Source organism: Pleurodeles waltl, chromosome 2_2 (assembly GCF_031143425.1).
Source record: "Pleurodeles waltl isolate 20211129_DDA chromosome 2_2, aPleWal1.hap1.20221129, whole genome shotgun sequence".
NCBI classification, from domain to species: domain Eukaryota; kingdom Metazoa; phylum Chordata; class Amphibia; order Caudata; family Salamandridae; genus Pleurodeles; species Pleurodeles waltl.
This window is the reverse complement of record NC_090439.1, coordinates 1,065,152,343-1,065,729,058: the sequence shown is the minus strand read 5'-3', so window position 1 is coordinate 1,065,729,058 and position 576,716 is coordinate 1,065,152,343. Positions and strand designations below refer to the sequence as shown.

The 576,716-nt window shown below is 44.6% G+C and overlaps 1 protein-coding gene across 1 annotated transcript; it reads left to right on the top strand.

Annotated features, from left to right (window-relative positions):
• Nucleotides 1-165,881: 165,881 nt before the first annotated feature.
• Nucleotides 165,882-436,205, top strand: KCNK9 (potassium two pore domain channel subfamily K member 9). The gene is made up of 2 exons (XM_069220800.1): nt 165,882-167,814; nt 432,218-436,205. The coding sequence occupies exons 1-2, from the start codon at nt 167,307-167,309 to the stop codon at nt 433,057-433,059; spliced, it is 1,350 nt and encodes a 449-aa protein (XP_069076901.1). The 5' UTR covers nt 165,882-167,306; the 3' UTR covers nt 433,060-436,205.
• Nucleotides 436,206-576,716: the final 140,511 nt, after the last annotated feature.

Below are 576,716 nucleotides of genomic sequence, written 5' to 3'. Positions count from 1 at the left end.
TGGGGGCTTCTCGGGTAAGCCACTGACTGAGCAGGGAGGAGGGCCACCTGCTGGTCACTTCTGCACCAGTGGTCAGTTTGTCTTGAGTCTGGGGGCTGCGGGTGCTGTGCTTCTCCAGGCGTCGGATATCTTCGTCCCGGGCAGTCACAGTCAGGGGGATCCTCAGGATTCCCTCTGCAGGCGTCGTCGTGGAGGGGTAGAGAGGTCAGCCCAAGGTGGAAACTTGGTCGGAATCACCTGGGGGTCCTCTCTGGCTGGTTGGTTCCTCTGACACGGGCCAGGGGCGTCGGGTGCAGAGTAGTTTGGACTCAGACTTCTGGAGTGAGGTGAGAGTCCCTTTAAAGATGGTTTCTTTGTCTTCTCGTTGGACAGGTCCGCTGTCCACTGGAGTTTCTTGGTCCCTGGTGAGGCAGGCAGCCCGTGGAGGCTTTTCAGGGGTTGCTGGTCCTGCGGAACGCGTTGCTTCTTCTTTTGCAGCTTTTCGAAGCAGGAGACGGGCCGGTAGGGCTGGGGCAGAGTCAGTTATTGTCTCCTTTTCTTCTCTGCGGGGTTTTCAGCTCAGCAGTCATTCTTCTTTTCTTGAGGTCATCGGGAATTTGAAGAGCTGGGTTCAGGGTCTCCCATAAATACAACATTTAGGGGTGTGTTAGGGTCAGGGGGGTTAGCCAATGGCTACTGTCCCTGAGGGTGGCTACACCCTCCTTGTGCCCACTCTCTCTGGGGAGGGGGGCACATCCCCATCGGTCCTAATCCTCCAAAGCAAGATGGAGGATTTCTCAAAGAGGTGGTCACTTCAGCTCTGGACACCTTAGGGGTGGTCCTGGCTGAAGGGGTGACTCCTCCTTGTTTTTATCATTATCCCACTGAACTTGCTGCCAAAAGTGGGGGCTTGTCTGGGGGACGGGCATCTCCACTGGCTGGAGTGTCCTGGGGCACTGTAACACCAGGCCTGAGCCTTTGAGGCTCACCGCCAGGTGTTACAGTGCCTGCAGGGGAGGTGTGAAGCACCTCCACCCAGGACAGGCTTTGTTTCTGACCACAGAGTGCACAAAGGCACTCTCCCCATGTGGTCAGAAACCCATCTGGAAGTGGCAGGCTGGCATAGACCAGTGAGCCTTTCCCTAGCAATTGGGTTAACATACAGGGGGCATCTCTAAGATGCCCTCTCTGTGCATTTTCCAATAAATCCCATACTGGCATCAGTGTGGGTTTATTGTGCTGAGAAGTTTGATACGAAACTTCCCAGTATTCAGTGTAGCCATTATGGTGCTGTGGAGTTCGTAATGACAAACTTCCAGACCATATACTCAGTATGGCTACCCTGCACTTACAATGTCTAAGAATTGACTTAGGCACTGTAGGGGCATAGTGCTCATGCAGCTATGCCCTCACCTGTGGTATAGTGCACCCTGCCTTAGGGCTGTAAGGTCTGCTAGAGAGGTGACTTACCTATGCTACAGGCAGTGGTTTGTGGGCATGGCACTCTGAGGGGAGTGCCATGTCAAATTTGTCTTTTCTCCCCACTAGCACACACAAGCTGCAAGGCAGTGTGCATGAACTTGGTGAGGGATTCCTTATGGTGGCATAATACATGCTGCAGCCCTTTAGGGACCTTCCCTGGCCACAGGGCCCTTGGTACCAGGGGTACCTTTTACAAGGGTCTTAACTGTGTGCCAGGTCTGTGCCAATTGTGGAAACAAAGGTACAGTTTTACGGAAAGAACACTGGTTCTGGGGCCTGGTTAGCAGGGTCCCAGCACACGTTCAATCAAAGTTGGCATCAACACTAGGGAAAAAGTGGGGGGTAACCATGCCAACAGTGTCATTTTCCTACACTTGGCCTTACCAGATATACAGTATTATGCATGGGCCTTCTTTCTGAAGAACTCACAGGAGCTAATGAAGGAGCCTGGGGAGTCTGAGAAAGGACAAATCTTTAAAGCTTTGATGAAAATAAATGGTGTATTCCAGAAAGGCTTTTTATATAAGTTGGTGACCCTAAGTTTAAAAAAAAAATAAGATTCAATGTGCTTTTGGACTTGGTAAAAATCTGGTGGTGTGTGAGGAAAGCCACTAAGCTACCATACTACAGCAAGTATGCACCAATATGGAACTCTCCAGGCTCCCCGGAATGGGGGAGGGACAAGTTGGCTCTTCCTTTGAGGGAGGCAGCTTTTCTGGATTGAAGGCGCTTACTCAAGGACAGGAGTTTGGTCTCTTTCGAGTCCCTCAGTGGGGAAACGAGAAGGTAGGGGGCTCAAATGATTTGGAGGAATTTCTATACCTAATTTCCCCCCCATCCCAAAAAAGGAGGTCACATAATTGTATTGGTTGATGTTAGAGATCGTGGATGGAGAATTCACCCTTCCGTAAGAGATCTGGGGAGATGACTTGCCAGGACAGTGGATAGGAAAGCAATGGCAAGTATCTAACACTCTTCTATACGATACAGTTCGGCTGCGTCTTTAAGAAGGAATCATCTGTTTTCAATCCATAGGGTCTATGGTCTCTGGCAAAATTATCTAAGATGGGGCATGGAACTATGATGGCGTATGAGAAATATGGGCTGTCCATGATAGATGACCTGCATATGTTTCTGAAGTGTCCTCAGATTACTTGTGTTTGGAAGGATTTGGAGAAAGTAATCAAGGCAGTTTTTTCTATGGATTGTCAGGTAAGCCCCTCTTTAGTGATTTATGGATCTTTGCAGAATCAGAACCAGCTGACAACTAAGAGTGACAGTGCAAAACTACTCTTTTATATGCTTTTGTTGGCCAGACATAAAATCTGTAAGAAATGGGTGAGCTCTCACCCCCGACGATACAGGAATGGAGGGAGGCACTTCTCGATAACTTAAATATGGATGTTAAAAAGGGGGAAAAGGGCGCTGAAACTCTGGGCTCCTTTGAGAGTGTGGCTGGCTGGAACCGAACAGGAGGTAACTGGTACATGTTAAGATGCCCGGTATTGTCCTATGATTATACTGCTTACTGACTCTCAAGGTATTCTCTGTGGTCTCAAAGCAGCTCACGATCAAGAACTAATCTCTAACCTGAGACAGGACCCTCTCGCCGGAGAGTGGTATAGAGTGGAAGGTGGCCTCCCTGTTTTCTAAGGGCTTCCCCCTTTGAGTTAGATTGTGAAGGTAAATGAGGACAAAACAAAACTACATTTAAAACATTTAAATAAAAAAGAAATTTAAAAAATGAAATAAAAAATGGCATAAAAAATGAAAAGAAAAATGTAAAAAATAAAATAGAAAAAAATAAAAAAGGCTTAAAAACTAAATGATCAATAATTCAGATATTTTTATGTAAGCCTATGTCTAAGACACACTGGATGCATGCACAAAATGGCTGCCAGCCACCCACATGGTCAAACGAAAAGTTACAACAACAAGGAGCATGGAGAACAAAGGACACATGCAACGCTAAGGGAAGAGACACTGGCTGGATGGACAAAATGGCTGCCAGCTAGCCACGTGGTCAAACAAAAGGAGCAAGGAGGCATGGCAAACAAAGAAGAAATGCAAGCCCATAGCAAGGAACACTGGCTGGATGGAAAAAATGTCTGCCAGCCAGCCAGCCACATGGTCAACAGCACCAACAAGGATAATGGAGACATAGCAAACAAAGAACACATGCAAGCCTATGGCAAAGGGAAGGACACTGGCTGCATGAAACAAATGACTGCCAGCAACATGATCAAACAACAACAACAAAGACCAAGGAGGCATGGCAAGCAAAGAACACCTGCAAGTCTCTGGCAAAGGGATACTGGCTGCATGCACAAAATGGCTGCCAGTCAGATGGTAAAAAACCAACAAGAAGAACAAAGAAGAATACACGTAAGGCTATGGCAAAGGGACACTGGCTGCATGCACAAAATGGCTGCCAGCCACGTGGTCTAACAACATCCTCCTATGCCAACAAATATTATTACCCCACAATATACACACTTTTTTGCAACAACAAAAAAATGAAATGCAAGCAAAAGCTAACATTTTAAATTTAATCCAATGGCATCCCTGCCCTAAATGAAGTTTAAAAAAATGTACCACTGAAACATGTATTTCATGCACTGATGACTACTAGTACTGGGCTGACTGGCTAAATGGTCCTTTGGAAATCTAGGCCGCATACTAAAATAACGTTGCAAATGTTATAAACATGTAGAAAAGGTGCTGAGCTATGCAACAATTGTCCATTACGAAAGGTGAAAAATCAATGAAATGCAAAATAAATAATAACTAGGCCCATACTTAAACTCCAGCCCACCCAACACTATAACATTTTAAAATCAAATATCAAATTAAAGTAAAAAGAAATACTGGTGCATGCCCAAGCAAAGAAACACTAGACACTTATACAATAGTTTTTTAACTTACTTGTGTTATTCAACAAAATCAAGGTCCTTATCCAACGGTATATCCAGGAGACAAACAGAGTTATCCTTCTACCTTGAAAAGCAAGTTAAAAGTGACCAGGAGATGGACAAAGCACTACGAGGAGCCTGCTGGAAAGCACCAGGAAGTTGGAGTCTCTGACATCCTTCCTGTTTGATAAAAAAGGCTTCTCAAGCTGAAAAACAAATTGCAGTGCCCATTGAAGAAGAAAATCTAGTCAAAATTTCTTTTTGACTAGATTTAGTTGCTCTGGAGTAGAAAATCTACTTGAGAAGTGATTTCACCCTTGTGAGCAGCCCTGTTTTGGTTGCCGGCACAGCTGGAAGCAACACGAGAGAACGCAAAGTCTAGTGCACGCTCGCTAGTGGCCTGGGAGTATCATCGAACTCATTGGAGAGTGCCAAAACCTAATCTTGGGAGCGCAAACAAACTCTGCTCCGCGCCTGAGTGCTGAATTCGGAAACTCTGCACTATTCTGAATAATGCGAAGTGCCCAATGTCCACAAACTCCGACGGCAAAGGGAAGTGCTACGTCCAGGCCTAGTATTGAGGTGAGGGGATACTCATCATCTGGCTGCAAACTTTCCCAGTGTAGGAGGTCCTCCCAGTACCTGTGACACCACCTGACACATCAATGTGAACACCCACTCCACTGGAGAGCGTGGCGATATCCTGCCAGACCTCATCTCACACTGCATTACACAGATGTATTTCTGATCCTGCATAGAGCTGTGGATACTTTTTTAAGACCTTCTCCCAGAAGGTTTACAATTCCTCTTATAGAAAATAAGGACCCTTTAATCTTGAACCTTAGCCACTAGGAGAAAATACATAGCAAGAAGAGCATGGCGGTGGAGGAGGATTGTGTGGTGGTCCTGGGATGCCTCAGGAACAGCTTACATCTCTTCCTGTATGTCCTCCTGTTTAACACTCCGAGTGGAGAACTCTACCCAAGCAGCTAGGTCTATGCTATGGAATTCTCCATCTGCATAGATGAGGTAGAGTTTTTCACTGTGTTAGCATATTAAATAGGTACACATAGTAAAATAAGGTGATAACATGTAAAGGGTTGTGAAAGTCTCCTTAATGGTATATGAAATATCATCATAAGGTCGTTGTTAGAAATGGGGTCTCTAGTTGGCAGAGGTATACACCCTTGCCCAAGTAGCGACCACAATCCTAGTCAAGGTAAGTCACACACAATCCAAATTATCCTGTGACTACCCTCTGATAGCTTGGCACTGAGCAGTCAGGCTTAACTTAAAAGGTAATGTGTAAAGTATTTGTACAATAAATCATGTAACAACACAGTGAAAACACCATAAAAATACACCACACAGTTTTTAGAAAAATATAAGATATTTATCTGAATAAATTAAGGTTAAAATGATCAAGATTTGATAATCACAAGTTGAAATATCACTTTTGTAACAATAACAAAAGAGTCTTTAGTTCTTAAAAGCAACAATTGTCTTTTCAAAATTACACGCACGAAGACCGCAGAAGAGGCGTGAAAAAAGGTAGGTGTGCGTCGGATTTCCGGGCGCACACAGACGATGCATCGATTCTTTTCCATGCGGCAAGGGCTTTGCATTGAATTCCGGTGCGCAAGCTTTAATTCTCTTTGCAATACAGGGTCTTTTAAAGCCCAGGGACGATGCGTGGAAATCCTGGGTGTGTGGGACGAAGTCACAGCTGTTGCGTCGATCTGGTGGGCGATGTGATGGAGTTTCTGTCACACGGCTGACGCTGCATCGATTCCTCTTGCAGGAAGTGGGGCTGCATTGTTCCGGCTCGGCGATGTGTCAATCCAGTGGGCTTTGCATTAAAGTTCCGGTTGCAACGCTGGCGCTGCGTTGATCTCCACTCGGAAAGCCGGGCTGTGTCATTCTGGTTCGGCGATGTGATGATTTTCTCTCCGTTGGGCAAGCTGTGTGTCGATTTTTGCCACAGAAGGAGTTTCTTTGCAGGGATAAAGGCGGTCATTCTGACCCTGGCGGTCAAAGACCGCCAGGGCGGAGGACCGCGGGAGCACCGCCGACAGGCCGGCGGTGCTCCAATGGGGATTCCGACCGCGGCGGTAAAGCCGCGGTCGGACCGGCACCACTGGCGGGATCCCGCCAGTGTACCGCCGCCCCATTGAATCCTCCAAGGCGGCGCAGCTTGCTGCGCCGCCGAGGGGATTCCGACCCCCCCTACCGCCATCCAGATCCCGGCGGTCCGACCGCCGGGATCCGGATGGCGGTAGGGGGGGGTCGCGGGGCCCCTGGGGGCCCCTGCAGTGCCCATGCCACTGGCATGGGCATTGCAGGGGCCCCCGTAAGAGGGCCCCTAAATGTATTTCACTGTCTGCTGCGCAGACAGTGAAATACGCGACGGGTGCAACTGCACCCGTCGCACAGCTTCCACTCCGCCGGCTCGATTCCGAGCCGGCTTCATCGTGGAAGCCTCTTTCCCGCTGGGCTGGCGGGCGGCCTGAAGGCGACCGCCCGCCAGCCCAGCGGGAAAGTCAGAATTACCGCCGCGGTCTTTCGACCGCGGAACGGTAACCTGACGGCGGGACTTTGGCGGGCGGCCTCCGCCGCCCGCCAAGGTCAGAATGAGGGCCAAAGTCTTTTTGGCCCTGAGACTTCAGGAACAGGAGGCAAGCTCAATCCAAGCCCTTAGAGAGCTCTTCTCAGCAGAGCCAGAGGCCAGCAAGGCAGCAGGAAAACAGCAAGGTAGCAGTCCTTTACAGCAAAGCAGTCCAGGTGAGTCCTTTGGGCAGCCAGGCAGATTCTCTTGGCAGGTTGCAGGTTCTGGTGCAGACTGTCTTTCCCAAGAAGTGTCTCCGTTGGTGGGGTCAGGGACCCAGTTTATATACCCAAAAGTACCTTGAAGTGGTGGAGACTTCAAAGAGTGGTTTTGAAGTGCACAAGGTCCCCTTTCAGTACAGCCCTGTCTGCCAGGGTCGCAGTAGGGGGTTTGGCAGTCCATTGTGTGAGGACAGGCCACTGTCCTTTGAAATGTGAGTGTCAGGCCCTCCACCCTTCCAGCCCAGGAAGACCCATTCAGTATGGAGATGTGTGCAGGTGTGACAGAGCATCCTGTTTTTGTGGTTGTCTGAGTGAAATGCACAAGGGAGCTGTCAATCAGTCAAGCCCAGACGTGGATTGGAGACAGGCTGTAAGGCACAGAAGGATTTAAGTGAAGAGAAATGCTCACTTTAAAAAAGTAGCATTTCTAAAATAGGAATATAAAATCCAACCTCACCAATAAGTAGGATTTTGTATTACCCATTCTGGCCATACTAAATAAGACCTGTTTACCCCTTTCTGATCAGAATCTACCACTCAAACAGTTTATGAGGGTAGCCTTAATGTTAGCCTATGAAAGGAGCAGGCCTCACAGTAGTGGAAAACAAATTTAGGAGTTTTCACTACCAGGTCATATAAAACACATAGGTATATGTCCCGCCTTTTACCTACACAGCACCCTGCCCTCTGGGTTACCTAGGGCCTACCTTAAGGGTGACTAATATGTAGAAAAAGGTGAGTTTTAAGTTTCAAATATGCCAATTGGGTATGAACCAATTATACCATGTTTTAAGGGGGACAGCATCTGCACTTTAGCACTGGTTAGCAGTGGTAAAGTGTGCAGAGTCCTAGAGCCAGCACAAAATGAGGTCAGAAAAAGAGAAGGAGGAAGGCAAAACGTTTGGGGGTGACCCTGCAGAGAGACAAGTCATGATTAAATATGACATAAAACTAGATGCATATGATTTTGATTATGTGGCTATGAAGATGTAATCCTACTTGTGTGAAATGTTAGAAGTAGGATGAAATATACACCTCTAGTACATGTGGGGTATTAAAATGTGAGTCAAGATTGCAAGTATGTGAAAGCATAAAGAATGTAGTTATAACTTGTAATATACAAAGAAGTGAGTGATGTGTTAGTGGGTGCACAATAAATTGTGACTTGCAAGTTTGGATGTGCGATCATTGTAGTGTAACAGCAGTGTCTTGGGATGGAATATATGGATGGTGATTTACTCCAACAGTCATCATTGCCTCAACACTGTCAACCACTCAGTTGCAGCTCCCAAATAAGTTTCTTAGGTCAACTGGTAGTCCATTGAGTTAGTTACAGAGTTGCAGACCTTCAGCGGTAAGGTTATATGTTAGCCTTGGTGTAGGGTGAGTTTGCAGAAGACAAAGGCTACAATAATCTTGTGCACATCTTCTTGATATTAATGAAGTACTCCTCCTGTCTTAAGTACACCTCTGTTGAGGCTGTGTGGCTGAACATCGAAAGGGGATTTAGAAGATGGAGAGTGCGGGTATGCTTAGCATATTCTGCACAAAAGCATGTAATATTTGTTATAATGTGGTTACTTTGAGGCAATAGCACATGTTCTATTCATGAATACATTAATTTATGAGTGCCTTTTGAGATGGGGTGTAGCTATGAATTACTATGTTTCCAATGGCAATCTTTAGGTATATATGCAGCCTTGGTGAAAGTTAGTCAAACCTAGCTATTAGCCTCATATCGCCAAAATCCTCAGCAACCAACTGACATGCAATAATTAATTGTTGGAAGTTTCATCTGTGTGTGTGCCTCTGGGTGAGGCAGAACACTTAAACAGTAAAGCAAGCCCTGACATTTATACAGCTTGTATGTTGCTAGAGTGCCAGCAGTGTCTGTTACGAAAATGGTGTTCTCTGTGACAGGGTGGCTGAAGTGCCTTTTGAGTGGAATCAGTGGCAGTTTATCTCTGAGAGAAGTGAGCAAAAAAACACTCTTGGAACCCATTTCCCTTCAGCCTGTAAATGTTTAATAGTGATAAATCAGTGGACTCGGCTGGTGATGCATCTCAATACCAGTCATATGTGCCATTGGCTTGACTATGAGATGCTCCTGGTGTCATCACTTACCTTCTGGAAAAATCCATCCAGGAGTTCAGCCAGTATTTTGATATGTGCAGTGATGGCCTGAGATAAAACTTTAGGTGAAGTGAGTTCTTGTTTCCAGTCTCAAATCATGTCAATCATCAAATCAGGAGAGAAGTGGCATCTAGCAATGATGTGGGTCATCTCTCTCCTCCTCAAGTAGGTGTTCCTCAAAATGCTACTTGTTGGACTTGGCACTCTCTGCAGGGTCATCCCAAAACGTTTTTTTTAAAATATCTTTTATTGTTTTTTAACAACCATGTACAGTAAATTCCCCAATTCTTTGCTAAGAAACCCCCCTCCTCCCTTATTGCACTTACATCAACGCATTATGTTCCTGAGCTGACAGTTCTTGATGGGCTAAGCAGTGCAACATACGCACCCAAAGTTCTATGCTGTAAGTGTGGGGACTGTTTCTGATTCGGAGTCTAAGGCCGTCGGGTCATTTTCAGGTGCCGGGGTGTCTAGGGTTTTCAAACTCTCCAGAAGGCAGTCGAATGCCTTCTCTATATCTACCGAGATGATCGCTGCCTGCGTCATTTCCGGGGGTATGGAATGGAGAACAGACACCAGGCACCTAATATTTTGTGCCGCGCTGCGTTGTGAGATAAAGCCGGACTGATCCTGGTGGATTAGCGATGACATGTGGGGCAAAAGTCTGTTCGCTAGTATCCGACTTAGCATTTTATAATCTATATTGAGCACGGATAATGGGCGATAAGAGCGGACATCAGTTGGTGGCCTGTCGGGTTTTAGTAAGGGAATCATAATGGCTTCATTAGTAGATTGGGGCAGGCTGTTACTGTTCCATGCTTCTGCATATATTGTGCTGAGGTGTGGGGCTAACAGATCCTGATATAGAAGGTAGAACTCGAATGGGAGTCTGTCGGATCCTGGGACTTTGCCTTTAGCCATGCCTTGGATCGGTGTTTTAATCTCTGCAATCGTTATTGGGGCTGCCAAGGCTGAGCTCTCTCCTCTTCCCCAAGTTTGGGGAGGGCGAGGTCTTCCAGTTCTTGTAACTGGAGGTTATTTAGTGTCTCGGTGGGGGGTGCGTATAGTGTTGAATAGTAGTTAATAAAGCTAGTATTAATCTCTTTTTGGCTGTAAACGTTGGTGCCTGGGGTTTCTTCAATTTCCACTATGATGGTTTGTTGCTTAGGTGGGTTAGCCAGCCACGCCAGTAGGGCACCTGCTTTATCCCCCTCTGAGTGTTGTAGGACTAAATGCTGTTTGTAATCATAGCGCGATAATCTAATGTTTACCTCCGTTATTTTGTTTTTGGTGTCTTTCAACAGGGGTGCCAGATCAGGTTGTGTAGGGCGTCTACGCTCGAGGTCCCTGAGGGAGTCCTCCAGTCCACAGAGCTCATTTTCCATTGATTTCCGAGCACCTATGTTCTCATTGATACAGGTACCCCTTATAACTGTTTTGAATGCTTCCCATTCAATGGATCTGGAGGACGCCATCTGTGTATTTTGTTTAAAAAATGTAACTATGGTTGTATGCAAAAGGTGTTTGAATGCCTCATCCTCAAGCATTTCAGCCCTCAGGCGCCATATTGGAATTGTCGTTTTCTCCATTCCCCAAGACAGCGATAACCAAGGGACTATGGTCAGATATTGTACGACTCAGGTATTCAGCGGAAATCACATCATTTTGAATTTCAGGGGAAACTAAGAAAGTGTCCAGCCTGACATGTAGGTTGTGTACCGCAGAGTAATATGAATAGTCTCGATTGTGTGGATTAAGCTGCCTCTAGTTATCTCCTAGTTGCCAGTGTTTTTGCCAGTCTGCGAACGATTTGGCAATTTTTAGAGTTGGGGACTGTGTGAGGGGGGGGGGCATCTGTCCAGGTTAACATTTGCTATGCAGTTAAAATCACCCCGAGTATTTTAGGACCCGTCAGGAGTGAGCCTATTTCAAGTGACAGTTTGTCGAAGAATTTCCCCTGGTCTTGATTGGGTGTATATATCCTGCTTAATGTTACTTCTCTCCCCTCTAACCTCCTGGATGCTATTACATATCTCCCATCCTTGTCTATGATCTTGTATATTACTTGAAAGGGCACCACCGGGCGGATACAGAGCAATACTCCCCTTGCGAATGCTGAATAGCTAGTGCCAATTATTTGGCCTCTCCATCGTTTCTTAAGAGCGTTAACTTCCTGCTCCGCCAGGTGGGTTTCCTGTAGTAAAGCTATGTGGATCCCCCTGCGCTTTAAATGGTTGTACACTTTATATCATTTGGACATATTATTTAGGCCTCTAACGTTCCAGGTTATTATTTTATACTTTGTGGTCCCTATTTTGGTTACTTAGTTTGCGGTGGTTAAGATGAGTACATAATCTACTGTGTATAGGCTTGTGTTGTGGTGGTGTACTTTTAATGCGTGAACCATCAGCTTCATAAGTGGTAAGTGCTTGATTAACTCCCTGTACTAACTTGATAAACTCAACTCCCAATTCCTCTCCCCAGGACCGGTGATCGGAACTATTCCCGTCCAAACCATTACAACTTGTCTGAAAATCCTATAGGTGGGTGGCGTGCCAGTGACCGAGAGCCTACACTCCAGGCCGGTTCCGGGACCCAGCGTGATTATATTAAGCTGCCCATTAATCTGTTACACAGGTCATGCTGCGTGTGGTCACTCCGAGAAATTGTTCTCCTGCCATTCAGAACATGCCGGTTTGGTTCCTTTAGTACCAGTTCTATCACTGGAGGGTCAGATGATTTCTTCCGAGGATCTCGGAGTTACTTTCGGTAAGCTGGTGAGGGTGTCCCGCGATGAGATCGATGAGCTCCCACAGCTCGAGTTGTGACCCGAGGTGTGTCCAGAATTTTGTGATGGGAGGAGGAAGCCTCCGCTCAGTGCCGCAGCTGCGTCCACTGCCTCGCGCATTTCTTGAAGAGCTTGGCGTCTTGGAGGAGCAATCTCTTTGTTTCGTTTAGAGGATCTGCTGCGCTTCCTGGAAGTTGTGCTACTTGTTCCGCGGCGGCGGCCCGGGGATGTGATGTTCTTGGATTCCAGCCATTCTTTGATTACTTGTGGGGATATAAAGAAGTGTAACTTCCCTTCATATTCCACTCTGAGTTTGGCCGGGAAGAGCATGGCATATTTTATCCCATTTTCTCGGAGGATACGTTTGGGGTTATTGAAAGAAGCCCTTTGCTCCTGCGTTCCTTTGGTGAAATCTGGAAAAAGCATGACACGCTGATTGTTTAGTGTAATTTCACCTTACAGGAGCGTTTGTCACAGAATGTAATCCCTGTCTTTAAAGTGCAGGAGTTTTGCCACTATTGGTCGAGCCCTCGCCCCAGGGGGAGGAGGCCTGCCAGGCACCCTGTGGGCTCTTTCTATGGCAAAAAACAAAGATAGACCCTCAAGAGGTATTGTGTCTTTGATCCAGTTTTCTAGGAAGGATTCCATACTTGCCGCCGCTGTTTCCGCTCCCTCCGGGATACCAATCAGTCTTAAGTTACTCCTGCGGGCGCGTTTTTCAGCGTCTTCCGCTCTTGTTTCTAGGGCCTTTACACGGGAGGTAATTTCCAAGAGTTCTTCGGAAGATGACTTCTGAGTTGAGGTCATGAGCTCGAGCACCTTTTCACTCGTTCCCACTCTCTCCGTGAGCCTACGGTGGTCATCTTGCAGCAGGGAGAGGTCTACAGTCAGGTTGTCTATTTTTTGCTCAAGTGCTTCTCGAGATTCTCTGATGGCGTGAAGCACTGTATCAAGGGTTGTTTCCTGGCTTGTCGTGCTGTCCTGGGAATTTATATTATGGGGCTTGTCTGGGATCTGGGTGCCAATGGAGTCCTCCGGGCCCTGCTCCTCACGTCTTTTGGGCTTCCCCATCATCGAGACCAGGTGCCTGTCCACTAATGCGGGTGGCCTTGGCCACTGAGGTCCAGGGCGTCGTGCACCAAGACTCCCACGATATAAGCCCCTCCTGCCACTCCCGAAGTTCCACATCTGGCAGCAGGGGAGGGAGATCCAGTCACCTCAGCCAGGGACCAGCGCTCCCCTCTTCCAGCATAGGCCAGGTCCCAGCTCAGCGTCCAGCACCCTCAGACGGGGGGGGCAGATGTTCAGGGCCCCGCCGCTACTCACTCCCCCTGGCGGGGTGGGCACGTGCCTGTTTTTGGGACCACCCCTCCCCCGGCGCGAGTCGGTGTTCTTGAGAGTGTTCACGGCCGAAGGGAGCGCCCGGTGGGGAGGGCGCAGAGCCCGGGGCCGAGCACGTACCGCTCTCGCTGTCAACACCCCCAAGACAGTTGCTAGTATCCTGTATTTTCCCCTTACACAGTTCAACGAAGCCGCAGCTCGAGGGACCCCCACCGGGCCGTTAATAAGTTCGGGTGTGCAGGCCCGTCAACCAGCGCTTTTGCTGTTGCAACGTCTCCCCTCTCCCGCGCTCCTGCCTCTGTACCTCTCACAATGGGAGCAGGGGGTTCCTCCAGTGCTTCAAGGCCGCCCGAGGGGAGATCCACTCTTGCAGCACCTCCTCCCGCCGTAGGCGCTGTATCCTATATGCGCCCCTCAGCCAGCCCAGACCGGGCCGCGGTCCGATGTGATTCGCGCCGGGCCATCAGCCTGCCCAGGCGCGCCGGCACGACCTCGCCGCTGCACCGCATGTCCCCATTCACGTTCCCGCCTCTGCACCTCACTCTATGGGAGCGTGGGGGGTGTCTCCATTGCCCCTGGGTCGCTCCACGGGTGCAGGCGAGTTTTCTCCGCTCCGGTCGGGTTCTCGGCCTCCCTCCTCCGAGGTCGGGGCTCAACCGAGCCGGAGCCCGGAGGCAGCCACCATTTTGGTTCCTCGTAGTCGCCGAGGAGACACGCTGTTTTCTCCCCAGCTGCTATTCGACGCTCACCAGCGTTTTCACCGCATATGTCGGGCGGATTTCCGCTCCCTGGAGCGTTTCTTGCTGCTTGCTTTTGGGGCTTAGAGATGCTATTATTTTGGCCGGGCCCCGTTCACGGCTCCGGACCGTCGCGCTAGGCGTGCAGCTTCATGGGCTGCAGACCACGCCCCCGATCACCCCCAAACGTTTTGCCTTTTTCCCTCAATTTTTTGAAGAATTTGCTTTTGTTGGCCTTAGGACTTTGCACTTCAGTAGTACTAACCAATGCTAAAGTGCTTCTTCTCTCCCCTTTCAACATGGTAAGAATGGCTAATACCTGTTTACCTTATTGAATTTACTTATAAGTCCCTTGTAGAGTGGTATACCATATATCAGAACCGTAAATTAGATGCTACTAGTGTGCCTGCTGCACTGCTTGCATGCACCTTGCAAAAACTCTCCTTAATTTTCCCTTTACTTCACCCATTTAGCATTAAATTAAATACTCCCTATTTTCATACCACTTCCACATGCCCTACCACATTTACAACAAACATGTATACCTCCATGGTGGAGTTCTCCACTATTGGGGGAAAGAACTCCCTACACATGAGATAGGGTTGGTGTAAGTGGCAATCTCAGGCTATAGATAACTGAGTAGCCTTTGTGGATAGATAAAATAGTACGCTGAAGCACCATCTTTACATACTCAAGCATGCTTTGGCGACTAGGCCCCAATATTTTAATCATTTGATATTTAACCCGCAGTATTCTGGGACCATACACAGTGTGGAGAAGATCACCGGGAAACAGCCACTTGGAACAACTCCCTCCAGAGACAATGACAGCTCATGTTTGAATCTACAAAGGGACATGAGGGTTGCTTGAGCAGCTGGGGCTGCACTAGCGATGACCACCAACTAACAGTCTCCATAATATCCTATGCTGGCTGCTTAGCTTTGCCGCCAATACACACACATCTTCAGCTGTTGCCTCACAATTTCCTTCAGATAGATCATCATAAGACAAACTCCCGGAGCCACGATTACTGTAACTGTTTTTGTCACTGTCACTGTAATGCTTACTCATTGTATTGTCGGTTTTTTTTTCACCTCACTCCCGAAGTATTTTGTTTCTTATTTAATAGCCACCTGGGCAGGATTGGTCCAATTACTACAGCTCAGGCATGCGACAATTTTTGGGATGGTCTCGATGTTATTGCCTCCAGGGTCACTTGATGTTCCGTGAGGATAAGCACCCTTAATCACATTGACTTCCAGCCTTGTAAAATCTTTACCAGTTCATCTTTACTGTGGTTGTCATCAGTGCAGTTATTGGCCAACTCTCCAGACTATGCTTAAAAAAGTTCAAGTGATTCACCCTTATTCTGATGCACCTGCTAAACAATAAAGCCTTCAAAGTCGGGGTTGATGTTCAGATTAAAGTGTACATCTATTGCAGCCCCTGCCTTTTTATAGCCTTCTTCATCACCTTATGACCAGACTCAGAAACAGTCTGTGAAATTCACTCTCAACACAGTGAAACAGCAGGTGGTGCTTGATCCCCCCATCTATCTTGGAAATTGTTGAAATACCGTATCAATACTTTACAGTGCAACGGGGGCAGCACGCTTCCATGAATGTCGGAAGCAGACAGAACAGTAGACCCCGTTCAAGGGGACCCATCAGCCACACTCGTAGCATTCACAGCCACATTTTCAACCTCTGTCCATGAGATTCCAGAAACACACATTTTTCTTGGCAATGCCATACACTGGGCCTCACGAGCCTGTGAAGTGTGTCCTGTGCAAACATATCATCAGCGATCCTGGAGCCAAGCACTACAGAATCACACACACTAGGCTATGGTGTGGACTAATTAATAGGTATGCCCAGCTCTTTTTTATTCAGGCTACGCACCTGTGCCCGACAACAGGCGAGAGGTGAAAGCCTAATGGTGTCAACGGTGTGACTGCTTTCATGGGGAATGGCACACTGAAGATAATATGTTAAATATACAACATGGTCCATATTTCAGAAGCAGGTTCATATTTCACTCTTGATGAAAGACGTGTAATTACTGATTGGACACTGAGGGAGCGCATCTGGGCCCCGGGAAAAGCTTTTTCCTCCCAGGTTCTAGTTTAAAAACCACCAACATGCGGGTGAGGCACCATCAACAATCTCACCTCTCGAGGTGGTCTAGATCTTTGGACCTGGCAAAGAGTGTAGTAGTCAGAAGTGTTCAATCACACATCAATTACATTATACCACAAAACTAAGTTAAACACCATAAGCAGTTTAGCACTAAATCAAACTCCAAACTGAATAAAGTTTCAAAGCTTTACTAAAGCCCAAAATCAATGTCACATAAATGGTGTGCAAAACCATGTATAAAAATACATGAAAATCATAGGTTAACCAAAACGTCTGAAAATATTTAACCTACTAAACATCATTACTGTTAGACACCCCAAAAGAATAATATATATTAACAAAAGCACATTATGCACATTATTGTTAGATTTAAAAGCAGATGTTGGTGACATCACTGAATCATCAAAATACAGATTATCATAATCAATTTCAAATATCAGGTTTCAGAGCTGGGGCTTTCTTATCACTAACACAAATTAGGATTTGCATGCGTGGGATCAGGCTAACACATGTGAACAAAAGCAAAAATAAAAAAGAGAGTCCCAAATAATTTAGAAAAACACAACTCACTTTAAAAATATGCTGGTGTAACTACCTAACTAAATAAGGAAACAAGAAACCATATTTAGTTATACCTCTCCTCATGGTACAGCATACAAGAGTAGTTTGTCAGGCAGGACTGTCACTTTCTTCTGGCTTCAGTTGACAGCAGCACCAGGTCAGTGCAGAACACAGGCGGCACATAAGACAAAATCAGCAGTTCGGAATTAATTGGCCATGTTAATACTGAACCATATAATAGAATAGGACAATCAGACTAAGATGAGAAAACTCATCTCAGACTTAAAGAATAGGAGGGTGACAGCAGACTTAAGTAGACTCCGACAGAGTTCTGAACAGCAGCGGGGTAGGGGAAAAGATAAACCGAAGGCTGACTCCAACAACGCTAACTAAAGAACTGACCCCAACTCAAAGTTTCTCACTAATTAAAATATGCACAATCCTTTCGATTGGTCCTTCAGGTGTGCGCACTTCGTGCAACAGTTTCAGCATCCAGTGGCTGCAGATGACATCATCAATTCTGCTACTTTTCAGATCTTCTCAGCAAAAGTTAATAGTTCAATCTCATGACTTCACACATTTTTGACAAACTATTACATTCTCTAATTATTTGTTACCTTTCAATATATAATCAGATGTTTCAGTCAACTGATATAAGACGCACATAACAAGTGTGAAGTGAATTGTACAATTGCACAAGACTGCACAAAAAAGACTCCTGTCTGACTCAAACTGGCATCCGCACACAGGTACCAATGTAGCAGATGGGGTCCTATCTAAATTGTTACATATCAATTGGTAATTGCTGAAATAAAGTGCATTGTTCCTTCTAGAAAACATGCACACTGTGTAATGTTTCACTTCATGCAATGTATGCTTCAACTGTAAGTTTAGTTTGGAATATGGTATAGGTACCGGAGTTATGGTCTTTCATTGATTTTCCTGGGCCCAGAATCTAGATCTAAAGTCTTTAATCATAGCTGGATTTCTTAATATAGTTGCGTAAAAGTCTATTTCTGTGTGCAGCTCTTATTGAAATTTACCTTTTTATGCTGCTTGGCACAATGGGTTAATTACTGTGCTCCACCACCTGGCCGATCAACGGCCCCAGTAGACAACAGGCCTATTTCAGGGAGATTAAGAATTGTCTGCAAGACCGAGGGGGAGAAGTTAATACTAACAGCAATTACCTGTTAATTAAGGTAGATGAAGCTCCCATTCCTAATTATGGTTACTGGGTGACTTATGTCTCTGTTCCCCAGCAGTTGGCCTCTCTGAAGACTTTAGAGAGAAGAAGTCAGCCCTATGTGGATGGAGACAAGGCAAGAGAATGATGTGCACTGAATTTAGCGATGTCTTTCATCTTTCAGTTTACCCAAAATGCTGGACAGGATGGAACAGGAATTGGGTTGGTACCTTTGGTTGGAGTAAGGTGTGGAAGGGTGATGTTGCACTGCTAGATTTGTTTTTTGCTACACCTATCAAAGACCTATCCACCCACCACCAAAAGCCCCTGAACAGTCAGGTAACGCTGCTGAGGAGTCTGGAAAGTATGGAGGATGGATCAAAGGCCTCCGTTTAGAGCCTCTAGGGTGCACCCACTCCTAACTTCCCCCATCTCACAAGCCAAATTTATGGAGAAAAAAATTGTAGAAATTAAGGGGGAAAGGACATCTTGCACTCCTGTTTCTGAATTTCCCTCAAATGACATATTCCGGTAGCATTTCCATGTGTCAGACCTAGCCTATAAAACAAGAACATGCATCAACTAGGTGACGATGTAACTCTGTAGACCATAGGTCAAGATGAAATGGGAACAACACTGACCTGCCCCACCCCTTCAAACTATTGGACTAGGTATAGGAGATGACCCTAGCTTTTCCAATTGAAGTACCTTGTATGGTGTGTCTTTGTCATGACCACACAAACTTGCCAAGTCAAATCAAAGAAGTGCATGAGAAAAGCAAAGAGATATCCTCAGTGGAGACAGCAAAGCCCAAACTGGAAGAAGGTTTGCAGAGTAATCTTGCGCTTATTTCAAAGGAAGAATCAAGAAGAGAAGATCCAAGATGGCCGCTGTGAGTCCTGAAGGTTAGTTACAGTTCTAGTCTTGCAATCGGTTGGTTGCTAGGTCACGAGCTCTCCAGCTGGAAGCCTTGCACTTCAACTGAGGTCTGACAGGAATCAGCTGTGTGGAGAGAGAGCGCGCTTCAGAACAGAAACTCCTGTGAGATGAAATTACATTTGAAGATTATATTACAGAAAACTGATCAATATTGTCAAGGTTTATTCAAAGAGTTTGATAGTAGACCGTTCCCGTGGAAGTCGGCAAGGCTACAGAGTTAATGTATGAATTAACCTTATGTTTACAAGGTTCTTGGTTAAGATATTAAAGTCAAAGAAAAAACGAACTTTAAAAGATCAAGTATCTACAAATGTCAAGGTTATAAACAAAGGCCAAGTTTTAAGGAGAAACGAACTGTTAACAAATAAGCATTTACAAATTCAATGGTAATAAACCAAAATAGAGTTTAAAAGAGAAACGAACTTAAATAAACAAGCATTTACAACTACAAGTTATCGACAGATGTCGAAGTAAGGAAGGAGAAACTAACTGTAATAAACAAGCATTTACAAATACAAGTTATCAACAAATGTCGAAGTAAGAAAGGAGAAATGAACTTTAATAAACAAGCATTTACAAATACAAGTATTGACAGAATTCACAATAAGACAGGAGAAATTAAATAACATCAGCTGATTTGAAGAACGCATTATCACCAACTATATATATATATATATATAGCAACATAAAACCAATCTCTAACAAAGGTTGAGAAGTTCTTCCAGAATCAGTAATAAGCATTTTTTTAAGAAGAGCTATCATTTATTGAGAGAAGCAAGGCTACAGAGAACTCAGGGTGAGTGAAGAAATAATAGAATTAAAGAGAATTAAGTGTTGAGAGTAGAAAGTGAAAAACTGATGTTGTATGTCCCTAGTAATTGCGACTGTGACTCTTGCAGGTGCTGTATCCAATCTTAGAGGTGAAGAGCAGACTGAGTACTGGCGTTCATCATCTCTGTGGCAGTCTCTCTACCATCCCATTCCCCTTTCCCCCTCCGGGGTACTCAGCACGAAGGATTAATATTCGTTGTGAGTAGCTCGGGTCGGGACTGAGGAGTTATCTTCTGCTTCTGAGGGAATCGAATTGAAGTATCCTGACAGATTGAAGTGCCTTCACCCTAATTTTAGGGAAAAAACAGATTTCCTCCTGAGCAGAATGGCAGAAGGAATTGATATAAAAGCATTAGCCACCGTTTTGGAAGGGTTACAGAAACAATTAAATAACACCATAGAAGAAACTGTCCAAATAAAACAGCGAATAAATGAGTTAGGGAACACCGCTAAATCAAATGGATCTGTGTTTTCACAAATCCCTAGCCCTTCACAGTCTGCAGGTATATCCACTCAAGTAATTCATGCGGTTTCCCCTATTATTCCTTTGGCTCAACCCGAGCGCTTCGGTGGGGATCCAAATAAGGCGCAGATTTTTCTGACCCAATGCTCATTGCATTTTTTATTTAGACCAGTCATTTTTTCCGAAGACCAGTCCAAAGTGGCATTTATATGGTCTTATCTGACAGGAGATGCGGCCGCATGGTCCCTGCCAATAATTTCCAGAAATGATCCTGTTTTATATAATTTCCAAAATTTCAAGGAAGAGTTCTTAAGAATATTTGATCGGCGAACTGCAGCTCAAGCCACTGACAATGAACTACTGGAAATCAGGCAAGGTAATAAAGATCTAGTAGCCTATCTGGCTCATTTCAATAAACTCATTGTAGAGACTGCCTGGCCGGAGTCAAAAAGAGCCGCCATATTTTATCGTGGACTGAGAGATGAATTGAAAGATGCCCTAGCACAAGTTCCAAATAGACCCACCGAAATTTCGGAGTTAATTGATCTTGTGTTACAGATTGACCACCGGTTAACTGAACGAAGAGCAGAAAAGAGAAGAGAGTATCAACCATTTCCCCTGAGAATTGATTGTGTAAGAAATGATCATACAAGAGCCGGAGAAGGGATAACGGTAGAAGAACCAATGCAAATTGGTTCCATCCGAGGTCCTTTATCTAAGGAAGAAAAAGAGAAAAGAAGAGTGAATCAACTATGTTTATATTACGGTGCATCTGGGCATTTTGTTAAAAACTGTCCCAAGAAACCCAAAGCTCTTCAGTCGGGAAAAGGCCAGCTTCATCAGTAGAGGGAGTTGCCCTGATGAAAGCAGAACCCAAGACAACTCCTTTAGATCAACGAGTGGCGAATACCTTACAAACCGCAGCGCCACATTTGGTACAAACAGTATCAGTTAAGACCCTTGAGAAGGAAATTCAAGGGATCTCAGTTATGATAGACTCTGGAGCTACAGGCAACTTCTGTGATATCAAATACGCTCGTAAAATGGGTATTCGATTTATCAAGAAATCTACTTTGGAAGTAGTAAGAGCTGTGGATGGAACCAATCTTTCTTCAGGACCCATTTCCCATGAGACCGAACCAATTCAGATGCAAGGTTTTGGTGGACATCAGGAGCAGATAATCTTTAATTTGATAGATACTCCACAATTTCAACTCATTTTGGGTCTGCCCTGGCTTACAGAACATAATCCACAAATTGATTGGAGCAAAAGAACGATCAAGATGAATTCCCCTTGTGGAAAAATAGTTTCTCACCCTTCATGCAACCACTGTTCATTTGACATCAGGACAACCATATTGAATATGGCATCCATTTTGTGAGTGTTCTAAACACCCCGTTGCAGAGAAAATAGGCAGAAAAAGATGCAGCTTGAAAGCAGCTACATCGTGTAATATGGCTAAGGCCGAATACCAGACCGGCCACATACCTGCGGTTAAGCCAATTTTGAGAAAAACTAATTTCCACGGAATAACCTGCAATTGGAACAAGGTCATACCTGCCATTTACTACACACTATTATACGCTTCAGCTGTTTGCACATTCTTGTTTGTAAGCAATCTCCCACTCCTCTCCCCTGAGGCATACAAATGTTTTTATACCTAACTAGTGGAAAATGATTGAACCTCTGCCATTTGTTTGCATGTAGTAGAAAAATGTATAAAAGCTCTATGCTGCGCGAAGTAAGACAGACTTCTCCCTAACCCGCTTGGTGAAGGAGCTCTCTCTTAACTCGAGTTATTGAATAAATCCCGATTATTCTCTACATCTCGGACCCCGTCTCTTTCCTTTTTTTTATTATTTATTTAACTTACAAGGCAAATTCAGAGGTATTTTAAATTATTTACCACACTCTTACTGCAAAGAGAATTGCTTTCATGATGGAGTGGAAGTGTCCACCAAGTCCCAAGCGGCCTGTTTATCATCACACTCTTCAATGATCTGTGCACTAAAGACAGCAGAAATCCCAAAAGAATATGAGGATTTAGTCGCTGTTTTTGATGAAAAGGAGGCTGAGAAATTGCCACCACATCGACCCTACGACTGCAAAATTGAACTGGAGCCAGGTGCGATATTGCCATGTAGCAGAATATACGCATTGACCGAAGCAGAGAATCAACATTTAAAGGAGTATTTGGATCAATCTCTTGCTAATGGTTTTATTAGTCCTTCTGAATCTCCAGTGTCATCCCCACTTTTTTTCATACCAAAGAAGGATGGGAGTCTTCGAACTTGCATTGATTATCGAGCCCTCAATCAGGTTACCATCAAGAATCGATACCCACTGCCTTTAGTGTCAGTTTTATTAGATCAAGTAAAGAATGCTAGAATCTACACCAAATTGGACCTGCGAGGAGCATATCATTTGATTCGAGTGGCTTCAGGGGATGAATGGAAAACCGCTTTTCGGACTCAATATGGATTATTTGAATATCAATTGATGCCTTATGGGTTATGCAATGCTCCCGCTGCCTTCCAGCATTTCGTTAATGATATATTACGAGAATTCCTCGACCGGATTGCCATGGTTTGTATAGATGACATTTTAATCTTTTCCGACAATCTACAGGAGAACATTTCCCATGTTCGATCCATCCTCACAAGGTTGCAAGAAAACCATCTCTATGTAAAATTGGAGAAGTGTGCATTTCATGTGGAACGAGTTGAGTTCTTAGGATTCATTTTGTCACCAGAAGGAGTTAGTATGGATCCTGCCAAGATAAAGACAGTGCAACATTGGCCTTCTCCTTGCAATGTCAAAGAGATCCAGAGTTTTTGGGGTTCGCTAATTTTTATCGAAGATTCATATCAAATTTTTCTCAAACAGTTACACCCATTACTCGATTGTTGAAGAAAGGAATGAAGTTTGAGTGGACAAAAGAAGCTGAAAATGCTCTGTAGCTGAGGAACCCCTCTGCAAACGTAGTATCCATCCAGACATTCTGCAGGAGCAGATGCCAAGACTAAATCCACTGCCAGGAAGTGACCCTCTCCTGAACATTCTTCCTTGTGTGCCACTGAGACACCCTGTTGGCTGTTCAATTTCATGTCACTTTCACATGGCCCTTGGATACTGGACCTGTACTTCCTACAGCTAGGCCACACACTATGATGATAACTCCAGACATGACCCCACTTATGAACTGTTCAACACTCTGTGCACAATAAACAGCATAGAACACAGGAACTGTAAAATGTATGACTGTAAATCCAACCAAAATGTAATGTGTGTTTATTCCCCTTCACCAAAAGTCTGTTAGATGGACAGCAGATGGAGGCTTTACCTGCCGGTGACACAGTGCATCAGACATGTTCCAAAATCCAATGGCAAGGGAGTCACTAGTCCAGCCACATACCAAAGTAGATCCACATATCCCGCCTGCAAATAGACCAAGAGAAGGACTCACATCAGGATAGTAGGCATGGTGGAAGTCACAGCGCATATGTAGTACATTGTTGTTGTACCCAGTGTGGATTGGCAACAGCACAGGGGAAAAGTGAAGACAATGTCACATCCACAATTGCAGGAATCACATGACTATTATGCAGTAGTTCACAGCTGACATGGGGAAAAAACTACACTTACCACTGTTAGGAAAGACAAGTGTCCATGGATGCCACAGCTGACAGTTAGGATAGGGAGTGATACAAACTACACAATCTATAATTGGGAAAACATTAGCACATGAGATTGCAGGACAAATGACACACCATATGCCTGTACTTAGGAAGTGTCACCCTAGCAACCTCCATTGTCCACACGACAGAGAGATGACCTCAGTAACACAGCTCCTGATGGGCAATCTGTCTCCCACCACAAGTCACACCGAGGGATAGGTACACTGAACATCTCCACTGTTGTACCTGACCAGAAGGAGCACTGTCAGAAGGCAATTTTGAAATGAGACACGTGACAATACACACACAACATAGCTGTATGTTACTGGACAGAATGATTGATCAACTCAGTCCTAGAATCAGCTGCACCTTCCTCATCAGCCTCCTCATTACTTTCCATGTCACCATCATCAGCCACTGGTACAGCTGCCTCCTCCTCTTCAGCAGTAATGGAATCTAATGTCTCAGGGCCAGATGGTGTAGCATGCAGCAGGCAACTATGATACCTTTAGTGGAGTGTAGAGGAGGGCACCCCCAGAGACATGGAGGCACCTGAATCTGGCCTTCAGGAGGCCAAAAGTTATTTAAATAACACGCCTTATCGTGCCGTGGGCCTCATTGAAACGGTGTTCCCCATCCGTGGTAGGGTACCTGACTGGTGCCAGCAGCCAGAGAAGGGTAGGATAGCCAGAGTCACCTGTGTGCACAAATGTAGGAGCTGTCACAATACCATTAGAGGCACAGGGCAGAATGGGATGATAGTTGACATTACAGTGACACACATCCTAATGCATGCATACCAATGAGCCAAGCTCTCTCTCTCTGAAGTTGTGTCATCATGTGTGGGACATTGCTGTTTCTCAGAATGAAGGAGCCATGCACAGATCCTGGATACTTGGCAGTCACTTGTGAGATGTACTAGTCCACAAGATACACCACCTGTCCATCTATGAAGTAGTAGTTTTTCCTGTTCCTATAGACATGTTCATTGGCCCTGTGAGGGACCAAAGCAATGTGGGTGCCATCTATGGCCCCTATCACATAAGGGATGAGTCCAATATGATAGAAGTCAGCCTTAACAGTGGGCAAATCCACACGTTAGGGTAACCTAATGTAGCTGTCCAAGGGTTTCAGTAAGGCAGACAGTACATCTGCCAACACAACACTGAACATGGGCTGTGACATCCCTGCTGTCAAGCCCAATGTAATCTGGAATGAGCCAGAGGCAAGGAAGTGTAGCACAGACAAAACCTGTACTGAGAGAGGGATAGCATGGAGATTACATATGGCAGGCAATAGATCTGGCTCCAACTGGCTACATAGATCCAGTATGGTCTGACTCTTCAGATGATAGGTCTGGATGATGTGTCTCTCCTCCAGGGTAGCAAGGTCCACTAGGAGGTGGTATACTGGTGCATGTCTCATTCTCCCCAGTGCAGGGTATCTAGTATAGAGAGGGTAGAATGTACAATTTGATGAGCACTCTACACATGCTAGCTGACAAGATCCTTGTTGCACACAACAAACACTGTAGACATGCCCCAACAGTGCCACATAACATATTGGACATGTAGACGGGTCATGTAAACCAACCTAGCTGGCCATTGCAGGCCCTGACCAACAGCATGTCACACACATAACATGTGTAATATTCCATGTGAAAGCTGCATATTGCCCCAGCACGGACCACGTATGTACTAATGGCAGTGCCTTATATGGTTACACTGCCTATAAGTCACCAAGCCAGTGGACATGCACTCACATGCACTGGAATTGACATCCGCCCATCGTACACCACTATGGCATGAATATCACATGAATGGGCCCAGGCATGATAGCATATCAAAGGCCTACAAAGAGAACATATGTCTAGCATGACACACTTATTTTTCCTTTAAAAATGATTAAATATGCCTAAAATGGCAGCTGCCTGTCCTGTGTGCACTGGACAGATGGAAGTGACCTAATTACGCTGGCATATGTCGTCATGGTGGTAGGCAGTTTCAACTGCTGTGCAACTCCTCTTGGATAACATTGCTGCCTATGGAAGACAGGGCTGGGGCCAATGATGATCACTGCCAGCGGTGACGGTCATGTATGCGGCGCCCGTAGACTGTCTCTGGAAGTCACCATGCCATATCCTGCAGGTGACAGGGCCACAGCCTTCACCCAGGGGGAGATGGAGAAGTTTGTGGGTGGGGTCCTACCCCGGTATGGACAGCTATATAGGGGACCAGAGGAGCAGGTGAGCCCAATGCCATTATCCTGTGTGATAAGGTTGTGTGTGAGGATGAAAGGTATTGCCGCACTGGACAGGGAGTGGATGCATGCAGGGTGCAAGGAGTACATGCGTCTGTACCATGACAATAGGTTTGTGTAGGCATGTGGTGTGTTTGATGTGTGTAATCCATTGCTGTTGCGCCACTCTTGTGAGCCCAAGCTTAACAGCGGCATCTCTCTTTCCGACCGCGGTCGGGCCACGCCTCCAATTGTCGGAGCACCGTCCTCCACGTTTTTGCCCTTTTTTTACGACGCATTCCAGGAAGCATGTTTTATGCTCCCAGTCACGTCGTCCTTACCTATTTTTGTGATATTTCTTTTGCCTGTCGGTGGTGGACTCCTTTTCTTTTCTTTTTTCTTCTTTTCATCTGTTTTCTGTCCACTTGTCTTTTTTTCTTTCTTCCTGGTTTCCATGCTGCCTTCTTGCAGGGGGCCATGTTGTCTTCTGTTCCTTTTTCCCAGCATGCCTTTTTCTCTTATACTGCTACTTTTTTTCCCATTATTTTCTATGGGCTTTTCTCAATCCAAGATGGTGTTGCTTCTCTTTCCTGTGTTGTCACTTCCTGTCTTCCAGTATATGTCACTCAGTCCTGATCTGCTTTGCGTTACAAACACTTCCTCTTGGTGGTGATCTTCGCTCCTGTTTGTCGTGTTTCTCCAGTTCCTGTTGCGCTGATTGTCATTTTTTCTCTTTTTTCCTTTTTCAATCCTGTTTTTTCTTCTTTTTCAGGAGTTCCTGTTTCGAGGTTTTTTCCCACATTTTTTTTTTTTTCCTCTAAGGCTCCTTCTGGAGGGTACGGTCTGCTTAGGCCTTTCCTGTCAAGCAGCACCGTGGGTACTAGAAAGGGTCGCCCCTATCTAGGTCCATCCAGAACCAGCAGAAGACCGGGTGCTCTCTCAAATCCTTCTGTCAAAGGTGAGAAGCATTGTGTCTATCGTGACAACTCTACATGACTTTCTCCTTCTGTCTGTGTCACCCATGCAGGTCAGCACCCATCAGAAGGGGATTTGGAGTGCTATCGCCAAGCAAGTATAGACCCTGTGGGTCCATGCCCAGCAGAGCACCCAGTGCTGAAAGCAATGAGAGGACCTGAGACGCTGGCTCCGGAAGACCACAGAGGCCCAGCTGGGGACATCTTCCAAAGGAGGGAGGGGTTGCCCGTTGGACCTTGACCCTCCTAATGGTCCGCATTTTGGTGGTGGCCTACCCTGAGGTGGATGGGCTCTTGAGGGCAGCACAGCAGCCACAAGGGGGTAATTACTGACTGTTACCTCACACATGACAGGCCTTGGTTTGGATTGAGTGACTTATTAGTGGCATGATGTGCATGTGATCAATGGTACAGGCAAATCAACAATGGGTATCAGTCACTCTGGCAGGCTCACTATCGTTGATGTGTGACCAGTCTATGCTGTCAATGGATGCAGTATTCAGATTTCCCATGGTTGGGTGGGTCCGGACACCCTAAGCATTGTGTGTGACCAGCTCCATCCATCTACATCAGTCTGTCAGAGGTGTTAGTGCAATCCCATCAGTAGTTGTCCTCTGCAACAACTGAGACAATCTGGATATTGTACTGTAGCAGCCATTGACTGATTGTGGGGCTGGCTTCACAGTTCCACCACATGAAGGGCCTCAATGGGACAGGAGTATTGCCATGATAGCTGACAATGCAGTCGTATGTTAACTTCAGAATGTATGAAATGTGCAGGGAAACAACAATGGGATACTGCTACCTGTGATTCAATGAAAGCAGATTGCCCAGCAAAATCGATTTTGGAACCAATCATTGTCAGTAGTTGCCATTTCAACAATGGGATGGTATTAGATGTGGTAATTCCCCTGGGAGGTCCCTGATATTTCACCATTGTGTTTACATGTCATGTATGACATGGCCCTGGCAATTGCAATGCTGCTATGCAGAGTCAAAGCCTTCATCATGTCACTATGTCAACTTGTGTGCACATCTGTTGTCTAGTTACCATTACAGCTTGCCTTGGGCAATAGGTAATACCACACTTTGGGTGCAATTGTGATGGCATGCCCTGCCATGATATGTAATTTCAGAGATGTACATGGTGATATGTGTCTATGGGGGGTATGTATTGACCTTTATCCACCATATCTTTCTCTCTCTCCCTCCCTCTTTTTCTCTCTCTTTCTGTGCATCAGCATCATCAGGAGGAGAAGGGGCACAGGCGAGTTAGGCAGCCCACGGGACCAAGGAAGCTGATCCCAGCGAGGCAGGACCCAGTGGGACCGAGGGTGAGGGGAGTGCCACGGGGGAGACCGGATGGAGCACATCATCTTCATATTTCTCCTCCGATTGACACTCCCTGGCGGTGGCCGACCCCTCTAGGATCACCCCAGCAATATCATTGCCCGCCACCCCCTTACTATTACTGCCTTGCTGCCTTCCCTGTAGCACCCTACGCAATTGCCCATGCACACTCACCACAAGCACCAACACACCCACATGCAGCACATTGTCCATACTGCAGCCAACACCCCAACAGACAGTCACACATCCTTCATGGCATCTCCCAGCACCTCCCCATCTCTCAAAACACCTAAACGCCTGCACTTACACACCCAACAGACACCCAGCATACATATTCAATCCACGCATGCACCTGCACTGACAAGAACACATTTTACAACCATTCCCACTCCATCCACTCCCAAACGCTTTTCCCATGACCGCTCTTGTGTCCCTAAGAAATGTTTCCTTTATGAGTTTTCCCTGCTCCATAACGCTCCCTCACTTCATGGTTCCCCAAAGTGCCCTGCATCCCTCCCCAAGTCCAGCTCTTCCACCTCCCACCCCTCCCCGAGACCCTTGGTGTTATCCATGCCCCTCCCCTTGCTAAGAAGTCCACCCCCCACCCAAGGTGCCACTTCCCAAGGCTAAAGCTAAAGTGGCTCCTACCCATCCCAAACCCAAGGACCCCGTCCCAAGCCCAAACCCTGCCCTACCACCATACCCCAAACATCCCTTAGGTGCCTGCCTGCCCCCTTGATGCTCCTACACCATGGAGGTCACTTTGCAGAAAGGAGTCAAGTTGGGACACTATGTTGTGCCATATGTGCCATGGGCACAATTGACAATGGACTGGCCAATGGCCTTATTTTGGTTTTATTGTTTTGTTCCAAAACTATGTCAATTTATCACATCTGGACCAACTTGCAGTTGGTATCGAAGGTCAGATACTTGTCCTGCCTTTCCTTCGACATGGATGTGTTGTGTTTCTGAGATTTGGTTTGTGTGTGTGTGTTGGTTGTGCTACCTGTTGTGCCTGGGCTGCATGTGTGTGTGTGTGTGAGCCTGTCGTTGTTCCCGCTGCTATTGGTGTGTTTTGTGTCTGTGATATGATTGTGTAGCCCCATGCATGTGTGTTGCTGAGTTGTGCATTGTACGTAGTATGATGTGCTGTGTGGTGTTGGATGCCATTGTGTGGCTGTTGTATGTGCGTCCGCATGTGTGGTGATGGCTATGTCATTTGCACTGATTGTTTTGTGATCGTTGTGTGACATTTGGTACGTTGTTTGGGTGTGTGTTGTTGATTGGTTGTGAGTAGTCTTTTTGTGCTGTCAGTACATGTTGTAATGTGTCGGTGTGCAGTTCTATTGGTTGGCAACGCATTTGTGTGGTTGTGATTGTGATGTTGTGTGAGTCAGTGGTGTGCACATGTGTGTTAAACTGTGATGGTGATGTGTGTGCGGGGTGGGGTGTGTATATCATGTGTGTGTTGGCTGCGGTGTGTGTATTGGACGTGTGCGTGTGTGTGTTTTGTGTGTGCATGTGTGTGTGTAGGTGTGTGTGTCTTGGTATTGGTGTGTGGTTGCCTTATTGCCTTAAAGAAAACTTGCAGAAAATGTTTTTCTTTTAAATATGCTTATTACTTTAGTTGCATTAGTCCAACATGCAGGCATTATGGGGGTCATTACAACCCTGGCGGTCCAAGACCGCCAGGGCTGTTCTGACGGAAGCACCCCCAACAGGCTGGCGGTGCTTCCCAGGTCATTACGACCGCAGCGGAAACGACGTGGTCGCACCGCCGGGGCCGGCGGTCTCCCGCCACAATGGCCCGGCGGTAGTAATCCGCAAGGGCACCGCTGCCCAGGGGATTACAAGTCCCCCTACCTCAAGCCTTTTTCCTGGCGGTTTGAACCGCCAGGAAAAGGCTGGCGGTACGGGGAGTCACGGGGTCCCTGGGGGCCCCGTGCAGCTTTTCACTGTCTGCTATGCAGACAGTGAAAAGCGCGACGGGTGCAACTGCACTCGTCGCACGGCCGCAACACCGCCGGCTCCATTTGGAGCCGGCTCCTGTGTTGCGGCCGAGATCCCCACTGGGCCGGCGGGTGGAACCTAGGTTTCCGCCCGCCGGCCCAGCGGGGATCTCCAAATGGCCGCAGCGGGGGTGCAGCCGCATTGGCGGCCACCCGGCGGTCCCCGCCAAGGTCATAATGAGGGCCTTTGTCTTCTGTTCGTAAAAAAATTGCATATTTAAATTATTTGTTTAGCTTTGATTGCTAAGGAGTCAATAGCATGATAATTCTGAGGTCTACTTTATTGCAATATTCTACATTGCTCTGTCGGACGCAGATGTAATTTAGGATCATGGGGGTGATTATACTGATGGAAACAACAGGTACTATAGCGGGCTGGGTGTAGGAGGCTGGACTGGCTTTTAGTGAGTACCAAGGGGTACTTACACCTTGCACCAGGCCCAGGTATCCCTTATTAGTGTAGAGGGGTCTCTAGCAGCTTAGGCTGATAGAAAAGGTAGCTTAGCAGAGCAGCTTAGGCTGAACTAGGAGACGAGTGAAGCTCCTACAGTACCACTAGTGTCATATGCACAATATCATAAGAAAACACAATACACAGATATACTAAAAATAAAGGTACTTTATTTTTATGACAATATGCCAAAAGTATCTCAGTGAGTACCCTCAGCATGAGGATAGCAAATATACACAAGATATATGTACACAATACCAAAAATATGCAGTATAGTAATAGAAAACAGTGCAAACAATGTATAGTTACAATAGGATGCAATGGGGACACATAGGGATAGGGGAAACACAAACCATATACTCCAAAAGTGGAATGTGAACCACGAATGGACCCCAAACCTATGTGACCTTGTAGAGGGTCACTGGGACTGTAAGAAAACAGTGAGGGTTAGAAAAATAGCCCAGCCCAAGACCCTGAAAAGTGAGTGCAAAGTGCACTAAAGTTCCCCAAAGAGCACAGAAGTCGTGATAGGGGAATTCTGCAGGAAAGACCAAAACCAGCAATGCAACAACAATGGATTTCCAGATGAGGGTATCTGTGGAACAAGGGGACCAAGTCCAAAAGTCACGATCAAGTCGAGAGTGGGCAGATGCCCAGGAAATGCCAGCTGTGGGTGCAAAGAAGCTGCTACTGGACAGTAGAAGCTGAGGATTCTGCAAGAACGACAAGGGCTAGAAACTTCCCCTTTGGAGGATAGATGTCCCACTTCGTGAAGAGTCGTGCAGAAGTGTTTTCCCGCAGAAAGACCGCAAACAAGCCTTGCTAGCTGCAAAGCTCGCGGGTAGGGTTTTTGGGTGCTGCTGTGGCCCAGGAGGGACCAGGATGTCGCCAATTGCGTCAGGTGACAGAGGGGGCACCCAGCAAGACAAGGATCCCTCTCAGAAGCAGGCAGCACCCGCAGAAGTGCCGGAACAGGCACTACAAAGTGGAGTGAAACATTGCTCACCCGAAGTTGCACAAGAGAGTCCCACGCCGCCGGAGGACAACTCAGGAGGTCGTGCAATGCAGGTTAGAGTGCCGTGGACCCAGGCTTGGCTGTGCACAAAGGAAATCTTCGTGGAGTGCACAGGAGCCGGAGTAGCTGCAAAACACGCGTTTCCCAGCAATGCAGTCTGGCATGGGGAGGCAAGGACTTACCTCCACCAAACTTGGACTGAAGAGTCACTGGACTGTGGGAGTCACTTGGACAGAGTTGCTGAGCTCAAGGGACCTCGCTCGTCGTGCTGAGAGGAGACCCAGAGGACTGGTGATGCAGTTCTTTGGTGCCTGCAGTTGCAGGGGGAAGATTCCGTCGACCCACAGGAGATTTCTTCGGAGCTTCTAGTGCAGAGAGGAGGCAGACTACCCCCACAGCATGCACCACCAGGAAAACAGTCGAGAAGGCGGCTGGATCAGCGTTACAGTGTCGCAGTAGTCGTCGTTGCTACTTTGTTGCAGTTTTGCAGGCTTCCAGCGCGGTCAGCAGTCAATTCCTTGGCAGAAGGTGAAGAGAGAGATGCAGATGAACTCTGATGAGCTCTTGCATTCGTTATCTAAAGAATTCCCCAAAGCAGAGACCCTAAATAGCCAGAAAAGAGGGTTTGGCTACCTAGGAGAGAGGATAGGCTAGTAACACCTGAAGGAGCCTATCAGAAGGAGTCTCTGACGTCACCTGCTGGCCCTGGCCACTCAGAGCAGTCCAGTGTGCCAGCAGCACCTCTGTTTCCAAGATGGCAGAGGTCTGGAGCACACTGGAGGAGCTCTGGGCACCTCCCAGGGGAGGAGCAGGTCAGGGGAGTGGTTACTCCCCTTTCCTTTGTCCAGTTTCGCGCCAGAGCAGCGCTGGGGGATCCCTAAACCGGTGTAGACTGGCTTATGCAGAGATGGGCACCATCTGTGCCCAACAAAGCATTTCCAGAGGCTGGGGGAGGCTACTCCTCCCCAGCCCTGACACCTTTTTCCAAAGGGAGAGGGTGTAACACCCTCTCTCTGAGGAAGTCCTTTGTTCTGCCTTCCTGGGCCAAGCCTGGCTGGACCCCAGGAGGGCAGAAACCTGTCTGAGGGGTTGGCAGCAGCAGCAGCTGCAGTGAAACCCCGGGAAAGGCAGTTTGGCAGTACCCGGGTCTGTGCTAGAGACCCGTGGGATCATGGGATTGTGCCAACAATGCCAGGATGGCATAGAGGGGGCAATTCCATGATCATAGACATGTTACATGGCCATATTCGGAGTTACCATTGTGAAGCTACACATAGGTAGTGACCTATGTGTAGTGCACTCGTGTAATGGTGTCCCCGCACTCACAAAGTCCGGGGAATTGGCCCTGAACAATGTGGGGGCACCTTGGCTAGTGCCAGGGTGCCCACACACTAAGTAGCTTAGCACCCAACCTTTACCAGGTAAAGGTTAGACATATAGGTGACTTATAAGTTACTTAAGTGCAGTGTAAAATGGCTGTGAAATAACGTGGACGTTATTTCACTCAGGCTGCAGTGGCAGGCCTGTGTAAGAATTGTCAGAGCTCCCTATGGGTGGCAAAAGAAATGCTGCAGCCCATAGGGATCTCCTGGAACCCCAATACCCTGGGTACCTCAGTACCATATACTAGGAAATTATAAGGGTGTTCCAATATGCCAATGTAAATTGGTAAAATTGGTCACTAGCCTGTTAGTGACAATTTGGAAAGAAATGAGAGAGCATAACCACTGAGGTTCTGATTAGCAGAGCCTCAGTGAGACAGTCATAACACAGGTAACACATACAGGGCACACTTATGAGCACTGAGGCCCTGGCTGGCAGGGTCCCAGTGACACATACAACTAAAACAACATATATACAGTGAACTATGGGGGTAACATGCCAGGCAAGATGGTACTTTCCTACACTGGGCTGCGCAGTTAATTCAGCTCAAGCATTGCCCATGTCTCTGTGTCCCTAATGGGCCTTCTTTCCATTCCAGCCGGTTCCCATCCTAATCTCATCTAGTGGAGGGTGTTCAACCTGCAGCACCTTATATGGCAGGCTAGTTATTCATTTGATATGGCACTTAAAAAGAACAGGCACTCGCCATCACTGAGAACCTGTTTGCCACTTACTGTTGTACTTTCGCCTTACAAGTATTGCAACGCTGCTGAGAGGTGCCAGTATCTCCTAGTGAATTTATTGCAATGCTGCTGAGAGATGCCAGTATCTCCTAGTGAATTTATTGCAATGCTGCTGAGAGATGCCAGTATCTCCTAGTGAATGTATTGCAAAGCTGCTGAGAGGTGCCAGTATCTCCTAGTGAATGTACTGCACCCCAGCTCAGAGGTGCCAGTACTCTACTAGTAAAGGTATTGCACCCCAGCTCAGAAGTGCCTGTACTCTACTGGTAAATGTATTGCAAGGGTGTTGAGAGGTGCTAGTACTCTCCTCGTGAATGTATTACAATGCTGCTGAGAGGTGCCAGTAACGCCTAGTGAATGTATTGCACCCCTGCTGAGAGGTGCCAGTATCTCCTAGTAAAGGTATTGCACCTGAGCAGAGACGTGCCGGTACTCTACAGGTAAATTTATGGCAAAGGTGCTAGAGGTCCCGGTACTCTCCTAGTGAATGTATTGCAACGCTGCTGAGAGGTGCCAATATCTCCTAGTGAATGTATTGCTCCAAAGCTGAGAGGTGCCAGTATCTCCTAGTAAAAGTATTGCACGCCAGTTGAGAGGCCCAGTACTCTACTAGTAACGGTACTGCACCCCAGCTGAGAGGTGCCAGTACTCTCCTAGTAAAGGTATTGCACCCCAGCTGAGAGGTGCCGGTACTCTACTGGTAAATGTATTGTAACACTGCAGAGAGGTTCCAGTACTCCTCTAGTAAAGATATTGCACCCCAACTGAGAGGTGTCTGTACTCTACTGGTAAATGTATTGCAATGCTGCTGAGAGGTGCTAGTACTCTCCTCGTGAATGGATTGCAACGCTGCTGAGAGGTGCCAGTATCTCCTAGTGAATGTATTGCACGCCAGCTGAGAGGTGCTAGTATCTCCTAGTAAAAGTATTGCACCCCAGTTGAGAGGCCCAGTACTCTACTAGTAAAGGTACTGCACCCCAGCTGAGAGGTGCCAGTACTCTCCTAGTAAAGGTATTGCACCCCAGCTGAGAGGTGCCGGTACTCTACTGGTAAATGTATTGCAACACTGCAGAGAGGTTCCAGTACTCCTCTAGTAAAGATATTGCACCCCAACTGAGAGGTGTCTGTACTCTACTGGTAAATGTATTGCAATGCTGCTGAGAGGTGCTAGTACTCTCCTCATGAATGGATTGCAACGCTGCTGAGAGGTGCCAGTATCTCCTAGTGAATGTATTGCACCCCAGCTGAGAGGTGCTAGTATCTCCTAGTAAAGGTATTGCACCCCAGCTGAGAAGTGCCAGTACTCTACTGGTACATTTATTGCAAAGGTGCTGAGAGGTGCCAGTACTCTCCTACTGAATGTATTGCGCCAAAGCTGAGAGGTGTCAGTGTCTCCTAGTAAAGGCATTGCACCCCAGCTGAGAGGCCCAGTACTCTACTAGTAAAGGTATTGCACCCCAGCTGGGAGGTGCCAGTACTGCCCTAGTAAATGTATTGCACCGCAGCTGAGAGGTGCCAGTACGCTACTGGTTAATGTATTGCAACACTCCCGAAAGGTGCCAGTATCTCCTAGTGAATGTATTGCACCCCAGCTCAGAGATGCCAGTACTCTACTAGTAAAGGTATTGCACCCCAGCTGAGAGGTGCCAGTACTCTTCTAGTAAAGGTATTACACCCTAGCTGAGAGGTGCCGATACTCTACTGGTAAATGTATTGCAAAGCTGCTAAGAGGTGCCAGTACTCTCCTACTGAATGCATTGCAACACTGCTGAGAGGTGCCAATATGTCTTAGTTAATGTATTGCACCCCAGCTGAGAGGCTCAGTACTCTATAGTAAAGGTATTGCACCCCAGCTGAGAGGTGACAGTACTCTACTAGTAAAGGTATTGCACCTCAGCTGAGAGCTGCCCGTACTCTCCTAGTAAAAGAATTGCACCCCAGCTGAGAGGTGCCAGTACTCTACTGGTAAATGTATTGTAATGCTGCCGAGAGGTGCCAGTACTGTTCTAGTAAAGGTATTGCGCCACAGCTGAGATGTGCCACTATTCTACTGATAAAGGTATTGCACCCCAGCTGAAATGTGCCTGTGCTCTCTTAGTAAAGGTATTGCACCCCAGCTGAGAGGTTCTGGTGCTCTACAGGTAAATGTATTGCAAAGCTGCTGAGAGGTGCCAATACTCTCCTAGTGAATGTATTTCAGTGCTGCTGAGAGGTGCCAGTATCTCCTAGTGAATGTATTGTGCCAATGCGGAGAGGTGCCAGTATCTCCTAGTAAAGGTATTGCACCCCAGCTGAGAGGTGCCAGTACTCTACTGGTAAATGTATTAAAACGCTGCTGAGAGATGCCAGTATCTCCTAGTGAATGTATTGCACCCCAGCTGAGAGGTGCCAGTATCTCCCAGTAAAGGTATTGCACCCCAACTGAGAGGCCCAGAACCCTACCAGTAAAGGTATTGCACCCAAGCTGAGAGGTGCCAGTACTCTCCTAGTGAATGTATTGCAACGCTGCTGAGAGGTGCCAGTATCTCCTAGTGAACGTATTGCGCCAAAGCTCAGAGGTGTCAGTATCTCCTAGTAAAAGTATTGAACCCCAGTTGAGAGGCCCAGTACTCTACTAATAAAGGTACTGCACCCCAGCTGAGAGGTGCCAGCACTCTTCTAGTAAAGGTATTGCACCCCAGCTGAGAGGTGCCTGTACTCTACTGGTAAATGTATTGCAATGCTGCTGAGAGGTGCCAGTACTAACTCCCAGTAAATGTATTGCACCCTTCCTGAGAAGTGCTGTGACTATCCTAGTAAATGTATTGCGCCCCATGTCAGAAGTACTGGTACTCTCCTAGTAAGTATTGCATCCCATGTGAGAAGTGTCAGTACTCTCATGGAAAATGTACTGCATCCCTCTTGAGAAGTGCCGTACTCTCCTAGTTAATGTATTGCACCGCTCCTGAGAAGTGACAGGAGTCTCCTAGTAGCAAATGTATTGGACTCCTGCTGAGAAGTACCCCTGCTAGTAAATGTATTGCACCCCTCCTGATAAGTGCCTGTACTCTCCTAGTAAATGTACTGCATCCCTTCTGAGAAGTACCAGTACTCTCCCAGTAAATGTATTGCCCCTCCTTCTGAGAAGTGCCATTACCCTCCTAGTAAATGTATTGCCCCCCTTCTGAGGAGTGCCATTACACTCCTAGTAAATGTATTGCATCCCTGCTGAGAATTGGTGGTATTCTCATAGTAAATGTATTGGACCCCTCCTAAGAAGTGCTGGTACTCTCCCAGTAAACGTAATTGCATCCGTGTTGAGAGGTGCTGGTACTTTCATAGTAAACGTATTGAACCGCTTCTGAGTAGTGACATTACACTCCTAGTAAATGTATTGCATCCCTGCTGAGAATTGGTGGTACTCTCATAGTAAATGTATTGGACCCCTCCTAAGAAGTGCTGGTACTCTCCCAGTAAACGTAATTGCATTCTTGTTGAGAGGTGCTGGTACTCTCATAGTAAACGTATTGAACCCCTTCTGAGTAGTGACATTACACTCCTAGTAAATGTATTGCATCCCTGCTGAGAAATGGTGGTACTCTCATAGTAAATGTATTGGACCCCTCCTAAGAAGTGCTGGTACTTTCCCAGTAAACGTAATTGCATCCTTGCTGAGAGGTGCTGGTACCTTCCCTTTCAAACTAAAGAAGGTCATGCACTCAGTACCTGACAATGCCTGACCATTCAAAGCACTGATTTAGTAACAATACTACCCCAGATCCTTTGGATATTTACTTTTAATTCTCATCTTAAATATGTATATTTTACGCACGCTCCTGTTTGGGAGCTCACGTGAGATCAATGCGTGTGTTTTGTGTAATGGTGTCAAAGCCACTACATAATATACTGCAGGGTGATAATCTGTACAGCCAGATGCGCTTTAATTTAATTAGGGTTCAGATGAGGAAACAACCTGCACTTTTTCACGTTTCTAATTTTATAAAGAAAATACAGTTTTTCTCCAAGCTAAATAACTAATCTGCGAAAATAAAATAATGGCCCTGACAGTTTATTTGCACATTTCTTCCTTACCTCAAAGGTGTTTACATTGTTGGCAACTGCTGATACACACAGATTGTCTCGTGAATAATAAGCTTTGAAATTGATAAACTGACTAACCTAAAAGCAAGTTACTTGGTAGGATTAGACATGACTGTTACACTTGCAATATTTTCCAGGCGCCTCTGTCTCATCAGCAGATAAATTCACTAACTTTGCAATATTGGTTGATTGGGGGAAATGCTTACAGCGTCTCATAGACCTGCACTGCAGTGTAAAATGAGGCAGAAATGTTATTGGTGCACCTTTTTAAACGGGCTTTTGCGGAAATTGCGCCAATTCACATTTTACATTTGCAGTTAGAACAAAATAAAAACAAATTGCTAATATGCACGAAATGTGCAAACAAACATTTGCGTATGCTATTCCCATATCATTGATACAGTTGGTAAATCCACATATACTTCTGGCCAGATCGCAGAGGATGCAGATTGGGCACTTTTTCTGAAATGGCCAGTAGGTTTTTGATGTACTAATCAGTCACATTATGAAATTTTTATTTGCAAGAAATCACAATGTAGGACAATTACATTTTTGCCTGATAGTCCCATTTTTTGGACTGATTCTGCTCGCCTTTTGACTCCTCTAACCAGGTCCCACTGCATGCGCTCTGACCATTTAAACATGTCAACATTGTCTATACTTCTAATTGGCATATTTAACTTGCCCAAAGTCTCTATTATATGGTATTAAGTTCATCCAGTGCCTGTAGTCACTAGGGAACTCCAGCACCCACTGTGCCACCCACTACAGTGGTAGTACAAGCATGACAGTAGTCCTACAATTGTATCCAGGTAATCTTTTCCTTGCCTAAAGCCTCTGGGGGCCCATTTGTATTAGCTTCATCTGTCACCTGAAGCTCAATAGCCCTCTGAATGAGATGTGAAAACTGCTCCCGCAGCATTAATGGAGCTGCACCCAGAACTGGTTTGAAGTGACCATTGAGGTGGAGGAGGTAACAAAAGTATTCACCCATTGACCTTCCTTGAGCAAAAATTTAGAATTTCTTCTGCTCTGGGCTTTCCCGTCAAAGGTCAATGGCTTCACCTGGGCCTTGTCCAGTGGCTATTCTGCCTCGGGAATCCCTCCTCAGCCACAGCCTGCTGCCTTGCCTCTCTGTGAATTTTTGATTTCCATTTCAAAGACTTCTGGCCTGAATTATATTGAGGCAGACAAGTTACTCCATTACAATGGTGATGGATATCCCGTCCACCGAAATATAAATCTAATAGGATATAATGGAGTTTATATTTTGGCAGACAGGATATCCATCAACACTGTGATGGAGGAACCCATCCACCGAAATAAAAATCAGGCCTTAATTAAGAAGATGAAACATCCCAGTTTGGTGAACCTGGTTTCTGTATCCAACTCACCCTCCATTGTGGTCCCAGTCAAGAGTTTTGAGAAATTAGGTTGTTGGTTGAGTGGTGGGGTGTTGAGCCTTTCTCAAGGAACAGCCATAATCCTTGTCAGGGTGAACCACAAAAGTCACCAAAATTAACCTGTGCTTAATTCTCTGGTAGCTTGGCACAAAAGCAGTAAGGCTTAACTTAAAGGCAATGCGTAAAGTATTTATGCAGTACTCAAACTGTAATAAAGTGAAAAAACAACACAAGAAAAATCCCACATCAATTTAGAAAAATAAAGTGAAATGTAATAAATAATTTGACACCAAAATGGCAAAAATTAAACTAGAGATATTCAGTTTCAAAGATGCATGGTAAGTATAGAGCCTAAAAGCACAAAGTGCCACTTGTGGTTATCTGGCCATGCTAGACTGAGTGAAAGTCGCAAGTTCAGCCAGACCAGGATGGAATGAGAACCAGATACAGGGACCAGGTTAGTCCATCTTCTTAAAGTCCAGCACGAAGAGTCCAGTTCATGGTAGAGGAGGCTGCAAAGAGCAGGGAGAGCGTTGTGAATGGTTGTTGCTGTAGCACAAGTAAAAAGAGGAAAGAGGAAAAAACAAGGAAAAAAAGATACTTCTTATAGCATAGGATTTTGATAACTTGAATATCACTTATTATTCTATAGCTGCACATCTTCCTCCATATCCTTATGTTAAAAATATAATTCACCAAAAGGAAGAGTAGTTTTGGAAAAGTCCAAAAAATGCAAAAATACATCAGGTTCATTAAAATCCAACAGAGCAATCCAACCTCTTAAGTAACCATAATAACCCGAAAAACATTTGAAAAAAAGAAACAGTGCTGGAAACCCGAAAAAATCAATGAAAGTCAAAATTAAAGATATTGGTTTACTAGAAACCAAAATGATTTCCATCAATAGGATAACTTGGGATCCATAAACTTGTCAAATAAGATACAATATTGTAGGAAACTGGCCTGGTGTGTGGTGGGTACCTGAGGTAGTTATACCTTATACCAGGCCCAGGTGTACCCTATTAGTGTAGTGTAGGCAGTGTCTTGAAACCAGGATCTCTAGAGGTAGCTGTGGATGAGCAGCCAAAGCTTATCTAGGAGGCATGCAAAGCTTATGCAGTACCACTGTAGTCACACAGCACTTACACACATGAAAGAAAACACTCAGTGTTACGAAAATAAAGGGTCTTTATTGCAATAACACAGTATAAAAACACTAGATGTGCAACCCTCCAATAGGAGGTAAGAAAACACACTAAATATTACATTAGTAATCTGCAATAAACATAGAGAGTGATAGAAAACAGTGCAAATGCAGATAGACAATAGTGACCCTAGGGGGAGCCCAAACCACATACAAAAAATTGAATGCAAATGCAGGACCCCCACCTAGGTAAGTGGAAAGTGTAGAGGGGAGCTGGGGGTACTAGGAAACCCCAAAGGTAAGTACCACAGTGCCCTCCAGCAACCAGGAGGAAAGGAGGAAATTACTAGATTTTCCCCAAACCACCCAAAAGGAAGAAAAAGAAGAAAATGCAACACCCAGACAAGACTGTAAGAAATCAGTGGTGGATTCCTGAAGAGGAAGACCTGTGGAAGAAGGGGACCATGTCCAGAAGTCACAGAAGAGTCCAGGGAGAGCAGGAGCTACTACCCACCTAGCTGTGGTTGCAAGAGTTTGTTGATGGTAGGATGAAGATGGTGAGGAATGCAGGCCTGGATCAGGTGTAGAGTTCCTGGCGGATGCAGTTGACGTCCCATGCAGGATGGATGATTGCAGTTGATCAGTGGTGTGGAAAAGCCACCAACAAGCCTTGGCAAAGGCAGAAGTCACGGTGAAGGACAAAGTGGAGCTTTCGGGGACCAGCAAGGTCCATAAGGACTCAACTCCTGTGGGGATTCCTAGGGGGACCCTCTGCAAGGCAGAGAGTCCACAGAAGATGAGGCAGCCCCCACAGGAGACCCACTGGATGAGGAACCAGGAGTCACAGAGGAGCCCACGCAGAAGGAGAGGCACGCTGAGGGCTGTGTGTCACAGGAAGGAGTGCTGGGGGCTGGGGCTAAAAGGAATCTGAAGATCCCTTGGAGGGGATGCAAACAAGCCTTGGCAGCTGCAAGAGATGCAGTGCATGGGGGTACTGTCCTGTGTGGGAAGGAAAGGGCTTACCTCCACCAAAGTTGGACAGCTGGTAGAGAAGACCAAGGGGACTATTCTGGAGGACCACCTGTGATGCTGGATCCACGCAGCTCAGGATGAGAGGAGAGCCACGCAGCCGATAGTCGTTGTAGATGGTGCCTGCGGATGCAGGGGAGTGACTCCTTCACTCCAAGGGAGAGTCCATCTTCCTTCTCGTGCAGACTGAAGACTTGCCGCCCTCAGAGGATGCACAGCCGAGGAAATGGTGCAGAAGCTGGTAGGAGCTGTGGAAACAATGTTGTGAGCAGAGTCTTCGTCGTGGATGCAGATTGTCGGTTCCTGGAGTGTCCAGTCGCAGTGCCAGTGGCTAGAAGTTGAAGTAGGGGTTGCAGAGGAGTCCTGCTGTAAACTTGCAAGCCGAATCTGAGGACACACCCAAGAGAGAGACCCTAAATAGCCCTGAAAGGGGGATTGGTCACCTAGCTAGATGACCACCTATAAGGAGGTGGCTCTGACGTCACCTGCCTGACTTGGCCACTCAGATGCTTCCAGAGGTCCCTACCAACATTGGATTCAAGGTGGCAGAACCCAGGGACCCTTTGGAGAAGCTCTGGGCACCACCCCTAGGGTGGTGATGGACAGGGGAGGGTCACTCCCCTTTCCATTGTCCAGTTTCACGCCAGAGCAGGGACCGGAGGTCCCTGAACCAGTGTAGACTGGTTCATGCATGGAGGGCACCAAATGTGTCCTTCAAAGCATACCATTGGCTTGGGAAGGCAACCCCTCTCAAGCCATGTAACACCTATTTCCAAAGGGATAGGGTGTTGCCCCCTACCATCTCCCAATGGAAACCTTTGTTCTGCCTTCCTGAGCCTGAGCTTTTCAAGCAGGAGGAGGGCAGAAACCTGTCTGAGGGGTTGCCGCAAATTGTTCTGCCCAGAAAACTCCAGAAGGCTGGTAGGAGCAATACTGGGGGTCCTCTAAGAAGCCCCCAGAGTGCATGAAATCACACTTCCAATACTGGCAACAGTATTTAGGGTATGATTTCAACATGTTTGATACCAAACATGCCTGGGTTCGGAGTTTCCATTATGTAGCCGGACATAGGTAGTGACCAATGTCCAGTAGACACATAAGATGGCATCCTCGCACTCAGGAAGTCCAGGAAAATGGAACTGGAGTTTGTGGGGGCATCTCTACTAGTTCAGGGGTGCCCTCAAACTCATGTACTTGCACCCGGCCCTCTGGATTAGGAGGGCCTGCCATAGGGGTCACTTACAGTGACCTGGTACAGTGACCTGTAGTGAAAAAGTGTGCCTGCACCCTTTCACACAGGCTGCAATGCCAGGCCTGCAGAACACTTTGCATGTGCTTCCCATGGGTAGCATAATACTTGCTGCATCCCATGGGGATCCCCTGGTACCCCAATACCCTGGGTACCTGGGTACCATATACTAGGGATTTACATGGGGGCACCAGTAAGCCAAATGTGGGGTGAAAATGGTGCAAGTTACCAAGTTAGAAGGGAGAGAGCATAATCACTGGGGTGCTGGTTAGCAGGATCCCAGTGAACACAGTCAATCACACTGACAAACAGGCACAAAGTGGGGGTAACCATGCTAAAAAGAGACTACTTTCCTTTAAATTCACAAAAATACACTATCTTTAAAAATAACATATACATCACAATAAATCTATACAAAGCACAAAACATATTATAAAATAACAATACATCACTAACAAATTCAACCTAAGTCTAAAAAGAACAGTAGTAAAGAACATTATAACTACAATTTACTAACTTTTTGTATGTCTCAATGATGTCACTAAGTTACTTCCCTTTGTTGCCTTGTAAACCATTACAAAATTATATTTAAAAAAAATACCATTTAATACTAATACTCCTACCATCAAAACCCTACAAAAAGCCTTAAGAAAGGTCTCACCTGCTCTGATGAATAGCAGCACCTTGCCGTGACTCACTTCCCTGAAAATGAACCAAAAATGACACAAATAGACTACAAAAGTTAAGTTAGCAGTAAAAAATGGCTGCTATCTTCATATAAAAACCAATGGGGATTTCACTAAAAATGTTTGAAACGTTAAAAAAAATTGCAAATAATGTAAAACATAACAATAAAAGTGATAGAAAAATATGAAAAACGTATTTAAAGTATAAAATAAATAATATTATAAAAGTAAAATAGTATTTCAAATTTACTATAAACAATTATGCAAGAATTGATTAAAATGTATGTGAAACAACTGTATTAATGTACAAAAATGTACTGCAATTCAAAAAATTCAAGAAAAATATACAACACTGACAAATATTATTTACATGTTGTATTTAGTATTGAAAGTGTATTACAATATTGTTTACATATAGCCATGAACATTTTTATATATGTAAAAATATACCAGTAATAAAAATGTATACATAAACTTTAAAGAAATTACAAAAATAGAAATAAAGATTACAAACTGTGTTATGTCCCTTTATTATGATAAATATAAATATGAATTACTTATGTGAACAATACAATACCACCTCCTTTCTAAACCATTTTGGGGAAATTCTTGGACAATAAAGGGGTTACATTTACTATTCCTACTTTAATGTACCCCATTTGGGAAAGGTGTTGGACACTAAAGGTGTGGGACACTAAAGGTTGCATCTATTATTCTCACTCCAATATAAACCGTTTTGGGGAAGATGTTGAATACTAAAGAGGTTACGTTTACTATTCCCACTCTAATCTAAACCATTTTAGGGAAAATGTTGGGCACTGAAGGGGTTACATTTACTATTCCTTCTCCAATTAAACCATTTTGAGTAAGGTCTTGGGAACTAAATGGGTTACATTTACTATAACCACGATTTCCATAGTACTGTTATTAAACATTACCTTTAGTTGTTCCGTCTGTAAAAGGGCCAAGCAGTGCATAGGGGAATTACTATTCAGCCTGTGTGAACTATTGTTGACTGAGGAACAATTAAGCATTATAGAATTCATATTAGTGAGTACCTAAGGGCTATGTAAGAATTTCCAATACTACATAGAACGGAGTCTAGTGACACGTAATCCCCCCGTAGCTTACCTGGGCATAGACAGTTGTGTTTGACAACATAAGGAGAACATGCTGGACTGGCAGTTCCAGATCTGTGGGCTATATGTTGTACATGAAGGAAAGATTATTGTTTGGGTTATATCAAGGAGTTATGGAATGGTGTAGGTATGTTGGAAGTTGCAAATTTTCATCTGTCTTATAAATGGTAAATGCTCCTGGATGTTTCTAATCTTGGCTAGTAGTGAGTTTCATAGCTTGATAGCTTGTACTGAGAAAGGGCTCCCCCTATGAATTTCTTATGCTGATCCATGGTGAATGCCTAGAACACAGAGTGCTATTTTCTCTGTATTGCTTGAATTTAATTTGAAGGTATAGAGGTCCTTGGGAGGATCTGTGAACCATGCAGAGTGCCTTGAACATTGCTCGTCTGTCTAAAGGTAGTCAGTGATTAGTGCAGGTTCCCTGCTGCAGATGATTAAAAGCAATGATGCATAATCAGAAACAAAAAAGTAATCATATTTTTACCAAAAAGATAACTCTAAAGTGTACCCCATTGTTGTAGGAACAACCTCAATTCTCCTCACACATTGAGCGAATTAAAATCAAAGGTCAATATATGACTTCTCCTATGAAGCCATTTTGATAGAGAAACCTCTTCCATCTGGCATCCTGGCAGAGAACTCTGAATGCCATATTCACAAAGCCCCTGGGTCATAGGTGTACAGCTGTCCCATGCTCAATTTATGGCTGCAAGTAATTCACATAAATAATTGTTGTTACTAATGTGGAATTAACTGCCGCATATAAATATAAACCTGAGAGAGAGGGATGGCTCCTAGCTCAGGAGCAGTGGTGAGAGAGCTGGATGAAGAGCTTGAGAGGGCTGAGACTGAGAGAGCTTTAGCCCAGGAAAAAGAAATGTTGGGAGCTCATGAACTGAGCTGTGAAGAGCTGAAGCTGGAAACCAATGGTGCTGAGTCCAGTTCAGATGGTAGCAGCAAACATTTTAGCTCCAGTACTGAAGAAGTGCACATGCCCAGAGACTTGGTGCCTGACTTGAAGGAGGGGGTTCCCATACACCAGGAGGTTCAGGGGTATGAGGTAGCTCCAGTGGTGCACAGGGCCCCTGAGGTGGATTGGGGAACTGGCATGGGGAGTCATATTCCTTGTGGTGGGAGGGACACTTTACTGGTTCTAAGTGAGAGTGACAGGGAGAGGGGCTCTCCCAGGTAAAAGTCCTGGTTGTGAGGTATGGAAACACCCCAGACGAGTGTGGGTTGAGTGTCAGGGACAGTCAAGTACTGTCTCACCAGTCTCAGGAGGGCTGAGGTGCTGGATGGTTAGCTGAAGGGTAGTCTGGTTAATTCATGTGAGGGGCTGTGTGATGTGATTGCTGGAGATCATATGCCCATTCCTTGTTTTCCAGAGTACCAGGTAGAGTGGACGTTCCCTGACCCCAGGGAACTTTCACCAGAGGCAGACCTCTGAGTGAGTATCAGAGGGTCTGAAGAGGCATTTGGAGGTGCTCCTGAGGAAAGTGGTCTAGGTATTTCCCAATTAGGTGAGGTTGGAAAGGCTTGCAGTGTCCCAGGTAGGTCCCAGTGTAGTGGGATGGGTGAGGGATCCCATGTCCAGTCTCAAAGGAGAGGTAATGGGGGTGGGCTGAGTTCCAGGATACTGAGATCCAGCCCCAGAACCTGAAGGGTTCCATGAGTGAACACCAGGAAGGGAGCCTAGCCTGTACCATAGGGCCATCAGCTGAGGGGGACCCCATAGTGTCAGGAGAATGTAGGGGGCTGGCTGTCACCAGCATCCCACCAATTCTGGTGTGTGGCAGTACCACTCCTAGTGAGGGGGTGCAGAAGTACAGACAGAGGGTTGAGAGGGGGTTGCTGGCCCCAGTGGAGAACCTGGAGGGTCAGGGGTCAGCTCTGAGGTCAGAGCACCCCAGGAATGACCTTGGTGATACCATTTCTGGATTGGTGGAATCCAGGCTCTGCCAGGTGGGCAGAGGTCAGGAGACCAGCACCAGCCACACTCTAGTGCAGCCCTTAGGGAAGGTGTTTCCCTTGTGGGGTGGTAGGTGTGCTCCCCTGGATTGCAAGGCAGTGGTCCAGTCTGAGAGTACACACCCTAGTAGGCTGGGCTGGAGGGTCAGGTGCAGGGGGTAAACTTTGACCTGATGGGGGGGCTTTTTGCTCAATCACCCCCCCGATGTGACTTCTAGGGATACTGTCCATGGTGGGGCGGGGGGGTGCAGACCCCTGGGAGTAGGGGCAGGGGAGGGAGAGAATCACCCCTGGTCCCAGTTCAGTCCAAGGGTACAGACACTGGGTTGAAGGGCCAAGTTCAGGGTGGTCCCCGACCTGGAAGGAACGGCCACTGCTAGCAGTGTCCCTACCATGTTGGATTCTGGGGGGGGGGGGGGGGCACTCCTATATGGGGAGGGGTGAAGGACCCCAGAAGGTGGGATAGGGAAGCCTTGCCCCTGACCCCAGTCCAACTTGAGGGTAGAGACCCCAGATTGGGAGACCAGTTACAGGTTAACATCCCTGCACTGGAGGGAGAATTGTGCAGGACTGCTTTCTTAAGCATCTTGACAATTCTGTATTCTGGGGGGTAGGGAGGCCTCACCACTGACCCCGGTACAACCTGAGGGTACAGACCCCAGGTTGGAGGACCAGCTTCAGGTTCACATCCCTGCACTGGTGAGAGAATTGTGCAGGACTGCTTTTACAAGCACCCTGCCAATTCTGGACTCTGGGGGTACCCCTCCTAGGAGGAGGGTACAGAGTCCCAGAGGGAAGGGCCAGTGTCAAGCTGGTGGAAGGGAGAGTGGACAAAGGGTGCCAGGCACCTGGGGCTACTTTCCCCCACTCTCCAAAGTTACAGTGGTTGGACAGCCCTGGAGTCTGGCTCTCATCCCTGACAGCTGTCAGTGGCCACTGTGGCTTGCTGCCCTGGTGGACAGAGTTGCCCCTGGGAGGGGACAGATGTTACACCCCGGAGGTGGAGTGGGCTACAACACTGTGTTGGCCATGGTGGTACTGTCTACCCACTGGGATACATCTGTGAGCAAAGTAAGTTTAGGTGCTGCACAGATGGTATCTGCAGGTGAGGGGTCCCCCATGGGTTAGCTTAGTGGGCCCTGAGAGTATGGACAGAGGGATCAAACTGGGTTCACGAAGGCGTAGAGCTGGAACATGCTCCTGCTGTTGTGCGCAAGGGTCCCTGTTCTATTGCCCCAATCAGGGAAGTCAATCAAGGTTTTGATTGGTCTCCCCTGGATTTATGCTGGTGGGGGGTTGTGTTGGACTTGTCCGTTTTTACAGGGTCTTCCCCAAACTTGTTGCCTCCTTCCTCCTAACCAGTGCTAAAGTGCATATGCTCTCCTGGTAAATTGTATTGGTGATTGGAGGTGCCAGGGCCTGTAAATCAAATGCTACTAGTGGGCCTGCAGCACTGGTTGTGCCACCCACATGTGTAGCCCTGCAAACATAGTTCAGACCTGCCACTGCAGTGTCTGTGTGTGCAGTTTTTAACCTGCCAGTTCTACCTGCCAAGTGTAGCCACATGCCAGGCCCAAACCTTCCCTTTTTATACATGTAAGGCACCACTAATGTAGGCCCTAGGTAGCCCCATGGACAGGGTGCAGTGTATGTTAAAGGTGGGAGATGTACTGATGTGTTTTACATGTCCTAACAGCGAAATACTGCCAAATTAATTTTTCACTGTTGCAAGGCCTAGCTCTCTCATAGGTTAACATGGGGGCTGCCATTAAGTAACTTTTACATGCAGTTTCCTTTTGAGAGCAGATAGAGATTTAGAGATTGGTGTCTCTGAACTCACAGTAAAAAAATACATATTTGGTAAAGTTGGTTTTTACATTGTCAGTTTGAAAATGGCACTTTTAGAAAGTGGGCATTTCCTTGCTTAAACCATTCTATGACTCTGCCACCTGCTTTTGTATTCCCTGTCTGGGTCAGACTGACAGCTGGACGGTTTGTGAATCTCCACTAGACAGTGACACAAAGAAAGCTAGGGTTTAGCCTACATAGCCTGATGAGCCATCTGGGCTATAGTGGAGGGAGGAGTGGTCACTTATACCTGAATAGGCTGTGCCTGTCCTCACACAATGCAGTCTCCAACCCCTGTTGTGTGTCTGGGGACAGTCCTGGGCAAGGCAGGATGTGAACAACAGAGGCTTTCCTTTGAAGTTTGCCTACTTCAAAGGCATTAAGTGGTATAGGTAGTGGACCCAAAATCCCAGATTGTTAGATTTGCTTCTGGAACCAAGAGGAACCTCTACCAAGGAGAGGAGCTGAAGAGCTGAGGAGAAGTGCTGCCCCTGCCTGTGACTGTGCTTTGTTGGGCTATCCTGCAGTTGTTGCTTCTCCCTGAAAGAGGACAAAGACTGGCCTTTGTGGTATATTCCTGCTTGTGAAGAATCTCCAAGGGCTTGGACTGAGCTTGCCTTCTGTTTTGAAGTCTCAGGGCCATTAAAGACTTCCTCTGCCAGCACCTGGACTCCCTGCTGAGACTTCTGCCCTGCCAAGTGGTGCCCTATCCAGTCCCTGGGCCCCTGAAAGGTGAAGCTGGTAGAACAAAGACTGAATACCATGCAGAGGATGCCGTGAGGGGAAAATTTTAATCCACCACCTGCAGTGCGGCTCTAAAAACGATGGGCCACCCGCTTTGTGGCTGAAATCGACGCACCACCTGCATTGCACCTCGTAAATCGACACACCTCCTGCATCGCAGCTGGAGAAATGACGCAGCACCCACTTGCAGCTTCTGATAATGACACAAACCCAACGCAGCGCAGCTTCCATCACCGTGCGGCCAGGTTTCTCACGCAACATCGCTGGGCTTCAAAGTCATCGTGAACATGCACGGATCCGAGGTGCTCTGTCTGGAAATCGATGCATCGCTCTCTTGTGGGGGAGAAAAACGATGCATCACCTACCGGACCGGAGAAGAAATGACGCACAACCTCACTTGTGAGCAAGGAATCAATGGATTGCTGACTTTTCCGAAGCACGCTTGCCCGTGCGGCTTTATTTTTTACGCAAACCAGGTACTTTGTCTAACAACATTTCCATTGTTTTCTATGGAGTAGACTCTTTTTACTTTCAAAATTCGTAACTTGACTTGTGTATGTTGGATTTTTGTTGTTCTAGTCTTGTTTGATTTAGATAAATATTGGCTATTCTTCTAAACTGGTGTGGTGTCCATTTTGTAGTGTTTTTACTGTATTACTGTGTGTGTTGGTACAAATACTTTACACGTTGCCTCTGAGGTAAGCCTGACTGCTTGTGCGAAGCTACCAAGTGGCTGAGCAGGGGTTATCTATGTGTGTATCTCCATTTCCCTGACTAGAGTGCGGGTCCCTGCTTGGACAGAGTGCAAATTGACTACCAACCAGAGACCCCATTTCTAACAGTCACCCCCAAGCTTCCTGGGGATTTATGGGAAGAGGTGCTTCCATGAGGAAAAATATTTTGCCATTGGAGAAGAGACTAGAAGATAAAAAAGCATTGCATTGCGGTTAAGGCTGCTTTTCAACAGTGTGTACTTGTTAATTATGTGCATTTCCAAATGAGAAAAAGAGAACTTCTGGTATGTGTTATGTAACATTCACAGTTGTATAACTGATAGCCTGCTTCTTGCACTGTTATAACTGCATCTGATTGCAGGTGTACTGCTATAGAAGATTCAATTCTTTTCTCTGTGACTCATGTCCTAAATGTAGTCAATTTGACTCTGACCCTTGAGTTAGATTTAGTCTGATTTAGAGCCTATTCAGTGGATTTCCTACCCTGCCAATGTGGCACAGTGAAATTCATCTAATGTAGTTTTCATTTCCAGAAAAGGAAGTTGTTTCTCCACCAAACTAGCAGTGTCCACAATGGAAGGGGACACTTTGATAAGGGAGGCACCTGGTGTGCATTCCTAGAGTGCCCATGTGTAATTCTTTTCCCTAAGTTCCTGATTATGAGTTTAGGTCATATTTATTTCACCGGATAAATAACAATACCAAGGAGGGTGGGGGGGGGGGGGTGGTCTGATCCTACTGCCCGCATTGTCCCCAGCCATGTCTGGTGCAGTTTCCAACCCAGCGGCCTGCCGAGCGGCCGCGAGAGAGCAGGCTCTCTCTCCCCATTATTAGGCCTGCTACAGTGTCGGGAGAGACCCGGCCCCATCCACCCGGGGCCCGCACCTTAGCATCTCCCCAACTTCACCTTGCACACCGGAGTTACTAGAGTCATCCCCAGCCCACCTGGCTACCATCCGGAGATTGCCTCCCGCCTCTGTGTCCTGTCCTATGGTCCGACCTCCTGAGCCACTGGGAGGGGTGGGGGCTCTGCTGAGGACTGCAACGATGAGGTACAGCCACGGTCAGACCATGTGTGTTTGAGCATGCTTTGCCCTGACTATAGGTGCCTGACCTCCTCCCTGCCATGCACCAGAGCCCTCTTACTTACAGCCTACATGAGAACTCATCTCTTCCCATAATGGGGGCTCACAGGACCATCTGATGGCCCTTACGTACTCTGCATTTTATTGGCACCACCATCTTTCTTTTCTTGGCCTTGGGGACAGGGTTGCTGCTTTATGGTCTGCAGACTCTGTGCATAACAGGGTACAGGCACACCCTGACTCCTGTTGCCTCCTCGATAATACCTGTAACACTCTACAGCCAAGCTGATTGCTGGACAGCCCCCTGAGAAGGGACTCCCCATTAGGAGGCCTACTGCACCACTGAGAAGGGTGAGATTTTCACAGACCAGGCCGTACAGCCCCATTGCAGCCCACAGCATCTTTCTGTCCCATCTTCACCAACTAGCACTCCTGGATGTGTCACCAGGGGCCCCTGACTATGGTCTGGCCTTCTGAGCTACCGGGAGACATTGTAGCTTCACAGAGGACTGCAAGTCTGCACAATACTGCCTATGGACCCTTGAGGAGATGCCTCACGACCCTCCCCTTACCATGTACCAGGGCCCCCAATATCCTGCGCCCTCCTTAGCCCGGGGGCACTGAACATCTTCTGAGGGGGCTGATGTGTGACTTGTGCTAGCTGGGTGCTATCCATCTCCTCCCTGCAAGGTTGTTTGACGGACAGAGGCCCCACAATCTTCTGCAGCACATCAAGTCAACCAAGAAGTCGTGGGCCATCTGGCCAGCCAGCTGCCACGACCTTCCAGGGGACATGGACCCCAGGGACACATCATCCTTACTGAAAGGTACCAGCCCCCCCTTTCCTGCAGTGACCGGCATGGCACCTCTTTGTTCACCCAGTGCATTCTATTGCCGCCACAGATACAGCGAAGGACCATCTCAATTGCTTCCTGGACCCGGACAAGGAGCTGTGTTACTTGAGCAACAAGATCACAGATCTAGAAGACTGGAGTTGCAGAGACAATGTCTGCTTTGTTTTCATTTCACGGAGAGCGCCAATGGCTTGGATGTTTGGAACTTCCTCAGGGACCTCACCAGGCTGGATTTCTCTCCCCCTCTCACGTTCCAGAGGGCTCATTGTCTCTGCCCACCTTCCCCAATGGGGTTGGAGCAGGTATGCCCTCTCATCTCCTGCTTCCTTCACCATGAACATTATGACTTTGAATGACATGAGATCTGCATTGCCACAGACTTCTCTTAAGAAACAAATGACAGACAGAATGCCTTCCTGGCCCTAAGACCCCAACTGTGGAAACTGGACATCAAATTTGGACTGTTTGTGTGAGCATGTATGTGGATCACGAAGGATGGCAAGTCCAAGGACTTCCTGGATCCGGAAGACTTGCACTCTTTCCTGGATGGCCTCACGGATGCTATGGACATTACACCTCTGGCATGGTCCTGCCCACCCAGGTAGATAGCTCTCCCCCGATGAACTGGAGCTGGGGGTCCACAGGGGGCCACCTCAGAGACAGAGTACTTGAACACTCAATTTGTTTACCGGAGGAAAGGGACACAGCCCCAAAGCCCTCAAAGCAGCAGCTTACCTCACCCACAACAGGAGTCGCTATAAGTACTGATCCCCATAGTAGCCTGAACTGCCTGAGGACCAAGGTGCATGTCACCTGGCTTCTGAATCCTCCTCCTTCTAATGCTGCCTTGCAGGACATTCAGCACCCTCTGAACTGATGGCTGAGTATATCCTTGCTGTCTGACTGCTTACCTCCGCTGTGTGGCTTTGATATGTTACATTTTGCTGTGCTCTCATATGTTGTGCATGTTTTGCACTGTTTTGCAATGTTTTACAATGTTTTACGATGTTCTATTGTGCCGGACATTGCTCTGCTTTGCTATGTCTTGCCATGACTCACAATGTCTCACACAGTTTTGTGATACCTCACCATGACTAGTGCTGCTTGCTAAGCGCGGTCCTGCTTAGTGGTTGTCACTGCATCCCCTGCCCTTCTCTTACACGTACATTGGGGGCCACTACTAACTGGGAAGTTGGGGTTGTGCTCTGTAGCCTTGTTCTGTAGCTTGCTCAACCCAGCCCACCTTTCTCACCCTACTCTCTTTTGCTGCCCCATCCCCCCTTACGCACCCAGGGCAGTCTATTGACACCCCTCACACACCCATCCACCCCCTGGCCATTGCCCCCTCCCACCTCTATGCTGCTGGCTCCCACTGATGATGGGCCCTTGGGACACTGGGGGCTCTATGCCCCTAATTCTGACTTTGCCTCTTTTCGGCTCTGCAGCTCCCCCATTCTCCTGGTGCTCATCCTCCCACTCTGGAGCACAAAAGCCCCCAGGCCTAGACCCAAGGCACACAGTTCCTGGCTCTCACCAAAGGCTACAACCTCAGCCACACACCAGCTCACCTCACTGTTCCGCCCCCCCACCTGACCCTCTCTCATGCTTACTGGTCACGTCCATACACTTGTTTTTTTTACCTGATCTGCTTCACTTTGCCCCATTCCCCCTCTTTCACATTTCTGTCATGCACCCAGTCCCCCCCTTGCCTGGGGTTTATACCATTCCCTCACTACAAACTGTCAAACTCTGTATCAGTGAGCGAATGCTTTGCATTGGGTCACTGTTTTTCCTGATGGGCTGCAAGCGCCAGTTTTTCCTCTGCCTCAGCCGCCTCCTCATGGAAATTTGAGCCACCCATTGGCTTACAGAGAGGACTGGAACCTTGCCCGAGATGTGGTCCTCGATCGCACTGGCCTGCTGGATGTCAGCAACAATGGAGACCGGGCCCTCTGAGGGGATATCGCATCAGTTGATCTCTGGCGCCTCTGGCACCCTGAATACTGAGAATATACCTTTTTATCGCGGGTGCATGGCACCCAGTCTTGTTAAGATTACTTCCTGGTCTTCCAACCGGTGGCCACTCTTTCCTGGGAGACGCGGATCTTGAAAGACCCAATCTCATACCACGTACCGACAACCCTCTCCATGGCTTGAGGCTCTCCTCCCCGGGCAGTAAGCCCTGGCGCCTCAACATCTCCTACTACTGTAACCCCAGGGCAAGGCTCTGCTACGGTCTCATATCTCCACATGTCTGGAGCACCACAAGAGGTCTGCTGCCTCCCCTTAGATCCTGTGGGTCACCGCCAAGGTGACCATCTGGGGCCAACTGATGAGAGACGTTACCCTCACCAATGTCCAGAGAGCAATACAACAGCAGGCCCTTGAGGACGACGTTGCATCTCTCACCCGACTCCATACTGCCAGCTCCTTCACCCTGCTTCGCCACAGCATGGAAAAGGGCTGCATGGATCTTAATGTGCTGTATACCTCTGAGGCAGAGTACTCGCTTCAGCTGTTGAAGTGCCGTCCTTACGAACAGGACAAAAAAGCGAGGAGGCTCCTGGCATCCCAGCTATGCCAATAGAAGGTGGTGCTGGACTTCCTAGCCATCAAATCTGCAGCCAGCACCATCCTCATCCGTTCACAAGATATCCTGCTATTGCACCTCCCTTAAGGAATTCAGCAGAGACCTGCTCTAGGGGGAAATCACTAAAGTGGAAATAAAGCACACAGTTTCTGACTTCCAAACCACAAGACCCCTGGGGAAGATGGCTTTCCTGCACAGTTTTAAAAATGATCAGGTGAGGAGGTGGTGGACTCCTTATATGAAGCCTTCCGGGAGGCCAAACACACGGGTTTCCTCAGCCCCATATCAAACAGAGCTGTCATCACCATTCTCCCCAAACCTGGGAAGGACCCCATACTCTGTGAGAACTACAGGCCTATTTCCTGGAGGCCAACAGGACATTTGACAGGATTGAGTGGGAATACTTGTTCAAGACACTTCAGCCAGGGAGAGGACTTTATGGCTAAAGTCTGATGGCTATATGACTCACCCTCTACCCTGGTCAACTGCAGGAGCATCCTTGCCAACCCATTCCTGGTTCTAAAGGTACCTGGCAAGGTTGCCCCCATTCTCACCTCTTGTTCCTTTGCACCATGGAGCCGCTTGCAGTCTCCCTCCGTCAATCCCTGCAACTGTCCGGCATTCCAATTCTCGGGGCACGTCAACTATTTATCTTTACGCTGATGATATCCTGCTTACACTTTCTGACCACTCCCGCTCCCTCCAGGCTCTTTTGGAAATCATTTTTCACTCTGCCATGCTCTCAGGCTACCAGATCAACTGGGACCAGAGCAAAACTCTGCCGATGTCTCGGGTAACCACAGGTGCTGTGGTCTCCAACCACCCTTTCCAATGGAACACTCACACCTAAAGTACTTGGGGTTCAATGTTAACCGGGGGTTAGAGCACATAATGGGGGGCAACCTTGTCCCCCTTATGGCACGCATGAAACCTGACTTTCCAAAGTGGACACACCATGGCCTCTCACTCTGGGGAAGGGTACAGGCAGTCAGAATGGTGACATTGCCACGGTACACCTACATCCTTAGCTTGTTCCTCCTGCTGTACCCCTCGCCTTGCTGTAGAAAGTGGCCAAAGGCATATGATCTTTCATCTGGATGCTGTCTCGCCCCCAGGTGGCCAGAGCCAAACTCGTGGCCATTTGCTCCTGCAGTGGCCTAGGTCTTTCCTCGATTGAACACTATGCCTGGCCCTGCACTTGGTGCAACTCGCCTACATGCTCCCTGGGATGCTGGATCCGCCATCGTGGGTGATGGTGGAACATACCCTGTTAGGCTGTCTGCAGGGGCTCTGCCTACTACACTGGAGTACTGCTTGTTCCCCTGGGCCCCATAATCCGATACTCCAAGTGATGTCCAAACCATGGCAGATCACAGTCTCTTTGATGTGGATGCTCACCTCCATGAACATGCCCCTCTGTGGGGTCATTTGAGCCTTTGTGTCAGAGCCGACGTTTTGAGCTGGGGAGTCTGGGGTAATGGGCACATTCACATCCTACAACAAGTGCTTAACCAAGGTGCTCTCAAATCCTTTGTGAAGCTCCATGCAGAATTTGACCTCCCGTCTTACCAGTCCTAGCATATCGCCACCTGCGCCACTGCCTCACTCTCCACTTAGGCTCAGGTCCCTGGTCCCTCCCATCCTCCCCTGTGGCCTCATACCTCAGGGCAAGGGGCCATTTTGAGGCTAGGATGTCTGGCTCCTTCAGCGTTTTGAGCCATTACCTCTTCTCCCTGCCCTTTCTCCCTAGCCTTCGCACCAAATGGCAAACCCGACCCCAGATGGAATATAAACTGGAGAACTGAACAGAATTAATGGAGGCACTGGTAATGGGCCCTAGTGAAATTGCAAGCGTCAGGCTTGCTATTCCATGCACACTGCTGCCACTGTGACAGCAATCACTCTGACCTGGTCCATATACTGAATGAATGCCCTATGGTCGATCCCTTCTGAGAGGCAGTTGGCGCCACTCTCAGATAGACCCTTCCAGTCACAACTCCCCTGCCATGTTCTCTGGTCATGTTGCATGATTTCTTGGCCTACTTGGACCTCTGGCGACTAGAGGGCTGCTTACTTCAAACAGCAGTGGCTATGGCAAAGAACTGCATCCTCTGACACTGGCACTCACCCATATCCCCCTCTCACAATGAATGGCTCTTGGCCAAGTATCAGACAGCCTCGTATGAGGCACAACAAAACTGAGACTTTCCTTCTCACTTGGGCACCCTTCCTTCAGGCCGTCAGGCGCTAGGTGTTCTTGGTCCTTGGCGACTGGACTAACCATCTTGCTGCTAGCACCCACTCAACTTTCTAACCTCCCCTAGCAATTGTGAGCACTCACCTGCCTTTCCACCCATACTCACCCCTCTGATCCTCCCCTCTGCTCCCCCTCCTTCGGCCTCCTTTCTCCCTTCTTCTTTTTTCCTTTCGTCTTGGCACCGTTCACTCCCCCCGCCCTCATGCTCTCCCGGGCCTTTGGAACACCCTCCTTTCCCTCCCTGTATCCTCCTCACATTTCTCCCCTACTCTTGTCCTGTTTCACCCCCACCAGCCTCCTCCATGTTAACACAGCGGGCGGTTCTAACACTGCATGGTTGAGCCCTTACATTGTCCCCACTGAGCCCCTGCGAATGCTGATTCCCAGCGGTGGACAGATCTGTTATCTCCCATATACTGTACCTGTTCTCCAAAGTGTAATTAGGTACAGTTTTCTTTTTCCTCTGTACCCTTTCTCCCGTTTTGTATTAAATCTCTAATAAAAAAAGATGAAACAAAACAAATAACAATACCAAGGAGTATGTTATTGGGTGTGATAAATAACACCTATTATGAGTTATTGGGGAATTAGATGCAGATGTTGGTGTTAAATACACCAAACTCTCTATGATATAGTAAATACCATATGCTTTTACCCCGTTACATTTCGACTGGTTTGACCTGGCAAGATTGAATGAAGGGTGAGTTATGTAACAAATCCAAAAGATAGTGCATGTGTTAACTACCTATAAGCTTGTAATTCTGAGCCATGTGTAAACAGCGGTTACACACGGGGTGGAATTAACCGACCCACTTGTAATCAGGCCCTAAATGTGGAAATGGAAATGTATAGTGAAAGTGTGGCAGGCAGCCTGTGGCAACATAGATAGGCCCAAATTTAAGGATGGCCTTACGCCATCTAACATCACATTAGCATCATTTTCCTGACGCTAACGTGGCGTTCGGCTGCCAAAAATGCTGCACCATATCTACACCATATCTACAAAGTCGTGCAGTGCATGCATTGCGCCACTTTGCAACCCTTTGTGACACATTATGCATTCTCCATGCATAATGCATGCAAAGGGGGCATTCTGGCGCAAGTTCGTAAAAATGGCGCTATGAAATCTACAAGATTTCATTGCACCATTTTGGCCTCATATTTAACACCTGCTAAAAGCAGATGTTAAGAGGGACGCACCCATTGGAATCAATGGGCCTCCTTGCCCTTTGCTCCACTAGCATCAGAATTTTTGACGCTGGTGGAGCAAAGTGCCACAATAGCATAATAAATATTGACCCAATTGTTCCTAACACTGCCATTGTGCGCCTTATCTTAAATAATCTTAAATACAGCTCAGACATGGTAGTGTTCGGAGAGCACACGGGGACGCAAGAAAAGTGATGCAGCGTATAATGCTTATAATACAATTGTATTATATACAGTGCCACTTTTCCTAAACTTGGGCCATAGTCTCCCTGACATTTCTTAGTCGTGTTTTCCAGAATGCTAGGAGACGCTATTTAGCTAGACACTCAATGGTGGAGTTAGAGGGGTCTTCACAAGAAGGATGTCACCCTTTTAGGTAATGCATTGTTAGGTGTGATACACCACCAAGGCACCAATGACAATTCTGCCATTTCATTCAGATTTACTTTTATCCTGCATCCTCAAAATCAGACTTGTAGGCCGAAGGCTTTTCTAAAAATACTGACATTGAAGATCCTATGAAGTAAAACTTGGAAAGTTCAAGATAAATGATAACAAGTACTCTCTGGCTACAATGTTTCAAGAATGTCTTCTAACTGGTGTTTGTCTTGCTCGCTTCCTTTTATTTCAACACGGCCATTTAGTAAAGCACACTTGTAGAGAACGGTGATAATGGAACGTACATGGAAAATCTGCTCTATTAAGAGGCTGGTAGAAGGCTGACGGATCTAATGACGGACACTTGAGTTCTTTAGTAGAGCAGCACACAAGAGCCCCTGATCTGCTGGGGACAACTCTCAATAAGTCACAGACACTTGTTATGTGGGTATTGGCATTGTACCCGCACTTTGAGAGTACATTTCCAGTATCCACGGTAAGTGGTGGTAGATACAATGCTGTACTGGCATTATAGAATTGCAGCTATAGGACTTTTCCTGCAACAGGGATCCTGCCAAAACAGCTGAAGTTTCCGTAGTGTTAAGCACCCTGAACTGAGGTGGCCCTCTATTAAGAAAATAATGACTTTCCTGTTCCAGTACTTTGACTGTGGCATCTCAGCCAACTGCTAGCTACAAAAATCTTTAATATACTACTAAATTTAGCACTAAACTTCCTCCGTGGCCCCCTAGTGGGAGGAAGTCATCATGGTCAGCTGACTTTTATTAAATATGTAGTAAATTAAATATGTAGTAATGAAATAGGGATGCAGGCAGATAACTAACACGAAAAAAGAGCTTGCATGAATCAGGCCTTGAAAACATTTCATGACCCACCCAGAGCCCACCACGTGTCACGAGTACTAAGCATAGCAGCCATCTCATTTTCTGGTCGAACTGGGTATTTGAGGGAACTACTGGCCCCATATGAGTATTACAGAGTTCACTCACCTCTCGTGTCAACGTTTTCTGAGACAATGAGGTCTGGATGTAGAAATGATGGATGAAGCTTAGAGATGGACATCGAAGATCATTGACAGGATGTGAAGAGCTTGCATATGCTTACGACCTAGTAACTCTCTTTCGTGTGTCACATAGGCCCCGGCTAAGAGCAAACATATAATTTCTGAGACCAATTACATTGATTTTTTCCTGAGCGTCTGCCTGGGAATAAATGGACTGTTGTCAATTCCTGGTTCAATAGCTCCCATAATTACAACACTTCCCAGCACAAAAGGTATTATTTCAAACATTGTTTTCGAAACACTTTGCAAACCTAATTTATCCTCAAGTACACTAAGTTTACCTTCGATTTTTGATCAAGCTAACATCCTTACTTTAAATTTTTCTAATCCCTCTGCCATAAGTCCTCTTAGGCACATTCCAGGCTCAGCCATTGATAAAAGTTGCTGCTTTGAAGCTTCCACGAATGAATGGCACACATAGCATTCATTCTCACAAACCTGCATTTTCCATGAAGAGGTGTGGTAGCAGATACAGCACACATACAATTCAGCCACTAGATCAACATGTGCATGTGTTCTTTGAAACATCAGTGTGACTAGAAGCTGTTTTAGGTGTCTCCCACTTGCCTTATTGTGTACGATTATATTGTCACAAGGAGCCATTAGTTAAGGATGATTCCCCTGAAAGCGTATAGGGAAATATTCTTCAGAGAGCTACTGGTCAAATAGTCAACCTCTCACAAGTGTTTCTGATAGTAATGGTTACGACCCAGAATATGTTATACCAGAATGCTGAAGGATTAAGATATGCAGCAGCCAGGCTCACCCTCAACCTTCCACCCAGCCCTCCCATCACTCCCCACCTCAAAGAGGTCCACTGGCTCCCAATCCACTAATGTGCACTCTTTAAACTGCTCACGCACACATACAAATCCTTACACAACTTTGGCCCAACATACCTCAACTACTGCATAGTCTTCCATACCAGACAACTCCGCTCAGCTGCAATTCCACTCAAACCCCACATGCGCAGACCTAGATCCTGCGTCAGGGGCTTCTCTTATCTCGCTTCTATGGCCTGAAGTGACCTGCCCCTTCTTGATTTCTGCAAAACACAGAAGATTCGGCTCTTCGCCTAGCCCCAACCCTGGCTCAGCCCATACAATCCTGCTTCAGCATCAGCTTACCTTCCGGGTGAGTGCATTGCACAAATACACATAACATAACATTAAAACATTACATATCATAGCATTACTTAGCATAACATAACTTGCACTTTACATCCTTCAGCTTACCATTGTTTACAAATAAATTGATGGCATGTAATGTGGCTTCAGTATCATGTTTCAAGAATGCACATATTGATGGTTTTATTGAAACTACATCTATTACTCATGGATGTTTAATTTTCAACTGCTTTTTTCAATTATGGTTAGCTAAAACATGGGTCTACGACTGCAGAGATAATAAGATGGATAGTAGCACTATGTTATAGACCATGAAGTGCATTTATTGAGCTTCTTTGCATTGTTATATTAGCTTCATAACGACATATTTTTGGACGGACATCCTAGCCACTTTGCCATCATTTTGGTGGAAACAGCACTTCCGCAATCTCAGCTGAGACTAGGCTACCTCATGTAAACTTCTCTGCTCTTGTTGTGGACATTTTGTCCAAGACATGCGGTCCCCCATTCAGTGCAGATGTCCATTTCCAGGAATAACATAACTAATGTTCCTAGGTCACATTAATGTTTCTCCATGTGAATAAGGGGCATTTCAAGAGTATTGTGTATCAGGGCGATCATTGCTTAAATGGTGTCCTCAGACAGAAGGGATGCCAATACAATTGGCACTGATGAAGCCAGTCTTAAAACGGTGGGTTGGGTCTGCCAGGATTGTGCTCCTTGTGATGGTACCAGTTGTGTTCTGTACCATCATGAACAGCACCTTCCACTGTCTCTAAATGAGGCAGAGGAAAGCAGAGGTGGGCAGTGCCTCACCTCACCAAGAGATATTGAACATGTGTACATATATGCTCCTCAATGGCAAAATTGTATTTTATTTCAATTTGGTCTTTGTATCTAGCTTGTGCCAAAATGGGTTCAGTACATACATGACTCTTCACATTGTATTTATCCAAAGAATAAATCGAGTCTATATCAGTGGGATCATCTGACACACATTCCTCATGACCATCTCTATCACAAAAATCAATTTTTAACATCAACTACCACTGACATCTTGTCATCACTTTCATGCTCTGCTGGTGTGTAAAACATTTTACATCTTGTCTACGTCCAACTTTATAGTGTACGCTCCATTTGTCTTACACTTACTTTGTTCTGCTATTTCACTTAATGTTCTGAGAAGGGAAGATTAAAGGTGGAGCCCTTGAATACACTTATTTCACACTCTCACAAATAATGTGACCAGAATGTGTTTTACCTGGAAACATATTCAGAAAATAAGACTTTGTCACTGTAACTCCAGGTAGATTGTTGTGCACATGTCCAAAATGGGATTGAGAGATACTCTAATTAGGTGGTGAAAATTATCCTTTAACCAACAGGGAAAGCCAGTAATCTGTATGGTTAAACGAGGCCGGAGTTGAAGCTTTTATGCCACGTTTGATGGTGTGTGAAAAGTTTGTGTAGTAGGGGCCTTCGCGTCTTGAGCTAAATTCTATTGTCAGGTGAAATAGCACAGCAATATCTTGCACAGAAATATTCTATTTAATATCTAGGCACACAGAGATAAAAGTAATGCAGTGAACTTATAGAAAGAGAAGTGGCTTATACATATAATATAATAAATGTGCGATTTTTCTGCCAAAAAATCTTGAGCAAAAAGCTGGCACTTCAGAAGCTGCTTTCACCAATTTCTATTCCATTTCACACACATCACTATTTTACGCAGATGACACATGTTGGCTGACAATTCAGCCTTTTCACGCTGGCAAAGCTTCTTTGCTCAAGATTTGTTGGCAGAACGAATTGAGCATATGTGTGACCACAGTTTGACACACCCGGTTTCTGAACACATCTTACCATTATGTTGTACCACGGAGAGTGGCTGCCGTACTTGGACAATAATGTAAAATATGTATAATGTAACATGGACCTATATTGTCATCAAGGGGGTTCTTGCCAGGGATTCTGGTGACATCATAAACCATGAGGCAAACAGGCTGAATGGGTTATAACGAACCCTAAGATTACAATATAGAACCATATTACACCGTTATTTATGTAGTTTTATATGACATGATTTATTCATTGGTTTTACTATTACTTTTAAAGATTTGGAGAATTCAGGCTTCATCTGTTTAATATTCATTGTTTGACTCCAACCACAATTATGTCTGCCAATATTTGGTTGGAAATATTATGCTATTATATAAAATGTGTTTCCATGTGTATTAAAACTCAAAATGTTAATGTAAAGTAGCAGTCTAGTGAAATTTAAAACATATATTCTAAAATGTACTTTTCATTTGTAGTTCATTGAGACTAGACAGGCTGTTTAACAAGACATACATAAAGAAGCAAGATAAAGTGCTGACTGAGTTCTACATTTACATTTGTTTCAAACACTATATATAATATAATATGATATGATATAATATAACATTATATAATACAATGTAAAATAATATAATATAATATGTAGATTTTGCACTGACCTTATTCTGTGTTTGTATTCCATTTCTATTAAAACAGGACATAGCAAGGGCAATTCTTGATTAGTGAAAGGAATCATGGGATATCCAACTGTGTGATCTTTGTATGTTTGAGAATGCATACCTATTTATTTTCTCAAAACTGAATCTGGGAACAATAAATGGTTTCAAGCTTCAATAAAATACTCTATCCAAATTTGTCGGTCTTCTTCAAAATATTGCATTGACAGGTCTTCAGGACAAGGATATATTTTAACACAACCTGCATTGTTCGAACTTAATGAAACTTTAAGACAGCATTAACATTGTGCAAAGGATTTCATCCTTCAGCATAGAATATAATTGGTCAGACTTGGGAGCTTCTAATGAGTTTAGGTTCCGGTTAAATAACAGCAGCCTAAGGGCGAAGAGTGGCAAAGCCATTTTATATTTAATGACAAAAGTCCCAGAACTTTAAGTAGGTATCACATAGGCACGTCAAGCATTTGCCTCACTGTAAGGTAGAGCTGGCCAAGATTACTCTGATGAAGGTTTAATGGATGGAAGGTTAAAAATCTCAAATAAGAAATACATTTAAACAAACAAAGAGTCTAAGGTCCCAAATAAATCCACAGTATGAAAACGTATATACTAGGTACAATAAAAATAAAGCAAAACTGGAGGAATATTGATTGAACTGTATCAATCCAGTGGGGGCGACCTCTTAATATGGAAGTCAATGGGAAAAAAGTAGGCCTTTGGGCAATAGTTAAAAAGTCTTTAAAATTATGAGGTGTCACTTTGTGTTTTTCAGCAAATGCTCTGACAAATTTGTCCTACTACTAATTAGAAGCAGTTGGCTGGGGTTTAACTGTCTGGCCCTGTAGACTTAGGACTTATGTTCATTTACAGGCCAGGCTGCAGCATCAGGGACAGAAAGGATACAGGACTACAAAATGTTTGAGGTGAGTGAAAATACCTCTTTACGTCTGACCCTGTGCCAGGTTGTCAGATTCACAATATATCCTTGGGGAAGCGCCATGAGACTTCTAGAGACAGAAAATGTAGGGCGTTATTATTGTATTTAAAAATACAACTAAACTTGGAGAGGATTTGGGGTTTCTGGCCGTCTCGGCCTTTTCCCTCACTAGCAGGCAAGGGCCTCAGACTGACATTGACCAGTATGCTATCATGTTGAACAGGGCTTGTTGGAATGCATCGTGAGGAGTTTTAAGGACATGGACAAAGCTCAAGGTGATTTAAGTTGCTGGTGAGGGGTAGGAGCCTGTGTCTTTTTGGATCAAAGCAAGAAGTTCACCTCAGTCCTCCAGTGGTTCTCAGTAAATGTTCTATGTTCTTGGGCCATAAAGTTTTATGGTTAGGTGGATCACCCATAACTCACAGGAGTGCTGAAGTTGTGGTTTGGATGGCTTTGGGCCCTCCAAACCAAGCAGGATTCTTCTGGAAAAGGTCTTCCTCAATCCTCCTGAAAGCAACCAGATAAAAAGGACTACGGAGAGATGCTGCATCTATGAATAGTACTTGTGAAAGTCTTTATGAACTTCAGTACCAGATAGGCATGTCATGCCATGCCTCAGGCGGGTGGTAAAAGTGGGCTCAACAATTCTGGAAAGCCGTTCAGTCCACCTGGCTCTTGGTTGCAAGAAAAAACTATGATTCCCGGCTTCTTTATTCAGGGATGCAGTGATTCTCTTTTTGCTCCTAAACCCCTATTGAGATTGCAGCTGTATCATATCTCTATGTAGTACTTCTCTCTACATTTCTGCATATGATTCCTGTAACATAGTGAATGCTCTGTGTGTGTGGCTGATGGTTCTATCTATGAATGTCCCTATCACATCAAGTATGGTAGCTCATGAGCATTATAGACTGTTGCCCAGGGTGGGTCAGCAGATCAATGTCACAACAGAACATGAGGAAAGCTTTTCCTAATGGAAGAGGAAACCTCATACACTTATTCGTGTCAAGCTTCAATATCGGCAGCTTCTCCACACCCTTGTAGGACAATGCTACTAGGGTGGACTCAACCTCTGGATGAATCTAGCTACTAGACAGAAAGGGGATCCAGATTCACTAAAAATACCTTGTGGACAACAAGTATATCACCTTTAATGGTGGTGTCCAGAGGTATATCTTAAAACAGGGTGTGGCAGTACTGCTGATGTTAATGGCTGAGCCCGTCTCAATTAGCTGACATGTTTTTGACCTCACAAAGAACCTATGCAGGTCAGAGGTATTCTTCAGGGCTGAGGATCTCTATCTGAAATGGCATGCTAACGCTGAAAACTAATTCATCAACTATAAAACCACTCAAGTCCTACCTGAGTGATGATACTGGTACAATGACTTGTTTGAAACTACGAAAATATATATTTTTATAAGACCTATTAATTACTTCCCTTTTTATGTTCCTATATCAGACAGAGTCGTGAACATGCAAGTGGAAAAGTCACTGCAAATAACTGCAAACCAACAAGTGTTTAGGTGAAAGCCATGTGCACACGAGACATGCATTACTTTCTACAGCAAATTCATATTACTACTGGTGCAAAACCTTAAACATTAAGGTATGAAATTCGCAAACTTCATCTTGGCATATCACTCCTATATCAAGTGAACATCACAAAATCAAACTGAACAGCAAATCCTTTACCCTAGATTATAGGGGATACCTGCTTCTGTTCTGGGAAGGAGGGTGGTATCCTTTGTAGTAACACACTAGTAGCAGAAAATAATAATTTAAAAGTCGTAGTTCAGGTTAATTGTTAAACTAAGTGGTGCTATGACTAAAAAACTATCCATCGGTATTAGATGTTTGAGGTTGATCAGATAGGGCTCAGATAGGGCTCAGATAATCATATACCCACGTCACCGTAAGGAAGGGAGCCACTGATTGAGGCGTGGCCTTATTATGGCTGATGAGCGGAGGCTTCATAAATTGTGTGTGATGTTTGTCATAGTGGAAAAAGCTTCCCACTTCCACCGCATCTAGAGGTAAACATACACAACTTATATATATGAATGCTGGTGTTTATGGTAGTCACATATTAGAGGCAAATAAGGGTCCAAAAGTTGTAGTTCAGATCAATTTCTAAACTAAGGGGTAATGTGATTAAAAATAATCCATCGGTAGTAGTTCTTAAAGGTTAATTTAGCAGAGCTCACATTTATGTAGGAGAATGCTCAGGTCAGATAATCCTGCACCCACGTCACTGAAAGGAAGGAAGCCCTAATTCAGTGATGGCCCCTTTAATAGATAATAATAGAAGGCTTCATAAGCCAATGTTTGACATAGTAGAAAAGGCATCCTACTGCCATCATATCTAGAAGTAAATATATATACACTAAAAATATGTCTTACAGAGTAACGCCAGCAAATAACACTGGCATCAGTTTTCTTGGAAGGTGCTGCTATATGAGATATTAATACCAGTGATTAATTTGTAAATAACAAGGTGCCGGTGCTTAAAGCCCTCCTCTTAAACATGCGGCTGCTGCAATTAAAAGTGCGAGCACGTAATACTGAGGCAGCGTAATCCTGAAGCCACTTTGGGCCTTTTCCATCCATTTATAGCCACTCCTTGCCCCTTCAGTTCACTCTGTCAGCTTCCTGCTTTTCCCCTTTCTAACGCTTTTTCCTTTTTCTCTTCCTCTTTCTCATGTGTCTTTTGCTTGCAGTAAATGCTTGAGACACAAAACTAAGCCCCGGCCCTCAGAAATAAGTGGCGGTGCTCAGCACCGGAAACAACAAGCACAAATTAAGCACTGATTAATACTCGTTCAGCAGGAGCCTCGGTTTTGAGTGCCCATACTCACACACTTACACAAAAAGACTCTCATCATCAGGCCCCCGTCAAGACATTAAGAAATGTGGCACATTTATGCCCCATCGGGACACTACTCACGTCTTTAAAAGGGCCACTGTGCGTGCTCACCTACAAGAACCACACACAGCCACTAGTACAGCGTATTACTGCTAGCATGCTGTATTTTAAGACCTCCGTAGTTGCAGAGTAATCTAAGGCACCGGATCAACGCGTTGGTGCATAAGCGTGTCATTATCCCGCAACGCGTGGGGGGTGCTGGGAACTATAGTTCCTTAATGAAAATTGTATTTTGAGAAAAGGAGCACCCGAGAAGGCGCGTTAATAATATAATATTTTGCTCATATTCAGGTTGAATTGTAGTCCATGGTGTTTACTATAGAACGAATTGAAGAAGCCATCATGTTTGAAGGTACCTCTGGTAGGGTGTGTGATAACACCAAGCCTAGAATTACCGAGAAAGCTGGTTCTGGCATCATTGTTTTATTGCCCAACACGGAAAGTGCCAACTCAAATAGGCCATACTAGCCTGGACCATTTTGAAAAGGGAGAAACTAAATAATTACAAGGGGCCAGAGAGGGCACAGTTTAAGACAACATAGCATTGTGACTAGTAAAAAACTTTAAATATTTTGTAGCAAGGTGTTAAGTGGAAAAGCTAAAATTAAATTAAATCAGAGTACCATATGTTGAGCACAAGGGCACTGTGGGCACCATTTACAAAAAAATGGCGCAGCGCAGCAAAACTGGCAGCGCCGTACCGCTTCACTTCAGAAATGCAGGGATGTGGTTCTGAAAATACGGCGCACCCCTGTGTTTGCCCTAGCACTGGTGTAAAAATTAGCTGCCTAGCGCCAACGCAGGCACCCTTGCACCATAGTGCAAGGGAGTCTGTGTTGCAGGGAATGATTGTTCATGGGCAGGAAGGTGTCCCTTCCTGCGCATAAACAATCAATTGTGACAATTTGTTACTTTTATGTGTGCTGCAGAGTGCTGCACACATAGAAGTAACAAATCATAACTTTGCAGGAAGGGACACGTTCCTACACTTAAACAACTATTGATGGCGTAAATGAGGCCCTTTATATTTTGAATCATCCCTGTTCATAACAGTATATTTGAGGAAGTAGTTTAAAGAACAGGATGGGGCAAATCAAGAACTTAATGTGATGAGTGGCAATCATATATTCATGATCTTCTGTTTATGGCACCCCATGGTATCTCATCGTTCAGACCATGTAGGTCTGTATGAAGCCTCCATATCCATCTTTGTTCAAAAAGCAAGAGTGGTTGTGTCATGTCTCTCCGTGTTAGTGATAATTTCTCATTCACAAACCACTCCATATCCTCTGCACTGTGACCTTTCTCAATATAGTGATTAGTGAGTCTTGTTGAATTCTGTCGACATCCAATAAGGATCCTATGTTCATAGATACAAGTTTGTATCTGCCTCGCTGTCATTCCAATGTACATAAGATTACATGGACATTTGATCATATGTATCACATTCTCTTGATTACAATTAGTTAAGCTTTTCAGTTTCCATGTGGTCTTTAGGCCAAGATCTAGGTCTTTCATCTTCTCTGCGAGGGAGCATACACTGCACTTCCCACATGGAGAGTGCCCCACCGGTGGTGGTAGGTCCCACGTCATATGAATGGTCTTTTCAATGGTTCTCTTAGGACGTGTATGCACAACCATATCCTTGATGCTCCTCACTCTCTTAAAAGAGTGCATTGGTTTTGATAGGGGTAGGCCACATGACTATAGGATTCTCCAGTTCTTCCTGATGATTTTTTGAAGGTCATTTGACAGAGGGCTAAAGGTGGTGAAACAAATCAGTGTATCTGTTTCTGCCTTCCAAAAGGTTGTTAGCAATTGTTCTCTATTATTGTTGAGGGCTCTTTTGTTGGCCCTTCATATCAGATGGTCTGACCACCATGAATACGCTGGCGGAGAACAAGTGCAGCGGGCCACAGGGGGGCCTGCACTGCCCATGCCAATGGCATGGTCCCCCTGCCCAGCACCCTTGAAATACACACTGTCCGCTGTGCCCCCTGCGTGCGGCAGCATTGTTGCCGGCTCTATTGTGAGCCAGGAGCACTGCTGCCACACCTTTCACACTGGGCTGATGGGTAGGAACCCTGGTTCCCGCCCGTCAGCCCAGTGGGAAAGTAGTAATAGGGCCAGTGGGAAGACCACCACCTCAACAGCGGTTTCCTTACCACCAAACTGCCAAACTCGTAATCAGATCCTATAACTGTAACAACTATTGAGAGATTTAGGCCTTCATTACCAGAGATCTCTTATTTCTAATGGAGCGGAAACAGCAGCTACTACTCCCATTGAAATAATAGGTTTTTAACTTTCACACAGACATTTGGGCTGCTACACATAGGTGAAATCTCTGTGTGAAGGTCTGGGGGGAAATGAAGACCCACCAGGGGATTTGAACCTGGAATCACTGATTCCTGCAACAATTGCTCCTTTATTAGTGAAACCTTATGCCAAACTCATAATGGGTAGGATATTCCCCATACCTGGAATTAACCATGGCCATTGTATTGATAAATCAAGGAATAGTGAAAATCCAACACATGGCCTTGGACACTCGCAATGAGGGCCTCAGTGTGTGACTGCCACAAAATATCACATAATCGAGTCGACCTGGAGTCCAAGAAGGCATGTGTCTCAGTTTTTCTTTATTTTGCCCCTAGCACTCACAAACTCCCAGAGACCCACACACATGTCAGAGCAGGACAGAGACCCCTGAAGGGACAGCTTTGCTCCCAGTTGCAAAAGCTGAAGCAGGTGCACTAATCAGCAAGGAGATGATTGTTCATGGGTGAGGCTACATGCAACAATCTGGTATTCATTTCCGGGTATAAACATTTACATTTGAACCCACCAATTCAAAAAAGGCCAGAGAGAGGTATATTTATTAGGCTAGGTGAATCAAAAAAATATTTAAGTAAATGCGTACTCACGAGATTTATGTATACATGCAAAAAAATAGGTTATGTAGGAAGCTAAATGTTGGTCTAAATAATGTAAAGCACATGAAGGACTGAAGCAAAAATGCACACCTTGGTCCCCAGTGGAAGTCAAAATTAGGTACAGAAGATATAAAATATTTGGGGGTTCAAAAAAGAGCAGATTGAGATACCTATCTGCCCATTTATGAGTGGATTGTATCACAAGGCTCACTGCTCTTGGGTAAAATTTGAATACGAAAACAACTCCATATAAATATATATTTGGAATTCTCACAAAGTGGCCCTGCGCATGCATTTACACGAAGTGCTTATTTGATGACTAATGGCGCTATCACTAAATATCTGCTGAGTGGACAGTGTTTTAGTCCATCATTTGTAATGGTGTTTGACTGATTCCTATTCTTGCCTGTAAGACATAAACAGGTATAGTTTAAAATAGGTTTTTCTGCAAACATGAGTCTAAAAGTTGAAGACAGAATGTGGAATGGGTATAATCTCACTGCTATGGAGCTGGAGACGAAGCATTGCACAGCCTGCTCAGAGCATAGAAATCTCTACCGAGGAAACCTATGGGTGCAGGGCTCAACAGCGCACGTGACAACCCATGCAGATGTGGCCGTTCTGTGTTTTTACTGAACACAACATGTTTCCTAACCTAACTGGTGAGATGACATTTTGTTAAAAAGAACGTACTCTAATGCTTATGGGCAAATTAATATATTGGGCATTCGTGCTGCGGCAACATGGTAGCTACAAGTCTTGATGGAAGCCAGAGGCCTGGAAGGGAGGCTTATGAATGGTTGCTTTGGCACTTCTAATGCAGAATGAGGGGTCTCCTGGAAACAGGCCTGTATGTTCTGTGCTTCCCTTCAACGGGGTGGGCTCAAAAGACTTCCCCACAGAACCAGAGATGTGGAATTATTGTATTACCTGGCTTAAGTAACTTATTACAATATTACAAAGCAGATGATTTTGTATGAGTTGGAAGAGCTCATGTGCAAAGATGTGGTAGGCAGGGCCGGGCTGGGGGGCCAAAAGCAGCCCTGGCACAAGTGCTCAAAACAACCCCACTCCTATTGTAACCTCGTTCAGTGTCTCATTCTGTCCATCCATCCATCCATCCTCTCTCTCTCTGTCTCTGTCTGTCCTTCTCTTCTCTCCCTCTTCTCCCTCTCTTCTACCTCCCCCTAGATTGAAGCCTCCCCATGTGTTCTGCAATTAACCTCAGGAAGTTGGGGAAAGAGACACAGGCACCGGGAGCGGCCATGGGTTTCCAAAACTGGTCCAATGGGAAAATACCCAGTGGAATAAGAGGCCTGTCCATCCCTGCTGGTAGCCTTTGAAAGGGAGATTCCTCATTCATGTCCAGGAAGGGAAGTAGGAACTGTCATGATGCCACTATTCCTAGTAATTACAAGCTCTGTATTAAAAAATGTACATATTCGTCTTTGGTTAATCATACTATGCTGAAATACTGCTGAATCGGATGCAATGAAAGAATCTCGCAGGACTGCCTCAGGTGCTTCAATATGGTGCAACAAACATAAACAAATTATATTAAAAGTATTTTCAGACTTTGGCTCTATTCTGAAATGGGGAGAATTAAGTACTTACAGCACAGACTACATGCCAATACTACTGGGTGCCATAAATATCTCCAATTACGATATATACATATCAGAATTTGCAGCATAATTTCACCAGGTACATTTTGTCAGATTTAATTTGCTGAAATTAACCAGGAGAAAATTACAGTGAGTACTGTAATATCACCAAGTCTCTGAATTCTGATCCCCAGACAAAAAGAGATTTGTCATGGATCAGAGTTTAAAGAGATGACCAATATGAATAGGTATATTGGTGGAATTCGGTCTATATCACACACGCAATGTTTAATAATCATTAACTGCAAACTCTATGCACGTTTTACCTTAAACCTCTGAAGCAAAACCAAATTATTCTGAGCAGTGCAGATGTATTTTGTAATCTCATCATCCTATCTGGGCACTGCCTGGATAACAAATTTTGCTTCATAGCGCCTCCAATTGAGACATCCATGGCTGATCCTTTATTAGCCACAGACAACTGTGGTTTGTCCATGACCAGGAACTGAAATGTCAAATTAATTGGCTTCCTTCCTTCCTTCATTGTCAGTCCTACAATTTTGGAGTCTTTTAGCATCAAGATCCACTTGCAGTTGTCTGTAGAAGGAGTCCACATTTCATACACTTTAAGGCTGTTCTGGAAGTGTGTGTGTGTATATATTTATATATATAAATCTATTTCCCCTGTCTTCCTTTCTATCTTTTTCCGTGGGGTTTGCCCACAAAGATGGAAAGGAAAAAGCATTTTTTGGTTAACTTTGACGTGCTTTAGGAATGTTCATGAAACTTTCCGAAAACAATGTCTCATCCACCTCAGCTCCCTCCTAGAACGTTTCGGGGTGATCCCTCAAGCATGGATTGATTTTAAGGGGATGGGGCCCCTAAACATGTTTTCCTCATTCATTTTTCCATGGTAAAATAAGACACAGCTACAGCCAAAACAGCTGAATGAAATTACACCAAATTTGGCACAAAGCACAATTTTGGTCCAGCAGTTTGCTCTTTGTGATTTGGTGTAATTCTGTTCAGTAGTTTTTGAAAAAGTAAGGTTAAAAATTATAGATATTTCACACCTTGGAGGATCCATAGAGCTGACAAATATAGAGATAAGGTCTGATTGCCTGCCACCAGGTTCAACAAAAAAAAATGTGAGGGCAGCCATTTTAGGACTTGTGGACTCAGTCCCCTGCTGTGAAAAAAGGTGTAAAAAATATATAAGGGGCATGGTAGGGATGTCTTGTGTGGTGTCCCACAGGGTCTCCCTTGGGCCAAAAACATTTTTTTTTTTACCACATATTTGTGGAGTGTGTAGATCCCCTGTATTTTTTTTTTAAGTAAAGACTCCTACGTGTGAAAAAAGAACCTGGTCTGGGCTGCGCCTGGGGCATGGCGTAATGTATTTTATAGGGGAGGGGACATCCACAGGGCCGATATGTTAATTAAATGTGAGAGCTGTGTGCAGACCCCAATCCTGAGCCTTTCTGAGGCACCAGGGACTCCGTTCCTGGGCCCAATTTTAAAATTCAGGTAGGTAGCCTTTGGCCCACTCACTTAGTCTTCATTAGGCTCCAGGGAACCCATTACCCGGGGTTGAATTCCTGATTTGGGGTGGGACCACATCCCTTCCTCTGGGGCCATTTAAACTTTATTGGGGAGGAGGGTATGCAGCATCCATCCCTGAGTCATCTATGGCCACAAGCACCTCAACCTCATGGCTGGCTCCCTGACAGTATCCTGGGGACCCCATCCCCTTGGACAACATCTTTTCCCTGTCAGTGAGAACATGGGCAGGGATGTCTCCTGTGTTCCCACCCGGTGGGAGCAGACAATTGCTCCCGCTGGGTCAGAACACAAAAGATTCTCCTTGCCTGCGAGAGCAGAAAGAAAACTGCTCCCGCAAGGTGGGGGCAATGCTGGCTTTCACTGCACCTGGGATGAGTGTTGGTAGGGGAGCCAACAGAGTTGCAGGGATCTTGGGGCTCCTCCTCAGCCCCAATGTGAAAAATGCTGTGGGGTGCTCTGCTGAGCTACAGCCACTCAATTATTATTTTTTTATTTTTGAGTCCACCCAGGTAACCCATACTGTTTTTTAATGTTGGGGCTGTAGGGGGAGTCCCAATGCCAACGTTGTAGCTGCCTGCTCCCCAGTCAGCACTCATAGTGCATAGTGGAATTTTTTTGCTACGTGGGTGCTCTGGTGCTCACACAGGGCACCCACAATCCCATTTTCTTTGGGAGCCACAGGGGAGGGCTGCCCCAGGTTCCCCGTGGCCCCTGCCAGATCTCCTAGCAGCCACTTTCATTGTTGGTGGGTGCCCTGTTTCTCACTTGTGGCACCCACAATGTGTCATTCATTGGGTGCCGTGACGGGAGGACCAAGTTTCCCTTGGCCATTGCAACTCAGCCAACATCATATTGGGTGCTGGCGGGAGCCGGCTCCATTACTTTTCTTCCGCCCAGGTGAAAGCTGCATTTTTTACTCCTTCTATCTGGTGGAAGAAAAACTGTGTTCCCTGCTAGGGAGAGTGTAGGCAGGATAGGCCCACACTTTCCCAGGCAGGGAAGTACAGTGTCCAGAGGGATGAGGTTCCTGGGATACTGTGATCAAGATCCGGAGGTTGGTGTCCTCAGAGCCGATCTCAGGGGAGTGGGTCCCATGTATTGCCTCCTTCACACAAAAAATACACAGGCCTTGGGTGGGGTCTCCAAGGCCTCGTTCAACCCCCCCCCCCCCTCCAAAAAAAACAGCCCTGGGTAATTGGGGCCCCACAGAGAGGGCCACAGACTCCCCTAATAAAAAAAAGCAGCCCTGGGGATGGGATTCCCGGGGCTTCATAGAGGCTCGGGAGGAGGAGGGGTAGGGAACGCTCCAACTCCAGCAGCTGCATCTGGCCCCAGCTGACTTCCTTCTTGGCTTCCTGCTTTACTTCTGTCAGTGGGTTACTTTTATCCACCATTTGCCATGCTGAACAGGACCTTCGTCTACCAAGGTTGTTGATCTTGATTTATTCATAACTGCATCTACACAATAAGCTCTAGAATTAGGGGCAATGCTCGCCTTCAAAATTTAGGAACGAGTAGCCAGATACCCTCGTGCCCTTTGTGCCATGGGTACGATAAGTTACCTGTCTAGAAATTACCCACATTAGGACCTCTAGGTTGGCTTTTGACTCACTAGCACTACATTCATGACCTAGGTTCATGGTCTTGTGCTTCATCATTTTTGTAGCTTGGTAAAAGATTGTCACACTCTGCTTTGTTGTTAGATGCAACATTATCACATAGACTATGCTTGTAGGAAATATTCATTGTTCTGCACCATGTTGAATTAGGACCGAGGCCTACTGATCCTTGCTCCCTCTATATAGTAAAAATGCATGTCACTATATGCACACCATATGCTATGCTATAATTTGTGCACCCATCTTTTCTTTGCTCAAGGCAAACTCTATGATTTGGCTAAAAAGAATCTTAAGAACTTTTTTCCTCACTAAACTCACATACACCTCTTCACATGCAATAAAAATACTGAACTAAGAAAGAAAGAAGATGTTAGTCATACTTCTCTCATCTGCTCTGCAGGCCACCCGGTGAACTATTTAGAGCCTGATTTAGATATTGGCAAACGAGTTACTACATCACAACAGTGAGGGATATCCCGTCTGCCGAAATCTAAATCCCATTCTATCCTATGGGATGTAGATTTCACCAGACGGGATTTCTGTCACCGTTGTCACAGAGTAACTTGTTTGCCAATATTTAAATCAGGCCCTTAATGTTAACCTATTACTCATTTCTACTTAACAAGAATCAAATTATCTCAGACGTCTTTCCTTGCAAAATATTATGTAACTGTTATGTTTGTTACGTTATGTTATGCTAAGTTATATTATGTTATGTTGTGCTATGTTATGCTATTCTGTGCTATACCATCCCATGTTATGTCATGCTATGCTATGCAGTGGTATGTTCTGTTATGTTGCTGCTACTTTGTTATGCTATGTCATGTCATGCTATATTATGTTATGTCATGTTATATGTTATGTTACGTAATGCTGCTCTACTCTGTGCTATTCTATGTTATGCCATCCTATGTTACGTTATGCTATGTTAAGTTTTATGTTATGTCTTGATACTGCTATGCCATAGTATGTTCTGATATGCTACTGCTATGTTGCTATGCTAAGCTATGTCATGTTGTGTTATGTCATGCTACTGCTATGTTGTTATGCTATGCTTGTCATGGTGTGTTATGTTATGTTAATGAGGATGCTTAAAGCACTCGTTCATCCACGAACCTCTTAGCACTCACAGCAAAGCAAGGTGTACTGAGCGGAGTCATTATTGAGCGAATAATAGTCGTGAGATTTTTCATAGAAGCGAAGTGCGAGGTAGCAGTTTTAGGACTGAAAAATAGAGCATTACCAAATTGAGGTGCATGAATGGAAAAAAATGCTTCGAAAATAACATTTCCGAAATTTCAGAAAGGCAGGATGAGCAGAGTGGTTTCGTGGGATGTGTCTTGAGATCCTGGTGGTAAGAAAGAACGGAGCCAGTCTGGGGGAAATGTCTGCACTAAGCACAGAACCTTAAAGCGCCCCCTGCTGTGAATACGCTGCTGGCGCCGGTTACAAAATGAAGAGCTACAGCAATCAGCCTGGCTGCTGGGTTCTGTAAAGACTGATGGACACATGAGTGTTTTATTTATGTCAAGGTACAGAGTGCTGCAGTGGCAGAGTCCAGACCCCTCTAACACAGAAACTGTGGCTCTTCTTCTAACGTAAAAAGAGAAAGGGGGAGTTTAATGTTATGCATATGAAAGGGACACAAATAAATAACTGCAGAAACCTGGGTATCCACCTTTGATTTGGAAGCAAATTTGACAACCCAAGGTTTTACATTGAAGGGCCCTGTGGAGAGACGGACGCAGACCAGTCTCTCCACGGGAAGCTTTGGGCCGGAAGGAGATGGCCTGAGGCAGGATAGGATGGGGGGGGAGTAAGAGGAGGAAAATAAGGGAAGTATAAGGAGGGGGCAGGAAAGGGGATTGGCCTCTTCCGCAGCTTGTCGCACTGCTGTTAAGGTTGGAGCCAATCCCTGGGGACAGGTATTTTTAGTAGGGAATGGCCGTGGCGCATGACGTGGCGGTCATACGGGCTGCACTATGCGAAGCCGGCCGTAGCGACCTCCTCAGGCGTGGTGTACTCGACCAGGCCTGGGTGGGGATGCAGCGTGTGATGTGCAGTGCTACTCACGGCATTGCGGCAGAGGTTGTCGCCTGCCGCTCGCCTACTAAGGGGGGTAGAAAGAAATCCAGGGGGAGCGGGGACGCTGCAGGTCTGCCCCCCTGGGGCCCAAAACAGTGAGGGGGGCATTGGGAGAGCCTGAAACCCAGCAAGTGCAGGTGGGGAGGGGCAGACAGGGGAGGCAGCTGGGGAGGCCCCTGGGCCCAGTGCCCAGGGCCTGCCTACAGGGCGTAACAGTCCTATTGAAGTGCAGAGGCCTGGCGGGCCTGAGGGCCTGGAGCTGCCCCTGGACCTTTCGGTGGCCGGCCAGACTAGCACGGCTGGCAGGAATGGAATAACTGGAGGGTGCAGGGGTGCGGGGGTGCAAAGGAAAGGTCTGACATAAGAAAGCACAGGTGGCTTAAGGGGGGGACTAGGTGAGTGCCAGTGAGAGCAGGGTGAGGGAGGCGGGCATGGGGCCCAATAATGAGCAGGGGGAGGCAGGTGTGGGGGCACAGGAGGGGGAGGTTTGTCACAGCAGTCCATCACTGATTGGTTAGCAGTGGACATTGAGGCCAGGATACAGGAGCAGAGGAAACTAGTGGCGGAGTGGTGGGCGCTCCTATGTAAAGAAAGGGGTGAGGCAGAGGGCCGGGCCAGGCAGCCAAAGAGAAAGTCGTGGGGGGTCAGCGAGGTAACCAGGGGGTGCAGTTTGGGATGCGGAAATTGGGTATGGGTCCCAGCAGAAGAACAAGGTAGGGAGCAGGAGGCTGCTGCGGCCAGTGGTGCAGGCAGCGTGACAAGCGCACATGGCGCATATGGCCAGGTGTGGAGCGGGGAGTCAATGCCAGCAGCAGAGGTTGGCAGAAAGGTGCTGAAGCCAGCGGGGTGCATCACAGCCCCTGGATGTTGGCCCGAAGCAATAGAGGGGTCCTCGGCGGCCTTCTCAACACCGCGGGACCACACAAAATACGCAGATGGCAGGCGCCATGGGGGTCACAGGACAGTCTGCAAGCATGATGTGGTGGATGCTGAGGTTGGCAATGATGAATGAGGTATGGATGAGAGATGTGGTTGAGTTGGACTATGACGAGGAATTGGAGGAATGGAAAGAAGGGGAGATACGCGACAAGGTGGTGAGTGGGGACCAGGGGAGGGGAACGGAGTGCAAGAGCAGCGCAACCCCCTCTTCTTTTCCTGTTTTGCAGACACCAAAGAATGGCGCTGGAGCACGGGAGGTGTCGCGCACTGGAGGCGGCGGGGCCAAGGCCTTGTTGGAGTAGAGTACTCGGGCTCACGGAGTACAAGGTAAGGGAAACTGGTGGTCACCGTGGGGTGAGTGGAGGGACAAGGCTGGTGCTGCCCAATATAAGTCTATTGGAGAGGGGGATGACTCAATACATGGCACACTGGATACCAGTGCGGTATCTGCGAGTGATAAAGAGCAAGAGGCAGAGAAGTTTGCGATACCACAGGGCGTGCGGGGGACGCTGTGGTGAGTGGGGACAAAGAAAGTGATGTTAAGGAAGGGGATAGCCATAAGAAGCGGCTCCCCTATATGGGTTTAGCGATGCCACTGGGGTATTTTGGCTCCTACATTAAGACATTCAGGCTAAAAAAGGCCCAAAAGAGGAAGAGTGGGAACTGACGTGTAGACCTAGGGTACCTATCACTATGGATAATTGGACCTCGGCATTCCTGTTATATGCTAGTATTTACTGAGAAAAATACTTGGACAGAGCCATTGCTATGTTTAAGTACATGGATATTATTTGCAAGGCCCAAATGCATTTTGGAGGTTTTGTATGGTTGAGCTATGATGAGGAGTTCCGGGCTGAGTGTTAATCCTGAAAAACCGTCGGGGGACGTGGACCCGGAGCTATGGATGCAGTGGATGGCTTCTTCGCAGTCTGCTGCATCCACCCATACAGCTAGTGGCCTTCCGGTGGTCTATAGGCCTTTTTAGCAGTGTCCTGCTCCGGCCGGGGCAGGTCAGGTCCCGAGAACACCATTGCCTAACTCAGGAGCATGCTGGAACTTCAACAAGGGGTTTTGCTCTAGGCACCCTTGCAAATTCAAGCATGAATGTTCCAAATGTGGGGAGAGACATCCAGTCACGCAATGTTTTTCCTTGGCCAGTCCGGCGGAGCAGTGGAGATCTTCTAGGGGCAGAGGAGGCCAAGGCGCTACTGGGTCGAAGGGCGCCTACTCCAATTAAATTGGATAGGTTACTACCCTGGTTGCGCATGTACCCAGATACGGCCATGGCGCGCAAATTGGAATGGGGTTTCAGACAGGGTTTTCGCATAGGGTACCAAGGGTCACAGGTGAGGAGATGGGTAGAGAACTTGCAATCAGCGTTGGCCATGCCTGACGTGGTAGTGACAAAACTGGCCAAGGAGGTGGCAGAGGGTAGAACTGCGGGCCCCTTTTATGGGTGGCCCATGGATGATCTTATGGTCTCACCTTTGGGTGTGGTCCCCAAGAAGGCAAAGGGGGATTTTCGTTTGATACACCATTTGTCATGGGCAGAAGGGGCATCAGTCAATGATTTTTTTTTACCAGTAGATACCAAGGTGGTATATGCCTCCGTGGATGACGCTATCCCGTTCATAAGGCGGTACGACAATGATGCTGGGTTGGACAAGTGTGACATCAAGGCAGCTTTCCGGCTGCTCCCTATTCACCCTGAGGATTTCTCTTTGCTGGGGATGCAGTTGGGAGGGGCTATTTACGTGGACAGAGTGCTGCCCATGGGGTGCGCAATTTCTTGTGCATTGTTTGAAACTTTCAGTACCTGCTTGCAGTGGGTTTTTGTGCAGGTCAGTGGGCATCGCACGGTGTCACACTATCTGGATGACTTTCTTTTTGTGGGGGCACCACATTCGGGAGCATGTGGGAAGGCCTTGCAGTGTTTTGAGAGCTTGGCGCAGGAGTTGGGTTGCCTCTGGCCCCTGAAAAGACAGAGGGACCTAGTTGTGTTTTGTCATTTTTGGGCATTGAGCTGGACCCAGTGGCATTCATAGCACTTTTGCCTTGCAGACAAGGTTGCTGAAATCCTGCAACTTTTGCGACAGATCAGGTTGAGATGGAGGATAGAACTGCGTGTGCACAACAGCTCCTGGGCTACTTTTGCATGAGGGGTGGTTCGGGGAGTTAGGACCTTTTGTAGGCGCATGGGGCTGGCGATGTATGGAGCATCCCTTCCTCATCACAGGATTCAGCTGACGGTAGGTTTGAGGGAAGACATCAGGGTGTGGGAGCTTTTCCTGACACAGTTTAATGAGGTTTCCATGGCTTTTTGGGAAGAGGACACAGTGTGGCAGGTGCAGATTTTTTCGGACGCGGCAGGGGCCTCTGGTTTTGACCTTTTTTGGGATGGACTGTGGTGTGTGGAACGTTGGCCAGCACACTGGCTAAACCAGGGCAGGAGCATTGCGTTTCTGGAATTATTCCCACTGTTGCTGGCTTTGGTGGTGTGGGGTGATGAGCTGGCAAACAGGACCGTAATGTTTCACGTTGACAAGTTGACAGTGGTTGATCTGGTGCATAGACAGAGGGCAAGAGATCTTAGCTTGCTGCGCCTTTTGTGAAGATTCATGCTGCGCTGTTTGCCTTTGAACATCATATTTAAGACTGCACGCATTCCTGGGGTCAACAATTCTATTACAGATTCCCTGTCTCGTTCGCAGTGGTAGCGTTTCCGCGCATTGGCACCGGGTGCAGAGGCGCATAAGACTGGGGTTCCAGCAGACATTTGGGAGAGGGGGGCATGATGGTCATGAAACTGGTGGAGATATCGCTGGCTGAATCCACGCTGAGGAATTACTGTTTAGTATGGTTGGAATTTCAGGATTTTGAGGTTAATGGAGATCATTTCTGGTGGCAAGTGAGGGGTGTGCTTGAAGCACGAGTGGTGTGTTTTGTGCTATTCCTGATTCAGAAGGGTTTGTCACCAGCCACGATTGGAGGTAAGCTGGCGGGGACCCTGCAAAGGATGACATTTTAGCGAAAATGTTGAAAGGTTGGGGCAGGGCGCGATCAGAAGGGGTGGTGCATGAGGCTATTACGTTTGAACTATTGGTACAACTGTTACATATGTTGCCGGTCTGTTGTGTGGATGCGTATGAAGTAGCACTTTTTCATTTGTGTATGATATGGATGTTTTTTGGGGCTTTCCGAGTGTCTGAGTTGCTAGGTGTGGGTAAAGATTGTGGAATTTGGAAGGGAGATGTTCGAAGGCAGGGTTTGTGTTTGGGCATCTGGTTGAGGCGTTAAAAATCGGACCATTTGGGGAAAGGGAAGTGGTTAGGGTTGGATAAAGGGGGGAGGGTGAAGCATTTCCGGTGCAAGAGTGGTACTCTTTCCAGAAACACGTTTCTGAGCAGGCAGGGGGTGTTTTCTGTCACATGAACGGGAAGACGCTTACGGCTTTCCAGTTGCTGGCTGTGATGAGAATGGCTTTGAGGTGTATCAGTAGGCAGCTGGGTAATTTTGGAACTCATTCATTCCGGATTGGTGTGGCTACTGAGGCGGCTCGTTTTGGTTGGGACTGGAACTGAATCAGGACCATTGGGAGATGGAGGTCGAAGTGTTGCGAGAGATATGTCAGGGCTTGAGAGGGAGTATTTTCAGGGACAGGTCTATGCGCTGAGAGGGGGATATTTTGGCCTACACTGACATATGTTTATCCTTCTAGGTTGTGTGTACGGCCCGGAGAAAGCAAAAGCGGTGACATGGCTGGTTGGACATTCGTTTATTCACTGGGCTGCAAAATATGCCGAAAAGAAAGTTTATGGACGATCACTGGGACTTCCAAGTACGAGACATGAGGTGTTGTGGTAGGGGAAGAGTGGCATGAGGTGGGGCAATTTGCTTCCTTTTCTAACTGCAATGTTGCCGACATGGGGTTGTCCTGATGTTTTGGTATTGCACTTAGGAGAAAATTATCTGGTTCGATTATCGGTGCTCACCCTACTGCAACACATGCAGAGGGATCTGGCATTACTGAAGTACAACATCCATGGGACTTGTGTGGTATGGCTAGAGTCTGTGCCCTGAAGGAAATGGAGAGGAGCTTTGAAGCACGGGCCATTGAACTGTCCAGAAAGCACAATCGGGCTATGCGAGTGTTCTGTGGGACACAGGACATCAAAGTGTTGACGCACAAAGGGATTAAAGAAAGTGAACAGGGTCTTTTCAGAGATGATGGGGTACATTTGTCGGACATGGGGAATGCGCATTACATGATGGAATTGCATTTATTGATGACAAATTTGTGGGGAGAGAAGCTGTGGAGGAGCGAGCCTGTCTGATTTTGAGTTGCAGTGGGTTCGCTGGTGGGGCAGCAAAACGCCTAAAGGGTTTATGCTGGTTGGCAGTAGATGGGGAGGGTGGAGGGTCAGATGCGGGCTTGGCTACCCTTCCACCAGGGAAAAAGAAGCAGGTGAAGGATGACAGAGTGGGATGCCTGTTTTCAGGCAGGAGACGAATGTAAATGGGTGATGCGTGTGAGAATGGAAGGGGATGCTGGGTGAACAGAGAAGTGTGGAAGGAAATGAGATTGGAAGACAGGGGAGTTCAAAGAGAAAAGAAGAAAGTGTTCAATCAAGTTATGGTTATGTGAATGTTATGTTATGAAGCAAGCCTGTCTTAATAAATGGCCTTTTACACTATGGAGAAGGGTGTTTATGTCCTGATGCAGGGCCCCTTGGAGAGATGGACGAAGTCCAGTCTCTTCACGGGAAGCTTCGGGCTGGAAGGAGACGGCCTGAGGCAGAATAGGCTGGGGGAAAGGAAGGGGGAGGGAGATAAAGGAAGTATAAGGAGGGGGCGGTAATGAGGATCGGCCTCTTCTGCAGCTTGTCGCGCTGCTGTTAAGGTTGGCCGCACACCCACCCCACAGCATGACAGTGAGGGTGGTACATGTGTGAGCGACAAGGAGGAACTGGGGACCGGGGTTGAAGGTAGGGGTGTATACTGTTTTGTATGCCAGGGTTATGGCAGCTTGCTAGTGTGGGCAGTTGATGGAGAGGGTGGAGGGTCAGATGCGAGCCTGGCCACCCTTCCACCAGGGAAAACGAAGCAGGTGAAGGATGATGGAGTGGGATGCCTGTTTCAGGCAGGAGATGAATGTAAAAGGGTGATGCGTGTGAGAATGGAAAGGGGTTGCTGGGTGAACAGAGAAGTGGGGAAGTAAGTGAGATTGGAAGACAGGGCAGTTCAAAGAGAAAAGGAGAAAGTGTTCAGTCAAGTTACTGTTATGTTAATGTTATGTTATGAAGCAAGCCTGTCCTACCAAATGGCCTCTCACACTATGGAGAAGGGTATCTAGTGTTTATGTCCCGATATATTAATGTGCTGGAAAAGGCCCAGATGTAGGAGGCCGGAACTATGGAGTGATAAAGGCTTCTTTAACGCGCAGTCAGTGTAACCCAAGCTCAAGGGAGCTCATTTTGTTCAAAAAGCATTGCAAGTGGTCCTGAAGCGTTCCACGGTCCAGTCCCACAAGGCCTTGTCTTCTCTGTTATGAGTTCACAACCACACTTCCAGATGCTGCATTTCCCAAAAGACACCCGTGTTTAAGATGCCCATGAACTCCACTGAGTTACATCTCTCTGTGCCAGTGCAGTCTGAACACTTCACAAGGAACGTGCCAGGCCAGCAACCAGGGAGAAGTCCTGGTTACACCAACTGCAAGCCCAACGCTGGCACTCCTTTTCACTCTTGGTAGATTACATTAAAGGACACTGACTCCTCCAATCACAGGTATGCTGCGGGATCAATTGTCTGGAGGCTATTTAAGGTTTAATTAGGAGCAAAAGTTGTAAGAAGAACCATTTAGGTTTATGGGAATTACATTCAAGAATATGCCAGGAATTCACTTGTATAACTGCCAGACCCATCCCTAGTGAGAAAAAAGTCGTCTGGGGTATCAAATTACTTCCTACTGGTGAGACAAAAATCCCATAGAGGCTGTTTGTGTTTGGCTGGCTGGGCTGATATACATCTCCTCTTTGGCACTGTAGTCTGATAAGTGCCTCCAAACAACATAGTATTCAGAAGTATTGTTTCCCCCGCACAATATTCGCTTAGGCACATTTTTATTGCACCTTATTGTGATGGCCATCTTCTCTCCGAAACATTGTGTGCTTAGGTGTTTCCTCATTCTCAGTGGTTCTCACCTGCATTTCCCACCTGGCACAGCATGATAGAACATGGCATGGGGCCCTCCCAGAAAGGAGGGAGGGACCTCAGGTTGGGCAGGCTTAAAGCAGTGCACTGATGGTTTACAACTGATTGTTCTTTACTCACAGTACTGCTTTAAGTTATATCGGTATTTGTCTAGTGCCTTATTTGCCATTGAGAGGCACAGATCACTCTTCGGGTGGTTGAGTAAAAAGCTATTCTGTATGTGTCAGTTAGTATAGCTCTTCATTCCTCTGAGAAGGCCTTGAAGCACTCACATTTGTATCAGGTTCCTAAGGATCATTCGAAGTGCTTTGCTGAAAGGGTGTTGATTGTAGTTGGGTATATAAGACTGTGTTTATAAGGAGCATGATGACTGGAGATGTGATGTGCTCCAAGCACTGTTGGATAGAGACATTCAGAGAGGAGTCATGTTGCAGGAGGAGTGGATTAGAAAGGAGTGTGAGAGATGAGCTCGCAGCTTGCTTGTCCCAACCACTGGTTCTTCTGAGTTCGGTCCAGGTGGTTTTTTGAGTGATAGAAAGGAGAGGTCTTTCATTGCCTGTCTCTATTCAAGATAGTTGCTGATTACTCTTATTTGCTTCTCGAGGACGTCCGAGAGCACGAAATTCTGGATAGTGAAAGGTCCCGTTCACAGTCAAGTTTTTTTTTATAAGGGAGCTGCGCTATTCTGGGTCTGAAAACCCTCTTTTAAAAAAATGTGCCTACGTTTTTGGTCGACAGTTTTGAGTTTCAATAGTCAAGACTATGGGCCTGTTTACTAGTTTAGGTGCTATTTAACACACCTAATAAATAACAATGCAACGGGGTAAAATAACTATAGAGCGGGGTGCCTTATTTGTCGGGTGTGGTAAATAACTCCTATTACAAGTTGGTGTTTAACGAACCAAAATTCGCATGACATGGTAAATACCATATTCTTTACCAGCCCCCACCACCCCCTGTTTAATTTCAGCAGAGTTGATCTCCCGACAGTTAAGGAAGGTTGAGGTATTTAATGCATTTGATGCTTTAAATGCCTTACAACTTGTAATTCAGACCCATGTTTAAACAGGGGTTTACGCATGGGTCAAAGTATACCGGTAATCAGGGCCTAAGAAGGCTCCCTGGTCGATTTGGATTAGTTGACGTGGGTATATTGTTGTATCAAATTACACGAATAATGTGGCCAGTGTGCAGTTCCACTGAATGTCAGTACTGTGATGGGCATTTCCTGCATTTTATTTAGCATTTTCACGAGTAAACCTTTATTAAAAAAAAAATAAGTAAAATGCGTATAAGTGCAATAAAAAGTACCGCGTGCCTTTCTGCTGTATGTATACCGGGATTCCTACTTTCAAATATAAAAAAATGAAAACTAATGCAAATGACATACACGGTCCAGCTTAAAGAAAAAGACACTATCAACAGGCCCAAAATAAATTAAATGTTTTCCGAGAAAATATTTAACGATTTTCCAAATTGAAGGTTCGACTCCTATACAGGTTGGGAAGTTGGTGAATACATTGCGACATGTTTTACCCCAGTATCAGAGTAGATGAATTTTATTTTCGTGTTTTCTCTTCTCCGTTACCTTTATTGAAGTTTGAAGGGCTTGTCTTTTTTTCTAAGGAAGTAATCTGATCAATATTCCTTCAAAAAATTCCAATTGTTTTATATTTCTGGCACATTTTTGTGTCAAAATGTCGTCATATAAATGCTGTTTTTTTCCCTTGCTTGTTAATTTATAAAAGATTTTACTAATAATACAATATTCACATAGGATTCCATGCCAGGCACAGTCTTTGCACTTTACCTTCACTAGCATGAATGGTAAAACATTACAGAGCGCAATATTAATGATGATCTGTGCACTGATGGTGCTTTCGCCATGCTCCTGATGAAAAATCAATTTTACTATAATGCAAAGGTTAACTAGAGCTGCTTTGCCAGAGATTTGTACTCAAGGTACACCCTCCAGTAATTGTTCAAGGTTTACTCATGCACAATGTGTAGCTTCTGTGAAATTACAAATGTTATGCATAGGAACTGTATGGTCTCACATGAATTTACATAACTTTCAGGCCAGTCTCTTTGCTGGTTAGAACTCATTGCACTATAACGCTGACATCCAGTGTCACAGTGCATTTGCTCTGCCTCATAAGTGGTACTCTGAAACTGGTTTCAAGCAATTTGTGTATTTAACTTTCCAGTAAGGCCATTGTTCAAGGGTAAAGATAACACCAGAGCCATAAAAGTTAAATGTCATATGCTGCTCTGGCTGGGCTGAAGTTTAAAAGCACTGCAGTGACAAATGTCACGCAGAAGTGTCATTGCCATGGTGGAAATTCTACTTTTTGTATAAAAGGTCACCCCAACAAAATGTGGCATAATACATATTTCTAGAAGAATGCCCATACAGTGAATAGTTACCTGATAGACTTGGCATCATTGGCATGGTCTCCCCTAACTTTTTGCCTCTACTTCCCAGGTTGCTTCTATGTGCTGGGCTCTGTTTTTTCTGTTTTGTTTGCTCTGCACGCTTTACCACTGCTGACCAGTGCTAAAGTGTAAGTGTTCCCTGTATAAATTATATGTGTACATTGACTTATCTGTGATTGGCATATTTGATTTACTAGTAAGTCTCTAGTAAAGTGCACTAGAAGGGCCCAGTGCCTTTAAATCAAATGCTACTAGTGGGCCTGCAGCACTGGTTGTGCCACCCACATTAGTACCCCTGTAAACATAGCTCAGAACTGCCACTGCAGTGTCTGTGTGTGCAGTTTTAAACTGCCAATTCGACTTAGCAAGTGTGTCCATTTGCCCAGCCTAAACCTTCCCTTTTAAACATGTAAGGCACCCCTAAAGTAGGACCTAGGTAACCCCATGGTCAGGGTGCAGTGTTTGTTAAAGGGTGGACATGTACTGATGTGTTTTACATGTCCTAACAGTGAAATACTGCCATATTCGCTGTTGCAAGACCTACCTCTCTCGTAGGTTAACATGGGGGCTGCCTTTAAAATATTATTAAAGTGCAGATTCCCTTTAGGAGCATATAGAAATATGGAGTTTAGGGTCTCTGATCTCACAATTTAAAAATACATCTTTTAGTGAAGTTGCTTTTTAAATTGTGTTTGAAAATGCCACTTTTAGAAAGTAGGCATTTTCTTGCTTAAACCATTCCTTGACTCTGACTGTTTGTGGATTCCCTGTCTGGGTCAGTTTGACAGTTGGGCTGTTTGCACCTCTTCTCTAGACAGTGACACAAAGGGAGCTGGGGTGTAGCCTGCATATCCTGACGGGCCATTTGGGCTGGAGGGGAGGAGTGGTCACTTAAACCTGAAAAGGCTGTGCCTGCCCTCACACAATGCAGTCTCCAACCCCTGGTGTGTGTATGGGCCCTGGCATGGGCAAGGCAGGACCTTGAAGACAACAGAGACTTCTCTTTGAATTAAGCCTACTTCAAAGGCAGAAAGGGGTATAAGAGGAGGACCCAAAACCCCTGAAAATCAGATTACTTCTGGAACCAAGAGGAACCTCTGGCCGGGAGAAGAGCTGGAGAAGCTGGAGGAGGAGTACTGCCCTTTGCCTGTGACTGTGCTTTGCTGGGTTGGCCTGCAGTAGCTGCTTCTGCCTGAGAGATGACAAAGACTGATTTTTGTGTGGCTTCTCACTGTTCAAGAATCTCCAAGGGCTTGAACTGAGCTTGCCTCCTGTTGTTGAAGTCTCAGGGACAACAAAGACTTCTCTCTGCCAGAACCTGGCCTTTCTGCTGAGAGTCCTGCCTGCCAAGTGGTGCCCTAACCTGTCTCCGGGCCCTTAAAAGGTAAAGCTAGTGGACAAGGACAGAAATCCACGCAAACACCGCCGTGCGGGGAAACCTTTGATGCACCATCTGCCCCACAGATGATAAAAGAAGCGCCACTGGCCTCGCAGCTAAAATCCACACTCCACCTGCATTGTGGCTGGGAGATTGACGCTACGTGGCTGGAGAAACACTGTCTAACACCCACAGCGGCTGCTGTTAATGGCGCAAGCCCCCATGCATCGCAGTGTCTTGACACCGTGCGACTGGATTTCAACGCAACATCGCTGGGCGTGGAAAATCTACGAAAAGCCTACCCTAACCCGATGTGCCCACCCGGGATCAACGCATCATTCTCTTGCGAGAGAGAAGAAACAATGGACGCCGACCTTACTGGAAGAGGAACTACACATGGTCTCCCTTCGAGTGACAAATTGACACATCAGTGGCCTTTTTCAACGCTCGCCTTTGTGGATTTATTTTGACGCTATCCAGGTACTTTTGGGCAATAACAGCGTTCTCACTGTTTTCTAAGGATTTAAGACTCTTATTCCTTTAAAAATTAATATCTTGACTTGTGTATGTTGGATTTTTGTCATTTTGGTCTTGTTTTGTTTAGATAAATATTACCTATTTTTCTAAACCTGTGTTGTGTCATTTTGTAGTGTTTTCACTGAGTTACTGTGTGTGTTGGTACAAATAACTTACTCATTGCTTCTGAAGTTAAGCCTGCGTGCTCGTGCCAAGCTACCAAAGAGGTGAGCGGGGGTTAACTGAGGGTGAATTCCTTTACTCTGACTAGAGTGAGGGTCCTTGCTTGGACGGGGGTAACATGACTGCCAACCAAAGATTCTATTTCTAACATTACCCAAAAGCTTTTTTTCCAGTGAGTAGATAGGGCTAGATTTTCTATGTGCTCCTATATGTAAGCAACATTCTTATTTTATATCACTGACTAGGAGGATGCTATAAAAGTGACTCAAAGTTGTTTTAAATTCACTTTCAAATATGTAATTCAATTGTGGCTATAGATCTTTGATACCTTTAATGTGAAAATAAATATTAAAATGTTTACTATGTATTGCCTGAGAGAAAACTGGTTTAGAACCAGTTTGTCTGTCAACTCTACCCAAGAGGCCCTAGACACTTCCCACCGGAGACTTAATGACCCTGTTCTTATAGGGCAATGGCTTGACCTTTGTACCAAGAAAGGTAGGAGCATTCCCAATAACTGGCTACTTAAAAGGGTTTATCCATTGGGAAGGTGACTGGAACAGATGGTGGGTTAAAGGGCTTCCTTTTTGACTTGATGATTGTAAATGAGTCTGCCAGGAGCTGACCCAATTCATTTTGAGGGGCATCTTAGACTTCCTGACTCCAATCCCAGCAGGAGGGGAAAGCAGTTTTTACCCTGACAGGTGGGAGTGTGACTTATCTAAATAAAGCTGGGGCTAAGGGAGAGGCAGAGTCCCTCTAGGTAGAAGAAAGGGATAACCATCTTAGATTTAGGGCTTCTGGGAATTTTTACAGTAAACCAAAGAGGAAGTGCTGAAAAAGAAGGTGGGGATAATGTGAAAGAGTAGTTAGGATTACTAGTAGTGTCTAGGGCACAAGGTAAAACCAGCACCTCACCACCACCTCCTAAGGACATTTCTGGACCTGGGAAGAAAATATTTGGCAAGAAAGGACACCACTTGAAAGCTGGTAGAAACAAAACCCAATGACACCTGCTTGTACCCAAGGACATCTTCTACTCTCCATGGATCTCGTGGTTGGCCTCACGTTTGTGTACTCCATGGACACAAATGAGCAGAAGATTCCTGCTTCCAAAATGCCCAACTGCCCATTAAGGACTGCTTTTAAGGAGCACTAGCTGGAGAATGAACTTGTGCCTCAAAGCTTGACTTGAGGACTTGAGAGCTGTAGGAGTAAATTAGAGGAACTTTCCCAGAAGTTAGAATGAAGTGGGGCGTAATCATTTTTTCGCCTCTGGAGGACCAGGACAAGGTGCTGAGGCTAAAGGTTAGAGCTGCCAGTATTGCTCCATTGGAGGATTTAGAGAACCAAATAAGTGACTAATTCCAAAGCTAAAAAGTCAGACTGTGGTGAGGCAGCACATTTTTCCCAGTGGCAAAGCAAACTCAGCAGCTATGAAATCCAGCTTTGTCCCACCCTGAGCATCCTGAGCTTTTGGCACCAAAACCATCAACTTCAACAAGATCTTGATGACGGAGTATCTGACTTCAAGGAACCCTCTCTGGCTTCTGTCTTAGACCTTGACCTCGGGAAGACTTTGACCTCCAAAAAGTAGGCCAAGTACCATGGTGAACACTTTGAGCAACCAGCTTAGTGTATTCAGTCTTCGCTCCATCATGGTCACCTGAAATGAACCCTAGATCCTAGTCAACCGCGGGCTGATATTTTAAGTCAGCACTCTACTTTTTTCAAGGCAATTTTCAACTTAAAACTTTAAAAAACATTTCTCTAGTTACTCATATCAAATTTATTTGGTCTCTTTTTGCTCATTAGTTTTTTTGATAGTTTCCTAAATTGACAAGAAATGTTTTTGCATTGTTTACTTGACGTTAACAAACAATTTTTTTCTGGGGAATTACATGCTGCTTGTGCATCAGTTACCGTAGGTTGAGCTGAGTTTTGTAAGAACTGTGTTCAAGCCTAATCATTATGTGTTAGAGTTGGTCAGGGTACCACTTCTCAAATGAATAACACTTTCTGACACATGCAATATCCTGCTTGTCTCTTGTTTGTCAATAATTTCAGTTGCAGCTACGATTACACACAAAGCCAGGTCATGTTATTTTAGTAGGTTTGAGTTTGCATGAAAAACTGTGGATGATTGCCCTGTTCCCTCCCTGTTACGCCTCATTTGCATACAATACTGGCAGCTGCTGCTCTGTGACTCAAATCGATTTCAGCTTGGTGCTTATATCAACTTTCCATGCAAACTATTCTTTGTGAATGAAAGTTGGTTGGCGCTGCTGTTTGTGTCACATAGCACTGCTAGCATTGCCGCATATTGAGGCCTGGGTGTTCCTGCACGCATTCCTATGCTTTTTCACTTTGTAAGGTTTGTCCGAGAGTCATAGTCATCTAAATAAATAAGTAAATAATCATAAGCAACTACCATTGGCTTAGGAAAGACCTGAAGGCGTTTTCACTTGGTGATCGCTTCATCGTCTCTTCTGAGTGTTCTTTTTAGCTGCCTTTCGACCTTTGTGTTGGTTCTTAGCATCAGGACACCTTTGTTGACAGTCTGTACTTTTAAATGATCATCATTATCTGATCAGTGACTGTGCATTGCACAGTACTGTTATGGAGCATCTCATGTTGCTGTATCATTTTAACGGGGGCGTCCCTCTGCCACAGTTTCTGTATGGCATCTTCCTCGGGACACATTGTTCTAATGGCTTCCTCAATGTCAGAACCCCCTTCAAGGGCCACAGCGTGAGCAGGTGTTACAGGGCCCAACCATGTTGTTTGAGGCCTTTTACTGCTAACGTTCAGGGGCCTGGCTTCCCATGAGCTCTGAGTAAGTGGGTCAAGTACCCTGTCGCAACTGGCGACTGGGCAAAGTGACGGGCTGGAAGAACATGGGGAATAAAACCAAAAAAAAACTTTATTAATAAAAAAATTACCTGAACCTCATCGCATCACTGCAGCTCTCCCCCGCACTCCAGGCACAGGCTCACAGCTTGCCCTGGGGCTGCTCAGAGCAGCATTATGATTGGCTGGACCCCAACGCAGACTAGCAGCCTGGGCCTGCTTTCTCCAACCGAGCAAAACAATGACGGGCTGAAGAAAGCACAGTGCGCATGTGTGTTTGGCCGGCCAAATATACATGCCCACTAGGGAGACTGCTCTGTGCACTCCCCTCGGTTCTCGTCACCCCTATGACCCCACCCCTTTAACCTGTTCTGTGCCTTGGACGAGATGATCTCGTCCAAGGCTACAGTTCCCCTGTGCCTTGGACGAGATCATCTCGTCCATGGCACAGGGGAACTTGGGGGCGCGCTAGCGCGCCCCCCGTGCACCCCCCTTCCCCCCCCAGGCGGGGATGGAAGGGGAAGACCTTCCCCTTCCACCCCCGCCCCCCCCCACGGCAATCCGATGACGTCAGCGCGCGCTCAGCGCGCTGACGTCATCGAGTGTTGCCGGCGCGCTGGAAGCCATTTGCTTCCAGCGCGTCTTCGGAGCAGGAGCTCTAAGGTGAGTCCTCTCCGTTTTTGGGGGGCGGGGGGTTTGAGAAAACAGACATGGGGGGAAAGGAAAGGGTTTTTCCTTTCCTCCTGTGTCTGTTTTCTCAAGATTCCTGCTCCACGATCGCGGGCAGGGCCCGCGATCGTGGAGCAGGAATCTCCACTAGCCACCAGGGATTTTCTGTTTGACTAAATTTGGGGGCGACCCCTTGGGCAAGGGTCGCCCCCCCCGGGGGCAATTTTTATTTGGATTTCGCCCCCCCCCTGGGGGCAGATCGGCCGTTTTTTCGGCGGATCTGCTCCCAGGGGGGGGCGAAAACCACTAGACACCAGGGATGTATTGTTTTATGTTTGTTTTTGGGGGCGACCCCTTGGGCAAGGGTCGCCCCCCCCGGGGGCAATTTTTATTTGTATTTCGCCCCCCCCTGGGGGCAGATCGGCCGTTTTTTCGGCGGATCTGCCCCCAGGGGGGGGCGAAAACCACTAGACACCAGGGATATCGTTTTTTGTGTGTGTTTTTGGGGGCGACCCCTTGGGCAAGGGTCGCCCCCCCCCCGGGGGCAATTTTTATTTGTATTTCGCCCCCCCCTGGGGGCAGATTCGCCGATTTTTCGGCGGATCTGCCCCCAGGGGGGGGCGAAAACCACTAGACACCAGGGATATATTTTTTTATGTTTGTTTTTGGGGGCGACCCCTTGGGCAAGGGTCGCCCCCCCCCCGGGGCAATTTTTATTTGTATTTCGCCCCCCCCTGGGGGCAGATCGGCCGTTTTTTCGGCGGATCTGCCCCCAGGGGGGGGCGAAAACCACTAGACACCAGGGATATCGTTTTTTGTGTGTGTTTTTGGGGGCGACCCCTTGGGGAAGGGTCGCCCCCTGAAAGGGGGCACAGAGGTGTTGCCCATTTCTGCCCCCCTTGGGGTCCGATTGGCCAATTCTTTTACGCCCATCTACCCCGAGGGGGGCAGGATCCACTTAGGTACCAGGGACAACTTCTAAGTTCTTGGTGGTGGGGTGTTTGTCAACTGGCAAAGTATTTGTATTTGTGATTATAACAATTTATTTCTTCTTTTTCTTCTAGTTCAACGCTTTTGCTTCCTTTGCTGTGGATCTTTGAGGTTTTGGCAGTAGTTGTCCAGTGGTTTGCATAGTTGCATGTTTTAGGTAAGTGAACGCAATTTACTCCAAAGGAGTATTGTTGACATGTTTGTAGGTGGTGTACTAAATGCAGTATTGTGTGTTTGACATTGTCCTTAGATTTGAGCACAGTGGTGTTTGTGTTGTCATATGTCTAAATTGCTTTTTTCTTTTTTCTTTTTAGTGGGATATCATTGGTGATTGCAGAGTAGTTGCTTGGTGAGTAGCTATTTCAGGCAACTGTGTGGTATAGTTTTTTGTAGTACATAACTCTTTGTGATAAAGCTACACTTTGTTCATTACTTATTTTAGTGCTAGTTGTTGTTGGCAATCCATTTGTTGTTAGGATCATGGCTAGCCGCAAAGTGACCGCTCAGCAGGTTGTTCGCATGCTCTTTGAGTCGTCTTCAGACCATGATTACGACACTGACTCTGCATCTGAGGCAGAGGAGGAAGCAGGAGATTCTGGAAGTGAGTTTTCTGTCCAAGAGCATTCTTCTGATGAGGAAGCTACTCTCAGTGCAGATGAAGGGCCTGTGTTAGAGGAGGACATTGATGTGCCAAGAGTGCAGCAGCCTGGGGCTGCAGGGTTTCCCATTGGAAGACCTGACACCTGGATTGCCCCAAACATGGAGCAGCCACAGTTACCTGCATTTACTGGTCTCCCAGGGTGTAGAGTTAATACGGAAAACTTTCTGCCTGTCCAATTCTTTCACTTGTTTATGGACGATGTATTTTTGGAAGAGATTGTGGAGCAGACAAATGTGTATGCAGAGCAATATTTGCGGGACAACGCTGCCAGACTTAAGCCTCAGTCTAGAGCTACTCATTGGGTTCCCACATATCTGGAAGAGATGAAAAGGTTTTTAGGTTTGACTTTTTTGATGGGGTTGATCAGGAAGCCGTCACTGGCTTCTTATTGGTCTACTAGTCCCTTGATGGCAACTGCTATATTTCCTGCAACTATGACACGTAATCGGTATTTGCTTCTTCTTCGTATGCTGCATTTTGTAGACAATGCTTTAGCCTTGCCACGAGATCACCCTGATTGTGACCGCCTTTTTAAGATTAGGCCTGTCCTTGATCATTTTGTGGATCGGTTTTCAGAGGTCTATGTTCCAGGCAAAGAGATAAGTGTGGACGAGTCTTTGGTCCTTTTCAAGGGGCGTTTAGTTTTTAAGCAGTACATCCCTAGTAAGAGGGCACGGTATGGGATTAAATTGTATCTGCTGTCAGAAAGCAGTACAGGATATGTTTATAATTTCCGGGTCTACACTGGTAGGGATTCCAGTATTGACCCTCCTGGTTGTCCGGCCACTTTTGGAGTTAGCGGAAAAATTGTGTGGGAACTTGCTAGACGGCTGTTTAACAAAGGTCACCATTTGTACGTAGATAATTTCTACACTGGAGTGCAGTTGTTCAAGGAGTTGTTTAGGGTGGACACTGTTGCTTGTGGCACAATCCGTTCTAACCGCAAAGGCTATCCAAGGGAGCTTGTCTGTAAAAAACTTGAGAGGGGACAGTGCAGTGCCTTGCGGAATAATGAGCTGTTAGCTATGAAATTTTCAGACAGGAGGGATGTGTACATGCTATCGACCATCCACGATGAGAGTACTTCCCCTGTGGCTGTTTGGGGTCAGGTTGCGGAAGTGCGCAAACCTGCGTGCATTTTGGACTACAATAGGCACATGGGTGGTGTTGATAGAGTAGATCAGAGGTTGGAACCTTACACTGCTCTTCGTAAGTCGTATGTGTGGTATAAAAAGTTGGCCCTACATTTATTTCATTTGGCAACTTTTAATGCCTTTATTGTATACAAGGATTGTTCACCTGAGTCAAGGATGACTTTTGTTAAATTTCAGGAGTCGGTGATAGAAAGCCTTATTGTGGTGGAACCGGCAAGAGTTCCTAGAGTAGAAGTGGTGGAGGATGTGGCTAGATTGAAAGATCGGCACTTTCCAGATCACATTCCTCCCACTCCCAAAAAAGACATGCCCACAAAGAAATGTAGAGTATGTGCCCGGAGATCAATCCGGAGGGAGAGCCGGATGTACTGCCCCGAATGCCCTTCAAAGCCTGGGCTGTGTGTGCCCAGCTGTTTTAGAAGTTACCACACAAGGAAAAACTTTTGGGAAATACCGTGAGCGTAAGCTGTCTGTTTTATATTTTCATATGTTTCACGGTTGGCATCTGTCGTGTATTTAGTTTGAGGTTTTGTGTTTGTAGTTTAGTGCCTATTTTATAATTAGTAGTTTATTTGTTGTTTATAAATTAAAAAAAGTGATTGCGGTGTGCGTGGGGTGGCGCTTGGCTGGCGGTGTGCGTGGGGTGGCGCTTGGCTGGCGGTGTGCGTGGGGTGGCGCTTGGCTGGCGGTGCCAGCCAAACGGCAGTCCACTCTCCCATCAGCTGGTGTGATTCTTGTATCAGGCATGTGGGCGTATGTAAGTGATGGGCCCTTGAGTGGCGCGGTCTGTCGATGTGAGTGTTGTAATGTGCTGGGCCCGTGGCTGGCGGTGTGAATGGTCTTGTGCGTGTCATGTATGAAAGGTGTGTGAATGGACTGTAAAGCGGTTGGTGCCTTGTCGCGGCTTTACAGCTCACGAGCTGTGAGTCATTGGTTCACTTTTTTGCCTTTCAGTTATTAGCAGTGCATTTCATTTTTGTGAAATCTCTTGTTAATAAAATTTGATCCACTGAACCATCACTCACCCTCGTGCCAAATCCAACCAGTATGTGTTGTAAAAAATGACAAAACCTGCTCCGCTGTAATCAGGCGTCGCAGCACACCTGTGACACGCTAGGTGCCTCGGGTGGGACCCCGATGATGAAGCATGCCACCAACTTGGTTGGTGGGTGAGGGGTCTTCTTCACATAACCTAAGTGTGTTTCTTTTCACTATTTTAGTGTTTGGCACATCACGGACGTATGTGCACACATCAAAATGATATATTGCAAAAATACCTCTCCCTTCTATCTCTTCAGGTTTTGGGCCTTATTCTGTTGCAGGCACCTGGCCCACCCACACAAGTGAGGTATCATTTTTATCGGGAGACTTGGGGGAATGGTGGGTGGAAGGAAATTTGTGGCTCCTCTCAGATTCCAGAACTTTCTGCCACAGAAATGAGAGGAAAAAGTGTTTTTTTGGCCAAATTTTGAGGTTTGCAAAGGATTCTGGGTAACAAAACCTGGTCCGAGCCCCGCAAGTCACCCCTCCTTGGATTCCCCTAGGTCTCTAGTTTTCAGAAATGCACAGGTTTGGTAGGTTTCCCTAGGTGCCGGCTGAGCTACAGGCCAAAATCCACAGGTAGGCACTGTTTTCTTCAAAAATTTTGGTTGTGTCCACGTTGCGCTTTGGGGCGTTTCCTGTCGCGGGCGCTAGGCCTACCCACGCAAGTGAGGTATCATTTTTATCGGGAGACGTGGGGGAACGCTGGGTGGAAGGAAATTTGTGGCTCCTCTCAGATTCCAGAACTTTCTGCCACAGAAATGTGAGGAACATGTGTTTTTTTAGCCAATTTTTTAGGTTTGCAAAGGATTCTGGGTAACAGAACCAGGTCCGAGCCCCGCCAGTCACCCCTCCTTGGATTCCCCTAGGTCTCTAGTTTTCAGAAATGTACAGGTTTGGTAGGTTTCACTAGGTGGCGGCTGAGCTAGAGGCCAAAATCTACAGGTAGTCACTTTGCTAAAAACAGCTCTGTTTTCTGTGATATGTCCACGTTGTGTTTTGGGGCATATCCTGTCGCGGGCGCTAGGCCTACCCACGCAAGTGAGGTATCATTTTTATCGGGAGACGTGGGGGAACGCTGGGTGGAAGGAAATTTGTGGCTCCTCTCAGATTCCAGAACTTTCTGCCACAGAAATGTGAGGAACATGTGTTTTTTTAGCCAATTTTTTAGGTTTGCAAAGGATTCTGGGTAACAGAACCAGGTCCGAGCCCCGCCAGTCACCCCTCCTTGGATTCCCCTAGGTCTCTAGTTTTCAGAAATGTACAGGTTTGGTAGGTTTCCCTAGGTGGCGGCTGAGCTAGAGGCCAAAATCTACAGGTAGTCACTTTGCTAAAAACAGCTCTGTTTTCTGTGATATGTCCACGTTGTGTTTTGGGGCATATCTTGTCGCGGGCGCTAGGCCTACCCACGCAAGTGAGGTATCATTTTTATCGGGAGACGTGGGGGAACGCTGGGTGGAAGGAAATTTGTGGCTCCTCTCAGATTCCAGAACTTTCTGCAACAGAAATGTGAGGAACATGTGTTTTTTTAGCCAATTTTTTAGGTTTGCAAAGGATTCTGGGTAACAGAACCAGGTCCGAGCCCCGCCAGTCACCCCACCTTGGATTCCCCATGGTCTCTAGTTTTCAGAAATGTACAGGTTTGGTAGGTTTCCCTAGGTGGCGGCTGAGCTAGAGGCCAAAATCTACAGGTAGTCACTTTGCTAAAAACAGCTCTGTTTTCTGTGATATGTCCACGTTGTGTTTTGGGGCATATCCTGTCGCGGGCGCTAGGCCTACCCACGCAAGTGAGGTATCATTTTTATCGGGAGACGTGGGGGAACGCTGGGTGGAAGGAAATTTGTGGCTCCTCTCAGATTCCAGAACTTTCTGCCACAGAAATGTGAGGAACATGTGTTTTTTTAGCCAATTTTTTAGGTTTGCAAAGGATTCTGGGTAACAGAACCAGGTCCGAGCCCCGCCAGTCACCCCTCCTTGGATTCCCCTAGGTCTCTAGTTTTCAGAAATGTACAGGTTTGGTAGGTTTCCCTAGGTGGCGGCTGAGCTAGAGGCCAAAATCTACAGGTAGTCACTTTGCTAAAAACAGCTCTGTTTTCTGTGATATGTCCACGTTGTGTTTTGGGGCATATCTTGTCGCGGGCGCTAGGCCTACCCACGCAAGTGAGGTATCATTTTTATCGGGAGACGTGGGGGAACGCTGGGTGGAAGGAAATTTGTGGCTCCTCTCAGATTCCAGAACTTTCTGCAACAGAAATGTGAGGAACATGTGTTTTTTTAGCCAATTTTTTAGGTTTGCAAAGGATTCTGGGTAACAGAACCAGGTCCGAGCCCCGCCAGTCACCCCACCTTGGATTCCCCATGGTCTCTAGTTTTCAGAAATGTACAGGTTTGGTAGGTTTCCCTAGGTGGCGGCTGAGCTAGAGGCCAAAATCTACAGGTAGTCACTTTGCTAAAAACAGCTCTGTTTTCTGTGATATGTCCACGTTGTGTTTTGGGGCATATCCTGTCGCGGGCGCTAGGCCTACCCATGCAAGTGAGGTATCATTTTTATCGGGAGACGTGGGGGAACGCTGGGTGGAAGGAAATTTGTGGCTCCTCTCAGATTCCAGAACTTTCTGCCACAGAAATGTGAGGAACATGTGTTTTTTTAGCCAATTTTTGAGGTTTGCAAAGGATTCTGGGTAACAGAACCAGGTCCGAGCCCCGCCAGTCACCCCTCCTTGGATTCCCCTAGGTCTCTAGTTTTCAGAAATGTACAGGTTTGGTAGGTTTCCCTAGGTGGCGGCTGAGCTAGAGGCCAAAATCTACAGGTAGTCACTTTGCTAAAAACAGCTCTGTTTTCTGTGATATGTCCACGTTGTGTTTTGGGGCATATCCTGTCGCGGGCGCTAGGCCTACCCACGCAAGTGAGGTATCATTTTTATCGGGAGACGTGGGGGAACGCTGGGTGGAAGGAAATTTGTGGCTCCTCTCAGATTCCAGAACTTTCTGCCACAGAAATGTGAGGAACATGTGTTTTTTTAGCCAATTTTTTAGGTTTGCAAAGGATTCTGGGTAACAGAACCAGGTCCGAGCCCCGCCAGTCACCCCTCCTTGGATTCCCCTAGGTCTCTAGTTTTCAGAAATGTACAGGTTTGGTAGGTTTCCCTAGGTGGCGGCTGAGCTAGAGGCCAAAATCTACAGGTAGTCACTTTGCTAAAAACAGCTCTGTTTTCTGTGATATGTCCACGTTGTGTTTTGGGGCATATCTTGTCGCGGGCGCTAGGCCTACCCACGCAAGTGAGGTATCATTTTTATCGGGAGACGTGGGGGAACGCTGGGTGGAAGGAAATTTGTGGCTCCTCTCAGATTCCAGAACTTTCTGCAACAGAAATGTGAGGAACATGTGTTTTTTTAGCCAATTTTTTAGGTTTGCAAAGGATTCTGGGTAACAGAACCAGGTCCGAGCCCCGCCAGTCACCCCTCCTTGGATTCCCCTAGGTCTCTAGTTTTCAGAAATGTACAGGTTTGGTAGGTTTCCCTAGGTGGCGGCTGAGCTAGAGGCCAAAATCTACAGGTAGTCACTTTGCTAAAAACAGCTCTGTTTTCTGTGATATGTCCACGTTGTGTTTTGGGGCATATCCTGTCGCGGGCGCTAGGCCTACCCACACAAGTGAGGTATCGTTTTTATCGGGAGACGTGGGGGAACGCTGGGTGGAAGGAAATTTGTGGCTCCTCTCAGATTCCAGAACTTTCTGCCACAGAAATGTGTGGAACATGTGTTTTTTTAGCTAAATTTTGAGGTTTGCAAAGGATTCTGGGTAACAGAACCTGGTCCGAGCTACACAAGTCACCCCTCCTTGGATTCCCCTAGGTCTCTAGTTTTCAGAAATGCACAGGTTTGGTAGGTTTCCCTAGGTGGCGGCTGAGCTAGAGGCCAAAATCTACAGGTAGTCACTTTGCTAAAAACAGCTCTGTTTTCTGTGATGTGTCCACGTTGTGTTTTGGGGCATATCCTGTCGCGGGCGCTAGGCCTACCCACACAAGTGAGGTACCATTTTTATCGGGAGACTTGGGGGAACATAGATTAGCAAAACAAGTACTATTGCCCCTTGTCTTTCTCTACATTTTTTCCTTCCAAATATAGGAGTGTGTGTAAAAAAGACATCTATTTGAGAAATTCCCTGTAATTCACGTGCTACTATGGTCACCCCGGAATTCAGAGATGTGCAAATAACCACTGCTCCTCAACACCTTATCTTGTGCCCTTTTTGGAAATGCAAAGGTTTTCTTGATAGCAATTTTTTACTCCTTATATTTCAGCAAATGAATTGCTGTATACCCGGTATAGAATGAAAACGCACTGCAGGGTGCAGCTCATTTATTGGCTCTGGGTTCCTCGGGTTCTTGATGAACCTACAAACCCTATATATCCCCGCAACCAGAGGAGTCCAGCAGACGTAACGGTATATTGCTTTCGATAATCTGACATTGCAGGGAAAAGTTACAGAGTAAAACGTAGAGAAAAATTTATGTTTTTTTCACCTCAATTTCAATATTTTTCTTTTTCAGCTGTTATTTTCTGTAGGAAACCCTTGTAGGATCTACACAAATGACCCCTTGCTGAATTCAGAATTTTGTCTACTTTTCAGAAATGTTTAGGTTTCTGGGATCCAGCATTGGTTTCATGACCATTCCTGTCACTGACTGGAAGGAGGCTGAAAGCACAAAAAATTGCACAAATGGGGTATGCCCCAGTAAAATGCCACAATTGTGTTGAAAAATTGGGTTTTCTGATTCAAGTCTGCCTGTTCCTGAAAGCTGGGAAGCTGCTGAGTTTAGCACCACAAACCCTTTGTTGATGCCATTTTCAGGGGAAAAACCACAAGCCTCCTTCTGCAGCCACTTTTTCCAATTTTTTTGAAAAAAACGAAAATTTCACTGTATTTTGGCCAATTTCTTGGCCTCCTTCAGGGGAACCCACAAAGTCTGGGTACCTTTAGAATCCCTAGGATGTTGGAAAAAAAGGACGCAAATTTGGCTTGGTTAGCTTATGTGGACAAAAAGTTATGAGGGCCTAAGCGCGAACTGCCCCGAATAGGCAAAAAAAGGCCTGGCACAGGAGGGGGAAAAGGCCTGGCAGCGAAGGGGTTAAAAATAAAACAATAATAAACATTGTTTATTATCGGTTTATTTTTAAAGGTTTGCAGCTCCTGTTACTGATGGGAGGCGGGGGCGACGCTTCTCTGCCACAGTGGAGGAGCCACCCCTGCAAGTACCCCTTTGGTACGTCACTCTCAGTGGTAGCGTGAGTCGAGCATTCAAGGCTTCTTGAAATCAAGGCAGTGTAAACACAGCCTCACAACTCAATGTACAATAAGCATCTTCAATAATTCAATCCTATTTTTCTGCAACACACTTTTATTGCTTCCCGGGCAAAGTTGTGCACACAAAGGGGCAGATTTAAGAAAAGTGTCACTGCATCCAAAGCAGCGCAACTTTTCTTGTGCCTCTTAGAGCCTCCCTTAATGCCACCATATGTGCGCCATACTTAAGATACGACGCACCACAAATTTTTGACACTAGTTTGGCTCTTCGCATGATTGGCATAAAAATTGTTGACGTTAAGCCTGCAAAACACATTGAAGCCCATTATAAATAATGGTGTGCCTCCTTTTAACACCTAGTTTGTGCAGGCGTTAAAAATGCAACACAAAATTGCGCAAAGGAATTGTTTAGATTCCTTTGCACCATTTTTTTGGGCCCCCTAATGGGGGAACGCCCCCTTGCATACATTATGCCTGACGCAGGCATAATGTGGCGCAAGGGGTTACAAAGTGGTGCAATGCATGCATTGCACCACTTTGTAAACCTGGAGCAGCGTTTTTGCCATAATCGTCACATTAGTGTCAGGAAAATTACGCTAATGTGGCAATATATGGTGCAAGGACCTCTTAAATCTCCCCCAAACTTTGCAACATTTTAAAGTGGAATGTTGTGTAGTTTCAACAGCTTTAATGGTAGAGTAATAATTTGATGCACCCCTACTAAGAGCTCCTCAGGCAGATCAACCCCTGAGGTCTCCCTGCCTGCCCAGTCGTGAAAGTAATCCTTATTCTCAGCTTTACGTGGGTATTCTCTGTACCCTGCCCTATATAGGCACTGCTCTTCGGGTTGCTACTGAACGTAAAACAGCCAAACCTATAAAGAGATGTACTCTCCAAATGAGTGAACCTTTAACTCAGGTGTTAAGAGAAAAACATGCCCTATTGAAGTTCCAGCTCCGCAGGAACTTCTGGCACCTTCTGAAAGATGAGAAATATGGGAGACCTTCACATCAAAAGATGCACTTATTTCATGGTATTTATTCATGACATTTTTAAACCATCAGTCTACCTCCAAAACCAGGAGTATGAAGTCGAGAGGCAGAGGCCCTACTCTAGCACCCTTTAAACACATACAGATTATAGTCAAATCTAATTTGAGCCATATGGGGCGCCATCGTGGTGGGATTAGGCCACAGGGAAGGCATTTTCTGTTCTGGGCCAGTTTTGCTTCTGTGGAGTAATAATGGTCCTAGGTACTGTGGCAGGAGAGGGAATAAATACAGCATTTACCCTATTATTTCATTGTTTTGCTTGTCACTTCCCCCTTCCAAACACCCCTGAAGTGAATCGTTCTGCCACGCTAGACATGCACGGTGCAATGAGGGACACTGATAATACTTTTCCCAAGGGTTTTCGTAGAAAATTAAAACAAAAGCAAACATTAGCTATCAGCTAAAAATGCGGGAAACGAATTTGAATATTGATTTTGCACTTAATGGAGTCAGAAATAATGTTGTTCTGCAATTCATATTTTGGGTAGGCTCCATCTCTGGAGACTAACCGTCTGAGATCATGAGATCCATGAGGCCAACTGTCTGACGTGCCTGGAAGGTAGGCGGTTGCATCAGAGCATTGAACCGCTACCTTACTTGGTGATAACTCGTTGCCTTTGTAGCGAATCCTCACAGCCGCTGCTGGACACGGCCAACCATTGAAATGGACACATGTCGCTCCCAACTGTCCACCTCGCAACAAACAGCAAAGGTTAGCGACTCAGGGGACGCCTCTCCCAGGATGGACGTCAATCCCCCCTTCTAATTTTAGACCTGCTCATTTGCAGATATCGATCGAAGAAGCCTTCTCTTAATTAGATCTACAAAATGCAGCACTTGCAAGTCATTTGTCATTTGCTGCTGCTTCCCCCCCCCCCACCCCCACCCCACCCCGAGGATACCATGCTGAATCGCACTATTGATCTTTTCCAGCTGATTCTTGGTTGCAAACTATTTATACATTTCTGCCCTTCTGGAGAAGTGGCGACCTGGATTGACATTTTGCACTGGTGAAAGTAATTGCAGAATGTTTTTTAGTTGGGGGCGGGTGGTTAAGCACCGTGTTGGCTTCTCCCTTGACCACCAATAATTATTTAATTGTGAACGATGGGATCGTGAAGATAGAAAGAATGCATTGCTGAAGCCATAATGGCACTATTCCCATGGAGCTAGTTTTACTCAATAAACCCATCAAGGTAGATTATTGCATGTTTCGAGAAATGTCCTGCCCATCGGGTGCCTATAAATATTGATGTGACAGTATCTGCACTTCAGTTGGTCTTGCATTGCTTTCGCATGCGCTTTCAAAGGCGGACTTCCATCTCTGACGAAAGATTTTCAACTTTCAATTTTCCTAATGTGCAAGGGTTGCAGCAGGGGTGGGTAAGATAATGGAGAACTAATATGGCACCAAACACATCTATAGTTACAATCTTTCTTCCAGATTGACGAAAATCATGGACGCTAAAGTCTTTTCAAAGTAAAGAGGAAAAGAACAAAAACACAACTAAGTTCCAGTGATAACACCCCAAAAATACTTCCATGACGCAACCCTAAAAATATATTACCGAACACCATGCACACACATTTGTGCACTGAATAAGCACTTCAGCACACACCTGAGCACTTCTGAAATGAAAGGTGCTATAAGTTATTTACAGGTCCATCCACAATAACAAGAAGCCGGACCTTTGACCATCTCAGGCTGATCCAGAGGCTTAAGAAGGATGGACCTTTCTCCTAGAAACCCCAAATTCAAGAGTTCACTAGCCAGAAAGCAAACATTCGCAGGCACCATAACTACAATGTGCAGCTCCCTTCTAGTTAATTGTAGAAAGACTACTTCTTTCCTTGCCTTTCAGCACAAACTCAAAACCCATCTTTTGGAACCTTTCGCTTTCCAAGTCCCGGTCCTATGTCCCAAGAATGCCCCCATTATGAAAATGCTTACTTCTAATCCACAAATCTTATTTATATACAGGCTGTGGCATTCATAGGGTGTTTACAAGAGAGGGAGAGAGAAGATATGCTGCTCCTGCTCGCTTCCCTAGTGCTGGTGTGCAGTCACCTGTCTAGTGGAACATGGACACCATAGCGCAGAGGTGCCTGCATGAGATCTAGCAAAGGTTTTGTACTGGAAAGACATCTTTTCAGTATAAAATACTATGCTTAGACAAACTTTAAAACCTTTCCTATTTTGGATGTGTGCTGTGACCTCATAAATTTCTGATTCTGGTTAAAATCCAAAAATAATTATGTAAATAAATATATAACTGACAATGAACTATAGGGCAAGTGTGGAATTTGAAGTCACCAACAGAAATTTCCACTAACAAACTTGAAGCCATCCATGGTGCATATCGCTCTCTCTTTCTATCCCTGATGGCCAGGTGCATCACATACTTATGCCACAGCAACTGCTTCTTTATATACCACCAGAATACTTATTAAAACACAGATAACAATAGCATGCCTGTCCATGCCAACACTGGAGCTGCAGTGTAATACCCCTGCAAAGAACTGCAGGCCAACAACAGTCAGTGATTTCAGCTTCAACACTTCAACAAGGTTCCTGGAGATGGCAAGTGACCAGCAGCACTCGTGCCCAGTGCTTAATTTGTGAAAACAATATGTGCCAGGACCCTTGTCAGGAGTCCACTGAAGCTTGCACCACCCATTGCCCCTGCTTGCACTGCCAAGACCAGTACCAACACAACTACTAACCATCATACTCCTACAAGTGTGACAAATTTGACTTTTCCACGCCATCCAGCGCTACAACAATGACTTGAGTGGCAGATGTTAGTCATTTTAATGTATATTGAATTATTAAACAGCTGTTTTGGGCTTATCTCTAAATTAGACAAGCAGCAACACTATGGGGGTCATTACTGTTTTGGTGGTCTCATGACAGCCATATTGATGGTGGGGGTCGTACCGCCAACAGGCTGGCGGTGAAGACCGCCAAATTATGACCATGGCAGTCTTCCCAACAGAATACAGCCAAATCACCACCGGTCAGGCTGCCACAGACGGCGGTAGGTACCTTCAGGTCAGCGGAGCCCATGTTTCCTGCGGACAGATTACAAGTCTGCACACCGCCAAGGTTCCCGCCACTGTCGCACCACCATGGGATTCCTGGCGGAAACCAACTCTATAAAAGGAGACACACACCTACAGGAACACAAACCCGTCTGGAGCAGCCATGGAACCTGAACTATACGTCTTCCAGCTGCTCCTGGTCGCCCAGAGACTTCGGAACCAGTGTGATGACAAAGACAGCATCTGTGAGTACACACACTTACCTGACACCGTTGCACAATGTCAATACATAGATGCGCACATAACATACACATCCTGAATGGGTGGCGATGGCAACACACACACGTCCCCTCATACTGGAGTGCACACTCACAGACAGCCACACACACACACGCACATATATAGTACACACACTACGGCCAACATGCACTTTCAAAATACACAACAACACCTAGATACACAGCAGTGGCACAGTCTAACACTACAATACACAACACAACCAAATAACACAACAGCTCCACAACCTCTACACCTCAAAATCACCATCATACATCCACAATACACACCTCTACTTGACAAATCATACATACGCCCCAACCTAACAACACCAAAGAACTACCACACACAGTCAAACATCCATACAACAAGCCATACGTCATATCCCGCCAATACACATCACAACAAATCAGACATAACAATCAACACACACACTCACACACAGTACAACCACACAAGGGCACACATCACACAAAATAACATATGTCAACACAATCACTACACACAATATCAACATGAATCCATGTCCCTAACACATACATGCCCATCACACAATACACAGCCATCACAGCGGGGCAGATGCAATGCATACACCCGCATATGCTGGCCACACACAACTGGTAGCACTATCAACACACACAATACGTACTCACACACAAACTTAAGCAGGCAAGACCACAACAACCATAAGGAATGAAAATCAGGACAAAAAAGTACCTTTGGAACCAACAACAGGTTGGCCCAGATGTATGGGAGTAAATAAATAATGAAAAACATAACTATGTACAAGTACATTAGGCCAAAGGCCAGACCAATACAACATCTGCAGCATGCACAGATGGCACATTCCTGTGCCCCTACTTGACTCCTGACTGCCTGACTACCATACAACCTCCAAATGTAGGGGCATCAAGGGGGCAGAAAGGCACCTCAGGGGATAGGGGGAGGCTGATAGAGGGTTGGGTTTGGGAGGTGGATCCTTGGGCTTGGAAGGGGGAGGCTTAGGTCGAGGCTTAGGGGAGGGCTGGGAACTCTTGGGAAGGGTCGACTTCCTGGTGGGAGGAGGGGCATGGGTACCTGCAGGGGGCCCAGGGGAGGACTTGGAGGTGAAAGGGCTGGGCACGGGGAGGGACACAGATCTTTGAGGGTCACACGGGGTGGGAGAAGAGTAGGGAAAAGGTTCAACTCCGCGAGGAAAAATTTCTTGTGGACAGTCATGGCAAAAGGTTTTGGGAGTGGAGGGAGAGGGAGTGGTTGTAGGAGGTGTCTTGGTGTATTTGCCTATAGTGCCATGCGGTTGCCAAGGGCTGTGTGGGACAGGCCTTGACCTATTTTTAAAACAATCATACAGTGACCAAGATATTTTTCAAACCATTGCAAATTGGCATCTTGATTAAGTCTGCCCGGAGTCCTGTAGGTAGGTCTTCTGATGTGCTAGTGTGAGTCACTGCAGTCCAGGTTTCTTTCCCTGATTATTTGGCTGACACATCAGCTACCTGGAGCACAAACTTTCAGCAATACTTCTAAAATTTGTGTTTCCCAATATTAAGTGTGAATCATGGAATCACATGCTAAACGAGATTGACTATAGTAATATCCTGGAATAGGGTATAACATAGCATCTGGAAGTATGTATTTGTTTTCACAAGTAACACACACATCTTATGACCATTTTTTTCTATTTCCTTTTCTCATCTTCTGTAGTATTCCCTTTAAGGTTTCTCAAATTATTCAAAGAAGTCTAAATTGAACTCAATAAGAAATAATTCACATTTTCTGCATTTTTATAGTATTTTTTTTTATTCATCATTTTCAGTTTCTTGAACCACTGTTTAATTTTAGAGTGCATAATATCTGGCTACTCGATCATCATAGTTATTTTCAAGAGTGACAAAACCTTTTCCAGCCCTACGTACAGCACACTTGACTGCAACAATCTCTTTTGGCTGCTGTTTAGATTTCAAAAGATCAAGTATATAGTGATTGTTGTTTATAGGAGCTCCTGAAGATATCATAAAACCTCTTTGTAGCCATGGTTGCCAAAAACCATGCACCACACCAATACCATACTGGCTGTCTGAATAGATTGTCACATTGAAGTAGCAGGCTGTTGTCAATGCAAATTACATTCAGCAGATATGATGCTTCAAGAATTTCCAAAATGGAACATACTACATTACCAGCCTTCAAAGCTACATATTGGTCTCTCAAACAGGAACCATCAATAAATAAGGTCAGATCAGCCATTTCTAAAGGAGTTTCTGTAATGTCTGGTCTTGGTTTGATACATAATTCGATAGCAGCAATACAATCATGCTCATTCTCAATATCTTCATTTTTATTGATGTCCCTGTCTCACAACTTTTGTCTAGAACAGGAAGCAGTGTTGCCAGATCAAAGGTACTGAAATATTCTCTGTTGCAAGCATGACTCGCTCATATCTTGTTAGTCAACAGTTTGTCATGTGCTGAGTCCTTGTACATGTCAAAAGGATCTTGTTAGAATTGGAGTGTCTAATTTGCAGAGGTGTGTGCCCTGTCTAAGTAGGGAGCACCACTCTAGTCAGGATAAGCCAGATACACACCCTAAATTAACCAGTGCTCACCCTCTGGTAGCTTGGCACAGGGCAGTCAGGTTTAACTTAAGAGGCAATGTGAAAAGTATTTGAGCAATACTTAATATAGTAAAACAGGGACAAACACCACACAAAAATGATCTACACCAAGTTAGAAAGATAGATCTTTATTTAATGCCCAAAACAAGACCAAACAACAAAATTCCAATACGTAGAAGTGGAGATAATAATTTTTCAAGAATATCTGCAATTGTAGTGCTTAAAAACTCAACCTGCAACCGTGGATATCTCGTCACGCTAGACCGGGATAAATCCAAAGATCAGGCCAACAGTAATGGAGTGTGGGCCGGCTATAGGGACCAATCTTGACCCACTTAAACAGTACCTTGTATGAAGGGTTGCATTGACGTTGGAGATCTGATGTGGGGAGCAGGAGGGCCAATGCAAAGGCGATACGTTGGTTCCAATCTGCACAGTCAGGGGATGCATTGTTGGTGAGTTGTGCAGTCATTGATGCAATATCCTCAAGGTGACACCACTTGGCAGGTCAGGACTTACAGATGGAAGAGTCCAGGTGGTGTTGGAGAGTTGCAGGCAGTCTTTGATGTCCCTGAGAGGCAAGAAGGGTAGCAGACAGCAGGGCAAGCACAGCAAAGCAGGAGTTCAGCAAGTCCAGCTGAGTGATAGTCCTTTCACCAGCACTGCAGTCCTTCTTCCTGGCACGATGTCCTTCAGTCATGAAGAGTACTGATTTGATGGGGCTTGGGGTCCAGTACTTATATCCAGTTGTGCCTTTGAAGGGGGGAGACTTCAAATAGAGGCCTTTGAACTGCACAAAGTTCCTGCCCTTCCTTTCCTCATCCTAGACACACTACAGAAGGTTATGCAGCCCTTTGTGTGGGGACAGGCACAGCCGTATTGAGGTGCAAGTGTCAGCTTCTCCCTCCCACATATATCAGGAAGACCCATCAGACTTGTAATGGGCCAACAGGATGAGTAAGGGAAAACCTCAGGTCCCTTTCTGTGTGACTGTCTAGAGGGAATGCATAAAGCCCAGCTGTCACCTACCCCAGCCGTGTATTCAGAGAGAGGCAGAATGGTTAAAGTAAGAAATGCCAACTTTGTAAAAGTGGCAATTTCAGACCTGCAACTTAAAATCCAATGTGACCATAAGTTGAGTCGAGAGACACCAAACTCAAAATAACTATCTTGTCCCAAATGGAAATTCCACTTATAAAATATAATAAGGTAATCCCAGTGTAAACCTGTGGGACAGATAGGCCTTGCAGTAGTGTAAACAAATTTAAGAGATTTTCACTACCTGGAAATGTAAAACTTAAAAGTAGATGTCTAACTTTTAAATACACTGCGCCCTGCCCTTGAGGCTATGTAGTGCCTACCTTAGGTTAAAACTGCACACACATGCTCTGCAATGGCAGGTCTCCGCCATCTTTCAATGGTTGCTTAAGTTGGTAGCACAATTAAAGCTGTAGGCCTACTAGCAGCATTTAATTTACAGGCTCTGGGCACAAGTAGTGCACTTAACTAGGGACTTATAAGTAAATTAATTAGGCCAATTTACAGGCCCTGTGAACATATAGTGCACTTTACTAGGGACCTTTAAGTAAATTAAATAGGCCAACTGTAAATCGTCTAATGTTACTATGTTTTAGGGCCAGAGCACAGGCACTTTAGCACTGGTCAGCAGTGGTAAGGTTCCCAGAGTCCTAAAGCCAACAAAAATGAACTCAGCAAAAAGGGGAGGAGGAAAGCTGTTAGACCTCATACCCTTGGTGTGATATCTCCTTGTCTTTTTGCCTCTCCCTCCTGTATTTTTGACTGTGTGTTGTATTTTGTTTCTTCTGATTTTGGTACTCTGGGCACTTTACCACTGCTGATCAGTGCTAAAGTGCAAGGGCTCCCTGTGTAAATTGTGATTATGATTGGTTATCCATGTTTGGCATACTTGATTTACTAGTAAATCCCTAGTATAGTGCACCATGTGTGCACAGGGCCTATAAATCAAATGCTACTAGTGGTCCTGCAGCACTGATTGTGCAACCCACATTAGTAGCCCTGTAAACATGTCTCAGACCTACCATTGCAGTGCCTGTGTGTACAGTTTTAAACTGCCATGTTGACCTGGCTAGTGCATCCACTTGCCAGGCCCAAACCTTCCCTTTTAGAACATGTAAGGCACCACAAGATAGTCCCAAAGCAGCCCCATGGGCAGGGCTCAGGGTTTTGAAAGGTAGGACCTGTACTACTGTGTTTTACATGTCCTGATAGTGAAATACCGCCAAATTTGGGTTTCACTATTGGAAGAACTATCTCTCCCATAGGTTAACATGGGGATTGTCTTGAAATATCTCTCAAGTGTAATTTCCCATTGGGAGCAGATAGAGATATGGAGTTTGTGGTCTCTATTTAAAAATAGGGAAGGTGGTTTTTAACTTGTGTGTTTGAGAATGCCACTTTTATAAAGTGGGCATTTTCTTGCTTAACCATTCTGTGCCTCTGCCTGGCTGTGGCATACTTGTCTGGGTCAGGATGACAGTTGGACTGGTTGTGAATTCACTTTAGACAATCACACAAAGGGAGCTGCGGTGTGCCCTGCATATCCTGATGGGTCTTCCTGGGCCAGAGTGGTGGGAGGAGTTGACACTTGCACATAGGGCTGTGCCTGTCCATACCCAATACAGTCTCCATCTCCCTAGAGTGTGTCTGGGACCAGGGCAATAAAGGCATTCTCTTGGGCAGTATAAAGACTTTCCTGCTTCAAAGGCAGGAATGAGTATAAGTATTGGACCTCAAACCACAGACTTTTAAAACACTTCTGGATCAAGAGGAGACTCTGACAAGGAAAAGAGCTGAAGAGCTCTGCTTTGGAAAAGACAAAGACTGACTTTGCTGTGAATCCTGCTTGTGAAGTTTCTCCAAGGGCTTGGACTGAGCTTGCCTCCTGTTAAGAAGCCTCAGGGACATCACAGAATTCACCTGCTAGCCCCTGGGTTCTCTTGCTGAGGACCCTGACTTGCCAAGAGGTACCCACTCCAGTCCCTGGGCCCTGGGGAGTCAAGTCTGGCAGAAAAACAAAAGGAAGCAGGCACACTGACTCCGGGTGACTCCAGAACTGGAGGCGCTGCCCGACTTCATGCCGCTGCCTGCACCCGAAGCTGTGGTGGCCTGCTGAAGTGTGACGAACGCAACCAATACCACAGGGCCAAAGCTGTTGCAGCGCCTCTGAAGTCCTGCAACACTGTGAGTCCTGAGTGCTGTTTCACCGACGTCTGTGACACCTGACTCTACTGAGGTGCCCGTGGCCCCATGCTGTGACAGTGACATTGCAAAGTTGCCTCATCACATCTTGACCCACTGGACTCATCGACCCCGCCGGATCATAAGGAAGCGACGCCTCACAGCTGCCACTGCCTGTCCTCCACTGCATCCGCGAGGAACCAACGGTTCAGCTTCCCTGCATTGCAGTAAGGAACCTACGCCTCACCTCCTTCTTAGCAGTACGGAACTGATGCTGCACTGGCTCCATCCTCACATCCCTGAATCTGTGCCACGTCTTTGACTCTGCCTCATTTCTAAAGTATTGTACCTGGGGTCCATGCGACTCCATAACCGGCACTGTACTCCTCGTAAGTGGAGTTGGACTGTAGGGAACGACTCCGTCACAATGCTGTGACAACACCAGTTGGAGCGATTGCATTTCTAAATGCTTTATTGAGATTTAACCTTTAAAAATGAATATCTTTACTTGTGTATGTTGGATTTTTGTCATGTTGGTCTTGTTTTACTTAGATAAATATTGGTTATTTTTCTAAACTGGTGTGTTGTCCATTTGTAGTGTTTTTACTGTCTTACTGTGTGTGGGTACAAATACTTAACACATTACCTTTGATATGTGCCTGACTGCTCATGTCAAGCTACCAAGTGGGTGTGCAGGAGTTATCTTAGGAGTGTGAAGCCCTTATCCTGACTAGAGTGAGGGTCCCTACTTGGACAGGGTGTAAACTGACTGCCAACTAGAGATCCCTTTTCTAACACTGGCAACATTTTTGGGGATGACCCTGCAGAAAGTGCCAGGTCCAACAGATCACAAGTGTGGGACATATACAATTAAAGTATGACCTGTCACTATTCCTTTACTTTGTTCAATGGCAGTGCAAACAGCTGCGATCGATTTCAGACAACTAGAAAGACATACAGCTACTGATTGAAAAGCAGCTGAGAGATAGACTACTGGCCTCATCATCCCTCTGTGTCTCAGTGTAAGAATTGACAATGCACAATCACCTTTCTCATGGCAGCACAAAATGAAAGTCACATTTTAATTGGGCAATCCAAGGGTGGGTATATTGTATACATTTTCTCTCAATATTTGGAATGCCTCCAAACATTCTTTGTCAAATGGTGATGGGTCGCGTGAAACTTTTTATTGCTTAATTCTGGAGAAAATGGCAACAGGTTTATTTCAATTTTAAATTGTTCTGCACTTCTTATTAATCCTGTCTCTTTATCTTTACGACCCCCTTCTCCACCAGTGATTTCATGGTGGTAACACCACCATATAAAGGCTAGCGGAGACGGGATGCAGGGGGGGCCGTCACAATGTTTACTGTCTGCTTTGCAGACAGTGAACATTGCAACAGGTGTTGGTGCACCTTATACACTACAGCATTGCCGCGGGCTCTATTATGAGCTGGAGCCAATGCTGTAGGCCGTTTCCCACTGGCCTGGCGGGTGGAAACTGAGGCTGGGGCTGGGCCAGCGGGAAACTCATAATGGACACGGTGATAGGCTGCCAAACTGGCGGCAACTTACCCGTCGGGACTTCAGCAGATGAGCTTTTCCATTCGCCGAAGTCATAATATGGCCCTGAGTCTTCATCTTGGGTTTCAACCACACCAACATCCAATGTGAAGTAAATCACACAGTTCATTTGCCAAAGCATGTCTCTGCCCAACAAATTCACAGGACTTTAATTACACAAATGAACTGATGTTTTTTCTCTATTTGTCCTACTTTAACAGAGACTTCACCATCAATGTATGGGCTACTCTGTTCTACCTCTAAGACAGCTCCAAAATCATTCTTCCCTGTCAGGCACCATCATAATGAATAACTCCCAGAAGAAAACTAAGGATCATTACTCAGAATCAGTGGATTCTGGTGATAATTTATGTTTTGCTGCCTCAATGGGGCTGATGGCATTGTCATGCAGAAAGGTTCCTGCTCATGCATACTCTGCACAGAGGTCAATTGGGTTAAGAACATGGACAATTAATATTTCTGCATCTGAGGAACAAACTCAGTCTGGATTCCATCTGGATTTTGTCTGCATTCCTGCTACCAATGCCCAATTTTACCATAGAAGTGATGACCTACATTCCGCTTCAGCATTTCCACATTTGAGTTAATCCCAGAGTTATTTACCATTCCCTTTCCACCACTTTGCAATTGTATTGACCCACTTTTCATTTTCACACCCTGCATTTGAGCCATTCCAGCATTTCGAGATTGAACATAACCTATGTCTAAAACCATGAACTGGTTTTGGGCATTTCTCTCAAATTGCTTTGTCTCAGCAACCATCAGCTTATCTTTGATTCTCTTCTGCTTTGCATCAAATCAATCACTACTGTATTCAGCCAGTTTCAAGATTTCATCAATATTCTTTGCTTGTCAATGCATTTCACTTTACTACACAACACTACTGGGCGAGAGTCCATAACCAAAACATAAACAAAACCACTGACACCATCTTTCTCTGGATCAACAACTCTGCGGTGCCTCTTGAAAATCTCATGATCTCATGATCCTCTCATAATAAGAATGCACTGACTCTTTTGGTTTTTGCAAAATTCTCAAAATCTCTGCTCAATTAACATTTGTTCAATCTCTTGTCTATATGTATTAGCAATCTCCTCAAAAGGAACATTTTTCGTAAGGGTGGGCAGAATTGGCAGAATTTCATTCAATAGAATTCTGCAGAATTACATCAAAATTCCACAAAATTCCTCAAATGGGCAGAGTCGGCACCACAATGTGCAGTGCATACCCCTCAGTACCCTTACATAATTATATAAGGGCACTGAGGGCTATCTACTCCAGTGCATAGACCTTGGTACCCTTACACAGGTGGGGGATCGTACCGAGACCTTTCCCGAATAACCAAATTATTCACCCAGGTTCCCAATCCCCCCTCCCTTCCCCTGAAAATTTGCACCCCGTCCTCCCTCTACCTTTCAAGAGACAAAAGCAAGCTGGCCTCCTTCCTCCATTAGAGAATATAACAATTCTGAGGCTGTATTTCTTATAACTTTATAAACACGACATTAAAGAACATTATAACATTTTTACAGCCTTCTAATGGGGGATGGTCCCGGGCAGCCAGGCCATACCTTGGTCCACTGGTGCAGTCTCCATCCCCCCAAATCCCCAGAGCCATGAAATAGGGTACTGTGGGAGGCATCTCGAGTCCTTTTCTACACCTGACAGCAACCCTAATCCTGGTTTGAGCCAAAGGGCTTCTGATTCCATCTTGAATTCACCCGCACTTCTATTCTTGATGTCAAAGTTGTCAAAGTTGTCCATCTGCTTTGTGCCCAAACATGACTCCTTCCCTCCCAGAATGCTCCCCAAGCAGGGTTATCTATGGGGGATGGGTGGTTGGGAAAAAACGCATCTTCTTCACAAAGTGCAGGGCTCTGGATGCATGCGCATCAACGGTTGTCAGGGGCAGCCAGGCAAAAACCAGGCCAAGTTGTATGGGACTTGCAGTCCATTTTTAACCTGCCTGGCTGCCCCTGCCGACCACCCCAGGTGCACCCACCATACACCGGCCTGTCAATGGGCTCACCTCACAACATGAGAGTGAATATTTGGAACCCAGCGCCCACTGTTGGGCTGCTGTCCAGAACCAGTCCGATCAGGCCCACACCTGTCTTGGGGCTGGCTATGCATTGGCAAGCCCCCTGTCCATACTTATGAAAGGGCACTGGGGGGTATGTAAAGTAGTGTAGTGCACTGCATACCTCTTGTTGTCCTTCCATAACTATGTAAAGGCACCAAGGGGTATGCATTGCCTTACAGTGCAATGCATACCCCTTGCTGCCCTTACGTCAGCCTGTAAGGGCTAAAGGGGTATGCAGTGCACTACAGTGGCCAGATAACAGCAACTTTACATTCAGACCACAAGTCACTAGAGATTACAGTCTCAAGTAATGAATTCAAGTCAGTCCACTGCATCTGTGAAATCGTTGTCAACATATAAACCTCATTTTACCACCTTTAAGGCTCTTCGCAAAGTAGTAAAATCTTAAAGTTTAGCTCTCATCCATGGCATATGCACTAAATTTCCTTCATGTACTTTTCTCAATAGAAATTCCAAAACTGTTTCTGGTCCCACTTCCAAATCACTAGCTTATCTCTTTGTCTTGTTCAGTGATTCCTTAACTTTCCTTTTATTTGCTACCCCCTCCTCCATCATGTCTGGTATTTGTTAAATCACGTCATTCCATTGTCTTCTTAGTGAAATCTTTAATGTGAGCTCTTAAAGTCATCAAACTCAATTGTTTTATTTCATTTTGAGTCAAATCCATTTTATATGTCTTTCACTCATTCTTCATTTACTAAAGTCACCTTCAGAATCATTGGGTAATTCTTCTCCTTTGTCATGCACTTAATTTGCACATCTGATTGCTTCTTTGATCAAATATCTAATTTCATCAACATTGTATGACAATAGTCTATATAAATCAATTGTTACTTGAGACATTTCTCCATATTCAATTTTAAAAGGCCAACAATAGTAGTTCTTTATTTTTGAGTCTCCTCTACTATCACTATAGTAACAGGTGGCTTGATTTGAATTTAAGAAACAACTTGGGCTATCTCTGCTTGTACTTGGCAATACTGTTGTTTCAGTTTCAGGTGGGGCGCTCACTGTTGTGCTGACAACCACAGTTATGGGTGGACTTTGTATTTGTATTAGAGTACTATCCCCTGCTGAACCCATATCTGACACTACACCAGTTCCCTGTCCCCTGTTGATAGATGGAGGTGGTCTGGAATGCAAAACGTCACTTAAAAAGGTATCCTCCCCATTGGAATCGTAATTTTGATCTTTTCCCTCCTTAGTTTTCTATCTGCCTTCGGTTTATTTTAATACTATAGGAAAAACTCTCACACCTCCGCCGTATTTTCCTTTCAACACCTTTCTAGTCGATCCCACTTGTTGTCAAACCACTATTTGAATGATCTGCTTTGCCATTTTGTACCTTTCCTTCTCTGTAGCTGCTCGACCTTATTTGTTCAATGCCTCAAACTGTGTATATCTAGATAACAACTTCCTTTAACTCTTTGTTGGTCTCAAGAAATCTAGCTTTCTAATATTAAGGTAACTTATAAAGGAAGCTGTTAGTCTTTATCAGAAGCAATATAGTCATGTGATTGACAAATCCGGGTGCACATATAGAACCCAATGTCTGTCATCATTTAATAAGCAGGCGTTCCCTCTGCACATAATTTCCACTACTCCTGTGCACTTGGATGGAAAGCACATTGATCCAGATGCAACCATGCAGAACAAAACTTGTTATTTCAGAAATCCCTTTCCATATTCATGCCACACCTTGCACTACACACTCCTGTATGCAGACAAGTAAACCACAATATCTTGGGATCTTGAATTTCAACTAATCCAATAACCAAGGCAGAACAATAGCAAAATAATTATGTATAAACAAGATTCACAAATAAGAATAATACATCAGCACAATAGTAATCAAATCACTAATTTAGCTCAAAATCAACAATGGATAACCAAGCACCTCACATACAGCAAAACAATCCATCTTATCCGCCCAATACTTCAACAGCACATCACAAATACCTCAAAACCTCAAAACGCACACACTAATACAGCTGGATTCATACATATCTTACAAATCGTTCCTGCATAGCACTGCAAATCAAATTTCTAGGCAAACTCTCCACACCAGGAACTGCACCTGAACATCCACTATCTCCCAGGACAGAGAATAATGGTTAAAAGGGACGAGGGTCTCTTTGCAAAAAGGAAGTGCTTTTTGATATACAACCATACCCTGCTACCAAGGTCTGTGGGGGCAAAACTGTACCCCAAAATTTTAACACCTCAAAATTTCCCTCAATTGGTTCTCACATCGTTTACTGGATCAGAGATGATGTTGAAACCTAATTTCATGAGGCAATGTGTCCCTGCACTAAGGCACGTTCCCGAACATCAATTAGTAGAGTAAAATAGACCATTAAACAATGGGGTCCTTTCAAGAATTGAGTTCTAAATCAATGAAAACTTAAAGGGTTTCAGAACAAAAATTCAAAATAAGTGGCGCAGAGACAATGCCATGAAGGCTCTCAGATGCAAAGATATACAGAGGGCCTTATTTATACTTTTTGGTGCAAAACTGCACTAAGGCAGTTTTGCCCCAAAAAGTTTTGCACCGGCTTGCACCATTTTTTAGCACCAGCTGGGCACCATATTTATGGAATGGTGCAAGCCGGTGCAAAGGGTAGGCTAGCTTAAAAAAAAATGACGTTAGGCAGTTTTGAGTCAAAATAAATGATTCTGACCAGATTAACATCATTTTTTGACGCTAAGGGGCATATTTATAACCTGTTTGCACTGAATTAGCGTCATTTTTTTTAAACTCTAATTCAGTGCAAAACTAACTCCATATTTATACTTTGGTGCTAGACCCGTCTAGCACCAAATTTAGGGGCATATTTATACTCTGGTTGCGCCGAATTTGCGTCGTTTTTTTCGACGCAAATTCGGCGCAAAACTAATGCCATATTTATACTTTGGCGCTAGACGCGTCTAGCGCCAAAGTTCCCGGAATGTGCGTCATTTTTTTGCGTGAACCCCTTCCTTGCGTTAATGATATGCAAGGGAGGCGTTCCCGTCTTAAAAAATGACTCCCAGGCCTTTACGTGGTATTTATACTCCCGGGCAAAAATGACGCCCGGGAGTGGGCGTGGCCAAAAACGGCGCATTTGCGCCGCTTTTTAACGCCTGGGTCAGGGATGGCGTTAAGGGACAAGTGGGCTCAAAATGAGCCCACAGGTGCCCTCCCCTGCCCCCAGGGACCCCCCCTGCCACCCCTGCCCACCCCAGGAGGACACCCAAGGATGGAGGGACCCACCCCAGGGACATTCAGGTAAGTTCAGGTAAGTATTATTTTTTATATTTTTTTACTTTTTTTTGGGTGGCATAGGGGGGCCTTATTTGTGCCCCCCTACATGCCACTATGCCCAATGACCATGCCCAGGGGACACAAGTCCCCTGGGCATGGCCATTGGGCAAGGGGGCATGACTCCTGTCTTTACTAAGACAGGAGTCATGAAATGGCGTCTGGGCGTCGTAAAAAAATGGCGCAAATCGGGTTGAGGCGATTTTTTTGCCTCAACCTGACTTGCCCCATTTTAAGACGCCCTAACGTCATTTTTTCCCAACGCCGGCGCTGCCTGGTCTACGTGATTTTTTTCCACGCAAACCAGGCAGCGCCGATCTGCTTGCGCCGGCTAACGCCATTCCATAAATACGGCGCCCGCATGGCGCTTCAGAATGGCGTTAGACGGCGCTAAATTTTTTGACGCTAAACTGCGTTAGCGCAGTTTAGCGTCAAAAAGTATAAATATGGGCCTCATGGAGTTAAAGTCATTTTTTGGAAGTGGAAACCTACCTTGCCTTAATGAGATGCAAGGTAGGCATTCCCGTGCAAAAAAAATGACTCTATGGCCTTAACACCATATTTATACTCCCATGTAAAAATGGTGCAAGGGAGGGAGGAGGGGTCAAAAAATGGGGCAAAGCTAGCTTTGCCCCATTTTTTAAGACCTGGGTGAGGGCAGGTGTTAGGGGACCTGTGGCCCTATTTCCATGTTGGAACACCATGGAATAAGCCCAGAGGTGCCCTCCCTAGGCCCTAGGGGCACCCCCACCCACACTAGAGGGACTGCGAGGATGGGGGACCCCATCCCAGGTAAGTACAGGTAAGTGCATTTTATTTTTGAAAGTGCCATAGGAAGCCCTGAAATGGGCCCCCATACATGGCACCGGGTGCAATGGCCATGCCCAGGGGAACCCTGTCCTCTGTGCTGGCCACTGGGGAGGTGGGCATGACTCCTGCCTTTTCTAAGGCAGGAGTCATGTGGCATGGTAGGTTTAGCACCATAAAATGACGCTAATCTGGTTAGAGTCATTTTTTTTTACTCTAACCTGCCTAAAGCCATTTTTTGGTGCTAAACCCTCTTCTTCCATACTGCCAGTCCCACCCGACTAAAGTCATTTTTTTAAACTCTAGCCTACCCTTTGCACCGGCTTGCACCATTCCATAAATATGGTGCCCGGCTGGTGCACAGAAACGGTGCAAGCTGGTGCTAAACTTTTTGGTGCAAAACTGAGTTAGTGCAGTTTTGCAGCAAAAAGTATAAATAAGGGCCAATATTTTGTAAGTTTGCGCCACTTTTGTGTCATAAAATGACGTTAATGCGGTGCAAAAAAAGTTTAAATCAGGGCCTTGATGCTAGATGGGTCTAGCACCAAAGTATAAATATGGAGTTAGTTTTGCACCGAATTAGAGTAAAAAAAAATGACACTAATTCGGTGCAGAGTATAAATATGCCGCAGAGTATAAATATGCCCCTAAATATGGCGTTAAGGCCATAGAGTCATTTTTTGCACAGGAACGCCTTACCTTGCATCTCATTAAGGCAAAGTAGGTCTCCACTTTCAAAAAATGACTTTAACTCCATAAATTTGGTGCTAGAGGGGTCTAGCACCAAAGTATAAATATGGAGTTAGTTTTGCACCGAATTAGAGTTAAAAAAAATGACACTAATTCGGTGCAAACAGAGTATAAATATGCCCCAGAGTATTTAAAACCTGAAAAGTATTCTAATTATCAATGGGAGCAAAATCATAAGAAATCGGGCAGCATCCCTAACAGAATAAGAAAGTCTTCTGACTCCCAAAAGCATGGGCTTCTTATACATAATTCTTGCATAGTAAATTAGAGAAGAATAATACGTCATTACCATAACACTTGAGCACCATTCCATTTAGAGAAAAAACATATTCAACACCCTCTATTTTAATGTCATATAGCGATGTTCAAACAAATATGACACATTGAGCAATAAAGCTTTCAAGAATGACTAGGCTAGTGACCACAGTAAAAGGCAGTGGAAGAGACATTGATAAATATTTCAAGTCATAGAGTACAGGAAAAGGTTTATCAAAAGCAACGTAATTATAACAGTGGAAATACACTACCACACATCAGTTTGATTGTGCTATGAGTAGCCTATGGGGAAATGTGTTTGGTGGGGAACAGGAGTGAGTGACAGAGATGGCATCTATCTTGTTTAAAATGGAGCCTCAAACAGATATGTAGCACAATTAAAAAACATTAATAACTTCACTTCTGTACATCGAATAAAGTGTGTTTCAACTGCAACTATATTAATTCGGAATGTGTATGTAGGATCATGTATAACACAGCATATTGTATGTCATTACTAGTGCATACAAATATTCACTTCAACGCAATCCCAAAAATGCAGGCCAACTCTCCCTCCAAAGATTTCAACTAAATCATAGTCTTCCGATGGCTCAGTGCCATTTCCTGCTTCAGGAAAACGTTCCTACACTGAACATCATCATCATCTTCTAGGCTTCCTGGTAAACTTTGAGAAGTCAGCTTATTCCCCTATTCCTCAATTTGTCTTTTCAGACCTCCCAAGGAGAAACCGTGCTGCCTGAAGAAGAAACTTCATATGAAAGTAAACTGTTACTCTTATCTCTGAGAAGCACCAAGGTGGAAGAGCTTTTACTTGTGGATGGACTTCACCCGTTTGTCTTTAAACACCCTAGGCCACTTGAGGAGTTACGTGGTTTGAGAACTGGATGGGGCTAGACTTGTGCACCAGTCTCCAGGATTCCATAACTGGGTTGGTCTTGTCTCTTAATGAGCCCCTCCACACCAATTACCTGGAGCTTTTAGCCATGAACTTCACTATCAAGAGCCTATCTCGGAACTGCTACAGCTCCACATTCCAGCACAGTAGTATTTCACTGCATTAACAAGCAAGACGACCAGATCAAAAACCCTATTTGTTCTGACCAAGGACTTCTATTATGGCAAGACCCTACACTGTTCAAGCAGAGTTCCAACAGGGTATCTTAACATTACTGATGAGTGGTACCTTTGAAATTTTGGGGACAGTAGCCTGTCACTGATGGATCATGTAGGACCTAATTATGATCTCAGCTGCATCGCAGCTGAGACTATAAATATGGCGGGGGTGAGGCTGTCATCAAGACAGCGTCCTCACCCCGTCATTTTATTATGTTTCCATCAAGCTGTCCGGCAGAAATGTCGTATTACGATGTTTCCGCCAGTCAGCCCAGTGGAAACTGTGCAGCTGCATTGGCCTCAGCTCCCTTAAGGAGTTGAAGCCAATGCCGTCGCACACCAGCATCCTCGGAATGCGCACTGTCTGCACAGCAGACAGTGCGCGTTCCGAGGGTGCTGGCAGGGGGGCCTCTGCACTGCCCACAACATGGTTGACGGAACACAAGTTGCATTTGTCCCCCCTGCCATAATGAACAGGTGTTCAGGAATCAGAAGAGTTTCCACTCAGTGAATGTGCAAATGGTGTGCCTGGCAGACCAGTACATCTCCCACGTCAAGGCTAAGTATCCTGGGCCGGTGCTTGATGCCTTCGTTCTGAGGAATAGCAGCATCCCAAATGTGATGGCACAACTATAGAGGCACAGGGTGTGGCTAATAGGTGAGCCATGGTCCCCACCCACTATATGTTAGTGTATGCCTTCAGGTATCATCCCTATAGCAATGTGTGATGCCAAATGTTTTTCCTCAATACTTGCAGGTGACTCTGGCTACCCAAACCTATTGTGGCTTCTGATCCCTGTGAGGTATGCCAAGAAAGGGGTTGAGGAACGGTATAATGAGGCACATGGGTGAACCAGAAGGATCATCAAGAGGACCTTCGGCCTCCTGAAGGCCAGGTTCAGGTGCCGCCATCTGACAGGTTGATCCCTGTTCCTCTCACCCGGGAAGGTCTGCCAGATAGTAGTGGCATGCTGCTTGTTGCACAACCTTGCCCTCAGACGACATGTACCCTTTCTGCAGGAGGAAGACACTGGAGATGCCTCTATGGCAGCAGTAGACCATGAGGACAATGAGGATGAAGAGGCTGAGGATGAGGACAACAGAACATCAGTTATCCGTCAATACTTCCAATGACGCACAGGTGAGACAGTGCAACTGACCATTCCTCTGACTATTGATGTATTCTGTGTGGCTGTAGCATGATGGCATTAACTTCCTTTTCATCTCAACTTACTGTCACCTATGGCTTGTCATTTTACAGATGTTGGTGATATAAAAACTGTGTACTGATTTGCTGACTACAGACAGCTGCAGGTCATTATTTCTATGCTCTCACAGTGTTCAGATCATTTGCACTAGATGTGACTGTTTCCATAAATGCACATTTTCAAAACATAAAATAATAGTAGTCAAGTTGTGTTTGAGGGTGTTTATTGTAGTGCTATGAAATTGAGGGTGAAGTGCAATGGAATGGGTGATTATGGAGGAAGGTCCAGGGTATTGTTCCCGTCTGTTTGTAGCACAGGTCCAGTGTCCAAGGGGCCATAGGAAGGAGAGCAAAGGCAGTTCAAAGTGGACAAGATGACTGTGTGGGACACAAGGGAGACAATCACAAGAGTCTCATTTCCTGGCGGTGGTCTTGGCATGTGTCTCTGGCTTCTGTTGGGGTCACAGGGAACGTTTGTGGGGTGGTTCACCTTTTGCAGGGGGAGAGATGCTGGTGGCCTGTGGGTCCTGTGGCGGGGCCTCCTGCCCACTAGCTGCAGAGGAAGTTGAGGGCTGGTTAATGGACTGGCTAGTGGTAGGGGCCCGCTGCTGTGCTGTTCCCTCCCTCATGATGTTGGCCATGTCTGGAGACCAAGGTGATGTTGATGGCCTGCAAGTCATCCCTGATCCCCTGATGCAGTCCCTCCGGCAGCCGCCTGTTCTCCTGCACATTGTCAAGGATCTGGCCCATTGCTTCCTAGGAATATTGGTAGGCTCCCATGATCTCGGTGAGTGCCTCCTGGAAAGTCAGTTCCCTGGGCCTGCCCTCCCCTGGTGCACAGCGGTCCTCCCAGTGTCCCTGTTGGCATGTGCCTCTGTCCCCTGAACGGTGTGCCCACTGCCACTGACCCCAGGTCCCTGATTGTCTTGGGTATGAGATGTGGCCTGGGGTCCCTGTGCAGGTGGGCACACTGCTGATTGACGTGTCCTGGGGACAGAAGTGTGGGTACGCTGGGTGGATGCTTTGGTGTTGGATACTGATGGGGGAGGCTCTATGGTTGACTGGGAGTGGGCTTGTGTGACCGACTGTCCAGTGGTCCCTGATGGGCCAAGTTGTTGGTCCAGATCCAGAAGTCCAGAGTTACCGTCATCACCGGGGGCATCTTCTGGTGGGGGACTGGTTTATCGTGGCACCTCCCCTCCGCTGACATTGGCTGGGGCACCTGGTGGGATGTAAGTGATGTATTATGCTTCATGTCTGTGACATATTGTACATCCCTGGCTTCCACTCTATCGTTGGTGTTGCCCTGCCACTTTTTATGTGTGTATGGTGATGCATTGTGTCATTATTCGTTTCCCTGTGCTGTGCTGTGCATGCTTTGGTGATGGGTGTCCATGCAGGGCTGGGTGGGGTGTCCATGCATTGGTATGGCATGCAGGATTTGGCATTGGGGTTAGTCTTCTGCGTTGGTGAAGTGTGTGGGGTGGAGTGGAGAGATGGGAGTGAGGATGAGTGGGTGTGATGGCATGCTGGTATGGGGGGTAATAACTGGTGAATGTTGACTTACCAGTGTCCAGTCCTCCGGCTACTCCAGCGAGTCCCTCAGGATGCAGTAATGACAAGACTTGCTCCTCCCATGCTGTGAGCTGTGGGGGAGGAGGCGGGGACTCTCCGCCAGTCCTCTGAATGGCGAGCTGGTGCCTTGCTACCTTCCCCAGTAGGCTGTTCGACCTCTTCCTGATGCTGTCCCTTGTTCTTTGATGCTGTCCCACGGCGTTCACCCTGTCCTCGATTCTCCGCCATAGCTCCATCTCCCTTGCAATGGATATCTGCTGTACCTGTGCTCCAAACAGCTGTCGCTCTACCCTGACAATTTCCTCCACCATGACCCTTAACTCTTCATCAGTGAAACGGGGGTGCCTTTGTGGGGACATGGGTGTTGTGTGTTGTGTGTTCGTGAGAGTGTGTATAGTAATGGTGGGGTGTGTGATGTGGGGTGCATGAGGGATGTATAGGTGTATGTGGTGTGTGTCCAATTGTCTCTGTGCTGTATGTGTCAATCTCCTGGCAGCAATTGTTGTTCGTAAAGGATTGTGGGTAATGTGGGTGTGTGTCTTATAGTGCTGTGGGTGTGTTATGTGTATGAATGTCAGGTGTGTGTTTTTAATATTGGCCAATGTAGTGTTGTTTTCTATGTGAGTGTCCATTCTGAGCACAGCGGTATGTACCGCCAATGGTTTACCGCCGTTGAATGTCCGCTGTGACGATTTGTGGGTCATAATGTGGTGGGCGTTGTTTTGTTGGTGTAACAGTATGGGTGTTGGTACCACCACATTAGCACTGACCTTTGGGCTGGCGGATTTGGGTATGTGGCAGTATTCTGTTGGATTGGTGTGTGTGTCATAATATGGTGAACAGATATTCTCCACCACAGCGGTATGTAGGCGGCTGTCACTGCGGCGGTAAGCGGGATTTATCTCCAATGTCATAATGAGGGCATATATCTCATTTTGATAGTATATAGAGAGCCAGCTTCCTACATTTTACCAAATTGAGTCTGCTGTTTAAAGTCATGTATACACAATCTCATGGATGTCACTGTTAAGGCCATCATATCAATGACAATATCAAGGATAAGTACAGTAGCATTTTAGGATTTTTGAGGTTGGAACCCATTGAGTGTATTGTAGTCCAGGTCTCAAGGTTCATCTAGCTCTGACTCTTTTTCCTCTCCCAGGAACTACCCAATTCTTGGATATTTGCATTGGTATACAAGTCCTCCAGTGCCCTCACCATCCTCCCTTGCAACACAACAAATATAAGAACTTAACCATGGAAAATGGATTTGGTGAAGATAACCTATAGCTGAGATGAGATGTTCAGCTTTAAGAAAAAAGTTTCAGTCATTGCTTCAGACTGAATCTCTGCCGTTGAAAATACTTTATCCAATAGCTTCTTAAGTACCATAAGCACAAGAATACAGCCCATCAGTGTACCTCGTATTTATGGTGCACCTCCCACTTAACAAACTAATATATAAGTGCTGCAAACAAGCTGAGGATATAGGGGCAGGTGTATTAAAAAATGTTTTATGGTTGCAGTCGATTTCGCTTTTTGGAACTGCAAAAATGTTTTTCACTATGCATTAAGGGCCAGATGTAGGAAGCAGTTTGCACGTCGCAAATGCTGTTTGCGACGTGCAAAATGCCCTTTGCAAAGCACATAACCCGTTTTCCGAATTGGTAACCTGGTTATTGAATCGCAAAACGGGTTTGCGAGTCCCAATTAGGAAGAGGTGTCCCCTTCCTAATTGTGAGTTGCAGTGCAATGCAGGATTGCTTTGTGACCGCGAATGCGGTCGCAAACCAAACGCAGTTTGCATCCTTTTGAAAAGGGTGGTGACCCATTCGCAAAAGGAAAGGGGTCCCCATGGGACCCCTTCCCCATTGTGAATGGCACTGCAAACTATTTTTCAGAGCAGGCAGTGGCCCTGTGGACCACTGCCTGCTCTGAAAAAATGAAACAAAAACGTTTCATTTTTCGTTTTTGTAATGCATCTCATTTTCCTTTAAGGAAAACGGGCTGCATTACAAAAAAAAACTGCTTTATTAGTAGAGAGAGTGACATGACTACTAAGGCCAGGAAAGCCCTCTGCCTGTAAAACCAACCATCAGCCCAGTGTTCTCTTGTCCAAATACCCCAAATACCATTGTTTGTGAACTCTCAATTGAAATGCACTCACAGGGAAGGATACCATTTGTACAGAGCGTGTAATAAAGGGAGTGACCTGACTGCATCTCCCAGCAGGCCCTGTATCTGTAACTTCGAACACTAGCACTGTGGTCACTTGCCCATATACCCCTGTGTGTCAACTCACAAATAAAGTACACTCACTTGGGGGAGAACATGGGAAAAGTGTGTGCAGTAGAGAGAGAGTGACCTGGCTGCAACTCCCGGCGTGCACTGTATCTGTAACTTCAAACAGTGGTCACTTGCCCATATACCTCTGTGTGTCAACGCACAAATGAAGTATATTCACCTGAGGGAGAACATTGGAAAAGTGTGTGCAGTAGAGAGAGTGACCTGACTGCAACTCCCAGCAGGCACTGTGGGCCTGATTCTAACTTTGGAGGACGGTGTTAAACCGTCCCAAAAGTGGCGGATATACCACCTACCGTATTACGAGTTCCATAGGATATAATGGACTCGTAATACGGTAGGTGGTATATCCGCCACTTTTGGGACGGTTTAACACCGTCCTCCAAAGTTAGAATCAGGCCCTGTATCTGTAACTCCAAACATCAGCAGAGTGGTCACGTGCCTATATACCTATGTGTGTCAACTCACAAATGAAGTACACTCACCTGGGGGGAGTGTAAACATGTGTGTACTAGATGGAATAACCTGACTGCAACTTACAGGAGGCATTGTTTCAGAAACTCAAAAGACCAGAACATTGTTCATTTGTCGAAAGACCCCTCTTTGGCAATTCTCATTGTAAGTCAACTCAGCTGGGAGGATACCATTTGTATAATGTGTGTAGTAGAGGGAGTGATATGGCTGCTAAGGTCAGGACACTCCGTCACTGTCACTTCACTCACCAGCCCAGTGTCCTCTTCTCCAAAGACTCCTGTTTGGTAACGCACACATGTAGTATGTAGTACAGGGACTGACATGACTGCAACTCCCAGCAGGCACTTTTTCTGTTACTCCAAACACCAGACCAGTGTTCTCTTGCCTAAATACCCCTGTGTCATAACTCTCAATTGACGTTCACTCACCTGGGAGGATAACATTTGCATGGTGGTATGCAGTAGAGGGAATGACTGGAATGCAACGCCCATTAGGCTCTGTGTCTTCTCTCCAAACACAAAACCATTGTTTACTTGCACAACTCCATCTATTTGCGAACTGAAGTGTTCACACCTGGGAAGATACAATTTGTCAAATGTGTGTAGCATGGAGAGTGACATGACTAAAACTCTCAGGAGGCACTGTTTTAGTAACTCCAAACACCAGACCAGTGGTCACTTGTCCAAATGCCCTTGCTATCTAACCCTCAATTGAAGTTCACGCACCTGAGAGTGATCAAGATACAGATCATGCTCAACTCAGAGATGTGTCTGGCTACCTAGCTCCATCTTGACCTGCTAACCCAAGATGAAACTATTAAGGACAGTAAGGGCAGCTTACCCAGTGTGCAAAACCATGATCCAAAAGGCCTCATGATGCATAACCAGAATGGTATTGGCAGCAAACACATTCACGATGCACTGACCACATCATTACTCCAGTCGCATGTACAACAAACTCCTAGGTCTGCATACCTCATAATCAGCTAAGCATCAAAATGGACAAAGACATATCTTGCATTGCCACTGTTTTGCCTGCACTCGTGGCAAGATGGCATTCTCAGGCCATCCTCCAACGCTAATGATCTGCTCATTTCAGCTGCTGCTTACTTTAAATGGAATTGCACGCTTCAAAAATGTCAGGTCAATATAACCAATACCATGGGTATCTACCACAATAGGATTAACTGCAAATTAACTTTTTACAAGGTCTATGCTTAATGTAACACTAAATTGTTGGAGGTAAATGTCACAACCAGTAACATTGTATCTTTTACATTAATAGGTCAAACTGTCACTGGGCACACAGAGGCCACAGAAAAACCCTGCCACTACCCCCCTGGATGGAGCCCTCACTGAAGAAGCCAATACAGGATGGCTGGACGTGGAGGACGGTTCTGGTCCATCTGGGTCACCTGGTCAGACAACAACAGTGAGTCTCACTGTGGCCACATGAACCCCTCCCAACGCCGTTGCCTCCACATCACCGGCAACCATTCGCCCCCCAACCTGTGTACCCAGCACAGTATCTACCATCTCGTGCCCCCCAGTCTTGGCTCCTGAGTTGCAGCACAACACTTCTGACAATGAGGGCCCAGGGGAAGAGGGCACCCTGTGGCAAAGTGGGGTAGGGTGTGTGTGAGGGCCAGCATGATGAGGCCACTGGGGCTGATCCTGGCCAGGACAACATCAGTCACATTTTGGGGGTCCATCAGGAGTCCAAAGGTGTGATGGGCCAGGTCTTGACTGAACTTCGGAAAATCAAGCAGCTACAAAGGGGCATCCATAGGGACATGCGAGAGCAGTGTGAGGCCCACAATACTAACATGGCCTCTCTTAACATGGATGATGGGGACATTAACACTACCCTTAGCAGGGCTCTGCAACAACACTCTACCCCTTCTTTTGGCTCATCAACACCAGGCATATCTACATCGGTGCCAGCCACTAGAAGGGAGGACCTGCCAGTGGAAGAACTCGCCCCAGACACCTGCCTCTGTAGCAGCAGAACCCCACCCGATTCAAGCTGGGACGTCCAGCAAAGAATCCAGGTGGTGCAGATGGCAAGACACCCACCACTGCCAGCAAGTGATCTCTTCCTTAAGCAACTCCTTTTGTGCCAGGTATTAACTTTGTTGACAGATCCTCAACCACATACCAATTCCAATGGGGGAGTTTTGGATGTTGTACTACCAATGGTGTGGAAGCTACTCCAATGATTTCATTAACCATGACTGACACCTTCAGTTTATTTTTTCTTCTTTTCTTTCCTAATCTTTTTTTCTGCATCAGCACTGTTATAAATTCACCCATCACAAAGTCATTGTCTGCTTGCTTAATTACCACATGTTGCTATGTAGAGATGTACGACCATGTGGACCATATGATGAATACATAACTTATTTGTTCAAGGTGGGATTTGTTGCAGGTACGCAGGGCCTGTTCAGGATTACAACCATTGCACACAAACATTTATGTACAAGTGTATGGTCACAACAAACATTGTATTCCAGTGTACTGCACATAGGCTGTCCTTACGTTTGGACTTTCTAAACAAGATTGTGTGACTCATACTGAGTCAAAGTACATGTTCCAAGGTACAGCCCCCCCAGACCATGAATGGTAGGGATTTGTCAGACATTGTCCTGTAGAATAGGCAAAATAGTTAATGTCAGCAGCTGAAGCCTTATCACATACCATACCAAAGTAATCCTACAACACATAATCCAAGATACAGACAGATGGCAGTAGAACAGTCACTGATAACAGGCCCCTCTTATTCCAATGACCATGTGTTAGCAATGGGGTCTCTAGTTGGCAGAGGTGTACACCCTTGTCCAAGTAGGGACCACAATCCTAGTCAGAGTAAGTCACAAGTAATCCAAATTATCCTGTGCCCACCCTCTGGCAGCTTGGCTCTGAGCAGTCAGGCTTAAAGTTGAAGGCAATGTGTAAAATATTTGTAAAATAAATCATGAAATAACACAGTGAAAACACCACAAAAGTACACCGCACAGGTTTAGATATTTGAGTAAATTAAGGTCAAAATGATCAAGATTTGATAATCACAAATTGAAATATCACTTTTGCAATGATAAGAAGAGTCTTAAGTCTTTGAGACTCAACAAATGTCTCTTGTGTGCACAAGGTACCTAGTATGCCTCAAAATTACACGCACGGAGACCGCTGAGAAGAAGATGTGTGGAAAAAGGAAGATGTGCAGTGGATTTCCGGATGCGTACAGACGATGCGTCAATTCTTCCCACGCTGCAAGGGCTTTGCTTCGATTTCTGCTGTGCAGTCTTGGATCCACACTGTGATGCGGGGTCTTTTGATGGCCAAGGATGATGCGTGGAAATCCTGGGCATGCAGGATGAAGTCACAGGTGCTGCGTCAATCCTGTGGGTGATGCATCGGAGTTTCTGTAGCACGGCAGCACTGAAATAATTCCCCTCACAGGAAGTCAGGCTGTGTCTAGCCAACTCGGCAATGCGTTGATCCAGTGGGCTGTGTGTCAAAGTTCCGGTCGTAACTTTGGCTCTGCGTCGATCTCCACTCGGGGAGCTGGGCTGCGTCGTTCCGGGTCAGCGATGTAGTGATTCTTTCACCGCTAGGCAGGCTGTGTGTCGATTTCGGCAGGCTGTGCATTGATTTTCGCCACACAAGGAGCTACTTTTGAAGAGAAGTCTTTTTGGCCCTGAGACTTCAGGAACAGGAGGCAACCTCAATCCTTGCCCTTGGAGAGCACTTCCCAACAGAGCCAGAGGCCAGCAAGGCAGCAGGGCAATATCAAGGCAGCAGTCCTTCACAGCAAACCAGTCCAGGTGAGTCCTTTGGGCAGCCAGGCAGCTCCTCTTGGCAGGTTGCAGGATCTGGTTCAGAGTGTCTGTCCCACGAAGTGCTTGAGTTTGTAGGGTCAGGAATCCAGTTTATATACCCAAAAGTGCCCTTGAAGTGGGGGAGACTTCAAAGAGTGGTTTTGAAGTTGCCAGGGTCCCCTTTCAGTACAGGTCTGTCTGCCAGGGTCCCAGTTGGGGGCTTGGTAGTCCTTTGTGTGAGGGTAGGCCACTAGCCTTTGAAATGAAAGTGTCAGGCCCCTCCACCCTTCCAGCCCAGGAAGACCCATTCGGTATGCAGATGTGTGCATGTTACTGAGCATCCTGTGTTTGTGGTTGTTTGGGTGAAATGCACTAGGAAGCTGTCAACCAGCCCGGCCCAGACATGGATTGGAGACAGGCTATAAGGCACAGATGGATTTTAGGTGCAGAGAAATGCTCACTTATTAAAAGTGTCATTTCTAAAATAGTAATGTTAAATCCAACCTCACCAGTCAGAAAGATTTTGTATTACTATTCTGGCCATACTAAATATGACCTGTGTACATCTTTCTGATCTGAATCTACCACTCAAACAGTATATGAGAGTAGCCCTAATGGTAGCCTATGAAAGGAGCAGGCCTCACAGCAGCCTCAATATGCACCTCTGACCTTCCACTCAAACACTGTGCATGCTTCCTTGGCACAAGTCTCATACATCCTGAATCTGCCACCTACGTTACTTGGAAAAATCCATGTCCATTTCCTATGTCCGAACTGCATCAGGTACCTGCCAATGTCACAACTTTGGAATGCCCAGATGAGGATGTCATGGTGTAGGTACCTGTACAAAGACAAAACAAGGAAAATAGGCTTGCAAATATAGCTATGACACAAATCACAAAGCAAGCAACTGGAAATGACATTACATTGCAAGGAAACTGACACAAACAAAGCAACATCATCAAGCTGGAGATGTTTCAAAGGGTAACTCTTCAAGTCGCCTTTGGGTGAATATTGCAAAGTATCAGCTCCCTAGTTGTTGCTAATACACCATACTCCACGCATTCTTTCTATCCACATCTGGCCTTGCTACACTATTGTGTGTAAGGCATATCATGATTCACTCTGCCCTTAGGGTTGCCACACACACCACATACCAAATTGCTATTGGCTCATTTATGCACTGTCATGCAGGGACATGACAGGAATGGAGTGTCATATAGGTTCTGCCTACTCAGCCTGCAGAGACAAAGACCTGTCAAATGTATCTCCCAGTATGGGATCTAGGGCCAGATGTAGGTAGGTTGAAAATTGCGACTTGCAATTTGCGAGTCTGTGCGACTCGCAAATTGCAAGTCGCAATTTGCTATGCAGAAAGGTGTCTCAGACACCTTCTGCAACTCGCAATGGGGTCGCAAAGACCCACCTCATTAATATTAATGAGGTGGGTCGCAGTTTGCGACCCCATTGCGAGTATGGGCACTCACGGGGATGGTGGCCTGCTGGAGACAGCAGACCACCATGTCCGTGACTGCTTTTTAATAAAGCAGTTTTTGTCTTTCTATCTGCAGCCCGTTTTCCTTAAAGGAAAACGAGCTGCACTTAGAAAAAAAAACGAAACCTTTTGTTTCGGTATTTTTCAGAGCAGGTAGTGGTCCATAGGACCACTACCTGCTCTGAAAAATTATTTTTGTTTCCAGTCACAAAGGAGAAGGGGTCCCATTGGGACCCCTTCCCGTTTGCGACTGAGTTACCATCCACTTCAAGTGGATGGTAACTGCGATTTCATTTGCGACCGCTTTCGTGGTCGCAAATGAAATTGCATAGCATTGCGAGTCGCAAATAGGAAGGGAACACCCCTTCCTATTTGCGAGTCGGAAATGCATTTTGCGAGTCGGATCCGACTCGCAAAATGCATTTCTGCATACCGGAGAGGCTTTTGCGCCTCGTTTGCGAGTCGCAAAACCCTTTTTACATCTGGCCCCTAGTCTAGGCTGTGGGAGAGTCACTGTGGCTATGCAACTGTGGCACTTTGACCACTCCCTGTACCCCAGAAGATCATGTCATGTGGCTAATATGATGCTCTAGTGGCAAAACCTGCCCTGAGTGTCTCATTCCTTTGACTAGATTGGGAATAGGTACAGAAGTAAATCATTAATCTAGTCCATAAGTGCATTTAGCATCATTGTCAATGTGTGTCTCAGACTCGTGACACGTCCCTTGAACAAGGTTTTGCTTTCAGATTCCAACACCGGAGACGCTGGGTTGGAATCTGAAAGCAAAACCTCTTTTGTGGGATGAGTAATTGAAGGCCTAGGGTTCAAGTAATTTCCATTCCACCAGTTGAGGCTATGGTTTTGAATAATTAGTGACTTGTGCCAGATACATCAAGTCTTTCTGACATTGGCCCTCTTAGATGCTACTATTTGAATAATCAATGGTTGGCGCTAGATCTAGCAGAATACATTGGTGCATCCTTCATAAGCATCGTGTCCTGATGGTGACCCATTTCTAGTGGATTTAGGGCCATATTTAGGAAATGTGGTGCTACACCCAGTGCAGCACCACTTTTCTTGCATCCCTTAGCGCCCCCCCTAATGCCACCATGTGTGCGCTGTGTCTAAGATACTGCGCAACATGGTGGTAGTTAGAGAACTAGCGACAAACATTTTGACGATAATCCTGCAAAGCCCATTGAGGCCCATTCTAAACAATGGTGTGCCTCCTTTTAACGCCTGCTCTGAGTAAGCATTGTAAGTGATGAAAAAAATAATGCAAAGCAATCTCTTACATTTCTTTGCGCCATTTTTTGGGCCCCCCTAACGGGGACCCCTTTGCATACATTATGCATGGCGCATGCATGGTGTAGCACAAAGGCGCACAAAGTGGTGCAATACATACATTACGCCACTTCGTAAAAATGGCGCACCATTTTTGGCTCTGTAACACCACACTAGCATCCAAAAAATGGCACTAATGTGTCGTTAGATGATGCATGGGGCTCTTAAATCTGCCCCTTATTGGTTTTTTTTCGAAACATCAACATGTTTTAATGTGGACTGTTGATCAATTTGCCTGTGATTTTCAACATCGCCATTTCGGGTGTTCTATTTAGGATCTTAAGATCAGGTTCAGCTGCATATTATACATAAGTGTATATAACCCTGGTGCACTTTATACTTGTTTTACTCACCTTCACTGTGCTGTCACTTTATAGGAGGACCTAGGTATAGAAAATGATAGTTCTTTTCCGTCAAGAAAGGATAATTTTCCATGAGAAATATAAAATCATCACATTTTTTATAAGGAAGAATAATTTATTTGAAGTTCGAATAAAGGTTATTATTGACAAAATCAGGAGGGTTTTATTTCATTATTAGCCATGGAAGTCAAATGCTCTACTTCCTCTGCAAGGACCATTTGTTTGATTATAGTTCTTCTTACCCAGGTCCACGGCTTATGGGCTGCTTCTTTTGGGTTTCAGATTGTAATGTGAAGATGGCCATTATACATGTGACAGAGCATACATTATACTTTTGGTGTAGCTATCGAGCACTACTTTGCCTTGGTAAGTGGGGAATGTCCATTGACATTATTTATGTGCCATCACTGCTGTCAGCATTCCTTGTGCCTACATGTCAGCATGTGTCCCTCTCTTATTAGCAAAACATTTTTAAGCTGCTGTTTCATTTATGGTTTACCTGTGTTGATGAGATGATGCTCACATACATGTGCATGGTCTCCTGTGTGTAGACTACGCCATTTACAATGGGGTACATTTCATGTTGTGCCACATAAGGAGTGTGTCAACATTGTTTATTGGCTGACACATACCCTCATGCACAATAGCATGTCATTTGGCATGTACAACTGCAGTAGCAATGAGGACATGACAGGTAGGCCTAGAGTTTTGAGCCACGATGTGCATTTCTATGCCATTGATGTGGCAGCATGTAAAAAAGGGCACTGCACATGTGTAATGGGTAAGGTTTGTAACCTGACTGTTGGCATGTAAAATGGAGTGACTTACAGTTATGTTGAAAACACATGTGTTGATTAAAAGCATTCATCCACAAACAGACATCTGGGTCTGCATTACCATAATGGAGACAATGATATAGCTTCCAATTGGGAAATAAGTTAAAGCCCTTCAACAAGTACTTGGAAATTTCAAGGTCTCTCTAGCATGCAAGGGACTAGAGCGTCTACTGATGCACTCAGAGTATGTCATTGTAAGGGGTGCCAGACATTAGTGATAATTATCCTGGGGCTTGCTGATTCATTGCGTTGTGGTTTTTGGGGACATCTGTCCCTGACATATAGCACATGTTGTCTACAGTGTCCATTTCCATGCCAAGTGTGTGGTCTATCTGAGCAACATTATTACTACCTCCATGACTCTGTTGTGACACATATCACTTGGTGAAGTGTGCATTGAAGAACTGCTTCCAGTGTAACATAAGTATTTCCATGTCACCTTCTCCAGACTGTTGTACTTTTGTCAGCAACATGGCAGGAGTTTAGAACACCATTTCTTATTGTTAGTACGGTCATTATGTATGTGACAAATAGATGTGTGCACGACCTTGTGTGGGATCTGGGGGAATGCAGTTGGCATTGGCCTATTATTGTATGAAAACAGTAAGTGAGTTATAGTCCATGGGGCAAAGCTTTCAGGGTGATGTTGTGTCCTACCAGTTCAATGGTTTGTGTGATTGCACAACTTCAGTCATGCAATTGTAGTTGCGAGTGAGATCCTAATTCTCCTGTGGGCAACTGTGGAGAGCTCAGATGTCATAGCAAAAACAACAAGTGATGGACGGAATGCTGAACATTGTCAAACACTCACCCCCAGTCATAGATCTGGGTTTAATCCATGTTCTTTTGCTCACCATGCCACCCCAGTTTGGACCCAGCCATATGCAAATCAGTCTTGACCCTGTTCCTCATGGGAACAGTCCAGACCGAACTGCCAAGCCAGGTCCTCACTGGACCGGAAACAAGCATCCTGGGACCGGTTTCGGGGTTTCTCCCCTCATCAGCCAGGCTAGCTTGAATCCAGTGGCATGGGAAGCACGGGACCCACGTCTGGGCATACCCTTCCCACTTAGGGCGACAAAGCAAAAACAACAAGTGATGCACGGAATGCTGAACATTGTCAAACACTCAACCCCAGTCATAGATCTGGGTTTAATCCATCGTTCTTTTGCTCACCATGCCACCCCAGTTTGGACCCAGCCATATGCAAATCAGTCTTGACCCTGTTCCTCATGGGAACAGTCCAGACCGAACTGCCAAACCAGGTCCTCACTGGACCGGAAACAAGCATCCTGGGACCGGTTTCAGGGTTTCACCCCTCATCAGCCAGGCTAGCTTGAATCCAGTGGCATGGGAAGCACGGGACCCACGTCTGGGCATACCCTTCTCACTTAGGGCGACAAAGCAAAAACAACAAGTGATGGATGGAATGCTGAACATTGTCAAACACTCACCCCCAGTCATAGATCTGGGTTTAATCCATCGTTCTTTTGCTCACCATGCTACCCCAGTTTGGACCCAGCCATATGCAAATCAGTCTTGACCCTGTTCCTCATGGGAACAGTCCAGACCGAACTGCCAAGCCAGGTCCTCACTGGACCGGAAACAAGCATCCTGGGACCGGTGGGCATACCCTTCCCACTTAGGGCGACAAAGCAAAAACAACAAGTGATGGACGGAATGCTGAACATTGTCAAACACTCACCCCCAGTCATAGATCTGGGTTTAATCCATCGTTCTTTTGCTCACCATGCCACCCCAATTTGGACCCAGCCATATGCAAATCAGTCTTGACCCTGTTCCTCATGGGAACCGTCCAGACCGAACTGCCAAGCCAGGTCCTCACTGGACCGGAAACAAGCATCCTGGGACCGGTTTCGGGGTTTCACCCCTCATCAGCCAGGCTAGCTTGAATCCAGTGGCATGGGAAGCACGGGACCCACGTCTGGGCATACCCTTCCCACTTAGGGCAACAAAGCAAAAACAACAAGTGATGGACGGAATGCTGAACATTGTCAAACACTCACCCCCAGTCATAGATCTGGGTTTAATCCATTGTTCTTTTGCTCACCATGCCACCCCAGTTTGGACCCAGCCATATGCAAATCAGTCTTGACCCTGTTCCTCATGGGAACAGTCCAGCCCGAACTGCCAAGCCAGGTCCTCACTGGACCGGAAACAAGCATCCTGGGACCGGTTTTGGGGTTTCACCCCTCATCAGCCAGGCTAGCTTGAATCCAGTGGCATGGGAAGCACAGGAAGCACGGGACCCACGTCTGGGCATACCCTTCCCACTTAGGGCGACAAAGCAAAAACAACAAGTGATGGACGGAATGCTGAACATTGTCAAACACTCACCCCCAGTCATAGATCTGGGTTTAATCCATCGTTCTTTTGCTCACCATGCCACCCCAATTTGGACCGAGCCATATGCAAATCAGCCTTGACCCTGTTCCTCATGGGAACAGTCCAGACCGAACTGCCAAGCCAGGTCCTCACTGGACCGGAAACAAGCATCCTGGGACCGGTTTCGGGGTTTCACCCCTCATCAGCCAAGCTAGCTTGAATCCAGTGGCATGGGAAGCACGGGACCCACGTCTGGGCATACCCTACCCTTCCCACTTAGGGCGACAAAGCAAAAACAACAAGTGATGGACGGAATGCTGAACATTGTCAAACACTCACCCCCAGTCATAGATCTGGGTTTAATCCATTGTTCTTTTGCTCACCATGCCACCCCAATTTGGACCCAGCCATATGCAAATCAGTCTTGACCCTGTTCCTCATGGGAACAGTCCAGACCGAACTGCCAAGCCAGGTCCTCACTGGACCGGAAACAAGCATCCTGGGACCGGTTTCGGGGGTTTCACCCCTCATCAGCCAGGCTAGCTTGAATCCAGTGGCATGGGAAGCACGGGACCCACGTCTGGGCATACCCTTCCCACTTAGGGCGACAAAGCAAAAACAACAAGTGATGGACAGAATGCTGAACATTGTCAAACACTCACCCCCAGTCATAGATCTGGGTTTAATCCATCGTTCTTTTGCTCACCATGCCACCCCAGTTTGGACCCAGCCATATGCAAATCAGTCTTGACCCTGTTCCTCATGGGAACAGTCCAGCCCGAACTGCCAAGCCAGGTCCTCACTGGACCGGAAACAAGCATCCTGGGACCGGTTTCGGGGTTTCACCCCTCATCAGCCAGGCTAGCTTGAATCCAGTTCCCACTTAGGGCGACAAAGCAAAAACAACAAGTGATGGACAGAATGCTGAACATTGTCAAACACTCACCCCCAGTCATAGATGTGGGTTTAATCCATCCCGAGCCATATGCAAATCAGTCTTGACCCTGTTCCTCATGGGAACAGTCCAGACCGAACTGCCAAGCCAGGTCCTCACTGGACCGGAAACAAGCATCCTGGGACCGGTTTCGGGGTTTCACCCCTCATCAGCCAGGCTAACTTGAATCCAGTGGCATGGGAAGCACGGGACCCACGTCTGGGCATACCCTTCCCACTTAGGGCGACAAAGCAAAAACAACAAGTGATGGACGGAATGCTGAACATTGTCAAACACTCACCCCCAGTCATAGATCTGGGTTTAATCCATTGTTCTTTTGCTCACCATGCCACCCCAGTTTGGACCCAGCCATATGCAAATCAGTCTTGACCCTGTTCCTCATGGGAACAGTCCAGACCGAACTGGCAGTTCGGGCTGGACTGTTCCCATAGGGAACAGGGTCAAGACTGATTTGCATATGGCTGGGTCCAAACTGGAATGGCATGGGCAGCAAAAAAACAATGGATTAAACCCAGATCTGTGACTGGGGGTGAGTGTTTGCATTGTCAGCATTCCGTCCATCATCATTTTGTTTTGCTAATGTTGCCCTAAGTGGGAAGGGTATGCCCAGACGTGGGTCCCGTGCTTCCCATGCCACTGGATTCAAGCTAGCCTGGCTGATGAGGGGTGAAACCCCGAAACCGGCCCCAGGATGCTTGTTTCCAGTCCAGGGAGGACCTGGCCTGGCAGTTCGGGCTGGACTGTTCCCATAGGGAACAGGGTCAAGATTGATTTGCATATGGCTGGGCCCAAACTGGAATGACATGGGCAGCAAAAAAACAATGGATTAAACCCAGATCTGTGACTGGGGGTGAGTGTTTGCATTGTCAGCACTCCGTCCATCATCATTTTGTTTTGCTAATATTGCCCTAAGTGGGAAGGGTATGCCCAGACGTGGGTCCTGTGCTTCCCATGCCACTGGATTCAAGCTAGCCTGGCTGATGAGGGGTGAAACCCCGAAACCGGTCCCAGGATGCTTGTTTCCAGTTCAGGGAGGACCTGGTCTGGCAGTTCGGGCTGGACTGTTCCCATAGGGAACAGGGTCAAGACTGATTTGCATATGGCTGGGTCCAAACTGGAATGGCATGGGCAGCAAAAAAACAATGGATTAAACCCAGATCTGTGACTGGGGGAGTGTTTGCATTGTCAGCACTCCGTCCATCATCATTTTGTTTTGCTAATGTTGCCCTAAGTGGGAAGGGTATGCCCAGACGTGGGTCCCGTGCTTCCCATGCCACTGGATTCAAGCTAGCCTGGCTGATGAGGGGTGAAACCCCGAAACCGGTCCCAGGATGCTTGTTTCCAGTCCAGGGAGGACCTGGCCTGGCAGTTCGGGCTGGACTGTTCCCATAGGGAACAGGGTCAAGACTGATTTGCATATGGCTGGGTCCAAACTGGAATGGCATGGGCAGCAAAAAAACAATGGATTAAACCCAGATCTGTGACTGGGGGTGAGTGTTTGCATTGTCAGCACTCCGTCCATCATCATTTTGTTTTGCTAATGTTGCCCTAAGTGGGAAGGGTATGCCCAGACGTGGGTCCCGTGCCTCCCATGCCACTGGATTCAAGCTAGCCTGGCTGATGAGGGGTGAAACCCCAAAACCGGTCCCAGGATGCTTGTTTCTAGTCCAGGGAGGACCTGGCCTGGCAGTTCGGGCTGGACTGTTCCCATAGGGAACAGGGTCAAGACTGATTTGCATATGGCTGGGTCCAAACTGGAATGGCATGGGCAGCAAAAAAACTATGGATTAAACCCAGATCTGTGACTGGGGGTGAGTGTTTGCATTGTCAGCACTCCGTCCATCATCATTTTGTTTTGCTAATGTTGCCATAAGTGGGAAGGGTATGCCGAGACGTGGGTCCCGTGCTTTCCATGCCACTGGATTCAAGCTAGCCTGGCTGATGAGGGGTGAAACCCCGAAACCGGTCCCAGGATGCTTGTTTCCAGTCCAGGGAGGACCTGGCCTGGCAGTTCGGGCTGGACTGTTCCCATAGGGAACAGGGTCAAGACTGATTTGCATATGGCTGGGTCCAAACTGGAATGGCATGGGCAGCAAAAATACAATGGATTAAACCTAGATCTGTGACTGGGGGTGAGTGTTTGCATTGTCAGCACTCCGTCCATCATCATTTTGTTTTGCTAATGTTGCCCTAAGTGGGAAGGGTATGCCCAGACGTGGGTCCCGTGCTTCCCATGCCACTGGATTCAAGCTAGCCTGGCTGATGAGGGGTGAAACCCCGAAACCGGTCCCAGGATGCTTGTTTCCAGTCCAGGGAGGACCTGGCCTGGCAGTTCGGGCTGGACTGTTCCCATAGGGAACAGGGTCAAGACTGATTTGCATATGGCTGGGTCCAAACTGGAATGGCATGGGCAGCAAAAAAACAATGGATTAAACCCAGATCTGTGACTGGGGGTGAGTGTTTGCATTGTTAGCACTCCGTCCATCATCATTTTGTTTTGCTAATGTTGCCCTAAGTGGGAAGGGTATGCCCAGACGTGGGTCCCGTGCTTCCCATGCCACTGGATTCAAGCTAGCCTGGCTGATGAGGGGTGAAACCGATGCTTCTTTCCAGTCCAGGGAGGACCTGGCCTGGCAGTTCGGGCTGGACTGTTCCCATAGGGAACAGGGTCAAGACTGATTTGCATATGGCTGGGTCCAAACTGGAATGGCATGGGCAGCAAAAAAACTATGGATTAAACCCAGATCTTTGACTGGGGGTGAGTGTTAGCATTGTCAGCACTCCTTCCATCATCATTTTGTTTTGCTAATGTTGCCCTAAGTGGGAAGGGTATGCCCAGACGTGGGTCCCGTGCATTTGCATATGGCTGGGTCCAAACTGGAATGGCATGGGCAGCAAAAAAACAATGGATTAAACCCAGATCTGTGACTGGGGGTGAGTGTTTGCATTGTCAGCACTCCGTCCATCATCATTTTGTTTTGCTAATGTTGCCCTAAGTGGGAAGGGTATGCCCAGACGTGGGTCCCGTGCTTCCCATGCCACTGGATTCAAGCTAGCCTGGCTGATGAGGGGTGAAACCCCGAAACCGGTCCCAGGATGCTTGTTTCCAGTCCAGGGAGGACCTGGCCTGGCAGTTCGGGCTGGACTGTTCCCTTAGGGAACAGGGTCATGACTGATTTGCATATGGCTGGGTCCAAACTGGAATGGCATGGGCAGCAAAAAAACAATGGATTAAACCCAGATCTGTGACTGGGGGTGAGTGTTTGCATTGTCAGCACTCCGTCCATCATCATTTTGTTTTGCTAATGTTGCCCTAAGTGGGAAGGGTATGCCCAGACGTGGGTCCCGTGCTTCCCATGCCACTGGATTCAAGCTAGCCTGGCTGATGAGGGGTGAAACCCCGAAACCGGTCCCAGGATGCTTGTTTCCAGTCCAGGGAGGACCTGGCCTGGCAGTTCGGGCTGGACTGTTCCCACAGGGAACAGGGTCAAGACTGATTTGCATATGGCTGGGTCCAAACTGGAATGGCATGGGCAGCAAAAAAACAATGGATTAAACCCAGATCTGTGACTGGGGGTGAGTGTTTGCATTGTCAGCACTCCGTCCATCATCATTTTGTTTAGCTCAGATGTCATACCTGCATATGGTATGGCACATGTATGGGCCATTTAGGTGGAGTTTGATGCTGGGACCTCCTTGACATCATGGCAATGTTTGTTATTCAGAGCTGTTATACAAGTGTTATCATGGACATGTGATGACCCTATTTCTCTTTGTATTTGCAACATCAGCACCAGCAAGTGAAGGAGACAGGGCACAGCCAAGTGGGGGCACATCTGTCCACGGATGCTCAGGTCAAGACACCACAGACACAGAGGCGCCCAGTGACCCATAGGGCAAGGGCAGTGCCACGGGGAAGACTGGAACATCATTATCATCATCAACGGAATCTTCTTCCAGTGGACACTCCCTAGTGGTAGTGGACCCATTGGAGCATACCCCTGTACCATCTTGCCACCACACCCATTCTATAACTGCCCTCCCTGTTGCTCTCCACCCAGTAAGCTGTGCCTGTTTACCCAAGAGGGTGGGCTTCTCCTTTGCAGCAGGCACCTCCGCCACAACCCCTGTTGCCCCTGCTGCCCCTGCTGCCCATGGTGAGGAGGCTATTGTCCTCCTGAGAAGTATCTCTGTGGGTCAGACAGCCATTGTGAATGCCATCCACGGATTGGCAATCCAACTCCAGCAGATGAATGCATTCCTGGAAGGCATTCATGGTGTAGTGTCTGGATTACAGATATCTTTTCAGGCTCTGCCCTCCACACTGATGGCAGCCAGTCACCCTTCACCTTTCGTCAACACTCCACCTCCCTCTTCCTAATCCAAACCCCCATTCCCATACCTACCCAAAGCACACAGACCAATTCATACACACCGACCTCAACACACAAGAGCAGCACACCCAGATATAAGCACCACAAAATACCCCAGCTTGCAAGAAAACAACAGACACCCACAGACACAACATCACTCACCCCTTCCCCAGACACCCCCACCAGCCATACCGTAGCACATATGACATCAAGCATACCCACAGGCACCACCACAACAGTCAATGACACACCCACTGCACCCTGCATACCCACAGCCCCACCCAAATAGATACATAGACACCTACTACTACCAGCATACCCACAGCCACCACCCCAACACACACAGATTCACCACACCATCCCCAGCACCTCCACCTCCAAGCCCCCCAAGACGCACAAATGCACACACTCACCCACGCAACAGACATTACCCAAACACAAGCATACCTCCCACATGCACACACCCATGACACCCCGCACCAACACAGCAAACAACCACTGCCTCGAACTCCAAATCCCCACCCCTTCTGCTGACCATCCCTGTGTACCTAAGAAAGTTTTTTGTTTGACCTTGACCTTTCCCCTGTTCCCTCCACCCCCTGTCCCAAACCCAAGAGGCCAAGACCCACCTCCCAACCCCTTCCTTCCACCTCCAAATCCTCCCCTGTCACACCTGCCCCCTGCAAGCACCGACTCCCTTCCCCCAATAAGAAGCCCACCCCTCCCAAGAAGCAATCCACCCCTCCCAAACCCAAACTCACCCCTCTCATGTCCGACCCCCCAACTCCCCCAAAGGATGATCTCTGAGGTACCTGTCTGCCCACTTGATGCCCCTTCCAGTGGAGGTTCCCTACAGTCAAGTGCTGCACCATGATGTGCCTGTGAAGTAATATATGGACTGGCCAATGGCTTTGGACTTTACAAAATGTCCTATTAATTAACTCAAACAGTTGTTCTTTTTGGGTATACATTTGCCCTGCAGTTCCATTTCTACCTTTATGTTGTTCCTGAGTGACTTGTGATGTGTGCCTACAGTTGTGCGTGTTTCAGCCTGCTTGATAATCAATTTGTTGTTGTTTGCATTATCTGACTTTGTGCGCAGTGTTGGTGTCCCCTAAGACAAGGGTATATGTTGACTGTATGGATATGTGGGCGTAAATGCAGTGGTGGTGCCAGGGCATTGTATACTGTTTGGTAGGGTAAGTATTTCATCTTGTGTTGTCTAATATGAGCATGTATGGTGTTAGACTTGTCCCCCTGATGTGGCTTATGGATTCATCAAATGTGTGGTAGCTTAGGTTTTGTGTGTGCAGACATGTGGGCCCGTATTTATACTTTTTGACGCTAAACTGCGCTAATGCAGTTTAGCGTCAAAAATTTTTGCGCCGGCTAACGCCATTCTGAAGCGCCATGCGGGCGCTGTATTTATTGAATGGCGTTAGCCGGCGCAAGCAGACCGGCGCTGCCTGGTGTGCGTGGAAAAAAACCACGTACACCAGGCAGCGCCGGCGTAGGGAAAAATGGCGTTAGGGCGTCTTAAAAATGGTGCAAGTCAGGTTGACGCAAAAAAATCGCCTCCACCCAATTTGCGCCATTTTTAACGACGCCCAGACTCCATTTACATGACTCCTGTCTTAGTAAAGACAGGAGTCATGCCCCCTTGCCCAATGGCCATGCCCAGGGGACTTATGTCCCCTGGGCATGGTCATTGGGCATTGTGGCATGTAGGGGGGCACAAATCAGGCCCCCCTATGCCAAAATAAAAATATAAAAATAAAAAAAATTATACTTACCTGAACTTACCTGAATGTCCATGGGATGGGTCCCTCCATCCTTGGGTGTCCTCCTGGGGTGGGCAAGGGTGGCAGGGGGGGTCCCTGGGGGCATGGGAGGGCAGCTGTGGGCTCATTTTGAGCCCACAGGTCCCTTAAAGCCTGCCCTGACCCAGGCGTTAAAAAGAGGCGCAAATGCGGGGTTTTTTGGCCCACCCACTCCCGGGCGTGATTTTTGCCCGGGAGTATAAATACGACGCATTTGCGTCGCAGTCAGTTTTTTGGACGGGAACGCCTACCTTGCATCTCATTAACGCAAGGAAGGCGTTCACGCAAAAAAATTACGCTCTTTACTCATAGTTTGGCGCTAGACGCGTCTAACGCCAAAGTATAAATATGGCGTTAGTTTTGCGCCGAATTTGCGTCGAAAAAAACGACGCAAATTTGGCGCAAACGGAGTATAAATATGCCCCGTAGTGTATCCAAATGTGCCATCTTTGTTTGCATTTCACTGTGCATGTGTCCATTTAGCTGTTTGAACCTTGCAGCTACTTCATGTAGCGGTATGTCCCATGCAGTTGGATTTGTATGGGCTTTGTTGACTTGCTCTTCCACATTGTGCAGATAGGCATGTCATATGGGTCTATTATAGTTTGTCCCTGAGATACATGTAGGGCCACTTCATGTGCAAATGTTGTTTAAGGGGCATGTGTAAAATCATATTTTCCCAGTGCAGTCTCCTACTCTGATTGCTCCTGATGCCTCCATCACTATTGTGCAGGTATTGTTTGCATAGTGAGGTTGGGATATTTGTCTCTCTGTGTATTGTGCATCCCATTGTCCTTCCATTGTGTTGCAATGTGGGTAATGAGTATGTCCACTGCATGGCTGTTTACAGGTAGTAGTGTTTATGTTCCATGCCACATCTATACATGTGTGGGTTCGAATGTGATGACAGTGCATGGCATGTGAGGAATGTGAGTGTGTGAGTTGTATTTGTAGATGTGATGTTCATTTATTTTGGAGTTGTGTGAGATAATGCTGTGTACACCTCACTGTCCCTGTGCCTGAGGTGAGCAGACATGTGTTATTGTGTAGTCTTGCAGTGCAGTGTGAGTGACCTGCCTAAAGGGGGCCTTTTGTGACTGTGCATGTGTCCTTCTTTGTGTCTGATTCTGATGTGAGACACAATGGCAAGTGTACTTGGTGGCTGTAGCATTACCCCCCCATATGATGTGGCTGACAGCGCGATAAACAATTGTTGAGCACAATGAGACAAGTAAGTGTGTGTACTTATGGTCGGTTGTGCCCACGGCAGCGTGGATTTTGTGCTCCATCGATGATTAACAACAATGGCAGGAGGTGTGTGATGGGCTTCATGATGGCACCAGATGTATATGGTTGCCTGCAGGTGAGTGTCTCCCTTTATAGCCCCCATTACTGCCTGCTGAAACATGGTGGCTGGACAGCCACAGTCACATTGGCAGTGTGCAACCTCATAAAGTGTCCAACGGCAACACAGACTCTGCCGGCCTGTTTGTGCTGCCTTGTGACTGCGGCGGTCTGTGCTGCCTGGTGGTGCCACCATGACCGCGTTGATCTTTGCTTCATAGGCCTGCATAACCCGTAATACGGCAGTTGGACTGCCAACCTGATGGTGGTTGAACCGCCAATGCCGCCATGGCAGTCCACAGACCACCAAACTCGTAATGAGGCCCTAAATCACCCGCCATCTTGTAATACGTCTGATAGTTTAAAAACTGCCATCCAAAACTAGGTGATATAAAACCATCATCGTTCATTAAACAGGATAAGTAACATTTGATTAGATCTAATATTCATATAACAGCGGCTAAATAAAATCAGGAATATCCTGTCTGAAAATCAAATGTCGCCCCTGAGAATGGTATAAATTATGTCCAATGAGAAACTGTTAAATCACTGGGTAAAATGCTGTCTTAGTATGTTTTTGTTACTGAATATGGAGAGGGTTATTATGTACCAGTGTGCCCTGGTACAGCCAAGAGTTACACAACGTGTCACAGTAAGAAAGTAGTAGTGATGTCAGTATAAGAAATAGAGGTTTTGATACATCCCCAGGTTTACATCACCTTGTAAATCTGGGGATACAACAAAATACATGGGTGTTGTGGTGGGGTGTCTCGTGGGAACACTCACTGAAAAGCCCATGGAAAGCCTCCTAATGCAGAGTAAGGGAACGCAGTGATTTTCACTGCCTCGCCTTGCTCTATCTCTATGAGGTAGTTCACAGCCATCCAAAGTGGCTTTGTGTGGCCTCATAGATATGGTTGAAAGGTTTGCGCCACTGTTGCCTCACTAAAAGTGATGCAGCAGCGGTGTAAGCCTCCCATAAATATGCACAGAAACAAAAATTGGTGTGCTGCGTTGCTTCCACGGGTGAGAGAAAAACAGCACCATATTTACAAAAATAGGGTACTGCATTTTGCTTCCCATTGTTGGTGCACTTTAGGCTGCCATGCACCAACACACATACAATTGCACTACAGTGCAAGGGCATGTGTTCCCTGTTAAGCATAGGTTTTGTGCAGGAGAAATACCCTTTCAGTATAAAAAATATGCTTTAGTACTTTTCTCACTTTGTATATGTGCTGTACAGTGCAGCACACATGCAAAATTTGAAATATGTTGAGTATTTTAAAAATTGCTATGCTGTTACACCTGCCTTGAGGATGTTGATAGAGATTTGCTTCATAACCCATGTGGAAACATGCATGTACCACCCACAGTGCACCCCTTGTTGTAGTTAGACTTTTGCTCCTTAGTGAGGTTAGGGGTGACAGCACTTTTGTTTGTAGGCGACTGAGCCACTCCTACAACAAGTCACAACTGTCAGCATAACCCTCCCGGATCACAAGCAATACTTCACCAAAACGTAGACAGCAAAGGTGATTTCTGGCAGCCTTACACATAGACTCTAGATTAGACCTCTCAGGGAAGTCATGGTGGAACAGAAGTTACCCTTTTCTCTTATTAGCAAAAAGTCTCATAAATACATAGGCAGTGAAGGAGATGCAGGAGATTTTTCAATGGATGTATTGAAAAGACTGCAAGCTACGATAAAATGCACGTTCTGCAATGATTAGGATAATGAACAGGAATAAAAGCAGAATTGTGAAGATGAGAGTTGTGAATATAAAAAACCCCACCATCTTACAATAAACATTAGATATAAAATTCCTACCCAGGAAAACCTAATCTCTCCCCCTAATGAGAGCTAGGTATGACAAATCTAATCTGCCAATATCATGTCCATGAAAAGCACTCCCCCAACCTTCGTTACCTTGGAATGAGGTCTCTAGGTCAGACTCTGTGGTGCCACAAAGGCTGAGTTCTGCAGCAAGGTGACATTCAGCGTAGATGGAATCTGGAAGAACCCTTTCTGATGAACTTGTCCGTGTGAGGTGTATTTATACAGATCATGTAGGATCCCTGATGCAGGTATGTTCCTAAACACCTGATAATGTGGCAGACTTGCTGTCAGAAATTGCATAGACAATCACTAACAAGAGTGCATGATGTTCCTATCACACTTAAGTGGTAAAGGGACATGATGACCATACCTACATGTGTCACTAATAGTGACGCCAATAATTACGTCTTCTCAGAATGGCACTGATAATGAAAATCAAAACATTTTTTATAAAATGTAAGCACATGGTGAAAGGTAAAAGAAATAATTATATAAATTAAATAAAACAGAGCATGCTAAGTAGGTAAAAGATCACTAGGTGACGGGGGAACAGTCCCGCAAGCCAAAGGCTAAGCTGACTCCTGAGTTCTAGGGGAAAACTAAAAGGGATTCAATACACACCTTGATATAAAGTCGTCCAGTTGCCTTACTTCAGGCAATTGGAAAAGTAGCTTCCAGCAAATCACATTGCTCTAGGTTTTTGTCACTTTTGTCATGCAAACCAAATGCAAAGTGTTGGTAAATCTGGCCCATTTGTTGGTAGGCAGAGCAAAGGGATTGGAAACAAGTTATGTAGTATTTGTAAGAGCTCATATGTTCTCAATTATGATACAAGATTGCTCTACTGCTTTGCTACGTATGAACTTGTTTTCCTGGGTGAAAGTTACATTCCTTGCAATTGTGGTTTTTTTTTAAACTTTGTTTATTGGTATTTTCAAAAGCATTACATCTCATAATCAGTGTAGGCATAGTATAATATTTGTTTCATATACAAGATCCAGTAGTACTATTGTCTTCTGGCAGTTACTGCAGTGGGGCTGTGGCCGTTTCAGGTTCATACATTGAGACCAGTTTAGACATTCAGCATGCATATACCCATGGATTATTACAGTAAGGTTATCATATCTGAGATCAATTATTCAACATTATCTTGATATTACCAATCAAAATTGGAAATAGAACTAGAAACATTTAACATGGCGCCTGAGAAACATTTCTTTGCGGAAGTGTGCAGGGGTAATCATGGTGTGGTGGGAGTATCCAGTTGGTCGAGCCAGTGCTTTCAGGCCTTGCAGTCTCCGTCAACAGGGGAAGGTCCTTTTAATTGAGTACGGGATGTATCTATAACCTGCGCGTAGAGCTGGCGCACTTTGCAGCGGCGTACCACTAGGAGTTTTAACCCATCAGCCTCTGCTGGCGCTCGCACGGGTTGGTATCTGCGGTGCGTTTATTAGGTGCGTCCCCTTCTTTGGGCCTCATCCACTCAGAGGTTGGGTCAGGGTTTAATCAAGTTATGCGCTCCATGTCCACTGTTTCCGGGACGTCCTCCCGCTCCTGCTTCACTCATGCACATCTCCAGCACCTCTGACCACAGGGGGACAATGGGGCACATAAGCACTCCTCGTGCCTCCTCCCTTTTCAACGTGCATGTCTCTGTCTGTGCCCACCTCCTTACATCACGCTTCCAGTCTGCCAAGGTCGGGCCTATGAGGGATTTCCAGGTTATAGCTATCCTTAGTCTAGCCAGTACCAAGGCTAGATCTAAAAACTTGTTGCCAACTTTTCTAGAGGTGGGTCTGGGGTATAGTCCTAGCAGGCAGAGAGAGGGGCCTGGTGTTAGGTTCAAGACCTCCCCCGGGGTTCCCAGGGCCCGGCACCAAAACTGATCACTCTAGAGCACTCCCATGTCATGTGGTTGAAATCTGGATCCGCAGCATTGCACCTGGGGCATCCCCTGGGCTCCCCGTCATGTATTGTCCTAAATATGTGTGGGGTGAAGTATGTTCTATGGACATAATTATACTGGGTATATTTAAATCGTGAATTATGGGACACCTGTGAGGGTAGGCCAGCACCCTCTGCCACTCTGTATCTGTTACCTCCCCTTCCAGTGTCGCCTCCCATTTGCTTCTCAGCATTTGCAGCAACTTCAAAGTCATTTTGTTGAGCCAGGTGACTAACTGAGTAACCTCTCCCATAGTCAGTAAGAGCTGGAGTTTTTTATACACGTCAGGTTCTGTGTTCATCATGCTCCTGAGACCCCTCATAGCATACATCAGGTCTCGGTAGGTAAGAAACTGCCCCTGTGGTACTCCAGTCCCTGCAATGAGATCCTCAAGTGGCGTTAGAACATCAGTCCAGAAACAGTCCCCCAGTGTTGTCACCCCTGCCTCCGTCCAGGTCCGCATTTGGTGTGCCGTGAAGGAACTTCAATGCAAGGCCCTTCTGGATTGACACACAGCCGAGCTAGAATGACGCAGCCCAACTTCCTGAGTGAAGAATCTATGCAGCGCCTGCTGTGTGACAGGAACCCCAATGCATCGCCTACCGGATTGACATAACACCTGTGACTTCATCCCGCACGCCCAGGATTTCCCTGCATCGTCCCTGGACGTCAAAAAGATCCCTGCATCGCAGGGGACAACGCCAGAAAACAATGCAAAGCCCTTGAGCATGGAGAGAAACAACGCATCGTCTGTGCCACGCCAGAAACTCTGACGCACACCCTATCTTTCTACGTATCTCCTCCTCTGCATTCTCCGTGCATGTTATTTTTGACACAAACCAGGTACTTTGTGCTAACATGAGACAATTGTTGATTTCTAAGAACTAAGACTTTTTAAACTTGCCAACGTGATACCTCCACTTGTACTTTATAATTTTGACCTTAATTTAAATAGATTATATCATATCTTTTTCTACACCTGTGTGGACTATCTTTGTGGTGTTTTTACTGTGTTATTGCATGATTTATTGCATAAATACTTTACACATTGCCTTCTAGGTTAGGCCTGACTGCTCAGTGCCAAGCTACCAGAGGGTGGGCACAGGATAATTTGGATTGTGTTTGACTTACCCTGACTAGGATTATGGTCCCTACTTGGACAAGGATGTATACGTCTGCCAACTAGAGACCCCATTTCTAACACTCATTATATGTCTCACATGCATTAGGCAGCTGTTGTCGCACCCCCTTACTTGAGCCTTGTTCATTGTCTGAATCATGTAGTTCCCTCTCTGGACAGTTTAGGTCTCACTTGAGGGTTCGCCGGATCCCCACTATCTGTCCCATACAGTGTCCCAGTGTCATTACCTTTAAGGCCTCCCATTCCATAATTCAGGCTGTGGTGGACTCCCTATTGATGGTAATGCATTCTGTTAATAGTTTCTGAGGGAGTCTCTATAATTGGTGTCTTCCAGCACCGCTGGCTGAGGTCTCCACATAGGTATTGGGGGCCTATCGCTTGTGCAGCGCCAGGTGAGCAGTAACGGACTGTGGTCTGACAGGGGTGCCCCAGATATTCAGTGTGCATGACCTCGGGCTGAGAGTCTTAGTACATACCACCCAGTCTATTCTGGTATGGTCGTGGTGGAGGCTTGAGTAATATGAATAGTCCCTGTCTTGGGGTGCTGGATTCGTCAGACGGTCAGTCCCTTTATTGTCCTGTGTGCCATTGACCCAGGTAGAGGGGGATAGTGGTCCATCTCTGTGTCAAGGGTGCAATTAAAGTTACCTCCCACCAGTAATTGTCCCCCTCCGAGAATCTAGCCAGTCGGCCTGATAGGGTATGCAGAAATGGAACCTGGTCCTGGTTCCCTGGTCCCAAGGTGACATGTCTCCTGTGCAATCTGCCCTTCACCAGGACATATCGGCCATCCTGATCTATGTCAGTGGCTGTGACTTCGAAGGGGACCCCAGCCCTCACCCATATCAGTGTGCCCTGTGCAAAAGCAGAATATGTGGTAGTTTATACCTGCCCCCTCCATCTACGTCGCAGCCTGTCGCCTTCCTGTGCGGTAATATGCGTTTCTTGCAGTAATGCTATGTGAATCCCTCTTCTCTTCAGTTACGCCAGGATCTTGTGGCATCTAGTGACATATATTCCATGTTACCAGCCATAATAGTAAATCGTGTTCAATGTGAAGCGCATGTCTTCTCCAATGGCAGCACCTGACCGACCCCTTCCCTCATCCTCTGTCCACCTGGATCCTTGTCAGAGCAGCAATATTTGACCCCACTTGTGCAATTTGGTAACACAACAACAAATCCTTACTCCCACTTCCCTGGGCAATCCCGCAATCGCCAATTTCCCAGACCATAAAGGTTAAACTTAACAATTGGTACTGGGTGCTGGGCGAGAAAATGGGGGTGGACATGGCTGCTGTGGCCTAATGGGTTGGGGAAAGTCCCCATCAGGGGCTGTTTGTAGGATCTATGGTGATGAGGACTGGATCAACCCAATTTGTCCACAGTATGGGGGGTAACTTTCGGGATCTCATCTGTGTGATACGTATCTGAGTAAGTGGAGGGTGCTCGCCAGTCGGTATCTTCTCTGCTGGATTCTCCTGTCGATTTGGTGTTCTGTAACGATGCCGCTGCTTTCAGTGCCGCCTTCCTGTCTAGGTCACTTTGTGCCAGGGTAAGTCCAAGTCCCCGTCGTGGGTGGTCCCGTGGTCTCTGAGACCTCCTGTGCTTCCGCTGGTCGACTTTACAGTTTTAGTGGTGGTATCTGTGCCTGCTTTGTATGTCTCAAGCCAGGCCCATGCCTCCTCCGGTGTTTGGTAGAAGTGTGTGTGGAATTGCATTATTACCCGCAGTCTGGCTGGTAACAAGAGCGAATAATGGATGCCCTCCTCCCAGAGCACTCATTTCACCTCTATGTAGGAGGCCCATCTGGCCTGTATCTCAGCTGTAAAGTCTGGGATTAGGGTCACCATTCCGTTATCCACACTGAAAGATCCAGCCTCTCTGGCAATCTGCAGCAGTACGTCTCTGTCTCTGTAATGCAGCAGTTTGGCTACCACCGTGCAGAGGGGGTGGCCCGGGGCCAGCAGCCTCGTCGGCACTTGGTGTGCCCTCTCCAATGCAAAAAAAGAGAGTGAACTGCTCCGATGCCACCTCCGTCCTTATCCACTGCTCCAGGTAGGGCACTATGTCAGTCCCTTAGGTGCCCTCTGTAAGACCGATAATGCGTACATTGTTTCTTCGATTTCGGCCTTCTGCATCCTCCGTTTGCACTCAAACTGGTGGGCACGTTCGGTCTATTGTACCAGTTGGGCTTTCATCTCTTGGTGAGATGGGTTTAAGTCCGTGAGTGTGGTTTCAGTGTTTCTGGCCCTATCGGCTGGCTTCAGATGATCAGCTATCAACAGGGACAATTCAACTAAGACCTGGCCTATTTCACGCTGAAGTGTTGTTTTTGTGCCTTCAATGCCCCCAGGATCTTATCCAGTGTAGCCTGTAGTGAGGTGGGGACAAGGTCCATCATATCTGGTTGTGCCATTCTGCTCACCCGTTGCTATCCTTGTGATTTGGCTTTGTTTCTGCCCTTGGAAGTCATCTGCAGTGCAATTAGGGAGTTCCTGGGGGAGCACCAGTCTGTTCCTCAGTGGGCTGAAGGACAACCCTCTTTCCCCAGAGCCTCTTGCTACAGCACGGTGAGGCTGGATCTTGCGTAACGTAAAGTACAGCAGTGGTTGAGGCTCCTATGAGTCAAGTAGTCTCCTCGGCCACTGTCCTATATGGCGGCATCCGCACCTGCGCAGGCTGTCTGATCCTGCCTGCAGTGCACCAGCGTAGAATGCGGGCTAAGCTCTGATCCCAGTCACCAGGGCTTGCCAGCCCCCCAGGGAACCAAAGGGAGGGGAGAAGCAGGGGTGGCCTCTTGCCACCAAAGTTAGCCGCCCCGCTTGTCAACACTGGGGGGGGTGACGGCAGTCAATGCATTGGGAGGCCCCCAACAGCCTCTTAACTTCCTTTTGCCGCTCTGCAGGTTCTACGTTCGTGCGACCATGGGGGGGGGCCTGCTCTCACCTGGTGGTCCGCTCTCTGTGGGCCTATACTCACCCCTCCAATGAGGGCCCTACTCTTCCTTCAGCCGCCTCCGTGGCCCGGTTCTCACTGCGGCTCACCTCTACTCGCCCTTGGCTTTCATCGCCCCGGAGGGCCAGTCAGGTCACCGTCCAGGTGAGCAGCTTCCCCTAGGAGTCTGCAGCACCCCTTCAGGGCCCTCCTGGGCCCCAGGTGGGGCGCTGCTCTTCCTGCTGTGCCTCTTCATGTCCACTCCGTCAACAACAGCGGGGGCAGGTCTGTCTCTCCAGCATTCCTCGTCTGGTCTGTGGCTCCTCCCTCATCTCTCTGCGGGCAATGGAGAGAGTAGGCAGGCCCAGCCCTCCCCTTGGTGGGTTTCGCCCGGTCCAAGCGGCGGCCCTCCTCAGCCCAGGCTAGGCCGCAGGGCGACATACGGCCCCTCAGCTCGGGTCATGCATCCCGCCCAGGTCCACAAGGTTGCCCCATCACCGGCCTCCTGGTTCCCCTCCTCTGGGCCTCCACCTCTGCTCAGCCACACCCACCAGGTGTGCCAGTCATCTGTCCGGAGCAGGCCTTCCAACCAAAACTGCTGCCTCTCGACCGCCGGTGGTCCGTCTCCTGGGTTACTCGGCGCAAACGAGTTTTGTTCAGCTTCTTCCCCATGCCCTGCAGTTGTGTGGGGTCCATTTCTGGGCCCCGATAGGGTGTTTAATGTAGGATATTTGTCAGGCTGACACAGAGCTACCCAACCAAGCGTCCGCCATGTTAGCTGGCCTGGTCATGCCACCCTTGCAATTTTCATAGGCACAGTTTTCAGCCTAAGCTCACTATGGGTCTCATTACAAGGCTTGCGGTCTTCAGACCGCCAGCCCCGCGGTGGCAGTCAGGACCGCCGCTGCTGTGGCGGTCCAACCACCACATAAAGACCCTGACGGTGAGACCGCCAGGGTTCTGCCAGCACCGCCGGGATCCATGATCTCTATGCCCTGGCGGTGGCGGAGGTTGTAATCCACCAGGGCAGTGCTGTATGCGATGCTGCCCTGTGGATTAGGCCCTCGTTCTCTGCCAGCATTTTCATGGCGGGAGAAGGCTGGAGAAGAACCGGTGCAGGTGGCCACGGGGGGCCTGCACTGCCCATGCACTTGGCATGGGCAGTGCATGGGTTCCCATGCCCAGTACCCTGCGGGCTACAGCATTGCTGCTGACTCAATTACAAGCTGGAGACAATGCTATAGCCTGTTTCCCACTGGATGTCTGGTGGAAACCAAGATTTCCGCCCTCCAGCCTAATGGGAAACTCCTAATAGGTCCGGTGGGGTGGCGGCCACCCTGTCGGGAGCTGGGTGGATGGGCTTTCCTGGCCGCCAAACTCAAAATGAGGACCTACGTCTTTCCAGATGGTATCCACGTGCCTTAAGGCTAGGCAGAGATGAATTACAAACTTCTGGCATAAATGTGGAGACTTTCTCCAAATAACCATATCAGTATTTATCTTCTTACTAATCAAATTAGTTCTGGTGTCTTCTCAGCTACATTCTTGGCGCTCAAAAGTAAGAGTTCAGGACTTCTATGTGCTCATCTACCACCTTCCTCAGACTTCCTTTTGATTTAAGTTGGCGTATTCTTTCTTTCCTCGGTCTGTGACTCTGCTGAAGCCAGAGTACTATGAAAAGAACTACGAACTGTTTAAAGATTTTCATAATGAACTTCACAATTGACAGTCAGTAAATAATTAATGAGGAACATGTACACGTTTTAGATCTAATTTTCTGTGAAAAAAGTTTGGGATCGGTCACTTAGGAAAAAGACACAGTAAGAGTGCTATATGGTCATGGCTAATGGGAAGAAGCCTGTCTCCTATCACTCATTTTTTATCTCCACAAATAATGTGTTTTTTTATGGGGTGCTCAAGGTGACTTCCTACCATTTCTAAATGCTGTAAAGATCAGATTTTACCAGTACCCAGTTTAAATGTGCTCAATTGGATGGCCTCAGAAAGATGAAAGGCTGAGTGACTTTGTCAGACCTCTTACTGGGATCTGAAAGTCACTCTAAATGTCAGTGGTGTTCATTTATCCCCCAGGGCCAGCTTGCCTGCATATATAAATGGTAACTGTAAGTTTTTAGAAATCTGTCTAACCAGTGCTGGATTGAAGGGGGATCCACCCAGATCCCAGATCTGGAAGCTATTATTGACCTGGATTGGGGATCCGTCTGGTCCAAGTGTAACATACTGAATTTGTCTGGGTGTAATTTGTCAACACAGGTACACTTTCAACAGCACCTACACGATGTCTGCCTACTGTTTGGAAGAGCAACATGCAGGCAGTGAGGGAGCTTTCTAATTGTAGGTTTCAGTTGGGCCCAAAGCAAAGGCTGAATTTGAAGGTATATCAGTTATCCTTTGATAACCCTGGGCATGAGCTATCTGGAACCTAACACCAAGCTGCTAACAAAATAGAAGGGAAACAAAAGCACACAGCTTGTTATCATTTCACAAATATTTAAGGCAAATTACAATTTGGAGGCAAAATTTTGACATTGTTCAGTCCTCGTATATGAGGGATATGCAGGGACTGTAAAAATGTGAGATGTATCAGTCTGTACAAATATTTGCAAGAATAAAAGTTTAAATAGCACTTGCTATTTTTTATTTAATTCTTTTGTAGTGCTACTCATCACAATGTAGGGTGTCGACGCACTTTACATCACAGGTACAAATTATTTATTAAATCAATGTGCAGGGTTATAAAGGACAATAATGGTTTCAAGGTGTAGGGATCACTCGTTGTCTTTATATGTTAAGAGTGCATGGCTGCAATGCACACAAAGTCAGGACATAAAACATAAAGCAGTGTGTGGGGTTGTCTGTATAAACAAAAGGATCTCTGGTGTGTGGGGTTGTCTGTATAAACAAAAGGATCTCTGTATCAAAAGCAGTAGCTCACTTATGATTTACATAAAATAAAAATCTGGCATCTGTGTATTACATAATGTGCTTTTCGGGAGTCACATTTTCCCTCTATGCTACTTTATAACAAAACTGTGACCAGATAAAACACAGATCTCTCCTTCACGTGCATTGACCATCAGAGTTGTCTTATCATTATTATTCCTGTGATTTAATGGGTACAAAAAGCAGCAGGTGCCCTAATCCCTAAGATACTTTAAAATGCAGCCTTTGTAACGAACTAAGCCTGAAGAGATTTACTGGCATGTTCTCCTTGTTTCTAGTTTCTTTGTGACACGGTTCTGAAAAAAACTAAAATAAATGTGCAAGCTGACTGTCAGCCTTATTTTCATGATTCCAATCGTCAGGTGACTCCACCCCCTTTTTATTGCCGCACCTTGACCCAAGTCTTGTATCCTGGAATTAAAGGGCAGATTTAGGAGCCCCCACGCCCCCTTGTACCATATTAGCGTCATTATTTTTACGCTAATGTGGCCCAACGAGGCCAAAATCACCACGCCAAATTTACAAAGTGGTGTAATGCATGCATAGTGCCACTTTGTAACCCTATGCGCTACATTATGCCTACACCAGGCATAATGTATGCAAAGGGAGCGTCCCCTTATTGGGGGGGCGAAAAAATGGCACAAAGAAATCTAAAAGATTTATTTGCGTCCTTTTTTTAGGCACTTTGAACGCCTGCTCAGAGCAGGTGTTAAAAGGAGTCACACCATTGTTTACAATGGACCTCAATTGGCTTTGCAGGATTAGCGACATTTTTGATGCTAGCATAAAAAATGATGACGTTAGTTGCCTAACTACCGCCATGGTGCGCTGTATTTTAAATACGGCACACACATAGTGGAGTTAGATGGGCTCCAAGGGGCACTAGCAAAGTGGTGCTCCACTAGCTGCAGCACCACTTTTCACAAATCTGCCCCTAAGTTTTCTCCATTCCAGCACTAGGGCTTACACATGAAGGCACAATAAGCCAAGACCTACAAAGCGTATACAATGACCCTCCCAGCCCTCGCTCTTGACTGTATTTCTCGTTGCAATATTTAGAAAGAATAGGAGCTCCAGTGAGGGATTTGCTGCCTAGATTAATTTACCTTTTTGTAGTTCTGTACCGTGGCGAGCTCACTTACAGACAGTGCCTCTGCTGACGCACTGAAGCGCCCAGTGAAAGGACGCTGGTGCTCTGCTCTCTGGGAGGGAAGTAGGAGGCACTTAAGTGCTCGCGCCTCCGAGGACCGCTGTCCGCAGTGCTGAAGACCTCAGTGCCGTAGCCTCGCGCGGCTTCATTCAGCACGTGCTCCACGCAAAGTGGCAAATCACTATGCGTTGTGGGCGTTGTTGTGGTTACAATCCACTTATTGCACCGTTTGTGCGCTCCACTGTCCGTGGGACTTGGGACTCACCGTATTGACGCACTTTTTATCGTCTACGCGTATCTTAATCGCGGCGAACTCTATGTGTATATGTACATATATAGATAATAATGTTTTAAAAGTAATACAACGCAAGATGCAAAGAGTCTCTCGTGTTCGGAGTGATTTCTGTTAAGGAATCTATTACACCGCCTAGACAGCGGAGCTGCCACGCCTATTTATTTCTCTGCAAAAAAAAGGCTCCCTTCGTGTACAGTAAACTGCATTACGAAACTGGTGAATAAAACGTGAATGCGTTTATGGGTTGTCCGCTGCAGCGCCTTTCATACCTGCTCTGCGCCACCCTAGCTGGTGTTGTTAATATGCATCGAATATATACCAGTGCCTTTATGGCAGTTTTCCCCCGGTGAGCACGCATCTTGCATGCCATGCAGACAGCCCCAATCCCGGGTTTAACGAGTGTTCTGCAGGAAATCGGCGACCTCGCGCTGTAAAATGCAGTCTCATCGCCCCTTGGCTGCGGATGACTGACACCCTGAGCTAAAAATAGCAGGGACGTGACAGTCCTGCATGCGGGACGAGAATAGTCTCTCTCGGGCTGACGGCAGGCTGAGAGCGCGCTGCTGCCCCCTATGTGCGAGCCGTCGTCACTGCCGCTCCCTGGGAAGCGCACAGAGCCAGGAATCACCTCCTGCATAGCGCCTCTGGTCCTACCTCGTGCCGCGGCTACGTAGGAGGGGCTGGAATTGCACACACAGTGTGCGTGGCATGTGTGGTTCTGTGCCTGGGGAGACTGGCACTCCCGTACAGACTTTAGGTTCACGCAATTCCTTGTGGAGTTGAATGGGTTTGTGCAGAGAAAAAATATATGCCGTTTTAGATTGGGGGCGCTCCAGGGTGTGTGGTGGGGCAGTAATATACCTGGCTCAATTCACACAGTCATTTGCGCAGGTGAGTTTAACTTCAGGGACCAAGCAGCAAGAATTAAGTTCATTTGAAGACATTTATGGATGCTTAATTGTACACAGAGTGCAGCTGTGCTAACCAAACGTCTTTACATCTATTGCCTGCGGGAGAAGCCCCTTATCTGCACCGCCAGTGTTAAATGGGTATATGTCCGCTTCAGGGTGGCAGTGGGTTGAGGAAACCAAAACAAATGTTCTAAAACTTTCGGGGCAGTTCAATCCGGGAATGGCCACATCAAGGCTCTTGTGCGAGACTTACACAGAAGTGTATGTGTGAGTAAATATTTGTAAACCCAGTTTGTGAATGACAAATATGGCTTCACACTAATATAGACAGGGATAGTGTGCCCTATTAAGTAAGACAAATGGAGGTACAAACTTGCACGTGCACTGGGGACAGCAGCGCGGATTATTGGACGGTGTGTGTTCAGCACCACGGACAGCAGTTCCCCGAGCAAGCAAGCCCCTATGTTACTCCTACTTCCTTCCCAGGGACCAGGGCATTGACAGTTGTGTCTTACAATGCAGAGGGACAAGCCGGATATAAAAGAGTGGGGAGGGATTCGTGCACCATGTAGTACAGCATGTTGGATTTGATGCAGAAGGAGGGAGATTCGTGCACCGTGTGCGTCAGTATAGTGGAATTTATACAGAAGGTGAGAGATTCATGCACTGTGTGCTAGAGTATAGTGGATTGGACATTCATGCATTGTGTGCTGTGGTGGACAGGAGGTTATACACATTGGAGTGAGAGTCTTGCATTGGGTGCTGCAGTGGAGAAGAGGTCATACACTAGCTGGGGGGATCCCTGCACTGTGTACCTCAGTATAGTGGAGTTTATACAGTAGGTGGGAGATTCATGCCCTGTGTGCCTCAGTATAGTGGAGTTTATACAGTAGGTGGGAGATTCATGCCCTGTGTGCTGGGGTTGAGAAGTGGTTATTCACTGAGTGGGGAGTTCATGCACTTAAGGCTTGTCTGGAGAAGAACTATGCACTAGGTGGGAGATTCATGCCCTGTGTGCTGGGGTTGAGAAGTGGTTATTCACGTGAGTGGGGAGTTCATGCACTTTAGGCTTGTCTGGAAAAGAGACTATGCACTAGGAGGGAGATTCATACACTGTGTGCTGTGGTGGACAGGAGGTTATACACTGGGTGGAAGACTGATGCACTGTGTGCAGTGACAGAGAGGAGGCTATACACTTGGTTGGACATTCTCGGACCATGATGGAGATGACTTTGAGCAGTGGATGGGAGATGTATGCTCTGTATGCCACGGTGGGCAGGAGCTCATACACTTGGGCGGGGGATTCATGCACTGTGTAGTGCGAGAAGAGAAGGGGTTATTGATTGGGCGAGAGATGTGTGCACTGTATGCCATGGCGGAGAATAGTGTACACATTGGGTGGGAGAGTCAGGCACTGTGTGTTACAGTGGATATGAGTTTATACACTGGGTGGGAGGTTCGAGCACTGTGGTTGGGGATTGTTGTGCTATGTGCTACGATGGAGAAGAGTTTATACCTTGGATGGGAGATTCTTGTGCTGTGGTGGAGAAGAGTTTACACACTGGGTTGGGGATTGTTGTGCTATGTGCTACGATGGAGAAGAGTGTATACACTGGGTGAGAGATTCGTAGGCTGCGGCTGCGGTGGAGAAGAGCTTAGATGGTGACTGATATGTACGAGAGTCATGCACTGTGAGCCACGGCGAAAAGGAGTTTTTACAATAGGTGGGAGAGTCGGAACTGCCTGCCCCAGTGGAGAGGCGTTTTTCCAGTAGAAAGGAGAGTCGTGCATTGTGTGCTACGGTGTGGAAGAGTTTTTTTTACAGTAGGTGGAAGAGCCATGCACTGTGTGCCACAGTGGAGAAGAGTTTTTACTGCAGGTGGAAGTCATGCACTGTGAGCCACGGTGGAACAGAGTTTTTACTGTCGGTGGGAGAGTCATGCACTGTGAGCCACGGTGGAAAGGAGATTTTACTGTCGGTGAGAGAGTCATCCACTGTGAGCCACGGTGGAACAGAGTTTTTACTGTCGGTGGGAGAGTCATGCACTGTGTGCCACAGTGGAAAGGAGATTTTACTGTCGGTGGGAGAGTCATGCACTGTGAACCACGGTGGAACGGAGTTTTTACAGCAGGTGGGAGAGGCATGCACTGTGAGCCACGGTGGAACGGAGTTTTTACTGTCGGTGGGAGAGTCATGCACTGTGAGCCACGGTGGAAAGGAGATTTTACTGTCGGTGGGAGAGTCATGCACTGTGTGCTGGAGAAGAAGTTGTGCACCGGCCCTGCCTGACGCCTGCTCGCCAGGATCACCGTGGAGACGAGATAGAAATCTACAGTGATGCTCCTTTGGTTTAAAGGCGAGCCTGGAGCCCCGTGAGCTCTCTGCATACAGTATCACCCCCTGCATGTGATCTGCCTGAAGCGACCCCCGCCCCCACATCTCAGCCTGGCCCCTCCCTTGAACTGCCTCAAAGGCAGCGAGATGAACCGCACGCCCCGGGGAGCCTCATGTCTGTGACTGCCACATTTCATAATTGTCTTAATCAGAGCGAGGAGCAGGGAAGAAGGTGAAGACCCGTCTGACGCCCCCTCCCCGTGCCCCCGCAGGACACGCCCACCCCCGTGGTTCAGCCCCACAGCGCTCGCTTGTTAGTAAATCTATGCGACGTCTGTTATTCGGACGAACACAAACGCGCTAGTTACGCACCGCCTTTCACATGCTGGCACAAGTCCAAAAAGAGGGGTTTAGAAGGAGGGGTGGCGGACAGCAGAAAAAGAGAGAGAGAGATTGACTCCTGGAGAAGGGGCGACTCAATAAAAAAGAGTGAGAGGGGGAAAGGAAATAAATAAATACATTAATTAATAAATTAATTGACTATTGACTCATGGAGCAGGGGCAAACTCAACGAAGAAAGAGCGAGAGGTGGGGGAGGGTTCGGAGACAGATCACTAATAATGTACAGGTGTGAGGATCTGTGAGAGAAAGAAGGAAGAGGGGAACGACGCACATTGAGAGGAAGAGAAATGAGGAGAAAACCCAAAAGGGGAGAGAGAAAGATAAGAAAAGGAAAACGGGGGGATAGGGAGAGAGCGGTAGAGAGGGAGAGGGTGAGTGAGAACGAGAGGTTAGGGAGAGATACAGAGAGGGGGAGAGAGCAAGGAGGAGAGATGAAGAGAGGCCTACAGAGAGAAACTGACAACCCCACAAAGAGTGACCAGGTGACAGATGTATCCCGACTTGCTGTTTGGATTTCTCTTCTTTTTTCTATTTCGTTGTGTTTTAATTGCATTTGTGAATTGTGAAGTGCTTACAATCACATTCATTGGGGTCCATAAATAGAATGCAGTGGCCGAGAGGGATAGAAAACTGTTAAGAAAGTCAATAGACTCATAAAGTCGACGACAGTCTCTGCATCAGGTCAGAGAGTCACACAGGCTCAGCGAGACAGTGGTTGGGAGGGAGTGAAGGTGTCAGAGACGGCGAGAGAGCGAGTGACACAGAGAGATACCATATGGGACTGATGTCCAGGGAGTGAGACATCCACGGGGCGAGGACACTGGAGAAAGGCAGTGAGAGTCGTAGAAAGAGAGCGAGGGAGGCCGAAAGAGGGTTGCAGGGTGAGTCTGTGTTGTGTGGTGACACACCTGCCTTTAGTTACCACCAGACCCCTGTCTTATCTATGCCGCCCCTCCCCCCCCCCCAAATGGCTTAGCCCCAACTGTGGACACACTCCTGAAGCCTTTACCAGCAGCCCTGCGACCTGACCTCAGCATGCAAGCACCGCAGAGCAGAGCTGGCGACGGAGGCGCCAGGCGTTTACCTCACCCCTTGCCCCATGGGGAAGGGCTCCAAAGCAAAGCCTGGAAAAGCACCCCAGGCACTGGCCCACTTTCCACCTAAGGGCATTTTTGCTAAATAAAAAGTGATAACCGCAGAGGAGCGGCATGAAATCTGTTTTTTTTAAATATATTCTTGGTAACCAGTTGCACTTCACTTGTGTCTGACGTAGTCCTGCAATCCAGGGCACCCTCTGTCCTATCTCTGGAGCTGTTTCGTTAGTCTGTTTAAATGTTGTCTTGAGGGCTGAGCCACACCTACTTTTGTTAAGTCAGGAGAAACCAGTGATAATAACATAAAGATAAGGTGTCCTGCCTTCCCTTCCATATTGTACTGTTTTTGGTAGAGCACCCCCCCCCCCCCAAATGGGGGTGTGCGGCTCTTAGATTCTGGGGCCGCTGAAGCCTGAGCCCTACGCACTAGTCGTGCATTGGCGGGCCTTGAGCACTTCTGCCCTCTCGCCTCGCGAGGAGAGAGGGCGGAAGTGGTTGTTGCAGGGGTCGCGCGGGCCCCATCATTTCCGGGTCCTGCAGAGGGGTCCCCAAGGCAGGGTCCCCTAGATAACAACAGAGGTAGGATCCTGCAATCCTGAACCAACCTGCAGATGTACACACCAGCTTGGGGGTTAGAGAGCCCAGATCGTTGGGGTGGGCATGGGGTTCCCACTCCTGGCCGTCCCGTTACACCCCCACTGCGGATTAGTTTTTGGGGAGGGAGCGGAACCTGAGGACAAGGGACGGTGAAGTGGGGGAACCTCCCCCCCACAGGATACAGGTGAGATACAGTTCACCTGTGTGGTCCAACTGAAGTTCTGGACTCGGAGGGATCCTTTCCGATTGAGGTGTTAGAAAGATTTATGACTTACTTGATTTCATTTTTTATTGAAATGTTATGAAGTTATAGATGTAACGTTTAACTGAGATTTAACTGCGTGTGTTTAATCCCATCATTGTAAATAAATTCCTTCCAATGAAACAACACATTCTATGTCGGTCTGCGTGTGGCGGGTGTTAGGGCAAGGGCCGTCTGGTGGTCTCCGGGTTCTATAGAAAAGGCCCACAATGTTGCAGAGGTGAGCTTCAGTTCCATATCAGTCTCAACCTTCCAGCCTACAGCCTGCTTGTCTCACCACCTCAACCCCTGCACCAGTTTCCTTTACCTGAACTCCACATTGTGCTCCCCTTTAGACTTTATTCAAGACTCATCCTCTTCCTAGCATGCACCTCCACCATCCTTCAATCAATCAATCAATAGATTTGTATAACGCTACTTTTCACCCGTGAGGGTATCAAGGCTCTGTCAATGTCCAGTTAAACAGCTGAATAGCTAGGTCTTCAGGGACTTTTGAAACTCTAGAAGAGATGGTGAGGTCCTCAGATGAAAGGGTAGCTTGTTCCATAATTCAACCATCCTTCAACTCATACTTATCTCACATTCTCCATCTGAGGTTAGCCCTCAACTCAGCCCCCAACTCCTCAACCCCATCAACATGCTACCCATGCTCCCCCTAACCCCCCATCCATGGTGCACCATTGACCCGTCCCTCATCCCAACTTTTAACTTTCCAACCAGCCCAAGCCACATCCACTTTATTCTGATGTGAACTTCTCCACCCAGCCCCCACTTACACCCTTCAGCACTCCATCCAGCCTTCCCATCACGCCTCTTCATCCAAGGTCCATCTGCGGCCCAACCACAACCTTCATCATTCAACCTCCCAACCATGACTAGGTCTGGGCAGAGTTTGTGGAGTTCCGCTGTGACTTAAAAACTCAGCCACACTACGCGGATTTCTGCAAGGGGTGGAGTGTGTTAGGTCATGCCGTTCGTGCTGATATGTAGCGCTGGGTGTTTGTCGCACAATAAAAAAAAAACACGAATAGCACCATGTGCAGCGCCAAAGGAAGCTGCTTGTTTTCTGCCACTCCAGTGGATTTTCTACTGGAGTGGCACCTTCCTCAATGCGAACTGAAGTTTTTTCAATTCAAGCGGTAATGACCATCCGCGACCACCCATGTTGCCAAATCTCACTGGGAGGTGGTCTAAGATTTTCCTCGCCTGCCAACTTAACATTGGCGTTTGTGAATGGGGAAAAATATCCGCTCCGCAGAGTTTTGCGGAACTCTGCGCTCTAAGCGGAGTGAGAAAAACTCAGCAAACTCTGCGATCAGATCAGAGTTCACTGCCCACCCGTAACCATGACCCTCCCATCTCCCTCTCCATCCAAGGTGAGCCCTTGACCTAACCATGTCCACTCTCCAACATTCCATCCACCCTTCCCCACATCTGCCTCCATCGAATTTCTACCCTCCACACAGCCCCCACCTCCCACCCTTCAACACCCTATCCATCCTCCCCCTCGCCCAACTCCACCTTTCAAGATCCAAACCATGACCCTCCAATACCCCTCTCCATCCAAGGTGCACCCTCGACCCATCCCCCAGCACCCAACACCCAACTGAGTTAGTCCACCCTCTTCCTCCATCCAAAGTCATCTGTCTAGCCGGCTCCACCTCACCTCCATGTCACTAACTCAGTCTTCTAAAACAGTATTCGTCCATAACTCCACTCCAAAGCCCACCCATCCTCCACTCCAGCCCTCATCACCAGCTTCACCCAAACCTTACTTACCCCACCCTCACTTCTATCCTTCCACTCATCGATCGCCTGTTGATTACCTGCTACGCCGTCGCGCGCCAGTCTTTCCATCCCTCAATCCTTCCACAACAGCCACAGCTCACCCAAACTCAGCCCCTCCATACCGTCCTCACCCCGTCCACGGCGCCAGAGCCCCCCTGCCCTCAGCCCCCTTCACACTCTACCACACACCCGACGGCAGCGGAGGCAGCTGCAGGTGGCATGTGCCACAGCTTGTCCCTCCAAGGGCGGGCTAATAGTAATTGCCTCCTTTCGTGTATTTATTTTCATTTTGCGCTGAGTGGGCTCTTTTAATGAGCGCCTGACTTTGCCCCCCAACGCCACCCACCCCCCTCCGTCCCTCCCGTCTCAGCTGCTGACAGTCATTGGCTCTCCGTGGCGGACGAGTGCCCCATCTCGTAGTCCAGGAGCACGTGGTGCGTCTCCCAGTGGATGCCCTGGAGGAGATCTGAATACTGTACCACCGTGTGGGCGTGTCCGCGGCAGGGGCGGGGCCGGGAGAGCCAGGGAGACGGAGGAGCCAGTGTGGGGGATCCAGCGAGAGCGCAAGGGAAGAAGAAGGGAGAGAGGACCTGCCGAGAACGAAAGGTTCGGCACCCGGCGGCGGGAGCAGGAGAGCCCGCCCGCAGAGCCAACCTGCGGCGCCAACCTACAGACTCAAGCCGCTGAAAGTACCCCAGGCACCAACGGGTTAATAGCACAGAGTCTGCAACTCTCATCCCGGGCTCCAGACCCACGCGGAAGGCTCTTCTGAGAGGACCACTGTGCCCTGCAAGGATGGCTGGGATTAAAGAGGTGACACTGAAGGCGCTCCCCGCTACCTCAGCCTGAGCGGTGCCCGGGTGGCAGGGACTTGGCACCGGGAGTGCGGCGAGCGACCTTCCCTGGAGTCTGGCCGCTAGACCTTCGCCACCCCGCGCAGCCTGGAATGAGCCCCCGCGTCCTTAATGCCTCCGAACCTGCGCCCAGGCAGCGGTGCACCCCTGAGGAGCGGGCCGGGCAGGGGCCGGTCCTTCTTTGCCAAGCCCTCCAGGTGATGCTGTGACTCCGGCGCCCGCCTGTCCCCTCTCTTTTCCTCTTTTGGATTATTGCGTTGCTTTCTGCTTACTTGGACTAGCCCTTGGCATGCGCCCCCAAACTGGCAAGTCATCGCCTGGAGCTGGCATCTTGGCCCAGCAGGTGTCTGTGGACGTCGCCCAGGGGGCTGCCAGGTTTAAGACCGTTTTTCCTAAAGGAGCTGTTTCATATCGGCCGCGAATCAACTGGTAATTTCGTGTGCGTTTCCTACGCGGGAGGTCTGGTGCCAGCACTCTTCCTGTTCCCCGGAGGCACCTCACCATACCTGGCTGGGAAGATTTACAGCACCTCAGTAGATGAGCGCACACTCCGCTGCGCCCCCCTCTTCTGTGCGCCATGTGCTTCCGCCCGCTGGGAAGGCTCCGATGAACCAAAGGAGTGATCGCCCCTGGCTGGGCAGGATGCTGCGCGGGCTGTTGAGGTGAATTCTGGTGCCACCGATCGCTGCTCACCTGAAGAGAGAGTTGTATCCCCGAGAAGGACGAAGACAGCGCACCTTTCCCGATCCGTGCTTCATGGCGCCCCCTTTACCCCACCATGGCCCCACGTAGCTCCCAGACACCGCACCTGGCAGCTAGACTATGATGGGGGCTGGCCTCTGCCCTTGCCCCTTTTTCTGGAGTTAAACTTGGCACGTGCATCCTAAGCAGCAGGAAGCTAGGGAGAGAACGCATGGATTTGGCTTCTTGAGTTTGGTGCGTAAAGGCCCCAAACACCTACCTGTGAAAGTGCTTTTTGGGTCCTGCGAACTTTTGGAAAAGCCTTTCGTCTGTATTGAGGAGGTGACCCCCATTTCTAGCCCTCTTTTGTGAAGAGGAGCCACGGGTGGGAGGGTGGGGGATCCGTTCTCACTAGTGGGGCGCTGTGTTGATGGCCCTTGCCACCGGCGCGGCTTGGTTTGGGCAGGCGGTGCGCAGAGCCTCCCGGCTACAGGGCAACTGGTCGCGGCGCTCCAGCAGCCTCCTGTGCCTGTCAGCCTCCCAGGAGCAGGAGCCCGGCCCCCTGGCCCCGCGGCTCCCCCCCAGCGGCTGCTGCTGGGCCCTCTTGGACCGGGCGGGGGGACATGCGCCCCTCGGCAGGCGCGTCCTGGAGGCCATGAAGAGGCAGAACGTGCGGACCCTGTCCCTCATCGTCTGCACCTTCACCTACCTGCTGGTGGGCGCCGCCGTCTTCGACGCGCTGGAGTCCGACTACGAGATGCGCGAGGAGGAGAAGCTGAAGGCCGAGGAGATCCGGCTGAAGGGCAAGTACAACATCTCGGCTGAGGACTACCGGCAGCTGGAGCTGGTCATCATGCAGTCCGAGCCGCACCGCGCCGGCGTGCAGTGGAAGTTCGCCGGCTCCTTCTACTTCGCCATCACGGTCATCACCACCATCGGTAGGTCGTGGGGAGTGGGTTAACAAGGAGGCCCGTGAGATGCGACGGTAGGACCGGAGTCAGTCACTCGCCAGAGGTTTGCAAATGTTGGGATTGGCAGGGAGGCCATTGAAAAGACACTATAGGACCGGGACGGAGTCAGTCACTCGCCAGAAGTTTGTAAATGTTGGGATTTGCAGGGAGGGCTGTGAGAGGCGACGATAGGGCCGGAGTCAGTGACTGAACAGAAGTTTGTAAATGTTGGGATTGGCAGGGAGGCCATTGAAAAGACACTATAGGGCCGGGAAGGAGCGCGTCACTCGCCACAAATTTGTAAATGTTTGGGATTAACAGGGAAGCCTGTGAGAGCCGACGATAGGGTGGGAGTAGTCAGTCACTCACCAGAAGTTTGTAAATGTTGGGGTTAACAGTGAGGGTTGTGAGAGGCGACGATAGGGCCGGAGTCAGTCACTCGCCAGAAATTTGTAAATGTTGGGATTAACAGGAAGGCCACTGAAGAGACACTGGTTGGCCAGGGCGGAGTCAGTCACTCGTCAGAAGTTTGTAAATGTTTGGGATTAACAGGGAAACCTGTGGGAGGCGACGATAGGGTGGGAGTAGTCAGTCACTCTCCACAAGTTTGTAAATGTTAGGATTAACAAGGAGGCCTGTGAGAGGCGACGATAGGGCCGGAGTCAGTCACTCGTCAGAAGTGTGTAAATATTGGGATTAACAGGGAGGCCTGTGAGAAGCGACGATAGGGCCGGGAGTAGTCAGTCACTCTCCAGAAGTTTGTAAATGTAGGGAATGGCAGGGAGGCCACTGAGAAGACACGATAGGGCAAGAACCAGTCACTCGCCAGAAGTTTATAAACTGCTTTTACTCCAGTCCCTGTGGTCAGCTCCATAGGTAGGTCGCGGTATGTGTGAAGAGTGGATTAATAGAGAGGCCCGTGAGATGCGTCAATAGGGCCGCAGTCAGTCAGGCGCTTGAAGTTTGTAAATGCTGTGTTTGACAGAGAGACCACTGAAGAGTGACAACAGGCCTGGAGCAGACTCAGTCACTCCCCAGAAGTGTGTAAATGTTGGGATTAACAGAGAGCCCACTGAATGGCGACAATAGGGCCGGAGCAGACTCAGTCATTCGCCAGAAGCTTGTAAATTGCTTCTAATTCGGTCCCTGTGGTCACCGCCATAGGTAGGTCGTGGTGTGTGCGGAGCCTGGCATGTCAGTAATGCTGGGGTTAACAGAGGCATCTGAAAGGCGACGGTAGGGCCAGGGAAACGCAGTCGTTAAAAGTGCCTGAGCCCCTTTTAAGACACTACCACTCTCACCATTATAGGTAGGTCATGTGTTGTGTGGAGCGTGGCATGTTGAGTCATGCATGTTGTGATTTGCAGAGAGGCCTCTGAAAGGCGCCGATAGGGCCGGAGTCAGTCAGTTGCCAGAAGTTTGTAAACTCCTTGCATTAACCATCACTGCAATTGGCTTTGTGGGTAGGGACAGTGGAACTTTGTAGCTAGGAAGGACTACATTTGGCAGCAGGGTTGGCTAAATTATGCGAGAGGGCAGGAATAAATTATGTGGCATGATGTGGCACATTTTATGATAGTATTACCTCTTTATTTTGCAATTTTTTACAACTTAACACCATCAACCTTAGTGAATGCCCTTCCATTGTTCGGAAGCAAATAACACCCAGTTTTTAGGAACTTTTGATTCGCTAGATCTAGGCACAATTTTTTGTTGAAATGTGCAGGTTATACAGCAGATAATGGATTCTGTGGCAAATGCAGCGAATCCATAATTATACATAAAACGCCACAGATACAAAATCACATAATTCCACTGGCCCTGGCTACAGGTAAGTCGTGAGGGTAAACACACGTGTGAGGACTGACTGGCATGTGGCAACATGTGGCTATTGCCTTGGAGGCTCACTGAAAGATGACGGTATGGCTGGTTGGGAGACGGTCGCATGCTAGAAGTTCATAGACTTTTCTTCGCTTTGACAGCCATCACCACTGTTTATTGTTCATGGTGTGTGGGGGGGGGGGCTGGCATGTTGAGTCATGTTGGGATTGGCAGCAGGGCATCTTTTACATTACATTGTGTCATGCTAAAATGGGAAGTTTAAGGTGTGTGTTAAAATGCAGAAGTAGGGAAATATGGGGATTTGAAGGGAGGATCTGAAATGTTACTTTAGGATTGGGCTACAGAAAGTCACATGGCAGAAGTTGACAAACTACTTGTAATTGGGGGAGGGTATCTTGCATAATCTGCAATTTTGCTGTAATTATGCAAAATTACAGCAGAATTCCATGAGTTTATGCAAAATTATGCGAGGAGCACATCTCAGCATGAGATGCTATTTTTGTCATCTAAAATACACCTTTATATTCAAAATGGACCACAGAATGCATAATGCGCTAACAAAATAGCAATAGATACAACCGAACGTGAACAGCAGCAACTACTTGCTAAATGTGCAGGATTGCAGTAGGATTTTTGTTCCAAGTTACTCGTAATTTTGCAAACAGCCGCACTGAATGCTTTGGCAACTGCACGTCAAAAGAGTAAGGTAAAGTTACTGAAACTATTCCAAGTACTCTGACAGTATTTAAGTTTAGCCCAGGCCTCTCTGCCATCACTGCCACAGTAGGGCGAGCGTGTGTCTGAGGTTAGGGGTTAGGAGGGTGTAGGAGCCTCTGAATGACGATGAAGAGCTGTCACCGAGTTATTAACCCATCCTGCCTTGCCAGCAATGCACGACTCTGGGTAAGTTGTTAAGTGCGTGGTAGAAGTCGGGCTCTTAGGGAAATCTAGGCTTGGGCAGAGATGTCTCTGAAAGGTGATGGTAGGACTGGGCCCAGGTCAGTCACATGCAATAGGTTGTAAACTCCCCTTGCTTTGCCGCCCTTGTTACTTCTCTCCGGGGGTTGCTGTATGACTGGAAGGGGCGGGCCTGACCTGTAGGGAAGAGTGAGGTTTGGCAGAGACCCCTGAAAAGCAGGGGCAGGAGCACACGCCAGAAGTTGATGCACATATTTTAAGTTGCCACCACTGACATTACCCCCTCAGGGAGGTGGAGGTGTGCGTATATGTAAAGACTAGCCTGTGTGAGACGTTGACACTACCACCATTGCTCGGTGGTGGGTTTGAGGTGGTTGCCTGTTAAAGCCAGTATGCAGGAGGATGTAGTTACTGGCAGGGAGGCCTCTGAAAAGTGCCAGGAGGGATGGAGCAAAGCCAGTCACGTGTCAGAATTTGCTTTACTCCTTTTATTCTTCCATCACTGGCTCTACAGCAGGACTGGTTTAGAAGCAACGTGGAGGTTGGGAGAGGGCCACGTGCTTCAGGGTCGAACTTGGCACATCTGTTTCCCCATCACGTTCTGGTGGTGGAATGGGACAGAGAGCTGCGGGGCTTCACCGAGAGGTCTCTTCCTCTGGAAAAGGCTGGAAGGGCTGGGGTAGAGGCAGCCTCGCGTGAGCCTCTCCTCACCACCCTGGCTAGAAATCTTCTCATTTGTCGACGCTCCTGTGGAAGCTAAGTTACTGGTAGCGTGGGGCCCTCAGTGGTTGCTGTATTTTATTGCCTGCTAGCGCTGTGAGTCAGAATCGTTTTAAGGCACGGGAAGGTGGGCTCTGGCCCAGGGCCCCAGCCTTTCAGGGGGTCCCTGACGGAGCCAGCTCTGTTCAGCAGAGAGTCCTGCCCTGATAACCTTGAACAACTCTAAAGCAGGTTGTTTTAAATACAGTTTTCGTTTACTTTAATGTGGGTGATTTGTGAGCGGTTTTACAGATAGTTTGCAGAGAAAACATAAAAAAGTTATTTTACATCCAAGCAGGACCTCACATATGAGAAATGGGAGTGTGTCCCAGAGTATATTAGTGAGCTGCTGCCGTGTTACAATATTAAAAACACACCTCGCTATCCCCGAACAATAGATGTGAACATATTCCGGATCTGGATGAGTGCGCCTGCGCACTGTCAGTGGCCTGGAAAAAGGGGGCACGAAAGGGCTGAATTTGGACCATAAATTCAAAGATGTTTCGAAAAGGAGCCCCCAAACACATTTGGCCCAGGGCCCCAAAATCTTTAAGACGTCACTGCCGTGAGTCCTGCAGTTGCCCACCCCTGCTCTGCAGCCAGTGAGCCGGGCTCCACCCCTCGCACAGCTGGCTGCGGGAGCCGCCGCCACCCAGGAGGTTATGTAATCTGCTCCCCGCTGGAATACTGTGGCAGATGGGCGGCGCGGCCTGGGTGAGGCGCTGAGACTTGGGTACCTCAGGAAACGTGCATGCATCCCCCGCCCCCTCCCGCGGGTGCGTGTCTGGCGTGCACCGGGAGCCACTGACCCAAACCTGCCCTGGTGTGGGTCTCTGCTGCGTGGATATCACGAGCCCGCGCCCGGTTATGATCCATGGAAGAGATACGGCCGGTGTGCCGCCCCCCTCCTTTCCCTCCCCCCGCCAGTGCATGATCAGCCGATGATGGCAAAGTACACAGCGCCTGAAGAGTTCACAGTATGCAGTGCGCTGCAGTGTGCGCCCGTGCTGCCGTGCATGTGGGCTTGTGCATGGCCGTGTACAGCGAGTGTACATATACGTAACTCTTCTATGTGACACCTCGCTGTAGGAAGATACATACATACCTATACGCATCTCTATATGTCACCTCGCAGTAACTATGTGCATATACGCATCTCTATGTCACCTCGCACTCGTTACAGCCCTATGAGCATGGCATTGCTTGTGCATGCGTGTTGTGTGCTTCTGCACTGTAGGTGTAGGTGTGCTTCTGCATTCTCTGTGCACGCTCGTGCCCACGTGCGTCTGCGTGCTGGTGAGCCCGGGAGTGCATGTCTCACGTCACGTGCCTGTCTGCCGAGTGCACGCAGCTACCTGTATGTCTAGGTAACGTGATGCGACTGCGGACCTTCTGCGCTTGTGTGATGTCGCCCAGGGATGCCACGAAAGAGGGGCTGGGAAGGGGACAAGAAGTTGTTTCAAAGATACCAAGAAGAGATTCCCACCCACCGGGCCACGGACCCCCAGTTCGTTTCATGCGGTGCAGTGTTTTGCACTAACGAGTGTGCCAGCCGTCTTTAAACGGACACTATGGGGCTTGCATTACACGGGGGACGTCCGCTGCAGAGGTTACATTGCGCTGTTGTATCTGCCCCTCAGCGCTTGGAATGGTACTATAAGCCCCCATAACCCCTTCTTCCGACCCCCATCGCCTGGCTCGTGTGACATCTAACGTCGCCGCACTTTGAGCCAGTCGCCTCATCTGGGCACTTCGAAGCCAGCATTCAGCGTCTGCGCCACATTTAGGTGAAGCCAGTGCTACTTAAACATGCCCGTGGGCTCCTGTACGCATCGAGAGTTCATCTCCCCGCACGGCTGTAACTTCTGCCCCGGAGTTACTATTTACGGAGCTCCGCGTGAGGCACCGGCGCGCAATGATGCTTCTATCCGAGGACAGGCCCCGGGTGAGGCCCGGGTCCTGTCCCATGAGTGCGTCTCCTAGCGGGGCCTCAACAGGGAAGATCCATACCGCACCTTACGTGATGTAATGCCAAGGAATATATGGGGTCGTCAGTGCCCCCTCCCTGGCACTTTGAAACTAGGAGACAAATCCGGAAACAGACGTGACCTTTCAGCGTCTAACAATGACAGCCGATCGCCGAGAGAGTGGATGGAAGAGATGACAGGGAGGGGAAGAGAGGAAGAGATCAATGCAAAAGGAGAGAGATTCAGAGAGAATGAGAGAGAGCGAAAGAGGTATAAAGAAAATAAATAATTACCCAGAAGTGGCAATAAAAATAGGCGTAGTAAAGTAAGAAAACGTGGGCTCTCACAGAGAGGGGGGCAAAGACAGAGGGGGGTACAGAGAGGGGGTATAGAGAAAGAGAATCCGTGTGTGTGTGCCCTCGTGTGTTTGTATGTGTGTGTGCGCGTGTGCGTGGGTTCTAAAGTCAGACAGTGTGTGGTGCTTGCATCCTCGCACCAGCACCCCCGCTCCTTAAAACTGCGCTAAACAAGGCTTAGAAAGAGAACTCACGAAGGGCGGCTGGCCCACCGATGAGGGCCCCTGGGGGCTCTGACTGCACCTTGGTGCAGTGTGGTTGCCCCACTGCGTGTGCTCCGGGGGAGGGCTGTGCAGCCAGGCAGCACCGCTGGCGAAGCAATGCAGAACTGCAGGGATTATTTATCACCGCTCAGTCGTGCATGCCTGCAGCGCCCTCCCCACGCCCCCCCGTACCCCCCGGCATCGCTTGCTTGACCTGGCTGTACGTTTACAGCGCGCTCAGGCCACAGCGGCTCGTTTATTTAGATCTTACAATGTAAACTCGCTCCCTCCGCGGCCGCTGTCTTCTGTAATTTGGTGCTGAAACTTTCTCCATAGCAACGCAGCTCGGCCCGTCTCGCTGGGGGAGCGGCCCTGCCTGTGCGGCGGGCTGGGGCCGGCTGCGGAGAGCTCTGCAGGCGGCGAGCCCACCGGCGTTCCCGGGCTCCTCGGAGGCCGGGGGCCCTTAGACCGCAGGGAGAGCCCCTGGCGTGAACTGGGCGCAGGACAGAAAAGTTTGGTGTTCTTCGATGCACCAGAGTGCGCGGTATTGAGTAGACTGGTTCGTTTTTCAGGTGTAGTCTATTATTCTTCTGTGGCTTTTCTGACACAGCGCTTGCAGTGTCTGTGCATCGCTAGGAATGAATCCTGGTAGCTTCAGCAAACGCACTGAATCCATGCACTGTACCGCTGTGCATTCTTACTAGGATTCAAGCCGGCTACTGGCAGGCTGTGTGTAGACCTGTGCAGTGAATGCATTAAACCACTGTCTGTTGTTACTAGGTTTAGATCCGGTTACCAACAGGCTGTGTGTAAACCTGTGAGATGGAGAGATTAAACCACTGTGTATTCTTACTAGGATTAGAACCAGCTACTAGCAGGCCGTGTGTAGACCTGTGTGATGGAGTAATTAAACAACAGTATGCTGTTACTAATATTAGAACCGGCTACTAGCAGGCTGTGTGTAGACCTGTGCAGTGAATGCATTAAATCACTGTGTGTTGTTACTAGGTTTAGAACCGGCTACTAGCAGGTTGTGTGTAGACCTGTGCGGTGGGCTCATTACATCACTGTGTTGTTTCTTGGATTAGAACCGGTTACCAACAGGCTGTGTGTAAACCTGTGAGATGGAGAGATTAAACCACTGTGGATTCTTACTAGGATTAGAACCAGCTACTAGGAGGCCGTGTGTAGACCTGTGTGATGGAGTCATTAAACAACTGTGAGCTGTTACTAATATTACAACCGGCTACTAGCATGCCACGTGTAGACCTGTGCGGAGGATGTATTAAACCACTGTGTATTCTTACTAGGATTAGAACCAGCTACTAGCAGGCCATGTGTAGACCTGTGCGTTGGATGCATTAAATCACTATGGCCCATATTTATACTTTTTTAGCACCGCATTTGCGTCATTTTTTGACGCAATAGCAGCGCAAACTTACAAAATACAATTAAGTCGGCGCTGCTTTTGCGCCAAACAACGACGCAAATGCAGCGCTAAAAAAGTATAAATATGGGCCTATGTGTTCTTACTAGGATTGTAACCAGCTCCTAGCAGGCCGCGTGGAGCCCTGTGCAGTGGATGCAGTGAACCATGGTGCGTTCTTACTAAGATTAGAACCAGCTACTAGCAGGCTGTGTGTAGACCTGTGAGGGGGAGACCTTAATCTGCTGTGTATTTTTACTAGGATTTAGAACTAGCTACTCGCAAACTGCATGCAGCCCTGTGCAGTGGATACATTTAATCACAATGTGTTGTTACAAGGATTAGAACCGGCTACTAGCAGGCCGCGTGAAGACCTGTGTAGGGGATGCATTACACCACTTTGTATTCTTACGAGGATTAGAACCGGCTACTAGCGGGCCGCGTGCAGACCTGTGTAGGGGATGCATTAAACCACTTTGTATTCTTACGAAGATTAGAACCGGCTACTAGCAGGCCGCATGAAGACCTGTGTAGGGGATGCATTAAGCCACTTTGTATTCTTACGAGGATTAGAACCGGCTACTAGCAGGCCGCGTGCAGACCGGTGTAGGGGATGCATTAAACCACTTTGTATTCTTACGAGGATTAGAACCGGCTACTAGCAGGCCACGTGCAGACCTGTGTAGGGGATGCATTCAACCACTTTGTATTCTTACGAGAATTAGAACCGGCTACTAGCAGGCCGCATGCAGACCTGTGCAAGGGATGCATTAAACCACTTTGTATCCTTACGAGGATTAGAACCGGCTACTAGCAGGCAGCGGGTGCAGACTTGTGCAGGGGATGCATTAAACCACTTTGTATTCTTACGAGGATTAGAACCGGCTACTAGCAGGCTGGGTGCAGACCTGTGCAGGGGATGCATTAAACCACTTTGTATTCTTATGAGGATTAGAACCGGCTACTAGAAGGCTGCGTGCAGACCTGTGTAGGGGATGCATTAAACCACTTTGTATTCTTATGAGGATTAGAACCGGCTACTGGCAGGCAGCGGGTGCAGACTTGTGCAGGGGATGCATTAAACCACTTTGTACTCTTATGAGGATTAGAACCGGCTACTAGAAGGCCACGTGCAGACCTGTGCAGGGGATGCATTAAACCACTTTGTATTCTCACGAGGATTAGAACCGGCTACTAGCAGGCAGCCGGTGCAGACTTGTGCAGGGGATGCATTAAACCACTTTGTATTCTTACGAGGATTAGAACCGGCTACTAGAAGGCCGCATGCAGACCTGTGCAGGGGATGCATTAAACCACTTTGTATTCTCACGAGGATTAGAACCGGCTACCAGCAGGCAGCGGGTGCAGACTTGTGCAGGGGATGCATTAAACCACTTTGTACTCTTCTGAGGATTAGAACCGGCTACTAGTAGGCCATGTGTAGACCTGTGCAGTGGACCTAGAACAATGATGGGGCAACTCTATGTTACCGGTAACCTGGGTGGTAAATCTAACAAAGAAATACAATGATTCTCTTGGAGTTTTGAATGTTATTGTCCCTAGAAGTTTTGAAGTTGTGACATTGAGAAATCCTTTGCAGAACCTATGGATTCGGTGTCAGGGTTGCTACCATTCTGTTTGTCCTGATGAAGACCCCAGTAAAGTCAACTTAGGGGGGCGAAACACTCAATTACGGACGGAGTTTTTTTATTGCCAAAAATGTTTCCTCCAATCAATTCACAATGTATTATTTGTTTTTATGTCATATGCGCACCAATAATCACTCTTGTTACTTATCACTGTACAGCGCTCCGTTTTGGGGCACCTCTTTTGTGTTGTACTTCTGTATCTAAGGAAAAAGAATACATATTATTTCTTTGTTAGATCTGTGCAGTGGATGCATTGATCACTTCATGTTCTCATTTGATTAAAAACCTGTTACCTGCAGGATACGTGAAAATCTGTGCTGTGTACGCAGTAACCCATGTAATACTGGCTACCTGAATGGTACCTGCAGATCAGTGCAGTAGATGCATTGAACCACTGGATATCTCATAATGATTAGAACTGGCCAGGCTGGCTGCGTGCAAAAGTATGCTGTGTTTACATGAAACCGCTATGGATTCTCAGTGGGTTTAGAACCAGTTTCCCAGAGGTCACCAGCAGATCAATGCAGTGGGGGCAGTAAACCATGGTAGGTTCTAAATGGGCTTAGAACTATTTATCCACAGGTTACATATGTATCTGTGTGGTGCATGCATTTTACTGTGGCAGGTTCTCAATGGGCTTAGAACCAGTTATCCACAGATTACATAACGATCTCTGCAATGGGTGCATTGTACTACGGTGGGTTCTCAATGGGTTTAGAACCATTTATCCAGACATTACATAACGATCTCACAAATGGGTGCATTGTACTACGGTGGGTTCTCAATGGTCTTAGAACCAGTTATCCACAGGTTATATAAAGATCTCTGCAATGGGTGCATTGTACAATGGTGGTTTCTCAATGGGTTTAGAACCAGTTATCCAGAGATTACATAAAGATCTCACAAATGGGTGCATTGTACAATGGTGGTTTCTCAATGGGTTTAGAACCAGTTATCCAGAGATTACATAAAGATCTCACAAATGGGTGCATTGTACTACGGTGGGTTCTCAATGGTCTTAGAACCAGTTATCCACAGGTTATATAAGACTATTTCTGCAGTGGGTGTCTTACACCAGGGAGGGGTCTCATTAGGTTTAGAACCAGTTACCCACAGGCCATATGAAGATCTCCGCAGTAAGTGTAATAAACCACTGTGGGTTATCACTAGTATTAGAACCTGTTACCAGAGGCTGTGTGCATATCTGTGCAGCGGATGCATTAACCCACTAGGCATCCTCAAAAGGATTAGAACCGGCTGGAGGTTATGTGCTGAAGAATGCAGTGGGTGCATTAAATCACCGTGGGTTCTCACTGGGTTTAGAACCGGTTACTCACGGGTCTCCTGCAGATCAATGCAGTGGGTGCATTAAGCTATGGTGGGTTCTCCCTAGGTTTAGAACCACACTGGGTTCTCAGTAGAATTAGAACATGTTGTCAGATGGCTATTAGCAGAACTGTGAAGTGCGTGCATTAACCCATTGGATATCCTCAGTAGGATTAGAACTGGTTACCTGAAAGTTTGGTACAGATCTGTGCATTGGGTGCATTAACCCACTGGTCCATCTTACTAGTTCCACAGCCTGTAGCCTGAAAGTAACCGAATAGAGACAAACAGGAGTGTGATGGTAATGCCAGGGTAGGCGGTAAACTTTAGGGAGTCAACAAATGGGCATAGTTATCACCCAGCCGCACCTCCACCTCCTACATGCCCCACACTGCACCCACGAGATCACCTTCCCCCACACAGATGCCCAAAGAAGCGAGGAGGGCTTAAGGTTCTGGTGCTGTTCGTTCTGTTTAAGTAGAACAGAGTAACAAAGATATGTCATAGTGGGTGTAACTGTACCATCCCAACACACAACACTAACACTAGGTGCCCAGCCAGAAGCAGCCCTACAGTGGTTGAAGTGCCACCCCATATGACCACAGCGGCGACCATCCTTTGCCTCGGCCTTCAGGTAGTTTGCTGATGCACTCCAAGGGACAAAAGAGGACGAGGGGCAGGGCCAGGTTCTGGAGCCCGGGAACACCTGCTGACCTTGTCCGGTGCTGGATCTGCCCGAGAGCCAGCTATACCCCATGGGTGTGGGGAGGAGAACATGTGAGGGCAGGGGTGGCCTCCACTTCCACCAGACCATTAGTGATTTATTCTAACATGGTTTGCCATGAAACTATTAGCTCGAGGGTGGTTAGGGTTCTACTGGGATAACACCGGTCTTGGCATCAGGTCACTTTGTTATCCAGTTGAGACTACAGGAGTTAGGTGGCGATTTCGCAAAGGGCCCCATTGCATTGTGCAGATATCAGAGTAAGTTATCATTGTGTATTGAGGCACTGTACAGGGTTTTCCCACCCCTGACGAGGCCCCTAGATTCCTTCTGGGTGGGTGAGTAACTAGCTTCTCGGTTTGTTATGCATCGCTGGCACTATGCCGCCCTGAGGCTCTTCGCCTAATTTGTGATTTTGTGCTCGAGGCCTGCAGGTGTGCACTGCTGGTGTGCACTGACACACCATGCTTGTAGCAGCACTGATCTGTGAGAGTGAAATGCAAGGGATAGGAAATCCGTTTGTGTACACACTGAGGCCATATTTATACATTTTTTTGTGCTGCATTTGCGTCATTTTTTTACGCAAAAGCAGCGCAAACTTACAAAATACAATTATATGTTGCGTTTGCTCCACTTTTGCGTCAAAAAGTGACGCAAAGACAGCGCAAAAAAAGTATAAATATGGGCCTGAGTGAGTGAGAAACTCAGTCGACTGATAGATCTGTGTGTAACTTGTATGTCACAGATTTAAACCTAAGTGTGCCCACTCAGCCTTCCATCCTTCTGAGCTTCATCACATGAGTGCGGTTCAGCTGTAACAACTGTTAGCGCCCAGAGGCCAGATAAATGGCATATTGTAAGATATGAGTGTAGTAATCTTTAATATACATACATTTTTAAGTGAAGTGAATTCGTCTCTTTCTAATTGTCTGTCACAAAAGAAAAACATGAGAACCTACAGGCAAAGTTAACCACAAATCGAAGTGAAGACCGCACATCCCAAAGTGAAAATCAAAGCTGAGCAATACCGTATGCCATATCTGTCAATAGAAAATGCGTGACAATATTTATTGTAGCTCTAAAAAAGTTGGTGGAACCGTCTCGGCAGCTTATCCTTATGTCTACATTACTTCTATAGTGCTAAAATCCTTCATGGGGCACTTAAGCGCTACAAGAGGCTTCTTAGTAGCCTACTCACTGCAGACTAGCACTACTACTCCAGCTATTCCTAATGACAACTGCGTGTTTTTCACACAGCGCTGCGCGTTGTTGCCCTTTCCAGGCACTCGATCTAGCACGTTTTACTATTTCCAAACTCAATGGCCAAGCCGAAACTCGAACTTCTGTCCAGGTCATACGATTTTTATATTCAGTATAATTTTCATACTATCAGCGACGGTTTTATCGAGCCCACAGTGACATCCTGCCTGTCCAGTGTCTGCTTCAATGAAATTAAGTGCGTCTACTGTACGACTGGAGGTGTATCAATACCACAATGCATCGCACGTACACATTGTCACGCACTAATCATCTCCCTTCCGTCTGATGGCACAAGGCGCTTTCTCCTTCAGTCTTTAGATAGAGCTTTGAAGCGCCCTCCCGTGAGGTACGCGCAGTGCTTCGCTTGCCTGCGTGGATTACGCCCCTAAATCCTCATTAATTGCGGCCTGCCGCGTGCCTCTGCTGGACGCGGTCCGGGCAGATTAAAATGGTCGCTTCCGAGGCACGTTTTGATCCACTGTGTTTAGCGAGGGCCACGGAGCACGCTCCATTAAACCCGGGTTCCAGGCAGAGTCGGCTAATTTGAAGAGCGCGCCCCTCTGAGGGGCAGTTCACAGAGACAGGGAGGGGCTCTGGCAGGGTGTGTGGGGTGCTGGAGGGACAGCTACACGGACGGGAGCAAGGGGGTGGTCGCGGAGGGTGAATTTCCGGAGAGGGATGAGTGGAGGGGTAAATGGACAGCTCCCCAGAGCAGAGGTGCAGGCTGAGTGTATGAGGTGCGGAAGGGACAGAGGTACATCCTCTGTGTATGAGGTGCGGAAGGGACAGAGGTGCATCCTCTGTGTATGAGGTGCGGAAGGGACAGAGGTGCATCCTCTGTGTATGAGGTGCTGAAGGGACAGAGGCGGAGGCTGTGTGCATGTGGTGCTGAAGGGACAGAGGCGGAGGCTGTGTGCATGTGGTGCTGAAGGGACAGAGGCGGAGGCTGTGTGCATGTGGTGCTGAAGGGACAGAGGCGCAGGTTGTGGGTATGAGGACAGTGAAAGGAGAGCGATGTGTACTGCGTATGAGGTAATGAAGTGACAGAGGTACAGGCTGTGGACCCCATTCACAAAGGTAAACTTAGATCAAAAGTATAAGTTTAAACCAAAAGTCTAAGTTTAGACCTAAAGTCTAACTTTACTACAAGTAAAGTTAGACTTTTGGTCTAAGTGTACACTTTTGGTGTAAGTTTAGACCATAAGTCTAAACTTAGACTTAAAGTCTAACTTTACTATGACTAAAGTTAGACTTTTAGTGTAAGTTTAGACTTTTGCTCTAAACTTAGACTTTTGGTCTAAGTTTACCTTTGTGAATCGGGCCCTGTGTGTATGAGGTGCTGGAGGGACAGAGAACAGGCTGAGTGTATGAGGTACTGAAGGGATTGAGGCGCCGGCTGTGTGCATGAGGTGCTGAAGGGACAGAGGAGCAGGCTTTGTGCATGAGGTGCTGAAGGGACAGGGGAGCAGGCTTTGTGTATGAGGTGCTGAAGGGACAGAGGAGCTGGCTGTGTGTTTGAGGTGCTGAAGGGACATAGGCGCAGGCTGTGTGTATGAGGTGCTGAAGGGATTGAGGCACCGGCTGTGTGCATGAGGTGCTGAAGGGACAGAGGAGCAGTCTTTGTGTATGAGGTGCTGAAGGGACAGAGGCGCTGGCTGTGTGTATGAGGTGCTGAAGGGACAGCGGCGCAGGCTGTGTGCATGAGGTGCTGAAGGGACAGGCTGTGTGCATGAGGTGCTGAAGGGACAGAGGCGCAGGCTGAGTGCATGAGGTGCTGAAGGGACAGAGGTGCAGGTTGTGTGTATGAGGTGCTGACGGGACATAGGCGCAGGCTGTGTGCATGAGGTACTGAAGGGATTGAGGCGCCGGCTGTGTGCATGAGGTGCTGAAGGGACAGAGGAGCAGGCTTTGTGCATGAGGTGCTGAAGGGACAGAGGAGCAGGCTTTGTGTATGAGGTGCTGAAGGGACAGAGGAGCTGGCTGTGTGCATGAGGTGCTGAAGGGACAGAGGCGCAGGCTGTGTGTATGAGGTGCTGAAGGGACTGAGGCGCCGGCTGTGTGCATGAGGTGCTGAAGGGACAGAGGAGCAGTCTTTGTGTATGAGGTGCTGAAGGGACAGAGGCGCTGGCTGTGTGTATGAGGTGCTGAAGGGACAGAGGTGCTGGCTGTGTGTATGAGGTGCTGAAGGGACAGAGTAGCAGGCTGTGTGTATGAGGTGTTGAAGGGACAGAGGCGCCAGCTGTGTGCATGAGGTGCTGAAGGGACAGAGGCGCAGGCTGAGTGCATGAGGTGCTGAAGGGACAGAGGAGCAGGCTGTGTGCATGAGGTGCTGAAGGGACAGAGGCGCTGGCTGTGTGTATGAGGTGCTGAAGGGACAGAGGTGCTGGCTTTGTGTATGAGGTGCTGAAGGGACAGAGGCGCCAGCTGTGTGCATGAGGTGCTGAAGGGACAGAGGCGCAGGCTGAGTGCATGAGGTGCTGAAGGGACAGAGGAACAGATGGGGTGTATGTGGTGCTGATGGAACAGCGGCTCAGGCTGTGTGCATGAGGTGCTGAAGGGACAGAGGCGCCAGCTGTGTGCATGAGGTGCTGAAGGGACAGAGGTACATCTTCTGTGCATGAGGTGCTGGAGGGACAGAGGCGCCAGCTGTGTGCATGGGGTGCTGAAGGGACAGAGGAGCAGGCTGTGTGCATGAGGTGCTGAAGGGATAGGCTGTATGCATGAAGTGCTGAAGGGACAGAGGAACAGATGGAGTGTATGTGGTGCTGATGGGACAGCTCCACAAAACAGACGGTTCGGACTGGGTATCTGGGGATGGGGAAGTGACAGCTGTATGGGGGAGGAGACACAGATTGGGTGTATGGGGGAAGTGCTGGAGAGACAGCTTTATGAATCTGGGACAGAAATATTTTGTGGAGGAACGGGAGCCTGGTGCTGGGAGGAGAGATCCGGCCAGCGCTGGCTGCACGGGGAACTAACATTGAAAACCTCCTACAGCAGGCTGTGCGAGTGTGGTGCTGAAAGAATAGCTCCCTGGAGCGCGAGCTCCACAGGGTGCTGAGAAGACGTCTTTCAGGAGCAAGGCCCGAGAACCTGTGTGGGGTGTGCTGAAAGCACAGGTCCCACAAGGTTGTGTATGTGCAGGTGTGAAAAGACTGCTCCGTGTGCTTGTATGGTGTGTGCTACCGTAACAGATCAGAACAGGCTCTTCGTGTGTGCTGGGGTGCAGGGATAGCTCCTTAGTCGGCAGACTGTGCAGCACTAATCCTTGGAGCGCGGCCTAGCAGGCTGTGTTCGCGCGCCTGCGCGTGTCCGTGGCCCGGAAAGGACATCTCCCTCCCTGCGTGTGCCCCAGAGCGCGTGCGTGCTGATGAAAGGACAGCTCCCCGCAAGGCGTGCGCCTGGAGGGGTCTGATGTGGGGCAGTAGTCCTGGGCGCCCTCGCGAGCACCGCAGCAGTGTCCAGTTGTCAATCAGTGCCAGTGCTTTAAATGGGCAGATACTATCTGGTACTGAGTACTGGCATCGCTTTAATTTGAAAGGTTGAGCAACTGCACTTCTCAGCCCTTAATATTTCACACAAGGCAACGAAGCAAGGCAACTTGCCGAGCTGTGTTGCGTAAAAGGAGGAGAGCAGGAGGGCGCCATATCTAATAAGATATGGCACACTTCGCTCTCCCATACTGCTGGCACACTGTGTGCTGCCTAGCACCAATGGCAGCACCTTAGCGCCATGCTGCCAGGGTGCCTGCATTATACCATTAATTACTTTTGCGCAGGAAAACAATCCCTGGAGATAATTTCCTCTTTCTACATGTGAAGCAGAACACATCACACACAGAAAGAGGCAGTAACGAGAAGGAACACAGGTATTTTTCCTCATGCCTCTGTCGGGTCGGCGCACCATTTTAGCACAAACTCAGATTAACAAGTCTTGTAAATCCAGGTTTGCATTAAAATACATGGGTGGATGCACGGGAACGTCTATGCTCCACCCATGTAATGCCTCTCCATCGCAAAGTAAAGCAAGGGTGCCTGACATTACTCCGTATTTCCTAACCCACTCAAAGCCACATAAATTGACTTTGCGTGCCTTAGTAAAGGGCAAAATGGATTTTGGCATCGGGTATGCATCTCAAAAGTGACGTAACCTGGACCTCAATGGGAGAATACCTGCAATTTTTCAGAAGCAAACTAGTACTCTGAATAGTGATTACTGGTACTTCTATATTTACATTTCAAGCACTGCTCAGAGTACATCAGCCACACATCTGTAAACCCTGTTTCCTGGCTGCTGGACCAGGGGAACTATGAGACCAGTGGTCCTGCGCCATAATCCCCCCTGCCCTGCTTCATGCACATTGTGTGATCATAGGCAATGGACTACACCATCAGTGCTTTTGTGATCTTTTGGTCTAAAACGACCAGCACTAGGGCTCATATGACAAAGTAATGGATCGAGCCCCATATTTATAGGATTTGTGGTGCAGGGAAGCACAGCAAGTCACCTTGCGCTTCCCTGCATCACGGGGAAAGGGAAGGAATACACCATATTTATCCAATATGGCACATTCCTTTCCTTTCTGCTGCACTGGCACCGTTTTGGCAGCCTAGCACCAATGCAGGAACCCTTGCACCATGGTGCAAAGGTGCTAGTGTTGCATGCAAGATTGTTTATGTGCAGAAAGGGGCACTTTCCTGCACATAAACAATCCTGGGAAGCTTTTCCTCTTTTTATGTGTGCTGCAGTATGCAGCTGACAGAGAAAGAGGAAAAAATGAGTAGAAATAAAGATATTTCTCCCTGTTACCCCTCTTATGGGGAGGTGAATCTTTTTGGCACATTCTCAGGTTTAACAGTTTTGGTAAATCTGGATAAATGTAAAAAACCATGGGAGTTGCGTAGGAACACTCAAGCAACGCCCATGGAATGTCCCACTTGAGCAGAGTAAGGCAACATAGTGATTTGTGCTGCCTTGCCTTACTCCATATTTTTGAAGCCATGCAAAGCCACACAAAGTGACTTTGCGTGGCTTAAAAAATATGACTTAGTGCTTTGCGCCATGCATGTACCACGCTGCGTGATGCAAGCATGGTACAAACCACCCATAAATATGCCCGAGCTATTTTAGCCCCTGAATCGTTTGGCAGCCATTCTGTTTGCAGTGCCTCATTGCATGTCTCCTTTCCTTATCCCAACAGAAATACAGTTCACTTTTGTTACACATTGTTACATCAGTTCATTAGGTGTCAGTACATAGCATTTTACTACTCTTATTTTCTAAACACATTTTAGGGACAATAAAAAGTGCATACCTTTTATTCTTTAATGCAGCCACTTTAGTGATCAGCTGTTATCAAGCTGAGACAATCCCTTCGGTGTTGTGGCCTTAAAGGCCGTGACCCACGTCATAGGCTCTTGCCTGCTGCTTGGGCCTATAACTCAGGCTCAGGGCCTTGAACAACCAGTACAATCCTTGCTAGCGGGCTATATGGCTATATTATAGGACCACAGATGCCATAATCATCAGGAAGGCAAATGCATTCTGGATAGAGACTTTAATCTAGAATTTTGGTAGGCACTGACTATCACACATAGCCTCCAGAGACACTTCTTGCCGAGCTGATGTTTACTTAAGGATACTGAATACTTCATTCTTGCTTTTGTTCCTAGGTTGTTGTTGTTGTTGCTATTATTATTATGATTATTACAGTATGTTTATCCTTATTGTTTTTACTAATTGTTCTTCTTTTCCTCTTCTACTCATTCTTCTTTTTCTTCTTCGTATTATTATTATTATTATTATCATCGTTATCATTATTACTCTTTACTTATTGTTTGTATTATCATTATTACAATGTTTACATTTAGTGCTAAAAATGACATTCACTCTGCACATATTACAGCTAAGGAAGCTACGTAGGGTGAATACAGTAGTATTAAAGCACAGGTCATAGGTCATCACTGCAGTTAAAAGATATTCTGTTACTTCCAGAATCTGTTGCTTGATGTAATTTACACAAATAGGATGACCCCCACTGAAGGGAACATTAAAAAAGGATTTCAGTGTTTCATGACCTTTGACCTTGTGTCCTCTGTGGCAAGAGGTCTTAGATGGATTGCCTGCTGTGAGAGTTATATATTTGGTTGTGGGTCGATAGCAATATAGGCCCTCAAAGCCATTATTAATGTTAAAATGGAAGCAGTATTTTCGCAGAGCTAGGGTTATGAGTATATTCATAATGACAGTGATGTCATTATAAATTTTGATTATTACTTTTCAGAATATTATGCATTTTATCTTTGTTATTTTTATATTATCAGTGTTATTCTTATGTTTAATGCGACTTTTAAGCGCTCTTCATTGTGCTAGCCTAATTTTCTTCTTTTACTCTGCATTCCCCATTCACATGACCAACCCCACAATGAAGAAAACTCATTGTAAGCCCTTTCTTAATCACGAAAGGCATTTCTCTACCTGTAACAGTCGTGTGACACTCCCTGCATCTTCTAAGTCACCAAGTCAAGTGCATTCAAGCTTTCGGGGGGACAACAACAGTGTATCCAGGGCACAGCAAAGCAGATCTGCTTCTATAAAAATATTGGACAAAGTAGTCAAGGCATTGCATGTCCCCCTCTGCCATCACCAGTGCTTCATATTCTGGAGCTGTCTGACTTCCCAAATACGTACAAGATATTCCGAGGGAGTGTGAAAGATGGCTGCCAGATGAGCTAAACCTCCAGGAACAACATCGTTGTCCTACAACTATTTCTAGCAACAGCAAAGGGGACGGAACATTGAGAAACAAAACTGCAAATGGGAAGAACAAAAGAGCAGTGCAAAGCAAAGACACTGAAATTCAAGAATCAACCTTCGTGAACCTTATCGAAAGATAAAATTAGAACAGCGCCAGGAAACATATGTTAAGGTGGAGAGGGGGTGCTCTCCATTCAAATGTATAAGGAAACAAACATAGCGGGTGTAGAAATAATAAGAAAGGTTAATTAGAAGGAAAACCGGGAGAATAAAAAGAAACTAAAATCACATCCTCTCTGCTGGTCGGCCTCATCGACCTTAGTCTTAAAGGTCATCGTTGATCAAACTCTGCACTGTTTCCTGACAGACACATAGCTTGTTTTTTACACATATTCACAGAACATCCTTTCCTGTTGCAGTAGATGTCATCTTGCCATTGCATCTCACTCCGTCAATTGTGGACAGATGCCACACACTTCATCAAGTCCATGCAGCCGATATCTACTGACATGAGTCATGTACAAGGCATGACCTTGAGGGCAGTAAAAGTGCCCCACTACAATGATATTTAAAAGGCTTGGAAGAAAGTAATTTATCCAGCAACCTTCCACGGGGACTACAGGGGAATGGGTGTCCAACGTCGATAAAGGAGGGCTGAATACATGGACATTTTTCAGGATATCCACACAAGATACATTTACATGTATTTAATATAAATGGATCTTCTTTACATAGTCAGTGGTTTACCTGCAAACCTGGTATTGGGATCGCCTATTTGGACATAAGTTTGCCACTCCCAACCCAATCCTTATTCTCAAAACCGTTCATGTACCTAAGTTTTACATGGGTGAATAAAATGCAGGATATCCAGTCCAGATTTCCCCATGGGAACATTTTGCATGGTAGGTGCAAATTCTTCAGTAGGTAGTGTATGGTTTGGAGAGAGCGTGGATATTCACAGGTGAGTAGCAGCGAGTGTCATGAAGAATACTTTGATCACTCATACCAATGAAGTATTGAGAGTATTCAAAACAATTCGGCAAGGGCATAGCTACCCTAGAAAAAAGCATACATTTAGTATACAGTAGGTAGGCATAAGAATATTCCCATGATGGCAAAGGTTAACGAGTGTCCCCTTATACATTTGGGGTGAGAAAAATAAGCTGCTCCATCTAGAAAACTCCATCCAGGTGGAGAAAAAAAGAGACAATCAAATGTGCTAATTGTGTATGAACTTGCACAGTTTGTATTTGCAACCTTTGCAACGGTCTATAGAAAACTTCACAATGTTGTGAAGTTTGCAAAGGCTTTCACCTTTAACTCTTAGAGTAAAAAAATAACAACATTGTCCTCAATATTAAGAAATGGTTTTGAGTACGCTATGCATTGCAGAAAACCGTTGTGTCCTGAGCAATACCACTCCAGCTCTCCAGAAAAATGTCAAAACATTTCCCAGTTGAGCTGGGTTTGAGTAGAGTGGAAATGATCTATTGTGCAGTGAAATTGTCTCGATATAGAAACAAATATTGTGCAGGTAGAGCCAGTGAGTGAGTAGTGTACTATCAGCACAATATTCGCCTGTAAGCATCATGGCTATAGGACTAAAAAGGTGAGCAAGACTGGAGCACTATTAGGAGGAATGCGACTGGAGAGCCCTGTGGAAAGTTCAGTGATTGACAACTGCTAAATAATCGTGATTAGACAGTTCCAAAACTGCAGAGTCAAAACAGAGAGTGTCCTGCCACCTCAACGGTAGGAACAGTGAAAAATGATGGACCGGCGTGTGGCCCAACTGAATGCTGGTAGCTGAGATGAATTCGAGCATTACTTAATTTGCCTTGTTAATTGTTGAAGTAGACACCATAAGTGTGGTGAGTACACACAGTAGCAGGTCCTGTGGTCATGTGCCACACGACTCACGCTATACCTCACTGACAAAGCCTGAGTAGGCCTAACACAGCCTTTTGTTGCTAATGTCCCACTCTGATGGGGCCCGGCTTGACAGCTCGATGTGGACTGTTCGTATTGGACCACAACCAAGACTAATTTGCATATTGGTTGTGCCTGTCTACAGAGACACACATAGGCACACATAGGCTAAAGCACCGGCCTGCAATACCAGGTTGGGTGGAGTGCTGCCCCATTACGTCCTGTTCTTCTTTAGAAAATAAAGCTTCAGGTGAGGACTGTGTCATGTTACGGAAAGTCAAAGTAAGTGATGTACCTTAACATAGTAAATTACATACACAAGTATTTTATCTTCTGTAATACCACAGACATGCACACATTCGCTCATGCATACGCATGCAAACACACATATGCTCAAACACACATAACACAAACCCTGCAACTGCAGTAGCCCCTTGCACACATTTTTTTTAAATAAATTATTAATTTTCACAAATTGGTTCACAATGATGAAAGAAACACGATTGGCCCCATTCAGTACATCTTTTTTTAATGCAAATCTGTGCCGCTAAAGTTTTTGAGTACATTTGTTTTGAGAGAGAGAAGCTATAGGAAAAGGGGGAAGAAATGTAGTACTTGCAAACTTTACTTTTTTAACATGTCCACAGTTTTAGTACAACTGCGCCAACTTTGTGAATTTCTTGAAGATGGTGAAGTTTAAAAATAACATTGAAACTGATAAAAGTAAATTTCCACAACCTCATACTTACCGGTGATTCCTGTGGGATCACCCACTTTCCAAGTCCTCTTCCTAAACTTAAGACTCTGGAAAATCTGCCCTGCTGTGCTGGCGGATTTTCCGTTTTCGTAAGTGAAATCTGCGTTGAAAGCATTGCAACAGTTCTGTTCCTGTGAAAAGGACAGTGGAATTAAGTTTGATAAGCATTGTTTTGGTGGTCTGGAATCCCAAGTCTGTGAACTTTGCGCCATGAGTCTCACCCTCCACTGAAAATTCTACGCTCTCAGAGAATCCATGGGGCATATTTATACTCCGTTTGCGCCGAATTTGCGTCGTTTTTTTCGACGCAAATTCGACACAAAACTAACTCCATATTTATACTTTGGCGTTAGACGCGTCTAGCGCCAAAGTTCATGGAGTTAGCGTCATTTTTTGGCGTGAACACCTTCCTTGCGTTAATGAGATGCAAGGTAGGCGTTCCCGTCTTAAAAAATGACTCCCAGGCATGTGCGTGGTATTTATACTCCCGGGCAAAAATCACGCCCGGGAGTGGGCGCGGCAAAAAAACCCGCATTTGCGCCTCATTTTAACGCCTGGGTCAGGGCAGGCGTTAAGGGACCTGTGGGCTCGGAATGAGCCCAGAGGTGCCCTCCCCTGCCCCCAGGGACACCCCCTGCCACCCTTGCCCACCCCAGGAGGACACCCAAGGATGGAGGGACCCATCCCAGGGAAGAAAAGGTAAGTTATGGTAAGTATTTTTTTTTTAAAAAAATTGTTGCATAGGGGGGCCTGATTTGTGCCCCCCTACATGCCACTATGCCCAATGACCATGCCCAGGGGACAGAAGTCACCTGGGCATGGCCATTGGGCAAGGGGGCATGACTCCTGTCTTTGCTAAGACAGGAGTCATGTTAATGGTGTCTGGGCGTCCAAAAAAAATGTCGGCAATCGGGTTAAGACGATTTTTTTGCCTCAGCCTGACTTGCCCCATTTTGGGACGCCCAAACGCCATTTTTTCCTACGCCGGCGCTGCCTGGTGTACGTCGTTTTTTTTCACGCACACCTGGCAGCGCCGGTCGGCTAACGCCGGCTAACACCATTCAATAAATACGGCGCCCGCATGGTGCTTCAGAATGGCGTTAGCCGGCGCTAATTTTTTTGGCGCAAAACTGCGTTAGCGCAGTTTTGCGTCAAAAAGTATAAATATGGCCCCATGTGTCCACCAGAGAGCGACTGTTGAGGCAGTCTATGGTGTTGGGTAATTGACGAGGTGAAGGAGAGGCGGGGCATCAAAAGAAAGTGTAACACTATGGTGAATATCACAGCAGTGCACAGCTAAGGTCAGTTTCTCTCTGCTTTAAAATATCACAAAGATGTTTATAATAATGTATTGTTAGGCACCTTACATTTATCATTTTTGTTGACAAGCTCTAGACCTGTATTACCAAAAGATTGTCCAAGTGCAAAATTATTTTGAGCCTATTGTGTACCTATGTTTTGTGTGTGTATTGATGAAAGTGAGTTTTTTGTGTTTTGTTTTAGAATTGTGCTTTGGAGTTCAAATGGACATTTGCAATGCGTGAAAAGACATTTGAGCAAACTTTGAGCCCCAGTGTGTTAATTTAATGCAACAGTTCTCACCAATGTTCTGTAAAACACTTCTAACTCAATATTTTCCACTGAGCACCACGCGTGCCTTGATGTGGACTGAGGCCTACCTCGTACACATTAACGCATCATCAATATAACACGCCGAGTGTCCCACAGCACCATCCCATGAGCAATGCAAAGTTAAATTCCTTCCCATCACTATGCTTTGGCAATTTGTGCCCTATCACCACAGTGAAATTAAGAATTTACCTGTAATATAGACATGCAAAAATGGTGCAGAATGCAGGTCTTTGCCAACACCATGCAAAATGTACCTTAGGAAAACAAATATCACCATGAACCTAGACAAAGACATTATTGCTGGGCTAACAATTGCTTCAAAGGTCGCTTCAAGGCAAAGTACTGCAGGCATACACAGCACAGACTTCAATCCACCAAGATATTAGGGATAGCTTGTGTTCCCGTTCTCAGAAGACAGGACCTGGCACTTCTGGGTTGGACTATCGCCGCAAGACCAAGACTAATTTGCTTATGGTTGTCCCAGGTCTGTTGTTGAGCGCCTTGCAAATGGATCGAAAAGTGGCCCAGAGTAACTACCAGTAGCTTGGTTGCATTCAGGCATTCCACCCATCACTATTTTGATGTTCTCAATTGTAGGGAGTCACATCACACACTTCAACCGCTGATGACATCACCGGGGTGACTCATTATCCCAGCCTTGGCCCCTGTGCAGCCTCACATTTGTGGTTGAGGAGCTGGACAGAGGGCATATTGTATACTCTGCAGATGGAACCGCAGCTCGGGGAACCCTGCTTACTTTCTGCTCCTTCTGCTGACTTTATGCTCCTTAAAGCCAGGGCTAACAAGGGCAGCGTCTTGGGTACCAAACAATGAGCCAGGATAGCAGCTTCTACCAAGTACCCTCTCTTGAAGAGCTGTGATAGCTGAAGTCAGAACTCAGAATTTGCCTGAGTTAACGGATGAAATGCAGACCGCCAGGGTCCGACTGAGGAACCACGGGTGTCCAATGCAAAGTGCTCAACTGGCCCCACGCCCTTCGTCTCCTCAGCCTTTTTCCCTTTCCCCAACCATTCCCTCTCTCATCCTTCTCGCCCCTCTTGCTCTGATCGCTTTCTCTCTGCCTCGCCCCTCCCTCCCTTTTTCTCGTTCGTTGATGCCTCCCCCACTGCAGGTAACCTCAGGTGCTGGGGAAAGTGACAGAGGCATCAGGAGGGGCCTTGGGCTATTTTATTTCAAGCGGAACAAAAGACCTGTCAGGGCATGGAGACAGCTCGAGTAAGAAACAGTGAGCAACGATCTCCTCGCTCTGTTTTCACGCTTTCTGTCTAAAATTTGTGCATTGGCTTGGAAAAGTTCCGACTTGAATGTAGGAACTTTAGATCCCCTGAACGCAAAATAACAGGAGCTTGGTGAGGGTTTATGCTTTATTGCGTAATTACTTAAAATCATTGCAACCATACAAGCGGAGAAACACCATAAAACAATTAATACATTCTTGCTTTTTTGTGATTTTAAGTCCAGTTAATCCCTGGGGGCTGCCAGTGTTCATACCAGGGGCTTGGTTTCTGCACTCGTGCAAGCGGAATACGCTACAGAACATCCGTAGGTGGACTGGAAAAGCGAGGCCGGCCCTGTTTTCTGGGCGGGACCCTTCGTGTGCATCGGACAGGCCCGGTGCACCCCCGTGCTGACGGCTTGCCTTTCTGCGGTGTTTACCCACGCACAGCTCGCCGTGAACACTCAGCCAAGCTTTATGGAGCGGAACAGGTTCGGGCCTAGCGTCCCCGGCTCCCAGTAATGTAAACACGACGATACTCGGCTGGAAAAAGAGAGCCTGACTGCAGGTTTTTATCAGGTAAATTGTTTGCGCTGGGCCAGCTGGTGACACCGTGGAGGCGCGTGATTAATACGAATATCTCGCTCCGGCGCCCCGGCTCCTTGGGCGACGTTCAGAGTTGATTTAACACCACAAAGCGCTAGTAAGCACTATACGTTTCTGTAGGCCTGGGTAAAACGCGACACGGTTTTCTTTCGCGCTGTTCTAAAAATAAACCGCCCGGGCAAGCGGGGGTCGGAGCCGTCAGAAAACAATAAACCAACAGCAGCAAGAAGGGCGCAGAAATCAGGCTCGAGGCGCTGCGGCCTGGCCGAGCGCGCGCGCACGTGTTACGTAAGAGGAAAGAGCGTGAGAATCTTCTAGCGCACACGTGTAAACATTAGAAATGACAGCATGAGGGGGCATTCTGTGAAAGAGGGAGATGTGCTTTACCTGAATGCAACAGGTTCCCTTCTGCTGGGCTAGATAAAGACCTCATACGGGGACTCTCAAGCCTCTCCATGACAGTGTCTGCCACTGTGGCAGTGGCTCTACATGGTCCCCAGCTCTACCCTTGCTCGTGCACTATCACTCAATCAGGATTTCAGCCAATCTGGATTTATAAAGCGCTGCAAATCACAAGTGAGGGCCTCAATGCGCTGGAATTCCTAGCTGCTTCGCGGTGCTGTTCATTCGACCAGCCACTCCGATCTCTCAGATGCATGTGACTGTCTGTACAGTGGATGCATGGCGTCTTCAATTGGTTTAGTACTGGAGCATCCGGTTTGGTTGTTTACAGGTGCTCTTGCTTCGCCTTGGGATTCGCCCTCACATCTAATTATTGCTTCGTGTGGTCGGTGATAGGATGTTCATAGAAGGCTTGCTCTATGTTCATTTTCATTATTCTTGTGTCGTTATTCAGCATTAGATTTTCAAATGCAATTTTTACTGCCAGGGCTTCTGCAGTCGGTCGACACATGTTTCGCTTTGAGCTTCTGCATGCGCTATGACAGTTCGAGGTTTGTTTCAGTATGTAGCATTCTAATCGGACCGGGTGCTAAAGTGTTAGAGTGTACACAGCATCACAGCGTTACCACAGCCCTCTGAGCGACATGATGCGGTGAATGTCCTTAGCGGCGGTCTTTGTCTTATTTGTGTTACTGATTTTATCCACTTCAGACTTTCTATCATTTGAAGTGGGTTCAGTTAGTCCTATTGAAGTCAATACTAATAATGATTTCAGTTATGAGAGACAGATGGTTCACAACGAGGGGTGCACATAATCAAAACATGCAACCCACGTGAGGGTCATCCTGGTAGAAATGCAGGAGGGTCAGTGGGTGAAGGGCTTCTTAAGATACCCTTTGGTCTCTCGTAGGTAATGTGGACTCCGGATCAGGCAGCACAGCCACCAGGGTTACTCGAGGAGGAGGCAGTCAATGAGAACAACACACTAAGGGCCAGATGTAGGAAGAAAACATTTTGCGAGTTGCAATTTGCGAGTAGAAGCGACTCGCAATTTGCACCTCGCAAAATGTTATGCAGAAAGGTGTCTCAGACACCTTCTGTGACTCGCTATGGGGTCGCAAAGACCCACCTCATAAATATTTATGAGGTGGGTCGCAGTTTGCGACCCCATAGCGAGTCTAGGCACTCACGGGGATGGTGGCCTGCTGGAGACAGCAGACCACCATGTCCGTGACTGCTTTTGAATAAAGCAGTTTTTTTTTTCTTTTTGCAGCCCGTTTTCCTTAAAGGAAAACGAGCTGCAAATAGAAAAAATACCGAAACCTTTTTGTTTCGTTTCCCACTGCCTACTCTGAAAAAATATTTTTGTTTGCATTCACAAAGGGGAAGGGGTCCCATGGGGACCCCTTCTGGTTTGCGAATGAGTTACCATCCACTTCAAGTGGTAACTGCGAGTTGATTTGCGACCGCTTTCGCGGTCACAAATCAACTCTACATCGCGATGCGAGTCGCAAATAGGAAGGGAACACCCCTTCCTATTTGCGAGTCGGAAACACATTTTGCGAGTCGGTACCGACTCGCAAAATGTGTTTCTGCATCGCGTGAGGCCTTTTGCGCCTCGCAAACGGCGTTTTTCGCTGTTTGCGAGGCGCAAAAGGCTACCTACATCTGGCCCTAAATACACTATGTATGCATGTACTGTATGTATGTATGTATGTAAATATATATGTTATTTTTGTAGTGCAAGCCTAGACAAGATGCAGCAGAGTGCTGTACAAACTCAAAGGTGCTGTTTCCTGGAAGCCGAAGCACACTGTTACTGCCTTGTGATGTAGTTCTCTCCAAAGAGGCGCATGTTTAACCCATTCCTAAATGAGAGCGGGATTGGGGTGATCCTGATGTATACACAACCCACCGGCAGTCACAACCGCAAAATGCAATTCTGCAATGAAGTATACAGAGTGGAAGGAAACTAGAAGACCAATGACTTAGGAGGGCCTTAGGAAATGATGGCAAGTGATGCACAGTATCATACCGGATTGTATGCTAGAAAATAAGACATAAAACAGTAGAAAACGTTTATCAAAAGTGAAAAAATGTAACAATATTTCTCCACGGTCTGTATGGATCATGCATGGTTCTTTAGAAGTGAACATTAATGAATACCTGCTTGATGCTATGGTTCATTCATTTATATTTCCTCTTTGGTTAGGCACAGAAGATTCAAAGATTCTCCTTAGATTGCTTCTCCCTTTCGGCTTGCTTTCTCCAGGCAGAAGACCTTTGTAGAAAAACTAGCTAAGAGTTATCCCAACCATCCAAAAGAGGTTATGTTTGGAAGGACTCTCATTATTGGATCACAACTTTATGACCTACATCCCATTTCATCATCCATACCCCTATGTGTCATTGGTTCTGGTGGGCAGGGGTATTGTAGCTCTTCCTGATACTGCATGTTAGGTCAGTAATTTCGTTTTACCATCTAGATGACTATGCCAAATTCTTTCTTTCCTAGCTTTCTCCAGCAGTACGACCAAGATTTTTGCTGTTCTTTTATAAGATTCTTCCCCTCACTGTGGGTGTACGCAAATTAGTCCCCTTGTTCAAAATGATTTGGTACTTAAAAAAGGGAGCGATCATAACTTAGAAGTGCAAGTGGAGTTGTGGGCTCTGCAGATGCTAAAGGCCCGGGGTGCAAAATCCTGTAGCGCTCCTAAGTTCAACTTGTGTGTGCAAATAGTGCAGTCTTTGAGCGCAACTAGCAGAATCGTAGCATACCATTTGTAGACAGAGATATCTACAGGTGAAACTGATGACTGTGGAAAAGCTGTATGCGCGACTAATTTTACACAGTCGTAAGTTTAGGATTAGTGTGAGAAGGTGGGTATATCAAGAAAAATGGAAGGCAGGTAGGTACCAGCAAGGTAGTGAACACCCACAAAGTTGGAATTTATTGACAAATATTTTCAATCAATAATTTATCCAGCCCAATTTGTGCACCTATGTTTAGTGTAAAAAAGACAGGAGTAAATGTGTAAACTGTCTGCAGGGAACACCCGGATAGGCCGATATTTACTGATGCACAGTGAAACGTGGTTTCTACTCCCAAAAATAATTTTCACAGGTGAAAAAAAAGAAAAAAAAAGAAGCACACTAATATTGTAACAGTGAATCCCGGAAAGTGTCCGGTTGAGGACAATATGCAGGAGTAAAAGTGGGATCGGACTATGAAGCCTTGATTACAGATTTTTCATGATCCTTTGTGAATTGACTCCTCAGCTGATAATTGGACGGACTAAAAGTTAGATTTGTGCGGTAAAAGAAAAGTGAAGAATAGCACTACATATTTTTCTATTTCTCTTTCAATTTTTATTTCGATTTCTATTTTTATTTGACATGAGTATGTGTTAAAAGCAACCAGTATCCAAACACTAGGCCAGTCAGCAGAAAGGCATATGGAGTAACATAGGTCCAAGTTATTCCATTTTTCAGATCTGGCTTGACAGTGCAGCTGTCGCCAGACAATTATGTGAGCATTACTAGAGAGGGGCTTTGGCTCTTTCCACATGTTGGGAGCCATGAGTATATCTTTTGATTGGGCAGAAGTTGTGTGCTTCCACAAAAAGTGCTTATCCCCGAAGCAACTGTGATCATTATGCTTATTTATCCAGGTACCTAAGCTTGAAATTTCGGGGACACACGCATTCCTTTGGAGTTATTTTAAAGTGTCTTAGATAACTAGATAATTTATATTGTTTTTCTCCGACAGCAGCACAGATGGGAGGAGGGCAATCATTAACCTACATGGATTTTTAGGGCTGGCTTCACAGTGCAACTTTCACCTTACCTTTTAACCTACACCAAATCGTTCTTCAGTTCTTTGGTTCCATACAAATACATATCTATTCCCATGCTATTTACTTGTAAAGCTTCACATTATCATGCAACATGCCTGTAAAGCCCAGCCTGTTGGCATTGCTAATGCTTGTTTCTTAACACATTTTCCTCCTATAACACAAAATGCTGTTTGTTACAGATCTTGGCTCAATTCCTGGTTTGTATTGTTTGCAAAAAAAGTTTCCATTCTCCATTTACGGAGAAAGAGATCTTCACAAAATCCTCTTATGTCACAGACCTCAATTAGTCAGCGGTCCCCTGTGGGCATTTAAATATGCAGCTTTTTCACAGAAGTAACATACACATCACAGTTATAATTAGAAGCAGTGTAATCACTTTAGAGCAATCTAACACCTTGAAGCTGAAATTAGACATTAGTGGTGGAGATGCTGAAACATCACTGCTACAAAAGGAGGTTTTCAAAACACTTCCCGCCCTTTCCCTTTCACATGGAAGTGTTTTGTTAATAGTATCAGCAGAGTAAATTATAATAGGATGATACCAAAACATTGTGGACTTGATCTCGTCCTGCTAAATTATCATAATCAAAATACTGACTATTCAAATATCAACAAGATGGGAATATAGAGGTAAGTATTGGTTTACTATAATTAACTCCACACAAATGTATTTTGACAAATGTGGGGTTGAGGGCAGGGATTGGCCTGTGACCAGGCCCTGTTCCACCTCATGGGTGCCCCGCCCCATTGCTGGGAAACCTCCATGGTTGAGCAATGGCCCAAAGCCCCCATTGCTTTTTTTGTTTGCAGTGCTGTGGCACCACAGTACTTCTTCGATAGGTGTTATAGTAGTAATGCGGTACCAGTGCACCACAAAAATATATAAAATATAGCTTTTTAATTTGACCCCTGGGGAACTTCCTGGAAGCCACCTCTTCACATGGCCTAGGTGGTCAGGGAATCACTCCCCTGACCCCTTATTCCTTATTATTCTATTTCTTACAGCACAGGACCGCATCCTAAAATGGTGGCTACAATATTTTCTTCAGGTTGCCCCAGCCAATCAGATGGCATGTTTTGAGTTTGAGGTACCGTGGTACTCCACAGTAGTTCTGTAGTGGTACCACGTTGCTATATATACCTATATTTTAAACTTTAATTTCTCAAAAACTACTGAATGGATTTACCCAAATCGCAGAAGGCACGCTTTCTGGATCATGATGTAGCTTTCTACACAACAATAAATCTATGCTTACCCACATATACTCATCTTGGTTGTATTTTGCTAGTCAGTATTTTTGCTATAATATTCATGAAGGACAACATTTATATCCATGGTATTCTGACATACAAGCAGTACAGTATGGTACCAGAATATCATGGATTCATTATCACAACCATAGATTTATTGGAAACCTTGATATTAGATTGGTGGCTAAATTTAAACAAATGCAGCCCCCTATACAGCCTTTTTTTGTGCTAAACAGCATAACCTTTGTGCAGTGCTGAGGCAAAGTCCGACCTGCGACAGACCCAATGCACTAATCAAGCTCAGGACAAAGATGCTGTGCAAATATTAATAAAGTAATTTTGTCTGTGCTTCTCATGGAGTAAATCTATGAAAGCAAAGGAAGATGTCCTGAAGGGGTAGCCTTCAACGTGGAGACCACTCTTTGGGGTGACCAGTGAGCAGGGATTCTAGAGGGCTGCTGCCAGCTCTCTTGACACTGGCAAATGCTGCATGCATCATGGTAGTGTGCAGCCACCGACCTCTTCCACAATGTGAAGGGTGACTGTTCAACTATGGTCGCCAGCCGCTATTTTGCTGTTTTGTTGATTACATCGCGGCCTTCGACAGGGTTGATCGCGATACCCTGTGGAAAAAGCTATCGCTATGGGGCATTCCTGCACACCTCCTAAATGCCATCATTTCACTCTATTCCAGTACCTGGGTCCGGGTACGTACCGGGCCCATGTCACTATCTTGGAAAATAGAAACGAATAGAGGCCTAAAGCAGGGTTGTGTTTTGGCCCCGCTACTGTTTAATTTATACACTGCAGATTTAGAGAAATACTTGAAAGCTAGCTGTTTGGTTCTGCCGAAGTTGGGCCCCACAAGACTCCAAATCATTCAGTATGCGGACGACATTGTGATAATGCACTGTACGAAAACTGGGCTACAGCGAGCTTTAAATGCTCTGAATAGTTTTAATAAGGACAATCAGTTGCAGGTCAACTATGAAAAGACCAAAGTCCTAATATTCGCAAGGTATAAGCATAAAAAACTCTCAACGTGGCAATTGGGAAGTCATATCATTCGCGCAGCCAGGAAATACAACCACTTGGGGGTGTGGTTCACAGAAAATAATACGGCAGGGGCACAGAAAAACACAATCGGACAAAAAGGCGCTGTCATCGCATACAAGCTTGCCAAACTGAATAATGAACTTAGAAGAGCCTCAGCTGCACCAATACCGAGAGTAATAAAGGCCACATTATTACCAGCTCTGCAATATGGTCATCTGGCATTTCCGGGGTCCTTGGAATCCACCATAGAACAGGCCCATTGCAGGGCATACTTAAAAATTCTACAACAACCAAAGTACACACGTCGCGCCAGACTCAGATTGGAAATGGGCCTAAAGTCACAACTAATAGACTGCCAAGTGGGAATCTTGAAATATTACATCAGTCTCAGGAAGGCCAACTCGCTCACATTAAAAACATACCTGAGAACGATATTCGAGACCCCTGGCAATCCATGGCATGCGCAATTAAGTAAGGCGCAGAAGACCTTCGAAATGGGCGAAGCCATCCAGCTAGCAGACTCATTGACTTACTCTGTCTGTAAAACACTAATTAACAAAAGAGCAAAGGAACTCTCTTGTGAGTCCGACTTATCGTTAACCAAATCACCCACAACAGTGCCTGTGCTAAATTACTCCTATTTGGTTGGAGCCCCTCAACCATACCTCCTAGCAGCAATACATAAAGGCATTCGGCACCACTCTCTATATGCGAATGTTAGCCCTCCCAATTAAGGACTTTAATCCTTCTTGGCCCACACACAGGCAAAAAAGCGCCTGTAGACTCTGTTCCTACCCCGAGAAACCTGGCTACATCTGCTGTGCTGCTGTCCCGGCCTAGCAGCTGAAAGAAGACAATTAATAATACCATTGGCGTTGGCTCGGGGAGCTCGGTCCTGTATGGAGGTATCGAACCTTTGCTTTTCACACGCTGCTCCCTTGGCTTTGGCAAGATATGCAAAATATGTGACAGCACTCAGGAGGGCGCTAGCCCAGGTAGCGGAATAGACAGCAGAGCACATAACTTTTAGTCTTTTATTTCTTTCACCGTTTTAAGTTTAAATTGCTTTAAAATGATTTTGTTTCACATGAGTTTTATTACTTGTATTTGTAATGGTTTTAATTAACTGATCAATACATTGACAATGACAATGACTGTTCTCTCTTTGCAAGTGGTAACCATTCAGATCTCTGCACCTGTGTGAGCATCCTAAAGCACTGACACATTTCCTAAGGAGTCACCAGGAAGGGAACATGTCTACTACACCAAGGGGTGTCTTTAGAGCTGGTGGTGCCCAGTGCAACAATCTTTGTTGGTGCCCCCCCCCATGGATTCCCTCAGTATCACCCTCCAATGGTGCCCCTCATCATAGTGAGTTAAAACTGCCACTAGACCAAACCCTGATCTCTCTCCAGTAGGTACAGTCCTCACCAGAGTTATCTTGACATTTTTATTGTTGCCTGAAAACTGCTAGACATACAAGGAACTCTGAGGCAAGTGCTCTTAAACCCATAAGTTATTTCTAAACAGGGCATCCCCAGAGCTCAACGCCAGGTGCAGCTGCACCTAACACATCACCCAAAGCCAGCCCTGGCTACACTGCTTCTTTTGTTTGCAGAGATAGACTGGAAACCAATATCACCCCTTGCAATAATTTTCAAACCAGCCCCACATTGAAGGAGGCTGTGGCTAGAATGGGGCCCTTGGGGCTTTGTTGACCCCTAGTGTAAAACATTAGAGTGGCAGGGGCCAGTCCTGCCCTTTCTTTTTGTTACTCACAAGTGTTTGTACTGTGACCATTGAGATTCACAATGCCAATTCTGAATTTCTGTGTACATTTTTGAACATTATACATGAGGAGGACATTGCAGTCACAAACCCAGCCATTTTGCCGAGTGTGAACCTTGTGAAACAAGGTTTTTTGTCTGTGATAGTTTTTTTTTACATTAGGAAGTTAACAGTTTGAAGTGCAACTGGTGCCGAAGGAGGTTATTTAGTTACGTCTGTAGGTTTTGGGTTTTTTTCATAAGTAAGGTCGATGTCTCCCAGGTACTGTATGATAATGAATCTACCAGTACATATTGGGCTGTAGTCAGGGCTAGCACCATTTACTGCAAACATCGCTGTTACTTTTTCTGGCAGGGTGCGCTCTTTCCTATTGCAGAGGGAGCCCCACAGCCCCCTCAGTGATGCCAAATGTGCTGGCGATGATCCACCTTAATATGTTTTAAAAAATCAAATAAAGTGTTTTGCACGAGGAAGTGCCCATTATTAAATGATGTGCCGGTCCGAGCAGCTTTCCAGGAGAGGAGGTACAGTCCGCCTACTAGGTGGTCTAGACGTCCCCTTGGCTCTGTGTGTGGAACAGGACTGTACAAGGAGGGTCCTAATAACACCATGGGGGCAGCAGAATGAAACCACCACTGCCCATCTCAGCGAGGGGCATCTGGTGCAGAAGGGATTTCACTATACCCTGGGCTCAGTGCTTCGTTTGTAAATAAAAACGTGCCGGTGCCCAAAGCCCTCCTCTTAAACACACAGCTGCTGCAATTAAATGTGCGAACACGGAACACTGAGGCAGTGTAATCCTGAAGCCATCTCCGGCCTCTTCAATCCATTTACAGCCACTTCCTGCCACTTTAGCTCACTATTGCAGCTTTCTGCTTTCTCCCATTGTGAGGCTTTTTCATTTTTATGTTCCTCAGTCTTTCCTATATGTGTCTTTTGCTCACAGTAAATGCATGAGGCAGAAAAATAAGTGCCGGCCCTCAAAAATAAGTGCCGGTGCTCCCACCGGAAACAACAAGCACAAATTAAACACTGCCTGGGCCACAGTTTTAGAAACACCTGCCCGGGTGGTTCCTACATCAGGAGGATGTTGAGCGAGGAAGAGAGGTTTAATAGGAGTTTGCATGGTATTATTTCAGAGATTATTGTTCTAGAAAGAACAATAAGGTGGGGGTGGGGTCATTACTTTCACACCTGTTTCTGCTGTTTTTTTAATGTTATATTTAAGTTTATAACATGTCATGGTTTTTATATTTATGTTATGGTGTGTTTATATTATCCAATGTTTCAGGCCCCTGGAATTGTGCCACAATGGGGACCAAGTTATGTGGTTAGGCTAACTAAATTATGCAGCAAGAAAATGCAAGTTAAGTAGGATAATGCTGCACATTCTGTAGAAGTATTATTTCTTTATATTATTTCATTATAAATATAATTTAGTCAAGTCGTCTTTATTCGATTTGTTTTAAAAAAAAACATAAAAGGCAGTACAGTACAATCACAAGCAAAACAAACACAGTTAAAACAATTGAAAGATGAACCATTAATCTTTATAACAGGTCTGCCATTGTGCGGAACCAAGATTGGTTTTTTTGTGTAACTTTTAATCTGTTCCAGATAGAAACATTTTTCTTGTGACATCTGCAAGTTTTGCAGCAAATTCTGGATTATTTGGCACATGCAGCAAATCCTTAATTATGTGAAAAACCCTGTAGCAGGACAGTTGCATAGCTGTCATAGCCCCGGTTATGTTATATTGTGCTGTGGTACATTAGGTCATGCTTTTGTATGTTATGATTTGATATGATATACCCTGGTTTAACTTAAACTGCTATTTTGTGTTATGTTATGTTGGGCTTATATAATGTTTAATGTTATTCTGTGTCACGTCAAAACAATGTTATGTTATGGTGTGTTATATTTATGTTATGGTGTGGTATGCTATGCTATATGTTCTGTTATGTGTAGTATACTTTTAGAACACACTTTTGACAAAATAGTTTCTTTTTTGACATCCTTGTTTCATTGGCACCATAGCAGCTGGAAGTAGATGCAGTGTTAGGTGTGTGATGTCTATTGGGAGGGTTGGCATGTTTGCCGCCTTCTGCCACTTCACTAAGATATCAGGTGGCAGACCTGTTTTTAAGTAGGAGTGTAATAGTGTCTTCAGTGTTAGGATTTTGATGGCAGCACCACTGAGATAGGGGTTTTAGCTTCTCCAAAATATATATTTTCTCGAGTACAAATCTGGATTGAGCTAAATGTGTGCGTTTCCACATAAAAAGAATGTCTGTATTGCAGTTTTTGTTATATGGAAAAGCTAATGCTAAATACATCAGAACTGAGTTAGTTGTGATTACTAACCATTAATCAAGGCTATAGGCCTGTTTATTAAAAAACAATACAACAAAGCCAGTAGGGCTGATTTATTTATTGTGAATCACATGTTAAAGCACATCAAAGCCAATAGGCCTTAAGGATGGATTGCCATTACACTGTGTTAAAGGTAGTAAAGAGGTATTTCTTTTACAGGCAATGTCACAGATTACTAAAGTAGGCAAGGGTTCTGGTGTCGGTTACACCTTTGACATACCCTCAAGGTAGAAGAATTGTATTATGTAAATCCCTCTTATCCAACAGTATTTTTTTTACATATTTGTAATTTTATGAACGTACATGGATATTTGGCTTGTTGGAAAGCTTATGCAGTATACAGTAGGTCAAACTTGGTTATGGTAAAAAGCCAGTGATTAAGGCTTTAGGCTTGATTGAGTCATTGTAAAAGATATGTCAGCGGTTGCAGGTTTAATCTTTTTTGTATGAATATTTATGACAAACAGTATTTATTTTGGGAATTGAATATTAAAGCCAATTGTCCAACAAAGGTGGGTTGTTCTTTAGGCCTGTGATTAAGCCTACATCCTTACTCAATGGTTTTTCACCATAACCAAGTTTGACATACTGTATACTGCATAAGCTTTCCAACAAGCCTGTAGATAGGTAAGGCGGATCCTTACCGATTACTAAAGTAGGCAACGATTTTGATGTTAGTTTCCTCTTTGACCAAAACCCTGTGGGTAGAAGATTTGCACTTTGACATTCTTGTTAACCTTCTTAGCAGGAGATATTGTTTTGCCAGCTGTAATTATGTGTATATTTATAATTTCCTGACTATGTTTTGGAAGGTTGGCCTGTGTGAAAGCTTATTCATAATTTAGTAAAATTGAGTTGGTTATGGAGACTATAAAGGCTACAGGACTGATTGGTCTTTGGGAAAATGTATGTCAGATACTAGATGTCTAATATGTTTATTATGAAAATTTACACTAATTGTAGCATGCCTGAATAATTTATTGTGTATAAAGCATTTGTTAAAGCTCATTGGCCTTATGGGTGGATTGTAATTACATTGTGTTAAAGGCTATAAAAAGATAGTTTGCGACATGGAATTTTACAGATTACTGGGGTAGGCAAGGTTTTTAGGGCTAGATATATTAAGAATCTTTACAGTCACAAACACTCAAAGTCAGCGTTTGTGATTCTAAAAATGCTTGTTTCAGATCTACTAATCCAATTTTAGAAGTTGGAAAACTTTTTATGACTTCTAAAATGAGATTGTGAATGGCTTCCAATTCAGTATCTGAAAGGGGCATGTTGTGGGCATTCCTTCAAAATACCAAATGGGTATGCTGTGTGTTAATGTTTTGTGATGGAAATCCAGTCACAAAACATTGACAAGTTACTGAGACCCAGAAGGAAGTGGTAACCCATTCACAAGGGGAACCCTTCCCCTTAGAGAATGTAAAAACAACATTTGTTGGAGAGGAGGGCCCCTGCCTACTATTCAACAATCTTTTTAAAAAATAAAGTTTTTTCTGTTGCTGGTCTAGCAACAACAGTAGCTCATGCTCCCTCAGAAATCAAACTACATGTACCGGCCAGTGCTTAATTTGTGCTTGTTGTTTCCGGTGCTGAGCACCGGCACTTATTTTTGAGCGCCGGTGCTTATTCTTCTGACTCAAGCATTTAGTACGAGCAAAAGACAAATATGGGAAAAACTGAAGATGGGAAAAACGAAAAAGCGTCACAAAGGGAGAAAGCAGAAAGCTGCAAAAGTGAGCTGAAGGGGCAGGGAGTGGCTGTAAATGGATTAAAGAGACAAAGATGGCTTCGGGATTACAGTGCCTCAGTATTCCCACATTTAATTGCAGCAGCCGCCTGTTTAAGAGGAGGGCTCTGGGCACCGGCAGCTTTTTATTTACAAATTAAGCACTGGTACCGGCTATATTATAAATACCTACCCAGCCTCAATTCTCTACATACCATCTTTCATTGTCGTGGGAAAGCACAAAGACATCTGAGAGACGTTTAGAAACAGATGTACAATAAGCTTGTGGGTCTTTCTTTCAGATTGATCTATTTCTGATAAAAGTAGCTCCAGTGCCTAATTTGAGCCAGTGGTTGCAGGTGGGGCCCACCAGCACTCTTTTTTGGGGGCCAACACTTATTTTTCCTCAACAGTCTTTGATCCAGAGCAAGGGGGAGAAAAACACAAAAATGGGAAAAAAAGGAGGAAGAGAAAGGCAGAAAAACAATGTCAAAAGGAGAAAACAAGGATGAGAAAACCTGCAGAAGTGAGGAAAATATGGAGGGAGTGTCTTGTAGTGGATTAAAGAGGCATGAGGTTAAATCAAGGTTAGGCAGGCTTGGTTTTTGGCACCTAGACCTTGGATGGTGCCAACCCCAGGCTTAGAAGGAAACCTTTGGGCTCTGGCAGTTGTTCTTTTACAAATAAAGCACTATGTAGTCCTTTGAGAGGAAGCTTACCTACCCAAAATGGCAGTGAGCGCGTATGCTTGGTGGCTTGCAGGGCTGGCTTTAGGGTGGTGTGAGCGGTGCGGTCGCACCGGGTGCTGACCTGGATTGGGGGGCGCTGACCTTAGAGGGGCGCTGTGTTTAGCAATGACTTACGCGATTTAAAAGCATCTGATGAAAATGTCCTTGTATTCCAGCCTTCAGGAAGCAATTAAAATGCCAAGATGCCTCTTGTGATTAATGTTCCTGCTAGGGAGAGAGATGGGAATTTTGTCTAGCGGAAGCTTTGACTCTGGCTTAACATGCCTGTTGCAAAGAACAGAACTATATTTTATGTGGATAGCTGAGTGGATTAGTAAAGCCAGTGTTTACAAGCGCTTTAAAACAAATGAATGTATGTGAAAGGGGGGATATTTGCCAGGTGGTAGTGAGTGAATCCGAGAGGTGGTCATGCGTTGGGGGGGGTGCCAAAAAAGATAGTTGCACAGGGCACCAACAGGGCTAAAGCCGGCCCTGTCTGCTTGATCCCAGTCTGTCCCTTGCCCTGCCACCGCTCATCACATGATCATATGCCAGTTTATGCCTAGCCCCGTGGCATTATGGGTAGGATCACCATGCAAAGTGAAGCAACAAAGTCAAAATTACTGTCTTCATATTTCCTCTGAAAAAGCGGTAGCGCTTTAATATCTCGTTTCCCTTCACCGTGATTGGCCAAAGTGATCTTGAGTTGGCCCACGGAGGATTGCAATATCTTTTTTTTAAACAAAACAAATAACCTCTCAAGAGGACAGCATTTGATATTATTTCCGTAGGAGTAAATGTATTAAGAATATATCTAACTGCATTCTTCTGCAGTGAGATTGATGACGTGAATCCTTCTCTCCCTTCCCTGTCAATGAAAGCAAAATATGAATTGCAATATGATCCAATTTAATGAAAAAATATTTAAATTGACCAAGAAAAGAGGGAAGGAAATAGTTTAGTGCCTCACAACTTTTCTCTCATGCAAATGGTGCCTGACAAGAGGAATGCGTTTATGAGGAATGGAATGCAGGGAAGAAGACACCGTTTTAAAAGTAATATGAACCTTTTTTTAAAAACATTATCTCTTCAAGCGAACAGATGAAATCTGCTTTTCTCTCAGAGGGCACGGTTCTGTATTACTGTAGATATAGAAATGTATAAGATAAATGATATTTTCATAGCGAGGAATACATTTATTTTATAATTTAAGTTCTTCACCAGTGGGAAGGTGCCATTAAGCTTTCCATTGACATGCTTCTCGAGGGATACGCGGTTACTGTTAGGTCCCTGCTTACATTCGAGTCGCAAAGTTTTTCCCCGAGTAGCTGTGACTTTTAGATCCATACACATTTTTGATACTTGGGCCCATATTTATACTTTTTTAGCGCCGTTTTTGCGCCGCTTTTTGACGCAAAAACGGTGCAAACTTACAAAGTACAATTGTATTTTGTAAGTTTGCGCTGCTTTTGCGTACAAAAGTGGCGCAAATGCGGCGCTAAAAAAGTATAAATATGGGCCTTGGGGTCTAGGGGGCTGTTTTGGGAAAGGCGATTGCACTCAGAGTTACGCACGTTAAGCAAAGAGTGCGTTAACACACGCGTGTGAGCTGCATCTCCGCATTGAACGGTGACACCTCGTCGGTCCATCTAGGGCCTTCTGTCCGCGCGCCTCTGCCAGGACCCAAGCGCGTGAGCAAAGGCGCGCTTTTATGTGCAGCATTTCCACGCGCCCCTCTAAATGAGAGAACCGGCAGAACCTTTTGAGCTGGTGGTCATTTTGTGTCGCCACAGGGGGTGCTGCAGGAGCTGATTCGCAATTATTGGGGCGTTAATTTAATAACAAATTGTGTCAGTAACGCCCAGCGAGGCGCTGTTTGCACCCCGGAGGCAATTTCTGTAATCCTACCCTTGGCCTGTTGTCCCTTAATTACAGCGCCAATAAGAACGGTCCAAAGAACTCCCGCAGAAACGCAGAATATCGTTTTCTGGGCCTTGCCAGGCAATTCTGAGGTGAAAATACAAATGCACAATCCATGGAGTCGAAAACATTATAGATGGAACAATATCCTATACAAGTTTAATATCACAATAAAAAAAAACAAATGCAAATGCAATGAAACATTGTTGCACCGCAGCTTCTCCGGGGTAAATTTGTAAAATTCTTTTTGGTCTGATGTCTAGGGCTTTGCCGCTTCCTGCGTTGATTTGTAAAAAATACCACTTTGCTTGGCTTACTGCATTCCGCGGTGACCACCTGCATTCCAGGCCTGTTACGGGCCACACAGCCCCGGTATATAACACCTACATTGGTTTCCACTCCCTTCCGGGCTACAGCTTCAAAAAGCATGCTTAACCAATACAGGACCATAAACACATTTTCCCATTGACACAGAATGGGAAAAACCCTTTGCTACAACTGGCCCACAGTTCTTTAGAGGGAATGCCCTGTGTATTTGGTAGAAAAAATCAGGATTTCTAGTGGTGGGGAAGGGAGGGCTGTTCATCAAATATTTCACGTGCTTCCAATACTTCGGGTTTCAGAAATTGTGAACTCTAATAATGTCTTCTGCCATTTCTAAGCACTGTAAATAATTCACATTACAGTTAACTAATTTAATGGTACTTCGATTTACCCTTATAGGAAGGATGAACGGCTGAGCTGGCCTCACTGGGATTCACACACACGATATCAATTTCACTGCATGTTCCAGTGGAATTGTTCAGCTCACGGGCACACCCCAACTGTGGCCCAAAACAATCTAGGATCGTCTTTCTTCCTTTACGCCTTTGCTTGAGGCCACAATGCTCTTCTACCAGAATCCGCACTGATGCTGTTCTGATTCCATCCTCCTTCGCTAAATTAAGCTGTTTCGTAATCTGTGCCTTGGCGTAATAAATAATTATATACATTAAGTAAATTGATCGTTATTGTTTCTTTGGAGTAGCTTCCTGAGATACTTGAGACAGTGGGACTTTGCGCCTCCCAGTAATAGGTTGAAAGGCCACCTGCTTAGCTAGACTTGTCATTAAAACACACATTCATTAACAGGTCCTCTGTCTTCAGTGGTATTGAAGTACACATTGATCATTTCTCTGACGTCAATGGCATTAATAACTCCTGTAATTCAATGGCAATTAAGCACACTCTAATACTTACTGCGACCTCAATGGCACTCGTTCATATTTCCTGCGACTTCAATCACATTAAAGCAGACTATAATAATTTTAGTGACGTCAGTCGAATTAAAGCACACACTCTTTAATAATTCTTGCGACAAGGCATTAGGTCATACACTAATACTTACTGTGACTCCAGGGGTATTAAAGCACACACTCCAGTCATTAATACGTACTGTGTCCTCAAAGGCATTCCAGCACACACTCCAGTCATTAATACTTACTGTGACCTCAAAGACATTCAAGCACACACTCCAGTCATTAATACTTACTGTGACCTCAAAGACATTCAAGCACACACTCCAGTAATTAATACTTACTGTGACCTCAAAGACATTCCTGCACACACTCCAGTCATTAATACTTACTGTGTCCTCAAAGACATTCCAGCACACACTCCAGTCATTAATACTTACTGTGACCTCAAAGACATTCCAGCACACACTCCAGTCATTAATACTTACTGTGTCCTCAAAGACATTCCAGCACACACTCCAGTCATTAATACTTACTGTGTCCTCAAATACAATACAACACACACTCCAGTCATTAATACTTACTGTGACCTCAAAGACATTCCAGCACACACTCCAGTCATTAATACTTACTGTGTCCTCAAATACAATACAACACACACTCCAGTCATTAATACTTACTGTGTCCTCAAAGACATTCCAGCACACACTCCAGTCATTAATACGTACTGTGTCCTCAAAGACATTCCAACACACACTCCAGTCATTAATACTTACTGTGACCTCAAAGACATTCCAGCACACACTCCAGTCATTAATACTTACTGTGACCTCAAAGACATTCAAGCACACACTCCAGTCATTAATACTTACTGTGACCTCAAAGACATTCCAGCACACACTCCAGTCATTAATACTTACTGTGACCTCAAAGACATTCCAGCACACACTCCAGTCATTAATACTTACTGTGTCCTCAAAGACATTCCAGCACACACTCCAGTCATTAATACGTACTGTGTCCTCAAAGACATTCCAGCACACACTCCAGTCATTAATACTTACTGTGACCTCAAATACAATACAACACACACTCCAGTCATTAATACTTACTGTGACCTCAAAGACATTCCAGCACACACTCCAGTCATTAATACTTACTGTGACCTCAAAGACATTCCAGCACACACTCCAGTCATTAATACTTACTGTGACCTCAAAGACATTCCAGCACACACTCCAGTCATTAATACTTACTGTGACCTCAAAGACATTCCAGCACACACTCCAGTCATTAATACTTACTGTGACCTCAAAGACATTCCAGCACACACTCCAGTCATTAATACTTACTGTGTCCTCAAAGACATTCCAGCACACACTCCAGTCATTAATACTTACTGTGTCCTCAAAGACATTCCAGCACACACTCCAGTCATTAATACGTACTGTGTCCTCAAAGACATTCCAGCACACACTCCAGTCATTAATACGTACTGTGTCCTCAAAGACATTCCAGCACACACTCCAGTCATTAATACTTACTGTGACCTCAAATACAATACAACACACACTCCAGTCATTAATACTTACTGTGACCTCAAAGACATTCAAGCACACACTCCAGTCATTAATACTTACTGTGACCTCAAAGACATTCCAGCACACACTCCAGTCATTAATACTTACTGTGACCTCAAATACAATACAACACACACTCCAGTCATTAATACTTACTGTGACCTCAAAGACATTCCAGCACACACTCCAGTCATTAATACTTACTGTGACCTCAAAGACATTCAAGCACACACTCCAGTCATTAATACTTACTGTGACCTCAAAGACATTCCAGCACACACTCCAGTCATTAATACTTACTGTGACCTCAAAGACATTCCAGCACACACTCCAGTCATTAATACTTACTGTGTCCTCAAAGACATTCCAGCACACACTCCAGTCATTAATACTTACTGTGTCCTCAAATACAATACAACACACACTGCATTCATTAGTCTACTCAATAATACTGTCTGTGGCCTCTGAAACATCACAGCACACATCCCACTCATTAATGCTCACTGTGATCTCAAAGACATTACAGCACATGTTCCACTCACTAATACTGTGAATTCTGAAACATCACAACACTCACTCCACTCATTAATACTTTGTGTGACCTCTGTAACATTACAGTACACACTCCACTCATTCATACTGAGAGTGACCTATGAGACATTCCAGTACACATTACACTCATTAGTACTTACTGCAACTTCAAAGACATTACTCTAATCATTAATACTGACTGTGGCGTCTGAGACGTTAGAGCACACACTCCACTCTGTAATACTTACTGTGACCTCAGCGCCTTAAGGCACACACTCAGTAATATGGTCTGTGACCTCAGTGCCATTAAAGTATACAAAAAGTGGTGGATGGAGTGCTTGAATTCGCATCTATCCCTGGTAATTACTTGGGCGCATCTCAGTCCACCATTACCTCAGTTTGGAGCAGCTATGTGCAAATCAGTCTTGAGCTTGCTCCAGTGGAACACTCCAGCATAAACTGCCAAGCCAGGTCCTCCCTGAACCGGAACACCAGCAACTTAGGACTGGTTTCGCCCTTATTATGGGGTCATCTGCCAGATATAGCTTGGTACCAGTGACAGTGTGCATGGGACCCACTCGTGGGCATACCTTTCTCACTTTGGGCGACATACTAAAGTATACAAAAAGTGATGGATGGAATGCTTGAAATAATCTCAGCTGCTAGCAATTATTCGGCTGGCATCCCAGTCCATCATTAATGACATTGAAGCACATGCTAATGCATACTGTGACTTCAATAGCATTAAATCAGTGTACTCACTACTTATTGCATGACTTTAATGGTATCCAGGCATCATGTTACTACTACTTGTAGCATCAAGAGTACTAAAGGTCACCTTTTGTTATGATTTCTGTGATAATAAAACACACCTCTCTGCTTTTGTCATTATTTCAACAATATTAAAGCAAATGACTCCTGCTTGCCATTGTTCAGCAGTAGTAAGGGTCACCACACAGTGATGCTTTCAGTGGCTTAAATCATATGATAGTACCTCCTCCTTATATGTGTAATGGGTTTGACAGCGTTAAAGCTTACCACGGATGGCTTCCTGCCATGGAGCCAGCTGTAATGAGAACCTCCCTCATTGCTATGCGGCACAACTTCGAAAAGTATTAACACACTCTACCACTGCTTTTCATGACTTTAATGGTATAAAACACATCACATGTCACTATTTGCTGTGATTCAAATCCCTGCTGTTTGCACTGAACTCAATGATAGTAAACACATCACGCATGACTCATAGATATTATAGCAATGCTAGTAGCGCAAATCAAATCACTACTGTGTCTTCAAAAGTAATACAGCACATCACCCACTCCTGTCCTCCTTGAAATAAGTGGTATTAAGGCACACCGCTGACTACTAATTGTCACAATGCCAACTGTATTAAAACAGACCATTCACTATTATTTACACTAAATGTAATGGCAGTAAAACACATCAATAGAACACACCTTTCAGTACTACTTACAGTAAATGCAATGGTAGCAAAACACATCACTCATTACTACTTGAGAGTATGTTACATCTAGTAAAGCACATCAATAAAACATACCTTTCTGTGCTACTTACAATAAATGTAATGGTAGTACACACCTCAATAAAACACACCTTTCAGTACCACTTACAATAAATGTAATGGTAGTACGCACCTCAATAAAACACACCTTTCAGTACCACTTACAATAAATGTAATGGTAGTACGCACCTCAATAAAACTCACCTTTCAGTACCACTTACAATAAATGTAATGGTAGTACGCACCTCAATAATAAACACCTTTCAGTACCACTTACAATAAATGAAATGGTAGTACGCACCTCAATAAAACACACCTTTCAGTGCCACTTACAATAAATGTAATGCTAGTACGCACCTCAATAAAACACACCTTTTAGTACCACTTGCAGTAAATGTAATGGTAGTACGCACCTCAATAATACACACCTTTCAGTACCACTTGCAATAAATGTAATGCTAGTACGCACAGTGCCACTTACAATAAATGTAATGCTAGTACGCACCTCAATAAAACACACCTTTCAGTACCACTTACAGTAAATGTAATGGTAGTACGCACCTCAATAATACACACCTTTCAGTACTACTTACAGTAAATGTAATGGTATAACACACCACAATAAAACACACCTTTCAGTACTACTTACAGTAAATGCAATGGTAGCAAAACACATCACTCATTACTTTTTTAAAGTATGTTACATCTAGTAAAGCACATCAATAAAACATACCTTTCAGTGCTACTTACAATAAATGTAATGGTAGTACGCACCTCAGTAAAACACACCTTTCAGTACCACTTACAATAAATGTAATGGTAGTACGCACCTCAATAAAACACACCTTTCAGTACCACTTACAATAAATGTAATGGTAGTACGCACCTCAATAAAACTCACCTTTCAGTACCACTTACAATAAATGTAATGGTAGTACGCACCTCAATAATACACACCTTCCAGTACCACTTACAATAAATGTAATGGTAGTACGCACCTCAATAATACACACCTTTCAGTACCACTTACTATAAATGTAATGGTAGTACGCACCTCAATAATACACACCTTTCAGTACCACTTACAGTAAATGTAATGGTAGTACGCACCTCAATAAAACATACCTTTCAGTACCACTCACAGTAAATGTAGTGGTAGTACGCACCTCAATAAAACACACGTTTCAGTACCACTCACAGTAAATGTAGTGGTAGTACGCACCTCAATAATACACACCTTTCAGTACCACATACAGTAAATGTAATGGTAGTACGCACCTCAATAAAACTCACCTTTCAGTACTACCTACAGTAAATGTAATGGTAGTACGCACCTCAATAAAACACACCTTTCAGTACCACTTACAGTAAATGTAATGGTAGTACGCACCTCAATAATACACACCTTTCAGTACCACTTACAATAAATGTAATGGTAGCACGCACCTCAATAATACACACCTTTCAGTACTACTTACAGTAAATGTAATGGTATAACACACCTCAATAAAACACACCTTTCAGTACTACTTACAGTAAATGCAATGGTAGCAAAACACATCACTCATTACTTTTTGATAGTATGTTACATCTAGTAAAGCACATCAATAAAACTCACCTTTCAGTGCTACTTACAATAAACGTAATGGTAGTACACACCTCAATAAAATTCACCTTTCAGTACCACTTACAATAAATGTAATGGTAGTACGCACCTCAATAAAACTCACCTTTCAGTACCACTTACAATAAATGTAATGGTAGTACGCACCTCAATAATACACACCTTTCAGTACCACTCACAATAAATGTAATGGTAGTACGCACCTCAATAATACACACCTTTCAGTACTACTCACAATAAATGTAATGGTAGTACGCACCTCAATAATACACACCTTTCAGTACTACTCACAATAAATGTAATGGTAGTACGCACCTCAATAATACACACCTTTCAGTACTACTCACAATAAATGTAATGGTAGTACGCACCTCAATAATACACACCTTTCAGTACTACTCACAATAAATGTAATGGTAGTACGCACCTCAATAATACACACCTTTCAGTGCCACTCACAATAAATGTAATGGTAGTACGCACCTCAATAAAACACACCTTTCAGTGCCACTTACAATAAATGTAATGGTAGTATCAGTACCACTTACAATAAATGTAATGGTAGTACGCACCTCAATAATACACACCTTTCAGTACTACTCACAATAAATGTAATGGTAGTACGCACCTCAATAATACACACCTTTCAGTACTACTCACAATAAATGTAATGGTAGTACGCACCTCAATAATACACACCTTCCAGTACCACTTACAATAAATGTAGTGGTAGTACATTTCAGTTATTGCTCGTAATTTTCCAGTCCTCTTTGCCCCCAACCCCCGCACCTGTAACACCGCATCACTCCGGCTCCTCTGCATAGCTGCCATGAGCTAAGTGGCGATTCTGCCCATCTGACTCTTGCATTTTGTATAATTAAGCAGGCTGCTGTTCCCTCAATTCAGCTATGAATGAATGATCACTCTTGGAAAATTACGACTTTGCATAAGAGGGTCACTGACCTCATCCGCGGCGGAGAGGGCTATCATTTCCCATGTCTGGGGAGCCAATCAAACAATCTGCTCGGTGTCAAGTCCATTCAGCTGCAGGTTTAGCTAACCCGGCTGGCAATTAAAGGCTGAGCTGAAATACTTGGTGTAAAAAATGGTGTATTCTTCTTGAAAACTGGTAGACATCACTTCACACAGAGTTGGTCATGCCCAGCAGGAAGTTACAGCTGATGAGAGGGCAGAAATTAAGAAAAGTCATTGCTCTGTTTTATGAACCAGATTTGGGTGCAAAATGACTGCCTGTTTCCAGGGTGAGGACCTGACTCACGCATGAGGACTGTGACAAGAAAAGCAGCTGAGGAGATAATGGTAGGTAAACAGTAAATCTGCCAGGTGATGTCACTGGAGTTTGAAGTAATGGCCAAGCCTAATAAAAGGTCAGCTTAGTGTAATAGTTATCAACATGGTGACAACAATTTGAGAAAGTGAAATTTTCTGAACAGTATATTCTTCTAACCCTATGCAGGTACTTTGAGTCTATTTTTTATTTGGTTTGCATAGTGCAGACTAGATCCACAAAGAGGGTAGCACAGCGCTTAACATTTTGAGTATATGGAAGAAAAATAAATATTTTTACTTATAAATTTTTTGTTAGTTTTCCAACCACGGTGTAGCAGTATCTCTTGTTACAGATGTAACATGTGGCATTGCGTATATTGTCAGTAAATATCAACATTTCAACCACTTGAGTCCAGCAGGCGAAATTAAGAATAAATACTAAATCCTTATCACCATCCCCTTCCACACTGAGCATTGTGATGTCCCTCATTCCTAATGGCTTCAGGAACCCCAAATAGCTCCCTTGGTCTCTCAAATAACAATGGTACATCTGAGCATGGTTCCAAGTTTATTCCTCGTGCCTCTTCCCACCCTCCCCATACCTTAGAATGTATGCTGGGGCAACCTCATGCCTTGTAGATGGGGTACTCCAAACCCATACAATGGTCCATACTCTTAGCCCACCCCTCAACTGATGGCGCAGTGACATCCTTCTATGCTTTTGCAATAACTCTTTTGGCTAGCACGAGGCCAAGCCATGAGAGTGCGCTCTGATAACGTTTGCCCCCCAAGTCATCCGTGATATGCAACAGTATTAGCTTGGGTTCCCCCTGCATATTCCCAAAAATGGGAGAGGACTGAACAGTGCCAAAACGTGTGAGACAAGTTCCCGGGCAAAGCCCTGCACCGCAAGTACCCATCATTAGAAATCAATCCCGTACAATAAAGTTGGGCCCTATTATAATATATTCTGTGAAGTATTTTAAGTTGTGTATGTCCGGATTGTGAAGCTATGACTGTCTTGCTGGGTGCCTCCTGTGCCTCTCTCCAGTCCTTATCCTTAATTTCTCCAAGCTCCGTCTCCCAAGCCTTACATACCACCACCATTGGGTCAGGCATGTTTCGCAGAAGCACCTAATATGTCTGTGACCGTTTATGTTCACTAATGTTTGTCAATAGGAGCTTACCCCCTAATGGAGAGAATTCCAGAATCTCTGTGTTCTCCCACAGCACCGGGGTCTGCATGTTGGAGTTGCGGGCACTGGAAAAATTGCGTAAGATGTAGATTATACACCTCCAGCATCTCCTGGAATGGTTTCAATATTTCAGTTTGTACAGCATCACCTAGGGTTGATATGCTAGTGGTGTCCTATACTGCGGGCCGTCACACTTGGGGGGTATTTCCTTTCCAGAGCGGGGTTTCCAGCGTCAGCTGTCCCACCCAACCAAGGGCTTTTTTGGCTGTCCCCCAAACTTTCAGCACCACCCAAGTAGCCAGTGGTAAATACTCCTGCATGTTGCCCCCATACAACAGATGTGGCAGGCCTTGCTGTTCCATAGCCCTCCCTTCAAGGATATAAGCCTGATCTGTAAAACCCCTGAACCACCAATCATTGATAATGAGAAGATGGGCCACCCAGTAATACAGGCAAACATCTGGTGTATCTATGCCACCCTCAAACGTCAGATGGCAGCACTTTTCAAGAGAGATGTGTGACACACCCTCCAGAGGAGCATCCATAGAGGCACATTCACCTTCAGGAAGAAGGATTTGGAAGAGGTAATTTTGCAATTGGTAGAGAAGTCTAAGCAGAGCAATCATCTTGAAGATGGCCGACCACCCTAACAGGGAAAGTGAAAGAGTCCTCCAGAACCTAACATCTCTTGCTAACCGCTCCAATTGTGTTGTCAAGTTCCTATCAAAGGAATCTTGTGCATTCCCCATAACAAACACCCCCAAGCATCAAACCCTTTGGGTTGTATCGTCCGTTCCGATGTCCATTGCATATTAACCAGGCATGAGGCTATGGGATAGATCACCGACTTCCTGGGGTTAACCCGGATGCCCAAGTACATACCAAACACCTTTAGTATTTGCAGCACCCTAGGAATGGACAAGGCCAGATCCATGAGGTACAGAAGCACGTCGTCTGCATACAGGGAGATCCTGTCACCCACCTCGTCACCCCATGTAAAGCCATGAAACAAAGCATCAATGCGCACCCTGGCTGCCAGTGCCTCACTTGCAGCCACGAATAGCAACGGGGGCAAGGGATGCCCCTGATGTGCTCCTCAACTCATCGGAAGCCACTTGACGACTACTCCTCTCAGAAGTACCCTGGCCTTAAAGTCCATATAAAAGAGAAAAATGTAGCTGATGAATCTGGGGCTGCACCTTATCCCACCAGGCAGGGTGAACAGATATGCCCAGTCTACCAAGTCGAAGGCCTTTTGGAAATTGACTGACATCAGGGCTCTGTGCTCTCCCACTATCTCGCTCAGAGCTATTGCATTATGCACTCTTCTCAGGTTATGCCGGGTAGCTCGTTGTGACATAAACCAGGACTGGATCGGATGTACAAAGTGTTGAATGACTGTCTCCAGATGATAGGACAATACTTTGGCCCATACCTTCACCTCGTAATTTCATAGGGAGATGGGCTGGAAAACCTTGCAGCAGGTGATTTCCATGCCTGGCTTTGGCAATATCATGATACCCACCGCACTAAGGCCTGGCTGCAGTATACCCTTCTCTAGCACTTCCTGAAACATGCATGCAAGGGGAACATTGATTTTCACTGGTTTACTTTGCTGCCCTGTCCCCTTAAAGTAAGGGACCGTCTCTCTTTAATTACTCTTCATAAAGAGGTAAGACATGAGTTTTGGCTGAGGTGAGGGGTGAACATGAAGTGGACAAGAAGAATTACAGTGCTAATTTGCATAGGAGATTTTAGAGACTAGTGACAGCGGTATTTTGTCATACAGGGAATGTTAGGCAATTTAGGTTTAGGAAAGACGTTTCAGACTTCCTAGCCTCCTGCAAAGTGATACCAGGCCCCCCCCTGCATAGACACTGATGGTGCAACATGGCTGCATCGTCACCCTTTGAGGTGCATGTGTGGAGTTCTGAAGGTTTCCATGAGCAGGAGTTCGGTCATCAACTATCCCACCCTTCTGGAGGCAATCTGATTCACCTTAGGGTCAGGTGGGGCATCTGCATAGAAACATGAAGTGTCAGATGAGCTGCTGCTCAGTCTCTAGTGCAGTCAAAAACTAATGCAGTTGGTGCCTGCCCTCGAGACATTGTAAACTCAATCACTACACATTAATATTTTAAAACAATAGTTCAAACCATTATAACTTAGACGTTTCTAAGGGTTGTTTTATAGCTTAATGGAGTTTCTGCTTTCTGCTTAGATCTGTGTTAGACAATATATTTCAGCCATAGAGGATCAACTTAGGTTGTCATCTTGCAAATGCCGAAATGAGTACAGTTGTGAACATAATAAACCTTGCAAAATATTCCTTTAGGACAACATACCTGTGCTGAAAAGGAAGGCCAGTGTTTGACTCCTGGTACTTGGAAGATCTGTTTATAACCAGAAGGTCGATGTTTGAACCCTGTTTCTTTGAAGATCAGTGGGTAAGGTGAATGGCAGTGTCTAAGTCCTGGAGAGTAGAATCTGAAGGTCAGTGTTGGAGTCCTGGTGCTTGGGGGATCTGTACATAATCCGAAGGTCAATGTTTGAGTCCTGGTGAGTCAAAGATCTGTGTACAATCAGAAGGTCAATGTTTGAGTCCTATTGCTTTGAAGATCTAAGGTAAAGGTGAATGACAGTATCGGAGTCCTGGACAGTCAAAGATTGGTGCATAATCTGAAGGTCAGTGTTTGAGTCCTGGCGAGTCAAATATCTGTGTGTAATCTGAAGGTCAGTGTTTGAGTCCTGGCGAGTCAAATATCTGTGTGTAATCTGAAAGTCAATGTTTGAGGCCAAGTGGGTGGAAAATCTGTGTATACTCAGAAGGTCAGTGTCTGAGCCCTTGAGAGTCAAATAATGGTGTATAATCTGAAGGTCAATCTTGGAGTTACGGTGCTTGGAGGATCTATGCGTAATCCAATGGTCAGTGTTTGAGGCATGGTGATTTGAAAAACTGTGTATAATCTGAAGGTCAATGCCCTGGTCCTGGTAGTTGGAACATATGTGTATAATCAGGTCAATGTTTGGATCCAGGTGGTTGGAACATCCGTGTATAATCAGAAGGTCAGTGTTTGAGTCCTGGCAAATCGAAGATCTGTGTATAACTAGAAGGTTAATATTTGAGTCCTGGTGAGTCTAAAATCTGTGTTTAATCAGAAGGTCGGTCTTTTAGTCCTAGTGAGTCAAAGATCTGTCAATAAACTGAAGGCCAATGTTTAAATCCTGTTAGATTGACAATCTAGAAATAACCTGAAGGTCAGTGTTTGAGTCTCGATGATTTGGCTCTCTTATCTTCCATCCCAGGAGTAGGACATGAGTACTGCTGAGGCAGAATGTATTAACAATGATGTTCTGCCCCTTGAGACAGTCCACTTTGTAGTATGTATTTTGTCAGTGTTCACAATTAGGCTTTCATTCTAATTTTATTCTTCCTCACTTCTGTGCTCTCATGTTTTATTTCTGCATCCATGAAAAAGCATAACAACTGGGAAAACAATGCATCTCTTGTTTCCCGCTCCCTGAGGTACTGGACCCCAAAAGCCCTAATAAAGGTCCAGTTTCTGGCATACAAACGGCTGCAGAAGCATTATCCGCGGCTGATAATGAATCACAGTTCTTCTGAAGCCTAAATCTCTGCATCTGACTCTGCATTTACCACGATCAATAATTAAATAGTTATCAATTTATGCAAGAGGAGATTTTATAAAACCGAAATAAATTAATAAGTCATTGCAGCAACTTGCTTTTAAAGTAGTCCACTATGGATCATAAGTCACAGGCTGGTAGCTGTGGGTCTACGGAGCTTTCTTAATGGTTTGAGTCAATTGCGTCATGATGTCAGTTTCATTAAGAAGATTAGTTAACAGCTTTTATCTGGAATGTGCTGTATCTTTTTTTTTCTGGATCACGATTGACTATGCTACAACTACATAATTACCTTTGTACCTAGAAATCCGAAATATATCTTCATATGTTCATTATTTTATGTTTCATATTCCAATTTAACTTTCTGTTTTACTGCGTAAAAGACTACCTCTATGCAGGGTTTAGTTTACTCTATATAAATTAAGTGCCAAATGTAAAATGTGCCATTAATTCGTTGTATACAATTACAGTTTCGAAAACACCATTAGAAAATATTCTTTAAATTAGGTTGGTTCAACGTTGGTTCTGGGAGAGGTCGGAATTGGCGGGGTGTTGTATTTTTGCAAAAAAGTGTGATTTTGTAAAGTTGTAAAAGACACGTGCATGGGCGTAAATTGTACATTTGGAAATTGTAAAATCGTAAATGATGAAAAATGCATAGGTGTAACATGCGCTTTGAGTACATCATACAGACAATCTGATATTTTGAGAAGAGGCCATAGCGTTCCTTGATGGTTATAAGTTTCACAGTACGGCGCCAGCTCGTGCTTTGTTTGCCATCTGTGAAAACGTCCTTATATGTCTCACATAAAAACAGAAGAGTGTATTTGCATATTTGTATCGACATTCCGAGGCCGACATACAATATCTCGCTTCAGGGGCACTGGTCCATACAAGTGATTCTGTCACTGCAAGGATTTGTGCTTCTAAAGGTCAGAGACGCTTGGACTTGCCTCCCACCAGCAGATGGGTGATCTTGACAAAAATAGTAAATTGACTTAAATGGAGGCATCGGACTGATCCTGCGACTGCCTCACATTTTAGATCGTGCCAGTACCCGCATTTAACCCGTTTTCAAGTGCTCTTCCAGATAAGTGTACTGGGCATGGGAGTTAAAATAATTTTCACAGCATGACACCACATTTCTCAACCGGGGGAGCTTGAATTAGAAAGCAGTTCGTCCCTTCCGCTGATGGTGGCCTAGCCACCACACCACACACCTCACTGGCGTCAGTGCTCTGCGCAGGCAGCTGGTCCACTCGATGACGGTCACACTCTCCAAATCCAGGCTCACAGTTACCATTTATGGTTTCAAGCCACACATTTGGGCAAAATATAAGTTTCACTTCAATTTCATTTTAGCATCATAGTCTGGCACTCACCAACCAGAGGAACAGCGTTATCCTCACAGGCTTTCTCAAGGCTGCACCCCGCGTGGGACTTAGTGATGTATACACACACACACATGTGGTAGTGTAGGCTAAATGTATTTAATCTGTTTTATTTCATCAGTTTTGTGACTCACATGTCTATAAATTATGATGTAATGCTCTTTTCAGTCAGTTACTACCACTGCAGTTTGAATGGCTCAAAGACCTCAACAATGGAATTCTGAGGCCCTGATTTATACATTTTGACGCAAACCTGCGTTAGCGCAGGTTTGCGTCAAAACGTATACCGCCGGCTAGCGCCATTCCTGGACACCAGCCGGGCGTCATATTTAAGCTATGATGCTAGCTGGCGGTAAGGCCCAGTTACCATCAAAATTATTGATGCTAACCAAGTGGGGGAGGCGTAGGAGAAACTGGAGGTTGTGCGTGTAAGAATGGCGCTAGTCAGGTTACAGTCAAAAAATGACTCTAACCTGATTAGCGTCATTATTTCCACACAACCCCCATGGACATGACTCCTCTCTAAGTAAAGACAGAAGTCAGGCCCCCCAGCCCATGGCCACTGGGCACAGTGACATGTAGGGGGGCCCAAGTTAGGCCACCCATGGCACTTTGCAAAAAAATAAAAATACTTACCTGGACTTACCTGGGATGGGTCCCCCCATCCTTAGGTGTCCTCCAGGTGTGGGTGCGGGTGGGTGGGGGTGCCCCTGGGGGCAGGGAAGGGCACCTGTGGCTGTTTCCATGGTCTCTCACCATGGAAAAAGGCCCACAGGGCCCCTAATGTCTGCCCTGACCCAGGTGTTAAATAATGGTGCTAAGCAGGCTTAGTGCCATGATTTAAGGCCCTCCTCCTCCCGTGCGTGATTTTTGAATGGGAGGATAAATAAGGCGCTAGGGCCTTTGAGTCATTATTTGCCCGGGAACGCTTACCTTGCATCTCATTGATGCAAGGTAGTTTTCCGCAGGCAAAAAATGACTTTAACTCCAATATTTTGGCGCTAGACATCTCTAGCATAAAAATATAAATATGGAGTAAAGTTTGCGCTGGATTTGCGTAAACAGAATATAAATATGGGCCTGAGTGTAAATATGGGCCTGAGTGTCAAACATAGATGACCAAATGCCTGCCAGATTAAGGTAATGTCTCCACTAACTTAAAGTTCATCAAATTATTTATTGGGATCTATGTAAAGGAATGCATTTGCTGCCCCTCACCTCTTCCTTGCTGATCATCATCCTTTCCACTCTGCCCTTTTCCTAGCAACACACCCTCTAAAATCACTGATTTCTAGTTGCTGCATCTGAGAGGCTGGTATTTCTTAGAAAAAGGCAGCCGGAAAACTGATTGACTTTTCCCTAGTAGTGCTAGATAATATTTAAAGGCTGGTAGTGCACTCTTTGCACTGTCTAGAGCTTTATTTTAAGGAGCAAAGACACTGAACATTCCATCAGGTAATCCTCAGCCACCCACCTCTTTTTAAATGTGGACCCTCTAATATGCTTTAACAGCAAAAGATCCATATCTCAGAAAAAGCCCAAATACCAGACGAAAAAAAGACCAAACACACAATGATGGTGACATACATTTCATCATCACTACGTTGTTGAAGCTTTTTTTTAACTTTTTTACTGGTAGTTGGGCATGTTTAAAACATCTACACTAACTGTGTATACAAAGCCTGTGAGTTTCGTTTCCAGGCTGGTGACCCCCCTAGAGTGAAACTGTATGAATAATAAGGGGCAACTAGGTATCCCTGGGAATCTGGGAACATATTTATAAAGCAGCAAACAATTACCGTGGGTGAAGCTTTGTGCCTAGGCTTCTACGGCCAAACGAATTTTATAAAACAGTTATATTCGTTTTGACAGTGCTTTAATTACAGCGTAATCATGTCAAGGTGAACAGACATATTAACCATAGATGCGCCACATTTTGAATACCACTGCTTTACAGCCTGCTTATCGAGGCAGTTTTCTTCATATCGAGTAGATTTGGTTGCGAGGTACGGGTAACCAACAAAGCTCACTCCAAACAATGTGTGTGCTTCCTTAATTTGTAGTTAAAAGTTCCAAAATGTCTACTGGTGCTCCGGTCTCATGGAGTCCCAAGCCAACCTTTCTAGACACAAAGCCAAATTGTTTTTTGTGATAAAGAGTTTTCATGTGATACCAGTGACAATTTTAATTTGCTGGGCAGTTTTCAGTTTAAAATGTTCCCTCATATATGTCTATCTGTCTATCTATCTATCTTTTTTTTTCTAAAGGATTTGCAATCATATGTTCACTAAAATCATTAAATCTTTTCCTAATCCAAGGCGAGCTTTCACAGAGCGGCAGCTCCATTGGCTGCTAACTCATCAAAGGCTGCAAGTGAAATTAATGTTGATTCATTAAGGCTGCTGGAGTAGGCTGCTGAGTATTTTCAGCAGCACAGGATCTCAGCCTCTTAGCACCTCATATATGTTTGCCCTAAACAAAAGTTTGACAGTCTGTGTGTAATGTACTGCTCTCTATTGTAGCACTCCGTTCTCCTTTCTAATCCCAATCTCACTCTTCCTGCTGCTACATGCACAGCTGGGGAGTAGGGGAAGACAAATGCTCCCATCCCTAAGGGACGTGTAAATCAGCTGATCAAATGTTTACCTACCTTTGTACAAATTCTAGATGTCCAGTCATTTGCATGGCCCAGTACACTTACTACAGAATAATTCATGTATTAATTACTAGTTAATCAATTTATGCATTCTTTTAAAGCTCACTCAACCCTATGGTATCCGTGTGTGGTCTATGAATCAACAGATAAATATGCTTCAAGTTTATGTGGATCCAAAAACGTTTCAGAAGGTACAGTATAGAAGAATGAGCAAGCGTAAGAGATGGAGAGTGGAACGGGACATGTGGAATATGAAAGTAGGAAGCGAACAAGGCAGGAAAGGCTGGATAGGCCGAAAAGAAGAGGTGGTCAGTTGTCCTCAAGGGGCGGTATGTGAAAAAGCACATTCTTTCACTTTTTGTTTGCCTTGTGGAATAAGTTTTCTCTTGCAGTCAAACTCTTCACTCGAATCCACATGAAATGTGGAGGTGTACCTATTCCTTTCCCATCCCTTGCATGGGGAACACATTTCTGCTCTTTCTAGTAGAAACTTTCAAGGGTAGGACAATATCTGCAAAATATTTGTGAATCCAAACTAATGTATAGGTTTGTGGTTTTCATAAAGTGTTGTCACCTCAAGTGCTCAAGAAAGCCTCCTTTGGTGCCTTTGGCCAGAGATTTATTCCGAAAGGAAATTAATAAAACCAGCAGATTATCCAGAAGATTAACCCATTCTGTGGGTAGACTTATCCGCTATACCAGGGAATTTCCACACGCTGATCATACGTATTCTGTGCAAATATTTTGCTTAAATGCAAAACTCACATTTATGAATAGGGCGGTGTGATATTTCCAGGTGATAAGGTCAGCACAAATTTACAGTCCATTCCAGTGCATCATAGTGACACCTTTTGATCTGTCAAGCCGTATTATTCACTGAGTAGCACTGATGACCAATTCTAGCTTTTTCTTACAATAACAGTGTTTTCATTTTGTATCATAATGTGTTTTTTTCCTGTATCAAAATATCCGTGGTAGCCAATACTAGAGAACAGACCCTTGGAAATGCAGAAGCTGAAAATGCTATAAAATTGGTACAATTATCGGCAATTACCGCACTTCTCTCAGCAAATTCCAGATCAAATTGTATTTGTTCAACAGATTTTCAACAACTGGAAAACCATTTTAATATTTACAATTGAACTAATGAACATGTCCAATTGCATTACGGTCACTTTTTTATAAGAACCTGGTTCAGCTTGGGAACTTTAATACTGGCATCTTTGACAGGCCCTCCAGCTATTCTTTTTTCCATTTTATTGCTCCCAACAATATTAGTTAGAGTTTGCTTGGATTTCCCTCCCTTAGATTTTTTATGATGCAAAACAAGCTCGCAAATGATACACAAAGAGGCCACTCAGATATGTCCACAAAACAGCTCCAATATCACTTTCAATTAATATCAAGTAAGTACATAGTAATGGGGTCCATGTATTATTTACTATATGCATTGTTGTTTCGGCATATAACCGCGGTTTTTATACCACAAAAACGCAGACCACTTGTATGGACCTTGTAGTTTAAGAGAAGACATTCGTAATTGAGAGGGACATGAAAATTAACAAATCTGAGTCTGGAACAATAAGTTATGACACTGGAAAAGAAACACAAAACGAGGTCCTTCCTCTAGAGCAGGTGTTACTGGCACATGACATTGAATCATTGTCAGTATGGCGACTACAGTCTAGCATTCCTGATGCGCCTATGCCAGTGGAATCTGAAGTGAGTTTTACCCAGAGAACTGACATGCTCACATGGCAATCTATAGCCATACCAAACAACTCAAACAATTAACTTAACACTGACAGTGCTGACCCAGCTTTGCCTACAAAAGCTGAACTCAGTATGTCCCAAAAAACTGATACACCTACACTTCAATGCACATTAATATAAAAACCCTACAAAATCTGGACTCAGTATGTCCCAAAAAACTGATACACCTACACTTCAATGCACATTAATATAAAAACCCTACAAAATCTGGACTCAGTATGTCCCAAAAAACTGATACACCTACACTTCAATGCACATTAATATAAAAACCATCAGAAGTTACTTACGCTCATTCCACAACAAATACATCTACTTATCCCAACTGAAAATTAAGGTTTGTTCAGCACTCAACTCCCAACTGGAGCACAAGTCAAAGGAGAGCCATCAGCCAATGGAAACTCTTAACTGACTCAGGCAATAGATAATGACATCACAGCCTCGGTGTGACACTTTCATCAACTCAGAGAGAATCAACAACACTCTGACCAACTGCTATTGGATTCACCTTGCTTCCTGGAATCCAGACTAGAGAAAGCACATCAATCCAACACACTAAAAACCAAACTTAAGCAACTGGTACAGAGGAGAACATTCCCTTTATCTCTAATATCACACACTTCCTATTTTAAAAGGTCACTTACAAGCATATAAACAATAACTCATTCATGTTAACATTTCAGACTGTGTAGAACAAAGTCCCATTATTAAAAGGGGGGGGGGGGCGAAACTGCCCATGGCAGCCAAACACAAAAATAAACTAATACAAATCAACACTGTGCCCGCTGAAGTGGCATTCGAGAGTTCACCGAGTAGTATGCTTCAAAAGTGCAGAACAGCAGAAGTGCATATTTCGAAATTAATATATCCCTTCTCATGTCGTGACCTACATATCTTATTCTTACTGAGCCACGGCTTAATTCACACCCTCGACCCATTGTAGAGCTCCTGCTACTTCAATAATAAGCCATTCTGCACACAGGAGGAGTGAACAGATTATCAGTACTAGTAGAAATAAATCATAACGAATCCCTGAAATCCTAATCTTGTAGAAACATACCTTCCATTCTATTTGATGTCTGGGGCAGAAACTAGATGTACCAGCACAGCATCAGTGGTGGGCAGTATTATCTACCACAGTATCAGTAACAATAATATCTTCCTAGAAGAAGTCATGGAATACCCAATATTGAAAACTTTCTCGACTGCCAAGCACATCATGCTGGGAGACCTACATTTCCCCTGCAGAGACACCACAATACATCAACCAAAAATACTTTCCTCTTTTTCCTTAAAGGAAGCAAGATTTATCAATACTCATTCCACAAACTGCACCCACAAAAAAGCTCCACCTATGATCTAATTAATGCAAAAGAAGGAAAGATTCCCATCAATAAATCCATTGTAGTCGCTTACTCAGACCATTAACACATCACCTTTGAATTCCCCTTTTCACACACTACCACAATAGGACATCACAGATGTCATTTAATGGAATTTAGAAACATTGGTGAGACCATAGCTAATAAATTGTTATCTCAACCATATATTAATTCTGGAATTAATTGAACAACAAACACAAACAACATTGTATCCATTGCATTTGAGGGAATAGCTCTGCTTCCAAAAGCAAGAAAATAAAAACACAGCATACTTCTTTAAAGACCTTAATGAGGAATGGAAAGCTTTTATAAAAGTGTAAATAATCAGGATAGTGAGACCACACCAAACCAGCTGAAATAACATGAAACCATGCTAAGGAACACGACTTCTTCCTTCCAACTACAACTGGACAAAGCATTCAAGAGACCCAAAAATGTTTTACTTTTTGAACAAAATAACCAAACAACTGCAGATTACCATCCTTGATCCTTCTGAAGTGAAATGAGACAATTTTTCCAAATTCTTCCAAGTTCTTCTTTGTGAAGACACAATACGGTAGACACACCATCATAATAAATCAGGATAATAATCCCAACTCAGGGATTCAGAGAAATATGTGATTAAATGTGACTCCTTTAAACCAGTCTCAAAGACATCAGCAAAAATGGCCAACATCCCACAAGAATCCCATTACAGCCTCTTTATTTAGTGATCCTAGTGGTCCGTGATGTCATCAATGATGTAATTGAACATGTAATGAGTGATGAAATATGCGAGGTCATAAGATGTGCTCAGTGAGGTACACAAGATATAGTTAGCCCAGTAAACTATAACTAGTGAATTATAATATTTATAACGTCACTTTCACCTTTAATTTTTCAATGAGTTTCTGGGCTTTTCTAATATAACCTAAAATCTTAGTACATTACCTAGCTGTAACATTACTATAATATTTGCTTTTTCAGTCAAAAAATAATATATCTATATCTATATCACACATTAAATTCAGAGTTAATTTAGTTTATTATTTTAATTTGTCTTACATCACTTCCTATGTTTTCTATGGGGAGGCTTTCCTATTTTCAGTGGTTTTTTTTTCTAGATTTCAGTGGCCTCTTGTCAGTGCTTTTTAAAATTGGTATTCATCAGTATTTATTCAGCTACCAAATGGCCAAAATAGTCAAAAACTGTTTTCCCAGCGGTTATAAAACATGTTGTTGTTTTGTAGTGTTTGTCATAAAGCACATATTTATGTTAAAAGAAGTATTGCATGGTATGTAGTGTCTTCCCACTGGCAAATGTGTTCAATGGACTTATGGTAGAATGTGCTAAATATAGAAGGTTCTGTACTGCATTCTCACTCACAGATGCTCACATGCACTCGTTCACATCTTACCATTCACGCCCACTCTCTCTGGACTCAGCCTGGTGTACATGACTATTAATTAGAGCAGATACCTAATGCTTTCTGCATGCATGACATTGCTTTTCTACACTCATTACCTGACTACCTGAAAATGATGCTACTATTGTGGCATAGAGATTCATAACTGCCAAGTGTCCTTATGTCAAGAGTCACAGTTTAAACCAGTCCTCACTTTTTAACCGATATCACATTATATTCTTACAGGGACTTACAGTTTGCTGTTAACCTTGTAAGTATGGGCTCAAACGCCCTAGCTGTAGAGTTCACGTGGCAAAAATCCAGGATTAGCTGGCTGAACGTATCCAAGATTGCAATGGGACACTTTCCAACTTTTAATTTTGTTGTTATGATGCTTAGGCATGTAGAAAGTCTTGTGTCATGTTTTCCCCACTGCTCTGTGGACAAGGTCACACCACACTTTTCACAGGTACCTGTCACTGTTTAAACATGGGGTGTTTGGCGTTTGACCTGCTTTCAAAATTGGCTTGTGACCAAAGGGCCCTAATGTATTAAAGGGTGTTACCCACTCCGTGCCTTTGAGAAAATGTGATAGTAAATATTGGCCAAAGTTCTTATGAGCCAGCCATTTCACGAATCACTGACATTATTAAGCACTACCAAAAAATGAAATGTTATGTTAAAACTCCCAAATTCTCTGCGGTGTATAAAATATTTAGATCAAATCTGATAACATGCTTCTAAACCCTACACCTTTAATCCAAACACACAAAACTGGAAGAAACAAAAAGTGAAAGAAACAAAAATGTTTTGACGTCCATAAAGAATAAAATACAAGAAGGCTAATCTTAGACTAGTCTTTCTTGCTGCTGCCTTGTATAACAAACTCATATCGACCTGACCCCTTGAGGCATAAATAGCAAATTGAGTATTCTCTTTCACTTTATTTTGTTTGAATAGAATTTTAGTTTGTGGATGTGCAGATGTTTACCATTGTTTATATGTTTACACAGATAAGGGTTAGTTCCTGTTTGGTGGGTTTTATCGTTTAATGTATGGTTACACCTACAATAAGAATGCCTGCATATGGGGTATTGGTTTTATAGCCTTCCTGCATTGATTTCTATGAGAGCATGTTAGCATTTCAATGGCTGGCTCTTTGTGGCTCTTGACTGGGTTTATAGCTGTCCTGGAGTACAGTTAAGTCTCTTTTGTCACTATTAGAGGTGCAGTAGAATTACAAGTATATTTTGTGAATAGCATTTGTCTCATTCTATTGTTTGGCTCTGTGTTTCGCATTACTATGTCCCTCCCTAACCTTCTAAAATCTCTCTTAGTCTCACCCATTCTTTAGCAATTCTTAATTTTCCCAACAATCCTTTCCTGGCCCCTCCCACTTTTACTACCAAGTGCTAATCTTAAGTGTGCGGAGTTCTCTGTACAGAAAAGATAGATGTGGAGATTGCTGCCGGAGATCTGTGATTTACATTTTGTAGCATGTGATATAGTGCTATTAGAGAAATACCTTAAATGCTTCAAATTGCCTTTTAGGAATCAGTTTTGTGGAAAGTGGATATTTGAAGGTGTTCTATGGCTGTAAAAGACTGTTGCCTGGGGCGTTGTTTCTCAAGTGAAAGATTATCTGAAGGGGAATGAAATGCTCCATTTCGATTCGATGTACAATGAATTTTCCAGATGTGTGTCAGTCATTTTAGTCCTTATGAGAATGTTAGGTTTAAAACAGCAAATAAACTGCTACTTGGTATGGATAATGTGTCATGGCGCCTTTATCCCACATTAACCTCAGTACTTCTGTATTTCACTAAATTGTATATATAACTCATGTTGAATCCAAATAGCAAGTGACCCAAATTACCATTGTTATTTGTGTCATCTGTTTCTCCCTGACAGCCACAAACACTTCTGGGAGGGGTCAACCAGCATTAAAATTCTGGGTTCGGTTTTCCTCTTTTGATACTGTGGGTTTGCAGAAATATTGCAGTTGATGCATTAGCACACGGAGATCTATATGGCATGCTAACCAGCCTTATTCACTTCTTTATGTTGTCTCTGTGCAAGTGGCTCTCTCCTTTCTTGTTAGCTATCATCTCTTCGGTGGGGCCCTTCTTATTTGTCTTTAAGAACAGGCTGACCACATATACCAGGGGGCGAGCTGCCCTGGTGAGCGTGCAGACCCCAGTTAATTACTAGTCCCGGCTGCTTTGTGCTGCAGCAGCCACGCTGGGCAGGACCACGAACAGGTGCGCTGGTGCAGAGCAGGGCCGAGCGCCTGCTTTAAGTGCTTGCACTGTTTAAAGTGCATTCAGCGAATCCCACATTTCTTGGCGCTGCATAATTTTCAGACAGTACAGCCTGGACGCAGATAGAGGCAAACCATGATCACTCACTGTTTCTAAGGGCCAGATGTAGCAAGCAGTTTTGCCCATTCTGTGTCTATGGGAAAATGTGTTCGTACATATGGCCCTAAGTTATTCTCTCTGAAAATCATGCTCTAAGTCGGACAAATGTCCTTTGAAATGAGTGCAGTTAGGACAGTGGAAGCGCACAAAACAGGAAGTACACTTGGGCCGTGCCATGATGGGTTCCGCCGGCTCAGTATAGAGCCGAGGCCTGTTTTTATGCGCTTGCCCTTTCGAACTCACACTTCTTTAACTTGATATTTTTCTCAATAAATACTTTTTTCCAGACAGCATAGTTCGGAAGAGAAAGAGGAAAGAAATGCTCACTCTTTCGAAGCTGTATCTTTGAAAATCAGGCGTTAATTTGGAGAATTATCGGGTTAAACGAAAGCACTTTAGAAGGTACAAGCACATAAAAGCATGGGCTAGGCTCCGAGCGGAGCCTGCGCATCTGTTTAAGACTCAGTGTCGACAGGTGTTTGCGAAGGTATTACACACATAATCTGCGGAGACTGGCACGGACACCTCTTGAAAATGGGCGCGGCCGTCTCTCCCGAGATAACAGATTTTTTGTGATTTGGAAGAGAGGAAATTTGCACCTGGTCTCTTCTTAGTTCACCTGTTATATTTTTCATTAAACTTGCTTTATGCCTGAAAATCAGTTGTGTAAATACCATGAAGTTATCTACTTTCTTATTTCAGTCTTTGTTAGTACATTGAACACTTTAATTAAAAAAATAGAGGGATGTTTGTGATCGTTTTTCTCACAACAACTTAAAGGGAGTGAGAAAATCCAGATTTTAACCTGCAAACACAGATGCATAAACCTTGTGAACTGAGGGTTGAAATGGTAGTTTCACAACAATTACGAGGGATTCGTGAGAGAAAAGGTTTTAACTTCACAAGCCAATAGATGTTTGGATCGGTCAGACTGAGTTTTATCCCTTTGCAGTGGATGATGCAGTCAGTCAGTGTGGGTTCAGATGGGCAGACACAGGTAGTTGCACACTCGGAGCACGCGCAGATTGCATCTCTCTGACCCACTCAGCACATTGAACCCAAGTTCGACATCCTCAGGTGTCACAATCCTCACTCATCACCTCTCATTATCCCTCTGGCGCTCTTCGGTGGTATCAATGACCCACTGGTCACATAGACGTGGTATCACACAGGGACATCTGACAACACGCAGTATTTAATCCAACCCCCACTGTACTTCAGTTTCCCTTCAACGCGGTTTCCTACCACCACCTACTAGAAATAAATAGGTGTATATATGTTTATATGAACGTTTTAGATTTTTTCTAACATTTGAGACCCAAACGTTTGATTTTGGGTTCAAGTCAGCCTTTGGGAGGGTGTGATGCTAACACAGTGACTTGATCCATAATTGCTTCCCTCGCAGGGTCAGCTTGTCGCAAACAGCTCAGGTCACTGGAGTCACCCAACAAACATGATCCCGTGTTTCTTCTTCCCTTCTGGCATCCAGTTTCTGATGAAGAAAGGAGTGCATGATAGAAATCAAGAGATTATGTTACGCGTAGAAGTGAAAGAAAAATCATCCTCCTCTTCCTGGGAGTCAGTGGAGTGATCGCTTACTACCTTCCGTAGCCATCATCAGATGAGTGGCGTGGCTGCACCGTGAGGAGTGGATAACGCCTCCAACCTTATAAATGACAGAAGAAATTTGAATGATATTTGATTTGTACACAAAGTATCCCTAAACGTTTTTAAGAGTGGGTACTTTTCTATCAGATGATGAGGGAAATAAAAATCTAAGTTGACAGAAGATCTGATTTGACCGTTTTCACGATGAGACCCCCTTCTCTACTAGGTGGGGAGATTGGCCACCTTCCTCTCAGTCATAACAGGCACTGTTTCCAGTTTTGTGTGACAATATATTGCCTTCTGGGTTTTGTAGTCTTGTTTTAGTTCTACTGAACTAATTAGACTAACAGACCTGAAAATGTTTTCTAGGTGAAACGTTCAGCACTTGAGACAGTGTCTATATTGATCTGGAGTGAGGAGGTCATTCTATGATCAAGTTATCCAACTCAAAGTGATAACTTGAGGTATGAGTGCCGGGGTAACTGGTAATTTGAGAAGAGGTGGCCGGGAAGTCCACACACTCACCCATCTACATGCACATTCACTCCTACCCATTCGTTCACAGGCACACACATACATCCCCCATTCACATGCACATACACATGCACACACCCATTCACAACACATACTCACAAATACACATACATTTATACATACACACAAGCACCCAACATTGTAAAAAAACCTACCTCGTCGCAGCGTTGACTACAGGTGGCAGGAGGGAATCCTCTGTGTTTCTTGGAGGATTGAACCTGCCGTGTCCTCTCATTGGCTGACCTTGTTATGAGTCAGCCAATGAGAGGAGACAGCAGTCCCTTACTCTTCACAGAGTGGGATGGGATCAGTGTGACTGCTGACCCCTCCCTGTTCTATGACAAGCGTCACTGATGAACAGTTGGCCCTGGGCACTTCAGGGCTTAAAACTGAAGTGCCTGTGTTCAAGTCTATCTGTGACATGCCCCCTCAATATGAGGGTGAGGGCCTTCTGGCACTCTGCTGGCTTGAGGAGGTCATGCCCACAAGGCTGTGAAACCTTCAGCACTGTAAAGTTCGACTCAAGCCGGCAGGCTCCTGCACATTTAGCATCTACACAGCACCTGGCTACCTGACCCGAACATCAAGAGTGTCTGTCAGGCTGACCTTTACTCATCCTGACAGACCCTTTACATGTTTGCAAAAAGGTGGGGGGTCATGGCCTCTCCGCCCTTAACAATGGGGCGCTACTGAATGAGTGCCTCTTCTACTCTCCATATGGGTTGTGCAATCCATGTTAAATAGGTAACATTGACACGGTTAATTACTGATTTTGCTCCCTTATTTGAGCATCTGCAAGCAATTTTACAGCAATTCATGTTTTATACTCTTGCCTCAGTTTACCTAAGTTGCACAATTTTTGCTATTTTTGATCTTCTCATAGAAGCTTAGAAATTGCTTTTTGTACTGATTCTACACTAAACTGATGGAGCCACGAACTGTAACTGTGGCAAATTGCAGATTTAAACAAAACTATTTTTTGTGAAATCTAGACTAACTACATAGGACTTGATTTGTCTTTGGGAGAAGAAAGGTGGCTGCTTCTGCCTAGTAAACCTAACATATCCACTCAACGAGGAGGGATGCAATCTGGAAAATTGACTGTAGCATAGCTAGTGGCCACAATATTGTGACCAAAAGCTCAAGGACTACAATAGTGTTAGACCTGACTTTTTGCCTGCCTCCCTCCACTTTTTGACACTGTGACTAACCAGTGCTAAGGTGCACATGCCCTCTCCCTTAAATCATGGTAACATTGGTTCATACCCAATTGGCGTATTTGATCTACCTGTAAGTCCCTAGTAAAGTGCACTACATGTGTCCAGGCCTTGTAGATTGAATGCTGCTATTGCGCCTGCAGCACTGGTTGTGCCACCCACATAAGTAGCCCCTTAACCATGTCTCAGGCGTGCCCGGTTATTACAGTACATGCTTTATTATCTAAGATGCAGTTGCTTCATTAAAACCCTATTGAAACATATACTGCTTATGATTGTCATTGTATATGTGAGACTAATGGAACTGAGAGAAACGGATGAGATCTGAGTGACCACGATTTCCCTGAGGAGTCAATTGTGTCATGAGCTCGGCTGCCGAATCATCCCTGCTCTTGGGGAGAGATGAGGGACTGCTAGTTAGCCAGAGCAAAACCCGGATTGTTGCGACAGGTGTCACCTGAAGTGGGTTAGACTTAGTCCCCCACACCGCAGGTGATTCTGCCGCCCAAATCCAGTAGGCTCATTTGAATAATGAGAGCCTACGTGACATGGTGCAGCCAACGTTTGGTCAGACTCTAATTTTTGGGTCCTCCAGAGTATCTCTGTCTCACTACATACAAAGACACCTCAGTACTATGTAAACTGTAAACTTCGCACTTGTATAGCGCACTACTTACCCGTTAGGGTCTCAAGGCGCTGTACACATACCGATGTGGAACCCCTCCTGACTTTTCCCTGTGAGGCGCCCACTCCTGGACAGCCCCAGGGTGAAGCCAGGCATCCAAAGCGCTGGGAGGGCCGTTGTGGAGATTAAGCAAGCTATTGCTCAGAGTTACAGAGTGGGACCCATTAATTAGATTAGGCACCGAGGCGAGAATTATCTGGTCCAAGGGAATTGAGCCCAAGACCCACCGTGGCGGGAATTGAACCCTGGTCCCGGGCCAGATCTCTGCTTCAGGGTCTGACTCTCCAACCATTGTGCCACCCTTCTCCACGGAGACGTCTGTGGTATCGAGGATTTCCTCCTAGGCTAAGTAGGGAGTACCTAACTGACGCAGTAGGTTGTTCAAGCTTGAACTCTAAAAGAATAATCCCCATTTGGTGTGCTTATCTCTGAACAAGTTTACCAATCATTATGGCAAATCCACAACAGGTAGCAATTGCAGTCAATATGAGACTGCCCCTTACTGCCCATTTACTGGCACACGGCCTAACGGCCCATGGGGGTCCAGTCACATTTGTTGTTGAGGCTCATCCAGCCTATAGAACAGAACTTTTTTATTCTTGGGTCATATTTCCAGCAGTTGATGGGAATACATTTCATCACTATAGACCTGCAAATATACCTGCACAATACAGAGCGTATGCATATTTAGAAATACCCCTATCTTACTAAGAACATAATAATTGGCTTGATGGTGCCCTACCCCACACAATTTTACACGTTCGGTTAGGTCCAGTAGTGATGGCCCTACCTGGCCTTTATTGGCCACTTATACACCTCACCCTGCTACAGCGAACCTAACAGTAGCTGAGGTCCGTCGCTTATACGCTGAGCTAAGGAAATAAATATAGGATTAGTACAGTTTGTAATTCAAACATTAAACACAAACCCAGCACCTGCTGCACCAGTGTAACCACATGCAGTAATGCCAGGTATTAACCCTGCAACTGTATATTCGATCATGGGTAAAGTACCCGCCAAGCGAGAAGAGATTCCGTTTTGGTTAGCTCAAAAAATAAACACGCTGGAAGTAGTTTTTCCCCATACGGGACCTCAGGATATACACAGAATATTAACAATGTGCTTGCCATTTGGGACGATTCCCACTGTAGATAATTGTAATGCATGGGGCACGGTATTTGCCAGGCTCTATACTACTGCACACAGTACACCGACACTTGGCAATTTACTGGAAGTGTTCAAATAAATTCAAGATGAATACGGGGCTGCCCCGGGCCTGGACTTGGTGATGCAACTGATGGGCAATTTTGCCACAGTATCTTCAATAATATTAAGTAACCTTGAAGGGGAAGCATTTGTTCTAGTGGTGTGCAAGCGGCCCGCGACGTTCCTCCACAGGATCAAGAACATGAGCTGCCAAAGCTTATCGCGGAAACCTACTCTAGCATTGGCCGAGATAGTCTGGGGGCCAGACCCACCAAACCACAATTTCAGGGTAAATCTAATAAAGATTCTACCAAGCAAGTACCTGAAGGTATTAAGAAACACTGGGATAAAAAACAACAAACTCCTAAAAAAAGAGAGGGGAGAATCTCCGCATACGGAGACCCCACAGAACAGATATAGGGGGTCATTCTGACCCCGGCCGGCGGCGGAAGCCGCCGGCCTGTCGGGGACCACCAGAATACCGCTGCGCGGTCAAAAGACCGCCGCGGGTATTCTGGGTTTCCCGCTGGGCTGGCGGGCGACCGCCAGAAGGCCGCCCGCCAGCCCAGCGGGAAACACCCTTCCATGAGGATGCCGGCTCCGAATGGAGCCGGCGGAATGGAAGGGGTGCGACGGGTGCAGTTGCACCCGTCGCGATTTTCAGTGTCTGCATGGCAGACACTGAAAATCTTTGTGGGGCCCTGTTACGGGGGCCCCTGCAGTGCCCATGCCATTGGCATGGGCACTGCAGGGGCCCCCAGGGGCCCCACGACACCCATACCGCCATTCTGTTCCCGGCTGCCAAAACCGCCAGGAACAGGATGGCGGTATGGGGGTCGGAATCCCCATGGCGGCGCAGAGGATTCCCCAGGGCAGCGGGAAACCAGCGGTACACCGCCGGTTTTCAGTTTCTGACCGCAGCTGTACCGCCGCGGTCAGAATGCCCATGGGAGCACCGCCAGCCTGTTGGCTGTGCTCCCGCGGTCGTTGGCCCTGGCGGATTTTACCGCCAGGGTCAGAATGACCCCCATAATCTCATAAATAGAGATAAAATAAAAAACGCCTGACAGATATCAGTATAATGATACCCGCCAATCTCGTTCCTTTCAGGACTCATCGGGAAAACCCACAGAGAGAGGTGGGCAGTCAGAGCAAAGAGTATGTGAAACCGAGACAGGAATCACAGCGCTCAACAGAAGATTCTATTAAAAAAAAAGAGAAACTTCTCCAACAAAAAACACAATTCAAAAAGAAAAAGGTGACAGCAGTTGAGGTTCGACATGCCACTCAAGAAGAGGGCTCTCTTGAAGAACAAGAAGTGGGCACTAGAGCTATTAGACAGGGCGGCAGAGGTCACAATCGTTCGTCAGAATCTTCTAGAGCATCTGGTGGTGAAAGCAACGGATGACTTCTTACAAGTAGAAACCGCGGACATGCGTGTCTTCACGCCTGATAGGGTGCACAAAGTAATGTTACTGTTAGAAGGAGACATTGAGCGCACAGTAGACGCAATCTTTTGAGATCCCGTCGTAGACATATATGATATTCTACTGGCCGAAAAGGATTGGCCACCTGAATTTGTCCATAAATGCCCATATGGGGAGGATGTTATCAAACCTTCTTTCTCGTTTCGTGTTCCTGAAGAGCTTGCAGAATCCTACGCCATTGATTGGGCATTGGCGCAGGCACCAGCGTCATATCGCAACCACGTATAGTGGAATAAAGATTACCCCTATCATGTAATCCCTATTAAAAATAAACCCCAACCTCAACCCCAATATCCAGTAAAACATGATGCTAAAGCACACGTGAGAAATCCTCACACATCTGGAGTACCAGGGCGTAATCGAACCCTGTGTCTCACTACTGAATAATCCATTATTCCCAGTAGCTAAACCAGACCATTCGTACACAATAGTCTTAGACTACAGACATTTGAACAGTCATACATGCATATATGCCATACAAAACTCACATAGCACAGCACTCATGAACAAAATAGTGCGCAAAAAATACAAAACAACAGTGGACATTTCCTATGGTCTTCTGCCAAAATATAGCGCCTGAGAGTAGAGACTTAACAAGTTTCAGCGCACTAGGCTCCCAAAAAAAATTCTGTCCTTTACCCCAGGGGTACAAGAACAGTCCAGGATTGTTCGCAGCTTGTGTGACTGCAATATTACACAACATTGACCCTGAAGCAATGTCGTACGTAGATGTTATCTATCTCACGGATGATGAATTACTGCAACATTTAAGACGGGTAGCCTGCATTATTGTGGGACTTGCCGAGTTCGGCTACAAATTCAATAAAAAAAAAAAAAAAATAGCCTTCCTTAGCGTCCTGTTTCTGGGATATAAGCTGTCAAGTGAAGGAAAGAGCCTAGCGCCACAATTCTTGGAAAAATGCACACAATTACAACCTCCCAAATACCATTAAAAAACTCCAGTCACTATTCGGTTTTCTAACTTTTGGCAGAACCTACATTCCTGATTATGCAACACGTATAAAACCCTCATAAACTGTTTGAGTGGTAGATTCTGATTAGAAAGGGTTAAACAGGTCATATTTAGTATGGCCAGAATGGTAATACAAAATCCTGCTGACTGGTGAAGTTGGATTTTATATTACTATTTCAGAAATGCCACTTTTAGAAAGTAAGCATTTCTCTGCACTTAAATCCATCTGTGCCTTACAATCCACGTCTGGGCTGGGTTGGTTGGCAGCTCCTTTGTGCATTTCACCCAGACAACCACAAACACAGGATGCTCAGTCACATCTGTACACATCTGCATACTGAATAGGTGTTCCTGGGCTGGAAAGGTGGAGGGCCTGACACTTACATTTCAAAGGGCAGTGGCCTGCCCTCACACAATGGACTGCCAAACCCCCTACTGGGACGCTGGCAGACAGAATTGTACTGAAAGGGGACCTTGTGCACTTCTAAGCCACTCTTTGAAGTCTCCCCCACTTCAAAGGCACATTTGGATATATAAACTGGGTCCCTGACCCTAGCAACTCAGACACTTCTTGACAAGATATCTCCCGGGAAAGAAACCTTGAACCAGAACCTGCAAACTGCTAAGAGAAGCTGCCTGGCTGCCCAAAGGACTCACCTGGACTGCTTTGCTGTAAAGGACTGCTGCCTTGCTGTTGCCCTGCTGCCTTGCTGCCCTCTAGCTCTGCTGAGAAGTGCTCTACAAGGGTTTGGATTGAGCTTGCCTCCTGTTTCCTGAAGTCTCAGGGCCAAAAAGAGTTTGTCTCTGTAAAGAACTCCTTGTGCGGCGAACATCGGCACACAGCCTGTCGGAATCGATGCACAGCCTGCCCTGCAGTGAGAAAATCATTGCATCGCCGAACGGGAATGACGCAGCCTGGCCCCCCCGTGGAGATCGATGCATCGCCAGCGTTGCGACTGGAACTTCGGCACACGGCCCACCGGATCGACGCATCACAGAGCTGGAACGACACAGCCCGACTTCCTGCGAGAGGAATCGATGCAGCGCCTGCCGGGCGACAGAAATTTCCCTGCATTGCCCACCGGATCGACACAGCTCCTGTGACTTCAACCTGCATGCCCAGGATTTCTCTGCATCGTCCCAGTGGTGTCCAAGTACCCCGCATCCCGAAGAGGATCCAAGCCTGCGCGACGGAAATCGATGCAAAGCCCTTGCTGCGTGTAAAAGCATCGAAGCATCGTCTGTGTGCGCCCAGAGAAACTGACGCATACCTTCGCGTTTTCCGCGCATCTCCTCCTCGGAGGTCTAGTGCAGATAATTTAGACGCAAACCAGGTACTTTGTGCTTACAAGAGACACTTATTGCTTTTAAGAAATAAAGACTCTATTTATAACTTTTAACAGTGATATTTCAACATATATTTATCGAATCTTCATTGTTTTGACCAGTTATTTTAATCAGATAAATATCTCATATTTTTCTAAACCTGTGTGGTGTCTTTTTGTAGTGTTCCACTATGTTATTGAATGATTTATTGCACAAATACTTTACACATTGCCTTCTAAGTTAAGCCTGACTGCTCAGTGCCAAGCTACCAGAGGATGGGCACAGGATAATTTGGATTGTGTGTGACTTACCCTGACTAGAGTGAGTGTCCTTGCTTGGACAGGGGGTAACCTGACTTCCAACCAAAGACCCTGTTTCTAAGAAATATGGACAGATAAGTTTACATAGATTTTCTATACCCAACTCCATATCTACTTACTTATAGGAATCTACCTCCGTGATATTTTTTTTTTTTGGTATTTTAGTCACCATATTGTGGCCATGCAGTATTACATCTCAATATTCCAGACTACAACTATTAGGGAGGAGAGAGGCTTGGGTTGTGTGTCGTATATGGCCTCCTGACTGTTTGTTACTCCTTCTGAACTGTACAATGGGAGCTGCCATATGACAAGTAGGTGGGCAAAGCGGGCTAATTGGTGGCTAATCCCCTGCCATTTGAAGGCTGACGGTAGGTGTGTCTTTTAGCTCTTAGCTTTAGTGCTTGCTAACTGGGCTCAAGGAACCCAGGGACTTCCCATTCATCTCCCAGTGGTGCAGGCATCCGGGTGGTGCTCATGGCAGTCAGAAAGTGCAAATGATTTACTTGGGGAAGCACTTCCTCATGGCACATGTCTGCCTCAGGTCTGCCACCGGTATCCCATCTTCTTTAGAAGCAGAGCCTCATTGAAGAAGAACCATGAATGTTCAGCACTTCCACAGGGAAAATGAAATAGGTCCACAACGGCTTTCCGTGCTTGCCACCAACAATTATGCTAAATAGATTTTATTAAATTTAGTACTTTCTATGAAAAACCATTGACCATTGTTAGTATCACAACTCCCACACTAATCTCTTATCATGCCATTTACCTCTAAGGGTAATTGTTCATTGCCAAATGCATCTGTTGCAACTGACGAGATTTGAATGGTTTGATTGCATCTCGCCCTCTAGTTCTCCTTCCATCACATACACCACAGGAAGTCTGGAGATCCGTATCCCACTCCTAACTCTATTAAAACTGTCATGGTCCCTCTGGAGATATGGGCTCCAGACCCTTTGGTGACCCTTATGGTAGAACATTACCTTATCACTGGCTCTAAATCTCCCAGTGTACCCTAAATTCCTTTTCCCTTCCTTATGTCCTAGCCTTGTTACCTCATTAACTAATATGATATTCTGCAGAGTTTCTGAGGCCAGTTACACTTAAGTATACATAGAGGAATGGACTCTCACATGGTATATCCCACACTCACCACATCCTCAACGTGTCTGTTTCTACATGCACAAAGCGTTTGGGAGGTATAGTTTGAATAGCTAATGGGCACACCTGTATACACCACTTCTGCACCAGCCACATGTTTGAGCAGTATCTCTCTCTCTCTCTCTCTCCATTTCATTGGGAAGATTTCTTCAGAAGCTCATGATCAAGGACCTGTGATAAACAGTGTGAAGATATTTAACAATCATAGCTTTGTTTCATTAATTTCCCTAGGACTGAGGTCAAATTAAGTGGATTATAGTCGCCAGGCTCAGTCCTGCTTACTGTTTTGAGGTGGCAAACAAAATCTGTTTTTTTTATCTACCGTGACTGTGGTAACAGAGTTCCAAGAAGTGCCAACCCTACCACCACTGTCCCCCCCCCCCAAAAAAAAACTAGTTTAATATTCTCCACAATGTGGCATGTCAAATAGCAAGGCTGGATAGTCTTGATTTCACCTTATGCTCTTTCATTCCGCCACCAGACACTCCCTGCCACTTTATCTCACTCTTGCAGGTTCCTGCTTCCTCTCTTTGTCTCGGTTCCTTATTCTTCCTCCTTTGTGTGTTTTTCTGTTTCTGGCTCAGGGTCCAAGTCTGATGAGAAAAACAAATGTCAGTTCCCAAAAATGAGTGCCAGTGCACCCCACCTGCAACCACTAGCCCAAGTTAAGCACTGGATAAGTGCCTCAGCTCCTATTGACAAACACACCCTACGTCAAGTGAGCTTCCCCAGCACACTCCCTGCTGTACCCTTGTTATGAGATGCTTTTGTTCAGTAGTCTTAAAACGCTCCTGTAGCTGTCCATCCCCACAACCTTTGGCGAAAACCGATTTAGCATGTCAGCCTTTAAGGGGATTTGCTGAACATGTTCACTTTCTCTATTATTCACATTCCTAGTCCACACTGCCTTTTACTGAAATAGCTATAACATTTTAGTCTTGGTTTGTGTCTTTCTGTCTTTACTGTTTTAACGTGCACGATTGGCCAGTGAGTTAAAAGTTTACTGCTGACATCTGCTGTGACTTGCATGTCATAAATTCGAATCCAATCAAGGCCTACTCAGAGTTAAATTATCCTAGATCAGTACACTGAGTGCTATTAAACTGAGTGACAATAGCTCCAGTTACATGCAGCACTTCGGGAGGGCAACATTTCAGTATGAAATGCTATATGAAAAACTCGTTACGAATATTGCTCGTGTCTTTGCACATATATGTACTCTATTCATGCATCTGTGGTGCCTTTTACTTTGTTTACCATCAGCATTTTCGTTACTTTATCAGATTTCGTTTTCCATGTTTGCAATACTTTGGGCATAGTTCACATTCCTTATAAAACAGAATTTTATGTAAATAAGTTATACTCTAACCCCCTTGTCCTAGAATAACATTTTATATTGATGGAAGATCCAGGATCATGGTTTACTCTGTTGGAGGTTGAACAACAATTGCTATGCATTTCAAACATGCAGTCTGTAATCATTTTCTGCCGTGATTTCCGATGTTATACCTGCTATCCATAAAGCGATTGGAAGGCAAATGTACTGCACAGCCTGTCACGACTCTGCTTTTCCCAGGATATGGCGGACTTCCTGCAATATATGCCACTCAAGAGTAAATGGATACTCGGAATTGTCAATTACTATCCATATTGTCTTATTGAGATGGAAATTCAGATAATATCAAGATTAATGTCTGCATTATAAGATCTATATTTAACGCTGGTTGCACTTACGCTACATTTTTATCTGTAGGCGGCAGTTAATTAATTAGAGGACGTATTTCTGCATGTGCAGTGATCTATATATTCAGTGCTGAATTCGGATGGCCTGCATATCTTGAATCAGCCTATGGATTCATTTTATTTGCTGGTCTAGTGTTATGCAGATGTTCCTTGTTGGGCCATATGTAGCTCAGGTGGTTTCCCGTATTAATTACACCTATGCCAATTGTGTGGTTTTCGCTTTAAGGATTTGTCTTGTGAGACATTTGAACCTCGTCTTTTTCCCTCGCTCATGCTCTATTTAGGTAACTTGGGAGCTGTTTGTTTGCCAGTGCTTATCTCTTGTGCACTTTCAACAGTGAAGCTCTCGCACACCTAGAAAGTTTTTCAAGAAACTTTGCGAGGAGAAATTATGCATCTTCACACAACTCTAATGTGGTGGGACATTCAAGGAAATATATACGAATCAGAGAAATTTTAATTAAACAGACACATTCTTGTAATTCCTGAATTTTGCGCTACCTGAAGTTCTTGAAATTATTGTTTGCGTTACTCAAGTTTGTGTACATTTTGCAGATAAGAAACTTCTTAATGGTGGCTGCTGTGCAGTGAGAGGGTGACTCCTCTGACCTCCTGGTCAGCAACCTGCTCCATCATGAGTAGCATCCGCTCTGAAGCCCCGACGGATCCCTGTCCCCACCACATTTTCAACAAAGCCAACACCTACATCACAAACGAGCTCCCCCACACCCTCAACTGCTCCTTGGTGATGGCTACCTTCCCCAAAGACTGTAAGCACACTGAAATCTGCCTTCTCCTGAAAAAACCCACAACCGACCCTCTGGATCTCAAGAATTATCGCCCCATCTTTCTACTGCCTTTCCCAGCCAAGGTCATCGAAAAGGCCATCAATGCACAGCTCCGCAAACACATTGATAATAACAACTTCCTGGACATCTCCCAGACAGTCTTCAGGAGCAACCACAGCACACAGACCGCCCTCCTCACTGCCACAGATGACGTCCGCTCACTCCTCAACCACAGCCAAACATCAGTCCTCATTCTACTCGACCTCTCAGCCGCTTTCCACATTATCTCCCACCACACCCTCTGCTCCAGACTCCACGCAGCTGGCATCCACGGCAGGGCCCTACAGTGGATATGCTCCTTCCTGGCCGGTAGAACACAGACTCAGACTCCCACTCTACCTGTTGGAACCTACAGAGATCAGCTGCGGAGTCCCCCAGGGCTTCTCCCTGAGCCCCACACTCTTCAACATCTACATGGCCCCACTCACATCCATCGTCAGAAGCCACGGATTGAACATCGTCTCCTATGCTGACAACACCCAGCTGATTATCTCACTGACAGAAAACAAATGAACTTCCACAACGGGAGGGAAGCCTTAGCAGCCTGGATGAAGGAGAGCTGCCTCAAGCTCAACTCAGACAAGACTGAGATCCTCACCCTGGGACCCCCCACATCTGCCTGGGGTGACTCCTGGTGGCCTGCAACACTCGGCACCCCCAACCCCAACCAACCATGCATGCAACCTCTGCTGCATCCTGGAATTATCTCGTGCCATGACCTGCCAAATCAGCTCTGTCGCATCCTCCTGTTTCCACACACTCCGACTTATCTGGAAAGTTTTCAAATGGATCCCAAACGACTGCCACAAGACCATAACCCACACCCTGGTCAATGGAAGGCTCTACAATGGCAACACCCTCTACACCGGCACCACCCAGAAGAATATAAAGAAACTACAGTACATCCAGAATGCCTTTGCTGGACTCATTCTGAGCATTCCCCACTGCGAACACATCACAAAAAACCTGAAAGACCTCCACTGGCTCCCTGTTGAGAAAAGGATCAACTTCAAACTCCTCGTCCATGCATAAAAGGCTCTCCGTGACGTAGGACCTACCTACCTACCTATACCACCGCATCACCTTGTTCTCCCCCACTAGACCTCTCCGCTCCGCTGAACAGGCACTGGCCACTATACTGTACATACGGAAGACCTTGGCTGGAGTAAGATCCTTCGCCTATCTCGCGACAAAGAGCTGGAACACCCTGCCTCTTCACCTCAGGCAGTCACCATTGTTACCTCAATTGAGGAAGGACCTTAACATCTGGCTGTTCGACTGATTCACAGTGGACCGAACCCCCACAGCGTCTTGAGACCCATACGGATGAGTAGTTGCACTTTACAAAAGTTAGAGTTGACTTTGTTCGAACCCGGCTCCGGCCAGTACTGTACAAGACTTTTTCACCCAAAGTGCGTGCTCTTGTGAGGAGTATTGCGAGTTAACAGTGAACCGCATGTTGCTTTAAAAGTATAATTTTGCAAACATATTATCGAATTTGAAGACATTTTGCATTAAAAATATTACACAATTTCGCCCACCTTCAGAAATATACTTCGAAAGATAAAAGATGGTGCTTTGTTGCTACAAATTTGCTTCATGCCTTCTCTATCTTTAGATTCAAGTACCAGAATAGGCCAAAAGCATTGTAAAGAGGTAGAGGAATAAGCAGATTTTTATGAGCAAATAAGGCTACCCTTTATCTATTAAGAAGAGATCAAGGGATGGAGGTAACACACCTGACCACTGACCACCTAAAGTGGTGCAGAAACATCTGTTGTCTAAAAATCAAAAATAATCGTTTAACTTTAAAAAAAATATAACTGTAAATAAATGAAAAGATATATTGTTTGAACTATATTCATTTGCAGCATATGATCAGGGCCACTGGAATAATGTGGCAGGGAAGGACCAAGTTCTGCAGAAGGGTTGACTAAGTTTTGCAGCAAGAAAAGGCATATTATACAACATAGTGCAGTCCATTTTGTGATACTATTACATCATTATTTTATTATTTTTTTATTTGTGGTCTGAGCAAAGATTTCACCCTGCTAGTACTTGTTTAAGAACCAAAAGCAGCAAAAAGCAACAGAAAGCTGACTAGTCAACTTTTGCAAAGGGCCTTTCGTTGCACAGGCACAAGTTACAACAGTTTTAGTAACTGTTGATCCATTTCAGCTAAAAACTATTGTTTGTTAAACATCTGTAGATTGTGAAGTAGATGATGTGTTGCGTGGTAAATGCAGTAAATCAATAATTATGACAAAAATGCTGTGGCCGCAGAATTGCATAATTCCAGTGGCCCAGCATATGATGTGACTCTGGCATTAATTTGGAATGTAATAGAAGCAGACAAATAAAGCCAGGAAGGGGAATTAACTTTGTCGTTGCTAGAGCATGTACAGGGTTTCCACGGTTTGCATTGCTATGTATTTTCATTTTAATCATGAATTGTAATTTAAATTGGAGGTCCATTGTTATCTTCAATTATTAGGCCTCACCTACGGACAGCTTTTAGTTGTTTGTTTGTGAAGGACCTCTTGTGGACGATAACAAAAATGTGGTGTTGGCTTAAAGTCAGCACATGGCTTGCTATTAGTTGCCTTTCTTCTCATTCAATGGCTTTCCTTTATTTTCTTGTGTCTGCCCCTCCCCTGGGGCTTTAGCTTCTTTACCACCATTTTTATTGGATGACTCCGTGAGAGTGCTTGTGTTGGTGGCTCCCTCCTTATGTGCTACTTTCCTATCCTCAAATACCCACCCCCCCTGAGCATCGTCAAAAAGCATGTCTTTTTCCATAAACTAAATAGCATTGGCAAAAAGCATTGGCAAAGGCAAGAGGTCAAAGATGCGAGCCCCACTGGCTCTGTCGTTGCTTGTTTTATACTGAGGGTGATATCAAAGTCGTCCCTGCTCCCCACCTAGTTTATCTACAAGTTTAACCAGCATTCTGCGTTACAAAGTTGGGTGAAGTCTACTGCGCGGCCTGACCTGCAGATGGAGAAGAGAGCACGCTGCAGTGCTATGAACTTTCAAACCACTCAAACCCAAGCACGTGGGACAGTGTGAATCTCCTTAATGTGCTCATTCTAAGAAGAAATTTGAGCGGCTCCAAAAAAATCAATGATCGTTAAAGATCTCAACACGTCATTAGATAAGTAACAAAGCAGTAACGGTTAAGGCCGCGCCATTATCCAACCATTTAGTGCAAATGTTTCCACCTCGGAACCTATTAGGGGAGCTGCGCTGAAAGGAGATGGAAGAACGGTGGAGTTCTCCAGGAGCGCTGTTCCTGAGATAGATTTCACTTGCATCTTGGGTAGCGCCCAGGACATGACGGGGAACAGCCGCCCACAAGCAGGGTGCCAAGAAGACAGAGACAAAAAGTACATCCAGTTTCCAGTCCTCGGAGTTAGAAATGCATGCATCAGAATATATGTTATTTTAGCACGAGGGACCATTTCAGAGGCGCCATAAGGTTTAAGAAGGGAATACCAGCTGTTGCCACAGCCTTCTAATTGATAAAGTGCACTCTCCGGAGTAGTGTGTCGGGAGTTCGAGTCACGTTCCCCTGGGGGCCCATCCTCGCCAAATCACTGTTTCTGCATTAGTTATTGAACTTTTAATGCGGATTGCTTAGAAGAATTGACTGCTAGCGCGCCTACTGTGGTTGCTTCCCCAAGGTAGATCGCATTTCTTCGTATTTTCAGTGTTTGGAATGGAAGTGCAGTGGTTGATCCTACCGGGCTTCTGTAGCCACTTTTGGTTCATGCATGGCTGTTAGTGGAGACACCTGGGCCGGTCCTACATACAGTGCTCAGGGGCTACAAAGGGATTAAGCGCCCGTTTTCTCTGCACGAGGGTAGTATTACAGAAAAGGGCCCCGATGCTTTGGCGCCCTCTTCTGTAATACAAACAGTGCAGATGTGTGGACAGCAGCGGCGCTGTCTTCAGGGGCATTTTTTTAATAGCCTCGGGGCGCTGTCCCGTGCCCATGAGGGAAACACTTGCCTCTGTGCCCTATTGTGAACACACAGGCAAAGAGGCCATAAAAAGATGCACTGACTATTTGCCGCATACAAAAATTGCCACCCAGTGAGGATTATTCAAGCAACGGGGGAGGTTTCATGGACCCAGCAGAAGCCCCCATGCAGGCAATTTAGACACTCACTCTACCCACTTGCTTGGGGATCTCTGTCCCTTCTTTGAAGTGCAGGCGGGTGCTGCCTGCACAACGAAAGACCAACCAGCTGCTTCAACCAGCCGTTCCACCTTTCACTAATGCGCTGTGATCGGGGCAATGGAAGTTCTCATGCTGCCCTAAGGATAGCTCATTATTGGGAACTGGGCGCACTATCCCTGTTTGTGCCTGGGGCACCTATTGAAAGTGGTGCGTGGCGCATATAAGGACAGTGCACCTGTCCCCTAATATGTGCCGAGAATTTTGGATTTGCTCACCAATGGAAGCTGAGCATGGATGGTGTAGAAATGGACTTTGCAGAAATGACATTTTCTCCAAGTTTCCACCCACCTAGCCTTTGATCAGCCTAACTCTTATCCTAGACTTTTGCAATTGTTGGTCTACCAATTGGTTGAGTTTTGGTGCTAGAAGCCAAATATTTATTTGATGGCAGTGTTCCTCTGGGGCAATCATAGTAAATTCCAAAAGATTTATTTATTCTTGTTATGTTTATTTTTTCAGTTGTGATCAAGTTTTCTTTCAATAGCATTAACTTCCCAATGCAATGTTATGGTATTTGGATTTGTAGAGTGCAGCAAAATATTTTCAGGGGCCTCTGATCTATTTAGTGTTGTGGCACCCGGGCTTCTGTTTCTGAGGTTTGGTGGTTTGTAGATATAGGATCATCTTAGACCATCAGGGGTGTATTATACATGCAGCATATTTTCCTGGATTTAGGGAAGTCCACTGGCAGGATGGTCTATGGTCTTCATGGGCCTATGGTCTTCATGTGAGCTCAGCTCCCACAGTGCCCAGACAGAAGATTCCGCAGAGATGAACAGGTTTCACTAAGGATACCGCATCTCACCTTTGGTAACTGGGCCCAGGCAGCAAAGCAGTCACTACTGGACATGTGTGAGGTGTTCTGTATCACTGCACAGATAAACAGCACCTATTGTTAGGGAAATAAAGAGCTTAAAGGCACACATCAGTTGCCTTTGTGCGGTAGGATAACAACATTAAACAAGGTAATGCAAAGCATAGTAGACATAGAGCTACAGGGTTATCCAAAAGACACAATATTAGTTCATAGAACACATTATTAGTTCTTCTCACAAAAGAGGCAATGCAAACGGGCTGTGAATCAGAACTGTCTTCCAGAAAGAAGCAACACGTCAAGAATATTTACTGGGAAGCCTCAGGCCAAGTAGATTCACAGAGACCTGTAAGACTTTGGAGAAGAAAGTAACATGAGGGCTGGAAACTGTCGTCTATGCTACCTTTGTTGGATTTCCAGTGTGCTGGGTTGGTTTACGTATGGTACTAAAAGATTACTTTATATTACAAAAAAACTTAGAAATTCACAGGAAAAAACAAAAAAGGTTAAAGTGATGCTATAATTATGTGAAAATGTCTGTGTAAACATACTGTTTTAAGCTAACAAAACTACTGAAATTCACCAGTTATAGTTATCTCCAGTAACTATAACTCATTAACTTTCTATGCACTGCTAATTACCTCCCATATTTCATCATTAATGACATGCTCTATGACCTTTTTGATAACATCTCCAATGACATCTGAATTGTCATAATTGATGATAACACTGTGCACGGCAGAAGGCTGTGTGTGGCAGGGGTTGGAAACACATGAGTGTTGAATGCAGGGCCAGGCCCTGTGGCCAAACCCTCGCAAGCAGGCAACCCCATGCTGCGCACGGCCTTCGGTTGTGCATGTTATAAGGTTGGACGAAGGGCCTGGCCTGTGCTAAGGGCCTGCATCCAATCTTCACCAGGCAGCAAACCCCCTGCAGGTTAGCTGCAGGCCCTAGCAGGATCCGTCATTTTTTCTTTTAAATATTGGTGAGGGGATGCACGGCCCCTTTCTTGAGTCATTAGGGCCCTGGAAACTCCATCCCCGGGCCGTTTTATTTAATTAGGGTAGGAGATGTTCAGCCCCTCCACAAGGCTCGACTGTCCCGGGAAACTCCATCCCCTGGGGGCTTTCTTTTTAAAAAGTGGAGGGGGACACAGGGCATGCAGGTCCCTCCCTGAGCTTCTGTATGTCTGGAGATCCCATTTCCAGGGCCTTCTTTTTTAATAGAGGGGTGGGGGCATGCAGCCCCTCTCTCCAAGCCACTCTTGGTCCTGGCATCCACATCCCCAGTGGCTCTTTATTTTTAAAAGGGAGAAGTGGGGTGCCCAGTCCCCATGTCTGTGTCTCTAGAGGCCAGAGGACCCTATCCCTGAGGCCTTATATAAGTGGGACACACACAAGACATAACATTTAGGGATGAAGTGGAAGCCCTATGGCCCCCGCCACCCCTGCAAGGGAGCCGGCATTGCTCCCACCCAGCAGGAGCAGCTGCTTGTGCTTGCTATCGCTAGGTGGGAGCAATTAAAGGTTTCCCTGCCCATTGGAGTGCAGGCAGGGAAATAAAAGTGTGCTCCCACCAGATAAGAGCTTTGGATGGAAGCAATATCAAAGCTCCTGCGGGGTGAGAGCACACCTGCTTTCCCTGCCTACGCTCCTGCAGGCAAGGTATTCTACTATGCCTCAGTGGTGGGCTCCCTCGGGCACAATAAAAGAGCTGGTCCCAGGGAATGGGGTCCCTGGGGCCTCTACAGGTTTGGAGAGGGAAGTTATGCCCACGTTCCCTAAGTTATGGGGTGCCTGGGGCCTTTTAAGGCTCAGGGAGCGGGGCCATGTCCACCCGTCCCCCTTTAAAGTATACTTGGCTCTGGGGGAATGGGGTCCCGAAGGCCCATCTGTGGGTCTGGGTTGGAGGTCTCATACCCCCCTCCTCTTAAATGTATAATATTAAAGACGCTGGTGAGTGTTATTTTTTTTAAAGAAAATCGCAGTCCTACAGGAGTCCCATGGAAGACCCATGGATCGCAACTTTAAAAAAAAGATAAATTAATATTTTGACCCTGGGGTGTATTCCTACACCTCTCCCTTATTTTTTTTCTTTACACTAAGGTCAGGACAAGGGGGTAAGTCCTCAAGTGGTGTAATGGCTGCCTGCAACATTTTTCCTCATGTCGCAGGCAGCCAGTCAGAGCCTTGCTCCAGTGGGAGCAAGATGGGCCCAGGGTAAAAAAGCTGCCTGGGCCTATCTGAAGGCTCTGTGTTTTTTAAAAAAATTGGGTTCAAGGGACCCTTACACAAATCAGGAGGGATGCCTCATGGTCTCACAGACATATACGGTCCCAACAAAATGCAGTCACACACTGAACGTTACGCCTGTGCAAAATTTCAATTACACTGGAGTAATCTTGCATAAATTCAATCATTTTGCATTAAGCTTGTTAAGTAAAAGTCCAATAATGACTCAATTATGCCACATAATGTAATTATGCATAATTTGCTGCAAGCGTTAGTGTGAGTGCCCAGGAACAACATGAAAAGCCACAACGTAAGTGTCTACTGTTTGTTGCACTTGGGTTTTTGCAAAACATTTTTAGTGCAAAATGTCTCCTCGCTTCCAAAATGTTCGTGAGGATATATTTCATGCTAAAATATAGATCCGCATACCATTTTTGCACTTCATAAAATTTTCCAAAACTTTCACGTTCTTACTCAAATGCACATTATGTGAATTTCACACACCCCTACTAAATGCCTCATAGAGAACCACTCCACTTTACATAAAATTCTCATTTATGCATTGTGACCTGTCACAGGTAATCCCAATTCCTTATACCCTGGAAAGATGGAGGGCATAGGATGGTTAAGTGGGTCTAATTATCAAGACAAAGCTTCATTACACATAGGAAAAGTCTATGTATGTTAGCATGTATCCAAACTGTAGTGTCACCGAAGGTGACCATACAGGGTGTCAGTCTGTGTATCTGGTCCATCACCCAGAATCTAACACAATTCATTGTCATTTCTCATGCACACGCGCCAAAGACAAACTTTTAAATGGGTCTCAACCACAGGGGCTCCCCCGTTATGGCGGGAGAACGTTGCCCCACTGTGAGAGCCAGCAGATGAAAAATAAAAGGATAATAAAATTATTTAATTATCATTTTATTTTTCACTGATTGAGTCGAGGCTGGGCTGAGTCTAGGGCAGGGCGGGGCCATCCTCTATGGAGGAGGAGGGGTGGGCACTGTAAGTGCACATATCGGTTTGGTCGGCTGTTCGAGCATGGCCACACTGACATGCGCACTTAGATTTCTCCAAACCGAGCAGCCAGTTGTACAGCCAGGTGTAGAAGAGGCAAAGGCTCCCTGTCCCTATGTGAGCAGCAAAACAACCCTTTCAAACCAATACCAGCTCTTCTCTCATGCATACTAATAGCATTACGAGCATGAGAACAGCACCTGGATTGGGTGGGGAGCGTGTGCAATGTGGCCCATGGGCTGCTGGGAGCAGAGGAGCACCGAGGTGCTGAGTGACAGCGACAGGTAAGTACCTTATCTTTTTTCATTATTTTCTCCTGCGCTGCCTCACCACTTTGTATTGGTAGCAGCTGCTACTGGATCTCAAAGCAGAAAATTGAAATTGATGCCCGGCCTTTTGTTTGTGTCAGTCTATCCCGTTTGTGTGATCTTCTTCCACCCTGTTCTTTAGTGCTTTTTTGTCCGACAAGTGTGTATATACAACTAATTCCCTGAAAGAAGCGAATGCAGCAAAGCTTTTGTGCTGTTCCTCTGGCAGGTGGTTCAGCAAGCGGAGGGCCTGGCTTGATGTCCACACCCCGCCTCCTACTGCCTCACAGCATTGTCTCCTGCTGAATGCGGTTGGCACACAACCAGCCTGGCACCCTCTCTGAGGGCTTTGAAAATTTTACTCGGCCGCTGTTCACTCCTTTGTGCTGAGCACCCAATGAGACCATGTTAAACACAAGCACGTCCATGCCTGCGTTCACACAGCACACATCATCAAACGCTGCTGTGTCGGCACACACTGTTTGTGCAGTTTGCAGTAAACATTCATCGCTGCTGATTGTGCAACAATGCACGGTTCAGGCTGTTGGGAAAGGCCTTTGTTTCCACAGCCCTTCCACCTCAGGCCAGTTGGCACCTCAAAGGCAGGGCTGATTTCTGTGCCAGAGTTGTCTCAGGAAGTTGGAAGCTCTTGGCAAGGCAAGAAGAGCAATGTTGGGCAAGGCCCTGATAAGAGCAGAGGGATCTAAGCGGTCTGTGAAAACCAGATGCCAGAGACGGTGGTACCCTGAAGAGACCACCTGACTTCATGCTTGTTTTTCACAGGCCTTTCAATACAGGTAAAACGCATGCGCTATGTGACACAGTTGGCCATTTGGAGATATGACCAGGACACTGGAATGATGCGACTCTTCAGCCACTGATTTTTCTGCATAGTGGTAGACTTACCACATTTGCCACATAATCTATCATCTGCTGCATGATTTGCAGATCTGAACAAAAATGTGTTTAGCTCAAACGAATCAAGTTACTCAAGATGCAGCTACACATGTTGCCGTGCAATGGAAGGCCCTTGTCAAAGGTTGGCTGTTATAGGCGTTTGTGGCTGTTTTGGGTTATACTGCTAGAACTAATAGGGTGAACCTTTGCCAGGACAGAGTTAACCTGTAAACATCAGAAACTGAAGAAGTAATGCTATCACAAAATGTACCTTTATGTCACACAATTTGCATTTTTTACTGCATAATTTAGTCAATTCTGCCGAGAGGAAACCTCTGCCAATACACTGTTGAGGTGTAGAAATGACAAACTGATTAAGGAATACTAACACAAAATGTGCCGTATAAGGCCACATACCTAACCCTTTTCTCTGCATTATTTTGTTATCCCTGCTGCATACTTTGGTCTTCCTTTGCCACATAGGCCAGTGGCCCTGGGTATACCTCAGTTCCGCGGTGAGTCACATTGGCTGCAACTGCAGGCAGCGCATGGATGTTTGTGGATTCACTGCTGCTTACCACAGTGCATTTGTATTATTTAAATATGTTCAGACAGATCGTGCATCCATGGATGGAACTCCCACAACAATAATATCTTTCTGTGAGCTGGTGTGACATACTCCAAACGTAGGTGTGACCTTCGGAGTGGACTGTACTTATTAAAAAAAAAAAAAAGTTTTGTGACTCAGGTCACAGAAGACCAAAATACTATTAAGGATAGTTGGCTGAAATTTGCTGCAGTTTTACTTAAAATGTGCCCCTGAGATGTGAGTTGGCTCACACAGTCCCTCTGTGTATCCGACTGTGTGTGCAGTCTGAGCAGCGGTCTCGCCCGCAGCTATAAGATGTTTCCGAAAACACCTCGCGACCGCATTCGAAAGAGAGGTAAAAGGCGCCCGACAGAGTGTTACCTCAAGAGACTGCACGCCTGATGTATCAAAGGTAAGGCCCAAAGCGGCCATGTTGTAGCACACTGACTGCTTTTTCACCTGGCCTTCCTTCTGCTCTGCAACAGATGTACTAGCCAGTTACAATCCCAAAATCAGCATTATTCACAGAGATCTACTCAACTAATATTAATAAAACTGAATCCTGTTTGGAATTTCCACCGAATGCGCTGTGGATGCAGGTAAGGAGGCCTACGAGGGACAGCTGACCCCCTTTCACAGTCAGCGAATGATGGAGTTCCTGAGGGCTATGTTATTCAAGGAGGAAGGCCTCATGGTGGAATGGATTTGTGATCCACAAGTCTTAGTTTGAGTCTTTGGTCTCACAGGCCCTCATTTTCCAGGACCGACTCTTAAATTAACTCAACAGACTTTGGTCCAAAGCAGGAGTGACAAAAAGCACAAAATGGGGCAAAAAAGGAGCATGGTCGTCAGTGACAAAAGGAGAAAGCATGGCTGTAGAAGAATTTGCAAAATGGTGGTAAAGATGCAGGGAGTGTCTGGTGGTGAGTTAAAGAGGCATGAGGTGAAATGTAGATACTTAGCCTTGGTATTTGGCACCCCATTCTTTCATAGGGCCAGCTGTGGGCTTCTGAGCAGCACTGTGGGCCCCCCAATTTATTCTTACAAATTAAGCGCTGGCGGTCCACCATGGGCCAAATTCCAATTAAGATGTTTTTCTATCTTTCATGTTGGATTCTAATGATTCCAGATAAACACCCCTTATGCTTCATTAACATATTATGACTACAAGTGATCAGACTCCCCAATATATCTGAGGTGGTAAAAAATCTGGGAGTGAAGTTTGACAATCAGCCGTCAGTTCAAAATCAAATAAACACTGTGATTGGAGCATGTTTTGGCTTTCTATTTACTGCACAAAAGTTTTTGCATTTTGTTCTCCCTTCCTGACAGGAAAAAGGTGATTTTAGCTCTCATTATGGCTAGGTTAGATTATGCACGAGCCCTTTATTCCGGACTTCTGCAATACTTAGTAAATAAGCTACTGCTAGTACGAAATGCTGCTGCTCCCTAAGTCTTAAGCCTCTTTGAGTGCTCACATTTCTTCACACCTTCGTGCCTTGCACGGGCTCCCAGTGAACAAACAAATTATTTTCAAAACTCTTGTTTTGACTCCTAAAACTCTGCATCTATCTCGCCCTAAATATCTTAAATCTAAGAAACCCTTCTTTGCCCTAATAAAAAACGGTGGTCTTCCTACAGAGCATTGTCTCTAGTACCTAGGATCTGTGCTCCCTGGCATGGGAAACACTCCACCCAGGTCTCAGTTAAACTGATTCTGAGCAACAGTTTAAAAAGAAGATAAAACTTGGCTCTTTTTTCAAAATTGAGATCAGAAATGAACGACCTTTTACCCTGTATTAGCGCCAGGACACCCCTCGGGGTAGCCATACACACTACAAATCCGGTTTCATTCATATAAACTGAAGCTGCACTAGACCACAAGGAGCTGAGATGTTTAAGACACATTACTCTAAATGGCCACCGCAACTTAATTAATTGTACTTGAACCATACCATTCAAGACCAAGTTTCAAACATAAAGATGGCCAGAGCTCAGACTCGCTAACCAGTTTCATGAAATAATTGAAACTTGTACATCTCAAGGACGATTAATATCATGAAAAAATTGACATGATTGGATATTCACAGTAGAGAGGATCAAACATGTTGTGACATAGCAGTAGGCCCAGACCAGAACCTCCCAAGTAAAACGATTCTTGCTTTCCTGATTGAGCATGATGGAATATTTGTAATCTCGATATAACTCTACACATGACCGTGCTGGATCCCTTAGTCTTGTGATCCTTCTGCCTAGCAGCCAATGCACAATTATTCTCTTCCTGCTATAGTTGGAAGCCTGTTATTCACAGTGCAGCGCTGTTGGAGCAACATCAGAAAAGTATGACATTACCCAAGCCACGCTGATGAGCGCCCTGTCCGGAGGCTAGGGGTGTGGATCAAGAGAATTTGTGGATACACTTGTTAATCCTTATGAATCCGGTCAATGCACCTGAGGCCCAGAAACCACTGTGCTCATTTCATCCGCATTTCAGTTCAGTTTTGCACCAGTTTCTTGTTTTCTAATCGGACAAATTGGTAAAATGTCTTACGGATTAACAGAAATGTAGACGTGGAAGAGCTTTTATGGATTAACTTTATTTTTAATGTGTAAGCTTCAATGGAGTCATAGGAACAGTATGCAGATTTAGGCATGCGCTCATTTTGCTGACGGACGTTTCACTGACTGCACTGCAGCGCTTAATTAAACAGCACTGTAGTTGGTGAACTGCCCATTGGCACAATGGGGAGGGCAGCGAGGGCAAAGGCACCCCTGTAAGAACAAAACAAAAAAACCAGCAATCGCCTTTCACTGAAACTCGCTGTCCTCCAACACATGATTCTTCCTCTCAATGACCATCCTTGAGTGCTAGCAGCTAAAGCTTTCTCTCACTGATGCCACATGAGAGCGAACAACTTCTGGTCTGTGTCACTGGCATTTCCGTGACAATCCCTGGCCTTTAAAACCTAATGTATTCACTCATTGACACTGACCTTCAGCACCTGATACTTTTTCTCATTAACACCTTATGAGGCCCAACACCAGGGACCGTGTTATACATCATGCCTGGGGGCACAACAGGCATGTCCGCCGCTTTGTGCTCCCCGAAGGTGATAGACAGTTGTGCAGTCTCTTCTGTAATACTGATAGCATTGGCACACATGCAGCACCAGGTGTTCCCTCGTTTGCATGAGAGCATCCCTTTGCCTTTTCACCTCCATCGTCTTATGGACATGGGCACAGTGGCAAATAAGGCCTTAGGATGTGCACTGACTGCTCCCGCTGAGGGTAGCCCTCTGAAAGGTGGATAGGAGGTCCCATGGACTCCCCCCACCCCCAGGCATCCCCCTGCAGGTGAGTGTAGTCATTCACTGTACCCCCTGCTAGGGGATCTACAGCCCTCTCTAAAGTGCAGGCATGTTGACACCTGCACAGAGAAACATGGAGTACCTTTGAAGCGGCCACTCCATGTTTCACTGAATGTGCTGCCATAGGGCAGTATTTTCATCATAATAGGGCACAGTGTCCCTGTTTGCACCCCGTGCACCTGTTTAAAGGTGAGCCGTGGTGCAAACAGACATTGCACCCTGTCTGTAATCCTTACTCTCACTGACTCACCCGAACTTCTAGAACCTCTGGCACCCACTTTAAGCCAGGCTGTCCCAAAGCTGGTAGCCCGAAAACTAGATGACGTTTACATGCATATAATTCTCTCAAGGAAGATTCCTATTGGTCTATTGTAGTGAAGGGTGCACGTGCTTACCCATCGCTACCGTTTTCCTTCTGTGGTTTGTACTTGACAGGAGTGTGCGTGTTTCTCACTGTGCACGTGACCACAATGCAGACACTACACCTGCATGAAGACGCACCTCGAGTGACCGCTTAGTGCAGAGCCCTTGCAGAGACTAGAACACAATGCACGAGCTCTTTAAACACAGCTACTTTCATTTTCTGGTTGAGTTGCATAACATAAAGCTTACATCGGTTATTTCTTTCCCTTTATCTCATCTCCCAACAGCAGAGAATAATTATGGCTTCTATTTTTAAACCTCCTTTATTTTCTGAATCTCTATATTCAGTGGATACTTAACATACTCCAGCTGACACGTGTGTGTCTGCGCCTGTGATCAACATATACAAGAGCGGTTGCAAGCCTTGTGTCGACAGTGTTTGAGCGAGCAAGTGGTATATTTGGTATATTTATTAAATACGTGTCCTCCAAGAGCTGCACTGCTGAGATGGAGTAGAATACATTTTCAGAAGCTGCCACAAATGCTTATTGCCTTCGTATGCATTTATGTAGGTGTGCGCGTGCATTTGTATAGGCGTGTGGAATTTGTGTGGTTCTTTGTGTATGACCATGCGTGTGAATGTGTGCACGCATTGATCTGTGTCTATTCGCCTTTGAGTGTGGTTGCATGTGCATGTCCATGTTCGAATGCGTCTGGATGTGTATATCAATATATGTGAGTGCGTAAATGAAATTGTGTGTTCGTGCATGTCTGTGTGTGTGCGCGCGTGCCAAGCACTTGGTGATAATGAAATAAAGTGCAACGCTGCTAAATGAATCCCTTCTGGAAACGTCCCGAGGCATATCGTAATGACAGAAAAAATACAATTCTCCGTTCGAGTAAATTTGCGCATAGGGGCATGTTTTGGATGCTCATAGGTGGGGACCCCTGCGAAAGAAATAGTGGTTCACATGCACACATTTTTCTGGTAGTTTCCTTGTTAGTTTGAAACCTCAAAAACAGTTGAAGGAGATCAATCTTTAGGGTAGGAATGATGAGAGGTTGAGGTGTTGGGGAAGATGTTTTTCCATAGGGGAAACATTTTTCCTGTGAGACATTAAAAAAATTCACATATGTGTAGATATTTATGCATACAAGTAATCTCTGGCAGCTGGTTGGTCACAGCTTACTGTCAGTACTAAGGATTTCTTTCATAATCCTAGGAAAGTTCGGCATTTACAGAAATTGTAGTCATAAGCCTCTCAATGTGAATTTCCGATTTTTTGTATGGACAGTTGTAACTTTTGTGAATCAAGCCCCTAGGATTTTGTGTTGGACAGATGCTATACAGAATCAACCTACATAATTGCAATATAGTGACATTTTGATTCGGTTGGATCAACAAGGAGGGGACTTGTGCAGTCCACTTTCTTACTGCCCTTTCAGACCATTTCCATACCAATCCTAAATTGCATTGTCAGCGTCAACAAACTTGAAGGCTTCTCAGGCCTTGTGAATTAACGGATTGACTGGTCAATTGACCTTACACAGAATAGGTGCAATTGATATTCATCTCATAAAACACTTTTAACATAAAGTCATTTATGCACCCAACTTTGAACATGTTATAAGGTGTTGGAAATTGCGCTTTCTGCAGGGTTAGCCCCAAACTATTTGCCTTTCTCTGACCCTCTTTTTATTGGCTGTAGGGCTGTGGGCACTTTACCACTGCTAATCAGCGCTAAAGTGCGCGTGCACGCTCCCCTAAAACATGGTATGATTGGCTTACATCTGTTTGGCCTATTTAATTTACTTGAGAGAACCTTGTAAAGTGGAATACCAAATCCCCAGGGCCTGTAAATTAAATACTACTGGTGGGCCTGCAGCACTGATTGCGCCACCCATGGAAATAGCCTTTTAAACTTGTCTCAGGCCTGTCACTGCAGTGTCTGAATGAGCAGTTTACTGACACATTGTCTTAGCAATTCAAACTACTTGCCAAGGCCTAAACTCTCTTTTTACTACACTTAAGTCATCCTAAGGTAGGCCCTAGGTAGCCCTATGGGCAAGGTACTGTGTATGTAAAAGGTGGTACATGTACTTTTATCGTTCACATGTCCTAATAGTGACAAACAGATGATTTTGTTTTTCACTACTGTAAGGGTTGCTCTTCTCATAGGTTAGCATTGGGAATTTCCTTATATATTTTTAAGTGGTAATTTCTGATCTAAAAAGGAGTAGCATGGGCATATTCGGTATGTTTGGAATGGTAGTGAGAAATCCTGCTTACTGGTGTAGTTGGATTTTGCATTGCTATTTTAGAAATGCCACTTTCTCTTTCAATTTCTCTCTGCTTATAACTCTAGTGTTTTGTAGCCTGACTCAAATTCACATCTATGGCAGACTGACAGATACACTTGGTGCATACTTCCCAAACGGCCACCACACGGGAGGAGCTAGATGTGATAGGAGAGGTATCTGCATCCATCTGCATACTGATAGTCTTCATGGGCTGGGACAGAGGGAGGCGGGGAGCACTTACATTTGTATAGGCTGTGTTCCTGCCTCAAACAATGGGCTGATTTACCACCTACTGATATATGGAGGCAGGGATGGGTTGAAAGGGATTGTGTTAGAATTGAAAGGGTTCCTTTGAACCCTGGACAAAGACATTTTTTAATATAAGTACGGGGACTCTGACCCATGATTTTAGAGCACTTTTGGGAACTGGGACTGAACCTCTGCCAGATGGACTGCTGTGCTGCACAAATGACTCATCTGGACTGCTCTTCTGCTGTTTCCCTGCTGCCTGCTACTTGCTGGGTTGCCTATAGGACTTACTGGATTGCTTTTCTGAAATGTGCCCACCCAGCTCCGCCTTAAGGATTATAGGGGAGGCCAAGGGCGACACCGCTGGCCCTGGTCAATTGGCTGGCCACCTGTCAAACAAGGAATACAGGTGAGTCGGGCCCCCGGGGAGTCTAACCGACAGCTCGCGCACAGAGGGGTTGCATTAGTGTAGCGATCTATTTACCGGGGCCCTGTAACTTGATACCTATCATTTTGTTACCTTGCATTATTAGCATACTGTAACCTACAGCAGTGATTTTATATCAGAGCTAGTACACGCTAATGTGATGATTTATATGACTTCTCATTCATGACCTGATGCAACTTATGGCTAACTTATTTCCTGACCTTATGAAACCTGTCATATTGACACCCTCCATTATTAGAATACTGAGTGTTGCCACTGTAACTGCATATTAGGCACAGTATTTTATGAATGGTGTTGTTTTGGGCTGATGATATATTCAATTTACAAAATATATGTTTATACATTCAGTGTGGATCCTCTTTTGTGATGCCTTTATTGTGTCAGTAGTGTGAGTGTGATGTGCAAACACTTTACACATTGCCTCTAGGGAAATGTCTGACTACTCTGCGCCAAGCTACTAGGGGACGAGCACAGGTTGTCTTTGATGTGTGACTTACTTGCCCTGAGTAGAGTGGTGGGCTCTGCCTGGCTTAGGTGCATGCCTTAGTCAACCAGGAACCGCATTTCTAACACATAGTATATACACACCTTTAAGAATGTAATACTTTACATGCCCACCATTGTGAAGATGTAGTACATAATGTAACATAAGGTACGCATAAACAACAGTTGAAAGCTCAGTACTGTATACATACATCTTTGAACACTTAGTACTGCATTTACGCTCCTTCGAGCATCCAGTACTCTATACAAAATACCTTTAAACATACTGAATGACACACACACAATCATGAGCATATAATACTGTATACACACTCCTCCAAACATAATTACTCTATACAAATACCTTTAAACATACTGTAAGACACACACACACATTCTTGAGTATATAGTACTTAATGGAAATACCTCTGAACATACTGTGAGCGTATAATACTATATACATAGTCCTTCAGCATAAAGTACTGCATACACACATTTGAACCAAATACATTATATGTGCACTCACTTGAGCATAAAGGATTGTATGAAATTACAGGTAACACAAATATCTCCTAGCGCTAAACTTTCAGATTACTGGTTACCTTCCAGTCTCAAAGTTTAACGTAACCAACAACAAGATATAACTGGTTATCTGAGAGAGAATATAAAGTCCTTGAACTGTGAATATTTCATAGCAATTTCTTTTAATTATCATGGATGAATGTTCAGTTCGAGAAAAGTATTTTCATTGTAACACATGAAAGTCCTATTTGACATGATTCTTCATAAAAAATAATACATGACCACCACAATTTTTCATAGAGAGAAATTGATAACAGCCCACACGTGTTTCACGAATAATCGCTTCTTCAGGGCTGTTCATAAAAGTAGAAAAAGGACAGAAAACAAAAACAGACTAGAAAACAGAACAACATTTTATTAATTGTGACTACAATATCTGTTGTAAAATACAATTATTTTGGAACTATATAAATCTTTCAATCAAATTCACATCACCCTACCGTGTCTATTAGTGCTAATTATTGATATTTAAGTAAGTGTGAGATTGTGAGAGTCTAGTGTATGGTTTTGTGAAAGATGCTTTTGTATCTGCATTTTAGCATGGAAACAATCAATAGGCTTCCATGAACCATGGCAGGGTTGACGCTATATTTTATCTTCTCAATATCAATAACATAAATACTAACGATTGGGGAATTACTAACCCAGTTTGTTGAACTGCATTAAAATATTTTAATCTGTTGTATGTACTATATTGATACTACTACCACTACTGTCGCAACTACTACTACTACTGATAGTAATAAAAATACAACTAATGATAATGTTATCATTATTATTACTGGAGGTGCTAATGTTATTGTTCTTATTGTTGTTTCATTATAATCAAAATAATAACTGTATTCGTCTTCTTCTTCTTCTTCTTCTTCTTCTTATCATTATTATTATTATTATTATTATTATTATTATTATTACCTCAAACTCAACATTACTATGTTCAAGCAGAAGCCAAACAAAATATCAGGAATGTCATTTTATATTATTAAAAGAGCGCCGGTCTGAGGGCTTTACATCCAAGGACCTTGATGTCTCAATTGCATGTAGATTGAAGAAAATGAATTGGGTGACTCATTCAAAAGGGTAAGTGAGTAACCAAGTGACAGCATTAAAGAAGCACCCTCTTGTAAGTTATCCCTAGGCTCAGGGTGATTTTGTAATCAGTCAAAAGTTATGTAGCCCATGTAATCTACTTCTCAAGCAATGAGGTGAGTGGTTTGTTTTCAGGGTTTGGGGTCAAAGGGATCTCTTTCCATAACGACCCCTCTTTCTACCTGTTCTGAACTAGGAGAGTACTTTTATTTTCCTTAGAAATGTCCACTACAAGCAATAGTTACACTATGAAGGGATGTGTAACAGTTTTGAATCTGGCTTAAAGGCTGGTGTCTAGAATCCCACATTCACTTTGTGACATCTCAAGCTGCCGCACCAATTATATATTTACACAAAAAGAAAACAACAAAAGAAGGTACAAAATAGGGAGCTCGGATAGAGAAGACCAAGTAAAATTGAAGCAGCTAAAGTAAGGAGAGGCTAGGATGTATAGTGATATAGAAATTAGCTGGTCCAGATCACCTACATCAGAGGTTGTTCAGGAATCTTGTAGAGATGTAGGCAGAGATACTAGCAGCATACGTTTAGACTCAGTCGGGTCTCACAGCTGAACTAAAAAAAAGAAGAAAGTGATCCTGGAGGTAAGTGCCAGCACTGAGCAATTGTACGAGGAGGAGCATCTCTTAATCGCGATTCACCCATCAAAGTGCTTTAATAAACACATTGCTGTTACCACAGAAATGAGCCAGAGACCTGACAGCAAATAAAAATAGCAAATATGCAACCCAGTGAGGATGTAAAGACGGTCAGCATTTCTATCGAAGTGGATACAATGTCCTGCATTAGACCTGTTCCTTGAGACATCCTCATTTGCAAACTCCTCTACAGAGTGTAGCATAGCTTTAAAGTTATTACACTGAAAAATCATATCCATGGGCCATCATAGTATCTGCTGGAGCAAGGGGTGTAAGGAGGACAAATAAATATTGGCCAGTTGAAGTGAAAAATTGTGGCATCTCAGCAAAGTTTGCAGTTTGACCCATGATTTGTTTTGGCCCCACCCTCCAGATGAAAACAGACCTAAACAATGATACGAGAGTCACGCTTCCCTTGCCCCCGCTTGCTTCATCGTCTCAAACTCCCCAACATTTCCAAATAGTCAACATCGTACCTTTGTCTATCCACTCGGATGCTGCATTCCATGTTGACTTCGACAGTTATCCATTTAGACCCCCTAACACCACTCTTATCCTTATCTTTCTAGATGTGAAAATGACAACAGGTTTTCAATCACATGGCAAGATTGAAGATTTATACACAAATACATTATAGGCACCAAATCAGAAAACAACATTAATGACATTCAGTAAACCCAGTATTTGTGGCCACAATGTATAAAAAAACAATAACTTGAACAGTAATAAATCTGTTGCTACTGCAGGATCCTAAGGTGCAGCCCTCTAAGTAACAAATGTTAAGTGGTCCTCTCCGGACCATGATAAACAAGCATTTACAATGCAATGGGTCGTGCATTTGCTCGATAAACAAACATTTGCATGATAAACAAGCATTTGCAATGCAATGGGTCATGCATTTGCTCGACTTAAAGCTATTAGCGTTGTAAACTCCAACCGGGCTTTTTTTTCCACATATGTTAAAAATTAAAAGTAAAACTGTTTCACAAAAGCAAGCTGATTCACAGCACCATGGCCGCCATGCGTGAAGATACACACCAAAGGAAAAAGAAGTACGCTCGCAGTCAAACTTATCAGCAAAAGTGCAATTAGCCATGTAAAAGGGGCGATGGCCAAGGCAGTAACTAAACCTCCCCGAGGAGGGACAAACGTAAACCATTTACCAATGTCATCAGAGGATTTTGGAAGGGCAAGCCCACAAACAAGTGGTAGTGATGGGTGCAAAATGGGTGTTGTTAAAAGCCCAGATACATACCAACACATCGGAAAAGCAGCACTTGTGCGCTGGTATGCTCACCCTAAAATGAAATCGCCTCTGTCAGATTGCAACGCATTACCTGCAAGTTGCACAAAGATCTCAACCAACGGCAAATTACCACCCGCCCATAAGATACTTCAAGTTCTTGAAGGCTCAACTCAAGTCTGTATAAAAAATAAATAAAAAAATGAAACAGTCTATGGATTATTTAATCAATACAAAAATAGGTGCTTCCCAAAGGTAATAAGTATCAATAAAACAACAGGTAATTCAGTTAAAATACTAGGAAAACCTCTCCAAACATTAGGTGGCCGCAGGTTCGCTTACAATACAATCACTGCAAGTCTTAAAGTACGCTCTTGTTCAAGTAATAAGTACTTGAGCAAAGCGAGTGCTCCCGCTCTTATGGCGGGAGCGGGCTCTGGTACGCCGCACACAGTGTATTGCTTTGATTACGCCTCAGTCTGTAGTCTTACGGGTATTTATCCCACCATAAAGAGGGCCTACGTAAGCAGAGTCGTCAAACACCCCCATTAATGCAATGCATTGAAAAGAAACAGCTAAAAACCCAAGCACAATATGTCTGCTCAGGCATAACCTAAATGAAATAGAGCAAGTATAAATATCTATGCTGCGAGAGCAAGAGCATAGATTTCAGCCTAGGAAAAAATCAATTATACTGTTTGTGGTTGTTGTAGGGTAGGTGAGAGCAGAAATATGAATAGGAGCTAATAACCCTTGTGTTGAAAGGGTACGGCTCTCAGTTCGAGTAGGTGTTTCTTTCCACTGCGCAGAAAGGAATTAGAAATGTCAGCATCTAATCAGGAGAGAATGTTCTTCGCGAATCCCACTCAGGGATCAATGGCACACTCTCTGGGGTGTTTGCTGATCAGGCTGAAATTGTTGGTGTTTTTTGTTTTGGCATCTTAGTTGGGGAGTGAAGTAATTGCTTGTTTTCCCATTGCCCTTATGCATGGTCTTAGTATATCATTATGTTCACCACAGGATATAAATAGCATATATTGATACAGGAAAGCAGTGTAAGGGTCATAACATGATTGGACTACGGTTTGTGGATGCTGCAGAAAATGTAAATCCCTGCACGAGCTGCATGTAGAAATACAGTGCCACATTTACAAGCGGCTTGCCCCATCAGAGTGTCACCTTTGATGCACAGATGGTGCAGGCTGCAGGCCCATATCTACAAGGCCACGCAAGGCCACTTTGTGTGGCTTTTCAAGGCCTTGTAGATATGGAGAAAGGTAATGCAGCACAAGTCCCTGCATTGCCCTACTCTACATCAAAGAGGAATTCTATGGGTGTTGCGGTGGGTGTTCCAACACAACACCCATGGATTTTGACACATTCCCAGATTTACAAGGATTTGTAAATGTGGGGAGGCAATAAGGGAGGCGCAATGAGGAGCAATACCTTTATTTCTCCCCGTTTTATTGCTTTTTCTATGCAGCACACTTAGAAAGAGGAACTCACCTCCCATGATTCTTTTTGAGCAGGAAGGTTTACAGAAGTGTAGGTTACTAAAAATTTTGTTCTGGCTTAAATATCCCACTGCCAAAACTATGACTTATCACTGTGAAAGACTTTCCTCCAAATGTGCTAATTGTAGAGTTAGCAGAGTAAAAAATACAGTATCTATACAAATGGGAAATTAGTGTGGGTACATTTGAAGATACAATACAGGTTAACAATTTGTGTATGAATTATGTAAATAAGGTCCAGATTTTGGTAAGATATATTTTGGATTGTATGTTTTTTTAATAAATAATTGCATGGTGTATTTTTTGACATGGACCCCCCTAGAACACTAGGAATTCCTAGTGTATCTATAATTGTAGTCGTTTTCTATCTATAGGGGTATGTTGACATGCTTGATTTTTTAAATCATTTTACAGTTTTGTTTTGTTCCTGTTTTCTCTGCATAAGTAAGGGACGCGAAATCTTGCAACAATGTGTCATTCAACTTACACGTTATTAAATATTGACAGGGTTAACTGCTCTCTTAAGCTCCTTTGCTCCGCCACCTTTTAGGGTTGTACACAAGGAAGAAATTACAAAATATAACATTTTAATGTATTTTCCCATTTTTCTGTGCAACCAACATGCGACAGCATGCGGACACAAAGGAGTCATGTACTTCATTATATTATAAATTGGTAAGATCAGAAAAAAAACGTGACGTGGCCTTAATAGTGACAGAAACATATGCTTATATAGTATGTTACACAGTTTTTACATTTCTCGGCACAGTGAAAGCCAGATGTTACTTTTAAAAATGAATCACTACTGTCTTAACATTTAACAGCTGACTTTCAAAACTACTAATTATCACACCCAGGCTAAACACTTGTCCATACTTCAAACTTACGGATTTGGAATTAACCTTCAATGAAGTAGGGTTAAGTCATATTATGAACCTTAATGAGCTAACTAAATACAATACAAAGATGATTTAATTTTGCTGGTCTTCATCTAGTTTCATATCAGGAGAACTCTGAAATCCAGAGACCTAATTTTGAGTGAGTTGATAAAATATGCGCTAAGATTAGGATACCAGAATTTCGTTGTCAGAGTTTACATCACAAAACAAAATAAAATTAAATGATGGATGGAGTATTGGAACTTTTCAAACCCTCACCCCCAGTCACAGATCTGGGCTTAATCCATTGTTATTTTGCTGGCCACGTTACCCCAGTTTAGACCCAGCCATATGCAAATCAGTCTTGACACTGTAACCCATGGGAACAGTCCAGCCCGAACTGCCAGGCCATGTCCTCCCTGGACAGAAAACAAGCATCCCAGGACTGGTTTCAGGGTATCACCCTTCAGCAGCTAGGCTAGCTTGAATCCAGTGGTGCAGCAGGCAAGGGACCCACGTCTTGGCATACCCTAGCGACATAGGCTGCACAAGGCAACATCACAAAACAAAATCCAATGATGGAAGGAGTGTTGAAACTTTTCAAACACTCACCCCCAGCCACAGATCTGGGTTTAATCCATTGTTATTTCGCTCACCACTTCACCCCAGTTTGGACACAGACATATGCAAATCAGTCTTGACCCTGTTCCCCATGCGGCCAGTCCAGGCTGATCTGCCTGGCCATGTCCTCCCTAGACAGGAAACAAGCATCCTGGGACCGGTTTCAGGTCGCACACACACACACAGGTTCACATTCACTCACATACACATAGGCACCCACCCCTTCCCCCCCTTGCGGACGCCCACTTACCTTCTCCATCGAGGAGGACGCCCGGGAGGGGATGGGTCCTGGCAGTCTTGCATCGCCAGCTAGCTTGTATTCAGTGGCACAGCGAGCAAGGGAACCACTTCTGGGCATACCCTAACCACTTAGGGTGCACAAGGCAACATTACAAAACAAAATAAAATGAACGATGGAGTGTTTAAACTTTTACAACACTTTTCCAACACTCCCCCCCCAGTCACAGATCTGGGCATAATCCATTGCTATTTTGCTTCCACATCACCCCAGTTTGGACCCAGCCATATGCAAATCAGTCTTGACCCTGTTCACCATTGGAACAGTCCAGCCGAACTGCCAGGTCTGGTCCTCTCAGGAAAGGAAACAAGCATCCTGGGACCAGTTTCAAGGTACCACCCTTCATCAGCCAGGCTAGCTTGAATCCAGTGGCACAGTGAGCAAGGAACCCACGTCTGGGCATACCCTAGCCACTTAGGGCGCACAAGGCAACATCACAAAACAAAATAAAATGATGGATGGAGTGTTGAAACTTTTCAAACACTCACCACCAGTCACAGATCTGGGTTTAATCCATTGTTATTTCGCTAACCACGTCACCCCAGTTTGGACATGGACATATGCAAATCAGTCTTGACCCTGTTCCCATGGGATCTATCCAGCCCAAACTGCCAGCCCAGGTCTTCCCTGGACAGGAAACAAGCATCCTGGGACTGGTTTCAGGGTATCACCCTTCATCAGCCAGACTAGCTTGAATCCAGTGGCACAGTGAGCAAGGGACCCGCATCTCGGCATACCCTAGTCACTCAGGGCACACAAGGCAACATCACAAAACAAAAATAAATAATGGACGGAGTGTTAAAACTTTTCAAACACTCACCCCCAGTCATAAATCTGGGTTTAATCCATCATTTTGCTCGCGATGTCACCCCAGTGTGTACCCAGCCATATGCAAATCAGTCTTGACCCTGTTGCCCATGGGAACAGTCTAGCCCGAACTGCCAGAGTTTAGTCTGACATCCATATCATGGTCTAAATACAGTAACATTAGGGTTATTATTAGAAAATCTACACCCACTAAGGCATAGGCCCTCATTAGCCGGCAGTAAGGACTGCCACATTAAGAGTTGTGGGGCAGCACCACCACGCCAGCAGGACTCCTCTAAGCAGTATTACGGCTTGTAATACAGAAGGTGGAGCTCTGCTGCCATGGCGATGCTGGTGATGCACCTGCCTCTGCACCCCCTGCCCCTGTCTAAAATGGCACAGACTGGAATGTGTCCAAGGGTGATTACCATTACCTAAGATTAATTCCACATAATAATCATATGTTTTGTGCTGTGGGTCTGCCTTTGTTGGTGGTGCAAACTCAGACATTCCAATCTTCTTGTACTTCAGGGCTCACACTGCACCTCACCGATGAAGCTAAACAAAGCTAGAACTGGTTTGGAGTTACTTGTGTTCTGGTTTAGCGGGGACTGGTAAGGTACCTTGGCCCATATGCCGCTTTTTGACGCAAAAACACTTATATTTTTCAAGTTTGCACCACTTTTGCGTCAGAAAATGACGCAAATGCGGTGCTAAAAAAGTATAAATATGGGCCATCGTTCTTAACTTCCTCTTCTGTGATGGGCAAGACGATTTTAGATAAGGGAATGGACTTGAATTGGGCAGAGTGTTTATCAAGGTGCAGAACAATTACTAGTGGCTAACATTCATTGTAGTATTTCATCTGTCACTTTTTGTGATGTTTACAGTGGTAGTTCCAACAGTTCAATGTTGTGTTTTGAAGATACATGCTGGTAGGAAGGCCCAAGAGGCAGGTAGGTAAGGAACCGGTACTTTATTGATGAATAAGTTACAAGTAAGGCAGCCCCACCAGGAGCTAGGCTGTAACCAGTCCAGCCACAGCTGTAGATAAATCCTCCAATTGACAGGGATAGACCACTCACACTAGTGGCATCACACATTCCACACGACTCACAACATTCCTCCCCAGGCTATACCAGATGGAACAACAAGTTACCACATATCTCCCCTCTCACAAAGAAAAGTATCAGAGCAAAGTGCAAGAACATAAAAAACATAAAAACTGAACACATAATGACTAAACGAAAAGAGCAAAGCTTATTTTACTTACAGGTCACAAATAACCACAGAAACAATGAAAGTCAAATAGAACCTTATGAACCATGCATAGAAAATAAGCTCAAAACTAAATGCCACCATACACAACTTCACATTGGGTAGCACATACAGGATCACAAACTCTGTCAGAGAGGGGAGTCAGCTGTACACCCAAGGAGGGCACACAACCAAAATTAACCTCAACACCAGTAATCCTCACACACCCTCACACAAACAACATACACACCACACAAAAATTAAACCCGGTGGAGTAAATACCCCTCATGCAAGCAGCACCTGGGCATTCAAACAGTGAAGTACGAATCCTCCACGCAAACAGCCCGCAGACCTTCAACTCAGCGGAGTATGCACCATCAACACAAATAGCACACAGGCATCAGAATATCCCGTGGGCCGGCACCCCCTACATTGCAGCCAAAATAAAAAAATACACCAATGAACAAAATATGGACTCTGTCGCTACGAGCCAAAATGCACTGACTACTTCCCACAATCCCCTCCCATGGACCCAGGCACTCAACGCACAGTAGAAGATTGCTAGCAACCCAGCAATTGTGTGATGAGGTGCATGTTCCATGACGCACAAAATGAAGCACATTTGTATTGAACACACTTGGATGCAGTAGAATTGAAATAAACCCAGGCATGACCACAGTGGTATACTTCGGAAATGTAGGTAATTCAGCACTAAACTGTACTTCTCTTTCTGCATTGATTTCTATTATCCACCTGATGTATCAGCATTAAAAATGCATAAACACATTCTAAACGTATAATATAATGCAAAACTGACATCTGCTGCAATGCACTTAGACTCCCATAAAGGACTGACTTGCTTAATAAGAAATTGTGATTGAAGGTAAAAGAGCCGTAGCTAGTCCAGAAATTCCAAGAATCCTATCATGACAATGAATCTTTAACAACTCATTTTAAGTTAGCAGGCATTGTACACTGAGAAATAAAAACATGGAAGGCTGAACACTGGCTTCATTAATCTCCGCTAACCAGGCATTTTCCCTCTAATAGCAGGCATTTTCTCAAATGGAGAAATATTGTAGAACAGTTTGTCTTGCAAGTGATGAAACAGAAGTCCTACTTCAGTTTTGATAGCCTAGACGGTGCTTCCTTCATTTCGATGAATTATAGCTGTTGGATCATCAGATCTAGAGTGCTGATTATATGTACAGTGATGACACAAATGGCATCTGCTTGTGTCAAGAGAGTACTACACACCAAACTGGCCGGGTGAGCACACATGAAACACCTACATACGAACAACACTCATTCTGCAACAACATGTACCCACTAAAGGCTGCCTTTCCAGAAGGCCACCTAAAACTAGCTTGGCATCCAAAAGCAAAGCACGAAAGTAAAGTCCCATGGGCCCACACTGTACACTTAACAAGTACCACGAATGTTTGTCTGAACAACCCATTTTCACACTGAACTGTGCCTTTATTGTACTATTGTACAGTTGTCATTTTGTGAAGAGGGAGTGACACTTTCCTTTCAGGTACGACCTCACCAAACAGGGTAGAGCCATTGTAACCCCACTAAGCCTGGGCTGTAGAATCAAACCAATGTAAAATAGCATATCAGGGGGATAGATATATCTGTTATTGCAACATCAGTGAAAACCTCAATTGATCACTGGAAAGAAATGCTCATTCCTTCCATCAATCCCTCTTTCTGCAATGTATGTTTTGTCACACACTGCCCCCTTTCACCAGAGAGGCATAAATTGAATCTTACATATAGAATAAAACGCATTATACATATCACAACACTGATAATCCAGACACATATATGTACCAAAAAAGGAATTGTAACGCACAAGACAAATAAAATAATATTGTGGTGGAGTTACCACCGTACTTCAGTCTTCCTGTGTTATGTATACATGAAGTGGCTGTAAGTTCAGTTTACCAAATTCAGTCCATGTGACAAAGTAGTAAAATGGGAACCACAGATTGGAAATATTCTTCATCCGTGCTTTTTCAATGCGATTCAGTTCCTTTTCGTATGTGCCAATTCCAAATCCAACAGTACTCCTCACTGTATATGTTGACATGTTTCGGCCCTTTATACTTATGGGCCTCATCAGGACATTGGAGGATAGAAGTAGGCGTTGTCTGTCACCAAAAAATCAAGGACTGTAACTTGTGTATAATTCTGAATCACTCCCGTTCCCAGGGTGAAAGGCGTTAGCACTCTGGGATTTATTGAGGCGGTAGCCACTACACAGTTCCAATTCAATCTTTGCGTGTGCTGGGAAGGCAGAGAGACAAATTGTTCTGTCCCTGCTACACTCGGAGCAGATGTCTTGTCGAGAGATCTGAAAGGGACAGCGTTCTCCTTCAAAAGGATTGCTGGCGAGAACGCTTTCCCTATTGGATCTCACGGCAAGACAGCACCCACTGGAAGGGGCACGATTCAGAATTATACAAAAGTTACAGCTCTCGATTTTTCAGTGACACACAACGCGTACTTCTATCTTCCAATGTCCTGATGAGGCCCATAAGTATAAAGGACCGAAACACATCGACATATACAGTGAGGAGTACTCTTAGATTTGGGAATGCATATACGAAAAGAGATTGAACCGCATCGAATAAGCACAGATAAAGAATATTTCCCATCTACGGGTCCCATTTTACTACTTTGTCACATGGGCTGCGTTTGGTAAACTGGACTTACAGCCACTTCATGTATACATAACACAGGAAGACTGAAGTACAGTGATTACTCCACCCAAAAAATATTTTATTTGTCTTGTTAGGTACAATTCCTTTTTGGTACATATATGTGTCTAGATTATCAGTGTTGTGATATGTATAATGTGTTTTATTCTATATGTAAGATTCAATGTATGCCTCTACGGTGAAGGGTGTGACAGTGAGTGACAAAAAATAAATTGCAGAAAGAGGGCTCAATGGAAGAAATTGACATTTTTTTGTAGTGATCAGTTGAGGTTTTCACGGATGTTACAATTACAGATATAGCTTTCCCGTTATATGCTATTTTACATTGGTTTAACATTTTCCATCCAGGTCATCCCTCCCTTCAATGTACAGCAGTATTCCATACGCTCCCTGCACCACATCGCAGATCACCCTCACTAGACTGTGCTGACACCCCTTGTGATCTTTGGCAGAAATGGATAAGGCATTCCAAATGCAGAATTCTAAAATTTGCTACAACAAACACCAAAGTAGTGATGTAGGAAAGCAACAACATTGTAAATTGAGTAAAGGTGTATTCTGATACAAGCCACAGTTGCAGGAATGCCGTGGTTCCCTGTGGAGCTGCAGATCCCAACTGAATTACATCAACTGAAGAGAAGGACAACTAGACAGAGCTGGAGTACTCATTTAAACAATTGCAAGTATATAATTTGGAATGCAAACAAAGGAATAGCCTAGAGTAAGAACATACGAGAGAGATAGAGAGACAAAGAACTAACTGCTGAAATGCAGACAAAATAATGTGACAGATATAAGGGGGGAAAGGAATGATAAAGAAGGTGACATGGTAATGACAATATTGAATGTATGAAGGAGTAACTAAAAACACAAGAAGTTCATTACAATACACCTTCTCAGCCTCCCTGGATTCGAGCTCATCAACCACATACAGATGGTAACCTGTACTGCATATGGGGCCAGATGTATCAAAGGTTTTTACCCATTTTGTGTCTATGGGAAAAAGTGTTCGAACATATGGCCCATGGTGTTCCAACTTTATACTACTATTCAGAGAAAATCAATGGCCTTCAGACACCTTAGCCCTGTTATTTACCTAATGCCCTACAAAGGACAGCCTTTAGTCTATATCCAACCCTTCACAGCAAAGTTCTTGTGAGATATGAAGCTGACATGAGTAGAAAAGTGGGTACTGAAAACAATGTTTATGTTATGCAGAGATGTTACCGTGCACCACACTATTTGCAGACATGCAAGCAATCATGAGGAATACACTACAGATTATCAAAAAGAGTCTACTAACAATAGTGTTCACTCTCTGCAATACCTCTCAAAAGAGAGACTAGTCACCGGAACACCCACGGCCTGAAGGTGCAGAAGGTCATATGACCTATAACCTTTATACTCTGCTGAAAAGTTTATAGATACATCGCCTACCTGGGTAACTATCTGGAGCACACAGTCCTCTCTTCTATGTAGAAATTGTCATGCTGAGACAACTCCCTCACAATACTCAATGTTGCTTAATATCTTGGTATGTACTTTGGAACTTTGACTTATTGGAAACATTTTATAAAAACCAAACTACTAGTACCCAACACCCTGGACACAACTGATCACCTATCATGTGGTCATAGTTTTAGTCCTGTACAGAACCATTTGTAAGGGGCACAACAGCTCTACACACCTACGACCCATTAGTAGCACACACATTTTGCTAACACGCCCATTAGCACAAAAGAAGCTACACAAAATTAGGTACAGGAGTGCAGTTATTAATATACTCATTTTTTAAAGTTATTTATGTGATGTATCAGTGCCGCGGTGCTTCCTAGTGAATGCCTCTGCTTGGGGCTTAAAGTGTAGTAACTTTCCCGCTTTGTTACTCCACTCTAGTCCTGTTGCTGCAAACTTGAATCTGGGTACATATAAAAGCACCTTCTAAGGTGAGTCGATGTGGGTGGGGGTTACCTATACCATCCCTCTTACATCATTATATCAGCAGCTCAAATATACCGAGTATTGCAGATTAGAGCCGTGAGTAAGATAAAATATTCACCTTGAAGCACACAAATCACCAAGAGGCATAGCTTCTTGATGCTGTGGGTCTGGACTGGAGACCCCTATAGTTTCTCTCTCAGTAGCTTGCAAGTCTAATGCTGGCATTACTGCTGACAGCAGTGATTTTATGCGCAGTGGAGTGCATTAGGCACGGTGAGATGGAGCGATCTGATAGGTTAATGGAGTCCATTTTGCTTTTCCCGTTGTCTGTAATGTGTTTCCGTGCAGCGGAAAGGCAGCGGGCCCTTGCAGAGTTATCTGGTTTTTTTATTCAATAAAGATGATATGAAAGATTTTTGTGCTTTATATTATTGGTGCAGTTGGTCTGGGTAAAGGATGCTTGTTATCAGCAGGCCGCTGCAGTCAATGGAGGCCACAGTGATAACGTGTGGCACAAACACTCAGGTGTCAGGACATCAAATGAAGTTAATTGAACATCTGTGCACATGATGTATAGTGGCTACTGAGAATTAGTACACAAAAAGTAAAAGCGTATTTGTGCTATAGCTATATATTTGTTGTAGGATAGGCCATGGATTATTGGCCTTGAGCTCTTTAACAGCAACACGAAAGCTAAACACATCTGTGTCACCATTGTGAACAGAGTTCAAGGGCCTGGACTGGTACAGATGTTCGCCTCAGAGCAACCTCAGCACTTGCAAGCTTAGGTACCTTCTGGAGAGAATAGCCTGTGCACCTCTTCAATGACCTCTAGGTGATGCAGGATGTATTGGCAGACGGGAGCCCTGCTGCTTCCCACACTTGGAAAGGCCAAACTGGCGGGTGCAATGTCCCTACATGGAGGATTTACTGCTGAGGCTTTGCAGAATTTTAAGACGCTTCCTGGCTGCAATATTAGGGCCTCTTTCTGTACCCCCATGTTCAGCATCTCTGGATAGTGGACATGGCTATTCCCAGACAGAAGCAAATAGCTTTGTCTTTGGCATGCATTCTGCACAACTGCTGTTTGCCTTCACTGCACATCTTTTTTTTGTTCAATACGTTTTTATTGGCGTTTTGTATAAAAAAGGAATAATACACGAGGAGAGGAAACAGACAAAAAGGGGAAAGGGGAGGCTTTATCATAAGGGTCAAGAAAATATATCTTGAGACATATACGTATATACAGTATAGTATAACCAGAAACATAATCGTCAGTTTAGAAGGGATAATAATATGGGTATTTACCTGTGGTATAGATATAGAAATTCTATCGAAATCATAAATGAATGCTGAACGTTATATCATGACAATATATTCACCATCAGGTATGGAACCACATTTAATATTTATTTTGAGAGAACCTAAATCCTATGGTATGTGACGTATATGTCATAGACAGTCTAAGATTCGATAGTGTGGAGGGGGCAGGGGCAAGGGAGTGGGAGGAATGAGAGGGGAAGGCTGAGTCATGTGGACCTATAAGGGAGTACTAAAAGAAAAAGTGTTCTGGTGTAACTATAACAAATCAGAGAAAGGAAAAAAAGGTGAGAGAAATCATGGTGTTGGATTTCCCAATTACTAGGAGGGTCAGAACAAAAGCAATCAAGCGTGTCCCATATACGTTGGGAGGTTGTGGGGAGCCCTTTGATGGTAGATTGGTTTAAATGTGTGTTAAGGAAGCCCTCCAGGTATGATATGATACATTGTTGCTAGCTTTCCAGTCAACTAGGATCACCTTGATGGCAATAATAAGCACCAAGTCCAATAAATGGATATCCAATTCAGGAAGATCAACTGGGAGGTTAGCGTAATTTTGACCCATTATGATTAGCGGGAAGGACAATGGCATGATGGTTGTAAGCATTTTCTGTAAATGTGAGGGGATGCCCAGCCAATAGGAATGTAGGTGGGGGCAGGAAAAGAACATGAGTTCTTCATCGCCAGATGATGAGTCACGTGGCCAGCAGGAATTATAGTTTGTTAGTTTGAGGCAAAACAATTCTGCGGGAGTCCAGTATAGGAGGTTTGCAATAAAGAACTTGGTTTGAGGTAATGAGGAGATCAATTTTTGTTTCAATAGGTTAGAGCCTATTTGTGACCAAGAGTCCTCGTTAGGTGGAATTAGGTCTTTTGCAGGGAAATATGAAGCCCATTTCTCTTTCAAAGTGGGGTGACAGAGTGTTTTAGAGGAAGTAGGCAATTCGTAGATTTTCAACGCCGTGTGACCTTGCAAGAGCAACATATATCGTTTTTGTAGAATGGGTGAGTGATGGAGTAGGCCAAGTTTTTATATCTTGGTCTTGATTTGTAAAAAGTCATAAAATAAGTTGTTCAGATGTCCAGAAGGCCGTGTTGTGTGTGGTAAATGTAAGTTGATTAGTGTGAACATACAAGTCAGAAACAGTTGATATCCCCTTCACCACCCAAATTGGTCCAATTGTTATAGAGTTAGGAATTTGCAGCTTCCTATTGTTCCAAAGGGAAGCGAAAAAAGTACACACATTGGAACCCAAAAGTTTGTCTAGGGATAGTATGGCTTGGATGGTGTCTTTCAAGACCTTTCGAGAGTGGGTGAAAGGGTAATGCGACCTTGTCAGAGAGACTATTAATGAGAAAGGGGAACAGACTGAAGACCCTACTGGTAACCATACTGGCTTTTTTATTGGGTCTGTGACAAACCAGCAGGCCCCCTGAGTCACTATGTAGGCAGTTTGTTAGGCGATCCAGCTGAGGAAACTGGAGCCCCCAGCTGTTTTGGGTGACCTCAGTTGTTTAAGGCTAACTCTAGGTTTTTTTGTTTTCCCAGAGAAAATTGGAGACAGCTTTATCAGCTTTTAAAAAGACGTCAATTGACAAGCGAAGGGGGAGAATACTGGATAAAAAGTTAACCAATGGAGATATCATTGTCTTGATGGTTTTGAGTCTGCCCCACCATGAGATATGTTTAGGTGACCATGAACTTAATAGGTCCTTTATCTTATCTATAGTTTTAGTTTCGTTACTGGTGACAGATTCATAGAGGTCCCTAGAGAACCAAATTCCAAGATATATGATATTGTTTTTCCATTGGAGGTTTGACAAGTCAATTATCGAGGGATGGCAGTTTACATTCAGGGAGAGAATCTCCATTTTATCTCTGTTGAGGAAGTAGCCATGGAAATAGGAGACATGTTTAATAGTCCTCAATATAGCGTTAATGGCAAGATCTGTGGAAACGATGTTATCCACAAACGCTGCTGTTTTGAACGGGATATCAATAAATGATATGTCTGGGATGTTTGTTGATTTATTTATCAATAGAAGGATATGGTCTATGGCAAGCAGAAACATTAGTGGAGATACAGGACAACCTTGACGTGTTTCCTGTTGAAGGAAAAATGGTTGAGATCGTGCTCCATTTGTTCTAATTTTATTCTAATTTTAGTCATAGGGTTTGAGTACAGGGCCATGGCCATCATGACAAACTCATCCCCTAGATTATGTCTTGAGAGAACAGTTTTAGGATGAGGCCACAAAACTTTATTGAATTACCTTTCTGCATCAAGAGCAATGGCTATCGCTAGGGGAAAAGAGCAAGTTAAAGGCATCCTCAATGAGGTGGGAGAAGAGGCCAATATTTTTGCTAGCTAAGAAGCCCTTAATAAAGCTGTATTGTGTTGGTGTACCAGTTTTGGAATCGGGGGTGCAAGTCGGTTTGCAAGGATTTTTGCATATATCTTTACTTCCATGTTAATGAGAGAGTTGGGTCTAAAGTTTTTAGGATCAGAATGGCTCTTCTCATCTTTAGTTAAGACTACGATATTCACTTCTGAGGCTGTCCCTGATACTGCAATAGAGGAAGCAAAGTTGAGAGAGAGTTGATTGTAATGTGTCCATAATTGAGGATACAAAGGTTTTGTAAAATTCAATTGGAAAGCCATCCGGACTCAGAGGCTTTACCACATGGGATACTTTTAATGGTTTGAATGATTTTTATTCTTGGATATACAATCATGTTTGTCAATCTGTTTAAGTGGGAGAGATTTGAGGAAATCAAGAAATTAATTGAAGGGAGTGTTAGTAGATGGTGTATATATAATTTAGAATATAAGCTTTGGAAGACTTTAAGTATTGTGTCTGTAGAAGTCTGCACTTTGTTGTGTTCATCTTTAATTGTCTGAATAAGAGTGGATTGTGTTTTAAATTAAGGTAGGCCACTAGAGACTTCCCAGCTTTATTCAAGTAAAAGAGTTTTTGCTCTTTTGGGCACGAACACATAGGTGTGCACGTTTGCTAATTAGTGAATTGAATTCGTATTTAAGGTGTTTTAATGTTGTTAGGATAGCCTTATCATTACTTTCCTGGTATTTTCTTTCACTGTCTTTAATTTTTGATGTCAAGCAGTCTAAGGACAATTTAATTATCTTGGTCTTCCAAGACATTCATGATATGATTTGGCCTCTACAGAAACATTTCAGGGAGTCCCAGAGAGTTATTGGGGAGGATACTAAGTGTTTGTTATTTAGGACAAACTGTAACATTTCACTGTGGATACCACTAATTGCTTCCTGGTCATCTAAAATTTCAAAATTCATACACCAGTTTGTGACTTTCAGAGGGGTGGGGAGAAGTTGTAAGGTAACTGAGATATCTGTGTGGTCCAAGATAGTGATAGGTTCTGTGGATGTGGAGATGACGGGTTGAAGGAGAGAAGAGTTGGTTAGGAGATAGCCAATTCTGGAGAAAGTGTTACATGGGGGTGAAAAGAAAGTTAAATCACTGCATGTGGAGATTTGGAGTCTCCAAACATATGATATCTGTGTGTTGAGCAAAGGGCATGTAGTGCTTTTTGGGATTTAGGAGTTTTATACCTGAAGGCGGATTGTCTGTCCAGGATGGGGGCCATTGGTAGATTTAAGTTGCCAACAAAGATAATATATGCATCTGGGGCTAAGAGGGCTACTTTTGCTGATAATTTATCCAAACATTTCGGGTCATCGGAGGTGGGGGCATAAACATTCATGATATAGACATCTGAGGAGGCATTCTGTAAGCGTGTGATTAACCAGCAGCCTTCATTGTCTGGTTCGGATGAAATAATGGATACACCCGGTTTTTTGAAGTCAGAGTGATGACCCCATGCAATGTCATCTATCCATCCCATGCAGAAAGAGAGAGCTTCTTTATGTCCAATTTTGATCTCTTGTAAGATGACCAGATCGCTCTTAAGAGATTGGCATTAATCATAGAATTTGCTTAATTTGACGGGCTGGTTGAGACATTTGGCATTAAGTTAAACCACTTTGAGTACGGTCATTTCTGATCAGCCATTAGGTAAACATTGAATCGTGGGTGGTTTGAACTTGAGGAAGCTATAGTGGCCAATAGCAAATTGGAAACTTCACATGACTCAGGGGAGGGGCAATGGGAGGAGCTATGAGTGTATTGCGGTGTAGTAAGATAGGCCGTGGGAAAGGTCATATTCCTCTATTGAGAAGGGAGTCCGGGGAGACGAGGTAAAGAAAATTGGGCAGTAGTTGCCTCTTGCAACAAGCAGCAAACAGCACAATAGCACAATAGAAGGGCATATACCTGGCACACCATTGAGCAGTTATTAAGGTAACAATAATAAAAATGAAAATACAATACTGGTTAGTATCAATTAAAAGCACAAAGTATTAGTAGATCTATTAAGTCTAATTGACGTGCTTCAACCTAGTGACTGTTTTCTGCAGGTTGTAGTGAACAAGTAAAAAGTAATTAATGCGAACAAGTCACTTTATAATCTGTACCTAGAGAAGGCAACGTTTGGATTAAACGGAGCACAAACCATCAATAGAAAACCATGCACAAGGTTAACAAGCCTGTTATAAGAGTGTAGCTCATCTTGACAGATTTTGTGAATCGTCACGAAGTAATTTGTTGGTCGGAGAGACAGGTGTGTTGACCAACATTTGATGCACCCATGGCCATTCTGAGTGCCTTCCATCTGTGATTCAAAGGTGTTGTCTAAGAAGACACGTAGCTCATTTGGCACTGAGAAGATGTGTGTATTACCAAGATAGTTCACCTTGAGCTTAGCAGGGCTGATAAAGGAGTGTTGCATTGATCTGTCTACCAAGAATTTTTCCAGTGCCAAAAATCCTTTTCTTTTGAGAACCATATATCTGGCATAGTCCTGGGAGATCTTGATCTTAGCGCCCTGCCATACTATTGACTTATGTTTCTTCATGTAAGACAGGATACGTTTGGTGTTGATAGCGCAATGGGTGAAAGATCAGAGCTCATGGATTGGTCGTATTTTTATGTTTATAAGAGGATACGCGATGGTCTTGTTCAATTTCAAAGTCTTTAGTGAAAGTGATGCCTAGGGTCACTGGGATCTATGTCTCAAGCAACGTAATGGAGCCTTCTGTTCCCTCCGGAAGTCCAAAGATTCTGAGGTTCCCTCTCCTATTGCAGTCTTCCAATTGAGTAAGCTCACATTTCAGAGTAGAGAGGATATTATCATTCTAGAGTATGTGTTTGGATTAAGCAGACAGTTTATTCGGCTTCCAGCGTTTAAGACTCCCAGATTAAGGTCCTTGAGAATTTTCCTGAATGCTGTCACTTCTGTTTGAAGCAGGTCAATATTGATGTTTGTACTTTGGGCAAAGTTGTGGACTTTGTTTAATTTAAAAAAAAAAAAATGGAATTATATCTAGGGTTGATTGGTGTTCCTGTTTGTCCCTAATGGGTGAGTCAGAAGACGGTGCATCATGTTTGGTCCTTTTAAGGCTAGTTTTACTTTCTTTTTCCTTAATCGGTTTGTGATCTTCCTGATCTGCCATGTTAAGTGTCTTAACGTAGGATATAGGTTGAAACCGCTAAACAAGGGATAGCCAGGGAATGCTTGGATCAATGAGAGATTTGTTTGGTTGAACCAGATAGTTGAATAATGACAGTCAAAGGAAGTTCAAAAAGGAAGTCATGTACCACCAACAAAATTGTTGGTGTCAATGTTGCGGCTTATGTGCAAATGCACTGTCAGGTGTTATCCCCTTTTCAACTCCGTGAGGGGGTGCTGGAGCCATCTATAGGAACCACAGGATCTAGTCAAACTCCAAAGAGCTATCGCATAAGTTCTGTACTGAGTTGTTTTAACAAATGTCAAGTTAGTTACCAGGAGTAAACTGTAAAAGTTGGATGCCAAGCGAAGAGCTGCCAAGTGACCTTTGGCAATGTTTGTTGTTTCATCTGCTCACTTTAAGGGCTATAAGAGGTCACCTTGGTCACAAAGGATGAGGTTAATAAAATGACTATCCGGTTTTGCACAAAGTAAAACAAATGCAGGAGTCAGTGTGTCCTCATTCATTTTAGGAGGTGGAGTATTGTCATAAATTTAGTCACGTAGAACATAAAGAGCCCCTTCATTGAACCTAATAAATCGGCCTGGAAGTGAATCATGGTGGCAGTGGAGGCCCCATGGTAAAGTACATTGATGTAGTAACAGATTGTACATATATTGTTGTTAGCACAGGCCATCAAAGAATTGTCGAGCCGGAGCACTTGAGTAGTGTTGTTAATGCGAGGCAGGTTCTGTAGAATTGACCGGAGACATGCCACAAGCTCAACATTGGGAGGAGATCTAATGTAAATAAAGCACCTGGGTCGTGGCAAGCTTAGCTTTAGAAGGAGGTCAGATTTATATAATGAATTCAGTGTGCCATTGCCGTCCAGGGTTCTTGAAAAGGCCATGTAGGATCACGTCAGAATTTGGGATGGTGTATCAGAGGCTTGGGGATCAGCAAGCAGAGAGACGAATGGTGATTAGGGAAGTGTCATCTGGACTTCTGAAATGGGTTTTGGTGGACCTGCCGAAAACAGGGTTCTCCTTGCTTCAGGGGACCACAGATGAATCCCACCTACATATTAGGTTATTCAGTGCTAGCAACATCAGTTTGCAGGACCGCTCAGGATCAGAGAAAGCTGCTCGATGGTGCGGCGGGCTTAGCGGAGCTTACCAAGTAGCCACCATCTTGCATGGACAATAGCCATGCCCCCTACCTTCACTACACATCTGCCCATGCAGCATCATTAAGTTTTTCTTTACTAAGAGTATGAGGGTTGAGAAGGTTGATTGTCCTCTGTCAATCACATAGACCACGTGAACTGCAAATTTTTTAGAAATATGGGTGTCACTTCTAAGCTTAAAGTTTATTTTTGCTGGTACACTGCTCTCTCCAAGATCAGGCACATCAAGTCCAACCAATACCAGTCTATTCACATGGGTGCCTCCAGATCACAACAGATCCCTTTGACCTGGGGAGTCCCCCATGGTTGCATTCTGTCTTTAGTCATCTTCAACCTTTACATGGAGTCGCTTGGTGCTCTACACGTGGAGCAGCATCAAGCTTCACCAATATGCCAATGATACAAAACTCTACTTGAAAGTCTCCTCTGCTTCAGACATCCAGTGCCTATAGTACAGCTTGCAAATCATCCAGACCTGAATGTCCAGAGCCTATCTGAAGCTCAACTTAATCAAGACATAATTCCTATTATTTGCCAAGAACAACAAACAAGAAACAGTATAACCATGGCACAATGAGATGAACCTTGATGGTTTTCAACCCCATTTTTCACTGAATACTAAGTCACTTGAATTCAGCCTGGACACTACCCTCACCATCAAGAAACACATTGCCTAAAATCAGACAGCGTGGTACTAGCTTTCACTTCTAAAGAAATTCCAACCATTTCTTCCAGAAAGCGACTTCAGTACTCATGTTCAAGCCCTTGTACTCTTGCATGTAGTTAGTAGTAATGCCCTGCTCCATGATCTCCAATACCCTATACAGGCATCCTACACTCCACAGCATGTGCCGTTTAGGCAATGCTAAATTTCTACAACAATAGGTGCCAGGGGCCAAGGTATTGCCTAGAATGTGACTGCAGCTAACATCACCAACTGTCCCTGCTTGCAATGCAAAATGCCAGAGCCAATATCCTGGACACACTGCTATTATGTTTTAGTTGATTTTGAATTGCTTAAATAATGTGATCTGTGACAATAGAGAGACATTGCCACTATGTGAGTGACTGCAGTCTTAGGCATTCCGCTGGCCTGGAGGAGCTCACCGCCAGCTGCGCCGGTCCAACCGCACCGCCACCCTCGTAATGAAGGCCAGAGTGTGGAACAAGGTCCAGCTAGCAATATCATTCTTACAGAAGGTTTCCTGGTTTAGGAATTTGTTTTTGCAAGAAACCATTTTTCAGTAATGTCTACCAAGTGTCTAAATGGGTACTGGAGACCATCAAGCAACAAAGTAATTTAGGTGCTATTTCATATCGTAATTCTTTATCCACATGAGTAAGATAAGAAGTGCTTTTCTTTCCAGTTAGACCCTGCTAATGTTTACAACTAAGTTGATTACAGAACCAGATACCGAAAACTTCACACCAGATATTTTGCATTCTTTATTTGTACTACACTACTTTAACATGTCTTTGCTTTGCTTTATTCTTTTTAAATTACTATTGAAAATAAAAGGTGGCTATAGAACATAGGCAACTCCGGGTTGAACAGCTTTATAGGATGCACATCATTGCACCGGTTCAATACATAAAGCACTGATTCATCATTTCGAAAGCAACCAAAATAATTCAGTGGGCAATTATATTGCTAATCTGATAGGTAGTACTGTAAGACTATTGCACACACCAGCGTAGTCTATATCCATGGATGTAATGCTCGCTGCTAGAACAATGTCATATTCACATTTACATACAACACTACTGCAGATTCCACAATTAGGTGGAGAAACGCAAGACGTGACACAAAAAGCAGTAAGGAAAACCACCACGTAGCTCAAGCTCGCATCTCATGCTTAAAGCTACAAGACCAGAAAACCTTGCTGTGGGGCATCACTACAAACTGTAACACCCACACTGAGCCAGGCAAGGGGAAATCAGATGGTCTGCCCCTCCACAGTAGACTGCCATTTTGAACACCATAAATCACAGGTCCATCTAGAATCCTAAAGCACCGAGAGTCAAATGAACTAGAGGGTGCTGCATTGTAGACAACATGGGCTGTGTCACATAAAGTGAGCACTGGGAGTGCTAAGCTTAAACTGCACCAGTTTGCGCAGAATGGTGTTTTAAGTAGTTGCAGAATTAATGGATCCGGTGTTAGTTTACCACTTTAGTTAGTGGTAAGTGGTCGCTTGACACAAACTTTGAAGGCATGTGCTGCTTTTAACTGGAATGTAGACACGTCTGTTGGTTTATTTAAAGTAAACAACAAAAAAATAACTGAATAACATATTCAAAGTAATATAACAACATAATCAAAAGATAACAGGGGACATTAAAACAGAAAGCAACCCCATAACCACACTACAAAAATGCCGCACAAATTCACAGCAGCACAAAAAACACAACAGAACACATCACCACTACAAAATATTGCCACACAACAAATGTGCACAATCTGTCTTGACATACATTGCCACCTCCACAATCGTATGTTCTGAATACAGTGGTAAAAGGAATAAGCACTGCCTTAACCTACCACCAAACACATGAAATAGCACCAGCCAAAAGTGTTTATGGCCCCGCTCTGTGTGCTCACGCTTTTCCTAATGCAACACTTTAACCAGGGGCAGGATGGCTGTGTTAGTCAGCCCTTGAGGGGCAGGGCCGGAGTTCAATTCAAATGCGATTAAAATTAAGTATCATCTGTAATTTAAAGAGTTGTAGTATGGCAAAAAAATAAAATGTACCATGGTATACCGTTTAGGAAGATGTGTATTCTTCATTAAACAATTGTTTAAATTAGACCAACGATACATTCCTTAAACGTTTTTGACTTTAAAACAGAATGCAGTATCGTACTCGTCACTGTAGATATTAAACACGTTCTTTTTATGAAACCACGAGAAGCAGGGAGTCGGCAGGCCCAGGGATGAGATCGTGGACTCAGAGCTCCACCGTGAGGCTTCAGGTAACACTGTCCCAGCTGTGCCAGCCGGTATCTGCCGAACCCTCTCTTCACCTTGTCAGGAAATGGAAGAAACTCCGCCAGCAACCTTTATCACTGTCAGGTGTTTGCTTGGGCTCCTGATGGAAGTTATTGGATGCCGGCCGCGGGGAGGCGGGCACAGCGGGGGCGGGCGTGCAATGGCGGGGCAGGGCTCGGGCGCGCGCTATCCTATTTCCGAGGGACAATCTATACTCTGCAGAAACGGCTCTGATGCTTTGTAAGTGGGCGAAGCGGTGCACTGACAGCACTGCGCGCTTAATGGGAATGATTTTCGAGCAATCTTGAGAACCATAGATTTTTCTTTTGTCGAATGCTCCTTTTTTATTAGTTTTAAGGACAGTGTTGAATAGAAAAGTGCCCGAATTGAACTTTTTGTTGCCTACTGTCTTCAGTTTTCTTTCAGGGGTAACCTTCCAGAACACCATTGGCAATTTGTTTCTTTTAAAAGTGGTTCAGGTTTGTCATGATTATAACAGGTGAACCAGAGGTCTGGCAAGGTGTGGCATGTGTCAAACTCGCTGCTGAAGGAAGGGAGGGGCGGTTCAGGAAAGGTAGGGTCCTTCGGAAAGGAAGATGGGCAGAGTTCACAGGTGCACGTCATTGCACGCGCGCATGGGAAGAGTGGAGGAAACAGAACACTGTCACAGGATGCCAGGCACACTGTCCCGTGGCCACTGTCCGGTGGTGCCCCCGCTACTATGCTGCAGGCAACTCACTGCAAGCCAGCCTATCAACTTTCAGGAAAACAAGCGCATAAAAAAGAGACTGGGAACATTTGTGCAATGGGAGCAGAGTCAGTGTGTGTGTGATGGGGGCAGAGGGGGTGTTGGAGTAAAAGACATAGCTAAAATATTCTCTTACTAGTTTGTTGGTTTTTCACCTCCAGTTAACTGCATATAAAATAAGGTACACACTTTAAATGAAAAATAAATGAAAGTTAAATTAATTGAAACAAATGCACTCCTTTATTTTATTTTTAAACCGCAGTTGGTTAACTTGATCACTGCAGAGGTCTCAGCCATTAGTTTAAAATTGTATTACATCCAGTATGAGTAGCAAAATGTGCAAAAAGATTCAGGGGTTTGCTTACAAGCCCCCTGCGCCACTGGAGCCCCACTTTCTTTGATTCTCAGGTGGCCCCCAGTGTGGACACATATCTGCAAGGTCACGCAAAGCCACCCTGCTTGGCTTTACATGGCCTCCAAGATATGGTGTAAAGCAATGCAGCGCATGTCGCTGCCTCACACAGCGTCGGGGAGGCGTGACATGGGCACTGCAGTGGGTGTTCCTACTCAACACCCATGGTTTTTGATACTGCCCCAGATTTACAACATAGACTAAATCTGGGGCAGAGCCAAGAATTTACACCTCCCCAGAGCAGGTGTAAGAAGGAGAAAATGTTTACATTTCTCCTCGTTCTTTTCTCTTTCCATGTGTGCTGCTTTGTGCAGCACACATAGAATGAGAAAAAAACCTCTCATGATTGTTTTTTGCAGGAAGGTGTTTCTTCCTGCAAAAAAACAATCATGCCAGCAACACAGGCACTCTTGCACTGGGGTGCAAGTGTGCCAGCACAGGGCAGTGCAGCTGAAAGGCCTGCAGCGTTGCCCTATGCCAAATGTTTGTAAATAACGCTCTTAACGTTTAAGATAAAACAAGTGTTTTCAAATATACATTTTAGTAATATGCAATCAGACTGTATCCAGTGCAAACATTCCTTTAAGTGTTCAATAAAGGATGCACTCCAGAACTCAGCTGGTAACATTACTTCCAAAATAATACATTTTTGTCACAATAAATCTTCAAGTGACTCTACCAATTAAATAATATATTGGCTCCCAAGCAGCCTTTGTATTTGCTGATTAGCCAATTAAGCACATTTGCATTTCTTCCAGGCATCAGGCACTCTGATGAGTTGGCTGGTATCTTCTTTAGCGTTCTGTCCTCCCCCCGGGTTCATATCATAGAAGACCCCTCGTTTCGTCCCTTTCAGCCAGAGGCCCCTCAAGGTCAGCATTAACCATATAGGGATTGTTATTTTTTTAAACAAAACATATGGTAACTGTTTCTGTGAAATTAAAAAAAAAACATGGAGACATCGTTTACCATAGATACTACCCACTTCGACCTCTCTGGACAACTCAGAGTGTTAGTACATGATTATTTTGTAAACTTGATAAGCAGATACAAGGCTCACAGGGAGTGTGTTGGGACTGGAACGTGAATCAGAAGCCTTAAGCTAAGAAGAATGAATGTTTGGGTTTCCAGTGTGGGATGCCAGCTTGGTGACACAAGCAAGATAACTGTAGCAGAGGACTCGAGGAATGAGATGTATCAGGGGAAGGTGGAGATTAGTGGGTTTCATGGAGGTCTCGTTAAAGTGAGCAATGACAGAGAGCGAAATGGAGCAGGACAGGAAAATGCTTAAGGTCAAAGAGGCCAAACAATAATCTGAAATGGTAGGGAGTAGAGAAAAGAGAAGTTTGAGTCAGTAATGTTAGTTAAAATAGGAAATATATGTATTACAATGGTGAGAAAATGCAGGCTGTCCGCAATAAGGCACGCAACCTGCTAAATTCGATCAAAACCACTGCAATTTTGTTCTAGCAATCATATGACATTGATGTGTAACAAGGGGATGATGGACCTGTAACTGACTATAACGGATGTAAATTCTCAATGCATTTTGTGACGTTGCCCTTGTGACATTGTCATACTTTTTAAAAAATGCAGTAAGTTATAGGGACCTACTAGCAATATAAATGTGAGATTGTACATGTTCCCCAGTGACCCTGGTGCTGGGTATGGTGTATGAGATGGAAAGTTGGCCTACAGAGCCTCCTTGACTCTCTAGCGGAACTTGATTGAGGAGTCAAACTGTAGTTCATTGAGGCGGTGTAAAGTTTGAGAACTGATAAAGTATAACACAGTTGTTGCAATATCAATAGAAATGGAATATTCAGTAAGTTATTACTTAGCTCAGTGGTTCCCAGCCTGTGGTCTGTGGGGTTCCGCGAAGCCTCCTCAGGGAGTCTGTGACTGCTTAGAAATGGTAATATTAACAGATTAGGTCCCCAGCTTTCAATAATGACTCATTGGGGTGGGGTCCCAGGATCCCAATAATGAGTCAGTGGGGGTCCCTGAGTTCCAGTATTGAAAAAGTGGGGGGACCACAAAAGTCAAAAGGTTGGGAACCACTGCTTAGCTCAACAGTAAATGAAAATTATCAACACTGCATACCCCAAGTCACAATCAAAATATATTATTTGAGATCAACACAACAATGTTCATACTTAAGCTTTCACAGTAACAAAAATCATAAAAGTCTATCACAGGAAACAAGACCAATGTTACCAAAGAAGAAATGACTTTCTCTGTACTGTTGGGAATTACTAGGAACATTGCATGGAAAGCACAATATATGATCTGCAACCCGTGGAGGAGGTCAGCTAGATATAAGCAAGACATATTGATACCCAACTTGACATTGTTCATGTTGAAGACATTCTGTGCAGAAAGCCTTCGATGACTCTTGGTTTAGTTTGATATCTCACAACCAAAAAGGAATTGTAACTCTGGGTGATAGGTTTCCTGTCCAGGAGCCAGAGAGATCTTGACAGTGAAGGAGGGGAGTCAGACATGCTTCTGTCACTCTGAAGATTTTGTGTTGAGAGGCCTACAAAGGCAACAGCACACACAAAGAACACAAATGACCATCCTTAAGATTTAATTCTAAAACAATAACCAATGATTAACCCTTCACCTTCATCTTAAGTATAGGTTATATTACTATTTCACTGTGTTTTCCATCTAAGGTCTGTATTATGAGAAGATGCTAGTTCAATCTTGGTTGAGGAAAAGGACGAGATGGTTAACATCATTATTTGGGAAGTAGAAAGATACTCATCGATAATGGATTCATATAACTATGTTTGCTGAACTTTAAAATGAACCTGGAATAAGGGGATCTTAAGTGTGAATGGCCTCATGAAGTCCCTTTCAGGAATGAGGTGGAAGGGCACTATAGAGAAATCCCTTTTAAACTCTACTTCTGTTGCTGGTTTCTCACTTACAGCTCAGGGACAGTCTTTAAAACCATGCTGCCTTATGACTGGTGGATGTCGTGCATGATGAAGCACCTTAAATACCATTAATGCGTAAACCACGCAGGCCCAGCTGGCCTCCTGCCACCTCCCTGCGTCAAATGCTTTGAGTCAGCATATGCAGTGGGAGGTCAGAGTCCTGCTGAATGGATGGTCTTAATGTGGGCAGATTTTCCGCCTCGCAATGCTTCCTGGTGCAGGAAAGCGGTGCTGCAAGAGGGAGGCCGCGCGGCTCCATGGGTGTCCGCAGCTGCTGCTGTTCCGCCCTCCCCTCACATTACTCTCTGCAGGCAGCTGTGCGGGACTCAGCCCACACTGCCAACGATCCCTAAGAGCTATTTAAAATGGAAATACTTTCTGCATATTAGATGAACAATATGGTAAATTTGTCTCCCCAAGCTTTAGTGCTTAGATTTTTTTTCCTGGCTGGAAAACTGCAGAATAGCTGCTAAGATATATACCTGGCGAAGTGAGCCATTTTTTATGAGCTAGATACCACGTCTGAATGACAAATATGCAGCACATAAAGAGTGCAGCACAGGAAAATGTTAATTCATAAGAAAACACTTGCTCTAACTAGCAAAGAGGTTAATGGTGCACTCATTTTCAAGGATCGTTTTTAAGGAGGATGATATTCAATACGGACAGACACTTTATGACTTGGAGACTATGCATTAGCGAAAAGTGTTCCCAAGGTATCAGAGCCCATTACTCAACCAATGCCAAATAGTTAGGAGAAACCAAAATACTGCACCCACTCATTTTATTATTTAAATGAAATCGTACCTAATTTACACATTTTGAAGAATGGCTCAAATAAAGTTTAGCCCCTGGGAATTATTAAGATTTTTCTTTTACTTATTCCAGAAAAGATGGCAGTGCTTCTCCCTGTCAGTAAAGCGAAGCAAAGGAACATAGATTTGGCATGTACATGGGCAAAAATCAAGGTTGGTGCAGATAAAATAGATTTACAATTTAGAAGTACTGTGTTATAAACATGCTCTGTGTTAAACGTTTTCTGGACTACAAAAGGGTATTTGAGAGTTTCATTCATTAAGTAGAGTCTTTAATGCAGAAATTATTTTGCCAAAGCCTAAAGCACAAAGGCCAAATGGCAAATTGTCAGTATTTGCTCTTTGAAGATTTCTGCTTAATTTGGAGCAAATTCCTGACTTTTGAGGAATTTCCAAAGAATCTTTCCCCTACAAGTGATAATTGTGCTGTTGTCTAGGGCCAACACACATAAAATGTATGCATAGATAACTTCCAACAGGAGAGAATTTCCACTTTGGAACATTAAAGAAATGTACAGTTGCACATTTAACACTCTCTTTGAAACCCCTCCACCCCATTCAATATAGATGCAGCCTCCTCATTCCAACTCATTCCCATCCTAGAAACGCACTGACTCTACCCTTGATAGGGTAAGCGCGGGTTTCCTGAGTGAGACATATGTCAATAATCACATATGAGACTGTGGATGCTAAACCTACTTTTATGGATCCACCCAGGAACTCCAACAAAGGTATTTCTAACCCCTCATATTTAATTGGGGAAATTCCACCATTGTGGCAAAAATTCTCAATTTTCAGGCACTTGATGAAATTTTCCCTGTTCATATTATGTGCATCAGGATCAGGAAGTTGTCCCCTTAATGGATTTTTTGTTCACCTTAGTGGAACTTAGGTGTGTAGAAACGTTTGATAATTGGATCCCCAGTGCCTTAGGATAGTGCAAATATATTTTACAGTAAAATAAAGATTACAGCTACATTAGCCAACTCTGATGGTATTAATTCTTGCTTGAATCATCTGCACTACAAGACATTGAAATGAAGAAGCATGTCCATTAAGACCCAGGTCCCATCTACACCTCTCTCACACTGGGGAGAGGTATTCATGTCCTACTTCAACCACTGTTAGACAACCACACCTCCTCTACAGCTGTTACTTTGGTGTCCAGAATGGCATAAAATGACCCGGTAAGTCCCAGACACCAGTAACCTGGTTGCTAACCAATCCCATCTCTCTGTTTCTTTGGTGCTAGTGCACTGAAGGCATTTCACAACCATGATAACATGCTATGAAATGGACAGCTATTCCTTTTGAGAGCCGCCTTTTCATTGTTGGTTATACCTGGAAGACCCAACTGTTACCCCCTCTACCATGCACCAGGTAATGTGAGAGAGTTTGGTGGATGGGGGTAAGTGCTATAATCATTGACTTCAAAGGTCTCCTGCGACCTCATATTCCCCTAAAATTCCATTTTGTTGTAGATTCTTCTGATAGAACTTTAACCAGAAGTCACCAAGAAAAGGATATATTTATTTACTCGGTGTATGTTGGGTGGTAATCCCGCTTCAGCTGCAATTTGCACCCAATTTGTGATATTGACCTACATGCAAATGACAGCTCTGGGGTTCTTAACCTGCACGATGTGATCATGTTAAACTTGGAGCAAATCATGTGGGCATTATCTACAATTCCAGGGTGCCTAAATAAGAATGTGGAGCAAGTTACACAACCAGCAAGTACCACACACCTCGGGATCAGTATGTATTAGGTGTGCAATCTACATCCGTGAGAAGGTGCACCTTTCAGCTTACTAACAATGATGGATCAAGAGTGAGGATGTGAAATGTAACTATGCAGAAATAAATCACAAATTTAGTGTAAATAAACTCATTCACGATCTGCACATCCCATATATACCTCCTAATAATATCTCCTTAGTGAATAAAGTCATTTGACATTCTCGCCATCGGTATTTCCCGATCTATGTTTAGTAGATGAAGTTTAATACTTCAGAGATGCAGGAAATCATTCACCTTGCCATCATGCCTTTCTGGTGCACATTTGTCCATTTCCTCCCAAAGATGCGGAATTTCCCCAAGTTAACTGAAAATGTTAAATTAACAAAGCATTTCAGGCAACTCCATTCTGGTTTGTTTTTTTATATTACTGCAGTCGCAGTCGTTCAATTGGAATCAGTATTTTAAAATTGATAAACATTGTTTACTTTGGCTCTTGCCCTCCCTTCGAGACTTGGTCTAGAAGAGTACAAGGACAAGTTTTCAATTATTGAAATTTTTACTGCAAGAATCTCTGAGTGTGCTCTACTAAATGGCAGATTCTTGTACAGATCAGGATGATCCTTTTCCCTCGCTCTTCGGCCTTTGGAGGTGGGAATAACTTTCCTCAGTGTGTGGGTGAGAAATTATAATTGTGCTGCGGGTCAGCAGGGCTGCTGGAGAGAGGAGAAGGAGAGACTGAAGGCCTTTTCAGTGTCGCAGAGCACAGAAAAGACCAATGCTGTCAGCCCCCCCCCAACCCCCAAGCAGAAATACCCACCTCTGCCAATTTCTCTGATCATCCGATTGGCACCACCAAAAATACTGTGTGACCTAGACCTACAAGCAAAGGTGTTGTGGGATGAAAACACTGCAGCTATTTCATGTCCATTCAGAAGGATGCTGATGCCACCTATGTGTTTATCTTAATATGTGGCAAAGTGGAAGGATGTTTCACGCTATTCAAGTTTGCCGAAACAATGTGGGCACGAGTTATTGTGTGTGCACCTAACATTTCCTCCTGAATGTGCCAGCCTATGTTTTATCAGCTAATCAACAATACAGCCTTTTCCCTGTGACCATCAGAGCCTGTAGGGGGTGGTGTAATTCTGTAGAAAACAATTGATGGGCCTTCTTTACTCCCACAAATAGTCCATTGCTCAGATGAGTCCATGTCAGCAAAGTATTTTTAAGGGAGTAGTAGCTTGGTTAAACTGAACTAACAGGATGAACACATCTGAAAACAGTAATTTGTAAGGAAGTGCAAAAGTAAGCCCTTGCTGCTTGTAGTTATCCAGTAACTCTGCCTAAGATCCCATTCAGCATAGTTAGATGTATCAGAGGGTAGATCTCAATGTAGAACAACTTTAAAATACTGTTGTTACATCCACAGGGCATCACAACTGCCAGCATAGAAAATTATTTGACCATGTTGGGATGGGTCATGAAGGGTTGGGGTGTTGTGCTCACCACCACCTGGCCAACCATGAAGATGATCGGGCTTATTGTCCAGTACTGCCCGAGCCTACCCCCTGACCCTTAAAGTTTCTTGATTTCCTATGTACTGTTGCTATTTTCATGTTGAGAAGCTTCCTCAATTTAGTAATTGACAAATTATATAAAACAATAAAGTGCTATCTATCTATCTATCTATCTATCTATCTATCTATCTATCTATCTATCTATCTATCTATCTATCTATCTATCTATCTATATCTATCTATCTATCTGTCAGCCTGTCTGTCTACATACACACATGATGGTTTGCATACAAAATATCAGAGAAAAAAACATTGTGTGGACAAAATATTGTATCAAGAACAAAAATATTCTGAAGGTAAGTTTCTATAGGTAAGCAAAGTTTTACTATATATAATTCCACACATACGTATATTGATGATATATATATCTTCAAGGTACGTAGATGTAGGATTAAGAGTAGTAAATCTGTACTTACCTATTTGCACTTAACTTCTCGATATTTTAGTCCTCAATAGTTTTGACACAATATTATGGCCAACAAATATTTGTGTTTCTGATATTCTGTCAGTCATCCACACACGATCAATCTATTTGCCCAGTCTTTAATTGATATTACACTTATATCAAGAATCGCAGTTTCTACTGGATGATATAGGTACCACCCATACCAGCAACACCTCGCCCAACCCACAAATGGTGCCTGACTGAACCTTGGGCTGGTCTGAGAGCCCATACCACTTTATTGGTGCCTTATTCAAACTTAACCTTTTGATATGTGCAGTGCTACCTGGCTATCCACAATATAAACCTGGTTTTATGTACTGTGTTACCCATGATTTCTATACGAATCAGTTCTAACCTATCAACCCAACCCATATCCCGTCTTGTCTACAGGACTCAGTTTCCTTTCAGGATTACCTTTAGACTCTACATTATCTCAACCAAAATTAATAAAAATAACCTATCTGCATGTTGCATGGACTGAATTAGTTATGTATTTTCTATTAGTATTGCATATGAATAGCAATGAGTAATGTTATTGATCTAATGCAGCATTGGGGCAATTTCTATAAAACAGATATACTTTCATGAGCACATTCAATGTGCAGAAATACATTTTTATATGTTGCCTATTCGCCTAATGGACAACAGTAACATATACCTAAGAGCATTTGAAGAAGAATATGCTTGTCCTAGATTTCCTGGAACAATGGAATTCAAAATATCCCAAAAAGGAAATACATGGGAATTTCACACACACATACTGCAGGCATGTGTATGGATGTGGATTTCCTTCAACAAGCCTCCTTCCTTTTGCTTGTGTAAACATTACTCTCCAGGCTATGTAAAGCAGTGCTTAATTTGTAAATAAAAACGTACTGTGCCCAAAGCCCTCCTCTTAAACACGAGGCTGCTGCATGTAAATGTGTGAGCACAGAATATACTGAGGCAGCCTAATCCTGAAGCCATCTCGGGCCTCTTCAATCCATTTAAAGCCACTCCCTGCCCCTTCCGCTCACTCTAGCAGCTTTCTGCTTTCTACGTCTGTGACGCTTTTTCGTTTTTCTCTTCCTCCGTCTTTCCCAAATCTGTCTTTTGCTTGCAGCAAATGCTTGAGGCAGAAGACTAAGCGCCGGCCCTCAAAAATAAGTACCGGTGCTCAGCACCGGAAACAACAAGCACAAATTAAGCACTGATGTAAAGTATTTCTTCCATTTTACAACGCCACTTCATAAACACATTTCACTATGGATTAGTGGTAGGATCTTACTTCAGTATGAGACAGGGCTGCTCAATTTTTTGTTATTGGGGAATTGTTAAATTAATGTTAGCCATTCTACAGAAAGACAACATGTGGCAGTGCAATGATCAAGGAAATGTGGTTACAATTAATAAACCCTTGAATACTTGATTCACTAATACAAGGATGTATTATTTCTGTTTTTGGATTAGATTTTAATGACCCATATCCCCCAGGGGAAAAACAGGGTATTTTACACTCGAAGGATAGGCTACTGACCTGAAAAACAGAGGCTGGCAATCACTTTCTGACATCAATATATGTATTTCTGTGAATTTAGATATTGATCTCATACTTATTCACAACAACCTACTGCACTTCTCTGGAAGTTTCAATAATTGTAAGAACAGGCTGATGCACGACTGACTGGAATGCCCTTTAGAGTATATATTGCATACATTTTAAATGGCATTTTAAATTGCTTTTTGAGCTGCAGCACACAAACTGATTTTCTTCTGAATGATATATTTAATAATTCTCTGTTTCACTGCTTTGTGTCTCTGTAAATAAAATAGCTTGGGATGAGTTTAGTAAACGCTCGGTAAAATTAAAATCTTCAAATGTTTGCTGAATTCTAACATTGATGGACTTTGGGTTCTTTATTATTTTGGCTACACACATTGTGCTGTGGTCTTTGAGCCAATGGGTGCAGCAGCATTTTGTACCAAGCTTCTGGAACCTGGCAGCCACTGAACAGGAACCCACTAGTAAGGACATTTTAACTAATTTCACCCTAGACTAAGATTTCAATACATAATAAAATATTTTTTACATCCAGTGTTCATATTGCATTTCATAGCTCTATAAATAACAAAAATGACTATTTATACTGCTTATAATAGCTATTTACTGTAATAATTATAATAGTTATGATTACAATAACTATTTATACTAGTCGTGCTACTTATAATTACAAATGTAACTGCTAATGCTACTTAATTAAGTGACTTGACTAATGCCGAGGCTGCTTTGCAAGGGTTTGAACTTGTGACCTAAAGTACGTCCATTTGTCAAGTGGGAAAATGAGTTCACTGAGCCTTCCTGTCGGTTAGTTATTCACTTATTAATTGCACCCAATTTTAAGTGGTGCTTGTGTTACTGCCAGCTCCATTCAAATGACTGAGTTGGCATGCTGGGATTCATGGTAGTACCTTTTTGCAGATGGTTCATTTATTAATCGGATATGTAAACTCTGACCTTTGCAAAACCTTTTTGGGCCTCATATTCCTGTGGGGATGTAATATGCATGCTGGCATGCCGCTGTTAATCTTAAATTGATCCCAAGAAATAGTATTTTCCATCAAAAAGAAGTGTAGATCTCATGAACTTATCTCAGTGTGCTTGGTGTCATTAAATGCCAGCTCGCTTGCACCAGGGATTGAGCTCCACAATCCTTTGCTAGCCAAAGTTACACTAGCATTGTGCCAAGCAAATGTTAACTATAGTTAAAATGTGATTGTGTATACAGATTATTAACCATGGTCACACCATGCTGATTTAAACAGAATGTCAGGCATAGTCACTCTCGAACTGTGAAGACCAAATAACAGATATAGCCATGCTGAAAATTTACCGATCAAAGAATTTCCATAACACTTCTTTCCACTTTCTAAGCCAAATCTAACATTTCAAGCAAAATCTGCCCACTTCATTGAGACTTGTGCTAGACTGCGCAAGCGTGACTGCACACTTGAGTCTGTCGTCAATTTCAAAGGTCACTAAGTCACTAAGGGGACTTGTGCCACTGTGGGGTGGGGGAAAAATCACACTAACAGCCACCCACGTACTACGCATGCACCCTAACTCCATCCTGTGCTCACATATTAATCCCTCCTCTGCCATGACGTGGAGAAGGGGTCGTGTACTCCTGGCATTAGCAGGCCTCCTCTTCCCTGGGCAGAGGGTGAAAAGGACAAGATGGATTTAAACAGCGCACCATGTGGATTTCCCGCAACTAATGCAATTGATTTTTGCACCTTTAGAAGGTGTGAAAAAAAGGAGGTGAGGCCTGCTCATATTGAGAATGGAACAATACTGGTGATAAGCTTGAGAAAATCTTCTTACTGCATGGGCTCAGGATGATACTTACATGAGAACAGATCCCACTAGCAGGCAACAGTACTCAGTGGTCACAATGGGGTCCTGTTTGCTGGGCATATACCTTTGTGCAGGACAAGGACACTGGTGTGCTGAACTGCAATGCACTTGTTAGTGAATAAGGCATGTGTTTTAGCTGTGCCACCACACACCTTCTAAACACAGTACAATTACACCCACATACTTTACTGTAGGCCCATGCCACTGGTGCACTAGACTATAATGTGTTCATTAAAGAATAAGGGATGCAATGTAGCTATGGCACCACACACCGCTAACCACAGTAAAATTACACCCACATACCTTTATGCAGCCCCATGCTATAGCACCCTGATCTACAATGCATTTGTTAGTGAATAAGGGATGCTATGTAGCTGTAGCACTACACACCTTCTAACCACAGTACAATTACACCTGCATACTTTCATGCAAGCCCATGCCATGGTGCACTGGACTGCCCTGCATACATTAGTGAATTAGGGGTGGGTACTTGGGCCCTTCCTGTTCTCCCTATATATTAATGAGGTGGAAGAAACACTTCAGACGGTGGGTGCAGATACACCTAGGACAGGGAGGCGGCAGATTTCAATACTCCTATATGCTGATGATGCGGCCATCTTAGCACGCACCCCAGGAAGCCTGCAGATTTTAATAGACACATTTACAGACTTTATGGGGGAGAGGATTATGAAAATCGACATTGCCAAAACCTACACAATGTGCTGTGGTCATACAATAGGGAAACATCAAACTTTTTTTTATGGAAGAGAAGAAGTTACAAAATACAAACACCTTCAGTTACTTGGGTATCTAGTTGTCATCCAAACTGGATTGGAAGCGCCATCGAGAGATCTGCGTCTCTAATATGATTAGGAATGCTGAGGGCCTGATGGTTCGCTTCTAAGTTAGGTAACAAACCAATTGCCAAACTGTTAACCCTTTATAATGCCAAAACAGTTTCAGCAGCAGTGTATGGTTCAGGGATCAGGGGTATGGGGGATAACAGTGACCTACAAACAATAGAAAATGCTTTCTTACGGAGATTACTGTCAGTACCCCGCTCCACCCCTGCATACATCGTTCATTAGGAACTGAATGTTGATTTCTTATGGGATATCCTTGAAACCAAACCTCTATTATTATGGCGATCAGTTTGGTCCCAAGAAGAAACCTTGTTTACTAAGTTAATCCTTAAGGATCGTATGGGCCTTGAAATGATTAACAGAATTCTGTGGTTAAAGAATATAAAGCTGGCCCTGCTGGGTATGGGCCAGTCAGAGAGGGATTTATAGCCACACCCAGAAGATATTTCAAGGAGTTCCAAAAAACAGAGATCAGACAACATGTGTTTGAGGTCTGCCAGGTGAAGAGGGAAAACGTAGATCTCCCTAAAACAACAGTGGGACGTTATATAGCATGGCATAAACAGGTTGGATGTAAACCATACCTTATGATAATCAATAATGTACAGCATAGGTACCTTTCAATTCATTTCTATCTCCTCATTTTTCATTACCTGACTACCTTCCCAAAAACAGAGCGATGGGGTTCTATTAATAAAAAATGCCTCTGTGACAGTCGATCGCAGCAGATCACCCAGCACCTAATGCTTTTTTGTGAATTTTATCGGTCTCCCAGAAAACGTTTTCTTAAAACGCTCTTTCTTCAAAAGAGAATACTCCATTACCAGACAGCCTTTAATTTTCTTATATGAACTAGGGGATGTAAAAGTATGCCACAGGGTTGCCCTGTTTATCTCTAGAGTAATCCGTATTAGAGCCCTATTAGACGATTCAGGATCTCCCAGTACATGAAAGGGGTTTTAGACACTAACACTCATTTTTTGGTGTCTATCCTCCTAGCATTTTAATGGGTTTGTTTATACTATGATGGACAGACCTAATTTTAATGGTAATAATGATAGCCAACAGCTTTTGGTGAAATTATTTAAGATGCTTATCTTTTAGCGTTTCGTGTGATAAATGTATTTATCATGTTTTACATTGTTATTATGTCTTAGATATTTATGTTAATTTGCTGCTTTTATAGTTCACTTAACTTGTGCCGACTAAAGCTTCTGACTGACTGACTGAATAAGGGACGCAATGTACCTGCAGCACCTCGTGCCCGCTAGCCACAGTAAAATTACGCACACACACATACCATTCTGAATACATGTGTACTGATGTGTATAGGGAAAGCAACCTTGAAAAACTGTGCAGTTTTGTGTGTTTGTGCATCACTTTACTAAGCAAGCAATGCATTTGCTTTCATATTTGCATAGGTAAGAGAAGATGATTTTAATCTGGAACCTAGTTTACATACTTTTTATAAGGTATTTTTAATAGTCTTAGATGCAATCACCCATTGAAGGCAATATTTTTTCATCCTAAATTCACGACTCGCTGGTTTACTCCAGAGCAAAGTCAGCTGAAAACCCAGTTAAAAAACTCTAAGTAATTTGAAGGAGAAACTACGATAAGGCTTACAAATTTAATCAAGCTTTATGCAAATTTAGCTAAGTGATCAAAGCCGCTAAGAAGAAATACTATTCTGAAAAACAAATTGTCAGCCAAAATACTTCCAAGGAAATCTTCAATATTATTAGTAAACGGTTAAGTGGCATCTACCAATAAATTTGACCATGCCCAAGAACTGGTCAATGATTTGCATATTTTTCTACTGAGCAAGAAGCCAAAACTGTAGAAGAGTTTGTAACAAACAGGAGATGCCAGAAGAAGAGGATCTCAATTTGTTAGATTCACTAATTGCTGGAAACAGTTTACTGAGTTAGCCCCTATTTCAGTTATTGACTGTGTAACCGTGGTAACACATAATTGATCAGTTAGCTTTTTATTGGATGCTTTTCCAGCTTACCTCCAAAAAGAATACTAGACAAATGGTGGTCCAATATATCTCAGATATTAGTATTGCTTCGTTGAGGACAGGATTGGTTCATGAGGACATCAAGAAAGCTACTGTTTGTCCGACCTTAAAACCCAAAGGTAAATTATAAAGACTGGGCACCTTTTCAACCGAGCGCCAAATTGCCGTTTATGGCAAAGATATTGTGAGAGTAGTTTAAGTCCCAAATTTAAAAAAATGTAGAAAATCAGAATGTCTTGGGAGAAGTCCTGGGAGGATATCACATATTTCTTGTGTTACAACCATTGGTAACTTCCATAGTAGATGATCTGAGTATGATGAGGGAACATGGGATTCAGCGGTGGCCGTCTGAGCAGATCTGTGGGTCACCTCTGTTGACCATCGCATGTTAATGTGAGTGGTAACAGAGATTGGGGGTCGGTAGTGTAGCCATTGATTGGTTATCATCTTTTCTTGAAAGTTGGGCTCAAGTACCAGGGTCAATCAGTTCAGAGTTAATAAGAATACGATCAGGCATTCCCCAGTCCTGCAAGAGAGCTGAGGTTTTAAGTTTGTAGCCACAGGGCTGTGAAACGACGTCGTACTAGATGTGTGGGCTGAGCCCACTCTTCTGAGATTTAGGAAAAATATGAAAACCTGTCTTTTTAAACAATAATCAAACATGGGTAGTTACAAAAGGTCTCTGAATGCCATCTTTGAATCTGGTTATCAGAATTTACAGCAAAGCCACTCCGGTTGCACCATGAGACTCCTAGTGAGTGAACACACATACATCTGCCCTGTACTCATTATATTCAAGTAGTGTGGCATCAGTCAGAAAGTCAGAATGGCAAAGTATACGCTCTTTTCATGGAAGGTGGAGTTTCTTTAATCATGAAGTAAGCTTAATAAACCTCAGACTTCAATGTCTGTAAAGTATGTAAGACGGCGTGTGAACAGAACATTGAGTATCTGACGACTAATTGGAAAGACATGATACATTCTATTGTAAAGTGACAGTTTGGAAAGACAGGTGTAAACTACAATAAATGTAAGTTACATTCACTACTGGGTGCATATTAAACCTGTTCAGGGTATTCATTACATTATCCTGCTCATGCAGGTTTACTCTTTCCTAGGTGCCCAATGCTATGTATCGATAGGTTCCCAATGCAGGGGAATGGTTAGGAAATGGGAAACAATCGTACACTGACTTTAAATTTAATTTTGCATGTAATATCATTTGCATCATTCATTGTGGACATTATTGTTTTGTATACATACTTTATACTTAGTGAAATCTCTGAAATCTTCAACAATTGGCTTGTGACAATATCAGTCATATCTGGTCAGCCCTGAAGGGTATTTTAGTTTCACCTCTTTTTCATTGACTGTTTAGATGAGTCCTACCACCTCCATTCAGATGCATGAGGGACTATTTTACATCCTACAGATACACTCTGTTACCACACATGTAATTGATTTCATCCATGCGTTGGATACAGAAAGCAATCCTTTGTTTAATTGTTTTACAGTGCAGCAGTCAGCTTTTTATTCCTTGTATTGCTTTTGGCAGCCAAGAATTGGGAACGCCAAACTTATTAGCTGCACACCTTTCAACAACCTTCTTTAAACATCCCTTCTCTTCCTACAGACCTTCGGTAAAAATAGTCCTAGATACAGTAATTTTTAAACTATGATAGAGAGATGCACTATAATCGGTGATTTAGGGTTTTATGTCGACAAAAGGGGGAAAGGTCTTTCCATATTTATGGGTGCAGAGTTACCCGCAGCTTTTTCTCGTGGCCCTCAGGTGCAGATTTGCCGTGCACTAGCTTGCCAAAATGAAGTCATTGCTTTTTTTGAATGTGTAATGCATCATTACATTTATAATGCAATGTAACAGCACCACTCTGGATCCACAGGATAGGCGCAGATGAGGATTCTACAGATACTGCATTTTTTACCCATTTTCCTGGCTCTATAAAGGAGGGTGCCAGACACATCCTGTGTGTTAGACCTGACAGCCTTAGGGAAGTCACCCCTAACTTTTTGCCTGCCTCCCTCCACTTTGTGGACACTGTTTTTGCTGGTTTTTAGCCTCTGCGCACTTTACCACTGCTAACCAGTGCTAAAGTGCATATGCTCTCTCCCTTAAAACATGGTAACCTTGAATCATACCTGATTGGACTATTAATTTACTTATAAGTCCCTAGTAAGGTGCACCCTGTGTGCATAGGGCTGGTAAATTAAATGCTACTAGTGGGCCAGAAGCACTGGTTGTGCCACCCACTTAAGTAGCCCCTTTTTCATTGTCTCAGGCCTGCCATTGCAAGGCATGTGTGTGCAGTTTCACTGCCACCTCGACTTGGCATTTAAAAGTACTTGCCAAGCCTAGAACTCCCCTTTTTCTACATATAAGTCACCCTTAATGTGTGCCCTAGGTAACCCCTAGAGCAGGGTGCTGTATAGGTAAAAGGCAGGACATGTACCTGTGTAGTTATATGTCCTGGTAGTGTAAAACTCCTAAATTAGTTTTTACACTACTGTGAGGCCTGCTCCCTTCATAGGCTAACATTGGGGCTGCCCTCATACACTGTTGAAGTGGCAGCTGCTGATCTGAAAGGAGCAGGAAGGTCATATTTAGTATGGCCAGAATGGTAATACAAAATCCTGCTGACTGGTGAAGTCGGATTTAATATTACTATTCTAGAAGTGCCACTTTTAGAAAGTGAGCATTTCTTTGCACTTAAATCCTTCTGTGCCTTATAATCCACGTCTGGCTGGGCTTGGTTGACAGCTCCTTGTGCATTCACTCAGACATACCCCAAACACAGGGTACTCAGCCTCACTTGCATACATCTGCATTTTGAATGGGTCTTCCTGGGCTGGGAGGGTGGAGGGCCTGCTCTCACACAAAGGACTGCCACACCCGCTACTGGGACCCTGCCAGACAGGATTGAACTGAAAGGGGACCTGGTGCACTTCTTAGCCACTCTTTGAAGTCTCCCCCACTTCAAAGGCACATTTGGGTATAAAACAGGGCCTCTGCCCTACCTCATCAGACACTTGCTGGAGAAGAAACCTGAACCAGAAACTACATCCTGCCAAGAAGAACTGCCTGGCTGCTCAAAGGACTCACCTGTCTACTTTCTACAAAGGACTGCTGCCTTGCTGTTGGCCTGCTGCCTTGCTGAACTCTTGTCTGGCTGTGAAAGTGCTCTCCAAGGGCTTGGATAGAGCTTGCCTCCTGTTCCCTGAAGTCTCAGGACCAAAAAGACTTCTCTCTTTCACTTGGACGCTCCGTGCGCCGAAAATTTCGACGCACAGCTTGTTCCGCGGCGAGAAAAACTCCGCACACCGACGCTGATCGACGCAACGCTCTTGGGACGACCGAAAATCCGACGCACGGCTTCGCAAGGACAACGCCGCCTGACCTCTAGAGGAGAAATCGACGCGACGCCTGCCGTGAGATCGTAATTTCGACAGGCAGCCCCGCAGAACGACGCGCAGCCGGAAAACAAGCAGGAAAATCCACGCAAAGACCCGGGACATCTGGTAATCCCCGCGATCCACGAAAAGAGCCTGTCCGCGCGCCGGGAAACGACGCACGACTTCCCCGCGTGGAAAATAACGACGCAAGTCCGTGTGTGCTGGGGAGAAATCGGCACACACACCCTTTTTCCACGTACCTCTTCTTTTGTGGCCCTCTGAGGAGATTTTTCCACTCCAAACCAGGTACTTGTGCTTGAAAGAGACTTTGTTTATATTCTAAAGACTTAAGACACTGTATATCACTTTTCAGTGATATCCCTACAATTTCCCATTGCAAACTTTATTCTTTTTGACCTACAATTATCCAGATAAATATTATATATTTTTCTAAACACTGTGTGGTGTATTTTTGTGGTGCTATATGGTGGTATTGTATGATTTATTACACAAATACTTTACACATTGCCTTCTAAGTTAAGCCTGAATGCTCGTGCCAAGCTACCAGAGGGTGGGCACAGGATAATCTTGGATTGTGTGTGACTTACCCTGACTAGAGTGAGGGCTTTTGCTTGGACAGGGGGTAACCTGACTGCCAACCAAAAACCCCATTTCTAACACTGTGGAATCTATTCATGGATGAGAGAACATTTCATAGTCATATATTCCGTGAGTACACACCAGGTCCACACTATTTTAATGAGGACTAAGTTACATGGGCGTAAGTTCTAACATTTTATAGGTAAATGTCAAACTTACGCCTAGAAAATTATTTGTGAATCAGGCTCAATATCAGTCTGGAAGTGTTTTTACGCCCTTGAGTTAGCATGGAGCACACACTACATAGTGCCCCCCTGAAGGTAGGTGCTTTTGGCTAGAGCTATAAACAGAATGCGGGAGACAATGCTCTCGCCCTCATGGGACTACGGGGCAGTTCAAGCCCATGTCTCTTCACAATCTTATTGGTATTCACGCCAACCCTATCTTATCACTGCAGAACCTGCTAACAAGGCAATCCATCCATTCATGATAATTCTAAGGTGGATTTAGTTAAAACTTCAAGAAACATATGTCCAAAGCGATGATGATCAGTTACCGTAATTATTGATCTAGTGATGAATTGTGAACTTTCCTTTACTATGTTATAAACGATTTTTTCGGTAAAGATGAGGTCCTTAATTTTTCAGTCGGTGTCCATGGAAACTCAGACTTTTTGTTTAAACTTAACCCTGTAGCAAAATTGGGAGGGAGACAAGCATCCTCTATATGTAACTAGGTCAGGTGACTACAGAATAGTGTCTAGGTTTACTATTGTTGGTGCAGTGCAGCACTGCAAGACAATTGGATGCATTGCATTGCACCAATGACGGAAATTTGTGCAGCACCATATTTAGCAAGAGTGGCATGACAATGATGTCATCAGCCGCAGTCGCTTTGAAATAGCCAATTTAGCGTGTTTATAGGTGCTTTGCACTGAGACAGAAGGCAGAGCCAGGCATGTGAAATCATGGGTCATCCCTCTAGTACAAATTTCAATGTAAGATTAACTCCCTGAGGATCAGCTATGTGAAACGTATTATTTTGTAGGAATTACACATTATGTGCAAAGCAGCACAAGACCATATTCCAATTGCCTCTTGTTTCTGCCTGGCTTCCTTTGGTATTAGGGTTTTAAACAAAGCCAGGCCATATTATTTTAGATGATCTGGATTTGTGAGAAAACATATAGGTGTCTGCACTGTTCTAGCCAGTTATGGCCCATTTGAATAAACAGTTTTTTGTTTGTGAATGTTGATCTGCACTGCTGTTTGTTTTGGTTTCTGCAGACTTGTCCCACTATCACCAAGCATCACGTGAACACCCATTCAAGCAAACAGTAAATCAATGCCACATTTTTTTTATGGATGTGCAAAGTTATCGGACTTTATTTCTGCATATCTGATGAAACTGTGTCCAAAACAAATCAAATGTATTTAAATATATTTCGTTTTTTGTTAAACAGAATTAGACGATAGCTACAAAATAAAATACCTATTTTTTCTGAAAAAGTGCTGTAAATTGACTTTTGCAGCAAAATGCACTCGAGCAAATGTTTTGCAGGAGAGTTTTTAATAGATGCATTCTGAAAAAAAAAAAAAACTTTGCTATTTCAGGAAATGCAACATTATGATTCTGTACCCACCACCCTCCGCACCAGGTGAGGCTTGAAAAGGGTCACTAAGCATTTGCCTCTGACGCTTGCATGCATTTTTAGTACAATGATGATGAGACTGGAGAAACACTTGTCAAAGTAATCACACTCTTAATAGCAAGTTATTTTTAGAAACATTCTGAGATGGGTTGGGTGGAGGGTATAGGGTGAAAAGCAGTAGTATGTAGGGCAGACAGTTGCTACAGACACAGAGAAACAGAAGGACGGTGGCAAAACCTAGGCTTTCATTCCTCAGCTATTTTTAATTACAAAACCTTCTGCTGTACTTAAAGCACTGCAGAGGAAAGCAAAGCTGAGCCTTGGAGAAAGAAACCATAATTAAAAAGTCCCTTTCTGCTAAATCATCCTGAGTCCCTCACTGCTGCCAATGACTCTTTCATTCAGTCTAAATGTTATGATTTAGATACTAATTGCAGCAAAGACCACTGTAACATTAAAGAAATGTTGGAATATTTTATGTGGAAGTGAAAAAAAACAGGGCAGAACATATCTATTTTGGACTATTAATAGATTTATGGATCAATTGAGCCCAATAGTCTTTTGTTTTGATATCTCAGCTGCAGAAAGTAGCACAGTTTATCCAACAGCTCTGAATCAGTGTTGTGCAGTGTATCTAACGCAGATCATGACCTCCAAGTGAACCTGGTGATTTTGAGATACACCCTGCTGCATCGGGAATACATTATGTAAAATAAAGAAAGGCGATAGTGGGCTTATTTCATAGGAATTATGGGCATCTTTACCAAATCATTCTGGTACTTCCTGTTCGTCATTCAGCACTCCGCCCACTGCTTGAGGGGATGGGTAGTTTGAGAGCAGAAAAACCTCTTAGTGTGCGCCTGCCCATCGACTGTGTGCACCACACGTGCAACAGGCCACGCGCACTGTAGGATGATGAGATATAACTACTACATGACTGTGTAGCGGTAGTTTCCAAATCTCTAGCCACCAGACTGCATTTACTGTTTTCTCACATGCTGTCAAGATGGATATGAATGGGGATGCGCTGGCTCAAGGCCCCGCCCACATTTACAGTCTCTCCCTCGCTTACTTTGAGTGCAGGCGCAGCCCACGACTTCCTCCCCTCACTGGCATGGAGGTGCGCCCACAGAAGTGGGAGAAGTGTTACATTGTAGGTATCTCTCATGTGGTAGACTTTCATCAAGCCTCTTTTGTATTCATGCTTACCCTGTTGGAGTCCGCGCATGGGCACAGTGGATTTCCATTTACAGCCAAATGGCATTCTTTTAATGCACACCTGCTGCAGATAACCTGTTTTGATTTTTTGTGCTGTTTTAAAATTCCAAAGCATGGCACCGGCAGAGAAAAGGGGACCATGTGAGTTTTATGCAGGGGCAGCACTTTGTGGCTATGTATTGCCTTCTGCATGTCTACAGGGCTACTTTACACCACCCTGCCGCTGTACTCTTGTGGCGGTGAGGAAGGCTGGGCCTAGCTAGAACCCTTCTTCTGCCTCCTGTGTGAGGCATGGTTTAGGCTCCAAGCAGAAGTGGCTTTGCCTACTGTGGCTCTTCCTGTTCTAGATTTAACTTGAGAGCAATCTATGGCTTCCCACCTCTAGGCACTCGCCAGCTTCATCTTACATTGCACCTCTGTAAAGCATGCAGGTGCACATAGACTCAACTTGGCACCCGGATCTACTTCTGAAGACAGACTACACAGCTGCATTCAGCGCATGCACATTAGTTCACCCCTAACCATGTAGGGATGGTGCTGACACCTTTTACCACATATACATTATATTATTTAGTATTGAGCTGCCTGCTGCTGCTCTTGCATCTGGTGGTGCCTGGAAGCTCTAAATATGTGTGCCTGAATAACTACGTTCCCCTACCTGGAACACAGTCATTGCAATTTTATAAAATAGCAGACATTTAAGGTAAATGAGTCAATAAAAACGCGAAAAATCAAAAGGGGACCACGAAAAAAGGTGAATTTGCTACATTGAGGATTGAATGTCGGCAATTTGAAGTGATATCTTACTGTACAGATGGCCCTTAAAAGATGTTTAAGTGTACAGAAAGCACACATCCTCTTTGCTCCTGTGATGCTCAGCACAGCACGTGCACACAGGTTTAGAGTTGCTATTTGATGGGCAACCCACAGAAAGTTCTCATTGCACGTTTTTCCTCAAAGCTTTGTGGCATGGCAATGTCTAGCCAGTTCTTAACCTGTAAAACAACAAGGCCTGGGGTTAATTTCCTTTGGTGGAGCTACACATATTGGGGTGAATACCGATGCTGGTAGTATTGTTTGTGCCTCATGCCTGATTCATTCACCACCAGGCATTCCCTGCTCCGTTATCTCACTCTTTGGTTCTTTATCATCTCTCCTGTTGTCACTGTTTTTCCGTCTTACCCCTCCTCTTTTGTTCTGTGTTTTGTGTTTTTCTCTCTCTTGCTCTGGGTGAAAGTCTAAGGAAAAATCATAAATGCTGGTCCTCAAACATTTGCCCACAATGCCAAATTGGGGCCCCCCACTGGCAACTACTGACTCCAATCAAGCACTGCACCTAGCACAACTTATCATTACTTAAATAGTATATATTGCAACCGTCTTTACTAAGGTGATCACTGACAGCTGTGGGTCATGTTCTATCCAAGTGCTACAAGGACCAGGAGGAGGGGTGTGTGTGTGTGTGTGTGTGTGCCCGCGCGCATGCATGCGCATACTTGGACACATGCATCGGAAGTAGGATAATACCATGCCATCTACTGAGTTGAAAGAAGAACATTATGGCACTTTGCCTTCGTTAATGGAAGTGCAGAGGGCAGAATAATAGCCACCATTGGTAGGAACCCATCTGATGCCGTTGAATAGTACTGAATGTCCCCATGGGCTAACTACCTTCAGATTTCAGGTACGGTCAATACTTAGTAGTATGAAAAGTATAGACATTATATTCAAAAAGTTACTGGAAAAAAGAGCCCCCCTCAAATATTTAGAAATATGCTGCACTTGTCACACACTCCACCATGTTACGCACGATTTGGTTTCTGGCTAAAATCTTTTAAAATTGCAGCACACACTGACCAATGTACTATTTGATACTTGTGAACTCTTCAACGTCCAGGTGTTGATTTCATCATCAAGGCATTTAAAGAGGTGTTGATTTTGCCCCGATAGTGGAAAGACCCCCTACTAATGGTCCTAGGGAAGAGATGGTGTTTGCAGGAAGAAATAAAAAGCTAATGTATACGATGTAATTCACACATGGTAAAAACAATAATCCTTGTCTCAAATGAATGTACCCCACACAGACACTGCTCTCAACCTGGCAGTTGTTTGAAGAGGCATGCAGAGGAATACTGAGCATGCTGCATCCTTTTTAAGGTCTAATGCATTGAATCCAAAGGGGCCTCCAAGTGAGAAAGCTACATAATAAGTAGAAGTGTCCTGCGCCCTTCAATAGGTCTATTTCCTGCTCTCTGACACCCGCCCCTGCAAATGTACAAGTAACGAAAAGAACCTTCAAGCCAATCTACATTCGGGTTAGTTCTTTTGAAATGTCCTGACGGCGCGTGACAGAATCATTCGAAAAATCAGCAATCAGCCAGGCAAGCAGGCGTTACAAGGAGAACCTTAACCTCAGGAATATAGTATTTTGTACGATGTATGGTGACTTTACTTATAGGAATGAAACCAAACATATTTTGCCTCATTTCTAATTTCATATTTCAGAGATGGAAACCGGCATTTGTTCCATCGATTGATTGAAATGTATATACAAAAAAAAGACAATATTCACTTTCATAAATTTTTATCCTGCCACTCACGTTTTGTGCAAAGTGTATTACTGCAAAAACTGCTGGCATCATTCCATTTTACTCCAGTAGCAAAGTAGTGTGGGAAGTGTTTTATCAATGTTTTGCAATACTGGAATCTTGCCCTGATCTGGCTTACAATGCGTCTGGGGATAATGTTTTGCAATACAAGTTGCAAAACGCTTGTTTCATTCCGCCTTTGCTCCACGGTTCATGGCCTCTTATGTGAGTTTTCATTTGTGTCTCCAGCTCCTGTGATGTGACATTGCACCTCATTTACGATAATGGCGAGTCATCACAGGAGGTGCGAGGACTTAATGCTCCTGCAAAAAGAGCATTTTGACCTTGGAGCGTTCCCTGCTACCTAATAAAATGGCACTTTTGTTTTTTTCTTGCTTTTTTTTTTATTTCGTCACTTTTCAGGGTGGTACCTGCGGCACTGGCTTATCTACTGCCTTACCTTACTTTGTGGAAGTATAAGCCTTGTAAGCCATATATGATAAAATAGCCTCAAGCAACGTTCAGCTTGCAGTAGTCTCAAAATCAAAGCTAAATCCCTGTATCCTCTAGAGAAGAAATAGTATGTTTTTGTGTTGGGTCGGTTCACTTTTGTGGCTCAGCGCCGACGCAAAATCGTTTTTTTGTATTTCCCAAGCCATGCAAAGCCACTTCAAGTGGTTTTGCAAGGATTAGTAAATACAAAGTAACACAACCCCTTGTGTGACCTTGCGTTGGGAAGGCATTCCATAGGATGATCACGGGTGTCCTAAGTGGATCTTGAAGCGTTCCCAGATTTACTAAGGCTAGTAAACATAGGAATGAGTCAAAATGCTACACCTTCCGAAGTAAGGCCTAACGAGATGGAATATCTTTATTTCTCCTCTTTGTTTTCTCTTTCCAAGTGTGTTGTATTCTGCAGCACACATAAAACAAGTAGTGCACCTCTGAGGATGGTTTTTGTACAGGAAGGAATCCCTTCCTGCTCAAAAACAATCTGACCCTTAACACAGGCATGTTTGTACCATGCTGAAAGAGTATCTGCATGGGCGCTAGGCAGGCTCAGGTGCACCAGCACAGAGTGAGAAATCTGCCCCTGAATGTTCAAAGGTCTTGATACATTTGAAAATCCACCAAGGAAATTAAATGTAGCACTTTTAGGGTGATTTCTTAACTTGTTTAAACATTTCACCCATCCTCTGTGATGGTGGGTGTCTGAGGCTTTGTAAAACACTGGCTGTGGGGAAGGGACAGAGGTATACTTGGTCAAGTAGGCGCAGGAACTTCCCGGAAGGAAGGCGACAGTGGCTGCTGCACGTAAGGGAGCCACTACTGTAGCACATACAGGTGTTACAGAAGATGTAATTATACAACACCTGGGAAAGTCATTCACCTGGAATCACACGGTGTCAGTCAGTCACGTGTCAAAGTCAGCTTTAGGACTCCTTAGCAAAGCCAGCAAAAAAACTATTAAACCCCACCTCCTCTCATGTTAACAGACCGAGGCACCCCACGCTCACAAACCCATGCAAGATTCTGTTATGATGAACAGTGTTAGAAATGGGGTTTCTGGTTGGCTAGGGTATGCACCTCAGCCAGGCAGAACTTACCCACTCTAGTCAGGGCAAGGGAGTTACACGTCCAAGATAACCCCTGCTCACCCCCTTGGTAGCTTGGCACGAGCAGTCAGGCTTAACCTAGAGGCAATGTGTAAAGCGTTTGCACAACTCACGTGACGCAATATCCCCACCACAAAGGAAACACAACACCAGATTATATGAAAATATACTGTATTGTATACAAGGCAGTTATCAGACCAAACATCACATATCAGTACTATCCTGCTACCTTAGCAGTTGTCAGAACGTTACACATTAGTTACTCTGCAAACTAGCAGTAGTCACACATAACACACAGGTTACTCAGTATTCTGCAACATAAGCAGTAGTCAGGAAAACACGTATTACATCACAGCACTTGTCATAAGAATATCATAAAATGCCCATAGTAGGAACATTAGAAAACATATGGCAAGTTAGAAAAACATATTAGCAAGCATGTCCATAAAAGGAACATTTGCATACACATATGTAAAATCATCAAACGCAGGTAGGTAATATATGAATCAAACAAAAGTCTGTAGAAAGAACTTTGGATTGCAACTATATTGGTCCCTACAACAGTACCTGGTTGGATGAAGGCACCTCCAGTGCCTAGAAGGCAAACAATGGGGCCCCCGGCGCTCCTATACGCAAAACGGGGGCCTCCCTTATACTCTGGGGTCAGAGGAGGGCGACATGCACCTCCTCTCTTTTATAGACAGGCCCCTCTGGGGACCGTGATTACTGGGGGCCCCCCAGGGCCTCAACCGGCCCTCACGAGGGGGGGCCAAAGCCAGCAAAAACAACTTAGGGCAGGAGGGGGGCACCACGTACCCCCTCCGGTTTAATGACAGGCCCCTCCTGGGACCAGCGGTCTCTGGGGGCCCCCCGGGCCTCCACTGGCCCTTCCACCAAGGGGGGGGCCCACAATAATGCCCGTTTTACCTAACAGCAGAAAAGGAGCGTCCTGCTCCTAACGCAGGGGCCGGGGGGCACTCCCCGCGCCTTCCCCTGGTCCTGCCGTGAAGCCAGAAGAAGATCAGACCCCTCCTGGGGCCCGAGCAGACATTCACCTGCACCCGATGCGGTGCGCGAGTGTTCTTCCAGCTTCCCGGGCCGCTGCGGTGATCTAATTTAAAGGGGCACAATGCAGCAAGGAGCCTACGAGCTCCAAAGGCTCCATAAGCGCGCTGCAATCAGCGCTATGGCAGCCGCAACCACGGAGAAGCACCCCTTGTGAAGAAATGGATGCAGGGGTCAGGGGCCACAGCACCCTGCCCCTGGGGAGCAGAATCTTAAGACAAGGTCCTCAGGTGGAGGGCCCAGCTACAGGCCAGCACAAGGGAAAGGCAGCAAGTGGCAAGTCCTTCACAGTGACCAGGCAGGTCACAGGTCAGCACAGCAGCAGCAGTCCATGGCGGTTCCTGGTGAGTCCTTTCAGCCTTTGGTGTCCAGTTCCAAGATGATTCCAAGAGTCTCCAAATTGTGGGGAAAATTCCCCTGTACTTATAGTCAGTTCTTACAGTGTTTTACAATGGTAGGGAGAGGAGGTTCCAGCCAGTTACAACTGGTTCTGGGAGTGCCCCCTCTCTCCTTTCAGCACAGGCTCCAAACATCAGTGGGGGGTTAACGTCCCTATTGTGTGAGGCCAGGGCACAGCCTTTACAAATGTAGGTGTGCCCCGCCTCTCCCTTCTCTCAGCCCAGGAGGACTATTCAGTATGCAGATGCACTTCTGTGACACCTCCACCCTCCCTGTGTACAGGCTGTCTGAAAAGTATGCACAAAGCCCCAACTGTCACTCTGCCCAGACGTGGATTGGAGTCAAGCTGCAAAACACCAGAATTATAAGCACAGATAAATGCGCACTTTCTAGAAGTGGCATTTCTGTGATAGTAATAAAAAATACACCCACACCAGTAAGCAGCATTTATTACCACCATCACAACCATACCAAACACGCCTACGCTACCCCTCATAAATCAGACAATACCCCTTACAAATAAGGCAGGGCATTTCTAATGCAATCCTATGAGAAGGCAGCACTCACAGCAGTGAGACACCAAGTTAGGCTGTTTGTCACTACTAGGACAGGCCATGCAATATGGCACATGTCCTGCCTTTCTACATACATGGCACCCTGCCCATAGGGCTAATTACGGCGTACCTTAGGGGTGACTTACATGTAGTAAAAGGGGAGTTCTGGGCCTGGCAAGTAAGTTTAGATGCCAGGTCCCTGTGGCAGAAACTGCGCACACAGGCCCTGCGCTAGCAGGCCTCAGACAGGTTTAAAAGTCTACTTCAGTGTGTGGTGCAAGCAGCGCTGCAGGCCCACTAGTAGTATTTAATTTACAGGCCCTGGGTATAGAGATACCACTGCACAAGGGACTTATAGGTAAATTAAATATGCCAATTAGGTATAAGCCAATCATACCAACTTTAGATGGGAGAGCACCTGCACTTTAGCACTGGTCAGCAGTGATGAAGTGCTCAGAGTCCTAGAGCCAACAGCGAGAGGTCAGAAAAACCAGGAGGAAGGAGGCAAAAAGACTGGGGATGACCCTGCGTAAGGCAAAAAGTCCAACAACCAGGATAAATAATATGCATTGTCGCAGGTCGCCTTTTAGATAACACCTATGCCACTTGATGTGTTTGCAAGTACACTGGTAGCTATTTACACAGACATACTACAAACTGATGTTTTGCACCTCATATTAAGAATAATACTATCTGGTGGAACCTGTTTACCAACATTACAATAACAAAAGATTGAGTTAAAACCTTGAGTGATTTAAACTTTTACCTTGTTGATTAAAGGGAGCTGGTTTGGGGGTGTATAAATAATTGAGGTATTTTACCAGGGTTGTAACCTGCAGGTAATACAAGGATGTCCACAACAAGAGCATTAACCCAGTAAGCTGTGTTACGCAAACAACAAATCAGTGTCATTCACATACATGCACTGCTCTGCAGCAGGCCCATTAACCAGCTGAGCTGTTTCATGACAATTGAGACCTCTGACCATGGATGCACACTGACCAGTGCGGTAAGTGCATCAGCCACCACAGTTATCTTACTAGTGTCATACACGGAAACGTGTTGGCTAAGCAGCACCTCGGTAACAAGTAAGCAAGACCTCAGGAGCATTAGCCCCTAGAACTAGCTTACAGAGACTGGTTGTGGCCGGTTAATTAAGACTGAACAGCTTTACTATCACATTTCTCTTTGCCAATTTATTTGTGAGCAGGGTTTGTAAAAAATAAAAATAAAAAAAATAAAGTGCGCGCTGTCGACCACTTGTAGCTCATGGCCTGCCAACACCCCCCTATTCTGCTACCACCCCAAATGTAGGCTCGTAATATTCTGTTTGCATTTCCAATACTGAATTCCGCTTTATCATTCTGTAATGGCAGGGCCTGGGCTTCTCATTAGAGTGGAGATCAAATGCTTTCTCTTTGTGGTCATTTAATTTTCTCTTGGATTTAGACGATGATATGCAAATGAAGAGGCACACTGTAACAACAGGCTAAAAGCACACAGCGGAAACTGGTCTTGACGTCAACCAGTTTAACATATTCCGGGCCAGAAGAGTCCCATGCAAAAATGTGCACTGTGAAGTAAGCAATTGCTTTTGTGCTTCGAGCCAACCAGGTTTATGCATTGAAAGTCACACGGTGCACAGTGAATGCGCCACAAAGAAAGGCCTACTTCCGGAAGCAAAAAAACCCACTTCCAGCAGGGGCCTCGAGCCTCTGCCCGTTGTTGGTAGCTTGACTAGGTAATGCTGCCCAACAATGTAGACTGCCACGAGTCTGTACTTCTAGAAGACACGAGAAACAAATCATAGCAAATGTAGGAGAATGTATCCTGCTAGAGCTGCAATCGCCATCCACCACGGGGGTCTGCAGCTCCCCCGTTCTGAACCCACCAGGGCAGCCTCGACTTTCTGAGGCTTTGAAGCCGAGTGCCACAAACTGTAATCGAAACACCTTTACTCACCTTGCCAAATGAAGCGTTATGAAAATGTTATTTGCAGTGTCTAAATAATAATATTTTAGCACGCTGCCTTGTATAGGTCACTCTGCAACGGTGCCAGCCAACACAGGTTGCACAGGGCTTGATCCATGTCAAACTTTCTGGGTTTCCATATAAAATAAATTTATATAGGCTTAATATCTATCTATCTCCTTTATGTAGTTAATGGCTTACCCGAAAATACGCAACGAATTTGACCATTCTAGACCTCTGATGGACGCCAGTGACCTAGTCTAGTGCTTTCAATGTTCACTGAGAGCCTATTGGAAAGTCTCAAACAAGCTCCAAATAATTAACCCACTATTTATGCTAACTTTTTATTGTTGATGTTCTGTGAAAAGCAGAGCAATTCCATGAGGTTACATTTTTAATATGTTTCCAAAGAAGTCTCCATAGCAGATGTTCCCTGTTATGAGTTGAGCCTCATTTCCGCAACCCTAGTAGGTGTCCTGCTGGTAAGCAATTATTAAAGGTTTTACCTCGAGCGCAGCAGGGCAAAAGGATAGGAGCTTTTTAACCTGGGTTCTGCTGCAATTTACTTGTCGATAACTGAGTGAAAGGTTTCTGTATGGCAGAGGCCAAATGCTGTTTAGCATTCACGACAGGTGCTTTATTTGCAAGCATGGTAACACCTGATTAGAAGAGTGGGACCATAGAGAGATAAGATACATATGTAAATTCATTTGAAGCGCTGATATATTACAATTAATCATATGTTGAGTGTTCTGTTGTTCTTCAAAAGCGAAACTAGTGAAAACATAAACTAATCAGATGCAAATGATGACAGAGCTGACAATTACACGTGAGCTCTGCTTTCCTGGATCTAAAATGACTGGCATTGTGCAAACCAATCCGTGTTCGAGGTGCTGAATTTGTGGCGGTGGCTGCAGGTGGTGGGCACCTGCAGTTATCTTTGGGAGACCAGGGCTTACTTTTCATCATCAGACTTTGACCCAGAGGAAGACAGAGAAAGACAGAAAAGGGAGAAAGAGAAAGAGAGAGCAAGGAAGACAGGAAGGCTGAAAAAAACATGCAAACACGAGAGGACAATACAGCGAGGGCCAGATGTAGGAACCGTTTTGCATGGCATAAACTGCGAAATTCGCAGTTTGCGGCATGCAAAACGCCCATCTCGATGCACATTCCCATTTTGCGAGTCGGTACCGACTCGCAAAATGGGAATGCGACTCGCAAATAGGAAGGGGTGTTCCCCTTCCTATTTGCGATTCGCACCGCAATGCAGAATTGCTTTGTGACCGCAAACACGGTCGCAAAGCAATTCACAGTTAGCACCCATGTGAAGTGGGTGCTAACTCATTTGAAAAAGGGAAGGGGTCCCCAGGGGACCCCTTCCCCTTTGTGAATGTCACCAAAAATATTTTTTCAGAGCAGGCATTGGTCCAATGGTCCATGGTCCAAATGGTTTCATTTTCTCGAGGGTATTGCAACTCGTTTTCCTTTAAAGATAATGGGCTGCAATACAAAATAAAAACTGCTTTATTAAAAAAGCAGTCACAGACATGGTGGTCTGCTGTCTCCAGCAGGCCACCATCCCTGTGAGTGCAGGGAATCGCAAGGGGGTCGCAAATTGCGACCCACCTCTTTAACATTAATGAGGTGGGTCTTTGCGACCCCCTTGCGATTCGCAGATGGTGTCAGGGACACCATTCTGCATATGGGATTGCGACTCGCAAATTGCGAGTCGCTCCGACTCGCAATTTGCGAGTCGCAACCCCAAACTTACCTACATCTGGCCCCAAGTGTGGAAAAAAAGAGACATGAAGTCGAGTAAAGATTAGACAGCCTTGGTGTTCCCAGAATTAGGAAGCACTTACAGCTGGCTGCTGAGATAAACGGCGGGCCCCTGAAATTCTCATTAGGACAACCACAAATGCATGCACACACAATTTAGGTCAGACTAACTCACTAATTCATTTGTCTATCCCAGGCCTCTTCCTTCCACTTTGGGCCCCAGAAACAAGTTCAGTTAAATTAGGTTTCCATGCAGTTCCCCATTACAACCCGTGAATGTAATATTTATTGACTATGATATAGAAGCTATATCATTGTGCTTCCTGAATCCATTTCAACATCTCAATCTAACAATGCGCTATTAGCGTAGGTTCCAGTTAGTAGACTGTGAGGGTTGATAGCCTGCATTACAATATGGCGAGAGAGTTAAAAGACCATGAGAATGTCAATGCTTGATAGACATCCTTATGTTCAGTTTCTGCGACAAGTATTGCTGGTTCCCAGGCTTTAGTGAGGATGTTTGCAAGGAGACAGAATTATTCTGATGGAATGTGTGAGCTCACATCTCATGCACAACATGACATGCACAACTGCCTTAGGGGAGCAGACACAACATTCAGTTGTAGTGCAAATTATGCATTACAACTGAATGTAGTGTGCAACTGATAACGCTCTTTCAACAGGAGGTACTAAGTATTTAACACATGGATGCCCCCATTATATGTATAAAGACCTGACACCAACTTCGTTAAGTCTAGTAGTGACATCATAACTTGCATGTAATGTTAAACTGATATAGTGCATCAAGTATATTACCCTAGGACAGGTGGGTTGTGATCTGCCTATGTAAGAAATCCCACTGTGATGTAACACAGCCTAAACGGCAGTGGTTTTTAAACTACTTATAACATGTTTTTCATGAATTAATAAATGAAAAAATGTTTGTTTTAACACTTTTCACGATTCCACATTTATTTTTCAGATCTGCAGCCATGCTATCTATTTCATAATGAATTAAGCTGTTTTGGAAAGGCTGGTGGTGTTACCATTTATGTAAAATACCCACAGGAAGGAGCCAAAAGGATATTCTAAATCACCTTAGATTTTCATGACCTTATAAAGGAACTTGGACTTAGGTTTTCTTTTTCTGTTTGGTCACAGAACTCCTGGTGACATGAAATATCCTTATGAGGTAGCTTAGGTAGCTTATCTCATATTTAATACAATGCATGTCTCCTAACTTCTCATCATATTTTAGTTGAGACATCTCTACCTGCCTGTGATACGAACATTATGCAACAGTTGATTTATGACTCCTCAATATTAGATGTCAGAGCCAAAGGGAGTACTTGTTTTCTCTCTATCGTCTGTTGTCCTTTGAAAAGTCACAGGCATTAGCTAAGAATGAAGAAGTTGTAGCAGCTTGCTATTTAAACACTGAGGAAAGGATGTGCTTGTTATCCTAGTGAACCAAAGCCACTTTTGAGAGTGGATGCTTAAATGATATTTTGAACAAATTATACGAAGCATATTGGCCTGTTGAATTCCACAGCACCAATTCCACATGCATTTTAGATATCTTGAAGCAATGCACTTTTCATTTAAAGATGGAGAATATCAAGAAATGGAAAGAGGGATGGGGATGGATGTTGCTTGAGACTAGTATTAGAAGAAATAAATTACCTGCAGGGCAGCCTGATATTCTGTGATTTTATAAAGAAACCCAGCTTTCAGCTTTTTTCTCACAACGACCTGGGACGTCCTCCTGGGCAAACACGTTCACTACTATATGGCACTTTAACACATATATATTACAAATCACAAGGGTTCCATAACCATTCTGCCTTTTGTGTCAGCAAATTTAGGGACAGATTTAAGTGCACCTTGCACCATGTAATGACACATTAGCATAATTTGTTTATGCTAATGTGGCATTAGATGGCCAAAACACTGCACCATATTTACAAAGTGGCGCAATGCATGCGTTGCGTCACTTTGTAACCCGTTACGCTACATCATGCATGCGCCATGCACAATGTATGCAAAGGGGGCATTCCTTTCTATGCACTATATTTTTTTAGCACTTTTAATGCCTGCTCTGAGCAGGCCTTAAAAGGAGGCACACCATTATTCATAATTGGCTTCATTGGGCTTTGCAGGATAAGCATCGATAAATTTCCTTCTTTACAGCCTCCTTTACAAACGCCCCTTGCCAGGCTGCACAAGGTTTAGCAGAAAATCAGTTTCTTTAGCCACACACTCCTCCTTGACCTTTCAATTACTCTCCTTTTTAGGTGTAGTGGATACTTATATGTGGTGGTAAAGTAGCCCAGTGGCACAAACAAGCATTGCTGATATCTGCTTTAGTCAGTTCACAAGTTTGAATCCCACAAACTCAGCTCAGCCTTCCAACTTGTGAAGTCAGTAAACTGGAGACCTTTAGTAATATCAGTAATAGTAACATCTGTTATTTAAAGTGCTAATAAATGGCAGAGGCACTATACAGAAAACAATTTTTTATTGTTAGAGTTCTGGCAGCCCTACTCTGCCAACACTTAGATTGTTTTGTGCCCCCCCCCCCCACAGGAGAAACTAGTCTCACGGTAGCTGGACCGCAGCGCTACCTATCACACTGCGCACTAGTTACGTAAAACACGATTTTTGATGTTACTACGCAAATTTTATTTTTCAGGCAGTTCTGTATACAGCCTTAATTACAGCCTCGTCTTTTCACTGCCATCCTAATATAACATGCAACATGTTTGACTTTTAAAAAGAACACTTGTGATGATTCACTGAGTTCTGCCGCGGAGTAAGCAGACTGTAATGCCAAACAAATCTGCCTACCCCTCTAAAAATAAAAGATTCTTTGGCATCTTAAATACAACAATATTCTCCCCCTCATCTCAGTCCTGTTGCAAGGTATGCTGCTTGCCGCAAAGTCTTAACACGATTAGTATCGCAACCTGGGGTGGGAGGAGTGTGAGGGGGCTCGGAGGGGGGGGTGGGGCTGTTGAGTTCATAGTCTTCCAATGATAGACTCTGGGGAAGGAGGGCATCGTGAGGTATGTAGGGGCGCCACATAAATCTTGACTTAATGCTCCCTATAAGCTGCAAACACCCAGCTGGAAATGGGAACTTACTCAGGTACTCGGGCCAGGCTGCGGTAAGTGTGGCCCGTCGCAGCGTTAACAGACTCCGCTGTGCCAAGGGAGCCGCCTGAGAGTACATCCATGGGTCTATGACATCGCAAGGTTAAATGATACAGGAGGTGAAGTATCTTTTGTAATTAATATATTTTGTTGAGAGAATGATGACCCACGAGAGACATACACATAAAAAGATTTTTACAAATATTACAAAGTATGATCATCCTGCGTCTTATGCAAGGGCATGTAGTGGTACGAATAAAAGTTTCAAGGCACAAACCAGGCCATATTTCAGCCATCACTGCACGATAGGGAGACCTTAAAAATGCAAGCTTTAGCAAAGCCAAGAGGTCTGGCTTGAATGCACCAAAGCATGTCATATGCATTTACAACCGCTGTTTTCATGCATTGCATGCACAAAAGCTGTGTATCATATTAAAACCTGCGCTACTGGCTTTGCCATGGAAAAAAGGAAAGATGGATGGAAAAAAGGATGCATGGAAAAAAGGATTAATAAAGGATTGCTTTATATATAGAATGCATATAACAAATAAAGGATTAAATACAAACTATGAGATAGACGTGTACTTTTATTCCGTGAAATAATCCCTTGTGCATTGTAATGAAAGTAAATACTGAAAGGTGGAATGATACAGCTAATAGGGGGTAGCATGAGTAATACCCTTCTGGGCGGTGCCAAGGCTCACTCTTTGTAATAATGAATCCTACACACAAAACTGTGATGTCACGCTCCCCTGCCCAAAAAGAATGTAATAAATTGGAGAGGGAGAGGCAGGGGATCGGAAGAGAGTGGAAGGGCATGAGGTAAACCCCAGGCTTGGAATGTACAAACCTACAGCAGGGCCCAGCCCAACAAAAAGGCTAGAGGATTATATGGACAACAAAGTTATCATAGAACTCTATAACGAGGTCTCCCCCAACACCACAGACCTGTTGCCACTTTTTCTTTTAGACAAGGAAATCCCATGCATGCTGAGGCTGGGTCATAGAGGATATATGGAGATTAGCGGGGACATAAAGGGATGTCTTCATCCCCATAACTATCTCTCTGTGTTTGAAATACCCCCATTTTAGTGGACCCCAGGTTAGGAAAGTCTTCGTGAGAGATACTATTTTATTTTCCATGACAAGTAAAAGGGGACCTTTGAAATTTCACAATTATATTAATGCTATCACTGCAGATGTTCTGCATTGTGGGGAATCTGAAGTGCTACAGCAGGAAATTCACAAACATTATACATTTCTCTGTTGTACATGTCAGGTTCTTATGAAACAGGAAAACAAGCTAACTGTCTGTTCTATGTATCACTAGCAAGAGTGGAGGGTGCAAACCTCATTAACTCAGGTACAACTCCACGCAGGGATCTCTTTTGAGCTGACAACACTCAGTGAAATGTCCCACTGGTTTGTTTTGCCACCATCTAAGTATCTATGAACGACCAGCTGCGTCATCTGCATTACTGTGTTGGATCTATCTTAGTCATTTTCTTAAGTGTGAAAGTTATTATGTACATTGTTGCAAAGAGTTGACGCTGACAACAGAATAGTGTAAATAATTCTTAATTCTTCCTCGTCACCAACATGCAGGCTCCATGAAGCTCAACAGTTGTTGTCTAGGGGTAAATGTTTTTCTTTATATTGGCAAAAGAAAACAGCTGACAGGAAGGAACTTTACTAAGGGGGGAACAAAGGGAAGGAAATAGGAGGGGAGGGTGATAGCTGTACATTACAAAGATATTCCAAGTCACTGAGGAGTTCTCTAACTATAGCCTTGTTCTTTTATATGGCCATGGCACTCTTAGGTGACTTGAAATATACTTCTAATGTATGGAACGGCATACTTTATTCCTTGTAGTAGATGGTTACACCATCACCCTTCCCACAAAAGAGAAAGAGATGAGATGTTTGCAAACAAAGGATTTTAGATCAAATGTTTTGTGTAAAATTATAACCACAAAAAGCAGTTAGGTGTGTGTTGCAAAAATATATTAGAACCAGTCTAGTACAAGTCATATTTAAAAAAAGACTGTAGCTCAGAATGTATAGAAACAAGCAGAGATATTCAATCTTTTCTATTATTTCCTAAAGTGTGCAAAAAATAAGCAAGTTGCCATAAATATATAGTTTCTGTTGATCACTGCTCATATATAAAAACAGGGAAGAGCAGATGAAAAAAGCGTCAGGTTTTGTTTATTTTAAACTACAGTTTTAATTGTATTCTGTGGTCTGCCTTTTCCCTTGCTGCTCGCCTTGCCATCGGGGATTGTGACATCAGAACTCAAATGTAAAAAGTTATTACTGTTGAGTGGCTAAGTCATTTCTTTATTATTGGCAGCCTGTAATAAGGAAATTAGAGACAGGCTTTTATGCAGGGATTACGGGGTCCCACGTATTATTTTTATTTTTGGAAGTCTTTTATGAACTAGATTAGGATTTCTGTGTATGTTCTCTAATTGGATCTTGTTTTGTGATGTTTGGTTGAGATTTCACTTTGGGTTTATTGTTCAAGATGCAGAATGAAGTTGATCATTTGGGTGTCTCTCCTGTCCCTTGGCTTGCCCAGCCCCATGATGAAAGGTTGTTGTCACTTGGAGACAAAATCAAGGGCTTTCTTCCATAATGCGGGATGATAGTGGAAGGTAGTTCTGCAAGGAAAAATAACAATAGAACGGGGTGCAACATTGAGAAGGGTGATTGAGAGGTAGTAATTCATGGAGGAAATAACAAGACTACCGGGTGCAATATTATGCTCAGCTATGAGCTCTGCGATTCGGAATGAGCCTTAAAACTGTAATGCGTTATGTCTATCCACTTTTCCCCTACATAAATGTCCCTATGTATAACCTGTTGAACTTGCTCAGTGCGACATTTATTCATTATTTGCAATGGTATTTGGGATTTGTTGGATTAGCAGCCAACTCAGAACGAGGGCCATCTGCTTCACAGATTCACCTACTGAGAGTTTGAATAGATCTAGCTCTTCCAGGCAATGTTTGGCTTAGCTGTCTGAATCTGAGTCTATTCAAGAGATTCTTCACACCTAATGCCCTATATCTGGGAGTGAAACCCAGGTGGATTGGTAGCTATCCTTGAAGGACCATGTGTTTGGAATCTGTGGTGCTTGGGACTACTGAGAAAAATCTTCCCCAAGTTACCTTCTGCTGCAAGGAAAACCTTGGTCCAGGCCTTGGTTATAAACTGACTAGATTAAGGCAATGCCTTGGTCATGGCTACTAATGGCACCTTACTGACCATACTACTGGTAGTGTGAAATACAGCCTCTCACCTGGTTTGCAATCTGCCAGCAGGTTACCATTCAGAGCCTAATTTGAGATCCTAGCACTGGCTTCCGGGCAGAAAGCGCATTATTTTTAAAGATCTGCTGCCTCACTCATAATGCCCTGAGGAGTGGACCCCTTCATATCTAAAGAACAAATTGAGTTTCTATTGTCCTGCAAGAATGAGTAGAGCAAGTGGTTGATTGTCCCCCGCGTTGGTGTCACCAGACTGGTTGGCAGAGCCTTTTTCTTTCTGGCCCCCTCGTCATGGAATCAACTTCCCTATTATCTGCGCTGATGTTCAGACTTTCCCAACTTTAAAAAACTCTTGAAGACATGGTTGTTCTAGATGTTCTGATGTTTCTGTACTGGCCCAACACCGAGATACAACCTTCGTATGAATCACTGCGCAATACTAAGTAGAAATAACATAACATAACATGACATAGAAGGAGTGTAGACCTGGTGGCCTGTTGGTAAAATATGGGATCTTTTTGCCACTTGTTTGATCAGGAAAGAGTTCAAATCCAGTTTCTTAAATTTGTGATCATTGTGATTTGTTATATTTTACTTTCAGCAAAGATTTATGGATGAGTGCTATTCGGCCTCCTCTGCATATAGTTCTGTTGAACCCAATCACACGTTTCCACTAGGTAAGGTGTCCAAGACTAGGCCTCTGATAGAAAGTGGGTGTCATGTTTGGGTCATTGAATGGGTTTGTGCATCCTGGTGGACCAGATATCAATAAAGACACAGTTCAGGGTGTGCAGCCCATGTTGAGTGTGGACGTGAATAACAATTGTGTGCTTATATTGAGAAGCTAGAGTAGCTAGTTACTGAAAGGTACAGAGTAGTGGATTAAAAGTAGATGACTTTATTAAATTTCTGAAAATGTCATGTTAGTTTATTGTCAAGCAGGTTTACCAGCACTTGTTTTAATGAAATAGTCCCTTCTTACGGAAACATATATTATGAATCACATATGCAGACTCTGGCAGATTAATGAAAATTTAATTAGAAATGTGGGACGTGACTCTAATTCAGAATAAGTCAATTTTATAACTTTAATGATATGATAGTCTGTTTTTAATATTGATGGAAATTATTAAACTAAATATCATGGACATTGGTTTGATCTATTATTAAACAAAATGATGACGTTTTAGAAAATCAGGTTCTCGTCTGTGGATCCACAATCAAATCAGCATTTTGACAGCACAGCAGGCTAGGTCCACTGTGTGCACTTAAATGAAGTGCGCATGTTAGGTTAGACTGGTGTGTTTCTCTGAACAGTCCGACATGCGCACTGGAGGCCTCGCTTACTGCCTAACTTATTGAGCCAAAGATCACAACCACAGCCTCCCTGGTCTCAAAAGGAGAGTTAGTTGTGCCTGCCCCAGCCAATCTTAGTGCTGCTTCCATGCTGTTTGTTAATATAATTAGCAAGGAAGCAACATCTGGATTGGCTCAAGGATGTCAGGAGGCCTAGTTCTAATAGTCTCTTGAAAGCAAGGGGGTGGGGATGTAATGGATGTGTCAGGGGAGTCCGAATCTGGCTCTTTTAGACAATCCACCAAGTGGTCTCAAGTTCTGGCTGTGTCGCTTGGCCGCAGTCCCTTGCTGCCTCTTGATGTAGAGCCCTTCCCTCCTCCCATTTCATCAATGTATCCCTCCGTTTCCCTAGGTGCTTGCCTCTTGGGGATTTCCAATGCAGGGTAATTTCTCTTTTTGCTAGGATCAATGCTAGGTCTATGTATTTTGTTGTAACCTTGTGGGATCTAGGGCGGCGAAAGTCCCCCAACAGAGCTGACAGGGGGTAAGCAGATATTCTTCTGTCTGTCACTTCAGAGACGTTTTGAACATCACCTCCCAGTATTCTCTAAGTTGTGGACACGTCCATAGCAAATGGAGTAATCCCGCTGCCTGCTCATTACATTGGGGACAACCAGCATTTTCCGTGTCAAACATCTTGGATATTTTATGTGGGATGACATAGGCTCTATGGAAAATGTAGAAGTTAATTAATTTAAATCGGGCATTTCTGGAGACTGTGTATATATGTGATGTAATCTTAGCCCACTGAGTCTCGGCTATGGGTGTACCAAGATCCCGTTCCCACACTAGCTGCAATGTGTCCAAGGGGAGAAATGTGTCCTTCCTCAATGCCCTGTGTATAATGGAAATGGCCTTCACCCTACTGGTGATGGTGCATATGGTCTGACATCCCGTGTGTGCAGGCGGTTCAGCCGCCCCCTGCTTCCAGTGTCACTGGATTCTGGTTATCAGTGACTTGTGCAACAAAAACTGTCCGGGGGAAGCCCGTAGTCGTCAACCAGGGTATCAAAGGGTAGGAGCTCCCCGTCTCTGTAAAGATCCCCATGTGTTGTGATATTATAGTCTGTCCTGGACACTCCAATAAGGGCCTGGCCTCCTGGCAGTACGCATCCATGCTTTATGACAGCGCATTATCACATCACTTTATCCCCAGTGGCTATATTTACACTGAAAGATTCATATTTTCGTATTCAACCTCCAGTATATAGTATTTCCCCTCTCAGTTAAAGATACGGAATAATCAAACCAGATCCAGTGGTTATGGTGAAAGTTAAATTCTCATTTGTTTCCCTTATCCACCCTTCATTCTTGGCTTGTCTTGTTTTCTCAGCTCAGACGGGGGAAATCCCCTGAACTCCCCTTTTGTCCATCGGCTATGCTCATGACATAACAGTCATCTATAGCGTTTATGCCCCACCATTTTCAAATGTCAGCCGCCACAGATCACATGACCTGGCCAGTGACTGAAAAGGTACAAAAGCTAGGGGTATGCTAACCTATACAAATCTATAATTTTGCTGAGGACATTTTGTGAAAGTAACAGACTTGGCAACTCCTAAAAGTTGCAAAGTCCTTCACCATTGCTAAACTTTGAGCGTGGGTGAAAATTCCCCCAAAAGGCATTTTCCTCGCCTAAATAAAATAAATTTGCAAACATGTTGCAACATATGTGATCATTATTCAGCTTTCTAACCTTAAACTGACTTCACAAAGTACTATGCATGTAGACGCTAATCAGAAATGTAAAACAAAGTCAACAAAAATAGTAAGCAAAGTATTGCACTGTTCATTTAAGTCCATTTCAGTTGATGAGGCTGTGAAAGAGGAATTTAGGTAGCACAGTTGCGAAAACAAAGTTTTATTGGGAAAAAAAATCGAAGTAGAACAGAAATAGACTTTGAAGAATTAGATATGTCTTTCTGAAAATAAACAGAGCATAATATGCACAATCTAAATTTAAGACTGTTGTTCTTCTACGCTTCAAAGCCATACACTAGATAAAACTATGTTCAGGTGACTTCTCCGTAACAACACTATAATCTTGCATAATTTCACCTAACTCTTTTTATGTGAAGTTCTTGAGAATGCAACATTGCGTGAATACGCGTCCTTCACTGCAAAAATGTAGCAAGAACGCACAGGAACAATACAAACAAGTAGAAGGTGAGCGTTGTCCGCATGTCCAGATGCATTTTGCAGTAAAACTTAGCCTGAAATACTGATTTTATATTTAATAGCATAGTTTGTGAATTTTGCGGACCCCTAGATAAATTAAATCTGCTGATCGTTTCTGAAATTTGAGACACACGTTTACACCCTTCAGGATTACATAATTAACCATGGCTGGTTCTAATTATTAAGGTATGCAAAAAGATTCAGGAAGTTTCTACTGTTAATTAATTCGGCACAACTCTTTAGTGTATAATTTGTTAAAAGAGTGCTAGTTTGGCATACAATTTGCTATTTGCATACAGAACTGCGACTTCTTAAGCGTTAAGGGCAGAAAAAGGTTTTGAAGGGCACTAACATTTTTTTAAGTGATTATTCATTAGAAGTAAATATTGGCACTTCTAAAAAATATTATTAAAGCGGTGCTAATTATCAGCTGAAATTATGTGGCATGCGGAATGCAGCACAAATGCTGTAAAACGAAGACCCTTGTAGCATTTTATGGCGCAAAATTAGAATATTAGCACCCTTGGCAGAGTTGACACACTCCACCTGACTGTGCCTGTAAATCATGTACTGAAACAAGTAGGGAGCCCCATCAGAGAGCTCTCTTCAGCGGTCCGTGGTCTGTCTTATTCAGCTGTTCCATGTTTGCTTTTATTGTCAGGGAATGCGTTGCCCCTAAATTAAGTTTTTATCCAGGAGCTGTGATATCGAATGGAGTCTGTCGTTCGTGATCTCGAATGACTCATGCAGTCTCACATTGCTCTAAGAGCCCTCGAGGCGCCTTTTGGGATCTTAAAGTCTGAAAAAATATATTCATTCTATGGGTAAGGAGAACACACACTCACGCAGTGCTTATCATGGTAACACTGAGCACGCGTCAAGAAGGAAGATAGAGTGTTTTTCATTTTCCCAGGTGTGGTCTTACCGCATCATTATGCGTTCCATACGTCAGAAGTGCAATAACACATTAATACCGTATTATTCCCCAAGCTGAGTTTTTGTGATTTTGCCTGGCACAAATTTCGCCACATTTTACCACTCTGCGTGTTAAATTCACACATATTATAACTTAGACTTGGATGCAAACTGCCGCCTCCATCCACACTTGTATTAAAGCTCAGCTCTGCAAAGTAAGAAACAAGCCCGTTTGTAGCAATGTGGTGTAAACTCACCACGAACCCCTGACTCTTCTTACAGCATAGAAATGGAGCAACATGACGCCTTTTCCCTGGTCCTTATTTTAATGACAGGATTATTAGATAAAGATGGCTGGTCTGCGGGACCCACAGAGAATCATGTGTTTTTTTGGCTAATTGAGGAGTGGGCAGGAAGCACTCATAGCTACTCCAAAAGCATGAATATGCCAACGTGCATAAAATCCCAGCCATTCCCGGTTAGTCCCCATGTTCAGCGGCCATCCACCCTGCCAGAGTTGGCACCAGTGACTGCCCAGCAAACTGCCACTTACCGCTGTTGAAAGGCCGTGAACCAAGTGGGGATGAATGACCCATATGACATTTGTCCAGGGCCTACATGGCTGAAAGTGTATGGGCTTCAGGTGATGCTACTTGTAATGTTCCCCTTAAAACAGATTCCTCTTGAAGGAGCAGCTTTATTTTTGCTCAGCAGGCAGTAGGTTGCTCATATCCCACTTTCAGCAAAGAGAGTTTTAGCAACTTGATGATTCAAAATAGGGAACCTAATCTGAAATCTGCAATAAGGGAGTTTAATCCAGTGAATCCAGCCAGCTTTAATGTCTTTGAGCAGTTCCCTGTGGGAATTGGGTTGTTTCAGCTCTCTGAACATTTCTCCAAGCAGAGCAACAGTCTCCCGCTGTAAGGCCCTCTTAGCGCCTCAGCACCCATACTTCTTAGAGTGAGGTCCTAAAGCGAAGAGGCTCTTCAATCAATCAATCAATAATTTATAAAGCGCGCTATGTACCCGTTAGGGTTTCGAGGCGCTGGGGGGGGGGGGGGTGCTGCTATCGTTCGAAGAGCCATGTCTTGAGGAGTCTCCTGAAGGTGAGGAGGTCCTGGGTCTGGCGCAGTGAGGTCGGGAGTGAGTTCCAGGTTTTGGCGGCGAGGTAGGAGAAGGATCTGCCGCCAGAGGTCTTGCGCTGGATTCGGGGGACGATGGCGAGGGCAAGGTTGGCAGAGCGTAGTTGACGTGTGGGAACGTAGAAGTTGAGTTTGGTGTTCAGGTAGGCGGGTCCGGTGTCGTGTAGAGCCTTGTGTGCGTGGGTGAGGCGTTTAAAGGTGATCCTCTTGTCCACGGGGAGCCAGTGGAGGTCCTTCAGGTGAGGGGAGATGTGACATCGGCGGGGTATGTCGAGGATCAGGCGGGCGGATGCGTTCTGGATGCGTTGGAGTCGTTTGATGTCTTTTGTTGGGATGCCTGTGTAGAGAGCGTTGCCGTAGTCGAGTCTGCTACTGACGAGGGCTTGGGTCACTGTCTTTCTGGTTCCTATTGGAATCCACTTGAAGATCCTGCGGAGCATTCGGAGGGTGTTAAAACAGGAGGATGAGACTGCGTTGACCTGTTTGGACATGGTGAGGGTGGAGTCGAGGATGAAGCCGAGATTTCGTGCGTGGCTGGCTGGGGTGGGTGGGGGGCCCAGGGCGATGGGCCACCACAAGTCGTTCCAGGCCGAGGGGGTGCGCCCGAGGATGAGGACTTTCGTCTTGTCGGAGTTGAGTTTCAGGCGGCTGTTGTTCATCCACTCGGCGATGGATTTCAGTCCCTCATGGAGGTTGGCTTTGGCGGTGAGAGGATCTTTGGTCAGGGAGAGGACGAGTTGGGTGTCGTCGGCGTAGGTGAAGATGCTGAGGTTGTGCTGGCGGGCCAGTTGTGCGAGGGGGGCCATGTAGACGTTAAACAGCGTTGGGCTTAGTGAGGAGCCTTGGGGTACGCCGCAGATGAGGTTGGTGGCATTGGAGCGGAAAGGTGAGAGTCGGACCCTCTGGGTTCTGCCGGAGAGAAAGGAGGAGATCCATTTGAGGGCCTTTTCTTGGATGCTGGCTTCGTGTAAGCGGGTTAGTAGGGTGCGGTGGCAGACTGTATCGAAGGCGGCTGATAGGTCTAGGAGGATCAGGGCTGAGGTTTCGCCGTTGTCCATTTGTAGTCTGATGTCATCTGTGGCGGCGAGGAGTGCAGTCTCTGTGCTGTGGTTTCGTCTGAAGCCAGATTGGGAGGGATCAAGGATGGAGTTGTCTTCTAGGTAGTGGGCGAGCTGTGCGTTGACGATCTTCTCGATGACTTTCGCTGGGAAAGGGAGGAGGGAGATCGGTCGGAAGTTTTTGAGATAGTTGAGGTCAGCCTTAGGTTTCTTGAGGAGGGGTTGGATTTCTGCGTGCTTCCAGCTGCCCGGGAAGGTAGCGGTGTTGAAGGAGAGGTTGATGATCTTTCGGAGTGCGGGGGCGATGGTGACGTCGGCTTTGATGAACACGTGAAGTGGGCAGGGGTCAGAGGGAGATCCTGAGTGGATGGAGTTCATGGTCTTTAGGGTTTCGGCGTTGTCTACTTGGGTCCAGGTGGTGATGTGGTCGGCGTGGGAGGAGTTGTTGGGGGTGGGGTCTGGCGGAGGTGAGGTGTTGAAGCTGTCGTGGATGGCTGCAATTTTCTGGTAGAAGAAGGTGGAGAGATCGTCGCAGAGTTTCTGGGATGGAGGGATGTCGTTGACAATGGCGTTGGGGTTGGCGAGTTCCTTCACAATGCCGAAGAGTTCCTTGCAGCAGATGGGTCCGAATGTCACCACTGATGCCAAGGTATTCATCGGATGCTTCCCGCTCTGGACAAGTGGTGTGGAGGAGAACATTTAAGACACAGCTGGAGATAACTCTCTCCTACACCCATGCAGTTGGGAGTTCTTCTACAGCAAGGAGGAAATTATTTTTTTCCTTCTGTCCCGGGAAGGTTTTCTCAGCCTTTTGGGATGTGGTCTTAAAAAGAGCAAACTAGCCCACCGCTGAGATGATGAACGAGTTATAGTAAAATTCCCAAGCTTCCATTTTCAAATTTTGCAGCAAACATCATTAGATAGGGACATGGTTTGTCATATCAAAACTATGGAGAGTTTCATGCACTCAACTGTGTGCAGCTGTCCTCAGCATCCAACACCTCCCACAGCCCTACCATTTGAGCTTACCTTACATCAAATGAAATACCCTATCCTGATCCTTTCACTTGTTTCCCAACTCCTGGAGTATCTGAGTCACTTGGATGTGGAGGGTCACCTTTTATAAACGGTAAAGGTGTTTAGAGGCCAAAAACAAATGTCCCACTTGGCAACCAATAATAACGCCCCTCTTTCAGAGCGTTGTGTGGTCGGTCTCTTGAAGTGCCTGAGCTCCAGAGGCATGAATGAGTAATGATCATACCCAGAAATGTGTTATAAAAAAATAAACCACACTTCCCCCGGTAATCATTTCATACAGGTTTCTGTTTTTAATTCTGTTGACAGATTTCATTGTTTCTATTTTTTATCAGAAAATATTATTCTCACAATCTTCTCACTGTGTTATTATCTTGCTTTGATTATATAACGGGTGGATTTTTAGTTCTAGTATTTTCAATACTGCTGTTCTATCCCAAGTGGTTAACTCACGCTAGGAGATTTCCCAAAGCTTGTGAAATTAGATCTTTCATGCACATAATCTAGTTATAACAAGCACATATATTGTTCCCTTCTTTGTTCTGTAGGGTTATTTGTCAATTAGTTGTATTCCTAACATTACAAAATAATTGTCTTTTGTGTGCTGCGTAATTTATTGGTGTTTTCATGAATTTTCAAAAAGCCTTAGTGAATGTTTTCTTCTAATCTCCACATATTAATGGAAGTAGGTTCTTTTCTTTTTATGTGCATATCCCTTAGTGCCTTAGAACTGTGAAGGTCGGAAACTGACATGCGTTGCTTCCCTTTAAACCACAAAAGACAGAGAAACATACAAGACTCGATTCATGTATTGTACTAAAGCATTTTAGTAATGAACCCGAGCTCAGGTCGGGCAGAATGTGTGAGGAAATGTAAATGTTACCTTTTTAGCCCAGATTATCTAGTCACTACAAATTCGGTTTTCATAGGACTTTCCTATCAAAATTTAGAGATTTAGGATTTAAAAGCATTTTATAGATGTGGAATATGTCTGCAGCAGGTTGCTAGGAAATCATGTAATCTAAAAGTCATAGCATGTTTTACGATAGGTGGGTAAATTCATTTTTTTATTCCTAGTACCCATATGTGTGCTATGCAGATAGTCCTACACACAACACCTGATTTACCTAAGTGGCGTTTATGGCAATTTAAAAGACAAACGAGTGCTTTTAATCAGAGTATATTTGGCTATATCTGCTTTTGGAGAACACTTCCATTATAAAGGTCTACACATGTCAAAATACAAAAGGCCACAACACCAGAGGCCAGAGTTACTAAAGTTTCATGCAGTGCAACGCGGCAAGGGGATTTACTAGGCTGCATTGCTTGAAACAGAGTGAGCAGAACTATGTCATATCTACTAAGATATGCAAACGTCTGCTCCATCCTTAAACTGAGAGCAATGTGTGCTTCCTAGCACCAATGCAGGCACCCATGTACCATGGTGCAGGGGTGCCTGCTTTACAGCACCGCCCTGCAGAAAAACAGTCCTGAGAGGCAATTTCCTCTTTCCATGTGTGATGCGGAAGGTATATGCATAGAAAGAGGAAGGAGCAAAGAGAAACAAAAATATGTCTCCTCGTTCTGCCATCTATGGGAGGTGCACCATTTTGGTGCAATTGCAGCTTTACTGAGTTAAGTAAACCTAGGATTGCATCATATTCCTCGAGTGGATGCACTGGAACTCCCATGCTCCACCCATGGAACGCCTACCACTACGAAGTGTAACACAACTCAGCACAAGCCCCTGCACTGCATTACATTGCTTTACAAAGTCAATCAAGTTTGCACAAACTGCCCTTGTGTGGCTTACAAAATATGACTTAAGGGATTGTGTTGCCTTGCATCGAATTGTGTGACACAAGGACAATGCAAATCCTTAGTAAATCTGAGCCCAGAAGTCTAGAGCAAAAAAGATGAGATAAACAATTAAAAATATATATTTTGTTTCTCAGTGGAGTACTAGATTGTAGTTGGCTAAAGATCATTGTGCTGAGTTCACTGTGCACTTGTGTTGTACTTTACCGGTGTGGAGACCTTTCCATGATTTAGTTTCTCTGACCCACATTTGTCTTAAATTTGAAATTTGTTCTTCCATTTCTGCCATGATCTTTTTCAAATTTCTATGCATGCGGAAATACTGCAGTATTATTTTTTTCTCTCATCTCACTAATGTGATCATTATGATATGGCATCCATTTCCACTTTAAAGCCATCATAAACCTTTTAAATATAATTGAAGTTATTTTAGTATGCCAAAGGCACGCCAAATACAAGAATTCTCTTGCTTTTACAAAGACAGACCCGTCAGCAAACATGCCTTAGGAGTCATTGCTTGCTTCGTCCTCAACAAAATATTGAGGCTGTTCATGTCAGCAAGACCTTGTTCTGTGAAGCATCAGTTTCAACTGAGACACAGGAAGTACATATCGCTCCTTGGTCTTTTAGAAATGTTATGCTCTTACAGTCCTCTTCAGCAGCTTCAGAACAGAGTAGACTTACTTCAGCCATCCAATAAAACGGTATTTGGGCAAAAGACTGAGTTTTAAATATCGAGTTACAGAATCGAGGATCGAGTTAAAGAAATATCAGGAAAAAATATTATGATATAAAAATATTGTGATGCAGCGATATAATTGTCAAGAACATCAATTGTTTTGGGTAAGTAATATAGTTGTCAAGAATATTGTTGTTGTTAACATTGTTTGCAATGTTATAATTGTAAAAAAGAGTGTTTTTTAATTATTAACGTGCGTTAGATCATATATTAATTTTATGTGTTATTATTGATTATTATTATTTGTAATTTTAAGAGATTTATACTTTTTTTAAATTTAATTGCTAATAGTAAATCATAGTGTTGTTGCAGGTTGCTAGATTTGTAGGGATATAGGGTTGAAAGTTAAGTAATAATTAATTAACAAGTATTTTTTTTTTTATTAATGACTGAATTGATTATTAATTATGTAACTTGTGCAATAGTTATATATTTAAGTACTATATTAGATGTGGGCTGCTGGATTAATAATTTATTATTAATTATTTAATTGATTGTAAATTATGTAAATTGGGTAATAATTATATATTTTTTGTTATATATTAGGTGGAAGCTGCTTGGTTTGTAGGGGTATAGGGTGAGAAGTTAATTAAGTAATAATTAATTAACAATTAACTATGCATTTATAATTAATTATTGAAATGATTATTAACTATATAAATTGTGTTACACTTATTTATATTAGTTATATTTTAAGGGTGGGCGGCTAGGTCTGTGGGAGTATAGTGCGGGAGCAATAAATAAATAACAATTGTTTAATTGATAATTAATATTTAGATTAATTTTCATTGTTTAATTGTTTTGTATTTTTATATATATACATTTTTGGTTAATTAATAATGTTCATGAAAAGGGTGTTATATTTGTTCTAAATTAATAGGTTCATTTAAATATGTTGCGTGTTTGAAGTGAAACACTTTTCCTACTGTTGTGCAGACTGCAGAGGGAATAGTAAATGTAACCCCTCCAAAGTCAAAACACTTTCCCTACTTTTGCACAGATTGGAGTGGGAAGATCACATTTAATTCCTCTGAAATCCAGCATTTTCCCTACTGTTGCTCAGACTCGAGTGGGGATAGTAAATCATACCCCTTCCAAGTCCAACACTTTCCATACTGTTGCAGAGAATGGAGTGGGAATAGTAAATTCAACCCCTCTGAAGTCCAATGCTTTATCTTGTGTTATACAGACTGGAGTGGAAATGGTGAATTGAATCCCTCCATAGTCAAACTCTTTCCCTACTGCTGCATAGACTGGAGTGGGAACAGTACATTTTACCCCTCTGAAGTCCAACACTGTCACTACAATTGCCAGACTGGAGTGGAAATAGTAAATGTAACCTCCCTGAAAGCCTATACTTTCACTACTGTTGAATAAACTGGAGTGGGAATAGTATATCTACTATTCAAAACGTTTGTTAATATTGTTTAAAAAAAAATATATATATATACATATGTGTGTGTGTATGTATATATATATATGTTTTGTTTTAAATATTCATTGTTGATATATATATATATATATATACATATATATATATATATATATATACATATATATGTGTATATTTGTACATATATATATGTGTGTGTGTGTGTTTGTGTGTATTTTGTAATTTTTAATATATTTTTAGTGATTGTATTTTTGGGATTGTATAGTTTTGTTTATTTAATTTGGTAATTTATTATTTATTTAATGTTTTGCTGTTTATTTGTTATGTTTTATGAATACATATATATGTACATACAATATGTATATTATTCATAGTATATATATATATATATATATATACATATACACATATATATGCTTTTGATAGTAGTAAATTAAAAAAAATCTAAAATGTAATATGCGGTAAAATATATATTTGGAATAACAGTATTACATTATATGTGCATATGTAAATATACATAAATATATATGAGTGTGTGTTTATATAAATATATTTTTATATAGTATTATATATTGTTTAAATGTATACTATAATAATTATATAATAAAATATTTAGTATTTACTATTTTAAACTATACATACATATATAAAAAACAGTATGTTTTCAACAATATTAGTGTGAAATGATTTTTTTTATAAGTATAGGGAAACAATATGTTTGTAAACAGCATTTTGACACAATATTTCGCTATCCCGATATTGTTGGTTTCAATATTCTGTCATTGACCCAGTGAACGTTTGCCCCAATAGCCCTCCCATGAACTTGGTATGATATGACTACAAGTCTGGTGTTCACATGAAGTGGTCTTCCTTTTTATGGTCTGGCTTGACAGTGCAGCTGTCTCCAAACAATTATGCGAGCACCTCTAGAGAGGGGCTGTGGCTCCACCCACATGTTGAGAGCCAGAAGTACATGTTTTTTTTGGGCAGAAGTTGTGTGCTTCCACAAACAAGTGCTTGACCTCCACCAGCTGTGATCATTTTGTTTATTTATCCAGCTGGCTGAGCTTGAAAGTTAGGTGCACACATGACATTGTAATGCTGTAAGTGTTTTAAAAACCTAGATAACTTATGATATTTTTCTTCAAACTACATGGATTTTTAGGTCTGGCTTGACAGTGCAGTTGTCAACCGACCTTTTAACCTACACCAATATTATTCTACAGTTCTTTGCTTCCACACAAATACTTATTCATCTCCAGGCTATATACTTGTAATGGCTCACGCTACCATGCAACATTCCTTTAAAGCCAGACCTGTGGCATTGCCAATAATGGTTTTATTTGCAGGAGAAAAAGCTGTGGTTGTTCGGCAAACATATGTTGAACATATCTTAATGAATGTATTTTGCTTTAGAGGAAAGCAACACAAAAAACAGAATCAATGCATAAATTAATGCTAAATTTGAAGCAGGAGTTAGTGAAGAGCAAGGGAGTCTAGCTAGAAACGAGCTGAATGGTCTCTCATTGATCAATATTGGCTAAAATGTTTAACCCAACTGGTAAGCCAGTAATGTTTTCTGACGCCTGTCCTGTTGTGCTGTTTCTAAACTCAATTCCCCCAGCTATAAATGAAAAGTGTCCGTTTCATGCTATCTTGTTGCTCCAAGACCAGCTGCATGAAGCATTTTTTGAGCCGTATAATGCAATCGTGATCATTCATGAATGATGAGGCCATAGTGTTTATCTGGTAGACCAGAAAACACAAACACCCTTCTAGCACTTGAAAAAATCTTACCTGACCTGGAAACCGTCCGTTACTGTGGTATCTGCCCCCTCCTTCCCATATACCAGCTTCTCATCACAATGTGTGTAGCTATGTGGAAAGAAGACGCCTATGCAGGCCTACAGAGCAGCGGTGTGGTGGCCCTCTCAGTGAAGGGGTGGAGGGATGCACACCGCCTCCTGCTCTAAGGCAGCGTCGCTCTGAATTCCCATTGCTCATAGCAACGTAACAATGCACGGAAGTCTTTGTTCCCTAATTCTTCAGACTGTGCCCCCTTAATGTGAATAACAGGAAGCGACAACTGCTGTATTGGAGACCACTTACCAGTCGCAGCTAGGCTATCAGGGCAGGTGGTGTGTGTTTGGCCCTGTTATTTAGCCCATGCTGAGCATCATTGCTACATAGCAGGGCTCCTTATCAGATAGGAAGGACATGTAATTCCCATTGCAGAGAAAGAAAATTTATAAATGGCTTTTTGAGCAGTGGCAACAATGCTTGCTGTGCAGCAAGGGAGCTGAGCAGGAAATCAAATTTAGGAACACTGGACTGATTTGTTGGAACACATTTTTCTTTATCCTATAACCTGAACCTTTTTTATATTATATCTTCCAGAATGTTGTGCTTGGAATGAAAGGATATTTTCCCTCTGAGAGCAGAGTCTTGGATATGCAGGCAATGCCGGGCTCAAGGATTTAGCCTGAGGCACAAACCTAATCTGTCAATCAACCTACTGATCTCATTAGTTACTGTGTTGGTATACAGACTTCCATACACAAGTATGAGGCATGCTTCTCGATGTTTACTTCTTGGTTATAGAATGCTGATTAAAAATAGTGATCAAAAAGACTCAGCTGAAAGAACATTGGATACTGATGTGCAAAATTGCACAACTTTGTTTGTGAAATTTTGCAAAATTCTATACAACGTTTTCAAAATTACTTAAAATTAGACTCTGATAGTGAAATGCGATTTGCCAGTGTCTTGTGTGACTGTTTTTTTAAACATTTACACTCCTCGTGTGCATATGTTTTGAAAGTTTTTGGCAGCAGACAGAGTCGAGCATAAAATGTCGCTAATTGAGACACTTAGGGCCTGATTTATGAAAAGTTAGCGCCGCCTTTGCGTCATTTTTTTACACAAAAGCAGTGCAAACTTACAAAATATTTCTATATTTTGTACTTTTGTGCCGCTTTTTCGTCAAAACATTACGCAAAGGCCTGATTTATGAAAAGTTAGCGCTGCCTTTGCGTCATTTCTTGATGCACTAGTGGCACAAACTTACACAATATAATTATAATTATATTTTGTAAGTTTGCGCCGATTTTGCATCAAAAACCTATGCAAAGGCGGCACTAATTTTTCATAAATCAGGGCCTTCCTGTGCAAACCAGACTCTTGCTGGAGTTTCGCAACACTTTCATGCAAAGTGCGTACTTATTGACAAACATGTATGCAAAAGTGAACAAAGTGAAATTTTGAGAATTATTGCGAATTTTATCTAACAAGAAAATGGGGAGGTTTGTGAAAGTCACCAGGATAAATATTTGCCCAGTCTTAATTATAGTAAATCTGCAACATTTCCTTTCAAAGTGACAAAACAATGTTTCTAAGGTTGCAAAACAATTTAGCTCAGTTCACACAAACTTCTAAGCATGTTACTTTCAGAGTGTTCAGAGTTAGCACTACAGCGGATTATGAGGGGTAAAGAGAATTACTAGGAAGCATCTTTAAGGGTAACAAAGAGAAATCATAAGGCGTTATTTTGATTAATAGGCAAAATGGACCAGATGCATTTCCAAAGCCCTTCTGAACTTCAACTGGTCAAGTTTCAATCACAAGGGATGCAGCAAAAAGTTACCAAGAGTAGAGTGCTTGTTTCATAGGGTGATCCTCCCCGTAAGGACTTTTATCTTGTTTTACAGACATGTAGCATTTTCATGAAGGTTGACCTTAGGTGTCTGGTGGAATGATAAATGTCCAAAACTGGTGATATATTCAGGTGCAAACTTATCAATTGGTTTATCAAAGTGGAAGTTTTGAAGTCAACGCCCTGGGTCAACAGCCAGTAAAGTGTGGTCCTGGGATATTTTTGGAGTTTGGACCAAAGATCAGCCACGATGTAAAGGTTTTGACCCTTTGGAGTCTTGAGAAACTATAAATGGTGAGCCCCAAGTATATGCTATTGCCCTAGTCAAGGGGAGGCACTATAACTGTGGGGGCTAGGGACAACTATTGTTTTAGAAGGCTTAATTCCATGATACCCCTCAGGATACTTAACAGGCAGAAGGTTAATTTCTTTATCACTTTGGCTTGAGGCTCACAAGAGAGATTGAATAAAAAATGACTTCCAGATTACAACCATTCTGTGCTGGTAAACGAGGAGGGATACTAAATGGGTGTGGCCAACTAAGAGAGGGACAAAAGATCCACTGGCATAGGCACTAGGAGCATCTTCAGATGCATGCAGGACAAAAGCCAACGTGAAGTACACCAACCTCAGTTTATTATCATTACTATTATGATTGTAATTTTCAACTTAAATTAGTTCTGGTAGAGCTCAAACCTTAACTACGCCAGACAAGCTGGGAGCTCAAAGCAACAATCGCAATTCAATATTGTTAAGATTTTGAGGGGATAAATATAATGTATACAAATGTGCTAAGTAATTACCAAAAAATACCGCAAGGGGTAATTGAAAAACTAAACTTGACCTTAATATCATCTTCAACATTTCATCAACAATAGCTAAGGATAAAAGGTGTCAAAGGAGTCTAATTATGTTAAAATTCTACAATTTTACTCAACAGTTTAAATGGTAAAAATAATCAATTTTTCACAAGAATAAGTTGTAGAGCCTACCAGAGCGCCTTTGGAATCCTGGACCCCATCAAAGGCTCAGAGAACTTGGGAGAGGTCAGACAATAGTTGCACAGCTAATAGAAGCCACTATGGGATTGCACTTGTGGTCTCTGTAAAGAGCTACTTCAGAATTTGATGTGAGGAAAATCAAATATATTTCAGGTGAAGAATAAATGGCCTTCAGATTTTAAATTAAGCAAAAACATATGCAGAGATTCACTGCATTGAGTTCCATGCTGATTTTTCCCCACTCTTCTCTTGCTCAACTACGTAAAATATACCGTCACACTATATGGTTGCATGTACAATTTGGCAGGCTTGATGTCAGGAATTAAAAAGGAAAATGGTGTGAACCCCCAAATACAATGCCATGGAGGCAAAGTAGAGGTCTGAAAGAACAGATGGCAACAGATAGAAGGGGACCAACAACACCTGTAAATAAAGAAGGAGTTGCCTCCAGGGAGAAAATCATGACCACAAACACCACATGATGGCTGCAGAGCCCAAAAGAGCAGAGCATAAAGGAGGAAGCAAGTGAGGCAGTCAATCAGCAAGAGAACATGCAGTAAGCAGGCAAAGACATCCAAGGCAATGAATACAGTGTCAGCACCACTACCAGAAAACATTGCACAGTCTCGAGACCGGTGGAGTGGACATGCCGTGGAATGTGGTGCTGACCCCCACAGGCAGAGGGGTTGCTGGTGGTGTGTAAGAATAAAAAAAGAATATTGGCGTAGGGTGTTAAGTGTAAGGTGCTTATCTACAAAGACAATGAGAATTGTGAACTTTCCCATGAGAAATAATTCTTAAACATGTACTTCAAGTTTGCTGCGATTAAATAAGTACCCTTTAATCTCATTTTAGCTCTTGTACCAGTTGGCGTCAATGCATGTCAGTGGTGATGTGAGCTTGCAACATTCCATTTTACCATTAGGAGTCTGAGGACATCTTCGCACAGCACCTTTGTCTGGATAGGATCCATAATTCCCGTTTAAAGGCACAGATACCAGGCCATGTTTCTTTATCTTTCCAGGCCATTCTATTCAATGCAAGGAAATCAGGTCTTCAATGATGAACAGAATGTCCCACTTTTGACTTCATGAGAGGTCTTAAGAGAGAGTTCAAGAAACTGGGGATTAAGTCATGCAGGACAGCTGTAATAGAATCATTTAACCCAGCAATTGCAATACCAAACATCTGATTTGTATAGTTCCTTTACATATTTGAAGACTTTGCTAAAGGGGTCACTCTAACCCAGCTCAAGAAGCCAGCTGATTGAACCTGGGACATCAAAGGGGTTAGGGAACGTATGAGATTCATTCTTCTATCCCACTGAATCTAGTAATCTAGTAAGGCTAAGTGGATAGGCATCACTTGCACTGTTTGTAGATCATGCTAGCACTTTAGCACTTCCCACGTCTAGATGCTTTGTCATTGAATATAAAAGGTTCTGGTATCTGGCACCTTATGGAAGCTTAAAGGTTTTGTAATTGTTTAACAAGATAATAATTGTCAGGTTTTTATAATTGCTAAACATGTGTTTCTCTGGAGATGGATTTTATTGATGAGTTGTATGTGTATGTCATGCAATGTTTATGGTTTTAATTAACTAATAAAATAATTTTTGATTGATTGACTTCATGAGAGGTCTAGCATATGAGACCACAAGGCAATCTGATATGTGTAATGGACATGGCCAAGCAGGATAAATCTTCAGCTGTGCTGGAAGATAAGCAACCAAAAGATATTCAGCCTGTTTCTTAATCCATTAAAGCCATATCTGCCTCTCACTTTTCCAGTTCTGAAGCTAAGGTGAGAAAGCATTACCCCTTCCTCTCATTTGTGTGTTATTAGAGACATCTGCTTTCATATATTTAAGGATGAACCAGCAGTAAGTGAGCAGAGGCTCTTTTCATGCCACTGATAACCTCAATGTCACCCACTGCAGTTACCAGTTATACTTGTGTGTGCAGTTGTGAGCCCCTTGCTGCACTGTTTCCTATAAATCAAGGCCCATATTTATCATTTTGTTCATGCAGGGAAACACATATGCCAATGTAAAGAGCAATGACAAAAGTACTTTCAAAAGATGTCCCCTTATACTTAACAATACAGCAGGATGATCAACTGAACGAACAGTTAGTGTTAATTTTTGAAGAAGGTTGGATATCAAGAGAGTGAATTATAAAGACTTGTAACAGGCAAATTGATACATGAGCTTATGCCTGAGGTTTTTGATGATGTTGGCAATTGCTCTATTACAGGTCTCTTTTTAATTGTGGCTTATTTAATGCACTTTTCAGCAGGAGGTCCCCATGGAATGTGCATGGTTGATCAGCTTCAGACGTACTCTGTTAAATCATGAACGAAGGACAAAAGAATGATAGTTCTGTTTTGTGCCATTGGAAGTTCCATTTATTCCAGAATGTATTAATTCTGATGAACTGAGTAAAGAAGTTTTTAAGAAATTAATTATTGTTTTAACTACATATAAAAATATAACCATAAACATAAACATCATTTTGCATAAGTTTCTAAATATCAGGATATCCAAATAAAAAACCTTTGTGCATGTCTAGAGAAAACATCACTCTAGAAAAGAAAAGACTCTCCATAAATGTTTTGAGAGGTTGGCGATACCATATGAAAGAAGGCCTGGTCTGGAAATCAATAGAACACAAACCAAAAAGTAAATAATCTTGAAAGCTGATTGGTGCAAACAATTGTGAACTGATTAGTACTGTCTGAGTTGCATGGCTGCCTCATATAGTAATAAATGAAAGCGAGGAAAGACTCATAGTTATGCAACTACCGGTAACCAATTTCTACACCTTCATACATGACTAGATGGTGTTGCTTCATAGAAAACCATAGTGATCTGGCTGGACTGCAATTTGAAATAACTGCATTAATACATGACAAGGAAATGTGTTTTGTCATGTATAAAATCTATCTTCACACATTTAGAAAGTCACTCTTAATTGTGCCTTTTAAGTGCACATGCATGTGCGATTAGTGTATAAATGTATGTGAAATACTAAAAATATCTTTTCCATAGTGAAAAGTGAGGAAATAACTGTTTGCCATGGCATGGGGCAAGTTACATTTTCCATTAGCAGCCCTGAATAAGAATAAAACTCAATTTCCCTAACTTGCCTTAGAAAAATGATGGAAACTTTATTCATATGTTAGTAAAAAATCTAATCTAATGATGAAAGTAGGTTTTTGAATTAGATTGAATTGGGATTTGTATTCCTTCAGGGGAAAGAAGACTGAAGAACTATTGGTATTGAAAGACTAAGGTAGTCATTATGACCCCGGCGGACCGTGTTATTATGGAGGAAAGTACTGCCAACAGGCTGGCAGTACATGTGACCACCACAGCGGTAACGACCGACGGGCTGGAGACTTCACTCTCCAGCCCGGCGGCCGTCACTTGCCCACCTTTGGGATTATGACCCCACCTACCGCCATGATTTTCGTGGCAACCTTACCGCCACGAAAACCATGGCACTATCCCTTCCCTGTCACTGATAGGGGTCTTCCCTGCCCCCCTTTCCCAGGTTTCCCCCACCCCCTTCCCTTCAGACACCCCCTTCATACACACACATTCATTCACACACGAACACGCGCATACACACACTCATTCCCATATTCATCCACGCATGCATACATCCATTCACACACACATCCACACACACTTACATACATACAAGCACACACGCATTCACACAACACAACCTACACGCACTCACACATCCATACATGCACACACATACAACACGCAACACACACCTGCATACACGCAAGCACAGACATACACACCCCCACACACACACACAACACCTCCCCCCCTCTCCCCTGTCGAAGCACCTGACTTACCTGTTGTGAGGGGGTCCGCCGGCAGAAGATGGGACGGAGTGCTGCTGCCAGCAGCAGCGACCACCAGCTGAACACCGCCAGGCCGTATCATGTGTCATGATATGGTCTGCGGCGGTCTACTGGTGTGGCGATGCTGCTGGAGCGCCACCTTACCGCCATCCGCCGGCATGGCCACAGCTGGTAGCCGTGGTGATGGTCTTTTGGCGTCCGTCGCTGCGGCAGTAGGCAGTTTTTACTGCTGGGGTCAAAATGACCCCCTAACTCTGTTCTGTTGTTGCTGCAGGGATAAGTCAGAAGGGCTTGTACTCTGAAGAAGGTCCAAATTGCCAGTTGTAAGTAGATTGCAGTGGCCCTTGAGAGAACTTTGACTAGAAAATGGCATAGTGCCTACAAACCTGTCCTGAACAGCTGTGGGCCATAAGAGAAAGCGGGAGTTACTTTCCTATCTTGAAGAGTTGTTACTTCAGAGAACCACGTGAAACTATTGGGGTTATCTCTAGAAGGATTCACTCTCAGCTATCAATTATTTCCAGGACCGTTCCACTCTGTACTTTTTGTTATGAATAATGAGGTTTCAGCGAGACCCGACACTGAAGGTTTCTGGCCTTCAGAACCTCACTTGGCTGTAGTGTTCTGCATTGACCTGTTCAGGGATCCTGAAAATCAAATAGGACAGATTTGCTATTTCTTGGTGCTTCTTTGTCCTAAAACATTTTAAATATATTTCTGTGGCTTCATGTATCTAATTCTAATCACTTCTGTGCTTTTTTGGTCATTGACTTTTTTAATTCTTCTAAATTGATCTGGGACTTTTACTGTGTTTTTAATGTTGTTTCCTACTGCTTGTGCCATAGCTTACAACTGTGTTGTTTCCTAAACAGAATGTGTTTATTAAGACTGCATGGTACTCCCCCAGCATCCAAATGAATAACCTAATTTAGAGTTAGCGTTAGGAAGAGGCTTTAGACTAGGGATAGGATAAGAGAAAGGGGAAGGTAATTGGTGCTAGTCATGGAGTAGATAGTTGGTGTTAATCTTAGTGTTAGGGTCCAGGATGAGGGAAGGAGTCAACATTAGGGTAAGGAGTATGGTGTAAAGCATGGATGCGGATGTAGGTTTGGGATAAGCATAAGGTACCTTACAGCATTTTAACAATCACATTTACCATGGCCTTACTTTAGCACTTAATAGTACATAATGCAAAATATACAATCACATAATTTGAATGTATTTTCTAAATATATATTTTCCTTTTTTTAAATTCCAAAGTATGGCTTTTCAAACTGTACATTAGAACAGGTGATAAATGTGAGATGGCAGGGTGGGATTTGTTCAGGTAGGAGGAGCGTTTTATAAACGTCCAATTCTACACAATGTGGCCGGGCACAGCAGTTGCCCGCAGCCGCCTCAGCACCGTTGGTGAGTCCGCGCAGTGTACGGCCAGGATCAGAATTACCTGAATCAGCATTTGCTGGCCTGATAGTTTTGGGTCTGGAATTATCAGGAAGCTCATAATCTGGCAAATTGATATCTCCCACCAGGGATACTGCACCACCAGATTTGTAAAAGGGGCCCTAATTTTATTTTCTAATACATTTTTTATTTTTAAGCAGATGTGCTCAATTCTGTATTCTTTGAAGGCAGCATAGAAATCCATTGGTTAATTAATGTAATATTTAGAGGTGGACCGTTATTTTGCTTGACTTAGTTCCATTATAGTACATGTGAGTTTCAGGCTGGAAGCAATGAAAGGAGCACATTAAGGGCGCTATAAAGCACTTCCAATGAATGAACAAGCTCCTGCCAGTATAGTTTCAAACTAGAGGAGATGTGACATAAAGCCTGAACTACCGGCTTTGGAATTGAGGAAGTAGGTTCAAGTCCCAACCTCAGTTTACCTGTGATTCTGGGCAAACCATTTACTGACGCAGTGCCTAAAAATGTGTAATGTAATCTGGTGCGTATGTGAAGCACATTAATGACCTTGGGCTGTGTGAAATAAGAACATGAATGAATAAATAAATACATAAATAAATAAATAACAGATGACTGCTCTGGGCCAAATATTTGTTGTGTCGAAAAGATTTACTGTAGAGGGAGACACAGAACTGCAACAGCTGCAGCCTGTGGACAGCAGGTCAGGGATTACAGCATCCTGCCTGGAAATCTCCCTGCAGCTTGTGTGTGCAGCAGAACGTTTGGGAAGGGAAAGGACAGAAATCCTAGCACCAGGGAACCTGACTGTCCAATCAGAAGGCAGAGATTAGCGTTCTGCACATGCTGTTAATCCTCAAGCCCTCCCAGTTAATGTTTAACCACAGTTTCCATATGCTAATCCTGGTCTGCTGATTAACTTCAGGCCTCTGCGTACACCCTCAGCACAGTAAACAAGGTAAGCGTGCCAGTGTTTTGTCGACATCTCGTTTATTAGTACATTTTTGTTTTGTTTCAAAGGTGCAATAGATGTTAGTTATTATTTTAAAAATAAGAATGATAACTCCTTGGCTTCTATGTTGGCCTCCCTCAAGGTTGTTACAGGCACCGTCTTCAGTTTTTGAACATTCTCCTAAACTTTTCACCTGCAAATCATTGAATTCTCTCTGACTAGTTCAATGGAAGCAAAGCAAGGTATTAACACCCAGGATGCATTAGATTATCACACAAAAGTCCAAGGCTGGAAACAGTGTCTAGTCATGTCGAGGAACGTGGTCACCGTAATCGCTTCAAAATCGCTGTGTACCCTAAAGCATACTGTCATTTGGGTGATGACATCGGTGTCAATGAGTAATGTACGATCAGACGTACGACCATTTTGTTTTGCGTCTTGCAATTTGTGAATTTTTGCAAATCGCAAATTGCGAGTCGCAAATCAAAATGGACAACAGTGTCAGCCACACTGCTTGCAATTTGCAAAGGGGTTGCAAGGGACCTGCCTCATCAATATACATGAGGCAGGTCGTAATTTGCAACCCATTCGTGAATGGCAACAATCACAGGGATAGTGGCCTGCTGCTGTCAGCAGAACACCATGTCTGTGATTGGTTTGTCAATAAAGCATTTTTTTAATGCATCCCGTTTTCCCTGAAGGAAAAAGGGATACATTTTTAAAAAAATGAAGAGTTTCATTTTCATTTTTTAAGAATAGGCAGTAGTCCGTGGGACCTCCGACTGCTGGGAAAAAATTATGGCACCCCCATTCACCTCTTCCTGTTTGCCAATAGGTTACCACCAATTTGCAATTGGTGGTAACAGCTATTGTTTGGCAACCGCATTCACGGTCCCAAAACAATCACATTTGGGCCTGTGAGTTGCAATTAGGAAGTGACACCTCTGGCACACCCCTTCCTAATTGTGAGTCGCAATCCCTATTTTGTGTGTCAGTAACGGGATACTGACTCACAAAATAGGAACAGTACATTCAACAAGGCAATTTTGCGACCGCATAATAGCTTCGTATATCTAGCCCGTAATTCCTAAGAGATAGCAGAAAGGATGCAGGAAAGAGTGGTTGCAGCACAGTGGTTTGCTTACTGTGCAACAAGCCACCTCCCCTTTTATGGTGCAAGAGATTCTCAAATCCCTCGTTGTCCATATGGACTCTGAGAGAAACAGACACAAACTGTCCGCCTCAATAATATCAAACGGTTGGGAATCAGTTTACGTTTCCTTCTGATCAGGTATAAATATAGGGAAGCATGGGACAGCAGACCTTTCTACCATTATGCACAGCATGCAATGTTTTGGTCATAATGCTGCAGAAGGTGGAAAATTGTGAATTGGACACCAGGGAGAATATGCAGTGTACAATAGGGCATTGTCTGCTTCTCCAGAGGTTTCCTGTCAGATACTGACTGTTAGAAATGGGTTTTTTGGTTGGCAGTCAGGTTACCCTCTGTCCAAGCAAAAGCCCTCACTCTAGTCAGGGTAAGTCACACACTATCCAAGATTATCCTGTGCCCACCCTCTGGTAGCTTGGCACGAGCAGTCAGGCTTAACTTAGAAGGCAATGTGTAAAGTATTTGTGCAATAAATCATACAATACCACTATATAGCACCACAAAAATACACCACACAGTGTTTAGAAAAATATATAATATTTATCAGGATAATTGTAGGTCAAAAAGAATAAAGATGCAATGGAAAATTGTAGAACTATCACAGGAAAGTGATATAAAGTGTCTTAAGTCTTTAGAATGTAATAAAGTGTCTTTCAAGCACAAAGTACCTGGTTTCTGGTGGAAAATCTCCTCAGAGGGCCACAGGTGAAGAGATGCGTGGAAAAAGGGGTGTGTGCGTCGATTTCCTCTCAGCACACACAGACTTGCGTCGTTCTTTTCCACGCGGGGAAGTCGGGCGTCGTTTTCCGGCGCGCAGACAGTCTCTTTTTGTGGATCGCGGGGATTACCAGATGTCCCGGGTCTGTGCGTGGATTCTCCTGCTTGTTTTCCGGCTGCGCGTCGTTCTGCGGGGCTGCGCGTCAAAGTTTCGATCTCACGGTAGGCGTCGCGTCGATTTCTCCTTGGAAGTCGGGCGGCGTTGTCCTTGCGAGGCCGTGCGTCGAAAGTTTGGTCTCACGGCAGGCGTCGCGTCGATTTCTCCTTGGAAGTCGGGCGGCGTTGTCCTTGCGAGGCGTGCGTCAAAGTTTCGCACTCACGGTAGGCGTCGCGTCGATTTCTCCTGGAAAGTCGGGCGGCTTTGTCCTTGCGAGGTTGTGCGTCGAAGTCTCGATCGTCCCGAGGGCGTCGCGTCGATCAGCGTCGGTGTGCGGCGTTTTTCTCGCCGCGAAACAAGCTGTGCGTCGAAATTTTCGGCGCACGGAGCGTCCAAGTGAAAGGAAGAAGTCTTTTTGGTCCTGAGACTTCAAGGAACAGGAGGCAAGCTCTATCCAAGCCCTTGGAGAGCACTTTCACAGCCAGACAAGAGTTCAGCAAGGCAGCAGGGCAACAGCAAGACAGCAGTCCTTTGTAGAAAGCAGACAGGTGAGTCCTTTGAGCAGCCAGGCAGTTCTTCTTGGCAGGATGTAGTTTCTGGTTCAGGTTTCTTCTCCAGCAAGTGTCTGATGAGGTAGGGCAGAGGCCCTGTTTTATACCCAAATGTGCCTTTGAAGTGGGGGAGACTTCAAAGAGTGGCTAAGAAGTGCACCAGGTCCCCTTTCAGTTTACTCCTGTCTGCCAGGGTCCCAGTAGGGGGTGTGGCAGTCCTTTGTGTGAGGGCAGACCCTCCACCCTCCCAGCCCAGGAAGACCCATTCAAAATGCAGATGTATGCAAGTGAGGCTGAGTACCCTGTGTTTGGGGTGTGTCTGAGTGAATGCACAAGGAGCTGTCAACCAAGCCCAGCCAGACGTGGATTGTAAGGCACAGAAGGATTTAAGTGCAAAGAAATGCTCACTTTCTAAAAGCGGCATTTCTCGAATAGTAATATAAAATCCGACTTCACCAGTCTGTAGGACTTTGTATTACCATTCTGGCCATACTAAATATGACCTCCCTGCTCCTTTCAGATCAGCAGCTGCCACTTCAACAGTGTATGAGGGCAGCCCTAATGTTAGCCTATGAAGGGAGCAGGCCTCTCAGTAGTGTGAAAACGAATTTAGGAGTTTTACACTACCAGGACATATAACTACACAGGTACATGTCCTGCCTTTTACCTACACAGCACCCTGCCCTAGGGGTTACCTAGGGCACACCTTAAGGGTGACTTATATGTAGAAAAAGGGGAGTTCTAGGCTTGGCAAGTACTTTTAAATGCCAAGTCGAGGTGGCAGTGAAACTGCACACACAGGCCTTGCAATGGCAGGCCTGAGACAAGGAAAAAGGGGCTACTTAGGTGGGTGGCACAACCAGTGCTGCAGGCCCACTAGTAGCATTTAATTTACCAGCCCTGTGCACATAAAGTGCACCTTACTAGGGACTTATAAGTAAATTAATAGTCCAATCAGGTATGATTCCAGGTTACCATGTTTTAAGGGAGAGAGCATATGCACTTTAGCACTGGTTAGCAGTGGTAAAGTGCGCAGAGTCTATAAACCAGCAAAAACAGTGTCCAAAAAAATGGAGGGAGGCAGGCAAAAAGTTAGGGGTGACTACCCTAAGGCTGTCAGGTCTAACACTGACTGTTTGCAACTTCCCTAAAAACAACAGGGGTGGTGAGGTTAGGGATCCAAGTAAAATTTCAATATTTAAGCGTTCCTTATAACTAACTTTCAACATGCGGAATTTATTCATCATGTTGATTTGATATTATTACTTAGTACATTATTTTTCTTTTGCATATGTCAGCCTGATGGTGAACCGACTGGTGGTCACTGAACCAACACTTTGCACCAATGATGTACACTACTAAAGTGTAAAGATTTCTAAGCCAGAAACCCCCCCAAAAGAAAATAACATATATAATTACATTAACTTTATCAAACAAATAGTAATCACATTGACATAGTCAAACAAACAAGATGTTTGGAGGCCCTGACTTATGTCAGAATTGATTGGATCTGATGGTCCTGAGTGGTTTATAGACACCTACATTCTGATATTTTTTTCTTCCATACTATTGTTTGGAAGCGTGTGGTGTGCTTGGAGCACAATGACCTTAGGGGAGAATGGGCCCCCATCAACTGGCTGATCATAGATGGCACAAACAACTTCACGATGTCTAGAGGAGAGCAGACAAGAAATGCCCCTTATTCACCAACTGCTATCAGACAGCACAAGCAGTCTCATGGTGACCAGAGCGGAGCATACAATCACTAAACATTTCCCACAAGTAAGGGTTGTTGACGGTATGCTTCAAGACATTTAGAGCGAAATAACTTAACAATTTCAACTCATGCTTCCAATAACTCTCTTTTCAGCCCATACAAAGAGTTTTCTCGCCTAGTACTCAGGTGAAATCACTAAGGCGACCCACATATTGTGATGGAAATAAGGTGATAGTATGCATATCCTAAACAATCACTTATTCCCTCTTCTTTCCCTGTATCATAGAAAGAAATGCATCTTGATTGACAAGACTCTACTTAACATAGATATTTGGGCTTAAAAGAAAAATCACTTTAAACAGTTATGCTGCACAAATGGAGACCGAAACATGTAGGTACAACTGGGCAGTTACTGACTGCCATATGAACTCACAGGGATTGTGAGAAAGTGGATTATTAGAGTGAATGCAGTGCTTAATTTGAGATGGAGGTTTCCGGTGCCCAGCACCAGCACTTAATTGTCAGCACTGACACTTATCACAGCCCATCACATGGTGGTGCTGTTTGTCTAATTTTGTGATGAGCACAAATGTTGTTTAGCAATTCAATATACATTAAAAATGACTAATATCTGCCGTCCAAGCTAACCTTAGAGCTCTGGGTGGCTGGAATATTCTGAATTGTCACACTTGTAGGAGTGTTATGGTTAGCAGTTGTGTTAGTACTGCCATTGGAAGCGCTGGCAGGGACAATTGGGTGATGAAAGCTGCAATGGCCTCTGGATGTGGGCCCTGCCACTTATTCCTTTTTACAAATTAAGCACTGGGTGGATAGCAGTTCACCACAAGTAGCAATGTCACTATTTTTGTTAGGTCCAATAAACATTTTAGTAACATAAGTCTGAGCGCAACCTCTAGTAGCTATGGCACAGAGCAGACAGGCTTTACTTTACGAAAATGTGCAAAGCATTTAGATGTACCAAAACAGTGAAAAAGTAAAAAATACAACATAATAAAAAGCTCATTGCAGTTTATATAAATAGCGACTATTTTAATGGATAAAACCACATAAAAATGACAAAAATCGAACAAGGGGAAGTGGAGATATGAATTTTAAAAGTTCTAAATAAAAGAAAGTGGAGCGCAACAACTGTGGGCAACTGGTCACACTAGACCAGGACAAAGGTTAGTTTTAAGGCGAACCATGATGGAGCACGGGTCAAGTGCAAGGAATAGGTTGGTTCTGGTCACAGAGTTACCTTCAGACTTCAAATTTTCTGAGAAGGTATAGTCCTCAGTGGAATAAGGCTGCAGGCTAGATCCAAAGATGGGCTTGTCAGTGAACGGTTGGCATAAACTGAGGTCTCAGTGAAGCCGTCCATGACGGTGGGAAATCTCAGAGTGAGAACAGTCCAGAGTTCATTGGAAAGTCGGATTTGCTCAGTAGGGCAGGGCTGCAGGCTGTGGCCAAGGAGGATTTGATGTTGTCAGATGCCACTCAGCATCCAGACAGTTGAAATGGATTTGCTGCTGTGGAGAAGAACGCAGCAGGAGTTATGGCAAATCCAGGCCCACCGGTAATGCAGCCTTGGTAAATCGGCTTTGCAGGTTGGTCCTGATCTTCTGTCAATGAGTATACCCCCCCCCTGTGGTCACTCAAACCCAGTTCTGGTTGCAGCTCTTCGCCCTGTGAGATTGGTGCCTGGTTGGCTAGGAGGACAAATTAGTGGGCAGGCCCACATGTTAGCTAAATCTGACTGTGGCAGAGGAGGCCTCTTTGTGGATAATTAAGTTACTGGCCACTGCCCAGATGGTCACCCTGTCAGAGGAACAAAGCCCTTCCTTACCCAAGATCGTTGTCTCAGCTCTGGGAGTCAATTTACACCTCGTAAAAAAGCTATTCATTTTCTGGGTAACAGTTGGAAGCTTATGCATATTGGCTCCGAAAGGGTTTAAGCAGTCAAAGAGTGACTTTTTAAAAGTGCCTTTTGTAAAATATTTAGTACAAATCCAACTTTACCAATCAAATGGATTTGTAATAAATATTTTTAAAAGTCCATATGATAAAGCCGAGATAGCTTTATTAGATTTAATAAGGTACCCAGTGCTTTCCTATGAACTAGCTAACGCTGCTCCATTAAAAATAGCTTTTAGGGCATTGTGACGGTAAGGACCTGTTTAACAGTAAACGTTTACATCTCCTACTTTTAACTATCATGCAACTTGCCTTATGGGCATTTAAGGCCAAATTATGGCTAACTTATTAATATTTAGAAGGAGGGTGTAGGCCTGTCAAAAAGGTTAATTTTGACAAGTCGAATTTGCACTTTAAACCTACACAGCCAAGTTGCTGGTGGTAGGACTGCAGTCATGATGTCATTTTTGTGGTGGTACAATAGGTGGTGCAGCCCACTTGTAACATTTAACTGACAGGCCCTGGGTGCACTGTGTACCATATACTAGGGACTTATAGGTAAGTTTAATATGCCCATCAGCAGTATAGCAATTTTGACATGTTTTAGGAGTCAACACACATGCACTGGGGCATGGGTAGCAGAGTTCCAGTGCACAGTTTCAGAGAAACAGCTGCATCAGTCCAAAAATGGGGATGATGATGGGAAAAAGGGGATTTTTATGATTAAAGTCTGCATGTTGAATGCTTAAATAGTTTTAACTGTGTTCATAGTTAGTGAAGGACGCTTTTATATTGATATACAACTTGCCCTCATCAGTCGGGAGCCGTTCATGGCTTGTGACTGCAAAGCTGATTTTAAAACATTGGTGCATACCACCGTGACTCACATTGGGGAAGGAGCATTACCCCTTCCCCACCCACGTCACATACAACTCCAAAGCATCACAGTGTGTGAATTAAGATTCATAATGGCAATTGCAAATTGCAGATCACTTTCGGACATTGCCAATATGTTTTTGATTCTTGCAATTGTAGTGGAACAATGGGTTTCTGGTACCAAATGGTTTTGCTTCTGAGGACCACCACCCTTTCAGAACAGTTTCTTCAGTATGAATTCCAGTGTTTTTTAGTTTAAAATGTTATGTTTAAACTAACATTTTCACCTAACTATAAGGTCACGTTAACCTTTTGACCCTGAATCTTCCTAGGAAGTAATGCAACTTGACCTTAACCTAGACGACATCACAATAATTGACATTGTTGAACTGCCATAATAATTGCATGAGCAAAACACAAATGTCTGTTTAAGATACACCTATATTAGGGTGCTGACATCTTTGAAAGTGGTGGGATGTAATACTACACTTTCCCCAATTTGTAGTGAGCAAAGTGAGTGAGCCAGACCTCTTCTAAAAGGGTTTGAGGGAGAATTTTGTTTAGAAAACATGGTCAAATTGTGCATTTAAAAGCAAAATGCTCACATCAATTTGCTAAAACGCCATGGGCTCTGAAAGGGCACTTGTTAGAGATACAAGTCCTTTCATGGTGTGCCAAGTCAGTGAAACCTGATGCTCCCCAGGAGTTGGCACCCTTCTTCTCAAAATGTGCTATGGGTGCACCTAAATGCCATTAATAACCTTAATTGTGCCAGAGCCAACATTATGTCATGGGTGCCCCTTATGCCAACATTTCCATAAAATATGCCAGTCCCAGAATTTTAATTATTAATGACATCCATATACCATGGGTAACCCTTGCCAAAAAAAATACGTGTAGTATGTTGGAGCCACCATTTTGTCATGGTTGTCTCCCTCCTATATGCCACAGCTGCCCTCCTTTATGACAGGAATCATCTACAAAGTGCTAGCAACAGCATTTTGCTATGACAAGTATTACCTCTAGTATGCCAGTTCCAGTATTTTACCATGGGTGCCCATCAGCAAAGAATTGTCCTCAGTATACCAGCACCAGCCTTTTGCCTTGCATGTCCCTTATGCATAGAATTACCTCTGGTATCCCAGTGCCAGTATTTCATCACAAGTGCCTGTCATGTTAAGAACTGCCTCAAGTATGCCAGAGCCAGTATTTTGCCTTGGGTGGGGGAGTCACATACATAACACCACATTCTTACACTCACTTTTTTAACTCACTCACACTCATTCTTACTCTCACTCATTCACACTCTCACTCTAAATCACTTATACTTCCAGTAACTTTCATTCGCTTTTACTCTGACTCTCCCTTCACAGTCACACTCGTCCATTCTTACTCATTCTCACTCATTCTGACTCAGTCATTCTGAAACACTCATTCTCACTGACATTCAATTTCATTTTCACTGTCAGTGACGTTCACTTGCGCGCACTCACAAATACAGACACCCACAATCAACCATGCCCTCTCTCATGCAAATAAACTCTCACCTGCAAGCATGCGTTTAACATACGTTTAAAATATTTTTTCTTCTTACCACACCTACCAGCGGAAGTCTCATTGGCAGAGGTGCGGGGCCTGAGATCCAGGGGGGCCCTCAGCACAGTACGTAGGCCTGCGAAGTCCGGAGGGGGGCTCCTCTGTCTACTTTGCGGGGGGCAAAGTTTCATTACACCACTACTCATTGAAGGTCCATGTGCTCCATTTTTCAATGCAGTAGTAATGAATATCAGACTATCGTACACTACTAGCTAATTAATAAATATGTTCTTGCCTCTGCTTTTGCCAACTCTGAGGCTAGAGGTCACAAAGGAGTCGCAAGGGATAAGAAAGGGATCACAGCTGTGACCACTGTTGACCCCTAAATGACATCCATGGGTACATGCAAAGATTGTAGCCAGCGTCAGGCATAGCAGCTGCAGACACCCCAGCATTCAAGGGCTATCCTGGACATCTTTTTGAGAGGAAATTCTCTTGTTGATTGCCACGTTGTCATTTAAAGTGAGTTTTTATCAGTTTTATCTTATTGCTGTTCAGATATATTCAGTATACCCCCATCGCCCTTCTTCCTCTTCCAGTTTTGTGGGCAAGGTGCAACATGAAGCAAAGCCCACAGAAGGCACTAGCACCCACTTATAAACAACCACATCTGAAGTAACATACACCTGGGGGTTGCTTACTCTACAAAAAATCTAGATAGCCCTCAGAATAATGCGCTGTTGAAAAGAACAATCATTGTACTTGTCCTGGGAGGGAGCGAAGGATTATACTCGCCTAAATGTCTACTGTGAGACTACTTCGAATGAATCAGCATACACCGCAAGACAGGATCAAGTCTATTTACTGCCAAAATTAATGAAAATACACAAATATCTTCTTGACATACACCTAAACTCACAATCAAACACACACTCCAAACATGCTAGAACTGGCATTGAAGGAACAGGTACCTGTTATTGGTCTAATTAATAAAAAAAGACCTGTAAACGTGCAATACTGTGCAAGATTTCAGTTCTGAGATTCAAAGATATGGTGATTCCTACTCGGCTGAAATTAAATTGTATGTTGTCATGATTCCTATGCAACTACATTGTCTGTATTCAATGGAATTTCATTAAATCTTAATCATTTGCTTAAAAAAGAAGAGTACATTGATGGACCACTACAACAAGTGGGAAGTAAGTCTGGCTGTGTTTGAACATTTAAAGCAGGTCATTGATTTTGTAGGGAGATATGTATGTAAGGGTGATATTTTTACATTCTACAGTTTCACATGCATGCTTTAGCATCATGTCTTTTTTCAGTCTATGTTTCCACATGGGGCCCTTAAATATTGCAAATACAAGCACAATTACGAATGGTGAACGAATTACACTCAGCAGAGAACTGAATACTGGGTTCCGTAGTGGGCATTATTGTACAGGATGAGTTTTGCCAACAAATTGAAATATACAAAGACTGCAATGAGGTCCTTTGTCACCAGATTCAATGCCTCTCCAGTTCCAATTGCACTTAAAACTAATCACATACTCATCTGGTTCACAAGGGGCAGGCATTATTTTCAGCATTCATCCCTTAATCTGAAGATATTCCAAGTACATGTTTGCATTTTCCTACTAGTCTTGAAATTGTATCTTCAGAGAATAAGCACTTATTAAGAAGTACCCCATTAGATATGGGTGTTGAATGATTGGAAAAATGACAAATAATAACATGCTACTTTATTTTATTCAAGATCCCTTAGATGCACAGGTAGTACCTTAGAGGGTGCGTGGTCGATCGGGTGCACAGAGATCATATTCATAAGAAGATTGGGAGCCACGTAGTTCAATATTTTTCCATTTGCCACCATCTTGGCAAACTTCTATTGTATACCCGCTACATCGCCTGCACTATATGGCCTCAAGAGTACCTCGTTATGGGTCACTGTCAACTACATCACAGAATGTCATGGGTCATGGCTATTGATGAAAATAAAATAAAAATCGTTTGCTTAACACATTTTAAGTTTAAGGATATTAATGAACATTAAATTATTGCTATTTTTTAGATTGTATTTACAAAGTAAAAAAAAAGGGGATTCCCTAAGGACGTATGCTCATCACATACACTTATGCTGAAAATAATTTTTTTTAAATGTGTATGCTAATATTATAACAATAATTAGATGATGGTGACAGTTTTATGTATGTTTCAAAAAAGAAAAAAGTGAACATGTGTATATATATATATATATATATATATGTATATATATATATATATATATATGTGTGTGTGTTTATATGTGTGTGTATATAAACACATCCACACGTACATTATAAGGCTATTGCAAGTTACAGTATGGGTCATGGAACTGTGAAGTGATTTGTAAAATCCTTATATTGTACAGCAGAGGGCATTTTATTCCTCATGGTCATTACATCAAATATCTCGTAAACTGCATAAATCCTTAGTATCTTGCTCTTTCATTGTCACTGCAGACAAAAAGAATAAAAGCAAATCTGTACTGAGAAATTAAACATACCTAAAAGGAGTTAGCAATTTGTGCAAAAAATATTCCAATTAGTTTAACACAAATCAGATTAAAAATGCTGAGGCCAATATTCCTAAAATGTCTTATAGCATGGAAAAAATAAAAATGTTCACATAAATATCTCCTTCCTACTGCTCACTTTGTTCACACAACTATGTCAGCAGAAGGAAAAGCGAGTTCCCGGTTTCCTTGTTTAACCTGCTGATGAAATGATGCTTGTGACCTCTCTTTTCCCGGGATACTGGCTCTGTCAGCAAGCATTGTGACCTCACAACTCAACTTTAATAACTTAACGCAATTGAGCAGCTACATCATTTCGTTATTATGGGTAACTGAAGACATCAGGGCTTGCCCGTATTACAGTAATTAGAGGCGGGCTTTTACAGAGGGATTGGGGGCTACAATAGGCTACAATGGTAAACAATAATACATAGATAAAAAGAACAGGTATGTGTGATCATAGCAGTGAATGTGCATGGAGGCTGTGTGAATACATTTCTCAATACCCTTTGAGGTATAGCGTGAAGGTGTGATTTTCTCACTTACGAGATTTAGGAGGTAGTTGAAAAATAGTCTTAGTGAGATAAAGTAGGGTAGAAAAAGGGGGTTTGTCTACATGTAGTATGATACAATCCTTGCTTTTTGCATAACAGAGGGGTCCCCCTCTTTTGTGATCCATTTCCTTATATAACCATACAAGACTAGTTCTATGCTGGGCAGTGGTTTTCATAATGGCAATTTAGCAATGGGAACTGGACGAGGAAGGAGGTTGGGACATGCATGTGATATGCCTGTATGCAAGCTGCATAAAATGTATCTGCTTTCAAGTAGTGCTGGAGGCTGTGGCATTTCTACTAGTGGCAGCACCATTGGACATTGCAGAATTTGGCGGAAGAAATTTTAAATTTCATAATAGAACCCTGTAAGAAAATTTATCCACCCCTACTGTCCATACCCCTGTAAGGTAGACTAGATGTAACCCTAATAAACACTGCAAGGAGTGACATATGTAATCTTATATTTATAAGCCTTTCCATAGCCTTCCATTGGCATGTACTGTTATTAAGTGTTGGCCCATTTGGTGTACAGCTTTTATATGTGTAGTTGTAAAAATAGTTAACCGCCTTGCATCTACTAATATCAAACAGGATCTATCTCTGACATGAACGTCTCTTACAAAGTCTAGAATACGATCACTTTTGCTGTGGGTCAAGTAAGCTGTGTAGCCTCCTAGAAGTGGTGAAATAGGACTCTGTGGTTCAATGTGTTCAAGACATCCAACATACCGTTACAGGGTATCCGACGAAGGTCCAAACAGGCCAGATTGATGGCAGATTTACATACTGCCTCTGATGATGTTCATGAATCCATTTATATTTTTATATATAAATGTATCTCATGTGGATATTCTGAAATGATTCCATGGAGTTGGCCATTAAATACCTGTGTTAAATATCTCTCTAATACTGGGTACCCATCTCATTATGCATATCAGAAAATAATCATGGAAAGAAGCCAATCTATTTGTGGTTGCAGATTTACTTCTTTGAGCGTTCACCATTATTTCCAGTAGTATTTATGGGAAGCTGTGCAAGGTGCAGGTTTCTAGGTATACTACTGAGAATATCACATGACTCTTCTTAAAAGGCCCTATTACAAATGGGTTGTGTTCTCCATAGTGCAGAAGTCCCTGGATGGGGTACTGAGCTCCTTGCACTAACACAAATTTGAAGATTTTTTTTTAAATCTTTTTGTAAAATATTTTTCCACTGTAGAGAAAGTCCTCTTCCGATACCCCTACCTAATATGGGGGTGATCCATGACCCTTTCCACCCTTGGCTGTAGTAAATCTTTAACCTTTTCCAGAATGGAATGTTATGGGAGCACAGTTTGCCAATGTCTGCAGGAGTTCCCAAACTTTTGAGGTAAATCATGACCTTGAACACTCCGTTACCACCCCTTGAGTGGGATTTATAAGCGTAGATTTCTTTGCATTGTTGGTGGGGAAATCTACACTCATTTGTAGATTTCTGGCAGATATAAAAAAACATGGTCGTAAAATTAATTTTACATCAAATTGTGTATTTTGTTTTGGTGTAAATATGTGCAAATTCTGAAACAATATGTGAAAATATGCATAATTAACCACATCCATCATTCTGTGCTGTAGTTTAGTGTGACATGCATCTTGACGATGATGCATTTCTCACCAAAAAAGTGCACAACAACAAGGAACTGTGAACAACATCAGCTTGTACAATCTTTCCCATAAATGGCGCATAATTAAGTGAAGTGGCTTCTGGGTATAATTTCCGGAATTCCGCTAACAAGCATAGCACACAGTTCCTGAAATTACGTGAATTGTGCTGCATAATTAAAGTTTCACTTTGGCCTAGCGTAAAGGGGAAAGACAGGCACTGTACTCCTGTTTAACAGTGGCAAAGCACACAGAGCTTTAAGTACGGCAAAACAGATAGGGCAAAAATTGAGCAAAACATGCCAAAGATGATCATTTGATTGAAATTGTATGCATTTAAAAAATGCAAGGCAGTATTAAAGTTTATATTCCTCAAGAATGTAAGCTACCCTTTGCAGATGCATAGAGCAACTAGTGACAATTTCAATCAATTTTCTGTTTGCCTCTGAAATCTGAGGTATTAGCACATCTTGCTCTCGAAGGAGAAATCAAGCACTGTAAACCATTGGCACAGCATCAAGGTTAATTTAATAAAATTGCATTAGTTTCACCCTTGAGAAGGTGTCTTCCTAAGCCATCGTTCCCCAGTACTATTGTTTCACGAAAGGTGTGCTTCATGTGCCCTACCAGTCTAGATAACCCTGAGTTGAATGGCTCTCCAACAGACACAAAGGCACACCCTTACCTCAGCGAAGGTTGATTCTTGGCAACTCAGGCTATATTATTCAGTCATTGTTGATCAATTTGCCAAATTCTGCAATTCAGTGCTATATCTTGGGTAGGTGTCTGTTTTCATAAGATACACTCCACCAATGTCATGTGGAAGACATTAACAATCCATGTACCACTTTAGGGACACCGTGACACTTAAAGACATTGTAGCAGTCCTGCTCTCCGACAGTGATTCCACTATGACCCGTGCCCAGTGAACACCAGGCATAAACCATGGTGGCCTGTGGTTCATGAGATCTCCAAAACATTGCCCTTTTTGCAATCCTGCGAAAAGCAAACATTTTCAGACTTTTCTTAATTTGAGTGGCAATAAAATAGAAATTGTATTAGTAAGTAATAAAACAGAAAGATGGCCAACCTTCTTTTGGCATAGCTCCTTGGGTTTCTCCCAGCCCCCAAGGTTAACTGTTTGGGGATATTGCTGGATTTGTTATCACAGGAACACCAGATTAATGTAGTCTGAGCATAATGCTTTTTTTACCTTACAATGTTATGGAAAATACAGCTCTTGGGTAATATCATCATGTATATTCTCTCCGGCAGACTACGGCAATCTGTTTAATTTAGGACTCCCATGAGTGCCCAATGAGTGTCCTTATCCCCACTGCAGAGAACTCAAAACTTTGGTATGAGGTTTAAAAAATGTGAACATGTCCTACAGTTCCTTACACTGGCTGCTGATTCTTAGATAGGGCTCCCAGCTACAGTTTTCTAGGCCACAAGTAGGGAAGTCCAGATTTTTTGGCAGGTCCATCTCACTGCTGGACTTCCGCGTCTGGAACAATCTATCCATTGGAATCACAACTATTACTAGCTAGGCTTCTTTCAGAAAAGCATTAAAGGCCTATTTATTCTGTGAGTTACGCAGGCTAATGTCCTTTGTGTTTATTGTCTTAGTACCAGTATGCCTTGTTAGTGAAACAGCATTCTAAGAGTGCTTTGCTCTTCTATTCTATTCTATTCTAATGTATTCTATTTTATTTTTAATAATGTTATAAAAATGCTTTGTCAAAATTAATTTATGTAAATGTAGTTATGTTGCTAGCCTGATGGATGGATGAGTGGAATGGATCTGGACTTGCTGGACCTACTGTGAACAAACCTGATATAGAGTCAGTTTTTGTTTAATTTCATTCTGGTTTACTTTATCCATTCATTCTAACTCATCGTGATTCTGGCCCTATTCTTGTAGCAGAAGGAAAATTGCAAGTTATTTTTTCAACATCTTGAATTTCTCCAGAGACACAGTTACAATACATTTTATCTACAGTTTTCACGGTTCTCTTTAACTGACTCAGATGTTAATGAGCAGCCCAGTACAACAGTACCTAGAGTGGCCTCTCTAATTATGACATGATGCTGGTTCCTTTTGTTGTCTGCTCCACTGCTTCAGGGCTCTAATGCTAAAGGGCTTCAACCTCCCATAAAGACTTGGGGGCATATTTAAGAGCCCCAATCGCCTCCTTGCGCCACATTAACGTAATTTTTTTTCACACTAATGTGGCCCAACAAGGCCAAAATCGCTGTGCCAGATTTACAAAGTGGCGCAATGCATGCACTGTGCCGCTTTGTAACCTCTTGCGCCACATTATGCCTGCACCAGGCATACTGTATGCAAGGGGGGCATTCCCCCGTTAGGGGAGGCTGAAAAGAGGTTGCAAAGTAACTTAAAAGATTTCTTTCCGTCATTTTTTCAGCGTTTTTAACGCCTGCTCAGAGCAGGCGTAAAAAAAGGGGGCCTGCCATTGTTTTCAATGGGCCCCTATTTACTGCTCAGGGTAAACGTCAAAATGTTGGTTCTAACCCTCAAAAGTATATCACTAGCGTCAGATATTCTGACGCTATTGCCCCCTACCCTGCGCGATAGAGCGCTGTATTTTAAAAATGGTGCACACAAGGTTGCGGCAGTGGGTGCTAACGGGCGCAAGAAAAGTGGTGAAGCACTTGGTGCAGCACCACATTTCTTAAATCTGCCCCTTATTTCTGCTAACATTCAAGGTTGTGTGTGGCCTATGGAAGGCTGTTCAAATTGCGTAAAGTGGGGGTTGCATCTTCTATTCATGAAGATAGAAATCTGGAAAATAGAGGAGAAAAGGAATAGGATACAAGTTACGCCTAACCGTCACGAGCACTTAGCGCAGTATAGACTGCAAACCCCTACCGACACTAGCAATCACATAAATGGTTGGAAGTGCAGGTGCTGTTCTTAATAGCCCCAGGAATCTTCTTTGGGACATTTTAGAGTTAGACAGGATCCCATCACAATAGGAGCTCTGCTACCACCATCGCAGTATGTCTACTTGTGGTACCCCATTAATGTAGGGCTACATGAGTCAATGCAGTACAGTCATCCCTATCAGTATTGCTGCCATCTTGTTAAGTTGGCTTGAATGTTGATTGGTGCATTAAACTGCTAGACCCGCCCCCCCCCGCCTCGATCAGTAACAGGGCCCGCTGTGTCGGGTAGCTGAGCCTATCAGCTGCGGCCATAGCTTCAGTATTACTGGTGCCAGGATTTATCTGAAAGAGGGATACTGGAAGTCTTTGTAAAACTTTTGTGCCATGTCTTCTTGCTCATGGGTTTCGTGCAATATTTGATCAGCTTGATTAAAGCAATCTGTTTCTTCTTTTTTTATTCCATTCCACGAGTTTCGAGCCGCTGCTGCAGGCCAGTTTTGTTCCTTATTCACAAGTTAGCAGAGGCAACCCTGCAGCTGAAATCTAATCTGTACAGCAAGGCAACTTAACAAATAGCTCATTGCGACAAACGTGTTATTAAAAATGGCTATTTCGTGAAGTGAGATCCTTGGCCAATAATCAAATAAGGGAAGCAGCAGATCATTAGGAAAACAATAACGGATCAGACAGATGACTTGAAGGGCCTCATTTGCTCTCTAGTTAATTAAACAGACAACAGAGATGATGAGGCTGTTAATAATATCATTCAATTACACCACTGGTAAGTATTATAGTCCCTCGGAAACCATTAGCCGATGCGGAGTGAGCAAGGGAAATGGCTGCTTGGGGGCCAATAAACAAGAGCTGCATGCAGAGCATCCAGCACGCATGCTTCATCACCGAGCGCATTCTGAGGAAGGATGGTTGCGAGTCGTAAGTGCTTGCCTTGTAGCTGCGGCCGGAGTTGTATGACTTACTTGGGTGGACATGCTTTGGATCACCAGAGAAGATCGGAAGCCTGAAGTTCTCCACTGCGGATGGATGCGCTACATTTTTGGAACGAGTAAATACGATTGCGTGCTAGATACACATGGGTTAAAAATGAGCAGTGTCCCAGGAGCTGGATGAAAGAGCAGGGAAGGTTAGAGGTATCAATCCAAGTTGTGCCGCTCTACAATTCAGATAGATGTCCAGAAGAGGATTCACGAGAAGGAAGGCCCTACCTCCTTGAGTGGAAAACACATTAGGATTTTACAGCCATACCATCCTTGCTGCTAGGCTGCCCCAAAGGTAAAAGGGGACTTCGACCTTTGTAGGATAAAGATTGTCCAAGAAAGAATTTGTTAGGATAAGAAATGTACACCCAGAGGGTGAAAGGAATGGGCACTCAGAAGAAGAGTTTGAGGGGGAAGGTATGAAGGAGGAGGCTTTTATGCTCAAGATGTGATGACTCTTGTAAAGTTCGTATTTCCACTATGTGCGCAAGACGAATGAGTGCGACATTTCTAAGACACTGTATTTCCTTTTCCTTATACAAGTGTTTTCTTTGAGTTTAAAATTGGACAAAGACGCACCGATTTCCCATAATTCAAAGAAGCCAGACTTTTAATCTTTAGCGGTAAACCTTGGAGTTCATAGGATGGATGTCAGATATCCCATAATAATGATAGAGCATTGCATTTTAATCCCGTCGTTTTAAAAATTGGGATGTGATTTAATGCTTACGTCATCAACCTGGAATTAAGAGGCCCGATTGGCAATTGAACAGCCTTATTTTGATGGCGATTTGTGTTATTGTTTAATCCACTAATGCTTCAGCAAACTTTTGTGCCAGAAAATGCGAGCACTTAAAAGATGACGAATTAGTGGACCTGCATCAGGACTATCTTGTTTAATGCTTAAGTAGCTACCGGCGCTTCTCGTACTGTGTTTCACTGCACAAGCCTCCACCCTAACACTGAATGAGAAATGTTTGTTCACAACAGTTTCAGCCATTAGCGTTTGGTACAGTTGTGATGCAGAGGAACACAAACAAGCGTTGGTCAAGAAGTATTGTGCCTTTTGGTCGCTTAATCAGTGTGGAAGGATTGAGGCAGGTCCCAATGTGTTGCAGAAATATTTTGAAAGAATTAGTTGCATTTATTATTACTAAATCCTGAATTGACTAAAGGCATCTAGCACTGCTTGCACCGCTTCTCAAAGCACAGCATGTTACAGGCGCTTAGTTGGGGTTTGCTGCTTTCTTGTTGTCTTATCGCCAGAGGAGGATGGAGGTGGACAGGAAGGGGATCAGCTGGGTTGGAGGGAGTCATAAAGTAGTGTTGACAGGGAAGAGGAGGCTGCTAACAGTTTTTGTGTATCTGCTGGTAGAAAGAAGCAGCTCCCTTTTCAGGTTTAGACCTTTGCATGTTTGGCATATGTACCATGGAACAAATGTCCCCCGCCTTAGTTCAGGAAAGCCTGAAGAAACGTTGGTCACTCCTGAGATGTTCACTACAGACATACCAGCCATGGACAGCAGTTAAGATCAGCCCCAACTTTCTCTTTATTGAGAAATGGTCTGAAAGAAATCTTCTCGATACGCTTGGACACATTCCTAGCTCCCAGAAAGGGGTCTTTGGTATTGTACTCCCATGACATTAGTATGCCTATTTGAATGATTGTGCTACCTTGTCTTCGATGTATTGCTCAGCACACCGGATCTGACAGTCGCGAAGCATCTGACGTAGTACCACTGCCTAGCGTAAAGCTGCTCCTGTATTCCTTTCCCTTGCTGTATTTACATGTGGCATGCTTCTTCACTCAGTGTGAAGTGTTCTGACACCCTAGTTTGGGTTGAGAGGCAATGTAGTAGAAGTTAACAAATACATATTTGATAGCACCCATGACTACACCCATTGTATTGTAACAGGAGAACTTCAACAGGGGGCTCTATGACGTGTGTGGTGTGGCTGACACAGAGAGGGAGGGAGATGTGGGTTCATGTAACGTGAACTGTACACTATGCAGTTATTTTTGTACAACTATACATTTAATTTAGTTGCCTTTTGTGGTGCAGTGCAATAAAGATAATTTTTGTTCACAATTACATACATTTGGGTGAAGGACTGAAGCTGGGCCTGGAATTTGGTGTTCAGTTTGTAAGGACTACAGCGTAGTCACTAAGCCACATCTCCTTGTAAAAGAATCCGGCAGGAACTAGCACTCTTCACTTCACTGTAAGACTGTCTACAGCTGAGAAAGTCAATGGTGCCTTCCCCATCATTGTACGGCAGGGAGAAAGCTTTCCACACCTAGGGTGAATCCTGTCTCTCCCACGCCTGTTTTTAAGGGGAGCACGCGAACCTCCAACAGACCCACAGAGAGTGTAGATTAGACAGTCACACTCTAGTGGTGTATAGAGTGCGCTGCAGACTGCACTTAGTGACTGTAGCACGGCCCCTGTATAACCCGTCTTGGGCTGCAGCACAATATTGTGCACCCCTGCACCCAGCATACAATGTAACACAACCCACAGAACATAACATCATTGTATGCCTGCCCAGCCTTACCACCTTCCAAACCGAGGATACATTCTTATTTCCTTCTAGTACCAGCGTCACATGACGTGGTTCCAGCATTTATGAACCAAAAGCCTCTTTAGCAGATGCTAAAAGGTTTGTGATGAGCTCAGCAACTTTTGTTGGTAGTCTTGCTATGACAACCCTCTCCCACAATTCTTGGCCATCGGCCGACAAGCCGAGCAATAAAAGCTTGACTAATTACGCTAAAAGCATTTCAGACCATAACTCAACATTCCCTATCAATAGTTGCAGAGTCCGGACTCTTTCTAATTGATTGAACACCTTTCACAGTATTCCGCCTCTAATAAGACAAATGGAAGGCCTCCGTTTTATTGTCACGTCGCCAATCCTTATCCATGCAGGTGGAATTTGCTGAATCAGAGATTTCCTTGCTTGGGCTTCCTGGGGAGTCATTTAGTCACCCACCACTGCTCTGCCACAGCTTTATGCAGCTGTCTATATTCTATTATTATAACTATTCACAAAGCGAAGCACCCACAGGAAACACTGCAACAAAGGCAGTTCCTTCAGATAATGACTGAATGGGATCTACACTCAAAATAATATGTGCCTACATGGTATCATTTGTTGTTAAGAGTTTAAGGTCTATGAGGTATTGGGTTTCTTTAAGAAATGGGACAGATGAGTAGCGCCTATGACACAAGTGATGATGCCACTTAGTAAATTACGTGCTGCATGCCATTTAAGAAGCTCCTGGGGCATAGCTCTTCAAATGTACACTTGCACCATCCCTGGATGGTGGCTAGCTTCCTCTAGCCTGCCTCATCCCTCTACTGCTCACCAGGCCTTGTATGACTGTGTGCGGAGGTAGGAAGAAAGACAGGTGACCCCAAAGGCTCACAGGGAGCTCCCTGCTCAGGACCACAGTGTTGAGGCCCGGAGGCTCATGTGACAGCAGGAGAACCCGCACTCTGGTCTCTATGGCTAATGGGATGACCTGGCCATTTTCCACCATTTTGGGGAGATTTGTAAACAGGCTGCAATGCTACCATTGAGTTTCTAGGTCGCCTGGGGAACCCACAAGCACGCAGGGTTCCCGGGAATACTTGTAACACCACTTGCTGTGGTCTACAACTTCTTCTGGCCAGCAGCCTCCCAGGACTCGCTGAGTGTCATGAGTAAGGTGTTGAGGAATGAGGCTGCGGCACTGATTACCAATGCCGATCCACCATCTTTCTGAGTGAAGGATATGTGCTTATGAAGATCGGTAACTGTCGTATTTGCTCCAAACGCAGGGGTAAATGGGAATAGGGAGGAAAGAGAAACACTGGAGTGGGTCCCGTCTGGCACATCCAATCTCCTTGACCCAAAGATCATCTGTGTGGTTATCACAAACTCTTAAAAAATTATGGAAAATATATATAAAGATATTGCCAGAAATATTTGAAATTGTTTGTAAATTACTCAGTAAGAATACACACATAACTGACAACCTAGAGAGTTCCAAGAACCCAACCCAGCCTCAGGTGCACCAGCAATTCTTACCCAGAGTTGTGAAGGAATAAACAGGTAAATCAGTATGCAGTGGAATGTTGAAACAGCCCTGCAAAAGGAAAGGGAGAGGGTAGAGAGCACAATAAATGAGAAAAGGAGCACCAATGGTAAGCAAAACTATTTGGCAATGGGAAGTCCTATAATGAAAGAAGTTGAGCCTTAAGTTCTTCCATCCAGCCTGCTCTACTTAAATTAAACTGGAAGTGCTGACTCCGCTCTTCCTGTTCTCCTATATATCAATTCTGCCCCTCACTTCGCCCTTTCTCTTGTTCTGCCTCCTCAAGTCCTGTCTCTGTCTTCTCCTTAAGCTCTATTACAGCCTGTGTTCCCTCTGCCTTCTATTTACTTAACCCTATCTTTTTTACCAGCCTTTGTCTCAAGTTCCTGACACTGGGGATTAAGTGGGCACACAAAAGATATCTGTCGGCCGATGAGCCAAATTTCACATCTGTTTTCCTGGTGACAACGTCAACCTGTTTAGAGCCTCCAGGCCGCTACATTTTTAGATGTTTTCTGATTGGTGGTAAAAGGCTTTTTCACTGTTCCTGGACCTTGCTGCTTCCTTCTCACACCAGCTAGCTATACAGAGCCCAGGACCTGTCCTCCTTTCCTGGCCCCGTATAATCTCCTTAGCCCGGGGTCTTCCTTAAGCAGCACCTCATGACCCTCAAGGTAGATTACAATCTCTGTCTACACTCCCCAAGTCTAAGGGCCTCCTGGTCAATTGCAGGGTACATGTGTGTCCAGCAGAAGTCTTACGTAGCTCCTCCAGGAGTACCTTGTGCAGGCCAGTCTGCAGTAGTTTAAAGGATCCTTTCAAATCCCCTGGCAAGTGTACACTTTATTGTCCCAGAGAGTGAGCGGGAATGTCAGTGCCATTGTCTCTGGTAACAGAGGCCATAGAGTCCCAAGAAACATAAGCTTAGAGCACTTTCCTGTCAAGGTTTATTGACACATTGGTCTGTCCTTCTTCTTCTTTAAATGTGGAGGTGGAGATTGCTAGAAGATGAACAACTCTATTCAAGCCAGAGAATACCACATCTCCCCTCATCCCATGACTGACATTTCCTGGGAGCAGTCAAAATTACATTCTGGGACTTTCAAAGAGGGCAGAATGAAGTTGTAACCCCTTCCCCCCCCCACCAGGTGGGGCCTGTACCCCTAATTAATACTGAAAACGGGTTCTTTCTTTCTAACACTTCAAAGAAATAAACTCTTCAGGTTAGTGCAGAGGTCTGCATGTTCCCTTTTTGTCCTGGTGAGAAGGGAATGCCACTTTTGCCAGTAAGTCTCGGGTAATCATCCTATGTGGATTTTCCCCTCCGTTTTAATCTACCAGGTGGGCCTTTTGTTCAGGGAGGGGGTTTGAACTGCCAGCTGGCCAGCAGAGTGATTAAATTGGCCCAGAAGGGTAGTTCAAAACCCTAACCTCATTAGGCTGGCTCTGGGAAATATGAATGACAAAGTGCGTCAAGGGATGTGTCTATGGACAAATTAAAGCCAATCCAAGATTATATTTTGTGTAGTTTGTGCGCAAAGTGCAAATACAGTGAAGCATTGCAGACTTCTACTCTTGTGAAAAAGAGGTAGGTCATTTGTTTTCGCCTGCCCATTTGGATTATAAGGCATGCACGGGCCCTGACCAATTAATTCCTCATTCTATCTCTACCTGTGGACAGATACCTGGTGGAGTCATTCAACAGTCTTCTTCATTCAGCCTTCACACGAATGCACACATTTGTACACATCAGGTTGGACTTAACAGGCCCAGGACCTCTTACCCCAGCTGTGCACTGTGCAACAGTAAGCTTTATTTCAAAAGGTGGGCACTGGCAGCTACCACTCAAAACCATTTTGACTGAAGTTTACAGTGGGTGAGATCCCATTAGGGGGTACTCATGCAGAGATCCAAGAATCAGGAGTCTTCAACATAAAAATATCTTTTATGTGGCTGAGAAGCCTCTTCTTCCTAATTAACTAAACATTTGCCCCAAGTGGCTACACTAAAAACAATTGATAAACTATAATTCTTTCCTGCATGCATGCAGGAGGGCAGCCGTGAAACGCTGGCAGCAGCTAAATGAGTAAGAGCAGTTGTTCTACTGGCAGAGAGCAATGGATTGGAGGTACACCTGGTCATTCACAGACAGGAGAGACTTATTCCCAGTTGGAGTCTATCTCCCCTTGAAAAGAACACTTACACTCCAACTGCAAATGGAATGGTTCCAGTAGTTTTCCAGAGCATTGCGATTTGTCGTCCTGGTCATGGAATGTGTCTAGCCCATAATGCTCCTGGATTTGTGGCCCTCTGGATCTCAGAAGCTGAGGGTCTTTTTCTAAAGGCCCAGGCTATGAGGTGTAAGGTTTTAGTACACATTATATTAGATGTGGGCTGATGTATGAATATAAGCCTCTATCCCTGTGTAAGATTATTTTCCTTTTATTGTTGTATTCTGGTAACAGAACATGCCAGTAATAAGAAAATTACCTGGCTAGTCTCATGCGTTAGCTTATTTCTCAGAATTCTTTAACTTTAAAGAGGCATTTTGCCTGTGATTTTGTTCCTCTATGGTCTTGTAAGACTTCAGTGGCTAGCACTAACCTTATAACATATAGGAGGTCATTTAACATATATATTAGGCATAGTAATTTAACTATGTAATGGATTCCCGCTTACTGCCTATTGACCGATTAAAGCAGACTTTCAGAAGACAGGAATGCCGAGCATTACACAGCATGTCTAGAAGGAATGCCCCCTCCAGTGCCCTGATTATTAATAGGTGGTGTTACTTTAATTAAAGCGCGTGAGAAAGGAAGTGAAATCCTCTTGGCACAAATTAGTATTTTTTCTATCATAGATGTTCAGGTAAATGAAATTCCACAGTAAGTGATACTCGCCAGCTCTTTCATAGCAGCCATCTATAGGCAACGCACATAGTCGACGTGTGTAATAATATTGTTTTCCAAATTCTCTATACTTTGGTTTTGGTCACGTGCTTCTCAATATTGATGGATAAAATTGAAGAAATAATTCTGCAAACTGCTCAAAATGTGCTGACTGTACAAGACTGGCTGAAAATGATGATGCAGCATAAGGGAGGGAAAGTTTGAGGAGAGACCTAGATAAATTGGAACTTTGAGCACAAAAAACTGAGGTTGGTTACAGGTAATTGGAAATTCTGCATAGAGGGACAACTCCTATTAGCATTAAGCAGTAACCGTATGGGAAGGTATGATGTAAGTCTGAGAAAAATGATTCCGAGATCTGTAATGTTCCAGAACCACAGAATGGCAGCGTGAGCAGCAGAAACCACCAAGCCATTCATTTTAAGAACGACATCAAAGCACCAGAAGCCATAATGTGCCCAGGTGCAGTGGCCAACGAATGTATTAAGGGTAGGAGTTTGTAAACTTGCGAAGTCTGGAGGTTAGCAACATTGCATGCCATTTCTATTAAACTTCGCAAGCTTCATTAGGTTGAAAGCTTCCAAAGGTAAAATGTGGCATATTTAGCAGCCCTTTTACAACAATGGGAAACCAGTCCTGGTGCTTTTCATGGCGGCAGTTGGTAGTGATTGACCTGCCATCACGCTACACCTGTGCCCGGTACACTGCTGACAGCAGCGGCTATCCAAGTGCTACCAGTCAGGCCCAATGGCACACATGAGTGGTAGTGGATAAATGTATTGCTCCTTCTCTGTACCACTCTGATATCACCCTCGGTATCCAAGAATCAGCACAAAATAGTTCTTTATTATGGAATGTGCCCTACTTCCTGCAGAAAACAAAAAAGCACTGAGTGAAATAGTGGAATTCATCTCAGGCTTTGGAAATTACTCGGGCTGCTTACCAGTCCATCCGTTTTTTGCCTGCTATGCCAACTCATACAGAATCCATCCACTTGCAAGTCAGTTTTGATCCTCCTCCAACTGGAACAGTCCAGTCCAGCCTGCCATGCCAGGTCACCTCTGAATAGGAACACTATCAATCCCAGGTCAGGTTCAGCCTGTCTGAGTCTCTTCAGTAGGGTTTAGCGTGAATTGTCACAGTGAATACAGGGCCCATGTCTAGGCACACCTGTTTCTCCTAGCATGTTGCACTGAAGAAAACAAAAAAGTGATTGGTGGAGTCCTTGAATTAATCTCAGCTACTTGTAATTGCTACGGGTTGCATCCCTACCCCTCCTTTTTTTTGCTCACAACTCTGCTGCATACAGGAACCAGCAATACAGAAATCAGTCTTGGTCCACTTCCAATGGGAACAGTCCAGTCTGAACTTCCAGGCCAGGTACCCTCCGAAGGGCAACACAGCAAGCCCAAGCACATTTCAGCCGATTTGAGTCTGTTCAGTCGGCTATAGCTTGAGTCCTGTGGCACAGTGAGTGCAGGACACACATGGAGAAGGGTCAGTACAAATTTGCATGAGGTAGGGCTCTGTCTGGAATGAAACCGGATGGATGAGACAGCACTCTAAGTGATCACCAGTGGGTGAGATTATTTCAAGCATTCTATCTATCACCTTGTTGTTTGTTACAGGTGATGCCATAAGTGTGACCGGTTCGACCAGACATGAGTCCTATTCTCACTGTGCCATGCGGCTGAAGGCACATCCTACTGATGAGGCCCATATATGCTAAAACTAGCCTGAGATTGCCTGTTTTCCCTTCTGGAGGGGGGGGGTCTCATCTGACAGTTTGTAAGAAATGTACCAATGTGTAGCAAGATCAGCAATGATTTGCATAAGATTGGCCTCTGTCGAGAATACCATTGTCTGGACTGGAACGTGACCTGAGCAATGACCAGTGGCTGGATTCTATTGATGAGCTTCAAGATTATCATGAGTTACACATCTTGGATCAGGATATCTAGCTGCAGGGAATCTTGACATTTAGCAGGCCAGGAGTACTGCACTTCAACTCGGGCAATTGGGTAAAGCCAGGGAACTATTACTTAGTACACCTGCCTTCGCAAAAGCTGAAGTTTTCGGACTGCTTCCCATTTCGCAGTTGTAATGTACCTGAGTTGGTGCAAATTGTAGTGTGTGCAACAAATTGTTGAGTGAGTATAATTCAGGTGTGTATCTTGCTGTTAATGGTGAAATGCAGTGGGTGGTGGAGCTCTGTGGCTCCTGTAAAGGGTCAATGTCAGGATTGCCTTGTATTCGGATTGTTTCTACTTGCCTTATGCTGTGGCTTAGTACAGATACCCATTGGATTCACCAAAGACAGCAGGGAAACGACAACTCATGAAACCCCAAAGATACACTTTCATCAGTACTAAATAGCTCCACATCTCACTCCTGCCTATCATCAAACATCTAAGACAGAAATAGGCTTCAGACACTTAAGAACACACCACATGGCTGCATCAGCCAATACAGGCTAAACAGGCAGGTATTGAACGGAGCTGTCCGTATTGGGAAGGATCATAAAAAAGAAAGGGAAACAGCAAGTGTCTCAGAGCTGAGCTAACATAAAAACAACACAATAGGAAATAATTGATTAATTGCACTCATTATGGTAAATGAACATAATAGTGTGATCAGGGCCCTGAGTATGAGTGGTCTGATGTTCCCATTCTGTATGCAAGTCCTTGCTTGCTCAATCTTTGGAATTTCAAGTTGTGTGGAGTTTACTACACCTGGTAATTACCAGTTGAATAAAATCCTCACCATCATTTCTCACAGGTAAAACCTGCTACAATTTAAGGGAGAAAAAGAGTATTTAATTACTGGTCATGTGCATTAAAAATACCCATGTCCTTCAACCAATACAATGAAATTTACCACTCTTGACAAACTCCGCGCTCCTGCAGTTTTAGCAGATGCGATAAACAGTACCTATTCCTCTGAGGCACTTGCAACCAGAGCCTATGTGAGTAGCAGAGTGCAAGAGTGATTTTTATTTGCTTTTACATCCATTGTATTGATGTGCCATATAAACTGAAGCTGTAAAGCAATGTTGTTAGTGATGAGCGCAAGGTGCTCTGTACCTGGTGTAATCTCTCTGTGGGCTTTTAACCATGCCCATGTCAAGCCCATCCGTTTGGTTGGATCGTGGGCTTGCCTTTTAAAATTAGCTTGATTTCATTACTGGATAGCATGCATAAATCATTGCCTCTTCCAGTGTTAGCCTGCCTGAAGCGCACCGGCCAACTACTGAAAACATATGAGGCAAAAAAAAATCCGTATGGTTTCTGCACTATTTTTTCTCTTTATTTTATAGGTAGCACGATCTCGCTGGGCAGAAGTCGAGCACTTTGCATACCATCGACCCTGTTATATGGATAATTGCACGTTTGCCAATAAATTTCACTGCAAGCGTACTTTTGTTTCCTTTTATGTGTTTGCTTTGCACTCATGGTGTCCGTGGGCTCGCTTATGTGAAACTGTTTTACTTTTCAGTTTATGTGGCAAGAAAAGTCATGCTAGGAGTTTACAACGCTAATAGCTTTAACTCGAGTAAACTCAAGACGCTTGTGAAATAGGTACTATCTGAGTTCTTTTATAAGACCGTAGTCTGCCGAGTAAAAACTAAACGAATAAAGATATTTACCTTTAGATGAGGATGGTGCCCCCAGGAAGGCGCTTTAGATGAAGATGGTGCCCCTCAGGAAGGCGCTGTGCTGGACTCAGTTCAGGGGTCCTTTTTAGGGGCTATGAACATATCAGACTGAGGACCCAGCACCAAGGGTTGTATGTCACCACCTAAAATATAACGAAGTCCATATACTGCTACATAGCGTCTACTTCATTGAAATGAGCCCCTCTGAGATTACCCCTGCTGAGATTACCACTACTTTGATTACTACCTCTAAGATTTTCCAGTGCAAAAATAACCTCTGCTGAGATTACCACCTTTGAAATTACTACTGCAGTGATTACATCAGATGAAATTACCACTACTGTGATTACTATCTCTGAGAGTACCACTGCAGGGATTACCACTGCTGAGATTACCATTGCTGTGATTACTACCTCAGAGATTACCCCTGCAGGGATTACCACTGCTGAGATTACCTCTACTGTGATTACAACCTCTGAGATTGCCACTGTAGGGATTACCACTGCTGAATTACCACTACTGTGATTATTACCTCTGAGAGTACCACTTCAGGGATTACCACTGCTGAGATTACCACTACTGTGATTACTAACTCTGAGATTACCACTGCTGATATTACCACTACTGTGATTACTACCTCCAAGATTACCAGTGCAGGGATTACCTCTGATGAGATTACCAGCATTGAAATTATCACTGCAGGGATTGCCACTGTCGAGATTATCACTACAGGGATTGCTACCTCTGAGATTACCACTGCACGGATTACCACTGCTGAGATTACCACTGATGTGATTACTACTACTGAGATTACCACTACTAATACTACCACTACTGTGATTACTACCTCTGAGACTACCACTGCAGGGATTATCATTGATGAGATTAGCACTACTGTGATTATTACCGCTGAGATTACCACTGCAGGGATTACCACTGTTGAGATTCCTACTTCTGAGATTACCACTTCATTGAGTAAAATAGATTCAAGAGTAAGAGTACTGACCCTATGCTAACCTACACCTTAAAATGAAACCTTACTTTATAACTACCCACCACCCTATCTTTATGGCCATACAGTGCCCTCTCCTTAACCCAGGGGTTACATTGTGCCGGGGGGTGTCAGTGGGCCCACCACTACTGTGATTACTACCTCTGAGATTACTAACTAGTGCAGGGATTATCTCTGCTGAGATTACCACCATTGAAATTATCACTGCAGGGATTGCCGCTGCTGAGATTACCACTGATGTGATTACTACCACTGAGATTACCACTACTGATATTACCACTACTGTGATTACTACCTCCACCGGGGGTGCCAGAGGGCCAGTGGGCCACTCTTCCACTCTGTCCCATGGTGGTCCTATTGGTCTTTACAATGCATGGGCCTGCACTGTCCATTAGTCCCACCCAGGCATAGACATGACTATAGCATTCTCAAGTGGCAGGGACACCAAGTGCTTCATTTTCCTGCATACATTCTTATGTTAAACCATTCTTTGCCCAGGCGAAGACACACTTTCATTTTCATAAAATAATATTTTGTACCCTGTAACAAGTCCAGCATTTCAGGATTTTTATTGAGTATTTCCCTTTTCTTTGTCCATGTACACAGGCATGCTATCAGTTTTAGGTGGACCAGCCCCTTTGATATTTTAGTAGATGCTGCTTTGTTTCACTGTTTGCCTTTTTTTTCGGTAGAACACTACAAATGTGTCCCACATGTTCTAGACCTGCTTCTGCTTCATGAAGGGTGTTTGGGAAAAGGCAGCTGCGTTTACTTCTTCACTTCCTGTCTCTCTGCAGTTCTAATTTGCAGGGGACCTCACTCAGTCTAACTCACATTCTCTCACTTATTCATCCTCACTCCCACTCAGGGGCATAGCTTCAGGTGGGGTTTGGGGTGTTACACCCCCATTAATAAATGTATATTCCGATGAATTGTTGGATACAGGTGCTTTCAGTTGGGTATGGTGAGTTGTCTGTCAGGTTTCACTTGGGATTTATGCACGCTGACACTGACAAAACACACACACTCTCTCTCATCTCTGTTTTGAAAGCCCTAAAAATGCTAATTATTTTACAAAATGTTCCTGTCACTTATTAATCATACCAATCTGCACTGCTCTCTCTTTCCACTGCCTCTTAAGGCACTCTCAAGTGATCTGCTTGTCATATGATGCTGTTCTGGCTCCCACTCAACTCGCTGCAGGCACAGTCTCCCAGCCTGCCCAGCGACCAATCCTGATGCTGCTCTCACATGAGAGTAGCGTTAAAATTGGCCGGAGTGCCCTGGCTGGCGCTCTGAGGAAAAGTGGGAGCCTCTGCCTGTTCTCTCCAACCCAGAGTCCACTGTGCATGTGTGTTTAGCCAGTCCAAGCCAGCCAGCCAAACATACATGCGCACTGAGAGGAGTCCTCCTCCGTCCCTGTCATCGCCCATGGCCTTGTCCCCTGAAAAATAAAAACGATAATAAACACTGTTTACTATCATTTTAATTTTTCGTTTTGCAGCTCCTGCTGCTGGCGGGGGTGGTGGGTGACACTCCTTTGCCATAGTCGAGCAGACTTCTGTTTCCTTTTTTGTGTTTGCTTTGTGCTCATGGTGGCCGTTGGCTCGCTTATGTGAAACTGTTTTACTTTTCAGTTTATGTGGCAAGAAAAGTCTGGTTAGGAGTTTACAATGCTAATAGCTTTCACTTGAGTAAACGCGAGACCCACTGCATTGCAAATGCTTGTTTTTACTACATGCAAGAGGTTTGAAGAAAATAGATATTGCTTCTGCTCATTATATCAGAAAGTCATTGTATGACTTTCGTTGAACTTGAATTGCTTCTGGTCGGATTCCAAAGCACATTTGTTCTCAGTTCAAGGGCTAAGTTGATTTACAAGAAATGGCCCAATTTTCAAACAGTTAATGCACCTATTGTAGCTTTAGTCACTCCGTAAAAATGTGGGAAATCCTGATTCAGAGACAAACGTGTTTAGACAAATTATCAGAAAAACATTATTGTGTGGAAAAAAGGTTTGTGTCAAGAATATCATAAACAAAAGTATTGTGAAGGTAAATTTCTATTAGTAAGCAAAGTTTTACTATATTTAACTCCCCAGACACGCACCTTGATAATTTATATATCTTTAAGGTATGTTGATGTGGAGTTAAGAATAGTACATTTATACTTACCTATTTGCAATTATTTTCTCCATATTTTGGTCCTCGATATTTTTTACATGGTATTCTGTCCACACTACATTTTTGGTTCCAATATTCTGTCAGTGATCCCAAATTGGCATTACAGTTGATGTACTAATACCATTTTTTTTTCTTGCACAAATTTGGCCAGGTGTAACTTGGAGGACTTAATTCAGGGAAAATGCCAAACATTATGGGCCCAATTCACGAAGAGCCTCCGAACTTGTGGCGGAGTCTCCGCAGTAATGGCGGGACCTCTGCAATGGGAAACTGAAGTGTGGAGATCCCACTAGGAGATCCTGCCAAGAGTGTGGCACCTCCGCCCCAAGTGCAAAGGCTCTTTGGGAATCAGGTCCTTAGAGTTTTGAAGCTAGAATAGGGAACATATGTATTATTAACAGCATATCCCAATAAAGAGGTGCAGAACACCTAATATGGAAGTAATACCACAACTCATAAAAACTGCACATCTAGGTATTTACTGGGAATGAGGCCGTAGATGCGCAAAAAAAGTTTCAGATTCAAAATTGTTTACAACAGTGCAAATCTGAAGGTACAGTGGATTTTCCATCATCATAGGCTTAGGCCTATGAGCAAGAACGTGGAGGTCAGAAGGTAACAGCACCACAAACCCACAGATTCCTAAATTTGTATTTATTCACAATTTATTCACAATTTGCAGATCGTTTTTCAACTGAAATCACAGACAATTTCTATATAATGACACAAATATCGAAAGACAAACTTCAAGTATAGGAGAAAACTCCAGTGATTCATTTGTTAAATAAAATAACCACAGAGGCCAATGTTTTTCCTAGAAGCCCCCTGATGAATGCCAGGTTGACTAGTACCAAGGCTGAAGGGATATGATTCCACTAAATTGAAACATTGCGGATCAAGATGTTTGTCTAAATTATGTTTCCCGTATGGGATTTTAAACTGTGCTAAGCATCCATAACATAATTTGGTTTGAGCGAAATATACAATAGAAACAGCCTAAGCAAATAATCGCAAAGTGATTCTTTTTAAATCGCTAGTAATGCCTTCAGCAAAACAACCTGTTTGTGGCGCACGCTTAGTCTTATTCTATTAATTTAAAAATTCTAACAAACCTGAAGTATTTCTTAAGTGTTTTTCACCAGACAAATGATGCACATATTTTTTATTTCATAATCTTAGCTGCATAGTACTTTCAAGCCTGTTTTTCTAATGTCGATTCCGAGATTACTTTCAAGATATGTGCTGTTAATCCAGGGAGAGAACAATTTTAGCTCATGAGCTGTTCTAGAACCAGGCGTGGCTCATTGCATGTTGAAGAAGCGGGGCGGCATGCGGGAGGAGCGGGGGTGGAGGGAATAAACATTAAATTTAAAAAAAAATTACCTGCCTCGCTTCCTCACTGCGCTGCTGCTCCTTCTTCCTGGTCCCAGGAGGCACAGGCTCCCAGTCTGCCCTGTGGCCAATCCTGACACTGCTCAACGCAGCATTACGATTGACTCGAGCACCCAACCAGAGCGCTCCCAGGCAGACTGGGAGCCTGTGCCTGCTATCTCCAGCCCGGCACAACAGGGCCACGCTAGAGAGAGCACAGTGCACATGTGTGTTTGGCTAGCCCGAAGTGGCCAGCCAAACATACATGCACACTGAGGGAAGTGCACAGTGCACTGCCCCCCATCATCCCCAATGCTCCCTCCTTTAACAACGAAACAATAAACATGGTTTGTTATCATTTTGTTGTTAAAGGTTTGCAGTGGCTGCTGATGGCAGGGGGGCAACGCTCCTCTGAGCCGCTACTGTCTAGAAGTGTATGAAACTGAAAGAATCGGATCTGCATTCTCCATCAGATGCTGCAAACAGCATGATCTGTGCTGCAGGAAGTGGTAGAGTTGCAGCTGCTTCATGGTAGAGCTGGCGCATGCTCCTCAGCCAAGGGACAAGGAGATTCTAAATTAAAGATCTAGATCTGCACAATATTCATCAACAGTGACTGAAAACAGGCCAGATTTTTAGGATTTGCATAATACTTTTTTACCGGCAGTCCCAGCACAACTATAACATGAACATATTTTCATGTTTTGCCTGAAAAACATGAGGAGCAATACCCCACAACCTAACTGCACTAGATATAACACGCTTCTAGGCAATGGATAGTCATGCTATCTATGTCGGGTGGGGAAGATAAGAGAGGATAAAATGGGAGGTGAAGGACTGAATCGGGCGGAAGGCTGTATTTAGAAAGTTTCATCATATATCAACAGGAGACCATTTACCGCATGGGTATCTAGTGTAGGTCGAGGAGGGCCTGATCCAAGCCAGATATTGAGACTCTCAACATAAGATTAATTTAGATATAATAAATTTTAAATTGAAGCAGTGCACATGGTTGTAACTATCCTGAACATATGACATGGATGTGAACTTCCTGGACCTGCCTTGCATATCCTTGATCTACCAGGAGTTTTCCCTATGACTTTGCATCTATTCAGATCCCAGTGTCCATCACTATTCATTTGAGAAACAGGTCCACATTTCCTGTGGAAACCTGTTGGAGATGACTATTGAGCTGGTCAAACTAGTAACAGTCAGGGTTGACCAAATGTCCAGAAGAGGTGATCAAGTAGTGAGCGTAAATGCAGCATACCAAGCCCCAGGTGGCGGGAAATCGATCAAATTCCTTCTGATCTCTGTCTGCACTGGCCCATCTGCATTGTCTTTGCAAGAGCCTGACAACTTTGTGCTTCCCTTGTGTACCAGAACTGATTTTTTTTATATTATGCTCACTCATGAAAGAAATAAAAAAAGAAGAGAGACATGTTAACAAGCATAAGCAAATGTAACAGATCTGGCTTGCCTTCTGAATATATCCCTGTAATACGAACATGGTAGAGCCATTGACAATGCACGTTAAATTGTAGGCACAACTTTATGTCATGAGACTTTCATATTGTTGCACCAATGGTGAAGTGAGTGACGTGGATAGCAGCACAAAAATTTATTATTCTAACTGGCCTATTTACAAGTTTTTGATGCAGGACAGCACAGCAAGTCTCTTTGCTGCTCTGCCCTGCATCAAACAAAAGGGCAGGAATGAGCTATATGAGATACGGCACATTCCTGTTCTCTTCCACTGCACTGGTGCACAATTGACTGCCATGAGCCAGTGCAGGCACCCTTACACAAATATACAAGGGTGTCTGCTTAGTAGGAATCATTGTTTTAGTGCAGAAAGGGACAAAAACAATCATTTAAGGCGTTTTCCTCCTTCTATATGTGCTGCAGAATGCAGCACACATAGAAGTAGGAGAAATAAAGTTATTTCTCCTTGTGAGATTGTGACGCATTCCCAGGTTTACAGATTCTTGTAAATCTGGGAATGCGTCAAATTTGCTGGGTGTTGCGTGGGAACACCCACTGCAATGTCCATGGAATGCCTCTTTGATACAGAGTAAGGCAACACAGTGAGTTGTGCTACATTGCCTTACCCCGTATCTACAAGGCCATGGAAAGCCAAGCAAAGTGACTTTGGTGGCCTTGTAGATATGGGTCTGCAGTCTGCGCCGGTGGTGCGTTATCAAAAGTGATGCACCGGCGGCGCACACGGCTTGTAAATATGCCCCTTAGTGTCAACAAGTGTAAAAAGGCCCAGTTGCATTTGTGTTCACTCAGCAGCATAAAAGGGGCCAGATATATAAGAAAGTAGCACATTAGTCCAGATGGACCACTTTTCCTGCACCACTAAGGGGTTACAAAGTGGCACAATGCCAGCATTGCACCACTTTGTAAAAATGGCACAGGGAAATGGCCTTCTGAGGCTAGTGTGGCTCAAGGGCCTTGTAAATCTGGGCCAAAGGCTCCTGCGTTCCTACAGAAGGAATATCTGTCGCTCCTTACAAAGATATTTCCATTGAAATATCCAAAACGAGCGAGATACTAGCAGCACAATTGCGCGGCTCTTTAAACCTGATGCACAGAGGTTTTGCTCGGTTACGAACCTGGAAATTATTTTTCAATTCAGATTACTAATTATAGTTTTAATTCTGAATAGACATCTAGACCAGAACTAAATATGTGTGCGCCGAATCGTAACACTGCATTATTATCTAACGCGCTTCACTTAAAAACTGAGCATTCTTGTTCTGCGCCAAGTGCCTAAAACATAAATCTCGGCAGTAGGTCTTGGACATAATAGTGTTCCTCCCGGGCAATAGATTCCCTGTCTTTATTGGTTTTACGTACCGCAGGGATGCAGCGGAGACCTGTTTTTTCATTTTTTCCCTCCATGCTGTGCCCACGGCAGACAGACGTCTTTGGAAGCAGGGCCTGCAGTCACTAATTAAAGCGGGCTGCTTGAATGAATTGCCGCTATTTTAAATTCTAAAGCCCTAATAGCGCTGGCATGTTTCAGCTGTCATCTTATAATTTAGCCACATTTGAAAGCAAAGAAAGGGCTTGCCCAGATAATAAAGAGGCGTCAATTATAATTAATTTGCTTGTATTCCTTGAAATTGAAATGGCTTAGAAATGTACCCTCGTTAACTCAAGGATGCTGTGGAAGGCAAACCCCGAGAGAGCTATCGTTTGCTGCCGACGTCCAGTATTAGTGGACGATGAAATAGAGGCCCGCGTTGACCTGCCACGCTCTGGCCTTCTGTCTCACAAAAATGCCCACCCTTTGAGCGATTTAGGGGTCGAGTTATTAAGGTTTTACGCTAAAGTTACAGGTTCTTAAGCACAAATAGCACTTTGCGTTGCTTTGCACCAACGGAGCATCACTTGGGTGACACATGGGCATTGCAGCACAATGACCCATAGGCCCAGATTTAAGAGAGCCTAGTCCCTCCTTGCGTCACATTAGCGTCATTTTTTTTACGATAATGTGGTCCAATGAGGCCAAAAACTCTGCATCAGATTTACAAAGTGGCACAATGCCTGCACTGCACCATTTTGTAACCTTTTGTATATCATTATGCCTGCACCGGGCATAATGTATGCAAAGGGGGCATTCCCCCATTGGGAGGAGCTGAAAAAATGGCACAGAGAAATCTAGGAGATTTCTTTGCGTCATTTTTTCTGACATTTTTAACGCCTGCTCAGAGCAGGTGTTAAAAGGCGGCCCCGTTTGTTTCAGTGGGCCTCTGGGTGCTTTGCAGGATTAGCTTCAAAATTGTTGATGCTGATCCTGCAAAGCGCAGAACTAGCTTTAAGAATTCTGACACTGGTTCTCTAACTACCGCCATGATGCGCTATATATTAAATACAGCGCACACATGGTGGCATTGGTGGGCTCTAAGAGGTGCAAGAAAAGTGGCACTAGATGCAGCGTCACTTTTCATAAATCTGCCCTACAGTTTTAGATGCAAAAAACAGATTTTATAATTAAAATAGTCAAAATAGGCTTTGCATAAAAAATTGTGTCTTCTTGAAGTAGGGGCTAACATGGAGAAATTATTTAAATTTTGCATACGCTACACAGATTGCACTGCTACACTGTCCACCGCGCAGCACACATGCATCATGTGGATTGCTTTATCATTTGCCTAGGCACAAGATTTTGTACCGAAAGGGTGGACTTCCACTGCAAACCTATGCTAGTTGTAACACACACAACTCTGCACCATTATGCAAAGGATGTGCGCAGTGCTAGGCAGCCTGTTTGTGTGCCATGGCAGGGGATGAAAGCTGCTTCATGGCCTTTTTTGATTAATTAACCTCTTCACTCTAGTTACAATTACAAGTATAATCTGTTTATTTATTTTCCCATTCGTTTATTCATTCACTCATCCCTCTATTCATCCATGCACTTTTTATCTTATTGGTTGATTCATTTAATCATTGATTTGTTAGCTCTTTTGTCAGTCTGTTTCAGCAATTTAGTCATACATTCATTCTTTCACCAATAAGACATAGATCAGTTGACTTAAAGCTTCATATATTTCTTTTTATGGTGCATGACACAATGAGTGCTTAATAGCACAGTTGCGGCAAAAGTGCTTAGTTCCACATGAGCTTCGACAAGTCGATGATTAGTAGCAAATCTCTGATTGCTTGCTTGCAACCAAAGGAGAAAAAACACTCCCTTCCACCAGATCCTGCTGTTTAGGTGTTGAGCATCTTTGCGTTACTTCCTATCCTCTGATGAATAAAGGTGCATCACTCTCCTCCCTTACTGATGGTGAGTGGGACAGAATGGGAATGAGGGCTGTGAGAGGGAAGAACTTACTAGAGAACTCTAGGGAAGTGCTCGATTTTTAACTGTTCCTGAGACAGTATCAAGTGTCTTAAGCCGCTGGCAGTAGAAAGTGCAAAGGCATGCTGTTTACAACACAACTGTTCTACTGCAGATATGAAGTAAGGGATGGCTATCAGGTTCATGACTGAGCAGATTAAAAGTCTGCAATTTTAGGTCTCAGCTGTAAATAGCTTCATCTGTCTGTTGGTCAGACTCATCTTACATTATACATACAGATAGTGGGCTTCGGGTGAACCACTTGCTCATGATTGGATGGCAGATGTCTGTTCTTTATTCAGTGGTTTTCCTCCCTATTCTTGTGTTTGTCCCGCGAATGATCATGTGAGTCTCACAGCATTCTGACTAGATGAGTTGTATCCTTCCACTAGACACTTCAGAACTATGCCCCTGCTTTTTTATCACTGTATGCTCCATTTTGTCTCACTTTCCCATCCACTGCTCCATGATGCCCCCGGCCCTTCCCCCAATCCCAGGCCCTGTGATTTTAAAATTATTTTCTCCTCTTACCCGTGCAGCCCTTTAATGTCCCTCCACTCCCTCCCCCACTCCTCAAATTATTTTCTCCTCTTACCCGTGCAGCCCTTTAATGTCCCTCCACTCCCTCCCCCACTCCTCAATGTTCCCCACCTTACTATAAATTGCTGTCCTCACAACTTAGTAGTCTTTGGCTTCACGCCCCACTGCCTTGATTTTGCAGGAGTTACAGTAGGGACAACAGGTCTCTGGGTGACATTACCAGTACTTTCAGGATCCTGACATAGAACATCACCTATGTTAGAATGGTGTCAGAAAATGCATATTTACTCAGTCAATCTGTAGTGTGGTTAGTTTTACGTATTCATTGCGCTTTAGCTTCAGGCTTTAGGCCTTTGTGCATTTTGCCCTGAATATATTTTATTCATTTGCTGACAGCTTAGAGCCTCTGTGCACTCTGCTCTACATGCTTTTTATTAGGCTTCGTACTGTTATTTTTCAAATAGCCAGTTCTACGGTGTTGTTTTTTATTCATATCACACTGTTTTGCCTACTTCAGCACTGGAGTTCTCCATAACGTATTTACTCTGTGCTTCAGTCAAGGATACAGTCTGGTACATTGCCGATAGACGTGGTAAGAGTTTAGACTTGGCATTCCTGCGTAGGGACATTTTGTGATCACAATGACATGTTAGTTATAAAATCACTTCCTTGGCCCAATACACGCAAGAGGGAGATTCCAACCAGGGAACCACAACTTGACGCTGACTGCCTCGTTGCAGATGCAGAACCAAGATCACAGGTCTTTGCTCAGGTATGAGGGCTGATATCTCCACAGTGATTCTAATAGGCAAGCTAGAAGCTTAACATGCTGTGCTCTAGATAGAACAAGCAGAGGGAGAGTAGAAACTGTTTGACAATATGATAGCATTGTTTTTATGTTTTACTCTCCTAGTAACTATTACAATCCTACTGTGTTGTATCGTTCTGGTTATTGCGGCTCACGCCTTAATATCTAAAATACAGTTGTTTTATTAAAACATTATATAAAACTTATACTGTCTTTGTCATTTGTATATGAGATCATATTGGAAATAAGAGAGTTGGTTTGGATCTGAGTAACCACGACTTCCCTGAGAAGTTCCAAAGATGTCATGCGCTCGGCTGCCAAATCATTCCTTCCACATGGGAGAGATGAGGCACTGCTAGTTAGCCGGAGCAAAAACCAGATTTAGGGTGACAGAGTTCTTTACACGTGGGTCAGACTCAGTCCCCCACACCGTTATCGATCCTGCTACCTAGAAATCCAGTAGTCTCATTTAGAATAATGAGAGCCCACGCGACAAATCAATCAATCAATCATGATTTATAAAGCGCGGGTAATCCCCCAACAGGGTAACCAGGTGCTTGCAGGTCCTGGAAGCTTATTTGAACGGTCAGGTCTTGAGGGCCCTTTGGAATTCAGTAAGAGAGGTGATGGTCTGCAGGTATGTGGGGAAGCTGTTCCAGGTTTTTGCTGCAATGTTAGAGAAGGAGCGTCCTCCACTTCTCCTTCGGTAGATGTGGGGAGTATGGACAAGTGAAAGGGAGGCAGAGCGTAATCTTCTTGACGGTTGGTGGAAGTTCTGGAGGTGGTTAATGTACACAGGTCCTTGGTTGTGTAGAGCCTTGTGTGCGTGAGTCAGCAGCTTGAATTGACATCTCTTCTGTATGGGGAGTCAGAGGAGTTGTCTGAGGTGGGGGGTGATGTGGGTTGTCGAGGAAGGCCAAGGATGAGTCTGGCTGCGACGTTCTGTATGGTCTGAAGTCTCTGTAGGAGGTGTGCAGTGATTCCTACGTAGAGGGCATTGGCATAGTCCAGTCAGCTTGTGATGAGAGCTTGTGTCACGGTGCATCTCATGTGTAGAGGTAGCCATTTGAAGATCTTACATGGCAAGAGCAAAGTGAGGATGCAGGCTGAGAAGACGGCGTTGATCTGTGATTTCATGGTAAACTTGTTGTAAATGATGATTCCGAGGTTTCTGGTGCGGTCAGAGGGTGTGGATGTGGGTCCTAGGTCTGATGGCCACCAGGAGTCGTTCCATGTGTTGCTGCTGTTGCCAAAAATCAGTACTTTCTTCTTGTCTGTGTTCAGTTGCAGGCAGGTGTTCTTCATCCAATCTGCAACACTTGTCATACATCTGTGGAAGCTAGTTCTGGTGATGGAGAGGTTGTTGGTGAGTGAGAGGATGAGTTGCGTGTCATCTACGTAGGAAATTATGTTGAGACCGTGGGCTCTGATGATGTTGGCCGGCAGAATCATACATGCTTTAAAGAGCTTGGGACTGAGGGATGAGCCCTGGGGACACCGCAAGTGATCTCCCTGGGTTCAGAGATGAAAGGACAGAGGTAGATCTTCTGGGTTCTACCGATGAGGAAGGAGGTGATCCATCTGAGCGTGTTCCATTGGATGCCAATGTGGTGGAGTCTTTCGATCAGCATGTGATGGGATATGGTGTCGAAGGCTGCTGAGAGGCCGAGGAGGATCAAAGCTGCTGTTTGTCCTCAGTCGAGGAGGGTTTCAATGTCATCAGTGGCTGGGATCAGGGAAGTTTCAGTGCTGTGATTTGCTCAGAAGTCGGATTGGGAGGCATCAAGTAGTTGGTTCTGCTCCACGTATGTCATGAGTTGCTTGTTGATGATCTTTTCCAGTACCTTTGCTCGGAATAGGAGCTGGGAGATTGGCCGGTAGTTTTTGGCTTCGTTGGAGTAGGCGGAGGGTTTTTTGAGTAGTGGTCTGACTTCGGCATCTTTATAGGTGTCAGGAAATGTCGTGGTGTTGATAGAGGTATTGAAAAGGGGGGTGGTTTCCAAGGTTAAAGATGTAGTGAGAGCATGGGTCTGTGGGAGCTCCTGAGTGGATGGATTTCATGGTCGAGGTGATGTCTTGGGTGGAGAGGAAGTTCCAGGTGGCCAGTATGTGGTTTGTGTCGATGACGCTGGTGGCATATCTGTCGAGGAAGTCCATAGGTGTGGGTTGGGGTTTAAAGGTTTGGTATATGGTTGCGATCTTGTCATGGAAAAGTGGGCAAGGTTGTCACACAGCTCCTGTGAGGGTGTGATGTTGTTTTCGCTGGCAGCCACGTTGGAGAATTCCTTAACGATCTTGAAAAGTTCCTTGGTGTTTTTGGTGCTGGTTTTGATGTGTGTGGCAAGGGCTATCTTCTTTGTTGCCCTCAGCAGGCAGTGGTACAGGTTGGGTGAGGACTTGAAGGTGCTCTGTCGGAGGTGTCCATGCTGGCGCACCATGTCCTCTCCAGCTGTTTGCTGTCTCATTTCGCTGTTCTGAGTTCTTGGAAACACCAGCTGGCCTTTTTGGAGGGTGTTCTCTGAATGTTGCTCTTGATGGGGGTGATGCTGTTGGTGCAATTGGGGATCCAGGCGTTAACGTTTATCACTCCTTGTTCAAGGTTGGTGGCAGTAGCGGGGTTGGATGTGTTGAGGGCATCTGCCCAGCTAATCTCTGGGATTTTGTTCTACCTCTGGTGGAGGGCGCTGGTCATCTTAGGGGTGGAGGTGCGGGGCTGGAGATGCTGAAGTGGACAAAAGAGTGATCAGTCCATGTGAGTTGTGTGTATTTGAGGCAGTTGCTGGAGATGAAAATGGGGTCCAGTGTGTGTCCTGCGGTGTGTAGGGTCATGGCCGATATGGGTCAATCTGAGGCTGCTAATACTGTCAAGGAGGTGTACAGTGTTGTTGTAGTTGGAGTCATCGATGTGGAAATTTAGGTCACCGAGGAAGATGTAGTCCTTGGAGTCTAAGGTTAGGGGGTGCAATGAAGTCTACGATGGTGTTGCAGAAGCTGGAGCACGGGCCTGGGGGTTGGGATGCCAGGGTACGTCTGATGATTGTTTTGTCGTCCATGTGGAGCTTGAAGTTGAGATGTTCCATGGGTGGGTTGTATTGTCGTTGGTGGTGGTGCACTGTATGGTCTCTTTGTGGATGATGACTGTTCCTCCTCCTGGCTTGTTGGTGTGGTCCTGGTGAGTGATTTTAAACCCGCCGGGGATCACTGTGGCAATGTCTGGGGTGGATGTGGGGTTGAGCCGGGTCTCGGTGGAGAAAATGATGTCAGGTGCGAGGGTGGCGATAAGGTCCCATAATTTGGTGGAATGCTTGCATGTTTGCATGGTGAGCTTGTGTTGAGAAGGGCACATGCGAGTTGGTCTTTTTGATCACTCACTCACTCATCTGCCTAAACATTCCTCTAAATGTATTAAGCATCCACTCCAGAGATCTATTTGTAACCTACATGTCATATATGCCTTAACTGTAGAAGTTCTGGGAGCAATGAAAGAGCTTTTACTAGTCTTTTGTGCTGAATCACTTACACGGGGGATGGAAGATTTCTCTTGTTGCCTTCTGTGAGAGGGAAGCTTGCTTTGCTGTCTCCATGCTGTACCTGTTCTGTGAGGAAGCACAGGTTGCACTGCTGCAGACCGATTTGTATGTGTTCTGTGATGGGAGGGCTTATGCTGCTACTGCCTTAAGGAGGGAAGGTTGTACTGTTTCTGCCCGTGGTGTACCTGTTCAAAAAAGAGGGGGTTTTGACCACTGTTGCCCCATTTTATGAAAAAACAAAGGATATATTGAGTGCCCTTACATAATATGCCCTGAGTGTTTCACAATATTAGATGTGAGATACTAAGACCTCTAGTCCTGAGGAAGACATCTGGCCCCATAGAGGGAGCTTTGAGGCCTGAAACAACTAAAAGAAAAAGAGAAGCAGGATCCATTGTAAATTTCTCATGCATTTAATTTTGTATTAGGGAGACGAGTAAAAAGGCTTAGCTGCCCCCCATACATGGAATGTAGGTTTAACAGTTCAACAAAGGCAGATCATAAATGTTGACACAAGGGACATAACCTCACCTAAACTGGAGAACCTATAACTGGCATACTGTACAACCAATGAACAGTAGTACACTTGTTTGCTTTCCAGTGCTAAATGTGGGACGCTAAAATGAAGCATATCACACTAGGTAGGTCAGGGTTCATCATCCTGTATGAGTACACAAATGTATAGTAAAGTAGATTAGCAGCAGTACCACTCCCACAGCTTTCAAAGTAAGAAAAGAGGACATAATCATGACAAACAGAACCGCACTCATGAAGCAATTACAATTCCTTGGTTTCTTGAGAGAAACTACAAACCCCTGGTCCTGAAATTCTTACTTTGACATAAAGGATTCAGCCTAGGACTTGTGTATCAACATGGAATTGGTGGTTAAGAACAGAACCAAACTAGGATTGGAATTGGTCAAAGACGAACTGCCAGATTTCATATTAGAAGACTGACACTGTATCACACAGAATTTGGAGCACCAGCAGCAAGTACCTGATACTAAAATGGGTCTGGAAGACTACATCAAAACCTTTGAAGTTCTGATCGATTAAACACGCCCATATCTGGTGTATGATGTCTGCAAAACACAATAAAACAGGAAAAAGAAACATCACTTGTACGAAAACAAGCACGAAGAGTTAAAGTCAAATTTGATCCCCACCCAAATCATAAAGACATCCTCAATGTAACAAATGTATAAAAGTGTACAACCAAACTTACCAAGACGAAAAAAAAGGAATTTGAAGAGTGACAATGACACCTCCTCAGGGACTATCCTAAAAAAATCTGAAGACTAGTGGCGAAGGGCACAGACAACATAAATGCAAATATTCTTGCTAAGGAATGTATAGTACATTTCATAAAAATCTTCCCCAACAACCGTTCCTGTTACTACCAGAGTTATGCCCAGTAAGGTCCAGAGAATGCGCAAACATATCTTGATAGAGTGGTTTGCAATGGACATTAACATGGAGGTAATTCCAAATCTAAAAATAAATACATTTCATATCATCAGAATGCTTCCTATACTTTCAAGACTGGTAGTTGCAAATTCTAGCATCATCTTTCACTATCTTCGTCAATAAATGCTGTTCCTTGCACCATATACAAACATGTTTAATTGTGTTAATATTGAAGAAAGGAAAACTACCAGGGCCAATAGCCTATTGACTAAGTAGACTTATTGAGATAGAGGAGATATTTTCATAATATACTCTTTCAATTCAACGTCTGAACAATTAGGTAGAAGAGAATTTCATCCTTAACTCTACACAGGGTGGATTCAGGAGTGGTCTGTCAACCCCAGATCAGATTTTAAACCTACAGTACATGTTCTATGACCTCTCAACTAAAGGACACGTGCAATATTTTGCAAACACATTTGATTTGGTCAATCATCACTTATTATGGAGGAAGTTAAAAAGTATGGGCATAACATCAGATCTCCTGAAGATTGTAGTAGGGATGTACAAGGACTCTACTGCTAACTGGCTAAGTCTAAATTACCAGGTAAGTGTAAACAAAACAGGGATAAAGATGTTCTCAACAAACAGAGGGCTGAAACAGGGCTGCATACTGGATCTACTACTCTTTAACCTATATACAAATAACATGTATTCAAATTCGTGAGTGGCTCCGATGTAAAGGAGGGGGAGATCCCACTACTGCTTTATAAAAATGGTTCAAGAATAGAACATGCCCAACACCACCAGCTAGATGCCATGGAAAAAATATTGTGCCAAACACTTTTTAATAATTAACCCAACAAGAACCAAAGTGGTGATTTGGGGCTGAAAAGGACACTATAAAGAATAAAGACAAGCTACATTTTTCACACTAAACATTGAACATTGTAGAACATTCAAATACCTTGTATGAACACAACCCAATCACCTATTGTAAAAGTCCCTTCTGTAGAACAGACTAGCTAAGACACAAGATCTAACTAACGGTATTCTAAGATTCCCAAGGAGACATAGCAACATGGATCCACACACTTAGGAAACAGTGATCCAAGCCACAATTTGTGGCATACTGTGATACAGAGCAGGAATTTGGATTAATGCAACCAATATATTGACAATCAGATGCATTGAGAGAAACATATGGAAAAACTGCTTGGCTCCTGCAAACATCTACAATGGCTGGTTTCGAAAAAGACCGAGGGTATGCATCCAATAAAGCCAGATCCGCACATGCTGCCCTTCTCCATGCAATAAGGGGACATTTCAGACTAAATGATTGACAGAGTATGGTCTGGAGCTATCAAATCCAAAAATCCCTTCAAAACCAAACTGCGCAAAGCATTTGCAGATTTAAATATTGAACACCGTCTATATCATGAGCAGTCAAAGAAACTCATGAAAAATCAAGTCAAATTCCTGATAAAACAATGTGTACACAAGATGAAAAGCAATGAAAATTGTTAAAGCACTACAATAAACAAAACATCATTTAGCCAGAACTCTTCAGCTCTGACTCAAAATGACTACCCATGACCCAAAATATATGCTAGCACAGACCTGTAGTAACATTTTACAACTAAAAGAACACCAGGTGAGGAGAGACCAATCAATCTCACCTGCAAGTGAACGATGAGGCAGTTTCTCAGAATCTTTGATGCGCTTCACCTTTCTACGATGAATATACCATCCTGCCCGCATGAGGATCATATGGTCATTACTAAAGAACTCCGGCGCACGGAACATCAGAGCAGCAATGTTGTTTCTCCTGTCAGGGAAGGAAGATGAAGTGACCATTCTCAAGGTATCTTCTCATTTTCCTGTTTCACCTTCATTTCTCTTTTCACAGTTTTCTGTTACCCTCAGCTCCCTCACACTATTTAATTAAACCTGCCTTTCCCTCCCTCTCATGTACCCAAGCTAATCTTTTATACATACCTTCTGTTACACTCTTCTTACGTTATCATTCTTACACCCTCATTTACCCCTTCTCTTGCTCCCGCTTCTCTACTACTCCGTCTGCACCACCTATGGCCAGCACAAGAATGTTTGCCCTCTTAGATCAAGGTGTATTTTTCTATACCAACCAATCTGTCATTGTGGCGATGTCATTGCTTCTGCTGGTAATGTGACACTCCTGCTAGTGGAAGCTAAAAATCGCTCCTGCTGTCTTCTTTCAATCACACCATCCTCTCTTATCACAGCTATTATCTTGAACTCTTTCTTTATCATTCATCCTCTCTCTTCTTCTTCTTCAGTGAATGGCCCTCACACGTTTTTGTCTCACCCCTCCACCTCTCCTTCAAATCCTTCTATCCCTCACAAGGCCCACTTTCTTGCCCTTCCCACATGGTTGACCTCTCTTAAAAGTACCTCCTCTTTCTCATGTCCCTTTCTTATGTCCCTCTCGCACCCGCTAGTCTCACAAGCACTTTCATTTTTTCACTCTCTTCCTTACACACTTATGCATGACTGTGTTTGTATGTGCTCTGTCAGTGCATATGGTGAATGATCATTTGTGCAATTTACGCTGGTGAAAACACAGGTGTGCTTCACAATTAGGCAATATTGCCCCTGCTGAGTTTTGAAGAGAAATCTCATGCAGGATTGCAGTCTTAAAGTAATACAGTGATGATTTCAAGATGATACATGGATCTTTATTTGTGAAAATGGACCAAAATGTGTCCATTTACAAATTGCTGGAATTTGTGTTCAATTATGGGTTTGTACGTATTGAGAAGTAGGCATTACCTAGCAGGTCAGTACTATTTGGATCATCCCAGCCGCAGCCAAGGTATAGTAAATGTGCTATTGGCAGCACACAGGTGCATCAGAGGCTGGCTTGCAGCTGGGGTTGGCTCGCAACAGGGGCTGGCTGGGGCTGGCTTGCATCAGGGGCTGGCTTGCAGCAGGAGCTGGCTCGCATCAGGGGGTGGCTTGCAGTAGGGGCTGCCTCTCATCAGGGGCTGGCTGAGGCTGGCTTGCAGCAAGGCCTGGCTTCCATCAGGGACTGGTTTGCAGCAAGGGATGGCTGGGGCTGGCTTGCATCACGGGCTGGCTTGCAGCTGGGGCTGGCTTGCAGCAGGAGCTGGCTTGCAGCTGGGGTTGGCTCGCAGTAGGGGCTGGCTCGCATCAGGGGCTGGCTTGCAGCAGAGGCTGGCTTGCAGCAGGGACTGGCTTGCAGCAGGGGATGGCTGGGGCTGGCTTGCATCAGGGGCTGTCTTGCAGCTGGGGCTGTCTTGCAGCAGGAGCTGGCTCGCATCAGGGGCTGGCTTGCAGCAGGGGCTGGCTTGCATCAGAGGCTGGCTTGCATCAGGGGCTGGCATGCAGGAAGGGCTGGCTCGCATCAGGGGCTGGCTTGCAGCAGGGGCTGGCTGAGGTTGGCTTGCAGTAAGGACTGGCTTGCATCAGGGACTGGCATGCAGCTGGCGCTGACTAGGGCTAGCTTGCATCAGGGGCTGGCTTGCAGCTGGGGCTGGCTTGCAGCAGGAGCTGGCTTGCAGCAGGGTCTGGCTGGTGCTGGCTTGCAGCAAGGTCTGGCTTGCCTTGCATCGGAGGCTGGCTTGCATCAGGGGCTGGCTTGCAGCTGGGGATGGCTTGCATCAGGGACTGGCATTCAGCTGGCGCTGACTGGGGCTAGCTTGCATCAGGGGCTGGCTTGCAGCAGGGACTGGCTTGCAGCAGGGTCTGGCTGGGGCTGGCTTGCAGCAAGGTCTGGCTTGCCTTGCATCAGAGGCTGGCTTGCATCAGGGGCTGGCTTGCATCAGGGGTTGGCTTGCAGCAGAAGCTGGTTTGCAGGTGGGGTTGGCTTACAGCAGGGACTGGCTTGCATCAGGGGCTGGCTTGCAGCAGGGACTGGCTTGCATCAGAGGCTGGCTTGCATCAGGGGCTGGCTTGCAGCAGGGACTGGCTCACATGAGGGGCCGCTTGCAGCAGGGGCTGGCTTGCATCAGGGGCTGGCTTGCAGCAGGGACTGGCTTGCATCAGAGGCTGGCTCACATCAGGGGCTGGCTTGCAGCAGGGACTGGCTTGCATCAGAGGCTGGCTTGCAGCAGAGGCTGGCTTGCATCAGGGGCTGGCTTGCAGCAGGGACTGGCTTGCATCAGAGGCTGGCTTGCAGCAGAGGCTGGCTTGCATCAGGGGCTGGCTTGCAGCAGGGACTGGCTTGCATCAGAGGCTGGCTTGAATCAGGGGCTGGCTTGCAGCAGGGACTGGCTTGCATCAGAGGCTGGCTTGCAGCAGGGGCTGGCTCGCATGAGGGGCCGCTTGCAGCAGGGGCTGGCTTGCATCAGGGGCTGGCTTGCAGCAGGGACTGGCTTGCATCAGAGGCTGGCTCACATCAGGGGCTGGCTTGCAGCAGGGGCTGGCTTGCATCAGAGGCTGGCTTGCAGCAGAGGCTGGCTTGCATCAGGGGCTGGCTTGAATCAGGGGCTGGCTTGCAGCAGGGACTGGCTTGCATCAGAGGCTGGCTTGCAGCAGGGTCTGGCTTGCACATTTTTACTAGGGCTGCTTTTAGCTCACTGCCCGACTCTGCGTTTACCAGGAGCTGTGCATTCCTAGCCTTGTGTTGCACCCGCTCAAATTGTTGAGGGAAGCCACTGCAACAATTTCTAATTATTGCCGGAGTCTTTCCTAGAATGGAAGCAGAAAAGTGGTGCAGACCAATTTGTCTGCCAACAAGCAAGCAATGACTCTCAGACATTCAGGAATTCTGAAATACACTGAGAAACAGCAAGTTTTCTTACACCAAACAGTGTCGCTTTTATTTAGGTGTATTATATTTTCTGAACGCTTTCCCACCACCCTTTATGCATCTCATAGCTTATCTTCAACAGCACGTTATCCTCCTGTGAAATCGAGTTTCACTTCCGGCTGCACTTTCCTCCAATCTTAATCCGCAGATCGCTGACGTCAGGAGCAAAGATGCATGACTTCAAGCGAGGAGACAGCGGCAGGTGAATAAAAGAATAATGTAAGCTGCACGGAGGAATGAACAAGTGTCAGGCTAATGGCAAGGAACTCGTCCACAGCCCAGAAAGAGTGCAAGGAATCATAACATGACCACAAAGCGCAGCCCTGCAGCAATCCCTGCGTTTTTTAGTGTTTAGGCACGGGAGGATGGGGAGGGGAAGTGCAGAAGAACACGACAACATGCTTAATCCGTTAAATATCCATGGAAAACATTTGACGATACAGCAATGTGTCATAGGAGATGCCACAATTTCTCTTCATTCTACTTACATTCTGGAGTGCCTGAAAAGATAAACCCCATAAGAAGCAAGCATTTGCAATACAATGGGTCTTGCATTTGCTCGAGTGAGAGCTACAAGCGTTGTAAACTCCTAACCGGACTTTTTTTGCCACATAAATTGAAAGTAAAAACCAAGCGCAATCGCGATATGTAAAACCCGGTGCAATTGCGCTGCGTGGAAAATAAGCAGATAAAGTAGTGCAGGAACCAGGCTGACAACATGGAGCCTCATATGTTTTCAGTAGTTGACCTGTGCGATCGAGGAGGGCTAAACACCGGAAAAGGCATGACGTATGCATGCCTCTCACTAATAAAATCAAGCGGATTTTAAAAGGCAAACGCACGATCAAATGAAAGTGATAGGCGTGACATGGGAGTATTAAAAGTCCAAAGGGAGATTACGATAGGGACAGAGCGCTCGTGCGCTCAACCCTTAAAAGTAAGGGTACTCAGTGTGCCACAAATACATCATTAAAACTAGGCCACAGAGCTGCAGAATACAGTGCTGTTTTCATAATGTGACTATTTAGGTTAATTGTGTAAATGGTAGAAAACTGGTTTTAGAGCTTCCTCTTGGCCATAACTAAGAGCACCGCAAACATAATTTGTGATGATGAACTTGGGCTGGCCCATCTTGAGGACTTAGTTGGTTTTACCCCGCTGAATCAATGGCATAAAATCTGGCTTTGTCCGGGAGCCCAATTTTTAAAGTCATTGATTATCGATGTATTAACACTTACTCATATGGCCTAAATCCACTAAATGGTGCATCTGAAACATATTTTTACTGAAATGCTAGTTCTAAAATACTATAATTCTCCTGTATTGCCAAAGAGAGATTGAAAGAACTCTACTTTTGTTATAGAAACGATTTTCAGAAAGAGATGGTGCAATCTATGCAAACTGTTGCAACCCATTCTGGTCTCTGTACTTTTAATGGTTTTGTACCCTTTTTGACGTTTGTTACAGCTACAGAGACCTATTTTTATTTAACATGTTTTAGATTAGATACCCTGCATTTTTTGTTCCCCCTCCTTTTTTAGGGCACCTCGTTTGAACTACTTCCTATCTGCCTTGGCAGTCAAGTACAGCATCAAAACACAAGTTACTTAGGGCCATATGTACGAACACATTTTCCCATAGACACAGAATGGGCAAAACTGCTTGCTACATCTGGCCCTTAATGCTTTTCTGCATCTTTTACACGTATCCTTGTAAGCGCTTTTTAGTACCTTGTCTACATGCTGCTAAGACTAGACACTACTATGCTGGCTTTCTCTTGTTACAACAATTAGCAATGCCTTAAATATGTTTTTTGCTTTTACATTTTATTAGAGTCAAGGTAAGAATTAGCAAACGATACGACTCGTGACAGTATTCCATTTAACTAGGGGGATCTAATGTTTCAGAAAGTGTTACTCTGTCAGTATCTATACTACTTGCAACAATTAAATAATGAGAACTTATTGTACTGTTGGCAGTGGTTTTAAGTGATTGTTTTAAACCTTGCATGATGTTTATTGTTTTATGTGTGCTATTATGGTGTGGTCGATGAGTAAAGCATTTTGATTGAGCAAAATGGTTGCCAGGAAAGAAATTCCACAACGTCATTTATCACACCAAAGGGTATTGGAAAAAAGTTTTCTAATGCCAAAATGTAGGCACCAGAAGAGCACCAGTATGCCCCTGTTAATAATGTGTCCTTCCATCATGTTTCAGTCACCAGTATACATGCTGTGCAACTTGAGCAGTACTCCTAGACCACCATCGAACATCTTCTGCATTTCACCAGTTTCTGCCTGCAAATCTCTGCTTCTACAACGTAGATACTGCGACACTGTGACACTATGGGGCCTATTCACAAGCTACATTTTGTAGCATGTTTACTAAAACTATAATAGTACTACTCGTGTATTATAAAATGCTATTCACAAACACATGAGCAGAGATCTCCAGCATCACCTCTCCTATCTTTTCTGTGTGACTATCTTGGCACATGTACACATACATATAAATAAATAAATGTAAGTTTATTTGTTTTTAAATAATTGCCCTACGGCCAGAAGACAACATGCACCAATCCACTTTTCCAGACGTCTTGTTCATGAGGGTTAGTTAGTTACTTGGTGCCACAACAGGGACCTTATTCAAATAGATTTGGAAAAAAATATTGGAGACATTTATTAAAACATTCAGATTCCGAGGACCATGTGTAATTGGTGGAATAGAAATCATGGACCTGCTTAGGGCAAAGCCACAAAACGCACAGCCTGCAAGTCCAGTCACCTAGCCCTAGACATGGGTAGTTGCCATTTCTCACTCTTTTAGCACACTTTGAATAATAATTTACCTACAATGCCCTTTGAGGAAAGTTGTATTAACGTCTTTCTACCTTCAACGTTTTTTAGTTATTGAATAGTCATTAAAAAAGAAACTTGACAACTCTGTTAGTGAGGAGGCGAAGCACAGAAAGAAACTGGAACATTATAGGAATTTTACGTTCCTTTGTGGGCCGAGCACCTGAGGCAGAGATTAGTGTGTAACCCTCAGCATTCCATCTTCTTAAGAATGGTAAAAATAGACTGGCTCTGAAAGGGCAAAGAGAAAACCTGTGTTTGGGGGTACTGCTGTAATATATCGTTTTTACATAGCCACTACATATTTCTGCCATGAGTTAACTAGATTTTTGATAAGGGTTGTCAATGTGTTTTTGTGTCTCATAATTTAAACACATTATTATACTTGCTGTGAAGCTCCGGGTGTAAGTGACATGTTCCACAAGCTCAGGCAGTAGCACTCATGACTTAGGAAACTAGTGAGTGGATGGACATCCCCTCAAGGTATCTCCTGACATTCCTACAAAAGGAAGGTGTCTATGGAGCTGATGCAGTGATAATGGTTTGGACGCTAATTATTTTGTTTTGTGTTGTTTATTCAGGGCATTGTGTATGAGAAAAACTGATACTAGATTGACGACTTTGTGAAGCCGCTAAAAGTTCCCTTTACTCACTGAGCAATCAGTAACGTTTGCAGTTCATTAATGTTTAGGTCTCAATAAATCGTACAAATGAAAATACATTGTTGCCAAAGTTCAGTAGAGACTTCTGCTGGCATTTTAAAATGAAATAACAATTGGAAGGGGGTGTTTGACTTATTCTGAGCAATTCAATTTTCGAGCTGTTAAGGCAGGCGAGGCACAGCGAGAAGCGTAACTTGCCCAGGATCACAATATGTGATTGTTATATAAACATACATTAAGACGACTGTATTCTCACGTGACCCAGCAAGTCAATGCCGTCTCATCCTCATGTTTCAACACCCTCCGCATGCTTCGTAAGACCTTCAGATGGATCCCCATCAAAACCAGAATAACGGTCACCCACGCCCTCGTCAGCAGCAGACTGGACTATGGCAACGCACTCTACGTGGGAACAACGGCCAAGCTCCAGAGGAAACTTCAGCGCATTCAGAACGCCTCTGCACGCCTCATCCTCAATCTCCCACGCCACGAACACATCTCAGCCCACCCTACAGACCTTCACTGGCTCCCCGTCAACAAGAGGATCACCTTCAAACTCCTCATCCACGGTCACAAGGCTCTCCAAGACACAGGCCCTGCCTACCTCAATGAGCGTCACAGCTTCCACGTTCCCACCCGCCAGCTCCTCACCACCAACCTCGCCCTCGCCACTGTCCCCCGCATCCACCATACCATAATCGGCGGCAGATCCTTCTCCCACGTCGCCGCCAAAACCTGGAACTCCCTCCCCGTCAACCTTCAGAAACCGACTCAAGACCTGGCTATTCGAGCAGTAGCAACTCTCCGTCTCCCCCCTGCGCCTTGAGACCCTAACGGGAGAGTAGCGCGCTTAACAAGTGATTGATTGATTGATTGGTTCTAGGTAAAACATGGAGAAAAAAGGTACCAGTCTATTGAGAGAGAACACTTCAATCAATGCTCAAATTTATACAAGCATTATGGGGAACCTTTCTCTAGAAAATTCCTGACTGATAATATTGGGGAGGTGGAAAAGTCTTCACTTTGCAGCCTACTTTTTCAAGTCCTCAAAAGATCCATACTGGAGAGAAATATTATCAATGCTTAGTGTTTGGAAATACCTTCAATCATGCAGGTCACAAGTGATCCATAGTAGGGATCACCTTATAAATGCTTCTGGGAAATTGAGGAGTTATAAATGTGTGACTATATTTTGCAGATTACTCATTTGCTCAAGAGGACAATCCAGTTTCACCTTTGTTTACGTTTTCTTTTAAAATGTAAAGCTATTTTTCCATGTGGAGGAATATTTTCTCTTAACATGTCCTGTTACAATGGCGGTGTTTGGGGGTGCATTCACATATGCAATGTCCACCCACTGGAAATGTCTGAACAAAACACTCAAACTTTGTGAGAGTTCCCCAAATCCTGCACCACTAAGCATATACAGATTTGGGACTGTGAATCAGAGGATACCAGGGGGGGATACAGATAAACCATGTTAATGTTCTTATGGTTCTCCTATATGCACTAAAAGTTCGGTGAATTGGGTCTTTCTCCATAGTGGATCTCCTCCTCAAACACTAATGATTTCCAAATCTCATAAGATGTGGCTTCCCCTCAACCTCCTCATCATTCACTCAAATTGAGGAATTGAAAGTGGTATGTCTCCACATAAGACAGCAGACAGGGAGGGGCCTAGGCCAGCATTTTACAAGTGATGGTAATATGTAATATCCTACATAACATCACACCATGTGGTATAAGTATGTATCAACTACAGTAGCATAGCATCCAGAATGAGGCCAATAGTCATCTTCTCAAATGCATTTTTAAGAGGCGACATAGAGCACAATTGAGTAAAAATGTTGAAGTTATCAAACCGAAAATGTGATAGCTTTTATTAAAATAGTGTAAAAACTTTTGTACTGACTTGTGAATTATATTTAAAAGACATTTGCATGAAGCTTCGTGAATTCAGAAAACATTTTGCCCCAGTGCTGCTGTAGAATTAACCCCACAAATAACAAAGCAGACGAACCTGCAAAACACTGGTGATGAAACCTGGATAATGTCAAAATAGTGTGGCAGAGTCCTTCTCACCTCCAAAGTGCATTCCCCTCGCATAGTGTTACAATAGAAGGAGCACATAAAATGACATGATACACCGACCTAAAATTACGACTTTCAAACAATAAGTGTAAGAGCAGATCAGAGAGACAACTGACAAAAACATTTGGCAGAAGTAGAACACACACCAGATGTGCAAAGTATGAAGAGCCCAGCTGAGATCTAAGCAGAGGTAGATTTGGCCACAGTGCTAGCAGGAAACTAGATCAATACCAGCAGTAATGGAAAGGACATCATCGATCATTTAATCCTCAGTGACACTGTAGGGCTAACCTCTTCTCCAACCCTAAGTCCATCAACAAGTTAATTGCTACTGCAAAACTAGGGGGAGGTCAGGAAGTGCAGCTTACAAACGTTAATGATGCACCTTACTGCTCCTTTTTAGGTTGAGCATAGCAGTGCACAAGCGCTGCTTTTTCGACGTATTGGTATCTATGTGGGGTTTGAACCACACCCACCTCACAGCCATCACTTTCACTTGTTCATGGGCTTGCCTTCCAAAAATCCTTTGATGACATGTCCCTCCTTGAGACGGTTTTGTTACATGGAAAATTGCACCTTTGCCGAAATGCTTGGCTGCAAAGCGAAATTCTTTTTCCTTTTGTGTCTCTCCTTCACGCTCATGCTCCTGGCGGCCATGGCACTTTGAATTGACTTGCTCATGTCAACTGTTTTACTTTACATTTCAAATTTATGTGGCAAGAAAAGTCCACTTAGGAATTTTTCAACGCTATTAGCACTAACTCCAGCAAATACGATACCCATTGCATTGCAAATGCTTGTTTTGTATGTTTTCTGTTCCTGCCATTTCCTTCCTGACCCCAGAGACCAAGGTGGTAAAGGGCACTCTAGGGGTAGCAGGTCCTAACCTGTGCTCCTCCAAAGTGACGTCAGTGGTAAAGACCACAATGAACCCAACTAGGAAAAAGAGGACATGATACTAATAGTAGCCTTGATGATTTGTGTCTTCAATAAATGTTTAAAAATAAAATAAAATGACCTATCATTACATTTTAGATTTTAGATGATTGAGGGGAGGGGAGGGGGATCACAGTTTGTGTGATGTCCCTTTCATTCCTACAGTCACGTTATTCACTAAAGTGCAGGAAAAAAACACTTTCTGTATTCAGACCTCACAGAAACAACAGAAATAATCCTGTTCGATGTATTTGTCAAACACGTTTCCAAGGCAACCTCAGCTAAGGAACTGTCTACATTGCAGCACGGATTTTTTTCATTGTCCGATTCCCGAGAGCACCTCAAGACTTTCTTTTTACAAACTTCATGCTCATAAATGTATGTTCTGAAAATATATAATGTCATTGCAGATATGACTGGAAAACATATATTTATGAGAATGTAAAGGCCTTGTTTTGCCCACAGTGACCTGGGTATCTCAGATGAAGTGCAGATAGGTTCATTAATGTGCCTACTTAGATCAGTGTGACAGTCCGGAACCATAATTGGTACTCCTGATTCTTGCACAAAAGCCCAAGGGAGGAGGATGACTGAGCTCACTATGAGCCCCGGGCACTTTCATATAGTTGTACACACGGTCATAAATCAAGTATAAAGTAATTTTCATTTTTATTACTTTTGTTGGTTGAGTTTATGAGCTATCATCTGCAAGGGTGATTCACAAAATCGTTTACAAGTATGGGAAGTAATAATGCAGAGGTACTCTTACTTGTCTTTGATAATCAGCTCAAAAAGTCCACATTCCTGTTAAGTGCAAAGTGGGAAGGGTCCTTTCTATTTCCAGTAATTATATATGAATATTTAAGGAACATTACAAATTAATTTGGAATGTAGCTGTTTTGGGACCAATTCGCGGAGGCTTATAGAAAACGTACTATAGAGGTAATATTTTCTGTACTCCAAAATACCTTTGTGAATAGGCCTCTATGCTTCTACAACACCTTGTCGGCTGGATGTTACCCTTTGAAGAGTAACAAGAAGTCAAGTGATCTGACCCAATTTACCTTCTTTAATGCCGATTGGAGAAACTGATTTCTTCACCATCACCTCGTCCTGCAGTTCGATACGGAGCAAAAAGGAGAGGATTTTGCGTCTGAATCCTCAAAACAAACCTGGATTGAGCTTTATATAGCAGGGTTACCTCAATTTCAACTGAATCAACTGCTGTTGATTCCCTCTGTCATTGCTACCTACCACGTAAAAGTAAACAATGTCATGTCAGCCCTGTTGGTGTCCTGTCCATGCTTTCATACTCTATGGCTTGTAATCCAGTTTATTTGAGTTCTTGGTATCCCAACAATAGGAGCTGCCAGTCATGCATGGGTTTCTTTCACAGACCAAACACATTCATTGAAATAGTACATTTCTTGCCAAGAAATGGTTAGCGGAATATGCCTGTTTTAAGTGACCGCAATTTAAGACTGTTTTTTTTTTAAGCTTGCATTGTAGGTCGTACACACAGGCTTGAAGTATCCGACATTTTAACTGCCCCAGTCCTGCCTTGATTCACCGCAGAGGAGCAGTTCACCTTCATTGCAGTGACCTGCCCGCCTCAGCATGACCCAGCTGTGGCTGGGTTTGAGGAACATTAAGATTAGTCGCTGTGACATTCTGTTTGGATGAGGCTCCAAGCACATCTCTAAAACAATTTTACAATCTTGTTAGCTCTTACAGCTAAGAGCAGTAAGCGAGTGCCAAGGACCATTCGTCAGAATGCGGCAGCAAGGCACTGACTATGTAATGTACTTGGATTGCAATCCCTACCCTGAAGTGTTGGTAAAACCTATTTTTAGTTATGACTTCAAAACCATATCTCAGACGGAGTAGGAGAAGGTCTTGAATAGAGGAGAATCAAGTGATTTATTAACATGTCGATGCCGCCGAAAGGCGGGCAGGTCTGGGGCAGATTCAGGCATATGACAAAGAAATATTTGCAACATGACATAACTTGAGTACCTGTTATCAGTGCTTAATTTGTAAATAAAAATGTGCCAGTGCTCAAAGCTCTTCTCTGAAGCACACGTATGCTGCAATTAAATGTGCGAGGAGAGAATACTAAGGTGGTTTAATCCTAAAGCCATCTCGGGCCTCTTTAATTCATTTACAGCCACTCCCTGCCCCTTCAGCTCACTCTTGCAGCTTTCTTTCTTCCTTTGTGACGCTTTTCTGCCCTCCATTTCCTCCGTCTTTCCCATGTGTCTTTTGTTCACAGTAAATGCATGATGCAGAAAAATAAGTGCTGGCCTTGAAAAACTAAGTGCAGGCGGCCCCCAACGGCACCCACTGGCTCAGATTAAGCACTGCCTGTTAGTCATCAACTGTGGGGGATTCAATACACCAGCAACCCGAATACCAAGGTCACAATGCAGCACTAAGGGCCAGATGTAGGAAGGGTTTTGCGACTCGCAAATGGTGAAAAACGCCGTCGGATCCAGCTCGCAAAATGCGTTTCCGACTCGCAAATAGGAAGGGGTGTTCCATTCCTATTTGCGACTCGCAACGCTATGCAAGTTCATTTCGCGGTCGCAAATGAACTCGCAGTTACCATCCACTTGAAGTGGATGGTAACTCATTCGCAAACGGGAAGGGGTCCCCATGGGACCCCTTTCCCTTTGTGAATGATCACAAAAACAATTTTTCAGAGCAGGTAGTGGTCCTATGGACCACTACCTGCTCTGAAAAATACCGAAACAAAAGGTTTCGGTTTTTTTTTCTAAGTGCAGCTCGTTTTCCTTTAAGGAAAACGGGCTGCAGATAGAAGAAAAAAACCAGCTTTATTAAAAAGCAGTCACGGACATGGAGGTCTGCTGTTCCCAGCAGGCCACCGTCCCTGTGAGTGCCCAGACTCGCTATGGGGTCGCAAACTGCGACCCACCTCATTAATATTCATGAGGTGGGTCTTTGCGACCCCATAGCGAGTCGCAGAAGGTGTTTGAGACACCGTTCGGCATCGCAAATTGCGAGTTGCAATTTGCGAGTCGCACGGACTCGCAAATTGCGAGTCGCAATTTCCCTTTTTCCTACATCTGGCCCTTAGATACCAAAGGCTTGTGAAATAATTAAAATGAGTCGGGTTCTTATGTTACATATATCACAATAGGGGACTGAGAAGTAGGCTCTTTTTTCAGACTCCAGGCCGAAATGAGGTTCACCAGGACGAAAGCAGATGTTTGTTATTTGTGGAGGTACATAGTTAACAACTCCCCCTAATAACTAGGGCGCCCCCTTGGTCATGCTTAATGTTTAGCCAACTGTAGTTCGGAGGATGAGACTTGCAGTTTCTTTTTCCCCATTACGAGCTTATACAAAGTGTTTTTGGCTGAAGAGTCGCAACTGCTTGAGTTGCTCTCCTTGACAAATGGTCTGTTATTAGTTCAGGCTAAATTTTTATCACAGTTTTGCCACAGTTCTGACACAGTCGGGTCCTCCTAAGTGAGAGACAAGCACAGAGAAAAGTTTGAACATAGTCTATCAGAAATGGGTTTTCAGCTTGGAAAGTAGTGGTCCCTATGAACTTAATACACAATCTGGTTAGGACAAAGCACAGTTCCTATATACTCTTTGATCAATCTGTGATAACAATGGCACAAGCAGCAGGCAATACTCAGAGATGTGCCTGTTATTAAGCTGAAGCAGTAACAATGATTTTGAAATTATTAAAATTAGACAATAACATCCACAAACCTGTTTTAAACAAATTTAATGAGCAAAAGACACTGACTTTGTTAAAATGGAAAATGTATTAGGGCAAAAGGTGCTTAGTAAAAGTAAAACAAGTGATGAAAAATAACAGTTTGCAGCTGACCAGACCTAGGCACAATTCCAGGCCGACCATCATAGGGTGGTGGTCAGATAAAACAAGCAGGTGTACCGATGAAAGAATTTACCTTACGACTTATTCTCTGAAATAGAAGTCAAAATACTTCAGAGGGACAAGGGCCTAAGCTGAACCCAGTGAGGGTCCCTCAAAGATGAATGTGTTGTTTCAAGCTCCTGCTGAAGCTGGTGGTTTCAGCATCAAATGATATGAGTGGGACAAAGCTGGATTTGTACCCACCAGTGTCACTTTATTGCTGTGGTGGATTTGCCATTTTACCTTGGAAGAAGTCACTTTTTCACAATCTTCCAGCTGGGCAAGGCTGAAAGCGGTAGTTGGACAGGCCTCTATGGTGCCAGATAGCTTTACTCCAAGGCTTTGCTGAATTTGTATTCACAATGGAAAAAGGCTCTAAGTGGGACAGATCTAGTTTTCTTGCCCACCTTGTGTGCAGCCTCAGCACCTTGCTGCTGGCCTAGTGAGGTTGAGAATTTTCCAAGTCCTACTTTTCTCCAGATGTTGTGAAGGTTCCTCCTTGTCACTCCTGAAAGCCCCAGCTCTTCATGCTAGAGTTCTATGAACCAGATGTGTCATCAACCAGGGCTCTTGCAGGCTCCAGTCCAATGATGTCAGCTGGCCTCTCTTGAAATCAGATGTCATTCTGAATTTTGTGTCCCTGGAGCAGGCAAACAGTAGGTCAATTATTTGACCCTTGGAGAGCAGTTCTAGACTCTGCATGCCAGCAAGAGTCAGGAGACCTTGAATCCTCTGCTTCCGGAAGGAGTCAGGAGTCTTCTTCCATCCAATACTGCCTTCTCCTTCAGGTGCATTATTCTTAGATTGAGGAATGTTCTGAGAAGGTGGCAGTGTGAGGTGTTAGTTTTATCCTGAGCACTAGCCAGTGATTGGAGGATCTTCCCTACCACATTCTGGCTACTTTCTTCCCTTACACCAACCTCTTTTTGACATACTTACTCTTTGCTTTACAGCACAAATTCCATAGACCCCCTAACTTAAGATGGTTAAACCCTTCTTCCCTTTGGAAGATCACCAGGCAGGTCTCCAGCTGTTCCCCTATTTAGATTATCTCTGTTCTTGTCTGTTTGAGTCATCAGGGTTTTTTCCTTCTGCTGGGACTAGAGCCAAAGGATCTAGGAGGGCTGTGGAAATTAATGCAAGTGAATCCTATCCGTTTCATTTGTAATAAGTCAATAGAAAACGTATTAAGGTGCCCTTTGTCTGCTAGCTGTCCTGCACCCTTCCCAGTATCTGCTAAGTGGCCATTTGTAGATGAAACCTCTGCACTCTTGGAACAAGACACCAGGCTGTTGTCCTCTGGAAGAGTCACTAATTCCAGTGAAGGATGTGTATTGGCTTGAAGAGGAGTGGTGAGTGGCAGAATTGGTGTGGCATACATGAGTGGTGTAGATGTTCACTGTAGGTCAATTATGAAATTCCACACCCCTGGAGCAATTTCGGCACCATTTACCATGGCCTCACAGTAAAACCAAACAGACTAATTGAATGAAATCAATTTTACCAATACTATTCTAGGGCCAGAGCAAACACATTATGGTTCTGAAAAAGGACAAAATCATGGATGAGCATCCAGGAAACGAGGATTTCCCTCAGTTTGCTACGTAGCCATAATAAAGAATGCTGTATGACTAAAACCTGTACACATGGCTGAGATGCTACACATAAATGACTAGCAGTAGATTGGAGAAACAATAAACAGACAATAAAGGTTCAGGAGCAAAACTGGATTTGGTTACAAATAAGAGCTAAAAGCAGTCACATATGTTTGTTTGCTTTGTATCTACTTTTTCCATATCAGGGCAAACAAGTTGAGCAGTTTCACATTGCTTCACACAGATGTAGTAGCATGATGCAGGAAGTGGCACAGTTAACTAACTGAGAAATAGTCCTTGGTTTTAGGCTGAGTACATATTCACAGAAACTGCAAGTACAATGGGCAGCCAGATGCAAGTTGAACTAAGGCTGGGGTGATACATTTGATGGGTCTGTACAGTGAAACCAATGAATAAATTGCATATTTGATGGTCCATCGGCCAGCTCAATGAACCCCACAGTATGCAATTTGATTCATCAATCCTCTACCCAACTTCACCCATGGAAAAAGCAGAACTAGAAATGCCTGTTAAGATAGAGGTCAAATCTGAAGAATTGGAAAACAGCACTGTTTCCCGTCCAATGGGATCACTGAAATGCCTGATGTAAAAAAAGTATTGAGGTTTGAGAGCCACTTTAAAAACTGCAACTGAAGGAATAATAGCTGAGAGACATTAGAATCAAACTGGTGCCCATACAGCAAGGACAAAACTCTACGAAGAAGAAAGGCAAAGATAATAGGTGTGGCGGAGAGTTGCAGCAGTGTCAAAAGTCAGAGCTAGTAGCAACTCAGGAAACCCCTTCTGTAGCAAAAGAGAAGCAGTGTGATTGGGAGAAAGGTACAACGAACACTTCCTTCAAAAGATCAGTCAATGCAAAATATGCAATTGCTACATTCTTTTTTGAGATATCTTGAGTTATCACCAGCAACGCTAACATCCAAATTTCAACATTTTGTTCAGCAAATGCGAATTGTTGATTGAGGAACCCAATTCTTTCCTGCTATGCCTTCTTTAACTTATGTGCAAGTGTTGTCAAGGACATCTTAAATATTTTGGGGGCCCTGGAACAAATAGATTTGGGGGGCTGTTCACAGCAGCTTTGAGTTTATGATCCAATTACAGCTCTTTCGTGCGCTCTTTGGCCAGGTCACTGACAGTCACAGGCACACTCATCCCAATTTTAAATGTGTTTACATGTGATATTCAGGAATAATGACTTGTATTTTCAATAGTTAGCACAGCAGCAGCATTACTGCAAATAATCTCCGTGCCACCCGCCCATTTCTCATATGTGAGGTCTTGTTTTGATCTAAAAGAAACTTTTTATGGATGTTTCACAACACAAATACTCGGCATATCTTTGTCGGTAATAGACTTTCACACATCACCCACATTAAACATATATTAAAGGAAAACGGTAATTACAACAGTTTGTTTAAGAATTACTCAAGGTAATCAGGGCAAGACTCTGCAGATCAGAGCTGGCACTATAAGGGAGCTCCCTGCAAGGCCAAGGGCCCTGGCCCAGAGCCCACTTTGCCCATGCCTTAAAACATATCTGGGTGTTGTATTATATTGTAAGTACATTCATATAGCACTTCTGAAAGGCTGGCAAAGTGAATACATGAACCGTGCCTAGATTATGCAGATGAGTTGGTCAAATCCTTGTTTGGGCAAATCCAGAGACCAGAGAGTGCCATTACCTTTGAGTCTGCTCCTAAAAACACACTGAACCTTGTAGCTGTTGTATGAACGACGTTCTGGTTTGTTTGCACTTAACAACTGCTTGATGCCCACGTGCAGGTTGCCACAACACAGTGCTTAAAGTTGAAAATAAACCGAAGCATGTGGTTTGTGTGTGTTTGTCATCCCATGGGTTGGTAATGGTCACGTGTGACTTTGACAGGCTGTGATGATCGTTCGCCGTTCGCACCAGTGTGGTTTTCAAACATGCTTGAAAAGTCAAACAAGTCTACCCTTCTGCCCGGTGCACTATAGCTGGGCATGTTACTTGCTCAGAGGCAGCATGTGTTTTCATTGTGAAGTCTGAATGAGCCAACAAAGCCTGCAGATGATGCATGTGCACCTGTACAGAGGTGTGATGATGTATAAAGTGAGGTATTGATGGCTAATTCAGGTAAACTAGGTCGGTGAATATGCTAAGTAAGAGCTCAGACAAGTAATTTTACCCTGTTTAAATATATGTTTTCGAGCAAACCGTGGTGCGAGAGGTTACTTTACAAAAAAATTAAAAAAACACTAACAAGCCCTTTGCTGAAATTTCCAAGCACACGCCCTGTGCTTTGTTCAATTTTCCAGATAAGGCATTTTACTGCGAGGGCCTCTCTTGCTGTGATTGTTCTTTACTTGTCAGGACCACTTGGTATTTTAGGAGGCTGACACACGCTGAGTAATATCGCCCTAAAACACGTAAGAACTAAATTTGTATTCACTGCGTTGGGTCTCTTTTTTGAGTTTCTGGTTGTTGCGCATTATGGTGTGCAAAATAAAAAGTCATGTTTCTGCTGACGTTAGTAACCGGCTACCGCCTTCCGGTCACATATGGCGCGTGATACCAGCAGGCTGCGTCTCTTCTGATTTCGTAGAGCCGCGCAGGTAGACGCACGGCGCGCTCGTACGTGCCTACGCAGTCAGGGTCGGAATGAGCAACAAATCGTGCCACATGCATCTACTGGCCCCATTCATATCTACGGATACCTACCGGTCAAACCTAATGTCATGCCTCGGTTTGTTTACTTGTGATGCTTAGGTTATGGTTCCACATAAAACGTCTTAGTATCATTTGGCAACCACATGATGAATTAATTGATTAATGAGCTGGTGGGCTTTAACAGGTCGATCTTGCTTGGTGATTTGCCTGCTGCTAAAACACCAATCAGCGTGGTCTATATCTCTCATTTTACTCTGTTTTTGTGATTATGTTTTTATTAATATATCAGTTAAGTAGTAAACACACAGTTTTACATAAGGAAAGTTTGAAGTTAGGTGGGATGCTTGAAAAGAAGTATTTGACCACACGGCGCCTTGGCTGGCTGCACTCCCCACCCTTGCCCTGTTGTGAAATCTAAATACTAAAAAATAATAAAATAAGGGCCTTGTTTAGAGTTAGATGAACAACGGCGGGAGTCCTGTCTGCAGTGTTAAGAAAGCGTTGATGAAGATTACGCTGTAAATACTTTTATGCCCCCAAAAAAACAGGAGTTGAGCAGAGTGTTCTCTTTGTTGTAACCTACTAACACTGTGGGGGTCATTCCGACCCTGGCGGTAAAACCCGCCAGGGCCGTGAATGACGGAAAGCACCGCCAACAGGCTGGCGGTGCTTTCCTACCCATTCTGACCGCAGCGGTAAAGCCGCGGTCAGAAAGGGGATCCGGCGGTTTCCCACCGGATTACCCCTGGCTGGGCTGAACCTCCATGCCATGGAGATTCCGACCCCCTTCCCGCCAGCATGTTTCTGGCGGTTTTTACCGCCAGGAACAGGATGGCGGGAACGGATGTCGTGGGGCCCCTGTGGGCCCCTGCACTGCCCATGCCACTGGCATGGGCAGTGCAGGGGCCCCCTAACAGGGCCCCAGCATGATTTTCACTGTCTGCATAGCAGACAGTGAAAATCGCGACGGGTGCAACTGCACCCGTTGCACCCCTGCAACACCGCCGGCTCCATTCGGAGCCGGCTTCTATGTTGCAGGGCCTTTCTCGCTGGGCCGGCGGGCGCTCCCTTGGCGGGCGCCCGCCAGCCCAGCGGGAAAGTCAGAATGGCCTCCGCGGTCTTTTGACCGCGGGGCGGCCATTTGGTGGTTCCCGCCAGGCGGGCGGCGACCGCCGCCCGCCCGAGTCAGAATGACCCCCTGTGTGTTTTAGGTTGGTAGGGTTAGTCCCTCCCTAATTTATAATTCAGTGCCTAACAGTCATCTAAAACAAAACATTTCTGTAATGTATTCCTTAGAAATTAAGCTTGCGCTCACTTCAATATTTTGAAAGGAGATCAGGCTTGTCCAAATAGGGTTGGATTAATGAAACCCCCAAAAAAGGAGAATGGGCTGACCTTTAGAGGACCGAAGGCCCTTTAAACCTTAAAGGCAACTCATAGAAATTTTTTACTGACCCACCTGTGGCCATATCTCCACATTAGACTCACCGACTTGCCTTTGACTGAGATCCCACTGAGATGAGCCGTAGTTAGAAACTTTTTGATTTTTTTAGACAGTTGTAGTGTTTATAGATCTTCTATAATAAAGCTTAATTAAAGGGCTTAATACTGCACTATAGAAACCAGGATGCACTTGGTAGGTGGTCAGCATCTAATTGGCATATTATGAGGCCATACAGTTTGTTTTCAAGATACAGGGCAAAAAAGTGATTTTACCTGACTCTCATGATTCAAGTGCGGAAGATAGCGTATGATCCCTTGTTTCCAGGTTCCGCGTTCAGCACCATAGTAACTAGACATCACCTTGCTGTTGCTATGATCATTTCCCATGGTAGTGTCCCTGCATGAATTACATCACTGATTTTTCTCTACTACGTTTCCGAATGTACTGCCTTATGCCAAGTTTAAATTATAGGATTTGTTGTTGGCTGAAAAAAAATCATACACAAACCACAGATTATTATTATCTTCTTACCAACGAACTACTTTTCTTCCTTCTCATAGATGATGTATCATGTTTTCTTTTAATGCATATTTTATCAGCATATCTTTAACTAGGCCCAGCAGGACGACATTAAACACTTTCTGCGTCATTTCGATGTTCAGGTGTTTTGGAGTTAAACATGTCCACCAAATGATCGTCCCTTTGATTGACCATGTAGTCGTAGTCGGTAGTAAGGTCCTTCAAGCTCTGTGGCTGAGGGCCTGGGCAGTACAGTATTTTTTGTGTCCCTTCATTTATAATCCATGGAGGGAACCTCACGGAAGGCACTGGGGAAAAGAGTGAATATGAAAAAGGGAAGAGTATGGGCATTTCCCCAAAGAAGTAAAAAGGAGAAATTAAAAAAAGGTACAACTTAAATAAAATGAGTAAGTAGAAAGGTACAATATAAGGGAAACATTAAGGGGGTCATTCCGACCCTGGCAGTCCTTGACCGCCAGGGCCGGGGACCGCGGGAGCACCGCCAACAGGCTGGCGGTGCTCCCTTGGGCATTCTGACCGCGGCGGTACAGCCGCGGTCAGAAACGGAAGACCGGCGGTGTACCGCCGGTTTTCCGATGCCCATGGGAATCCTCCATGGCGGCGCAGCTTGCTGCGCCGCCATGGGGATTCCGACCCCCATACCGCCATCCTGTTCCTGGCGGTTTTGGCCGCCAGGAACAGGATGGCAGTATGGGGTGTTGTGGGGCCCCTGAGGGCCCCTGCAGTGCCCATGCCAATGGCATGGGCACTGCAGGGGCCCCCGTAACAGGGCCCCACTGAGAATTTCAGTGTCTGCATCGCAGACACTGAAATTCGCGACGGGTGCAACTGCACCCGTCGCACCCCTTCCACTCCGCCGGCTCCATTCGGAGCCGGCATCCTCATGGAAGGGTGTTTCCCGCTGGGCTGGCGGGCGGCCTTCTGGCGGTCGCCCGCCAGCCCAGCGGGAAACCCAGAATACCCGCGGCGGTCTTTTGACCGCACAGCGGTATTCTGGCGGTCCCAGCCAGGCCGGCGGCTTCCGCCGCCGGCCGGGGTCAGAATGACCCCCTAAGTGTTAAAAAAGCAGATACTAGGAAAATAATCATTAAGAAGTAAAAACTGTGAAGTGATAGTCATGAGAAGCAAGTACTTCAAAGATTTAAGGTATATCCCCTGTGTGAGAGATTTGCTTTCTTTGTGCTCCACATGAAGACATGGGAAGGATGTGTTTTAAGCGCAACCACTTAACCTGTTTTGTTAGCCAAATGCAGTCTCTCTGTCCTATTGATTTTCAGCGGACTGTGTGTGCTGTTGTTATTTGAGAATCAATGGCTGCATACCAGACCCACATCCTCATCTACAGCTAACTCAAGAACTGCATTGAACATCTCCTGTCTCGTGTATCCCTCCTTTTATATCAGTGATATAAAATGTGCCTAGTAGCCCAACACCTAATGATTATTGAGACAAATGTTTGACTATGAAATTTTAAACTCCTATTTAAAGCCTCTGTAAATGTGCCATTGATTACCACTTAATGAACAATCAGGTATACACTGTTCCTTTAGTTCTTGAAAACATGTTTGGAATTGCTTATTGAAATTCTGCAATATCCAGTTAATTGTCGTGGACTGTTGTAAATAATCCTGTGTTGGATATTTTCTCCAATTGTTGCCCAGGCTTAACGTAAAAAGTGGAGGGGCACTCCCTTGCCATTTGTGGGTGGTTATCAAAATGTATATATACATACCATACATAATGGCAACATGAGTGTACTCTTTTATGATATGATATATAGTGTATATATGTCAAAAGGGCAGCCACATGAACTGGAGCTTAATGACACTATTCGGTCATGAGATCCATGAAAATTCTGGAGCTAAGTAGATCAGGGCTGTCTTGGATAGCCCACATTTCTGGCTTGTGTAGATCCTGAAGAAATGTTTTTTAGCCACTCACCTGATGAAGGCATATGATGATGCAAGTGATTATTTTTATGAGGAAAGTTATCAAAATGTATATATACATACCATACATAATGGCAACATGAGTGTACTCTTTTATGATATGATATATAGGGCCTGATTCTAACTTTGGAGGACGGTGTTAAACCGTCCCAAAAGTGGTGGATATACCACCTACCGTATTACGAGTTCCATAGGATATAATGGACTCGTAATACGGTAGGTGGTATATCCGCCACTTTTGGGACGGTTTAACACCGTCCTCCAAAGTTAGAATCAGGCCCATAGTGTATATATGTCAAAAGGGCAGCCACATGAACTGGAGCTTAATGACACTATTCGGTCATGAGATCCATGAAAATTCTGGAGCTTAGTAGATCAGGGCTGTCTTGGATAGCCCACATTTCTGGCTTGTGTAGATCCTGAAGAAATGTTTTTTAGCCACTCACCTGATGAAGGCATATGATGATGCAAGTGATTATTTTTATGAGGAAAGTTATCACAATGGATATAGATGTGGTTGGCTCGTTTTCCTTTCAAAGAATAAAATATACAGTTTTTTCTATGAATGAAATAATTTAATCCCTAATGAAAGTAAAGGTTTGAGGTCTGTGATTGTGCTTAAATTAATTGGAAAAAAAGACACCGTTATTTCAATGAATTTAAGCAAAGCCACTACCCTGAAAATGTACCTTCAGTAGTGATAAAATCAAATTTAAATTGGTGAACTCAACATTCACTCCCATATCTTTTGCACAGTGAAAGAAAGCAGGCAATTTCAGGTACCTTGGTAGAACACTATGAAGCTAACACATCAAAGAGGTGAAGTTAGTTTGCCAGAAAACTATAAGATTGGTAATCATGATTGATAATATTGCCAAAGTCTATTCAAAAGTAGTCCTGCAACATTTGAATGCCTGGACATCAGATCAAAATGTAATATCAGTGGGACACTGAGAAGTTGATATAACTCATTGGGAATTTATGTTGTTGTTTTGTTGACATCTGTGCAGCATTATGCCTTGCGGACCGAGTGACTCTCCAGGAAAAGCTGATTGATGGAAATGGTTCTCCAGTCCTTCTCTAAATTTCTGTAAACTGTACGAGGCCAAGGTGGAGGTAGACCTTATCAGTTAACTATCTTGATGGAGTTTGGGAGATAATGAGTAGGACAGGGTTGTGTTCTGGCACCAACCTCATGTGGCGTCTATCTAGCTGATTTACGGTTTTGATACATATTGATTTGAAGCAAAACGCTAATTCTCCCCCAAAATATGTGAGGACCATATTTTCAGATGATCAGATTATAAAGGAGTACACTCCACATGCCTACAAAGGAAGTTAGTGGCTTTACATGACTACAGAATTGCTATCCAACTCACAATATATGTGGATAAAATGGAAAGAAGCAGGAAACTTGTTTGGAAACTTTCAGGAAATGGTTTAACTGCATAGCCTTATCCAAATATTTAAGTTTAACATTCTCCAGCTCCTTAACTTGGGTAGAGCACTTACAACATACTAATGTTCAAACTATGGTGTTCTCAGGTGGTTTAGTGCAGTGGTTCCCAACCTTTTGACTTCTGTTGACCCCCACTTTATCATTACTGGAGCCCGGGGGGCCCCCACTGAATCTTTATTGGAATTCAGGGACCCCCCCACTGAGTCATTATTGAAAGATCAGATAATTTGTTAGTATTATTTAATTTTCTAAGCAGTCACGGACCCCCTGAGGAGGCTTCACGGACCCCCAGTGGTCCCCGGACCACAGGTTGGGAACCACTGGTTTAGTGAAAATGAGTTCCAAGTACGGGGGTTATCTATATCACCTTTGGCCTTTAAAAGTAAACTACTACCATGTGCTCTTTAGTAGCAGAATGACTGTCCTTTGACAAAAAGGCCGACAGGACACCTGAAATATTTCTGTAAAGGAGGGGTTTAGTCTTAGCGGTGGGGGATTCATTTGAATTTCTCCAGGTGTGCTATTTAACAAAAGGGGACCCTTTGCTCTGTTCCTGCGCTTAACTCTTTGTTTTATATGAACCTCTGCATAGATTTAGTATCCGGATTCTAAAATAGAGAGCACCAGTGCTACGGAAACCGTGCACTTAATTTACAGGTTGACGAACTGCATGATGATTCTTGCTAATGACAGCAATTAATCACTGTTAGACTTTTCATCCTTGGCGTGATGTCCCTTAACTTTTTGCCTCTGCTCCCCAGGTTGTTGATGTGTGCTGGACTCTGATTTTACTGTTTTTGTTAATCTGGGCACTTTACCAGTGCTAAAGTGCAAGTGCTCCTTTACAAAATATCTATGTAATTGGCTTATCCATGATTGGCATATTTGACTTACTAGTAAGTCCCTAGTAAAGTGCACTGGAGGTGCCAGGGCCTGTAAATCAAATGCTACTAGTGGGCCTGCAGCACTGGCTGTGCCACCCACATAAGTAGCTCTGTAATCATGTCTCAGACCTGTCATTGCAGTGTCTGTGTGTGCAGTTTTAACTGTAAATTCGACTTGGCAAGTGTACCCACTTGCCAGGCCTAACCCATCCCTTTTCTTACATGTGAGACACCCCTAAGGTAGGCCCCAGGTAGCCCCAAGGGCAGGGTGCAGTGTATGGCTAAGGTAGGACATATAGTAATGTGTTTTATATGTCCTGACAGTGAAATATTGCTAAATTCATTTTTCACTGTTGCAAGGCCTGTCCTTCTCATAGGTTAGCATGGGGGCTACCTTTAAATCTGATTAAAGTGTAGATTCCCTTTGGGAGCTGATGGACACATGGAGTTTGGGGTCTCTGAGCTCACAATTTAAAAATACATCTTTCAGTAAAGTTGATTTTAAGATTGTGTGTTTGAAAATGCCACTCTTAGAAAGTGAGCATTTTCTTGCTCATACCATTTCTGTGACTCTGCTTGTTTGTGGATTCCTTGTCTGGGTCAGTTTGACAGTTGGGCTGGTTGCACCTCACACTGGACAGTGACACAAAGGGAGCTGGGGTGTAGTCTGCATTTCCTGATGAGCCATCTGTGCTAGGAGGGAGAGGACAAGTGTTCACTTACACCTGAAAGGGCTGTGCCTGCTCTCACACAATGTAGTCTCCAACTCCCTGGTGAGTGTCTGGGGCCTGTCCTGGGCAAGACAGGATTTCACATTCAAAAGAGACTTTACTTTGAAGTAGGCCTACTTCAAATGAGAAATTGGGTATAAGAAGGGCACCCAAAACCACAGACTTTAGAACACTTCTGGAAACCAAGAGGAACCTCTGCCTGGAGAAGAGCTGAAGAGCTGAGGAAGAAGAGCTGCCCTGCCTGTGACTGTGCTTTGTGGAGCTATCCTGCAGTGGCTGCTCCTGACAATGTAAGAGGGCAAAGACTGGACTTTGTGTGCCTTCCATCTTGAGAAGAAATCTCCAAGGGCTTGATTTGATCTGTTGTTTGAAGTCTCAGGGACAGCAAAGACTTCTCTCTGCCAGCACCTGGAGTCTCTGGAGAGACTCCTACTCTGCCCTATGGTGCCCATCCAGTTCCTGGGACCCTGAAAGGAGATGCTGGCAGCCCAAGAGTGAGAAATCCACGCACAGAGTGTTGTGCAGGGAAAAGATCGACGCAACTCCGATCTGTGGCTGAAGAAACAGGGCGCAGCCGGAAACGCGACCGAAGAATCGACGTGCGGAGCTGGAGAAATGACGTGCAGCATCGCTGACGGAGACTCGGAGATCGAAACCCGCGCTGTGTGGTTTTTGAATTATCGTGCGGCTGGATTTCCGACGCAAGTACCACTGGGTGTGTAAAAACAATGCAAGGCCTGCCCGGACCCGAGAGTGCTGACCGGATCGACGCATCGCTGTCCTGCGGAGAGAAGAAACGACGCGCCCGACCCGACAAAAGGTGAAACGACGCAAGGTCTCGCTTGTGAGTGAAATAGAGGCATCACAAGCCCTTTTTGATGTACACTCGCCCGTGCAGGGTTATTTTTGACGCACCCAAGGTACATTTTCACACTAACAGTGTTAGTGTGTGTTTTAAACTACATAAAGACTCTTTTTGCTTTTTAATTGATAACTTGACTTCGGTATGGTGGATTTTTGTCGTTTTGGTCTTGTTTTGTTTAGATAAATATTTCCTATTTTTCTAAACCTGTGTTGTGTCATTTTGTAGTGCTTTCATTAAGTTACTGTGTGTGTTGGTACAAATACTTTACACCTAGCATTCTGAAGTTAAGCCTACTGCTCTGCCAAGCTACCAAGGGGGGTAACAGGGGTTAGCTGAGGGTGATTCTCTTTTACCCTGACTAGAGTGAGGGTCCTTGCTTGAACAGGGGGTAACCTGACTGTCAACCAAAGACCCTATTTCTAACAATCACTTCTGAAGTTTTGTCAGCGAGTCCCTCAAAAGGCACTGGGTGCAGAACTGTATTCCAAATTAAAGACCTTTGGTGCCAGAGTAGTCCAGGATCCAAGCTTAGTTTGATAAATTGAAATAAGGTATAATCAGTTGCCTAGATTTTCGTTGTGCTAGTGTTTAATGTAAGGAAGGTGGCCATAACTGCATTATGAGTACTAGGCAGGTAACCTCCGAGTTCCGCAAACTGAAACTCAGCTCAGTCAGTTTTATAATGGGTGACTTTTGTGGCTGATTTTTTTTCATTGTTTTATAACCTGGATAGACAGACTGCCACCTGGCAGCATGATTCTCCTGCACCTGGTAAGGTTTGTTATGTCTGGCTAGAAGGGCTTGTGTTGCAAGTTTCCATATATGGGCAGTGGTTCAGTGTCGTGCATGACCTCATCATTTTACTGCAATTGTGTACTCATGTTCTTGCAGGAAGTAGTGGAAAATTATATGCACATGGGGTTGTGCCTACAATCCTTGTGTTAAGAATTTGATTCTAGTTCTTGAACCAGCATGGACATCTGCAATCATCAGCCATTTACAATACTTTTGTGTGTGCAATATTATCTGTTACTTGGTTGATGCAATGCAGCATCATCTTTTGAGGAAGAGCCAGGCCTTTCCCACTTTCCTGACTATTCTAATTTTCTTGTGGCCATGGATGTTTCTTGTGTTTGCCAGAAGAGAGTGCCATAATTTGTGATTAAAATTATTACTGAGGTCAAACAAGAGTTTTAGATAGCTATTCAAATAGGAAAGTCCCAAGGGATTTTAAGTAAAACTGAAACCATTTTGTTCTAAAAATGCCTTCCATCACAGATGCTTATTTGCAGCATTCATTGATGGTTTAAGGTGAAATGTACATCTTGGGCCCTTGATATCAGGATCTGCACTTCCATGTACCATATAGCACTGGGTGATATTTAAGTAAGCCTGGTTTGGGGCCCTTGCTTAGATGAGTAATAAGTGGTAGTCGTCTTTAAGGGCTGAGGGACCACGCCCCCACTTTTTGCACAGCATGATGAATATCTGTCAGGATGAGTAAAGATCACTCTGACCGGGAGCGGCTCAGGGCGCCTGGCAGGGGTGGATCAGCACGTGGTGGGGGCAGGACTTGGGGGAGAAAAATTAATTTAAAAAAACGTACCTGAATCACCGTAGCCACCACCACCACCACTGCACCGCTCCTTTTGCCTTCGCTGCAGCTGCAGGTTGCAGGCACAGACTCCCAGCCTGCCCTGCGGCCAATCTGAATTCTGTTGTTATGCTGCTGGCAGCATGACAGCAGCATTCCGATTGGTCAGAGCGCCTATCCAGGGTACTTCCAAAGCACAGTGGGAGTCTTTGCCTGCTGTCTCCAACCCAGCACTGCGGGTTGGAGAGAGCCTAGTGTGCATGTGTGTTTGGCCAGCTCGAGACAGCTGGCCAAGCATACATGCGCACTGAGGGGGAGTGCTGTGCACTCGCCCTCAGTGCTCGTCACAGCCTGTGGCCCTGCCCCTTTTACCATAAAACTATAATAACCATAAACATAGTTTATTATAGTTTTATTGTAAAAGTTTGGCAGCAGGCCTTAGTGGAGGAGCCACGCCTGACCCTGACACTATTTGTGGTTGGTCCAGGCAGCCACGCCTGTGCTAAATGCACAGGTGCCTAGCAGCATCAGAGAAGCTTGTTCCGGGCTGAAGATTTCACAGCCCTGAGGGCATGAACTCATCAGCCCAGCAAAGTCCTTTGAGAGTCTCCCCCTCATAACAAGGGAGAGTGTTACTTATAGCTTCAGGGCAGGGCTTGGTGTCTATTATGGCGGCTCGTCACTGGGTGGGGTCGGGTCAGCAACTATCACTGACCCCATTCCATGCTGTGAGAAGGCCCTCCTGTCATTGGCTGACCCATGACAAGATCAGCCAATAAGAGGAGGCGGCTGGATCATCCTGTTTCACCTTCTTTCCCTAAAGCATTCAGCTTCTTTTGATGCCTTTGATGCTTTCTGCTTCCCCTCCCATCACCTGCTGGACCTGCCATCACCTGACAAGTACTTTTAAAAAAATGTTTGACTGCATGTATGGATGTATAAATGCATATGTATGTATGCGTGGGTGGTGTGTGCCTGTGTATGTTCTTGTGAATGGTGGTTGGATGTGTGGGCTTGTGAATAGATGGGTGTGAGTGAGTGTTCATGAGGATGAACGTATGTGTGGATGCATGTGTATGATTGCCCCACTACCTCACATTGCGTGCTGCCACTGTGAGTAATGTGATTTCTGTAACATAGAGGCACCTCCATAATTGCTTAGTTTATTTCACTCGTTACACTGATTCTTGGGAATATGCTGCATACATGAGCCAGATTTTGACAGGCAAACAGAGCCACAATTTACTAGCACAGTACCTGTAATCATGGAGCTTCTAGCTGCCTGGTGTATACTGTAATTTAGCAATGACATTGTATTCCTGTGGATAACAGCTATTTAAGAACTGAGGGCTCTAAGTCCACAGTAGGTGGTGAAAATAACAGGGCTGGGACGCTGCAAGTCATGAAAAATAAATTCACAGTCTTAAATAGGATAAAACCAGAACAAAGGATAGTTGGAGAAAAACTGTTGTTTGTTTAACTGCTAGCTGAATACTGCTGGCAATTATTACTAATGTAAAAGGCAAAAACAAATGCCTCAGCGGTATTAAGCCAGCAGACACTGCTGATGCCAGGCTTTAGTTCAAATCTGACTTTAAAGCGAGCCAGCGTTTTTAGGGCTAGTCTGTCCATGGGGACACAACAGTGTGGGGTCTTGTTTTTCAACCTTCCACAAATGCAGGCATGAGGGAGACCCATACACTGTTCATACAGGCAGATACACATAATTATTTGCAGTTGCAGAGAAATGATATGTTTCTGTACATCACCACATGCCACAGTTTTACCATCTCACAGACATGTCAATCAAAGGTGTTACTATTAGGACGTGTAAATGCACTGATATAACCAACCTTGGAAGGATAGAAGCTTGGGCTTCAGTTGTGATCTACAAGTCATAGTAGCTACCAGCAGCAAGTGTGGTCAGAGGCATTCCCTCGGTATTTGTGTTAAAAGATGGCAAATATGAAAACGCCATCAAAATAAATGATGCCCCAGATGGCACCTGTACATCACAAATCATTACACAATAGAAAAAACAGTCCACCACATACAAACACATAGGCCCTCATTCTGACCTTGGCGGTCTTTTCGCAAGACCGCCGAGTTACCGCCGCGGTGAAGACCGCCGACCGCGGCGGTATGCCGCTGTGCGCATTCTGACCGCTGGGAGCGTTCCGCCGGAAAACCGCCAGCAGCCACACTGGCGGTCGGCGGGAAAGTGGAGACTGGTCAACCTCCACCGCCACGCCAGCAGAACACCGCCCACAGAATTACGACCCACATTTCTGTGTGGCGGTCTTCTGTTGGCGGTCTTCTGTTGGCGGTCACCTCCCCATGGCTCCTGTCACCTCCCGGAGGACCAACGCACAAGGTAAGTTGACCGTCCGTGAGGGGAGGGGGTGGGGGGGTGTTGTGTGATGTGGGCGTGCATGGGGGTGTGCGTGTGAGTGTGTAGAGGGGGTGTGTGAGTGCGTGTATGCGGGCGGGGGGTGCTGCTGTGTCTATGGGTAATGTGTGCTGTTCGGCAGGTGCGCATGTCTGCATGTATGTGTGCGGGTATGTGTCCCCGTTGTGTATGTGTGTGTAGGGGGTGTGTATATGTGCATGTTGGGGGTGTGTGCATGTCGGGGTGCATGTATGTGCATGTCGGGGTGGGGGTGGGGAGGGGGTTCGTACCACCTCTGGGGGGTGGCAGGGGGGTGGAGGGTGTGGGGGGAGGACTCGGGTGGGTAGTGGGGGGTGGGGGAGACCCCTATCAGTGCCAGGGAAGGAATTCCCTGGCCCCGATAGTGCTTACCGCCATGGTTCGCACGGCGGTTCCCGCCCGCAAGAAACCGCGGCGGTAGGCAGGGTCATAATACCGTTGGCGGTCTTGGGACGACCGCCGGGCCGGAGTGCGCAAACTCCAGCCCGGCGGTCATGACCGCCGTGGCGGTCGGAGTGGAGAAGTGGCGGTCGGTCGCGGCGGGGACCGCCGCGGTCAGAATGCCATTTTTAATACCGCCGGTCTGTTCGCGGTCCGACCGCCGTCTCTCCGCCGACCGCCAGGGTCAGAATGAGGGCCATAATATCCAACAACTTTAACAGAGAATGAAAGCAAAATGCTTAGGTTCGGTTGACCCCCCCCCCCCAAGTATTACATGGAAGAGGTTCCCTGAGAAACATGTATAAATAAAACAACAAGTGGTTAAAAAAATCATTCCAGTTTGTTCAAAACTACTCTATAACTATTATTAGTACATGCTGTGCGAGACAAGCAAACTCACAATGCAAAGATCTCAATAAACTTATATCAAACCTACTGTTTAACCTCAGTGAATCATAAGTCACTCTTCTATATTCAAACCTTGTGGGATCTTAGGTTCCAAATCCACAATGTATTTTAATTTGTGTGTTCGTGAATTAATTCACAATTACCGCCTCAGACATTGGGGAGGACACAGTCAATAGCAAGATATATCAGCACAGAACTGTTGCTATTTTGCACTTTCTTGAAATGTCTGGCAGCAGGATAATGACTACCATTGTTCCTAATGGCACACGATCTGCACAGGGACTTGTTTTGTGACTGGGTGGATATTACTTCCAACATATCTTTTCTCACATGGGCATGTCACTACATAGATAACAAAAATGGGGCCTGATTCTAACTTTGGAGGACGGTGTTAAACCGTCCCAAAAGTGGCGGATATACCACCTACCGTATTACGAGTTCCATAGGATATAATGGACTCGTAATACGGTAGGTGGTATATCCGCCACTTTTGGGACGGTTTAACACCGTCCTCCAAAGTTAGAATCAGGCCCATAGTGTTACATGTGATATACTTGGTAATGTTATGTGGTATGTCAGAATTAGGCATCTAATAACTGCTCATGTTAATACTGGTTATTCAGGCTGTGCATTTATTGGATTTGAAAAAACCCTTCTTCATTAATAAACGTTCTTGCCATCTGTTAGACCTGCCAGGCTTAGGGTGGTATTACACCAAACATTTTGCCTCTCCTCCATTTTGCTGAACTTATTTTTGTTGGCCTTAGGACTGCTAAACAGTGCTAAAGTGCTTGTGCTTACTCCCTAAAACATGGTTGAATTGGCTTATACCCAATTGTCATATGTAATTTACTTATAAGACCCATTTAGAGTGGTATACCATATACCTATGGCCTGTATATTAAATGCAACCAGTGGGCAGGTAGCACTGATTGTGCCATCAATGTAAGTAGCAACATAAAACATGTCCCAGGTCTGCCACTGCAGCCAGATTGCCATGCTGACGTGGCATTAAAATCACCTTGCCAAGCATTAAACTCCCCTTTCATTACTTAAAGTCACCCCTAAAGTAGCCCCTTGGTAGCCCATAAGGCAGGGTGCCTTGTAATGGAAAAGTTAGACATATAATTTTTAGTTTTACATGTCGAGGAACTAAAAAACTCCTACATTTTCACTGATGTGAGTCCTACCCCTTTGTAGGATCACATTAGGGGTTACGTATTACAATTGATTCAATCATTTATGTTTCACAAGAGAGTAGCATTGACATAAGTATGTTAAATGTAGTGGTGTGTCTTTTCTAAAAAAAAAAACCTATAGAGCAGTCACATCAGTTTGGCTGGTGCTCTGAAGTTTATGACATATTGTGTTAAAAAATTCACATAAAAGTGCCTTGAGAAAAATATAAAAATACTAATTGCATTTTCTTACCACCAACTAAATATGTTGTTAACTAGTGTCAATTTAGGTGTATTGTGTTTGTGTTATATTTTCCAGTGGTCTATCCTTACTGACAAAAAACAGGCACAACCCCTTGGTATTAATTTTAAGAGTGGGTTCTTACTAGCAAGGGTTGCTTTCCTTCAAAAGAATTCTTGCTCTTAGGAGATTAGCACATTAGTGGTCCTTCCAGGCACGACAGGCCCAAAAAGGAAAATGACTGAAAGGACCCATTGTCATATTCAGAGGATCATCTCTAAAAGTTTGTTACAATTGATTCAGTTGATGCAATATTTTATGTTTCACAAGAGAGTATTGGTGACGTAAGCATGTTAAATGTTTAAACTTTTTTTAGAGCAGTCACATCAATTTGATGATGCTCCCACGTTTATGACATGCTGTGTTACAAAATTCACAAAAGGTGCTTTGAGAAAAATATAAAACTAATAAATGGGGCTGCACTGATTGAATTTTGTGACCACCAACTAAATATTCTGTTAACTAGTGTCAGTTAAGGTGTATTGTGTTTGTGTTGTGCTTTTAGACATATGGCATTTTTCTGCCTTTTGCCCTTTTGTGCCAGCAGCCCATCTTGAGTCACATGAGTGGGTGTAACTGACAGACTTTGTGAATTCTTCCCAGAGAGTCATGCAATATGGGAATTAGGTGTGCCTCAATGGGCCACCTGCTGGCAGGATGGGGGTGGGAAAGGGAGCTGAGCACAGGCTGACCTTCTGACTTGCGCCTCAGGGACAGAAGACTGCAACAGCCTTGAACCCAGCACCTAGACTCTGCTGGGTCTACCTGCCGAAGTGGTGTCACTCCAGTCCTGGACCCTTGTGAGTGGACCTAGGAAGCTCTGTGGATCCAGAAGTACAGATGCATCTCTTCTGCTGCGCAGCAGAACCTCAAGCAGAACTGACGCATTGTTCCTGCTGAGTGAGTCAGAACCATCGCAAAGACCTGCATCGCTTCCGCTGCTTCTTCAGAACTGCCACTGCATCCTCAGCACAGGCCCTTGTATCCCTTGTCAAGGGCAGGCTTAATGACAACAACTGACTGCATCGCAGAATCACAGCTCCTCAGAACCGATGCATCGCCCCAACTGTGTGGTGCATCCTTGATGCCGGGCTTCACATTGCAGGCCCTCTTCAGCAGGATCCTCAGTGATGACACATGGCCTTGCATCACAGCCTCAGCACATCAGGAACTGATGCATCACTTTGGCAGCACAACGCATTCAATCACTGAAGTGTTAGACAAATACTTTACACATTGTCACTAAGTTAAGCCTGACTGCTCTATGCCATGCTGCCAGATGGTTGAGTACAGGTTAATTTAGGGTTGGCTTGTGTCTTACCCTGACAAGAATTGTGGTTTTTGCTTGACCAGGGCTCACACTCCAGTCAACTAAAAACCCCATCTCTTACACAGAACATCGGTTGTAATATTTTTGCTTAATTGGTCCCTGAGTGAGTCACTCTTCCTGAAACTAAGGTAAGGATGGTCAGTACTCTTGTTAGTCAAAACAACATCACTTTTTAAACGTTTGCCAGTATTTATCCATAATCTTACTAATCTTCCTGATCTGGTATTGTATGTTATATCAAACCTTATCTGTGGAGTGTTTTTTCTATCCTTGTCCATCGAAATGTCAGCAGTGACTAATACATATTTTCTGTTGATCTTTCTGACACCGGTAACAGCAGCATCTATTACTTTTGAAAAACACCAAATCTACATTAGATGCTGCTGTTACCAGAGTAGCCAATTGATGAGTTCATTAGCATTTTGGTCTGTAAAATGGCAATTTTGATTCCATTTTTGTGCAATATGGATCTGACATTAAGCTTTTCTAGGGATGTTTTTATTCCTTGCTTATTGCATTTATATGTTACTTGAATGACCTTTTATGTTATGGAATTTACATTCTGTCTTTAATTTAAAGGAGGCAATCATTGCAACAACTTTAAATTAACGACCTAAACTATTTACAACTGATTAGAAGGCAGAATTAAATATATTGTTCTAATGGCGATTTACAGTGCAATGGCTAATACATGTGCGCCTGAGAATTGGACTAGCATTAAACTATTGGACCTGATCTTCAAAACCTTCTCTTCGGAACAATATGGCAAAAAGCAGTACATAGAATACTTGTGAACTAATAAAACCTAGTCCGGAGAAGCAAAATATCCAAAATATTTTTCTGATAGATATTTACAATGCAGGAGCTCATATCTATAAATATATATAGAGTTTACAAGCAGAATGTCATTGAAATGTGGGGCATTGAGCTTTAGTGTACTCTCATTAGAATTGTACCAGAAACAGTACCACATGAAAAACCAGTACATTCATAGTGGGTCGTAAGAATCCGAATATCGTGTGCACAGATCAACAACTGCATCTTGTCCACTGTGGCTACAATATACTGTGTATAAAGTGCCACAAGCGAACGCACCCAGACAACAAAATGACATCTGGTTGATATAGTCTAGGGTGGATGACTCATTATGGGATGCGGTTTTGAATCTAATGTAACACAAAATAGGAGTTGTAAGCTGCACACGATGCCTCAAGGCGCAATCAGTGCTTTGGCAAGAATGACACGACCTTCTTTGAGGACGATAAAAATGTGATGCAAGTCTTAACAGAAAAATAATGCGGTCGCCTTCAAAGGGTCACAAGTAATTACAGGAAAGCCGTTTACATAACGTTTAGTTTCAGGAACCAGGGGCCAGATGTATCATCTTTTACAATAGCGGTTACCTAATTGGGATTTTTAGCGAATCGCAATTAAGTAATCGCTATTGGAATGTATGAAACTCCAGGAGTTTTATACTGCGATTCGCAAGGGCTCGCAAATCGACATACCTCATTAATATTCATGAGGCAGGTCGCAATTTGCAAGCTATTGCGAATGGCTATAATCACAGGGATGGTGGCCTGCTGGGCTCAGCAGACCACCATATCTGTGATTGCTTTTCAATAAAGCTATCTTTTTTTTTTTTTTTTTAAATGCAGCCCGTTTTCCTTAAAGGAAAACAGGATGGTTTAAAAATGAAAAATGAAATATTTTCTTTTCCTTTTTTAAGAGCTGGAAAAAAACGTTTTTGCATGCATTCACAAAAGGGAAGGGGTCCCTTTGGGAACCCTTCCCCTTTGTGAATGGGTTACCACCTACTTGAAGTAGGTGGTAACTGCGATTGTTTTGCGACCGCATTCACGGTCACAAAACAATCATGCATACCTCTGCAATTAGGTATTAGGAAGGGGCGCCCTTGACACGCCCCTTTCTAATACCGAATCGGTATGTAGTTGCAAATCCAATTTGCGATTCGGTAACAAGTTACCGAATCAGAAATTGGACTTGTTACATACCAAAACACATTTTTGCGATCGCAAATGGCCCATTTGTGATCGCAAAAATGTTTGATACATCTGGCCCCAGGTCTTCTATAAAGGCTGCATGGAGCAGCTTTGACAAATTGCCTGAAAGATATCCAACAAGAACTGGCTCACCTTGGCAAGCTGATGCAATGGTTATTAATATCTTTTTTTTATTAGAAGCATATGTCACAACACTAAAAAAAGAAAAAATAGAAAACATGCTGTCCTCTGAACATGGCCACCTTATGCTTACAATGAAAGTTTTACATTGAAAAAACAGAGCGGTGTGTGGCAGGGGTTGAAAAAAATAATAATAAGCTCATCAAGGTTGGTTGCAGCTGGCACAAGGAGTCTACAGAGAGAGAAAGAGAGGAAGTAAGAGCAAAAGTACAGAGAAAGCGATTAGAGAGAGAGAATAGGGAAAGGACAGAAGGAGAGAGAGAGAATAGATGGAAGGAAAGAGAGCGATTGCATGAGGAGGGGAAGGAAGTGGGGCTGCTTTGAGCACTTTTGCTAGGGCTGCTTTTGGTTCCCAATTCCTGCCTCGGTGAATGAGTCCAGGGAATACATTAGGAGTCCCCAACAATATTCCAGTGCAGGTCATGCGTGTCAAGACATACGTGACTGGGGGATATGCCCCAACTGCTTTAATATGGATGGAAGACCAGATTGAGTGTTAAGGCACATCTCTGGCTGCAACCTGATCCTTTCTCAGCCAATAAGGTCCAGAGTGTGAAATGTGACCTCGTGCTTACATTTGCCTATATATTCATGGCTGCATCCTTACATTTATTTACTCGTTTCTTGCCACCTGTAGCAGCCCAAAATATAGGCTGTGAAAATTCATCAAAGATCGCAGCTTTGCCCGGTGGGTACTGCTGCTTTACCATTAGTAGCTTCTGGAGTTTAGTGTACGTCAATGTTTATTACACCCTACAAAGCTTTATGCTGGTAGGTGCAGAGGCAGTGCTTTGAAATAAATGTTGGCAGGGCAACAGTTGTAATGATAGCATTTGTTTTCAGTTGGTGGGAAGAACATATTACATAGTTTAAGGCCAGGATACTTAGTTCAGACATAATTGAGGTTGCATAGTAAAAGTGGTTTATCATCAGTGTTATTTGGTACTCAAATCTTACAATACTCGTATTCTTAAAATAAGGTTATTTTAGGGGGCAGTACCACCAGAGCAGATTTAGAGCATGGGGTGGACAGCTAGTGCAATAGAAAATATTCACTAGAAGACATGAGCTGGCTACATTTTCTACACAGAAGACTGTGGAAAAGTTCTGACCAAATCTTTCATAGTGAAGAGAGGTTGTAAGAATGAATGTTATGCTCTGGATCACTATCCGCCACCAAAGCAGAGGAATCTCAGTTCATTTACTTTATCATTTCCAGGTGTTGGGAAAGTCTTACACAATTCATAAGTCATGTTTAATTGATGGTTCAAAGACACCCGTGCAGGAGATAGTGACGGTTGTTGAGAGAACCCATTTTCAATAGTGAGGTTTTCAGTCCTGCCACCACAGGGAAGTGCAAACTGGGAGGTAAAGTCATAAGTCTTTAAAATAGTATCATCCTGAAAGTTTCACCTTAGTTTCACAACCTGAGTTATTCCCAATCACTACAGCCTCACACTTGCTGGGCTGTCTTGAAGTTCTATAGTAGATTGCTTGATTTTGTGTAATTGTTAAGCCTATTTCTTACGGGCTTGTTCATACATCAAAAAAACTACCAGGCAAGGAAATTCTTTGCGGATTCTACTCTGTTTGATCCAGAATAGCTTTATTTCATTTGTATCATGAAGGTGTCTGTCAGTGTTGGAATCAATTTAGGAAGAGTAGAATCTGGGGCCTAGCTTGGGGAGGGTGGAATTGTGGGGAGGATGGTTAGGGGTGTTTCAACCCCAACAAATGTATTTTCTATTTTCTGATAAATAGTTGGGTACAGGTGCTTTCAATCTGGTATGGTGAGGTGTCTGTCGGATTTTACCAGGAATGTTTACACACACAGACAAAAACGCACACACACACTCTCCTGCTTTGTTTTGAAAGTCCTCAAAATATTGGTTATTTTACAAAATATTGTGTTTTCTCTCTTGGTACTCCTATTAATACGCACTGCTCTCCCTTTCCACTGCCAATGAGGCCCCTCCCCTGCACTCGGCTTGTGGTATAAAGTATATAAACATTATATGCCAGCCTCATTGTTGAAAAATCTGGAGCTCACACACCCCAGTCTTACTGACCAAGCTACGCCCCTGACGAGAATGTGCCAACAAAACTGTTCATTTTGTTGTGCAGCTCGAATGTGTGGGGAAATATGTATGTATCTATCAATGTATAGAAAGACTTCTTTATAAAAGCACTGCTGCACATTATACATAATGCAAAATGGTGGCCCCTCCATGCCTTCATAGTAGCTCAAAAATAGGATAAGAAAATACTTTTTGCAAGAACTCAATGGATATATATTTCACAGTTCCTACAGATGGTTGCACTTCTCCACAGAGGCGGAGTATGTAGGCTAATGCAAAGATGAGGGGTGGAGAAAGAAAATACTGAAGAGAATTGTACAACTCAGTGGTTAGGAATTAATCACACTCTAAAAACAGAGCATTAAAGACAGCCTATTTGGAAGGGGACATGATTTTGTTCTCATGCTTTTTGTGAAAGATGCATGTAGTGGCTCAGCTTGAAGTTAGCCACATTGTAAGAGATAATTGTTGCCAGTAAGTACAGAATGGGACCTTCACCATTAGCACGAAATTCTCAATTTGCCACATACATATAGCACGGGCCTAGCCCTAGAATTTGTTGGACGCTCGTATTGCAATCAACCTTCCCACTGTTGGGATATTACTTGGCCATATTTCCTACATAGGCCCCTGCTCTATAAATAACAAAAAACAGAAATGTGGTGATGGAAAAGATGCACTTCATTTATAGATTATAAATCTGCTACTTAGTTTTGCTACTTATTTGGTGGATATACTTCTTGTACAATCCATACAGTTTGTGAATGCCGCACATCAGCGAAATTCTTATGAAAATTAGGAGAGATTGGTCATGGTAAATCTACAGACGAATAGATCTCACTGTAATATTTGCCTCTGTGCCATTCTGCCCTAAGCTGTTCGTCAGTAGGTGCACCCATCTCATTCCTTATTGATATCCCTCTTTTATAGTCAATGTTCACAATGACTTAATATCATCCCCTTTGTGTGTTGTGCCTTCCTGTCACACATTTAGACTGCACCATGCTGTGTAACTAAAATAAACGTTTATAACGCACTGTGGAATTTTGCTTAATCATGTATATAGGCTTTCCTGATATTTTAGTCTATCATTCATCTATAGACAAACCTGTATGTCTGCTGCGTGTGTTTTTAAATTTTTTCTGAACAACCAAGTTAAAGTGTTAGGCAAAAATTGATGTGGAAAAATCCTTCTAATTCAAATATGTTCAACCTTACAGTTTCTGATTGTATCTTCATGGTCTGGGACGCATGCAAAGGGGAGGTGGTGTGGGTTGTATCAATATACTCAAGAGAAAGGACTTTATTCTAAACTTGTAATGCAATTTTACTGTAGATATTAAGAAGTTAACTAGTTAAAAATCTTCCAAGACTCTGATAATTTCATTCCTTCTTTCTCTTCTCTGCCTTATAGGTTATGGGCATGCTGCCCCAGGGACTGATGCTGGGAAAGCCTTCTGCATGTTCTATGCTGTTTTGGGAATCCCGCTCACACTGGTGATGTTTCAGAGTCTTGGCGAGCGCATGAACACCTTCGTCAAGTACCTGCTGAAGCGCATCAAGAAGTGCTGTGGGATGAGGAGCACGGAGGTCTCCATGGAGAACATGGTCACGGTGGGCTTCTTCTCCTGCATGGGCACCTTGTGCATTGGAGCAGCCGCCTTCTCCCACTATGAGGATTGGAGCTTTTTCCAGGCTTATTATTATTGCTTTATAACATTGACTACAATAGGGTTTGGTGACTATGTGGCACTGCAGAAAAACAGAGCCCTCCAGAAGAAGCCGCTCTATGTGGCCTTTAGCTTTATGTACATCCTGGTGGGCTTGACGGTCATTGGGGCGTTTCTAAATCTTGTTGTTCTCAGGTTCTTGACCATGAACAGTGAGGACGAGAGGCGGGATGCCGAGGAGCGGGCATCCCTGGCAGGGAACCGCAACAGCATGATCATCCACATCCAAGAAGACTCACAGCATGGGAGGCCACGATACAAGGCCGAAGTGACAGACTTACAGTCCATGTGCTCTTGCATGTGCTACAGATCCCATGAGTACACTAGTCGGGTGGTGTCCCATCAGAATTCATTTAGCTCCAAGCTGAACCCTCAATACTTTCACTCCATCTCCTACAAAATAGAGGAGATCTCACCAAGCACATTGAAGAACAGCCTTTTCCCCTCCCCGGTGAGCTCAGTTTCCCCCGGGTTGCACAGCTTTACAGATAACCACCGGTTAATGAAAAGGCGAAAATCCATTTAAAGACATGAATTTTTTGATTTCGTTTATCTCTCTAGCTGAATCCTTCTGAGAGGGAGAGGCAAGCAAGCCTGCACTCCTCCTAGACTCAGACCTGAGCATGAAGCATGGATTACTTCTTCTCCAGCAAAGTATGCCTTACATTACCCCCTTTGGTGGATGTCAGAGGATTGACCGCTTAATGTGGAACAAAGTTGGTACCAAATCCAAAGCCGCACACAAGTCGGGGGCATATTTATTTTGCCCTCGACTCGTCTGACCTAACAGACAATTATTTTTCACCAGAAAATACAGGTGGTCAACAATGTGTGCTCATGCGTGAGTGTGTGTGTGTGCAATCCCATAACCAGTGCCATGTGAGAAGTTTAAAAGCATCAGGTATTATTTTTTTCAAGGCAATTGTGTTACAGCCTGCTTTTAACTTTTAGACTGCTTCCTAAAGAGAAATTAATGCCAAATTTATTTACTTTTCATTTGTTTTTCCTTTTTTGCCAGCCCAAGCATGCGCAATGAGCAGTCTATATAACAGGTGTAAAATTATACTTTTTTAATGCTAGGCTCTAGATTGTATAAAAAAGAACAGAACATGATGGATCTTTTAAGCTTGCCAGTTCAAAATAATAAAAAGCATGCACTTTGTAAACTGGTATGCATTATAAACATAAAAGAAAAAAACTAGCAATGAAATATTAATCAAAAGCATATAATATTAATACTTTGTTATGACATTATTGTACCTTGATTTTTGCCATTACTATTCCAAGATTTTGCTCCACTACAGTTAGACTTAAAGGGAACTTGGGACATTGTTGCAACGGAAGTGTACTTTTTTCTTGTACTCTCATTTATAAAATATTTTTATGCAGCAATCACCTGCATGAATACGAAATATATTTTTGGAATCCTGCGATAATGAGGAGTATAAATCGATGGATATACACCATAATTGTCCTTAAAATAATGAGAGGGCATTCTTGTTACATATAACTATATTTTTGGCTCTATGTATGTGTGAATACATATATATGTACATAGCATAAAATGTATGTGTGTGTGTGTCTCGTGTCTCCCACACACGTACACACACACACACGCATTACAACCCATCAATCACTTTACACATAAAACCCTCATGTGTTCTTAGTGTATCACTTCTACACATGAAACACAGCATTGGTTGTACCATGTTTGCAAATCTGCTGGGGGTAGTATGTAATGTATTACCAAAATTAAAGGACAAGAAGGGCATCATGGCGCCCTTGAGGATACTGCGCCCCAGAGTTATGGTGTCTCCTCATATTCAGCTATATTCGTGGTAATTGATAACATATTAGCCGTGGCGCACTCACACATGCACGCACCTACACACACATACACGTGCACAGACATTGTCCTACAAGCAGTAAATACATATTCCATAACTAGGTTTACAAATGGATCAAAAATAATTAGTTCAAAGAGACAAATCTGTGGGAAGTATGGATTTTTAACCACTCTGCATTGCTGGGAAAAATTACATCATATAATATAAAGCATATATAATAATTAGGGTTGTTTCCTAAAATGCTATAATGAGCGTATTATTGACGTTTTCAAATCATTTGACCTTTGGGTGTCATTACAGTACTACAAGGCTTGGGTTCTCTCCAGAGCTCTGGACTAGAGCACATGTGCAGATATATATCATTCACACATATTACGTACATGTAAGCATATATGTACCATGCATTTGCCACTGATTAATTTTAAATTATGATTTCCAAATAATGGAAAGCCTATGTTGGTCTCAGGAAGAATTGCTTTAAAAGAGAGTATCCTCTATATTGACCTGATGGAAATATATAAAAGTATTAAAAAAGATTGAAGCCTTGACATGTTCTAATATTTCTAGCAACCAGACAACAGAATCATGCCTGGTCCTTTTTAAATAAATGCTTTGTTCTAATATCAAAGAGTGATTAGCTACCGGACTCCTTGAACATAAGTATTGCATTTCCATGATGTGTTTCTTTAGACGTGTGAAGTTGGGATCCATTCAAGGTTACAGAGTAGGACATCTTTTGTGGCTGCAGCTGACATCTTGTAAGCTTGAAGGCTACCTTTGCTGTCCTAATTCAATTAAGTGGTTTGAGTTAGCTACAGGTTGACAACTGCCAACAAACCTTTTCTATAATATTTAAGCTACTTTAACAGCGTCATAAAACTAACCTGACCAAAATTTACAGCTGGTCGTAGAATTATTCTGCAAGTTACCACACGTCCTCATCTACTGTTGAAGCTAAAAGTAACTACGATTTATACCTCTTGAAGATAGAATCCCCGAGCTCTCAGGAGCATCTGAACAAATGCAGCATCGACCATTGAAGTTAAAACGTACTGCAATGAATACCTCTAGACCACGTGTCCAGAAGCTCTCAGGGCATCCAGCATAGAAAGGGAACCTCATTTCAGCTTTCATATATTTTTAAGACACTTTTCCTCTGGGAGGACTGCTTCACATGGCAGTGTGACTCTGTGAGGATTGCCAGATGTTAACATCTGAGGCTGGAGTGGGCTGATTCTGCTCTGAATCACCTGTGATGTCCTCACCAGCTTGGACCAGTCAGTCCGCTCTGTGAAACGCTGTTTGGGGTGCTCTGTGCCAGTCGCCAGCTAAGAAGAAATTACAATTCGTGATTGTCAAAATGAATTTATACGTCCCCAAGAATATTAATTTTTATTAATTAGCTTGCTAATTTCCCGTTCTAAGGGCAGAAACACTCATTTTTTCGTAGATCACTGTGAAATATGTTGGTGTCAGTAGGGGCGGTAACAACCATCAATTCAATGATGATTTCAAAATGTTAGCAGCACACACGTTCATCTTAAAACCAACTTCCTGTCCAGGAAGATCGTGAGCTATTTTGATTCCTAGAAAGGGTGTAAAAAAGGCCCCTGCAGTCCCTGCAGAGCCGGGGGGGGTCCCCAACTCTCCAGAGGGGCCCCATCCTTCAAGGGGGACAACTATTGAGCCAAAGGTCAATGAATATCTCCAACATACAGGAATCTCAGTGGCCTCTATTCTCATTCTGCAGGGGGCCAACCGTTGTGTGTTCTGCCACTGGTCCCTAGGCAGGAGCAAATATCTGTGGGTTAGTAGACAGTGGCGCAAAAAAAAAAAAAAATAGTGAGAGGGCTATTTGGTGATCAATCGGTAACCGGTAATGCCTTACTCACTGGTATTTGGCACAAAATGCCATTAGAAAACGTCCCAACCTGAGTGAGGGATTCAAACACACCACCTTGCACTCAAATTTTCTCTAATTACTTAATTGCAAATGAAATTACTAAACCTATATCATGTACTACCAAGTATAGGCCCCTTGGCACAAATTATACCTACCATGTTACCTACAATAAGAGAAAGGTCAATGCTATTCAAAAAGTGAACAAAGTATTCAGATTCCTGATTTCAGGAAGCACTAAATTCTGGAAGAGGGTTCCCAAAATGGAGAAAGCTTTCCCTCTCTTTGGGGTCCGACGTCCATGAGTTTGAGTTCACCAACCCGCAATCATGCATTTAGTGCTATCGAAATACGCAAGAGTCTGCTCGGATATTTGCCCCCTTCAGTCACAGATACAAGGTGCACATTTTAAATCTGGTTAGATAAGTATGTCTTGTGGAGATGGCAGCTATTTAAATTAAACACAAACATCACCCATACAACAGGTCCCATTTAACATGAAGCGCGTCTTTCATTGAGGAACACCTGAGAGGCTGGGTTGGACTCTTCCCTCATCACTAGTAGACTGGGTGTAAAACTTCTCACTAAAACCAGTCTCTCTTTCTACAATGTTTCAGCAGCCATGAAGGGACCCACTAAAGGGTTTTGTGGAAGAGTCAGATACCTGGACGATAATTTGTTAATCAGTCATCATGTAGTCAATGTAGTCAAGCTTTGTTCTGTTGACTCTAGGGCAGATTTTGTGGCAACATATTCTAAATTCAAGGTTTCAGGGAGTTTGGAGCATATATTTCCACTGCCTAATAAATTATCTCCAAAGAGATAGTTTTGTTAATTTGTAGAGAAATGCGTGATTTACAAATATGAAGTTATCCAAATTAAGTGGTGTGTAAGCATAGCATTCAGCATTTGCTGTGTGCCAAACACACTCGAGTTATGCGCTCAAAGGGGCGAGGAAGAGCGGTCCAGGCGGAACAGATCCCCGTTGTTTGACAATCATTCCTTCTTTATAAAAAAGGAATTTGTCAAGTTGTAAAGAATGTTCTTTTACAAAATTGAATTTGTTAATACGATGCCTTCACTTTTCTTTGTTACCACATGCTAATGATTTAAAAATCCATACTATGAGATCTGAGTGCAGCGGAGTAATCCCTTGTGAGAATGCAGCATCATATCACATAACAAAAGAAGGCTAAACCCATCTTGTGCATGCCATTGAAGCAGTTCATGCTTAATATTCTAGTGTACAATTTGCATCACTATCATCACCCTTTAGGAGGAGAGCAAGTACTAATATCCTGAAAGGAATATCAACAATAACAATGGTCTAATATGTCTTCTTCCTTTCCAGTCTGTGACAAGATGTGAAGACTTGCATAAGATATCATCACATTATAAACGAGCCCCAAAATATGCCAAATAAATTATTAAATAATTTATTATGTGTTCTAGTGGATGAGTAGGTGTTTGCTACCCCCTTTAAGGTGGTCTACCACCATATAGAGTTTTAACTATTGCCCTGCCAAAATATCATAGCAGGGATATCAACTACTGCAATATTATCTATGTATATATAGGAAAGTATAGATTTACTATTCTTATTTCAATCTTTGGCACCCTGATGATATACACACCGTAAAGGGACACTGATGTGGACTTTTATAAGGCTCTACCTGCATGTTGGAACTTAGCAAAACGGTACTGCAGTGATTGATATGACATTAGGGCAGGATCGATATTTTGTTATTCAAAATTATGACATACATCCCTCTTTTCATATCATAGTTGACTTACTAGAAATAGATCCACTAATTTAAGGCATTGATAACCATATCTCTTGTATAGTGCAAAGGAATGATGAGCTTTTCACACCTTTGCAAGGTAAGCTGGGAACAGTGGTACTTTCCCGTTGTCTCAATTAGAGCAACAGCACTCGCTATAAAGGTATGCACTGGTTAGTCGATGAAAAATGTGTATGAGTGTAAAACTGCTGACATTGGGCAATGTATGTATTCTGCCCCATGGTAGACAGTAACTGTAAATTCTAGCGTATGTACGCGCATGGGTCACATAAGTTATATGTGCAAAAATAGAAAACAGTTAATAATTATGTATGTGATTTCACAGAGAATTACTGCCCATTCATCTGTTTGTGAATCTACAGCATTCTTTTGATGATGATGAGCCATAGTAGGTGGAAAGTCTCTCAGGGTCCCTGGTATGCCATATGGCACCTCAAATTCTTCAAGCTAGAGTAGTAGCGAATTTTACAGAATCACAATCATGCATACCTGTCTTCTTAAGCTTTGAGCTTAAGCTTCAGAGAAAAATAGGTGAGCCCATTCTTCCCAGCTTGTCGGCCCCAAAGTGTGTGTCAGGACCGAACATAGTCCCAGACAGAGTGCGACACAGCAGCACTGACAGCGGTTAAATAGTTACATTAGGAATGATTGAGTAGATAGACCGATACTGTCATCTTGCCACATAATGTCATTTTCCCAATCTCTCCTTTTCATTGCTGGTTATTAAGCATTAAAAGTATAATGAGGTTCGCGGCACGCCTTCATGCTTCTCATCAGAACAACACAATTTCAACTCCCTGCAGTCTACCTGATTACATAATATTCCTATTACCCTATTATGTTACTCAGTAGCACTGGAGGGAAGAAAAGAATCAGTGTGATCAGGGCAGGACAGAAATAGCTTGGAGTGAACCTGCTGTGATAAGGAAATGAGACGCATTGTAATGCAACATTGTTGGAAATGCTCCTCGTCTGAGCGGAATCACCACTGACCTTGAGCAGTTCACAAGAAAAAATAAGTTGACCCAAATCATGTCTACCGTGGCTTGGGGCCCCAATATTGAACATTAAAGGGCCGGTGGTAACTGTGAGAGGTCGATAAAGTCCTGTTTTGTTTTCCACTCCTTTTTATACTCTTGGCAGGAAAGCACTTTACCTCTCGTTGCTGAAAAACTTTCAAACAGCTGATAGAGGGTTGATCTTTTGGTTCTGCCACAAAATTGTCAGTGGTGGAACCACCACAAATTAGCATATTGTTTGATATTGAGAACATAATTTATATCTCTCTATGCCTCCGATGGCTTATCTGCCTTGCCTGGCAGCACTAATACAAGGGTGATCATCTACTTAAAACAATGAAAAAGTATTGACCTTCCCCCATAAATTCTTAAAAAGAGGAGGCAGATATGTTTGGTCCTTTTGTTAAAGCAGCGTCAATGAAAGCAGTGGTCATTGCAGACAATGGTCCTTAGAACAGAACCACCTAATTAAACATGCAAGAGAATATTTACCCCATGAATTCAGAGAAACTACAAAGCCCACATTCTATTTAGTTGATGTGAAGACCAGATGGCAGAACCTTTTCTGTTCCAACTTCAAATGCCCTAGACAATGTAGCATTTAATTGGACTCAGCAGTGAACAAGGATTGCAACTGAAGAACATGGGACTTTGTTTCTTATCCATCTGAACGGGCTCCAAGTTTCCTTCCATCTTCTTTAATTTTATACTTTTACATCCTCAAACCCAGACACACAATTCCCTTTTTCCAACCCTAACAATGTATTAGTCCATAAAAGTCAAAGAACACACATATTATTTGCACAGCTCTTCTTTCTAGCCATAGATTTCATCACTAATAGATGGTACTGAGCTGGCAGCTTGACCATGGCCAGGTCCGGTTCATTAGCATACCTCTGTCACTTTGCCAAGCACCTTTAGAAAAGTAATCCATTCTTTAATCTTTGCCAGATTGATTAAAAGTTTCATCAATCGGACAGTGAGCTGAACACAGTAGGACATTTGATCAATGAGGACTCGTGCAGAAGTTCATTATCTGGTTTGCGCTGAACAATATTTGTCCTCACATCAACTTAAAAGTGTGTTTAAATATTGCCTCCGCGAACATTCTGATTTTATCTCTTCCGTGCTATTCATTTTGACAGTCGTTTTAATTAGATTTCACTTGTTATCATTCAATTGTATTATTTCCTCGTCGTTTTGTCTTTCGATTCTCATTCTCTGTTTATTTAGTTTGCATATATCTTTTGCTTTTCTTTACCATCTCTGTAATTCTCTTTCTCGTGCCATATCATCTTTCTCGCACTTTTGTTTCTTTCAGTTTCTCTTTCTCCTTTCCTTCAACTTATAATTTCCTCCCCTCCATTTCCACCTGCTTATTATGTGTCCCTGCTGCTAAGCTTTCATGTATTTCATGTGGTACATATTTATTTATCCATCTGTATTTCTAGAGACAACATGCATGTTTCCAATTTAATTTGTTTTCTTAACTACAAGTATGTTGAATACTTATCTCCTTTTTCTGTACCACATCTTTCACCACCTTCCTTCTTCTCCTTTCTAATAATTTACTGTGCATCATATTTCCCTTTTTAACAGACTTGCATATATTTTATCCATTTGCACAATATAAAGACGATAGACAAAGACAGTCCATTAGCTGATACCCAATTAAAAGTTCGAGCAAACCCTCAGCAAAAATGCAAAGAATTTTGGTCAAGGGACAATATAAAGTATTTCAAGGGCACGAATGTAGGATCTGGCATCGTCGCATATACATATCTTAGACCTAGGGTTCAAAGACAGGTGTAAAAGGAACAGGGTGAGCTACAAGTCAATCCAAAAATTACATTTTGGTCTGCAGGCACTTGAACACTTTGATACTTTGGTGTAAAACTCTGCAAATGCCTTTATCAATGCACAGCGCAACAATCAGAATAAGGACATATCTTATTCAATACTTCATTTATTCATTTCCCCTCCCATCCATTCATTTTACGACACCACTGAGTTTTTACCACATTGATACAAGGAGAGCAATAGAACAAGAAACTGTAAGCAAAAAAAAAAAACTACTGGATAGTTAAAAATCCCATCAGAGTGGAGAGCCTGCAGAATGTTATTGTCATCTTCATGGACAGAAGACCCAGATTTCACCACTGAGCCTCATCTTGAGTGACTTGGGATAAAAAATAAAGCCAGCAGACCTATAACTGCAGTGCCTATGACACCATTGGCAATGCGTATTAATACTGCGGATGCCGCGGTTTAGATTACGCACATGTTAGTAGGTAGCTTATTGGTAGGGCTGGACAAACCAGGACTGAGCGGATTATTAGGAAACTGGACCTTTATACGCAGACCGCACTGCGGTAGAGTACACAGCAGCCACCCTGCCATTCTTAAATAGATTGCAACTGCTCTTTGCTTTATATTTGCTGCTCTGAATTATAAGCTGCATTATCTCTACTCAGTTATAAAAAAATAACACATCTCGCAGCCTGCAACAGAGAACTTATCAGAGCCAGCAAATTCAGAGGCAGATGCTAGAGTGTAATACACTTAAGCTTTATTCCATAATACATCTTCCTCCCCTCTTACGTCTGACTTGGGAGAGGCTGGAGATGCTGCACTCGCTTAGAGGAAACCTAGGCTGGGTGTTAAGGCCGGCACAGAAACCCGGCGTCTTGAATGACGCCCAGGGTGGATTTGCAGAGGCTTTGGGAGGAAGCCCCAAGTAGTTTGTGTTTTTCTTTAGGGAAAGCAGTCCCCTATAGACCTGGCATATGATGGCATTCTAAACACAGAGGATGGTGGAAATATTGCATTTGGTAGCATGTAGGCACCTCTCTATCCATATAGTTGCCCATTCTGAGTCGGTTCCGAACCCACCGGACATACATAGTATTCAGGGCTGTGTATGCTCAGTCAGTTATATTGGTCCCACAGTCTGTCCTGTATTTTTGTAATAAATCATATTTCTATTAGAAGTGAATGTTATGAATGCTTCTCTCAAGATTTGCCTTCTCTGCGGTCAGTCTCATGGTGCAACCACTCATTCTTGAAACAGTGTTCACCAACACATGCTTGCCTGTGTTTATTTTCATTAAGAACTTGGTTGCTTTTCTGAAATCAGAGGAGGCATCGCTGTCTCAAGCTCATTCTTACATGTTTCTAGTTAAAGGCTAATACCACAATAATATTCCTATCTATGCTTAGTGTTTCTTGAGTGGATTTGTAAGTCTGCGTGTCCCCAGTCTTTCTTTGTGCAAGAGGAGATATGGCCCACATAGCAATGCCGGAGCCATTTCTTTTCCTGTAGCCCTCCAGTATTTCTTAATGGCAAAAGAAACAGGGCGGGTCTGCGAGTCCATTCACCAAGATATTGGGGCTCGCGTAACTGATATCGTGCACTGTTTAAACATCGATGGCATGGCAGCAGTGACTTTTTGTTCCACCCTTTGGCCCTCAGCAGCATGAATTCTTACACTAGTTATTTTTGCCTTGGGCAACTACTATGGGTCCTCTTAACTATTGGAGGTCCCAGGTTAGAACAATCTAACACAATTTTAACACAAGGCCAAAGGCTGAATTGAATCGAAGGTTGAATTTTACTTCACATGAGAAGGCTTAACCTCTAGAAAAAATTGTCTTGGACAAGTAGCAGGTCAGTCATATCCATGCATAGAGGCATTCTGGATGTGGTGTGGTAGACGCAGAATAATTCTGGTTTAGCTTATTCAATACGTTACAAGCCGTGCAAGCCAACCCCATCCACGTTCCATAAATCACCTGATATCAAATCATGACCGCCATTATAATGAATGTATTTCAACAAGTGCCATTGTCCTAGTAGAAAATTCTGGAACTCACGCCAGACCAGCTTACTATGGAATTCATAGGTTAACATGGTGATATGCCTAAATATGAAACAGGGAATAACGCACCGAGGCCTTTGGTCGCGCTGCCAAGTTTCCCGCTGAGAGTGGCGACGGGACATGCCCGCATACATTTCATGATGCTCTTCTTTATGTTAGCTACTGCTCAAGCACAAAAGGCCTTTTTTAAATATGGGACACGGTAATACACAGTGGGGTTTCTGCCTTAGGGCTTGCAACACTTCAAAGCCATGTGAAAAGATTTATAGGAACATGCACCTGGCAATGCATTACGGTGCACAGTAGGAAATGTGCACTTCAATATTTTCAAACTATAGAGGTGTGAATTATATTTTTAAATTGAAATCAGGGGCAAACAAAGGAGCAACGCATTGCCAGTAACGCGTTTATAGTTAAATTTCTCTTTTGTATGATCAAAGTGTATTTGTGTCTTCGCTATGGTTAGTTCCAATGAGGAACATACATAAGTAGCCAGACCTGGCATTACAGATCGGTAAAGGGTAAGGGTATTGGCAGAATCTTTCCAGAAGGTCAAACAGGGATACTGTCTCTTACAGGTGCAATAACATACTTCAACAAACTGTTATTTTGCGCAAAGTTAGGGGAAAACTCATCCACAGTTTCCCGATGGAAGGCTGGAATTTGCCCATCCATGCAGAACCTATAGGGTGACACAATGGGGGTTATTTACTAAGGTTTTGTGCGGTCACTTTCATGCCTCAAAGTATTCCATCGATTTTCTTACCATTAAAAGTCTGTTGACGCAGCATAAAATTTCACAGAGCCACACTCTCCCCCACGCAACCTTTAGTCAATAACCACCCCCCTAGATTTCTATTGGATACAGCGGTGCATTGACTCCTTCCTTTGGAGCTCTGGATACAGTTGGCTCATACCCAGGTTTCCCTACAATGGGTGTCAGAGATCGACGGGGAGTCACAACAGACAACGCGCGAAGGCTGGTGGCATGGTAAGATGAACAGAAGGCAAGGATAAAGTGCAGTATGCCTGGAATTAGGTCAGTGCCTCAACTAGAGCAAGAGATGCACATTATGCTTAAGCCCTTGTTCACTAAGTTATAACTGTACTTTTAGGGGATTACAGAAATTCTTCCTTAAAACCCCATTTAAATGTACAAATATGGTGATTGCTGGAGTGGAACAGAAGGTCTTAAAGCAGCAGTACTATATATTGTGCATGTGTACACTGAACTCACGGACTAGGGATGCATATATTACTCAATAATTGTGTATACTTACGCAAATTCAAATTATATACATTTCAGTATGGGTTTTTTGTATTTCTTACAGAAGGGAACTACTTTTCTGTGTGCGTCTAACTTTTTCTAGCTTCATGCATCTTTATTTTATATTGAGTAGGCTTAGCAGACTAATGCAGCACTTGATGAAATTTGTGGTTTAAACAAGTAAGATATTCACATCGGAGTAAAAATAAAACTGGGAAGAGGTTAAAGACGATATCTGCACCACACGGGTGCAACAAGAGCAAAACATTGCTGCACAATCGCCTTGTACTGCTGCAAAGTTTTGTAATCTGGCCCCAGGTTTATTTTTTTAATATTCAATTGGATATTAAATCATTTTGGCTTCAGCTCCCAAACTACCTTACACAGGAAACGCTCATTATGGAAACATATTTTGGTTAATGCGTTTTGTCCCTGTACAATTCACATTCACTCAAAACTATGCAGGAGTATTTGTCAAAACTGCTAGAATTACATTTGTCTTGACATATTTTATATGTCACTGTTGGGCATCTGTATAATATCTGCTTTTTGAATAACTACACCTTATTCTCTGAATGTTTTAAGAATAATGTCTGGGTCTGTCCAGAGCTACATTGTTAATAAAGTGTACCCACATGGATACAACATTAAAGGAACAATGGCTAAATACTGTAACTAATTATGACTCACAATTAAAATGTCCAATGCAAATTATGGCAAAACCCCCTGATAGCCAAAAACCCTCATTCATCCAACTTGTGCACTGTGATATTCAAAATTCTTTCGGATCCATTGTCTACCTATACCATTTCCATAGGATGTAGTCCCTCTGCCATCAGATTTGTCAGGCAGTTGATTGTTGTCTTATGCGCGTCCCTTTTAAAAATTTTAGCACGGAGATACCTAAAGATTGGTTATAGTCAGTAGTTTACCCAGTATGGACACCAGAACAACATCCTAGTAGAGAGGTAACAGATAGCTGCGCTGTCCCATTTGGAGAGATGAAACCCACACATTGACTTAAGTGTTCAGAAAGAACACCAGCTGCCTCGAGCTTCAAGCGAAGGTACCCCATTGTCCTCTCTAGCCGTGCTTCCCTCCTTACCCTATGGGAAGCCCTGGAAAGCAGCCGCTTGACTGTATTGAACCCTACACAAAAACAAGAAATACAAATAAATTCAGTTGAATAAGTGCTGCTGATCATTATGGGCCTATGGTGTCAGCAGACACCACCTGAATTGTATTTTTTGTAATACTTTTGAAAACTATGCAGAACAGCAGAGGTTTGCTAGAACCTTGAGTAAACTTCACTTAGATGTATGATGTTCCTAAAAAAAAAGCAGCACTTAACAGTATTTTTGCACAACATGCCTCGTCTCTGCACATTTGTTTTGTGATACATGCCTTTGACTGCAAGGATGTGGGAGGTGGACGCTAAATAAACAGGCATCAAATAGGTGACTCAAAGGATTGGGTATCAGTTCTCCATTCATTGACATTGCCCTCGGCATGTAATCTTACCTCACAGTGTCCCAGAAAGTCATCCGCAAGTGTGTAAAGGCAACAAATATTACATCAGATAGAAGTAAGCAAGAAGAGAGCAACAGGACATATTATGTCTTTCTAATTAGCCAACCAGAATACATATGTTTGCTTAAACTATTTTATGCATTTAAACACTCAAATGGTACATATATCATTTTATGGCACAAGTATGGTGTTATCAGTGTCAGTAAGTATAACATTTGGCAATTGCTAGTACTGCTGCTTAAGACATAACAACCAATACAAAACCAAGAGGCGCATAGATTGGGTATTACAGTCATAGCTGTCTCGGTCCTAAAAGGCATCAAACGTTGGGATATTTTTTAAACTTTATGGGAATGTCAACAGATTCCTGAAATGTTTTGCCTTACGATCTTATCTGGATGAGTGGGTGTTGGTGGGTGTGAAGAAATAGCGGATCCATTAATATTGCAATAAAGCCATTGCTGAGGGCTATAATGGTATTTCAAAGCCCTTAGCCTGCTGCTCTGGCCTACAACGAGTCTGAGTGTGTTTGACAACCAGTATAGCCCAAGGCAGAAGGGTTACAATGCTATTAGAACATTCCACTCAAATGAGGCATTTTGAAATTGAAAAGGGAGAATCAAAAAAAGAAAGATTGAAATGCTGGATCAGAAGATCGGTACCACCCGATATTGGCTGTGAGCTGCTTCATTGTCTTAAGTTCTTCAATGAAGCTCTCAAACTCAGTGCTTAATTTGTAAATAAAAACATGCCGGTGCCCAAAGCTCTTCTCTGAAATTCGCGGCTCCTGCAATTAAATGTGCGAGCACATAATATTGAGGCAGTGTAATCCCGAAGCCATCTTACAGCCATTCCCTGCCCCTTCAACTCACTCTTGCAGCTTTCTACTTTCTCCGTTTGTGAAGCTTTTCGTTTTTTTTTTGTTCCTCCAGCTTTCCCATATGAGGCTTTTGCTTGCGGTAAATGCTTGGGCAGCAAAATGAGTGCTGGCCCTCAAAAATAAATGCTGATGCCCCGCACAGGAAACCACTGGCTCAAATTAAGCACTGCTCAAACTATCCCCAGAAACTACAACTAACAGCAGGAAGCACCGTAAGTTCTGTTCCAGCCATCAATCGCCAATTGGCACAAATTTTACATCCATGCCACTGAAACTGGGTTCCAGAGTCTCACAGCAAAAAGCCTACCACAGTTGCACAGTCACACCTATAGATGTTAGTCCTGCATTAACAGTATATTGGAAAACTAGTACCAAAACAGGTCTTCAAGTGCTGTTTCATGTCAGTATGAAGAGGTAACAGTCAACTGGTAAAAATGTATTGCAGCTAAAAGCATACAATAGGAAGGAAAACCTATACCACAAATGTTTACAAGTCCAAGTAGACATCGAAACCATGTACAAAATGTAATTAATACAAGGGATTGCATCGTTCTTTTGTATTGAATGCACTAAGCAACCCCGTATATATATTTTACAATGACTTTACAGAAGCGCAAATAATCATGCAGTGTTGTAAAATAATGCACTTTTCTAATTTTTTCATTAAAAGAAATCCTATGGCACGTTTCAAAATGTATATTGTTTCTTTTATATTGAATGTAGAAATGTTAACTTCCTGTAAAATTGCACCGGAGAAAGCAAAAGTCCTTTGTTTGGACTTATTTTGTTAAACTTAGTAATACTAAGAATAAGCTCATCATGAATTGATAGGCATTTATGACTATACAGTATATATATACAGTACGTATAAATATGTATATATAAAGTATATATTCATATTTATAAATGAATGTGTTGATATATCTACAGTATATAGACTTGATAGATACTGTATATATTAATGTATATAGATGCATATACACAAGAACCACAATGTACAGAAACGTTTTATTCAACAAATGTAAGGAAAATGAGAGATGTCTTACACAGAAGATATTTTGCATTGCAATAAAGGCTTTTTTGACAAATTAGTTGCCGAGTGAAATGATGCCAAGAAGAGGTGCGAATGGACATGCTGATGAAAAATTAGCATGATGCTACTGTTGTTCTTGGTGGTAGTTTTTGACAGAGATTCCAAGGTGATGGCAATAACTCTCAGCGGTTTCTCAATCCACACACCTCTATCATGGGAAGTGTTTACTGAATGTCGTCATTACTTAGGGCCTGATTTAGAACTTGGTGGAGAGTTCTATAGGGATCATAATACTGTGGACGGGATATCCATCACGTTTTTGATGGAGTATCCCATCCACCAAGTTCTAAATCAGGGCCTAAGTGTCCAAAGAAATCAATCAACATAAAATGACCTAACACTCGCAAACATCATTGATAATCCAGGGGTAAACCAAAATAGCTGAACAGTCATTCGGGATAAGCAGACATATCGGACGTGGTTTTAACCCTTGGGCTCCTGTGTCGTTTGTGGGCTTTTTCTATCCAGAACTGCCACGTTTGGCATGACCATTGCGGGTAGAATGGACACTGGTTGGAAGGTCTTTAGAGGGATGGTGGGAATGGTTAAGAAGAATGCTTACCAGTGTTGGGTCTGCATATGAGTTTTCACAATGGCAGTGCCAGCAATCCCCCATCACTAAATGTGAGAAAGGTCTGAAAGGGGGATGGACAGGACATCTGTCAATTTTTGGCTGATGTTCAGTTACGGGCCGCATCTTCATGAAACCTGTAGATCACTCATATATGGGTAGCAGAATAATATTTCACCATAGGCTCCACATCAAACTATGGAATACTAGGTTGAGGACTGGAAGTGCTGGGATGGTTTAAATATATCTATATGTTGGAAGTAAGAGCCTGCACAATATACACTGTTACCGAGCATGCAGGTTTTCATTTTTGTTGCCTTTTATTGTGGCCTCTTCTTTAACAAATATTTATACTAAAATGTTGATACATTATTACTGATAAATCCGCACTAGAGATTTGGGGTTTTTCTAAATAAATAAGAGGTGAGCAGGAAGTAGCTTTCAAGAGGCTTCAGACCAAATCCTTCTTCACTGAATCTCTTGCCTTTAAGCATCAAAGAAATACTCTTCACATAATTCACATACTCTTCTGCCTCTTAAAATTAAGAATCAAATGCGATTTTGAACTACCCTTCACTGTTTTCATCATCATAGTTAAAAAAACAAAGGTCTACTTCTTCCACAGGTCAATGTCTGGCCCACAATGCCTTAGACCACATAACCTCGTTTTGGGTAGGATGATTCAAGTCCCTGGGACAATACCTTATGGGAACTTTCTGACCCATGCTTATATGAATGAACTGCACCTTGATCTTTCAACGAAACTTAAGGCCTGATTTAGATCTTAGTGGAAAATGGTCCCGCCATCGTTTTTTTGATAGAAAACATGTCCACCAGCATGGCGGTCCACCCGCCCAATTTAGATGTTGGTGGACCCATAGGCAATAGACCGCCTGCATCCTAGCATCTCTGCCAGGAATCCTAATCCTCCTTGTCGGTGCCATTGGAAATAGTGGCTGGCGGTGGGACTCCAGCCACTCTGACCACCAAGAAGATTTGGATGTGCCTTACCGCGAAGCCATCTTTGGCAGGTCAGGGAAACAGCCATTACAACACAGCCGTTACCATGCATTGCAATCATAAAGCAGCCGTAACAAAGCAAGTGCCATTACCACGTATAACCTTTACCATGCAGGAATTTACAACACATATGCCTTTATCACACATACCTTTATAACAAATTTCATTGTAAAGGCATGAATGGTAAAGGCATATGTGTTATAAATGTAAGTAGTAGGTAAGTACATATATATTAGAGAATTTTTTTTATAAAGGGTTTAGGGTAGGCATTCTTCGGGTTTAGAGTGGTTTTGGGTTGCATTTTAAATGTAAGTATTACGTGAACATTTAGCGTTTATATATATATAAACATATAATTTATTTATATATACATATACATATACATATATATACATAAATCAACACAATTCCCCCACACTCCGGAAGAAAGACAGCACTCCACGAACACAGCAAGTTTGTTATTTTAATCACCAACAGGAATGCGTTTCGGCATTGCCGCCTTCTTCAACCTGTCGATCGCCATATTGGCTCAGTTTAAATACTCCCATGGTGACATTTTCAAACCACCCAACATACACTTTGAAAGAACCACATTTGTTACCAACATGAAATACATACACTATACATAATCAAAAAAAAACTAATTAATTACCCGATCTTATCAGCAAAAAACAAACATTAAATATGTGATTTTAAATATTTGAACTTTGTTGCCTATCAACATCTTGTACCTAACAATACAAATGGGTTATCTGATAATTATCCTATGCTCGATGTTCACTGTTTTATTGTTTCGTTCAGCGAGTGTGACATACAATTCAAAACTAATCTCCAATTTTTCATCTTCAATTTTAAGATATTATTAAATTAATAAATTGCTAAATAGTCCATTATTACGTATTTGCATTTTCTGCCTATCCTTCTTATCTAAACTTATGCTGTTAATTGTCAGTTATGTTGCCACAAACCCTGCACTTGAAAATCATGCTATCAATAAAGCACCCTACTAAATCAATATAAATGAATATACATCTCTTCACCACTGTTTAACCCCTTTGGTTCTTTGGTATCAAATGCCAATATGTATTTGGATTCCAATTTTCTCAACTTCTTTTCTCTATCTCCTCCTCGGATGTCTTTCTTGATTCCATCTATGACACTATGGGCCTGATTACAACTTTGGAGGAGGTGTTAATCCGTCCCAAAAGTGACGGTAAAGTGACGGATATACCACCAGCCGTATTACGAGTCCATTATATCCTATGGAACTCGTAATACGGCTGGTGGTATATCCGTCACATTTGGGACGGATTAACACCTCCTCCAAAGTTGTAATCAGGCCCTATATGTAATATCCTCTACTTTGCCACCATGTACTTCATGTATATGTCTAGCTACTAGGTACGAATCATTTTTATTCTGAATTGCCCTCAAATGCTGCAAAATTCTTCTATGTACTTGCAATTTCCTACTGCCCACATACAATTTGGGACAACTGCACTTTAAGATGTAGACTACAAAATCACTTTTGCAATTGTATTTACCTTTGATACGATGAACAATTTTCTCATCTATTTCAACATATTTTATGTTTTCTCCATTCCTACAAGCTTTGCATTTAAAACATCTGTAAAAGCTATCTAGTGTTTGAATCCAATTCTTATTAGACACTTCCTGTCTTACGTCACTCTTAACCAGGATATCCTTCATAGAGGTTCCTTTCCTGTATGTAATTAGGGGTTTAGTGGATATTTGCTCTCCTATCAGTGGGTCGCTTCTCAGCATGTGCCAGTGTTTCTTTAACAATTTTCTCACCTCAAAATGAGCGGTATTATATGTTGTTATGAACCTCGCTATACCTGGAACTTTACTTGTTTTCAACCTGCTTCTATTGTCCCCTCTTCCTTGTTTGGAAAATAGAAGTACATCTCTGGTACGTGATTCTACTTTTCTGATGGCTCTGTCTAATGTGGCATTTGAATATCTTCTGGAATGCAATCTGTCTGTCATTTCTTCCTGGACTTTCTTAAAACTTTTTTCCGTGCTGCATATTCTTTTGGCCCTTATTAACTCCCCAAACAGAATATTACTGATCAATCGTTGGGGATGGTAGCTTGTGGCATGCAAGATACTATTGCCTGCCATTGGCTTTCTGAATACAGTCATCTCTATTTTGTTGTCAATGATCATTACTCTCACGTCAAGAAATTCAATATCTTGATGATCAATTTTCCCTGTGAATCTTAGATTACAATCGTTCACATTGATCTCTTTAATGAACTTTGAGGCAGTATCTGAGTCTCCCTTCCAAATTATAAAAATATTGTCTATGTATCTTACCCACATGGTTATGTTATCACTCCATTTGTCCAGTGGGGGACTGTTTAATACTAGTTCTTCCCACCACCCCACGTACAAGTTAGCGTAACTAGGTACAAAGCAAGTTCCCATTGCAGTACCTCGTTGTTGCTCAAAAATCTCCTGATTGAAAAAAAACATATTATGCTCTAGGCACCATTCTGTCATTTCAATTAATATTCTGCTATGTTGGTAAAACTTAATTGGTCTCCCACGCAAAAAATGCTCTACAGCCTTGACCCCTAACTTGTGTGGTATACTCGTATACAAAGACGTGACATCCAATGTTATCAACAAATAATCATTTTTCCATGTGACATCAAAAATCCTTCTTAAAAAATCAGTACTGTCTTTTAGATAAGATGTCAAGTTCATTACAAGAGGCTGTAAGAAGGAATCAATATATTGTGATACAAACTCGAATAAACTTCCTTTAATTGATACTATAGGTCTGCCCGGTGGCTTTAAGGCATCCTTATGAATCTTAGGTATCAAATAAAATACCAGAAGCTTAGGAAAATCAACTCTTAAAAATCTATACTCATGATCATTAATTAATGCTCTCTCTTTCCATTGCTCAAGTTTCTGATCGAATTTGACCTTTATATCCTCCACATATGTCATGTCAATCTTTCTGTAACAGGTTGCGTCATTTAGCTGTTTATATGCTTCTTTCATATATTCTTCCATATACCATATTACAATGTTTCCTCCTTTATCTGAGCCCCTAATCACTATTTGGGAATTATTAGATAATTTTTTCACAGTCTTAAAATATCCACTTCTCTTCTTTGTGGTTTGTCTTGTAACTTTGTGTCTAAGGGCTTTCAGTCCTTTGGTCATTATATCTGAAAACTGATCAATCAGATCTCCACTGGGGGCTGGAACCGTTCTAGATTTGTGTTTGAGACCTGATGCTCCTTCTTCATCTAATCGTATTCCTTCAGCTTCAAGTCTTGCGACTAAGATTCACAGGGAAAACTGATCATCAAGATATTGAATTTCTTGACGTGAGAGTAATGATCATTGACAACAAAATAGAGACAACTGTATTCAGAAAGCCAATGGCAGGCAATAGTATCTTGCATTCCACGAGCTACCATCCCCAACCATTGATCAGTATTCGGACCAATATTCGGTTTGGGGAGTTAATAAGGGCCAAAAGAATATGCAGCACGGAAAAAAGTTTTAAGAAGGTCCAGGAAGAAATGACAGACAGATTGCATTCCAGAGGATATTCAAATGCCACATTAGACAGAGCCATCAGAAAAGTAGAATCACGTACCAGAGATGTACTTCTATTTTCCAAACAAGGAAGAGAGGACAATAGAAGCAGGCTGAAAACAAGTAAAGTTCCAGGTATAGCGAGGTTCATAACAACATATAATACCGCTCATTTTGAGGTGAGAAAATTGTTAAAGAAACACTGGCACATGCTGAGAAGCGACCCACTGATAGGAGAGCAAATATCCACTAAACCTCTAATTACATACAGGAAAGGAACCTCTATGAAGGATATCCTGGTTAAGAGTGACGTAAGACAGGAAGTGTCTAATAAGAATTGGATTCAAACACTAGATGGCTTTTACAGATGTTTTAAATGCAAAGCTTGTAGGAATGGAGAAAACATAAAATATGTTGAAATAGATGAGAAAATTGTTCATCGTATCAAAGGTAAATACAATTGCAAAAGTGATTTTGTAGTCTACATCTTAAAGTGCAGTTGTCCCAAAATGTATGTGGGCAGTACGAAATTGCAAGTACATAGAAGAATTTTGCAGCATTTGAGGGCAATTCAGAATAAAGATGATTCGTACCCAGTAGCTAGACATATACATGAAGTACATGGTGGCAAAGTAGAGGATATTACATATAGTGTCATAGATAGAATCAAGAAAGACATCAGAGGAGGAGATAGAGAAAAGAAGTTGAGAAAATTGGAATCCAAATACATATTGGCATTTGATACCAAAGAACCGAAGGGGTTAAACAGTAGTGAAGAGATGTAAATTCATTTATATTGATTTAGTAGGGTGCTTTATTGATAGCATGATTTTCAAGTGTAGGGTTTGTGGCAACATAACTGACAATTAACAGCATAAGTTTAGATAAGAAGGTTAGGCAGAAAATGCAAATACGCAATAATGGACTATTTACCAATTTATTAATTTAATAATATCTTAAAATTGAAGATGAAAAATTGGAGATTAGTTTTGAATTGTATTGCACACGCGCTGAATGAAACAATAAAACAGTGAACATCGAGCATAGGATAATTATCAGATAACCCATTTGTATTGTTAGGTACAAGATGTTGATAGGCAACAAAGTTAAAATATTTAAAATCACATATTTAATGTTTGTTTTTTGATGATAAGATCGGGTAATTAATTAGGTTTTTCTTGATTATGTATAGTGTATGTATTTCATGTTGGTAACAAATGTGGTTCTTTCAAAGTGTATGTTGGGTGGTTTGAAAATGTCACCATGGGAGTATTTAAACTGAGCTAATATGGCGATCAACAGGTTGAAGAATGCGGCAACGCCGAAACACGTTCCTGTTGGCGATTAAAATAACAAACTTGCTGTGTTCGTGGAGTGCTGTTTTTCTTCCGGAGTGTGGGAGAATTGTGGTGATAAAATACGCGGAGGCGCGCGTATTAAGAATAGCACCATTGACGTTCTGGCGCTGGAAAAGGAAACGCCGAGTTTTAGTGCCTATATATATATATATATATACATATATATATACATATATATCATTTATATAAGTATATATATTAAGGAAATGCTTTATAAAGGGGTTTAGGGTTGGCATTTTTAGGGTTTATGGTGAGGATGGGTTTTTGGGTGGAAAGTGTAATTTTAGGGTGGGTATGGGTGTTTGGGTGACATGGGTAATTTTAGAGCTTACGGTGGGTATGATTTTTTGGGTGGCAGAGGTAATTTTAGGGTTTAGGGTTGGTATGGGTTTTTAGGTGGCAAGGGTAATTTTAGGGTTTTGGGTGGGTATGGGTTTTTGGGTAGCAAGGGTCATTTTTAGGGTTTAGGGTGGGTATGAGTTGAGGTGATGTGGGGTTTTACGGTTATTTATATATACATATGTGCTTTTACTATATGTATATATATGTATATACTCACATGCACATTCTTATGTATTTATGTGTGTGTATATACATAAAAATACACCCATATATACATTTTATATATATATATATATATATGTATATATATATACACACACACATATACACACAAAAAAGTGTTTGTTCGTAAGTAAGTATTTTCACAGGAAAATATAAACCCTTTCTATAGATATATGTAGAAAGTGTTTATACTTACCGGTAAAATACTTGTATTTACTGGTGAAACCTTTACCATACATATGCCTTTACCATTCATGCTTTGTCTGTTGTGTTGCTGTGTGTAACATTCAAGTGAGTGTGGCTATTGTGTTGTGGTTGTTGTCATGATGGGTGCAGCTGTGATATTGTGGGTAGATGAGTGTGCAGTTGTGTTGGTTGTGGTTGTGTCGTGTGTGGGTGTAGCATTAATAGTGTGTGTATATTGTGTCATAGATGTATGGCAATGTGTGTCTTCGGCATGTACATGTTGTGGTGCAATGGCAATGATAGTGTGAATATGATGTGTTGTGTAGTGTGTTGTGCAGGGGATGCATATAAATAAGGTACAGTGTGCGTGTCCCTGATCTCTATTCCACTGCCACAGCATTGTTCGATGTCCATTGGGTCCCACAACAGCCTCAGCAATCCTTCCCTGGTGCACCACCGGTAGAATATGGGCGGTTGGAAACCTGCTGGAAAGAGAACTCTGTTGTGGTGGTTGGTGGATTATCCGCAATCAATGTAAATATGGCAGGCGGAACTCCGTCTGCTTGACGGCGTACTCGGCATGCTGCCACAGGGAATTGGTGGTAATACCGTCAAGATCTAAAGTAGGCTCCTAGTGAACAAAAAGGAACTGTATAGCCGTCTGTTGGGCAAACCCTCTGTGACACAAAATTAATAGGATCCTTATCAAAGATATTCCAGCCACCTATCAAAATTATCCCTGAAAAACAACACATTTTCAAAAGAGATCATAACAAAACCCAACAAATCGTAAATCTTAACACAGCAGAACTAGTCTACTTTTTTTTGCAAAGATCCCAGTATTAAGGAAGACAAAGCCTTGTTCAAGAATTTGCACAATGCTTCAGAAAAAAAAGTAACAAAATAATCTGCTCACAGAGATTCCAACTTCTTGTAAACCTCGACCAATGCAGGTTTATCTCCATAAAAAATAACTTCATCATGTTCACCAGGGCCAAAACTCTACCCTTAAACACTATTTAAAATAATATTCCAGGTTTTAAACTGCAATTTTCTAGATCCAGCAATGATTGAGTCACAATAAGAGTGCAACAAGCTGCCAACTTTTCTCATTAAACAATATAACTAAAACTGCAGAATGACAAAACTAACATCAAAATCATCAATAATACACATTGGAGGTCAAGCCAGAAACTAGCCCACCCCCCTTTAATTTCATGCCAATTCCTAAAACAACAAATATGCATACTCCTAACACTTCATCTAGAGTACTAGAATACTGAATAAGTGTGCAGACATTTAATAAATCATGCCTTAAGTGAGGAAACAGTTCCAGCAATTACAAAAAAACACTATCAGAGCTGAAAAGCATAACTTTTTAATAACCCATAACTAAAGGCACAGCAGTTTTGAGGGCATGGGCAACTGAGCAAAAACCCAACTTTCAAAGGGGATACATATTGAAGTATTTGGGGTATGTGTTGTAAAGTGGAAAAACAAGCAGATTAGAAAGGTTGGCTTAATGTACACAGGAGGTGGATCGATCAGCTGGAGTGCTTACAATTCTCACCCATCAACTGAGTAGATCCTTCAAATCTTAACCAACCTCATAGCGCAAAACAAGCATTGGAGAACCCATAATCTTTTAACCTTCTGAGAGTAGAACTAAACTAAGACACAACATTATGGCCCTCATTACAACCTTGGCGGTCGGTGATAAAGTGGCGGTAATACCGCCAAATTATGACCATGGCGGGACCAAGCCACTTTACCACACCGACCTCCAGGGCGGAAACAACAGCCACCATGGCGGTATCCGCCTACAGCCAGGCGGAAGTCAATATTCCGCCCATCATATTATGGCAACCCAATCCGCCACCTTTTCCAGGGCGGTACCAACGATATCAAAAGCCTGGCGGAAAATGAGCTCAAAAGGGAAAGGACTCACCTTGGGAGACACAGGGAACAACTTCTGCGCCACGGAGCCTGAACTTCTATTCTTCCCCATGCTGTTCTACGTCCTGCTCCACCACGAACACCAACAACGGCGAAGACGACCAAGGTGAGTACAGCCGGCTAGCACACAAGGGAGGGTGGGAGGAAAAAGAGAGTGACACACCCTTCCCACACCCCCAGCGCCATACACACAATCAGATGCAATAATAATACATAATTACCCCGTACCCCTCAGGCCTAATGCAAGGACTACAGGAATTGATGAAAAGTGAGTATAATAATAGAAATACGAAAAATCAATCTAATCGTATATACATATGTACAGTTCAAGGGACACTGCCCAGTCCATATTGTGCGTGGGCCATAGGGCCACAGGCCAAAGTACAAGGCCCTACTTGTCACCTGCAACAACATGGAGAGAACGTTGCAGGGGCATCAGTTGGAAAATAGGCAGGCACCTCAGGGAGACAGGGGGGCACCTCAGCCGGCAGATGGAACAACACCACTGGTCCTGGACGGGGCAACATGCCCTGTGCTTGGTCCTGGGGAGTGCAACACCACAGTCTCTCAAGTGGGTGTCTTGCCCACATGCTCTGGAGGGAGCAACAAGGCCGTTGCTCTTTGCCCTGGGGAGTGCAAGGCCACTGTCTCTCAAGTGGGTGTCTTGGTTCTGGAGGGAGCATCGTGCCCTATGCTTCTGATCCTGGGGAGAATGGGGTGAGTGGGTGGCTTACCCACTGATTCTGGAGGGGGCATCATGCCCTGTGCTTCTGATCCTGGGGAGGATGGTGTGAGTGGGTGGCTTACCCACTAGTTCTGGAGGGGGCATCGTGCCCTGCGCTTCTGATCCTGGGGAGTCCAAGGTCACAGTCTCTCAGCTGGGTGTCATTCCCACAGGATGTGCAGGGGGAAGGCCGCACAGCAGCCCATGGAGGCAGGACTACACACCATCCGCTGCTGGTGGGGGGAAGCTCCAGCCCATCCCGTGCAGCCTCAGACGGCTGCTCACTGCTGGTGGTGGTTGTGCTGCTGCTGCTGGTAGCGGTGGGGGGAAGCTCCAGCCCATCCCCTGCAGCCTTGGACGGTGCCCACTGCTGCTGGTGGCGGTGCTGCTGCTGGCGGTGGTGGTGGTGGGGGGAAGCTCCAGCCCATCCCCTGCAGCCTCGGACAGCTGAACAACCATGGTTGGTGGTGGGGGCTCTGACTGAGTCCCTGCACCAGGCCCCTTGTCCTTCTTGCCTGCTGGTGCAGACCCCTTGCCCTTACGGGCAGCAGCTGGGAAAGGCACACTTTCTTTGAGTGTGGCTGGTGCCCTGGATCCTTTCCCACCATGAGTGGGACCGGAGACTAATGGTCCCGTGCGCTGGGTGGCTGAGGTGCTTGCCTGGGTCTTTGGTACCCTGGCCAGTTGTGAAGGACGGGGGGAGGAGTAGGGAAGAGGTCAATGGTAGAGAGGAAATGCTTCTTAGGGACACTGGGGTGGGAAGAGGGAGAAGGTTTGGGAGTGGAGGAAGAGGGAGAGGTTGTAGGAGGTGTCTGTCTGCTGTGTTTGGGTGCAGCTGCATGGGCTGGACGCTGTTGTGAGGTGGATGGCTGTTGGGTGTCTGAGTGCTTGAGTTTGTGTACCTTGGGAGGGGGGGACGCAGACACAGTGGGAGAGGACACAGGGGACATGTGCATGGCTGTTGTAGTGGTGTCTGCAAGTGAGGTGTGTGTTCTGCTAGGTGTGGTGGTGATGCTGGTAGTGGATGATGATGCAGGGCATGCAGGTGTGAGTGTAGATGGAATTAGGAGGGAGGTGGAGGAGGAGGAGGAGGGGGACACAGTGGAGGCAGTGGATGTTGGTATGTCTGCATCTGGATTTTGTTTGTTTGAGTGCCTGTGGGATGATGTGTGGTGCTTATGTTTGCCTGTGCCACTCTTGTGTGTTCTCTTGTGTGCATGCTCGTCTGCCTGTGTGATTGGGATAGGTTGGGATTTAGGGGAATGGGTTTGGGAAGAGGACGTTGGAGGGGGGTCGGTAGAAACAGGGGCAATGGCTGCCATCAGAGAGGAGGCTAGACCCTGGATTGATCTCTGTTGGGCCGCCAACCCAGTGTGAATGCCCTTCAGAAATGCATTTGTCTGTTGCATTTGGGCTGCCAGCCCCTGGATGACATTTACAATGGTTGACTGCCCTACAGAGATGGATCACAGGAGGTCAATAGCCTCCTTACTCAGGGGTGCAGGGCTAACTGGGGCAGGGCCTGAGGTGCCTGGGGCGAAGGAGATGCGCACCCTCCTGTGTGAGCGGGCACGGGCAACTCGCTGAGGGGCTGCTGAGAGGGCAGTGCTGGTACGGGGGTGGCAGCTGTACCTGTAGCTGGGGTGGTCAGAGAAGTGTCCGCCACCACCAGGGAGCTTCCATCGGAGGAGGTATATGTGTCCGAACTGTCCCCTCCTGTCTCCGTCGTGGTGCTCCCCTCGCCCTCCGTCCCAGTGGTTCCCTCGGTATCGGTGGACTCTGCCTCCTCGGTCCTCTGGGATGCAGCTCCCTCCGTCACTGGTGCCTCTGCTCCTCTGCCAGATGATGCTAATGCACATAAGGACAGGGTGACACAACAAAAGGGGGGTGAGAAAGATAAAGGATACACTTGGTCAATGGCTGCTCCAACACCACCGTTGGCGTACACACCATCGTCACACAGAGGGAACAGCCCTACGCACAAAGCAATGCACTACCAGTAATAATGCTAGCCACCAGGGCATAGGGAGGGGCCCATACCACCAACTGCATCCCACCTTAGACCCACACAGCCCTGACCAGTAGTGGATGCCTACAAGCTAGGTAGCAGGATTATCACTTCAGAACCCTGTCCAACATGGGACCTACTCAGCAATGTCAGTCCTGGCCTACGGGCACCCACTGACTCACATCCCGCACCCGGGTACCCCCAACCATGCGTGAGTTGTAATGATGGGAACTGTACTCACCCTCTTGTGGCTGCTGTAATGCCCTCAAGCGCCCATCCAACTCCGGATAGGCCACCGCCAGTATGCGGACCATCAGTGGGGTCAGGGTTCGACAGGCACCCCTTCCTTGTTGGGAGGCCATCCCCAGCTGGGTCTCCACCGTCTTCCGTGCCCAGCGTCTCAGGTCCTCCCACCGTTTGCGACAGTGGGTGCTCCGCCTGCCGTAGACCCCCAGGGTCTGCACCTCCTTGGCGATGGCACGCCATATACCCTTCTTTTGATGGGCGCTGACCTGCAGAGGAAATACACACAGGAAAATAGATTTAGACAAACAGTCCTGCTTGTTACACTTATGGCCCACCATACCCCTTCACATCGCCATTTGCATACACAGGGCCCAGCACACAAGCTGCACACCGCCCAGGGGACATCCACCCACCCCCCTACACAAGGCCTTCACACATACCACTCCATGCATTCATGCCCCATGCATCATGCTCACAGTGTACTCACCTGCTGGTCTGGAGGCGATACAGCAGTCCGTACTGGGGTAGGACCCCATCCACCAGTCGCTCCAGCTCAGTCGAGGTGAAGGCAGGGGCCCTTTCCCCAGTCACGTGAGCCATGGTAGGTTCCAGACACAGGTCACAGCAGCACATGCAGGGTAGGTCCTCTCCTGTTGAAGGTCAGGTAGCAAGTGAGTGATCAGACAGAAAATGGCGGTCACATCCGCGGCGGTGCATACCGTCACCGCCGGCATCCATCACCATTGGCCACTGTACCCCATAGGGCCCAATAATAACCAATGAGGAGTTGCACAGCGGTTCCCGACCGCCTCCCGCAACGGCGTCACAGTTCAAAATTGGGCATACAGGACAAATGCCACTTATACATTGAAATTTAACATCATGTATTGTACTGTTGTGGCTACGATGTACAGTTTGTGACCGGGTCCTCACTCTCTTGCCCCATAGATTGCTACCGCTGCGGATGAATAGGAGATAGAGACATACCCCTGTGTACAGACCCCTGGTGGACTTGACAACAATGGAGGACAGGCACATTATCCTCTCAGTGAGTGCCTCCTGGAGAGCCGGTTCCCTGGGCCTGTCCTCCCCCTTGCACACAGCAGTCCTCCCAGTGGCCCTGTTGTCCTGTGCCTCTGTCCCCTGAACCGTGTGCCCACTGCCTTTGACCCCAGGTCCCTGACTGTCTTGGGTGGGAGGTGTAGCCTGGGTCCCTGTAGAGGTGGACACACTGCTGATTGACGTGTCCTGGGGACAGAGGTATGGGTACGCTGGGTGGATGCTGTGGTGGTGTTTACTGAGGGGGGAGGCTCTGTGGTGGTGTGTGACTGTGGCTGGGTAACCGACTGTCCAGAGGTTCCTGATAGGCCAGGTTGGCCATCCAGGCGACCAGAGTTGTTGCCATCACTGTGGGCCTCTTCTGTGGGGGGACTGGATGGTGCTGGCACCTCTTCGCCGCTGACATTGGCTGGGGTACCTGTGGGGATGTAAATGCAGTGTTATTGTTTCTGTGTGTGACATATTGTGCATCGGTGGGTTGCCCTGTTTGGTTGCATTTGCCCTGCCAGCTTTGACTTGTGTAAGTTGGTATGTGGTGGGCTAGCTGATTCTCTCTAGTGTGCATGCTTTAGTGATATGTGTCCATGCACGTCTGTGAGTGGTGTCCATGCATTGGTATGGCATGCAGGGCTTGGCATTGGGATGAGTGAGATGTGATGGTTGGGTGTGTGGGAGGTGGTGGAGTGATGGGAGTGAGGTTGTGGGTGGGGGTATGTGATGGCATGCAGGTAGGTGGGTGATAGTAGTAAAGGGTTGACTTACCAGAGTCCAGTCCACCTGATACTCCGGCCAGGCCCTCAGTATGCATGATTGCCAAGACTTGCTCCTCCCATGTTGTTAGTTGTGGGGGAGGAGGTGGGGGTCCACCGCCAGTCCTCTGTACAGCGAGTTTGTGTCTTGCTGCAATGGAACGTACCTTCCCCCGTAGGTCATTCCACCTCTTCCTGATGTCATCCCTGGTTCTTGGGAGATGTCCCACGGCGTTGACCCTGTCCACGATCCTCCGCCATAGCTCCATCTTCATAGCAATGGATATCCGCTGCACCTGTGCTCCAAATAGCTGTGGTTCTACCCTGATGATTTCCTCCACCATGACCCTTAGCTCCTCCTCTGAGAATCGGGGGTGTCTTTGTGGTGCCATGGTTGTTTTGTAAGGTGTGTAGGGTAATGTGTTGGGGTGTGTGATGTGGGGTGCATGAGTGGTGTATAGGTGTGAGTGGTATGTGGCTCTGGTTGTGTGAATGCTCTTACTGTCTCTCTCTGGTGGCAATGATTTGTATTCTTAAAGGGTTGTGGGTAATGTGGGTGTGTGTTTTATAGTGGTGTGGGTGTGGTGTGTGTATGGTTTTCAGGTGTGTGTAGTTTGAATTGTCCAATGTGCTGTTGTTTTGTATGTGTGTGTATTTTGAGTACGGCGGAATGTACCGCCAATGGTTTACTGCGGTTGTCCACGGTTTGTCTGCCGTGGTGATTCGTGGGTCATAATGTGATGACCTTTTGTGTGGCGGACTTGTGTGTGTGGCTGAATAGAGACGGATTGGTGTGTGTGTATCATAATATGGTGAACGGATATCCGCTGCGGCGGCGGTATGTTGGCGGCAGTCAGAGTGGCGGTGAGTGGGATTTACCGCCAATGTCATAATGAAGGCCTATGTCCTTTTTGAGCCAAAATAGACCGCCACATTTGATTTATTAACAAAAAACAGAACTTAAATAAAACAAATTAGGTCCATTAATCGAAAATAGATACAGATGATCAATAAACAAGAGCACCACATATAAATACCATGTACCAACTCTATTTCAATTTCAAGGGCATTCTTTTATGTATCACCCTTGTTTTCATCTTCACACTGAAATGTCTTGATCACTGTTCCTACATTTAATCAATGACACCCCTGTACTCATTACATTACCACAAATGTTATCAATCGTGACAGGATCACCATAAGGGGCTTCATCTTTCTTTATGTGATGTATGTGCACTACGCCTCCCACAGAAATGGAGAGCTGTTTAGTTTTATGTTCTTTTGTTAAAATCATCTTTCTGTTCACTCCATTACCCCCAAAGATACATTATTGCACAAGAACGTGGACATCCATGCACAGCTCTTAGCACTTCCTCAATAGGTCATTGATTGGTTTTAGCTTACTAGATGCATTCAGACAAAACCCTGTTCATACATGCAAACAATATGTTTGCTTGAGGGTATACATTGAGCTTTTCAAATGTTTCACTCCTGAAAGCCAAAGAAAGTTCTCCATTTCCTGCCCCAAAAACTGTACACCATGATCTGAAATAAGAACTTTTGGATACCCTTCCTCTGAAAAAAACACTTCCTTAAGGGAATCCACTGCTTTTCTTAAGCTAGGATCACCATCAAACTTACAATCAGCCCAACTTTTATAGTAGTGAATCTGTTCAGAATGAAAAAAGAATTTCATGGACCCACCAAGTTGATAACCGCTTTAATCCAGCGTGTAACGGACAGTTCTATGGAATCGAGTGCAGGGGCACTAGCCTTGTGTTTCTTTTCAGAAATATTACACACAACACACCCATTTACAGTTTCATTAAAGCTTTTATCTATTTGAAGCCACCAAAACACAGTCATTTTTTAATGCAGTGGACCCTAGATTCCCTTCATACGCATTTTCAATCAGCATCCTATGTAGCCCCATGACGGGAGTGATCTGTCTCCTCTGATAAGAACGTTCTCCTCTACAGAGAATTCTTCAGTTGCTTTGACAAAAGTTTGCATAGCCACATGTAACTTTTTCCTATGGCCAACAATTTTGAATAAAATGTACCACCCCTTTAATATTTTCATCCTGAGCTACTGTCTCAATCTATATGTGATGTGAAAATGTTGTGGCTCTTTCTACTTCTCAACTCACCTCATCGTTTTATTAAGAGAAACTGTGACAGGAAATCTCCCACGCACTTTTTACTGCCTGAAATAAATTGTACTTCAAACTCATATTGCAGCAACTCAGTGGTTAACCTTGAAATGTGTGGGGTATATTTCTTCACATTCTCTCCATAAATACCAAAGGCCTGTGGTACCATTTTTGCTTCACCTCTGATAGTTAAAAGCTCTTATTGCTTAGAATTGCTACAAGCAAAACCAAGTAGGAGTCAAACAGGATCTAAGACACAGCACCTACCCTTGTGGCACACCTTTTTTCATTTTTGATTGTCTGCTATTACATGATTCATCTATTTACAATACATGTAGAAAAACTGAAGGTTAATTCAGAAGCTATTTCATTTTTACAAATATTATGGATCTATATCCAATAATTATATAATATATTTCTGTTAGTGGTTGCATCCAGAAACAAACACCTCAATTTCTAAAAAAAAAACTTTCCTTTACCTACACTTCATTTAATTTCTGTTTCTCATAAACCTTCTGTATCTTAGTTAACCTTTCTTGAAATATTGTGGGTTCAACCTCTTTCCAATGGGAGTAATTATTGAACACACTCCCAAAGTAGCTATAAATCACCAAGTTGTCATATCTCCAGCATATATGTTGAATGAGGACGTTTCTTCGCAGTCGCTACAGTACAAGTTAAAACCTATTTCTTTCTGCCATTTACTTTACAATTTCCCAAATTGGAACTCAAAATTGTTTTGATGTTACCATCTTACCAACTGGTCTTGTTTACAGGGAGTGATAGATAGGATATATAGATACACTACTATTGCCCTTCATGTTTCAATTTGTGAAGAGACATGTTGTTTCAGAAGACAGATAAGGCAATATACTCTTACTCTTTTGGGATGGAAGCTTAGCCTTGACCAGTTCCCATGGGATTATTTCGTTACTGAGGAAAGAGTCCCCATTTTTCGGAGTTCGGCATTTAACCATTCCCGTATTTCCACTGGAGGGATTTGCTAAAAGTAAAGTGGGGTAGCTACATGGCAGACAGGAATCATTGTGGTTCTATATCTAACTAGTTTATCATTGGGGATTGCAGGAACAGGAGGGTCTGGAGATATTATCAAAAAAACTTTCTGCACCACTGTTATAAAATCTAAAGGATGTAATGAGTAAGGCCACAAAATAGTACCTTTTCCAGTCCGGAAGGGCCATCCCTTCTTTTCCATTGAAAGACTCAATTTAAAAAGGTTTAACCGTGGTCTCTTTCAATTCAAAATCAAAGTACTGATTTCAGAATCTATTTTGTTAAAAGTGATTGGTAAAACGATTGTAACCCACCTACACAGGGCTTTATCAGTGAACAAGAGGAGCAGCGCTCGGATGAATTGATGACACATGAATGGACTAAAGCATGTGGGCAGGTGAAGCAGGTGTTCCCTAAGACTAGATTTAAACTGATTCAGTTTAACTTTTTATACCACACACATCTTATGCCCAGCAAATTAATAATGATACTGCCAGGTAGGCCTGTGTTGTGTGGGAGATGTGGGCTGCAATCGGCTGATTTCCTTCATATGACCTAGACCTACCCGGATACTGTGGGATTGTGGGGGTTGTGGTGGAAGAATTGTTGCACATTACAGCACTCCCACTAGAAACTGTGCCCACTTAGCATATCAAGGATACAAAAGTGTCACAAAATGCAAACCCAACCGTGTTGGCCAAGCGGCAGCTATCTTTACATTGGATGGCCTCACAGATCCCTGTGTGGAGAAAAACATTTTCTGGAATGGGCAATAGCAGATGAACAGCATATGAAATTAGTTCAAAGGGCTGATACAGTGATGGAGGGCTGGACTGATTGGGGCGAGGTGTTTATAAAAATGATTTACCTTTCTGGAGGAAGATCTCCTTAGCTGCCAGGCAATTGGAATCTTCTGCATTTGACTGAAGAAATTCAGGGAGTACTGATTTCATGGCATTGAAAAGTAAGACTTTGGTATTATTGGTGTTGACCTTGTAAAAGGATAGGGCCATAAATGATGCTTTCAATTCAAATATTTTTTTCAGTTTCTAAGGTTTCAGATATTAGATACAATACTAAACCATCTGCATAGAGGTTCGGGTTAGGGGCACCTAGAATTGCAGCTCCTAGAGCATCCCTTTCTCTTATTGCATATGCTTAGGGTTCAATAAACATGGTGAATACGATCAGTGATAGAGGGAACCCCTGCCTTGTAACTCTTGTTTATTGCTATGTATTATGTGACCTTATCGTTCAGAACCAGGGTTACTGTTAAACCATCATAAATCTGGACTACTGACCTGATTATTAGCTCTTTCCATAACTTTAAAAGATATTTCCAACCCACCGGGTCAAGGTCCTTCTCTGTGTCAAGAAAAAGAATTGTTGGGAGAGTTTTACTGATGATAAAATAGTATATTGCATCAACCAGATAATGTGTATTAGTGCATAACTGGCAAGTGGAAATGAACTTTGGGATAACTAGGGCCAGTCTTGCTGAGATAACTTTCATAAAGATTTTATAGCGTAATTGATCTATGAGAGTCTACGTCCCATGAGTCTTTATCTTTCTTGGGAATGCATATGAGGATTTCTCTCTTAAAAGATAGAATAGTGCCGCCTTTTATTATCTTATTAAATAATTTTCTAAGTGTGACTTTTAACTGTATAAGTTAGTGCTGGCATCATTCAATAGGTAATCTATCTTCACCTGCTGCTTTGAATGTAGAATGTTTTAAACTACCTCTTCCTGCTCATTGGGTGTATTAGAACAAGTGCCATGTTTGGTGGGAGAGAGGGAACTTTGATTCTAAGCAGGAATCTGATTATATATTTTTCTGTAGAGTTTTAAACTTCCTAGTACATTATATGGAAATACTTCAAGAAAACTTATTTTATTTGTGTCTCTCTGGCCAAACATTCTGCAGTCATTGGAATAGGGATTTTGACAATTGCATTATTGGCTCTGCAGGTTCTGGTACTCCATGCTAGTAAGTTCCTGGAGAATTCTCCCTCCTCATATAATTGTTGACAAATGTACTGGAATTGAAAATTTTCTTTTTCATTAGGTACTTTCTTACACTCTCTTGGCATTCTCCCTCTCTTGATAGTTATTGTAATGGCAATGACTCAAATGATTTAGCTTAATTTCAGCCTGTTGGAGTGACAGCTGCAAATTCGAAACTCAGCATCTTGACATTTTATAAAATTGGCCAGAATGGCAATAATCTCCTGTCGTATTGTAGCTTTATGTAATACCCAAATATTTTCCATTGAGAAAGTGCTACCATTTTTTTCCGAAAAAAGAGACTAGTTTTGTCAGCTATTACATCAAGGAATCCATCTCCTATGGATGAGCAAGGAGTTATAGAACTGCCATTGCCATTCAGCGCCTTTAGCACTTGGAGAGTCTACTGTGTGGATAAAAAAAACTGTTAGGGAAGAAAGAGCAAACAGCTTCAAATAGCTGCTTGGATATTATAGAAAATATTTAATGCACTATTCTGAGGAAAATCAACAGGAGAAAAAAAGTATAGAGCCTTTCGTGTGCCTTTTCGGATCTTCGGGGATCTACTAGACAAAGCTCTTTTTTGAGCTGGCAAATGGCTTTGTTTACCTTAGGATTTTTGTCTCCTTTTCTGTCTGTCTACTTTTGTCAAGGTTAGTCACTTGTGGAAAATTAAACTCTCCCCCCCTTATTAAAATCCTAAAGAATTCTAATAGGCAAAATATTAAATCATCAAATCAATTAATTTATAACAAAAAATGAGACTTTGGCTTCAATTTTTTTCCTGCAGGCATCCAACATTTTTCTGCTTTTTTTACTCCAGCTCCTACCCCCTTGTAACCCACATCCTCCCAGCCCACATACCACCCTGTACTCCCAGTACTCTCATCCTCTCTCAAATGTCACACCAATTGCCCTCTTCCTTCCCCCTCTCTAACCGACATCCATCTGTCCTGCTGAGTATCACTCCTTTCTCATCCTTGGTGCGCTGATATGCTTACTTCATGTGTGTGTGTGGTTGTGAAACTCACTCTCTTCCCTCTCCTCTCCATTATCAGATTTGGTTATAATCCCACTTAAAAGCTTTGTCAAGTTTAGTTCAACTTTAAGGTTTTGTTTATACCAACTTGTTTCTTATAGCACAACCCCAACCCCCATTATGATGAGTGACGGAGAAGAAATAGAGGGAGGTACATTCTTTTATGCATTGCAAGATTCTAATTGCTAATTCAAATCTTTCTTTGATTTTTGCATAAATATGCTTTTTCAGGCACCATGTCACAAAAAAACTCTAAATGTGTGGTTTGCATGCACTTTTAGTTTGGCAGGGTGAAGAAGCATTGTTTGAGCCCCTTCAGTTTTGAAGAGGGATGTTAGCTGTTTATGTTTCCTTCTTCATTGTGAAGTTTCAAAAGATAAGCTGAAGAACATGAGAAAGTTAAATTATTGGTCACTTTAAATTCTTCTACTTTAAAGCTGCCATAAAGCTGCAGTCAGATCTTTCTCTTTCATGCGGTCGGGGGTGAGAATTGTTTAGCTGGATGGCGAGTGGAAGGTGGTGTGTCCTTGTAATCGTAAGGTCTTCATTAGTCCCTGGTAGAACCTGAGGTCAAATGAATCTCTTAATCACTGGAATTGCTGAGCACTCTTGTTTGCTCTGGCCAGGAATCCCTTCAAATCTTAAATTTTAGTGCTGCATTCTATTCCCCTGGTCCTCCAAACTGAGCTTTTTGGTTAGTAATCTCTTTTGTAAAAAAAAGTGTTGTGTTTGAAAGTTGTTTTAGGTGTTTTTACAGTCTGATACTCTGTTGGAAATATAAATTCTGGTTGGAGATCGAATCAATCTCCTTTTTTAGACTTTGCATCTGAGTACACAGAGATGATTCCAGGTGGGTATGACTGATTCTGATTTCTGTAAAGGCTTCTTGTTAGTTCAAAGTCCAAACCTTCTTCCCCAGATGTAACACCAAACCTTTTCAGTCACCTGGAAGAATGCTTTTTCTATAACTGAATAGTGTAAATCAGCAATCAGCATTCCTTAACTCTCTTCAAGCAAAGCTGATGGTAAACACATTTCAATTTTTGTGTGAGTTTGGCTCCCAGACCATACTTACTTACATCTATTTTTATGGTATTCAGTAGACCTAAGCTTTAGCGTTGTCATTTCATCCTTCACCCATCCAAAGGTAGACTGACGTAGCATACACTACATTTCAGCACGTGAGACAGGCATTTCACCTTAGTAGCATACTCTGGTATAAATTGTAAGTATAACTCGCACAATCGCACAAAGAACTTAAGCTCATCTTTGGCCTTGGTAGGAGAGCATTCAACTATACCTGGGCGTGACTTGATGCCCTTAATGGAAATAACTTTACCCAAAAAATCCTTTTTCTTTCAGAATTGACATTTGTCTTTTTCACTACTACACCACATTCATCAAACACACTCACAACCTTATAGAAAATGGTATCATATTCTGCTATGTCTTTGGCAAACATCATCCTGGGACACTACAATCCCCTTAAGGTATTTCAGTAGATGGAACATAGTACTTTGAAATATCAACGCTGCTTATGCCAATCCAAACAGCACTCAACAGAACTGAATGGTGCCACTGTGTGAGTTGAACACAGCGAGATTCTTAGACTCTAGTTCTAAATGTAACTGGTGATATGCTGCAGCTAAAGCAATTTTGGAGAACACAGCACCAACTGACAAGTTGAGTAGCTTCCTGATTTTTGGAAGAGCATGAGCATCAACCCAGATACCTTTGTTGCAAGTGCAATGCAAATCCTAATTTTACCATTCCGTGTGCATGCTACCACCAACAGCAGTAGCCACAAAATGGACTTAACGTGTTTAATAATGCCTTGTTCACACACTTTGCATTCTTTTTTCTATTGATGAGAGCTCAAGCTGAAAGGTACATCCCTCACCTTGTGCTGAAAGGATACAGCCTTACATATAATTCTGATTATATGTTTGAACCTCTTAATTTTGCCCAAAATGTCACTTAAAGGTGGCCTAGTGCTGACTGCTCTTTGATGACAAATATTTGTTCCTTGGCACACTGTCTCAATAGTGTACCAAAGAGGCCTTTCTGGTACCACCCATAAATATTGAGGATTTACACGAGTGCATCAACTTTACCCTGGATCTTGTGATCCTTGAACTGAAAGAGGTCTTTTAAAAACTCGTTGAGCTCAATGGGCCTTCACTCATAAGAAACTGATATCCTGTCTGGAGGCATCAGTTTTCTATTGGTCCATGTTTCAGAGACCACAGCCACAAGATGCTTGAAATTCCATCTGAATTTGCTGAGTGATTATATACTGACTTATATTGCCACACTTGAAGCAGAGAGACAAATATCTTTGAGATTCCTGGTTGCTCTGACCTTGCACACAAAGATGCATCACTTGCCAAAGCAGGGCGCAGATCAAAGGTTCATGATGATTACCTGTTGATGTTTTTTCACCCACTTCGGCAAGGCTGTTGAGAGAATGCATGCGTACTACATAACAATTTGTCCCAGTACACCGGCTCTTCAACTATGTACTGACACTGTGCGCGCAGGCCTGTGAATGCATCCCTGATGATTCAAGCATAATACACGTTGGCGCTGGACCGGGTGGAGGGTACTCATCATGAGGAGCAGCAGCTCTGGAAGCGACAGTGGATCCTGGAGATCTGGCGAGAAGGCACGGCCCCAGCCTGAACGGCACACCACAGGTGGTAATATTCCTACCTCCAGGAGGGTTTTGGCCGGCCCCTTTGCCATCCTTTTTGTCTTCCAGAGTGTTGGGATCTGAAAGCAGACCTCTATACATGACTGCCCTCTCTGCATGGTGCCAGGCACCGGTGGTCTAGTCGACCCTCAGCTATAGGGCATACCAGATTTACAAGAGACCAGGAAAAAAGGCTTCCAATCTGGCCCTGACACTTCCCTGCCTTATATGATTGAGGGGCAGCAAACCCATGGCAGAGGGCAAAAACCCATGCCAACAACAGACAAGCTAGAACTCATTGTGAAAGCTATCATCTCTACCAGGGAGGTCCTGGAAACTAAGAAAGACTGCGTGGTGCTTGCTTGATTTGAACATCCTCTGTGATAACCACAAGAAATTAACCAACCAGGTGAATGGCAGGAGGACTACCTTGATAAGTATACAACCACTTATGAATGATCTGAAAAGCCAGGTGGCTGCCATCACCAAGAGGGTCCCCCTGTTGGATAAGAGAGCAGAGGACACTAAAGGTAGGAGCCGCTGCAACATTGAGAGGGTGATGGGCCTCACCAAAGGGACGGAGAACAGCAACATGGTCTCATGCTTGGAACATTGACTACGAGACAGTTTTTTTTTGCTTGAGTGGGCGCACAGAATGCCTGCAAGGCTGCCTGCCCTCGGGGCTCCCCTGAGGCCAGTAGTGACCAGACTGCTCTATCACAGGGATAACCTATCCCACAGGGCTTGCTCCTTGGGCCTGCTACAAGTTGACAATAGCCTTTTGTTCATATTCCCAGACTATGCTATGACAGTGCAACACCGGTGCGCTTCCTTACTAGACGTAAAAAGGGCACTCAGGACTAAGGTCTTTGCTATATGCTCTTATTCCAGCCCACCTTAAGTTGATGGTAAATGACCATTTGCTCTTTCTCGATGATCCGGCAGATGTCTGGAGCTGGACTGACTGTTACCGTGGAGAGCTACATGAACATGAAGGACGTCCTGGAGAAGCAATTTCTTCACAGCACCTAAGAAGTTGGCATGGACGGAGGCATACCTGCTCACGATGGGGGATTTCTTTGAGAAAAAGACACTGAAATCTCTTGAAATGCTTACCACTGAGGGATGCTTACCTAATTCACAGTTCCTGGTTTATGCAGCAGTGGTGCAAATACTACTAGGCACTATGGAGAACAAGCCATAGGGAACCACCTACACATGAGGTGTTACAGATCCTCTTTATGCTTGGACATGGACATAAATTGGTATCCTAGTTTAACAAATCTGCGCTACACATGACCAAGGTGGACCTGACCCACCCTAGTTATAGATAGGAGGAGGGAATCAGCCATTAAATGCACAACAAGGAATGGGAGAGGGTCTGGAGCACACACACAAAATGTCCCAGAATACCAGATTTTATTACACTCAGTTCAACTGTTTACCCATGTCCTACATTACGTCCCACAAACTCAACAGAATACATGGAACAGAGGACAAGTAATGTCCCTGATGTTGGATGACAGACGCTGACTTTTTACATATGTCCTGGATCTGTCCTCAAGTGGCACAATTCTGGCAGATGGTAGTGAGTGATCTTGAGCATACGTTTCAATGTCCTGATCTCCTGCAAATGGATACTTACTTACTAGATCCATATCCTATCTCACGAACGGCACGGTTGACTATAAGTTCCCGAACTTGGGCCTCACTCTCACTAAGAGAGCAATCGCAATGCACTGGAGCTCAGTAGAATACCCCCCCAATTGTAGGTGGAAGTAGGGAGAACGACCAGTGGGCGCCAGCAGCGAAGTCGGCCCTACTGGAACAGGAGCACAGGGCCCTGTGCACCCGCTTAATGGCAGATGACTGGGCGGAAGCCCTGATGACCTTTCTGGTGCTGGCAAACTCTGACATTGCACCTTCATGATTCTCATGTTGGAAATTATGCGAAACCCTGTTTGCCATTGTCTGGATATTACCTACACCATGGATGCTATTTTGAACGTGGAGTGGTCCTTGTTCAAGTGGAGTTGTGAACAAATTGTCCAGCAAATGTTATTGTTAAGGTTATGTTTTTGGGTAAATAGTACTTCATGCTGTGAAATCCTGCTCCTGCGGTGTCCTGCGAGTGTGTACGGAGGTGGGGCAGGGCTGCCTGGGTGGGCTGTGATTCAGGGATATGAAGCCAACCGGAAGATCACTGGTTATGCCATCCCAGGCTGCTTGACCTCTTCGAAACGTGCACCACGGGCAACGTTCATGAAAATGTGTATCTGGACGGATGAAACTGTGTCTTTTATGATAAATATGAAAATCAATAAAAAAAGGTAAATAAAAAATTACTGAATCCTATAAGTCTTAGCCAACATTCTAATGCACAACAAACATTGGAGAACTCTCTAGGTTTCGCTCTTCTGAAAGTAACACTGAACAAAGGGCCACATGTACAAAGCATTTTTCTGATGGATATAACTACTTGTGGATTCCTCCCCTTATGAATTATCTCAATCTGCCATCATTCGACAGAAATTTTCTTCCGAGCTCTTCACGTTGACGAGGACGTCACAATTGCACGGCTCCGCATGCAACTCTGTCTGACGTCATCGTGGCAATCAGAAGTCCTCACCGGAGTACTGACATTAGTTCCCTTTTTTCCGCGCCTTCGACGCTAACGTTTTTTTGTTACAGTTACTGTTTCGAAGGTGTTCTTTTTGTCTAGTTACAATGTCTCCACCTAAGAAATCATGTTTTAAGCCTTGTCATGAGTGCCAGGGTTGCATGTCGGTCACAGATCCTCATGAGGACTTCTTGTGGTGCCTAAACTCGGACCACGACGTGGAGGGGTGCGTGTCCTGCCAGCAGATGAACCCGAAGGCCTTGAAAGAGAGAGAGGCTGGGTCATCGAAGATCTAAGGCGAGGGACTTTTCCTCACATAAGTCCTCGAGATCTCATAAGAAGCAGCGCCGGTACAATTCTCAACACCGTTCTTCCAGAGATGGGTCTCGGTCCCCTCGGAGACAGCGCCGTATGGTGTGGGAGGTCAGTCCAACGATCACTCCTCAGCCTCAGAGTCCAAAGGCTTCTCCGGCACCGTCGTTGATTGAGGCCTTCGAGTCCCCAGCGAATCCTCCGGTTCACTTTTCACCTGTGTTAACTCAGAAGCAGGTGGCGCAAGCTTCGGATTTGGCCCAAGCGCCTCAAGATGAGCAGAGGTTTCCTGCCTTCCTGACTCCGGGAGCAGATCCAGCAGCTTTCCTTAATGCTATGTTTAGCATTTTCTACAGGGCTATGGCCCCTGCTGGTACACCGGCTGGTCACACGGGTCCGTTTGGCGCCAATGATGTCGTCGCCCCAGATGATGTTGCTGACGGCGCCAATGAAGTCGATGCCGGCGCCGGATGGATCCCGATCGGGACGCAGTATATCTCCTCCATCTTCTCCACCAGAGTGTCCATCTGCTTTGAAACCGGCGTCGTCGACGTCTGCTAATTCTCTTTCTACGCTGCTGTTGGAGGCCAGACTGAAGTCAAGGAGGAGGACTTTGAGGCTCTTGGAGGAGCAGGAGTATCAGCAGCAGCTTTTGGAGGAAGGGAAGATTCCTGAGCCTAGGGGGAATTTCAGGGTCTGGACTCTGTAAGTGGCCTAGATACATCCCCTGAGTTGGATCGTTCATCCCCGGTGAGTTCACAGAGGAGGCAGCATCTTATCACAGTGTTATGAGGAAGGCTGCTGAATTCTTGGAACTTCCTTTACCAGCATCGAAGGTGAAGACGAACATCTTGACTGAGGTGTTACATCCTTCCTCTACGTCTGTGGAGCCCCTACTCCCTTTTAATGATTCCCTTACTGAGCCCATTTTAGACATTTGGAGGAAACCTGTCACGACTCCAGCGATTTCCAGGACTGTGGCTAGGAGCTACAGAGTTGCTCCTGGGAATCCACAATTCTTGTCTCAGCAGCCAACATCCGAGAGCTTGGGGGTGCAAGCATTTTGTTCTGCCCGATCTGCACCTGGTTCGTTCCCTGCTACTCCATTGGATAGAGAGTCTAGGAGGATGGAGCAAGCAGCAAAGAAAGGTTTCTCCTCATGCAGTATGGCCTTGAAGTCGGTCAATGCTACCTGTGTGCTGGGGAAGTATATTCATGCCCTGATGGACACTGCAAGAGCTGTGGTGCCGAGCTTGCCTCAGGATGTGCAGGGGCAGTTCGATGAGCTCCTGTTGAACACTCAAGCGGCAGCCAAGCAGGTTATCCAGTCGGGTTTGGACACAGCTGATTAAGTTGGAAGGGCAATGGGCACTTTGGTGGCGACCAGGAGGCATGCTTGGCTTAGGTCTTCTAGCTTTTCCAAGGACGTTCAGACAACTTTGTTGGACCTTCCGTTTGATGGCGAGAAGTAGTTTAAATCAAAGGCCGACTCTTCTTTAGAATGTTTTAAAGACAGCAGGGCTACTACAAGGTCCTTGGGGCTCCAGGCTTCAGCGTCCACACCCTTTAGTTCTTTTCGGAGGTTCAGGGGTTTGACCATGAGTCCTCTTTTCGTGGAAGGCCACAGTCCAGCTTGCAGCAGCCTGCCGACCCTCTCTATAGGTATTATAGAGGGCGGGGGAGGGTTGGATCACGAGGAGTCACTCAGCAGCCTCCCGCCTCATCTTCTTCCTCTGGGGGAAACCAACAAATGAAAGCAGCCCTAGTTTTCTCTCCATCTTGAATCATACTTCTCCCGTAGGGGGAAGGCTATTTCATTTTCTCCACGAGTGGGAGTTAGCCACATCAGACTCTTGGGTGCTGAATATTGTGGGGAAATGTTATGCCCTTCCTTTTCTGGAGTTTCCCTCTCCCACCCCTCCCCGTCATTCGTTTTGCACAGAAGATCATCTCCTGTTGCTTCAGCAGGAGGTGCAAGTCCTTTTGTTAAAGGGTGCTGTGGAGTTGGTTCCAGAGCAGGAAAGGGGACAAGGATGTTATTCAAGATATTTCCTGATTCCCAAGAAGGATGGTCGATTGAGGTCTATCCTGGACCTGAGGATTTTGAATTGGTTCCTCAAACAGGAGAAATTCAAAATGCTGACTCTAGCACAGGTGCTTCTAGCGTTGAACAAGGGAGACTGGATGGTGTCTGTTGACTTGCAGGATGCTTATTTTCATATCCCCATTCTGATGTCACACAAGAAGTATCTCCGGTTTGTGGTAGGGTCGCAAAACTACCAGTTTGCGGTCCTTCCTTTTGGTCTTTGTAGGAAGTTGGCTCTGTATGTACTATTTCAAAGTAAGAAATAGCATGCACAGAGTCCAAGGGTTCCCCTTAGAGGTAAGATAGTGGCAAAAAGAGATCATTCTAATGCTCTATTTTGTGGTAGTGTGGTCGAGCAGTAGGCTTATCAGATGGTAGTGTTAAGCATTTGTTCTACACACTCAAAGACAATTCCAGGCCAATAGGTTTTTGTATAGAAAAATAACTTTTCTTAGTTTATTTTAAGAACCACAGGTTCAAGTTTTACAGTCAATACTTCAAATGAAAGGTACTTCACGTAGGTATCATAGGAACTTTGAATCAGCAAAATTGCATGTACAGTTTTGGAAAAAATGGCAATAAGCTATTTTAAAACTAGACAGTGCAAATTTCAACAGTTCCTGGGGGAGGTAAGTGTTTGTTAGTTTTGCAGGTAAGTAAACCACCTACAGGGTTCAAAGTTGGGTCCAAGGTAGCCCACCGTTGGGGGTTCAGGGCAACCCCAAAGTTACCACACCAGCAGCTCAGGGCCGGTCAGGTGCAGAGGTCAAAGTGGTTCCCAAAACACATAGGCTTCAATGGAGAAGGGGGTGCCCCGGTTCCAGTCTGCCAGCAGGTAAGCACCCGTGACTTCGGAGGGCAAACCAGGGGGGTTTTGTAGGGCACCGGGGGGGACACAAGTCAGCACAAAAAGTACACCCTCAGCGGCACGGGGGCGGCCGGGTGCAGAGTGCAAACAGGCGTCGGGTTTGCAATAGGTTTCAATGGGAGACCCAGGGGTTTCTTCAGCAAAGCAGGCAGGCGGGGGGCTCCTCGGGGTAGCCACCACCTGGGCAAGGGAGAGGGCCACCTGGGGGTTGCTTCTGCACTGGAGGTGGGATCCTTCAGGTCCTGGGGGCTGCGGGTGCAGTGTCTTTACCAGGCATCGGGTTCTTAGAAGCAGGCAGTCGCGGTCAGGGGGAGCCTCTGGATTCCCTCTGCAGGCGTCGCTGGGGGGGCTCAGGGGGTCAACTCTGGCTACTCACAGGGTCGCAGTCGCCGGGGAGTCCTCCCTGTAGTGTTGTTTCTCCGCAGGTCGAGCCGGGGGCATCGGGTGCAGAGTGGAAAGTCTCACGCTTCCGGCGGGAAACGTGCAGTCCTTTAAAAGTTGTTTCTTTGTTGCAAAGTTGTTTCTTCTTTGGAGCAGAACTGCTGTCCTCGGGAGTTCTTGGTCCTATTAGATGCAGGGTAGTCCTCTGAGGCTTCAGAGGTCGCTGGACCCTGGGGGACGCGTCGCTGTTGCAGTTTTTCTTGAAGTGGGGAGACAGGCCGGTAGAGCTGGGGCCAAAGCAGTTGGTGTCTCCGTCTTCTCTGCAGGGCTTTCAGGTCAGCAGTCCTTCTTCGTCTTCAGGTTGCAGGAATCTATCTTGCTTGGTTCTGGGGGCCCCTAAATACTCAATTTAGGGGTGTGTTTAGGTCTGGGGGGTTAGTAGCCAATGGCTACTAGCCCTGAGGGTGGCTACACCCTCTTTGTGCCTCCTCCCTGAGGGGAGGGGGGCACATCCCTAATCCTATTGGGGGAATCCTCCATCTGCAAGATGGAGGATTTCTAAAAGTCAGAGTCACCTCAGGACACCTTAGGGGTTGTCCTGACTGGCCAGTGACTCCTCCTTGTTTTTCTCATTATCTCCTCTGGCCTTGCTGCCAAAAGTGGGGCCGTGGCCGGAGGGAGCGGGCATCTCCACTAGCTGGAATGCCCTGTGGCGCTGTAACAAAGGGGCTGAGCCTTTGAGGCTCACCGCCAGGTGTTACAGTTCCTGCAGGGGGAGGTGAGAAGCACCTCCACCCAGTACAGGCTTTGTTACTAGCCACAGAGTGACAAAGGCACTCTCCCCATGTGGCCAGCAACATGTCTGATGTGTGGCAGGCTGGCAAAACTAGTCAGCCCACACTGGAAGTCGGGTATGTTTTCAGGGGGCATCTCTAAGATGCCCTCTGGGGTGTATTTCACAATAAAATGTACACTGGCATCAGTGTGTATTTATTGTGCTGAGAAGTTTGATACCAAACTTCCCAGTTTTCAGTGTAGCCATTATGGTGCTGTGGAGTTTGTGTTTGACAGACTCCCAGACCATATACTCTTATGGCTACCCTGCACTTACAATGTCTAAGGTTTTGCTTAGACACTGTAAGGGCATAGTGCTCATGCACCTATGCCCTCACCTATGGTATAGTGCACCCTGCTTTAGGGCTGTAAGGCCTGCTAGAGGGGTGACTTATCTATGCCATACGCAGTGTGAGGTTGGCATGGCACCCTGAGGGGAGTGCCATGTCGACTTAGTCATTTTCTCCCCACCAGCACACACAAGCTGGCAAGCAGTGTGTCTGTGCTGAGTGAGGGGTCCCCAGGGTGGCATAAGACATGCTGCAGCCCTTAGAGACCTTCCCTGGCATCAGGGCCCTTGGTACCAGGGGTACCAGTTACAAGGGACTTACCTGGATGCCAGGGTGTGCCAATTGTGGAAACAAATGTACAGTTTTAGGGAACGAACACTGGTGCTGGGGCCTGGATAACAGGCCTCAGCACACTTTCAAATCATAACTTGGCATCAGCAAAGGCAAAAAGTCAGCGGGTAACCATGCCAAGGAGGCATTTCCTTACAGTCTTACTTCCGCACCTTGAGTCTTCATGAAGGTGATGGCGGTGGTTGCAGCGGACCTCAGAAGGAAGGGAGTATCTGTATTCCCTTACCTGGAGGATTGACTGATAAAAGCCAAGTCCCCAGAGCTCGTGCTGCATCACTTGCAAATGAGAACACAGTTGTTGTTCAACCTGGGCTTTACGGTAAATCTGCCGAAGTCTCATCTCAGCGCCTCCTGTTCATAGGGGCAGTACTGGATACAACATTGAATCGGGCCTATGTGTCAGGAATAAGGCTGTGCGCGGTCCAGGTCCCGCCCTAAACTCTGCTGCGCGTATTTGCGGCGCTTCATGTGCAACACTTGTCATCCCCTCTTGTTCTAGAAGTGGTCATTAGCATACCCTGCCCTGTGGTAAAGCTCATGTAGCTGCAGGGTCAGGACATTGGTGGACAAGATGCACTTATCAGTGCTATTCTATGAAGGGACTACAATTCCCAGGTTTCTAGAGGCAACGGCCATCTTGGGGTGTGGCAGGCCTATAAAGCCCAGCCACACCCAAGCACATTGCTCACTATTTTGAAGACCTCAATGCAGTCAGACCTCGTGGGGGTTCCTCTGAAGAAGAGCAGATTTCCTGCATGGCAGATTGACAGCAGATCGGAGCATTTTTGTTTCCATGGTGAATTCAGATACGAGTAGGTCGTACTCGTAGAGGTAAGGTCTTGATGACCACAATCTTGAAGGGAGTTGTTACTTCCAAAAGTAAAGCGCCCCTTAGCACAACGAGCAAAGTGTTTTAGTTCAAAGAGTAAAGCGCTCCTGGCACGATGATAAAAGCGCTTCAGGCCAAACGAGTAAAGCGGCCTTGGCGCGACGATCAAAGCGCTTTGGACCACATGACTAAAGAGCCCCTTAGCACAATAAGCAAAGAGCTTCAGGCCACGTGTAAAGTGCCCTTGGCACGATAATCAAAGTGATTCGGGCCGCACAAGTTAAGCGCCCTTGGCAAGATAATCAAAGCGATTCAGTCCACACGAGTAAAGCGACCTTGGCACGACAGTCAAATCGCTTCATGCCACATAAGTAAAGCGCCCCCCCTTAGCACAACAAGCAAAGTGCTTCAGGTCACAAGAGTAAAGCGCCCTTGGCACGACAATCAAAGCGTTTCAGGCCACATGAGTAAAGCGGTCTTGGCACGAGGATCAAAAGTTTCAGGCCACATGACTAAAGCGGTCTTGGCACAAGGATCAAAACGCTTCAGGCCACATGAGTAAAGCGCCCCTTAGCACAACGAGCGTAGTGCTTCAGACAAAGCAAGTAAAAGCGCTCTCAGGTATAATGAACAAAGCGCTTCATGTATGATGATCAAGTCGCTTCACGAACAATAAACAAGGCGCTTCTGCCCAACAAACAAAGCGCTTCAAGTTCAAGGAGTAAAACCTTCAGGCCTTAGTAGTAAATGTGAAAATGTTTTGGAGATAAGCAAATTATAGTTTCATTGTTTTTTGGGAAGAATAATATGTGAGATACATATTTAAGTCTTTGAGAATTTCTTGGCAGAGATCAAACGTTTATGTTATGAATGCATAATTGCTACACGATTGATATTCAGAGTATGACCATAGTCCAAAGCTCTTGCCATCTCTAGGTTCAGAGGTTGCAGTTTGTTCTTGTTCCATGATTCAAAGAAGGGGCTACGCCCAATTGACTAAGGGTCTCAATCTGATACCACAGAGACACCTTTATTCAAGAGTCTATTGGTGAGTTTATACTGTTATGAATGAGTATATGCAAATTTGTTCTAACCATTTCTTTTCAGATCTCTCTCCCTGTAGTTCCGTACCCTAATTCCCTTACCCCCGCCTGGCTTCATCATAACTCTGTGCTCTGATAGCTTTCTGAGTTGGTGACGCCGGCAGGTGGGCCTTTTGTTCAGCAGCGTGCAGATCCCGAGGAAAGGGCACTGTGACACTATGCTCCGCCTCTTCGGATTCAGGACATTCAGGTGTTGATTCCAATCTTTCAAAAGGGAGCGGCTGTTCCGGTCCTCAGGGTCCTACGTCTACTCGGTCTGTTCGCTCCTTGTATTCTGTTGGTCACTCATGCACGTTGGCACATGAGGACTCTCCAGTGGTGCCTCTGCAAGCAGTGATTTCAACACAAAGGGGATCTTGAGCAGTCGATAACGATCTCAGAGACGGTGCAGTGAATCTACAATAGTGGGCTGAGGACGCCAACCTTTCCCAAGGAAGGCCGTTTTGTCTACCTTCTCCGGTGGCCACGGTCATGACGGATGCTTCCACTCTAGGGTGGGGAGCTCATCCGGGAGACCTGGAGATCAAAGGTCATTGGTCTCCAGTAGAACAGATGTTTCACATCAATCTGTTAGAATTTCAGGCAATACGTCTGGCTCTCAAGGCCTTCCTCCCATCCCTTCGAGCTCGGTCAGTTCAAGTCTTGACGAACAACACAACTGCGATGTGGCACATCAACAAGCAGGGAGGAGTAGGGTTGTAGCTTCTCTGAAGAGAGGCTCTGCAGCTCTGGTCCTGGGCACAGGACCATCGGATTTGCATAGTAGCAAACCATCTGGCCAGAGTTCTCAATGTATGTGCGGACAGTCTCAGTCGGCATTTCTCGGCCAAACACGCGTGGCGCTTCCATCCAGACCAGGTTCTTCACATCTTCTGATTGTTGGGATTTCCACAGATAGACCTGTTTGCCACTTGGGAGAACGCACACTGCCCGTCGTTCTACAGCCTCCAGTATCCAGTGCAGGGAGCATTGGGGGACGCGTTTCAGATGTCTTGGTGCAACCAGTTGCTTTACGCATTTTCCCCCATATCCTTGAATCCTTGGTTCTGAGGAAGATTTGCTAAGATTGGGCTCAAGTCATTTTAATAGCCTCAGATTGGCCAAGAAGGGTGTGGTACACAGACCTCCAACTCTCACTATGCCCTCCGCTCTGTGTCCCTCTCAGGGCAGACCTCCTCTCGCAGTCACAGGGGCAGGTTCTACACCCCCACCTCCATGCCTGGAGATTGAACGGTGCAATCTGAGTTCCTTTTCTCTCCCTCCAGAAGTGTTGGATGTTATCTTCTTGGCCAGGTGACACTCCACCAAGACTGTCCATGCTAACAGAAGGGCAAAATGTGTTGCTTGGTGTGGAGAGAAGCAAATTGATCCCTTAAAGGCCCATTTGTCTGATGTTTTGCCTTTTGCCCTTTCCTTGGCACAGAAGGGATGTGCAGTTGCGACTGTGAAGGGTTATTTATCGGCACTGTCGGCCTTTCTGTGCCTTTTTGATCAGCATTCCTTATCCAAGTCCCTAATAGTTATTAGGTTCTTGAAAGGCTTGACTAACAAGTTTCCTCCCTCTCCGTTTCTCATGCCTCAGTGATTTGAATTTGGTTCTTACTTTTTTACTGGGTTCGCAGTTTGAGCGTATGCACTCTTGCCTGTTGAGGCTTTTAGTTTTGAAAACAGTTTTCCTCACAGCTATCACATCTGCTAGGCGTGTGAGTGAGCTCCAGGCTCTTAGTGTGAAATCTCCTTTTACATCCTTTCATGCTGACAAGGTGGTGCTGAGAACCAGGGCGGCTTTCCTTCCTAAAGTTGTCACGCCCTTTCATATGGGGCAATCTATAACATTCTTGTCCTTTTACCCTCCTCCCAATCCTTCAAAGGAGGAGGAAAGACTTCATCGCCTAGATCCAAGTAGGGCTCTGAGTTTTTGCATTGAAAGGACAAGAGACTTTTGTATTGATGATCAACTCTTCATTGGATATGTGGGCAAGATGAAGGGCAAAGCCATCCACAAGAGAACCCTTTCCAGGTGGGTCATTCTTTGCATAAAGATTTTGTTATCCACTGGCAAAGAAGGTTCCTCCTGAAGGTATTAAGGCCCATTCCACCAGGGCTAAGTCTGCTACTTCGGCTTTGGCTGGAGGTTTCCCAGTTGCTGAAATTTGTAAGGCCGCAATTTAGGCTTCCCTCCACACTTTTGCAGAGCATTATTGCTTAGACTCAGAAGTTAGGAAGGACAGCCATTTTATGCGTTCTGTTTTCCAGGATTTCTTGGTTTGACCGGTCAGGCACCCACCTCCGAAGGCAGGACTACTTTGAAATTCTATTCATAAGGTGAGCAATCCAAAGGTATTTGTATCCATCAGAAGAACAAGCTACTTATCTTTGGTAACGCTTTTTCTGGTGGATACAGTAGCTACCTGTGGATTCCTCACAGTCCCACCCGCTTCCCCGCTGTCTGTCTGGTCATACCAAGACTTCTTTTGCTATAAATGTATATATGGTTTTGTGTGTTTTTTATATAAACAAATATTGGGATATATATTTGGATTTGGATTGGTATATATATTGTTCTTGTGAAGTTGGTATTCACCTGTTCGCCTCGAAGGCACGTAAAAAATGGTGAAACTGACGTCAGCACGCTGGCGAGGACTTCTTATTGCCATGATGATGTCAGACGGAGTCACGTGCGAAGCTGTGCAATTGTGACATCCTCGTCCACGTGAAGAGCTAGGAAGAAAATTTCTGTTGAATGCTGGCGCATTGGTAGAGTTCACAAGGTGAGGAATCTACAGGTAGCTACTGTATCCACCAGAAAAAGCGTTACCGAAGGTAAGTAACTTGTTCTTCTAGTCGCAAACATGTTGATTCGCAGAATCGGCCCATTTGCGACTAGAAAAGTGCTTTTTTGAGATGTACAAAGCCCAAACTGGGATTCGGTAACTTGTTACCGAATCGCAATATGGGTTTTGCGATTTGGTATTAGGAAGGGGCGTGTTCAGGGTCTCCCTTCCTAATACCGAATCTAAATGGTATGTGTTAGACCTGACAGCCTTAGGGTAGTCACCCCTAACTTTTTGCCTGCCTCCCTTCACTTTGTGGACACTGTTTTTGCTGGTTTTTAGACTCTGCGCACTTTACCACTGCTAACCAGTGCTAAAGTGCATATGCTCTCTCCCTTAAAACATGGTAACCTTGAATCATACCTGATTGGACTATTAATTTACTTATAAGTCCCTAGTAAGGTGCACTTTATGTGCATAGGGCTGGTGAATTAAATGCTACTAGTGGGCCAGCAGCACTGGTTGTGCCACCCACTTAAGTAGCCCCTTTTCCTTGTCTCAGGCCTGTACCTGTAGCTGGGGTGGTCAGAGAAGTGTCCGCCACCACCAGGGAGCTTCCATCGGAGGAGGTATATGTGTCCGAACTGTCCCCTCCTGTCTCCGTCGTGGTGCTCCCCTCGCCCTCCGTCCCAGTGGTTCCCTCGGTATCGGTGGACTCTGCCTCCTCGGTCCTGTGGGATGCAGCTCCCTCCGTCACTGGTGCCTCTGCTCCTCTGCCAGATGATGCTAATGCACATAAGGACAGGGTGACACAACAAAAGGGGGGTGAGAAAGATAAAGGATACACTTGGTCAATGGCTGCTCCAACACCACCGTTGGCGTACACACCATCGTCACACAGAGGGAACAGCCCTACGCACAAAGCAATGCACTACCAGTAATAATGCTAGCCACCAGGGCATAGGGAGGGGCCCATACCACCAACTGCATCCCACTTAGACCCACACAGCCCTGACCAGTAGTGGATGCCTACAAGCTAGGTAGCAGGATTATCACTTCAGAACCCTGTCCAACATGGGACCTACTCAGCAATGTCAGTCCTGGCCTACGGGCACCCACTGACTCACATCCCGCACCCGGGTACCCCCAACCATGCGTGAGTTGTAATGATGGGAACTGTACTCACCCTCTTGTGGCTGCTGTAATGCCCTCAAGCGCCCATCCAACTCCGGATAGGCCACCGCCAGTATGCGGACCATCAGTGGGGTCAGGGTTCGACAGGCACCCCTTCCTTGTTGGGAGGCCATCCCCAGCTGGGTCTCCACCGTCTTCCGTGCCCAGCGTCTCAGGTCCTCCCACCGTTTGCGACAGTGGGTGCTCCGCCTGCCGTAGACCCCCAGGGTCTGCACCTCCTTGGCGATGGCACGCCATATACCCTTCTTTTGATGGGCGCTGACCTGCAGAGGAAATACACACAGGAAAATAGATTTAGACAAACAGTCCTGCTTGTTACACTTATGGCCCACCATACCCCTTCACATCGCCATTTGCATACACAGGGCCCAGCACACAAGCTGCACACCGCCCAGGGGACATCCACCCACCCCCCTACACAAGGCCTTCACACATACCACTCCATGCATTCATGCCCCATGCATCATGCTCACAGTGTACTCACCTGCTGGTCTGGAGGCGATACAGCAGTCCGTACTGGGGTAGGACCCCATCCACCAGTCGCTCCAGCTCAGTCGAGGTGAAGGCAGGGGCCCTTTCCCCAGTCACATGAGCCATGGTAGGTTCCAGACACAGGTCACAGCAGCACATGCAGGGTAGGTCCTCTCCTGTTGAAGGTCAGGTAGCAAGTGAGTGATCAGACAGAAAATGGCGGTCACATCCGCGGCGGTGCATACCGTCACCGCCGGCATCCATCACCATTGGCCACTGTACCCCATAGGGCCCAATAATAACCAATGAGGAGTTGCACAGCGGTTCCCGACCGCCTCCCGCAACGGCGTCACAGTTCAAAATTGGGCATACAGGACAAATGCCACTTATACATTGAAATTTAACATCATGTATTGTACTGTTGTGGCTACGATGTACAGTTTGTGACCGGGTCCTCACTCTCTTGCCCCATAGATTGCTACCGCTGCGGATGAATAGGAGATAGAGACATACCCCTGTGTACAGACCCCTGGTGGACTTGACAACAATGGAGGACAGGCACATTATCCTCTCAGTGAGTGCCTCCTGGAGAGCCGGTTCCCTGGGCCTGTCCTCCCCCTTGCACACAGCAGTCCTCCCAGTGGCCCTGTTGTCCTGTGCCTCTGTCCCCTGAACCGTGTGCCCACTGCCTTTGACCCCAGGTCCCTGACTGTCTTGGGTGGGAGGTGTAGCCTGGGTCCCTGTAGAGGTGGACACACTGCTGATTGACGTGTCCTGGGGACAGAGGTATGGGTACGCTGGGTGGATGCTGTGGTGGTGTTTCCTGAGGGGGGAGGCTCTGTGGTGGTGTGTGACTGTGGCTGGGTAACCGACTGTCCAGAGGTTCCTGATAGGCCAGGTTGGCCATCCAGGCGACCAGAGTTGTTGCCATCACTGTGGGCCTCTTCTGTGGGGGGACTGGATGGTGCTGGCACCTCTTCGCCGCTGACATTGGCTGGGGTACCTGTGGGGATGTAAATGCAGTGTTATTGTTTCTGTGTGTGACATATTGTGCATCGGTGGGTTGCCCTGTTTGGTTGCATTTGCCCTGCCAGCTTTGACTTGTGTAAGTTGGTATGTGGTGGGCTAGCTGATTCTCTCTAGTGTGCATGCTTTAGTGATATGTGTCCATGCACGTCTGTGAGTGGTGTCCATGCATTGGTATGGCATGCAGGGCTTGGCATTGGGATGAGTGAGATGTGATGGTTGGGTGTGTGGGAGGTGGTGGAGTGATGGGAGTGAGGTTGTGGGTGGGGGTATGTGATGGCATGCAGGTAGGTGGGTGATAGTAGTAAAGGGTTGACTTACCAGAGTCCAGTCCACCTGATACTCCGGCCAGGCCCTCAGTATGCATGATTGCCAAGACTTGCTCCTCCCATGTTGTTAGTTGTGGGGGAGGAGGTGGGGGTCCACCGCCAGTCCTCTGTACAGCGAGTTTGTGTCTTGCTGCAATGGAACGTACCTTCCCCCGTAGGTCATTCCACCTCTTCCTGATGTCATCCCTGGTTCTTGGGAGATGTCCCACGGCGTTGACCCTGTCCACGATCCTCCGCCATAGCTCCATCTTCATAGCAATGGATATCCGCTGCACCTGTGCTCCAAATAGCTGTGGTTCTACCCTGATGATTTCCTCCACCATGACCCTTAGCTCCTCCTCTGAGAATCGGGGGTGTCTTTGTGGTGCCATGGTTGTTTTGTAAGGTGTGTAGGGTAATGTGTTGGGGTGTGTGATGTGGGGTGCATGAGTGGTGTATAGGTGTGAGTGGTATGTGGCTCTGGTTGTGTGAATGCTCTTACTGTCTCTCTCTGGTGGCAATGATTTGTATTCTTAAAGGGTTGTGGGTAATGTGGGTGTGTGTTTTATAGTGGTGTGGGTGTGGTGTGTGTATGGTTTTCAGGTGTGTGTAGTTTGAATTGTCCAATGTGCTGTTGTTTTGTATGTGTGTGTATTTTGAGTACGGCGGAATGTACCGCCAATGGTTTACTGCGGTTGTCCACGGTTTGTCTGCCGTGGTGATTCGTGGGTCATAATGTGATGACCTTTTGTGTGGCGGACTTGTGTGTGTGGCTGAATAGAGACGGATTGGTGTGTGTGTATCATAATATGGTGAACGGATATCCGCTGCGGCGGCGGTATGTTGGCGGCAGTCAGAGTGGCGGTGAGTGGGATTTACCGCCAATGTCATAATGAAGGCCTATGTCCTTTTTGAGCCAAAATAGACCGCCACATTTGATTTATTAACAAAAAACAGAACTTAAATAAAACAAATTAGGTCCATTAATCGAAAATAGATACAGATGATCAATAAACAAGAGCACCACATATAAATACCATGTACCAACTCTATTTCAATTTCAAGGGCATTCTTTTATGTATCACCCTTGTTTTCATCTTCACACTGAAATGTCTTGATCACTGTTCCTACATTTAATCAATGACACCCCTGTACTCATTACATTACCACAAATGTTATCAATCGTGACAGGATCACCATAAGGGGCTTCATCTTTCTTTATGTGATGTATGTGCACTACGCCTCCCACAGAAATGGAGAGCTGTTTAGTTTTATGTTCTTTTGTTAAAATCATCTTTCTGTTCACTCCATTACCCCCAAAGATACATTATTGCACAAGAACGTGGACATCCATGCACAGCTCTTAGCACTTCCTCAATAGGTCATTGATTGGTTTTAGCTTACTAGATGCATTCAGACAAAACCCTGTTCATACATGCAAACAATATGTTTGCTTGAGGGTATACATTGAGCTTTTCAAATGTTTCACTCCTGAAAGCCAAAGAAAGTTCTCCATTTCCTGCCCCAAAAACTGTACACCATGATCTGAAATAAGAACTTTTGGATACCCTTCCTCTGAAAAAAACACTTCCTTAAGGGAATCCACTGCTTTTCTTAAGCTAGGATCACCATCAAACTTACAATCAGCCCAACTTTTATAGTAGTGAATCTGTTCAGAATGAAAAAAGAATTTCATGGACCCACCAAGTTGATAACCGCTTTAATCCAGCGTGTAACGGACAGTTCTATGGAATCGAGTGTAGGGGCACTAGCCTTGTGTTTCTTTTCAGAAATATTACACACAACACACCCATTTACAGTTTCATTAAAGCTTTTATCTATTCGAAGCCACCAAAACACAGTCATTTTTTAATGCAGTGGACCCTAGATTCCCTTCATACGCATTTTCAATCAGCATCCTATGTAGCCCCATGACGGGAGTGATCTGTCTCCTCTGATAAGAACGTTCTCCTCTACAGAGAATTCTTCAGTTGCTTTGACAAAAGTTTGCATAGCCACATGTAACTTTTTCCTATGGCCAACAATTTTGAATAAAATGTACCACCCCTTTAATATTTTCATCCTGAGCTACTGTCTCAATCTATATGTGATGTGAAAATGTTGTGGCTCTTTCTACTTCTCAACTCACCTCATCGTTTTATTAAGAGAAACTGTGACAGGAAATCTCCCACGCACTTTTTACTGCCTGAAATAAATTGTACTTCAAACTCATATTGCAGCAACTCAGTGGTTAACCTTGAAATGTGTGGGGTATATTTCTTCACATTCTCTCCATAAATACCAAAGGCCTGTGGTACCATTTTTGCTTCACCTCTGATAGTTAAAAGCTCTTATTGCTTAGAATTGCTACAAGCAAAACCAAGTAGGAGTCAAACAGGATCTAAGACACAGCACCTACCCTTGTGGCACACCTTTTTTCATTTTTGATTGTCTGCTATTACATGATTCATCTATTAACAATACATGTAGAAAAACTGAAGGTTAATTCAGAAGCTATTTCATTTTTACAAATATTATGGATCTATATCCAATAATTATATAATATATTTCTGTTAGTGGTTGCATCCAGAAAAAAACACCTCAATTTCTAAAAAAAAACCTTTCCTTTACCTACACTTCATTTAATTTCTGTTTCTCATAAACCTTCTGTATCTTAGTTAACCTTTCTTGAAATATTGTGGGTTCAACCTCTTTCCAATGGGAGTAATTATTGAACACACTCCCAAAGTAGCTATAAATCACCAAGTTGTCATATCTCCAGCATATATGTTGAATGAGGACGTTTCTTCGCAGTCGCTACAGTACAAGTTAAAACCTATTTCTTTCTGCCATTTACTTTACAATTTCCCAAATTGGAACTCAAAATTGTTTTGATGTTACCATCTTACCAACTGGTCTTGTTTACAGGGAGTGATAGATAGGATATATAGATACACTACTATTGCCCTTCATGTTTCAATTTGTGAAGAGACATGTTGTTTCAGAAGACAAATAAGGCAATATACTCTTACTCTTTTGGGATGGAAGCTTAGCCTTGACCAGTTCCCATGGGATTATTTCGTTACTGAGGAAAGAGTCCCCATTTTTCGGAGTTCGGCATTTAACCATTCCCTTATTTCCACTGGAGGGATTTGCTAAAAGTAAAGTGGGGTAGCTACATGGCAGACAGGAATCATTGTGGTTCTATATCTAACCAGTTTATCATTGGGGATTGCAGGAACAGGAGGGTCTGGAGATATTATCAAAAAAACTTTCTGCACCAGTGTTATAAAATCTAAAGGATGTAATGAGTAAGGCCACAAAATAGTACCTTTTCCAGTCCGGAAGGGCCATCCCTTCTTTTCCATTGAAAGACTCAATTTAAAAAGGTTTAACCGTGGTCTCTTTCAATTCAAAATCAAAGTACTGATTTCAGAATCTATTTTGTTAAAAGTGATTGGTAAAACGATTGTAACCCACCTACACAGGGCTTTATCAGTGAACAGGAGGAGCAGCGCTCGGATGAATTGATGACACATGAATGGACTAAAGCATGTGGGCAGGTGAAGCAGGTGTTCCCTAAGACTAGATTTAAACTGATTCAGTTTAACTTTTTATACCACACACATCTTATGCCCAGCAAATTAATAATGATACTGCCAGGTAGGCCTGTGTTGTGTGGGAGATGTGGGCTGCAATCGGCTGATTTCCTTCATATGACCTAGACCTACCCGGATACTGTGGGATTGTGGGGGTTGTGGTGGAAGAATTGTTGCACATTACAGCACTCCCACTAGAAACTGTGCCCACTTAGCATATCAAGGATACAAAAGTGTCACAAAATGCAAACCCAACCGTGTTGGCCAAGCGGCAGCTATCTTTACATTGGATGGCCTCACAGATCCCTGTGTGGAGAAAAACATTTTCTGGAATGGGCAATAGCAGATGAACAGCATATGAAATTAGTTCAAAGGGCTGATACAGTGATGGAGGGCTGGACTGATTGGGGCGAGGTGTTTATAAAAATGATTTACCTTTCTGGAGGAAGATCTCCTTAGCTGCCAGGCAATTGGAATCTTCTGCATTTGACTGAAGAAATTCAGGGAGTACTGATTTCATGGCATTGAAAAGTAAGACTTTGGTATTATTGGTGTTGACCTTGTAAAAGGATAGGGCCATAAATGATGCTTTCAATTCAAATATTTTTTTCAGTTTCTAAGGTTTCAGATATTAGATACAATACTAAACCATCTGCATAGAGGTTCGGGTTAGGGGCACCTAGAATTGCAGCTCCTAGAGCATCCCTTTCTCTTATTGCATATGCTTAGGGTTCAATAAACATGGTGAATACGATCAGTGATAGAGGGAACCCCTGCCTTGTAACTCTTGTTTATTGCTATGTATTATGTGACCTTATCGTTCAGAACCAGGGTTACTGTTAAACCATCATAAATCTGGACTACTGACCTGATTATTAGCTCTTTCCATAACTTTAAAAGATATTTCCAACCCACCGGGTCAAGGTCCTTCTCTGTGTCAAGAAAAAGAATTGTTGGGAGAGTTTTACTGATGATAAAATAGTATATTGCATCAACCAGATAATGTGTATTAGTGCATAACTGGCAAGTGGAGATGAACTTTGGGATAACTAGGGCCAGTCTTGCTGAGATAACTTTCATAAAGATTTTATAGCGTAATTGATCTATGAGAGTCTACGTCCCATGAGTCTTTATCTTTCTTGGGAATGCATATGAGGATTTCTCTCTTAAAAGATAGAATAGTGCCGCCTTTTATTATCTTATTAAATAATTTTCTAAGTGTGACTTTTAACTGTATAAGTTAGTGCTGGCATCATTCAATAGGTAATCTATCTTCACCTGCTGCTTTGAATGTAGAATGTTTTAAACTACCTCTTCCTGCTCATTGGGTGTATTAGAACAAGTGCCATGTTTGGTGGGAGAGAGGGAACTTTGATTCTAAGCAGGAATCTGATTATATATTTTTCTGTAGAGTTTTAAACTTCCTAGTACATTATATGGAAATACTTCAAGAAAACGTATTTTATTTGTGTCTCTCTGGCCAAACATTCTGCAGTCATTGGAATAGGGATTTTGACAATTGCATTATTGGCTCTGCAGGTTCTGGTACTCCATGCTAGTAAGGTCCTGGAGAATTCTCCCTCCTCATATAATTGTTGACAAATGTACTGGAATTGAAAATTTTCTTTTTCATTAGGTACTTTCTTACACTCTCTTGGCATTCTCCCTCTCTTGATAGTTATTGTAATGGCAATGACTCAAATGATTTAGCTTAATTTCAGCCTGTTGGAGTGACAGCTGCAAATTCGAAACTCAGCATCTTGACATTTTATAAAATTGGCCAGAATGGCAATAATCTCCTGTCGTATTGTAGCTTTATGTAATACCCAAATATTTTCCATTGAGAAAGTGCTACCATTTTTTTCCGAAAAAAGAGACTAGTTTTGTCAGCTATTACATCAAGGAATCCATCTCCTATGGATGAGCAAGGAGTTATAGAACTGCCATTGCCATTCAGCGCCTTTAGCACTTGGAGAGTCTACTGTGTGGATAAAAAAAACTGTTAGGGAAGAAAGAGCAAACAGCTTCAAATAGCTGCTTGGATATTATAGAAAATATTTAATGCACTATTCTGAGGAAAATCAACAGGAGAAAAAAAGTATAGAGCCTTTCGTGTGCCTTTTCGGATCTTCGGGGATCTACTAGACAAAGCTCTTTTTTGAGCTGGCAAATGGCTTTGTTTACCTTAGGATTTTTGTCTCCTTTTCTGTCTGTCTACTTTTGTCAAGGTTAGTCACTTGTGGAAAATTAAACTCTCCCCCCCTTATTAAAATCCTAAAGAATTCTAATAGGCAAAATATTAAATCATCAAATCAATTAATTTATAACAAAAAATGAGACTTTGGCTTCAATTTTTTTCCTGCAGGCATCCAACATTTTTCTGCTTTTTTTACTCCAGCTCCTACCCCCTTGTAACCCACATCCTCCCAGCCCACATACCACCCTGTACTCCCAGTACTCTCATCCTCTCTCAAATGTCACACCAATTGCCCTCTTTCTTCCCCCTCTCTAACCGACATCCATCTGTCCTGCTGAGTATCACTCCTTTCTCATCCTTGGTGCGCTGATATGCTTACTTCATGTGTGTGTGTGGTTGTGAAACTCACTCTCTTCCCTCTCCTCTCCATTATCAGATTTGGTTATAATCCCACTTAAAAGCTTTGTCAAGTTTAGTTCAACTTTAAGGTTTTGTTTATACCAACTTGTTTCTTATAGCACAACCCCAACCCCCATTATGATGAGTGACGGAGAAGAAATAGAGGGAGGTACATTCTTTTATGCATTGCAAGATTCTAATTGCTAATTCAAATCTTTCTTTGATTTTTGCATAAATATGCTTTTTCAGGCACCATGTCACAAAAAAACTCTAAATGTGTGGTTTGCATGCACTTTTAGTTTGGCAGGGTGAAGAAGCATTGTTTGAGCCCCTTCAGTTTTGAAGAGGGATGTTAGCTGTTTATGTTTCCTTCTTCATTGTGAAGTTTCAAAAGATAAGCTGAAGAACATGAGAAAGTTAAATTATTGGTCACTTTAAATTCTTCTACTTTAAAGCTGCCATAAAGCTGCAGTCAGATCTTTCTCTTTCATGCGGTCGGGGGTGAGAATTGTTTAGCTGGATGGCGAGTGGAAGGTGGTGTGTCCTTGTAATCGTAAGGTCTTCATTAGTCCCTGGTAGAACCTGAGGTCAAATGAATCTCTTAATCACTGGAATTGCTGAGCACTCTTGTTTGCTCTGGCCAGGAATCCCTTCAAATCTTAAATTTTAGTGCTGCATTCTATTCCCCTGGTCCTCCAAACTGAGCTTTTTGGTTAGTAATCTCTTTTGTAAAAAAAAGTGTTGTGTTTGAAAGTTGTTTTAGGTGTTTTTACAGTCTGATACTCTGTTGGAAATATAAATTCTGGTTGGAGATCGAATCAATCTCCTTTTTTAGACTTTGCATCTGAGTACACAGAGATGATTCCAGGTGGGTATGACTGATTCTGATTTCTGTAAAGGCTTCTTGTTAGTTCAAAGTCCAAACCTTCTTCCCCAGATGTAACACCAAACCTTTTCAGTCACCTGGAAGAATGCTTTTTCTATAACTGAATAGTGTAAATCAGCAATCAGCATTCCTTAACTCTCTTCAAGCAAAGCTGATGGTAAACACATTTCAATTTTTGTGTGAGTTTGGCTCCCAGACCATACTTACTTACATCTATTTTTATGGTATTCAGTAGACCTAAGCTTTAGCGTTGTCATTTCATCCTTCACCCATCCAAAGGTAGACTGACGTAGCATACACTACATTTCAGCACGTGAGACAGGCATTTCACCTTAGTAGCATACTCTGGTATAAATTGTAAGTATAACTCGCACAATCGCACAAAGAACTTAAGCTCATCCTTGGCCTTGGTAGGAGAGCATTCAACTATACCTGGGCGTGACTTGATACCCTTAATGGAAATAACTTTACCCAAAAAATCCTTTTTCTTTCAGAATTGACATTTGTCTTTTTCACTACTACACCACATTCATCAAACACACTCACAACCTTATAGAAAATGGTATCATATTCTGCTATGTCTTTGGCAAACATCATCCTGGGACACTACAATCCCCTTAAGGTATTTCAGTAGATGGAACATAGTACTTTGAAATATCAACGCTGCTTATGCCAATCCAAACAGCACTCAACAGAACTGAATGGTGCCACTGTGTGAGTTGAACACAGCGAGATTCTTAGACTCTAGTTCTAAATGTAACTGGTGATATGCTGCAGCTAAAGCAATTTTGGAGAACACAGCACCAACTGACAAGTTGAGTAGCTTCCTGATTTTTGGAAGAGCATGAGCATCAACCCAGATACCTTTGTTGCAAGTGCAATGCAAATCCTAATTTTACCATTCCGTGTGCATGCTACCACCAACAGCAGTAGCCACAAAATGGACTTAACGTGTTTAATAATGCCTTGTTCACACACTTTGCATTCTTTTTTCTATTGATGAGAGCTCAAGCTGAAAGGTACATCCCTCACCTTGTGCTGAAAGGATACAGCCTTACATATAATTCTGATTATATGTTTGAACCTCTTAATTTTGCCCAAAATGTCACTTAAAGGTGGCCTAGTGCTGACTGCTCTTTGATGACAAATATTTGTTCCTTGGCACACTGTCTCAATAGTGTACCAAAGAGGCCTTTCTGGTACCACCCATAAATATTGAGGATTTACACGAGTGCATCAACTTTACCCTGGATCTTGTGATCCTTGAACTGAAAGAGGTCTTTTAAAAACTCGTTGAGCTCAATGGGCCTTCACTCATAAGAAACTGATATCCTGTCTGGAGGCATCAGTTTTCTATTGGTCCATGTTTCAGAGACCACAGCCACAAGATGCTTGAAATTCCATCTGAATTTGCTGAGTGATTATATACTGACTTATATTGCCACACTTGAAGCAGAGAGACAAATATCTTTGAGATTCCTGGTTGCTCTGACCTTGCACACAAAGATGCATCACTTGCCAAAGCAGGGCGCAGATCAAAGGTTCATGATGATTACCTGTTGATGTTTTTTCACCCACTTCGGCAAGGCTGTTGAGAGAATGCATGCGTACTACAGAACAATTTGTCCCAGTACACCGGCTCTTCAACTATGTACTGACACTGTGCGCGCAGGCCTGTGAATGCATCCCTGATGATTCAAGCATAATACACGTTGGCGCTGGACCGGGTGGAGGGTACTCATCATGAGGAGCAGCAGCTCTGGAAGCGACAGTGGATCCTGGAGATCTGGCGAGAAGGCACGGCCCCAGCCTGAACGGCACACCACAGGTGGTAATATTCCTACCTCCAGGAGGGTTTTGGCCGGCCCCTTTGCCATCCTTTTTGTCTTCCAGAGTGTTGGGATCTGAAAGCAGACCTCTATACATGACTGCCCTCTCTGCATGGTGCCAGGCACCGGTGGTCTAGTCGACCCTCAGCTATAGGGCATACCAGATTTACAAGAGACCAGGAAAAAAGGCTTCCAATCTGGCCCTGACACTTCCCTGCCTTATATGATTGAGGGGCAGCAAACCCATGGCAGAGGGCAAAAACCCATGCCAACAACAGACAAGCTAGAACTCATTGTGAAAGCTATCATCTCTACCAGGGAGGTCCTGGAAACTAAGAAAGACTGCGTGGTGCTTGCTTGATTTGAACATCCTCTGTGATAACCACAAGAAATTAACCAACCAGGTGAAGTGCAGGAGGACTACCTTGATAAGTATACAACCACTTATGAATGATCTGAAAAGCCAGGTGGCTGCCATCACCAAGAGGGTCCCCCTGTTGGATAAGAGAGCAGAGGACACTAAAGGTAGGAGCCGCTGCAACATTGAGAGGGTGATGGGCCTCACCAAAGGGACGGAGAACAGCAACATGGTCTCATGCTTGGAACATTGGCTACGAGACAGGGTGGCCCTGCCGGACCCGCCTCAGTTTTTTTTTGCTTGAGTGGGCGCACAGAATGCCTGCAAGGCTGCCTGCCCTCGGGGCTCCCCTGAGGCCAGTAGTGACCAGACTGCTCTATCACAGGGATAACCTATCCCACAGGGCTTGCTCCTTGGGCCTGCTACAAGTTGACAATAGCCTTTTGTTCATATTCCCAGACTATGCTATGACAGTGCAACACCGGTGCGCTTCCTTACTAGACGTAAAAAGGGCACTCAGGACTAAGGTCTTTGCTATATGCTCTTATTCCAGCCCACCTTAAGTTGATGGTAAATGACCATTTGCTCTTTCTCGATGATCCGGCAGATGTCTGGAGCTGGACTGACTGTTACCGTGGAGAGCTACATGAACATGAAGGACGTCCTGGAGAAGCAATTTCTTCACAGCACCTAAGAAGTTGGCATGGACGGAGGCATACCTGCTCACGATGGGGGATTTCTTTGAGAAAAAGACACTGAAATCTCTTGAAATGCTTACCACTGAGGGATGCTTACCTAAGTCACAGTTCCTGGTTTATGCAGCAGTGGTGCAAATACTACTAGGCACTATGGAGAACAAGCCATAGGGAACCACCTACACATGAGGTGTTACAGATCCTCTTTATGCTTGGACATGGACATAAATTGGTATCCTAGTTTAACAAATCTGCGCTACACATGACCAAGGTGGACCTGACCCACCCTAGTTATAGATAGGAGGAGGGAATCAGCCATTAAATGCACAACAAGGAATGGGAGAGGGTCTGGAGCACACACACAAAATGTCCCAGAATACCAGATTTTATTACACTCAGTTCAACTGTTTACCCATGTCCTACATTACGCCCCACAAACTCAACAGAATACATGGAACAGAGGACAAGTAATGTCCCTGATGTTGGATGACAGACGCTGACTTTTTACATATGTCCTGGATCTGTCCTCAAGTGGCACAATTCTGGCAGATGGTAGTGAGTGATCTTGAGCATACGTTTCAATGTCCTGATCTCCTGCAAATGGATACTTACTTACTAGATCCATATCCTATCTCACGAATGGCACGGTTGACTATAAGTTCCCGAACTTGGGCCTCACTCTCACTAAGAGAGCAATCGCAATGCACTGGAGCTCAGTAGAATACCCCCCCAATTGTAGGTGGAAGTAGGGAGAACGACCAGTGGGCGCCAGCAGCGAAGTCGGCCCTACTGGAACAGGAGCACAGGGCCCTGTGCACCCGCTTAATGGCAGATGACTGGGCGGAAGCCCTGATGACCTTTCTGGTGCTGGCAAACTCTGACATTGCACCTTCATGATTCTCATGTTGGAAATTATGCGAAACCCTGTTTGCCGTTGTCTGGATATTACCTACACCAACGATGCTATTTTGAACGTGGAGTGGTCCTTGTTCAAGTGGAGTTGTGAACAAATTGTCCAGCAAATGTTATTGTTAAGGTTATGTTTTTGGGTAAATAGTACTTCATGCTGTGAAATCCTGCTCCTGCGGTGTCCTGCGAGTGTGTACAGAGGTGGGGCAGGGCTGCCTGGGTGGGCTGTGATTCAGGGATATGAAGCCAACCGGAAGATCACTGGTTATGCCATCCCAGGCTGCTTGACCTCTTCGAAACGTGCACCACGGGCAACGTTCATGAAAATGTGTATCTGGACGGATGAAACTGTGTCTTTTATGATAAATATGAAAATCAATAAAAAAAGTTAAATAAAAAATTACTGAATCCTATAAGTCTTAGCCAACATTCTAATGCACAACAAACATAGGAGAACTCTCTAGGTTTCGCTCTTCTGAGAGTAACACTGAACAAAGGGCCACATGTACAAAGCATTTTTCTGATGGATATAACTACTTGTGGATTCCTCCCCTTATGAATTATCTCAATCTGCCATCATTCGACAGAAATTTTCTTCCGAGCTCTTCACGTTGACGAGGACGTCACAATTGCACGGCTCCGCATGCAACTCTGTCTGACGTCATTGTGGCAATCAGAAGTCCTCACCGGAGTACTGACATTAGTTCCCTTTTTTCCGCGCCTTCGACGCTAACGTTTTTTTGTTACAGTTACTGTTTCGAAGGTGTTCTTTTTGTCTAGTTACAATGTCTCCACCTAAGAAATCATGTTTTAAGCCTTGTCATGAGTGCCAGGGTTGCATGTCGGTCACAGATCCTCATGAGGACTTCTTGTGGTGCCTAAACTCGGACCACGACGTGGAGGGGTGCGTGTCCTGGCAGCAGATGAACCAGAAGGCCTTGAAAGAGAGAGAGGCTGGGTCATCGAAGATCTAAGGCGAGGGACTTTTCCTCACATAAGTCCTCGAGATCTCATAAGAAGCAGCGCCGGTACAATTCTCAACACCGTTCTTCCAGAGATGGGTCTCGGTCCCCTCGGAGACATCGCCGTATGGTGTGGGAGGTCAGTCCAACGATCACTCCTCAGCCTCAGAGTCCAAAGGCTTCTCCGGCACCGTCGTTGATTGAGGCCTTCGAGTCCCCAGCGAATCCTCCGGTTCACTTTTCACCTGTGTTAACTCAGAAGCAGGTGGCGCAAGCTTCGGATTTGGCCCAAGCGCCTCAAGATGAGCAGAGGTTTCCTGCCTTCCTGACTCCGGGAGCAGATCCAGCAGCTTTCCTTAATGCTATGTTTAGCATTTTCTACAGGGCTATGGCCCCTGCTGGTACACCGGCTGGTCACACGGGTCCGTTTGGCGCCAATGATGTCGTCGCCCCAGATGATGTTGCTGACGGCGCCAATGAAGTCGATGCCGGCGCCGGATGGATCCCGATCGGGACGCAGTATATCTCCTCCATCTTCTCCACCAGAGTGTCCATCTGCTTTGAAACCGGCGTCGTCGACGTCTGCTAATTCTCTTTCTACGCTGCTGTTGGAGGCCAGACTGAAGTCAAGGAGGAGGACTTTGAGGCTCTTGGAGGAGCAGGAGTATCAGCAGCAGCTTTTGGAGGAAGGGAAGATTCCTGAGCCTAGGGGGAATTTCAGGGTCTGGACTCTGTAAGTGGCCTAGATACATCCCCTGAGTTGGATCGTTCATCCCCGGTGAGTTCACAGAGGAGGCAGCATCTTATCACAGTGTTATGAGGAAGGCTGCTGAATTCTTGGAACTTCCTTTACCAGCATCGAAGGTGAAGACGAACATCTTGACTGAGGTGTTACATCCTTCCTCTACGTCTGTGGAGCCCCTACTCCCTTTTAATGATTCCCTTACTGAGCCCATTTTAGACATTTGGAGGAAACCTGTCACGACTCCAGCGATTTCCAGGACTGTGGCTAGGAGCTACAGAGTTGCTCCTGGGAATCCACAATTCTTGTCTCAGCAGCCAACATCCGAGAGCTTGGGGGTGCAAGCATTTTGTTCTGCCCGATCTGCACCTGGTTCGTTCCCTGCTACTCCATTGGATAGAGAGTCTAGGAGGATGGAGCAAGCAGCAAAGAAAGGTTTCTCCTCATGCAGTATGGCCTTGAAGTCGGTCAATGCTACCTGTGTGCTGGGGAAGTATATTCATGCCCTGATGGACACTGCAAGAGCTGTGGTGCCGAGCTTGCCTCAGGATGTGCAGGGGCAGTTCGATGAGCTCCTGTTGAACACTCAAGCGGCAGCCAAGCAGGTTATCCAGTCGGGTTTGGACACAGCTGATTAAGTTGGAAGGGCAATGGGCACTTTGGTGGCGACCAGGAGGCATGCTTGGCTTAGGTCTTCTAGCTTTTCCAAGGACGTTCAGACAACTTTGTTGGACCTTCCGTTTGATGGCGAGAAGTAGTTTAAATCAAAGGCCGACTCTTCTTTAGAATGTTTTAAAGACAGCAGGGCTACTACAAGGTCCTTGGGGCTCCAGGCTTCAGCGTCCACACCCTTTAGTTCTTTTCGGAGGTTCAGGGGTTTGACCATGAGTCCTCTTTTCGTGGAAGGCCACAGTCCAGCTTGCAGCAGCCTGCCGACCCTCTCTATAGGTATTATAGAGGGCGGGGGAGGGTTGGATCACGAGGAGTCACTCAGCAGCCTCCCGCCTCATCTTCTTCCTCTGGGGGAAACCAACAAATGAAAGCAGCCCTAGTTTTCTCTCCATCTTGAATCATACTTCTCCCGTAGGGGGAAGGCTATTTCATTTTCTCCACGAGTGGGAGTTAGCCACATCAGACTCTTGGGTGCTGAATATTGTGGGGAAATGTTATGCCCTTCCTTTTCTGGAGTTTCCCTCTCCCACCCCTCCCCGTCATTCGTTTTGCACAGAAGATCATCTCCTGTTGCTTCAGCAGGAGGTGCAAGTCCTTTTGTTAAAGGGTGCTGTGGAGTTGGTTCCAGAGCAGGAAAGGGGACAAGGATGTTATTCAAGATATTTCCTGATTCCCAAGAAGGATGGTCGATTGAGGTCTATCCTGGACCTGAGGATTTTGAATTGGTTCCTCAAACAGGAGAAATTCAAAATGCTGACTCTAGCACAGGTGCTTCTAGCGTTGAACAAGGGAGACTGGATGGTGTCTGTTGACTTGCAGGATGCTTATTTTCATATCCCCATTCTGATGTCACACAAGAAGTATCTCCGGTTTGTGGTAGGGTCGCAAAACTACCAGTTTGCGGTCCTTCCTTTTGGTCTTTGTAGGAAGTTGGCTCTGTATGTACTATTTCAAAGTAAGAAATAGCATGCACAGAGTCCAAGGGTTCCCCTTAGAGGTAAGATAGTGGCAAAAAGAGATCATTCTAATGCTCTATTTTGTGGTAGTGTGGTCGAGCAGTAGGCTTATCAGATGGTAGTGTTAAGCATTTGTTCTACACACACAGGCAATAAATGAGGAACACACACTCAAAGACAATTCCAGGCCAATAGGTTTTTGTATAGAAAAATAACTTTTCTTAGTTTATTTTAAGAACCACAGGTTCAAGTTTTACAGTCAATACTTCAAATGAAAGGTACTTCACGTAGGTATCATAGGAACTTTGAATCAGCAAAATTGCATGTACAGTTTTGGAAAAAATGGCAATAAGCTATTTTAAAACTAGACAGTGCAAATTTCAACAGTTCCTGGGGGAGGTAAGTGTTTGTTAGTTTTGCAGGTAAGTAAACCACCTACAGGGTTCAAAGTTGGGTCCAAGGTAGCCCACCGTTGGGGGTTCAGGGCAACCCCAAAGTTACCACACCAGCAGCTCAGGGCCGGTCAGGTGCAGAGGTCAAAGTGGTTCCCAAAACACATAGGCTTCAATGGAGAAGGGGGTGCCCCGGTTCCAGTCTGCCAGCAGGTAAGCACCCGTGACTTCGGAGGGCAAACCAGGGGGGTTTTGTAGGGCACCGGGGGGGACACAAGTCAGCACAAAAAGTACACCCTCAGCGGCACGGGGGCGGCCGGGTGCAGAGTGCAAACAGGCGTCGGGTTTGCAATAGGTTTCAATGGGAGACCCAGGGGTTTCTTCAGCAAAGCAGGCAGGCGGGGGGCTCCTCGGGGTAGCCACCACCTGGGCAAGGGAGAGGGCCACCTGGGGGTTGCTTCTGCACTGGAGGTGGGATCCTTCAGGTCCTGGGGGCTGCGGGTGCAGTGTCTTTACCAGGCATCGGGTTCTTAGAAGCAGGCAGTCGCGGTCAGGGGGAGCCTCTGGATTCCCTCTGCAGGCGTCGCTGGGGGGGCTCAGGGGGTCAACTCTGGCTACTCACAGGGTCGCAGTCGCCGGGGAGTCCTCCCTGTAGTGTTGTTTCTCCGCAGGTCGAGCCGGGGGCATCGGGTGCAGAGTGGAAAGTCTCACGCTTCCGGCGGGAAACGAGCAGTCCTTTAAAAGTTGTTTCTTTGTTGCAAAGTTGTTTCTTCTTTGGAGCAGAACTGCTGTCCTCGGGAGTTCTTGGTCCTATTAGATGCAGGGTAGTCCTCTGAGGCTTCAGAGGTCGCTGGACCCTGGGGGACGCGTCGCTGTTGCAGTTTTTCTTGAAGTGGGGAGACAGGCCGGTAGAGCTGGGGCCAAAGCAGTTGGTGTCTCCGTCTTCTCTGCAGGGCTTTCAGGTCAGCAGTCCTTCTTCGTCTTCAGGTTGCAGGAATCTATCTTGCTTGGTTCTGGGGGCCCCTAAATACTCAATTTAGGGGTGTGTTTAGGTCTGGGGGGTTAGTAGCCAATGGCTACTAGCCCTGAGGGTGGCTACACCCTCTTTGTGCCTCCTCCCTGAGGGGAGGGGGGCACATCCCTAATCCTATTGGGGGAATCCTCCATCTGCAAGATGGAGGATTTCTAAAAGTCAGAGTCACCTCAGGACACCTTAGGGGTTGTCCTGACTGGCCAGTGACTCCTCCTTGTTTTTCTCATTATCTCCTCCGGCCTTGCTGCCAAAAGTGGGGCCGTGGCCGGAGGGAGCGGGCATCTCCACTAGCTGGAATGCCCTGTGGCGCTGTAACAAAGGGGCTGAGCCTTTGAGGCTCACCGCCAGGTGTTACAGTTCCTGCAGGGGGAGGTGAGAAGCACCTCCACCCAGTACAGGCTTTGTTACTAGCCACAGAGTGACAAATGCACTCTCCCCATGTGGCCAGCAACATGTCTGATGTGTGGCAGGCTGGCAAAACTAGTCAGCCCACACTGGAAGTCGGGTATGTTTTCAGGGGGCATCTCTAAGATGCCCTCTGGGGTGTATTTCACAATAAAATGTACACTGGCATCAGTGTGCATTTATTGTGCTGAGAAGTTTGATACCAAACTTCCCAGTTTTCAGTGTAGCCATTATGGTGCTGTGGAGTTTGTGTTTGACAGACTCCCAGACCATATACTCTTATGGCTACCCTGCACTTACAATGTCTAAGGTTTTGCTTAGACACTGTAAGGGCATAGTGCTCATGCACCTATGCCCTCACCTATGGTATAGTGCACCCTGCTTTAGGGCTGTAAGGCCTGCTAGAGGGGTGACTTATCTATGCCATACGCAGTGTGAGGTTGGCATGGCACCCTGAGGGGAGTGCCATGTCGACTTAGTCATTTTCTCCCCACCAGCACACACAAGCTGGCAAGCAGTGTGTCTGTGCTGAGTGAGGGGTCCCCAGGGTGGCATAAGACATGCTGCAGCCCTTAGAGACCTTCCCTGGCATCAGGGCCCTTGGTACCAGGGGTACCAGTTACAAGGGACTTACCTGGATGCCAGGGTGTGCCAATTGTGGAAACAAATGTACAGTTTTAGGGAACGAACACTGGTGCTGGGGCCTGGATAACAGGCCTCAGCACACTTTCAAATCATAACTTGGCATCAGCAAAGGCAAAAAGTCAGCGGGTAACCATGCCAAGGAGGCATTTCCTTACAGTCTTACTTCCGCACCTTGAGTCTTCATGAAGGTGATGGCGGTGGTTGCAGCGGACCTCAGAAGGAAGGGAGTATCTGTATTCCCTTACCTGGAGGATTGACTGATAAAAGCCAAGTCCCCAGAGCTCGTGCTGCATCACTTGCAAATGACAACACAGTTGTTGTTCAACCTGGGCTTTACGGTAAATCTGCCGAAGTCTCATCTCAGCGCCTCCTGTTCATAGGGGCAGTACTGGATACAACATTGAATCGGGCCTATGTGTCAGGAATAAGGCTGTGCGCGGTCCAGGTCCCGCCCTAAACTCTGCTGCGCGTATTTGCGGCGCTTCATGTGCAACACTTGTCATCCCCTCTTGTTCTAGAAGTGGTCATTAGCATACCCTGCCCTGTGGTAAAGCTCATGTAGCTGCAGGGTCAGGACATTGGTGGACAAGATGCACTTATCAGTGCTATTCTATGAAGGGACTACAATTCCCAGGTTTCTAGAGGCAACGGCCATCTTGGGGTGTGGCAGGCCTATAAAGCCCAGCCACACCCAAGCACATTGCTCACTATTTTGAAGACCTCAATGCAGTCAGACCTCGTGGGGGTTCCTCTGAAGAAGAGCAGATTTCCTGCATGGCAGATTGACAGCAGATCGGAGCATTTTTGTTTCCATGGTGAATTCAGATACGAGTAGGTCGTACTCGTAGAGGTAAGGTCTTGATGACCACAATCTTGAAGGGAGTTGTTACTTCCAAAAGTAAAGCGCCCCTTAGCACAACGAGCAAAGTGTTTTAGTTCAAAGAGTAAAGCGCTCCTGGCACGATGATAAAAGCGCTTCAGGCCAAACGAGTAAAGCGGCCTTGGCGCGACGATCAAAGCGCTTCGGACCACATGACTAAAGAGCCCCTTAGCACAATAAGCAAAGAGCTTCAGGCCACGTGTAAAGTGCCCTTGGCACGATAATCAAAGTGATTCGGGCCGCACAAGTTAAGCGCCCTTGGCAAGATAATCAAAGCGATTCAGTCCACACGAGTAAAGCGACCTTGGCACGACAGTCAAATCGCTTCATGCCACATAAGTAAAGCGCCCCCCCTTAGCACAACAAGCAAAGTGCTTCAGGTCACAAGAGTAAAGCGCCCTTGGCACGACAATCAAAGCGTTTCAGGCCACATGAGTAAAGCGGTCTTGGCACGAGGATCAAAAGTTTCAGGCCACATGACTAAAGCGGTCTTGGCACAAGGATCAAAACGCTTCAGGCCACATGAGTAAAGCGCCCCTTAGCACAACGAGCGTAGTGCTTCAGACAAAGCAAGTAAAAGCGCTCTCAGGTATAATGAACAAAGCGCTTCATGTATGATGATCAAGTCGCTTCACGAACAATAAACAAGGCGCTTCTGCCCAACAAACAAAGCGCTTCAAGTTCAAGGAGTAAAACCTTCAGGCCTTAGTAGTAAATGTGAAAATGTTTTGGAGATAAGCAAATTATAGTTTCATTGTTTTTTGGGAAGAATAATATGTGAGATACATATTTAAGTCTTTGAGAATTTCTTGGCAGAGATCAAACGTTTATGTTATGAATGCATAATTGCTACACGATTGATATTCAGAGTATGACCATAGTCCAAAGCTCTTGCCATCTCTAGGTTCAGAGGTTGCAGTTTGTTCTTGTTCCATGATTCAAAGAAGGGGCTACGCCCAATTGACTAAGGGTCTCAATCTGATACCACAGAGACACCTTTATTCAAGAGTCTATTGGTGAGTTTATACTGTTATGAATGAGTATATGCAAATTTGTTCTAACCATTTCTTTTCAGATCTCTCTCCCTGCAGTTCCCTACCCTAATTCCCTTACCCCCGCCTGGCTTCATCATAACTCTGTGCTCTGATAGCTTTCTGAGTTGGTGACGCCGGCAGGTGGGCCTTTTGTTCAGCAGCGTGCAGATCCCGAGGAAAGGGCACTGTGACACTATGCTCCGCCTCTTCGGATTCAGGACATTCAGGTGTTGATTCCAATCTTTCAAAAGGGAGCGGCTGTTCCGGTCCTCAGGGTCCTACGTCTACTCGGTCTGTTCGCTCCTTGTATTCTGTTGGTCACTCATGCACGTTGGCACATGAGGACTCTCCAGTGGTGCCTCTGCAAGCAGTGATTTCAACACAAAGGGGATCTTGAGCAGTCGATAACGATCTCAGAGACGGTGCAGTGAATCTACAATGGTGGGCTGAGGACGCCAACCTTTCCCAAGGAAGGCCGTTTTGTCTACCTTCTCCGGTGGCCACGGTCATGACGGATGCTTCCACTCTAGGGTGGGGAGCTCATCCGGGAGACCTGGAGATCAAAGGTCATTGGTCTCCAGTAGAACAGATGTTTCACATCAATCTGTTAGAATTTCAGGCAATACGTCTGGCTCTCAAGGCCTTCCTCCCATCCCTTCGAGCTCGGTCAGTTCAAGTCTTGACGAACAACACAACTGCGATGTGGCACATCAACAAGCAGGGAGGAGTAGGGTTGTAGCTTCTCTGAAGAGAGGCTCTGCAGCTCTGGTCCTGGGCACAGGACCATCGGATTTGCATAGTAGCAAACCATCTGGCCAGAGTTCTCAATGTATGTGCGGACAGTCTCAGTCGGCATTTCTCGGCCAAACACGCGTGGCGCTTCCATCCAGACCTGGTTCTTCACATCTTCTGGTTGTTGGGATTTCCACAGATAGACCTGTTTGCCACTTGGGAGAACGCACACTGCCCGTCGTTCTACAGCCTCCAGTATCCAGTGCAGGGAGCATTGGGGGACGCGTTTCAGATGTCTTGGTGCAACCAGTTGCTTTACGCATTTTCCCCCATATCCTTGATTCCTTGGTTCTGAGGAAGATTTGCTAAGATTGGGCTCAAGTCATTTTAATAGCCTCAGATTGGCCAAGAAGGGTGTGGTACACAGACCTCCAACTCTCACTATGCCCTCCGCTCTGTGTCCCTCTCAGGGCAGACCTCCTCTCGCAGTCACAGGGGCAGGTTCTACACCCCCACCTCCATGCCTGGAGATTGAACGGTGCAATCTGAGTTCCTTTTCTCTCCCTCCAGAAGTGTTGGATGTTATCTTCTTGGCCAGGTGACACTCCACCAAGACTGTCCATGCTAACAGAAGGGCAAAATGTGTTGCTTGGTGTGGAGAGAAGCAAATTGATCCCTTAAAGGCCCATTTGTCTGATGTTTTGCCTTTTGCCCTTTCCTTGGCACAGAAGGGATGTGCAGTTGCGACTGTGAAGGGTTATTTATCGGCACTGTCGGCCTTTCTGTGCCTTTTTGATCAGCATTCCTTATCCAAGTCCCTAATAGTTATTAGGTTCTTGAAAGGCTTGACTAACAAGTTTCCTCCCTCTCCGTTTCTCATGCCTCAGTGATTTGAATTTGGTTCTTACTTTTTTACTGGGTTCGCAGTTTGAGCGTATGCACTCTTGCCTGTTGAGGCTTTTAGTTTTGAAAACAGTTTTCCTCACAGCTATCACATCTGCTAGGCGTGTGAGTGAGCTCCAGGCTCTTAGTGTGAAATCTCCTTTTACATCCTTTCATGCTGACAAGGTGGTGCTGAGAACCAGGGCGGCTTTCCTTCCTAAAGTTGTCACGCCCTTTCATATGGGGCAATCTATAACATTCTTGTCCTTTTACCCTCCTCCCAATCCTTCAAAGGAGGAGGAAAGACTTCATCGCCTAGATCCAAGTAGGGCTCTGAGTTTTTGCATTGAAAGGACAAGAGACTTTTGTATTGATGATCAACTCTTCATTGGATATGTGGGCAAGATGAAGGGCAAAGCCATCCACAAGAGAACCCTTTCCAGGTGGGTCATTCTTTGCATAAAGATTTTGTTATCCACTGGCAAAGAAGGTTCCTCCTGAAGGTATTAAGGCCCATTCCACCAGGGCTAAGTCTGCTACTTCGGCTTTGGCTGGAGGTTTCCCAGTTGCTGAAATTTGTAAGGCCGCAATTTAGGCTTCCCTCCACACTTTTGCAGAGCATTATTGCTTAGACTCAGAAGTTAGGAAGGACAGCCATTTTATGCGTTCTGTTTTCCAGGATTTCTTGGTTTGACCGGTCAGGCACCCACCTCCGAAGGCAGGACTACTTTGAAATTCTATTCATAAGGTGAGCAATCCAAAGGTATTTGTATCCATCAGAAGAACAAGCTACTTATCTTTGGTAACGCTTTTTCTGGTGGATACAGTAGCTACCTGTGGATTCCTCACAGTCCCACCCGCTTCCCCGCTGTCTGTCTGGTCATACCAAGACTTCTTTTGCTATAAATGTATATATGGTTTTGTGTGTTTTTTATATAAACAAATATTGGGATATATATTTGGATTTGGATTGGTATATATATTGTTCTTGTGAAGTTGGTATTCACCTGTTCGCCTCGAAGGCACGTAAAAAATGGTGAAACTGACGTCAGCACGCTGGCGAGGACTTCTTATTGCCATGATGATGTCAGACGGAGTCACGTGCGAAGCTGTGCAATTGTGACATCCTCGTCCACGTGAAGAGCTAGGAAGAAAATTTCTGTTGAATGCTGGCGCATTGGTAGAGTTCATAAGGTGAGGAATCTACAGGTAGCTACTGTATCCACCAGAAAAAGCGTTACCGAAGGTAAGTAACTTGTTCTTCTAGTCGCAAACATGTTGATTCGCAGAATCGGCCCATTTGCGACTAGAAAAGTGCTTTTTTGAGATGTACAAAGCCCAAACTCGGATTCGGTAACTTGTTACCGAATCGCAATATGGGTTTTGCGATTTGGTATTAGGAAGGGGCGTGTTCAGGGTCTCCCTTCCTAATACCGAATCTAAATGGTATGTGTTAGACCTGACAGCCTTAGGGTAGTCACCCCTAACTTTTTGCCTGCCTCCCTTCACTTTGTGGACACTGTTTTTGCTGGTTTTTAGACTCTGCGCACTTTACCACTGCTAACCAGTGCTAAAGTGCATATGCTCTCTCCCTTAAAACATGGTAACCTTGAATCATACCTGATTGGACTATTAATTTACTTATAAGTCCCTAGTAAGGTGCACTTTATGTGCATAGGGCTGGTGAATTAAATGCTACTAGTGGGCCAGCAGCACTGGTTGTGCCACCCACTTAAGTAGCCCCTTTTCCTTGTCTCAGGCCTGCCATTGCAAGGCCTGTGTGTGCAGTTTCACTGCCACCTCGACTTGGCATTTAAAAGTACTTGCCAAGCCTAGAACTCCCCTTTTTCTACATATGTCACCCTTAATGTGTGCCCTAGGTAACCCCTAGAGCAGGGTGCTGTGTAGGTAAAAGGCAGGACATGTACCTGTGTAGTTATATGTCCTGGTAGTGTAAAACTCCTAAATTCGTTTTTACACTACTGTGAGGCCTGCTCCCTTCATAGGCTAACATTGGGGCTGCCCTCATACACTGTTGAAGTGGCAGCTGCTGATCTGAAAGGAGCAGGAAGGTCATATTTAGTATGGCCAGAATGGTAATACAAAATCCTGCTGACTGGTGAAGTCGGATTTAATATTACTATTCTAGAAATGCCACTTTTAGAAAGTGAGCATTTCTTTGCACTTAAATCCTTCTGTGCCTTACAATCCACGTCTGGCTGGGCTTGGTTGACAGCTCCTTGTGCATTCACTCAGACACACCCCAAACACAGGGTACTCAGCCTCACTTGCATACATCTGCATTTTGAATGGGTCTTCCTGGGCTGGGAGGGTGGAGGGCCTGCTCTCACACAAAGGACTGCCACACACCCTACTGGGACCCTGGCAGACAGGATTGAACTGAAAGGGGACCTGGTGCACTTCTTAGCCACTCTTTCAAGTCTCCCCCACTTCAAAGGCACATTTGGGTATAAAACAGGGCCTCTGCCCTACCTCATCAGACACTTGCTGGAGAAGAAACCTGAACCAGAAACTACATCCTGCCAAGAAGAACTGCCTGGCTGCTCAAAGGACTCACCTGTCTGCTTTTTACAAAGGACTGCTGCCTTGCTGTTGGCCTGCTGCCTTGCTGAACTCTTGTCTGACTGTGAAAGTGCTCTCCAAGGGCTTGGATAGAGCTTGCCTCCTGTTCCCTGAAGTCTCAGGACCAAAAAGACTTCTCTCTTTCACTTGGACGCTCCGTGCGCCGAAAATTTCGGCGCACAGCTTGTTCCGCGGCGAGAAAAACGCCGCACACCGACGCTGATTGACGCGACGCTCTTTGGACGACCGAAAATCCGACACACGGCTTCGCAAGGACAACGCCGCCCAACCTCTAGAGGAGAAATCGACGCGACGCCTGCCGTGAGATCGTAATTTCGACGCACAGCCCCGCAGAACGACGCGCAGCCGGAAAACAAGCAGGAAAATCCACGCACAGACCTGGGACATCTGGTAATCCCCGCGATCCATGAAAAGAGACTGTCCGTGCGCCGGAAAAACGACGCACGACTTCCCCGCGTGGAAAATAACGACGCAAGTCCGTGTGTGCTGGGGAGAAATCGATGCACACACCCTTTTTTCACGCACCTCTTCTTTTGTGGCCCTCTGAGGAGATTTTTCCACTCCAAACCAGGTACTTGTGCTTGAAAGAGACTTTGTTTATATTCTAAAGACTTAAGACACTGTATATCACTTTTCAGTGATATCCCTACAATTTCCCATTGCAAACGTTATTCTTTTTGACCTACAATTATCCAGATAAATATTATATATTTTTCTAAACACTGTGTGGTGTATTTTTGTGGTGCTATATGGTGGTATTGTATGATTTATTGCACAAATACTTTACACATTGCCTTCTAAGTTAAGCCTGACTGCTCGTGCCAAGCTACCAGAGGGTGGGCACAGGATAATCTTGGATTGTGTGTGACTTACCCTGACTAGAGTGAGGGCTTTTGTTTGGACAGAGGGTAACCTGACTGCCAACCAAAAAACCCATTTCTAACATTGGTGATCAGCGGTGAGGATAGGACTTGTATTTGTGCAGTGACATACAGTAGCTAAGTATTTCACTACCTACCCACAGTTGAAGGTCAACTTGGTTTTTATCTCTTTTTGCAAATCCGTTTTTTTTTCCTGACAATTTTCAAAAACGAAATCCTCACTCAACATGTCTCTGACTGGGTCTCAAACAGGGGACTTTGACCTAGTCCAGTTGGATACATATACGGTCAAACAACTAAGAGGATTCTGCAGGGCATTGAGGGTACCCACCCAAGGGGCCTCCAGAAAGGAGGACTTTCAAGTGGCGCTGAGGGCCTGGGCAGAAGCCCATTTAGAGGATGATGAGGAAGAGGAGCCAGAAAATGGCCCCTCAGAGGAATTTTCACTGTCTGTGGATGGTGTTACCACTGCAATTGTGCCCCCTTCCAGACCGGACAGTTAGGAGCACACCTGCCTAACATCTCAGCAAATAATCAGCCCCATTGCATCATGATAAATGTAGTTTCCTCAAAAAACGAACTCAGTTACTTTTAAATATTTCACCTCTAAATAGGTGCAGCCTTTGCTGTGCATCTCTGGACACATGTGTTTCTGGGTTAATCCCTTCTTCAGCAGAGAACAAATAAAGCACATTTGCGGGGTGCTGGAAATGCTACCATTAATCATCCGGTTTCAATACCTCTTCACTGGCATGCCAGTGCCTGCTCCAGAGCTCGTCAGCCCAGTGGCTCAAGGGAGCCTTTTTAAAGTCACAAACAGTTAGGAGCACACCTGCCTAACATCTCAGCAAATAATCAGCCCCATTGCATCATGATAAATGTAGTTTCCTCAAAAAACGAACTCAGTTACTTTTAAATATTTCACCTCTAAATAGGTGCAGCCTTTGCTGTGCATCTCTGGACACATGTGTTTCTGGGTTAATCCCTTCTTCAGCAGAGAACAAATAAAGCACATTTGCGGGGTGCTGGAAATGCTGCCATTAATCATCCAGTTTCAATACCTCTTCACTGGCATGCCGGTGCCTGCTCCAGAGCTCGTCAGCCCAGTGGCTCAAGGGAGCCTTTTTAAAGTCACAAACAGTTAGGAGCACACCTGCCTAACATCTCAGCAAATAATCAGCCCCATTGCATCATAATAAATGTAGTTTCCTCAAAAAACGAACTCAGTTACTTTTAAATATTTCACCTCTAAATAGGTGCAGCCTTTGCTGTGCATCTCTGGACACATGTGTTTCTGGGTTAATCCCTTCTTCAGCAGAGAACAAATAAAGCACATTTGCGGGGTGCTGGAAATGCTGCCATTAATCATCCGGTTTCAATACCTCTTCACTGGCATGCCGGTGCCTGCTCCAGAGCTCGTCAGCCCAGTGGCTCAAGGGAGCCTTTTTAAAGTCACAAATAGTTAGGAGCACACCTGCCTAACATCTCAGCAAATAATCAGCCCCATTGCATCATGATAAATGTAGTTTCCTCAAAAAACGAACTCAGTTACTTTTAAATATTTCACCTCTAAATAGGTGCAGCCTTTGCTGTGCATCTCTGGACACATGTGTTTCTGGGTTAATCCCTTCTTCAGCAGAGAACAAATAAAGCACATTTGCGGGGTGCTGGAAATGCTGCCATTAATCATCCGGTTTCAATACCTCTTCACTGGCATGCCGGTGCCTGCTCCAGAGCTCGTCAGCCCAGTGGCTCAAGGGAGCCTTTTTAAAGTCACAAACAGTTAGGAGCACACCTGCCTAACATCTCAGCAAATAATCAGCCCCATTGCATCATGATAAATGTAGTTTCCTCAAAAAACGAACTCTGTTACTTTTAAATATTTCACCTCTAAATAGGTGACTTTAAAAAGGCTCCCTTGAGCCACTGGGCTGACGAGCTCTGGAGCAGGCACCGGCATGCCAGTGAAGAGGTATTGAAACCGGATGATTAATGGCAGCATTTCCAGCACCCCGTAAATTTGTTCTCTGCTGAAGAAGGGATTAACCCAGAAACACATGTGTCCAGAGATGCACAGCAAAGGCTGCACCTATTTAGAGGTGAAATATTTAAAAGTAACTGAGTTCGTTTTTTGAGGAAACTACATTTATCATGATGCAATGGGGCTGATTATTTGCTGGGATGTTAGGCAGGTGTGCTCCTAACTGTTTGTGACTTTAAAAAGGCTCCCTTGAGCCACTGGGCTGACGAGCTCTGGAGCAGGCACCGGCATGCCAGTGAAGAGGTATTGAAACCGGATGATTAATGGCAGCATTTCCAGCACCCCGTAAATTTGTTCTCTGCTGAAGAAGGGATTAACCCAGAAACACATGTGTCCAGAGATGCACCGCAAAGGCTGCACCTATTTAGAGGTGAAATATTTAAAAGTAACTGAGTTCGTTTTTTGAGGAAACTACATTTATCATGATGCAATGGGGCTGATTATTTGCTGGGATGTTAGGCAGGTGTGCTCCTAACTGTTTGTGTCTCTGTGCAAAGCCTGACCGCAGAGGAAAGGAGAGAAGAAAGGGAGTTCCAATTGCAAATGGCAAAACTGAAAATTGAGGCTCAACAGGAAGAGAGAAGGGCAGAAAGAGAAGCCAAGCAAGCTGAGGCTGAAAGAGCAGCCAAACAAATTGAAGCCGAAAGAGAAACCAAACAGTTGGAGGCTGAGAGAGCTTTGGCTGAAAAGAAACTATTGTTGGCTCATGAACTGAGTCTCAAGGAGCTGGAGATCAAGGCAAGACAGTCTGAATCCAGCAATAATGGTGGCAGCATACTGACAGGACCTGCTGGAGAAAAGAAGGTTCCTATACCCAAAAATGTGGTGCCCAGTTTTGTGGTGGGAGATGACATAGATAAATGGTTAGCTGCTTATGAAGTTGCACTAAGGGCTCATGAGGTTCCTGAAGGGCAATGGGGGGTAGCTATGTGGGGTTATGCACCGCCATTGGGGAGGGATACACTCCTCACATTGGATCAACCTGATCAAAACACATACCCACTTCAGAAAGCCACTTTAGTTGCCAAGTTTGGGCTGACCCCTGAGGGATACCGTCAGAGGTTCAGGGACAGCACCAAACAAACCACACAAACATGGGTAGATTTCTTTGACTTCTCCAGTAAGGCACTGAATGGATGGGTGCGGGGCAACAAAGTAGCTGATTATAAAGGTTTATATGACTTGATTCTAAGAGAGCATATGCTTAATACTACTTATACAGAGTTGCGCCAGCACTTAGTGGATAGCAAGCTGACTGATCCCAGGAAGCTTGCTGAGGAGGCGGACCTCTGGGTTAGCACCAGAGTGTCCAAGAAGGTACCTGGGGAGGACTCCCACAAAGGTGGTCAGGGTTCCCAACAGAAGAAAGAGGGGGGAGATAAACTTGCAGATAAGGAACTCTCCAAAGGCCCCCAAAAGAATTCCCAGGGAGGGGGTGGCAACCCTTCCTTTTCCAAATTTGGGAAAAAGCCAGGGACATATGACAGGTCAGGAAAACCTAACCCCAAATGCATGGAGTGTTACCAGTATGGTCACTATAAAGGTGATCCCCAGTGCCCCAAGAGGGCACCGTCCACTACCGGACAGGCACCTGGGTTGACTAGTGTAGCGCTCGGGGGGGAGATGGACCCAGATAGCTTTGGGGAACAGGTAGAGATTTCCCTAGTGTCCCTGGGAGAAGGAGAAATGGTGCCCAAGGTCCACATGCCCAAAAATACTTCCAAGTACCGGCAGTGGGTCACCATTGATGGGCAGAAGGTGGAGGCTCTGCGTGACACAGGAGCCAGTATGACTACTATCAAGAGTCAGCTGGTGTCAACAGAGCAGATAGTACCTAATACATTCCACCAGGTTTTAGTCGCTGACAATAGCGAGAGTCACCTACCGGTGGCTCTGGTTCCCTTTGAGTGGGGGGGGGGGTCTCTGGTACTCTGAAAGTAGCTGTGAGTCCTGCCATGCCTGTAGATTGTCTGTTAGGCAATGATCTTGAGCATACTGCTTGGAAAGAAGTGGAGCTCAAGTCTCACCTGGAGATGTTAGGGTTACCTGAGTGGGTCTGCATGACCACACGGTCCATGGCTGACCGAGAGGGAAGTCAAGGGCGTCTGGAGCCTGGAACGATGGCCCAGAGAGCTGCCAAGAGGAGGGACCAGGGGCACGGGAAACCGGCCCCAGAAGTTCCCGCAGTGGCTGACGGGGATCCTGAGGAGGAGGCTCCCGAGCCAACTGGGGAAGACATTGCCACCCTAGGTGACTTACCTGAGCTTGCTGGCTGGCAAGTTGAGGGTGGACCCACCAGGGAGGAATTCTGCAAGGCGCAGAAAGAATGTCCCACTCTAGAAGGTCTGAGGAAACAAGCCTCAAACCAGGCGGCGGGTGACACCTCTGGCGATCACCACCTATATTGGGAGAATGATCTCCTCTACAGTGAGCTTAAGGTTCCGGCCTTTGGGGCAGCACGTACGCTGGTGGTCCCCCAATGTTACTGAACCTTCCTACTGGGTCTGCCTCACGACATTCCCCTGGCAGGACATTTGGGGCAAGGCAAGACCTTTGACAGGCTCGTCACCCACTTTTATTGGCCCAAAATGAGGACACACTCAGATAAATTCTGCAGATCTTGTCCTACCTGCCAGGCCAGTGGTAAAGCAGGAAAAAGGGTTAAAAGCCCCCTGATTCCACTTCCTGTCGTTGGTACCCCCTTTGAAAGGGTGGGCATCGACATTGTTGGTCCCTTGGACCCCAAAACTGCCTTAGGCAACAGGTCATCCTGGTTTTGGTGGACCATGCCACCCGTTACCCAGAGGCAATCCCTCTGAAGACCGTAACTGCACCGGTGGTGACCAGAACTCTGATGGGGATATTTACCCGTGTGGGATTCCCCAAGGAGATAGTGTCTGACAGAGGCACTAACTTCATGTCTGCATACATGAAGTCTCTGTGGGATGCGTGTGGTGTCACCTACAAGTTCACCACACCCTATCACCCCCAGTCTAATGGTCTTGTGGAGAGATTCAACAAGACCCTGAAAAGCATGATTGGTGGCCTCCCTTAGGCCATGAGGCATAAGTGGGACGTCCTCTTACCATGCCTTCTCTTTGCTTACAGAGAGGTCCCCCAGAGGGGGGTAGGGTTCAGTCCCTTTGAGCTTCTCTATGGGTACCCTGTCAGGGGACCCTTAAGCATTGTCAAGGAGGGATTGGAGAAAGCTCCAAAGGCACCCCCTCAGGACGTGGTCAGCTACATGTTGGCCCTCCGCAACCAGATGACCCGCTTCTGGAAAGAGGCCCAAATTAACCTTGAGGCCAGTCAAGAGGTAATGAAACACTGGTATGACCAGAAGGCCACCCTGGTAGAGTTTCAACCTGGAGACAAAGTGTGGGTAATGGAGCCAGTAGAGCCGAGAGCTCTCCAGGACCGCTGGTCTGGCCCATTTGAAATCAAGGAGCGGAAAGGGGAGGCCACTTACCTAGTGGACCTCCAAACCCCTAGGAATCCCCTAAGGGTGCTCCATGTGAACCGACTAAAGGCTCATTTTGAGAGGTCGGAGATCAACATGCTTCTGGTCACAGATGAAGGAATGGAAGAGGAGAGTGAACCTCTCCCCGACCTCCTCTCTCCCCAAGAAGGTGATGGGTCAGTAAGCGGGGTCATTCTTTCTGACTCCCTGACTCTAAACCAGAAAGGAGACTGCTATGAGCTGTTGGAGCAGTTCTCCCCCCTGTTCTCCCTTACTCCTGGACTGACCCACCTCTGTGTTCATGATATTGACACCGGTGACAGTCTCCCTGTGAAGAACAAAATTTACAGGTTGTCGGATAAGGTGAAGGCCAGCATCAAGGAGGAGGTCTCCAAGATGTTGACTCTAGGGGTTATCGAGAAATCCAGTAGTCCCTGGGCCAGCCCAGTGGTGTTGGTCCCTAAGGCTACTGCCCCAGGTGCCAAGCCAGAACTCCGGTTCTGTGTGGACTACCGGGGTCTCAACTCAGTCACCCGGACTGATGCTCACCCCATCCCCCGAGCTGATGAGCTCGTTGACAGGCTGGGCGCTGCCAAGTTCCTGAGTACGTTTGATCTTACTTCAGGGTACTGGCAGATCGCCCTGACTGAGGGGGGTAAGGAAAGATCCGCATTTTCAACCCCTGATGGCCATTACCAGTTCCGGGTGATGCCGTTTGGATTGAAAAATGCCCCCGCTACCTTCCAACGGTTGGTTAACGGGGTCCTAGCTGGCAAGGATGCCTTCTGTGCAGCCTACCTGGATGACATAGCTGTCTACAGTTCCAGCTGGGAGGAACACCTGCTTCACCTCAAGGAGGTGCTTCAGGCCCTGCAACAGGCAGGCCTGACCATCAAGGCTAGTAAGTGCCAGATTGGGCAGGGTTCCGTGGTGTACTTGGGACACCTAGGTGGGTGGTGGCAAGGTGCAGCCACTCCAGGCCAAGATTGAAACTATCAAGGCCTGGCAACCACCTCGAACGCAGACTGAGGTGAGAGCCTTTTTAGGCCTCACAGGATACTACCGCAGATTTGACAAAGGCTATGGTACCATTGTATCACCCTTGACAGAACTCACTTCCAAGAAACAACCTAGGTTGGTGAATTGGACAGAGGCTTGTCAGAAAGCCTTTGACGCCCTGAAGGAAGCCATGTGCACGGCCCCGTGCTCAAGGCCCCTGACTACTCCCAGGAATTTATCGTGCAGACAGACGCTTCAGAGCATGGCATAGGGGCAGTCCTAGCACAGCTAAATGAGGAGGGCTGAGATCAACCAGTAGTCTTTATTAGCAGAAGGCTATTACCACGGGAACAGAGGTGGAGTGCTATTGAGAGAGAAGCTTTTGCTGTGGTCTGGGCACTGAAGAAGCTAAGACCCTACCTGTTTGGGACTCAATTCCGGGTTCAGACAGACCACAGGCCCCTTAGATGGCTCATGCAGATGAGGGGTGAGAATCCAAAACTCTTGAGGTGGTCCATTTCCCTACAGGGGATGGACTTTACGGTGGAACATCGCCCAGGGGTTGACCACGCCAATGCTGATGGTCTCTCCAGGTACTTCTGCCTTAGCGATGAGAGCTCCCAGGAGGTCGGGTAGCTCTCCCCACTTTCAGCTGGGGGGGACACATGTTAGACCTGACAGCCTTAGGGTAGTCACCCCTAACTTTTTGCCTGCCTCCCTCCACTTTGTGGACACTGTTTTTGCTGGTTTTTAGACTCAGCGCACTTTACCACTGCTAACCAGTGCTAAAGTGCATATGCTCTCTCCCTTAAAACATGGTAACCTTGAATCATACCTGATTGGACTATTAATTTACTTATAAGTCCCTAGTAAGGTGCACTTTATGTGCATAGGGCTGGTGAATTAAATGCTACTAGTGGGGCAGCAGCACTGGTTGTGCCACCCACTTAAGTAGCCCCTTTTCCTTGTCTCAGGCCTGCCATTGCAAGGCCTGTGTGTGCAGTTTCACTGCCACCTCGACTTGGCATTTAAAATTACTTGCCAAGCCTAGAACACCCCTTTTTCTACATATAAGTCACCCTTAATGTGTGCCCTAGGTAACCCCTAGAGCAGGGTGCTGTGTAGGTAAAAGGCAGGACATGTGCCTGTGTAGTTATATGTCCTGGTAGTGTAAAACTCCTAAATTCGTTTTTACACTACTGTGAGGCCTGCTCCCTTCATAGGCTAACATTGGGGCTGCCCTCATACACTGTTGAATTGGCAGCTGCTGATCTGAAAGGAGCAGGAATGTCATATTTAGTATGGCCAGAATGGTAATACAAAATCCTGCTGACTGGTGAAGTCGGATTTAATATTACTATTCTAGAAATGCCACTTTTAGAAAGTGAGCATTTCTTTGCACTTAAATCCTTCTGTGCCTTACAATCCACGTCTGGCTGGGCTTGGTTGACAGCTCCTTGTGCATTCACTCAGACACACCCCAAACACAGGGTACTCAGCCTCACTTGCATACATCTGCATTTTGAATGGGTCTTCCTGGGCTGGGAGGGTGGAGGGCCTGCTCTCACACAAAGGACTGCCACACCCCCTACTGGGACCCTGGCAGACAGGATTGCACTGAAAGGGGACCTGGTGCACTTCTTAGCCACTCTTTGAAGTCTCCCCTACTTCAAAGGCACATTTGGGTATAAAACAGGGCCTCTGCCCTACCTCATCAGACACTTGCTGGAGAAGAAACCTGAACCACAAACTACATCCTGCCAAGAAGAACTGCCTGGCTGCTCAAAGGACTCACCTGTCTGCTTTCTACAAAGGATTGCTGCCTTGCTGTTGGCCTGCTGCCTTGCTGAACTCTTGTCTGACTGTGAAAGTGCTCTCCAAGGGCTTGGATAGAGCTTGCCTCCTGTTCCCTGAAGTCTCAGGACCAAAAAGACTTCTCTCTTTCACTTGGACGCTCCGTGCGCTGAAAATTTCGATGCACAGCTTGGTCCGCAGCGAGAAAAACACCGCACACTGACGCCGATCGACGCGACGCTCTTGGGACGACCGAAAATCCGACGCACGGCTTCGCAAGGACAACGCCGCCCGACCTCTAGAGGAGAAATCGACGCGACGCCTGCCGTGAGATCGTAATTTCGACGCACAGCCCTGCAGAACGACGCGCAGCCGGAAAAACAAGCAGGAAAATCCACGCACAGACCCGGGACATATGGTAATCCCCGCGATCCACGAAAAGAGACTGTCCGCGCGCCGGAAAATGACGCACGACTTCCCCGCGTGGAAAATAACAACGCAAGTCCGTGTGTGCTGGGGAGAAATCGACGCACACACCCTTTTTCCACGCACCTCTTCTTTTGTGGCCCTCTGAGGAGATTTTTCCACTCCAAACCAGGTACTTGTGCTTGAAAGAGACTTTGTTTATATTCTAAAGACTTAAGACACTGTGGGGGTCATTCAGACGCCCGCCTGGAGGGAACCGCCATATGGCCGCTCCGCGGTCGAAAGACCGCGGAGGCCATTCTGGCTTTCCCTCTGGGCTGGCGGGCGACCGCCAGAAGGCCGCCCGCCAGCCCAGCGGGAAACCCCTTCCCACGAGGAAGCCGGCTCCGAATGGAGCCGGCGGAGTGGGAAGGTGCGACGGGTGCAGTTGCACCCGTCGCGAATTTCAGTGTCTGCTGAGCAGACACTGAAATTCTTTGTGGGGCCCTCTTATGGGGGACCCTGCAGTGCCCATGCCACTGGCATGGGCACTGCAGGGGCCCCCAGGGGCCCCACGACACCCCATACCGCCATCCTGTTCCTGCCGGGCGAACCGCCAGGAACAGGATGGCGGTATGGGGTGTCGGAATCCCCATGGCGGCGCAGCAAGCTGCGCCGCCATGGAGGATTCCTGAGGGCATAGGAAAACCGGCGGAAGACCGCTGGTTTTCCTGTTCTGACCGCGGCCAAACCGCTGCGGTCAGAATGCCCTGCGGGGCACCGCCAGCCTGTTGGCGGTGCTCCCGCATCCCCGGCCCCGGCGGTCCTTGACCGCCGGGGTCGGAATGACCCCCTGTATATCACTTTTCAGTGATATCCCTACAATTTCCCATTGCAAACTTTATTCTTTTTGACCTACAATTATCCAGATAAATATTATATATTTTTCTAAACACTGTGTGGTGTATTTTTGTGGTGCTATATGGTGGTGTTGTATGATTTATTGCACAAATACTTTACACATTGCCTTCTAAGTTAAGCCTGACTGCTCGTGCCAAGCTACCAGAGGGTGGGCACAGGATAATCTTGGATTGTGTGTGACTTACCCTGACTAGAGTGAGGGCTTTTGCTTGGACAGAGGGTAACCTGACTGCCAACCAAAAACCCCATTTCTAACAGTATGTGTGATTGTTTTGTGACTGTGAATGTGGTTGCAAAACAATCACAGTTAGCACCAGTTTCAAATTGGTGCTAACCCATTCACAAAGAGGAAGTGGTCCACAAGGGACCTCTTCCCCTTTGTGAATGCATGCGAAAAACTTTTTGAAGAGCAGGCCTTAGTTCCACGGACCACTGCCTACTCTTCAAAAATGAAACTGAAATGTTTCATTTGTTTTCTTTTTAAACGCAGCCCTGTTTTACTTTAAGGAAAACGGGCTGCGTTTAAAAAAAAAGATTGCATTATTTAAAAGCAATCACAGCCATGGTGGTCTGCTGACACCAGCAGATCACCATCCCTGTGATTTTTGCGATTCCCAGTGGGTTGCAAATTGCGACCTACCTCATTAATATTAATGAGGCAGGTCTATTTGTGACCCATTGGGAATCGCAAACGAAACTCAGTGGAGTTTCTTACATTTGGAATTGCGATTCGCATGAAAACGCAATTAGGGAAACGCAATTCCAAATATACGTACATGTGGCCCTAAGACACAACAGTATGATACCATAAAATTGTGGCCTAACTATGGTCAGCAAAAAATATATTGTTCAAAATATCCTTTACAAAAATATTGCCCATTTGACTTAATAATTGAATGCCTAAACCCAAGGGAGCAATATTTTTGTAAATGATATTTAGGACACTCTATTTTTGTCAGGTGATACTTTTGTTATCAATATTCTAACATAAATTCTAGATTGGGACATGTGTGCACTTTATGCATCTATCTCTCTCTAGTTTTTCTGCCCGTCTGACATCTTTTCCAACTCAGATTTTTCTACCTCACCTTTCTCTCTTGCACTTCCACCACTCTAGTTCCTCATTCTCTCTCTTCCTCATCTCACTCTCTTTCTGTTTCCTCACACACCTGTTTGATTCTCAATCTCTCCCTCTGCCACCACTACCTCTCCGTCTGCCCTACCCAGGCACACTATACATCTCTAGACCTCTCCCTTTGGCTATCTCATCCATCACTCTCCATCATCCTTCTCCTGCGCTCACCAACTGCTTAATTTAATTTTTTTAATAAAAAACAGCATGGATTCAAAGTGTTTCTCAGTAATCCCCTGCCAGTACTGCCAAATACAGGGGGTTGCCAAACACCAGGGCTACCTAGTCTTGATTCTTCCCCATGTCTCTCTTTCATCCTCCCCCATACACCTCCTGTGTCTTCATTCTCATTCTTGCAGGTTCCTTCCCGCCCCTGCTTTCTCCATTTGTCACAGTTTTTTATCCATCTTTTTCTCCTTCTTTCACCCTTTGCAGCCTTTCATTCACTCGCGCTGGATCAAAGTCTGATGAAAACTAAGCCTCGGTGCCCCTTATTTAGGTACTAGTGCCAAATGCCAGCTGCACAAATTCTCATTACATCCTCTACCACCCTCTTACTTTTGAGTCTGTACCTTAGCCGTAATCCCTCGCTTTCTACTTCAACTTTCTCAACTTTACTTATCTCTCTCTTCCGCTATATCTTTCTGTAGCTCATCTCTATCTGGCCAATCACTATATCCCAGCCCGTCCTGCATCTATTTCTAATCAATTCACTGGTCACCTTCATGTCACTTCTGGCTACAACCCTCACCCTCAGTCATATTTCTTCCACGAGCCCCTCTCCTTACTTCACCTCACCTTCCCTACCTTTGACTCTCTTCTTATCCCTCTGTTTTTACGTATCTAACCATAACTTCTCCACATCAACTTGCTCTGCTGCACCCCTCTCTATTCCACTTCTCCCAGGACCTCATCACTCTCTGCCACTCTGAACGCCCACCTTTAACTCTCCACCGATTCCCCCCCTTGTCCCTCTCAACTCGCTCTCCACCCCACTTCATTCTCTGCCTCGGTGCTCTGTTTCCATCTTGCTCCTCGATCTACTTCACATCTCTCAACCGTATCTCTCTCTTTACCTTCCACTCCAACTCTCTCTCTGAGCACCTCACCTCTCTCTACACATCTCTAGCTAAATCATGTTCATCTTCCCCACGTTTCTCACTGCTTAAAACTCTCAATGTACCTTACCATTCTTGTGCTACCACGCTGCTCCACCTCCCCCAAGTACCTTCTACCTGCGTCCTGCCCACCTCAACTCATACATTCTTTTCTCATTTCCTCTCTTTCTTTACTTCCTTTCTTGCACCTACTTCTTTATTTTAATTCACCCTCTGTAATTTACCTCTCTAATCTACCTCTATCTTTTTATATATCTCTTGAGATTACCTCTCTATCTTTCAAAAGTCCACCACTCTCTCTACTTTATCTTACCTCTCTACCTCTGTATAAACCTTATCTTTCCATATCTGCCTCATCTCTGTCTCTCTTCTTCACCTGGTTACTCCTTCACCTGCATCTCTTTGCACTGTTCAATGACCGCTGCAGCGAGTCGATGTATTCTGACACAAAAGGTACGCATTTGTTATCAGAGTAACAGGGTTCACTTTTCTCAACAGCCCTGTGATTTACAGGGCTCACATTATCCCTTTTTCATAGATGTCTCCTTTCTAGGGTGATTGGCACAGTCAGCTTTGCTGTCGATGCCGAAGTTCATTCTCTGAGAGGTTCTGCGTCTGATATTTGAGAAAAGCTCAATTTTGGGCTATATCTTTTTATCTATGGATGTCACTTTCCATTCACTCTGCAATGGAGAAGACCCTAATAACCTTCCATCATGTCAGGTTACCAGCTTTACAGAAGTGACAGGATCCCTTTCTTTATTAAACTTCACCCCCTCACCTGGCCCTTTCTCAGCATCTCCCCTTTTTGTCTCATTGGAAGACATGCTGGTATGGTGTGACTTTACCCTCATAAGAGTCCACCTCGTCTCCCTTCTTCCTTCAGGGAAAGCAGATCGCATGGCATTTGGTGGAGAGCCCCCTGGTTTTCTCTGGTCATTCTACCTAGAAGATGAAGTGAGTTTACATATGAAAGAAACCATGATTTGGCAGTAGCAGGGGGATTTGTGCGGTCCACAACGGGGGAGAACTGCCTCTTTCCTGTTCCCAGTAGTGGGGATCCAAGGGCTGTCTCTAAGACCATCCTGGATACACTGTCACCCTGTACAAAATTGGGTTACTGACTGAGTGGGTGAAATCCTACTCAAGCAGAAACCACAAAGCTCGTCAGGGTGAATCACAAGCAGACCCCAAATTAAACTGTTTATAAGCATCTCGTAGCAGTCAGGCTCAACTTAGAGGCAATGAGTACAGTGTTAATGCAGCACACACACAATAATACAGTGAAGAAACAACACAAGAAAATTACAAACCAATTTAGAAAAATACAGTAAAATGTAATAAATTATTTGCGACCAAAACAACAAAAATCCAATCAGTAGAACGGGAGAACTGCATTTTAAAGATTAATGTAAAAACAGTGCTTAATGGCACAAAGCACCAACTGGGGTAATCTGGTTGCGTCCAACCAGGACAAAATTACAAGTTCAGGCTGACCATGAAAGAGCGCAGGCCAGAAACAGAGACCAATTTAGTCCCACTGAGGAATGTAAATCCTGGTTGTGGAGCGCTGTACTGCACAGTACTTAATTTGAGCCGGTGGATGGCGAGTGGCTGTAAATGGATTAAAGAGGCCCAAAATGGCTTTAGGATTATGCTGCCTCAGTATTCTGTGCTCACATATTTAATTGCAGCAGCTGCATGTTACAGAGGAGAGCTTTGGGTACAGGCACATTTTAATTTACAAATAAAGCACTAGCGCCGCACAGCGGCGGTCCTGAGAAGTGATGCGAGGTCCTCATTGAGGATGCATCTTGCAGAGGTGGTTCCGATGAGTGGAGAAGCCTTGTGTTGTGGATGTGTTGAGCAGAGGCAGTTAGGATGAGCTGAGAGTGTTGCAACCCGAGGGCTGCAATGTGGGCTGGCATTGAGTTGTGCTGCATCAGTTCCTATGAGAGGTTACAAGGTTCGTGTAGAAGATGGTTCCGATGAGCTGGGCAAGCTGCAATGAGAGCCTGCATGAAGACTGCGTTGTGCTGCATTGCTTCTGATGAGGTGCTGTGAAGAGCTGCTTTGAGTTTGCATCATACTGCATCAGTTCTGAAAAGGCCACAGCTGGAACTTTAGCCCCACTTCCAAAGGGATAGGACTGGAGTGACACCACTTGGCGGGGTTAGGACTCACAGCAAGCAGAGTCAAGTGCAGGGCTAAAGATGGTTGGAGCCTTTTTTATCCTAGAGGCTTTGATCAGGAGACAACCAACTAGCCCTTGGAGTCACTCCTATGGGTTCAAGATGCCGAGTAGGAAGGCAGCAGAGAAGTTCATCTTGCAGCAGACCAGCACAGGAGTCCTTCTTCTGAGTCCGCCAGATCCAGAAATGTAATGAAGAGTTGGGTCTGAGGGTCTAATATTTATACCTGGTGCCAACTTTGAAGTGGGAGAAGCTTCTGGAGTCCTCCCCCTCCAGAGGTGTATGGAATTTCATTGTCTTCTGCCTTGACCCCAACTTGTCTGAGGGCACACAAAACTAGTGTGAAACCCTTTGTGAGTGTGTTGAGGGAGAGTGTTTGTGATGGGCAAGTGTGGTGAAAGCTCCTCCCCCACATCTTGACTGAGATGGCCCATCCTGACAACACCTATTCCCCCTTGGTCTCACCATCTTGGAGTAATACATAAAGACCAGCTGCCAGCTACACCTAGTTATGTAACCCAGGCTACTGGCTGCAGGAACCAAGTGGTTAGGACAAGCCAATGCCAACTTTCTAAAAGTGTAACAGGTAGGAGTGCCTACAAGGGATCCTATTTAGGGGAATATTAAATGAGTTCAACCTAGTAAATTGATGTATTTTATTGACATCTACCTTTAGTTTGATAAAATTTAAAGTCTAAAGAATTTTAAATCCTTGTGAATAAGTATGCCATGTGCATGAAGTGGGAGTGTTCATATTTTTCTACTGTAATTGTTGGATGATTTTTACATTTTCTCTATGTTTTTGTAATTATTTATGCTCTTAAATTGTGTTTTTTATGGTGGCTTTGATGGTTATGTTGACCGAATATAGCTTGTGTTTACTTACTAATTTAAAGTCAATACAATTTGTTTACAACCCTCAGAAATACATCTCAGCAGCAGGTGTGTGTTGACAAACTATGTATAAAGAATCAATTGCAGAATTAAACATAAAACACATGAATTCAGTGGTTCTGTATTTGTTGTTTCCAGTACATTGACACTGTCTATTCTAATACAGGGATATGCAATTCCATTATGATACTGGCAACAAATGACAATGTATTAAGTGCTCACTTTCGGGATATTGAAATAGGCTATGTCTAAATGACCTAACTTCTGTTTATGAATAGATACCAAACTATTTCCAAAGAAAGATGGGTCAAGCATCGATGTTTCATTCTCATAATGAACTCATCCACAAGACCATCTTCAGGACAGAGTTGTTTGCATAAAAACATGAAGGCCCCCTGTAGACATTATACATTAAAATGTAAATTCAAAACAAAGGAAACATCATTTAAAGAAGACACCTGCAGTCTCTTAAGAAAAATAAAGTCTGGAAGATATTGACTTGCCAGAAGGAAAGATTGACCACCAATATATTTGGCAGGATAATATATCCAATGGAGAATCTGAAAAGTGCACAATGAAGAGAGAGCACAACCACTTTAGTGCTGGTTAGCATGGGAGTTACCTTGTTACATTTTATAAGCAGGGCCACTGAAATTATGCAGCAGGAGAAGGCTAAACTATGCAGCAGAGTTGAGTAAATTATGCAGCAAGAAAAGGTAAATTATGTAGCATGATTCTCCACATTTTATAATAGTATTACTCCATTATCTTACTATTTTTTAACTTGGTAAAACTCTTGTGACATTGGTTGCACTTCATTAGTATCAATTTACCATTTGAATTTAGCAATAAGCAGCAAAAAGGTTACCAGTCCAGCTATACAAAGGGTCTTCCATGATGTAATAACACATGTTGCTTCATTTTTAGTAATCTTCAAACTGTTTGTCCTAGAAACATATTTGTTTTGTCAAAATCTGCATATTATGAGGCAGATGATAGATTGTGTTGCAAATGCTGTAAATCTATAATTAGGGAAAAATTGCCACAGCCACACATTTGCCTAATTCCAGTGTATACGTTTATAAGTGTAATTTCCAAATTGGAAGAGTTAACCAGTTCATGTTTGGTGTCTTTGGAATTATAGTGAAAAATCCTAATTTATGGTCAAATCAGTTTTTAGATAAAATTTTTGAAAACAATGGCACTTTTAGAAAGTTGGCATTTTCCTACCTTAGTCACTCAGTGCCTGCAGCCTGTCTTTTGTTACATGACTGGGTGTAGTTAACAGTTCGTCTTAGTGCATTCCTCCTAGACAGCCACACACAATAGGGAGCTTAGGTGTGTCAGATTGACCATCACTGGCAGGATGGAAGGAAGGAGCTGGACCCAACCTCAGTTACACTTAAATAGGCTGTGCCCTGTCTCCACACAAAGGGCCCCTTTATTTAGTCTGGAGCCAAGGCAGGAAAGGCAGAGCATCTGTGTACTTCCACGGCCTGCCTCAAGAAGCTTCTACCCACTTCAAAGGCACAACTGATTATATATACTGGACCTCAGAACCAACGCATCACCCTGACTGTGTGCTGCATCCTCAAACCCACACTTCACATTGGAAACCCCGTCAACGGGATCCTCGATGACAAGTCAGGCCCTAGCACTGTAGCTTTACTGCATCCCAGAACTGATGCATTGCTTCAGCTGCACAACGTATCTTCAACTCAGATCCTTGCAACCCTCCACAAACCAGGATTTAAGGTACTCTGCTCAGGTATTGGGTCCCTGTAGCTGTTCCACGCTCTATCACAGTCAGCCTGAACTTGTTACTTTGTACTGGTCCGGTGCTTCAGGCTTTTTTGAGTTATTTTCATTAAGATCTTTAAAAGTGCAAATATCTGGTTGTGGTGATTAGATCTATGTTGTTTTGATCTTTTTTATCTATTAAAGAAAGCTCTATTTTTCTAACCTGCCGTGGGATCCTTTTCGTGTGGTGTTTTCACTCTATTACCACCTGAAGTGTAGCAAGAATACTTTACACATTGCCTCTAAGTGAATCCTGGCTGTTCTGTGCCAAGCTACCAAAGTGTTGAGCACAGGTTAATTTACGGTTGGTTTGTGCCTCACCCTGACAAGGATTATGGTTGCTCCTTGACCTGGGCTCACACGCCAGTCAACCACAATCCAACTTCCTATAGGGTGTGTCTGCCAGGTATTGCTCCAAGCCACAAAATTGTCCCAATGAAAGGCATAGGAGAGCTTTGTGGAGGGATGCCTGGCTGTCCAAACAACGTCAACCACCTCCGAAGTAAGGTCAGAGGTATTCAGCTGTCGCTGCTCAATCTCCTCACTGTAAAGTGGGGATTGTGAAGGACCAGTACAGAATCCTGCCCTGTTGCAACAAAAGTGGGTCCTCCATGAAGGGCAGCCTGATTGGAGGACAAATTCTCAAGCCCAGGAGTTCTGAATAACATACACTCTGTGACCAGTCAGGGGCCACTAGGATGACTTGGGCCGATCTGCTCTCATCTTCTTGAGAACTCAGGGCATGAGTGGTATTGGCTGAAAGGCATACAGGATTCCCAAATTCCACTTGAGCGAGAGGCCAACCTCTCGATAGTCCTTTGGCCAAAAGTGCTTGCACTTCCTGCTGAAAACAGATAGGTGGTTCTCCGTCAGTCATTGGGTGGACGGTGGAAGGTGTGGTGGCGTGGAAAGAAAGGGTAAGGGATACGGGATAAGGATAGGAGGAAAAGAATGGAAGAAACAAACATTATAAAAACAAAAAACAAAAAAGGAACAAAGAACATAAGGTCATCAGAACTGAAAAAAGAAAGAATGGAGTGCAGGCAAGAAGAACAGCAGGAAAGAGCTGAAGGATGAAACGAGATAAGCAAGAGAAAATAAACTAGTATAGCTGTATCGGATGTAACAAATTAGACTACTAAGCAAGAGTGAAGTTATGTCATTATGGTAAAAATTGCCAAATTGGGAAAGAGATAAAAAATAAAAAAGAGGGGTGAGTGGGTTAAAGGCAATATGTAGCAGCATAAATAAGGAAATGGAAGGATAGGTGCAAGTCGTGCACTTCACTTTGCTCTCGCTCCATATTTATTTGAAAAAAACCTGCTAGCTGCATTGCAGATAGTACAAAATATCTTATTTTAATAAAATGACAGTTTCCAATTTATCAAAGAAAAGAAAGCTAACAACTACATACAAATTGTGGAATGACACTAGGAAGATAGACCGAAGGGGTATACAAGGTGAAAACAAATGACTCAGGTAAGTGTTCAGTATTTCCACACAAGGTAGGATGTATGTCAAGGTGAGAAAGGTCAAAGATAGATTCAACTCTGCTACATGACTATGTTTTAAGTGTCTCGAGATGAATGATAAAACATTGTCTCTTTCGGGATAGTCAACCCAAATAAACCTTATACTAACCTTTTCTGTTAAATAGTTTTTAGCAGGAATGTTCATGTTCATATTTGATTCCGATTTTGAAACTTAGGGGTATATTTATACTGTTTGCACTGAATTTGTGTAAATTCTTTTTACGCTAATTCAGCGCAAACTTAACTCCATATTTATATATTGGAGTTAAAGTAATTTTTTGGTTGTGTGAACCTACCTTGCATCAATGAGATGCAAGGTAGGCGTTCCCGCCCAAAAAATTACTCTAAGGCCCTAGCACCTTATTTATCTTCCTGTGCATAAATGGTGCACGGGAGGGAGGCGGGCCTAAATAATGGCGCTAAGAATGCTTAGCGTCATTATTTAATGCCTGGGTCAGGGCAGGCGTTAGGGGACCTGTGGGCCCATTTCCTAGAGCCCATAGGTGCCCTCCCAGGCCCCGGGGACACCTCTACCCACACCAGAGGGACAGCGGAGGATGGGGGTCCCCATCTGAGGTAAGTATAGGTAATAAGAGTTAAGTATTTTGTTATATTTTTTTAAGTGCCATTGGGGGCCCCAAAATGGCCCCCTAAATGGCACTGGGTGCAGTGGTCATGCCCAGGGAACCCTTCTCCCCTGTGCTGGCCATTGGGGTGGTGTGCATGACTCCTGTCTTTTATAAGACAGGAGTCATGTGGTATGGTAGATTTTGTGTCAAGAAATGACGGTAGGCAGGTTAGAGTCATTTTCTTGACACAAAACCCACTTCTCCCATACCGCCACCCCCATCCGGCTAACTTCAGTTATTTTTACATTAGCCCACCCTTTGCACCATTCCATTGATATGGCGCCCGGCTCGCATCCTGGAATGGTGCAAGCCGGCGCAATACTTTTTGACGCAAAACTGCGTTAGCACAGTTTTGCATCAAAAAGTATTAATCATGGTCTTAGTTCCACCAGAAGATGCAGAAGAAGAAGACCAACTACTTAGAAAACATTATGCTGTAACTGACCATCTTGAATTACCATAAGCATCCCACAGGAGTGTTGTCGGATTTTCATAGTATTTTACTGTAATTCATTTAATTGCACAGGAGACATGCAAAGGCAGAATCATTGCAAACCAGGAACTTACATTCAAAAGGAAAATAGTTGGTTAGCATATTCTATGTATTGTATAAAGTATGTGAAATATAAAGGGAAATATGTTACTACATATTTTTTCAACTATAAGGCAGGATTACAAAAATAACCAACGAGCATCACAAACACCCACTAGAGAGCCCTCAAAGAACCTCTACAAAGCACATAAATTAGAATACACCATAACAAAATCCTGAAATCAGCATACCTCGGCACAGCGATAATTTAGATTTACGTAGGGAGAGCCTTTTTCATAGATGCCAATTTTGATAGATCTTCCATCAATGTCTCAAAATTCAGCTTATGTTTTGTCTCTTAAAGTATCTGAATTAATGAATTAGATATATTTAAAGCTATGATCATGAAGGCCTTACACCACTATTGCTGGGATGGGAATGTCCCTTGCAAGATGTATAGTCATGTTCTTATGCCCTAAGTGCCCGACTGTAATTATCTGGTTTCCTGGTTTTTGATTTTGGTCCCAGCCTTATAAAAATCTAGAGTATGTGCAGAGTCCTAGGCCTGTCCCATGATATTAGTGGGGTCCTGGACCTTCCCTGTGACCTGGAGTGGTGCACCCAGCGTGACCCTATTTAACTAACATTGGTGGATTATCATCCCTGGTATAAGTTTAACATGTAGAATGATGGTGATGAGTGTACTGTATCCCTGTAGTACATTTAACATGTAGAGTGATGGTGACAGTGTACAGTGTTTTGTCAATCAGTAGTTGTGATCAGACCTTTTATCTATGTCATGGGAGTGGAGGACTAGGCAGCCTCTCATGTACTAACCCAGATCCTAGTGATAATATCCCCGGGGCAAGGTTGTTTTAAAGCAATTTTTACTGACATTCTCAGAATGCAGCCCAATACACCGTAGTGGATACATAGTTACATACACATGTTCAAGGCAGTGTACACTCAGATAGAATGCCAGGACTGGGTAGCCCCAGGACTACAGGTTGTGGTAACAGTTTGCTTGCATTGAAATATCATTTTATTGCCTATAATGTGTTAGAACTCACCTCAACAGTGGGAGATTAAAGATGAAAAAAACACTAAGGCCCTCATTACAACTCTGGCGGTCAAAGACCGCCAGGGTTGAAGTGGCGATCATACCGCCAACAGGCTGGCGGTACAAATCACCATATTTTGACCGCAGCAGTAGTGCCCCGGTCACACCGCTGGGACCGGCGTTTTTCCGCAATGGTTGTCCCGGCGGTCTGAATCCCTGTGGATTTTGACTCCTCTTCCTGCCAGCCTCTCCATGGCGGTCGAGGCCGCCATGGAAAGGCTGGCGGGAAGGGGAGTTGCGGGGCCCCCAGGCACAGCCCCGTTGCGATTTTCACTGTCTGCCTGACAGACAGTGAAAAGCGTGACGGGTGTTGCTGCACCCACCGAACCGCCACATTGCCGCCGGCTCCATTTGGAGCCGGCTGCAATGTTACGGCCCACATCCCCACTGGGCCGGCGGGCGAAAACTCTGTTTCCGCCCAGCAGGGATGTCCAAATTCGGCCGGTGGGTTTCTGGCCGCATGGGCGGCCGACTGGCGGTACAACCTTGGCGGTCGGCCTCGTCCGACCGCCAAGGTTGTAATGAGGGCCTAAAATTGCTCCTTCCTAAACTCACCATGTTAGGATTTTATTGCAGGGCAGCCTAAGGCATTGGGATCTATTACCAAAGTCTTGGTGTAAGGAAAGGGTGATATTATAGGAGCAGGGGAGGGGCCTTGGGTCACCAGGCAGGGGGGACTGAGTGTCTGGGAGAGTAGGAGCAAGCATGCTCTGAGGAAACTAGGGTGTTCGTCTTTATCCCTGGTGTGTGATGTGAAGTCCTGAAGAATTATGTACTGGCAGGTCACTGGGGGTACTTCCTTAGACGTCTTATTTCATCTCTTTGGAGGGCTGTGCTCTCAGCTTGTACCCATCTAATGACTTCCATTTGCCAATGTGCGATCAAGGGGAGCATTGAAGATTTCCATTTCACTATCATCACCCATCACGAGTTGTGAGCTTTCCTCTTTCGGGAAAGGGAAACTGGCCAAGCTGGCACTGCAGCATCATGTCGAGCAGCTTCCAGTCCGTGGCCCAAGAAATATCTGATGTATCGTGCCCAATAGGCCAGAATATATATATATCTACTGAGTCTGACCTGCAGCAAAGGCACACATCTGCAACCAAGATGTATACATGGTGTAGGCGCCGGGGGGGTGGGAACCAAAGGGGATTAGGTAGGACCTGTGCAAGATGCAGAATTGTATGTATTTGAAATGGGTGTTGTGAGGAATCTTGCTGTGGTAATCCAGAGTCTTTTTCCACTCCGTGTCATGGAATGGTTTCTCCAGGAACTCCTCCCATATGGACTGCAGGTACACCAATGCTGCAAGGGGGTCCTGCGTGTAGGCGTCTAGAGCGAGTCCTCCAATCGGCTGCACTTAGGAGTAGGATCCAGGGCCATGTGTAAAAGTGGGTGTGGGACCCTTGTCCGATGGACGAAAGTAACAAGGTGTCAGGTGTCACGAATGTTAGTACGGAGGAGCCCCATCTTGTCTGCACAGCGGCTGCCAGACAGAGGGCCACCCATTGGAGTTGGGCACCTAGGTAGTAGTATGTGAAATTCATGAGTGGTTGTAAAGGTCATTTTAGGGTTTTGGGTTGGGTAGTGGTAAAGGGTGCAAAGGGTAATTTTAATGCTTAGGAGTGGGTGGCAGTAAAAGAAGGTTAAAAGTAAATATATATAGGGATTTTACTTACCTTATTATACTCACCATGAGTGGTAAAGGCATGGATGTTAAAGGCATCTGCGGCATGCATGGTAAAGACATGCATTATAATCCTCCTCCCCTACAGACCACAGCTGAATCCCAGCAGCCCCTGTTTGCCCTGTGGCCCTTCAAACAGGGTATGACACCTATAAATATCATGAAACAGAGCTCCAGAAACAGAGGCCTTTAACTCAAACCCTGTGATGCTCCCCATCCTTTCAAATACACAATTGCAAAGATGTAGTATCCTCTTCCAGGCTCATAGGGATTATGGACAAAGGGGCAATTTGTTTGCTACATTACCAGCAGATGCTGTACTTTATGACAGCCCTTTATTGCTAAATGAACTGAAGGTTAAAACCCTGAGAGAATAATTTGCACCCTCCCAATCCCAGGTTAGCGCCACTAGGTAGTTATAGTTTCTACTGGAAAGCATTTTTTGACTTGCTTATATCTATGCCACAGGTTGATGAAGCTTCATGAAATTTCCCCCAAAAATGTGATGCTCATTTTAGCTGCTGTCTGGAAAGTTTTGGGGTAATCTGTCAAGCGGGGGCAGGGAAAAAGGGAGGGTCCCAAAACATGTTTTCCCCATGTTTATTTTCATAGGGATTTTGAACATGACTACAGCCCGAACGACTGGAGGGAATTACACCAAATTTGGCCAAAAGGTAGCTCTTGGTCCAGAAAGCACCCTTTTTGTTATTTGGTATAAATCAGAAATTTCCTAGCTAACTTGAAGAAAAGTTTCAATTCTATTAAGGACCCAGAGGTGTGTAAATACTCTTGCCGTGATGTCAATTGCCGGACATCTCAAACCCTCTTGCATGAAATAAGGCAAAGAAGCATGGCCAACTTCACTAATATTTCCTTCCTGGACAAGTATTGCTTATCCTGCCATCCGGAGAGGAGATGTAGGACTCTATTAACATCTCATAGTCTGGAATACCTGGGTTCCAGAAGCCTAGACATTCTGATGCCCTTAAGTAGCTTACAAACCCAGGGATGTTCCCCTACCGTAATGTTATTTCTGGGAAGGGGTCCAGCTGAGATGGCTGATTTGATGGAATTAACCATGTGATAAGCCAATTCTGATTTAAACAGTTCTACAAGGAAAACAATTATGTATATAATGAAGGCCCCCACAGGATCCAAGTGCCTCTCCATACACTAACGGGGCCATTGGTTCCAGGCCGATTTACATCTCTTGGTCGTGCCCAATGCCCATGGCTGTCTGATGAGATTGTCAGCTTCCTCCGAAAGTCCAATGTCCTGCCATCGTCCCCTGAAATCCTCCAAGCCATCAGGTTCAGGTGTCCCTGTGTCACCAAAGGATGCAGACGTACGGCCAAATCCCTTAGGATCCCTTGCGATGACTGCAGTCTCAGTGGCTCCATCCATGACAGCTCTAGAAGCATAGGGAACCATGCTTGTGATCACCAGATTGGGGTGATGAGTGCCAGGGACGCTTTCTGTCTTGAAACTTGAGCTGTCACTCTGGGGATCAGAAGAAAAGGAGGGAACACATAGGCCTGACCCTGTGTCCAGTCTTGCAAGAAGATATCTACTGCTGCTGCTCCCGGATCCCGTCTCCAACTGAAATACCTGGGAAGTTGTGTGTTCAATCTGGATGCAAAGAGGACCCCTTCGTTCCATCAGGGCTTTGAAGACTGACGGATCTAGTTGCCAGTCATTGGAGTCCTTGAGGTGCCTGGAATTCCAATCTGCCACCATGTTCTGGGATCCCAGAAGTTATTCCGCTGTCACTGAGATCTGTCTCCGTAGACAATAGTGGCAAAAGTCCTTGGCCAGTTCCGCCAGGGCTCTGGAGCGAGTGCCTCCCAGTCTGTTGATATACTGGACCGTTGTTGTATTGTTCATCCTCAGGAGGACACAACAGGAGACCTTGTCTTGAGTCAGGGAAAGGATCGCAAAGGAACCCGCAAGAAGTTCCATACAGTTGATATGCAAACTCTACTCCTCTGGTGTCCACAGGCTTCCCATGGTGATCTCCCCACATTGGGCTCCCAAGCCCAGTCTTCTGGCATCTGACTCTATTATCAGGTCCAGAAGGGAGCCGAAAATCGCTTGCCTGTTCCACACCTCCTTGTGGTCTACCGCCTATTGAATTTCTGTTCTGTCTTTCTGTGACAGTGTCACCCACTCCGAGTACATAAGGCCCCTCCTCAGGTGGGATGCTGTCAGTCACTGCAGGGGTCCTGGAAAGAGCCTGGATCGAAGATGATAACAATCGTACTATCCTCGCTAGTTGTCTGAGAGATATCCTGTCTCTCCTGAGCACTTTTAGAAGTTCCTTCTGGAGCCCCAGATAAGTAATTGATTGAGATAGAGTCAATTCCGATTTATCTCCATTGATGACAATCCTAAGGTCCTGCAATAATGCAATAGATGTGTTCAGGTGGACCACCAGTTGTGTGCAAGATTGATCCATAAGCAGGATATCATTGAGATATATGATCAGCCTGATGCCTTATAGGGTCTCCCCAAATGAAGCACCATGGAGCTGAGGACAGGCCAAACAGCAATGACTGGAACTAGTAGATCTGCTCCTTTCATTGGAACTGGAGGAAATGACAGTGAGGTGAAAAGATGAGAATCGTCAGGTAGGCATCTTTGAGGTCAAATCAGATGAGCCAATTGCCCTGAAGGTGAATGTCTCTTGGCAGATGAATGCCCTCCATCTTAAAGTGGCGGTAAACCAGCCACTCATTGAGCCCCCTTATCCAAGGGGTGACGCATTTTACTCGCCACATACTCAGCCACCTTTTGATCTAGGACCCACTCGGAAGACTTTTGGTGGTAAATGTCTTCTGGGTTGAACATATCAGTGTCCTCCTCATCCCCTTCACAAGAGCCTGAGGCGGCAGTGGTTGGGTGCCAGGGCCTGCCTAAGTCACATCCCTCATCTGATGAGCCCTCATCATTGATATCACTCCCCTTAAATTGGGGCGACCCCAGGATGGGGTTGAATTCTGGAGTGATCTTGTGCACTTTTACAAAAAGCTTCCTATAATCAGCCGAAGCCCTCCAGGTGCCCGTGTCACGTTTCAGAGGCCTCGAAAAGAGGTCTTGGTAGCTGAGCCGCTAATGCTTCCCCCTATATTCCCCAGGATCCCCAAGCCGTTTGATACCTGGGGCATAAGTTTGTCCACTTTGTCCTGCAGTGGTGCCAGCACCTTGGTAATTGCCTAGGAAAGGAGCTTGTCCACCCCTGCAGGAAGGTGGCATTGAGAGGGCCATTTCTCCTCTGATGACAGATTAGGGTAGTAAGTGTGATCATCTAAGGAATCCATGTTACTGGGGGGAGAGCACTTGTATCTGAAATGCCCTGAAATGCCCTAAAATGCATATAATAGGGAAGCCCCCTCGCAGGTGCTCTTCATAATGGGTGATTTACTGATAATAAGCCACCAGAGGGCGCTCCGGTGCACAGGCCGATGTCTGTATCTTACAGCTATAGCATGGTGTTAGCAAGGGTTGGCTGGGCAGAAACGATCCCCAGAGAACCAACGAGGGTTGAGCATCCGGATCGCTTCTCCCTATTGCGCGCTGTGTTTACAAACCATGCTGTGTAAAATCCCTGAGACACAGGCCACAGCGCGTCTAACGGATCCTGAGTGCGGTGCGAGAGCGTGCCACCTAGAGGACCCGCAAAGTAGTCAGACGAGCGCTTGGGCGGCAGCTTACCATGCTCCACTGCAAAATGAAGATTGTAAAACAGCAAGAAGAACGCAATATTAATAGAAACACACAATATCACAAGGCAAACCACCGGAAACGCCTAACAAATTTTTTTTAAGGAAGCGAGGGACGTAACTGATGGGCCAGCAGTGAAGAAAGAGGAAGCATTTAACCCGACAAGCACTTATATGTACATTCAGGCAGTGTTACGATTGATTTATTGGTACTATGGTTACTTTATTGGACTTTTGGGATATGTAGCGTTTTTACTGTGTTTTTTTCTTGAACTTTGAACTTGCTGTAATAATAAAAGTGAAGAAAAGAATGCATATTCCTCGCCTCCAGTCCTGACAAAGAATCCGTTCAGTAGTTTTTTAGATATTTAAAGAAAGCCAAATTTGTATCTCTGGATGGAATCTAAGCAAAAACTTCATGGTCATATGTGATTGGTTGCCAGCACTTCAATCAGGAAGTGCTGCCAGCCATCTTGGGACCAACATACATGATAGCACCCCATTGAAATGCATGGAAGTGAATGGCAGGTTTTGAGGGACACAAAAAGAAGAATGTATAAATGCTGATAACAAATTTTTGTTACAATATAAATCATTTGTTAATAGTACCCAAATAATTTTAGGAATTGTGGTGTGTTCTAAGGTGATTCTACCCTGCTATGATTTCATGAGTCATTTTTGTGAGAAAACTGTTTTCTCACGATTTTCCATGGAGGTCATAGAATGTGCTCCAGCAGCTAGAATGAGAGCATATTTTCTGTAAATTCACTTACTTTTTCAGCCATATGAGAAAGAAGTCGGACATTCACAGTAGAACATGTAGTTCCAACAGGAGCAGCCTGTCAGTTGATTCCCTTGTGTTCTACTGCAGCCTCCCACAGTGTCCTAAAGAAGAACTAGAACACTAATAGTCTTACTTATGACAAAACCGTGGCACACCTGAAGCCATCTTGATTGAATCAAACTGGTAAAACATTTAAATTAAAAAGGAACATAATGAAGAGGTTTATTTTGTCATAGAAATTATGGGTTGTGCTGTAGAAAAGAAATAGCACATGTTTTAAGTGAGTTCTAAAATATCTTTCTCTTCTATTTAATTAAATAATTCTGACATGCACTTTCAACAACAGCAGCAGACTGCCACTTAAGTCTATGTCAGGATCAGAGACTCCGATTATGCTTCTCTTTCTATGTGCAGTGCCAGAAGCGTTTATCATTTTATTGTGGACTGGGAGCGGGAGCGGACTGTGGCGCCTCGCACCCGCAGTCCTATTTTTAGTCCCATCGGGACAAAGAGCACGTGCACATGCAAGCATCCGCTTACGGGCATCGCCCGCCTCATTTTATGTGGCAGTACTCATAACCGGACGCGTGGCTTGCCAGTGAAAGGATTGCCTTCTTTTGAAAGCTCAAAGTGGCCTGCTGTGCTATAAATAATTGCTCTTTATTGCTCCCTCACGCCCTGTAGCTTGACTCAGCACAGGGCTGTACACATTTGCATAGGCTCTGCCTAGAGTGCTGCAAGCAGCTCCCTCCACGCTTTATTTCTTAAACTTTCACGCCTGCTGGGGTTGTGCACTCCCCCTGACTGTAGCCCTTGGCTACCCTGTGAATCACAGTTCCTCCGTGACTTACCTGATTTAAGAATAATTGCACATATTCATATGATAAGGATGAATATTTTGGTGGTGACTCCCCTTCGTTGGAAGAGAGTCTGGTAGTGGCTTTGGACAATGTTGTTCTACTTTCTTTTAATAAAGCCTTGGTGAAGGCACTGGGTCCGCTTACCCACCATTTTGAAAATGTTGCCCGCCATAAAGGCTGGTTGCTCCCACTTGCAGCATCAGATGAGGCTGAGACTGAGCATCCTAATCTGTCAAAGGGTAAATCTAAATGCAAGAAATGGCCCCATTCGGAAATATTTGAACGCTTGTGAGCATCAATCCAGAGTGAGCATGGTTACAGTACCTCACAGCCCCAGGGATGGAAGGAGACTAGGCCTTTCCCCGACAATTCAGATACGGACTCCGATTCAGATTCCCATTCGGACTTAGACCAGGAGGACCACCAGGGCCCAAGTAAGCGTAAGAGGACTGACAAGTCCAAAGATCAAGCAACAAAAGTACAGAGAGTCCTCAGTTTTAACCCCAAAGAAATTGTCCACCCTCGCTCTGTCGCGTAGGCTCTCATTATCCTAATGAGACTACTGGATTTTGATCTGCAAGATCGTTCACAGTGTGGGGGATTAAGTCTGACCCACGGTGAAGGACCCTTGTCACTCTAAATCGGGGTTTTGCTCCGGCTAACTAGCAGTGTCTCATCTCTTCCAAAGGGAAGAGACAATTGGGCAGCCGAGCGCATGACATCTTGGCACTTCCCAGGGAAGTCGTGGTCACTCAGGTCCCAACCGGTTCTCTCATTCACAGTACGGTCTCACATAGAAATGACAAAGGCAGTTTAAGTTTGAAAGATTGGTTTAATAAAACAACTGCATTTTAGATAGCAAAGCGTGAGCTGCAACAACCAGAACTACACAAAACAGTAGGATTAAAATAGTAACGATGAGAGTGAAGCACAAGAATAAAGCTATCATAGTGCTGCTAGATTGTGTTCTCTCTAAGTTATATTTTGAGCACAGCATGTGAAGCTCTAAGCCTGCCTTTCAGGTTCCCCCGGGAGGACATCAACCCTCATACCTGAGTAAAGGCCTGTAATCTGCATCAGCATCTGCAACGGGGCAGTCAGCATCTAGTTGTAGGTTCCTGACCGGAATCTCCCTCTGACGTGTACTGGGACTAGGAAGTGTTTTTATAAGTAACACGCAGATGTTCTAAGAAAATGCCCCTACGTAAGGATGTGTATTTTCTACGAATACTGGAGACTAAACTTCTACCACGTTTACCGGCAATGTACCAGACTGTAGCCTTGACTGAAGCACAGGACGATCAAGAATGCATTATTTGAGAACACGGTGCTGAACTAAGCTAAACAGTGTGATAGAAGGAAATTAAAACAAGACCGTAAAACTGGTTGTTTTAAAATAACAGTACGAGGCTAAATAAAATGTATCTAGGGCAAAGTGCACAGCGGCCTAGTACGCTAAACTAACGTGCATGAAGCTATTTTAAAAATGGCCACACTACAGCTCTTCTCATTGGACCCCTCATCAGGAGGTGGCGCTCTATATCCAGGAGCACATCAGATCGGGGTGTGATAAAGATGTGAGAGCTGTTAGCGCATCTGACCTTAATAAGTAAACTTACAAGGGGACGCGAATAGGTCAATGAACCTTTTGACTCGCAATTAAGATGTTCTTACCATAACTCCAGTACAAGCAAATCAATAATCAATAACCAATACACAATATCAATAATCAACAACAATCAATAACAGTAATAAGCAATAGAGTCAGTAATTGTCACAAACCATGACCTTTCAGTCATGATTAACCACACCTTTAGTAAAAGTTAGAATATTGATTTCCCTATATTAACAATCCTAAAGTCATGTAGATTAATCTCAGAATCAAATGAAACACAAATACTGGCTGTCCAAAGCGGCGGAAGAAACACACTCTAATCAAATCTTGAACTACGATACATTCTAATGTTACGGTGCAAATTAATAGCAAAATCAACTGCGTCAAAGTGATTACATACATTCGAATTCAGCAGAGAAATTCATCAAACATTATTCCCTTTTAGCAGAATTTTTTTAGTGGGGATCCTTAACAAACATCAGATTAGCGTCAGCATGTTGGGCTTCATGCAAAACAATTTAGTAACCCAAAATTTGGAAAAACATCTAACTATGGCTCTATCAACACAGTGCAGTTAGTACGTAGAAAGGAAAAGCAAATACATATAATAGTCAACAGTCTAATTCATAATACCTATCCTCAGTGTGGATCAGCAAGCAGAGTCAGTCTTCGTCCTCAGGACATCAGTCGACAAGCAAGGCATCAGGATTCAGCATCAAAGTTTAGAAAACGCAAAGTCTTTAAGCATTAAAGTTATGCATGTCTCTTGTCAAGATGCACAGGAAAATATTGACATTGTGGCCAGCAAGAAAATGGGCAATGACTGTGTCTTCTCTCAGTGCAGTGTCATTAAATTAAAACCCACCAAACTTTCCCAAATACCTAATGGTCAATTAATCGAATGTTCACACTTTGTCCAATAAAACTAAAACTCAAAATCTATGAATTCTACCATTGCTCCGTTCACATGTCATTGATTGGTTTGTCCTGCAAGTCCTCATCATCCGGCTTGTCAGGTAACAATATTGTTGCAGCTTCCACTCCAGTCAGTATCTCCATTGCTCTCCTCCTGAGAAAGTCAGTTTCACACACACTACACACAAAATGTTATATTAGCAAGAACAGCATCTTCTAGCAGTCGGTTCTCATGGGAAAGGATTCTCAGCTACGAGCACATTTAAACAATTCAAAATGAAAATCACAGTTTAACTCTCTAGGACAGCCCTTTATTAAATGTTAAGAAATACAGCTTTGACATGAGGCCTGGCAACTAAGCCAAGACACTCGCTAAGTTAAGGCCTACAATTAATAAAGCTAGAGCATGATGCATAACCCTTAATATGACATATTACTACATTAGTAAAAATATATTTAACATTTCACAATATTATTCTACTAGTAAGTACAGTTTGTGAACATTGATGGCCACTCTTCGTAATCACATTTTCGAATGTGTGCATTATTTTTCTACATTAATATATTTTCTACACAAATCAGTGTAGTGATGTCACAAGAGGAGCATAGAACATGATGACATCTGTGGAATGTGTGACATAGATGTGTTCTATGTTTCCACTTGGCAGTTGCTTTCTGTGCCCCTTTTATGTACCAGACGTAACCTTTTCTCCTGGTAATAAATACCAATTTATGCATTAATAAGAGCGTGGACATTCATCTTTACAAAGTTGGCGACGAGCGAAAACCAAAGGTTTGTGAGAATACTGTGAGTATTTTTTTTTTTTAAAGTAACTCTTTAAGAAGCAGTGAGATTCACTTAAACTCAGCTTTGATCTGGGGCACAGAAACAAACTTGCTTGAAGAGCAAATTCTGGTACAGTCCAAGTATCGGAAGGTTTTTGTTTTTGTTGTTTGGCTGCCTAATATTTGTAAAAGGAGTTGGTGCGACATAAGCTCGAGCAGATGTCAATTACGTCACAGACACTTTGATCTAAGACTGCCATGATTAGCTGTTATCTAAATGTCCTTGTGCTTCACGCTTTAAGAATTTCCCCTGAGTGTCATTATTTGTTTAACAAGTTACAAAGTGAAGGTACACGTGAAAGTACAATAGGTTTTGCTTCAAGAACTCTCCGTGAGGTAGAACGAAAATACTAAGTAAGTGAAAAAGAACTGCTGGCATGTGTGTGGAGTGTTGAGAAATTCAAACAATATTTATGGGGTAGACCATTCATTTTGAAGACTGACCATCGCCCATTAGTGGACATTTTGTCTGGTAAAAAGGTGAAACGATCTACAGCTCGCATTGCAAGGTTGTCTGCCAAACGTTTGGAATGTACATTTACTGTTGAGTACATTCCGGGAGGAAAAAATTGTAGAGCAGATTGTTTATCTAGGTTACCAATTGTAGATGCAGAAGAAGAAGATTGGGAGACAGAAATTGAGGAATGCTTTGTAGCATGTATTATTGATAGTAATATGTGTGTGGACGAAAAGAAATGGGTCGATGCAGAAAATGAGGACATGATTTTGAAAGAAGTAATGACTTTAATTAGGGCTGGATGGCCTAAAAAAAATCTTTCAGCTGATTAGCAGATGTTCTGGAAAGTAGCTGATGAATTGTCCATTGAGGGTGAGAAGGTAGTACGGGGAAACAAACTGGTGCCACCAGAATGTTTCAGGCACAGGATAATTTCTACAGCTCTTACAGGTCATTTAGGATCAACCATTACCAAAAGGAAAATAAGAAATGACTTTTGGTGGCCAAGAATGGATGGTGAAATTGATGATTATGTTAAAAGATGTGTAAGTTGCAATACCAGTGATAAAGTGTTGGTCACAGAAGGGGAAGTTGAATCTTTTGTTCCTTCACCACATAGAGCATGGAAAAGATTAGGAATTGATTTTTTGGGACCTTTCCACATTCTACCACATAACATGAATTACTTCATTGTGATCAATGATCATCTGTCGAGATGGGTAGAAGTAAATTCAGTGCATCTCCCGACTACTAAAAGTTTAATCAGTTGTTTGAGAAACATATTTATAAGAGAAGGATTTCCAGAAGAAATCGTAACTGACAATGGTGTGCAATTTGTATGCACTGAAATGCAACAGTTTCTGAATAAGTATGTAATCAAGCACATCAGAACATCTTTATATCGTCCACAAGGTAATGGTAAAGTTGAACGCTTTAATAAAGTGTTAGTAGGCTGTATTCAAGCAGCACGCAGAAGTAACTCATGTATTGGTCAGGCAGTCAAGGATTTGGTGTGGTCTTATCGCACCACACCACATGTAGCTACAAGCAAGAGTCCATTTGAACTAATGAGGGGAAGGGAAGCATCCACTGAGTTACGTCCATTCTGTTTGGTGAAATTGTTTCATGAAGGGTGTAACATGGAAGATGTGTGGAAGACAGCTGAAAAAGTTTCTAATGAAACAAATATTAAAAGGATCAGTAATCAGTTCATTACTGAAGTATGCAAACTGAAAGTTGGTGATTGGGTACGAGTGAAGAATCCTGTTTTAATGAGGAAAGGGTTTTTGAAATTTAAGGATTCTCAGCAAATTTGTGAAATGCGTAGAAATACAGTAAAATGGATATTGGTGGAGTACATCCCGTGTGGCTTTAGATCCTAGTAAGACATATGGAGGTTTTATCAAGCCTGAATCTGTTAAGCGTTTTGAGAAGCACATTGTTGAAAATGGTAGTAATGATCTAATGCCAAAAAGGAAGAGTCTGCGAATGTACATCAAACCCAAGAAGTTTCAGGATTATGTTACTTCAAAAAATGAGTACAATATTTTGTTTTCTGCCAATGGTTATGTAATTAGTTAAAAGAAAAAAAAGAAAAAAGATGTGTACTGTAATCTTTTCTTTTTCTCTGTATCCAGTATTTATTTATGTTAAAATTGAAAAGTTATGTGGGATTGGTTTTAGTTTGTTTTATAATGTACATTGAATGTTTATGTACTGTAGGAATTTGATCTCGTATTTAAAAGAAGGGAGAAGTGTGGTGATGTCACTGGAGGAGCATTGAACTTGATGACATCTGTGGAATGTGTGACGTAGATGTGTTCTATGTTTCCACTTGGCAGTTGCTTTCTGTGCCCCTTTTATGTACCAGAAGTAACCTTTTCTCCTGGTAATAAATAAAAATGTATGCAATAAGAAGAGCGTGGACATTCATATTTACAATCCCTTACTCAGAATACATGAAAACTCATTAATAATTTTTATTAATACACCTGCGCTAGCAATCCCTCCTCTGATGACTAAATGTGTCATCACACTAATTACCACCCACAAATTTTTGCATCAGCTAAAATTCTGTCAATTCAATCCCTTCATACTTTTGTTTCCCTTTTGAATTTTCTTTCCTGTACAATTTTTTCCCTTTTCCTTCCTCCTCTGATTATTCTTTGACCTCTTCAGTTTAATCCCTTTCCATAATTTACACAATCCCCATATTCCAATTAGACAACCCACAATTAATATCCCTTGCAAGATTTTCAATAGAATCCCATTTCAGATGTTGCTGAGCCAATTTCCCACTGAGGCAAAACCTTTGCCAATCTTTTCCCAACCACCTGGTTCTTTCAATTCTTTCAAATCTGCACTTTTATTAGTCAGTTTAGTAATGAGGCCTCTACTTTCTCTACTATTATCAGGAATAGACAAACAACAATGCCCAGAATTAATCATTCTAAAGCAAGACGATTCTGAAGAGTCATAGCTCTATCAGCAGCTAACTCAGTATCTATCCGGACCATGGCCCCTGAAAAATTTGTCAGCATGTTATCCACAATAGTAGACAACTTTCGAATCTTTATCGAATTTAGAATGACCCCCACCGAAGGAATCACTGCTCCAAATATATCTCCCACTATACCAGAAGAGGACTCCCTCCTCTGTCTCATGTGATGTAATTCAGTCACTTTCAGAAACTTCTTCAAATCATCCATTTGATAAATCATGGGAAAACTATCCCCAAATAACATGTCCCATAACATCCTCATGGAAGACAGTAATAAGCATTAAGACCACAGATATAATACATTCTGGGTCCTGTCATTCAACATAAACGTCCATTTACTCTGAAACAAAAGCACATGCTTGCATTCACTCGTTCCCACAAATAAAATGTCAGTGAGTGATTTAGGCCTGTATATACAAAGTTTCCATAGGTGTTGTGCCTCTAAAGCTAATTTCCCTTGCGATTTAATTGCACTATATGCAGAATCATTCCTTTAAGTCCTTTTCTCTAAGCCTTTGTCTAACTTCTCCTTCAATGCATTTCTTCTGTCATCTGTGTGATCTAAGAAACGTTTCTCTAAAGATGTAAGCAAGCATGTTAAATTATTGTGGTGTGCATAGGCTGTACCAAACGTCAATGTAGGTTCAAAGAAACCTCTAACTATCAATATGTCATTATCCCTAGCTACTCTACTCCATTACCTAATTATAGAGACAAACGAAAACACTAGATCATAGTTTGAGTAAAAGTACTGAATTTACTCCTGGTTATAATATCTTGTTAGTAGCAGACTACAACCTATTCCATACGTTAATAGCAAGCTATGATAGGTAACTCCTTCCTCAACTGATGAAGGAATCTGCGTACACACATAACAATTCCTCGCATCCATCGTCTCAACAAACTCACTAAATAAGCGATAGAAGACATTAAAAGAAAGTTCTCCTTGCACATTAGAATCCCAATGCAAATACTTCTCATCTAACCTACACCTCTCTATTGCCTTTAGTACAGTAGTTGTCTCAAAAACAGAAGTATGGTTGGCTTCACTCTTATGAAGAACAGACATACCCACAATCAACACCACAAACAATATCCCACACATAATCGCCAAATCAATACTTGTTAGAAATGGGGTTTCTGGTTGGCTAGGGTATGCACCTAAGCCAGGCAGAACCCACCCACTCTAGTCAGGGCAAGGGAGTTACACGTCCAAGATACAAGGCTCACCCACTTGGTAGCTTGACACGAGCAGTCAAGCCTAACCCGGAGGCAATGTGTAAAGCGTTTGCACAACACACACAACACACGTGACGCACTATCCCCACAACACAAAAGAAACACAACACCAACTTATATGAAAATATACTGTATTGTACGACGCAATTATTAGACCAAACATCACATAACAGTAGTATCCTGCTACCTTAGCAGTTGTCAAAACGTTACACATTAGTTACTCTGCAAACTAGCAGTAGTCACATATAACACACATGTACTCAGTATTCTGAAACATAAGCAGTGGTCAGGAAACACTTTATTACACTAAGGCACTTGTCATGAGAATATCATAAACGCCCATATTAGGAACATTATAAAACGTATGGCAAGTTGGAAAAAAATATTAGCATGTTATGCCCATAAAAGGAACATTTGCATACACATATGAAACATATTAAAAACAGGTAGGCAACATATAAGGCAATAAAGTCTCTAACAAGAACTTATGTTATATATATTGTCTCTTAGGAGTACCTGGTTTGGATAAGGGCACCTCCAGTGCCAAAAGAACGAAGAAGGGGCCATGGTGCTCCTCTGTGCAAAAGGGGGCCTCTTGTGAGCTCTGGGGTAGAGGTGGGTGGCACGCACCTTCTCTATATTACTGAAGACCCCTCCTGGAGCCCACGATCTCTGGGCCCCCCCGGGCCTCCACCGACCCTCACGGGGGGGGAAAGTAATTGGGGTCCCAGAAAACACTCCTGGAGCGTTTATGCTCCAAACACAGTGACCGGGGGAGAGAGACTCACCCTCACTCCCCGTGTCCTGCTTCTCTGGGGCCCAAAGTACTATGGGCACGTTCGTCCTGCTGGGTGGGACCTCTCAGGAGGTTTTCCAGCCACCGGGCAGGAGGGGAGAGGCTCGGGCTGCTTCTTGCGCACTGGAGGTCACCCGTTGCAGGCGCTGGGGAGACCCTGGCAGTAAGGTGGACCTCCAATGAGGCCCCCCTCTCTTCTGGGGCAGTCCGCCCACACTCGCCCTCACCGACCGGGTGGAAAGGGTTCCTCGTGCTTCCCCGGGCCGCAGTGGTGACTTGATTCCAGCGAGGGCTGGTTGGTGCCCCGGGGGCGCTCCTCCGAGCGTGCTTCGCCCTGGGGCACCGATATGAGCGCGCTTGCTCCAAGTTGTTTTTCTTAGTGCCCCTGGGGCCCCAGGGACAGTGCGCTTTCAGCGCTTTACAGCCGACAGCCCGGGTCGCAGCGGTGAATCTGGGAAAACGGATCAAGCGCTCTCTGGGCGCTTTTTAGATTAAAACAACGGCGCTCTCCAGGCACCCAGTGCACACAGCGACAGTGTTCCTCCAGCCATGCCAGATGAGGGAAACAGCGCTCCTCTAGGCAGCTGCAGGGGCCAGGAGCCACAGCACCCTGCCCCTGGGGTACAGAGTTTAAGGAAAAGGACCACAGGTGGAGGGGCCCAGCAACAGGCCAGCACAAAAAGGATGCAGCAAGTGGCAAGTCCTTTACAATGACCAAGCAGGTCACAAGTAGGCACAGCAGCAGTCCATGGCGGTCCCTGGTGAGTCCTTCCAGTATTTCTCTGTCAAGTTCCAAGATGTCTCAAAGAGTCTCCAACTTGTGGGGAAAATTCCCCTGTACGTATACTCAGTCCTTACAGTGTTTTATAATGAAAGGGGAGAGGAGGTTCCAACCAGTTACAACTGGTTCTGGGAGTGCCCCCTCTCTCCTCCAGCACAGGCTCCAAACATCAGTTGGGGGTAAACCCTATTGTGTGAGGCCAGGGCACAGCCTTTACAAATGTAGGTGTGCCCCCCTCTCCCTTCTCTCAGCTAGGAAGACTATTCAGTATGCAAATGCACCTCTGTGACACCTCCACCCTCCCTGTGTACAGGCTGACTGAAAAGTATGCACAAAGTCCCAACTGTCACACTGCCCAGATGTGGATTGGAGTCAAGCTGCACAACACCAGAGTCATAAGCACAGAGAAATGTGTACTTTCTAGAAGTGGCATTTCTGTAATAGTAATAAAAAATACACCCACACCAGTAAGCAGCATTTATTATCACCATTACAACCATACCAAACGTGCCTATGCTACCCCTCATAAATCAGCCAATACCCCTTACACATAAGGCAGGGCATTTCTAATACAATTCTATGAGAATGCAGCACTCACAGCAGTGAGACACCAAGTTAGGCTATTTGTCACTACCAGGACAGGCCACGCAACTTGGTACATGTCTTGCCTTCTACATAAATGGCACCCTGCCCATAGGGCGAGCTAGGGTCTACCTTAGGGGTGACTTACATGTAGTAAAAGGGGAGTTCTGGGCCTGGCAGGTAAATTTTGATGCCAGGTCCCTGTGGCAGAAACTGCGCACACAGGCCCTGCAATAGCAGGCCTGAGACAGGTTTGAAAGGCTACTTCAGTGGGTGGCGCAAGCAGCGCTGCAGGCCCACTAGTAGCATTTAATTTACAGGCCCTGGGTATAGGGATACCACTGTACAAGGGACTTACAGGTAAAGTAAATATGCCAATTAGGTATAAGCCAATCATACCAACTTTAGATGGGAGATCACCTGCACTTTAGCACTGGTCAGCAGTGATAAAGTGCTCAGAGTCCTAGAGGCAACAGTGAGAGGTCAGAAAAAATAGGAGGAATTAGGCAAAAAGTCAGGGGATGAACCTGCCACAAGGGCCGGGTCCAACAATTAGTTACTCTGCAAATCAGCAGTAGTCACATATAACACACAGGTTACTGAGTATTCTGCAACATAAGCAGTAGTCAGGAGACACGTTATTACACTAAAGCACTTGTCATAAGAACATCATAAACGCCCATATTAGAAACATTATAAAACGTATGGCAAGTCAGAAATACATATTAGCATGTTATGCCCATAAAAGGAACATTTGCACACATATATGAGAACATCATCAATCAGGTAGCAACATATAAATCTATAAAAGTCTCTAAAAAGAACTTATGATGTACATATTGTCTTTTAGTAAGACCTGGTTTAAGATGAAGGCACCTCCAGTGCCCAAAGAATGAAGAAGAGGCCCCCCTATCTGATTCTAAAGAGATCGGAAACCCGAAACGCAGTATCAGTTCCCTAAGCAGTAGTTTCGCTGCTGTGAGAATATCATTACTTCGTGTAGGGTAAGCTTCAATCCAGTGACTAAAGATGCAAACAATCACCAACACATATCTCAAACTTCCACACCTAGGCATCTCAATAAAATTCACCTGCATTCTGCTGAATGGATCTCCTGCTCTTCCAATGTGGCTCAAATTAACCACTGTCTCTTTTCCCGCGTTTAGCTGTTGGCAAATGACACAATGATGGCAAACTGCTTCAGCAACTTGTCTAAACTTTGGGTTAAACCAGTCATGTTTGAACAATCGAATCATTGCATCCCTCTCAATATGTGCTTGACCATGATAGTACCTCACCATTTGAGACAACAGACTGTTTTGCAAAACCAAGTGACCCTCTTCTGAAACCCACAATTCATCTTGCCTTTGCACACATTTCATTTTACTCCATGAATGTTTTTCCTCCCTGTCAGCATTATTCTACAACATTTCCAATTCCTCCAAAGTGTTAATTACTTTCAATACATAGCTTGTACAGGTTTCATCTTCTTCAGATAGCAGTTCCTACTTGTCTTTGAATGATATACAGTCCAATGCGCAAAACCTTGCAACTTGATCCGCATATCCATTTCCCAATGATACAAAGTCCTGTGACTTCAGATGTGCACTGCATTTCACCACGGCAATCTTTTCAGGCATTTGAATGGCATGTAACAATTTTTTAATTATTTCACCATTCCTTACTGGTGAACCAGAAGAGGTCATGAAACCTGTCTGCGATCACAACTGGCCAAAATCATGGACTATTCCAAATCCATACTGGCTATCCGTATAGATTGTAACTTTCAGCTGAGCAGAAACATGGCACGCTCTAGTAAGGTCTACCAGTTCTGCTACTTGGGCAGAATACACTCCTCGAAGCCAGGAAGCTTCCAAAATACCAGTAATTGTGCACATGGCATTTCCTGCTGTCAGTGTCCCTGCATTTTCTCTCAGACAAGAACCATCAACAAAGATAATTTGGTAATTTTCTTCCAATCGGGTGTCTCTAATGTCAGGTCTCGGTTTTGTGCACAAGTCAGTTTCTTCAAGACAATAATGCTCAACATCTTCCATCTTTTCTATTTTGACATTTTCATTTGGAAGTAAGGTTGCTGGGTTCAGCACTGTACATCTTTTCAATGGCACATTTGGTGACCCTAGAATACTCGTTTCATATCTGGTCAACCTCGCACCACTCAAATATTGAATTTTCGTCCTTGTAAGTAGAATCTCAATAGAGTGGAGGACCATCACAGTCAGGGGATGTCCCATCACAGTGCCTTCACACTGTGTAAGGCTTTGGCCAACTGCTGCAACTGCGCACAAACAACCTGGTAAGGCTGCAGCAACTGGGTCCAAAGTAGCTGAAAAATATGCTACTGGGCGATTAACACCTCAATGGACCTGTGTCAAAACAGACAAAGAACATGCATCACGTTCATGACAAAAAAATGTGAAAGGTTTTGTGTAATCAGGCATATCCAAAGCTGGAGCCTTGCCCAGACTCTCTCTCAATTCATTCCAGACTGGTCTAACACTATAGGATCCGTGACTTCCTTATGGGTCAGTTTCTGCAATGGTCTCGAAATGACTGAAAAATTTGGAATCCATTGGCGACAATAGCCTACCATCCGTAAAAACATCCTGACATCTCTCTATGTGGTCGGGAGATTTATCTGTAATATGGCTGTAATCCTTTCTCAGGATATCTTTCTTGATCCCTTCTCAATCTGGTGACCCAAGTATTTCACTACTTTCTGACAGTACTGCAATTTAAGCGGTGACACTTTATTGCCATTCTTTCCCCAATGGTTCAACAGGGCAACTGTTTCATACTTGCACTCGTCCCTTGTTTTGGACGCAATCAGCAAGTCATCAATGTACTACACCAAGGTCAATTGAAAAGGCAATTTCAACAACTCCAAATTATTTTTCAAGATCTGATTGAATATGGAAAGTGACTCTAAAAACCCTTGAGGAATTCTGCACGAGCAGTAAACCTGACCAGAAATTTGAAACAAAATAGAAATTGGCTATCCTCATGAAGAGGCACAGAAAAAAAGGCTTGTGACAAATCAATGACAGTGAACCACTCGGCATCACATTGAATCTGAAACATTATCACAGCTGGATTTGGCACCACAGGACAACATCTGACCACAATCTCATTTATTTTTCTCAAATCCTGAACAATTCAAACTTTCCCACAGGGCTTCTGCAAACCCACTATCGATGAATTACAAGGACTGCTTAATACTTCCTTCAAAACCCCTTGCTTTACAAAGTCTGGAATTATCTGGGCAACTTTCATAAGGACATCTTGCAGCATGTGGTACTGTGGACATTGAGGAAAAACTGCATTCGGCTCTACAGAAACTTTAACTGGCTCAACTCCCTTTATCAGACCTACTTCTTTTCCTGTCAAATCCCACACTTTGTCCTTAACCGTTCCCTGCAAATCAGGATGAAGCTCTTTCACTGTAAACATCGGGAAAAATTCAATCCGAGGTTATTCCTCATTTATAGTCTCTTTTTCTAACTCTGGGGCATGGCCATCTTCATCATCACTATTCGTCTGAATCTCAATTCCATCATTTGAACAAGTTATCGAACATTTTGTTTTACACAGCAAGTCTCTTCCCAGTAGGGATACTGGACTTGATCTGCAGACTACGAATTTGTGCAATCCCTGAAAGATGCCAATTTTAACCTGAACCAGCTCTGTAATCGGGTTGGTCAAATACTGATTCACCACTCCTACAATCTGAACTGTTCTACCTGAAAGGGGCAAATTTTTAACTTCTGCACTTCTCACTGTAGAGCTCGTAGCTCCCGTGTCAACCAAGAATGAAGCTCTGTGACCCATAACCTTTCCCTTCATATAGGGACCTCTTTGATCTACTTCTAAGGAAGTTGCAAGCACACATGGCTCCTCATCTGAACTGTCACTCGTCCAATCATCATTTATTCCATTCTCACTGTGTAACGGGAACCGGTGCACTGTGTTATTACTTTGGTTAAGCCAAAACCTATTACCTGTTGAGAAAGCATCATCTGTTGCTGTTCCATTGGGGCTTGAGGTATTTGAATTTGCTGTCTAGGTACCATGGGAACCTGCTGTTGCATTGGCTGCAACTGTGACATTTGTACATGTGGCATTTAGCACCTGCTGCATGGGCTGAGAATTCTGCATTTGATTCACATTATTCTGAAAATGTTGATTAGGACCCCTCACTCTTGGTCCTTTCCTGTTCTGAAATGAAGTGAGGTCATTACTCTGCTGAACGACACCTTCCTGCACAGCTCCAGCAAACGTGACATGGCAATAACTTCTTCATTTCCTGCACATCATTCTGAATCCCTACAGTACCCAAGTCTGGCCCACAAGTCATATTTCCTCTGTGACCTCTACCTCTCATTTGAGGCTGAAATATCATGTTTCGCTGCTGCTGCTGTGGTAACTGCTGTGGAAAATTCCCTTGCACTCCTGTTTGAGCTGCTTTAATCTGCATCATCATCGCTTTCTCTTTCAACATTTTCTGCTTCAACTCAATCTCATCACTACAGTATTTTGCATACTGCAACACCTCATCAATCGGCTTTGCTTGCCAGCATATCAAATTACTCTTAATCATCTAACTAATCTCAGGTCCCAACCCTTCCACAAATCTGAACACAAAATGGAACATGTCTTTCGTCTCAAATGTTTCTGTACCACTGTAATGCTTGAACGCCTGCAACAATCTCTCATAATACTCATGTATCGACTCCTTTGATTGCTGAGCTGTCCTGTCAATCCTCTGCTAGCAATATTCTTGGGCAAAATTCTCATTTTCAAAAATCCAGTCACCTTATACTAATATTTCATTACCTCAGGAGATGGTGCACCTGTATTTTTGTCTCTCTCCGGTTCGCTTGTTGGCCAATCTACACTCCTCTTACACCCAATCCACAGATCAGCTGGAACCACTATCTCTAGTAATGTATTCAAGTCCTCTCACAGACACTTTGCAAGTTTCACAAACCTGTCTGTCTGCTGATAACACTCTACTGGCTTCTCTCTAAAGTTTGGATAATAATTTGTAAACAATAGAATGTCACCGCTGCTCCACAGGACATGAACCAAATTTCCCCCTGGAATCTCTCTGACTGGTAAAACTTTCACTGGATCTTTATCCTGCTGCACATTTCCAATCAGCTCCACAGAAACCCTTTTTCTCTTGTCTCTCTTGTTTACCCATCTGCTGTCTCCCATTTGTCTAATGCTCCCCAGGTCTGGGCACTTTGAAGCAATTCCTTAAGGTGTGCCTTCATTCCGCCAGATCTCATGTGTTCAAAATCTTTAACCTCAGCATCTAATCTGTACCTCCTTTTCAAATGCTTCATTTCTCTATTTCTATGCCACACTTCTCTTCCAAGTCTGCTAGTTTCTGATGCACATTGCTAACTTCCCTCATAATCTTCGGGCACAAATATCTCAATTCTGCCTCTGTGTAAGACTCCAACCTATTCACCCCCATTGTTCCTTCAGTGAGTTCACCCGCTTCCATGCTCAGCCTAGCATAATTCAAACACTCCTCTCCCTTAGGGGAACTCTGTGGGTATTCAGCTTGCTAACCATTCAGTCAACTGCTGAGCTGTCAATCCTTGCAGCGAAATGTTACTTGCTTGGACTGGTGGCACCTTCTGTGCAACTGCATTCAGGGTCTGCGGTGTCAACAATTTCAAACTCTGCCAAACGTTCGACCCTGCCATGGTATCTGGAAGTGCTACAAATGGACTAAGGTCCAACAAGGATCTGGATCCGTGAAAAGTCTGTCCCACAGGGGAGACTATTTGAGCATCTTCATTATGACCTCCCCTCATTATATTCTGGGACATTGCTCCCTGCTCACCTGCAGTCTTTTTTCTGTGCAAATAAGGGTACAGCTGGACCAGCAGTAATAGGTAACGATTTAGCATCTGGGGCTGTTCTGGCACTGACGCTCTGTGGGAGAGTAACTCCCATATTCTGATTCATCATTGGAGCCATATCTGACTGTGTCCCTGTTACTGATGTAAATCTTGGCATTACCTGCAGCTGCACTTGGGGCAGGCAAAGTGGAGTTGGTTCAATCTGAACCAACATCGGTCTTGGGTAAACCTGTTCCGTAGGCACCATTAAGTTTGAAGTTGTTTCCATAATGGGCACATCAGGATAAATTCCCTGAACCTGTGGTGGATGCACCTGATTTTGCACTACAGGAGTAGTAGGCACATTAAGACCACTCTGCATAACATTCTGTGTCAGGCTAGCATTAACCTGCATCAGACTCACTGTCCCATTAACCTGTGTCGGGCTGTCGGATCAGCACTGGTACTTCAACCACTCTCATGTGCTGTATATGGTGGTGGGCGATTTCTCAATAACTGCGTAATAAACTCATCATCATCTGATTCCTCCCCCACTGTTGAAGACTTTCTAGCCTCCCTACTTTCGGACGGACTTCTGTTAGTTTTTCTAGTAGCTTTCCTTCCTTCCTTCTCATTGTCCTGCGTAATTGCCTGAAACAACTTTATTCCGTGCAAAGTCTCCACCCTCCAAACTCTCTGATCACTGTCCCACCTAGCCTCTGTTAAAGTCTTTTCTGCCTTTCTCATTCTTCTCTCGAATTTCTGTTGCTGTTGCTGTCTGGCTACTAGCTCCGATATCGCTAATGCCTCAAACTATGCTGGTCTCGGAAGGGGCTTTGATTCATATAGCACCATCCTTAAATGCTCCAAAACCCCTAAAGTGAACGTCCCATTTGAAGGAAATGCTAAATTCACATTCTTCTCTGTCAATTTGCACCATTGCTTCAGCCAAAGACATGGCACGACACCCTTCTCTTCCATTACAATGTAAGCTGGTGTAACTTCTGCCGGTGTAACCTCATCTATACTCGGGTGGAGCATTGTTTTTACAGCTGCGTTGCAGGTGGTGCATCAAAATTTTCCCTTCATGGCTTTTTCTGTGTAGCACAGTCCTTGTTCCACCAGATTAACCTTTTAAGGGCCCAGGGCCTGGATAGGGCACCACTTGGCAGGGCAGGGGTCTCAGCAGAGAGTCCAGATGCTGGCAGAGGAAGTCTTTGATGGCCCTGAGACTTCAAAACAGGAGGCAAACTCAGTCCAAGCCCTTGGAGACACTTCATCAGCAGGAATATACCACAAAGTCCAGTCTTTGTCCTCTTTCAGGCAGAAGCAGCAACTGCAGGCCAACCAAGCAAAGCACAGTCACATGCAAAGGGGCAGAACTCCTCCTCCATCTCTTCTCCTTGGCAGAGGTTCCTCTTGGTTTCAGAAGTGATCTGAAAATCTGGGGTTTTCGGTTCACTACGTACACCCCTTTCTGCCTTTGGAGTAGGCAAACTTCAAAGGAAAGTCCCTGTTATTTACAAGATCCTGCCTTGCCCAGGCCTGGCTCCAGACTGACACCAGGGGGGTTGGAAACTGTATTCTGTGAGGGCAGGCACACCCTATTCTGGTGTAAGTGTCAGCTCCTCCCTCCACTTTAGCCCAGATGGCCCATCAGGATATACAGGCTACACCTCAGCTCCCTTTGTGTCACTGTCTAGTGGAGATTCACAAACAGCCCAACTGTCAGTCTGCCCCAGACAGGAAAAACACAAGAAGGCAGAGTCACAGAACGGTTTAAGCAAGAAAATGCCCACCTTCTAAAAGTGGCATTTTCAAACTGACAATCTAAAAACCAATTTTACCAAAAGATGTATTTTTAAATTGTGAGTTCACAGACCCCAAACTCCAAATCTACATCTGCTCCCAAAGGAAAACTGCACTTAAATGATATTTAAAGGGAGTCCCCATGTTAACCTATGACAGAGATAGGCCTTGCAACAGTGAAAACCGAATTTGGCAATATTTCACTGTTAGGACATGTAAAACACATCAGTACTAGTCCTACCTTTCACATACACTGCAACCTGTCCATGGGGCTACCTTAGGGGTGTCTTACATGTATAAAAAGGGAAGGTTTGGGCCTGGCAAGTGAGTACACTTGCCAGGTCGAATTGGCAGTTTAAAACTGCACACACAGACACTGCAGTGGCAGGTGTGAGCCATGGTTACAGGGCTAGTCATGTGGGTGGCACAATCAGTGCTGCAGGCCCACTAGTAGCATTTGATTTACAGGCCCTGGGCACCTCTACTGCAATTTACTAGGGACTTACTAGTAAATCAAATATGCCAATAATGGAAGAGCCAATTATACATGCAATTTACACAGGGAGAACTTTAACTTTAGCACTGGTCAGCAGTGGTAAAGTGCCAAGATTACCAAAACCAGCAAAATCAAAGTCCAGCACACAGTCAAAGCAGAGGCAAAAAAGACAGGAAGTGGCATTTACATGATTGGTTGAGGTGCTGTACCTAGGCGTGCCCTCTAAAAAGGTACACCTCATACCCTGGGAGGGTACGGCCCTGGCTACTGGTGAGATGCCACACTGATTGTGCCACCCACCAGAATAACCTGTCAAACATGTGTTAGACCTGACAGTGCAGGCCTGTGGAGGCACAGTTACAATTGCGCTAAGGATGGCCATTCCCACTCTGTTGCCAACCCTGAGTAGGCCTTACGCTACCCCTACATCACCCCTTAAAGGGCAGAGCAGGTGGTACGTGGAAGCAGGACAGATACCCAAGAGTGTTCCATGTCCTGGCAGGGGGAAAAACACATGTGGGTTTTCCCTACCGATGAGGTCGGGTCTTCTCCTGGGTTTTGCTGATCCTCTAGTGGCCTTAGGGCCTTGGGCACTTTCCCACTGTAAGTACAGCGTGAAAGCGCACATGCCCTTCCTACATATGTCAGGAAGTGGTGCTAACCAGTGTGTATGCACTTGCACAATAGTGTTTTAACATGTACTGAGCCTGCCATTGTAGGTCAGTGTGTGCGCACTTGCACAATGGTGTTTTAACATGTACTGAGCTTGCCACTGGAGGCCAGTGTGTTTACACTTGCACAAAGGTAGTTTAACATGTAGTGAGCCTGCCAATGAAGGCCAGTGTGTGCACACTTGCACAATGGTGTTTTAACATGTATGGAGCCTGCCACTGCAGACCAGTGTGTGCGCACAATGTGTTTTGATATGTACCGAGCCTGTCACAGAAGGCCTGTGTGGGTGCACTTGCACCTTTGGGTGTTCTTAAACTTGTGTACAGCCTGCCCCTGCAGGCTTGTGTGTGCACCAGGGCACATGTGCCTAGGGAGTGAGGAATACTCATGTGTGTTTTCACTTCCAATGAGGATTGCTCTGCCCATAGGTTAACATCGGCAAAGTTTACAATTACACATATCTGCAATAGTGGATTGTAGTGGAGAAGTCTGATAATGTTTCCTATCATTGAAATCGCCCTTCCTATAGTAAAGGTGGTTTTGTCAATAATCACTGAGAATCACTTTGTCCACATTGGATGCTGGGGAGCCCATCTGTGCATTCCCCAGTGACAGCCATACAGCTTGGGAATACAACTGGAATGACAGACCTCTGCAATTTGAGGGCCTGGCTGGATAGATTGGAAGTAGAGCTTTTGACACTTGGCCTCTCAGGCCCCGATCATGGCCCCACTAAAGATTAAGATCTGTGTGGCCCTTCATCTTGGGGCCTCTACACGCAGAAGAGCCTTGTTGGTGGTGAGCGGATTCACCAGTTGCGGGATCTCATGTGGCCTGCTTTGTCAATCGTGTCGCATTTTTCCTGTGTGACAGGCCGACTGCACGCTCATTGTGTGCAGTGGCCAAATCACAGGTTGTGACCCCCAGATGTGGCGGCATACCCGGAGAAGTGCAGCATTCTATCTCATGTGGAAATGCTGAACTTCAATCAATCAATCAGGAATTTGTAAAGCGCACTACTCACCCGTGAGGGTCTCAAGGCGCTGAGGAGAGGAGTGGGGAGAAGAGGGGGAGAGGTGCTGCTACAGCTTGAACAGCCAGGTCTTGCTGAAGGTAAGGAGGTCTTTGGTCTGGCACAGGTGGGTGGGAAGAGTGTTCTATGTTTTGGCGGTGAGGTGCGAGAATGATCTACCGCCGGTTGTAGTTCTGCAGACACATGGGATGGTTGCGAGAGTGAGGTCGGCGGAGCAGAGATGCCGGGTCGGGGTGTAGAGGGAGAGTCATCTGTTGAGGTATTCTGGTCCGGTGTTGTGCAGTGCTTTGTGAGCGTGGGTGAGGAGTTTGAAGGTGATTCTCTTGTTGACTGGGAGCCAGTGCAGGTTTTTCAGGTGGCCTGTGATGTGGCAGTGGTGGGGGATGTCCACGATGAGGCGTGCAGAGGCATTCTGGATGCGTTGCAGCCTCTTCTGGAGTTTGGCCGTGGTTCCTGCGTAGAGGGCATTGCCGTAGTCCAGCTTGCTGCTTACGAGGGCTCGGGTGACTGTTCTTCTGGTTTTGGTGGGTGTCCATTTGTAGATCTTTCGGAGCATGCGGAGGGTGTTGAAGCAGGAGCAGGAGGAGGAGATGGCGTTGACTTGCTGGGTCATGGATAGTGAGGGGTCCAAGATGAATCCTAGGTTGCGTGCGTGGTCGGTGGGAGTCGCAGTAGCTCCGAGAGTGGCAGGCCACCAGGAGTCATCTCATGCGAAGGGCGGTGGAGCCAAAGATGAGGACTTCTGTCTTGTTGGAATACAATTTGAGGCAGCTGCTCTTCAGCCATTCAGTGATGGCCTACATTCCTTCGTGGAGGTTGGTCTTGGCGGAGTCCTTGGTGAGGAGAGGATCAGCTGGGTGTCGTCGGCGTACGAGATGATGTTGAGGTTTTGGGATCGGGCGATGTTAGCGAGTGGGACCATGTAGACGTTGAAGAGGGTCGGGCTGAGGGACGAACCCTGGGGTACGCCGTAGATGACATCGGTAGCCTCCGAGCGGAATGGGGGAGGCAGACTCTCTGGGTTCTGCCGGTGAGAAAGGAGGTGACCCAGTCAAGGGCTCTGCTGCGGATTCCAGCATTGCTGAGGCGTGAGCGTAGGGTGTGGTGGCAGACGGTGTCGAATGCAGCTGAGAGGTCCAGGAGGATGAGGGCCGCGGTTTCGTAGTTGTCGAGTATGGTTCTGATGTCGTCGGTGGCAGCGATGAGGGCGGTTTCGGTGCTGTGGTTGCTGCGGAATCCAGATTGGGAAGGGTCCAGGGTGCGGTTCTCCTCGAGGAAGCGGGTTAGTTGTCTGTTGACAGCCTTCTCCATGACTTTTGCCAGGAAGGGGAGCAGGGAGATAGGCCGGAAGTTCTTGAGGTCCTTTGGGTCCGCCTTGTTTTTTTTTTAGGAGGCCGTTGATCTCAGCGTGTTTCCAGCTCTCCGGGAAGCTGGCGGACTCGAAGGAGCTGTTGATGATCTTCCGTAGTTGGGGTGTGATGATGGAGCACGCTTTGTTGAGGATGTGGTGAGGGCAGGGATCAGATGGAGAGCTGGAGAGGATGGTGTTCATGATTTCGATGGTGTCGTTGTCGTTGATGGGGGTCCAGGAGAGCAGGAGGTTGGTCGGAGGTGAATCTGTGGTGTTGGTGTTTGCCGGGAGGGTCTGGGTGCTGAAGCTGTCATGGAGGTCTGCAATCTTGCGGTGGAGGTAGGAGGTTAGGGAGTCGCAGAGGTCTTGGGTTGGCGGGATGTCATTGGTGTTGGAGCTGGGGGTGGAGAGTTCCTTCACATCGTTGAAGAGCTCCTTGTGGCTGTGTGCGTTGTTGTTGATTCGGTCTTTGAAGGCGGTTGTCTTGGCGGCTCTGATGAGTTGGTGGTGTCTGCGGATGGTGTTTTTGAAGGCTGTTAGGTTGTCCAGAGTCTGATCTTGGTGCCACTTTCTTTGAGTCTTCGGCTGCTTTGCTTAGATTCGTGGAGGTCGGTGGTAAACCAGAAGGCCTTTCTGTCGGTGCGTCTGTTGGAGGGATTCTTGATTGGGGCGAGAGTATTGGCACAGGTGTTGACCCATTACCTGAAGTTGCGGGCAGCTGCATTGTCAGTGGTTTTGATGGGTGGGTTCTGGGCGAGGGTTGCGATAAGTTGGTCTTTGGTGACCGTGTTCCAACTGCGGTGGCGGATTCGTTGTGGGTGGTAGTGTGTTGTGGGTTTCTTAAAGGAGAAGTGGATGCAGCTGTGGTCTGTCCAGTGAAGTTCAGTGGTGTGGCTGAAAGAGACATGATTGCTGGCAGAAAAAATAGGGTTGAGTGTTTGTCCTGCGGAGTGGGTTGGTGTCGTGAGGAGTTGTTTGAGGCCGAGGTTGGAAAGGTTGTCGAGCAGGGTGGCGGTGTTGTTGTCAGTGTTCTCGAGGTGGAAGTTTAATCTCCGAGGAGTATGTAGTCAGTGGATGAGAGAGCGTGCGTGCTGTTGATGTCGGTAGTGGAGTCGCTGAACTGCTGTCGTGGGCCGGGGGGCCTGTAGTCGAGGGTCCCTCAGAGGGTGGTGTTTGGGTCAGTGTGGATTTGGAAGTGCAGGTGTTCGGCGGTGCTGAGGGTGTCTTCGGTGTTGGCCGAGATCCTGAGGGTGTTCTTGTGGATGATGGCGATGCCTCCTCCTGGTTTGTTGGAGTGGTCCCTGTGGGTGATCTTGTAGCCGTCTGGGATGGCTATGGCGATGTCAGGCACTGAGGAGGGGTTCATCCAGGTCTCGGTCAGGAAAGCAACGTCTGGGGAGGCTGAGTCGAATTGATTCCATAGCTCTACTGCATGCTTGTGGACGAAGCGGGTGTTGAGGAGGACACATCTGAGATGGTGGTGTCTTGCCTTGGTGGGTGGGTCGTTGGTATGGAGGCTGGTGAAGGTGCAGTTCCAGTAGGAGAAGGGTCTGTGGGTGGTCTGCGGGGAGGCTTGAAGGCAGGCTGGAGAGTGGCCGGTGTTGAGGGCGTGGCATAGTTGTAGTGAAGACGTGCATGGCGGCAGTGGCGGGGCGGGAGCCAGGGATTCTGGTGCTGGGCGCAGTCCAGGTGCAGACGGGCTTGCCTTTGGAGCGCCCACTGCGCGCGTCTGCTGCGCGACCACACAGCGGCCGCCATTAAGTAGGGAGATGGGGGGAGCAGAGGACAGCTGGGAGGGGGACAAAAAACGGTGCGAAAAAGGGGGCAGGGCCGAAAAAGGGGTGGAGCCGAAAAAGGGGGCAGGCTGCGGTGGCAGCAGCGGCAGGGGAGAGAGAGAGGGGGAGAGTGAACGTGAGAGAGCGAGAGCGGAGTGAGAGAGAAACGAGGAAAAGGAGCACTAAGGGACAGTAGTGAGGCAGAGCAGAGAGCAAAGCAAAGCAAAAGGGGGAGAGAGGCAGAAGGTAGCCTAGTAGGAAGGCAGAGCTCTTCCACTAGACACCAGGGATGAGGCGCAGACAGAAGCCTGCGGGTGGAGGAGGGCCTTGAACTCCTGACAGGAGTCAGGAGTTCAGAGGAGCCAGGGAAAGGGCTCTACTTACAGGGTGGAGCCACAGGAGGCAGAGCAATGCACTGGCCAGGTCAGTGGTATTGCTCAGCCTACCATGCAGCGGCCGCCATTAAATAGGGAGGTGGGGGAGGAGAGGACAGCTGGAAGGCGGGAGGGGGATGAACAACGGCGCGAAAAAGCTTGAGTCTTTGTGTGTGGCCGGAATCATCTTGTGTGACTCAAGTCAATTGTAGTAATCTCCACTCCAAACCTAGGAGATGTTTAAAGATGGTTTATTATCTAACAGCACAGTACGTCCTACTCCTTCATTTCCATTTCTAGAATGCCCACAAATTCCTCCCAGTACATCACCCCTAACATTCTACATTCCACCCCCTTGGTTCCATAAGTGAAACCTGCACAATAGAATAACAAAATACAACACATTTCCTCCCTTAAACAACAATAAGAGCTATAATAAAACTAAAAGTCAAAAACATGTGATGTTTACAGACATAAGAATAGAGACAAACTTTGTGCGAAGTTTACAGACTTAAAAATATAGACACATTTCCAGAATTACACAAAGTCCACCAATCCTGATGATACTTGTCTTGAACGAGCCTCAAACTTTACTCTCGAAGCTATGGAATCTTTCCTAAAAACTCTCATTATTACTGCTCTCACCATCATTCTCAATATGGTCCTCATTTGAGGATGTCTCCCTTCCTTCAACATCATTCCTCACACCATCCATCTCCACATCCTCATCGACTGGCATATCCCTTCTCTCTCTCATCATAGGCCAAGAACTAGCAACATTTTCACCTTGTGCACAACCATGTCCAGGAATACACTTAGCCAATCTTTTCACACCCCAAACCCTGCCATCTTGTGTAACCACAGTCTTATTAAACACCTTTACCACTTTCATAGCCCTACCAACCCTGGCTTCTTCACTCTGACCCAATCACCTACTACAAACGACGGCTCCTTTACTCTCCATTTTCCATCATATGCTTCCTTACACTTCTCCTGCTTCGCTCTCACATTACTCTTTATCTCTTCCATATTCACACTCTCTATCTCTCTACGCTGTTTCTTTTTAAACCGCCATAAACAGAGTTTGGAAACAGGATCTCTTCCTCTTAGTAACCTGAAGGAACTTACTCCAGTGGTACTGTGGGGAGTGATACGGTAATACCATAATTTCTCCCTCACTTTCTCTTTCCAAGACCCTCCAAAACTCCGGGCCCAACAAATACTTTCTTTCAGAACACGGTTGAACCTCTCAACTCGCCCATTCTCTTGTGGTTCATATAATGAAGTGGTAATATGTTTAACATTGCTATACTTGAAGAAACCTTGCATTTCCTTCAACACCAACTGAATGCCATTATCAGATACCACAATCTCCGGATACCCTTCTCTAGCAAATACTTCTTTGAAAAATTCAATGATGATGTTAGACATGACCTGGGATACTAGTTTTACTTGTGGCCATTTAGAATGGTAGTCCACTAATACCAATGCATACTGAGCCTCAATAGGTAAAAAATGGAAAGGACCGGAAATGTCAAACCTTAACTTCAGCCATGGAGATTCAGGCCATTGAACTGGACGTAATGGGGCTGTCACCGTCTTCAACATCTTCTCGGCATTAACACACACACAGCACTCTCTGACAGTCCTCTCTGTCATCTTATCCATACCTGGCCACCAAAAACACATCCGTATCAATCTTTTCATTGATGACATACCAGGATGACCTTCATGTGCTAATTTTAAAATAACAGCTTGCATACCTTTAGGTGGGACACATTTACCCCTGTTGAACACAAGAACATTTTAAATTTCCAATTCATCTCTCACTTTAAAGGAAGGTGCGATCTCTTCTAGAATTTTTCCTTTTCCTGGCCAACCACACCTCACATACTGCTTGACCTCCTGTAATATCGAATCTTTATGATCACATTCAAGCCATTGCTTTTCTTCTCCTATCCCTGAACTCTTCAGACATAAATTCTGACACAACATCCAAATCCCAAGTACCACATGCATCCAAAGCGCTAGATTCATTCTGAGGGATATGTGATAAACAATCAGCTACCAAATTGTTTCTTCCCAGCTCATACTCAACCTGAAAAGAATATTCCTGCAATCTCGAGACCAACCATGCAATACGGGCAGTGGCATTCCAGCCTCCTCCAGGTGATAGAATGACAACTAAAGGCATGTGATCTGTTTGAAGCACAAAACGTGAGCCACAAATATAATTTCTGAAATGCTCAATCGCCCAAACACATGCCAATAATTCCTTTTCAATGGCAGCATATCTCCTTTTAGCATTAGATAAGGTACGTGATGCAAACGTAACATTCCAAACATCCTTGCCACATCTTTGAGACAGCACACCTCCAATACCGTACATGCTCGCATCAACCGTCACAATGCGCTGCGCCTTATCACTAAATGGCTTGAGAGTAGGCGCACCAGCAATTTCTTGTTTAATTGTTTCAAATTCATTCTTTTACCTTTCAGACCATACATACTCCACATCCTTCCTAGTCAATTCCCTTAGTGGTTCCATTTTGGTAGCAAAATGTTCTATAAATGTGCTATAGTATTCACACAACTCTGCAAAAGACAATAATTTTTTTTGATTATCTGGGGCTGAGAATTGACAATCGCATCAACAAGTGAACACTTGAGTACTACTCGTTCCCCTGACACCGTATGTCCTAAATAATCTACTGATTTAGCAAAGAAATGACATTTTTTAAATTTTAAGGTCAACCCTTTCTCGCTAAGAACCTCACATACCTTTAACCTGTGATCTTTGTGTTCTTTCTCATCTTTTGAATAAACTAATACATCATCCTGAAAACATTTTACAAAAGTATCCATATCTTTGAGAAAAATAAACATAGCCCTCTGAAAGACTGACGCCGCAGAGGCCAAACCAAATGGCATACGTTTGAACTGAAACAACCCTTGTGGAGTAATAAATGCAGTGAGATGTCTTGGCACCATCTAACATACTGACAACTTCATTTATATTAGGTAAAGGATGACAATTAACCATAATGTTTGCATTAACTGCCCTTAAATCTACACACAACCTCAAAGAATTATCAGATTTCTGGGCCAACATTATAGGAAATACCCATTCGGATGATTCTATCTCCTCAATCACATCATCCTTAACCACCTCTGCCAGAATATTATTTAACTCTCCTCTTACACCTATAGGAACATTTCTCAACTTCTGTACTACTGGTTTTGCACTTCCCTTTAGCTTAATTTTGTGACTGTAGTTTCGCAATTTACCAACATCTGTGAATACATGTGGAAATCTCGAAACAATCCAATCTCTCTCATCACCATCTTCAATCACTAACACAGGTTCACAAGATCTGGGGTTCAGAATTATCCCTAGTTTTGCTTGGTTTCTCCAACCTAACACATTGACCCCTTTTTCGGCTACATACAATTTAATTTCAGCAGACCTACTCTTAAAACAAATAACAGTCTCTACATATCCCTTGATATTGATTGCAGTTCCATCAAAACTTTCTGCAACAATATCAGAACAAGCCAAGTCAGACATTTCCCAGACATCTTTGAATTTTTGTACAAAATAATCACATGTGATAATTCTCCATGGCAATCCTGAGTCTGCCATTACTTCAAGTTCCTGGCCTTCAATGAATACTTTGCATTTAGGTTGTTTCACTATGTCCCAATCATTGTTGTCACCATCGTTCTTGAGAGACAACACAACACCCTTTTCTCCCTCCTCGTTCACATATGAAACTTTACCTTTACCGTTGCTATTGCTCCTCCTAATTTCCTTACTAACTCTAGCACAATGTCCTATTCTTCCACATTTTTTACACTCTTTACCAATCGCTGGACACTGCGGTGAATTGGCAAAATGACCTAAATTCCCACAATAATAACATGACAATCATTCACTTTTTCAATTTTTGTCCTCTTTCGTATTCCATGTAACATTCCTGGCAGAAGCATTGCTGCTCAATCCATTTCCCCCTACCGCCCCAACAACTTCAAAATTCAATGTTCTTTTCAGTCTCTTGCACAGATTTTATCCACTTTTCTGATTGTTCCAAAGCTTTTGCCATATTAATCACGCCCTGTAATTTCGGGTCACCCATCACCCACAACTTTTCTTGCATCCTTCTACTTTTAACATGGACAATAATTTGATCTCTGATCCTCTCATCTGTAATTGGTCCAAATTTGCAATGCATGGACAATCCTCTTAACGCCGTGAGAAACTCATCAAAAGTTTCTCCCACTTGTTGGATTCTGGTATAAAATTTGAACCTGTTTAAGGCTATACTTGTAGTGGGCTTAAACCTATTTTCCAGTTTAATTAGTGCATCCTTAAACACATCTATTTCCTCATCCTGAATAGTTCCTTGTGGTAGAGTTCTGAAAACCAGTTGGCCCTCAGACCCCAGACAATGTAACAAGATATTCTTTTTTCTTTCTTGTGACATCCCATCGTCATCAATGGCATTTAGATATGTCAAAAATTCTTATTTCCACCTAGTCCATGGTATATGTGGATCTTCTTTAAGTTGTAGAAACTTTGCGGGAGGCTCAAACGGCATTTTTCCCTCCTCTCCTCTCCTTCTCTTTTTTTTTTTAATAAAACAAAAACAAACACAACAAGAATAATAAAACAATAATAAAAATTATGAGAAACAACCAAGAGTACAGCAAATAATGTAGAACTACCAGTGAAATGAAAGAAAGACTGGCAATCTTTCTTCACTGTAGAGCAGGAAGTGATCTGGCAGAGGAAACAATCAAATCCTTTCACAGATCTGGACATGTCCTCAAGCATCCAGAAACAGGGAAAACGAGGTAATCCGATAAAAAATATGTGTAAAGTTAACTTCCATGTACAAGGTTAACACTATTTCTGTGTTAGTGGTTGCGCGCGGTACACATGCGGTACACACGCGTTCCTTAGCAACCACTCGCAGCACGCGAGGAATGCGTCCATCAAAACGCATCGCCTGTTGAAGACTAAAGCGGTCAAAGTGTCAAGAAATGCCCATAATAACACAGATAAAGTACATGTTCATTCATAAAAGACCGGCGTGTCTTCGTAGAATATCGCCGGTATGTCTTCAGAAAATATCGCCGATAGAAGTTCTTCAAAGTCCTGTCCGTGGGTTTGCAAAGGAAGTAACACCACACCTGCGCTGTTCAGTGCTCATGGAAAGTGCACTTCTAAGCAGCTTGTCGACAAATTTGTAGTAATCTCCACCCCAGACCAAGGAGATGTTTAAAGATGGTTTATTATCTAACAGCACAGCACGTCCTACTCCTTCATTTCCATTTCTAGAATGCCCACACATTCCTCCCAGTGCACCACCCCTAACATTCTACATTCCACCCCCTTGGTTCCATAAAGGAAACCTACACAATAGAATATCAAAATACAACATCAGTGTGCACCAGACTTTATGCCTCATTCCAGGGAGGTACGGAAGTTGGTAGCTCTTTGTGTGTGTTCATAATTCTCTGGTGGGACTCAAACCATCATCCACCAGATGCTGTGCCCCCTTCCAGGAAGGTGCAAAAATTGGTAAGTTTCCATGGGCGATCGGAATTTGCTGGTGCGACTCAAGTCATCCCTCACCTGACATTGTGCTCCATTTCAAGGAGATACAGCATTGGTAACTTTCCGTATGTGATTGGAATTGTCTTGTGCAACTCAAGTCATCGTCATTGTGCCTCATTCCAGGGAGGAATGGCATTGGTAACTTTTTTGTGCAATCAGAATTGTCTGGTGCGACTCAAGTGATTGCGAACCAGGCGTTGTGCCTCATTCCAGGGAGGTACAGGATTGGTAACTTTCTGTGTGCAATTGGATTTGTCTGGTGTGACTCAAGTCATCACACACCAGACGTTTTGCCTCATTCCAGGAAGGTACAGCATTGGTAACTTTCCATGTGCAATCGGAAATATCTGGTGCGACTGAAGACACTGTATACCTCATTCCAGGGAGGTACAGCATTGGTCACTTTTCGTGGGTGATCAGAGTTGTCTGGGACGACTCAAGTCATTGCACCCCAGAAATTGAGCCTCATTCCAAGAAGGTGTAGAATTCATACCTATTTGTGTACTGGAGTGCCTGGCCTGGTTGGGCACTATTGTGAACAGCGTGTGTCCTACAGTGACCCTACCCCGTACTTTGGAGTCTGGGGCCTGTGCCAGAAGGCACAGTGCAGAGACCTTCTGACCTTCCAGAGTGGTGGCCAAACCTCCATTTGTCAATTGTTGCCTGATCAGCCTGTTATCTATTCTTTCCCCCACCTTTCCCCAGGGTACCCTGAATAAGTGTGGCTCAGGCTGGGATCGGCCTAGTATCCGGGGACAGGATGATTTCAATTCCAACTCATTGGGGCGGGGTAGTAGGCATTGGGTTGAAGGCTGGAGGAATGTTTGGGCCCACGGGTCTGTGAGTAGAATGACAACTGACCTGCCGGATATCAGTACACTGCATTAGGGTGCTGGGAGCAAGTGGGTGCTATTTGAGTCTGCCTGATATCTGTGGATACGCGCAGCAGTGTGGAGTGAGTGCGTGGGAGTGACTGCCTGTGATTGACTGCACCGCACTGTGGTGTTGCCATACGTGTTGTTTCCTTGCCAAATTATTATCAAGGTTCTCATATGTTTTTACCAGTGGGCCTAGGCCGTGGCGCTATTTAAAAGTGCTGTAATTATGTATGTGTACACGTTGCTGCTAATGTTGAGAACCTGGGTGCACCCTAGAACTGTGTGTTATTGAATTGGGATGATTGCTGGGGTAGGTCTTGTGCTGACAATGTTTTGCACCACATGAGGGTGCTGGGAGGGAATGTAGGACTTTTCCCAAGTGTACATATTGCTCATATTGTTTTTAACATGGTTGGGGCTAGTACAGTAAGTGATAATTCTGAGTGTGATTTTTGCCCAGATTTACATGATGTTAATTTTGTGTTAACTAAATGTATGTGTTGAATACAAACTTTCTTTACATACACCTCGTGGTAAATCTCTTTTGTGACGCTCAGTGTATTTGTTGTGTGAGAGTGCTGTGCCACTGCTTTGCACATTGCCCCCTGTGTTAATCCTAACTGCTCAGTGTCAAGCTAAACACTGGTGAGTGCAAGTTATTCAGTGAGTGCAATCATCCACCTCTGACGGGAGTGGCAGGTTCTGCCTGGCTAGAGCTTCACTTCAGCCAACCAGAGCGTGCTGCCTCCAACACATAGGTTCAGTGTTTGGCAGATCACTCCATGCGCATTGAGGTACTCTATGGAATGCCCACTCACTTCTCAGCTCTCTTCATCCCCTGCAGCCCCATCTCCGGTACAACCTACCTTCTTCCCTTCACCACCCACTAGAGGTCCATGCTAACTGTGCTCCTAAAAAGCACCAACCTTAAGACTGCAGCAGCCTTTTGAGTGGTGCATCAGCAGTCAAGCAAGCTCAAGCAAGGAGTGCTGTTTACCCACAGTAAGGAAATAACGAAAAATTCCATTCCACAGATGCATGGAGCCTGGAGTTCCAGCAAAACTCCGCCAACCGCTGCATGGTGGAGTTTTGTTTTTGTGTGAGCTCGCCAACGTTAAGGTGGTGAGTGCAGATGAGAATTTGCGTCCCCTAGAGCAATTTTCAGGTCCTAGACTGCTTCCGGTGGGATTTCTCAATGCAAGCAGTCACAGAAGGTTGCGACTGTTCATGTTGAGAAAGCTGCAGCTTGAGTAGAAAATCTACTCGAGCAGCAGAAAGAAGTGCCCTCCAGCTTGCCACATGATGCCATTCACACTGATGATACCGCGTGGAACAAGCTTTCAGCATGAGCAGCGCCACATGCCCGATTCTGCCTACTTGCAGAACTCAGCAGAATCTTGCAGAGTTTTTCTGTAACACCGCGGAATTCCATGGAGTGAAACTCCACGAGTTCTGCCCAAGGCCTAAAAATCATCTCACTAAGATGTCCTGCAATAGGCCTGTCAGTTAACTGTGGATTTTCCACCTTTCCTATGTGAATCCATTCCCTTTCTTGGTCTCACAGGATTTAAGTCTTGGAGGGTGGACTACTGTCTGTTATCACTTTGCAGGATACTTTGCATACACAGAGATATCTTTGTTTGGTATCGGAGGACTATTAGTCACAGAACTAATTTTTATGTATTTTATGCCATAACCACCTGCTCTAATTCTCTTTTAAAATACATAGCTAGGGTGGCTGGATAAAGGTATTAATTGGGTATGATTAATATGATATAATATGAGTTCCAATACCTTTATCACTTCCTGGCGTAAGCATTGGCTGCTCTCTATTGCCACCTTTGGGGAGACAGGTTTCTAAAAGGAATAACTCTTATCCAAATAAATGAAACATCAATTCTGAATCAGCAATTGTAAACAATGGTGTCCTCCACATATGCTGCTAATTAATCACCTGTTGCCCAACCCGAAGAAAAGTCTCACAATATACTTCTGCATTTTATTTACAGACAAACATTGAGGGACATTAGAGAAACAAGGTAAAGAAGAGATGTCAGAAGATGTGGAGATGTTTTGCGCCTGTTGAAGCTTGTTTAAGCAGAGAAACAACCACAGCTTTTTTTGTTTTTATATTGGTCGGAACTTATAACGAGGCAAGCAAGATACTGCAAATGCAGTTCGGGCAGGAGCTATGATCTTTAGATCTGCAAGCAGGACATGTACAAGGAAGGGTCCCAGTGGGAGTGAGATATAAAAGAAAGGTCAAGAGGAGTAATAGAGTACACAGCAGTCACAATGAGGATGGTTCATGACAAACATCAAACATTTTGATGCACATTCTGCGCAAACCGTGCCCCATATTTAAACTTTGACGCCCGCGGACGTCAAAATTCCTCTGTGTGAGTCATTTTTTGGATGCGGGAAACTGCCTTGCGTTAATGACATGCAAGGTAGGCGTTCCGCCCAAAAAATGACTTTAAGGCCTGTGCACCTTATTTATACTCCTGCGTCATTTTGACGCACAGGAGGGGGCGGGCCTTAAAAAACGGCGCAGAAGTCCCCTGGGCATGGTCATTGGGCAAGGGGGCATGACTCCTGTCTTTGCTAAGACAGTAGTCATTTCAATGGGGTTTGTGTGTCAAAAAATGGCGCGCGTCCGGTTTGAGGCATGATTTTTTGCCGCAAACCTGACTTGCACAATTTTTTGACGCACAACCTAATTTTCCCCTACGACGGCTAAAGTCATTCCTTAAATAGGGCGCCCGCATGGTGCGTAGGAATGGCGTTAGCAGGTGGTAAAAAAAATTACGCAAACCAGCGCCGGTGCTGGTTTGCGTCAATAAGTATAAATATGGGCCTAAGTTTTAATGTCATGCCCATTGCAGTGGCTGAATTTCACAGTGAGAAATTGGAAAATCTAGGATCAATCCCGGCATTCCTACTTGTCCAAATAGTGTGATCCTGCGCAAATGCCTTATTTCACTAACTTACATTTTACTTATTATTACACATCAGAGTACTTTCAAATACGTGCATTCAGGGTGTATACTGTACAGACACCTCCTGTGTTTTATGTAATAGACAATAATTTTGCTCTATGTTGAATACAAAACCAGCCCACATATAGGGTACACATGGACCCTGAGGTGCCTCTTAGTCAGGGCCAGTAGAACTATGTGATTTTTGCTGTTGCTGCATTTTTCACATAATTATGGATTTGCTGCATTTGCCACGAAAGCCATCTTTTGCATATTCTACAGCTTTTAACAAAATAAAATGCAGCAACACTTATTGCTGCACAGTGGAAAGCCCTTCACAAAGGTTGACTGGCCATCTTTCTGTTGTGTATTGCTGTATTTGGGTGTCAGACTAGTACTAATGTCATGAAACCTTTGCCTGCATACTAATATGGTGTTCAAATTATAAAGTAACATTTGTCCTAGGTAAGTAACGCCCAATGATGATGGGACATGATTATTTCTTTTTTGTGAGCTCTGCGGGCAACCTGCTTTTCATTCATGTGAAGGGCCAGAGCTCACTTCACTCCTAATGGCACTTCAAGCATCCATCTAATCACACCTATTATGCAGAGGCAGTGATTAGATTTATGAAGCCCTTTCAGCCCATGGCTGCAAGGCCCAAGGGAGGGGGTCCTCCTCTCTGACTCACTCGGATCTTGCAGTGCCGTATGTCTGCTGCTCCATGGTACTGTAACACTAGGGTCTTTATAAAGATGGTGCTTTGGTGGGGCCCTTGTGGTTGTGAGCAGGCTCTGGGCAGCTGCCCATACTGCCCATTCCTAGCACCAGCCCTGTATGAAACACACAAAAGGTGATGGGATGAATGCTTGCAATTTGTCTAACCGCTGGCAATCGCCTGGGGTTGTACCTCAACCCATCGCTCTTTTTTGCTAACCACCCTACCTTAGTTTGGACTCAGTCATATGCAAATCAGTCTTGACCCTGCTCTTCATGGGAACAGTCAAGCCTGAACTGCCGGGCCAGTTCCTCCATGAACCAAAACACAAGCATCCCAGGACCGATGTTTCCTTAGTTATGAGGTCATAAGCCAGGTACAGCTTGGTTCCAGTGACTCAGTGAGCACAGGACCAACGTCTGGGAATACCCATGCCAATTAGAGCAGTAAATGAAACACACAAACGTGATGGGAAGAAAATTTGAAATTTGTCTAATCGCTCAGGGTAGCATCCCCACCCTTTGTTATTTTTTTACCATGCCACCTCAGTTTAGATCGAGCATATGCAAATCAGTTTTGACCCTACTCCTCATGAGTACAGTCGAGTCAACAGGGTCAAGGTTGATTTGCATATGGCTGGGTCCAAACTGAGGAAGCATGGTGGTCAAAGTATGGGTTGGGATGCTATCCTGAGTGAATGCCATTGGTTAGACAATTTGCAAAAATTCCTCCCATCATCTTTTGTGGACTCCGTGCATTTTATGTATGGTCATCAATTTTCTAACTGTAACGATAACGAAAGGAGTACTGCACTATTTAGACCTATTCTACGTTTGATGAATTTGATCAGAGTGGTGTGATTCGCAGTGACAGAGGTCACTGATAGGTTAAGGGGGAGAAGAACAAAGAGTCATCTTTATTCAGAATGTGGAGTACATTGTCAGCTGTTTTTTAAGTTGCATCTTTACTTGAGGACATGTGCCTTGAGACAAGGAAGCATTATTGGAGTGTATCCAGTAGGGTGAGTCGTGAGCTACTTTTTTTTTTTTTACCTTTTTATCCAGTATTACTGAAAACAAAAAAAGAATATAATGAACAACGACAATTTACACTTTTCTGCTCTTTAATAAAAATGGAAACCATTGCATACAAATATTATTTCCAGATGCAATTGGGGAAATATCTAATACTTTTATTTTGGAAAATGTTTCCAATACAAGATAATGGAAAAGAACACGTCGCAAATAACTGCCCAGGGTCCCAATAAAAACACCATGACCATCATTAAGAGTTGGCCGGCAAACTGGCACATTAAATCCAGGTCTGGAAAATCCGATAGTACCTGGTATTTCCGTTTCTTTCGTGGAATTGTTTTTTCCGTGCCTCATGGTGCCGGATTTACTGCACCTAAAAAATTACTTTAAAACTCCGGTTTTGATCATTTGTGTGGTGTTTATGGCACATTATTATCTGCATGATTAAAGGAATTATCACAGGGAATGCTGCACTGCTGTTTAAGGACCTGAAATTGCGTGTGCAAAAAAGTACAGGAACATGAAATGGATTATTTTGGTGTTTCAGCAACACGTACCTTCCCACACGTGCTCAATGTCGTATGCAGAGATGCACCAAGAAGAATATTCTCTTATTGCAAGAAGCCATATTTTTGGATAAAATAAATATAATGATGCCAAAATACAATCCATCTCCATCCAGCAACTGTTTTTACCATCTACCTCCAAACCGGTAAACATTAGAACAACTTGACATCTGGAACGCATGATTCCCGAAAGGAAGCTCCAGGTTCTTGCAGATGTGGTGGTTTGTGGAGAGCAACACTTAATGGATCACCTCATGACCAAGACTCCTGAGAAGATGATTGCCCAATTATGGCAGAAAGTCAGATTGTGTAAATGTTGTCTCCACTCTCCCATATGCTGTGAACACTTTAGAAAGTGTTTTAGTGACATAAAGAGGAGAGGGAGGGACCTCCTTTCCAAACACTGTCATGACACTGCCCTCTAATGGCGATCCTGAATTGATATGTATCTATTTCAATTTCTTACAGGTAATCATTAGACATGCAAATAATGGTCCAGGGTTTTTCTTAAATTTTCAAACTTGCCCATGAATATAACATGATTTTTGTGATACCGTGTGTCATGTGCATGAACGTTACATACCATTCCTATGGCAAAGTTTTTTCATTGGGTTTCACAAAGACACCACATAGAGGGCAATATTCACTCAATTCTAATGGCACCTTCTGTTTCTGATTCTTAAACTCTTGCAACTTATTACACTCGATGTATAGTTTATTCCAACAAGCCGTAGTTAACAGTCAGATTAACTGACCAGTGGTACAAAGGCATCGCCTCAACCATCCTATGAGGGCATGCTTCGTCATAGGTGTCTCTTCTCACTCATGTTGGTTATTACGATCTGATTGGGCTCGACCGAAAAAGAGAATTGAGAGCTCGATATAAATTGTACCTCTCGATAAGTGAAGGGCTCCAGGTAATAATGACTATGGACAAACCCTAGGTTTCTTTTTAATTAGCAGCTACACATGTCTAGATGTGTCCTGAAACACACTGGTTTCTTCATTCAATAGTTGTGTTGCCTGCATGTTTCAGTCGAAGTCATTCTGTCCATGCGGGTCACTCTGCTTTCTTCAAGGCTACAGATACCCAGCCTACCTACCCCTTGCACTAAGGGAGTGTATCTAACAAAGCTGCTCAAGTCTCTTCCACCTGTCAAACTAAGTTTTGTAGAACCTCTAGGAAAGTGAAAGCTGAAAGAATATTTTCATAAATTAATTGGATCCTTCTTGATCAAGAAGGGAATTGTTAGAAATTGGGTCTTTGGTTGGCAGTCAGGTTACCCCCATCCAAGCAAGGACCCTCACTCTAGTCAGGGTAAAAGAGAATCACCCTCAGCTCACCCCTGCTTTCCCCCTTGGTAGCTTGGCACGAGCAGTAGGCTTAACTTCAGAGTGCTAGGTGTAAAGTATTTGTACCAACACACACAGTAACTTAATGAAAATGACACTACACAGGTTTAGAACAATAGAGAATATTTAACTAAACAAAACAAGACCAAAATGACGAACATCCACATTACCCAGGTCAAGTTATCACTAAAAATGCAAAAAAGAGTCTTCATGCAATTTTAAAAACACACTAACGCTGTTAGCATGAAAATGTACCTTGGGCGAGTCAAAAATAACCCCGCACGGGTGAGTGTGTATCAAAAAGGGCTTGTGATGTGTCAATTTCACTCACGAGCGAGACCTTGCATCATTTCTCCTTTCGTCTGGTCAGCGTGCGTTGTTTCTTCTCTCTGCAGGAGAGCGATGCATCGATCCGGTCAGCACCCTCGGGTCCGGGCAGGGCTTGCGTAATTTTTGCACGCCCAGCGGTGTTTGCGCCAGAAATTCAGCGCACGATGATCCGAAAAACACGCAGCATGCGTCATTTCTCCAGTCGCGGGCATCGATCTTCCAGACCCGTTGCAGGCGAGCAGAGATTTTTTGCCGCAAAGCCGGTGGCACGTCGATTTTTCAGCCACAGATCAGAGTTGCTCAATCTTTTCCCCACACGACAGTCGGTGCGTGGATTTCTCACTCTTAGGCTGCCAGCTTCTCTTTTCAGGGTCACAGGAACTGGATGGGCACATCTTGGCAGAGTAAGAGTCTCAGCAGAGGCTCCAGGTGCTGGCAGAGAGAAGTCTTTGCCTGTCCCGGAGACTTTAAACAACAGGAGGCAAGCTCTAAATCAAGCCCTTGGAGATCTTCACAAGAAGGAAGGCAATACAAAGTCCAGTCTTTGTCCTCCAGCTCAGGCAGAAGCAGCAACTGCAGGATAGCTCCACAAAGCACAGTCACAGGCAGGGCAGCTCTTCTTCCTCAGCTATGAGGCAGAGGTTCCTCTTGGTTTCCAGAAGTGTTCCAAAGTCTGTAGTTTTGTGTGCCCCTCTTATACCCATTTTGCCCTTTGAAGTTGGCTTACTTCAAAGGAAAGTCTCTCTTGATTGTAAAATCCTGCCTTGCACAGGCCTGGCCCCAGACACACACCAGGGGGTTGGAGACTGCATTGTGTGAGAGCAGACACAGCCCTTTCAGATCTGAGTGACCACTCCTCCCCTCCCTCGTAGCACAGATGGCTCATCGGGGTGTGCAGGCTACACCCCAGCTCCCTTTGTGTCACTGTTTAGTGAGAAGTGCAACCAACCCAACTCTCAAACTGACCCAGGCAGGGAATCCACAAACAGGCAGAGTCACAGAAATGGTTTAAGCAAGAAAATGCTCACTTTGTAAAAGTGGCATTTTCAAACACACAATCTTAAAATCAACTTTACTAAAAGATGGATTTTTAAATTGTGAGCTTAGAGACCCCACATTCCACATCTCTATCCACTCCCAAAGGGAGTCTACACGTTAATCATATTTAAAGGTAGCCCCCATGTTAACCTATGAGAAGGACAGGCCTTGCAACAGTGAAAAACAAATTTAGCAGTATTTCACTGTCAGGACATATAAAACACATTACTATTGTCCTATCCTTAACCATACACTGCACCCTGCCCTTGCGGCTACCTAGGGCGTAGGTTTAGGCCTGGCAAGTGGGTACACTTGCCAAGTCGAATTTACAGTTAAAACTGCACACACAGACATTGCAGTGGCAGGTCTGAGACATGATTACAGAGATACTTAGGTGGGTGGCACAACCAGTGCTGCAGGCCCACTAGTAGCATTTCATTTACAGGCCCTGGGCACCTTTAGCGCACTGTACTGGGGACTTACTAGTAAATCAAATATGCCAATCATAGATGAACCAATTACATATATATTTTGTATAAGAGCACTTGCACCTTAGCACTGGTTAGCAGTGGTAAAGTGCCCAGAGTAACAAAAACAGCAAAAACAGAGTCCAGCACACATCAACAACCTGGGAAACAGAGGCAAAAAGTTAAGGGAAACCACGCCAAGGATGAAAAGTCTAACATGTGTGTCCCCCAGCTGAAAGTGGGGAGCAACTACCCAGCCTCATGGGAGTCCTCATCACTAAAGTAGAAGAACGTGGACAGACCATCAGCATTGGCGTGTTCTGTACCAGGACGGTGTTCCACTGTAAAATCTATCCCCTGTAGGGAAATGGACCACCTCAACAGTTTTGGATTCTCACCCCTCATTTGCATTAACCATCTGAGGACCTGTGGTCGGTCTGAACCCAGAAGTGAGTCACAAACAAGTAGGGTCTTAGCTTCTTCAGCGCCCAGTCCAAAGCAAACGCTTCATGTTCTATGGCACACCTACGTTCCCTGGGAAGTAACCTCCTGCTAATGAAGGTTGATCTAGGCTCTCTTCATTAAGCTGTGAGAGTACTGTTCCAATACCATGCTCTGAGCCATCTGTTTGCACAACAAACTCCTTGGAGTAGTCAGGTGCCTTCAGCACAGGTGCTGTGCACATGGCAGCCTTCAGTGCATCAAAAGCGTTCTGGCAAGCCTACGAAGGCTCTCACTTCAGTCTGGGTCTTGGGAGGCTCCCATGCCAGAATGGTATTGATCTTTGGCTGTAGGTGTGCCACATAGCCACTCCCCACCTGGTGTCCCAAGTACACCACAGAACCCTGCCCTATTTGGCACTTGCTTGCTTTAATAGTGAGGCCTGCCTTCTGCGGGGGCCTGTAAAACTCCCCAGAGGTGTTGCAGATGTTCCTCCCATGTGGAACTAAAAACAGCAATGTCATCCATGTAGGCGGCACTGAACTCATCCAGCCCAGCCAACACCTGGTTGACCAACCTCTGAAAGGTGGCAGGGGCATTCTTCATCCCAAATGGCATGACTTTAAATTGAAAGTATCCATCTGGGGTACAGAATGCTGACCTCTCCTTGGCCCCCTCAGTTAAGGCAATCTGCCAGTACCCAGATGTTAAGTCAAACAAACTGAGGTACTTAGCAGCTCC

Bases quoted from the DNA above. Each gene is read 5' to 3' on its own strand.
- KCNK9 (XM_069220800.1), top strand. From the start codon at position 167,307: ATGGCCCTTGCCACCGGCGCGGCTTGGTTTGGGCAGGCGGTGCGCAGA. The intron at 167,815-432,217 runs GTAGGTCGTGGG...TCTGCCTTATAG, and splicing joins CACGGTCATCACCACCATCG to GTTATGGGCATGCTGCCCCA.